Source organism: Canis aureus, chromosome 5, assembly GCF_053574225.1.
Source record: "Canis aureus isolate CA01 chromosome 5, VMU_Caureus_v.1.0, whole genome shotgun sequence".
Lineage (NCBI taxonomy): Eukaryota > Metazoa > Chordata > Mammalia > Carnivora > Canidae > Canis > Canis aureus.
The window spans coordinates 6,095,731-6,627,426 of record NC_135615.1 but is presented as its reverse complement, the minus strand read 5'-3'; the positions used below and the strand labels follow the sequence as shown (position 1 = coordinate 6,627,426).

Genomic DNA, 531,696 nt, shown 5'->3' with positions numbered 1-531,696 from the left:
TAGCTCTCACCAGAAACCAAATCATCTGAGACCCTGCCCTTAGACTTCTAACCTCCAGAATTGTGAGAAAATAAATTTCTGTTTTTTAAGCCACCCAATCTATGATATTTTATTATGGCAGCCCTAGCCCAGACATCAAAGTGTACTTGAAAGAACTATAAACCCCAGGGAAAAAGTATTCCTTAAGTACCTTTAATTCTTATATATAAGCAGTTAAGCCCACTTAAATGCATAATATGTGCAACTCAGCATCCCTGATGTCTCAACAAATAATTCATGTACAATAAATTATACTTTATACCCCCTCATAGATAGCTCCCAGTACTAAAAGCTAAGAATACTTAAATATATTCAATCAGAAACCACTTGATAGAAAGCTAGCTTTTACAGATCAGGAAACACTGCATTAGCAACAGTAAGAAATATTTAAATGTCAGGATTTAAATATCCAATATAAAGGTGATGATCAAAAAAAAAAAAATAAAGGTGATGATCATATCTTTTGACTGAAAAATCCCCTGAAGGTGGACTACATCAGACACATGCTACATCCTTATCTTTAATATCTTTTTAAAAAATTATAGTTTGTATGGCTTTAATATTCACAAATTGGGTGCTCCTACACTGCTAGCTGATGTCAAATGTGACTGTCAGGCACACTGCCACTTAAGGTGGCTGTAAATAAACTATACACAGAGCCAAGTGCATCATCTGCAGCATGTTTAAGAATCCCAGTCTCATAGGGTGCCTAGGTGGTTCAGTCGGGCATCTGCCTTCAGCTCAGATCATGATCCTGAGGTCTTGGGATCAAGCCCCATGTCGGGTTCTCTGCTCATTGGGAAATCTGCTTCTCCCTCTCCCTCTGCATGCTCCCCCTTCTTGTGCTCTCTCTCTCTCTCACTCAGATAAATAAAATCTTAAAAAAAAATAAAAGAATCTCGGTCTTGTAGAGACTTTTACTCCTCATCAGCTTTTCACTTTCATCTCAAGGATTTATTTTACAACCACACCAAGAACACAGACTTCCCTCTTATAAGTGCACGTTATTCAGCCCAGTGCTACTGAATAGTATTGAGACATTGGTTATTTATAGCTGAAACAAAGAAGAATTTTTAATCTTGGCTCTAGTACTGAACATTTCAGTATGTCATATAAAGCTCCTTTGATTATCCTCTGGACATGAAGTCTGCCTTTCTTTGCTCATTAGCTGAGTTAGAGGGCAGAAAAAAAAAGCACTTTGCTGATCTTCCAAATATTAACACAATAGTAAACAAGTCAGATTCTGGAAGTGCCAACAGGAATGCTTCCAAACAACTGCAAAAGACTTCAGTAGTAAAGTCACCATTGTTCAATCTGATCCTATATATGGCTAAGTTGAGCACTGCATTTTCTCCATAGGCCTTCCTTATGACAAATTTGTGATTTTTAAAATTTTTTAAAAGAAGCAGGGCAAGGGCACCTGCGTGGCTCAGTCAGTTAAGTGTCCAATTCTTGATTTCAGCTCAGGTCATGATCTCACAGTGGTGAGTTCTAGCCCCATGGTAGGATCTGTGCTGAGCATGGAGCCTGCTTAGATTCTCTCCCTCTGCCCACCATCACCACTCACACATGTTTGCTCTCTCTCCCTTTCAAAAAAAAAGTACCAGCACAATTTTATAGAGCAGATCAATTTAAAAAAAGCATAACAGTTATAACCATTTTCATACACTGGCTGCTTAAGACTGATTTGGAGGGAGTACAAATACAAAGGAAACAAAGCAGAGATAAAGGCAAGACTCTTGAGAGTTCTAAAAATAAGGAAGTAATTGAAATATGCTTGAAGAAAGTGCCAAATACTCTTAAAAGGGAAAAAAAGAGAAAGAGTATAAATAAATGTTACAAAACATCAATAAAAGTCAGCATGATTGATAGTTTCAGCATTTACATGTTGAGCATCATCAAATCCAACTTTAATTCATAAAAAACCTATTGTTAGCAGAGTTAATATGACATGTGAGAAGTACCAAACACTTTGTCTTAAGTGGTCTTATGAGCTTTATTTAAACGCAAACAGGTGTGTATTCACTTAATTTAAAATTAGATCTACAAAATTTCCATAGCAGTAATTTAGTAACATGCTTTGTTGTCCAAATAAATATAAGAAGGTCCTGAACTTATTATAATAACTAGTGAAAATTTGAGTTTATATTTAACCCAATTCTAACTCCAACCCATAAGAAATAAGATTACAAGTAAGACTGAGTTCCATGTATATTTTAAAAAGACAGTCTCGGTCATCTTTTTATGGAACTCAATCAACTCACAATGCCGCAAATATATTTCAAAACATAGTTCTTTTACATGCTGATATCACAATATGTAAACATACAGTGCTCTTTAAAGGACAATCCAAAAGTTGTCAATCAAAAGTTCTCTATTCCTCAATGAAGTTAGGAGGCAATCCATAAAAGAGATACGCTGGTGGCACATTCCTGAGCCATCTGACTGATTCTTCTGTACACACTCCTGGAGAAAGAGAGATCATGGTGTCATCATGATCCTCAAAAGAAGACGCAGACTTATAATAGCTCATAGACTTCCCTTGGTCATCTGACCACCAATTTGCTGAACATTTGTGGCTGGTTGCATGTCACCATGAGACAGTTGACTTGAAGTAATTTTAATTATACTACATAAATGGAAGAGCTTTAGATTAATAGCAACATTGGCAATGCCCTTTGTCAGGAAATCTAAAACACTTCTGAACAAACTGTTGGGAAGAAACCAGCTGTATCTGCTTCTCATTAGATTTAAGTGGGTTTGATCTTTACAGCTCCAATAAGCAGAGCTATCTTGGAAACAGTGGCTGAAAGAACAGTAGGAATTGCTGACAGGATCCAGATGAAGCTAAATACACTGGTACTGGAGCCATCTCCAAAAATACCATACATGGCACTGATCAGGGGAGAAAATCTCAAAGTTCATTAGAACTCCATCCTGGACATTGGTGATGGAATGATGTATCTTGGTAAATTACACTAGACTTGCATATGTCCATTAGTTCCACAGTGGTACCATTCTTGCTGATACAAGAGATCAAGGAAAACCCTTCACAAACACCAGTGGGACCCATGGAATACAAGGCCCAGTGGAAAACAAATGATGGTGCCAGCTTTGGTGAAGCATCCAGCCTTCCCATCATCAGATAGGCTGATAATGCACGTGTCAGAGTTCATTTTAGAAATAGGACAATAGATGAGGCATCTGACTGGCTCAATTGGTAGAACTTGCGACTCTTGCTCTCAGGGTCATGAATTCAAGCCCCGTGTTGGGCATGGAGACTACTTAAAAAAAATTTTTTTTAATTAGGTAGTGTATCACGGTTGATGTCTATGCATTGTGGCCTCTGTTATGAGACAAAACAAGATGAGTGGCATATGAAGATCATCAACACATGGAAGCTTTCGCTTTGGTTGCAAAATTAATAAGTATCCTTAAGGCATAATTCAAGCACATGGTCGGCTCCTCTAGGGCCTGCCTGCATCACAATGATGTGACATATGTATATATTGTAAAAGGATTCCCACCATTGAGATAATTAATATCTGTCACCTCACAGATTTTTTATTTATATTTTTAGTAGAACACCTGAGTTCTACTCTCCTAGCAAATTTCAATTATATAGTATTATTAACTATAGTGACCATGTTATACGTTAGATCCTCAGATCTGATTCATCTTTTTTTTTTTAGTACAGTTCACACATGTTACATTAATTAGTTTCAGGTATCCAACATAGTGTTTCAGCTTCTCTATATGTTATGCTATGCTCACCTCAAGTAAACCTACCATCTATCACCATACAATGCTATTACAATACCATTGACTATATTCCCTACGCTGTACCTTTTAATATCATGACTTACTCATTCCATAATTGGGAACCTCTATCATCCACTATTCTTCACCCATTTCACCCACCTCTAAACCCTCTCCCCTCTGGCAACCATCAATTTGTTCTCTGTATTTATAGGCCTGATTCTGCTTTTTTCTTGTTTGTGCATTTATTTTGGTTTTCAGATTCCACATGTAAATGAAATCATGTGGTATTTATCTTTCTCAGTCTGACTTATTTCACTCAGCATAATACCTTCTAGGTACATGTTCTCAAAAATGGCAAGATCTCATCTTTTTTATGATTGAGTAATAATACACACACACACCATATCTTCTTTTCCATTCACCTGTCAACGGATACTTGGGTTGCTTCCATATCTTGGCTATTGTACATAATGCTGCAATACACTTAGGGGATCCTGTATCTTTTCAAATTATGATTTTTGTTTTCTTTGAGTAAATACCCAGTAGTAGAATTACTGGATCATATGATGATTCTATTTTTAATTTTTCGAGGAACCTCCATGTGGTTTCCCACAGTGGCTGCACCAGTTTACATTTCCACCAGTAGTACATGACAGTTCCTTTTACTCACATCCTCTTTTTGGGCACCTGGGTGACTCAGTTGGTTAAACGTCTGTCTTTAGCTTAGGTCATGAACTCACATCCTCTTTTTTATTCTACCATTTCACAGATGTAAGGTGATATCTCGTTGTGGGTTTTTTTTGTTTGTTTGTTTTTTGTTTTGCAATCTCCTGATGATAAGTGATTTGAGCATCTTTTCAAGTTGTCTGTTGACCATCTATGTGTTTTCTTTGGGAAAATATGTATTCAGTTCCTCTCCCCATTTTTAATCAAATTATTTGGGGTTTTAGGGCAGCCCCAGTGGTGCAGCGGTTTAGCGCCACCTGCAGCCTGGGGCGTGATCCTGGAGACCCTGGATCAAGTCCCACGTCAGGCTCCCTGCATGGAGCCTGCTTCTCCCTCTGCCTGTGTCTCTGCCTCTCTCTCTCTCTCTCTCTCTCTCTCTCTGTCTCTATAAATAAATAAATAAATAAATAAATAAATAAATAAATAAATAAAATTATTTGGGGTTTTAGCATTCAGTTTTTATATATTTCAGATATTAACCCCTTATCAGAGATATAATTTGCAAATATCTTCTGCCCTTTATGTTGCTTTTTTGTTTTGTTGATGATTTCATTCACTATGCAAAATGTTTTTTTTATCTTGGTATTGTTCTAAGGGTTAATTTTTATTTTTGTTTCCCTCACCTGAGGGCTATCTAGAAAAATGTTGCTATAGCTGATGTCAAAGATGTTACTGTATATATTTCTTCTAGGAGTTTTATGGTTTCAAGTCTCACATTTAAGTCTTTAATCCATTTTGAGTTTATTTTTATATATGGTGTAAGAAAGTGGTCATTCTTTTGCATGTAGCTGTTTGGTTTTCCTAGTACCATTTGTTGAAGAGACTATCTTTTCCCAATTACATATTCTTGCCTTGTTTGTCATAGAGTAATTGACCATTTAAGTGTAGATTTCTTTCTGGGCTCTCTATTCTGTTCCATTATCTGTTTTTTGTGTGCCAGCACCATACTGTTTTGATTACTACAGCTTTGTAGTATATCTTGAAATCTGGGATTATGATACCTCCAGCTTTGTTTTTCTTTTTTCAAAATTGCTTTGGTATTCAGGATCCCTTGTGGGTCTATGTAAATTTTAGTATTATTCATTCTAGTTCTGTGAAAAATGCTGTTGGTATTTTGATAGGAATTGCACTGAATCTGTTGATTGCTTTGACATTTTAACAATATTAATTTTTCCAAAAAAAAACAATATTAATTCTTCCAATCTATGAGCCATGGAATATATTTCCATTCGTTTGTGTCATCTTCAATTTCTTTCATCAGTGTTTTAGTTTTCAGAGTACAGATCTTTTACCTCCTTAGTTAAATCCATTCTTAGCTTTTTATTCTTTTTTGGTGCAATTGGAAATGGAATTGTTTTCTTAATTTCTCTTTCTGCTACTTCATAATAGTGTATAGAAATGTAACCAATTTCTGGGTATTAGTTTTGTATTCTGCAAATTTACAGGATTCATGTATTAGCCCTAATAATTTTTGGTAGATTGTTTAGGGTGTTCTACTTATAATATCATATCATCTGCAAATAGTGACAGTTTAACTTCTTCCTTAACAATATGACTGTATTTTATTTGTCTTATTGCTATGTCCAGGATTTCCAATACTAATGTGGAATAAAAGTGGTGAGAGTGGACATCCTTGTCTTGTTCCTGAGTTTAAAGAAAAAGCTCTCAGTATCAAACATTAAGTTTGATGTTTGCTGCAGGTTTTTCCATATAGAGCCTTTATTTTATTGAGGCCAATTCCCTCTAAACCCACTATGTTGAAAGCTTTTATCATATATGAACGTTGAACTTTGTCAAATTTTTTTTCTACATCTATTGAGAAGACCATATGGTTTTTACTTTTCATTTCGTGAATGTGGTATATCACTTTGATTGATTTGCAAATATTGTACCACTCCTGCATCCCTGATAATGTTAGTCTTGTAGAATGTATTCAGAATCTTTCCCTCCTCTTCTAGTTTTTGGAACAGTTTGAGGAAAATAGGTATGGACTCTTCTTTAAATGTTTTAAGAATTCACCTGTGTATCCATCTAGTCCTGGACTTTTTCTGGGAGGGGGGTTGCTTTTTGATTATCAATTCAATTTCATAACTAGTATTGGTCTTTTCAGATATTTTATCTCTTCCTACTTCAGTTTTGAAAGATTGTATTTTTTAGGAATTTACCCACTTCTAGGTCGTCCAATTTGCTGGCATATATTTTTTTGTAGTATTACAATCCTTTGTGTTTTTGTGGTGTCGGTTGTTATTTCTTTCACTTCTGATTTATTTATTTGGACCCTTTTTCTTTGTGTCTTGATGACTTTACCTAAAGGTTTATCAATTTTATCTTTTCAAAGAATCAGTTCTTGGTTTCACTAATCTCTCTCTTTCTCTCTTGTCTCTGTCACTATTTCTGCTCTGATCTTTAATATTTTCTTCTGTGTACTCAATTTGGGCTTTGTTTGTTCCTCTTTTTCTAGTTTGTTTAGGTGTATGTTTAGATTATTTAGTTAAGCTTTTTCTTGTTTCTTGAGGTAGGCCTGTATTATAATAAATTTCCCTCCTGAAACTGCTTCCACTGTGTCCCAAAGATTTTGGACTACTGTGTTTTTTCATTTTTATTTGTCTCCATGTATCTTTTTTTCTTTCTTCTTTGATTTCTTTGTTGACCCATTGGTTGTTTAGTAGCACATTGTTTCACTTCCATGTGTTTCTGTTTTTTTCCAGTTTTTTTCTTGTGGTTGATTTCTTTTTTAATACCATTGTGGTCAGAAAAGATGCAAGAAGTGATTTCAATCATAAATTTATTGAGACTTGTTTTGTAGCCTAACATGTGATATGTGTTGGAGAATGTTCCAGGTGCACTTGAAAATAATCTGTGTTCTATTGGTTTTTTTATGGAATGTTCTGCATATATCTGTTATGTCCATCAGGTCTATATGTCATTTGAAGACATTGCTTCCTTAATAATTATCTGCCTAAATGATGCATTCGTTGATGTAAGTGGGGTGCTAAAGTCTTCTATTATTATTCTATTGTCAATTTCTCTCATTAAGTCTGCTAATATTAGCCTTATGTATTTAGGTGCTCCTAAGTTGATGCATATTTATCATTGTTATATCCTCTTCTTAGATTGATTCCTTTATCATATGTAATGCCCTTCTTGTCTTGTGTTAGTCTTTGTTTTAAACTGTATTTTTTCTTATAGAAGTATTGCTACCTTGGGTTTTTTTTTTTCATTTCCATTTGCATGAAATATTTTTTTCCATCCCTTCACTTTCAATCTGTATGTGCTTTAGGTCTGAAGTGAGTCTCATATCTTATCCATCTTTTATTTGAAATTGTGTACCCCTATATCAACCTCTCCTATTTCTCTTACCCTCTCACCTAGCTTCTGACAATTACTCATCTAGTCTCTGTTTACATGAGACAGACTTTTCTTTAAATTCCAAATATAAGTGATAACATGTAGTGTTATTTGTCTTTCTGTATGTGGCTTATTTTACTTAGCATCACATAGACCAAGGTCACCTGTACTGTCATATATATACATATGATATATATATATATCATATATATCCTTTATCCATTCATCTGTCAATGGGCTCTTAAGTTGTTTCCATATCTTGGCTTTTGTGAATAATGCTGCAGTGAACATGGGAGTGAAGATAATCTGTTTAAGATAGTGATTTTGGTTGCCTTGGATATACATTCAGAAGTGGAATTGCTGGATTGTATGATAATTCTATTTTTAATAATTCGAGGAACTTCATACTCTTTTCCATGGTATATGGCAGTATGGGTATCCATAGATTCATCTTATTTAGTACTCTGTGTGTTCCTGCATCTGATAGCTGTTTTTTTATCCCAGTTTAGAGAATTTTTTAGTCATTATTTCTTTGAATACACTTTGTGTCCCTTTCTTTCTTTTCCACCTTTCTGGGATTGGTGCTCTAGAAGTCCCAGAAGCTAGTTTCACTCTTTTTCATTCCTTTGTTGTTGTTATTTTTTTAACCCCAAGATTCTAAAGCTATTAATATCAAAAGATAACTAGCTCAGGAGGAGGGGAAACAAACAAAACACAAAAGCAAAATCAGAAACTACAAAATTTTTGAATCACAAACACCCATTTTTTTTTTTTGTGGAAAAAATTTGTTTGTGAGCTAACCATACCATAAATTTCCATGAACTCTCTTAAATCTATCATAATTCAAACTAAATATACTTCCAGTTTCAGGCACAACTTCAAAAACTGCAGACACAGTCCACTGGACAACCTAACTTCATCAGGCAAAAGGCTTAAATGAAAATAGCCATCCACTCCCAAAAAGGTACAATCAGGTAACATCCAGGTCCTTTGCTGATAAATGAGAAAAATACTGCAGAAACCTCAAGTCACCAATTAGTCTACATTCATATGTTCAGGCTTCTATCTTTAATCAACAACTTTTCTAATACACATTTCTTTAAAAATGCTCATAAACTTAAAGATGGTAATCAAGTCCTCTATCAGCCTTCATCTATAATCAAAATATACTCCTCCTTCACATAAGCAGTTTTTCACTCAGATTTATCCCCCCTTCTTCCTGGTAACTAATGATGGGAAGGAATGACAAAAAGTAGTCCTTTGCTCACAGCCCTGAATAAGAGGGGAAAGTAGGAGATCCGTTGCTCTCTTCCATCTGCTCAGCGAGCTCATCCCACAAAGGAAGGTGCTCTGAGACCACACTCTTCCATTTTTCTTTTCTATCATTGACACTGGATTCTGCTCAGATAGAAAATAAAACATAATCTAACCCTGATAATGAATTCCTCCATCAGCCATGAAGGAGTCCCTCCTTCATCAGAGAACTAGTTCTAACTTTTTTTGAGCTAGATCAGTTACCTAAATTCAAGGAAGCATCCGGGAAATTCAAACAACCTAACTCAAGTCTTTTTGGCTTTCAAATACATTGTTTAGTTGTTAACATCTAACTTACATTTTAAATTACATATTTCCTTGCTAAAGAATAAAATATCATTGAGTTTCCTGAGAATTCACAGGCAGTGGGTGAAGAATTTTTTTTAAAAAATGGCTAAGAAGTAAAAAGAAGACAACTTAGAACTAGAATTTCCCCCAGTAAGTCCAGAAACTTACAAATCTATATGCAGTTGAGCAAGGATTCATGGCCTGTGTGTTTAAGTTTGTAAGAGCATGTATGTGTTTGAAAAGCCCCAAATGATCAAATCGGGGACTATTATTACCCTTTCTTATTTTTACCTTTTCTTATTTTCTTATTATTACCCTTTCATTGTTATGAAAACTAGATGCTTTGTAAATAGATTATCTAGGGTATTCAGACATTTTGTCCTTTCACCACATATATTTGAAGATTCGGTGCATTCTTCTCTATCCTGAAAAGCATGATAATCGCATTGTGAGTCACAAAAATAGAGATGGTATAAGAATACTAAAACGTTGATTTGGCCACCTTATTTGAGGAAAATATGTTCCTTTCTCACTAAATTATGGAAAGACAAAGAAGTTTGAGCTAGAAATATCAACCAAATTTAGATATATCCTGTTTGCAAATATGTGCATAATGATCTGGGAAACAAAGGCAGGAGAAAAATTATTAAATTTCCTTACTACCCACAGTCCATTGACAAGTCTTTGAAGCAGGCAGAATGACATTCCTCTAGGGACTCAACTGCCTCGATGTTAATACATTGCTAAGGGCAAAAGGCAATCTTAGCCTGATCCCCAGAATTCTCTAAGTCTACTTTAACATACAAAAATTCCCTTGGAAATTTCCTTTATCTCTACCCCCTAAGATACATGTTGGCAACCATCCCCCAAGCATATGGCCCGTCCATATACATCTGAAGGGTCTTATGCCTAAAGCTTTATTAGCCGGTAATAAACATCTTTTTCCCAACATTAGGTAGCCCCTTTGAGGTCCTGGAAACCTTGCTTCCAAATTCCTTAGAGCCTTAGGCTATCCCTAACTCCCTCCCAACTTGAAAGTATGTAATGGGCCACTCCTCATGACCCCAGTGCAACTCTTTCTGCCCATGGGTCCCATTTCCGTGCCTTAATAAAACCATCTTTTTGCACCAAAGACATCTCAAGAATTCTTTATTGGCCATCAGCTTCAAATCCTAGCATCTTTTCCATCATCACATAAGAGGTTACTTAGGTTACATTCTTTTTACCAGTACATTTTTGGCAAATAAAGCTTTTCAGATTGCTTATTATGTACCACTTAAAAATTAATTTGAAATATTTTACATTACTGTATTTACATTTAACCAAGTAAAACTAAATGTAAAGATCATAATTACTTCAATAACTTTAGAGAAAGTAGACCATTGCCTTACAGTGGTATTTTTAAATCCCTAATAATAATAGATAAAACTATAATATTTCACCTGACAAATCTGATCCATGTTTGTGGAACATTCAGAAAATTGGGGAAAACCCAGCAGGGCAAAAGTTTATTTTCCACACTGTGATGATCTCTTAAAAATTGCAAAATTCATCCCTTTCACAAAGGCCACAGTCTAGAGAGCTTTCCTCCAACATTAATCACTTTCATACCTGCTTCAACTTTCTGCAGAAGGTATGACTTCTGGAGATGACTTCTGACATGGTTCTATAGTCCCTGAAGATGAGTTTCAAATTATGCTGGCTGTCCACAAGCTATGGAAACACATCGGCTTCAGGTGCCATACTGAACTTACATCAGATTCATTTGCTCTTGCATTTTCTTCCACTGGTGTAGAATAGCTCCTCACTGGATAATCGATATTTATTGTTGTTTTGTAAGTTTCTCCTGCAAATCGTGTGCTGGCTCTTTAGCATCTCTACCAATTTCTCTTGTCCCTTTGCAGAGACCAGTTGCAGGACCAGTGCATCCTCAGATGGGATTCCATTTTCTCCTGCAGTTAGAACAATAATGTCATACATAACGGCTCGCCATTTTTCATTTCAGGCAATGTTTTGAGTTTAAAACAACAATGTTAATAATATGACTTCTTATTTTGGCAACTTTAAACTTAAATCATAAGTGTCCTGAACATTCTATCTATACCCCAACATGAAGCTTTAGGCTCTTCGGGGTTTTTTTGCATATACAAAAACCTTACATTACTTAAGGCTTTAGAGTATCAAAATTTAATAGGTGCTTCTGAAAACCAAAAGTACTAGTTCTTAATATAAAAACTATGTGGTTTTAAATTCCACATACAACCACAGCTCAAAGCACAATACCACTTAGCCTGTGGTTACCCAAAGCTATCCACAGAATTTATCAGTAAACAGAAAATGCTAACTCTGCAATTCATCCCTGCCTTTGGAGAAGATGGATAATGGGATCATAGGTTTTTATGTGTTTATTTATGTACCGGTGAATATCAGGTGCATGTGCATTTGTGTGTATGCATGTATGTTTTCACTTAGGCTTTTCATCAGAGGGTGACCAATTTGATGAGGCATAGGTTCTGTTCTTTTCTTATTTCATAGATTAATGACTTGTTTATGGAATAAGAAAAGGAAAACACAAACCACTAGTGGATGCTAAAAACAAACAACTTAGAAGGGAATTTGGAAGATCAATTAGGAATACTAATTTAATAGGATGACCATAATATACTAACATTCCCTCCTCTCCATTTTTCTACTTAGTCACAAAATTTGTGTAACCACGCAATAGCTGGAAATTTGACTGCTAACATTTCAGACAATTCTGGCCAAATGAAATCACACAATTTCAGAAAAGAGAGTGAAAGATTTTTATCTAACGCCTGAAAATGTAGAGTAACACTTAACTCTACCTATTAACCAACACTACTGAATAATCGGTAACTAAGTGGGCTCACAACTAAACTAATGTTTGTAGTTTGGAATAGGCCTGTTAGGGGAGGGAGTAAAAGTAATATGAGATCTTGCTAGGTATTTTCCTGATAAAAGTCTCATCCCAGACATTGATTTTTTTTTTAATAGAAAAGGCTACTTGAGAAGTTCTGTCCATAAATTTTCTACAAACCACTTTAGCATCAATAGTTTTCTCTCTCTGTGTGTGTATATGTGTATGTGTAATGTTCTTGCCAAGAATACTTTCCTAATTATTTTAGCTTTACATGACACCAAATAGTCAATCTAATTAATTACCTACAATATCCAATGTCCCTTCCTTAGTAAGACTCCCAAGGACCTAAAGATGAAGCATTCCTTTAGATCTCTGCAATGACTACCTAGAACAGGTGCAGTCCCTTCCTAATGATTTGGCAACAACAACGACAAAAGTGCCCAGAGACTGCCAAGATTACTTTCGGTGGCTTTGGTGGTTTGAAATACTAGGGAATTTGACCCTCTCTGAGGTTCTGTGTTAAATGTGACGGAGTTTAGCCATGCTCTCTACTACAGACGTACAGAATCAAGTAGCATCAGAGTCCTTATGGGTCACCCTCCCCACCCCAAGGTCAATTCTCATTTACAGATGAGAAAAGTAGGCCCCAGGGAAGAAGTGACTAGCCCACTGGATTCTGAGCAGAGCTAAATATCTTGACACCTTGGTCGGTACTCTCCACTTGATGATTTAGATTTAATTCCTGAGTAATATTCCTAAATTCTCCTGATTACTTTTGTCACTGAGATGACTCCAGAGGTAACTGAGACATCTAAATTGGGTTCAACCTAAATGAAGGAACAAGACTCAGAAAATATGCTAGATTTAACCCCAGGCAAAGAAGTGTACCTTGTTCTGACCAAGCTCACATCACACAATAAAAAGAAGGCTAACAGGAGTCTGAGTTCTGTCACCCGGTCCCAAATCATCACAATTTACTTTGACCCAGTGGACTGAAACCACAACTTTTGTTTTAGGGTATACTTAGCTCATATTTACCTTGTAGGGATCTTCTTAGTGAATACAGACATTCTAGGACTTGGGGTTTATAAGTTGAATTATATAAACATGTACGTGCCTGAGCAGGAGGGCTATATACAAAGGGATGTTGACAGCATTAAAACAAGGAAAGGGAAAAAAAATAAAAATAAAAAAAAAATAAATAAAACAAGGAAAGGGGAAGATAAAAAACAATGACAACAGCAGAGAAAACGAGGATCAGCAAAGTTTTAAAGAGGCTCCTTGGGGATCCCTGGGTGGCGCAGCAGTTTAGCGCCTGCCTTTGGCCCAGGGCGCAATCCTGGAGACCCGGGATCGAATCCCACGTCGGGCTCCCGGTGCATGGAGCCTGCTTCTCCCTCTGCCTGTGTCTCTGCCTCTCTCTCTCTCTCTCTCTCTGTGACTACCATAAATAAATAAAAATTTAAAAAAATTATAAGAGGCTCCTTGGTCCTTTATATCTCTATTGAACTTATATAAGGAATAAAGAATAAAGAATTGAGTAATATTTTTAAAGCAACAAGATGTGTTAGGAATATGTAAGAATTGAATTGTGTTACTTTAAGTGCTCTTCAGACAGGTACTATTATCCCTACTTTATAAAAGATGAACTGAGATGACCTTGCCTTGCCCAAGGTCAGGCATCTTGGAAGCTCTGGAATTCAAACCCTAGTCTGTCTAAATCTAACTGGGCTCTGTCAAGATCAAGTCTGAGTTTTTTCTATTACATCATTTTGCCTCTTATATTGCCTAATTTTTTACTGGTTTATTAGGGTTATAAATAAATAGCCAGCTTATGCTACATTTGCTTTATTCCCTGAGGACAGATTTCTAAGAACTGGTATGTGATAAATAGGGTTTTCTGTCCCTTGGAGAAAGGATGAAAAAATATTGGATGTACTAATACCCCAATGGTGATGTTATCTCAACTTTCTCTCAATCTATCATCCCCCTCCTCTTTTTTCTGTAGACCCCATTTGGCATCACTTCAGCATCTCCCTTTCTGAGATTTTTTTTTAGATTTTATTTATTTATTCATGAGAGACACACAGAGAGAAGCAGAGACAACAGGCAGAGGAAGAAGCAGGCTCCATGCAGGGAGCCGGATGTGGGACTTGATCCCGGGACCCCAGAATCACACACTGAGATGCTCAATGGCTGAGCCACCCACGCCTGCGTCCCCCTTCCTGAGATTCTTAAATCTCTCAGTCAACTCATGGCTCAATCCCCAGCTGCTGAGCACTTAACCACTCAGATGGGGCTATTCATAATTCACACCCCAAAGTCAACTGGGTGCTCCCTGCTCCCTAGCCATCCCCTTATGTTGCCCTCATCAGTCTCCACTCGGCTCCTCACAGCAATTTTCTGGAACCTCTGACCTCTCAGGCCCACTTGTCCTTAGCCATTGTTTTTGCCTCCTGCTTCACAGAGAAGAAACTAAAAGTCATCAGGTCCCAACTCCATCAGCATTCTGCCACTATCAATTTATATGCAACTGGGCTCCACTCTGCCTTCTTCCTGCTTGGCAAGGCTAACTCATCCCCTCTACTCTGGAACCCATCCCCTTCTGCCTCCTGAGGACCTCCCTGCTTCCTGGTACCATCCCCTCCGCCTCCTTATTCCTTCCTGCAAAGGTTCTCTGCTCTCTCTCATGTTTAACAACAACCAATAAAGGGACGCTCCCTTAATCCCATACCCACTTCTAGCTAAAGCCTCTGCATTCTGCTGCACCACACCACCTTCACGGACATCGCTTTTTCCTGATTTTTCTCTGACTTCTCTGGTTGAAGGAAAATCTTTTCATGAGCTCATCATCTTCTACCCATTCTTAGTATTCTGTGTCCTCAGAGTCCCAACTTTGGTCCCCAGTGCTACACCATGAGTCATACATTGCCTTTGACAAGCCCATCCCTCATCTTCCCTACACAATCCCCTAAATTTTATCCCTGGCTATCGTTTTTCAATTACCATATATATGTTGGCAACTCCCAGACCTGTAACTCCAGAGCTCATATTTCAGTTGATCTCCAAACCCTATATGTCTATACACCCCTCACCACATCTTGGAAATCCCAAAGGAAGCAGCAGCATCTTCATCTCCTGCCAAATTGAGTATTCACTCTATATGAATGAGAAGCACTACCAAGGACAGTATGCTTGATTCATGTCTCATGTCAGTCAAAGTCTTTTCAAAGCATCAACTGCAGTTAGTAACAGCCACTCAATTCCAACACCTTTATAGATAGCCTCTCCCTATGTCTCATGGACTTAACATTCCCTCCATAAGTACATTTCCTTCCAACTCTATGCTACCTCAGTTCACTAAGACTGGATGTGGGGTTTTTAAAGATTTTATTTATTTATATGACAGAGAGAGAGAGAACAAGCAGGGGAGCAGCAAGTAGAGGGAGAGGGAGAAGCAGGCTCCCTGCTGAGGAGAGAGCCTAATGTGGGACTTGATCCCAGGATCCTGGGATCATGATCTGAGCTGAAGGCAGACACTCAACCAACTGAGCCACCTTGATGCAGGTGCCCCTTGTTTTTTTTTTTAAAGATTTATTTATTTATTTATTTGTTTGTTTATTTATTTATTTATTTATGAGAGAGGGAGAGACAGGGAGAGGGCATACACAGTGGGGAGGGGCAGAGGGAGAGGGAGAGACGGTCTTAAGCATACTCTACACTGTACATGGAGCCCAACATGGGTCTGGATCTACCACCCTAAGATCACCACCTGATGAGCCAAAACCAAGAATCTAATGCTTAACTGTGCCATGCAGGCACCGGGGATGTTTTTCACAATTGCTTTGCTACCTTAAGCTAGGAACTGCCTGTTCACCCTTATCTCTAGTGATGGGATCCTCATTTCAAAACAGCTGGCAGGTGATCCAACTCTACATTGTCTTTTTAACCTCTACTTTCTCAAACCTTTCCTGGCATCAACTGTTGTAGATCAGAGTGCAGGGGATTTATTGGAGGGTGATCTATAGGTAAATACCTGAAAGGGAAGGAACAAAGCAGCACTGGACAGGGGAAGAAACCAGTCTCCTATGTAGTCTCAACAAAGGTCTCAAGCAAACTTTCTGAAACTAGGATGGCCCTTCAGAATTGTCCTAGTGCATTTCCTAGGTACAGTTGGAAGGAAATGCAGCAAAAGAGCCAGGCCTTCATCTGTCCACATCAGCCATTCATGTGTGTAGGCTGTCCCCTGGAGAGGGAGGTGACCTTGGGCAAGACACCTCTCTCTAGATGAGGGCAATTTCCAGAAAGGGCTGACCACTGAGGACTGTTAGCTGGCGGCACTCCCAGCTATTGGGGATTTGGGAAGTGTATCACAGTGACTTCCACACTGGCCATACTGTTGCAGAAGTTAGTTGATTTCTCTGTGTACTTGCCTATAAATTGAGGAAGGATAATTGTATTACCTAATGGGGTTGTTGTAGAAATTAAGGAAAAAACATATAAAGTGCCCAGTGGGTGGTAAACCCTCAATAAATGTGAAACTGTGTTGTTACTTTTTTTTTGCTATATTTTATAATAATATTTTATTATTGTCATTCATTGAGATCTCATTTATCCAGAAACCCCCAAAATTATGTTAATAGTTCCTCTTTTGGGCAGCTCGGGTGACTCAGCAGTTTAGCGCTGCCTTCAGCCCAGGGTATGATCCTGGAGACCCGGGATCAAGTCCCACGTTGAGCTTCCTGCTTGGAGCCTGCTTCTCCCTCTGCCTGTGTCTCTGCCTCTCTCTCTCTGTCTGTCTCTCATGAATAAGTAAATAAAATCTTTAAAAAAAATAGTTCCTCTTTTATGCTTATCATAGCACCTTAAGCTTTATCAAATCACTATTTTCATTGACTTTTTCACCCATCTCCCTTACTAGAGTATAAATTCCTTGAAAGCACTCACTTTCTAGCCTTATCTAAAACCTGTTCATACTGCAGCATGCCCCAACTGTGGCTACTCCCACAGGCCCCCAGTTTTGGGAGGTTCTCAGTGTTGGTGTCCCCCATGCTCCCCATTTCTCCTTCACACTCTTATAAAACCTCTGCTCTTTAGGCTCTCATGCCATTAGGCTTTACCACCCTTACCCCTTCTTGTCATGGTCATCACCAACCAATCCTCCCACCAAAACCAGTCACTCAGTGAAGAATTGACACTAAAGAGGCTCACAATCTCTTTAGAAAGAGGTAGACCTCATTTCCTGTCATCATATGATATGACATTAGTGTCCACAAGGACAATTCAGACAAAATGCTTATCCCTCAGTTCCCAGATATCTTTAGCCCCCATAATGTTTATCTCAACTCCTCTACTGCTCAGTCCCACATCCAAGTGATATCAGGCTCCACCCACAAATATGGTTATTGTGTCAGTTGACTGGATATCCATCTGATTGGTCAATACCCATGTTTTACAGTTGTGAAATATTTTTAATATTGCCTTAACTGTGTTCAAGTTTTCCTACTCAACTATTCTTCAACTTCACAGGACCAACCTATTGACTACTCTGGTTTCTCCAAGCCACTGGCCTCCCTTTCCTTCATTTCTATACTCAATTAGCTTATACTTAATGATCCTTCATCTTAGCAAGATGCTGCAGAAAACTTTAACTACCTCGATCTGGTATCTTTTCACAGGCCCAGTTAGGGTTTGCAAGATGCTTCCTTCTCCATAGCTCTGTGAAGCACTACCAGAGAAAGTCACACATTAGAGCATACTAGTAGCCCCATGAATCATGGTCCCCAAACTCAAATGGGTGCTCAATGCTGCCTCACAATTCTTCCTGGTTTCTTGTCAAATTGCTCTCACCCTTTTGTAGTCTTGACACTCTTCCTGATATTTCAAGCCCCTTCTTCCTATACTTAGAAAATAAATTGTCCTTTAAGATTTTTTCTTTTTTATATTTTATATGTTTATCAATTTATAAAAATTAAAGAAATATATATTCTTTTTTTAATAATAAGTTTATTTTTTATTGGTGTTCAATTTGCCAACATACAGAATAACACCCAGTGCTCATCCCGTCAAGTGCCCCCCTCAGTGTCCATCACCCTATATTCATTTTAATAGGAGAAACAATTATTTAACTGCATATCTAAGCAAAGCTCACTGTATCAAAAAGAATTGCCAAAATCCATACCCAAGCACAGCAGAATAGATGATAAATGCAAATACCTAAACCTTTTCATGTTGAGAGATTTCAAAGATAAAGAAGGTTTCAAAGATATTGTAAAATATTGAAATCAAAGTCAGGGCACTTCCTCCCCTGGGGCAGTTTTTGCTGCAGAAACAAGGTCACATGACATTGTTCTGTATGAGTGTCTTTCTAAGAATGAATGTAATTTGGGCTTTTTAACATTATTCTAAATTAGCCATTCACTAATTCACAAACAACCAAATCATTTTCAGTTTTCTTGCCACTACAAACAATGCTATAATAAATATTTAGGAATATAGGCTTTATATACCATTATCTTCATAGGATAGATTTCAAAATGGAAATTCCCATGCCAGAGAATGGATTTTTTAAGATTTTAATAAATATAGTCCGATTACATTCAGAAAAGGTACAGCAATTCACTACTGCCAGAAGCAAAGTAAGAGAACACCTACTTTCCTGTACCTTTGACAGCCCATGATGTGATCTCTCTCCTTCATTTCTATTTCTTTTTTCTTCCAGTTATATGATTTAAAAATATAAATGCCTTAACTTTCACTGATTTGACTTCTAGCAAGTTTGAGAATCTTTTCATGTATTTATTGATTATTACATTTTATTTTTCATGACTCACCTCTGCCCTTTCTTTCCTTGTGTGTTTTCTATGTCTTATTAATCCAGAGAAATTATTATTATGGATATTAATAGTTTTGCCTGTAACATCTATTGAAAATATATTTTCCAGTCTCCCTTTTTATTTAGTGTAAAGCTTTCTTGCCATGAACCTTAAAAAAAAAAAAATATATATATATATATATATAGAAAGACATACCTGGTTTTCTGATTACTGGGTTTCTTGGTCTGTCTGTAGGATTTCCATATTTCAAAATTTGCTCTCCAAAATTGTATCTAATTGTTAATTGTCTTTTAATATTAAATCTTTCCTACATCTGTATGTAGTATGAGAAAAGTGTCTGGCTTTGTTTTTGTTATATGTGTGTATTACATATATTTCAATGCCTATCAGGGAGAGTGATGGAACCAAAATGGAACCAAGATGGCAGAGTAGCCTAGCCTCTGTCCCCCAACAAAGATCAACAGTTATACAACTATCCATGAACAGAAACAGCTCTGGGAGTGTTTGGGAGTCCACATAAGAAACTTTGGTAACCCAGTGGAACAAAAACTTGAGAAGAACTGCACAAAAAGGGAAGGAAGACAGCTTCTTTTTGCATATATCATCCCATTCCCCAAGCCAGCATTGCTGAGCATCGAGAGGGAACTTCCCAATTAGAAAGAGTTCCCCCTCACAGGGAGAGGAAGAGTGAGGTGAGTGACCAGCTTCCCCGGTCTTTTGGGGTCCTACACAAAGGCCTCGCTTCAGTTCCACCCCACCTAGAAACCAGCTCTAAACATCCCTCCTAGAACTGCTTTTGCTGCATCTCATAGGTTTTGGTGTGTTATGTTTCTATTTTTGCTGCTCCCCCTGCTTGTGCTCTCTCCCTCAAATAAATAAACAGAATCTTAAGAAAAAAAGAAAAATATCTCAAATAAATAACCTAACTCTACACCTCAAGGAACAAGGAAAACTACATCCAAGGTTAGCATAAGGAAGGATATAACAAAGATCATAGCAGAAACAATCTTAATAGAGAATAGGAAAACAAAAAGATTAACAAAACTAAGATTCTTTTTTTAAAAGATAAAGAAAATTGACAAACTTTTACCTAGACTTACCAAAAAAGAAAGAAAAAGAGAGAGAGAGGACTCAAGTAATTAAAATTATTAATGCAAAAAAAGACTGCATCTGATACCACAGAAATACAAAGGATCATAAGAGATTACAATGAACAATTATATGCCAAAAAATTGGATAACCTAGAAGAAATGGGTAAATTCCTGGAGAGACAACCTACCAAAACTGAATCATGAAAAAATAGAAAATTCAGACAGACCAATAACAAGTAAGGAGACTGAATTGGTAATAAAAAAAATCTCCCAGCAAGAAAGGCCCAGGACCAGAAGGCTTCATGAGTAAATCGTACCAGACATTTAAAGAAGAATTGAAGCCAATTCTTCTCAAACTCTACAAAAAACTGAAAATGAGGCAACATTCCCAAACTCATTTTACAAGGCCCACATCACATACATACAAAAGCCAGATAAGAACACTATGGAAAAAAAATTTACAGGTTAATATTCCTGATGAGCATAAGTGCAAAAATCCTCAACAAAATATTCGCAAATGAATTCAATAGCACATTAAAAGGATCATACACCATAAGCAAGTGAGATTTATTCCTGGGATGCAAGGATGATTTAACATATGTAAATTAATAACTTATATCTCACATTAATAGAATGAAAGACAAAAATCCTATGATCATCTCATAGATGGAGAAAAATCATTAAAATTCAACATTCTGTCATGATAAAAATTCTCAAACAATTAGGCATATAGGAAGCATATTTCAACAATAGAAAGGCCAAATATATCAAACACAGCTAACATTATACTCAATGGTGAAATGTTGAAAGCTTTCCCTTTAATATCAGGAACAAGAAAAAAGTGCCCACTCACACCACTCCCATCCAACTTTAATATGGAAAATCCCAGCTAGAGCAATTAGGCAAGAAAAAGAAGATAAGGCATCCAAGTCAGAAAGGAAGAGGAAAGGGACGTCTGGGTGGCTTAGCTGTTGAACATCTGCCTTCAGCTCAAGGCATGATCCCAGGATCCGGGATCAAGTCTCACATCAGGCTCCCTGCATGGAGCCTGCTTCTCCCTCTGCCTGTGTCTCTACCTCTCTCTCTGTATCTCTCATGAATAAATAAGATCTTTAAAAAAATAAAGAGGTAAAACTGCCTATGTTTGCTGATGACATGATCTTATACACTGAAAATCCTAACAACTCCACCAAAAAATCATTAGATATAATCAAAGATTTCAAAAATGTTCTGAAATCAACATATAAAAAATCAGTTGTATTTCTATACACTAATGATGAAGTATCTGAAAAAGAAATAAAGAAAACAGTCCCATTTACAATATTATCAAAAACAATGAAATATTTAGGAAAATATTTAACCAAGGAAGTTAAAGATCCAGACACCAAAAATTAAGACATTGAGGAAAGAAATTGATAAAGACACAAATAAATGGAAAGATACTCCATGCTCATGGATTAGAAGAAATAATATTGTAATATGTTCATAGTACCCAAGGCCATCTACAGATTCAATGCAATTCCAATCAAAATTCTGATGGCATTTTTCCAGATATAGAAAAAAAACAATACTAAAATTCCCATGGAACCACGAAAGATCATAAGTAGCCAAAGCAATATTGAAAGAAGAAAGTGGGAGTCATCACACTTACTGATTTCAAACCATATTATAAAAAACTAGTATCCAAAATAGCATAAATACAGACACATAGATCAATGGAGCAGAATAGAAGGCCAAGAAATAAACCCATGCATATATGGTCAACTAATATTTGATGATGGAGCAAAGAATTCTCAACAGGGAAAGGATAGTCTCTTAAATAAATAGTATTGGGGAAACTAGATATTGACATGCAAAAGAATGAAATTGAACCTCTATCTTACACCACTAACAAAAATTAACTTGAAATGAATTAAGGACTTAATTTAAGTCCTAGAAGAAAAGAGGAAAAAAGTTCCTTGACATTGGTCTTGGCAATAAATTTTTGGACAGAGATATCAGAAGCACAAAAACAAAACCAAGAATCGACAAGTGGGACTCCATCAAACTAAAGAGCTTCTGTATAGCAAAATAATAATAATCAACAAAATGAAAAGGCAACCTATGAAATGAAAGAAAATATTTGCAAACCATGTCTGATAGGGGGTTAATATGCAAAATATACAAGGAACTTACACAAGTCAATAGCCACTAACAAACAATCCAATTTAAAAATGGGCAGAGTACTTTTAAATAGACATTTTTCTATAGAAATCTCCAGCAAGTACATGAAAAGACCAACATCACTAATCATCAGGGAAATGCACATCAAAACTGCAATAAGATATCATCTCACACCTATCAGAATGGCTATTATCAAGAGATAACAAAAGCTGGTGAAGATGTGGAGAGAAGAGAACCCTGGAGCACTGTTGGTAGGAATATAAATTGGTGTAGGCACTGTGGAAAACAGGATAGAGGTTTCTCAAAAAATTAAAAATTAAACTACCGTATGACCAGAAATTATGCTTTTGGTTATGTATGTGAAGGAAATGAAGTCACTATCTCAAAGAGATATCTACAGCCCTCATGTTTATTGCAGGATTATTCCCAATAGCCAGGTTACGAAACAACCTAAGTGTCCATTGATGGATGAATGCATAAAGAAAATACACACACACACACACACACACACACACACACACACACTGGAGTGTATTGGTCACCAAGGACAAGGAAGGAAATCCTGCCATTTGCAACATCATCAATAGACCCTGAAGGCAATATGCTCAGTAAAATAAATCAGACAGAGAAAGATTAATACTGCATGATCTCACTTGTAAAACCTAATAAACTGAATAGAATGGTGGTTGCCAGGGACTAATGAGATGGGTGAAACAGTACAAATTTTCAGTTCCAAGATGAGTAAGTTCTGGGATTCCATGTACAGCATGGTACCATAGTTGACAGTACTGTATTGAATACTTGAAAACTTCTGAGAAAATAGAGCTTTAACTTTCTTTTTTTTTTTAATTTTTATTTATTTATGATAGTCACAGAGAGAGAGAGAGAAGCAGAGACACAGGCAGAGGGAGAAGCAAGCTCCATGCACCGGGAGCCCGACGTGGGATTCGATTCCGGGTCTCCAGGATCGCGCCCTGGGCCAAAGGCAGGCGCTAAACCGCTGCGCCACCCAGGGATCCCGAGCTTTAACTTTCTCACCATAATCAGGAAGTGGCAATTATGAGAGGTAAATGCAATGTACACATGTATAAAATCATCACATTGCACACATTCAAACTTACACAAGGTTGTATGTCAATTATATTTCCATAAAGCTAGAAAAAAACTGGCTATGATTAACATGCTCAAGAAGTTAGATGACACAATGCAAAGTCTCAGTAGAAAACTGGAAACTGTTTCAAAAAGAATTAAATGGTGGGTCACCTGAGTGGCTCAGTTAGTAAAGTGTGTCCAACTTCAGCTCAGATCATGATCCCAATGTCCTGGGATTGAGCTCAGCTTGGAGTCTGCTTAATATTCTCTCTTTCCCTCTTCCCCTTCCCCTTTCCCTGTTTATGCTCTTTCTCTCTCTCTCTCTCCTCTCTCATATGAATAAATAAAATATTTTTAAAAAAGAATTAAATGGAAATGATAGAACCAAAATGATGAACAAAATCAATTGCATTTAACAGTAGACTACATAGCTCAAAGAGGTAAGCTAGAATAGATTAGAAGATTAATACACAGGAAAAAGAAATAGGATTCAAAACTAGAAAAGTGCATAAGAGACTGTAATGCCTCACAGTGTGTGTACCAGGGCATCCAAGGCATTGAACACCTCCTGGCTTTGTGTGGATTTACTGCTGCCCATCATTTCTTCATTTTTCTAGCCTATGCAAAGTCCCCATTTACAGCTCTGAGGACACTTCACATAAATGCCACAGATGATATCCTGGCATTGACCCCTGGCTAACACGTGCCTTAATGTATGTCCTTCTTGTAAAAGACGAGGAGTTGATGATTTCTTTGGAATCTTCCAGCATGACAGATAACACCTAAGGAATGATGGGGCAAGAATGACTGGGTAAGGCCATCATGTGTGTAATCCAGTACTAGACCTCTCGATGCCAAGACACCCCTGGCACCAGGGAGGAAGTGACTTATGATGGGCACCTAGACCGTGTTCCTGTTCTGACCGGGTGCTGGGTGCCTGAGAGAACATATACACCAGATCACAATTGTCAGTAAAAACCCCAGGCCCCATGCAAAGATGAGACTCTGTCCTTTCCTTTATGTCTCCCAGATACTCTGTTTATATCTGCACTCTCTATATCTTCAGTAAACCCTGCTCTCACTTCCTGCTGGTTCACATTTTATTTCTACCCTGAGCAAAGCCAAGGAGCCCTTTGACTGGTCCTGCAGGACCCTCTCTTGATCCTCAAACCTGGCCTGCCTGCATCAAATGCAATGAATAATAAGTCAAATAAGTGAAACCCAGAACTTCACCATACAAAGACTCCACTAACTTGAATAAATAGGAGCTGCTTTTTCTTGCTTCGAGGTCAGTCCCCATACAAGAGTGCATTCAAAAGAAACAAAATTCTGACTCCAGAAAGCCTTGGAAAACAACACATGCCTTTGCTGAAAATTTCTTGTGAACATCTTGTGGACATCTACACAGCAGAACAACAAAATAGAAGGATCTTGGATCTTTAATGGCCTTGTACAGCAGAGCCGCCAGACCAGGCTCAATGTTGACATGAGACAGAAATGGACATTCTTCAATGTTGGGTCACTGTCCTGGCATTTAAGCCTATATTGTATTAATTTAGAGAATTTATTTACTATCCTGATCCTAATTAACATTATAACATGTCTGGAATTGTTCTCTAATTGTTTTGACCAAAGTAAGAGATAAATAATTTACTTATTCAATTCAACAAGTATTTTTATTTAAGATTTTATTTATTTATTCATGAGAGACACACAGAGAGAGAGAGGCAGAGACACAGGCAGAGGGAGAAGCAGGCTCCATGCAGGGAGCCCAATGTGGGACTCGATCCCGGGTCTCCAGGATCACCCCCTGGGCTGAAGGCAGCGCTAAACCGCTGAGCCACCCAGGCTGCCCAATTCAACAAGTATTTATTGAACCAAGGACTACTCTAAGAACTGAAGATCTAGACATAGAACAGACAATATGCCTGATGTCAAGGAAATTACATTCTGTGTGACATGCAAATAAAGAAGTAAAATACAATAAGATAGTGTTTATATCTGTGGGATTTATGAGCAGAATGCTCACATCTGAGAAGCCAGAGGTTTTACAGATGAGATTGCATTTTGTATTGAGATTCAGCTACGAATAGAAGCTGAGAACTCTGCACATGAAGGCACACAGTTCTGGAAACCGCCCAGTAGTTATGAGTTTGTGAGCATTAAGACCAGAACTCACTGGACGCCTGGGTGGCTCAGTGGTTGAGCATCTGCCTTCAGCTCGGGGTGTGGTCCCGGGGTCCCAGGATCAAGTGCTGCATCAGGCTCCATACAGGGAGCCTGCTTCTCCCTCTGCCTATGTTTCTGCCTCTCTTAAGAATAAATAAATAAGGGGACACCTGGGTGGTATAATAGAGATTTTAAAATTGGGACTTACACAAAAGCTTATTCCCTCACAAAACAACAATCTAGAAGTAGGTAGTCTAGGGCTAATACAGCTGTTCCACAGAACCTTCAAACCTCAGGTACTTCCTATGTTTCTGTCTTGCCATCTTTAGTGTGTGCCTTCTGTACTCAAGGTTACCTCATGGACCAGGAGAGCCACTCCAAGGTTTCCATTCCAAGTAGCAGGAAGGGAGGATATGAAGAAAGGCACATTTGAAGGAGGCTTCCCAAAAGTCTAAAGTAATACTTTCAACTTATCTCTCATGAGCCAAAATTTATTGACATGGCCTCAACTAGATTCAGGGGAGATAGGACACATTTTCCAAAACTCCGTATTATAGAAGAAGGTGGTGAATATTGGATCTTAGTGATGGTCTCTAACACAAAATATAAGAAAAAAATTGAAATTTTATGTAATTGAGCAGAATTCATTTTTCCTACTTGCATTTCTAACCTCTGGTTAAAGCTTGGGTGGCAGGATAGAGTCTGGGAGGAACAGAGAAGGCACTTGGCATGGGTTGACCAAACTTTCAGCCAAGTCCGCAAAAATGAGAGTTTTGATTCAGGTGGATCTATAACCTGATTCCATCCTGGTTGCTTTTAGAAGGAGCCAGTGTCCCCCAAACCCCCACAATTGGGAGAGTAGAGACAACTGCCTAGCAAGCCAAAGAAGATGGGTTAAGAAATGCCTCTCACAATCCCTGAGACCTCGCGTATTGTTGTGATTTGTAAAAATACATATTTTATCTTTGTCCTGATTCCTGGCTCAGAGCTCCTAAAAGCCTTGGAATTTCCTCAGCAGCAAGAGCAATGGGAGCATCTTTTGCTGTAATATTTGGTCTTTTGTCCTCAGTTCCTGAAATCACTTCAGAGCCATAAAGGTGATATAGATGTCTTGTTGCTCATAGCAAGCTCCTTTTCACCATAACTGGGTTTATGTTAACAAGGTGACTTGGAAAGTACCTAAAGTTGGGAGCTGGTTGCCAGTGAAACCAACCATGGATAGAGGGGTGGAATGTTCAGTCCCACCACCTGATTTCTGGGGAGGTAAGAGGGGGTAGAAGTTAGAATCAATCATCAAAGGCCCATGATTTAATCAAACATGCCTATGTAATGAAGCCTCCATTTTAAAAAAAACAAAGGACTGGGAGCACCTGGGTGGCTCAGTGGTTGAGCATCTGCCTTTGGCTCCAGTTGTGATCCTGGGGTCCTGGGATCAAGTACTGCATTAGACCCCTTGCAGGGAGGCTGCTTCTCCCTCTGCCTGTGTCTCTGCCTCTCTCTGTGTGTCTCTCATGAATAAATAAAATCTTAAAAAGAACAACAACAACAAAGGACATGGTTCAAAGAGCTTCCTGGTTGGTGAAACTTGTGGTGATTTGGGGGGGAACAGTGCCCTCAGAGGGAGCATGGAAACTGTGACTTTTTCCCCATACCTTGTCATATACATCTCTTCCATTTGGCTGTTCCCAGGTTATATCCTTTTATAATAAGCCAGTAATCCAAGGAGTAAACTGGTTCCCTGAGTTCTGTGAACCAATCTAGCAAATTAGCCAAACCGAAGGAGGGAGCTGTGGGAACCTCCAATCTGTAGCTGGTGAGCCAGGATCCCAGGTGACACTGGCATCTGAAGTTGCGGGGGAGGGACAGGCTTGTAGGACTAATCCTTAATCTGTGGTATCAGAATTGAGTTGAACGATAGGATGTCCATCTAATGTCTTAGAATTGCATGTTGGTTAGAGAACACCCCCCCACACACATACACACTGGGAGCAGATGCAGAATCTTTATCCAGCATGATATGGAAATTAGCCAGGTGTTTCTCCTGTGTGCCTAGAATGGCAAAGTAGGATAGAGAATTTTCAACCACAAGAGGATCCATAGACTGAAGGGGATGAGGGCCAGGGGCCCCAGACTGTGTGACCCTGCCTTTGGGAATCTGCTGGGATTAGCTTCACCAGATTCAAATGAAAGAGAATCACATCATCATGAAAGATACACTAAGGAAAAAAACTGAGTAAGATTCCTTTTTAAAATAATAAAAATAACTTAGAATCTGTCAAGAAAAGGATGGAAACTGAAATTTAAGAGAACTGTAGACAGAAGCAGTGATTTTACCAATTACGATCTCACTGATTGATTCAGGAGAGAAAGACATACGTATGGGTTTTATCCCCTGTTGAGAATGAGCTACAATTAAAAAACAGAGAGATATATTTGATGTGGTTCTAATTAGAAAATTAAATTCCCAGCAGTGAATTGTTTTATACTTTTACCTGAGATCATAGGATATAAAACTGGATAAAGCAAAGCAAACTAGAAGGAGTGGAGATAGATTTGGTGGGGGTCTTAGCAACTCTGCTTAGTCATTTTATTATACCAACAGCCTCTGCCATGTATTTTACTGAAATTCATTTTTTCATATAGAGTTTTTCACTTTGCCCAGATTCCTTCTTCAACTGACAAAGATGAGAAGGGAGGGAAAATGGCAGGGACATAGAGAGGGAGGAAAGGTAAGGGAGAAAGAGAATGGAGGAGGGAAGGAGAAAAGTCCCATTTAAAATATATCTCTTTGCTATGTTCATTGAGAGAATGGAATAAACATTATTATTATTAACTTAATGTCTGAGGATTGCTGCAGGAGCAGCAATGAAGTGCAGAGTCCCTTGGGGTCCCAGAGCAGGCAATGAAATGCCTACCAAGAGCTTCTTCTGGAGCACACTGAGCTGACTGCTTTGTCCTTGGCAAAAGACCTTCACAAGGGAAGGCACCTCTACAGTGTGAAGAACACACTAGCCTGAAATTACTAACATCTATTCCTGTCTACAGTTTTTGAAGCAATCTTGCATGTGTTATCTAAACACCAACCCTGTGATTCAGGCAAGAAAACATTCCTATTGGCTTCATGTTACAGTTAAGGGTAGGGTGAGAATATTTTTTAATAAACACCATCTTCTGACCTCCTTCTATTTTTTTTATAAAATTTTTTTAAATTTTTATTTATTTATGATAGTCACAGAGAGAGAGAGAGAGAGCGAGAGAGAGAGGCAGAGACACAGGCAGAGGGAGAAGCAGGCTCCATGCACCGGGAGCCCGATGTGGGATTCGATCCCAGGTCTCCAGGATCGCACCCTGGGCCAAAGGCAGGCGCCAAACCGCTGTGCCACCCAGGGATCCCCTGACCTTCTTCTATTTCAGTCTGATCACAGGTACAGTCTGATTGTGGTGTTTAAATGCAATATTTCACACAATTCATAGAAAAGGCACCAGTTTAGGAAAATATGCTGGGAGAAATGGAGCCTTGCTGGGTCTCCTCAGTCTCCTACCTCCAACCTGCACCTTAACCCCTACTTCAGCTACTTTCCATGTCTTCAGGGAACTTACTTAACACAAGCAAGAGGTCATCATAAACCTGAGATTGAAAGGATGAAAAGATGTCATTCAAGCAAACAACCAGAGACGTGCATTCCAGGCAGCAAAGAGCATCTTAATTTTCAAGAACAGACAGGAAGACAATATGGCTTGAGCTAGAAGAAGTTGGAGAAGTGGGGTTGGCACCAGATCTGATAAAGTCTTAGCGATCATGCCTAGGAGTTCAAATTTTATCCTAACAAAGGCAAGTTTAAATTTTATGTAAACAAGGAATGACAGTTCAGGGAGGCAAGACATATAGTGGCCAATAAGCCCAAACTCTATCTCATGCTGCTCCCAAAAATTACCTGAAATGGAGTTTTGCTAGATAGTCTGAGAAGTTCATGTGTTTTGGCTTCTATTACCAAAAGCCATATGGATCTGGCAAAAAGGAGGATAAAAGAACTTGGAGTAAAAGACCTGTAGCAAATTTTGTGTTCTAAACTTTTAAAATATATAACACTAGTGTTCCTTAAGCCATATGCTTTTTTTCAGTGTTTAGTCCTGGTATAAAACACTCTTGCTATAGAAACACACCTACTATTACCTCAACACTGTCCTTAAGTACCTGTAAGGCTCTGCAGTATCCAATAGCATGTTGTCACCTGTAGGATTAGACAGAGCTTCTAAAAAGTTTGTGGTATTTGATACCTTATTTCTTCCCATACAATTTTATGTTCCCTCTTTCTCTTTCCCATTTATATTTTAGATCAAGGCTTCCAACAATAAAATGTTCATTTTTGGAAAATCTAAAGCAGTGATCCTTCCTTATTCATCAATATTTGTTATAAACATTAATATCATAGACAATTCAGATTTCCCCTTATTTTCAATGAATAAGATTCTAACTAAAATTTAATATATGTTTTTAAATTACATTTTTGAAATCATGAATTAAATAACAGTCCAAGATGCAAAAGATTTTTTTATAACTCTACTGAGGTACAATTGACATATAGCAAACTGCACACATATAGTTTATTCCTTTTTTTGCAGAGAAGTATTCCATAGAACAATTATTACACAATTTGTTTATCCATTCACCTATGATGGGGATTTGAGTTGTTTCCAATTTGGGGCTATTACAAATAAAGCTGCTGTGTATAGACATGTAACAAGTCTTTGGGTGGACATATGCTTTTATTTCTCTTGGATAGATACTAGGAATGGAATGGCCAGGTCATATAGTGAGTGTGTTTCACCTTTCAATAAACTGCTAATTTCTAAGTGGTTGTACCATTTCTGTTCCCATTAGCAATGTATGAGAGTTCCAGTTCTTCCACACACTTGCCAATATTTAGTATGATCAATCTTTTTAATTTCAGCCATTCTAGTGGGTATATAGTAGTGTCCCATATGGTTTTAGTTGGTTTTGATATCAACACTTATTTTAGGATTTTACCTAAGGCATCAGTACTTTTTATGGCTCCACCAGTGGTTCCAATGTGCACCTAGCATTGACAATCATACTGGATAAAACACTTGGCCTCTTTTAATAGACAAAAAGATTTTAAGTATCGATTTTACAGTGTGCATAGTCACACTTCATACTGATAGCACTAAACAACTTTTCACTTTTCTTTCATACAAAAGCTGACTGGTGGTAGCTGCCATTTGCTATCACTGTGTGAAAGGAAATGGGGGTGGAAGAGGTTTTTTAGACCTTGCTAGGATTAATATTGAGTGAGCAGAAATTGGATATTAAAATTTTGGGGCTCCTAAGTGGCTCAGTTAGTTAAGCATCTGCTTTCAGCTCAGGTCATGGTCCCAGGGTCCGGGGATAGAGCCCTGCATCAGGCTACCTGCTCAGTAGGGAGTCTGCTTCTCCCTCTCCCTCTGACCTTCCACCCTGCTTGTATTCTCGCTCACTCTCTGTCTCTCTCAAATGAATAAATAAAACACTTTAAAACATTTTAGCATTCTCAAAATAAACAAAGAACTCTTACATTCCAACAATAATACAACAAAGCAAAGAGAAAGAAAGAAGAAAGAAGAAAGAAAGAAAGAAAGAGAAAGAAAGAAAGAAAGAAAGAAAGAAAGAAAGAAAGAAAGAAAGAAAGAAAAGAAAAGAAAGAAAAGAAAAGGAGAAAGAAAGAAAGAAAAGAGATGGCGAAAGATCTAAATGAACACCTCACCAAAAAAAAAAAAAATACAGATAATAAACAAGCATATTAAGAGATACACAACATATATCATTGGGGGAATGCAAATCAAAACGACAATGAGAGGGACGCCTGAGTGGCTCAGCGGTTGATCCTGGCCCAGGAATTGAGTCCCCGCATCAGGCTCCCTGAGAGGACCCTGCTTCTCCCTCTGTCTATATGTCTCTGCCTTTCTGTCTCTGGCTCTCATGAGTAAATAAAAAAACAGACAAAAACAAACAAACAAAAAATGACAATGAGATACCACCACACACCTATTAACAATGGCTACAATTCAAAAAACTGACAATGCCAATTGCTAGTGAAGATGCAGAACAACAGAACTCTTATTGTTGATCGGTATACAAAAGACACAACTACTTTGGAGGACAGTTTAGCAATTTCATACAAAGTATACATAGTCTTTTTTTAATTTTTTAAATTTATTTATGATAGTCACAGAGAGAGAGAGAGAGAGAGAGAGAGGCAGAGACAGGCAGAGACAGGCAGAGGGAGAAGCAGGCTCCATGCACCGGGAGCCCGACGTGGGATTCGATTCCGGGTCTCCAGGATCGCGCCCTGGGCCAAAGGCAGGCGCTAAACCGCTGCGCCACCCAGGGATCCCACATAGTCTTATTATATGATGCAGAAACCCTGCTACCAGGAATTTAGCCAACTGATATGAAATGTTTGTTTAAAGCAGTTTTAATGTTTAAAGCAGTTTTACTCATAACCACCAAAAAGTGGGACCAATTAAAATGTCCTTGGTGAATGGATAAACAAACTACAATATATCTATTTAATAGAATACTATTTAGTAATAAAAGAAATGAGCTATGAAGCCACACAAAAACTTAGATCAATTTAAATGCATACTGCTAAGTGGATAAAACCAATCTGAAAAGCTACATACTATATGATTTCATTTATATGACATTCTGGAAAAGGTAAAACTATAGACATGGCAAACAAAAATGCTTTTAAGAGGTAAAGATTCAGGGGTGCCTGGCTGGCTCAGTCAGTAGAGAATGTGACTCTAAATGAGGTTGTGGGTTTGAGCCCTACATTGTGGTGGAGAGATCACTCAAAAATAAAAAAAATTTTTTTTTTTTGAGAAAAATAAAATCTTTAAAAAGTATGTGACTCTTAATGGGGCTGTGGGTTTGAGCCTCATGTTGGGTGAAGAGATTACTTAATAATAAAAATCTTTTTTTTTAATTTTTTATTTATTTATGATAGTCACGGAGAGAGAGAGAGAGAGGCAGAGACATAGGCAGAGGGAGAAGCAGGCTCCATGCACCAGGAGCCTGATGTGGGATTTGATCCCAGGTCTCCAGGATCGCGCCCTGGGCCAAAGGCAGGCACCAAACCGCTGCGCCACCCAGGGATCCCAATAAAAATCTTTTTAAAATAAAGGTAATGGGGTACCTGGGTGGCTCAGTCAGTGTCTGACTTCAGCTCTGCCTTGGGTTCTGTGCTCAGCAGGGAGTCTGCTTCTTTCTCCCTCTCTCCCTGCCTCTCCCCACACTCATGCTCTCTCTCTCTCCCTCTTTCTCTCTCACATAAATAAAATATTTTTTAAAAAAAAGGTAACTATTCAATCTTTTGAATAAATGTGAGCTTTTTTTTTACATGACCTGTCCACCCATTTGTCCCACACATCCCTACATGTACAAACACTGACTTTTAGAATCATATTTATCTAAATGTTTGCCTCTATTTCAACAAAATCATAACTACTCTTTAACAAAAATGTTAGACAAATAGTACCTGGTTTAGAGACTGAATACTAAATCTTTACTTATCAGCACTTACAATCAAAGACAAATTATAGCTGTTTTGATAATTGGATACTAGCAAACATTTATCAGTTAGATCCCAGGAGATAATATACCTCATAAACTCACTTCCAGAGCCAGAGCTGATCAGAAGATAACAAATCAAACATGGCAAATCAGATTCTAGCTCCCAGGAATTTTAAAGTGGAACATAAGGACTCTCTTCAGTTCCAGTTGGTATTTGAGATGGGACATGAGGTCAATCTGGATTACGATGCCCAAGGTTCATATTCCCTTTACAGTAGTGGTAGCTGCTCACTGCTCACATCTGAATCCTTCTCCAGAAACTGCCCTTGACCAAAAAGAGCTGCTCTGTTTAAGGGCATCCCCTCCTCCCCAAAGACAGTCAGTATCCAATGGCTGGTTAATATGGGGCAAGCAAAGGTCCTGTCTCCTTTGCCTAGAGCTCTCTGTATAATTGGCTAAGGCTTTTGTTGCCAATATACCGTAGTTAGTTTCTCTCTCTCTCAATCCCTCTTCCCTCACTCATTTACAAGCCTCATTTCTAAAATCGTTCTCAACAAACTTTCTGCATGGATATCTCTCAGAGTCTGGAGTCCAGGGGAGCTACTCCAAGGAGTGGTCATATGTGAGGTAGGGCAAAAAAGTTAATTTACAGAAAAAGAAGAAAAAAAGCAGTTAGGTAGAGAATATTAGACATAAACCATATGAGTACAAAAAGAGAAATGAAATCAACAAAATACTAGCAAATAAAATTCAGCAGCATGTTGGAAGGATTAAGCACCATGATCAAGTGGAATTTATTCCTAGAATGCAAGGGGAGTTCAGCATATGAAAATCAACTGATATAATATATACCACATTAACAGAATGAAGGAAAAGAAAAAACACATGATCGTTTCAATGGATAGAGAAAATGCATTTGACAAAACTTAACATCCTGTCATGATAAAAATTCTTAAGAAATTAGGAATAGAAGGAAACTACTCAACCTAATATATAACAATCATATCTGAAAAACCCACAGCAAAAATCAAACTCAATGGTGAAGGACTGAAAGTGTTTTCTCTAAGATTAAGAACAAGACAAGGATGTGCACTCTCACTATTTTTATTCAACACAATTACTAGAAGTTCTATCCAGAACAATTAGGCATGAAAAAGAAATAAGAAGAATCTTAATTGGAAAGGAGAAAGTAAAATTATCTCTGTTTGCAGATGATATGATCTCCTCTATAGAAAACCCTAAAGATTCCACACCAAAATAAACAAACAAATAAAAAACTGTTCAAATTAATAAATGAATTCAGCAAACTAGCAGGACACAAAGTTAACATGTAAAAATCAGTTGCATTTCTACAAACAACCATCTGAAAAGGAAATTATGAAAATAATTCTACAATAGCATCAAAAAGAATAAAGTATTGAGACACCTGGGTGGCTCATTTGGTTAAGCCGCTGACTCTGATTTTGGCACAGGTCATGATCAGGATCATGAGACAAAGCCCTGAGTTGGGCTCTTCCCTTGGCAGGGAGACTGCTTGAGACTCTCTCTCTCTCCCTCTCCCTCTGCTCTCTACCCATCTGCCCCACTCACTTCTACTCTCGAAAGAAAGAAGAAAGAAAGAAAGAAAGAAAGAAAGAAAGAAAGAAAGAAAGAAAGAAAGAAATTTAAGGAATTAACCAAGAGTTGAAGGACTTGTACAATGAAAGCCACAAAACGCTGCTTAAAGAAATTAAAGAATTATAAATAAATGGAATCAAATCCCATGTTCATGGATTAGAAGACTTAATATTGTTAAAATGTCAATACTGCCCAAAGCACTCTACAGATTCTTTGTAGAAATAGAAAAACCCCATCCTAAAATTCATATATAATAGACAGAACAATCTTAAAAAAGAACAAAGTTGGAGGACACACACTTCCTGATTTCAAAACTTACTACAAAGCTATAGAAATCAAAACAGTGTAGTACCAGCATAAAGACTGACATACAGAGCAATGGAATAGAATAGAGAACCCAAAAACAAACTCTCACATATGATCAAATGATCTTTGACAAGGCTACCAAGACCATAACACGAGTAAAGGACAGTCTTCAACAAGTGGTGCTGGGAAAGCTGGATATCCACATGTAAAAAAAATAAAATTTGACCCTTGCCTAACAACATAAACAAATATTAACTCAAAATGTATCCAAAACTTAAATGTAAGACCTAAAACCAGGAAACTTCAGAAGAAAGCATAGTGTAAAATCTTCACAACATTGGATTTCACAATGACTTCTTAGTTATGACACCAAAGATACAGGCAACCAAATAAAAGATACATATACTGGACTCTGCAGAAAAGTTAAAAATTTTGTACATTGAGACACCTGGGTGGCTCAGTGGTTGAGTATCTGCCTTAGGCTCAGGGCATGATCCTGGGGTCTTGGGATCAAGTCCTGAATCAGTCTCCCTGTAGGGAGCCTGCTTTTCCCTCTGCCTATGTCTCTGGGTCTTTCTCTCTGTGCCTCTCATGAATAAATAAATAAGATCTTTAAAAACAAAAAACAGAAGCTAAAACATGGAGGCAACCCAAGTTGCATGAATAAGCAAAATGTGCATATACATGCAATGGAATATTATTCAGCCTTAAAAAGTAAGGAAAATCTGACTTAAGCTATAGCGTGAATGAAACTTAAGGATATTATGCTAAGTAAAGGAAGCCAGTTTCAAAAAGTATATTATTGGGGCTGCTGGGTGGCTCAGTGATTGAGTGTCTGCCTTTGGCTAAGGTCTTGATCCCAGGGTCCTGGGATCGAGTCCTGCATCAGGCTCTCTGCTCTGTGGGGAGCTGCCTCTCCCTCTGCCTGTGTCTTTGCCTCTCCCTGTGTGTGTGTCTCTCATGAATAAATAAAATCTTTTTTTAAAAAAAAAGTATATGACCCCACTTACATGAGATAGTGAAGAACAGGCAGAAAGTAGAATGGTTGCCAGAGGCTGTAGGAGGGGAGAATGGGGAGCTAGTGGTCAATGAGTATAGAGTTTCAGTTTTACAAGATGAAAACTACCATGGAGAAGGATGGTGGTAATGGTGGAATAACATTATTATTGTATTTGATGCCACTAAGTGGTACACTTGAAAATGGTTAAGATGATACACTTATATCATGTATGTATTTTTTAAAGATTTTACCTATTTGTCAAAGAGAGAGAGAGAGTACAAGCAGGGGGAGCAGTAGGCAGAAGGAGAGAGAGAAGTAGACTCTTGGGGAACAGGAGCTTGATGCAGAACTTGATCCCAGCACCCTGGGATCATGAGCTGAAGGCAGATGCTTAACTGACTGAGCCACCCAGGTGCCCCAATGTCATGTATATTTTATCACAATAAAAAAATACTTAAGGAAAAGTAATAAAGAGATGGAAAGACTTCCTGGTGGTCCCTTACTTCTAACTGTAGTCCCTGAAGTGGCCCAACTGTACTTCCTGTCTGAGTTGAGTGAGCTCTCAGAGCTTCTCTCCAGGAACTTCCTTTGACTTATGCCATGGGTAGCCATGATCGCTGCTTTACAGACATATGCTCTGGGACGATACAGTGTGTGTGTATATATATATATATATATATATATATATATATATATAATCAGTATTTCAAAGATCTTAATGTTTATTGAGTAACCTACCACTGGACTCCCATAGGCATAGCCTCTGCAGTGTGGATGCAAAGAAACCATCCAAGTTTAATCTTCAAGCAAATTACTTTCCTCCCTTCTTTCTCACTCTCTACCTCTTATACCCAGCAGTGTCCCCAAAGACATCTTTCTCTCTGTTTTTCTCTCAGCTTCCTACCAAAAATCGTCTCCCAAGCCTCCTTGGGCTCTCTCTTTTCTTCTCTACCCTTCTCCTGCTGCTGTTCTTCCATCCAGCCTGTTTGGTATTCCTCCCACTGACTATCACTAGGGTATAAAGCAGGAAATTGATATCTGAAAACAGTGGCCAGAAGACAAGTAGAGGGTCAGAGGTCAGGCAGAGGGAACATTTTGTTAACGGGCAAGAAAAAATACATATACTATATATAAAACCAACATAAAATATTAATAGTAGTATACTAATTATGTATTTTTATGATTAAAATAGAAATCACAGTTATTTTTGTTGTCTATTTATTTATTTATTTATTTAGTCATGAGATACACACAGAGAGGCAGAGACACAGGCAGAGGGACCCCAGGATCACGACCTGAGCCGAAGGCAGATGCTCAACCACTGAGCCACCCAGGTGCCCCTCAATTAATATTTTAAAAGGAAAAGCACAGAAGCTTTACTACGACAGAAACATGAGGCACAGAGGTACTCAAGATGTCTTGAGTATCTATTGCTTTAACAAATCAAAACTTAGAGGCTTAACACAGCTATGTCTCATTATCTCTCAGGAATCTGTAGGTTGATTCAGCTCATCTGGTTGGTTCTCTATGCTCTCTGGTGTAGCTGCATTTAGGTAATTTGGGCTCGAATCTTCTGAAGGTTTGATGGGGCTGGGTGTCCAAGATAGCATCTTCACCTCATGTCTAAGGTGGCCTCTCTTCTTTATGTGGCCTGTCTCTCCGATAGAGTAGGCTGCTTCATGAGTGTTCAGGGCTGAAAGAGGTAGGAAATGATGCTCCCAGCCGGTAGGTGCTAAGCCCACCATCACTTCTGCTATCTTCGATTGATCAGAACAGTCACAGAACCCACCCACATTCAAGGGGGAGGGAGAGAAATGGACTCCACCTCTTGATGGGGAAGGGACATAGGGTCATGCCATCTTTGGAAAATGGATTGCAGATAGTGTAAAAGTTATGTATCTAAATCAGAAGCAAATATTCCCTATAATTAAGGGTAATCTACATAGAATTAACAGGCAAAGCTTTATGAATTGTTAAGCCAAAGGGAAACATACCCCCCTCCCAAAAGTGGCAGAAATCTTAATTCCCTTACCGGAAGCTGAATGCTCTTTAGCCAGAGGGAAACGGGCCAAAATACATGTTGGACTTGATGGACATGCCAAAACAGTAAGGTAGTAAGACAGTTAAAATCCACCTCAATTTAAACTTAAGTTCTTCTATGGTGCCAGAGTCCATGTTCTCTAGCCACTACCATGCTCTGTAGGATACTCCAGGGAGACTGCTTCACTAGTCCCTCTGCAAAGAGATCACCAGGAGAAATTTCTTCCATACTATCATCCCATGATATTCTCTTCTTCCTCACCTGTGATTCATTCAGCCCTTGTCTTCCCCACATCCCAAACTCTCTCACTGCCACTCTCCTCTGTTCTGGAACTTTAACTTGGCATTTTCATTGTAGCTTTCTCAAGGAAAAGTAGTTTATTCTCTCACACTCCATGTTCCTTCAGTTTAGAAGGTGAAGCTTCCCCACTACTACTGGAAGACCTTTAATGGCTCCTCCTTTTATTGAAAGGAAAAGAAAGCAAAAAGCAAACTGATTTCTCTTGAGGCTCAGACCATTTGGGTAAACTCTCTGTCTACCATTGCAGATCTGTCATCTCCAAAAATCACAGTCAGTCCTGCTCTCTCATTTTGAAACCCTGACACCTGAATCTCAGTCTTTCTTAATGATGACTTTAAATCTTGTCATCATTGTTTGTCTGGAAGAGTCATGTATCACACTTGTTTCTTGCCATTCTCATTCAGTTAGCATTTTGGTACTCTCAGAAGAGGCTCAGTCTCAACAGTAAATTCTGAGCCACCCTAATCCTGGATGACTCAAAGTTATAAAAGGTAGAATAGTAAGCACAATCATTTCGCATAAAAAAGTTAGGTCAAGGTGTAACTGGGGTGATATACGTAACCCCTTGGCCTCTCATTTCCTTGATCACTTCAGCCATGGAGGCCCACGGTCACATTCTGGACATCGTGAGCACCCATAATCTTGATACATCCAGAAGCAAAATTTAATCTACCTACTTTCCGAACACAATAATCCATCCTTACCCATCACAGCTAAACTTTCTCCAAGCCTAGGGAACCTAGTCTTGCAGGAAAGTCACATGCTGGAGCAGATTGCTTACACCATCATTGTCAATTTCAAATAGATTCTCATACTGCCTGGAAATTTCATTAAATTTTTCTGGTCAACTCATTCTCCCTTCTCTCCAATGACCTTGTCAAATTTTCTCGTTTCCCTAATCTATGATAATCCATTTGATAGTCCCTTCTATCTCCCAGCGGAAGATTATTTCTTTTCTTACCTTACAAAAGAAAATAGAGGTTTCAAATTAGAATTTCCTTATCTCACAGCTATCAAAAAGAAGAAAATTCTCATCTACTCTAAACGCAGTCTTCTTCCTTTCTGGTAAAATACAGGAAATCTTACTTTTCTTATTTTAACTTATTTAAGTACCCAAAAATATACAATGGGACAAAAAGAGCCTCTTCAGTAAATGGTGGCAGGAAAACTGGACAGCCACATGGAAAAAACAAAACAAAAACAAAAAAAACTGGCTCACTTTCTTACATTGTACACAAAAATAAAATGAACTAAAGACCTAAATGTGAGACCTGAAACCATAAAACTCCTAGAAGAAAACATAGAATAAAAATAAACTCTTGGACACTGACCATAGCAATATTTTTCTGGATTTGCTTCCCCAGGCAAAGGAAACAAAATGAAAAATAAACTATTGGAACTACATCAAACCAAAAGCTTTTGCACAGAGAAGGAAGCCATTGACAAAACCAAAAGGCAACCTACTGAATGGAAGAAGATATTTGTAAATGATATATATGATAAAGAATATCCAAAATATATAAGAATCATACAACTCAACACCAATAAAATAAATAATGCAATTTAAAAATGGGCAGAAAAAAATTTAAAAAATAAAATTGGGCAGAAGAAGGCAGCCCGGGTAGCTCAGTGGTTTAGCACCACCTTCAGTCCAGAGCGTGATCCCGGAGACCCGGATGGAGTCCCATGTTGGGCTCCCTGCATGGAGCCTGCTTCTCCCTCTGCCTGTGTCTCTGCCTCTCTCTCTCTCTCTCTCTGTCTGTGTCTCTATGAATAAATAAATAAAATCTTTTTAAAAAAATGGGCAGAAGACCTGAATTGACATTTTCCAAAGAAAACAAACAAATGGCCAACAGACACATGAAAAGATGCTCAATGTCACTAATCATTGGGGAAATGCAAATCAAAACAACAATGACATATCACCTCACACCTGTCAGAATGGCTAGTATCAAAAAGACAGAAATAAATGTGTTGGTGAGGATGTGGAGAATAGGGAACCCTTGTGTGTTGGTGGTAAGGATGCAAATTCATGCAGCCAGTCTGTAAAACAGTATGGAGATTTCTCAAGAAATGAAAAAAAGAAATACCATATGATCCAGTAATTTGGCTTCTGAGTATTTACCAGCTGAAAATGTAAACACTAATTTGAAAAGATATGTGCATCCCTATGCTTACTGCAACATTATTTACAATGACCATGACATGGAAGCAACCTAAATGTCCATCAATAAGTGGATTAAGAAGATATGGCATATATATATATATATATATATATATATATATATATAGTATAACATATATTATGTATACATAATAGAATATTACTCAACTGTAAAAAAGAATGAAATCTTGCCATTTGCAATAACACAGATGGACATAGAGAGTATTATGGTAAGGATAATAAGTCCAAAAAGAAAGACAAATATCATATGATATCCCTTATATGTGGAACCTAAAAAACAAAATAAATGAACAAACAAAAACCAGAAACAGACTCATAAATACAGAAAACAAAACAGGTGGTTGTCAGAGATGAGGAGGGTGGGGCTAAGCAAAATCACTAAAGAGAATTAAGAGCTACAAACTTTCAATTATAAATTAAGTCATACGGAGAAAAGTACAGCATGGGAAATATAATCATTAACATTGCAATAATTTTGTACAGTAATGGGGGTAACTACGCTTACCTTGGTGAGCATTTCATAATGTATATAATTGTCAAATCACTGGGTTGTACACCCGAAACTAACATAATATTATATGTAAACTATACTTCAATTACTAGGGAAAAAAAACATAAGAACTTTCCACCATCAATTATCTCTACTCTGTCTTTAATATTTAACCCCTCCTCTCATCTGGATTCTTCCTGCTTGAAAACCATTTAAACAACAATAAAATCTTCCTCAGTTTCACATGCCTGACATTCTACCTTCCTATCCTTCTCCTCTTTACACACAACTATTCAGAAGGGTTATTTTGCTCACAGTCTTCATTCCTTTCTCCTTATTTACTCCTCAACCCATCTGGCTTCCAGCCCTAACATGCTATTTAAAATAAGTCTCTGTGGTATCATAGGGGAAGGGAGGGAAAAATAAAACAAGACAAAATCAGAGAGGGAGACAAACAAACCATGAGACTCTTAACTATAGGAAATAAACTGAGGGTTGCTGGAGGGGAGGTGGATGCTGGGAGAAGATGGGGTAACTGAGTGATGGGCATTAAGGAGGGCACTTGATGTAATGAGCAGTGGGTATTATATGCGACTGACGAACTCTACCTCTGAAACTAGTAATACACTATATGTTAATTGAATTTAAATACAATAAATAAAATAGGTCTCTGTGGTCATTAATAAGGCTCAAGTTAATGGGCACATCTTGATCTTCATCTTACATTACTCTTAACATCTCCAGACACGGGTAAGCATCCCCACTCTTGAGACTTCCACGCTACCTTCTCCTGGTTTGCCTCCTACTCCATTAGAGCTCTTCCTCTGTCTCCTTTGCAAGCTGAAGCTTCTTCTACTTTGATGGTGACGTTCTTTAAGGCTTAGCCTTGGGTCATTCTCTCATCCCACTCACTTCTCTCTAAACCATCTCAATAGCCACCTATAGGTGGATTACCCAAACTGTATTTCTAACTCTAAACCATCTTCTGAGCATCAGACCCTTATATATCTCTCTACGTGAGGTCTCCACTTGCATGTCTCAGAGGCTTGTCAACAATTTGTCAAAATAAAACTCACTATCTCTAAGCCTGAATCTTAATTGGCATCCTTGGCTCGTCCCTCTTCCTCACTCTGTCCACATCCAGTCATCACAGCCTCCTATCAACTACCTTGTAAATATCTCTCAGGTCCACCAATTCCTTCCATTTCCACTGTCACCAATCTAGTCCAAACCATTATAATGTCTCACCCAGCCTAGCTCAGAAATCTTACTGCACCCATTCTTCTCCTCATCTGATCAATTCCCCAATTATAGCCAGAGTGATTTTCCTAAAATACAAATCCTGCCAGCTTAAAATATTCTTTAACACAATCTCATTGTTTTTAGGATGAGAAAACAATCTTCAACATGGTTTTCATGGTTTTACACGGTTTGTCCCTACTGACCTTTCTCTGTCTAGCCTTGCCTCACGCTAGAGCTCTCAGGACTTCCAGCCACACCGGTTCACAGTCAATTCCTAATCCCTTCTGCCACTCTGCCACTCTGCTACTCCCCCACTCCTGCAACAGCCCATTAGCAAACACTGTTGGTTCTGCTCTGAAGTTGTGTCTTGAATCCAAACTCTTCCCATCATCCCCACTATTAGAATACTAACTAAAGCCACCACCATCTTTCACCTGAATGGCTATTGCTACAGCCTACTGAGTAATCTCTCATTGCCCTTTGTCTTGCCCTTGCCCCATTTGATCTATTTCCAATCACCAACCAGCATGATGCCATACAGCATAAATCAGACCACGTACTTCCTAAAAACTTTCCAATAGCTCTTCATTGCAATCAGAATAAAACCCAAAGTCCTCAAGGCTGACCCCAAAGCCCTGCCTGATCTGGTCCACTTACCTCTCTGTCCCCATCCTCTACCACTGCCTTATTTTTTTGCTATATGCTAGTCACACTGGCCTTCTTTCTAGCCTTGTATGGTCCTATCTCAAGGCTTTTCTTGCTCTTCCTTCCCTTGAAATGTTTTTCCAAATCTCTGAAGGGCTGCCCCTTTTCATTACTTTTTCAAAGGGGCATTGCCTGCCCATTCTTCCTCTCTTATGAAAGTCACTCTATTGCTTGCCCTGGCTTTCTATACAGTACTATTACTTTCTACAACTTTTTAATGGCTTCCTATCTCACAGTGAAGTCCCTACCACAACCAGAAAGGCCACACATGATCTGTCCACAATTTCCTCTTTGATGTCACATACCACCTGTCCCCTCGTTCTCCTCTAGCCGTATTAGCTACTTTGCTGTTCTCCCAGCATCCCAAGTACCCTCTTAACCCAGAGCCCTTGAACATTCGCACTCAAAAATCCACATTAATTAATTTCTCAAGTCATTTAGGTCTGGCTCAAGTGACACATATCAGAAAGATCTTCCTTGATGATCCTAATTAATAACAACAGCTCCATCCCCACTACCATCACTCCCACCTTTTAATTCCCTCCAAAATACTTATGTCACTCATGAGTTAAATATTAATTTGCAGAGACACATGGGTGGCTCAGTGGTTGAGCATCTGCCTTTGGCTCAGGGCATGATCCCCAAGTTACAGGATCAATTCCCACATTGGGCTTCTTGCACAGAGCCTGCTTCTCCCTCTGCCTGTGTCTCTGCCTCTCTCTGTGTGTGTCTATCATGAATAAATAAATTAAATCTTTAAAAAATATATTAATTTGCTGTCTCCCAACTAGAAAGTACTATCCAGGAGAGCAGGGAATTGTTTTCTCCATAACTATTTCCATTGTCCCTAGATGAGTAGGTGTTTAATAGTTTTTCATTAAGGGATGCCTGGGTGGCTAAGCAGTTGAGTGTCTGCCTTGGGACCAGGCCATGATCCTGGACGACGAGTCCCCCACGGGGCTCCCTACCGGGAGCCTGCTTCTTCCTCTGCCTATGTCTCTGCCTCTCTCTCTCTCTTTCTCTGTCTCTCACGAATAAGTAAAATACTTAAATTTTTTTTTCATTAAATGATTGAACTATCTTAATTTACCTACTTTGTGCCTCGCATATGTCTTTGTCTTCTCCACCCCCTTCCCCACACATAAGCCCTAAAAGACACAGCTGTATGTATAGGGGAAGAGGAGCTGGATTCAACCACATTTACAAATCCTGCTTTTAACTTCTATATTTTCAGATCTCCCCTCATTCTCTCAGGAGGCCCCCCTCCCTCTGAGCAGCCTCCGGTTACTTCCAGTCAGTGCTGTGCTGTTACAAATCATGCGGCCGAGAATGGGCGTGGGTATATGTGCAAAACTCCGTGTCACCACTCCTATCACCCTAATACATTCTGAGAAGTGGGATTTCTGGATCAAAGGATAACTGCATATGTGAGTTTAATAGCTATTGCTGAGTTCGCCTCCGCGGGGATCACCGGATTTTTGGGTTTCCACGGGCAGCGGTGTGCGCCAGGGAGTGCCTGTTTCTTCACGGCCTCGCCGGCCAACTCAGTGTCGTTAAGCTTCAGGGGGGTTGGCCAATCCGACAGTTGAGAAATGGCCCGGACCGAGCGCGCCCTTCCCCACCCACCCGATCGCTGACCTCGGACCGCCGCGCCGCGTCACCCGGCCGGAGCGCATCCCCGCGGCGTGGCGAGCCAGGCAGCTGCGCGCACGCGCGGGGCGAGGTCCGCGCTCGGCACGCGGGCGCCGAGGCCCCCAAGGGTGGGCTGCGCGCCGCGGAGATCCGGCTTTGCTCAACCCTCCCGAAAGAGGAAGCGCGGAAGGGCTTGAAGCAAACACTTAGGCCGACCGTTGCAACAGCGCTCAGGGTGTCGGGCTTCTGCGGAGCCGTCGTGCGGCCCCACATCCCTCAGCCACGGGTGGACCGAGTGACGAGGCAGGATCGCTGAGCGAGGGAACGAACGCTCGGAGAGAAGGGGGCGCGCGGAGGGGAGGGGTCAGGCGGGAAGGCCCAGCTTCTCCCAGAACTTAGAAAACCAAGAACTTCCCCCCCCCCCCTCCTTCAAGGGCGTGGCGAGGAGGGGGAGGGCCGGGGGACATGCGGCTCGGAGCCGGGAGCTGGGAAAGCAGCCCCCGAGGCGCAGGAGCCCTCCTCCACACGTCCCCCCGCGGGGGCGCCACACGGCGGCGCGCTGCGCGGGGAGGGCAGGGCCGACACCACTTCCTCCAGCGCCGCCGACCTGAGCCGGGCGCCGCCCAGTGTGCGCTTCGCCTGCCCCGCGGCTGCCGCGCCGCGCCGCGCCCGCGCCCGCCCCAGCCGAGGCCCCGGGAGCCGTCAAGGTAAGCGGCCCGGCGGGGGCCCCGAGGGCCGGTGTCTCCCGCGGGTCTGCGTCTGACCCCGGGTCCGACCCAGCTCCCGGCCGTGGCCCGGAGGACTCGCGCGCCCCGCCCGGCCCGGCCCTCGGGGGGACGCGCGGCCCCGGGATCCCCGCTGCGCCCAAAGCTGCTTCGGAGGTGGATGGAGAAGTGGCCGAACCCTCGCCTGTCTGGCGGCCCAGGAGCCCCGACTGACCCCTCCGGAGGAATTCCGGGGGGCGCTCTAGGGCACCGTACATCCAGGGCCGGTCGTGTGAGAATTTGAGATTGACGATCGCAGTCTGACGTATCTTAGGGTGTTTCCTGAGTTTAAAACTTTTGGACAACCGTTATCTTCTTTTTCTTAAAAAAAAAAAAAAAAAAAGTCTTTACTAGTGATACTCCTTTTCGTTTTAAAATAAGATAGAGGGGGACGACGCCTGGGTGGCTCAGTGGTTGAGCGTCTGTCTGCCTTCGGCTCAGGTGGTGATCCCGGGGTCCTGGCATCGAGTCCCGCATCGGGCTCCCTGCAGGGAGCCTGCTTCTCCCTCTGCCTGTGTCTGCCTCTCTCTCTGTGTCTTGAATGAATGAATGAATGAATGAACCTTTAAAAAAAATAAGATAGAGGAACGATTTGGACACCAGGAGTTAGTCTCATAATTTGGCTTGGAGCGAATGGCCAGAGTGCCATTTTGTAGCACGAAAGAAACTAACTAGGATGTCCTGATATCCAGGAGTCGCCCTGAACCCTTGACCCCCTGCACCTCTTATTTTTCTTCTGGGAAGGTATTTCTTGTACATACCCTTGTGGAACGCTAAAGGTGTAGTTTCCTAGAGGCATTCTAAATTCTCGGCCTCTGAACAGAAATTTCAGAAAAGAGAGCTTTTGTCCCTTGGAATAAACCACCACTGACAATTTTCCCTCTGGCCTCACTGAAATAGTCTTATAGTTAAGACTAGCTGACAAAATTCACAGAAAATGTGCTAAGAAACCTTCCATAACCTCTTCCGGGTAGTATTTCCTGTCTGTTCAGTATGTTGTGAAAGGTCTAAGAAATATAATGTCATCTTTGGGTTATTAGTACTTAATAATTTTCACAGTGATACTAATATTTGTGTTTTTTCTTGGTATTTGGATCTGTTGAAAAACTGAGGTGGGGCATTGTTGTGCCCAGGCTTGGGCAGATCAACATTAGATTTCAAAATTCTTCAATTATTATCTCTCAAGAAATATATCTTTATAATATGGATTATATTATGATTTAGTTACTTTAAATCTTAAACATGATACTCATTAGGCTATACAGTGTCCATTAATTTTTTATATTTTTATATCCTAGGAATGAATACCAAATACCTAATTTTTTAATGTTTATTAACTTATAGTAAAAAAGTTCTAGATATTTTCATCTTATTATTAAAATGAATCACTTATAAAATTTATTGCCATAAATGTCTATGCTTGATATGCCGCTCTGAATTTCTTTAAACCATACTACTTTCTTTTCTTTTCTTTTTTTTTCTTTTTTTTTTTTTTCTTGAGAGAGAGAGACAGAAATAGTGAGAGAGAGCAGGAGCAGGGAGGAGAGGGAGAAGCACATTCCCTGCCGAGCAGGGAGCCTGACATGGGGCTTGATCCCAGAACTCTGGGATCAGGACCTGAGCCAAAGGCAGACGCTTAGCTGACTGAGCCACCAAGGCAGCCATAAGCCATACTACTTTCAAAAGCATTATTATTTTTATTTACTTTTAATTAAAATCTTGTTTTAATTATTTTTATATCCAAAACCTTGTAGTGAGTCCACAGATCTTATAATAAATTAAGTTGGCATATCATAGCTTGCCACACCAAAATATTTTCCATTTTAAAGACCTCATGAGTTTATTTTATAGGCCATAGAATGATCTTAGTAATTCTCACCTCAAAATAGAGCAATTCTTATTAACATATTTTTAGTATGTAAATGTGTCTATATATCTTTTAAAGATTTTATTTATTTATTTATGAGAGACACACAGAGAGAGGCAGAGACATAGGCAGAGGGAGAAGCAGGCTCTCTGAAGGGAGCCCCATGTGGGAGTCCATCCCAGGACCCCAGGATCATGACCTGAGCTGAAGGGAGACACTCAACCACTGAGCCACCCAGGTGTCTCAATATGTCTATGTTTTATGTCAGTTCTGTCATTCTATGTGACAAGTAGCTTAAAGTTTAAGCAATTATTATAAATTTAAGTAATTCATTATAAATTCAATAAATGCCAGGATTTGAGGTATTAGATTGGTACACTGGTTGTGTAGTCATGTTTATCTGTATTACAGTTATAATTGTCATGAGAAACATGATTTGTAGGGGAAACTGCAATATATTTGGAAAAGTAAACAGATGTCTCTTGAGAAGCAACAATAGCAGCACTAAGGAATAGCATTGAATAAGCTATATTCTATTAAAGGGGCTAGATTATAGGTGCAGCATGACAAGGCGGGGCCTGTGGATAGGGACCAGAGATGTGACCTATCACCACCACGTCTCCATAATCTTGCCAAATTCCTGGCACCATAGTTGGGACTCAAAAAATATTTTCTGAGTGTCCAGATACATCAGTTCCACTTCTGGGTTGTACCATCAAAATGTCACAAGCCCCTGACCCAGGCAGCCCTGTTGGTCCTAACCCTGAGGCATGAACAGGCAGAGATGTAGCCCCACTCCAAGGAACCACACCTTCTCAGCATGCACTCTGAAGCTTAAATTCATGACACAGTTTCCATACATTTCCTGAAGATTGACTAGGCACTTGATTCATGAAAAATCATATTGTAAGAACTATTCTGTCTCAACTCGGTTTCTTCTTCATCACCAAATGGTAATCGTAAATAATTATTCTATTGACTTAGCTTAGATTTTGGACCAGACCCTTGTGCTAATTAATATAGATGTGTCATTGCATTAATTCTCACATCCTGGGCTTATGCCATGGTTATTATCTTCGAAGAAATGAAAGCACAGAGAGGTTAAGAAGGTTACACAGAGAGTAAGAAGAGCTGACCTTTGAACTGAGCTAGTCTCATGCCAACACCGTAGCAGCTGTACTGGGGACAGGGCTCAAATGGTGAAAAAACATGGAGCCTTTCTTCAGTGAACTTGTAGTCTGTTTGCGGCGAGGTGGTGGGGATGGGGGGGTGGGGAAAGCGGACATAAATGGGCAGTGAACAGTTCTACACATGACCAGAATTGTGTGCTGTAGAAGTAAATATCAAATCCCTGTACTACAGTGGGGTCAGGGAAGGGAGGATGAAATAAAGGTAACCAAGGAACTTGCCTTGCTGTAGTGGGAAGATAAGGTATTATAATCAATTGTGAAGTTATTATCTTTATATATGTCTTTTGAAAAAAATAATCTGCTTTGGCAGCCATCACATGTTTTCATTTTTATCTTTATTCTCATCCCTCTTGATAGCTTCTAGGTTGACTAAATCAATAAAGCCATGAGTATCATATTCTTTTTATTTCTGCTGGGGATCTTTTCTGATTTCATCTCACATCACTCATCAGTGAGATGGTTGTGGGCTGGGAGAAGGTATAAATGCTAAATCAACAAAAGTTAGTTTCCACACACTGGCTAGAAGATTTATGTCCAGAGAGGTATATCAAACTAGAAGAAAAATAAAGAGTGGTAGTAGAACAAGTAAATACTAGTCTAGATTTATTTTTGTCCTTCCTTTTTTATTATGAAATGTTTCATATACAAAAGATGGTGTATAATGTATATGTAAATTACAATGAATAATAATAAAGCCAACATCTGGATACCTATACCCAAACTGAAGAAGTAAAATATTACCAATATATCTTCTGACTTCCTCCTAATAGCATTCCCCTTTTTTCTCAACAGACGTCATCACTATTGCGAATGTGCTGATTTTTTTTTGAAAGCATGTAGAAAGCATGTACATGCATTTGCAAAGACGTCAAACTAAGAGAGTACACCGGCACTTGGGAAACAGATTAGAATCTCCACCAACTGTAGGCATGATTGTAAAGTGAAGTGTTCACTGTTAAGTGAAGATAACTTATTTTAAACAGCATAAAAGCAAAGTGGGCTATAAATGATTAAGAGTAAGTACCATGGAAATAGTTAGAGGTATCTTACTCATTACTGAAGTGACCAAGATTCACCAGTGGATAACCATAACTTTTAAGGGTAATAAAAAATATATAACTTAGGAACTGCTCATTTTTTTTATGTTACTTAAATTTCTACTCTAAATACGACTCAGTCATTTAAAAAATATTTGCTGAGCACTATTCCAGGTGCTTGAGACATGTTGGCAAACAGGAGAGGCAAAGATCTCTGCATTTATGGAGTTTATATTCTAATGGGGAGATACAGACAATAGTCAATAAAAATAATAAATAAATAAATAATCTCAGTAGTAATAAGTGAAAAGTGTCATAAAAAAAAAAGACAAAGTTGAGCAAAGTAAAGTTGTAATACTTAATAAGGTGGTCAGGCTTGGCCTCACTGGGTAGGATAGGATCTGAGCACAGTTTTGAAGGAATTAACTAAGAGACTATCTGAGGGAAGGGTGTTCCCAGAAGAGGGAACAGACAGGGCCAAAGCTGTAAGGCAGGGATCTGCCTGGTATATTCAAGAAACAAGAAGACCCACGTGGGTAGAAAGTATATGACTAGGAAGAGAGTAGCAGGAGATGTGGTTGGAGAGGAGCATGAAGAGGTGGAAGATCATGTAGGGTCCCATAGGCCATTGTAAGAATTTTTGCTTTTATTGAGTGAAATTGAGGGGCAGTTGGGGGATTATGAGGAAAGGAGTATCATGATCTGACTTATATTTGAAAGGTTTGCCCTCACTGCTTGAGAATAAACTGAACAGAGTAAGAATGAAAGCTAGGAGCCCAGGGAGTCTGGGAGGCTCAGCAGTTTAGCACCGCCTTCAGCCCAGGGCGTGATCCTGGAGACCTGGGATTGAGTCCCACGTCAGGCTCCCTGCATGGAGCCTGCTTCTCCCTCTTCCTGTGTCTCTGCCTCTCTTTCTTTCTGTGTCTCTCATGAATGAATAAATAAAATCTTAAAAAAAAAAAAAAAAAAACTAGGAGCCCATTAGGAAGCTTTGGGAATCACCATGCATTTTGAAGGTAGGGCCAACAGAATGTGGGGTTTGAGAGAAGAGCCAGTGATGACTCCAAAGTCCTGGCCTGAACAACTTGGAAGATGGAACTGCCATCAATTGACAGGGGGAGTTTGGAGAGGAGGTGGTCAGAAGTTCAGCTTTGGATGTGAATATGAAGTATCAACTGGTAAATATGTGCTTATTATATATAAGGCTAAGGTCATTCAAGCTAAGTAACTTTTTGGGTAGATACTATTATTCTGATTTTACAAACTTAGAAATGATAGTTTGAGAGTTAAAGAAATAGAAAATAAAACCAGATCTTTTATATCCTATGGCTTTAACCATTCTTTCAAAATTTGTTGAAAGGAAAAAAAAAAACCCTTGCTGAAAGGTTTGTTGACCTGTACTCTTTATTATACAGATAAAAATTAAGAATATAGTCAAACCCTCAGTAATATTCCACCTCCATGAGACTCTAGACAATGAAAATTATTTTTAATGAGTGGAAAGGCAAGAAATAATACTAAAGAACACTAAGTGCTAACCAGTGACATGGGCATTCTGCAATACAAGATTTCCGTGATTGTGTTTAATAATGGATTCTGAGGGATGGAGAACAAAGGCCTTTTCCACAAAGGAGATTTTTTTATCTCAACCAGAGGTTAAGATACTTATATTTACAAAATCTAGGACCAGATTTGGAAGAGAGGGGAGCTTCATTTTGGCACTGCTGGATATCCAGATAGATGCAAGTGTTTGAACAGGGCTAAAGGGCCACTAACAGCTGTTGGAGGATGTTAGATGACACTGTTACAGTATTTGGAAAGATGAAAGTACTTTCTACTTCATTAGGAAGTATACTGAAATGGTGCTAATTGATATTTCACTTGTTCTGGTTACTATAGGCATCGAAACAGCATAGTTATGGAATGGTAGTATTTAGTGGAATGCTGCTTAAGTGGTTGATTACCATTTAATAGATTGTGTTTTTCACCAGGCAAAACTCCAGTCTTTAATTAAGTGCATTTTCAAAATCTGGAAGCATGTATTTAATAAAGAAGTACTTTCAATTGAATGCTTTAAGATTTCATCTCAAAAATAAAACAATTAGGGGAGGGAGGGAAATACCACGAAATCTTTTGCAGGAGATTTACAACATATTAATTACATTACTAATTAAGTAAATTTATCTTAAGGCTACTCTATTTATAGTAACAACATTAACGAACTCATTCATGTCTGCTAATAATGTAAAATTCACAACTGACAGGTCAATGAACTGAGTAGCTTCTGGATATAGTATTGGTTTGTTTGTTTTGTTCTTTTAAGAGGAAGGTTTCCTTCTGGTTAAATTCCATAAATGATATGGCTTAGCAAATCAAGACTATTCCTTAACATGCTTACTAATTCAGTATATTTACCCTATTGTAAGCAACAAGCAGAAATGAAGTCGCCTGGTCCATGAATGTGAGCAAACGCAGTGCAACGCTATGCTGTAAACACGTGGCTCATAAGACCACGACTGAATAGAGAAGTTGAAACCCCCAAGATAGTCACCCCACTGTCAGAACAGAGAAGCATCCCTCAAAGTGAGACTTACGGAGGGAGTATGGTTCTTATATGTATGCTTGAGTTGCATGAAACTGCTAAACATGCTGTAATCAGAACTATTTTTTTTTCAGTTTCAACACATCTATAGAAGGCCAACCATGTGCCCAATGTGGAGGGTGTAAAGTAGAATAAGATATAGCTCCTAACCTCAAGAAGCTTCTAGTTGAATGGGAAAGACAGGCCTGTAAATAAACACATTCAAGTGTGTGATATTCAATGATAGGTGTGGAAATAATATGGTGAACAGAGTGACTATAGGGAAGACTTTATATGAGGGTGACCAAGAGGCACTTTGAAGGATAAAGGTATTTCCAGGTGGCCACTGGAAGGCCACCCCAGGTACCACATATATGAAAGAGTTTGTCAGTTCTACTGGAGGATAAAGTACAGTGGGAAAGGAAATGGGGCAATTCTAATTTAACTCTTGATGACTCATATCCAAATTACATTCATATGTTACATTTACAACCATCTATCACCTTTGAGTCAACGTTTAGGCACTTGTAATAATGGAACTGTAGTACTCCAGACCAGCCCTGTTCAATAGAAATATAAAGCAAACCATATATATAACTTTAAATTTTAAAGAAGCCACTTGAAACACAGTAAAATAGTGAATATAAATATAAAAATAATATAAAATATTAATAAAATATATAAATAAATATAAATATATATAAATATAATATATAAAACATATAAAATAATGCTAGTTTTAGTAATACATTAAACTTCATTTATGTCCCGAATGGTCATTTAATTACTTAATAGTAATTATACTAAATAGCATTAAATTTAAGTAATATTAAAATTATTGGTGAAATCTTTTATTCTTTTTTTTTCATACCAAATCTTTTAAAACAAGCATTTTTACCCTTATAGCACACCTCTATTTGGACTAGCCACATTTGAAGTCCTCATGAACTAGTGGCTACCCAACTGGACAGCGCAACTCTAGATAATGGCACAATTATTGTGTCCTAACTATACGCTGACTCTTCAGGTGCATGGAGGATATTGGATGAATTATGAAGTAAGGTAAAGGGAAAAAGCAGGGAATAGCATTCCTATAAGTATGAGGTCTGTCCCTGGAACTTGATTTTAATTCATACTTAAATCTGCTCTCAATACTTTCTTAGTCCTCTAGCAACAAAAACAAACAAACTCAAATTATCATTGCTTACCTGCCTTTTTATTCTTTCTCTTCCCTTCCCACCTTAATTTTTGGATTCTGCCTAATAGTAACAGAAACTGAAAAAAAATGGAAATAAATGGTGGAGCAGTGTGCCCTACACCCACCCACATCCGGCAAAATGTGAACTGTTGGTCTAGGCAACAGTGGTTGCCACCTCTCTCTCTCTCTCTCTCTCTCTCTCTGTCACTCTTTCTCTCTCTGATTACACCTACTAGTCATAAGCATCAACAACAGCTCTCTTTACTGTGGTTCTCAACTCCAGAAATATACTTCCTTTGTGGGGGTAGAGACAGTAGTGATAGGATTTGGAAGATGGAGTTGTTTTGATTCATAGGTTTGGTTTGAAAAAGCCTCAGGGGTGTTCTGATGTCCTGTCTTATTCAGAATGGCTAAGAATCTCTGTCAAAGAAACAATATTTATAGATGTCCTTCCCAGTGGCTTGGTCTTTTTAAAATGCCTGGTCTACAAAAAAATGGCAGTCCAGCTCAGTTTCTAGGTTCACAGAAATGCAACAAAGAAAAAGTACCCATCCAGCTGTAAACATGGGAATGTGTGTATGAATATGTGACTGAATATGGTCTCTGCCACCTGAAGTTTGTCTCCATCACTGGTTTTAGATGGAGAGTATAGTAATAAAAAAGATGATAATAGCTGATATTAGTATCACTAATACCCCTTTATATGTGCCTGTCACTTTACTAAGCACTTTATAAACACCATTTCACCCCCATGAGAGAGGGACTGTTTTGTTTTGTTTTTTGTTTTGTTTTGTTTTGTTTTGCTTTGTTTTGAAGGACTGTTTTCGTTGCCATTTTTTAGCTGAAGAAACTAAGCCAACAGGGAGGTTAAGTAACTTGCCCAAGATTACCCAGCCACTGAGTATCTTTACTAAGTAAATGGTATATGTCAACACTTAATGAAAATACAGGGTTCCATATCTGAACTCATAATTGAGTGTGAAAGACATATAAACACTGTAACAGAGGTATGAGCAAAGCAATTGCCAATTTTCACCTCTTAACAATCACAGTCTTTCCTTTTGGAAGGCAGCATGACATGCTGATTTTGAACATGAACTTTTGAGTTAGACCCAGGTACAGTCCAGTTCACCACTCGCTGGCTGCATGAGCACACACAAATTATTTAATTTCTCTAGGCTTGAGTTTTATAGCCTGTAAAATTAGAATAATGTCACCACATCAGGGAATTGTTTTGAAAATTAAACTAGACACTCTAGGTGTCTGACCTATAGTGACTGCTCCACATTTATAACTCCTCCTATCATTATTTTAAAGTCAGTGTTAAAAAAAATAATAAAGTCGGTGTTAATATCTGTGAATGTGAGCTAGCTTATACTGAGTTCTAAGTACCAGCCATGGCACTATGCCAGGTCCCAACAAAGTTAATGTGTAAATTTTGCCTCTGCAACATAGTTGAGAAGGTAACAATACATACCTTAAGGGAACTGATGAACTATCAAATTAGTGATCCTCACAACTGCTGCTACAGGATATAAGATGAGGGTAGATCACCAGGATCCAGCAGTGAGCCTTGAGCTGGCCTTGCATAGTGGGTAAGGATGAATAAAAGAGAAAAAGAGGAGAAACAGCACAGAGGTATAGTGTGTATGGAAGAAGAGAAATAAACTACTTTTACTGTAAGCAAAGGTTTAAAGGAAGATGTTGATGAGTTTGGAGTGATGTGTTTGATGGATTGTTGATGAGCTCATCCTAGAAGGTGTTTTCTCTGATCAGCTTTTCCAGCTATCTGGAAACATGCAAGGATGGCCTGCACACAGGCAGCAATGAGGGCTGTAGACCAACCATCTAGTCTCTGCTTCCTGACTAAAAGCATTGGCTTCTCTGCCACCTGCTCCTTCACCTTCTGTTTGTCTTTCTCTGATTGACATGGACTTCCCAGATTTGGTCTTTGTACCTTTTGGGACAAGAGTGCTCAGATAGCCTACTGATTTAATCTTGGAGACTGCTGCAGTACAAACCCTGATCACTCCTGGGAAAGGCATCGGGGGAGTTGCCCCTGGTGCATATTGACAGAGGAGGGCATTGAATGACCCTCCACAATTTGACACAATGGGATGAGAGAATAATTTCATTTTTGACAGGTTATCTCTGCTGCAGAACTAGATTTGTGTCCCTGCTGGGACAATGAGCCAAATGGTATAAGGAGTTCAGACTTTTTACCAAGAGGCAATAAATGATAGAGATGCCCCCTAAAAAACAATACATTGCTTAGCTAGTTGAAATATAAATGTGAGCCATGAATTAAGGACTGGGAATATCATTTAAAAAAGTGTTTAAGGATTTGTAGTCTGACATAAGAAAGTTCCACGGTAACTGTTAGGTGGAACAAATATAAAATACATAGGCTTTTAGATGTTGAATTTCACTCCATATATGCTAATTCAGATGTTTGAGGTTCTTGAGGTCTTGAGGTATTTTGTTTTGTTTTGCTGGTATCTATGTATTTTAAAACAAGGATTAATTTCTATGCCAGGTTATTCAGTAATCTTTCTGTGGTTGGACTCAATTTAAGCCAGTGTTGCTGGAGTCTGGTTCTTTGCAGGAGCAATCAGAAATTTACCCTAAATCCATTTGGATTGGTCCTGGATTATAGCAGTATAGTGCTTGCTGTTATAGTTCCCTTTTATTTTTATCACAGTGGCTTGTTCACTGCACCTACATTTCACAAATGACTCAATGAGTATGTTCTGATTGAATGTGCAAAGAACTGTAAGTTATTAAATCACAGAAAGAGAAAAAGACCTTTCTGGGAGGACTTTAAGGTATTAAAAAACATTCTGCTCTCAGTAGCATCTATTTAAAAATAATGACTCACACTACACACAAAAATTAACTCAAAATGGATCATAGACCTTAATGAAAAGCTAAAATAGTAAAACTCCTGGGAAAAACATAAGATTAGATCTTTATAACCTTGGGTGAAGTAATAGTTTCTTAGATATAACACCAAACACACACACACACACAAATAGATAAATTGTACTACTTCCAAATTTAAAACTTTTGTGCTGCAAACAGTGCCATCAGGAAAGTACAAAAATAATGCACAGAATAGAAGAAAATATTTTGTTTGCAAGTGATATACAAAGAGTCCCCAGCTTATGATGGCTCAACTTAGAATTTTTTGACTTTATCATGATGTGAAAGCATTGCTCATTCAGTAGAAACTACACTTTTAGAATTTTGGATGTGGATCTTTTCCCAGGCTAGCAATATATGGTAAAATACTCCCTCATACTGCTGAGCAGCAGCCCCTAGCCTTAACCCTGTCAGCCACAGGATCACAAGGCTCAACAAGTAATATGCCTATAACCATTCTGCACCTGCATAGCCATTGTGTTTTTCACTTTCAGTGCAATACTCAATAAATTACATAAGATACTCAACACTTTATTATAAAATAGGCTTTGTGTTAGATGATTTTGCCCAGCAGTAGGCTAATGTAAGTATTCTGAGCATGTTTAAATTTGGCTAGGCAAAAGCTATGCTGTCTAGGTGTTTTAAATGCATTTTTTACTTAGGATATTTTCACCTTACAATGAGTTTATTGAAACATAACCCATCTGTATCTGTTAAGGGACTTATATCTAGAATATTTATAGAAGTCTTATGACAACATAATAATATATATAAAATCCATTTTAATACTAGAAAGAGGATCTAGACTTTTCTCCAACGAAGATATAGAAATGACCAGTTAGTTAACACATGAAAACTGCTCAGCATCATTAGACATATGGGAAATGCAAATCAAAACTGCAATGAGAACTTTATACTCACTAGGAGGGCTATAATCAAAATGACAGATACATGTATTGATGAGGATGTGGAGAAATTCAAACCTTCATACATTGCCAGTGGAATGTAAAATCACACCACAAATTTGGAAAAAGGGTTCAGCAGTTCCTCAAAAAGTTAAAGTTATCATATAACCGAGCAAGTTTCATTCCTGGGAATCCTAAGAGAAATGAAAACATATTTTATGCAAAATCTTACATACAAATATTCATAGCAACATAATTAATAATAGCTGAAAAGTGGAAACAACTCAAATTTCCATTAACTAATGAATGGATAGTCAAAATATGGTGTTTTAATATGACGAAATATTCAGCAATAAAAAGAAACAGTGCTGATATGCATTACAATGTGGCTGAACTTTGAAAACATTATCCTAAGTGAAAGCAGCCAAACACAAAAGAATACATTAAAAATTATTTTATTTATTTATTTATTTATTTATTGCTTTCAAAGTACATTTTATTTATATTTTTTAATTGGAGTTCAATTTGCCAACATATAGCATATCACACAGTGCTCATCCCATCAAGTGCCCCCCACAGTGTAAAAAAAATTTTTTTTAATTTAAATTTTGCTTAGTTAACAGTGAAATACTGGTTTTTGGAGTAGAATTCAGTGATCTGTCACTTATATACAACACCCAGTGCTCATCACAAGTACCTTCCTTAATACCCATCACCTATCCAGCCTTTTCCCCACTCACCTCCCTCCATCAGCCCTCAGTTTGTTCTCTATCATTAAGCATCTCCTATGGTTTGTTTTGTTTCCCTCTCTCCTCCCGACTTCCCATATGTCCATCAAAGTGAAATCATATGGTATTTGTCTTTCTCTGACCAATTTATTTCACTTAGCATAATATACTCTAGTTCCAACCACATCATTGCAAATGGCAAGATCTCATTCTTTTTAATGGCTGATATATGTAACTTATTTATCCATTTATCAGTTGAATGGACATTTGGGCTCTCTCCATAGTTCAGCTATTTTGATAATTCTACTGTACGCATCAGGGTGCATGTACACCTTTAGATCTGTATTTTTGTATCCTTTGAGTAAACATCTAGTACTGCAATGGCTGGGTTGTAGGATAGTTCTGTTTTTAACTTTTTGAGGAACCTCCATACTGTTCTTCATAGCGGCTGCACCAACTTGCATTCCCATTAACAATGTGTAAGAGGGTTCCCCTTTCTCCACATCCTGCCAATACCTGTTGTTTCTTATGTTGTTAATTTGAGCCATTTTGACAGGTATGGAGTAGTATCTCATCACGGTTTTGATATGTATTTCCCTGATAATGAGTGTCATTCAGCATCTTTTCATGTGTCTATTAGTCAATCTGGATGTCTTTGGGAAAATGTCTATTCATGTCTTCTGCCCATTTCTTAAAGGGGTTATATGTCTTTTGGGTGTCAAGTTTGATAAGTTCTATAGATTTTGGAGGGGTATCCCTGGGAGGCTCAGTGGTTTAGCGCCTGCTTTCAGCCCAGGGTGTGATCCTAGAGTCCTAGGATCGAGTCCCACATCAGGCTCCCTGCATGGAGCCTGCTTCTCCCTCTACCTGTGTCTCTGCCTCTCTCTCTCTCTCTCTCATGAATAAATAAATAAAATCTTTTAAAAAAAGATTTTGAATATTAATCCTTTATCAGATATGTCGTTTTCAAATATCTTCTCCATTTCATAGTTTCATTGATTGTTTCATTTTAGTTTCATTGATTGTTTCCTTCACTGTACAGAAGTTTTTTATCTTGATGAAATCCCAATAGTTCATTTTTACTTTCTGTTTCCCTTGCCTCCAGCAATGTGCCTAGTAAGAAGTTGCTACAACCAAGGTCAAAGAGGTTTTTTGCCTGTGTTCTCCTTTTGGATTTTTGATGGTTTCCATCTCATATTTACATCTTTCAGTCATTTTGAATTTATTTTTGCATACAGTGTAAGAAAGCGATCCAATTTCATTCTTGGGCGCATGTTGCTGTCCAGTTTTTCCAACACCATTTGTTGAAGAGACTGTCTTTTTTCCACTGGATATTCTTTCCTGCTTTGTTGATGATCAGTTGACCATATAGTTGTGGATCTAATTCTGGGGTCTCTATTCTGTTCCATTAATCAGTGGGTCTGTTTTTGTGCCAGCACCATACTGTCTGGATGATTACCGCTTTGTAATATAGTTTGAAATACAGAATCGTGATGCCTCCAGTTTTGTTTTTCTTTTTTAGGATTGCTTTGGCTATTTGGAGTCTTTTGTGGTTCCATACAAATTTTAGGATTGTCTCTTCTAGCCCTGTGAAAAATTCTGGTGGTATTTTGATAAGGATGCATTAAATGTGCAGATTGCTTTGGGTAGTATAGACATTTTAACAATGTTTGTTTTTCCAATCCATGGGCATGGAATGCTTTTCCATTTCTTTGTGTCCTCTTCAATTTCTTTTGAGTATAGTTTTCAGAGTACAGATCTCTTTTTTTCTTAGGGAGTGGAGGAGGGGCAAAGAGAGAGAGACAGAGAATCTTAAGCAGGCTCCACACTTAGCACAGAGCCCAACACAGCTCCAACTCACAACCCTAAGATCATGACCTAAGCCAAAATCAAGACTCGGATGCTTAACTAACCTGGGTGCCCCATAGTATAGATCTTTTATCTCTTTAATTAGGTTTATTCCTAGATATCTTATTGTTTTTGGTGCAGTTGCAAATAAGATAAATTCCTTGATTCTTTTTTCTGCTGCTTCATTATCGGTCTATAGAAATGCAACAGATTTCTAGATATTGATTTTATATCCTACAACTTTACTGAATTCATATGTTAGTTCTATCAGTTTTTTGGTGGAGTCTTTTGGGTTTTCTACATGTCAAAAAGACCACATATTGTATGGCTTCATTTCAGTGAAATGCCCCCAATAGGTAAATTTATATATAGAGAGACTAGATTGGTGATTGCTTAGGGTGGAGAAATGGTGACTGCTAATGGCTATGGAGTTTGTTTTAGGAGAGAAGAAAATGTTCTAAAATCAGATTTTAGTGATGGTTGCACAACCATGTGGAAATACCAAAAACTATTGAATTATAAACTTTAAATGTTATGTGAATTATATCTTAATAAAACTATTTTTCAAAATATGGAGTGCAGGGCCTGTGTTCAAGGATGCTCTAACTAAAAAATAAATAAATAAATAAATAAAAAATTAAAAAAAAAAAGGATGCTCTAACTACTGGGAAGATGAATAGATGCATTAGAAGCAATCTGTGCTTTGACTCCAGTACATTAAATAAAGTATCTGGCATGCCAGGGATTATAAAGAAAACAGTAGTTATAGCAGTAGAGGAGATTTATGGGGAGAACACAGTGATATCTGGAAGGTGAAGTTGGAGAAGTTGATGGGGGTTGGATTGTGAAAGAATATAAAACCCACATTAAAGAATATAGATTATATCCCGCAGACAGGAGAGAGCCACTGAAGTTTTGCTAACTGAAAGGATATGAAGAAAACTGGAGGCTGAGGTGGCTCAGCGGTTTAGCGCTGCCTTCAGTCCAGGGCCTGATCCTGGGGACCCAGGATCGAGTTCCATGTGGGGCTCACTGCGTGGGGCCTGCTTCTCCCTCTGCCTGTGTCTCTGCCTCTCTCTCTCTCTTTCTCTCTGTGTCTCTCATGAATAAATAAATAAAATATTAAAAAAAAAAAGAAAACTGGGTTTTTATAAGAAAGCCCTAGTGACATTTTAGAGAATGGATTAAAGGAGAAACTAGAGGTAGGGAGATAAATAGTAAGCAGATGGCAGAGTCCCGGTAAGACTTGTTGAGGAGCGGAACTAGGGTGGTAGTTGTAGAAAAAATGGGACAAATTCAAGGGCATTAGGAAGGGTTCATTGATCGGACACACTGGCTGTTCCAGTTGGGGGCCTCAGGAACAGGAGGCTAACAAGATGCTCCCGAAGTTCTTGAGAATGGCTAAGGGGAGATAATTGAACTATAGGTAAAGACAAATGTAGACTTGTTTTTGGCATGGGAGGGAGTAAGTGTTTGGGAGTATAATGTGGACAGAGGCATAGTCATGTCTAGATGGCTCCTTTTAGCCACGAGTCTGTCTGGTCATCACAAACACCCGTAGCTATTAGGTTAGCCCGACCTATGCTTCTTCGCTGAGCCTGCTCTTGCCTTTGTCTCATCTGCTGTTCCACTTCCTAACGTTCCTGTTTCAGTTCCACAATTCTTGTGGCTCTCACATTTGACTTGGGTGTCTTCTGCCCAGACATCCAGTCTCAGCCTTACTTCACTGCACTGATCTTCCCTGGGATCTGATTTGCACCCAGAGCTATGCTGACTTTCTCCCCAGGTCCCATAATAACCTCTAACTTGGATCTTGCTGCACCATGACCTATGTTGGCAAGCCAGGGGGTGTTGAGGGGCAGGGTGGAGCAAAGAGGCAGCTGGAAGGGGCCATGTGGTGGTCGAACCACTACCCTCTGTGGAAATGCCTTGTGGACAATAAAAGTATAAATGCAGGGCTCAGTGTGAAGAGAAAATGGTGACTTGGATAAGTAAGCTGTTTTTGTGTCACTCAGCAGTATATCTACAGAGAATAGATAATAGGGGTGAAGATAATAGAAAACAAAGATGAGGGAGCATCTACTCCAAAGATAGTCCTGATTCACAGCTAAAATGACTAAATCATTTTTCTGAAGTGGTAACTTTGTTGCCACTTTTGCTTCAAAAAGTAGTTACGGTTGCATCTTTATTCATATTTATGAAATCTGGATATTTTTATGGTCATGCCTTTGCCAAGACAGGTGCCTAGGCAACAGGAAGATGAGTGGAATGGAAAGTGTGAGGACATGATGTGTGGTTTCTTGGAAATTTTACTGAGACCTCTATCTGGGAAAGTCCATGAAACACCCAATCAAAGACTAACCAGCACAGTATCCCATTTTTCTTTTAGTGTCCATAACAAAATGAACCTAAATTATCTCTTAATATATTATGTTCTTTATATCAGGACATCACTGGACTGTTGCAATGTTCTAAAACAAGTTATTAGAGGTAAAATTGGTGCAAAATAAAGACTATAGTATGCTATCCAAAAATATTAAGACCATATTTCATTTTACGTTTCCCATTCTGGTAAGATTATAAAGCAGTGAATTCTTTAATATACTTTGGTATATTTTTATGTTCCGTTATGTTCCATCATTGTCTATTTTATTCTTACAATATTATTGTTCTGCTTTAATTAATTACTGTCATTTTGGAAGTCTTTCATTCTTTTTTTTTTTTTTTTCCTCCAAATTTCCTCTAAATTTGACCCTGGTTAAATTGAGTATGTGTGTGTATACTTTTTCCTATGGCTATTTTCTACGTGGTTTGAAATTGTCCTTTTGAAATTTTCTCCTCTGATCCATAAGTTGTTAAGAAAATACTTTTTTCTTAAGGATTTCTTTTATTTATTTAATATTTTATTAGTAGTTTCTGTTTTATTATATTTAATCAGAAAATACAGCCTGTACAAGTTCTCCTTTGGGGAATTTATTGAGATTTTCTGGTATATGACTAGTTTTCAATAAATATTATAAACTAAGCCTAATTTTTTTAAAGCAAAGTCTGATTTTTACTCAAATCTGTTCTAGTAGCTTTTTTTTCCATTAATCAGTCATAGAGAAGAAATGTGTTCCATTGTTAAGGTCATGGTTTTATAAGCCAAATCTTTAGTATTATTTCTATATAACAATGATATAGTTTTCAAAATAATTTGAATATGTAAACGGATATATTTTTGGCTGGGAAGCTTAGTAATGATTCAGTTCTGAACCTAGACAAGTAATGCTAAAATCTTAATTGCAGTTGTTGCTCCTGAGAAATAATGAAAATAATTAGTTTCTGATAAGAAAAACACTTCTTCGAAAGTTACTAAGCATAGTGACAATAAGTAAATAAAATATCTTTTATAAAAATAATCATAAAATTCACCAACCAGAAACAACACCAGAAGGATACATTTTCGTTTGAATTTTCTTTTCCCTAAGACTCTAGGCCAGGAAGACAAGGAAGTATTTTTTTTTTAAGATTTTATTTATTTATTCATGAGAGACACACAGAGAGGCAGAGACACAGGCAGAGGGAGAAGCAGGCTCCCTGCAAGGCGGGACTCAATCCCAGGGCCCCAGGATACCTACCTTAGCCAAAGTCAGACACCCAACCACTGAGCCACCCGGGTGCCCCAAGACAAGGAACTATTGCAGTACACGTTCCAACTCAAATTGATCCTGGCAGTGTTTTAGAGAGGAAAGTCACAATCATATGGGGTAGAGAAGAGTCTCTTTTCCCTTTTTTGTGAGCAGCTTTCACAGTGGAATTTAACGAAAAGGCAGCCTATGGAATGGAATAAATTATTTGCAAACTGTGTATCAGATAAGAAGTTAACATCAGAAATATGTAAAGAACTCATACAATTCCATATAGCAACAACAGACAAACAACCCAGTTATAAAAAAATAAGCAGAGGACTTAAATAGACATTTTTCCAAAAAAGGCATACAAATGGCCAATGGGTACTTGAACAAGTGCTTAACATCTCTGATCATCAGGGGTGCAAATCAGAACCCCAATGAGGTATCATCTCACACCTGTCAGAATGGCTGTAATCAAGAAGACAAGAGATAACAAGTGTTGGCAAAGATGTGGAGAAGAGGGAACCCCTTATACATTGTTGGGAATGTAAATTGGTTCAGGAACTGTGGAAAACAATATTGAAGTTCCTCAAAATATTAAAAGTAGAACTGTTTTATGGTTCAGCAATCTCTCTTCTGAGTATATATCCAAAGGGAATGAAGACAGGATCTCAAAAGGATACCTGCACTCTCATGCCTATTGCAGCATTATTTACAATAGCCAAGATACGGAAACAACATAAGTGTCCATCAGTAGATGAATGGATAAAGAAGATGTGTATATATACACAGTGGAATATTATTCAGTCTTCAGAAAGAAGGAAATCCTGCCATTTGTAACAACATGGATGACCTTGAGAGTGCTGTGCTAAGTGAGATAAGTCAGACAGAAAAAGACAAATATTATATTATCTCACTTACATGTAGACTCTAAAAAAACAAGCTCATAAAAACAGTAGAATGCTGGCTTCCAGGAGCTGGAGGATGGGAGAATTGGGGAGATGCTGAAGGGTATAAACTCGCAACTAGTGGATAAATGGAGGTCTAATCCACAGCATAATGATTATACTCAGCAAAGCTGTATTATAAACTTCAGAGTTGCTAAGGACTAGATCTTAATTGTTTAACCAAAAAAAGAAATGATAATCATGTGACATTATAGAAATGTTAGCTAACATGTGGTGATCATGCTGCAGTATATAAATGTATCAAATCAACACAGTGCACACCTTAAATATATATAGTTATATTTTCAACTGTCTCAGTTTAAAAATAAAAGCTTGAAAAAGATAAGATAAAATAAAACAAAAGGGACAGGATAGATGCCTCTAGAAGATTGTCCACATGTGGCTTTCAGTTATGTTGCTCATTTCCACCTAGCAGATCTCATGTCATTGTGAATCCTTGACTTGATCACAGGTAGAATTCTAACTGCAAAGGAGTCTGGGAAACATCATTTTTAGATTTCCAGCTTCAGTGTTACAGCAGCACATCATACAGGGCACTAGGAGAGAGTGTTTCAGAAAGCCAGTTAGTAGTATCTGCCATAGAATTATGAAGAAGGAAAAGGAGGGAGGTGGAGAGGAAGGGGAGAAAGAAAAACTTTTTTTTTTCTACGACTCTTATAGTTTTGCTGTTACACTTAGATTCTTGACCCAATTTGAGTTTATTATGTGTATAGTCATGGAATAGGGATCTGATCTTATTTTTTTCCAAATGGGTAGCAATTTATCAAATTTCTTATTTCTGCTGATTATTAATTGCCAACTTATTCATATATCAAATTTAAGTTCTGTGATCTCTCTGTTCTTTTCTATTGACTTTTTTGTGTAAATTTTAAAGTACCAATTTTTTTCTTTAAATTACATTTTTTTGTATTCCTAACCATATTAAAATAATCTTTTGTATCTTAATTAAAGTTAATAATACATTTGTCAGCTTTTATTTATTTCTTTTAATCCATCTGGAGGTTTAATTGAAATTGCAAAAAGTTTTATACTCATTTAGGAAAAATGGTATCTTTACCATATTGACTGTTCCTTTCTAGTAACATGTTCTGTCCATTTGGTCAAGTCATCTTTTATACCATATAGATTTCTCTGTCTAGAATTGGGAAATTGCTTGTTACTTATTTCTGTATTTTTCATAGTTCTTGTTGCTGTTATAAATTTGATTTTTTATCATAGCATTTTCTAACATTTATTGCTAAAAATGTCGTTTTGTATGTATTTACATCACATCCACTATCTAATTAATTGTACTTTTTGCTTATATTCCTACGTAGACAATCATGTCACCTATGTATTATACTAACTTCATCTTTTCCCTATTGCCTCTTTGACAAATCTATTTTGGGGTTTTTGTAAATAAAGTTTGAGATTAGAGATCATGGCAGAGTAGGAGGACCCTAGGCTCCTCTTGTTGCATGAACACAACTCGACAACCATCATATTATCCTAAATACCCCTAAAAACTGGCCTGAAGACTGACAGAACCAACTCCACAGCTAAAGATAGAGAAGAGGCCACATTGAAGAATAAGACAGAGACTTAGACAAAATGTGAAGTTTGTCCCAAATGAAAGTACAAGGTAAGGCCACAGCCAGAGTTCTTGGTGAAACAGATTTAAGTAACATGCCTGATGGAGAATTTAAAGCAACAATCATAAGTTGCTTTAAGATATTCACTGGCTTGAGAAAAGAGTAGAAGACATCAGTGAGACCCTTACTACAGAGATAAGAATTAAAAGAAAAAAAAGACTTAGTGATGGAGAATACCATAAACAAGATTGGCAACAGGCTTGATTAAATGAACAGCAGGGTGAAGAAACAGGAATAAATTAGTGTCCTAGAATATAAAATAATGGACAATAATTAAAATGAAGAAAAGAGGGCAGCCCCGGTGGCGCAGCGGTTTAGCGCCGCCTGCAGCCTGGGGCGTGGTCCTGGAGACCCGGGATGGAGTCCCAGGTCAGGCTCTCTGTGTGGTGCCTGCTTCTCCCTCTGCCTGTGTCTCTGCCTCTCTCTCTCTCTCTCTGTGTGTCTATGAATAAATAAAATAAAATCTTAAAAAAATGAAGAAAAGAAAGAAAGAAAACAATATGCAATATGAGAATAGACTTAGGGAATGCAGTGACTCCCATCAAGTATAATAACATTTGTACTATAGGAGACCCAGGAGAAGAAGGAGAAGAAGAGAGGAAAAAGAGGACAGAAAATTTATCTCAAGAAATAATAACTACTCTAATATGGAGAAGGAAACAGACATCCAGATCTAGGAAGCACATAGAGAACACCCATTCAAATCAACACCAAATCAACAAAAGCAGGCCAACATCAAGACATATTGTAATTAAGTTTGCAAAATACTGTGAGTAATAAAAGAAAAATCTTTTAAGGCAACAAGACGAAGGAAGTCCTTGACCTCCAAGGGAAAACCCTATGGCTAGCTGGAGATTTCTCAACAGAAACTTGACAAGCCAGAAGCATGATCTATTCAAAGTACTGAAAATCTGCAGCCAAGAATGCTGTATCCAATAAGGCTATCTCATTCAGAATAGGAGAAATAAGAGTTTCCCAGATAAAAGCTAAAGGAGTTTGTGACTACTAAACCGGCCCTACAAGAAATATTAAAGGGGACTCTTTGAGTGCAAAGGAGAGACCAATAGTGACAAAGACAAGATCAGAGAAAATCTCCAGAAACAATAACAAAATAAGTAATAAAATGGCAATAAATACATATCTATCAATAATTACTTTGAATGTAAATGGAATAAATGCTCCAATCAAAAGACATGGGGTGTCAAATTGGGTAAAAAAAACAAAAAAACAAAAAACAAAAGACCAAGACCCATCTATGCTGCCTACAAGAGACTCATTTGAGACGTAAAGACTTCTACAGATTGAAAGTGAGGGGTTAGAGAAACATCACACAAATAGATGTCAAAAGAAAGTCAAGAGTAGCAATACTTACATCAGACAAACTAGATAAACTTTGTTGTTCCTGTCTTGTTGTTATCCTTCTGGTAGCAGGGTAGTACTGGACTCATGGAATGATTTTGAATGTGTTCCCTCTATTCCATTATTTGTAAGATTTTTATAATGATTGTCATTAATTATTTTCTTAAATGTTTGATAGAATTCACCAATGAAACCATGTGGTCTTGGGCTTTTCTGTGCGGGGAGATTTTGATTCCTAATTCAACTTTCATTCTTGTTATTGGTCTAAGAAAATTTCTTCTATTTCTTGGATTCAAGATTTATGATTCAATCATAATAACTTGCATATTTTTAGGATTTATCTGGTTTTTTTCCTAAGTTATCTGACTTGTTAGTATATAATTGCTTATAGTAATCTGTTACCACACTGTATTTCTGTGGTTTTCTGTTGTATGTTTTCTCTTACATTTCTCATTTTGGTTTTTGAATATTCTCTTTTTTTTTCTTAGTTATAAACCAAGACTTAGTTTTTTCAAAAAAGTGGCCATTACTTTCAGTGTTATGTTACTGTTTATTCTGGTCTCTATTTTAATTTATTTCTGATTTTTCTTTGTTATTTCCTTCCTCTACTATGTTTGAGCTATAGTTTCTTCTTTTTCTAGTTCCTTGTGGTGTAGTGTTGTTTGTTTGAACTTTTTTCTTAATATAAGCATTTATAGTAAATTTCATTCTAACCTCTTCTTTTGCTATATCCCATAGGCTTTGGAATATTGTGTTTTTTCTTTTTCTTTTGTTTTGCGCCATATTTTGACGTACTGTTTGATTCCTTATTTGGCCCATTGCTTATATAGTAGTGTGTTGTTTAATATTTATATATTAAATATTTAATATTTTAAGTAAATAAAGTTTTATTACCACTAGCCATGGCTTGTCATCTACAGCACCTTTTTCCCTTTGACAGCAGACTTGAGTAGTTATGACAGAGACCATATGACCTGCAAAACCTCAAATATTTACTATCTGACCCTTTATAGAAAAAGTTTGCAGATCCTGCCATAAAAGATCTATAAATTTGAAACCTTTGTTCTATTGTCTCAGACTACCAGAACAAACAAGTAGTAGCAATAATGATGAGACTCTTTGACTTGTATCTGGTTTTAACAGAAGCAATTTCTGTCTTTTACAATTAGAATCATGGTTGCCAGGAGCACCTGAGTGGTTCAGTTGGTAAAGCATCTAACTCTTGATCTCAGCTCAGGTCTTGATCTCAGGCTCATGAGTGCAAGCCCCACATTGGGCTCCACACTGGCCATGGAGCCTACCTTAAAAAAAGAAAAAAGGAAAGAAGAGAAGAGAGAAAAGAGAAAAGAAAAAAAGAAAAAGAAAAGAAAGATTAATGGTTGCTATTGGTTTCTGGTAGATACCCTTATTAAGTTAAGGAAAGTACCAACTATTTCAGCCTTACTAAGAGGTTTTAATTGGATTTTTATTGAACTACCTATTCACCATGCATTAAGATGATCATATGGTCTATCGTTTAATATTTAAGTTAGTGAATTACTGCAGTATATTTCCTACTGGTGACCTCTTCTTGCATTCCTGGTTATTATGTATTATTCTTTTAATATATTCCTGGAATCATTTTTTAAATTTTATTTGGGATTTTTGCATCTATTTTGAAGTTATATTGATTTGTTTTCATATTTTTGGTTGCTTTTTAAATAGCAGCCTATTCTTGTTTCTATATTATCTTAAAACACTCTAAAGCCATTAGATGCATTTTTTTCTTTTATTTCTTTTCCATTTCTCTCATCAACTCTGTCTCCTCAGGGGTCAGTGTTCTGGTCTTTAGTCTTGAGGCTCTCATGTCTTGCTTATCCTCAAATATTTTATAACCCTTAGTTATTGATTTATAATTTTAATGAAAGGGCTCGAATAATATAGGAAAATGGCATGAATTTACTTGGCAACTGTTACAACCCTCTTTTTCGGCTAGAAAGCTCCTGTAGGTTTCTTTTTTTTTTTTTTTGCTCCTGTAGGTTTCTTTCAAAAATGAATGTGGGGATTAATAGGCAGCCTTCCCCTTTGGTTTGTCTTATAACAATAAGACATGTAAGTTTCAGCCCTCTTTGAATGCTATTTACCAAGGCCAGCAAAGCTTTGTGCTGGAGGTGGAGGGCATGAGAGTTTTTAGTGCTTTTTACTCAATGTGAATCTTTCTCTTCCCACTCCCTTCTGATTGATTGGTTGATTGAATTGTTAGCTGGGGGATGCCTGGGTGGCTCAGTGGTTGAGCATCTGCCTTTGGCTCAGGGTGTGATCCTGGGGTCCTGGGATTGAGTCCCACATCAGGCTCTCCTGTCTCTGCCTCTCTCTGTGTGTGTCTCATGAATAAATAAATAAACCTTAAATTTAAAAAAAAAAAAAAAAAGAATTGTTAGCTGGTTGGGTTGGAAACTGCCTATGTGTCAGGCAACCAACTTTCAAGGCACTGCTCCAGTGGTTTTGGGAGACTTAATACTCAGCTTAGGAACCAATGAGACACTTTTCCCATCTTACTTAAGGCAAAGATGTTTGCTGATTTTAGACTGGGGCAATTGTGACAGCTCATTTTTCCCTGTGACACGGAAATTCAATGGCCTAAAGCACTCAGTCCTTTAAATAATTACTTTTCCAGTTGGGAGTCTCTGGATTCCCTCTGCTGACCCTGAGTGTGGGTGTTTTCCTTGGCTCTATCTTAAGCAGCCCTCTTCTAGCTTCATATTAAACTGCTCTTTCCTTAGCTTTTGTTGTTTAGTCTATACAGTACTTTCTCTTTAACATCTTCCAGAAATTCCTCAAAATTTTTAGTATAATGATGCTATTCTTCCTTGCTTTCCAGACTAAACGTCCTTAGAATTTTAGTAGAGTGTGTATTCACTGTCCACTATTTGGAACTAGAAGTTGTTTTTTGTTTTGTTTATTTTGTTTTATTTTATATAAACCTGAGTTTAAGGGATGGATATGATAAATATCTTTATCCCTTGTGCCCCTTTGCACTTAATCCTTTCCCTCCAACTCCTGGCTCCAATAACCTGCTTATAGACATTATAGCTATTCCTTTTCTAGAATTTAATATAAATGGAATTATACACAATACAGTATGTTTGACTTCTCTCAGCCTAGTATCTTTGAGATTCATCCATATTATTCTGTGCATTACTGTTTCTTCCTTTTTTTTTATTGATAGTAGCATTCTGTGAAGTGAGTATACCACAATTTGTTTATTCACTCATCAGTTTTTGGTTTTTATGAACATTTAAACATGTTTCTGAGTGAGCATGCATTTTCACTTTGCTTGGGCCTTAAAGTGTTATTGCTGAGTGATGAATGTGTGTTTAATTGTATATGGTACCTCTATATTGTTTTTCAAAGTGGCTATACCATTTTGCATTTCCACTAGCAATGTATGAGATTTCCTGTTGCTCTACAACCTCATCAACACATGGCATTTTTTTTTTTTGAGATATAACTGACATACAGCTTTATATTAGTTTCAGGTGTACAGCATAATTATTCCATATTTATTTATATTGTGAAATGATCAACACAGTTCTAGTTAACATCTGTCATCATGCATAGTTTATAAAATTTTTTTCTTATGATGAGAACTTTTAATATCTATTCTCTTAGCTTTTAAGTATACAGTACTGTTAATTGTAGTTACCATGCTGGTCATTACACACCTGAAACTTATATACCTTATAACTGGATATTTCTACCTTTTGACCTCTTCACGCATTTCACTCAGCCCCCACCCCTGCCTCTGGCAACTACCAATCTGTTCTCTGTATCTATGAGCTTGGGGTTTTGTTGTGTTTTTTTAATTCTACATATAACTGAGATCATACAGTATTTGTCTTTCTCTGTCAGTGCATTTTAAATTTACCTACCTACATACAAGCACCACTGTGTGCCAGTTACTGTGCCTGTGCCAGGGCCTTGACTATGCTAATTTAACTCTCAAAGTAATTTGATGAATTAGGTATTTTTACTCCCATTTTACAGATGAAAAACCTGGAATTCACCAATTAAGTTGCTCAAAGTCACGCGGTAGTTAGGATTGAATTCAGGTTTGACTCACGTTCACACCTAATAAATTCTCTGATGATAGAACAGGCCCCCCAATATATGCCATTTGAATGATGATCAAGGGTAATTCCAAGTTCCATATTCACTGTTTTTTTTTTTTTTCTTGATACATGAATTAAATAGAGAACTGGCTTAGTAGTCTAACCAAAACTGACAGAGAACTCTGGAGCATTCTGTGTTTTCAAGTACATTATTTTCATTTTCCATTTGTGCTTTCTCACAACTGTAAGAGAAAACTTTAAATGCTATTGTTATAGAGTGGGTGTGATCCCATGTAGACTGTATAGAGAAAAATATAATTAAATTAAAAGGCTCTCATTTGCCATATGTAAAAATAACACCAGTAGGAAATTATATGTAAATAGCCTTCACAAATTGAAGAAACTCACATAGAGCCATTAAATATTCTCATATATCCACAACACTGGTAGGTGTCCTGCTTTGTTTCATAAATGTGCTCAGATCTTAACTAGTTTGCTATTTGTGATGCTCTGTAGTTGGGCTAATTACTATCTAGTTGGCTTATTCAGGGACACGCATTGCTGTATTTTTCATGACAAACATATCATAATTATGGCAAAATAAATTATTAATGCTGACATTGTTATGTTGTAATGATATAATAATTACTAATTGTAATTAATACTAAGTTAATGATCTTTGTACCTCACAATGACTAGGTACAATGATTAAATTCTCGAAAGAAAAAGCATTAATTTTTAAAAGCTTTTTTAACAAAATAATTGTATTATTATCAATATTTAATTTGCCATTCCCTAGTTAACATCTTTAGGTGGCTGCAGACTAGCATTTTGGTATTTCTGTGCATTGAATTTTGACATAAACTAGTTATTTACCAGATGTCTGCCCCTGCATATTTCACTTGTGAATGGGGATAATGTATTTTGCAGAGAAAAATAATATATATATTATATATGTTATATATATAAGTATATATAAATAAGTAAATAAAGTATATATTACAAAATACATATATATTTATATACACTTAGATATAAATGTATATAACTTTATATATAAAATGTATATAATTTATAAACATTTATATAGATATATAAATATATAGATATAATTTATAAATATATATTTATAATAAATTTTATTTATCATAATAAATGACATACTGCATAACATACTGCTGCATAACAAACCACTGCAAACTTTGTGCTATAAAATATACAGTTTTATTATGGTTATGGACTCTGTGGGTCAGAAATTCAGACAAGTCACAGCAGGGCTAGCTTCTCAGCTCTATGAGATCTGTGACCTCAGCTGGGAAGCCCTGAACATCTGGGGGTGACTCAAACATCGGGACACTGTGCTCATCTGGAGGGTTTTTCACTCACCTGCTTAGCCTGGGATTGGTGATTAGAGTCCTTCAGTAGGCCCCTCCAGGTGGCCCACGCTTCTCACAGTGTGGCAGTTGGACTTCTAGAAAGAATGTCTAGAGGGGGTCCTGAGAGGCCCAGGGAGGTGGCTTTTATCCTGCATTTATCAAAGCAGTCATAAGCCTGCTCAGATTGAGGAGAAGGAGACATAGATTCCACATCTCAATGGAAGATGTCTCTACATCCACACTCATCGGCTTTTCCTGGCTAATTGCTGGAGTCCTGGGCATGGCTCCTGTGAGCTCTTGGACATGACTATCCTGTGCCTGGGAATACAGTCATTTCTGCAGGGCTGTCTTTGCAGGCTACATATTCTTCCTATGATGGCTTTCCCCCTTCTTTTGACCTCTGTGCAATTAGTGTGGCCTTAGCTCTTACTCTGGGCAGTTCCAGCATACTCCACAAAACAGAGACCTGTGTTCTGAGTTCCCACTAAGGTCTCAAAAGACACAGTCTTTTCATTTTTTCAACTCTCTCCCTCTTTCAATTCATGACCTCTCCTCCCCACCAGCTACAACCAAGAACATCCCTAGGCCAAGTGGTTTTCTCTGATGGGAAAGGATGGGACAAGAGGGAGGACCCTGGTCTGGAGACAGTTGACCCTAACAATATGCCATGCTGTTGTCCCCATCATCCTCCTCTCCAAAATCATGATCAGAGTGTCTGACCGCAGCCTGTGCCCTTGCACATCGGCCTTCCAGGCTTCTGGGAGATTCTGATTACTCAATAGCATGAGGATGTCCACTTCCTGAGCAATTCCATCCAAGCCAGGCCTATTCTATGCACTTTAGATGTATTAATTTATAGAATTCTCACTTTGACCCTGGGAGGTAGTTTTTTTCACACCTTTTTCAAAGATAAAACTAACACATTGAGATGTTAAGTAACTTGCCAAGGTTACACAGCAGTAAGTGGTTCAAGACTCTAGTCTTATTCCTGGGGAAAAGATCTTGTCTGCTCCCTGCTGTTCTGTGGACCCCCCAGACTGAGGCCCACCTAGGTGGGCCCACATATCATAGTGGGGGAGATAAATGCACACAAAACAGAAGCCCACAAACACTGCACCCTAGCTGCCTATAGAAGATGGTTTAGGAGAACAATATTAGATGGGTTTTGTTTTATTTAAGGGATGAATCACCTTAAATGTGGAGGAGTAAAGATTCAGTTCCTTTCTTTAAAATAGAGTGAAAGTGTGTCAGTAGCATCTTTGAAGAAGAAGAAAGATATTTTACTAAGAGACCCAGGAAAAGAATGAAAACTGGGCTGTCACTGAAAAATCTCAGATGTACCTTAGATTTTTCTGATGTAAATTTTTTTCCATGGCATGTATCACCATAATAAGTTTTGCACATACCAGCAGTCACAGAAATGGCTGCAAATAGTTCCAAACAAAGAGAAATAAACAGCACAGTGGGACACACAGTGCTTGAGCTCATTAATGCAGTTTACAATACTTGACCCTCATCTTGACCAAGAGCCCCAATCTTTGGGGGTTTCTAGGAACAGGCATAGAATATTGACCAACGTACAGAAACGGAAAACTCTTCACCCCACAGAAAGTCAAGAATTGGCTGATATTTCCAGTGTTATCCTTAAGCCATGCTGCATATAATTTTTTTGCAAATGCAAACATCTGGCTCTTGGCATCATATCTTGAAAAGAAGAGCAAACCATAAATTTCCAACAATAGAGACTTGATTAGATGATGGTGCAGCACATCCACACGAAAGATGCTTGGAGCCATGAAAGTGACTTTGGAAGAATTCTGAGTAACAAAGAAAGCACGTAAAATTGCTGTGGCCCCGGAAAAGTTGTTGTGTTGTTATCTTGGTTTCCCACTCACTTCTGAAAGCCCTGTGTTGACTCCCACCCTCAATGCTCCAGAGATAATCAGTGACTTTTGTGCAGTTAAGTCAAAGGTCATTTTTCAGTTCTCATCTTGAGAACATTGTATGTTACTATATTTCATTGAATAATTCATTAGTATTTTCTTTTTTGGAGGTGGGAGAATGCTGCATTAAATAGAAAGATTTTAAGACCTAAGAGCACAAAGTGATTCCTAGAATTACATACCATTTCTTGTTAGTATTTACAAATAAAACAGAGTTTTCACAAATTGAGAATCTAAAGACATTCATTAAGACATGCAGAGCATGCCAGGACACCCAGCCATTCGTTGCCCAAGGCCATAAAGTCTTGTTCCTTAAAACCTCTAGAGTTCACAGTATAATTTTTAGGCTTATCAAAGAAAGTTGTGAATTTTTCTATACTTCTTACTTGTTTAAATACAAAGATATATTTTTCTTTATTCTCTTAAGTACTCTTGGAAGTTAAATAACCTCTCTTGAATTCTAATAGAAGCTTTTGATAGGCATTTGGTATCTAAAAGGCAGTCCTTCATGATGCAGAATCTGCCATTTCAATTTCTTTTCACTTTGAAAATGGCAATCTGAGAGCTTTGGCAATTAATTGTATAAATAGCTCATCCTAACAATAATATGAAAATTATTAGGATTCTAGAATGCTTTATTTGTAAGTCAAAGGTAAAAAATAATAGTGGGTGATTGTTACACATTCTTAGGATATAAAATACAAAACTTTACAGATCCTATATAACCTAGTAAGTATTGTGTTTAACCTGTAAGGTAACTGACTCACAAAGTAATCCTCATTACAGACTTCTATTTCTCTGTGTGCGTTTGGGTGTCATCTCTAGGCAGATGCCTCGTGTGGCTCCGAGTGTATTTTCCACCTGTGCTTCTGTGTGATCGTGGGGCCATCACTCAAACTCTGGAGCACATGCTCCTCATCTGTGAAAATGGGAGAAATATTCATCCCCACATGGTTTTTGTGAGAGTCAGATGATAGAACATATCAGTAGGTCACAAGATAGATGTTTTTTTTTTTTTCAAAGATTTTATTTATTTATTCATGACAGAGAGAGAGAGAGGCAGAGACACAGGCAGAGGGAGAAGCAGGCCCCATGCAGGGAGCCCGACGTGGGACTCGATCCCAGGTCTCCAGGATCATGCTCTGGGCTAAGGCGGCACTAAACCGCTGCCCACCACCACCACCACCCCCACCACCCCCACCCCCCGCCCCTGGGCTGCCCAGGATAGATGTTTTTTCTCTGACATTGTCTTTGCCTGCCTCTACTTCTTATTCTGCCCGTTCCTCTTTCTTTTTTTGGTTTATTTTGTTTTACCTTGCTTTTTTAAACTCAGGTCTGTCTGGCTCAAAAGATTGATTCTTTTTTCCCCCAGCTTTTCATTTTGAAAAGCTTCAAAACTTCAACAACAAAAGCAAAAGTAGTGCAATGGACTTTCATTTTCCCTTCATTTCATATTCACTAATTATTTACATTTTTTTCTATGTCCTCTTTTTTCACTATCTTTTAAGAACAAAAACCTCTTACATAATCATGCTATCACACTCAGGAAATTAAATTGATTTAATGCATTGTCTGGTAGATAGTCCATATTCAAATTTTCCAAATTATGCCTATAATATCTTTTTTTTTATTTGAAGAGTCCAAAACAGTTACTTTGTTGTTTTGCAGAACATGCCTCAATTTGGATTTGTCTGGTTGATTCCTCTTGACTAGACTCAGGCTAAACATTTTGGCTGCAGCATTATAATGGTGACATATGTCCTCAATGCATCACATGAGGGACAGTGGTGTCAGGTTGTCCCATCAATGATGATCCTAAATTTGATCATTTGGTTAAAGTTGGACCTCCCCCCCCCAGATTTCTACATTTAAAAGTATAGCCTTTGAAATAGTTAACTAACATCTGTGTTCCTTACTATCTTGCTTCTGAGTTGAGCATTTGGGGATCTTACTCAGGCATCTCACCTACCCTGGAGCTTAACTTAACAGAGTAGAGAGTTATTCTGAGTCAATATCGTTTCTCAGCCATCTTTCATCCATTGGTGTCAACATCCACCATTTATTCTTACTATTCACTAGAGAGGTTGTAGAATCATTTTCCTTTTTTTAATCTGTCTTTCCCTAGCTTCATTTCTCTTCATTCATTTATTTAGCAAATATTTTTGAAGGTCTTCCATGACGAAGGCAAGCACTAGAAATGTAAAGGTGAACTCTACCCTCATGAAGCCTAAAGGAATATATTACATTTTAATTTTTTAAAACTTATTATTATTCATCCACTCACTGAACAGATATTCACTGTCATATATCTACATTGCCCTACTTACTGGAATCTAGCAGTAAGCAAAAACAATTGAATCTGTGGCCTCATGTAGCTTAAGTTCTAGTTGGTAAGTGGAGAGAGAATATAAGCAGGGAAAATGGATGCTGTGGGAAAGACTTGAATTTGAAATAAGTCAGGGAAGGCCTCAGCAATGAGGGAACATTCAAGCAAAGACCTAATGGCAGTAGAGAGCAAGCCTCTTAAGTAAGTGGGGAACAGGTGTTCCAGACAGAGAAAAGCATGTGCAAATGCTTGCTCACAGTGTTCAAGGAACTACGTGAGCGGAGAGTTAAAGGAGATAAAATCAGAGAAGTGGGGGCGGGGGGCAGTGCTAAGTACTGGTTGAATGTGTGAAATAAGAGAGAAATTTGGGTTGGAGATACACTTTGAGAATTGGCAGCATGTATGTGGTATTTAAAGCCTAAGGCAGCATGATGTCTCCTAGGGAATGGGTATAGATAGAGGCAGGAGGAAAACTAGATCAGGGAAAAGAGCAGGAACCAGTGGAGCAGGCTCTAATGAGAAGCCAGTAAGGTAGGCAGGGATGGTTCCAGGATCTCTGGGGATCTAAGTATTATATACAATTTAGGGGAGACTTTCTTTTTATTTTTTTAAGATTTTATTTATTCATGAGAGACACAGAGAGAGGCAGAGAATAGGCAGAGGGAGAGGCAGGCTCCCTGCGGGGAACCTGACATGGGACTTGATTCCAGGACCCCAGGATCATGACCTGAGCCGAAGGCAGATGCTCAACCACTGGGCCACCCAGGTATCCCAGGGAGACTCTCTTTAAAAACAGAATACAAAGATTATGAATTTAAAAATTAAGAACAGAAGAAAATATTTATTTAGAGAAAGGAAATCTCAACAAATTACCAACTTTTTAAAAACACATGCCACAAACATCACAAAATACAGAATGTAACACTTTTATTATTACTAATTACTTGCCTGATGTATTTTTCCTCTACATTTTGGTTGCATATTCTTCTATCACTTCTCTTTATGAGGACGAATTTGAAATACAGTTTTCTTTTCTTTTCTTTTCTTTTTTTTTGAAATACAGTTTTCTACAGAGGTAATAGATAACTTAGTCTTTCCTCCAGCATGGTTGCTCAAAATTAATTTTATTATTGATAGTTTAAAAAAAGTTTATTTCAGTCTCTCAGCTCTCCGTGGTAAGGCCTCATCTGTAACTTCCTCTGTGGTTTCTTTACTCTGGCAGTGTGTCTTGCCAGGAGAAAGACCTCAGAAAACTGAGGTATTTTTTCTCACCAGTTGTGGCATGGCAGTCCATGGCTACCAGTGGCCCCGGAAGTAGCTGGTCCCACTCAGCCAGGACCATATAGATATCAGTTTTTGCTACATCCCAACAGCTAGGCTGGTTCTGGAGACAATGTAAGGTGACCATGAAGTCTCTGCAGTCAAGGTGAGCCCATGCAAGGAGCAGAGCAGAACAATGTCTCCTTCAGATCTTCTCCTTGGAATAGAAGGTAGATTACACAGTCCATGAGATCTACTGGGGATCCAGCTCTTGCTAGAGTCCAGGTGAAGTGGAGGTAGTGCTAGCAGCCCACTGGTCCCACTCCAAGCCCTGGAACCACCACCAGGATCATCTCCCAACATAAGAACTGTGTTCCTCACTGCTGCTCAGGTGCTAGAAGAGACATGCAGTCTCAGAGAGGACTTAGAAATGAGGAGCCTAGAAGCTGAAGCTTTATTAGCTTCAAGTCAGTTGGCCTCTGTCAGGAAGCAAAGCAGAAAGGAAAATTTTGATGGAGGCCAAGTTAAAAAAAGTATTTCCAATAAAGAGTGATCAATGAGTGGTGATAAATGTTGTTTGAGATGCTAAGAATTAATCATTGGATTTGGCAACATCCAAGTCATTGGCAGTATTGACAGTTTGGTAACATGGGGGAACTAGAGTCCAATTGGGGTATGTCTTGGTCTGTTTGGGCTGCTATAACAAAAGTATCAACTGGATGGCTGATACAACAACCATTTGTTTCTCACAGTTCTAGAAACTGGGAAGTCCAGGATAAAGGCATGAGCAGATCTGGAGTTTGGGGAGAGCCCTCTTTCTGGTTTGCTCATGGCCATCTTGTATCCTCACATGGCAGAGAATAGAGAGAGGAATCAGCTCTCTTGTGTCTTTTCTTATAAGGGTCGCTAATCCCACTTTCATGACCTAATTACCTCCCCAAATCCTCACCTCCAAGTATTATCTCTGGGGATTATATTTCAACATATAAATTTTGGGAGGACACAAACATTCAGCCATGTCAGGATAGGATGAGGAAAAAATAGAGATGGGTAGGTAGGAGATGGTGAATATAGACAGATATTCATAAGAGTTTTCTGAATAATTAATGTCCATAGTTTCTTTTTACAAATGAGTGAACAATATATTTTCTGTTTTTGTCTCTTAAAAAAAACCCTAAATTATGTTGTCATTTTATTTTTTTTTTTTAATTTTTTATTTATTTATGATAGTCACAGAGAGAGAGAGAGAGAGAGAGAGAGAGAGGCAGAGGGAGAAGCAGGCTCCATGCACCGGGAGCCTGACATGGGATTCGATCCCGGGTCTCCAGGATCGCGCCCTGGGCCAAAGGCAGGCGCTAAACCGCTGCGCCACCCAGGGATCCCATGTTGTCATTTTAGTTCAATGTCACAGTGGATCCCAAACACAAAAGCAACCCCCCAATTCCTGATATGGATGCTCAAAATTAAATTTAAAAGGCAACTTGAGGAAATCTCAAGATTTAAAAATTCTCTCCTCAACCTATGCATATCCAAAGGAAAATAGTCTACAGCTTGTCTCCCCAAGGTACAGAAAGCCATCTGGACAGATGGAAGTGAGAATATTGAGTTCATGTGAGTTTGTTTCCCTGTGTCACATGCTTGTGTGCTTCTTTGTCCTGTTGAACATTTCTGGGTCTTTCAGCCATCACTTTTCACCTACCCTGGGACTTGACCTAGCATAATGATGCACTCTGCCCTACTCCACCCTGCATTCATTAAAAAGCAAAGTAGTTTGGAAGTAAATACATTTACAAATCATACCTTAAAAAATATAGTAGCCCATCTCCTGTTCTGTGTGTCTTGATTCTACCCCGTGACAAATTCTAAGGCCTTTGAAAGCACTGCCATAGTGGTTTTTAAGTTATTGAAATAAACCATGTCATTTCACAATTTCTTTTTCATGTACAAATGTTTTTTCCATCTAACTCTTGCCATCACAATATTGATTACTGAAGAACCCTACTGTCTTGATGGTTCCTTTTGCATGACCATGCATATCCCAGTGTCCACACGAATTTCCTTTGTGAGTGGTTGTTGTGTTTTGTCTGTATTGTTTGTGTGATCATAGTGATTATCCTACTAATATGACAACTGTTTGCTAGCTTATTTCTTAAAATTTTCACTTACCTCAGATGTACTATATAAAGCCTGTTAAGTTGGCCCAAGAGATTTCTTCATCTTACTTCTTTGTTGAGTATTATTTGATTTATATGTAAGTTTACAGATGCTTATATTTCCTGTTTTATGTTACACAGACGCTTTAACTTACCCCCACCCCCAAACATTGCAAGAAGCTTTAACCATATGCTGTGTTGTTCTGTGAACCACTTCCTCTTGATAAGTGCTTTCATTGCATTTTGCAAAAAAAAAAAAAAAAAAAAAAATATATATATATATATATATATATATATATATATATATATCTTGAAGGAATCAAGTAAAATTTAATATTGTCAGTTATTTTCCAATCATATTGTACACTATCTACATCATAGTTTCCACCATCATTTGTGATCTTCTGGATTCTACATTTCCTATCTCATACTAAGTGTGATTCCTATAATGAACAGATTTTTTTTTTTTTAATTTTCTCTTCTTTGGTATTTGTGGTTGTAATGTGTGGGCTGACGTTTTTTACTTGAAAAAGAAATGAACATGACCTGCTATTTTTTTTAATTTAAAAATAATAAAAATACCAAAGCAAATTCATATGGATAGAGCCTCAAATTTTTCAACCTGTTTTCTTATTATTTCTATTTATATTTAGACTCTGACAATCTAGCTGTAGACTCAAAGCTTTGATTACCTTCACTAAGAAATACATGATAGAATGAAAAGTTAAAAAGTTACAGTCTCAGTGCAAAGATGCAAACATTTTTAACTGCCTTCAAAATAAGACATACAATACAGTGTGTAAATAGAGCCTAGGTATTTAACCCTTGACACATTGATGAAATGAAATACCTGAAAGAGATTTGTTAACAGTGTCTGGGATCAATAAATATTTGTTGATTTACTTAAATTGCATAGCCTTGGGCAAGTTACTTAACCTCTAGGTGCCTTAGTTTCCTCATCTGTGAAATGGGGAAAATAAAAATGTCCATTGAAGGTGGTTATAAGGATGGACTCAGTCAGTATATGTAAAGCATGAGAATAATGCATGGCACAGAGTGAGAACATCTAACAGTGTGTTAATAGTTATTTGTATTGTTATCAGGCAGGTGCTGGAATGGGGAGATTCTTCTCTCTTTCAACCCACAGCCATGCACAGAAGTAACAAAGAGAGGGGTAACATCTTTTCTGGTGAAATTTTGAAAACCAGTTCTAACTTGCCTGAACTTAATTGACTGACTCATTTTAATGATCAGGAAGTCATTTTTTTATACATTTCTTGTTATTTTATTATTTTAATTTTACTAAAAGATATTCTTTCATTCTGTAATTGGTACCAGTACCTCAATTCATGTAAATATTGTGCATATCTAAGAACACAGCCAAAAAGATGAGCTTTGCAAACATTCAAATTAGACCATCCACAAACCTGGTACTACAAGAAAGCAGGTATTTGACAAAAGCTCCTTATAAAAATATATATTGGAAAAAAAAATATTTAAAAAAAATGTATATTGGGCAGCCGGGGTGGCTCAGCGGTTTAGCGCCGCCTTCAGCGGGGGCATGATCCTGGAGACCCAGGATCGAGTCCCACGTCAGGCTGCCTGTATGGAGCCTGCTTCTCCCTCTGCCTGTGTCTCTGCCTCTTTCTCTCCCTCTGTGTCTCTTGTGAATAAATAAATAAAATCTTTAAAAAATAAAAAATAGTAAAATTAAAATGTATATAACACAAGGTTCTTCATGGTATGGATGTTGACTGCCACTAGTATATCATAAAAATCTTAGATTTTATGCAGAAGTTGTTAGTACTTTTTAAAAAACCTATATGAAAAGTAGTCTTTTTAATTGTTTTTTGTTTTATGAAAAGTGCTTATAAATGTATTATTATCTATTGTGTTTAACATACAAAATTGTGTGTTTAATGAATAAATATTTTAGTTTTAAATACATCAAATAACCCCTTTAATACTTTTATGCCCAAAATTCAGTTCATAGCAAAAAAGTATAACATATATGTTATGAGAGGGGTACTTGAACATGTTCATATGTGTGTTCATTTTTTTTTACAGATTAGCAAATTCAAACACATGAAAAATAAAAATGCATCATCATCAAATGCACACACACACACATACATATAATTATTCTCTATTTGAAACCCAGTGCAAGCCAGAAGCAGATAATTCTATGTAAATAGCAAAATACATAATGTTATATATTAAAGTGATACAGATAACCTGATAAATTACTATATAATTAAACTGTTACATTTTCACTCAAAATTATGGTATAAATCTATGTTTATAGGGTTAAAATTTGTTAGATATATGATGTGAATAAAGGAATAATTAAGATGGAAGACACAACTTGTTTCTATTTATTAAATAATAATTAATTAATGCACTATCTGAAACATTAACTGACTTCAAATTGAATTAGACAGAAAGAAATCTATTGATTTCTTTGTTGGTCTTTCCAAGACCCAAAGGTTGCTTAGAAATTACATATTCGCAAAAAACTGTTAATCCCACCCAATCGTGATTTGCACATTGCTTGTTTTGCAATGCATTGCTTGACTAAGGCAGCTCCACCCTTGCTCTTTTGAACTGCTAACCTGAATAGCACTCAGGGCTGGGTGTTCTCTTTCTCTCTTTGGCTCTCTTTTTCATTTTGATTTTGACATTTGGATACCACACATACAAACAGACACAACCCTATTTTTTCATGCTTGGGTGTGTGTCTATGTGTATTTGTATGCACTATATATATCCCTGTAACTCTTGTTCTGTCCATTCCAAAAATAAGGGGTTTTTTTTTGGAGGGGGGGATAAATATGTAAAATTTATAGGTTAATCTACATTTATGTTAATAAAGGCCCTCAATTCAAATGTCTTACTATTTTCGCCAAGGTTACAACTCTTTTAAACTGCAATTCATTCAGTAGCAGATTACTTATGCCTGTAGATTTACAGCACAATTCTGATGTTGACTCCTTTTAATAATTCAATACCAACGGAATGGTTAGAAAAAGGAATGAAAGGGCAGGGGGCAAGATTTTACCAGATGAACACAGGAAGAGTTTCAGCAGAGGTCATGAGAATGCTGCTGTTTTTGAGTTATTTCCATCTTCCTTAGGTGCGTGATTCACTCTGGCATGTCCTTAGCCCACTGTGTATGAGTGGTGTGTGCAAGCCGAGAAACTAAGATCTTTGCGCTCAATAGGTTTTTCTGACTTATCAGTGTCATTGCTTTTCAAGACGTTATTCTTCATCATGTTAGTGGTTTTCTAAATTTAATGATTTAAGAGGAAGGTTTAAGGGCAAGATTCTTATTATTAACATCTTCTTTGGTTTCTGTGAGTTCTTTGGGACATAGGCTGGCACTTTTGAGGTCAGCAAAAAATTTATTCTTTCCACTCTGGATGGATTATTTTTCTCCTATGAAAAATTAAAAATGTGTTAACACTAACTATTTTTTAAAAGTGAAATACAATTAATATATCATATTAGTTTCAGGTGTACAAGATAGGGATTTGACAGTTATGTATTTAATGAAATGTTCACCAGGATACACTAACACTTAACTTTCTCTGTTAATAATAATTCATCTGAAGGATTTCTTTTTTTGTCACGTTGTACTGCATAATATTCTAATAAAAATAAACTCCCATAGGTATTTCTGGAATTTTATTGTTTATCTTGCTAGTTTCCTCTTATCAAAGTGACAAATGAATCATCCATAACGAGATTTTGAATACCAGATGAAGTGTTTGAGGGGACAGCGTGTGAAACCATGAGTACTTTGTTGACTTAAATACTTTCTTTTCTCCATTTTGTAGATAATTTAAAGAAGGGAGGGTATGACTCAGATGCTTTGTAAGCAACTGGGAGGGAATAAAATCACATGTGAGTGGCTTCCCTCCCCAACGAGAGGCAGGACCTACTTGCAGCAGTCTCTCCTTCTCTGACCGATCAACATCAAGCCCAAAAACCTTCACAGAATGGAATCTTCCTTCTTTATTATTCCATCTTTGCTCACTGATGCTGTGCTTGCATCATCTCTGACTCAGACTTTTACACACAGACACCTGCAGTGTCTGCCTTGTCACTTACATCCCTGAGTGCTCACCTGCTTACCTGGTGTGGTCTGTCCCTGAGCAGTCACTGAATGGCTACCTAGGATTCAAGTACCTGTCTCCGTGCCCACGTGCACATACACCTGATTCTTTCATATGTGCCTGCTACTTAGGAACGTGCTTGTCCCATGATCTCACAGTCCTCTTTTGTTTTAACTGAAGTCCCCATGTCCACTTGGCCCTACAGAAACTAGTTTAGTCTGGGAAAGTAGAGTCCAGTTGTGGCTCTGAGACAGGTCCTAAGGTTTGGTTCACTCTTGGGCCAAGCAAATTGGAGAGAGGGCACGCATGGAATTCTAGGCTGAACGTTTCTCTCCATAGCCTTCTCTTTTTGACTTTTTGATGGATGAGGTTCTTGAGGAAAGTAAAGAGGTAGGATAATTTTCCAGGGACTAGGCTTTTATTAGACTGTTTATATCTGGGTTGTTTCTTTTTCCTTTTTTAGATGGGTGAGTCCAACGACGACATAGACCAAATGTTCAGCAATTTGCTGGGAGAGATGGATCTTCTGACCCAGGTAAATACTCCTTCTTAACTTTCAAATTAATAAAAGACAGATTTACAGAATTTGGCTTTAATAGGATGAAAGAGCTATCTTTAAAAAAACAACAACTGGAGATTAACAATATCATTTCTTCCTGAGGTAACTATAACAGTGGCGGGTAATAAAGCTGTTTTTCTGATTCTACCCTCTGAATTCAGTTCATGGAATACATTGGTCACACATACATTCTGTTCTGGCAGTTCCCATGCTTATCATGTTCAGATATTTAGCCAATGGAGAAATTTTCCCCAAGCAAACCCTCACAACCACCACCACTGAACAATTTCCCCTGCAGTTACTTTTATACAAAGACTAGCGAAGAAAATCACATTATTGTTAGTAAAGGTTCTTTCCCAATCTTTGAGGAAACTGCTGCATTTTAAAGGATAATGGGAGTTATTGTGGCTTCTGATTAGTCTGTAAGAACTTAGTCCTCTCAAGGATCACAAAGACCACTGAGACAGGCTTCATGTCTAGGAAAGAGCTACTGGCCCCAGAACTAGATTAACTCAGATCACCCCATTGTTGGGCTGATGGGGCCCCGGGACTGCTGACCTGAGAACCCGGACCCAGGTAACAGAGTCAAGTGAGCATTAGTGTGTCTTGTATTGTTCTCATAAATGCTTTGATTCAGAGCATAGTCAGCTCATCACTGTCTGCATAAAATATTAAAATGAGAATAATCTGGTATTCCTAAATAAGACAAAGATCTTAAAAGCTTTCTAAAAAATAATTGAAGAATACTCTATGTTTTTTAAAGTACTTGTTTCAGGAAAAATAAATCAATTTTAGTTAGCTTCTGCTTTATAGTTAATATAAAATTCAAGAATGTTTAGCCTCTGTGAAGGAAGAAACAAAATATGAGATGGTAGGCTTAGATAAAAGGGGTGCTAATTAACACTGAGTGTTAGGATGGTCACTTCATTCTTCTAGAGGAGAGGAAGTTCTTACACCACCCATAAAAGGGAAGGATTTGAATGAACAACTGTGGTCTCCATCCCTTCACTTACTTCTCCAAGTGGGAGAATGACTGCTCCTTTTTTTATTTTTTTACAGATTTATTTACTTATATGAGAGAGAAAAAGTAAGGGTAGGGGGGCAGTGGGAGAAGAAGAGAAAGGAACCCAAGCAAGGTCCAAAAAAGGACCCCTTAGGGCTGAGTCCATCTCCAGGCTCCATCCTATGACCCTGAGATCAAACCTGAGCCAAAACCAAGAGTTAGATGCTTAACCCACTGAGCCACCCAGGTGCCCCATGACTATTCTGATTAGTCACAGTCTGGGATTTTCATAGGATCGCAACAGTGTTGTTACTCTAACTCAGGAGTAGGAAGGGGGTGGGCATAGTGTCTTGGACCTTCCTCCCCTCAAGGCCCTTTTGCTATTTGCTCTTTCTTTATTGTGGTTAAGTGGATGTAGTCACAGGGGTTCCTTGGCTAATGCACCTCTCCCAACAGGTAGGCCTCAAGAGTTCATGGTAAAGAGCAGGCCCCACTTTGTCCTTGAGTTTAAAATCTAAGCTTCAATTCAACCACTATCAAGTGCCCTTTGAGATTATTGAGTATTCTCTGAGTCATTAGAAAAGCTGTATTTTGATCTTCATTTGTGAATTTTGTGCATATTCAGTTCTTTGAAGCTACAGTGTGGTTGGCTTCCTAATTTCCCAAAAGAAGCAAAATTAAAAGAAACAAAAATGTAATAATGTGATTTTAACTTTTTTATCTTGAAATAATTTCCAGCTTAGAGAAAAGTCAGAATAATAATACAAAGCACTCCCATTCACTTTTCTCCCAGATTTCTCGTCAATTAACATGTTAACTCTATTTGCATTATCATTCCCTATTTCTGTCTCTTTGTCTCTGTCTCTCTCTCCATTATATATGTGTTTGTGTTGTGTGTGTTATATGCATGTGTATGTATATATTTCTGCACACATATATGTACATACATATATGTATGTCATGCATTTAGAAACTATGTATATGAATATACATTTCTGCATAGAGAGACATAAAGGCTAAAAACCAGTACATATATTAGCTGGATTTTTTTGTGCAAAAAGGAAACCAAGCCATTGCCACTATTTATATGAGAAATATTTAAATACACAAATATCCATGAATATATATTTTTTATTTTTTATTTTTTATTGGAGTTCAATTTGCCAACATATAGCATAACACCCAGTGCCCATCCCATCAAGTGCCCCCCCAGTGCCCATCACCCAGTCACCCCATCGCCCCACCCACCTCCCTTTCCACCACCCCTTGTTCGTTTCCCAGAGTTAGGTGTCTCTCATGTTCAGTCTCCCTCTCTGATATTTCCCCCTCATTTTCTCTCCTTTCCCCTTGAATCTCTTTCACTATTTTTTATATTCCCCATATGAATGAGATCATATAATGTTTGTCCTTCTATAGTTGACTTACTTCACTCAGCATAATACCCTCCAGTTCCATCCACGTTGAAGCAAATGGTCAGTATTTGTCGTTTCTAATGGCTGAGTAATATTCCATTGTATATATAGACCACAGCTGCTTTATCCATTCATCTTTCGATGGACATTGAGGCTCCTTCCACAGTTTGGCTGTTGTGGACATTGCTGCTATAAACATTATCCATGAAAATATGAAAAAGAAGAGGTAATACTACATTAAGACAGATTCATGAGAGAGAATTAGATCCCAAAACATGCAAGAATTTAAAACATGATAAAAATAGCATTTTAATTAAGTAGGAAAAAGGAGAATTATTTAATAAATTGTGTTGGAAAATCAAAAGCTGAATTTCTACCTCAGACCTTATACCAGAATGAGTTCCGTGAGTCAAAGATCTAAATATATGATACATATAGAGAAGAAAAAATGAGGAAAATCTTTATCCAATCTTAAGATGTGGGTAGCTTTCCTAAGCAAGACATGACACCCACAAGCCATGAAAGAAAGAAGGAAATGTATAAATATAAAAATTTTAAATATCCAAAATGGCAAAAAACAAGTAAACTATGAGTTCATTTTGATACCAAGAATAAACAAAAATAACAAAAACAAAACTATCAGTCACTGTGAGAGATTGACAGAGCATTAACTTGATACTCTAAAAATTGATAAATAAAGAGAAAGAACTGAGCATTATCTTAGTCTTTGTATGGTCCCAGTCAAACTGTATTTGAGACTAAACAAATAATTAATGAGAGAAAGTTCTTTATTTTTTTAAGATTTTATTTTTAAGTAATCTTCACACCCAACATGGGGCTTGAACTAACAACCCTGAGATCAAGAGTCACATGCCCCACAGACTGAGTCAACCAGGTGCCCCACGGAAGTTTTTCTTTATAGTAGAATTCCAATTAAACATTGAAAAGGAATGAAGAGTTAGAAAATCACCATTATGCAACTTCTGATGAAATAAATTTTCAAGCATATGATGTTAAAGGAGATTAGTGCATACAGAGCAGTGTTCTTCTCAATCTTTAGTCACATATTACCTCTATGATTTTTGCCATGTTGCAATCCATCTGTCCTACGATTTTTTGTAATATTTGTCTTTAATTGATTTTTAAAATTAAACTTTATTTAAACCTCAAGTAGGTTAGATGTTCTAACTTAATTTTTTCACAGACATCCAAAGAGACCCACAATCATTGTAAATAAACTCTTTAAAAGAAAAATTTTAAAAGTTTCAAAACTTTTTAAAAGAAAAAAAAATTTAGATTGTATATATAATATAGCTTTTATATCATATAGGAAGTCATTTTTTCAATTAAAACCCATTATTTACAAAATTAATAACTTATTCCATCCTAATTTCTTTTTAACAAGAATTTTATTAGATAAGAGTAACATACTACCTAATGGCAGATTCATCCAAGTGAACATTCCTTTTCTTTGATGTCATTACTTAATTTCTTATAGAATTGCATACAGTGTATGTGCCATAAATGCACCATTACAGGAGCTATTTTTCTGTTATTTATAAAAATTGACTGTCTCATGCTCATCATTTTCAGTTGACCTGCCTTGTTTCAAAGATGTACCTTGTAGAATAATTTTTAAGTTGTAATTTTCTGTAGGGAAAAACAAACACAAAACATTTTCATGTAAGAACACAGTTTTTAAAGATCATATTTAGAAAGAAAATATGTAAACAATAAATTATTTTTACTAAATGATTAACATACAGTGTCCAGCATGTTCATGTGGTGAATAACTTTGGGGGAACGGGGATCTATTTTCACAGAGTTTAGGAGTGGACACTCTTCCTCCTCCTGAATCCAAACCACCCAGAGCTGAATTTAACTACAGTGTGGGTTTTAAGGACTTAAATGGTAAGTATAATAATGTATATTCTTAAGTAACTTGAGATGTAATGATGACTAAAATCTGTACAGAACAGGGAGGAGGGCGGGGGGTGGGGGTGAATGGGTGACGGGCACTAAGGGGGGCACTTGACAGGATGAGCACTGGGTGTTATTCTGTATGTTGGTAAATTGAACACCAATAAAAAATAAATTTATAAAAAAAATAAAAATAAATAAAATCTGTACAGAACTACAATTTAAAAATAAAAATGTAAGGAAACATCCAGGTTCCGAGATCATCACATTATTTTATTAACAAAAATCTCTCTTCTTATTTAGTGTGGAGACAGTAGCCCATATGCTATTCAAATTATAATGAATCTTGAAGTAATTGCTTCAAAGTTAATGAGAATTCACTGCAACTCTTAAAAAAGATTTTCCAAAGACTGGCTGGCAGTACCCACCAAAAAAATGAAAAACAAAATAATAGAGAAGCCCAGTTACAGAAATCCAAAACTTCCAGATTTTTTTTCTGTCAGTCACTGGATTTGTTTCTGTTATTTTCAATATTTTTTTTATAAACCCTTAGGTGCCAATGCCTGCCCCTGAATTGGTTACAATACATCTCTTCTGACTACTTTTCCCACTACCTTTTCTGTTTGCCATATAAATTTACTATTCATGTCAGTCATTTTCATCATACAATTGAATGATAGTAGCATTCATGATGTTTCAAAAAGCAATGCACTTGAGTAAAATGTATGATATTAATAAATAACATAGACTTGCACATATAAACAATGCCGAGTTGCCGCCTCTTGTTCACAATGGCTAAATGCTTTAATCAATTCAGTTAAAATTAAGAATTAATACTGCAATTATAATCAAGTCAACTAATGCTTTCTAAGCACTCAGTACTAGTATCCAAAAATTACTGAATATATATATATATATATATATATATATATATATATATATATATAAACATAGTAATGTTGAAGTGCAGTAACAAGAAACTCATGTCATTGAGATAAGATATATACATGTGGCACAATTTGGGTATAGGACCAAACTATTAAAAAGTATTGATATGTACTAAAAATTAGTGTGTTGGGAATCAGAAAAGGAATAAGTTTCTTACTGTCTTCACATTGCTAAAATGAGTTAAAAATATTTTGCCCAAAGTCATTCAGAGAATTAGTGACAGAGTTCTGAATAGAATCCACTTCATTCTTATTCCCCAATTTTATAAAGATACAGTTAGGATTATGATTTGCTTTGGAAGTTGTTAATATGAGAATTATTATGGGAAATTTGTCCCTAAGATTTTAATAAAAGATTAAAATCATTTGCTTAGATGGCAGCAGTCACATGTGAATGTGCCTTATTTGTTCTACATATATTTTCTCTGAAATTTTTTAAATTAATTTAATTTTATGAAGAAGTTATTTGCAAAAATGGCTTAGAAGATGATGAATCCTTCTTACGCAGATAGGAGATCCAGACCTTAGTCCAAGTGCTGTGCACTAGCACTGTTAGCAGGAGTACAATATGCTACATGGTGTTTATTGTGATGATGTTTGGCAATAAATCTTTCACAAAGCCTCATGCTTCTTGCTCATTAGGCTGCATTTCCTTGTTCCAGTACATCCTACACATAGCAGGTGAATCCTTTTCTTCGTGGATCACTTCCGTCCTGCCCATGCCGTGTTCATTACCTTTGCCATCCAGGGAATGCCTGATCACCAGAGCACTCTGCTGACACCATTCACTGACATCACTTCCCTTAGGCCTCATCTCTGTCAGCTTTCAGGATCACATGTCCAATGGCCTATCACACGTGGAAGAAATTCCAATGAGAATTGTCCTCCCCCGCCCCCACCGAAAGTCTACATCTGCCCTTTTTTTTTTAAAGTCAACTCTTAGCTCACCATCTTACAAAGTCTTTACCACTTAACCCCAACTTTTAAAAATTGTATTTTGCTTCAGCCTCCTTAGTGCTTTATCATTAATTTCCCTCTTCTCTGAATGTAAGAGTTTCTGTAGTTGGATGGTATGCCTACAGAAGCTCTATCCTTACCAAAAGTCTCAAAGCATATTAAACTCCAGTTGATTGAAACCTACTTTCTCCCAAGTATATTTATCAGTGGTGCTTCTGGAAGAAACTCCCTTTCCATCTATTTCCAGCATCTCCCCTCCCCTGCTTTTCTAAATCTCTCAGATCCTGCACCAGAATATACAAGAATTCCTACTTAGGCAGTTAATGATGTGCTTGGATCTGACTTTATAGCTAAACTGTAAGGGTACACATTTTTCTCCTTTTATTTTTTTTTGGGGGGTGAGGGATTCAACTTTGTTGAGATATAATTGACAAATAAAATTAAGACATTTAAAGTGTACAGCGTGATGACTTGATATATATATCCCAGGTGAAAGGATTTCCTCCGTCGAGTTAATTAACACATCCATCACCTCACATATTTACCCTCTTTGGTATTGTTGAGAATGTTTAAGTTCTACTCCCTGGGCAAATTTCAATTATACAATAATGTTATCAACCATAATCACCATGTTAGATAAATTAGATCCTCAGACCTTATTCATCTTTATCACTGAAAGTTTATACCCTTTCTCCAACCTCTCCCTATTTCCCCCACCCCTTCCCTAGCCCCTGACAACCACTACCCAAATATCACTCTTAAAAATGACCTTATTTTAGTTTTTCCAAGTATAAATTATTGTTTTGATCATTAACATGATTTTCCCCATCAGAGTCCTTAAATGCACTGGAAGATCAAGATTTAGATGCTCTTATGGCAGATCTGGTGGCAGACATAAGCGAAGCTGAGCAGAGGACAATCCAAGCACAGAAAGAGTCCTCTCAGAATCAGCATCATCCAGCATCCGTAGAGGTACCAGATTTCAGTGGAGCAGCTGCTCTTAGTTATGGAGCAAATGTCACTGCAATTAGTGTTAGCCAATATGAGAATGACTTACCACCTCCGCCAGCTGATCCCATGTTAAACCTTCCTCTGCCACCACCGCCTCCTGAACCTCTATCTCAGGTAAGTGTGTAGGGCAAAGATGGCAGGATCTTAAAAAAACAAGGATACCGAGTACATTCATTGCAAAGCCAGATTCCTCCATAAAAAGACACATTGGTGTGTATAAAGAACATACTGGGGCCATATTCAGGAGTTATTATACCTTGGCTAAAATTTATATTTGTATGCAATGCTCCCTAATAATACTCAACCTTTTGGGGTAATGTTTTATTAACTTGACATGAACTGTGGGACCAATATATACACGTGTGTGTCCCTGGTGCTAGCCCAGTGCATAAAGTATTGAAAGCATTCTTTATGTAATTCTGAATTGAATTAAATGGAATTTTGTTGAATATGTCAACTCTGTTCAGTAGGGCAAAGATACTATGAATCATTTGTAGTATAGTAGTTGAGTGGGGCAGGAGTAGGGGTGTTCTAGAGCAAGCAGGTGATGAGTGCTCAGTATTAATGAATTTCTGAACCCTGGGAAGATACACATCTGGGAAATTCATATCACCATTATTTGGAACATTAACCTATAATGTGTCTCTTATAAAAGTAAAAGGAGCACTTTAAGGATTTTTCTTACAGTAAGCCACTTGAAAAATATTTTAAAGTAAGAACCCAGCTCTATTTCCTGTAGCTTCCTCATTTGTTGTACTGTGTGATGATCAGTATTCATAAATATGGCCCTAGTAACCCTAAAAGTTCCTACAATGCCTTTTAAATGAATGAATATTAAATATAAATCAAGTGTTAAGTCATACTCTATCATGCTCATTGTTCTAGTGTGTATTTATTGTAGAAATATTATTTGAAAATTAGTGACCCATGTAGAGCAGAGGCTTTTATTCCCCAGCTTTATTTTATAATTGACATATAACACTATGTAAGTTTAGGGTGTTATCATGTGATGATTTGGTACAGATATATACTGCAATATGATTACCCTAATATGATTAGTCACACCTCTATCTCTTCACACTACCTTTGTGTGTATATGCATGCACACATGCACATGTATATGGTGAGAACACTTAAAATCTACTCTCTTAGCAACTTTCAAGTACACGATATAGTACTGTTAACTATAGTAACCATGCTGTACATCATTAGATTCCCAGAACCTACTTGTCTTATAACTAGAAGTTTGTACCCTTTGACCAACATCCCCCCATTTCCTCACCTACTCCCAAATTCTGGCAACCACCATTCTACTCTTTCTATTTCTATGAGTTCAACTTTTTTAGATTCCATATACAAGTGCAATCATTTGGCATCTGTCTTTCCCTGACTTATTTCACTTAGCATAAACCCTTTGGGTCCACCCATGTTGTTGCACACGGCAAGATTTCATTCTTTTTTATGGCAAAATAATATTCCATTATATATATACCACATTTTCTTTATCTATTCATCCATCAGCAACACTTAGTCTGTTTCCATGTCTTGGCTATTATGAATAATGCTGCAGTGAACATAGGAATGCCAATCTCTTCAAAATAGTGATTTCATTTTCTTTGGATATTTACCCAGAAGTGGAATTTTTAGATCATAGGCTGTTTCTATTTTTAGTTTTTTGAGGCACATTCATACTGTTTTCCATAACAACTCCACCAATTTACAGTCCTACCAACAGTGCACAGGGGTTCTCTTTTCTCCACTTCCTCCCCAACAGTCATTCTCTCTTGTCTCTGACAACAGACATTCTAAAGAGCAAAGGCTCTTAACATAATGTCCATGAAGATTTCAAGGAGGCCATGATTTCCTGAAAGTATATGCAAAGTTGAATACACATGTAAAGCTTTATGGGCTTCGTGGCTTTCGACATATTCCTAAAGGGGTTTGTGGCTCAAAAAAAAAAAAAATTAACAATTACCAGTGTGAGAGGATATATGTCTGCTTTCAGGTAATAAGCATGTAACCAGAACAGCTCATTTCCTCATCATTGTAAATTGGTATGAAGGCCTTAATAATCTTATTCTTGGAATATTTACTTACAAGTATCAAAGGACTTTTGGGCTTATAAAATATTTCACTCTCTTTTCTGCCTACTCATATGTTTGTCAGTGTTTTCTTGGTGAATTATAAGTTTGAGTCTAAGTCTTAACTTTCAGGAAGTACCCCTTTAGGACTCAAATAAAAAGCTAAGAAGAATTCCAGAAAACACTAGCTGATCCAGAAGAATGTGTATAATTTCTTAGAGTATTTAAATCCCTTGAGACCCACCAACAGATTCCTCAGGTTAGACCCCACTCAGAGATTTTTGTGGACTCCATATGTGAAGCTTGTTTAGAGTCATCGTTTTATCTTAGAAATTAGCGCTTCTAAGATACAAAAGATGCCTTCTACATCTTTGGGCTGAAGATTTTTATTACAGTCATTTAAATTCTGAAAATCAAACATGAAATTTGGTGCCTCTGAACCCAGCCTTTTGTCAACATAAAGCAACTAAGATGTTTGCCATGGCTTGGGTACTTTCTCACTGCTCTTCTCTAGTGGACTGTGTCGAATGTCTTGCTATTTTACAGGAAGAAGAAGCAGCTCAAGCCAAGGCTGATAAAATTAAGCTAGCATTGGAAAAACTGAAAGAGGCCAAGGTCAAGAAGGTAAACTGTGAATCATTTTTATGTGGGACAGTTAAATTAATAACATGGTATTATACTTAATGATAAAAAAATAAAATAAAATTTTGAGTGGTGTTTTCCAAATAGTTGTAATTTTTTTTTAATTTTAGGACAAAGATAATTACATAGTTATTCTTTCTGTGACATCAGTTAGCTTATTTCTGACTAATTAATCAGAACCTATGTTGATGTAAATGTGGAAGCTTCCAAGTTTCTGCTCCCAGGGCTCCTGGGGGCACCTTCTTGGGTTCTGCTTAGCTGCATTGTAATCACCACAAGTGGCACCACCTCCTGGACCCGCCTTAACTGGGTCAGAGCTCAGCCTCCATTGACCTTGCTAATAAGCATGTCCATGATTGCTTTTGTGCCATTTTCTTACCCCTGAGGCAGCTTTCAGCCCTGCTGCCTGCCCTAGATATCCTGGTCATCTCCAGAGATCCCAAATGTTTGGGCTAGTGCTCTGGGTTCAACGTTGCATACATTTTGAGTTACCTACCTAATCCTATTTTTCCAATAATCCTGCAATTTTACTGAGTTGTTTTCTGTAGACTATAGCTTTCCAGAACATATATTATAACAGAAACACATGTATTTAACCTTAGTAGAATAGAAGCACTTACCTTATAGCAATTAGGTGTTGATAATAGTTAATTTGGTTACTTAGGAGAAAGACGAAATAGTCTTATTTCCGTTCCTGAAGCATATGCTATGTCTGAGACCACTTAAGAACTTTTTACTTCTAGTTGGGGGAAAAACATTAGACTCTATGTTCCTACAGCACCTCCCATGATTCCTTGAATGAAGGTGTTCAATACATGTTGAATGATATTCAATAAATAGTCCTCAACTGTCCCTGGATCCAGACTTTCAAGGTTCATCTATGAGAGTCTTCCTAGATCAGTCTGATCCTGTTCATTCTAAACATGCATGAAGTTTTTTTTACCATTATCCTCCCCTGTTCTCTACATGCAAGAACATGTCCCCCACCACCTACCCCATTCTCACTATCTGATGTCACCACTGCTCTTCCAACACTCCAGGTATGCCCTGACCTCAAGACCTTTGCAGTTTATGGTACCCAGTCTCAAAAGTTCTTCCCCAGATTCCAGTGGGTTTTCTCTGTTTCTCCCCTAGGTCTGGTCACCTGCTCAATAAAGCCTTCTCTATCTGACATTATGCACACACCCACAATACCCCTCCTTCTTCCCTACTTTCTTTTTTCCCTCAGTACTCATTACCAGCCAACATAATAGCCACTCTACTGTTTATCATGTTTATGTTTATTGCCTACATCCCCTCTCTACCCCCACAGAAGTTCTTCCAGGGATTTTTGTGTTTTCATCTCTGGTGCAGCCCCAGTTCATAGAGCTGGGTTTACAGAGATAAACCAGGTCAGGTCCCTGCCTATGTAGAATTAAATTCTAGCAGGGGAGCAAGTGTTAGGAAGAAAATAAAGCAGAAAAAAGTGATGGAGAGTGCCCAGGTCACTTCTAGATGGACCTCATGATGGGGGAAGCCTCCCTGAGGAGGCAGTACCCTGAGCAGGACTGTGTGGCCATTGCTCAGAGAGCCATTGAGTAGGAGGGAGAGTAAAGAGGACTTGAGGTCAGAGAGGCAGGCCAGGCCACTCAGCCTCACAGGCCCGAGAAAGAGTCTGGAATTTGAGTTCATTGGGAAGCCACTTGAGGGTTTTTAAATCGGGGATAATATCTGGTTTTGAAAGATCATCTCAGCTGCTGTGTGGGAAATGGATTGTAGGGGGAAGGATGACAATCAGAGTGGCCCATTCTACAGCCCGCTCTGGCACAGCAGCTCACTGTCCATCATTGTGGGCTGCACTGGGTCAATGACTTTACCTGTCAGATAAAAACACAAAAAGAAATGAGTAAAAAGAAAATTCATAGGTACTTAAACTATTTTAAACCACTGTATTGTTTATAAAAAGGGGGCCACACTGGCTATATTTTCAGAGGGGAAGTGAAAAGAGAAGTTGATTGTTAAATAAAAAGGTAGGACAGCTAGCTGAGTTGATCTGCTTCAACTAGAGGTTAAGAGGTGGGTAGGAGAATGGCAGCTGTTTCCTGCAATGTATCAGAAAGCCAGAGAACTTCTCCATAACTTAGGTGGGTGAATTGTAGCAGTAAACACTAAGCAGAGCCTGTATTGACTCAACAAAGAAGATGTAAAACAGAAGACACCCTGATCAGTGGGAAAGGAGAGAAAATTAAGAAGCCATGTTGTATATTTGGTCTGATTTCAGACACTCCAAACATATCCCTTAAAACAAAAGCCTTTAAGCACAGAACATTAAGAGAATAACTAAGATGTGCTCATACATAATCTGCAACGTGGAAATCAAGTCTCTTTGAAGTACTTTGACCTCAAGTACTCTATGGGGCATTGACATCATTTTGGATTGCAAGTGATGAACACAGCTTATGTGACAAAGCTTTTGGAACTGGAAACTTGTTAATTTCATATGTTCTTTTGCTTTAAAGCTCTGTGACACAGGAGAACAATCTCAAGTGAATTTTAGCACGGAAGCAAAAAATATATATTATAAAGGATTTAGGGCTAGGGTATTTTTTATTTAACAACTTGCAAAAGAAAAAGAAGAAATTTTAAAAACCTTTACTGTAACAGATTAGAAAGGGGAGGTTTTTTCCATGCTGAAATCATTCTACCCTCTATCAAACAGTGTAAATATGAAAAGCACTCTGCTTGCTAAATCACATAACTGGGATCTAGCAGTATTATGTGTTGGTGTAGCTACTCTTCAGCTTGTAAATGTGATAGAAGCTGTGAAGAATAGTAAATATAATTTCTTCTTGCTAAAAGTCACCAGCCTTCTCTTGCTTTTTTAATTTTCTAAGTTCTATAATTGTAGACATTCATAACTACATGTGGATTAAATTTAGTTTGCAGTTTCTGCCAAAAAATAAAAGAACAACTTTTCATCACTGTCAAATTATGTGGTTTAGTTTTTTTTTCCTCTATGTAAAAACAAAACAAAAACAAAATATGTTTTATTTTCTCAGGATCCCTATGCAGAAATGAAATGTGGTCAAACATTGTTACATTTTTGCATCAGGGAGATTGTCTTCTCAATCCTAACATTGGCAGTGTTTCTTAGGACATGTAGCCTCTCTACAGCAGTAATTCTCAGCAGAGTGACTATGCCTTCCACACACAGAAAATAAATCCTAGGAAAGCATCCTATTCAAGGGATTTTCTGTTTTTCTGGCAACCCTCCATGCTTCATTTCTCAGGTCATATGAGTTTATCTTTGACATTGTGGCACATTTTAAATACATGAAAAGACAAACCTACAAAAAACAACAATCCAACAAGAGGTTTCTGGGGTATAGATTTTACAGGTTTTCAAGGAAGAAAAAAGTATTCTACAGACAAGGCTGGAATAAAGGTCTAATTTGAATGATCCTGGGGAGAAGAAATGCACTTTTACTGCCCTGATGTCTGTGTTTTGACTCTCAGCGTGCAGGTGTTGAGAAGAGAAGGCATATAGAGTGCTTCAATTTGTGGTTCCTGCAGGCCCCTCACCCAGATTTCTATCTATACCCACACCCTCAGTCTGTCTTCCATATCTCTGTGTAACAATCCACAGAAACTGCACTCTTCATTCTGTTCACTACAGAATGTTTTCTTTTTTTTTTAAACATTTTATTTATTTATTCATGAGAGACACAGAGAGAGAGAGGCACAGACACAGACAGAGGAGAAGCAGGCTCCATGCAGGGAAACTGATGTGGGACTCGGTCTCGAGACTCCAGGATCAGGCAGGCCCTGGGCCGAAGGCAGGTGCCAAACCGCTGAGCCACCCAGGTGTCCCCCAGAACATTTCACAAAAATGTGCGTTAGGTTCTGAGCCCCTAAGAAAGTGCCCCTCCTGTCCCACTTCCACATAATCTGATCTTGAAAACATTCTGATTACGTGGAAGTAGGACAGGAGGGGCACTTTCTCAGGGGCTCAGAACCTAATGCACACTTTTGGGGAGGAAGAAATATTACCAGTAGTCTGGCCTCTCCAGGCCTTTGTCCCCTTGTTTGATAATGGTAAGTCTCACGTGTGAGTAACCAGCACCAACCATGGACCAACAGGATAGGCAGAACTTGTCTTTAGCTGTTTCACACTTCTCTTTTCAAGTTAGAATAGAAATTTAAGCAAGAGTATTATCAAGTGGTTCTGGTTGGTGATGTTTCCAGGCATTCTCTGTTGGTGTGTATAGTGTGTTGAGTTAGCAGGCACCGCAGGCTGATGGTCATTGAGGGCAGTGTTGTCTGGAAAGGGAAAGGTCTTGCATTCAAAGATAGACTCTAACTTGATTGACTCTGACTAAAGCTACTTCCCACTTAATTAGGTAGGATCAGTGATCTTAGTAAAGAATAAGAGCACAGATCTTCCCAGAAAGAGTCGTAGAAAATCTTCCCTTAACATACATGTGTAGTAAATTGAGACTTAGTGGGCACATTTCCAGTGTTCCTTTTAAAGACTAAATAGATGGCCCCATTATAACCTGTAGCACTCATAAATAACAACTACTGTAATCAGAAATGCACTACAAATACACAGGTGTCAAAGAAAATCCAAACTCTGGCTGTATTATTTCATGAATTAATTCTATTGTATTACATCAGAATCATGGTCTCTCTGGGGAGGGAGGAGTCAGAAGGTCTAATAACTTTGCCAAGTTGCCCAGAAGAAAACAGTAAAGTCCTATGTCCTTACTGAATATGAGTAAATTCTGCTCCCATCGAACCCTGCAGATCTGTATTGGGATAAATTCCAATTTGATGGTAAAATCAGTGCTGGAGAATATTTTTTTAATGAAATGAAAAGTAAGCTTGATCACTGATTTGCCTGTGTGCCTTCATAATAGCTAGTTTCTCTGTCTTCATTCATTTTGCCTAATCCACCTCTAATCTCAAACATATTCTGCTGTAACACAGCCTATTTGCCCCCGTAAGCATGCTGTGTCACTTGCACTGCTGACCTTCAAGAGAATTGTAGATTAACCAGCATGGTTAATCTAAGTGTATCTTAGAACCCTTGGGTTGCATGAAATAGGACTCAACTTCAGCTAAGCAAAAGAGAAGAATGTATTATAGATACACTTTCAATCAAATGCTTCTTGGCTCCAGTATAAATCTGAATAAGTGCCAGGAAGATGTTATGAAAGTAGGAAGCCATCACTTTGATTCTGTTTGTTTTCTCTTTCACCAGAATGTGGAGTGCCTGAAGGCTGGCAAGGACTTGATTATGTGTGGTTTGTTTTGTTCTGTTTTTGTTTTTGTGAATTACTTTCTCTACCTCTGTATCCTTAGTGCCTTAGACAAGTACTGAGCATATCAGTTCATACTGAGTGACTTTGCAGGACACACTCTTACTTATTTTTTTTTAATTTTTATTTATTTATTTATGATAGTCACACAGGGAGAGAGAGAGAGAGAGAGGCAGAGACATAGGCAGAGGGAGAAGCAGGCTCCATGCACCGGGAGCCCGATGTGGGATTCGATCCTGGGTCTCCAGGATCGTGCCCTGGGCCAAAGGCAGGCGTCAAACCGCTGCGCCACCCAGGGATCCCCACACTCTTACTTAAATTCACAGAAACAATAGCAGCTTTGAAATCTTCATCTTCATGACCTTCTCCAGTTGCTGAAATTTACTGGCTGCTCTGTGGCTTTATCCTCAGCTTGTTGTCAAGGTACATATGAATGATAACAGCACTAAGTCATTAATGGTGGATGAGCGGCAATTGGCCCGAGATGTTCTAGACAACCTTTTTGAGAAAACCCATTGTGACTGCAATGTAGACTGGTGTCTTTATGAAATCTACCCAGAACTACAAATTGGTAAGTCCCATCCCCAGTGATAAACTCCTCCAAGAACCTGTGGGTTTCCTTTATGATGGGTTTGGTTTCTTATTAAGAAGAATTTGGTTCAAGGCTCTCAAGACTTCCCATAAATCACTCTCCTCTTATGTCACATTCAGTGCTTGCCTCCTCATTTCTCTGTGAAGAGGCTTGGATTGTAGCAAGTGACCACACCTTGGGGCATGTCAGCATTATTACTGCCACTTCTCTAGTGGTCCCATAAGGAAGAGAAAGTGACAGGATGATACCTCTTACTGCATGCTTAGTAAGCTGTGCAAACCGGGGCGGGGGGTGGGTGGGGTGGGGGGGCTTGGATATCTGTCAGCTAATATATCTTTAGAGTTTCCTTCTTTAAACTATAGTGTAACTCTGTCATACATCAATGTTTCCCCTTCTACCATCCCCACTCATTTTATCTAGTTGAAGAGGCTCAGTCCTAAAGAGCAAAGGATAGTTGGTAGAAATTGATGGAGAGGAAAAAAAAGGTAAAAAAGCAATTAAAGAAAGATTCTTTTTACTTCTCATTGTCAAAATCACTTGGAACAGTTTTTTTTTCTCTCAGGAGAGCTTGATGGAATCCAGAATTGCCTGCCTTAGAAGCTTTCAGTGAATTTTTTTTTTTCTGGAGGAAAAGGTCTCTATTGAAACAACCTCTTGAAGGATTTTTTTTTAACTCCCTGAGTCAAATAGAGAAATGAAAAGCCTTCCTTTATGTTTACATTTGGCTCAGATATGCATATATTGTTTTTAGAGTCTTTGGGGTAATATTTTAGAGAACATGTCACATGTCTCACAGCTTCATTCAGAGTTGTTTAGTCAATTATTGCTTCATGGTCCTTTTTATGAATAAGATGTCTACCTCCATCTGGACTATTTAAAGTAAAAAATGCTAAGAGAAAAGTGAAGTGACTGGCTATTGTCACAATATTGTATGTTCATCTGCTGTACTTTTTTATGGAAAATAAGTTGAAGACCTGGCACTGAAGAAGAAACATAATAGGAGTGTTACAGTGTGGCATTATGTAAGAGTGAAGAATTTCTAAAAACCAATGAGAGGTAGAAAGCATTGTGTTTAACTCAATACTAGCTTATTTCTCTGTTGGAAACCCTAATGTCTTGAGTCTGAAAGAATGCTTTCTTGTTTCATCAGAAAGGATTTTTGAAGACCATGAAAATGTTATTGAAGTCCTATCAGACTGGACAAGAGACACAGAAAATAAAGTGCTGTTTTTGGAGAAAGAGGAAAAATATGCTGTATTTAAGAACCCCCAGGTAAGATAACTTGTATATAGTTAAACCACATAAAGTATGGAGGATATTTTTTTAGTCTTACCTATGTACTAACAAACATCATTCATTGTCTCACAAAATAATGCAAATTTATTCCTTTCAGAAAACACAAACCCAATTCTTATATCATATGTAAACTAATAGATCCTTGAAAGATTTAAATAGAAAAGAAACCAATTTGTTTCTTTGGATTCAGCGTCCAAAGCATATCTGTCTGTTGACTAATCCTCTTCTTCTGTCCTTATTTCCATTTGGCTACATTAATTCGGTATACTGTGTTGCATTAAGAGTCATTAATGCTTCATGTTTTAAAGACATTGCTTTTTGTTGTTGCTAATATTTGGTGCTTATTGATGCTGGAATAATTAAAGAGAGCACCTAGAAAATGTCCAGTTTATTATGATTTAATTCTACAAACAGGCCACATAATAAAAAACATTGTTCTCCATATTTGAAAAGGCTTCCTTCAAGTCATGTGTACAAGGATGTTACAGAAGTGTAGACCTTTTCCCACGGTGGCCTCTAGCCAACTGTAATTACATGAGGGTCACTAAGACTTTTTTGGAAGTCAAAGAATGTTAGACACAGATGAGATTGTTGGGGACATCCAGACACCTTTATATTTTACAGGTTAAAAAAAACAAGTCCTGGGGTGCCTGGGTGACTGTCAGTTAAGCATCCAACTGTTGATTTCAGCTCAGGTCATGATCTCAGGGTCCTGGGACCGAGCCCCCACTTTGGGTTCTGTGCTCAGCAGAGTGTCTGCTTGAGAATACTCTCTCCCTCTCTCTTGGCTGGTGCTGCTGCTCACTCTCTAAAATAAATAATTTAAAAAAAAAGACCCATATCACTAGAGGCAAAAATAGAAGGATACTCTTAGCTTTCTCATGAGAAGAATACTCTTTCCTCTACACTGTGCTTTTTTGTAGAGTCTTCTCTAGGTTTTTTGGTGGCACACTGACAAAAAAGCAATTAAATACTATTGTCTTTGACAAATATTGAACAGTAAAAGTATGGTTGGCCCTGAACACTTAGTGGGGTGGGGAGGGAATTTAGGGTGCCAACCACCCATGCAGTTGAAAATCTGTGTATGCGGGGATCCCTGGGTGGCTCAGTGGTTTAGCATCTGCCTTCAGCTCAGGGCATGATCCTGGAGTCCCGGGATCGAGTCCCACATCGGGCTCCCGGCATGGAGCCTGCTTCTCCCTCTGCCTGTGTCTCTTCCTCTCTCTCTCTCTCTCTCTCTCTCTCTCTCTCTGTCTTTCATGAATGAATAAATAAAATCTTTTTAAAAAAAAAACAAAAAAATCTTTAAAAAAAAAGAAAATCTGTGTATAACTTCTCACTCCTCAGAAACTTAATTACTAATAGCTTACTCTTGACTGAGAAGCCTTACCAATAACATAAACAGTCAATTAACACATATTTTGTATGTTATGTATTATATAGTGTGTTCTGACAATAATAAAGGTAGAGAAAAAAACATTATTAAGAAAATCATAAGGAAGAGAAAATATATTTATAGTACTGTATTTTTTTAAATCTGTATATAAATGGACCATGCAGTTCAAACCTGAGTTGTTTAGGGATCAACTGTACAAAATTTTCAAACCATAACTACCTTCAGTGGCATGCTTTAATGCCTATATTAGTTAGGGTACCATCTCAGCTTCTGTAACAAGGAGACTTCCCACAATCAGTGGCTCGAACCACCTAGAAGATTGATTCTTCCTCACATACCAGTCCAGGCATAAGTGGATAGATAGGCTATGCCATCCTCAACAGGTGGCTTCTATCTCAGTGCCCAAGGCAGCTTTTCTGCTTGGCCATCTTCCAGTCCTTAGGGAGAGAAGAAAGAGCCAGGGAAGTATACAACCAGGCTTCTTATTGGAAAGACCTAGAAATGACACTTTTATTTCTGCCTCCATCCCATTGGTTAGAACTTAGTCACATGGTAATATTGAGCTACACAAGGAGCTGACAAATGCTATCTCTATCTGAACAACCATACACATAACTAAATTTGGTAGTTACATCCAGAGTTACCACTTTGTACGATTCCTCCACAAAGAACCTTTCACATTGAGTCTATAAAAATGGTGCCCAGGAGTTATGTCACATGTCTATAGTATTGTATTAACCAAGAGGAGGAAGAGGAGAATGAATATCAGTGAATCTGCAGCTTGCTGTGGCATCTAATGAATCAGTGCACAAAACACAACTCTATGCTATGAATTTTTACAAAGTGCACATCCCATTTAACCACCACCCATGTCGAGAAGTGGTATGCCAGCAGACTCACTTATGCCCCTGATCCCCATTACCAAGAGAATCATGATTTGGACCTCTCTGGCCTTGGTTTTTCCTGCTTTTGAACTTTATATAAAACAGAATCATACCATAATACTCTTTGGTGTTTACCTTCATTCATGTTGTTGCATACGGCAGTGCATAGTTTGTTCTTTTCCTTTGGCATTTAGTATTCCATTGTGTGATTATATCAAAATAAGTTTATCTGTTGTATTATTGATGGACATTTGTTTCTAATTCAGGGCTTTAACAAGTAATGCTATTGAAGACATTCTTGTACCTGTCTTTTGTTGAAATATGTAGACTTTTTTCTTGTATATATGCCTACAAATACCATTGCTGGATCATAGGTGATACACATATTTAACCTTAGGAGAAAGTGCCAAGCAGTTTTCCAAAGTGATTGGATGATTTGCCTTTGTTAGTATTGTATGAGAATTTCTGTCATTCCAAATCATCGCCAGCCCTTGGTGTTGCCATTGAAAAAAAAAAAAAAGTTATACTGTATGAATGTGTAGTGGTATTTCCTTTGGTTTTAAGTAGAATTTTTTATTGCCAATGATTTGAGTACCTTTTTAAATGTCTATTATCCATGTAAATATTTCCATTTCTGTGAGGTACCTGTTCAGATCCTCTCCCATGATTCTCAGCCTCTCACCAGGGAGAAAATATGGCTCTCAGAATGTCTCAGCACCTCTTTGTGGTTCCTTTCTCTCTTGGATTTTGGCCCTTTGAGTCCTGGTTGCCTTCATAGCTCTCCAAAGCCTTTGCACAGATGGCTTTTGTGGAGCTTTGGTCTAACTACAAGCTACTCTATCATAGGAGGAAGCAGAAATCCTCCTGCTGAATTTTTCTGAATAATAATATGTTCTTAAAAACCAAATAAGTGGATTGTTCTAATTTACAATCACATTTAAAGACCATAATGGAAGTGGAAGCATTTTTGAAGCTGCTAATTTTAGGTATTTCCATTTTCTCAGTGTTTGGTTGGATAATCTATCTTCTGATTAGTGCTCTGTGTGAATAACTACTACTACTTCAGCATGCTAACCTTAGGGCTCTCTCCTTGTTCTTGAAGTAGACTGTGACCTTTCCTATGTTGATATCATGGCTCCTAAAAAGGGAGGCCTCGTAATTTTGAAATATCTGCAGTCCCTTTGTAAGAGCTACATATTGAGACCCTTTGATAGTTTTTAACAGAAACAACTTTTTAAGTTTACACCAAAAGAATAACAAATTGTAGTAGGGAAGAGTATTTCTGGAGAAACTTTCTTCTGGAAACACAACCTGTAGATTCTTTTGCTTAATTGTCTTAGATTTTGTCCTCAAGCAGTATCTCAAGCAGTTGATTCAAAAATCCAAATACATCCTGTATTTCTCTTGGGTTGTTAGTTATTTTTCAAAAGTAATTGTCAACACTTACGTGGTGGCAAATCCCAGAACACAGTAGTACGTAATGGATACCTGCTTCCACTCACTAGTCAGAGCAACATCTGTGAGCCTACAGCATGATCATCAGGCCCAGCTGGATTAGGGTGCTGACTAGGAACTATTTCAAGAGTTAGAGTGGCACCTGGGTGGCTCAGTCAGTCAAGCATCTGCCTTCAGCTTAGGTTATGATCCTAGGGTGCTGGGATCAAGCCCTGCATCAGGCTCCCTGTTCAGCGAGCATCTGCTTCTGCCTTTCTCTCTCCCTCTGCCTCTCCCCTTGCTTGTGCTCACACACATATATTCTCTTTCTCAAATAAATGAAATCTTTAAAAAAAAGAGTTAGTTAGAAACTGTGTGTGAAGAACGATATTTAACCAGAAATTATAAAAGGAAAAGACAGACTCTGTTCTTCCCAAAAGGTTTCAGAATATTGAGTATCTTTCTCATGTTGACTTATATGATGAGCCTTTAGTAGAATTCACTCCATTTGCTTAGATTTAGCAAACGTTGTAGAGTATCTGTTTACGTGTATAACCTGTGCTATTTATGGAGGATACAAAAATGAAGATAATCTTTGCTCTTCCAGCTTTAACATGAGAGTGGCATAGGACAGAGACTGTGGCATGGTGCTGTTTTAAGATTAAGTCCTAGTGCACAAGGTGCTACTGATAGTGCAGAAGAGCTTTCGTGAAGATATATGCTGAGAGTTTTAGTTTTGAAATTACTATATTAGTTCAAATTACCCAAGGTTAGAAGAGCAATGAAACTAGGAACTGGGGAGTCCGTTAATCCCTCAGTCCCAACTCTAAGGAAAAAAATGCTCTCTGCACAGATGCAAAGAGAGTGCAGCTCAAGGCAAACCACAGATTTTTGCCTGTTGACAGATGCTGACTAAAGAACAATCTTGCCCTGATTTAGGGTGAATTAAAAGGAAAAACTAACATTGTGTTTATGACAGAATACTGTAGGACCTGACAGAAAATAGCATGTGAAAGACCTTCTAGACAATAAATCAATACAATTAATAAACTTAGGATTCAGAAAAAAATTGTGGAAAATTGTTATCTTCAGTAGAAGGTGGTGATATATGGTCCAAATAAACCAGAAGAAAAGGCAACAAAATAAGTGTTAAAGAAAAGAGGATGGGAGGGCAAAGAAGGGAATCGGATCTGGAAAGCTGTGAGATGAGATGGAGCACCAGCTTCTGTGGAGCACAGGGAGGGCAGGGAAATTTACCTGGAGAAACTGATGCCCAAGCAATCACCTGGTAAACTTGTAGGAATTAGTCAGGGGAAGAGTAGAGTGGAAGCGACAACTCTAAGCAATAGGTGTGTGAAGAGTCCAGGAAGTAAAAAGGATGTGCATTTAGGTCACGAGAAATAGTTGTATGGCTGGACCATGGAGAGTGAGGGTAGAGACAGAGAGTGACGGTGCATTCAGATAAACTGGTGGGAAAGAAACTTGTCAAAATACTATATTGATTAAAATAAAAAACAAGTCAGAAATGAAGGTTTCCAGTCACAGTTCATGCAGTCATAATTGTATGGGATTCATTTAAAATGCATTTTCAGGAAAGTTAGTCAGTTTTCAGCATTCGGTTATTTTTAAAAATCCAATTGCAACCACCAATGCCTACTTTTCTTTTATATTAGACTGCATTTCCTTGCCATAGTGTGATCCAACTTTGCTATCATGACTGAAGCTGTTGCATGGAGTGTGCCCTACTCTTTACAGGTGCACAAAGCTGATGTTTAAGCTTCAATCTTGCAGAAAAATGATTCGTGGAAGTAGAGATGATGAGTGAAATGCCATCTGCAGAAGGTTATGATATGACAGAAGGTTCTACAATCACTGATAATAATCATGGGTACTATTCATTATATTCAGACTCTGGAGTGTTTTATTCCTGCCATCTCAGTGCTTGACAGAGCTGGCTTGACCCCAGGGGCACCTACCATTCCTCAACTAGGTCCTTGTCTTCCTAGCTGGGAGCAGGGAAGTGGCCAAGGGCATCAAGCAACAGCTTTACATACATACACTTCACTCATCCATATTTCACCCAAACCCAGAACTTTAGGAATAGATGCCAAATAAGCAAAATTGGCTGGGAATGAAATAAAGAGAAGAAACTTGGAAAAGTCTGACAAATGGCCCCACAGTCTTAAAGATAGATAAAAACCTAAGCACTACTAAATACTGAGAGTGCATTAGAATCAGTAAGACCTTTGTTGACATCCAGGATCTTTTTTAAGATTTTATTTTATTTGGGGAGACAGAACGTAAAGACTGCTAGGGAGACAGAACGTAAAGACTGCTAACTCTGGGAAACGAACTAGGGGTGGTAGAAGGGGAGGAGGGCGGGGGGTGGGAGTGAATGGGTGACGGGCACTGGGGGTTATTCTGTATGTTAGTAAATTGAACACCAATAAAAAATAAATTAAAAAAAATAATAAAAAAAAAAGATTTTATTTTATTTGTTTGAGAGACTATGTGCACGAGCAGAGGTGGAGAGAGAATCATACTCCCCACTGAGCAGGGAGTGCAATGTGGGGCTGGATCCCAGAACTCTGGGATCATGACCTGAGAATGAAGGCAGATGCTTAACTGATTGAGCCACCCAGGCACCCCATATCCAGAGTTTTTCAACACTAGTTCAAGTAGATGCAAATAGTGCAATAAGCAACATATTATGAATTTTGACATTTTAAAAAATATCCAGTGGAGTCCAAATACAGTTTCAGGGGATGCTTGAGTTGCTCAGCGGTTTAGTGCCTGCATTTGGCTCAGGGCGTGGTTCTGGAGTCCTGGGATCAAGTCCCACATCGGGCTCCCTGCATGGAGCCTGCTTCTCCCTCTGCCTGTGTCTCTGCCTCTCTCTCTCTCATGAATAAATAAATAAAATCTTTAAAAAATATATAGTTTCAGGCAATTTGATTTCCCACCAGCATCCGTGCAAGCAGCACATGAATAGCTTTTTTTTTTTTTTTAATAGACTTTATTTTCTGGAACAGTTTTCAGTTCATGGTAAAATTGAGAAAATTCTTATACACTCTCTACACATACATTGCCTCTCCCACTATCAACATCCCCCACCACAGTGATGTATTTGTTACAGTCATTGAACCTTCATTGATACACCATTACCATCCAAGTCCATAGTTTACATTAAGGTGTGGTGTTGTACAATAAGCTTTTTTTTAACATTTGGGAAATTTTAATTGTTCCTCGTTTTTCCCCTTGAAATATTCCCATTCCATTTTCTCCACAAAGGTTTCTCCTACTGTAATGTATTTTTATGTTTATAATTCTCTAATTGATCTCTCTCATACTTCTTTTCGACAAACTGTTTATAAATTGATATGTAATCTTTTTTAAAAAGATTATATTTATTTATTCATGAGAGACACAGAGAGAGGCAGAGACATAGGCTGAGGGAGAAGCAGGCTTTCTGCCAGGAGCCCAATGTGGGACTCCATCCCAGGACCCTGGGATCACAACCCGAGCTGAAGGCAGATGCTCAACCACTGAGCCACGCATCCCGATACGTAATCTTTTATATCCTGTCATTGTAAGGCACATAAGTGTTAAAAAGTTACACAGTTGGTTAAGACAATTTCAAAACATTAAAGCTATAAATATTGATATTAAGCCTAAAAAGGAAAAATCTGGGGGGAAACATCTCTTAATGAGATAAATAGATGAAACATTTTTCCCCTCTGATTAGTCCTAGGATAAAGGGATGAATGTTCAGCATCAATTATATTGCTGTTTTTTATTTCTATAGAAGTTAAGTATTTTTTATAGATATCAGTGGTGAGAAACCTTGTTCACATAAATGAGTGGATGAGAACAGAAGAGCTTTGTGAGAGCAATCCCATCCTGTTTCTTGAATTCCTTCCAAGTTATCTGTCGCTGAAGAATCAAGGATGATTCTTTTCATAAACCACCTGACAGGATGATTGGGTGCTTTCCATCGTGTAGAAGCAGGGTTAGAAAGCATTTGACTTCCTTTTTTTTTTTTAATAAATTAATTTTTTATTGGTGTTCAATTTACCAACATACAGAATAACACCCACTGCTCATCCCGTCAAGTGTCCCCCTCAGTGCCCGTCACCCATTCACCCCCCCCCTCCCCTTCCACCACCCCTAGTTCGTTTCCCAGAGTTAGGAGTCTTTATGTTCTGTCTCCCTTTCTGATATTTCCCACACATTTCTTCTCCCTTCCCTTATATTCCCCACCACCACCATTTATATTCCCCAAATGAATGAGAACATACACTGTCTGTCCTTCTCCGATTGACTTACTTCACTCAGCATAATACCCTCCAGTTCCATCCATGTTGAAGCAAATGGTGGGTATTTGTCATTTCTAATGGCTGAGGAATATTCCATTGTGTACATAGACCACATCTTCTTTATCCATTCATCTTTCGATGGACACCGAGGCTCCTTCCACAGTTTGGCTATTGTGGCCATTGCTGCTAGAAACATCGGGGTGCAGGTGTCCCGGCATTTCATTGCATCCGAATCTTTGGGGTAAATCCCCAACAGTGCAATTGCTGGGTCGTAGGGCAGGTCTATTTTTAACTCTTTGAGGAACCTCCACACAGTTTTCCAGAGTGGCTGCACCAGTTCACATTCCCACCAACAGTGCAAGAGGGTTCCCTTTTCTCCGCATCCTCTCCAACATTTGTGGTTTCCTGCCTTGCTAATTTTCCCCATTCTCACTGGTGTGAGGTGGTATCTCATTGTGGTTTTGATTTGTATTTCCCTGATGGCAAGTGATGCGGAGCATTTTCTCATGTGCATGTTGGCCATGTCTATGTCTTCCTCTGTGAGATTTCTGTTCATGTCTTTTGCCCATTTCATGATTGGATTGTTTGTTTCTTTGGTGTTGAGTTTAATAAGTTCCAAAAAAGATTTGTTTTGAGTGGTGAGTCTTTCCCTCTCACAACACTCGTGTTTCAAGTTATCCCTTTGCTCAGAGCCTTTGAGCTTCCCACACAGGGCAGTGAGATTCTGTGTAGCTGTGAGGTGTACCTTTCTTGTGTGTGAAGTAGGGAAGGGGCCTTCCATTCACAGGCAGATCCGCTTTGGAGAAGAGTACACATTGAAGTTTAGGATGTGAAGACCGATGCCCTTAGAGTACCGTTAGAGGAGCTTCAGTACATTCCCCAAGGGGGACACAGTTTAAAGGTCCCCAGTCTTGAGTGATGGCTCAGGCTCCCCCACAGTTAACTGTCTCCCTGCTTCTGAATCTGTCACAATTCTTATAAAATAACAATCTGTGTCATTTTCATCTTCAACTATTAGGAGGCTCAAGGAGGGTGGGTACCATTGAACTTCTTGTCAACCAGTAAGGACACTTAGCTAATGATAGCCATTGAAGCATATATCATAACTGGGTGCCTCCAGCAGGAGGGTCTTCCAGTTCTTGGATCAGAGACAGCCTCCCTAAGGAAGCAATGTTTCTCATGTTCGCCAAGGGAATCAAGATGAGGGAGAGAGGCAGGAGGGGAGATTCTAAGCCATAGTGTAGGATTATTGAGGCCCAGAATCAAGCCCTGTTCAAGGAGTAGAAAGGCCCACTGAGGCTGCTGTGGAGAATGGGGACAACAGTGTGCAAGGCCAAGTTGATGGACCTGCCACACCGTGCTGAGGGTTTTCAGTTTCATGAACATGGCATTTTCTGTTCAAACTTGTCTTCTACAAAACTGCCTCTTTCTGGAAGGCAGTCTCATGGAGTGGCCAGACTGTGGATCCTAAAATCAGACAGGTGGGATTTGAATCCTGACTCCATTGCTTGTTAGCTGTGGGCCCTGGAGCAAATCATCTAACTTCACCAAGTCTCTATTTTTTTTTGTCTGAAAATGGAGATAATTTGTTTTTAGAAGTGTGTGGTGAGAATTAAAGGCTATCATCTACACAAAGTGTAATAATTATCATTATTTTAGTTTGCTTCATTGTAGAGAATAGTCTAGAGAAAAAAAAGAAATGGAGGCAATTGGGAGGATGGTAGCAACTCTCCAGAAGGCATCTGCAGTGCTCTTGGATTAGGGTGATCACAGTGCAGCCAGGCCAGACTTGGTGTGGGACAGTGGTGCTCTATCTCAGAAGTTTGGAGCAGGGACTCAAAGAAGTGTGAATAGGAGTCTAACCTCAGGCTACCTGAAGTTGTTCAGGACAAATTAAGGGGATAAGGATTTAATCCCTAGCTTCCCCAGGATGCCAAGCATTTGCTCAAGAATGACCAGGAAATATTTCTTGAGCATCCCTGGAATAAAGCCAGGGAAGGAGACAGTAGGTGAGATGCAAGGCCAGGAGCTATCTGCTGGATGTAATAGGCAGAAGGAACAGAAGTATCTAGGAACTACTGTGAAAATAAAAGTAGTAACCAGCATTCTTCAGAAAGTGAAGTCCATGCAGAGCACAAATGAATGACATGGGGACATTCTGCTTGGCTGGGTGCCTGGGGGCATGAGGTCAGTAGTCAGTGAAGTACAGCCAGGATACTGTAGGCTGTGGAAGGGTGTTTAGCCCTGTATCCTAAGGACTGAGACAGAGTTGTCCAAGATGGGCACCTGTTCTAGCCCAGGGCCCAGGGTGTGTAGACTTTAAAGGATGTAAGCTCATGGGCAGGAAAATCCAGGATGAGGAAAAGGAGAGATTATGTTCTACTCATTAACAACTGTGGCTGCCCTATAGCTGAGAAAGTTTCCCAGAAAATTAAGCACCTTGTCAAAGAAGGTCTAAAGAAATTCTTTTATATTTCTATTTTGCATTTTAAGTAGCCCTGATGACTAGAAGAGAATAAAAGGATGGGTTGGTAATGTGGAATCCCACAGGGAGTGGAGGACAGGCATCTGTGCAAACTCCCAATATTTATTAGGGCCTGGGGCAATTGTAGATTGAAGGCTTATATACCGTATATCTGTATATTTAAAGTTCTAAATCAAATTAATAAGCAGTTAAATGTGTTCTGTCCTCCCACCTTATTGCCTTCATAATGACCTAAGAGTTTAGACTTAGTATTCTTAGATTTCTTTGAGTTCTGTGCAAGATGGTGTCTTGGAACTGCTTATGACCAACCCCTAGACTTCCCCCCTCCATCCATCCCATCCATCCTGAGCCATGGGAGCCTTGCATGCATGATGTGGATGTTCCAGCCCAGAGAGCAGGCTCCATACAACCCATCACTCCTTTGCAAAAAGCTGCCCCTCGGCCACCCTCTGGCCTAGGATGCACATGCTAGCAGTGCCATAAACCTGCAGGAGAATGAATATAGGGCAGAGTCTCCGGGCCATTTAGTCAGGGAATTCCAAGGTCCTGGGTGTGTGGAGTGTGGACTGAAATGTAGGGGGTCATTGGCTTCAGGTGGGCATATCCCATTGGCCCCATAGACTTGTCACCCTGTGAGTAGGGGAGTGTCTGGGTGAGTGTCAGAGCAGAGACCTTCTAAAGAGTGGAGTCAGGGCAGGGACCCCTCTTGCCCAAGGTGGTACTGCTTATTTTGGGTAAAGTAGTTTGGGACACCTTCTATCCTTTTTTTAAGATTTTAAAAATTTACTTATTGGTGAGAAAGCGCACGCAAGAGGGAGGAGTAGAGGGAGAGGGAGAAACACTCCATGCCAAGTGGGGAATCCAACATGGACCTCAGCCTCAGGACCCTGGGATCATGACCTGAGCCAAAGTATATCACTTCACCAACTTCACTGACTGAGCCATCCAGGAGCCTGGGGACACTTGCTATGCTAATAAAAGCAACTTTATTTAAAAAGCAGCTTAGTTTCTCAGTCTGGTTGTCATTAGAAAAGTTCCTCTTCTCAGTTGATTGGAAGCACAGGGTGGTCTGCTATTCCTAAATAAGTGCCAGCTGTTGAAATGGGAGTCAGCTCCTCAAGAGTTCTGTTTTCCCAGAGTGATGCTGAAACTTAAGTCCCACTATGCAAAGACCAGTGATGTTGCCTGAAACGAAAAGAAAGGTATAAGGACTGAGGAATATGTCTAGAGGTAGAGAAGCTCTCCAGTATTAACATTAGGCATTCTTGGGGCTCCTGGGTGGCTCAGTGGTTGAGTTTCTGCCTTCAGGTCAGGTTGTGATCCTGGGGTCCTGGTATCGAATCCCCCATCAGGCCCCTTTGGGGAGCCTGCTTCTTCCTCTGCCTATGCCTCTGCCTCTCTCTGTGTGTCTCTCATGAATACATAAGTAAAATCTTAAAAAAAAAAAATTAGCCATTCTTCTTGCTGGGAGCCTGAAAAATCTGTTTTTCAAAGAAGGTACTGGCAAATCAGTTAATATAAGGTTGCTTGCTTATTTAATTGCTTTGTATTTCTTTAATGACATACTTTATTTTGCTGACTTCAAAAATAACATTGACTTACTGTAAAGAAAAAAAAGTTGAAAAACAGAAGAAATGAAATTTAAACTATCTGTAATCCTGCAACTCCAACAATTGCTGATATTTTAGGCAGTTTTCATCCCATCCTTTGTTGTGTTCCTTAACTGACATTTGGTAGTGGTTGTGGCTCAGTGTGGCTGTAGGAGTGAGGAACACAGAGAGAAACACAACCTCATTTTGCTTCTCAGGTGAAGAAGGGTACCAGCCGCTGAGGGAGAAAATGATCTCATGGCATCTTTCTGACATTCTTTTCCAACCTGCCTCTCCCACCAAGGTTTATCTTTGACCATCCAGGACCAGGTCTACAGGAGGAAGTCTTATAGTAATCACATTTTTGGTCTCCAATATGGCTTCCTATTTTAAAAGAAAGTCTAGCCTTGGCTTCAGTGCCCTAGATCTAATCACCAGCCAGTGTGGGCATGTGCATCTGTCAGCCTTGGATGCATTAAACCACCTCTGAATCCTCATGGCTTACAGCCACAGACATTTCCTCTCTCCTGGGTCTGCGGGTCATCATCCTTGGCCCCAGAATGTGAGTCAGACTCAGCTAGTTCACTTGTCTCTTACCATCCTCAGACCAGCAGCTCCCTGTGACACACTCTTCTCCTGGTGAACTCACAGCAAAGAATACAGGAGGATGGCATAGAAACACATGACACAACCTCTCAGGTCCTCTGCACAGTCAGTGCCCTATATCTTCCACCCATGTTCTGTTCACCAAAGCAAGTCATGTGGCTAAATCCAACATAAGTGGGGCAGGGACATGAGACCAACCCATTGTGAGGGGAGGCATTGCTCAGTCACCTGATGACAGGCCTTGGAGTATATTTGGACAATATTTCAAACTTGGACCTCCTCTGGAAAGTCTTCCTTGACCATTCCAGCCTACAGGGATTTGTTTTCCTCTTTGAAAAGCTATAGAAATGGCTCATTTTGAGTTTATGTGCTGTCTATGTATCTTCCCATCTACAGACCCAAAGCCATCTGTTTATACATATCTTCTCGACATGACAGAAGAATATTCTCAGGAACCAGGGGTATTTTACGTGTATAAGATAATTTATTCATGGGTTGGTAACTGCTTGGTTTACTCTTTATTCCAAGAAGGTGATATTTAAAAAGTAATGTGTTTGCTTTGTTCCTTTCCTCTCCAGCTGCCCCCAAATCTTGTATTTTCAGCGGTGAGAAAAGGGAGCAAGCTGTAAGTGAAAGTTTCATTTCCCATTTTAAAGTTCTCTTATTGTTCAGCTCAGATCATCCAGTTTCCGTGGGTAACAGCTACTGAGTTAACTCTTGAGCTCTGCCTTTTGCTACAGAGCAGCCCAAATTGAGTTGGCTGACCTCACGACTGATAAAGTCATGATAAAGTTCTGACCTAAGGGCAGCCTGTGCATTCTAAGGACTACCCTCCCTGAACTCCCTGAACTCCAGCTCAGGTTTCCTTTGTGGGGGGTTTTTCCCCATTTCCCCCCACCCCATTTTCTTTAAAACAAAAACAGTATAGCACCATCACTTGGAGGGGGGAAAAAACGGATTCTGAAGCTGAAAAAGTGAGAGGGGTCTCAGAGAAAATCTCAGAAGAAGACACAGCTACAGATCCCGACCCTTTGGGAAATCCTTATAAAAAGAGGCTCTTCCTAGCCTCCAGTACTGGGCATGTGTTCTAGACAATGGAATTTAACAACTAAATGGTGTCCTTTGCTAGTGTTTTCTGTCTCATGTTTATTTCCTCATTGATTGTGCATTAGGGGAAGAAGGGAAGAAGATTTTTCATCTGCCTAAGTGACACCATAGGACTTGGTAAACCCTTAGTAGGCACTTGATTGACAGATGCCATATGCTATGGTTCCCACTTTATTTCCTATAGGTGTATAGTCTGTCTCCAGCAAGACCATGATGGTTCCCTGCAGTGGCTAGCGTGGTGAAGAACATTTATTGATCTGCTCTTTTAATATTTTATTTAGAATTTTTACTTGAATAACAAAGGAAGAAAAGAAGGAAAGGAAACAAATGAGAAAATGAATGCTAAGAACAAGGAATCCTTACTTGAGGTAGGTTTAATTTTGCAGAGTAGAAGAAAAGAGAAAGCTGTTAACTGTATCTATTTTTAAATTATTTGCTTCTTGGAACAATGGGAGATTCTTAGACACACTGAAATATTACCTTGGGGTTTTAAAATCAAATTATTACTAAATTATAGCTATTTAGATAATTAAACTGGTTCTTTGAGTCAGTTTAAAATATGGCTTTAGACTGTATTTACTCTCATGAAGTTGGATTAGTAATTCTTGACTAAAACACTTTTAAACCCACATAAAATTAATCTCTTAACATTCTATATTTTTCATTACTTAAGTAATATTATTACTTAAGTATTACTTAAGTAATGAAAAAGCTCCATATGAGTCAGATGTAAGGATTTCCAAACCTACTTTACAATGAATTCTAAGATGCTCTTCTGGAAGCCACGTGTGGTAGGAAGTATGAGCTTTGGAGATAGGAAACCTGACACAAGGTCTGGGTCTGCCATTGAGGTTCATAATTATTGGATAGGTCCAGGAACCTCAGTCTCCTGGATTGTACTGAATTATTACAACTATCCAGGGAGGTCATGGAAGCCCTGTGTCGATTACTGTGCACATGTTTGTGATTATCATTCTAGGGACATGTTCAGTTGATGGTTGATTATTTTTGAAACTCTTAGTGAGTTTTCACAATAGTATGCTAAAAATCAGGGCTCTGTTCCCAGCATATAATGCAGAGGAGTGCAGAGATCACAGGTCACAGGTGGCCATGCTGGTCAACAGTGTGTTGACCTTTTCTAGAGTTAGTAGATTTGAGGCTTCTTCTGAAAACTTAGAAGACCTGGGGACACCTGGGCCTACAGTCACACCTGGAGCCAGTTTGCTGACATTGAAGAGCACCCTCTCTCATTCACCAAGGTCTGGCCAGGCTCCCACACAGGTTTCTCTCCCCACCACATTCTCCCAGCCCTATACCAGAGGGAGTAGGTGCCAGAACCTCCTGCCCCTCCCAAGGTCCTGAAAAAAATCTTACAAATTCTGCTTTCTGGGACCAAGAGCACAGTGTGTATTTCCCATGGAGGCCCAACAGTGGGAATGGGGACATTCTCTGCATTTATCAGACTCCAAGTTCAGTTGAGGAAGAGAAAGTACCAGGTGTCCCCAGCAGCAAGGAGATTCAGGTTCTGAGCGAACTTAGTAGTGATAGGGACTGACAGACATGGAAAGGGAGGGTGAAGTTTCCTAATACAGCCATTTGTTTATAATCAGTGCTTATATATCAGCTGTCTACACTGCCTGTTCCTTGATTTATACAATTGCCTGAATAGTTCTTGATATAGGACTTCAGCAGGGTATTAAAAGCTGGATGTGAAAGAAAAATACAAAGCATGTTATGCTATGAAAAATTGGCATTAGCCTGCTTTCTAATTTGGACCAAAAATCTGATTGAAGGGATTATATACAAGGCAGCTAGTGCTAGCTAAATTGGAGGGAAATGTGAACAAAAATGTATCCCATATCCACTATATATATACATTTGCTTGCAGGGTACAAAATTAAAAGTTATTCTACATTTATGAGATGGAATGAAAGGAGGTTGAGAGTTATAAAAAAAGAAGCCCAAAATAAATGAGTATTTGAACTGGGAGACAAAAATGATGTATAATTATGCTACATTGCTTTTTAAAGGAAATTTACTAAGAATTATATAATTGTATGCATGTTGTGAGATTTGAAAATCTACACCTAGAAATTTTACCTTGTCCCCTACCTTTTCTCATACCATAGTATTAATAATTGCCTTCTTTATTCTTCAGTAAGAAAACTATCCAAAGAATAAATTAACTTACACATATTTATGTATGCATAGGATTATATATTCTATTTTTTTCTATTTACTAGTAGTGAAATAGTAATTTTTTTTACTTATAGAAAAAGGAATAATGTTTCTATTTAGCAATTTATAATAGCAGAAATAACCTTTATGGAATGCTTACTTTTATAGTATACCAAGATTATACTCATAACCTTTCTTATGAAGCTAAAGCTATTGTGACTCCATTTTTACAAGTAAAGGAGCTGAGATTTAGGATTTGCCCACAGTTGCAAAGCTAAGTGGTCAAGAAGCCTTGAAGTCTAACTCAAGAGCTGAGATTTAGCCACCATAATATCCTTCCTCTCTTTTGACAAGTAGTATGTGATGTAAGTATATGTATTCAGAGTTATAGACAAATGACTTTTAGCTTAAAGGCTAGTTTGCCACAGTCTGTTTAGATATGAACAAAAATGTGGTTTTTTTTCTTTCTTGTGCTCTCTATAATCGGATTTTCAATTTTCAGGAAAGTTTCTGCGGGACATCCATCATTGTACCAGAACTTGAAGGAGCTCTTTCTTTGAAAGAAGATGGAAAGAAAACCTGGAAAAGGCGCTATTTTCTTTTACGGGCTTCTGGAATTTATTATGTACCCAAAGGAAAGACTAAGGTCAGAAAGAAAAATAAAACGCTTTGTCAAAAAATCATTTTATGAAAATTAACCTAAGGAAATCTTCAGATCACAATCTAAATGCACTTTTTTGCTCTGAAATTCATGTTACTACAATGTTTGTGCAAATACATACCCTATTGGACAGAATTGCAGAAGTCCTTTTGAATTTTTCCAAAGCTTTCTCCTGTAGGTGAAGAATTTTATCTGTTTTAAAGTCAGATTTCAAAAATTATAGCAGAAGCACTTTTCTAGAGATAATTTGTTACTTCATATATCTTTTTCTGAGGGTTTTTTTTTCCCCTGTATTTACTCTCTTGTTCTGTGGTAATTATAATAAACTTCTTTTATCTGCAATCATAAAAGTATAAGTGTTGACAGAGCTATATTAAGATTGTAGCCCTTATACTCTGAACATTTAAGTTGTTCTCTGAAGTGTGCTGTTTGCATTACCCTGCCTATTTTAGGACAGTATCTTAGATTAAACTTCTACTTGGTGATTTAGGATTATTGCCTCTGATCTATAAGCATACCTTAAATTATTCATCTTTGAAATGAATTTTAACTCTCATTCTGACCATTAGCTTTTTTTTCTAAGAGCTTTTTTTAGAGGCTTTGGGCATTTGCATCTTGTTTACCTTTAAAAGCTTTAGAATACCTCTCTCATCATCATATTATTTGAGGTACGCTGAAGCATTTTGCCTTCACTGCTGAATCCAGGGCACCACCAAATGGCATATGTACAAATTGCAGGCTGCTTCCTTTTATTTATTTATTTTTTAAGATTTCATTTATTTATTTTTGAGAGACAGAGAGGCAGAGACATAGAGGAAGATACAGGCTCCCTGCGGAGAGCCCGATGCAGGACTCAATCTCAGGACCCCGGGATTATGACCCGAGCCGAAGGCAGACACTCAACCACTGAGCATCCCCTCAGGCTGTTTCTAATAAGGCTTGACCCACATTCCCAAGCAGGTGAAGTCCTGGGAAATATCCAGGTCTGTTCCTCTAGTGAGAAGACTCTCTTACCGATCAGAATGCAGGAGAGGCATAACCAGTACTGCGTGGTTTATGTCAGCCTACTGCTCCTACTTAGTGTGAATCACAGAAAACTGACAGAGTGTTTCGGAAAACACACACACACACACACACACACACAAAGTCTTTGACATTTACATGTAAATGAGATGATAAACCTATCCCAACACATTTAGTGATAAAATTATAACTGTTCTAGCTTTGGACAAGAGTACTTTACTCACTGCTACAGTTAACCTTGGAAGAGAGGAACAAGCCAGGAGTCAAGAAAAAGAACAAGAAGTAGAAATTTTTAAAAGAAGAGGCAGGGATCCCTGGGTGGCACAGCGGTTTAGCGCCTGCCTTTGGCCCAGGGTGTGATCCTGGAGACTCGGGATTGAATCCCATATCGGGCTCCTGGTGCATGGAGCCTGCTTCTCCCTCTGCCTCTCTCTCTCTCTCTCTCTCTTGCTCTCTGATGACTATCATAAATAAATTAATTAATTTAAAAAAAAAAAAGAAGAGGCAAAACTCGCTTTATTCACACTTGATGTGATCGTCTGCCACACAATATAAGACACTCAACTGAACGACTATTAGGACCAAATAAATTGTTTTCTTTTATACAAACAATATGCAAATGAAAACATAGTGCCAAATATTTCATGCATAGTAGGGAACAAAAAATACAAAATACCTAACAATAAACAGGAAATGTTCAAGACCAATGTGGTATAAAATATAAAATGCAATAAAAGAAGTGAACTAGAACTGAATAAATAAAAATTTATCATGCTGGTGGATGAAAAAATATTAATTCTCTCCCAAACTTTCTATATGTTAAATCCCCCCAAAAATCTCAATAGGATAGTTTTTACTTGAAATTCACAGACTGATTCTAAAATTCCTCAGAGGGGTGGTATTTAATAAATAGCATTGAAATAATTGTCTATCCATCTGGAAAAAGTAGTTTCCTACCTCATACCATGTTTCAAATTATTTTTTTAAGATTTTATTTATTTATTCATGAGAGATACAGAGACATAGACAGAGGGGAGAAGTTGGCTCCTTCCAGGGAGCCCAATGTGGAACTCAGTCCTGGTATCACAACCTGAGCTGAAGGCAGATACTCAACCACTGAGCTACCTAGGTATCCTCCCATGTGCCAAATTAAATCCTAGATTGATTAGATATATTTACAAAAAGTATGAAATCTCCTTTTATCTATATTTTTTAAAATTCTCTGAGAAAATATAGGTTAATATTTTCATAATTCAGGGGTTGAAAAACCTTCAACAAGGCTAAAAACTCAAAATTATAATGGAGAAAATTGATAAATTTGACTTCGTGAAGTGTTTTTTAACTCTTTAAGGCCAAAGATACCAAACAATAAGTTAAAGACTATCTCTGGCATTAGAGAGTACATTCCAGCATGTATAACCCAATACAAATATTCATAAAATATAAAGACTTCAACAAGTCAATAAGAAAAAAAAAACATGCTCATAGAAAAACTGCAATGCTTATTGAGAATTTAATACTAAAAAAAATATCAGTAGCCAGTGAATAATTAAAAAGTTGCCCTTTCTTACCAGTAATCAGGGAAATGTAAATTAAAAAGTGAAATATTTCTTCCTACAAGATTGATAAAATGAACAATGTTGATAATATCCAGCTTTCAGCAGGAGTAAGAAAAATGGGCAATGTCAACACAAAATGTTGGAATGTAAGCTGGTACAGCTGATTTAACAAGATCTATTAATATAAAGGGGAATGCCCTTTCAAATGGCAGCTTCCACATTTCACAATCTACCCCCACGGAAATATTTGCTCATATGTACAGTATTTTTGCAAGAGCAAAATATTGCAATAACCTCTAGTCATCTTTGGTAGGAATGGTTAAATAAATCATTACGCCCACAGAGTGGAGTGCTCTGCAGCCATTACATGACTGTCTTGTATCCATCCATATGTCTGACATAGGGAGACCAAGATACTATGTTAAGAAAATAACAAGTTTCTGGAACACTATTTATAGTAAAATCTCATTCATATTTTTAAAATGGTATGTGGGTATGTATGTATGTGGGTATGTCTACACATACATATGTATATAAATGTTCACCCGAAAACATTTGGAAGAATACTTCAAAACAATGGTACTTTCAGAGAAAAGAGTAGAATTAGAAAAAAGGAGTGTGGAAGAAGTTTTCATTTTATTATATGTGTATGTGTGTAAGCATAATTTTATAAGCAATGTAGTATATAAATCATTAATTTTTATATATAAAATTATGGTTTATACGTTCTATTTTTTCAATTTGAAAAAAAAACCCAAGACTTTGAAAATCCAGAAGAAAATATCTTCAAAGAAAAAAACTGTGCAACCATCTACAAAGGAGGCATTGTGCACTGAGAGGTAGCGTTTGCCCTCTCTCCTTTATTCACTCACCTGCTAAAGAATTAAAGAATGTAAAGGCAAAAAAAAAAAAAAAAAAAGTAATAGGGCGAATTTGTAATTGAAATGTAACCAAATATGTAGATTAGAGGTTGGAATCCTCACAAGGAGCATGAGACATGGAGGAGAGGTTCTGTCTCCATAGCAACACTGCCAGCCCTAATGGGAAAGCATGAAAGGAGTCTTTTTTTCTCAGAGAGAAGTGCATGAAGTGTGTGCTGATTTCCTGAGCATCATATTTACCTCTTATTGTTCATCCTGAGGATGACTTTTTTCTCTTCTAATGCTCAATTAGGAAATCCATCACTGACTCAGAATGGCAAAAGCCAACGTGAAATTTCTGACTAGGTGGTCAATCCTCTTGTCCCCACTGCATCTGTAACGATGTCTCAAGGTCAGCCAGTCAGCTCTGGCCCCAGGAGTCCACGTGCAGGTGCCAGAACAGCAGTACAATATTCCACTCCATCTCTGGGTGTGTGGCACACTGTTTTGTCTTCGGTGTGCTCTTCTACCTCTAAAAATGCCAGCCTGACTTTTTAGAAAATGTATAACATGATAGATGCTTAAATGGGTTAATCTAAAATTCAATATTGTTCTGCTAATATGTTACTCTTAGTTGTGCCATCAAGGACAACCTTGAAAAATTATTAAGCTGTCAACGCAGTGAAATTTATTTTTTTCCTTCTTTTACAGACATCTCGAGATCTGGCATGTTTTATACAGTTTGAAAATGTCAACATTTACTATGGGATTCAGTGTAAAATGAAATACAAAGCACCCACTGACTACTGCTTTGTTTTAAAGGTATGTCGTAAGAAGTTCTTGATTTAGACTGGTGAGCAATTCGAGTTAATATTTCCTTTTAAGGAAAAAAAATGTTAAAATTTAATATCATTAACCACAAGTGTGTATCATAATAATTTTTTTCATTTTAAACCAAAATAGGAAAGGTGGAAGCATTTCTACCCTCAGTTCCTGTTTCTGAATTTAAAACTTTATCATGGATCTATCCAGTCTTCTTCATCACTTATAAAAAATGAAAGCTCTCCAACTTGAACAAATCTGATACAGTTTCTCAGTTCTTTATTGGACCGTTATTCTGCTAAGAAGTTTTTAAAAATTAGGAACTTGACAAGATTTCCTAGAAAAATACAGAAAATACAAAAAATAGGGGGGAAAAACCCTTTGTCTAAAAATAGCCTTACTAGATCTTGAAGTTTTTTAAGGAGTATATTATCAAAAGGCAATTATCAAGTGTTTGGTCAGGTTTACATTTGCACCACATTTTGGAAGGTTGGGTAGAAGTAACTGTCTTCTGCCAAATTAACAACTGACTCCTAGAAATGGATTCAGGGAGTTTATGTAGCTATTCCGACCATACTTTGGTTCAAACACCGTAAATTCCTTTTCCTTCTCAGTCCCTCAATCACATTTCATGCCAGAGAGTGCCGATTATCTAAATCCATAGGTATGGCCCAAGGCTATGTGCAGAACTTCTCTTTAGAGTCAGGTTCCTCATTCTCCATCTGAGATGGAAGTCTGTGGAGCAGGTAGGTGTTAATAAAATCAGGTTCCTGGGGATCCCTGGGTGGCGCAGCGGTTTGGCGCCTGCCTTTGGCCCAGGGCGCAATCCTGGAGACCTGGGATCGAATCCCACATCGGGCTCCCGGTGCATGGAGCCTGCTTCTCCCTCTGCCTGTGTCTCTGCCTCTCTCTCTCTCTCTCTCTGTGACTATCATAAATAAATAAAAATTTAAAAAATTTTTTAAAATAAATAAATAAATAAAATCAGGTTCCTGGTGAGATTGTTCGGTAGCTCAGTCACCCATTCCCCCCGAGGAAGAACCCATCACCGCGGTTGTAGAAATGTATCCTTGCCAGACTACACGTGTGTGCTCATGTACTTCTTGGCAAAGCTGTCACCTCTCCTTCCAAAGTGGTTCAAAGTCTATACTATAGGTTTATATCACCTTCATAAGTGGAGGACAACACCTAACATCTACGTGTGTGGCAAATATAACCTTTGTCAAGGACCACATCATTAGAGATGACCATGTACCCACTCTGTCATTTCAGAGGTTTCGACATTAGTGTGGTATTGTCACTCACATTACTGCAGGAGTTGGGTGTTCCCTAGACCCAACATTCCCAAAACTCTGAGCACAGGCAGTCTGGGCATTCATTCATTCATTTATTCATTCATCATATACTCAATATCAATTGAATGCCAGCTACCTGCTAGGTACTAGGTACTGTCCCAGGGGCTCAGGATACAGAGGTGACCCAAACGTACAATAATCCGTGTTCTCATAGAGTTTATATTAAGAGTGAGGAAAATGGCAATAAACAAAAAAATGTGATTATCAGGCAATGCTAAGGCTCCGGATAAATATGAAGCCGGGTAGGGGACCCTGTGTGCAAGGACCAGGGCTTCTTTAAGTGGGTTGGTCAGGGAAAGGGTCTCTGAAGGAATGACATGTAACAAAAGATGTGAGTGAAGTGAGGGAGGAAGAATTACCCAAGGAAGAGCATTCCAGAAACAGGACCAGCAAGTGCAAAGGCCCTGAGGTGGGGTCCCATTTGGGTCAGTAGGAAGAGAGATGAGAATGTCCTGCCTGCTTCAGGTTCCTGCCTTTCCTTTTCTGTTCCTGGTATAGATGGGGTTGTGAGAATAATAACAAACACATAGCATCTATAATGCAACCTCTTAAGCACTTTACATACATTAACACATTTAATCATCTTACCAACATTTTGAGGTAAGAGCCATAATTCTCCCTAAAATATAGATGTGGCACCTGAGCACAGAGACTCTTCAACCAGTAAGCGGCCGAACAAGGTTAAGACTAGGTGGTGGGGAGCCTGGGTGGTTCAGTCGGTTAAGCGTCCAACTTTTAATTTCAGCTCAAGTCATGAATTGAAGCCCCACATTGGAGATTGATCTCCACCCAGTGTGGAGCCTACTTTTTTTTAAAAAAAAAGAGAGAGATAGAGAAACCAGGTAGTGGCTGAGAGGCCACTCTCTCAGACTGTTTGCTAGGATGCAGGATCTCTGCCCTGCCCCACCCCTGCTGCCAGCTGGCCTGAACTGTGCATTCATTGTGTTCCTGTCTGACCCCATGGCCCTTGTTTGGAATTCTGAGACCCTGAGATACTACCATACTGGAGGCCCTCATTTTCCTGTGTACATTCCAATGCCCACATCTGTTAAGCTGGGAGAAGCCTTTGAAAGAGGTTCTGAAATGCTACTCAGTAACTGGCTTACTTAAACTCATGGTAGAAATACACATTCCAAGGTCCTGGACCCACTGACTCAGAACGTTTAAGGATGGGGCCAAGGAATCTTTGCTTTCCCAGAGCATAACCAAGTTTTACACTCAGTGTTAGAATGCATCCTACCTCTAAACATCAACAGTCAGGGCTTAGCTGGTAATGGAATGCACTTTACAGTGGAAAAATTGAATGACAGGTGTCAGGAGGAAGTAGAGGCTGCCCCAATTGCAGGGCTGGGTACCAGAGGCTGGAGCACCTGGTGAGAGAAAGACAAGGCCCAGACCCAGAGGTCCCAGGATGATGTTTAGACACAGTGAGCAGGACAAGAGCTCGGTTTCTTGTGCCAACTCACAAGTTTGGAAGTAGATCCTGGAATCATGGTATCAATGATCTGACCTGGGATGCAGGTTACCCTGGGCTGCACGAAGAATGGCCATGCTGAGGCCTGGGGTATTGGACTAGGGTATCAAAAACCCACATATCCAAGGCCTAAGCCTTCACGAGAGGGTTGGGGGCCTCCCTGAAGAGTGTGTGTGTGTGTGTTGTGGAGGCGGAGGTACAGGGCTCCAAGACAGAGAAGAAAGCAGGCCTGATGGATATAGAAATGGACAGGAGTCACGAGCAATCCTCATAGAACATTTCCCTTTTTCTCAAGACATGATCAGTTTTGTTCTCGAACCAATTTTATGAGCAATCACTCTGCTTATTCTGCTCTTAAGCATGCTGAGTTCTCAGTACCTTCCCAGAATACTGGGAATTGTTATTAATTTGCTGAGTAAAAGGGTCTCTCACAGTTTGAAGAACTTAATTTGTTTATGAACATTTGGTCACTTATTTCCCTTTCTGTCCATATTGGGGGGAAGAAAACCTCTTGATATTAAAATATTTCATCAGGGCAAACAGATGTACAGAATTCAAAGAATACGCATATACATTACAAAAGGGATTCAGGATATGGAGAAGCATGTTAAGAGATTGTGTGATTCCATAGCCATGTACTGATTGAGAAATCCAGTCCAGAAGTTTCTTATTTAGTGTGAGCTTACTGATTATGACAGTCCACTGGGGGGTGCTGTCAGGAAGATGGGAGAGTTGAGTCCTGGCCTGTCCCCTGGCACATTATCAACACTCTACGCCCCATTGCCCGCTTCTACAAAGTGAGGATGATTACACCCAACCCTTCTTATGTGGATTAAATAATGTATGTTCAAAACACCCTGAGTTCCATGTCTAGAAACATAGCACTCATTAATTGGGTCATTACTACAACACTTTATCATTAAGTAATTATTTCTATTGACCAGTGGTTCTCAAATTTTTCTGTGCATGAGAATCACCGAGAGATGCTAAAACACAGATTTCTGGGGCTCCAGAGTTTCTGATTCAGTGTCTGAGGTCACACTCAGGAATTAGCTCTTCACCTGTCCTTGAGAGGTTGTGCATACTCATGGGAAAGAGATTAGAATCCGAAGGAAGGATTTAGTACTCAAGAATCATTCCTTCCCTTGCACTCTTTCTTTGATGCACACTCCCATCCCGAGCCTGTGATGAAGTCCCTCCTTTGTGAATTCTTGCTCGCTCCATTCTGAGGCTAAATGAGATGATGGGGCAGTGGAAGTAAATATCTTCCAGGAGAAATGAGGGTTTATCAAGGTCTATTCAGAAGTGGTGGAATATCTTGGAAAGAGCATTGGAATTCAGCTCCCTACCCATCTTCTCTCCACCCCTTAACTCTGCTACATTTTCTTCACAGAAGTTTTCACAATCTGAAATTATATTACTTAGTGTTTTCTGTTTTTATTGGATTTCTACCCTAGTGGAATAAAAACACCTTGAGAGCAGGGACTTTTTCTGTTGTGTTTACTATTATGTTCCAGAGCCTGAATAGGTATTAAATGCTTAACTCACATCTGTTGAATCAAAGAACAAAAATGCATGTCAAGCCCCCTGCCCCATTGTGCTCTTCAAAACCTGGTTCTGTTTTTTTTGTTTGTTTGTTTGTTTGTTTTTGGTTCTGTTATTAATAGGCACATGCCCTCTCATGTTATGGGCTCTGTGTTGGGTTCTTCTCATACATTATTTCACTTAACCTTTCAACAGCCCTTTAAGGGAGGTATTATCATCTCTACATTATAAATGTGGAAGCAGAAACTCACAGAGGTTCATGAACTTAGGTGAGGTCACCTCACGCTTATGGTTAAAAATGAAATGTGTTCTCTTGAGAACAAACTCTTCTCACTCCTATCTTGAATTTCTTGGAGCTAGGATTTAGGGTCAACATTCTCTTGCTACTGTATTTCCTTTCCCTAGCCTACTTAAGAGCCATGTCATAATGTGGGGCTCACACAGTTGAGCTAAGTCACTCACTTTTGGCTCTTGAGTCTGCTTTTTGCTGACTGGGTCAGCCTCCGCACTCACAGATTTTAGCAGCTTTTCCCCTGCTTTCCACACAACTCAGTCTTCGACTTCATCCCCTGACATCATCTATACTTTCTCAGAGTATCTCACCTGCGAACCTCTCAGCACACCTTGCCTTCTACTTGGAGAAGACAGGGAAGGAAAGGCTTGAGTTGCCCTGGTCTACTTCCTCTTTACCTCTGAACTTAACTTGATACAATCATCATCCTTCCAACTTTGTGTTTCAGAAGAAAAGGCTCCCTCTTCCAAGCTCAGTGCCTCCAACATTAGCCCTTCCCTAGGACCACACCATCAAGGACTCCCTTTTGCTTCAGCATCTTCATGTCTCTCCAGAGAATTCTTCTCTTGGGCTAGAACACATTCAGGTATTCCCTGGGTGGATAGGGGAGGTTCTATAATCACTTCCCTCAGTTTGATCTGCCCCATGCCTTGGGCTTCTGCGTTCCCTTTCACCCAGACTTCCTAAGAAAGCAATATGTCCTCCTTGTCTTCAACTGTTATTCTGCAAATAAAACTCATTCGTTCCAAAATATTTCTCTCCAGCCTACTGCTATCCAGTACCGTAGGATACATGGTGAACAAAACAAAGAACTTGTCTTTGTGGAACTTACACTCTAGCAGGCTTCTCCTCCCTCCTGTGCTGAAACTATTGTTAAAGTTTCTGGTGAACAGTCAGGAGTTTCAGTCAATCCTCAGGTGTCTGATCTTCCTGGCATCATTTGCATTGGTGATAACTGCCTCACCCTCAGCCCAGACCCCTCTATCCACCCGCTCCTCCATTTCTGTGAGTTCTTCCTCTTCCCACACACCCTAGAATGTTCTCTGGGGTTCTATATTCTGTTCTCACCAGACTTCTGCTCTTTCTGAGAAATCATCTTCACAGCCACAGCTCCAGCTTTTGTCTGTACACTAAGAATTCCCAGTCTATAGCGAATTGTTTCACTTTCTTCCATCTTACACCTGAGACAAGCACGTGTCCAAAGACACTTCAGTCATAACCTGTCAGGTAGTAATTTCAGCACTTTCTCCACCCTCATGAACTACTCCTTTCTGCAGTCCCTATCAAGATGATGGTACCACCACGCACTGTATTACTTTTGGGGGGCTACCATAAGAAAGTTCCACTAACTGGCTGACTTAAAACAACAGAAATTTATGCTCTCACAATTCCAGGAATCCAGAAGTTTAAAATCACGGTGTCAGTAGGGTTGGCTCCTTTTGGAGGGCTCTGAGGGAAAATCTGTTCCATGCCTCTCTCCTGGCTTCTGCCATTTTCCAGCAATCCTTGGCACTCCTTGGCTTACAGCTTTATAACGCCAATCCCTGCCTCTGTATTCACATGGCCCTCCACTCTCTGCATGCTTGTTTGTTCTCTTCCCACAAGGACACCAGTTATTTTGGATTAAGGCCCACCCTAATCAAGCATGACCTCATCTCATCTAGATTATATCTACAAAGATCCTATTTACAAATAAGGTCACATTCATAGGTATCAGCAGTTAGGACTGCAACATAAAGGGGAAACAGTTAAACCCATAATAACCACCTACTTTTCCAAGTTAGAAATAGAAAAATCATCCTAGAAGTCCCTTCTCTTCCCTTTCTTGTCCAATCCATCATCAAGCTCTGATTTTCCATCAGAGATGTCTCTAATCCAGCCCTCTCTGTTGGTCCTTCCTCCCCATTCCAGGCCCATCTTCCACGTAACTGCCATTGCCGTTTGTATCACTGTGCTCTCCTAAAATGTCTGATGCCTACAGGACAGTGTCCACATGCTAGTTTGACACAAGGCTCTTGACTCTGGCTTCCGCTCATTTGCTGCCTCTTCTTTCCATGGCTCCCAGGTCTTAGTCACACAGAGAATTTCTAGATGTTCCTCAGATGTGACAGAGTATTAGCATACACTTCTTCCAAAGAGCCTTCTCATTCTCTGTTTCAAGTTTTTACTATGAAATTCACCATGTCATAGGGTAATCATAAATTTGTTTACGTATGTCTCCTCCAGCAACATTCCCCAGCCACCATGTCCTAATTATGGTGTGAGTGCCTTACTCATCTTTATTAATGAGAGCTATATTTCTTAGTACTTAATATATTTCTTAGTTCAGACACTCCTTTGGCCTTAGACAAATGGCTTAACCTCTCTAGCACAGTCTTCTCATTTGTAACACATCGGTTACCTCAGTTTAGAGATCTGTTAAGATCCTTTTTAACAGTAATGTTCTATAATTGCCCTGACACTTGTGTACTGTGTTGTACATACTACAAGAGCTTCTCTTGTAGTATTTACAGCACAATTAAATTAAATCTATTGCACAAGAGTCTGGCCAGCGGTACTGAACCAGTGTTTTGTTTTGTTTTTTGTTTTTTTTTCTTAAACCCCTTTGCAAATGATTTTTCAGTAAAAGGCTCAGTTAGGGAGCAAACTCCCTGGCAAAGTCCTAAGCCATGACTGGAAAACAAACACGCTAACTTTGCTATATGACATCCTGGGAGTCAGAAAGGAGCCTCGTGCCCACTAGATAGGTCACTTTAGAACCATAACATCTGAGGATTGCAAGCAACTTTTGAGGTCATCTGATGTTAACTCTCCTGTATACATTTGTGGTGTGTGTGTGTAGTGTAAGGAAGTCAGTGAGAATGTGGGAGAGAATGAACCAAGGTCTGTACATCTACCTCACCATCATAGGAGGAGCCACTGTTAGAATTCAAGTCTCAAGAGTTCTTGCCTATGTTTTATCCTCAAAACCCATTTTATTTAATGGAATATCCACATTTTACTCTATTTGGATAAATAACATACTTAAGAATTTATTAATTGTGCTGTATAAGTGGATACCTCTACACAGAGAGCTGATGTGTGCACCTCATTGCAAGCACAATATGATATATAGTCTATTATTAGGAACCTGGCTCTCATGTGGTGTGAAAACCAAAAAACAAATGAAAAATATTTGAATAGGGGCAGCCTGGGTGGCTCAGCGGTTCAGTGCCGCCTTCGGCCCATGGTGTGGTCCTGAAGACCCAGGATCGAGTCCCACGTCGGGCTCCCTGCATGGAGCCTGCTTCTCCCTCTGCCTGTGCCTGTGTGCCTCTCTCTCTCTCTCTCTCTCTCTCTCTCTATGTCTCTCATGAATAAATAAATAAAATCTTTTTTAAAAATATTTTAATATACCAAGCCAAGTTAACCAAGTTAACAGTGTTAACTTTTAAAATTTCTCAGGAAAAAAAAAAATAAGAGTTGCTTTCTAAGAAAAATTACAAACATTAATTGCTCTTGCTGAAGAGACCCGTTCACCCCCTTGCATGACTGTCAACAAGAATGCTGTTGTAAGTTAGGGAGCTGGGTTTCTGGTGCTGAAAGACAAGAACTTTGGTTTGGCTTTGTGGATTTTATTACGGGAGGGCGTGCTGCAGGCATCTCTGGAACGTCACATTCCATCCAGGAAATAAGTCACTTGTCATCAGCATGACCTTCTAGTTCATTAATGTTACAAATCTATTTTTGCCGTGGGGCCACATTATCTGAGTTGATAGAGAGTTTTGATTTTAAAGGCCTCCAGAGATGATGATCGTTTGCATGACAGTTAGAAAGCTAAAATCTCACATTCAGAATGAATGAGGAAACACTGAACCCCAAAAACAGGGAAATGTGCAGCGGCCATTCAGAAGTGTCTGCCACCATCTGCTGGCCAGAATGGAAAACTACAGGCCACCCTGGGGAGCCCAGGGCTATCACCCTCAGGAAAACCTAAGACCATCCTGCAAGTGATGCAGAAGCAGATTCTCAGAGCGGAGGAACCTAAACAAAGAGAATGGTCCATTTACAGACAGAAGTATGAAGGTGAACTTTCCTCAACTGGTCAAAAGGCCACAGGGAAGAATTCTTTACAATTTCTTAATTTTCTGTGGTATCCTTAAAGTTTGGAATTTTGGCCTTAAGAGCTTCATAAAAATACAGAAATTCTAGGTAGCAGGACAAGAGACCCCCCCAAAGTTCTAGTGGACCATAGCATAAAATATATAATAACTTCTCTCGGCCTTGTTTTCTCATTTGTAAAACCGAAATTTACTAACCTCTCATCAAGCTCTTGAGTCTGTAACAGGTCTTGTTCTCCTTTTTGGGCAATGACAGCAATGCCACCAAGTTGTGAGAAACAGCAGGGTGACTAGCTGAGATGCTGTTTCTCAGACTCAAACTGATGTTCAGAGGCACAATGCCCTTGACCTAGATCAATTTTGAAAATAGCCATTTCCTTGACGGTCCGTAACGAAGCCAAAAGCAAAAGCGAAGGAGAGAGATCTGTGCGATACTCTTTAAGAGAGGAGCCAGCAGCTCCACTCCTTTCCTGCCCCTGAAAATGGCTTCCCACTCTCTTGGCATTCCATTTCATGCTCAGCACCACCACCGGTTTCTCCGCATTCCAGCAGGATTAACAAGCTTCTCTGAGGGTTGGAGGCAGAAGAGGTGGTCTTATGCACACAACTTCACCCACAATGGTTATAGTTGTAACTTTTCTATATAATAAAACTTACTAAAAATGATAATGAGTCCATTTAAATGTACCCTGGTTCCTCATGAGGCTGAACCCAGTGTTGGATTCCACGCTCAGTGGGGAGCGGGGAGTCTGCTTGAGATTAGATTCTCTCCCTCTGCCCTCACCCCACTTGCGTGCTCTCTCTCTCTAAAATAAATAAATAAAATCTTTTTAAAATAGTAAGATAAAAGTACTCCTATTCCTAATCCTAAAATTACTACCAGCAGTTTTCCACTATCTCAGGAATGACATACGTTGTTTTTTTTAATTTTTTGAAAGATGCTAATAAATAAGAAGGAGTTTATAAATGGTCTTTGAAATTACTTTTTTCTAGCATCCCCAAATTCAGAAGGAGTCCCAGTATATCAAATATCTCTGCTGTGATGATGCAAGGACCCTAAACCAGTGGGTCATGGGAATAAGGATTGCCAAGGTAAGAGACCATTTGGACACAGCCTGTCTTGGATTGCACACCCGCACCCCAACCTGAGTGCAGTCTCTGTACTACTTCAAAATGACCATCCATTAAGGATGGGTCAGCATTCCTGATGCCATTTTATTTTCTGGCCCTTGGGGCTTTTTTAATAGGAGAGAGTGATGGAAACACAGACCTTTCCAATGACCTGAGAATCAAGGGTTTATTCTCCTGTGAGACTTCGAAGGTCTTTATATTTACTCAGGGAGAGCTTTGCACATATAGTATGTAATTAAAAAGTACAACACGTAACCTGTAGTAGATTTACATGAAGACCTATGTAATCAGAACTGAGAGGCAAAAGCTCTCCTCTAACATCTAGGTAAAAGTATTAACTGACTCTGCTAATCTGGAAAATCACTTAACACATGAAAACAATCTATGAATTTTTTTAATTGAAACATACTAAAAAAAATCTCAAGAAAGAAGTAAAAAGAGTAGCTATAAGGTGCTTTCTACTCGATATGTATATTGCAATTGAGTGCCGGATTTGGGATAAACGGATTCCTTTCTTCTTTTGTGTTCTTTCCCCAGTATGGAAAGACTCTCTATGATAACTATCAACGGGCGATGGCAAGGGCCGGGCTCGCCTCTCGGTGGACAAACCAGAGCACAGTCAGCACAGCTCCACCAGCCACGTCAGCTGCGCCGTCGACAGGTACTGTGCTAAAAAGAAATTCTGACACCTGTTCAAAGCTTACCTGTTCAGAGCTCATGTTCAAACTTACCTAATGCACCTTATAAAAACAGAACTTGTTGGCACTGTGTATGTTTGTTTCCCTTCTGATGGTCAGGCCCAAGATCTCCCACACACATCTGTACCTGTTTCTTTATAAGTGATTCTTAGTAAAGCTTCGACTGCTTTTCTCATGATATGCTTGTGGATCAGATGGTGATCACAGTGGAGGGTGAGCTGAAAGAGTACTGTGTCACATCAGAGTATAAAGGTGGTATCTGTCCCAAGCTCCATGAGCACCAACAGACAGCCCACATAAATGACAAGATCATTCCCTGGCGTTTTGCCTCAGTGATCCCATAACCAGAGCCTTGAAGCTGATCCTGGACATTACATTCTACGGTAACATAACAGCTTCTTGTTTGTATTTGTAAGGAGGCCAGACACAGAGAGATGAAGTGGGTACAAAGCATTGCTTTACATACACTGTTTCTGATTCTTACACCAACCCTGCAAAGTATAGATTACTATCTGCACTCCACAGTTGAGGAAATTCTGAAGCTCAGATAATCAAGTGTCTAGCGTCTTCTCTGTGGCTCAGCTGGATTTCAAATATGTTGTCTTCATGGTAAACAACAGTTGAAAGAACTGGAACTATTATGACTAGTCTTGGTCACCCTTCAGTGTTAAAGAATGGTCATATCAAAGGCCAGTATTGGGATGTCTGTCCGGCTCAGCAGTTGAGCATATGCCTTCGGCTCAGGGCATGATCCTGGGATCCTGGATCAAGTCCCGCATCAGGCTTCTTGTGGGCAACCTGCTTCTCCCTCTGCCTATGTCTCTGCCTCTCTCTCTCTCTCTGTGTCTCTCATGAATAAATAAATATTTTTTTAGAAAGGCCAGTATATATATTCTTTGCTCCTCAAAGGTAAAAGCAGCTTGAAAATGGAGAAGGTGCAGTAACAGTAGATTTGACCCAACATTTAAAGATATTTTTACTAGATGAGTCCGGTCTGCCTGCCATGTGTACAGGGAGTTTCTGAAAGTGTTTGTCTTGAATAAAACTATTTTTTGCAGAGCACTTACCATGATTTGTAATAATTTTATGTGTCCATTACTGTGTTTGGTGCCTGTTTTCTCCACTGCACTCTAAGTCTTGAAAGGACAAAGGACCATTTCACCATGTTGCACACTGTGTTCCCAGAGTTTACAAGCCTGGCATATATTTAATATTTATTGAGTAAATAAATTTACTAAATTTACTAAATAAAGGGTTGCTGAGGTTGGTTGGGAGTTGGGTTTCTTAATCCTCTCAGTCTTCAGCTTGGGAGGGAAACGCCACTTGGAGTTCTTGGCTGGCAAGTTTCTCCTTCCCAAGATGGGGTCACTCTTTGGGATGAGGGATCCTGAGGCCATCTCCGGCATCTCTCCCCGGAGTACCAGCCTCCTTTCCAGTAAAGGCTCTTGGGCTATTTCTAAGGCAGATCATCCTATAGCCTCAGCTCTTACTGAGGGTGAGCCCATAAGGTTCTCCTTAGTCTTTTGATTCAAGGGAATGCTATGATGCCTTTCCTTTCCAGACAGCCAAAGAATTTTTCTTCTGAGCATTTTTCTTGAAATTGGGATCACTTGCTTTAGCAAATAGCTCTATTTCTTACCAACTAGTGGCTCTAGTTATTTTTCACAAGCATAACCATACCTCTTATTGAGCTGACACATCAGCTGAACTGTTTTAGAACAATTGGGATACCCTGATTGGCATATCAGCCATTTCCCAGAATGGAGCAACTAGTGTATTGTACCAACAATCATCCTGTCACCCAGACAGGTTTCTTAGCCTGGATCTGGCTCAGTGAGGTATCAGTCAGGAAGTTTGGGTTTTTTTTTTTTTTTTAATTTTTATTTATTTATGGTAGTCACACACACAGAGAGAGAGAGAGAGAGAGGCAGAGACATAGGCAGAGGGAGAAGCAGGCTCCATGCATCGGGAGCCCGACGTGGGATTCGATCCCGGATCTCCAGGATCGCGCCCTGGGCCAAAGGCAGGCGCCAAACCGCTGCGCCACCCAGGGATCCCGGAAGTTTGGGTTTTATGGTCAGCAGCCAGGAAGAGCCATATCCAGTCAGGTGCTCAGGGGATCATCTTTGGCATCAGCTGTATTCATTCAGGTCACTCAGATCACAAACTGTCTCTGTGATTCAGTAAGAAATATATTTGGTCTTTGACATCAGCTCCTGACACAGCCTCAATAGCCCAAGGTGAGCTGAGTTATGGTGTCTTTGTTATGCTAATGAGATGCCTCATGGTGAATCCCTTTGTGGCTTTAGGATGGGGGCTGGTCACCAAAAGGACCAAGCAAGTGATTCTACCACAGAGCTTTGGACATCACTTTCAATTGGGCCCTTAATACTACCTATTGTTCTTACTACAGTTTTCTAGACTAGCAGTTCTCGGAGCCAAGGGTGACTTTGACCCCCAGGGAAGACTTGGCAATGTCTGGGAACAATTTTGGTTGTCACACCTTGAGGGAAATGCTTGTGACATCTAACGGATGGAGGCTAGGGATGCCATCTTTCCTAAAATGTATAGGACAGGGCCCCATACACCAAAAAAATTTCCAGTCCCAAATGTCAGTAGTCTTGAGAAAACCTGTTGCTGTCAATGTAATCTCCTAGTTTCTCTAATTGTTTCATATGTTCTTTACTCTCCTCAGATATCTAATGGCCAAATCCTTTACTTTCAGGAGAGAAAATAAAACCATCAAATGGGAACTCCTTTGACTTCCCACCACCAAACCCAACACCTTCCCTGTATGTGCACCTGTCCTAGACTGCATCCATTATGTTACCTCCTAATAAAGGCCAGTCCTTCCATGTAGCCTCTGGTCCCCAATTCAGATACCAGTTGATTTACTGCAGTATTGACTCTGATGCCTACCACTGGAGTTAGCTCAGACCATACAGGTCAAGGGCACCAACCCTAACAAGGCTGCCTTTCTTCGCACTTCTGCCACACTTCTGATCTAGTGGCTACAATTTTGGAGGTTCCCACTACCCCTTCAGCTTCCACAGTTCTCTAGAAGGACTCACAGAACTCAGGAGAGTACTATCCTTATTATTACAGTTTTTTAAATAAAGGATACATATCAGGACCAGCCAAATAAAGAGACACACCAGGCAAGGTCTAGGAGGGTCCTGGCTGCAGAGCTTGTCCTCTCATTGACCATGTGATGGATTTCATTGTCCTCCCCAGAGGCTGGGTTAGCACAGAGCCCCAACCCTCTAATCACTTGGTTGATGTTTCTGATAACAAGCCCACCTCCCAAGCCATCTTGTTAGCATAAACTCAGATGTGATCCTAGGGGTTCACTGAATAGCGAAGACATTCCAATCACTTTGGAAATACCAAGGGTATTAAAAGTTCTGTGCCAGGAACCCAGGACAAAGACTAGACACATGCTTTATTATACCATTCTCTTCTACTTTCTTTTCTGCTCTACTGGGTCCTTCTCCTCAACATTGCTTCCTTCTTCAAACAAACAAGTTTTAAAACCATCCTATGACTCCCCATCTCCCTCTAGCTACTGCCCCACAGGACAACCAAACTATTCTTTTTTTTTTTAAGATTTTATTTATTTATTCATGAGAGACACACAGAGAAAGGCAGAGACATAGGTAGAGGGAGAAGCAGGCTTCCTGCCAGGAGCCCAAGGTGGGACTCGATTCCAGACCCCGGGATCATGCCCTGAGCCAAAGGCAGACATTCAACTGCTGAGCCACCCATGCATCCCCAACCAAACTATTCTAAAGGGTTGACTACATGTGCTGCCTCCACTTTCCTACCCTCATTCACTCTTCCACCCATTTCAATCAAGCTGCTTCTTCTAATACCCCATGGAGGATGCTCTTGCTAAGCCCACGTGGCCTCTATGTTGCTAAATGCAACTATTATAAACCTGTCTTTGTATCTGACCTTTTAGCACCATCAACACGATTGTCCACTCCTCCCTGAATCAGTCTCCTCTATTGGCTTTCCAGATAGCACACACTCCAAATCTTCTATCCCACTCCCAACTTCTAACCTCCTCTGCTAACTCTTCTTGTACTGCACCTAATCAGCCTCGGCCCAGTCAATCCTAACTCTGTTCTCATGTTATACGATCTCTTTACGTGGTCTGAATCCACTCCTGTCACCATATATGTGCTGACCACCCACAAATATATAAATCCAACCCAGACTTCTCTGTTGATCTCCAAAACCATGTAACCAGTGATTTGCTCAATGGCTCCATTTGGATACATCAGTAAAACTGATGCATCATCTTATCCTCCAGACTTGATCTTCTGTTGTTTTTCTCAGTTTCTGTAAATCATCATCATCTGCCCAGGTGCTCATGCAGGATACAGGCAAGGAAAGATCACTCATGCCCAAATCCAGTCACATCCAAATCCTGTTGACTCTACCTTCTAAATTGGTCAAATCTGTCCAGATCTGTTCATCTCCGTTCCCGTCAAACCCAAGCTGCCATGATATTTCACTTGGCCTCCAGTGGTGGTGGTGCACCAGCTCAACTCCCTACATTTGAAGACTTCTCTCCCTCCCTAAGTCAACTTTCTAAACGAAAATGTGATTTCTTCCCTATGGGTAGTGTTTCAGAAGCTTCTCACTGCTCTTAATGTCCCAAATCCTTAGCAAGGCCAACCAAGTCTGCATAATATGAGGCTTGCCCAGCTCTGAGGCCTCTTTTCCCCACCTGTGTCTTCCCATTCTTGTCACATGGGCCACTTGTTTTTTCCTAGTTTTTAAAGCCCCAAACACCATCATCTCTTAGGGACTTTACAGATGTTGTTCCCTCTGTTTATGACATGTTTTCCTTCATGTGGCTAATTCCTTCCTATTCTCAGGTCTACAATGAATTGTCCCTTTTACTTTTTTTTTAAGATTTTATTTATTTATTCATGAGAGACAGAGAGAGAGAGGCAAAGACATAGGCAGAGGGAGAAGCAGGCTCCATGCAGGAAGCCCAACATGGGACTCGATCCCGGATCTCCAGGATCATGCCCTGGGCCAAAGGTGGTGCTAAACCACTGAACCACCTGGGCTGCCCTGAATTGTCCTTTTTAAACCAGTCATAATTAATAATCTGTTTGATTAGTTTAGAACTGTTCTCTCCTCTAGACACTGAAAGAAATCATGAGGTGTTTCTGCTATGATTTTCCAACTGAAAAAGTCTGGAGGGATTGTTCACTTATCCAAAGTGCTTTAACAAGGAATTTATTCTAGATAAATGGCAGCTTTTTTTTTTTCCATGTTAGAGAACAGTCATAGAGGGTTTTTTCTTAGTACTTATTAAATCAATTTGACTTTAGTGACTATTTTTAGTCAGGACTTTTCACATGGTAGTTGACAGAAATCCAACTTGGTCTGGTTTAAGCAATAAAAAGCGAGGGGGGTAGATTTATTAATGCGCAAAACTAGGAGGTCCAGGGGTAGGCTTCCTTCATGCACAGCAAGATCCAGGGGTGATGTCATCAAGTGATGTCATCAAGATATGGCTTCTTAGGCACCGTCCCCATTAGGTGGCAAGGACTGCCACTGATTCTCTAGGCTTACATGTTTCATACAGCTGGAAATATTAGTACAAATAGAATGTCTCATCTCTGAAAAAGCTCTGGGAGTGCTTTTTCATGCCCATTCCTTTTTTAGTCTTTTTTTATATATATAAATTTTTATTTACTTATGATAGTCACACAGAGAGAGAGAGAGAGAGAGGCAGAGACACAGGCAGAGGGAGAAGCAGGCTCCATGCACGGGAGCCTGATGTGGGACTCGATCCCGGGTCTCCAGGATCGCGCCCTGGGCCAAAGGCAGGCGCCAAACCACTGCGCCACCCAGGGATCCCTCATGCCCATTCCTAACGAGCTTACTATGCCCAGGAGGTTGCTGCCCTCTGATTTGCCAGGTCAAGTGGGAGGATTGGCCTTTCATAAACCATGTGGGTTAAGGATGAGGGGTTGGGGTTTGGCTCCCTTTTCAGAATGTACTTGAGTCCTGTAAAGCATGTGAGGCTCATACTTGTTTAATCAACTTACAACCCCTACTTCCGCCAAAGATTCCTATAGAGACAGTGGAAAAGGCTATATTGCTACCTGACAGTTGGGACTGTTAATCAGTGAACCCATACGACCTAGATCCCAAGTCAGTGGACCTACAGAATATATGGGTTATGTGGGTGCCCACAGGTTACAGGTTGTCAGGATGGGGCAGAGAGCCCGTGGAGAAGATTGGATTTCCTGGTCCATGGGAAGACAGCAGCTTGGAGCATTTGGGGTATCGTTATTATTTGTTTGTTCTCACAAACAGATTAAAGAGCAGGACATCCTAGTTCATGAAAATACATGCTGTGTTGGTCAGAAATCAGCCTGTGTATATGTTTGGGCAAAAGAAGCAAAAAGAAAATACAATTTGTGTCCTTCAAAGGAATTCCCCCCAGTGGTCTTAAGGATTCAGCTTCAGTTTCTGCTTGCTTTGTACGAAGGTGTTTATATATAAAGAAAGGACTTGAATATGTATAAGAAGGGGAAGAGAAGAAAGAAAATAGACCAGAGGAGACAAGGAGATGGAGCACTTCGGAATCTAAGAGGTTTAAATCTCCCAGGAGCGGCTGGTACCATGCACAAGGCCTTATGAAAGCCTTAAGTGTAAACATCGTAAGGCTTTGAGATGTTTAGACTTGTTACTTCCTGACCTCCAGAACAAAGCTGTGGCTAATTAGAGACGTTTAATAAGCCTTAGAGCTAGAGAAATGCACATTTATGTGACACATCATGTATGCTCCAACAGCCCTGCACGGGCGTGCTGAAGAGGGCAAGTGAAGGTCCGCTCAGAACAATGAGGTGGCTGTCCTTGCTGAATGAGGAACATGGATTTTATAATAAAAAACTGGCAGTAGAGAAAGTGGTTATAGCCTGTTCTAAGATTTCACCTGCATAAATGGACACAGATACCTTTTTTTGTTCTGAAATCAAACACACAGAAAAGTTGCAAGACTACAAAGAACCCTTTCCGCAGACCACCCGTATTGAGCATTTGTCATATATGCATTATCATTTCTATCTCCTCTCGCTTCTCTATATGTTATCCACAGTCATGTTATTTTCCAAACCATTTGAGAGTAGATTGGATACCTCATACTCCCTTCCCTTGCAGTCTTTGTGGTTCCTAAAATCATGGCTATTTTCTTACTAACCAGAGTACAGTTATCAAATGTAGGAAATTTAATATTATGTAAATCACAATCCGTATTCCAGTTTTTCCAGCTGTCTCAGCAGTGTCTTTGACAGCAGCATGTTTTCCTGGCACAGGCTCTGCCCAGGATAGTGTATGGCATTTATTTATCATGTCCCCTTAGTTCTCTTTCATCTGGAACATTCTTCTAGCCTTTCCCTGTCAGGATGTTAACAGTTCTTTAAGAATAAAGGCCATTTAATTTATAGAACATCCCTCAATTTGGATGTGTCTGATGTCTCCATGTGATTCATTTGAGATAGTAGTGTATTTTTTGCAGGAATCCTGCATGAGGGCTGTGTGTCCTTCTCAGGGTATCACGATCAGAGGCTTACGATATCTGTTTGCCGCTCATTAGAAACATTCATTTTGACCACTTGGTTAGTGTGTTGTCCAATTTCTCTCCTATACAGATTTTTCATTGGGTACTTAATAATGTGTAGAGAGATACTTTGAGGCCCTGTAAATATCCTGTTCCCCATCAAACACTCTGTTCTTCCTAGTCTCAAGTCCCTGATAGCCTTCTTTGAGTTGTTATGTAGATGAATGGGTTTCTCAAACTATTGGAAAAATATCTGAAGAAGCAAGCAAATGGTCATTTCATAAATACTTGACAGAAGAGCTGGCACTGAGCAGAGCTAAAGCAATCTCTGAGTTCGCTCAGTGAGAAGACCTGTTGTCATAGTGGGCTGGGTGGCAGTTTAGTCGCTGGAGAGAGGGCTTTCATGTGTGGCAAGGTGGCCATCCTTCCCCAGGATGTTCTCTAAGGAGCCAGAGAGATCCACATATATCTGAGGAAATCTATCAGATTCCCTCAAAACTGAGACCTCAGTTAATCTCACTTTTGTGACAAGGGTAAATTAAAAGGTAGGAAAATAAGTGTTTATTCAGAACTCCTGGCAGAAGGTCTATTCCAGGGTACCTCAGGGGTCTCCATATTTTGCTTCGTCCTCTATGTTTGCTATTTTTGTGCCCATAGTACTTGCTGATGAGAATAATGTTCAAAAGTTATTCCTGTACACAGCACAGTATGAAGCTAGAAACACACATTTCAGAAAAATCTTCAACAACAGGAGTTTTTAAAACAGTTTTTCAGAGTTTATTCTCCAGTTATCAAAAGGCTTTTGAGGTGTGCCTGGGTGGCTCAGTCAGTCAAGTGTCTGATTTTTTATTTCAGCTCAGGTCATGACCTCAGGGTTGTTGAGATTGAGCCCTGTGTAGGCACTATGCTACGTCTGGAGCCTGCTTAAGATTCTCTCTCTGTCCCTCCTCCACAGAACAAACCCCAAAAACAAAGACTTTTGAAAACAGAACAAATGGGGCACTTGGGTAGCTCGGCCGGTTCAGCATCTGCCTTTGGCTCAGGTCCTGATCCCGGAGTCCTGGAATCGAGCCCCATATCGGGGCTCTCTACTCAGTGGGGATCCTGCTTCTCCCTCTGCCTCTGCTCCTCCCCTCTCCTGATGCTCTCTCTCTCTCAGATAAATAAATAAAATTGTTAAAAAAAAAAAAAAGAACATACTATTCTCTAAATTAATCCAGATGTTGTAATCTATATAAAGGATTCACTTTCCCAAACCTTTGCTGAATCTCACGCAGTATTGCCATAGAACCTCAGGTTTTCTGTTAAGGCCTGTGTACCTATATAAAGTACTTGATATTTTTAGATGAATTTGCAAGAATGTTGAATATCCCTTGCCCACTCTTCTTGTCTTTCTTCCCCCTCCTCAGGACTTAAAACAAGCACCCCTCAGGCCAATGGTCAGATCCCCCAGGCTGCCCATTCTGTAAGCGCTGTTCTTGAAGAAGCCCAGAGGCATGTAGAAACAACTAAGGTAAGGCTAGAGGGGAACTGACCTCATTTTCAACCTGTCTCTGGTAAGCCCATATTCTAAACCATTAGCAAGGGTCCAATAACTGCTCTTCTAAAGGGAGAAAATCTAGTTCCAACAACTGAGAAGTCACTATAATTTCATTTAGATCATTGCCCTTTTTTATAATCTTAAAGTTATACAGGCTAGAATGGAAAGTTAAAACCAGCTATTATCACATTGCTCCAGGAAAATATAAGAATTTTTTTTTTAATACTGAGGCTTGGTAAATATTTTTAATTTAGCTACATTGATTTTGACTGAAGGGATTTTCTTGGTTTAGGCAAGGTTTTAGCACTCTGAGAGTGGCTCCTGAGTTTTAAGCCCTTGGGATTTTTACTTATGTTTTTCTGAATAAATTAGAGCAACCAGTTAGTCAGAAGCCCTATATTAAATGCTAAGCCCCAAAACCAGATTATAAGACTACTAATAGGGTTCTTTTAGAAAAAATGTGCATTTTAGATTTTTCTATTAATGTTCTACATACATCCTCAGGGTGATAGAGAAGAAAACACATTTTAAAATAATAGCCAAATCAATAGAACATTCTCTATAAATAATTTTTTTTCAGTAGAGTAGATTAATGAAGATTCATTTAACCTGAAAGTTGCAGCTGAAAGTTGTGATCTAGTTACTAGTCTAATTGGTAACATCTCAACTGACTATTCTGTTGACTGTTTTCCGCATATGATTCAAACAATCTTGAATAACTGTACTTTCCATAATTTTTCACTTCATGCCTCCCTTTCATTTTGTCCATCAACCAGTGGTGGGAGCAGTTAAATCTTGTATTTATTGAACTTGTTATAGCTTTTGAAAACCGTTATAAACCATTAAAATTGTGTTTCTCTAATATTCTTATGAGCTTCTCAAGTCTGACATCATGCACTGTACCTTCAGCTCTTATTATTTCTATGGTTCAGCTTAGAACCAATGTCAGCTGAAGAGAAACACTCAGAAATGCTGAAAGCAAGAAAAAGATCCCAGAATAGAAATTGCTTCCTTGTTGTGAACATCAGTTTTCAAGCTGCCTGTTCAGAAATTTTTTTAAGTATATCACTAATCAATTAGCTTATCATGCTAAGCAAATAAACTAAATAAAATAGGCACTTTGTTAGGAAAAAACTTCTAAATTGAATCATCTGGTAAGAGGTTGTTAAGCAAAAAATGAAAGCCTGATAAATTGTAAATTGTGATAATTATTAAAACAGAGGGATTCAGCTAAGCTGCCTGAAATTCCTGGGGAAGTTGTATGATGTAATTTACTATTATTATCTGTTCCACTGTTGGCAGAATGACTGCCTCTACGAGCACAGTCCTCTGAGAGTTTGGCCAAGTCTCCTGCTCTGGTTTCCACCAGTAGTATGTGCAACATGATTTTACTCTAAAGAACCCAGCCACACATTTAGCTCCTTTGATATCAGAACTTTGAGGCACAGATAATAACAAAGCCTATGATGCATGCTCCTTTTATCCCTAGTTAGCCAGACGACTTCCCCACAGTTAAGAAAAAGTAAATGGACCTTTGGACTATGGACCAAGTGTGTGGATTCCAGATCCACCCACCACCTTCCTTGAAGCTGTTATGTATGCCGTGGGAGTGAAGCATATAATTGGCTTCTCCCTGGTAGTCCACAGTCCTGAGACAAGATATCTTTGTTCTCAGCATGCCGGCAATCACTGATGCAAGAGACGCAGAACAGTTCTTTGCTAGGAGAGTTCTTTATGTCCAGATTTGAACAAAGGTCACCGGTAGCCTAGAGAGAACTCTTTTATTTCTCCCTTCCATCTTCCTTGTGCTAATCAAAGGAGGACATCTGAGCCAGGAGATTTGGGGAAGGTTTGGGGAAGCTTCTTAATCACCTCTCTACCACTGGAGGTATGATACAGAAGCAAAACAATTTTACAGACTCCTGCTTCTGACAACTGAGCTTTACAACCGGCTCAACTCAGACCAAGAAAAATGTCATGGCTTCATATGCCTTGGACCTGGGAGGCTTGTGTTGGGAGCCAGGCCATGAGTGGGAATTCCCGGAGAGCCATTTTGCTGCCATTTTGAGTTCCTTAGCCTGAGCTTAGGGTAGGTAAAGACTGAAGTAAGCCCATAACTAGCTAAACTCTGTATCACTAAAGAGGCATGGGTAAGTCCTCTATAAGGTGGTTGGGAGGAGATACTTCTATAATCTAAATGTAATAAACACCTCGTGGAATAGTACTAAATCTTCCATTCACTGAAGAAGACATGATTAGCATTAAATAATGTTATTATTGGTAATAATGTGAAGGGCCATTTGAAGTCACTAATGCAGAGCCAAGAGGAGCTAGCTCATGAACAGCCTCATGAGCTGTAGTCCCAGGCCCGTGGAATGGAGGCTCCCCCACCCCTCAGGAGGCAGACCTCACCTTTCAATGGAAATGTCACGCTGTGGTTGCTCTGTTGAAGGACAAGAAGCCAGCCCTGGGTAACCAGGGCCCCGGAGCGCCCGAGGTCCATCAGCTCCCTAAGTCCAGCCTGCCGCCACCCCCTCCCGTGCGACGGTCCTCGGATGTCTGCAGCAGTCCGGCCACAGCCGCCAGGGCCAGGGGCCTGGGAGGGGGCTTCCCTGCCCCTCCCGAGGACTCTCTGCCGCCGCCGCCGCCCCCGCCGCCCCTGGACGAGGACGAGCTCCCTCCGCCTCCCCCTGATTTTCACGATGCGCCCCCGGACTTTGTGCCTCCCCCACCGCCGTCGTTCGCAGGGGATGTGGGCTCGGCGTTACCGCCCCCGCCCCCGCCCCCACCGGCCCCCGAGGCCGCAAGGCCACCCCGCGTTGCCCTTAAAAGACCTCCCGCTCCCCCAAAGAGGAAAGAGAGCCCGGGGCCGGCCGTCGGGGGAGGCAGCGGAGAGCAGGATTTCATGTCAGATCTCATGAAGGCTTTGCAAAAGAAAAGAGGCAACATGTCCTAAGGGGACAGATAAAGCTCTCTGTGCGATGGGCATAATCGTTTCTAACCTCAAGTGCATTTTTGCTACTTTACCTTCATGACACCTTGTTCATTTTCCATAAAATATTGACACATTCAGACTAGAAAGGATGTAAAATGTCTCATTCATAACCATTCACCTAACACAGACATTAGAGCATCTGCCTAAATGTACATTATCTTTCCTATGTGTTTCCATTTCCATAAATCTATCTTCCCTTCCGAGTTTACTGAAGTGTTTTATGTTCATTTATTTTATTATGTTCAGATGCATCAAATTAATAAAAGTTAATTTTTTCTTAAAGATGGTATTTCTAAAAATATCAGTATTTATAAATCTAGTGCGATATTAACACAGTTATAACATACTTGACCTTTTAATACCTTTCAAAGTCGGCCTTCTAACGGTGTTGTTAATCTTCGATATATTTTCCATTTCCACCTCCGTGACTGTCAGAATTTTCTGAAAAATCAAAAGAGAAAAAGGGAAGAAACAAGAGAGGCAGAGTGAATTCAGTTTCTTTGAGACTCATGGCAGTCCTGGACATACTGGATTTTGGTTTTGGTTTTCTGATGGTCAAATACCATAGTAATGAAAAAAATAGATATGTAGAGTTTGGGGATTCTCTGTTATTACACTGCTATAAGTATCCTATAAATTAAAATTTAGAGATAAGAACAGGCAATCATTTATATTCTTTAACCTGGAATGTTTTCTCTCAGATAAATTTGATGTTCAATTTTAATAGCCAATTTATCTTGAGTTCCTGTTACCCTCTCTCTTCTCTTTCTCATTGGCTTCTAAAAGGGAGTCCTTTTAGATTTTCTTAGTTTTATTTTTCTTTTTAATTGTGAAACACATACGGGCAGCTGGGTGGCTCAGTTAGTTGAGTGTATGCCTTCTGTTGGGGTCACAACCCAGGGTCCTGGGATCCCTGCATTGGCCCTTGCTTAGTAGGGGAGTCTGCTTCTGCCTCTCCCTTTGCCCCTGTTCATGTAAGCTCTCTCTCTCAAATAAATAAAATTGGTTCTTAAAAAAATTGTGGAACACCTCAAAATCTTTTTTTATTGAAGTAAAATACACTGAAGTATAATACACAACATTATGTTAGTTGCAGGTGTGCAACATTGCAACAACTCTGTATGTGATGTTGTGCTCACCACAAGCTATTACAATATCATTGACTATATTCCTTATGCTGTGCCTTTTAATCTTGTGACTTATTCATCCCATAGCTGGAGGCCTGTGTCTCCCACGCCCCGTCACCCATTGTGCCCAGCCCCCCACACCCCCTCACCTCTGGCAACTATCAGTTTGTTCTCTGTCCCTGCTTTTTATTTGCTTATTTGTGGGGTTTTTTTTTTTAGATTGCACATATGAGTGAAAATATGGTATTTGTATTTCTCTGACTTTTTTCACTTAGTATAATATCCTCTAGGTCTATCCATGTTGCTGCAAATGGCAAGCTCTCATTCTTTTTTATGGCTGAATAATATTCCAATGGGTATATATAGCACATCATCTTTATCGATTCATCTATCTACGGCCACTTAAGTTACTTCCATATCTTGGCTATTGTAAATAATGCTGCAATAAACATAGGGGTGCACATATCTTTTAGAATTAGTGTTTTCTTTGGATAAATAGCCATTTGAAAACTGGATCACATGGTGTTTCTGTTTTTGTTTTGTTTTTAAGATTTTATTCATTTATTCATGAGAGACAGAGAGAGAGAGAGAGAGAGGCAGAGACACAGGCAGAGACAGAAGCAGGCTCTATTTAGGGAGCCCAATGTGGGACTCGATCCCAGGACTGCAGGATCACACCCTGTACTGAAGGCAGGCGCTAAACCGCTGAGCCACCCAGGGATCCCTGGTGTTTCTGTTTTTGTTTGAGGAACCTTTATACCATTTTCCATAGTGGCTACACCACTGTACCTTCCTATCAACAGCGTGCAAGGTTTCCTTTTCTCCACATTTCAAAATCTTAAAGTGGGTAGAAAATAAATAATAACTAATATGCTAATTTATACTTAAGGAAGATGATTAATCTTATGTTCTAATATTTTGTGGGGAAGTAAGCCCTAAATTAACATTTAAAACAAAAAAGCAAATTCCGATTTTTAAATCCAAAGTATTTAGTAATTAAAACTGACGAAATGCTCTACATTTTTCCTAATCTTGTTCCTAAAATAGGATAGAAGGTGAATGCTTTACATTAAATGTCTATTCATGAATAATTTAGAATTTAGTGCCTCTACAATAAAAATAATAATAACCCTTTGCTGAGTATAAAAACCTTTGATGGCAATTTCCCAGGCATGTCTAGAGCAGGAAGCAAAAGCATTCCCCATCCCACAGCCACAGAATCGGGAAGATGAAGGGACCCTGGAAACAACCCACTACATGAATTAGGATTCTGACCTTACATGACAAAACCCTTGGAGCAATCTTAAGCCAAAAATAGTATGGATTACACAGTTCAGAGCAGAATGCCAGTACCCGAGGCTACAGTTGTACCTGGGCTATTGGGCAGGGCCTGGAAATTCATAGTTTTCCCCTCTCCTTATCTCTGCTCCTGTCTCTACGCTTGCCTCATTGTCACTCTTTGCAAATAGTGTTATTCTCTGTGTTGTCACTCCACCTTTCAGTTCCTATGTTAAAAGACAGTCTCATACACTCCAGCTTCCCAATTTTTACAGCATATATCTAGAGGCTAGGACGGATTGGCGGTCTACCTGCTAGCCCCAACTGGGAGAATTCTCTAAAAGAGAACCTCATTGCCCTGAGTGAATAAAGGGTCATTCCTTGGCCAAATCAGGTGTGTACCTGGAACCTAACACAGAGGGACGTGGTACCCCTCGCTGTGGAACAAGAAGGCTCAGAGTTGGAGCCAGGGCACTCAAGAAGGGAAGGGGAGAACTGTGATTGTTATGGGCTTCACAGAAGACCCAGAAAGTGTCACCCCAAAGGTATTCCTAATTTAACAGAGAGAAACCAGGCCTGACAATGCACTTGCCCTAGATCCCATAGAGCTGGGTCACAGCCCGTCTCCTGACTCCCATCCACACCATACCTTTCCTTTACAGGGGAAAAACTATAAAAATTCAAATATTAAAATGTGAATTTTTACATATGATAATATGTATTTTAGGAAAGCTCCTAAAGAGAATTAACTGATTTTGTAGCCAAAATGTGAATAGTTTTAGTGAACCAAAGGGTTGAATGCACTGTGTCTCTCCATTGCTTGTTTGCCTGTGTGGTGGGCCCTTTGATCTCTGTTGTATGAGTATCCAAGAAAGAATCCAGTGTTAAGGTCAAGTCAGGAATCTTAGAAATCAGGGCTGTTTTGCCTCATCTTGGGGCAGAAGTTTGCAGACCTTCAGTAGGCCCAGGCACCACCAGCTCAGGAGCTCTGTGTGATTTTCACTCAAGTGGAACAGAATCTCTGGTGTCTTGCAGAAAGGTCTTCACCAACAATTACTTATACATGAGTCTGCTTGGGTCAGCCTTGAAAATGCCCTGAAATTTGTTCCCCTTTTTTGAACAGCTGAGCCACAAATTTGGGCATGACAGAAGTTCCAACATTGGGGTGGAGCCAGTGGGGGAAAAAAACTATGGGATCAAGACAGTAATGCTATATGACAACTTATGATAACTATAGAATTCCATGCATAATGTTGCCAACAGGACAAAGACCCAGGTAGTAGCATAACTGTAAAGCAAAATAGAACAAAACAAAACACAGGGTGTGATCAAGCTTACAACAGACAAGATTTACCACGCCGGGAGACAGTATCTCCTGCTTCCAGCAGGTCTCAGAGGGGAAGTGAACAGTTAAGCTCCTGTGTTTTACGTATTTTATTTAGCATAAAAACAATGGCTGGTATGATACTGAAATTATCAGACTCAATGATAACTGAGCCTTTGAAGTTAGAGATTTTTGTTTTTTTACGGCTTGATACGTTATCAGTTTTTATAAACGACCCATGTGTGTTTAGGTACAGCGTACTGTACATGTGCTTAGAACAACTCACTGGCTAACCATGTGGCTCAGGTCTTCCATAGCCTACTATCTAGTCTGTTTGACCTACTGATTACTCAGAAGAATGTGTTAAAATACCGTTCGAGAAAGGTGGAGTTGTTAATAACTTCTATTTGTTCTGGTAAATTTCTGCCTTAACATGTTCTGACACCTCAGTAAATATAGACAAAGTTTATTTGTATATTATCCTAGTGAATTGAATGATATACCTCCGTGTATGCTTTGTTGCTTGTTATCTCATATTCATACAGCTGTTCCATCTCTTTTCAATTATGAAAACTCTATTTTTCAGACTTAAAAATCTATTCATTTACTGTCAAACTTTTTACATCATGATGTTCTAGGTTTGCCACCTGTAGATGGCATGTAAGTGGATTTTGTTGGATTTATATCTAGTCCAGCCACCACTGTCTTTTAACTGGCAAATTTATTTTTTAAACTCTTACTGTGATGATTTTATATTTGCTGCTGCTTTTAATATTTTATTTTATACTTTCTATTTTCTGGATTTTTCTGGGGCCTTTTTCTATCTGTCTTCATGGAATTAAGGATTTTTCTCTTACTCCATTTTTAATCTTATTGGAACGTTATACATACTGTTTCTATTCTTTCAATTGCTACTTATAAGTGACAACATCATGCTTAATAAAGTCTAAAGTAAAACAACTTTAACTAGAACAATACAAGACTTGAGAATACTTTAATTTCAGTCACACACACACACACACACACACACACACACACGCACAATATTGTTGCCCAGTGTTTTGAGTTCTGTCTCAGGGTTTTTTTTTTCTTAGAATGTTTATATTATACATTCTTGAAAGATGGTTTCACTGTATACAAAATTCTGGGTTGCCTGTAAATAAATTTTAGTAAATACTAAGGAACAGTGAGTTCTTAAAGAAGGTTCCTATCTCCTAGCTTCCGCTGATGCTGTTGAGAAGTTGGCTGTCAAATCATTTCATTTGGCCATCTTTTTGTTCCCCCCACCCCCGGATGATTTTAAGACTTTTCTTTGTTGGGATCCAAGTGTAGATTTCTTTTTAGTTGAATGCTTGGGAATCTATTGAGGCTCCTAATTTTACAAATATGTGGATTTCAGTATTCTGGAAAATTCTCATATATTTTATTTTCAAATTTGTTTCTTTTTATCCAGTTTTGGAGCTCCAGCGAAATGTATGTCAGGCCTTCTAGTTATCCTTCATATCTCTTAATTTTGTATACTTTCCGTGTTGTACCTAGGCATTTCATTTTTTGAGGTACTAATAAAAATGGTATTTTTAATTTCAGATTTTAGTTGTTCATTGCAGATATATAAGAATGCAATTGCAATTGACTTTTGCATATAACCTTGAATTCTGTAACCTTACTATAATTGCTAATTAGTTCAATTTTTTTTGTCAACTGTTTTTGAATTTTCTACACAATCATGTTGTCTGTAAACAAAGGCAGTTTACTCTCTTCTTCCCAAATCTATATACCTTCTAGTAACTTTTCTTATTAAATTAGCTAGGATTTCCAGTATGATGCTGTAAAGCAGCGATGAGAGGGGAATATCCTTGCCTTGTTCCTGACCTTACTGGGAAATTTTACCATTTAGTGCTTAATTTTACCATTAAGTAAAATGTTAGCTGTAGTTTTTTTGTACATGTTCTTTAGCGAGTTGAGAAAATTCCCCTCTATTCCAGGTTTGTTCAGAATGTTTATCATGAATGGCTGTTGAATTTTGTCAAATGCTTTTTACTTCATCTATTGATGTGATCATATGATTTTGGCATTGTTGATACTTTCTATTGATTTCCTGTTTTGAATTTCATTGATTTCTGTATTAATTTTCATTTTGTTCCTTCTGCTTATTTTGGATTTAATTTATACTTTATTTTTTAATTTCCCAAGGAGGAAGATTAGGTTATTGATTTTAGATCATTCTTCTTTTCTACTCTGTGCATTCAGTGCTATAAATTTCTCTTTAAGCACTTCATCCCACATATTTTGGTAAGTTGTATTTTCATTTTCATAAAATACTATTTCATTCCTCTTGAGATTCCTTCTTGGACCCATATGTTACTTTAAAATGTGTTGTTTACTCTCCAAGTTTTGGGAGATTTTCTAAGTATCTTTCTGTTATTGATTTATAATTTAATTCCATCACGATCTGAGAGCAGATACTGTGTGATTTATATTCTTTTAAATTTGTTCAGGTGTGTTTTATGGCTCAAAATATGGTCTGTCTTGGTGAATGTTCCATGTAAGCTTGAGAAGATTGTGTATTCTGCTGTTACAAGATAAAATAACCAATAAATGTTAATTATATCCAGTTGATTGATGGTGCTGATGAGTTCAACTGTGTCCTTACTAATTTTCTGCATGCTGGATCTGTCCATTTCTGATATAAGGGTGTTGAAGTCTCCAGCTATAATAATGGATTCATCTATTTTCCCTTGCAGTTCTATTAGTTTTTGCCTCATGTGTTTTGACACTCCCTTGTTAGGCACATACACATTAAAGACTGTTATGTCTTCCTGAAGAATAAACCCTTTTATCAATCTGTAATGCCTTTATGTATCTCTGATAGTTTTCCTCACTTGGATGTCTGCTCTGAAATTAATATAGCTATTCCAGCTTTCTTTTGTTTGTGTTAACTTAGTATATCTTTTTTCCATCCTTTTAATTTTAATCTGTATGTGTCCCTGTATTTAAGGTGGACTTCTTGTAGCCAGAATACAATTGGGTCTTGCTTTTTGACCCACTTTGATAATCTCTGTCTTTTAATTGGTGCATTTAGAACACTGATGTTTAAAACGATTATTCGTATAGTTGGATTACTCTCTACCATATTTGTTACTGTTTTCTACTAGTTGTCCTTGTTCTTTGTTTCTCTTTATGCCTTCCACTCCTTTTCTGCCTTTTGTGGTTTTAACTGAGCATTTATAGGAGTCAGTTTTCTCTCCTTTTTTAGCACATCAATTATATTCCTTTCTTTTTTTTAACATTGTTAGTGGTTGCTCTGGAGTTTGCAGTATATATTTACAAGTAATCTAAATCCACTTTCAAGTAACTGCAATGCTTTATGGGAAGTGCAACTACCTTATAACAAAATATTTTTTATTCCTCCTTCCTGTTTCTTATATATCATTACTGTTATTGATTTCACTTACACATAAGGCATAATCATCTGATACACTGTTGCTAGTGTTGCTTTTAACAAACTGTTTTCTATTACAGTAAGAATAAGAAACATAAAACTTTCAATTATTCCTTCTCTAATGCTCTTTCTTTCTTTATGTAGATTTGAGTTTCTGACGAATATCATTTTCCTTTTCTCTGAAGAATTTCTTTCAGCATTTCTTGTGGAGCAGGTTTGTTAGCAACAAATTTCTTTTCTTTTTCTTCCTTTTTTTTTTTTTTTTGGTCTAAGAAAGTCTTTATGTGTCCTTCACTTTTGAAGGATACTTTTGCAGGATACAGAATTCTAGATTGGTGGTGGTTTTCTCTCAACACTTTAAATATTTCACTCTATTCTCTTCTTGCTTACATGGTTTCTGAGAAGTCAAATGTAATTCTTATCTTTTTTTCCTCTATTTACAAGATGTTATATTCTTCTGGAAACTTCTGGGATTTTTTCTTTATCTTTGATTTTCTAGAGTTTGAATATGATATACTTAGGTACTGGTGGTGTTTTGGGGGTGTTTATCCTACTTGGTATTCTCTGAGCTCCATGGATCTGTGGTTTGGTGTCTGATATTAATTTGGGAAAATTCTCAGTCATTACTTCTTTCTTTCTAGTATTTGTATAATATACCTTCTGTAGTTGTCCCATAGTTCTTGGATATTTTTTTCTTTTCAGTCTTTCTTCTCTATGCTCTTCAATTTTAGAAGTTTACATTAACATATCCTCAAGCTGAGAGATACTTTCTTTAGCTGTGTCTGGTCTACTAATGACACCATCAAAGGCATTCTTCATGATGTTAGTCTATGACACTGGGCAATGCACTTCACAAATGCTTCTCAGTTTTTTTCCTCCTTAGGTGGGACAAGATGGTTATAGAGGGTTAGAGTTGAGTATTTCCTTTCCCCCACATGAAAGGCTAGAGAAGGCTGGAGTTGGGCATTTCCCTTTCCCCTGGTCAGTTAGGCTGTGATAAAATCTCACTAGGTTAGGCTCTGATAAAATATTTTTTTCCCAAGGGCAGGTCTTGTTAAGAAGAATAGAATTCTCTGGCATATTTCTTCCTTTCTTTTTTTTTAAGATTTTATTTATTCATTCATTCATTCATTCACTCATTCATTCATTCATGAGAGATAGAGAGAGAGAAAGAGGCAGAGATACAACAGAAGGAGAAGTAGGCTTCATGCAGGGAGTCCAATGTGAAACTCAATCTGAGGACCTTGGAGTCATGCCCTGAGCTGAAGGCAGATGCTCAACTGCTGAGCCACCCAGGGATTCCTCTCTGGCATATTTCAGAATGGCTACTTTCCCTCTTTCCATGCTGGAAACATGAGGGGATTTTTCTCATATCTTCACTTTGAGAACCTGGTATAACTCCTAAAGATAGAATTCACGAAAGTGTAGTAATGGCTCCTGAGACTGAACCTCCTTGGAGTTCCTAACTCTTAGACATGTAACACATCTCTCTCAAAAGTCCAATAATTAAAGTAGAGCAAAAATAATTAGTAATGTGTGGCACAACTGAAAGAATTTCCTCCAATAAAATACATAGTATTTATATTAACTTAGAGAATACACATTCTTATCAAATATGCACAAAACAATTATATTTTTCTATGCATTAGGACACATAGAAAAAAATCAAATTCCCCCAAACTGGTATAATGTATATCATAGTCTCTGACCACAAAGTGAAATAAGACAAATAACTACAAAAGAATAGCCAAAACAAAACAAAAAAACCCAACCCATTTGGAAAATTAAAGCAACTAACATAGAACTCTTAGGTTAAAAATAAAATCAATATGAAAAATGCAGATTACTTAGGAACAATGACAATGGGAACTGGAAAAGGGGTACTCAATAGAAATTGTGTAGTCTTAATTTCATGTATGAGAAAACAAGATTAAAAATAAATGAACTGTGTACTAAGGCAAGAAAGCCAAAAGGATAAAAAAATTAACCTAAAGAAATTAGAAATATTTCATTTATAAAGAGAAAAATAAAAATTAATGAAACAGGAGGCCAAAAAAAAACAAAGGCAAACAGATGACTTGAAAAGACTAACATAAAAGACTAAGGTTTATAAATTTAATCAAGGATAAAAGATTGAGAGCATACATTAAGAAATTTAGAAACAAGTATAGGGAGAAAATTACAGACTTGGAAGAAATTAAATATAAGACATAATAATAGCACATATAGTATAGGTCAACAAAATTAAGCATCATGATGAATTAGACTAATTTTTTAAGCAATATATGAATTACCAAATTGAATGCAAGAAGATATAGAAAACCTGTAGTCTCATAATCACAGGAAGAAATGAAAAGACACTTTCATCTCCATAGTGTCCAAGTTCCCTTTCTTCTTAATTAACAGAAGATATAGTTGGAATGGCAACATAACTGACTAAAAATAGCTTCCTGGACTCCCTTTCCAGCCAAAACAGTCATGTGCCCAGTGAAACACAAAAATAAAAATGAGATGTAAGTAAAAGACTGTTGGAGATTTCTAGGAAGGATTTTTGTTTCCCTGTTACAGGCATCGTCCCCTCTTCCCTCCCTTCCTCCTGCATCCTAACTGGACTAAGGATCAAAGCTTGGAGGTCATCAGTTATTTACTGACTGTGAGGCAACAAGCAGAGTACCAACTCAATGCCAGAAGGAGATGGGGGGAATGTAAAGGAAAGTCTGGGCACCTCAGGGCATTGCTGAGCTGCTGAATCAGCCCTAGAATGCTTGGTCATACACTTCCCTTTATGTGACTCAAACAAACCTCTGTGTGGTTAAGACAGTGTTAGTCAACTTCCAGTTATTTGCAGCTGAATAAAAATAATTTTCATTTCTCAAATGATGTGAATATCTACTTAAAAACTAAGAAGACTAAAGCAATTCACTGAAAGCTGTAAGAACAGGAGTTCAACAACATGGCTAGATCCAAAATAGAAACCAAAAATTGTCCTATGTACCAGTGATGCCTATTAGAAAATGTAAAAGTGATCTCATTCACAGTAACAACAAAAACTACAATATATCTAAGAATTGATATAAGAGGACAGCCCGAGTGGCTCAGTGGTTTAGTGCTGCCTTCGGCCCAGGGCCTAATCCTGGAGACCCAGGATCAAGTCCCACGTCGGGCTCCCTACATGGAGCCTGCTTCTCCCTCTGCCTGTGTCTCTGCCTCTCTCTCTCTCTCTCTCTCTCTCTCTGTGTCTCTCCTGAATAAGTAAAATCTTTAAAAAAATAAAATAAAATAAGATTTAAAAAAAGGAATTGATATAAGAAATCTTAAAAGCCTATATGAAGAAAACTATGAATCTTTATTATAGAACATAAAATGTTTAGGAAACAAGTACAGAAAGCCCTTGTTTTGCATAGTTCCAACATGCACAAGTTCCAAGTACCACAATTTAGTTAAATAACACTAGTTATCCCCAACATTTGCTACCATGGTATTATAAAGTACAAACTTTACTATTAGCATTACAGTCCATAAATCATTACATAAAAAAACAGATGAGTATCATGATAAGTGACCAATCACATCACTTCTCTCAAAGTCTGTTAGTGATTGATCACTGCATATTTGTTATTCAGTTTATGCATAGACAGCAAAGTGTGTCATTGCATTGGCTCCTTATCTCCAGTGGTAAACCCACATGACATAAAAGTGACCATTGAAAGAGGGGAATTGGCCATTATATATGAAACTGCAGTACATAAGTGAAAAATGGCAATACTGAAAGTGAAATTCAAATTGAAAATAAATGGAATTATAGAAAAAATAGTATCAATTCACTAAGGCATAGAAAACATCCTTGCTCTGTATTATGAGTTACGTGACAAGACAGAAGGCAAGCATTATTGAAGCCAATCTTGATAAGTTTCTTAGGAAAAAAAAAACCACTTTCTCAATGTTTCTAATATTTTTTTAAGATTTTATTTATTTATTCATTAGAGAGAGAGAGAGAGAGAGAGGCGGAGACACAGGCAGAGGGAAAAGCAAGTTCCATGCAGAAGCCTGATGTGGGACTCGATCCCAGGACTCCAGGATCACACCCTGGGCCAAAGGCAGGTGCTAAACCCCTGAGCCACCCAGGGATCCCCTGTTTCTAATATTTTAAATTACAATGCACTAAATACTAGTTTTACTATTTTATTTCCCTATATATCTACAGCCAACAGTAGAAGAGTTAAGGGTTTGACAAAAATTTTTGAAGATCACAAAACAATCATAATTTTTCCCACTGATTATTGAGATCACTTTGCATGGTTTTAGTTTACATGGCCATTTTTACAGTCCTGTAGTACCACACAAAGTGAAGACTGCCTATAGTATGTTACTAGCTGGGAAGACTCAATGTTGTAAAGATGTCAATTCTTTCTAGGTGACTCTATACATTTAATATAAACCCAATCAAAATACCAACAAGATTTTTTTTTGAAAGCTGATACACATAAAAATTCATCTAAAATAATTAAATAGTAGGGATGCCTGAGAGGCTTAGCAGTTGAGCATCTGCCTTCTGCTCAGGACGTGATCCTGGGGTCTGGGGATCAAGCCCCTCATTGGTTTCCCTGCAGTGAGCCTGCTTCTCCTTCTGCCTATGTCTCTGCCTCTCTCTCTGTGTCTTTCATGAACAAATAAAATCTTTTAAAAAAAAATAAATAGCAAAGAAAACATTTATTTTATTTACAGAGAAAGAGAACATATGCACACGCAAGTGGTAGGGAGGGGCAGAGGGAGAGAGAAAGAGAGAATCTTAAGTGGACTCCACACCTGGTGCAGAGCCAGATCTCACCACCCTGAGATCGTGACCTGAGCAGAAATCAAGAGTCAGCCACTCAACTGACTGAGCCACCCAGGCACCCCGTAAAGAAAACATTTTAAAAGAATAACGATAGGAGTACCTTGGTGGCTCAGTCAGTTGAGCAGCTGACTCTTGATTTCTGCTCAGGTCATGATCTCAGGGTCCTGGGATGAAGTTCCACATTCAGCAAGGAGTCTGCTTCAGGATTCTCTCTCTCCCTCTGGCCCTCCCCCTGCTCACTCTCTCTAAAATAAATAATCTTAAAAAAAATTAATGATAGCAGAATAACTATTGAAATATACTATATATAGTATATAGTATATATTAGCAGTTGCTAATACTATATGATCAAAATAATTAAGAATTGCATTGCTAGAAGAGTTGAAAAATAAAGTCTAGCAGTGAGCTCAAAAATATGAGAACTTAATATATGATAAAAGTATTTCAAATGTATGAAAAGGATAAACCATGTGCAAATAGTATTGGAACATTATCTGTCAATGTGGCAAAAACAATCAACAAATTTCAAAGGGATTAAAAGCACACATTCTAAAAGATACTAGAAATATGAGGAAATACTTTTACAAAATTTAAGCAATACTAAACAAGCCATAAAATCTAAAAATACTTTTTTAAATTGCCAAATTCAAATATATGAAAATTAAAAACCTGTTTAAAAAGATACCATTAAAGAGTAAAATACTGATTTTTAGAAAAGAAACACTATTTACTACATGAAAAACAAAAATTATCTGCCACATAATTACAATTAATATTAAAATAATAAATCAGATTTTCTCATATCAGAATGGGAAAAATATATAATACAATAATTCATCTAATGCTGAAGGTATGAAGAAACTGGTATTTTGCTACATCATTGGGAATATTAACTGGTGAAGCCTTATGGGGATTCAATTTGGCAGTATATATAAACATTTTAAATGCATATACCTTTTGACCTAATTAATTCTATTTGTAGGACTCTACATACAAAGATAAACAGAAAAGGATGCTGTATTTATAATGGAAAAAATCTGGAAACAAATGAGCACTAAATTTGTAAATTTCACAAAATATGGTATATCTATACTATGGAATATTTTTAAACCATTAAAGCAAATTAAGGAGATCAGCACATATTCATATTGAACATTAATATATATAATATATATTATATATATTACATATATAATATATAGAACTAAATAAAGCAATATATCAAATATGATCCTAGTCACATAAACATGTGCACTTATATATCTATGTTGGTATATAAGTATGTACAGCAAAGTCTGGAAAGATACGAGACTCATAAAGCATATTTACCTCTGGGATACAGAATGGGTATAGTTAAAAGAGGGGAAAGTAGAGTATGAAAGACGACTCCCACATTTATTCTATATACTTTATGTAAAAGGGTGGGGGAGGCACCTGGGTGCCTCAGTGGTTGAGCATCTGCCTTTGGCTCGGGTCGTGGTCCTGGGGACCTGGGATGGAATCCTGCATCAGGTTCCCCGCAGGGACCCTGCTTCCCCCTCTGCCTATATCTCTTCTTCTCTCTCTGTGTCTCCCATGAATAAATAAAATATTTTTAAATAAATAAATAATAAATAAATTTTTACATGAGCGTATATCACTTGACATGAGCAAGTATTACTTTAATAATTAAGAAATAATAAATGATCACCTTAAAATTTTGTGAAGTTAGGACTTTAGTGTTAATGCATTTTTATGCTTTTGGGGGTTTTTTGTTCTAAATTCATGTCTTCAATTTTAGGGAAGGTTTTTAACTCAGATATTTGCTGTAATTTAACAAAACATTAAGCATCTAAACTGTGATCTCTAATATCATTTCCCTGAATGGGGCTTCCTTAGAAAAATGACTGGTTTTAGGCCTAAGGCAAGAAATATACACGATGACCCTGAAACATCTTACAACATCAGAAAACAAAGAAGCTATCAAAAACTTCTAGAATGAGGTACACAAAGAGCCATTATGAATAAAACTTTACTGGCTATACATGGGACAATTTGTACATCAGTAAGGATAATAATTGCAATAGCATAAAACATAAAATATGCTTAAATTCAAGAGTTCATAATGATTCTAAAATAATTAAACAAGCCCACGGGTTGTCTTTGGCACATGCTTGGGAACCAGTTCTTTGCCTTTCTCTCTCAGGATAACCAAATAATTAATGATAGAAAGTTTTTCCTTTATAGAAGGATTCCAGGTAACAAGTAAATGATAGGATTAGATTATCATTTTTCAACCTCATTGAATCAATGGGTCAAGGTGATGATTGTCAGGGGCTACTGATATCACAAAAGGAAACAGCCAATATGTACTTGTTGGTGGAAATGCACAACACTTGCCTTCTGATAGCAAGTATTCCCTCAAATAAATTGAAAGTTTATAGAAATACAGCTGACAGAGCAACATGTTAAACAATACCACAGAGATGTGATTAGCAAAATGCAGACTCTGGGACACACTATGGGATAAATGATCTGGTTTCTTCAACCAAAACAAAACAAAAAATTTCAAGGGGAAAAAAAGATGCAGGTGGTTGTACCCAAAGATACCAAAAGAAACTCAATTTGTCATCTAATTTGAATGTATAATCCTTACTTAGATCACAATTCAAATAAACAACTATAAAATAATAACAGAGGTGATAAAACAATAGGAAAAATCCAAAAACTAGTTATTTGATTGGATGAATTAGGGAGTTGTTCATTTGTCTTAAAGTGATAATGGTATTATATGCATTTTAAGTCATTAACATTTGGAGATGTATACAGAAATATTTGTAAATTAAATGATACAGATAAGGGAACTTACGGGGGATACAGAAATTATACCTCAATTAAAACAATAACTAAAAATGAGGGAAAGTGTAGGGATGTAGATGAAATAACGTTGATCACTCATTGATAATTAAGCTGTCTAATAAATCAGATTCATTAAACTATTCTCTTTACTTTGGTTAATTTTGAAAAACTACCATAATAGACAAAAAAGCTCTAGGAGTACAACTTAAACTATAGACTTATCTGATTGGCCCACAACACTGGGCACATAGCATGTCTTAGATGAATACTTACAAATTCATTAAAAGATTGCCATAAGATTTTTCAGTTATTGAGAAAAACTCATGCAACTTGCCAAACATATTTTATTATCCCACTAAAGTTATTCATTAGAACAAAAATGATCACAAAGTTGTTCCAAAGAATAGGTCGTTTATTTGATTAAAAATATTTGCATACATAATTTTTTTATGAAACAGGGGGCTGTCATCAAAATGTAGATGCTCATTAAGAATCTATCAAATAGATTATTCTATGTTTAATTCAATAGCAGAAGTATTCCTTAATTTATTTGCCCTAAATTAAGATGAGCAGCTAACTCTGAGGTCTTTAGCCCAAGAAGGAATAGGTGAGGAGTAGCCTGCTTTCTCAGCTGCAGAATGCCTCTGGAAAGGATGCTGAAGATCGTGCTGGAGAAGATGAACCTGCCAAACAATTGAAGAGCATAGATAAAGATTTCTTCAAGACTCTTAATTTTCTAAATTCCCAGAATGACAAGGTTAAATTTAAATTTATTTAAAAATGTTTAAACATGGGGACGCCTGGGTGGCTCAGCAATTGAGCATCTGCCTTTGGCTCAGGGTGTGATCCTGGGATCCTGGCTGGAGTACTGCATCGGGCTTCCTGTAGGGAGCCTGTTTCTCCCTCTGCCTATGTCTCTGCCTCTCTCTGTCTCTCTGTCTCTCTGTCTCTCTCATGAATAAATAAATAAACCATTTTTTTAAGTTTAAACATTTTATGTTTTATTAAAATTTCAACAATAGGGGATCCCTGGGTGGCTCAGCGGTTTGGTGCCTGCCTTCGGCCCAGGGTGCGATCCTTGGAGACCCGGGATCGAGTCCCACGTCAGGCCCCCATGGGGCCTGCTTCTCCCTCCTCCTGTGTCTCTGTTCCTGCATCTTCCCAGTGTGGACCTCATCTCTGCACACCTGAGCTTCCACAGGGCTGCCAGCAAGGACCATTAGAAGAACTCCTGCAAACAAGGAGCCTGATATTGCCTTGCTAGTGAGCCAGGATTTTTTTTTTTTTAAGTGAGCCAGTTCTGTCCTCTTTCTGAGTTGAGTGGGGCCAAGAGCAACCTGTTAGTCTTAGGAATCTGAATGTTCACTTGAACCTAGGAAGACACCTCCCCACCAAAGGTGGGAACTGCACCTTTACTCAAATATAATTTGGAGGAAGAGAAGAATACGAGGAACAAAAAGTAAGGAAGGAAGGAGAAATAAACCAACAAAACAACTGATGAAAGAATGCTTCGTTTCTTCAGTGTAGGCAGATTTAGAGATAAATACTGAGCTCCTCTTATTTAATACCATAAAAAGATTACATTTTAAGATATTATCTAAAATGAAAAACTAGATTTGGGTCAGGCTAATGAAACTACCGTAATAAAAAGTTAATGCGAGTTCCAAATTAGAAATAGCAAAAATCGGGAGGCACCTAGGTGGCTCAGTCAGTTAATTGTCTGACTCTTCATTTCAGCTCAGGTCATGATCTCAAGGTTGTGAGATCAAGTCCCAAATGAGGCTTTAAGCTCACAGAGAGTCTGCTTGAGATTTTCTCTCTCTCTCCCTCTGCCCCTCCCCCTACTCATGTGTGCTCTCTTGCTCTCTAAAATAAGTAAATAAAACTTTTCTTTTTTTTAAGGATTTTATTTATTCATGAGAGACACAGCGAGAAAGAGAGGCGGAGACATAGGTAGAGGGAGAAGCAGGCTCCCTGCGTGGAGCCCAATGCAAGACTTGATCCCAGGACCCTGGGATCAGGACCTGAGCTGAAGGCAGATGCTCAAACACTTAGCTACCCAGCCATCCCAAATAAATAAATCTTTAAAAAAAAAAAAAAAAAAAAAAAAAAAGGGCAGCCCAGGTGACTCAGCGGTTTAGTGCCGCCTTCAGCCCAAGGCATGATCCTGGAGTCCCGGGATCAAGTCTCATGTCAGGTTCCCTGCATGGAGCCTGTTTCTCCCTCTGCCTCTGTGTGTGTGTGTGTGTGTGTGTGTGTGTGTGTGTGTCTGTGTGTGTCTGTGTGTCTCTCATGAATAAATAAAGTCTTTAAAAAATAATAATAATAGTAATAATAAAAGACATAGCAAAAATAGTTTCTCTCTCATACCAACTCTGATCTGTTGGTAGTGACCACATACATGCTGTGATGAGAATGGTTCTGAGGTGGGACCAGCGTCAGAGAGAGCTTCGAGCATCAATAACATGTATTCCACTGTAGGACAGTGACAAGACAACACGAGTGCCAAGGCCATTCCTCTTCTTAAAAATGTATTATGTGGGGATCCCTGGGTGGCAGAGGTTTAGTTTAGCACCTGCCTTCGGCCCAGGGAGTGATCCTGGAGACCCAGGATCAAGTCCCACATCAGGCTCCTGCATGGGGTCTGCTTCTCCCTCTGCCTGTGTCTCTGCCTCTCTCTCTCTCTCTGTCTCTCATGAATAAATAAAAATTTTTTTTAAAAAGTGTACTACGTGCATTGCATTTTAAATAATTGACTATGAAGTATGTATATTACAAGAAGGTATGCAGAATATAATGAACACCTGTGTATCCTCCACTCAGCTTCAGAAATCAAATACTTCCAATATGATTGCGGCCCAGTATGAGTCTCCTTCTCTACTCAAATTTCTTCCTTAGCTCAAAGTAACCACCATCTGAAGATGACATTTATCATCTTTATTCATTTTGTTACTTGTATTATATAGGCATGCATCCCTATGTAATGTATAATTTTGTATGTTTTACACTGCATTAAAGTGGTGCTTGCTATATTCCTTTGCCACTTGCTTGTTTTGCCTAACATTATATGTGGGATTCATCCATGCAGGTACACGTGGACTTACTTCATTCAACTTCACTGCTGTCAGGATTAATTTAAGTGGACCTACATTGCTAGTGCCATGGACACCTGATAGAAGCAAAAGCTAATTCCCTTGGAGAGATGCACCTTAAGTCAGGCTTCATTGGATCTCAGAGATTAAAATCCAAAATTCCAAAATAAAAACAATAAGCAGCAGAACTAGACCCTCAGAAGTTTGAATAATACAGATATAGGATATAAATGAATCTTTAAAATCTTAACTCTATTAAATAATAAATTATAAAATATGAAAAAAATGATTCACCGATGAATTTTTAAAATGGGAGATTAGGCAGCAAGAATTCTGGAAAGCTGGTGCTGGCAACGGTCTAGTTTAGCATGTCTGCAAACAAAATAAGTGTGCTTAAAATATGATACACTGAAAATTAATAGAAATAAAGCCAGAAGGCTCAAACATCTTACCTCTGAAAAATCATTCCTTTCTGCTTTTCACACTGTGGACTCTGCCATCCAGTTCTTCAGCACATACCTCGGATTAACAGCTTAAGAGGGAAAAGTGTTTTGGAACAATGAATTACTAAGTCCGTTTGGGCCATATGAAATTATCCCTCAAATTAGACAGGCTTTAAGAACTTTGCTGGGAGGCACAAATGAGAAAAAAAAGATCGGCATCAATCAATTTTGATTGTTTGTAAACTGTGTACACTGTCCATTGTCTTATGGTTCAGAAAACACTTTTTAAAAGATTTTATTTATTCATGAGACACAGAGAGAAGCAGAGACATAGGCAGAGGGAAAAGCAGGCTCCCCTGTGGGGAGCCCAATGTGGGACTCGATCCCAAGAACCCTGGATCATGACCTGAGCTGAAGGGAGATGCTCAACCACTGAGTCACCCAGGTGACCCAGAAAACACTTTTTGAATGTTATGAGCAATACTATTTGCTTTTTCTCTTCAGTGTTTCATCATTACTTTGGTCTTTTCACCATGTTCGGTTCACTAAGCACTTTCTAAAGCGTGAAGAAAGTAGTGAATGCATCTGAATCGGCCTAAGTGGAGGTGGAGGGAGAGAAGTTGCTGCTTTTAACAACTTTAAGCTCAGAATAAAAGCTGGCTTACTAGGACTGCTTAATGTTAATGCTGCCAAGAGAAGAGCAACTGTGAAGGCCAAATACAGGCAAAACTCTTTATAAATTTATATTTTGATGTAACCATGTATTTTGGCACTTTAAAAGTATTATAATAGGGCATCTGGGTGACTCAGTGGTTGAGTCTGCTTTTGGCTCACATTGTTGTGATCCTAGGATCCTAGGTCCTAGGATGGAGTCCTGCATCGGGCTCCCTGCAGGGAGTCTGTTTCTCCCTCTGCCTATGTCTCTGCCTCTCTCTCTGTGTCTCTCATGAATAAATAAAAAAAAATATTTAAAAAAAGGAAAGAAAGAAACCTGGCAATGAAATACTGTTAAAACATACTGGAAATTTCAGCTACAAGCAGAAGTGCTTTGGACCAAGTTATAAATATACAAAGTACTTTGAAATCAGAAAATTACAGATCTGTTTTTAGGACTCTTTGAGGAGTTATCAAATTCTGTACATTTCTATCTAGTTGGGAGTTTTCTGTTCCTGGGTTATTTCTTTTGGCAATAAAATTTTAAGCAGTATATTAATGAGGATTATGTCCACCCACAAATCCTGCCAGAGTTCCACGTAATGTGGGAATCCCAGATCCACTAGAGTGTTGACTACTTATGGGCAGGACTCAAATTTATCTTTGTAGTTTCAGCTTTAAACAATGTGACTGCACCGAAAAAGGGCCTATAATAAAGGCTTCGTATATGTTTCTGAATAAGCAAATCTAGTTCTGGAAAGATTTAAGACTATGTTTTACTGAATACATCATAATATAAATGAAGCATGTCATTGTGATCACCCTATTGGAAAAGATTAATGTATCAGAAAGTCAGCAGACTCGATGGCCATAAAACACTGAACACTTCAAATATTAAATGCAGCTAATCTTTCATAGGCTGACCATGAAACTGGAAAATGGTAGTTCTATTTATCATTTATATAACTCAAAAATAAATCTCATTCTTATTGTTAGCTATTAAAATAAGAGAAAATTTATTTCAAATATATACATCTTCCATTGTTCCTTCTGTCTCTCTCTCTCTCTCTCTCTTTTTTTTTTTAATGTTCAGGAAGAAGAATGAAGAAGCAAATTTTTCTTTTACTCTATTATTTACAAAGGGTCAGGTCTGAAATATCTATTTGGGGCCACAATTTAAATTTATACTATCACCTTGATGGAGAGCACTTTCACCTTGATTCCCAAATGACCTTGCTTAATTTCTATGGAGAGTCCTCACCACACAAAGGAAATATCTCTGACTTGCAATCACACTAGCATTCTCTCTGTGTTCCTTTCCAAAGGAGATAAGTTTGTGTTGAGCCAGTCCCAGTCTGGGCCAATTCATCCTCCATGATCAATGGCATGCCATTTGCAAGGTGGTGGTAGATGGGGAGGCCTGTGAACAAGGCCCAGGGTTGTATTTTCTAATAAGGCTCAAGCCCAAGATTTGAGCTCTAAAACCCTAAGGATACACGTAAAGATTCTTCTGAGCACGTGCCACAAATTCACTACTGGGCACAAAGAAAGCAGAATTGCACTGATGCATTTTCAGAATTACAATCAAGTTTGTTCTATTGCAGATACAACTGTTTTAGGGCTTTTAAAAATATCCCCCAGCAATATAAACCCAATCGTATAAGGCTGGAACTATAGTGGCTGTCTTCAGTGCACAGTCTTGACAGTTATCAAAGGCATTTATTAAAATTTTAGCATGATCTTGGGCTGGGTGGGCACAGTGTGACATAGAAGAGAAGTGATCAATGGCCTCTGGTGGCTTAGGATCAGAGTTATTTGGAGGCTTAAAAATAATAAATTTTACAGTTTTAAAAAAATTCTCATCTTTGATGTTCCCATTGCTTGCAACCTGGAGCATTTACAAAAAAAAATTTTAAAGCATATCTTCCCCTGGAATGCCTGGCTGGTTCAGCTGGTAGAGCATGTGACTCTTGATCATAGGCTCATGACTTCAAGCCCTACATTGGGTGTGGAGCCTACTTTAAAAAAACAAAAAACAAACAAACAAACAAACAAACAAAAAGGCAGCCCCATGGCTCAGCGGTTTAGCACCACCTTCAGTCTAGGGCGTGATCCTGGAGACCCGGGATGGAGTCCCACATCTGGCTCCCTGCATGGAGCCTGCTTCTCCCTCTGCCTGTGTCTCTGGCTCTCTCTCTCTCTCTCTCTCTCTCTGTGTGTGTCTCTCATGAATAAATAAATAAAGTCTTTATAAACAAACAAAAAACTTCCCCTAATCTATGATTTTTTTAAAATGTTTTGAGACAATATGTAACAGCAATATATTTTTAGTCTTTTGGTTTCTACAAAACATAGTCATCCCAGTCTTCCCAACAAAGATATTTAATGTACACTATACTAGTATAACAGCTGATGCTTACTGAGCCCATATCATGTGCCAACTACTATCTCCCTGCATTTGTGCAATAATCCATGATGTAAATGCATTTTATAGATGAGGAAACAAAAGAGAGGTCAAATGGATAGAAATGTTTTAAAACTGGACTGTCATGATGGTAGTGTTTTTAGTTTAAAAAAAATCACTGTACACTTGAATTAATGAACTTTGTTATATAAATTACACCTCGATAAAGGTGTAATTTAAACACCGATAAACTAAAGAAATATATATACACACCAAAAAGAGAAAAAGGAAGGAATCAAACGAATGACCTGCTTAATAACATCTAGAAAATAAATATTTGAACCAGAGCCCAGGCACAGCTGGTCCAACTCCAGAGGCCATGCCGTATTGTCCTATTAAGAAAAAGAAATTCAGGTCAAGAGCATACACAGAAATGAAGACCCTGTAAGGGAAATGATGATTCAGACTTCACTAGCTCTCTATACAAGTCCTAAGTAAGTCAGGAATATTCAAGGACTTAGGGTCTTCAGTCTGAACTTCTTTGGTCTTGTTAGAATCTACACTGCAAACAAATAACTAACTTCCTTTTTTTTTCTTCTCCAAATCAATTATGAAGTCACATGGTAAGATGAAATCGATATAGAAATGATTTGTTTTTAGAACTGTCATTTACTGGATGTATGTGATGGCCCATACACTGTAACAAGATACCTTACATATATTATTGCTCATCATTACAATTGCTGCAAAATATCCCCATTTCACAACAGCTAAGGGCCTTGAAACTGAGTCACATATCTTTCAGATCATACAACTAAAAGGTGGCAAGATGAGATTCACCTGCCAGATCCCCAAAGTCACGTTCGTTCTTTCCATCATAACCCAAACTACCTTGTCTCTCCACCATCTTTTAAGACTGTATTACTTTAACATCAGTATGCAAACTTATTAAAAGCAGAACTATCATATTCTCTTAAAGATAATTTTAGAAAAGCTCATGACACTTCAACTTAAGTAAAATATACTCAAGTAGAATTATTCTCATTAAAAAAAAAAAACAACCTTTAATTCCCTCAAGTAATTACTTCTGGCTTTCAAAAAAATGTTGCTTTTATGTGATAATCCTTAACATTGAAAAAATCAAAAGGTTTATTTACTCACTTGTCATTCTTTTTCTTCTTTCAGAATCTGAATCATTCATGTTACTAACAAAGAATAAAACAAAGTACAAAATTAACCACTATCTCTTTTTTTCAAAAGATTGGAAATTATTTCACAATACCAATATTGAGGGAAAATTTTCAAAAATTATATTGAATCAGTGTCTGAAAGGAAGATAGAAAATACTGATTTTGATTAAATAATATATAGAATACCACCTTTAGTCATTTTAGCTAAACCCAAACCTTTTATTTTTACCAATTATAAAAATAGTTTTGTCTAAAAAAAGAAAATCTAAATTGTCTGATACCTTTCCTTATCTTAAACATAGTTTTCTGAAAATCAACTTTTTCTTGATTAATCATGGTCATCTTTATAAACATCCCTCAGGGGCAATTCAACTGGGAAGGGCTATTTCTTCCTGTGGTTTTCCTGTCTCTCCCTTCAGAAGCCACTACCTATAAAGTCTTTACTTGCAAGTTTGTTGTAACAACTAGTAGGCATGGCTAGAAGCCTGAGGAGCTCTCCAGAGCTTCAGGGCATGAACTCTCCAGGGCACGAACTCTCCAGGGCACCTGAGGAAACAGTGTTATCAGAGTTGAAGAGAACAGGTGTGGTGTTTGTCAAGGATGCCTCAGCAGGTGCAAAGGACCCCACAGTAAAAAGCAAAATCTGGAAAATTAAGGGAAGAGAGGCTAGATGGGTTGTCTCTGCTAAAGCAATACGTTACATTTTTAAATTATTTTTTATTTTTTTAATAATAAATTTATTTTCTTATTGGTGTTCAATTTGCCAACATACAGAATAACACCCAGTGCTCATCCTGTCAAGTGCCCTGCTCAGTGCCCACCACCCAGTCACCCCCACCCCCTCCCTCCTCCCCTTCCACTACCCCTAGTTCGTTTCCCAGAGTTAGGAGTCTTCCATGTTCTGTCTCCCTTTCTGATATTTCCTACCCATTTCTTCTCCCTTTCCCTCTATTCCCTTTCACTATTATTTATATTCCCCAAATGAATGAGACCATATAATGTTGTCCTTCTCCGATTGACTTATTTCACTCAGCATAATACCCTCCAGTTCCATCCACTTCAAAGCAAATGGTGGGTATTTGTCATTTCTAATAGCTGAGTAATATTCCATTGTATACATAAACCACATCTTATTTATCCATTCATCTTTCGATGGACACTGAGGCTCTTTCCACAGTTTGGCTATTGTGGCCATTGCTGCTAGAAACAGCGGGGTGCAGGTGTCCCGGCGTTTCATTGCATCTGTATCTTTGGGGTAAATCCCCAGCAGTGCAATTGCTGGGTCGTAGGGCAGGTCTATTTTTAACTCTTTGAGGAACCTCCACACAGTTTTCCAGAGTGGCTGCACCATTTCACATTCCCACCAACAGTGTAAGACGGTTCCCCTTTCTCCCCATTCCTCTCCAACATTTGTGGTTTCCTGCCTTGTTAATTTTCCCCATTCTCACTGGTGTGAGGTGGTATCTCATTGTGGTTTTGATTTGTATTTCCCTGATGACAAGTGATGCAGAGCATTTTCTCATGTGCGTGTTGGCCATGTCTATGTCTTCCTCTGTGAGATTTCTCTTCATGTCTTTTTCCCATTTCATGATTGGATTGTTTGTTTCTTTGGTGTTGAGTTTAATAAGTTCTTTCTAGATCTTGGAAACTAGCCCTTTATCTGATAGTCATTTGCAAATATCTTCTCCCATTCTGTAGGTTGTCTTTGAGTTTTGTTGACTGTATCCTTTGCTGTGCAAAAGCTTCTTATTTTGATGAAGTCCCAATAGTTCATTTTTGGTTTTGTTTCTTTTGCCTTCGTGGATGTATCTTGCAAGAAGTTACTGTGGCCGAGTTCAAAAAGGGTGTTGCCTGTGTTCTCCTCTAGGATTTTGATGGAATTACATTCTTTTTTAGAAGTGGTTAGATCACCTTACCTCTTCAGCCTCAAAAGGTACTGCGACACCCAGGCAGGAAAAAGCTTGTGGGGATCCCTGGGTGGCGCAGCGGTTTGGCATCTGCCTTTGGCCCAGGGCGCGATCCTGGAGACCTGGGATCGAATCCCATATCGGGCTCCCTGCATGGAGCCTGCTTCTCCCTCTGCCTATGTCTCTGCCTCTCTCTCTCTGTGTGTGACTATCATGAATAAATAAATAAAATCTTTAAAAAAAAAAAAAAAGCTTGTGCTTTGAAATCATCTTCAGTGCCCAGAATTGCTAAATTAAAATGCAGTAATAGGCTGCTTATTATATTTATATTAGTGCTATTTAACTTCGTTACTTTAAATTATATTCTTGAATAATAACTTGTAATATCCAGATTTTTTAAGGCATGCTATTTCAAGTAAAAGTAGTACCAAAAAAGAACAATACTTTTCTTTTTTTACATACATATATTAAATATATATTTTTATATCAACTCTAAAATTCTAATTCATGGAAATTCACATAATGGCATGATTTAAGATAAACAAAGTCCTTATAAGATCACACATGAATACTTAAATTATCCAAAAGCCTTCCTTTAAATAATGTACAATTTGCTTTAAAAAACTTAATTTGTAACTGCATTTTGTTTAATCATCTATTTAATTCATTCAACAAATATTTATGGAATGTCAACTTTATGATGGGAACTATGTTAGGTGGGAAGGATATAAAAATTAATAAGACATGATCCCAGCCTTAAGGAAAGTGTGTAAACAAATAATTCAATGTCATTTTAGAAGTGTTATAGAAATATACATAAAAGGCTAAGCAGTTAGCTTAGCCTGAAAGAGAGTTGAAAAGCTCTCATGTCCAAAAGACACAAAACTACTGAAATAATTAAAAGTATAATGATCTCTTCTCACTTAAATTGTCCCAAATCTTAGAAACTTAAATATTTATACCTGTTAATAACTTGAACAAGTCACTTTAACTTTATTTTTCCTCCAGTTTATTCAGCTACTGCAATGATGACACCTGGACTCAAATGACATAGGACCTTAATTCTTTATTACATAACCCATGGTGACTGGCTAGGTGGAGGGACAGAGGGAGGAAATGTTTACCCTTTGCATTCTCCCTGTACTCCCATTTGTAGTTTAGTCAAGATGAAGTGATCTATGGTGGGAGCAGGAGCTAGGTGCTTGAGAATTAGGAGGCCCAGAGAGGGCTTCCTCAGTGATCAAAGCATTCTCTAACATGAAATTCTATAAACTAAGTGCTCCATAGCATGGAAATGACTTTAGAAGGGGCCTCACCAGGCATAAGTTAGCATGGGAATTGAATCCTACTGTTTTTCTATTGACAGAAAATAAATTGAAAGCTAAGAAAAATTTACTTTTATTACTATATTGAGCTACTGATAGAGAAAGGTTTACATGAATTTGATGCAGATATTCCAGGGGTTAAGAACATGGACTCTTGAGAAAGCTGCCAGCGTTGGAATCCCACCAGACATTTACTAATTATGTCACCGGGCACTGGTTACATAACCTCTCCATGGCTCAGTTTCTTTATCAGTAAAATAGAGATAATAGTAGTACCCACTCATGTCATGGCACAGATTATACATATAAAATTCTTAGGATAGTGCCTGGAACATAATAAGCACTCAATAAATGTTAGCTATTATTTTTGTTATTATTTTTTCATATTTTGTGAAGCATTTACTATAATGCTTGTCCCAGAGTAAGCTCCCAATAATAGTGGGTTCTCAGGGCACCTGGGCTCAGTTGGTTAAGTGTCTACCTTCGGCTCAGATCCTGATCCCAAAGTCCTGGGATCAAGCCCCACATTGGGCTCCCTGCTTAGCAGGGAGCCTGCTTCTCTCACTCCCTCTACCCCCCCCCCATTTGTGCTCTCTCTCTTAAATAAATAAATAAAATCTTTAAAAACAATAATAGCAGGTTTTCAATAAGTGCTTTTTGAAAAAATGGATTTCTGAAGCTATAAAAAGATAACGTCAACTAGGTAGAGAATGTCATGAAATATAATGAAGAGATTGAAATTTTTTTTAAAAGGCTGAATTTTATTCTCAAAAATAAACAATGATTACAATATAAAATACTTAAACCTGTTCAAAATTGAGTCACTTGTGCTAAGGCCACATCACCAAACCAAAACTTAGTATCTAACCTAATTATAGTTTCAAACTCCCCCAAGAATATAATCTTAACTGGTCAGTCAAAAATTTCCTGGTCAGCAGTAGTGAGGTAAGCCACCTGATAAACACTTTCTTACCCCCCTCCCAAAAAAGATGATGTAATCTGCTCTTTCCTTGTCCCTGTCCTCTTCTGCCTATAAAAGCCTCACACTAAAAAGAAAAAAAAAAAAAAAAAGGCCTCCCATTTTGTGCAACATCTCAGAACTCCTCTCTATTTGCTAGATGGGATGCCCCGCAATTCATGAATCACTGAATAAAGCCGACTGAATCTTCACATTTATTCAGCTGAATTTCAATTTTTGACAGACCTTAGAAATAGATTTGTCTCTAAAAATCTGTAATAAGTAAGAATCTTCTGGTAATACCCATAATATTCCATAAATGCAATGTATTCATGTTGAAATAAAAAGGCAACACATACTTTTAAAACTGAATTAAATGCCACCACTTTAGAAACAGTTTGGCAGTTTCTTTTTTTTTTTATTTATTTTTATTTATTTATGATAGACATAGAGAGAGAGAGAGAGAGAGGCAGAAACACAGGCAGAGGGAGAGGATAGAAGCAGGCTCCATGCCGGGAGCCCGACGCAGGACTCGATCCCGGGACTCCAGGATCGCGCCCTGGGCCAAAGGCAGGCGCGAAACCACTGAGCCACCCAGGGATCCCCTGTTTCTTAAAGAATCAAGCACACATTTACTAAACAATCCAGCAATTCCACTCCTAGTATCTATCCAACAGAAATGAAAACATATGTTCACCCAAAAACTTGTAGGTGAGTGTTCAGAGCAGTATTTATTCACTATAGCCAAGAAGTGGAGATGACCCAAATGTCCATCAACTGGTAAATGGATTAGCAAAAGATGGTATATCCTTACAGTGGAGTACCAATCAGTGACAAAGAGGAAAGAACCACTGAGTAATAACATGGATGAACTTCAAAACTCGGCTAATGAAGAAGCCAAGTGCAAATGACCACATATTGTATGATTCCATTTATAGGAAATGTCTAGAAAGTGAAAACCTTGAGACATAAAGTAAATTAGTAGCTGCTTGGGGCTAGGAGTGGAAACAGGGATTAACTGCAAATAGGCACAAAGGATATTTTTTTTAGGGTGATGGAATTGTTCCAGAATCAAATAGTTGTGATAAATGCACTGATCTGTAAATTATAAAAAATCATTGAATTATATGCTTAAAGCCAGTGAAATTTTATGGCATGTAAATTATGCCTCAATATATCCGTTAAAGAAAATTTAATTAAGAGAAAACCAAATGTCAAAAATTACTACCTGGGGAATGCTGAGCTCCTCTAACTGGCTTTGAGTGATCTCACTGAGCTGCCGAAATGTCATTGTAAAATCAGCTTCTGTCTTTTCCATGAGCTAAGGAAAATAATTATATTTATCAATTTCAATTCTTCAAGAATATGCTGATTAGTAATTCAAATGTTAGTCAAGAAAAAAAAGATAAAATGACAAACTCACATGTAATAGAACTGCAATTAAATCATCATCATCCTTCCTTTCCCCAAGTAACCCCAGTTTGGCTTTGAACAATTCTCTAAATCTGAAAGAGAAGTGTCAGTTCAGTTCAACTCTCACTATTTTGCGAACTGTCCTCAAATCAATCAGGATCTTTCAATATCTCTATTCAAAAGGACAAACCTTGTATAATAAAGAACAGGATACCCCTCAAGAATCCGAGCAGCTCTACAGGGGAAAAAAAAAAAAGGAAGGACAGTTAAATCTTGATTTCAAATTAACATTCTTGAATTACACTTTACAAGAACAAAAGTGAACCTTTTCACATATTAAATATAAATATAGTCATATTTATCAATCTCGGTTCACATATTTCATAAAAATGTAAAGATTAAAGCATTCTTAACCTTAAACTTATCTTTAAACTAAGTTTCTATTTCTTAATATTAACATATTTTAAATCATACAAAAGCTCAAATCATTCTGAAGCTCCACTCCCTTTACCTTACTAACCTCATCCCTTCTAAGTCTTCCCCTTGCTCATTCTGAGGCAGCCAGAGGATGCTTCTTGCTTTTCCTTAAATTCCCCACACACACCTGCTCACGGCCTTTGCACAGGCTGGTCCCGTGCCTGGAACACTCTTCCCCCAGGTATCTATGTGGCTTGCTCCTGTGATTTCTTCAAGCCTTTGCTTGAGTGATCATCCTTTTAAAACTGTGAACCCTTCCCTCCCTTTATTCCCTATCTTCTGCTTTATTCTTCTTCATTGTATGTATCTCCTTCTAATAAGCTATGTAACTTATTTATTCTGTTTGACTGTCTATCCCACCAGAATAAGCACCACAAGGGCACAATTATTGTGCTGTTTGATTCATTGCTATCCCCTTAGCACTTAGAGCAGTGTCTGGCACATACTGAGCACTTCAATAAACATTTGTTGAATGAATAAATGAACTCTGCAGGGCAAAAGTGATACTAAATTAATGGAGACAAGAATGACTACTTGATTAATACTGTTTTACATTGCTTTGATTTTTTAACTATGATGTATTACCAATGTATTTTAAAATTACATTAAATTAGTTAAGGAAACCATATATGGAATATAAAACTTTAATGTTTATTGTAGTAACTCTTTTTGCTACCTGGGGTTAATGAAATCACTATATGCTTTGCCTTCCACTTGTTGTTCTGGAAATGGTCAGTGGCAGTGGGGAATACAGTAGTTTCCACATCAACAAAGGGGGTGATGATGAATGAACTGCCCACATCATAAAAAGATAAGGAAAGTGGGGAGTGGGAACTGATACATAAAATAAAGGATGATGTAAGATAGGAATAAAATAAATGAATTGTTACAATAAATGTGAACAGCCTACATACTTCTATTAAGACATAAACCATCACATTGAGTTAAAACCTGGCTATAGGTACTATTTGCTCTTATAAGACACAAACCTTTTTTTTTTTTTAAGATTTTATTTATTTATTGTTGAGAGACACAGAGACAGAGAGGCAGAGACACAGGCAGAGGGAGGGGCAGGCTCCATGCAGGGAGCCCGACATGGGACTTGATCCTGGGACTCTAGGATGACACCCTGGGCCAAAGGCGGCACTAAACTGCTGGGCCACCTGGGCTGCCCAAGAAACATGCTTTAAAACAAAGTGATTAAGTCAATCGGAGAAGGACAAACATTATATGGTCTCATTCATTCGGGGAATATAAAAACTAGTGAAAGGGATTCAAGGGGAAAAGAGAGAAAATGAGTGGGAAATATTAGTGAGGGTGACAGCACATGAGAGACTCCTAACTCTGAGAAACGAACAATGGGTAGTGGAAAGGGAGGTGGGCAGGGGGTTGGGGTGACTGGGTGACGGGCACTGAGGGGGGCACTTGATGGGATGAGCACTGGGTGTTGTACTATATGTTGGCAAATCAAACTCCAATAAAAAAATATACAAAAAATAAATTTAAAAAAACAAAGTGATAAAAATGGTAAAAAAAACTGCAATTGCTATCAAAGTACCATTGACATTTTTTCACAGAGCTAGCACAAATAATCTTAAAATTTGTATGGAACCAGAAAAGACTCTGAATAGCCAGAGGAATGTTGAAAAAGAAAGCCAAAGCTGGTGGCATCACAAGCTAGACTTCAAGCTCTGTTACAAAGCTGTGATCATCAAGACAACGTGGTACTGGCACAAATACAGACACACAGATCAATGAGACAGAATAGAGAACCCAGAAATGGATCTTCAACTCTATGGTCAACTCATCTTCAACAACCAGGAAAGAATACCCAAAGAGAAAAAGGCAGTCTCTTCAACAAATGGTGTTGGGAAAATCAGACAGCCACATGTAGAATGAAACTGGAACATTTTTTTACACCGTACACAAAAATAGACTCAAAATGGATGAAAGACCTAAATGTGAGACAGAAATCCATCAAAATCCTAGAGAACACAGGCAGCAACCTCTGTGACCTCAGCTGCAGCAACTTCTTACTAGACACATCTCCAAAGGAAGGGGAACCTCCTGGAAGTTCCTCAGGAAGTTAAAAACAGAGCTACCCTACAACCCAGCAATTGCATTACAAGGTATTTACCCCAAAGATACAAATGTAGTGATCCAAAGGGGCACCTGCACCCCAATGTTTATAGCAGAGATGTCCAAAATAGCCAAACTATAGAAAGAAATCCAGATGTCCATTGACAGATGAATGGATAAAGAAGCTGTGGTGTGTACATATATATACATACAATGGAATATGACTCAGCCATCTGAAAGGATGAAATCTTACCATTTATGTTGATGTGTTGGAACTGGAGGGTACTATGCTGAGCAAAATAAATCAATCAGAGAAAAACAATCATCATATGGTTTCACTCATATGTGGAATATAAGAAATAGCACAGAGGATCATAGGGGAAGGGAGGGAAAATGGAATGGGAAGAAATCAGAGAGGGAGACAAACCATGAGAGACTCTTAACAATGGGAAAGAAACCGAGGGTTACTGGAGGGGAGGTGGGTGGGAGGATAGGGTAACTGGGTGATGGGCATTAAGGAGGGCACATGATGTGATGAGCACTGGGTGTTATACGCAACTGACAAATTACTGAACTCTACCTCTGAAACTAAAGATGTACTATATCTTGGCTAATTGAATTTAATTTTTTTTTTTAAAGAAAGCTAAGGGACGCCTGGGTGGCTCAGCAGCTGAGTGCCTGCTTTCAGCCCAGGGCATGATCCTGGAATCCCGGATCGAGTCCCACATCGGGCTCCCTGCATGGAGCCTGTTTCTCTCTCTCTCTGCCTATGTCTCTGCCCCGCTCTCTCTCTCTCTCTGTGTCTCTCATGAATAAATAAATAAATAAAAATCTTAAAAAAAAAAAAAAAAGAAAGCTGAAAAACAAAGTGAGACTCAAGGCAAATCCAACCAAAAGAAAACATGAATGGCAATATTAGTATCAGATAAACTGAAATTTGGAATTAAAAGGATAAATCAAGATCTCATTATGTTAGGCTAAAAGGCACATTTTTTTTTATTTTAGGGAAACAAGTAAAAACCTGTATGTACCAATAATACAATAGCAAAATATGTAAATTTAAAACAATTAGAAAAAATTACTTAGTAAAAATACAATTAAAGTGGGAGATTTTAATATACATCTCTTATGAATAAAATTTATCAAATAGATTAAAAAAATAGAGTCATAAACATCTTGAATAATACACTCAATACACTCAATTTGATATAGTAAAACCTCTGTCTATGGAGTATACATTCTTTTGTATTAACCATACCAAAACATGCACAAAATTCATTATCTTGGGGTCATAAAGAACCTTAACACATTTTAAATAGATTTTGCCAAACACATATAAAAATATGTGGATAAAATAAGTCTAAAAATTAGATATTGGGAAAAACAGTGATAAATAACCCTTAGATCAAAGAAGAAATAAACTAAAATTTCACAACACTTAGAAAGCAATAAATAGGGAAACACTTTATCCTGATAACTATGGGAAAAAGGCAAACTGTACTAGAGAAAAATGTACAGTTTGAAATGCCTTCATTATTAAAGACTAAACAATAAGATGGCTTTTAAAATGTTAGCTTCTGGGATCCCTGGGTGGCGCAGCGGTTTGGCGCCTGCCTTTGGCCCAGGGTGCGATCCTGGAGACCCGGGATCGAATCCCACATCAGGCTCCCGGTGCGTGGAGCCTGCTTCTCCCTCTGCCTGTGTCTCTGCCTCTCTCTCTCTCTCTGTGACTATCATAAACAAATTAAAAAAAAAAAAAAAAAAGAAAGCTGCAGGGGAGTCCCTCATCCTCTTAAAAAATAAAATAAAATAAAATGTTAGCTTCTGGTTTTTTCAAAAAATGATCATTATACAAATATATTTTCACACAGATTTAAGTAGTGGATTTAGAATTTACTCACAGTTGCTTTTGCCTAGGATCCAGTAATGGGTTTAAAGCTTGCAACAACTTGTTTAAATTAAACATCCCAATATTGGCCTGATTTCCTATTTTATATCTTCTTTCATCATCAGATGTGTTTGGGACAAAATCTGTTTAAAACAAAAAATACTAGCATTTTATCATGGGGATGATTATAATAAATAGCCTCTTCCTAAGTTCATATTTAAACTTAATAAATTTATATTCATTAGATATATTTATATTTATTAAATTTTTCTGACATTAAACATTAAACTCAAAAGTCACAAAAACGCTATTTATACATATGAAATTATTTTAAAATATGAATTATTTGCCTACTAGAGGAATACAATTCCAACATGTAAGAATTTTCAGGTGATCATACATGAACTTCAAATTTCACTTCAGGTGGCACATCCTCCACAAAGCCTGGTAAGATCCCTCCTTGTAAGTATTGGGTTACTATGACCTCCATTTTGTAAGTTGGTAAGGTGAGAAGTTAAATAACTTGCCGCTGAGGCCCAGATGCCAGAAGTTACACCTGCATCTGTCTCACACATATCTCCTATCACCTTCCCTGTCATCTCTAATATGTAATTCCATAAAGGTAGAGACCACAAAAGACTCAGTTTTGTATCCCTATAGCATCTAGAACATAGAGCACCACAAAAAAAAAAAAAAACCATTTTATGAGTCAACCTAATTCTTCTACTACCACACCACTGTATTAGCTGTACAATTTATCTGAAATAACCCTGTGATAATTTCTTAGTGAAATAAAATACATGTGTGTATACACACACATATTTACACATAAAGCACACATACCTGGGTTATAGGCTTCCATAAAACCAAATGGGCCATAGTCAATTGTAATGGATAACAAACTGAAGTTATCAGTATTACAAACACCTGAAACCACAACAAAAAGATTTGAAAACCATGGTAATAAAATAATAAAGCATTTTTAAATGTATAAAATTATCCAGAATAGGAAAGGTAATTAAAATGCATTTGTTTTAGAAATGACACAAAATTAGACTATCAATTGAAAGTTTCACTGGTGATGTCAAATAGCATAATATACATTAAAACTATATCTTTTAACCAAATTTAGCCTTTTGTTTTAGACCCCACGCCCACAAAGATTTCAAATACTACAGGAACAAAAGTCCCAAGAAAGAAATTTTCCTCTTACTTATCCTCAATTTCTTGCCTTTGTTTTAAAAATAAATGTTGCTTGGAATAGAAGTGAAACTGGTAAAGGAATAAGATTAACTCATTTTCAAAGGTTGGGAAAAGGGGAAAACATGGATATGCACTCTGGTTACAGTCATCAGCTGCAGACAACTAACAGAGTGGAGAGGGAGTGTATCGTCCTTCTCCCACACCCTAGGCAAGGGCACTATGGCTGGCAACAGGAGTGTGGGGTAGGAGGAAGCCAGGGAACGGATATGCCAGCATAATACAGGATATTTGGCCACTGTGTCCAATATAGGGTTTTAACCTTTTTCAGAGCATGATGGCCCTGTGTATCTCTGTAAATGTACAGACTCTCTAACCCAGCCATTCCACTTTAGGGGTTTGTCCTCAAAAAGTCACCTTCAAGAATACAAAGATAAAGTTGCCTGGTAGTCACTTGGTATAGTTCATCATAGCAAAAACTCTAAAACACCTACCCTACTCTCCCAACCCTAACCCACCCCAAGAGAGATATGCGGAGGATGCCTGTGATAAGGGACACGGATTTCAAAAAGTTTTACAATAACCACTTTATGAGTCAACCTAATTCTTTCTACCACCACACCACTGTATTAGCTGTACAATTTATCTGAAATAACCCTGTGATAATTTCTTAGTGAAATAAAATACATGTGTGGGATCTCCTTTTCATATTTATCTAGAGACACTGGTACATACGATTTGTTTTCCATAGGAAGGAAAAACAAATTCCTTCCTATGCAACTTCACACTCTACACGGCTTCAAACACACAAGGCAGCCCTGCTTTTTTCACAGGAGGTATATGAATATCATCCCCAAAAAAGTCCAAAAGGATTGATATGAAATGGTTAATAATGATTACCCTGGAGAATGGAATTCACACTCACTTCTGTATACTTTCAATTCTTTACCATAAGCATTCAGTGCTTTTATGATTAAAATTTTAGGGACTGCCTGGGTGGCTCAGCAGTTGAGCATCTGCCTTTGGCCCAGGGCATGATCCTGGGGCCCCAGGATTGAGTCCCTCATTGGGCTCCCTGTGTGGAGCCTGCTTCTCTCTCTGCCTGTGTCTCTGTCCCTTTCCTGTGTCTCTCATGAATATATAAATAAAATCTAAAAAAAAAAAAAAAAAAAAGATTTTAAAAACAGCTTTAAAGAGTTCTAAATATGTAGCCACAAGGTGGCTTTACAGGCTAGGGCACCTGGGTGGCTCAGTCGGTTAAGTGTCCAACTCTTTTTTTTTTTTTTAAACATTTATTTATTTATTCATGAGAGACACAGAGAGAGAGAGAGGCAGAGACACAGGCAGAGGGAGAAGCAGGCTCCCCACAGGGAGCCCAATGCGGGACTCTATCCTGGGTCCTGGGATCAGGCCCCAAGCCAAACGCAGATGCTCAACTGCTGAGCCACCCGCATCCCATGTGTCCAACTCTTGATTTCAGCTCAGGTCAAGATCTTTGGATCCTAAGATGGAGCCCAGCATTTGGTGGTGGTCCTCTGGCACAGCACTCAGCAGGGGAGTCTGCTTCTCCCTGCAGCTCTTCTTCTGCCCCCTCACTCATGCATTCTCTCTCTCTCAAATACATAAATAAATAAATATTTTTTTAAAGAAAACTTTACAGGTAATAACATCCTCCTCGATTTGAGGATGCTTATTCTATTTTGTGCATACTGTTCCATTCAAAACCATTTTATTTATTTATTTTTTATTTATTTTTTTTTTTTTAGTATTTTTTTTTTTAATTTATTTCTTCAGAGAGAGAGAGACTGAGAGGCAGAGACACAGGCAGAGGGAGAAGCGGGCTCCACGCAGGGAGCCTGATGCGGGACTCGATCCTGGGTCTCCAGGATCAGACCCCGGGCTGCAGGCGGCACTAAACCGCTGCGCCACCGGGGGTGCCCTCAAAACCATTTTAAACACAGGAACATTTTTTTCTCTGCTGCTAAAAACAAATTCATACACCATAAAAGTTTAAGAAGCTCATTAGCGGGAATATTTTGAAGTACAAGAAAGAAGTCTTCTGCTTCAACAAATTAACTCTACTTTCCCATCAGAAAAATGAAACATCAGTAGATGACTTACCATGAGCAAAACCAACAGACATCCACAAGGCAATGAGTTGTGCCGTCTCTGATACCACAACAGAGAAAAAGTCCTAAAATAAAATTCAGAAATTTTTCAGATTTTCAGGAATGTGTACTGTTTTAGGATCTTCTGATAAGTCACAAGGAGAACATGGAAAGAATTCAGAGTGCTAAAGGTTGACTAAAGGAATGGAAATTACCAGGCATAAGAAAAAAATGGAAGAATGTGGAATTAGTCATCAAGAAATACTATATAAAGTCTCAGACACAGTATTATGGCCAGGCTTTTTCCACTTCCAATAAGAACAGGAAAAGCATGAGCACTGAGTATTATACTATCTGTTTGCAAATTGAATTAAAAAAAAAAAAAAAAAAGAACAGGAAATGCATTAGAATTCAGCACAAGGGAGTTAAGTGTAAGCAAAGTAAGTTCTTAACCTTTAAACTGAGTCACCAAGAAAAATAATAGAATTCCCTTCTCTAGCTGCTAAGAGAATGAAAAAGGGTTACAAAGACCAAATCATTTCCATGAGATTAGGAAATCACATTTTCCTGTCATATATTGTGTTTATTTTAGAACTACTTAGAAATATCGATATATCTCATTTGTGAGAAACAATACATAAGACCAAGTTACAAAACATATGTGCAAAACATAACATCTAGAGTTTGGATGTGGTAACACCTGTTCTTTTTCTCTGAATACCTCTCAAACAAAACAACTTTCTTATCTGTGTCTTGTTTATGAAGTGGTTCACCTTCTCCTCTGACAAAACGTTCAAAGTGCTCGACATCATCTTTCCTACTTTTAGTTAAGCTCTAAGTTATAACTGTTGATATTGGCAGGCAATGAGAGAAACCGAGTACTGTCCTTTCTCTTTAAAAACTTACCACGTATCTGTTAGGTACTGTGATCTTTACTGAGGGGAAATGCTCCTGTATGATGAAGTCTAATAATGTCCTGGAGAGAGAGGACAGGGCATCAGTGTTCCCCAGTATCAAATCATCCCAATCTGCCCTTGACATTCAGGAATCTGTTATATTCAAGCTTAAACTTTTTAAAATTAAACCAAGATTTTACTCTCAAAACAGCCATAGAGAAATACTTCCTCAAAACCAGTCAAAACTGGAAATGTGTTTATGGGGCACCTGAGTGGCTCAGTTGGTTAAGCATCTGCCTTCAGCTCAGATTATGATCAGGGTCCCAGGATCAAGCCCTGAGTCAGGCTCCCTGCTTAGCAGAGAGTCTGCTTCTCCCTCTGCCCCTCCCCTGCCTGTGCTCTCTTTTTCTTTCTCTAATAAATAAATAATTTTTTAAAAAACTGGAAATGTCTTTCTAAGACAGTATTAGATTCCATCATGTTATATTACAAACGCATATTAGTTCAATAAATATCCAGTGTGTACCTACTGTACATACTGTACCACCATGCCAGGTGCAGGCACAGGGGGAAAATATGCCAATACCCAGACTCAGAGGACCCACGCCTCAGGGCACACAGAGCCCATCGGGGAGAAGAGCACACGAAGAAGTAATGACATTACAGTGTGATACATGCAATAATAAAACTATATAAAAGATATAAAGATAACAGAGCAGGGAACAATTATTTACGTCTGCAGGGTTACATAAGGCTTCACAAATGGGGGTGGCAAAAAAATTGGCCAATGTTTGAAAACAGGGTATTTAAGGTGTCTGTGTATCATATTTTTTACTTCCTATTTTAACTGATTAGTCAACTAACTAGTAGTGTTTAATGCATTGGATGAGAAAGAATCCAGAAGAAAATTGGACTTTGTGGATATGACTTGGGAATTACTGAAAGACAGTCAAAAACAAAAGGAATGGATTAATGTTTGTGTATATGTATTTTTTTCTAATCATTTAATAATTTATTATGTAACTGTTTATATGTCAAGAACTGTTTCAGGCATTTGGGAAACAAACAGGAATATACATGTGGTTATGTGAGCCAACAGAGACATTTTTCAGGACGAGGTGGTCACTAATATATATCAAATGCCAGAGAGATAAGTGAACAATAATGGAAGTATTACCAGTATGACATTGATGGAAAAATGTCAGTGACACTGTGAATCCAAACAGAAGTGACCCAAAAAACAAATGAGAAGTTAGAAATAATGCCCAGTGAGTGTAGATGACTCTCTCAACAAGTGAGATGACCATGAGCTCAGTAAATACTTGCCAAAGTAAGAGACTCAGAGGCTCTGACCAGTGTGAAGACTTCTCTGCTCTGCTTATTGCCTTCCCTCATGTCTTTTCTCATGTCTATGCCTCATGGACCAGGTATCTGGATTTATTATGCTGATAACTACAATACAGGATCCACATTCCAAACGATTCTAGTTTGTCTAAGGAAATTTATATGACTTTTTAAAACTATCTTAACAAAAGGAAGCAGAATTCCTCTTAAAGGAGGAAATGTTTTTTGTCTGAAGACATATCTTGCTAAGCCTGCTTGAGAAAGTTGGAATTTCTAAGTATAGACAGGGTAGGCACCTAGACATCAGAAAATGCTGGAAGCTGTACTGCATGATGCAAGGGGAAGAATTAATCGCTTTTGCTCTTTTGAAGCAATCCTCTGTCCTCTCAACAGGAAGATCTTCAGTAAGGATGTCGGGAACCATAACACTTTCAGAAATACCACAGCTCCAATCTCAGTAAAGGCTGCTCACCTAAACATTAGGATCCAAATGTGGGATTCCCACTGTCTTCTCTGCTGTGACCTTTTCCTTGTACCTCATCCTGGAATAGGAATCAGTGAATGATTTCCATGGCATAGTCCCTGCAAGGGCCTTCTATTGGTATAACTAACTGAAAATTAACCTCAATAAATAAAGTTTTGTGTACATTTTAACTTATGCATACACTGAAGAAATAAAGTGAGTCTATGTATTTTTGTGTTAGTACTTGTACCCTCTATTGCCGCCATTAGTCATATAGTTAGTAAATAGAACTGCGTGATTCTTTTCTCCAAAGGAATGCTGTACTTAGGTGTGTTTAGGTGTCAAGATGAAGTCTATTACAGGCAACAAAGCCTCCTGCTCAGTTGGTGCTGTGCTTTGATACAATACCACACTCACTGCTACCCCTGAGCCTCTGTGCTATTCCCTGCTCCACATGCCCAGCACACTGCTTCTTTTTTTCCCACTGAAATCCTTCCTAATCTCAAAGATAAGTAACCCTGAACTCCTTTAAGCATGAATATCTTAGGGAGATTTTTTTTTAATGAAAATCTTGTCGAAACATATCAGCACAATGTACAATGTAAAATCAGGTGCTAAGCATAAGGAATATAACATGCACACTCAGTAAATCACTGTGAATAACAGGAAAAATCCTGCCCTGTCACACAGTGATGTGCACAGGCCCCAAAAAAACATGTGCAGCTATCAGCAGCCTTCAACAACTCTGCTTTCTAAGGTGTTGAATAAGTTTATTATTAGGGCCCCTGGCTTGCTTAGTTGGTAGAGCATGTAACTCTTGATGTCAGGGGAGTGAGTGCAAGCCCCACATTGTTGTAGAGCTTACTCTGAATAAATGAATGAATGAATATAAATAAAACATTTATTTTTTAATTTTTTAATTTTTTAATTTTTATTTTTTAAAAAACGTATACTGTTGATTTTCAAGTCTCTTCTCTCCCCAGAGATTCAGGGTCAAGTTTCTCTCATTTTTTCTCTTTGCTGCTCTACACCACACTTCTCACCCCTTCCTAATTTTTTATTTCTGGCCTACTAATGGCTGAGGAAAAAGTTAACTGAACCGATTGGAAGTAAGCATGAAGTAAGAGCAGTCAGGCTCTGAGGAAAGATCTGAGGAGTCTCTCCTCAGAAAAAAGTATATGAACTTTCGTGTCCTGGCTTTGTAACATTTTGCTGGCTGTCCATAAACATTTTTGTTCACTTCCCAGATTCCTGCTGTTTGAAACCAAAGAGCTGATGATGTGAAGAAAGGATGTTCTATGATAATATCCTAATGCTGCAATTACATCTTGAACCATGGGTCATTTTTTAATAAGACTGCAAAGAGGTGCAGGATCTGTTATTCTTTAGGAACTTAGCCTAATTTTATGTAAGTATTCTAGAAATTTTATTACCTCGTTCTTTTGTAATGTTTCCATTGTAGAACTGATCTCTCCATACCTCATCATCACTCACAATTAGACTGAAACATAAGAGAATCCAACAATTAAAGTTATATGTTAACTGCTAGCAAACTACCAAGAAGTCCCTAAAACCCTAAGAAACAATGAGAAGTCATGCTACCAGAGATTTATCTGCTCAATGTACTGACACATGCCTGCAGATAACATGATGCAGTCCTGAAAGTTAGCTTTCAGGAAAAAGGAATTACCTTGAAGCTCTGCTAGTTGGAATTCCAAGAGAGTGCATAGCCTCGCTGCATAAAAATTCTCTCACTGAGGAACGAAGTACAGCTCTGCCATCACCATTTCTAGGGCAAATAAGAGAAAAAAGCTTTTCAGGTATAGTTAAGAGACAACATCAATTTTTATTTAGATGACTCTAAAAAAAGTATCAAACTGTACCGGGAGTATGGGGTCTTTCCTGAGCCTTTTAATTGGAGCTCCCACTTTTCACCCTGCCTTCAACAACAACAAAGAAATCTAAGTATTAGAAGATTCATGTTAATATTTACCAGAAAAGCTATTATACCAGGAAACATGTGGTACCTGTTCATGTAAATTCCAATAAGGTGGGTTCTTCCGTCCCTGAGCTGATCTGCCCATATCCCAAACTAAAGGAGACAAAGGAAAATTATTCATGCTTATTAACCTTTGAAGCTTTCATAGTAATTTTATAGCCAAAGTTATTTTGTCCAAATTGAGAATGGGGTGTTGCATTTTTAGGATTATAATAATCAACATCTTGAACAAAGGTGAAAATAAAATTCAATCAATAAGACGTAAGTGAAATTGATTTTAAAAATATAAATTGGAGACACATAATTAACTTCATCATCTTACAGCTGAGCTCAAGTTTGTTAGGTGTAGAATACTTAGAACTGACCTACTGATCTATTTAAATCTGGAATACGAACTAGGAACAATTTATTCATAGAAAACTTACCGATAGTACATGTATGCAATGTAAAATCAAGAACATATTTGTACCCGAGAAAATTGCTTTTGAACTTACAGTCAACTGTTTCCAACTTTTTCTGTTTGTGGTTGCCCAACTTCCAGTTATGCCACTTACTAGATATGTAAATTTGAGTTACTTAATCCCACTGAGACTGACCTTTCATTTCTGTAAAATAGGATAATCCTTGCCAGGTTGTTGTAAGAATAAATGCTAACACGTGCTTTGTACTACATCTAACATATGTAAGTGCTTGTAAGATGGTAATAATTATCATTCCTGGCAGTGATTTGCTTAGACATTACTCCATTTTCTAGATGCATGTTACTTCCACAGAAGACTTCCCAGACTTTCTGGGACTAGGAGGGTGGTTCTGTGAATTCCCAAACTCCTATCGACCCCATCACAACCCTGATGTAATCAGAATTCATTTCTTTATCTATCCTCTACCCTAGAGTATTAGCAATCTGAGCAAAGAGGACAGGTGTCTTTCACCATTTTAACTCCTGGCACATAAAAGGAGTTCTATAAACAGGTGTGGAATATTTAAACTATATTTATAGTTCTGACAGAAAAACATGAATTTGAGAAAAATCTACTCAGTATTTTAATTTTTTATTTTAACCAGAAACAGACTACCATTAATTTTAGCTATGTAATAACCCCTAAGACCACAAATCTGAGAGGTGCTCTCAGGATACTCTGGAAATTTCTAAAGTCAACAATACATTAGATATATCCCACACTGTGAAAAAGAAGAAGAAAGAATGGTGAATCCAGAGCCAGGACGGAAGTCAGGGGAAACAAGAAGGTAGTTCTCTATTAATAAAAATCGTTTAGGGATCCCTGGGTGGCGCAGCGGTTTGGCGCCTGCCTTTGGCCCAGGGCGCGATCCTGGAGACCTGGGATCGAATCCCACATCAGGCTCCCTGTGCATGGAGCCTGCTTCTCCCTCTGCCTGTGTCTCTGCCTCTCTCTATTTCTCTCTCTGTGACTATCATAAATAAATAAAAATTTAAAAAAAAATCGTTTACTAGGACATCTGGGTGGCTCAGTGCTTGAGCATCTGCCTTAGCTCAGGTTGTGATCCCGGGGTCCAGGGATCCCTGTGGGGAGCCTGCCTCTCCCTCTGCCTGTCTCTTTGGGTCTTTCATGAATAAATAAATATAATTGTTTAAAAAATAAAAAATAAAAATAATTTACTCTTCAAAATGGCAAAGCCATCCTTATAAATATTTATAATTTCAAATCAGAAGCAAGAGATGAAATGTGAAATTGATAAAAATGTAATCTATACTACAAAAAGAAACTACAAAAAAAAAAAAACACAGCTTAATAAAACTCTGCAGGCTTAAGGTCTGCATTTGTACTTTAACAGTACACGTAAGTACTGGTACAAAACACTAATCAATTTAACCTATATGGGGAATGACTTTTTGAACTATGGAATCCCTGTATTTGGGAGCTAGGAAAAAATAAAATAAAATAAAATAAGGATCATCTAGTCCCGCAGTTTCTAAATTGAAAAAACATAGTTCAGCAAAATGTTAGTAATTATTCCTTAAAAACAAAGCCCAACAAAACCCTACAGTCGAGTATGTTTGAAAAAAAGGGTGTTAAATAAAATTAAGTGGATTTCTTTGCCTCAGCACTTCTCACAACTCCTGGAATGGACTTGGTCAACCCTTGCACATTAAAGATCAAGATGCTGAGGTTCAAGGTTGTCATACAGATGACTCCTGAGGTCTTTTTCAGTTCTAATTATCTATGTCACTTCGCTTCTCAGCTTATGTTAGCTTAGCTTCTATGACGTTTTTGCTTCTTAGGGCATTGAGGAACGAAAGCAACAAAAATCTAAAAGGAATTAACTGCACCCAACAAACCAGAACCTGATATTATTATTATTATAGCTATCATGGAAGCACTTTTCACTTTTCATATTTCCCAATTTCATCCTTACTCCAACCCTATTATACTTCGCTACTTTTCCCAAAAAATTATTCCAGAGTAAACCAGCCCCCAGACAATCAGACTGTTAAATCTTATCTAGTTCAACAATTGGTCCTGTGTTCCTTCTCTTTCTCCCTTTTTTATAAAATTAGTCAGATACCACACCCTGAACTTGCTTTAAATTTTTTTTTTTTTTTAAGATTTTATTTATTCAGGAGAGACACAGAGAGAGAGGCAGAGACATAGGCAGAGGAAGAAGCAGGCTCCCTGAAGGGAGCCTGATGCGGACTCGATCCCTGGACCCCAGGGTCATGACCTGAGCCAAAGGCAGATGCTCAACCACTGAGCCACCCAGGTGTGCCTTGCTTCAAAGTCTTAACTTTATTTCTAGAAGATGCTTTCCTAATTGATTCAACATATATAATATCCCCCAATTAATCCTGATTAAATTCTAGCAGTCCCTAGCAGTTCTAAAACTTTGTTCTGCAGCTATCCTAGCAAAACTATTATCTCCTAATCCTTCTGAGGCTTTTATATTGATATTTGTGCTACTTGACTTTACCTAAATCTCCTGCCAAAACTTCTCTGAATGAGTTCTCTAGCAATAATTCATTGTTACCTCGGTTTTCTTGATTCCATCAAAGGAAGTTGGGCATGAGCTTTATCACAACAAGAAATCACATCGGCTAATTATGAACATCTTATGATACATTCTTCTAGAAACATCTTGTTGAAGTCTCCAGACACTAACATTATAGGAATTAATGCAAAATAACTTCACTAATAGGACAGCATTTCCACCAACTGTTTATATTTACATGAGGCAAGTAATGCTGATGCTGCTCATACCTGGTGGCCACCATAACTGTGAGCCAATGGAATAGATCCAAATACAGTCTTCTTACCACTCACAAGCTGGATAAAATCATCTGTTTCTGAGACAGATAAGTCAAGATCCAAAATATCTTCTAGAACTGCCTGAGGCAGAAAAAAACAAGAACAAAAAAACAACAACAAAAAAAAATTACAAATTTAAGAAATCCTTTAGGGATCCCTGGGTGGCGCAGCGGTTTGGCGCCTGCCTTTGGCCCAGGGCGCGATCCTGGAGACCCGGGATCGAATCCCACGTCGGGCTCCCGGTGCATGGAGCCTGCTTCTCTCTCTGCCTGTGTCTCTGCCTCTCTCTCTCTCTGTGTGTGACTATCATAAAAAAAAAAAAAAAAAAAGAAATCCTTTAATAATTTTGGAGAAAAGAAACTTGATGGAAGAAAATTAAAAGAATGAACCTCTTCCAAAAGCATATTAATATGTTTTTATGAGGGATGTTCCATACTTTGTGTGATTATTTATGCTATTTGGAAAATCAGTTCTATTAGATAGTTTTTAAATTTTTATTTATTTCTTGTGATACATAGTAAAATAGTATTTTTCTTAGCACACATTCTTTAAAGGAACTAGAAAATATAAAATGTCCTATTTCTATCCCAATTTCAATTGTATCATGGAAGAACAATTAGGAATTTGTTATTAGAGCCCATTTCTAAGAATTAAACTCATTTGCTCCTTTTTCAAAAAGGCATATTTTCTTTGTAAAATAACTTTAGGATGAAACAGAGTACTGGGCTCCAGGAATCAGTATCAAAAAGTGATTTCTAAGAATGACATTCTCCAAGTATCTGAATTTTAAACACAAAGATAATAATTTAGTTAATAGTTACCTAATAGACTAAAAATTCAACACTAAAAACTTTTTTTAGACAAAAGTTATAATGATTTAAGTATTTGTGTTGTGAAAAAAATAAAGCCTAACCTTTGAAACTGCTACAAGACGTATTCTTGATCTGAAAGAAGTAGGGAAGGCAATTGAAAAAAGTGAAAAGTTTTTCACTTACGAACATAATTTTCTTTAACAGGATCAACTGGCAACACAGCTGATTAAAAAAAAAAACAACAGAAACTCTTCTTAATGTTCTCATTTGTTGCACAGACAGCATTAATATTCCTTATATGGACTATAGTTAAGAAAATCAATTTATATCTCTTTTTCTTCCTACTTGTTATTGAAAACCTATTTTGTCATTTTCAACCATATCTATCCAATATTCACATATATAGTAAATGGAACCACGCAACATGATGAGAGATGGAAAAAGTTTAAAACAAAACACATATCCTGTCTGTAAGGATTTTCTCTTGTGGGAGACCAACAGGATACATATGTTTATAAATAAGAATGTATAAATAAAGTGGAGGCGAGCTGCATTATAGTTTTAGAATTATAGTACTAGCCAAGTCAATGGAATCCAACCAAGAAATATCAGGCAGTTAATCTCATTCTTTCTGCCCTTCAGAAAAATCGTAGCAAAATAGATACATATAAAAATTTCTAATACCAGGCAACAGATGATGTTTTACTAAATGTACAAAACATGCACTAAAGCACATGTACCTTATTTTAAAAGCTGTACAAAAAAAGAGAGCTTTGAACATGTTTTAGCTCCTCAGAATGTATTTTCTTTTAAGTACAATTAAAAAAATCTTAATCTATTTTCCTAATCCAAACCAATTAAGACCAGAAACAAACAGAAGAGGGTAAGTATATTAATAAAATCACAAAACAAAGGGACACAAAAACTTGTTTCCAGATAGAAATTATATTGTCAAGATGTCACTGTACCCAAATTATTTAATAAACATATGGAAATCCAACCAACATCTTAGAATGATTTTTTTGAAGAAACAGATCATCTTAAAGTATAAATCTTGAAAAATAAAAACATGTTTTTTAGAAATGGGAATTTCCTCATCATATTATAAATTATAGGAACATAATAACTAAAAATAGTCATTCCAAAAATAGACGCAAGGAAAAAAAGGAACTCAACAAAAAGCACTGAAACAACCCAAAGTAATGTTAAGAATTCTCTATATACTGAAAATGTTATTTTGAATCAGTAGAGAAAGGTGGCATCAGGACAATTTATCCAACTGTTTGGATTAACTTCTATCTAGCCCACTCAAGCCTAGGTGAACCAAATGTCAGTTATAAGAGAAATAAGAGTAGTCCTCTATCTTTCCCATATGAGTATAAAAACAGGCAAGTGTGGGGATCCCTGGGTGGCGCAGCGGTTTAGCGCCTGCCTTTGGCCCAGGGCGCGATCCTGGAAACCTGGGATCGAATCCCACGTCGGGCTCCCGGTGCATGGAGCCTGCTTCTCCCTCTGCCTATGTCTCTGCCTCTCTCTCTCTCTCTCCCATCCTCTCTCTCTGTGTGACTATCATAAATAAATAAAAATTAAAAAAAAAAAAAACAGGCAAGTGTGGACCAGATTTAACCTTTCTATTTTCCTCTAAATACATGGTAAGTAAGACACATCAATGGGAATAATGGGTAGTTAACCAAAAACATCTGATTTCAGCATTCACCATGGAAAACAAATTCTTCTACAATTAAAAGTAGAACCAACAGTGTCTTTTCTTCTCTTTTAGGAGAGCCACTAGGTGGAAATAGACTTATAATTTATGCATTTCTCACAATGCCCTAACATTTTAGTAGAACACAGACAGTATATACTATTCATTAATACTCATGATTTTGTACCGACTGATTGACATTTTGGCAAGGCAGTTGATCAGTCAATACAGTTAAACATTGGCCATGGAGCAAAAGAGGTCAACTGCTTCAGAGGTCCCCAGCCCTCACCTTTGTTACACTTTATCCAAGTAATTAGTCAAAGACTACAATCCCAAGACAAAATTCCAAATGTATATTTAGACTTTATCTCAAAATCTCAGAGAAATCAGTAATTCCAAAATTTAATTGTTTAGAATTCAGTTTTCCCTAAGATTAGGAAATCCACAAAAACTGTTAATCTTTCAGGGCAGCTATGTTTGAACCTCTTCTGTCAATAAATGCTCTTACCACAGTTACCTTGACAATTCATTGATCATTTATCTAAAAACATCAAGAGACGTTTTCAGGCAGTACTATGAATCAAGACATGGTATACATATACACATAGTATTATGTACCTAATCTCTCCTTGGCTGTAAAACCATGATAATGTTTTAAGCAGTGTCATCACTATGGAAAGAAAATGTCTTGAAGTATAGTTAACTCCCCAACATCAAAATAACTTTGAAAATGCTTTCGATTACACACTTACACACTTTCGATTACTCCATTTTTGTTAGTCAATATTGGTTGTTTCATTCATGTAAGTACAGTCAAAAAGACCCAAGCTGTTCCTAGCCTTTGCACAAGAGGAGTCTGTTCTTTAGCAGCTATTTGCACAGCTCAATGGTTTTAACTTCCTAAGACACACATTTGGCTTAGTTGGGTCAAAAGAACTACTTGCTAGGGGCAGCCCCGGTGGCACAGCGGTTTAGTGCTGCCTGCAGCCCAGGGCGTGATCCTGGAGACCCTGGAGCCTGCTTCTACCTCTGCCTGTGTCTCTGCCTCTCATTCTCTCTGTGTTTCTATTAATAAATAAATAAGAAATTAAAAAAGAAAACTACTTGCTATTCTGCATGTTCTCAGGGTGGGTTATTGTTCATCAAAGGTTTAGCTACACTATAATAGAAACCTTCACAAATTTCATCTGCTTTCCTACTTGGCCTTGCCATACTACGTCTTTTTAAGAGCGAGCGGTTTTGTTTTAATCGGGGAAAATGATCTCTAAATGAAAATAGCCTGCTAGAATTATGTAGTGCTGCATCTGCCAACTGTGAGCTTGGCCAGAAATGTAAATCCTCGTTATCTGCTTCCCTATCTGTGAAAAGGGCAAATGATAAAATCTAAGTGGTAGGATCACTGTAAATACAAGTGTTTATTACTAGACTTTACCATGGCAAAGTCTACCTATTGAGTAATGTACAAACCTGGATCAAGCCACAGATGGGTACTAACCATCTTTATTTGCAAAGCACCTGACTTTTACATAATATTCTTCGGGATTAGAAAAAAAAATCATAAAATAGGCTTATTCTAGTAAACTTTATGCTTTTACAGTAAGAAAAAAAACACGCCTCTTTGAAGATATAAAAATAACGTGCTCAGCTACAGGAGGGGTACTTTCACTTTTTTTAAGTTCAAAAGAAGACAAAAGTTCTAATAACTGTGGTTGCCTACTTGTCGGTCTATTTCCTGGTAACGCTGCATTTTCTGAGGACTATCTTTCCGTATCCAACACCTACACTTTCACTGGCCCTGTTTGTGTACATGTTGAATTATTAAGGACGCCAAGGATTTCTCCCCTAAATACCCTTTCTCATTACCCGGAGAAGAGTAGATCTGGCTGTAGAATCAAGGGAAGGTCTGAGCCGCATCAGGTACTAACCCTGTACCTGCCCAACGTTACCACCCGCCACCCAATCCCACGCAGCTGAGTACACCCCGGCCTGGGACTCCCGCGTAAGGACAAGGCCGCCAGGCTGTGCCGCGGTACACCCAGGCGGTTTTCAGAGGACAGAGTCCAGAAGTCGAGAGACGGGGCTAACGGGGCGTGAGTCTCACAGGAGCCCAGCTCGCGGTTCGACCGGTACTGGAAGGACGCAAGGGTGGGCACTTCCGCGGAGGCCAGGCAGCAGCCGGCCGCGGACCGCCGCGTGGCAGGTGACGCCCCGGACACACAGCCGCGGAAGCCCGAGCCCCCGGCTCAGGGAGCAGGGCGGGCTCATGTTTCTGCCTCCACTCGCAGAGCAAGAGCTGGCGGCGGGAGGCGCGGCGCGCGGCGCTGGCTGGCGGCCGGTCTCCCGAGGGGCCATTTCTGCTGGAAGTCCGGGGGGCGCCCGGCTCCCCGGGGCGGCGGGAGGAGCGCGGGAGACACGGCCCGCGGGGCAGAGGGCACGGCGGCGGCGCCGGCGGAGGGGTCGGGCCACCCCGCGAGCTGGGGGCGGCGGAGAGGCGCGGGGCGGCGGGGGGTGCGGCCGGAAGCGCCCAGGGTTCCGCGCGGCCGCCCAGGAGCGCGCCCGCCGCGCCGCGCCGCGCCGCGCCGGCCGGGGGACGAGCGGGGAGCCGCGCCCGGGGCGGGGCGGGGCCGAAGCTCTTCCTGGGCCAAGTTTCCGGCTCCGGGTCCCGGGAGGCGGGCCGCCGGGCCACAGGCGGGGCCAGCGCTCCGCCGCGGCTTTCGGACTCGGACCATGGCCTCGTGCAGGTGGCCCTGGCGGCGCTGCTGCTCCTGGAGGCCAGCGGCCCGGAGCCCCGGGCCCGCCTCGCCTGGCCGCGCGGGGCCGCCCGGGCCGCCCTCCGCCGCGGACGCTGGCGCTCAGGTGAGGCCCCGAAGCGCGCGCGGGGCGGTGGGGCGCAGAGGTCACAGCGCCAATGACAGCTGCGCGGCGGAATGAATGGGAGCTGGCGGCACGTGCGTCGGGGCGGGGGGGGTCGCGCTGCAGGGGAGACCTCGGACCCGCTGGGGGGGCGTGCAGCGGCGGCGCGGGGCGGCTCCCTGAAGTCGGGACGCCCGGCTGGAGCCTGCAGAGCGTGGACCCGGGGACCCGGGGGGAGGGTGCGGGGGGGGGGGCGCCGGGGGAGCTTGGGGCGGGAGAGCTGAGCAGCTCGGGGGAAGTGCGCGGCGGGGGGTCAGGTCGCCTCCTGCAGCACGGAACCCCTGAAGCCTGGAGACCCCGCTGCAGTGCTTCCCTTTCGGATTTCAGCCAGGGCTTCGGGAGATCAGGTCTTCATTGGGATTTTAGAGCAAAAGGTGCTGTGCTCGGGCTCAAGAGACCAGGTGGGCTCGGCGCAGGCGATCTTGTGCAGAATGCAAGGCTGATGCTCAGGGTGGACCGGACTTCTGCCGTACAGGCGTTGCTTCCCCGGAAGGGCGCTGGAAGGAGAAAAGGTCTGAGGATGTCAGGAGCAGAGAAACCTTGAACTTTGATTGAATGTGATGTCTTGAAGTGGAGTCAGAATCTCAGCGCTAACCGTGACTACTTGTTTCTCTCCTGGGCTGCTCTTGGGCCCAATCTCATTTTTCTCCATTTCCGGCCAGTTTATTTAGCCCCTATAAATGGACACGTTCTGGGGCTCCTATGCGTCTCTCCTGCACTGTAGTGATGGATTCTCACGTGTCATAGAGTAGGCCCATTCTGTTTAGAACAAAATCTGTAGACTCCCTGTCCTTTTTAGAGACTGTCCAACAGTCACAGAGTAATTACAATGGGAACCCGTCATCCGCAAAGTCTTCTATTACTTCCACAAAGGACTCGTCTTTTTCACTTGGCTTTGGGACACTTCGTATTCCCATGAATTCCTCAGACACCATTTACCTGTATGAAATACGTAGCATTTACAAATGTCTCCTTTGTACCAAGATGGATGCATATCACAACTTATCCAGAATAAATATTTGGAGAGAGATGACTGCCTGGGTCAGCAGGCAGTCACTAAAAAGAGAATTTGGGAAAACAGTCTTAGGGCTTTGCTGAGATGCATTTCAGTACTGTCCTAACCAGATTTCATATATTTCTAGCATCACAGATGAAGGTATTATTTGGAGAGATGCTTGCAGCCACCAGGTGATAGCACTGGATACTTCTTGCTCCTTTTTGTTTATTCATTTAAATTCCAGTATAATTAATGCACAGTTTTGTATTAGTTTCAGGTGTGCAATGTAGTGATTTGACAGTTCTGTACACTGTGTGCTTATCATAAGTGTACTCTTGATCCTTTTCACATATTTCACCCATCCCTCACTGACCTCCTCTCTGGTAACCATCAATTTGTTCTCTATGAGTAACAGCCTGTTTTTTTGTCTCTTTTTTTTTCTTTGTTCATTTGTTTCATGAATTCCACATGTGAGTGAAATCATTTGGTATTTGTCTTTCTCTGACTTATTTCAGTTAGCATTATATTCTCTGGCTCTCTCCATGTTGTTGCAAATGGCGAGATTTCATTGTTTTTAATGGTTGAGTAATATTCCGTTGTATATATATCACATTTTCATTCAATGGAGACTTGATTTCCTTCCATATTTTGGTTATTGTAAATAATGCTGCAGTAAACCTAGGGGTGCGTATATCTTCTCAAATTAGTAGTTTTTGTACTCTCTGGGTAAATACCTAGTGGTGGAATTACCAGATCATATGGTAAATCTGTTTAATTTTTTGAGGAAACTATACTATTTTCCATAGTGGCTGCATCAGTTTGCGTTCCCACCAACAGTACACAAGTGTTTCTTTTTCTCCACATCCTCAACACTTGTTTCTTGGGTTTTGATTTTAGCCATTCTGACAGGTGTGACATGATACTTCATTGTGGTTTTGATTTGCATTTCCCTGATAATTATTAATGTTAAGCATCTTTTCATATGTCTTTTGGCCATTTGGATGTCTTCTTTGGAGAAATGTCTGTTCATGTCTTCTCATTTTTAATTGGATTATCTTTTTTTTTTTTTTTGGTGTTGAGTTGTATGAGTTCTTGATATATTTTGGATACTAACCCCTCATCATATATATTATTTGTAAATTTCTTCTCCTACTCAGTAGGTTGTCTTTTTGTTTTATTGTTTGCTGTGCAGAAGCTTTTTATTTTTATTTTTTTAGATTTTATTTGTTTATTTGACAGAGAACACAAGCGGGGGAGCATCAGGCCGGGGGAGAAGCAGACTCCCTGCCTTGCAGGGAGCCTGACATGGGGCTTGATCCCAGGACCCCGAGATCATGACCTGAGCTGAAGGCAGATTCATAACCGACTAAGCCACCTAGGCACCCCGCTTTTTATTTTGATATAGTCCTGGCACTCCCTTTTTTTTTTATGAAGTGCCCATTGAGCAACTTTCTCAGCCACAGAAAGGATGCTTACCTGGAGAGAAAAATGCTCAGTGTTTTCCATGTCTGCTTTCATGAGCGCAGGGTGGGACTGCATTGATCATGCCAATGCCATATATTGCCGATTCATGTATCATTGGTATTTTCACTATAAATGAATACATTAGCCTTCTGGTGTCTGCCGCAGGTGTGTGTCTTTGGTTAGTTCAAGTCTTTTAGGGCCTGCTAGCCTTTAGGGACAAAAGGCAACAATAATAAATCCATATCTGCTCCTTAGTTACAGCTCTGCTTCCTGATATGTGTACACTCTCCCAACTTAACCGTTGGTAGTGTTAACAAATCCTGTAATAGGACAAAAAACAGTGTGCATTTGTTACTGCCAAATCACTTATCAGCTTATCTGTTTTTAATAATTACTCAGCAATTCTTTTTTTTTTTTTTTTTTTTTTTTTTTTAAGAAAATTCATGGGAGGAAAGGTTGGCTTTCAGGAGAGAGTATGTGATGGAAAGGAACAGTATTGGAATAGGAAAATGAGTGTCTCTGCTGCCAGTAGCACCACATCAATCGGCGTGGAATGCTTCACTGCTCTTCTGAGTGCCTCTAGTCTTATTTCGGAAAACATTGCTGCATCTTAAAGCAGAAAATAACCGAGTGTAGATACTGTAGATCTGTAGATACTGTATTAAATGTATACAATGTGCTAGGCTCTGAGCTAAGAGCTTTACACACCTCTGAATTAATCACAGTTTCTCTCAAAGAGTAGGTATTACCAGAAAGATGTCACAAAGTAATATGGCCAGGAAATGTTGGGATGGAAACCAAGATCCATCTTCCAAAGACCAGGCTTTTAACAAATGTTACACTATGTAATGGTTAAGAACACTGATTACCTGTGTAATATTTTTTTAATTTAAATTCAATTTAGTTCACACATAGTGTATTAGTTTCAGAGGTAGAATTTTGTGATTCATTTGTCGCATATAACACCCAGTGCTCATTAACATCAAGCGCCCTCCTTAATGCCCTTCACCCAATTACCCTATTCCTCCAGCAACCCTCAGTTTGTTTCCTATAGTTAAAAGTCTTTGTGGTTTGCCTCCCTCTCTGTTTTTATCTTATTTTTCCTTCCCTTCCCCTTTGTTCATCTGTTTTGTTTCTTAAATTTCACATGTGAGTGAAATCATATGGCATTTGTCCTTTTCTGACTGATTTATTTCACTTAGCATAATATATTCTACTTCATCCACATTGATGCAAATGACAAGATTTCATTCTTTTTATGGCTAAGTAATAGTTTATTGTTTCTGTGTGTGTATGTATATATTTTATTTAATTTTCCATTCATCAGTCGACATCTGGGCACATTTTTACCCATTCATCTGTCCATTGACATCTGGGCTCTTTCCATGTTTTGGCTATTGTGAACATTGCTGCTGTAAACATTGGAGTACATGTGCCCCATCAGATCACTATTTTTGTATCCTTTGGTTAAATGCCTAGTAGTGTAATTGCTGGGTCATAGGGTACAACTGCCTTAGCTGTGTAATTTTCGCTCTTCATTGCAGTTTAGAGGTTAAAAGTCTTAAACTTTTAAGTATTACAATGAAATACTGAATTCATGTGAACTAATTACCCACAAAGTCTGAAAGAAGTAGGTTAAATATCATATAATGGTAAAATCAAAAGAGAGGATTATCACATTGCTTTCTTGGGACATTATTAATGTTCTTATTGATTTAGTGAATATATAATGCTATGATAGAAGGACTAGAACTCAGCCAGTCTTCCTTGGCCACTGGCCTGCCTGGCAAAGTCAGCCTTTACTGTTTTTTTAATATGTCTAAGGCAGTATGTGTTGCTTTAGAGAAAAATCAGAAAATAGAAACCAAAAAAGAAATTAAAAATTCCCACAATCCTATTTAGTAAAAAAATAATAATAACTATTTTTAATACCCTACTTGAGATGCTTTTAAACCCTATTCTCTGTGTATTTTATTTGTGCATGGGTGTCTGTAAAAAATTTTTGTGGGATCATATATAGATGATGATGTAGATGCTTTTGTAGATGCTTTTTTCTTTTGTTTTATTTTTTTAAAAGATTTTATTTATTTTGTAGATGCTTTTTTCTTTTGTTTTATTTTTTTAAAAGATTTTATTTATTTACTTAGAGAAAGAGAGAGCCCGCACTTGCACAAGCAAGAGGAGAAGAGGGAGAGGGAAAGAATCCCAAGCAGACTCTGCTTTGAGCATGGAACCCAATGCAGGGCTTTATCCCATGATCCTGACTGAGATCATGACCTGAGCCATAATCAAGAGTCCAATGCTCAACCAGCTAAGCCACCCAGGCACCCCCTTGCTTTTTTCTTTTGATATATTGTCAGCATATCTGTATATCAGTTTCTCAGACTTGACTTTTCTGAACTGCAAGCTTGCCAGCAGTATAAAAAACAAGTAGGGTCAAATAGTGTAAAAGCACGTCGTAAGACTTTATCACAAATAGAGAAGATTCATTCTATTTTTCTTGTGCTAAGTTTGTCCTTTTTGTCAAAATACTTTCTTCAGATACAGAGCCCTTACCACATTATGTTAGGAAATCAGTAAAGTTTTTTTAAGTAACCTCTATGTCCCAGGTCAGGCTTGAACTCCTAACCCCCAAGGTAAGGAGTCGCATGCTCCACTGACTGAGCCAGCCAGGCCCCCCTGTAAATTAGTAATTTTTTAAATGACTGTGTCCCTCTATCCCTTAAGATTGGTGGTCTGTATCTTTGGGTCCACGGTGCTCATCATATTTCCTGGCCCGTAGTAGTACTCAGTAATCATTGGAACCAATATCTGTTGTCACCATCTCTGAATCTTTTAGTAGACTTCTGTTCTTGATCTCTTAAGTTAATATTCTCAAACAAGTGCTACTGAGCTTGCTTGTTGTTTAATGTTACTGATCAAGAAGAAACATTTCCAAGTATGTTTGGAAACAGTAACTTAAAATAGGTAGTGTTCATGTATAAATGTAAATTCATTCTTCAACATTGAAATCTTTCTCCTTTTAACTATCTGGTCTGATGCTTGGGGGAGCTTGATTACTCTTTGTTTTCATTGGGTCTAAGAATGTGAAAGAATGTAAATAACACTAATCTTTACTATTCTCTGACCAGTCTTAGTTAAATGGAAGGAAATGGTTTTAAAACTGCCTTTTCAAGTCTGGAAAGCTGGATGGAATATGTAAACTAGTTATCTTTGGAGAAAGATTATATATGTGGATTTTTTTCCTTATGTTCTATAATGCCAAATACTGTTTTTGTAGAAGGAAATTTTTTATCATCATCTTTTAAAGTTTGCATCTATCTACAAAGGGACAGCTAGAAGATAAAGATCATATTTATTATGAATTTATCATGAGTTCATATTATATGTGAATAGTTATGAAGTCTATGAATTATGAATGTTTTTATCTGGCATTATAAACAAATTTTTCATGAATATTCTTACAAGTTTCTTAATACTTTTATTTTATAGATGTCCTATTTTAATCTTGTGAAGAGTCTAACATCTGCTTTTCCAAATAGGTATAGTATGTCACGGTAAGTTTATGATCTGTGTTACAACTGCTGAAATTATTAGCCATATTGCCAGTAAATTTCTGTCCTAAATTGTGGTAGGCTAGTCCAACAAATTGAATATTTTGGTAAACTAAGTGCCATAATATCTGCTCTGTTTTACTTCTGCCTTTTCAAAAAATGGGACTATAATAAAATTTTAACTCAGAACACAAACTAATTTAGTCTTTAATTTGGGGGGTTCTAAAGGTCTTGGCTATAAAAATGAACTATTGATCTGTTGTCTAGCAAGAGCAAAATTCTGTGTGTATTTCTAAAGTATAACCATTTTGGATGCGCGCCTAATCTCCAGCAAGTAGATGTGTATATAATTCTTACTTAAAATCCAAATTATATCACTTAAATAAACGGCACTCAGTCTTAACATTGTGTACATTTTTGCTTGTCCCAGGTTCCACCACACAACGTCAGCAGTATGCTGTTGTAGTAAAACACAGAGTGGCGAGAAATACACCGATCCTTTTAAACTTGGTTGGAGAGACTTGAACGGTCTGTATGAGGACATTAGAAAGGTGAGAGAGTTCTGATGGTGCTGTGAAGTAACGCTGATTTCTTAGAATCGTGACAGACAGTGCAGCTTTTCAGATAACATCCAATGATGTTGCAAACTTGATTCATGAGTGTCCAGTTTCTGGTGTTTCCTGAATGACAAGGAGATGGGCAGGGTGGAGGATGCAGTGCACATTCCCATCCAGAATGAGGTTATTGCAGAGTTGGGGAACTGAAGAAAATGTACAGGTGGCGCATACTTGCCCTCTCCTATTCCTTCCCCTGCTCCCTGCATAGTGAGGCGCTAAAGATCAGTGCCAGGCTGCCCCAAATCAGGCTTTCTCCATTAACTGCTTTTTTTCCCCAAAACTTTTCGTGGATTCTTAGATGCTGCCCAGAAATGTTCACGTGCCCCTCGTCTACTCTCCTCCTCAAACCCCCACTCCACTCTCCTGTTCTCCCAGCAGCACCATTGCTTATTTGAACGAGCTAGGCAACACGTTGAGGAGGTTCTCCCTGGGCACTGGCTGTGTCACCATCTGTGCTCCCATCCATGCCCAGCTGCAGGCTGCTCTCCTTTCCTCTCTTCCTGGTGATATAAACAGTTCCCTCCTTTCCAGGCCTCCCTTCCCTCCAGCTCTGTCCCGTGCCCTGTGCCTCCTCGATGTCAGTGCCGTAAGAACAACTCCCACCCCTGCCTGTCCGCTCCCCTTTTTCCACAAGCTCTCCCTCCTGGCGTGTCTCCCATCCACTGTCGGTGCTCCAGTTCATTCATGTTCACCCTTTACAGGACCGTCCCTTCCCTTCCCGTGTTCTCTGCCTCTTTTTTTCACCCCTTCATGTTTCCTCCACCGTCACGCTGTGCCTTCCTCCCCAGCCTCTCCTCTGAAACTGCTTTGCCAGCCCTTGGCTTCCATAGTGTGCTCTGCTAAATCCAGTGCACACTTTTGGTTTTTATCTTGGTTGACGTTGTTGTCAAACACCGGACACTGTCGACCACTCCCCACTGCGTAGAACACTTTTCCTTGGTTTCTGTACTTTTCTCCATCTCCGAAGTCTCAGGCCATCCTTCAGGCTGCTTCCTGGTTTCCTCTCTGTCCCCTCCTCACCCTTTTTTGATCATCCTGCCATTTCTTTGGGTTCTGTTTGTTCCCACTTCTGTGTCCTCAGTTTATCTGTTCCTGTACTTAATGATTCCCAAATAATATGCCTGTTCCTCATTAAATTCTCTCTCTCAAAACCACACATCTGTCACTGGGCAGTTCCACGGAGTGTCTATGACTGTCTCAAACTTAACGGATCTGAAACTCTACGTTCCCCTCCTAATCGTTTGTTTTCTTTTCCTACTCATTCAAGGTAGCGCCCAGCAACCTGGGCAGGATTCTAGAATTGCTCCTCTCGTCCTTCCACATCCTCACCGGTCTCTAGCCTTCAGTCCCCATGGTCTAGGTCAAGCCACACCCAATTCTGTGGCCCTGTCACTGTTGCTCCCCCAGCAAGCATCCTTAGCCAGCGGCATCCCCTTCTTGCTCCCAGAGGAGCTGCACTTATCTCCAGGACAGCACCCCTCATACTGTGTATTGCAATTACTGTTTTATTTCTCCCCATCTAGACAGCTCCTCAAAGGCATTGGGGAGGAGCTGTCTTATTTTTCTTTGTAACCTCTGCATTTATTATCGTGCCTGGCTCTGAAGTTGATATTTTGGAGAATTAAAAGACAAGCCCACTGTACCATGTTCCCCTGAGCCTGGCTGAGGGTCCTCAGGTCTATTCTTAGCTCCCATTGCTTTGGGGACATAAGCTGTGATTCGTTCTAGGAAGTTCTTGAGAGGCAGGTACAACAGACATAAGTCCATCACCTCGAAGACTCTCCCTCCTCTTCATGAATCAAAATCCTACTTATTCTTTAATTACAGATCAAAGCTTTTATTCTCCATTAAATATTTGGTTTTCTAGCCCACTCTGATTTCTCCCTTCTCTGAACTTTTGCTGCATCTAATTTATTACATTTCATTTAATTATGTCATTGCTCAGGTTGCCAGTCTGAATATTCTATATTAAAAAATGTATCTCCCCAGCTCAGTTCTAAGCTCACAATCAGGCAAACTTCCTCTGTGAATTTTTGACATCTGGCTGAGCCGGGCTGACTGATCCTGGCTTCTTCCAGCCGCCAGCTTATCTTCCTGTCCCTCATATACAGCTTTGCCTCCATACCCCAGACACCCCCTCAACTCCTGCTTCATTGGCTCCCACACTTCCCATCTTTGTCCTCTCCCTTCCTCCACCTTCCAAGCTGCTCCCAGCCTGTTCCTTTTTGGTCCCCAGGCCACCTTTCCTCCTCCTCCTCTGTTGGAGTCTTTGGGGACAGGCGGCACTGTTTGCGGTGGCCCTGTAGCCACTCTGGGCAGGCCAGGCATCACTTGTGGCCCAGCTGCAGCGCAGCCAGCCGGGTTTGTGGCCTTACAATGTTGGAACCTCTTCCAATTGAGTGTTGAATTTCTCAAGTGAAATGAGTACAGTGAGTACACTGAGATCAAATCAAAGTTTTGTCATAGAAATCCTGTTGCCTTTAATGTGCAATCATGATGCCACATTGACACAGAGAAACTTCATTTCAGGAGCTACTCATATCTACAACCGAACTTAAGGAAATGTCTGAATACTACTTTGATGGTAAAGGAAAAGCCTTTCGACCAATTATTGTGGTGCTAATGGCCCGGGCATGTAATATTCATCACAGTAACTCCCGGTGAGTTCTTTACTTTCACTCCTCAGTCGTTTTTATATTTGGCAAATCTTCCTACTCACGGTTGCCATTTAGTTCCCTGATGGAGAGATAGTGTTTATCTTAGAATCCACTTTGTTTCTGATTTTGAGTCACCAAAGTCACCTGGCCTGGGCATCTTCCCTTGCCACACTTTTTAATGTCCTAAAAGAACAACTTTAACTGTAAGGAACTATTTTGAAAAGAATTTTAAAAGCCAAATTGGGTTTCCTCACTCAGAACTAAAGAATAGCAAGGTGTGTGCATACATGTAATCATCATAGACATGGGGCAGTTAGTCCAAAGGTTAATCATGATAAAGTCATGAGCTATGTGCCTATGCTGTGAGTCTGGGCACTACACGCCCTGTGGGCCTGCCTTCCTGTGACCGTCGGAAATTTGCCAAAGAAAAATCTTGGCAAAAGAATGCTAGTGGTCCTCAACTTTTATGTTTTGAATATATATAAAATGTTTAAATATTAAAGCCACCTCATTAAAGGAAATCTTAAAAGGATTGGCCCCTTACCCCAGGCAGCCGCCTCTGCTCCTCCCTCCTCCCCTCTGCACTTTTATTCATTCGGTACATGTGTGTAATCCTGTGCTTTGCTTTGTGTATTCCCCCTTTTTTCACTCTTGACCATGTCACTAGAGTGTGTCTTCATAGTTATTTTTATATCATGTGATCTGCTGAGGGAAGTCCCAGCACCCATCACATACTCATTCACTTCCCTCATGTTGAACATTTGTATTATAGTCCCTCTTCCCAGCGGAGCACACTTTAAGGAATGCCTCAGGAAGTGTCAGGGGTTGCCTCTTGGCAACTGCTGCCCTCAGCCCACTGCAGCCTTTTGTTCCCTGCTGCTCCAGCACATTGCATCACCTCAGGGTGCCTCCCACTATAGCCCCCCACCCCCCAAGACTGCCCAGGTGCTCATAGTGAAGTGAGGCAGTGAAATCTCTGGCAGTGGACCACCCTCAGGACCATTTGCACTTCACCGGGAAGGCAGAGCAGCACAAATGAGCCAAATTTGAAATATATCTCACACCATCTAGAGCAGGGTTTCTCAGCCTTGACATTTGGGGCCAGATAATTCTTTGCATGGGGGCTGTGTGTTATAGATGGTAGCAGCGTCTCTGGCCTCTATCCATAAGATGCCAGTAACCCCCTCCTTGGCCAAGTTGATGACAACCAAAAATGTCTCCAGACATTGCCAAATGTTCCCAGGGGTGGGGGGGAGGGGGCAAAATCATCCCTGGTTGAAAACCACTTGTCTAGAAAGAGTACATATTTATAATTTCTCAGATTAATGTGTAATGCAGTTCATTACCCTCAGAGGTACCATGGGAAGGAAATATCCTGTATAGCTTTATATCCTCTTGTCATCCCCATGGTTGGAAGTGTTTTCAATTTGCCTTGCTGAAACTGTATAAACCGTTGGTTGCAGAAAACATGGGAGAATGTAACACAACAAAGGCAGTGCTAGGTTACAAAGTAAGTTTAGGAGCGCCTGACTGGCTTAGTAGAGCGTTAGACTCTTGATTTTGAGGTTGTGAGTTCAAGCCCCATGGTGAGGGTCGAGTTTACTTGAATAAAATAAAAAGTAAGTCGCACACTGCCCTTTCTGGGATGTTTTAGCCATGACCTCAATCCCCTGTAAGTGATGGGAACAGGGCTCACCAGAGGCACAGTGCAGAGGCAGGGTCTGGCTACACTCTCCAAGCCCCCGCTTCTTAAGAATACTTGCTTTCTAAGAACCCTTTTGAATCAGGCTCTTAATTGGCTAAATATCTAAGCTGGCACTTCTTTCTGTGCCTCTTAATGCGAGAAGGGAGGGACATGGTGGCAGGACGGGAGACCTGGGCCATTTCCGGGTTCGATTCCTGAGAAAGACTTAGAACAGTAAGGACTAAAGGTAGCCATAGATGAGGGGTGGGACCTCACAGAGCTTCTATTTCTAGCCGGTGCCACTGGAGGCATCCTCTAGGCACAGGGGCACCAGCACCCATTCCAGAAATTCCTTTACTGGCTTGTTGGTAACGGCAGAATTGAGAGAGCCCTGCTTTATCATTTGACAAAGTTTAATGGCTTCTATGCGACTTATCAGACATCATCTTCTCATTTGTGAAATGTGTGTTATATAGGTTAATCAGAATCCTAGAGGGAATTTTGGAAAACCGAATAGAATAGACACCTAAGAAATTGCGAGGGGGAAAAACTACCTTTTATTGATTTTCCTTTTCCTTTACTAAGCTTTTCAGTGGTCCATTAAACATTCCTTGTCAGATTACTAGGACTTCTTAATCTGAAGTCCGTGGGGAGTCTCATGGGGATCTGTGAGTCCCTTAGAATTGCATGCAGAATTTTTTGTGTATTTGCATTTTTCTGGGGAAGGTTATCAGAAGTTCATAATATATCCTCAAAAGGTAACATGGCCCCAAAGAGCCTAAGACTCAATCTTTATATTTGCTGTCAATGTCCTGATAGCACAGTATCTGGGCAGGTAAAATAGGAACACACAAACAAAAAGACTCAGACTTGAAAGGTCCAGAACACAGCTGTAGTGGTTCTAAGGTGTGCCATGTAGATCTTCCTGCAATGAAGGACTCAGGGCTGGACCAGTTCTTGTTGGCAGAGAATCTTGAGTTCTCAGCCTCTTCAAGGATTGCGTCCATGCAGCAAATCCTTGCACCAGCGCCAGCCCACATCCAAGGCCTAAGAGAGGAAGGGCCATCATGGCTCCAGGACATGCCACAGATGGGCCTGCATTATAGAAACTTCTCCCTCTACCCAGTCCTGTTTCATCCTCTCCCTCCCACGGCTTTTGATCCCAGGGGCACTCCTGAGACAGATGTCTTGTACTTTAAACTTCAGAGTCTGCCTCCCAGAGAACCTAGTCTGCACTGGAGTTCAGCAAACTAACTATAGGTCAGGACTTATTTTATCAAAGAATCTGGATCAAAAATGAGCTTTAGAGTAAATAGATTTCTATAAAAGCCCTCTACTCACTGAACATAGCACAGCTGTAGTGTCTGATCTTTTTCAAACAAGCCAAGCTCCCTGCTCAGCAACCTCATTGAAGGGACCGACCTACTCTTGTCACCAATCTCAGTACCATCCATTCCTGTATGGAAGTCTTCCAGCACTAGAAGTGGATATCAGTGCCTGTGATTGGAATAACAGCACTGCTCACATTTTATTGGTCTTGATTTTGCCAACGGCCAGGTGGCACTGAATTCCACTGGTCCAGTTTACAAAGCCAGACATTGGTTAGATGGTACAGCTTATAAGGTGCCATTTTCATATTATGATATCAAAGGTCCAAGTGTGATAAAATCTTAAATGCAGAGGAGGTAACTTTTATTATTCTAATACAGACAAAGGAAATTACAAAAGCCTGCCCTGGAAAACTATAACAAAATAGTCCATACGGCAGCATCTTACTTAAATGATTCTTAAGATCAGGCCATTCACAATTTAGGAGCCATTCCTGGTTTCTGTGTGTGTTCTGAATCACTGAACCAGCCACTACGATAGTGATTTATGGGAGAGGCAAGAAAGTTGATGCCAAAAGAGAGGTTTTTGCTTTTAACCTAGGAGATGGCCCTTTTGATGTATCTGTATTCATTACTGAAATGGATCTTAAGGGCAACAGGGGGCACGCATCAGGCTTACCTTGACCAGTTGGGCTCCTTCTGTGCCCCGTGCAGCTGGAAGGAAAATGGAGCAAGAACCTGAGCCCAAGGGGCAGCCCTAACCCCTCTAACTCGGGTCCTATCACTGTCGCTATCAGGAGCCTCCTCTGGAACTAATGCATTCTAGCATCCCAGTGGCCTGGAGCCTGCAAGCAAAATGGTCCAGGTCATTGTGTTTCTGTGCCCAGTGAAGGGAACTGGGAAGTCTTGAGGGTCCCTGCTCTCCCTGCTAGGCATGCAGAAAATCCCATTTGGTGAAGAGCAGCTGTATTCACTGGTGATTAAAGCTAGATACCTGTGGTCAGCAACAGAGCACTTGTTCTACATCAAGCCAGGCAGATGTTCAGTACCAACATCTGTCTACTGATGGTCCTGTAAGTACCTCACAGATTCCAGCTTCTGAACAGACCCTAGGAGACCAAAGCCATTGCTGCTTTTAAAGTTGTTAAAGTCTGTCAGTTCACAGAAAGACACTTAGCCTATGAAAGAGGACTCCTTGGGCATCCCAGATCCAAGGTTAAGAGTTGCACTCAAGATACATGATACACACACACACACACACACACACACACAAAGATACATGATACACTATACTAATCTTCCTGAGATAGAAGCTATATTTTATCTTGGCCAGTATAACTAAATGATTACGAGATGAGAAGCAACAACATATTGTTTGTTGTTCTAGTGATCTTCCAGAGGATTTGTTTGCAGAGCCAAACGTCTCTGTGAAAGAGTATGGGAACATATATGCAGTGTTCTACACAAACGTGGTAGTGGTCAGTCAGCAGGGACCATCACATTCAGGCACATCTGTGAGTGATAATAGGCTTCATCTTGAAGATGAGTGTGATCAAAAGTACCCTGACGAGCTACAAGAAGAGAAACCTTTACCTTCAGATTTGGTATCTATACCATGTACCTCTTCTAGAAGGAGAGCAGTTAGTGAGGCAGGAGAACATTCAGATGAATGATCTGCTGAATGACAAAGCATCATCGATCTGATAGTATTTCCTGAGAGCATTTCCCTTTCCTTTGATGAAAGTCTCTATGTGTAATAAGGAAAGTACATTTTGAAAAAAGCAGTAGCAGTGAATCAATGGGGACTCTCACACCCAGATCTTGATGGCGTAAAGAGAATATTTGGGTAATCTGTTGGATCAGGATTCAGTTTCAGGTCAATTTAGTGTGGATTTTGAAGTTGAAACTCTCCATTCAGAAGATTGTAGCCTCAATGAAGATGGATAAGAACTGTCAGATGAAGATTATGAGGTACATCGCATAACTGCATCAAGCAGGGGAGAGTGATACAGATGCATTTGAAGAAGACCCTGAAATTTCCTTACTTGGCTATTTGTGTACTTCATGCAATGAAATGAGACATCCTCTTCCTTGTAACAGATGTTGGGCCCTTTTTGAGAATTGGCTTCCTGAAGATAAAGGAAAGATGAAGAGAAAATGCCTGTGAGTGTTCACTTCAGCAAATACACTAAAATTGGAATGATACAGGGAAGATTAGCATGGCCCCTGTGCAAGGATAATATTCAAATTTCTGAAGCATTCACTATTTTTAACACTGACAAAAAATAGTGAAGCTTACAAATTTTAAAGATAAAGAGAAAATCCTGAAAGCAGCTCAAGACAAGGTCCTTAATCTACAAGGGTAGAAATATTAGACTGGCATCAGACCTATCCACAGAGACCTGGCAGGCCAGAAAGGACTAGCATGATATATTCAGGGTGCTAAATGAGAGAAACATGTAGCCAAAAATACTTTATCTGGCAAGACTTTTATAGAGAATGGAGGGAGAGATAAACAGCTTCCAGGACAAAAAGAAACTAAAAGAATTTGTGATCACAAAACTAGCCCTGAAAGAAACATTAAAGGGATCCTGTAAGTGAAGAAAGAGCCTAAAAGCAACACAGACCAGAAAGGAACAAAGACAATATACAGATGACTTTACAGGTAATACAATCGCAGTACATTCATATCATTCAGTAGTTAATCTAAATGTAAATGGGCCAAATGCTCCAATCAAAAGACACAGAGTATCAGATTGGGTAAGAAAGCAACACCCATTGGGGATCCCTGGGTGGCTCAGCGGTTTAGCACCTGCCTTCATCGCAGGGTGTGATTCTGGAGTCCCAGGATCGAGTCCCACATCGGGCTCCCTGTATGGAGCCTGCTTCTTCCTCTGCCTGTGTCTCTCATGAATAAATAAATAAAATCTTTAAAAAAAAAAAAAAAAAAAAAGATAGAATTCTGAAATATCTCCCAAACTGTATATGTTAACATCTCGACTTGTCTTTAAATCGGAATCTTGAGCAAAGTAGTGAAAATAACCACTTTGATTTAAGGTCCCAGATTTTCCTCTCATGTAAGCCAATTATATGTACTCAGGTAAGAACAATAAAATTAACTGGACTGTAAGTTTACAATAGAACTGAGGAATATAATTTTACATAGCAAATTTGTGTGCCAGTTACTAAGAGTGCAGTATATTAAACTTTAAGGCAAAACCATACATACATATGACTTCTCCATATATGTATATGAAAGTAGGAAACATGGCCACAGGAATTAGCACCTTAGCCAAGGACTGGTCGTCAGAAGTGCAGGAAAGCTTTATTGAGATTTATAATTAGCTTGAACTAAGAATCTTTCTGAGGAGAGTTGATAGGAAAAATGAGATTATAAACACTGTATATTCAAGGTATATTATGCATTGACTATGCTATTGACAAAACATTCACATCTGTACATAGTTTCATTCTAGTGCCTCTGCATTACAGATGTCCTCTTGATTGTCTAAACGTTTAGTGTGTGTGTATATATATATATAATTTATTGACTTACAAATAAAAACATTAAATGTTTGATTAAAAACTGTTTCAAGAATATGACTATTGGACCTTATAAATAATTTCGTATTACTGAGTTTTGTTTAAAAAGAAATTATATTTGAGTATCATCTGTTTGGGTAATCAGAGGCACATGTGTGAAGGTGCTTTTCTTTTTAAAATAGCCAGGCCTGCCCACTGTGGCAGAACATATATTAAAGGACAGCTTGACGCAGTTGGGAGCCTCCAAGGCATTGAATAGACTCAACTTGAGAGTATGATGTTACAGTTTAGTAGGGCCATGCAATGCTGTTCTCTCCCTGTGCGCGTGTGTTATCACAGGGCAGGTCAGCTTACGTAGTTTCTCAGCTAGTGATGGTGAATGGTCTGGAAGGGATGGAGCAGGGAGGGGACTTGGGCTAGCCACCTTGCTACTTGTCAGCGTGAAAACCCAATTGTTATTGCTTGTAATTTCTCTGTATCATCTAGGAAACAGAATTCCATGAGGCCAAGAACCTCTTCTTTAAAAAAAAAAAAAAAAAGATTTTATTTATTCATGAGAGACACAGAGAGTCAGAGACATAGGCAGAGGGAGAAGCAGGCTCCCTGCGGGGACCCGGATGCAAGACTTGTTCCCGGGATCATGCCCTGAGCCAAAGGCAGGCACTCAACCACTGAGCCACCGAGGCATTCCCCAAGAACCTCTTCTTGATTATGACACACATGTATGGGGGCTCGATAAGAACTGATTGAGCGAATCAAAGCATTGGGACCGGAGTCTTATAGCTGGCTTTAAAGCAGGAGCCTGCCTACATAGACCAGGGTTAGCTGTTGGCATCGTTTAGTTCCCTTTCATTTTTAATAAGGGTTTTTAAGTTACTAATTAGTGTGTAGGCGTCTGTTGGCTTGTGAAGGTAACTATAAGTTGTTGTGCCGTTTTATCTTGAAGAGTTTGTAGTCGGACTTGCTGGTGTTAGGATTCTGAATGGGGCTTTGATCTAGGCTTTACAAAAAAGTGTTTCTTCAGTTTAGAAAAAATACCAACTGTTTAAAAGTTTGTGGCTGTTTTTCCCATCCTAAAGTCAGCTTTCAATTATATATGGCAGGGAATTTTTTTTTTTACATTTTCAAATACTCCTTTAAAAAGACAAATATATGAAAGCAGCAGTGTATAAGGTGCTCAGAAGCGTTGAATATGTTGTTATAAAACGGACTATTAACAAGAATTAATAAAAAGCAGAAAAAAATTTTTAAAAGGGATCTTGAAGTAGAGTCTATAACAAAGAACACCAACTGAGGTGGAGGAGATTTTGATAACCAGATGGCCATTGATTTATTGGTGAGGTCAAGCTCAAGCATAAGGACATCAGTGAGAGCAAGAGGCCTGCAAGACTTAATAAACATACCCCGTGCACCCTCTTCCAGCACCCAGCACACCAAGATGGTGTCATCACGGAAGGAATCAAGCACACTTCCATTCACTGTGCCCAATTTGAAGAAAAAACTAATGCTTTGCTGATTGTATAGTACCAGCTCTGTGGAAAAAGCTGTGTGCAAAGCCAGCCTGGCTGAGTTGTAGGTCTAGACTTCACGATGGCAGATTGCTCTCCACAATACCCATAGATCCGTAACTTCTGCAGTGAGTCTTCAGTGGCAAGAACAGTAACATGAACCCTTGCACCATCTGTGATGCAGCTTTGTAGGCGTCCAGTCTGTCTGGAGATATATCTAAAATATCAGGAGCTGCTGTGCTTGGATATCAATTCTTTTCTTTTGGTGTTAGAAATGCTCCTGAATTCCTGACTTTGGTGGAGAATGAGTATTTGTACTTTTATCAGCTAACAACTAGGAAATGCAGTTTATATCCTGAAGCATTGGATGGAGAAGGAGAAGGACTTTATTTGCATTTTAAGTAGTGAATTTCTTCAGGACCAAAGCGATAAAGTACTCTGTCTTAGCCTTGAAAACTCCTAAAGGCGCAGAGTGTAAGAGGGCAGAGAGTCATTCTCCAAGATCGTGCAGGTGAGCAAGTGAGCCGCTCTGCTCCTGGGCTGTGAAGAGACTTGGGGAGTCAGTAGCATAAGACCTCGAACTCGAACTAACCCCTCTAGGTTTCAGGGCATGTTTATTTTTTTAGGATTTTATTTATTTATTCATGAGAGACACACACAGAGAGAAGCAGAGACACAGAGAGAAGGAGAAACGGGCTCCATGCAGGGAGCCTGATATGGGACTCCATCCCAGGATCCTGGGATGACAACCTGAGCCAAAGGCAGACGCTCAACCACTGAGCCACCCAGGTATCCCTCAGGGCATGTTTAGAATAGGAGAGTGCCCTCCTGTTTCATTTGCCCATGATTTAGAGACAGTACAACCATTAATCAGAAAGTCTGAGTTGGTACCAAAACCTGTCTCTAGGAAAGCTTCCATTTGTGGCTCATGGTGAATCAAATGAAGACCACTGCTTGAAAGAACAGCATTTCCCAAACTTTGTGCTTCAGAATCACCTGCCGTGCTTTTCTCCAGTGCAGATTCCTAAGCCTCATCATCAGATTCTGACAAGGTAGACAAGGGATATATGTTTAAGAAACACGAAGTTTGTCAAAGTCCTAGCAAGCAAAGTGAAACACTTATTTTTAGAATTGTTAGACAAAAAGAATGATTTGGAAATAAAAGCTCCTGTGTCTCTTATCCTAAAGGGAAGCCACATTTTCTATTTAAATTTGCTTCTCACGTTTGTTCTGAACCAAAGTAATCAATGAACAAAGTTTGAATTTCTGTTTGGAGACAATTTTCCCACCCTGGGGGTTTTACTTGGAATTTGTTAAAAGACTTCACATTATGCTCAGTCAGTTAAGCATCCGACTCTTGATTTCGACTCAGGTCATGGTCTCAGGGTTAAGCATCCGACTCTTGATTTCGACTCAGGTCATAATCTCAGGGTTGTGGGGTCAAGCCCCACATTGTCGTTAGGCTCCCCACTCAGTAGGGTGTCTACTTCTCTCCCCTTCCTCTCCCTCTTCCCCCACCCCTGTGCTCTCTCTCTCTCTCTCTCTGTCTCTAAAATAAAAAAAAAAACAAAAAAGACTTAACAGTGCATGTGAGTGTGAATAAGGAAAAAAAGCATTTTGCTTCAATGACATGTAAGCTGGGTAGAGAGTATGTGGGGGTGGGGCGTGTCATATTGTTCCACCTATTCTTTCTGTGCTTCAAATACTGTATTATAAAAATTTTGTTGTAAGTCTAAAGAAGAGGAAAAAACAAACATCCCAGGGCTGCTGAATCATCACATACTCGTGCATGTGTGAAGTCCAGGGGACAGAGCCAACTTGCAAGCCAAGGGCCTCCTTTTTCTCATGCTGTCTTGCCAGTCTGACTTTTCTTAGCACCTCTCCTAGAAGCTGAGAAAGTGTGTCAGCTATTTTCCAGTAGGAAGTGGAAATGGTGCCCAGCTTTTTGAAGGCATGACTCAGTTTGGCTCTTTGGAGATTTCATCTTAAAGACAGTGTGAGAGTTTTCTGTAATAAGTAAATTTTAGTTCTAGCCTTTACACTGTGCTGTGGAAGAGTGTGGCAGTGTTTTCCAGACATTAGCCAACACACATTAAAGCTTAGTTTTGTACGAAGAAGGACATCAGATACCATTAGAAAACATCTAAAATACGTTTCTCATATGTAGGGGGGTGTCGCAATGCCAAATAACATTCTAAGCAAGAATCCTAATTGCATCAGTCAGTAATTTAGCCATGTAAAATGGCCTTTCTGTGTACATCCAGTCTATAAGATTTCAAAATATTTTAAGAAATCTTTGTTCTAATATCCTCAAATCACAAAAACTCCAGTGTCTCAATAAGCACTGCCATTTCTCTGCAACTTCCCGGCAGGAACCCCTGTGCGCTGACATAGTTTGTGCTAGTGGAGGTCAGACCCTGCTTACGAGAGCTTGAGAAAGACTAGGGACCCTCACAGTGGTATTTAAAGATAAGTTCTGCTACTCACCATCAGAAAGTGTAAATTAGACCAAAACACTGTGGAGAAAAATATCCTAAAAGATAGCCTTTATTACGAAACACCCATAAATGGCTACATTTTTCTGTGCATTTGAACTCAAGTAAGATAAGGTCCAATACATTTACCTGTAAAATATTTGAGGTCAAAGCCTCCTGCTGTGAGGTCTGTGAGGGTCTCACTGAGGGCTTCAAAAGAAGCTCCTAGAAGCCTTCAGGGCATTTATCGCGATTATGGTCAGGACATCAGAATTCATCCTTACCTTCTGTTGCTTTACTTCTCCCACCTCTGAAGAACGTGGTGTGATCTGGAAGGATTTAGGACTCTTAAGATTATGACAGTTTAATAAATAATAGACAGCACTTTACAAGTGATTCTGGGCTAAAAGTAGTTGGAAGGATCTGAGGTTTCATTCTGAAATGTTAGCTAAGAGTTGCCAGCAAAGCACCATATTTTAAAGTTATATTTAAGGCAAGATCAGATGACATTCTCCAGATTGATTTAGTGTCTGTAGTTAAATACCAGTATCTAGAATGCACTTGTACTTCATTTTCCATTGCTTTCTACTAGATGTGACGAATTAAGATGGGCACTATTTTTTGCAGATGTTCTGACTAGATTTTTTTTTTTTTTTTTTAAAGAAAAAATCCCCTTTGAACATCCCTCTCACTCTTCTCTCTCAGAGATAGCGTGATGATGTTTGGAAAGTCAGCCATTGGAATGAGTTAAACATTTGGTTAGCACGTGTTTAAGTCGGGCCCGTATTTTTAGTTCAGAAAACTCCCTTGGTTATTTCCCCAATTTGATTTTCTCCAAATTCAATTTTTAAAAATACCCATAGGTAATGATAGTGATAATGATGATTAAAAAGGAAGGGCACATTCCCTTTTAATTGTAAAACTCACACCCATGTATCCTCTTGAGAGTGCCTCTCGCATATATTGTCTTATAGCCAGGGAAGAGAAGTTTCAGTTTGTAATGCAAAGGTTAAACATGGATTGGAACGCAGTTTTGACCAAAATTCTATCTTGGTTCTTGAGGTCTTCTTCCTAAAATATTTCATTTAACACAGTATTAAAAGCTTTAGGGGCACCTGGGTGGCTCAGTGGGTTAAGCATCTGCCTTCAACTCAGGTCATGATCCCACGTCCCTGGGATCAAGTCCCACATCAGGCTTCCTGCCCAGTGGGAGTCTGCTTCTCCCTCTCCCTCTGCCTGCTGCTCTCCTGCTTGTGCTTGCTCTCATTCTGTCAAATAAATCTTAAAAAAAAAAAAAAAAAAAAACAACTTTAAACATAGTGACATGGGTTCTAAAGTACGCTTTTCCACAACGCTTCTTAACCTGCCTCCCTCATGCACCCCTGAGATCTACTCGTAACCTAATCATTAACTTATACCAACTGCCCAAGATGCCCAAGACCATGATTATGGGGCATAAAGGTGATTCTTCAGCCTGATGGCCAGCCTTCTGAGCTGTTTAAGCTTTTTTGGTTGTAAATCATATGAATCCTCCTTCTAAATGTGCTGTCCATAAAACAGAATTTTGGCCGGGTATCTTAGGCGTTTTAAGAATGTTCTCCAAAGGAGCAGCTTGGGTGGTTCAGTGGTTTACTGCTGCCTTCAGCCCAGGGCCTGATCCTGGAGACCCAGGATCGAGTCCCACGTCCGGCTCCCTGCATGGAGCCTGCTTCTCCCTCTGCCTGTGTCTCTGCCTCTCTCTCTCTCTCTCTCTCTCTCTCTGTCTTTCATAAATGAATGAATGAATGAATGAATGAATGAATGAATAAAATCTTTTTAAAAAAAGAATGTTCTCCAAATATTAGAAATGGCTCTGTAGGGAAGCCAAAGTGTTTATACAGTTTCTCTTAGAGAAATAAAATTCTTTATCCTAGATCGGATGTCCAGTTTTCACAAGATGATTGCTGAGAAGGTTATAGGCGGCGTCTCTTTAAAAAGCATTGCTTTCTGTTAACTAGAGATGTGCAAGCAAGCCAGCGCTCCATAGCCTTAATTGCAGAAATGATCCACACTGCTAGTCTGGTACACGACGATGTCATTGACGATGCAAGTTCTCGGAGAGGAAAACACACGGTTAATAAGATCTGGGGTGAAAAGAAGGTATGATGTTTTGTTTCCTTTTCATCTTCTTACCCATTCACATGCTCTTTGGATTGCATTTATTTTTCAGATTTGTCTCATTAAGTAAAATATGTCTCCTCAAATGCGGCCTTCCAATTTTCAGAATAGTCTTCATGTCTTGTCTGTGTACATATATTTGATAATAGAGAAAACCATAAAAAAATAAGCTTCATATTTCTGGTTATTCACAGTTTTATTTAGAATTCCTTTTGATCATAGAGAAAGGGATTTTTTTTGTGATCCAAAAAGCATATTTCATGAGGAACCATAAATTTTACTTTTGGGCTTAGATTACTCAGATTCAATTTAATTTTTTAACCTTTTAATGACTGCCATGTGCAAGAATGTCATGGCAAGTGAATAAAATTGAAATATATATGTATGCTACATACATGTTTTTAAAATATAAATATGTAAAAAGTTATATATACACACATAACTGCAAAAATTTAACATTTTTAAATAGAGGCTCTATATTGAGTTTGGTTCATACATGTATATTTTAGAGCATATTTCCATAGTAATTTATTAGCACCTCTTGAGGGGGGTATGTATAAAGGGGAGTTTTGCCTAAAGATACTTAAATCACTGGTTGAAGATGGGAAGGAGCTGAACCAATGAACACTAGGAGGGACAGGGCCTTTGGAGGCGGCGTCCCCCCACACGTGCCCCCATTGGCCGCTCTGCCCATTTGAAGCAGAGACACAGCAGAGTGAACAAGTTTCCCTCCGCTTACCTTCCCTCACGTGTGTGTATATATAGCACCAGCTTCACTCCTGTTTCCTAATTGGCCTTATGAAAAAGAAGAAATGCATATTAATTGTCAGCCTCACAGCTGGTTTTGCTTTTGTGTACATGACTTGGCTGTGTAATCAAGTCATGTGATCTCCTCTATAAATCTTTTATTTCAAATTTTAAATTAAAGGTTTTGTATCCTGCTGACAGAATTCTATACATCAGAATGTGGTTTTTAAAAAAAGTGGTGGGGGCATTACCCAGTTTCATTTTGGAGGGGTCACAGGTACTTGATGACATGTCCCTGTAGTGAGCCGAATGGTTTCAGGCTGTCCTACAGCCTTAAAGAGAACAAATTCACAGTCTCTCTCCTGCAACGGTGATCACCACTGTTGGGGCCTCTTGCAGCCTGGGACTGGTCTGCCTTGCGTGGCCCACCTGCCAGCTCCCTCCCCTTTTCTGCCTCTTAGTGGAAAGTACTTGTGTTTCCAGTGAAAATCTGGCCACACAGCGCCTCCTCCAGGAGCCTCAGTGGTTGCCTGGGGCCCAGCATTTCCTTCCTTCAGCCTCTCTTACCTGGCAATCCCCAAAGCCCTGTCTGGTGGCTTCACTATGCAGAGGCCAGCAAGAGGAGAGACCTAAAAGCCCAGAGATCCAGAGTCCTGATGATGTCAGGATGCCAGTGACGTCAGGGTGGATGAGGGATGTATCTGTGGAGATATATATATATAATATATATATTATATATCATAATGGGGACAGTGACTCTAAATGTGTTTTTATGTTTATGTTGAGATAATTTGTATAACATGCTGTGTACAGTGATTAATAGGTAAACATACTGAACATCACTTATTTTAGATACTAGAGCTAAGACAATAAAAACTTAAAATAAGGTATTGAAAATTCTATGAATTAAGATTTCTCAGAAATCTAGCATTTATAATTTATGACTAATGACAACACAAAACTCAGGCATAGCTTTATTATTTTATTTTTATTTTTTTAAAGATTTTATTTATTCATGAGAAACACAGAGAGAGAGAGGGAGGGAGGGAGAGAGGCAGAGAGAGAAGCAGGCTCCACACAGGGAGCCTGATGTGGGACTCGGTCCTGGGACTCCAGGATCATGCCCTGGGCTGAAGGCAGGCACTAAACCACTGAGCCACCCAGGGATCCCCTCATGCATAGCTTTAAATATGCAGATGAGTATATCTGATTACAGAGTACAATTCAATTATGTATAATTTATAACAAGCTGTAACTGCAGTAGGGGCATTGACTCCCAATCTAAAGAAGATCGTGTAGCACAAAGAACATTGAACTTGGAGCCAGGATTCCTTCGGTTTGCTTTTCAGTGAGACAAGGGTGTGTTGTGCTGAGTGCCCTGGAGGAGTTTGGTCCATAGGGAATCAGGCAGGGAGATAGCGGTTTGAAGGGGTGCCGCGCTCACACAGGAGACCGGTGTCTTCACATGGAGGAATCCGGGTGGGTTTCCTGGAAGTGTTACCCGAGCTAACTGCAGACGAGGCTGCTCTTCTAGGTAGAAGAGATGTAAGCACAGAGGCACAATAGCCCAATTTGAGTGGGGAGCCCTGTTTCAGCTGAGGGCCACCATACTCTGGTGGGGCCGGGGGTGGTGGCAGCCCCAGGTATATATATACTTGCTCAGTTCCACCGATGTCCCCAGTCTGTTACTGATTGTGACCCACAGTCTTGCTGAGGAGGAGGGAGGGGAAGACCACAGCCAAGATGGACCGCCCCACCCCCACCCCACTCTGAGGAGCCAGCTCCATTGATATTTTTGGATATCAATGATATTGATATTTTTCTACTCTGATATTTTTCTCAGAATGGGTTTTCTTCTTTTCTAGGCTGTTCTTGCTGGCGATTTAATTCTTTCTGCAGCATCCATGGCTCTGGCACGAATTGGAAATACCACTGTTATATCCATTTTAACACAAGTTATTGAAGATTTGGTGCGTGGTAGGTTAATTCTGATTTTCTTCTGTCTTATTTGGAATCTCCGTATAATTAGCCAGGCAAATCAAGCCGTCTTGCAAATGACCGCTTTCTTTCTTTATAGGTGAATTTCTTCAGCTAGGGTCAAAAGAAAATGAGAATGAAAGATTTGCACACTACCTTGAAAAGACCTTCAAGAAGACTGCCAGCCTGATAGCCAACAGTTGTAAAGCAGTATGTACGTTCTGTCTTTGTTCAAGTTAAAAAAAAAAAAAAAGAAAAGCCTCATGGCACTTTTTGGGGGAGCTAATTTTCCTGGGGAACATTTCATTGGAGAACCTAAAAATAGTAACCCAAATCCCAAGAGGTCATTGAGAAAAGAATTACATCCCCAAACAGCGGAGAACTTCTGCTGTGGGTTTTGTTTCTGCTGTCTTCTGTTGCTGTGCGGACATCTTTGCCTTTCATCTTTCCTCCCAAGAGCAGAAGCAAAATAAGCCCTCTTCACCCCATCTCATCTCTAAACTGTGTGACGCTTTGAACAACTTCTCATAAATGATGTCTTTCACAATTGCTGTCCCATATATCATTTCTGACATTTTACCCCTAAAAAGTTATGAAGTGCCGTGTTCTTAAATATATTCTTTGCCCAGGAGAAAACACCTCTTAGGTTGCATTACTGTTCTTTGTCCTGTGTTATGAGTCTTTTTCCATGAAATATAAACAAGCCATTTTTCAGGGCAGCAGGGTGGCTCAGTTAGTTAAGTGTCTCACTCTTTTTTTTTTTTTTTTTTTTTTAATTTTATTTATTCATGAGAGACAGAGAGAGAGGCAGAGACACAGGCAGAGGGAGAAGCAGGCTCCATGTAGGGAGCCTGACGTGGGACTCGATCCTGGGTCTTCAGGATCACGCCCTGGGCTGAACGCAGCGCTAAACTGCTAAGCCACCCGGGCTGCCTGTCTCACTCTTGGTTTTAGCTCAGGCCTTGATCTCAGGGTCATGAGTTCAAACCCTGCATGGAGCCTACTTAAAAAAAAAAAAAAAACAAGACGTTTTGCTTTGGATATAAATCCAATGTAAACCATAACTTTTTCTCTCCCTGGCCTTCCTTCCACTCTTTTTTTAAAAAGTCAGTATTCTCCTTAATCTGTCAACTAGAACATGTGGGATTCAGGACTCGCCCCTAAATGAGAGCCAGTTCTCTCCATAGAATTGCTCATCTAACGTATCTCAGCCTAACCAATGTGGCAGAGACACATCCTGGGCAAGCACTGGCCCCTTGCAATCAAAGCAGCAACAGAGGGAGCATTCCAAGGGGCAGGTGCACATTGCTGCCATCACGCCCTCTTAATATTACTGCAGTTGAGGAGCTTTTCCTCAGCCTCTCCGGTGAAAAAGGTCCCTTGCCAATAGTGTCTCGCTTTTGAAAAGTTCAGGAAGTGGATAATTGCAAGTCATAAAAGAATTAAGACATTTTCTTCCTGAAAAGACTAATTGAAACTCTAAGAAATGTGAGTTACATAGAACATGCTGGCCACCATTTCAGCCATTTTTGTCTTTATTGAAAGGGCTGATATTTTATTTCCAAGGAATTGCAAGTGTAGTTTTTAAAATACATGGTTGAAAATATGATAGACGTTAGAATGCTGAATTAGAGAATGACTGATTTGAAAAGAGGTGCCATAAAGCTGTTACATTAACCCTTCGTTGAACATCATATGTTTGATGGTCAAAGTCTCCACGAAGATAGACCGCCAATCTCATAAGGCACACTAGGGCGCTAGGTGAAGCTCACAGATGATCTCATGAGCTGGAGCCTGCAGGAGGAAGCGTTGGTGGGCAGTGGGACTGTTGGAACTAGACGTTCTGAGATCGTCATTCACACAGTGTCCCACAGAACCAGGTACTAATACCCTCAGTGATCAAACCCTATAAAGGGCCAAGGAGATGGACCTGAGGCACCAAGGAAAGCAGTGATCGCAGTGATCGTATCCTCTCTGTTTGGGAAGCCAGAGGCATGATAGCACACATACTCATGTATAAACTGTACCTGGTTCTTCCCAGCCTAGCAAGGCAACAGTAGATGTGCAGAGTACCATGGCTCAGCCCTTTCTAAAAATGAAATGCTTGATGTTATCCACTAGGAGGCATGCTGGCATCATCCCACAACTACCCACGTTCTATGTGACTTATTCCTAAACTCCAGAACTGTTAGAATAATAAAGCAAAATCATTGTGTGAGCACTTTAAATAAAAGATTCTATATTTAAGTGCCTACGGGTAGAAATATTCCAGAGGTGTTACATATTCAAAGTGGCTATTTTTATATACCTGGTATTCAAAATGCAAAGACCTGTGGGCTCTAAAAGTTCATGCAAAGCAAGCTAAAAGTGCCAAAAAGAGGGAGTACAGAGAATTTAAACATTAGAATTATTACGGAATAACTAATCACAATCTAAGATGGTATGGGAATTAAGGAAATCTAGCAGCTTGCAATTTATTCTGCTGAAGACACCATTTCCTGGGCGCCTGGGTGGCTCAGTTGGTTAAGCATCTGCCTTCAGCTCAGGTCATGATCCCAGGGTCCTGGGCTGGAATCCAGCATCGGGCTTCCTGCTCTGCAGGAAGCCTGCTTCTCCTTCTCGCTCGGCTGGACACTCTCCAGCATGTGAGCTTGCTTGCTCTCTCTCTTTCTCTTTGTGAAATAAATAAATAAAATCTTAAAAAAAGATAAAATAAAAAATAAAGACCATTCCCCTCCATCCTTAACCACTCCTTGCATTTTTCATAGAAATAGTATAAAATCTAAGAGAGGGCTATCTAGGATTATGACAGTGATTGATAGGAACATAGAAGTAATGTATTTAAATGAGTGGTTACATATTTGTGTACATAGTCATACAGAATACATCGGAGCTTGGAGCTTACCAATGAAGTCTATGATTTGTTCCCCAGAAAATCTGATGGGAATGAGATCTGAGAGGTCCAGTGGCCCATCCAGTGTTACTCAGGCAAACAGTGGCTGAGCTGGGATTCAAACCCAGAACTGGGTATGGTAATCCTGCATTCATTCCTTTTTCTTTTTCTTTTTCTTTTTTCTTTTTTCTTTTTTTTTATTTCTGCTCTCTCCAGTGCTGCATAGAGCCTGGAATCAATGGGATCTCTCTTCCTGGTACTTGATTTTCAAAGCCACAGTGTGCCACTACAGGATCTTGTTTTGTGGCTCGTATTTGCAGAACACGGACTTTGGGTACAGTACTCTTCTCTAATCTGCAGATTGACTTTATTCCTATTTTGCCAACTGTCATAATAATGTAACAAAGGGGGAAAATGTTTCTGGTTCAGGAACTGATCAAGGTTCTCGTATTGCATTAACTGTTGTGACATTTTAGTCTCAGTGGGGAGCAGTTCCCTGGCCGGTCTTTGTTCTTGCGTTACCTTGGAATTTTGAAAGGTGCAGGCTGGTTGTGTCGTTGAGCCTCTCAAGTTGGGATTTGTCTGCCACTTCGCACAGTTAGCTCCAGGTCACAGAGTGGGGGAAGACAGCAAGCAGAAGGGACGCCACCTTCTCTGGTCGTACTGTCGGGGGGGCACATGATGTCCCTTTGTCCTATTACTGGTGATGTTCAGCTTGATTGGGGTGGTGGCTACCAGGTTTCTTCACTTTAAAGTTACTATTTTTTCCCTACTTAGGGAGGTATTTTGAGATTATGTAAATCTGCTTCTTATCCAACTCTGGTTTTTGCATCTATTAATGATTCTTTCCTAAGTCATTTATTGCTTCGATGTTTCTTCTGAATGACAGTTTTGTGGATTCCATCGTTCCTTTCATATTACGCTTCCACGATAGAGTGGCATTCTGTTTTAAGGAAGATCTTATCTATATGGACTCTTGGATTCTCATTCTGTGGATTATAACCCTTCATTGTTACTTATTTAAGTGCCAAATTATCCCAAGTTTGGCCAATAGGAAAGGCCCTTGAAACTGGCTCCTGTGTCCTGTTAATCTACCCTCTTTGTTCTTTTAGCACATCCTGAATTTCTGGCAGATGTTCTAGGCTCATCTTGTCCTTCCCATCACTGAGACTCATTATTTCTCCAAGGAGCTCTTTTCTTTTTGGTGAATGGTATTTAGAAACCAAGATCTTGTCTTAGGTATAATTGGACCTGCCCACTGGAGAAAGCCAGGAAATTTTAATATATGTAGGTGGATATGCGTATATCTTGGTCTTTTTATATCCCATCTGTGTGTATTCAAAACCATGAGGTCACCACAGGATTCCTGATTTCTTCTAGCATTCCCTTCTTTCCCGACGGACAGTTGACCTTTGGACAACAAGGGTTTGAACTACACAGGTCCTTCAATGTGGGTTGTCTTTAAAAAAATTTTTTTAGTAAATACAGTACAGCAGTGTGACAGTCCTTTCTCTTCCTTGTGATTTTTCTAATAACATTTTCTTTTCTCTAGCTTTATTGTAAGAATAGGATATAATACATATAACTTCCAAAATATGTGTTAATCAGATGTGTTCATAACTGAGACTTTTGGTCAACAGTAGGCTGTTACGTTTTGGGGGGAGTCAAAAGTTATGCATAGATTTTCAACTGCAGAGGAGGTGGGGGTGGTGTCAGCACCTCTGATCCCCAAGAATAAGAAGCTTAGCTCCCCATTCTCCACAAAATATGTATCTTCTCAATCCCTTAGACATATACGATAGGGGCTTAAAAATTGGTACCTCCTGGGATCCCTGGGTGGCGCAGCGGTTTGGCGCCTGCCTTTGGCCCAGGGCGCGATCCTGGAGACCCGGGATCGAATCCCACATCGGGCTCCCGGTGCATGGAGCCTGCTTCTCCCTCTGCCTGTGTCTCTGCCTCTCTCTCTCTCTATGACTATCATAAATAAATTAAAAAAATTAAAAAAAAAAAATTGGTACCTCCTATCTCTGTAAAACAAAACAAAATAATACAATCAAAACAACAAAAAACCTTCATTATTTATTGTTCTTTTTATCTTTAGCCTGAGGATAATATAATAAAAAATCTGTGTTCAAAAGTTACCCTTGGCCCCTTTTCAATGTGGCTATATGTCATTATTTGAAATACAGGTTAAATTCCTTTTAACTCCATTTTAGGAGTTCCCTCCCATTCTTAGGGGTTTTGTGTTTTCGGTTGGAGGCTGTTGTTGTTTCGAGTGTATGAAACGTTAACATAACTCTGAGTCCGGACTGTACAGACAGGTGACTGCCCGCCAGCCCCTCGGCGGGTCCCTCCCCGCACCCCGTCCACATCCTTCCACCCGTCCCGCGCAGACCTGGTCTCTTAGCTTCTGCTTCCACCTGTTTACACAGATGAATGGACACACGGGCCTGTGACCTCCCCTTTCTTTTTCTTTTTTTTTTTTTTCTTTTTTTTTTTAAGATTTTATTTATTTATTCATGAGAGACACAGAGAGAGAGGCAGAGACACGGGCAGAGGGAGAAGCAGGCTCCACGCAGGGAGCCCGACGCGGGGCTCCATCCCGGGTCTCCAGGGTCACGCCCCGGGCCGCAGGCGGCGCTAAACCGCTGAGCCACCCGGGCTGCCCTGCCCCCTCCTTTCTTACAAGGAAAAGCCGTGCCCTGTGCTCGGTGTGCGCCTTGTCTGACCTTTGCACCTTGCCGTCTTCGGTTCAGGACACCTGAGGGAAACGCCCCACGCTGCTCTGTAATGGTCCTCGGCTGCTAGAGCGCCGCAGCGCGCCGGCGTGTGCCTGCAGGCGGGCGTCTGGGCTGCTGGCGCCTTCCCGGGCCGGCCCGAGCCCCGCGGGGGCTTCCGCTTTGTTAGCGCGGCCCCGGGTGCCTTTCAGGGTAGCTGTGCGCGGTTCCGGTTCCGATGCCCGCCTGCAGCCGTCCTCGCCGCCTCTGCCGGCCCCGACGGAGGGGAGGTGGGATGGCGGCGGGGTTCTGGACCTGAACATCTCTCCAGGTGCTTACACGCCATTTTCAGACCTTGAATGTTTGGACTTGCCCCTCCGCGTCTTCTGCCCCCCCCCCCCCCCCACTTCTAGCGGGTTTGGTCCTCCCCTCCCCCCTGCAATTTTAAAGAGCTCTTTCTACATTAAGAATATGAGCTCTTTATCTGTGATTTTACGCTGCCTGTGTTCTCTAGTATTTCCGGTTGGTTTCTGACAACGGCCTGTTTGGGGGCTGTCGTGTAAGAACGAAGCTCCGAGAATCTCCCGCCGCCCGGCGGTGGCGGTCCGGTGCGGTGGGAGCCACGCCTGGAAGCGGCGAGGCGCGCGCGGGCCCGGGCCCGGGCCTTCTGGGACAGGGCTCGTGAGCCTTCCAGAGCGTGACCCCCAGCAGAGGCACAAGAGCACGCCGGCCGCGGTCCGCTCCCCACGGAAGGCTCAGCCAAGCTCCACTTCCCTGCCTCTGTCATTCCTGGAACGCCGGGAGCGGAGTCCCGCACCCCCTTTGCGCCGTGGTGCTGCGCGGCCTGGGGCCCTCCCGGCTGGAAGGGCAGAGCCAGGCAGCCCCTCCCGGGCCTGGGGGGCCGCTGAGACCCGGCCGGACGGTGCCCCCCTCGGCGCCTGTGAAGCACGAGGCGCCCCCTGAGCACAGCCCGTCCCGCGGGCGCACACCGCAGGCGGCGCAGCCTCGCGCCTCCCGGGCTCACGGTTTGCCCTCTCGGCTTCCACTGGGTGCCCGTTAGAAGCAGCCTAGTACGGTGAGCGACGGAGCCGCCTCGGAGTCCGACCTCTCGGGTTCCAGCCCCGATTCCACGGCGTCCCAGCCCTGCAGCACCTGGCGCCGCCCTGTGTGGCTCCGGCCGCTGGTAAGCGAGTGCACCTGCGACAACTGTCAGGATGGCCCCCGGCGCGTGCTGGTGCTCGGGAGTGTGCACTCCTGCCACCCGCGAACCACAGAGCAGACGCTTATGAAACGTCGTGAGGTTTAACTGAGATAACGTGATGTGCTCTCCTAGGCACTCCCTAAATTTTAATCCAGTGAGTTTAGAAATAGAATGGAGGTTTTGTTTTGTTTCGTCTTAGTGTCTCTTACTTTTCAGGAAGAAAGCTGGCACTTCTGTGCAGTTTTGTGTTCACAGCGTGAACGGGAGTGCTCTGTGAGTCATTTCCGCCGAGAAAGGGCATCTTGCTCTGAGCGCAGCACATCCCAGGCTGCCTAGGCTCCTCTGCTCATTCGGCCAGCTTGAGGGCTATCCTGACTCTTGTCACGGTTTCTGAATTGTGTCCCACGTGGCCTCGTGGATTCTTCAGTTTGGTTGGAAAGAGGAGTCTGTCCTTGTAGCAGTTATGAGTTTATTATACACTGGAGGAAGTGACCTTCGACAACACGCATGTTGTCATCTGAGCACGAGCCGCCAAAGATGACAATCACAGGCTACCTGACGTCATCAGAAGCATCGTCAGGGCTGAGCAAGTTGTGTGATCCGCCTTTCGTTAGCCACGGTGCATGGACACTGCCCAGCTCCTGTTTCCGCATCCAGGGGATGAGTGGGGGGAGGATTATTAATAATCACAAAGCCCTAGAGTTATCAGATGCCAGGCACTGTGCTGAGGTTTAAAAGTAGCATCACATGCATTCCTATGGCAACGCTAGGAGCTGAGTGCTTCGTCCAGCACGTTACAGAAGAGGAAACCGAAGCACAAAAATGTCAAGCAATACACCGAGATGACGCGCGTCATGAGGGGGGTCGCCGCGCCTCGGAGAAGCCTGACTGCAGAGCGCGGCCCCAGCGCAAGGAGGTTGAGCCCCGACCAGTGGGGTGGGGGATGGGGACTGAAGGTCTTTCACCATCAGGGACCCACTCCCGAAAGGACCCTGGTGCCACCTGGTTTTCTCACGCACTCGGTGTAGACGTTTCCTCTCCAAGGGACTTGATGCCCCTCCTGTTCCCCTTGTCTGGTTTCTACCCAGTCTTTGTTTCCTAGAATGTGACCAGGCCTGCCTGCTTAGCATGCTTATTAGAGCAATGGGAAATGCACTCAAGTGGCCAGTGCCAGCTAGGTTTTCTTGAGTTTTTGTTTGTTTTTTGGTTTTCTTGAGTTTTAAAAAGACTTTGAAGTCCTATTTCTCCTCCCCTGAAAAAGAGAGGGGGGAGCTTTTATGTAGTTAATTGCTTCTTGCTGGAGAAATATAGAAACAGTAGGACCAGGGAAGACCCTTTGATAATGAGAAAACAGTATCTGTCGAAAGTGTGAGGCTTAAGGCTGTTACAGACATGTCAGGAAATAAGGGAAATCACCAAAAATTATTAAAAGAAAGGAAATACAAATGAGGAAATCTACATATGGCAACATCAAGTGTGATGAGAGCAGATTAGGAGATCTATTCCTAAAATAAGAGCTAAATCAATAGAAAAATAAAAATAAAAACAACATTTAGGCCAGACTTGCTGAGTGCTAGAAACAGCAAGAAGGATGGCTAATCCTGGGAGCAGAGGGGTGGAAAGTAGCTTCCCAAGAATTTAAGAGCACGATCTGAGATTGAAACTGAAGCCCTTTCATTAAAAACACAGGTATTCTGTGCATGTCTGGTGTCCTTCTGAGGGCAGGATCTCCTGACTGCATAATACAGCCTCATCACCTCTTAACGGGGTGTGTGCAAGGCTTGGCTGCTTGCTTGTTGCCAGCGACTCATTCCAGATTTCTCTCTCGGCTTCAGGTCTCTGTCCTAGGATGCCCGGACCCGGTGGTGCATGAGATTGCCTATCAATACGGAAAAAATGTGGGCATAGCCTTTCAGGTGGGTCTGCTGCCTTTTAAGAATGTGACCTGTTGGCACAGTGGGAAGGGCCTCGGTGACACCAGTATGGCAGTGCTTTTGACATATCTTTTTTCTGTTTGCTAGCTGATAGATGATGTGTTGGACTTCACCTCATGTTCTGACCAGATGGGCAAACCAACGTCAGCGGATCTGAAGCTTGGCTTAGCCACGGGCCCAGTCTTATTTGCTTGCCAACAGGTATGTTTTCCAAACTCCCTTTGACACAGCGCTTTGAATCTTCCAGGCACGGCTGATGGGAAGGTTCAGATAAGGAAGGTGTGGGGAAGCGTTTTACATAAAGACCTTAGATCTAGATGTGACCTTGGCTCTGTGCCAGAGATATTGGGACTAGTTACTTTACTCTAAAGCTTTATCTGTGTCCTCATTTGTGACACTGAGGAGATGACCACCGTCATCCCAGGGCTGTTGTGAGGATTAACTGAGATAACATTCCTGGAGGTACTTGACAAAAGCCGCGTGCATCCAAGGTAGCATTACGATTATTTCCATATGTTTTAGGGACTGACAAGGTGAATGGTTTCTGCATCTTGATTATAGAACTGGACTTGGGGTGTGCCTCAGAGCCCCTTAAAAAGGCACAGGAAGGGCCTCCAAGCATGAGAAATTCTGCAGTTTTAGAAGTTTAATGGGACTGTTTGCTGCTCTCAGAGAGCCTTAGCCACTGCCTCAAAAATGTCAAGAAGTCAGTGGAATGCACTACTAGAGCCACATAGTTCCTCCTTTCTCCAGATTGAGGGGCTGCCCATTAAGGAAGTAAGTAAAGCTGCCTTCATATTCTCCTTAATGCGGATAAGAGTTTAGGACCTTCAGATGTTGCAGGGACTGTGAGGCAGACATTTCCAGAGCCTGCTCTGGAGCCTGGCCACATTGCTCGGGGCTGGGCCAAATGTGGCTTGAAGTAAGTGGGACATTGGCTGGCATTTGGACATCTTTTTAATAAATTTTCATCTTTGTAGTATATTTAATCCTGTATGTAGCAAAGTGATAACATGTTCATCACCATGCCATGCAATTAAAAATTAGCTCTTTGGTCTAAAACTTTAGTAACTTTTAGCCTCTCCAAGAGTTTTGCCTCTGTTCTTTCTCAAAATTTGCAGAGATAAACCAACCATGTCTTCCGTAGAATTCAGTGATTCCATTTTGACATTACTGAAGCCAGTGCTCTTGCTTTGATCAGTTTCTGATCCAAGAAAGGCAAGATCACCTTTTATCCACTGCCCAGCAGAGCCGTCACCAGGATAATTCTCCTCGGAGGAGGCCGGTGGCTTGGGGGGCCTGGGCCAGGACGACACAACACACTAGAGGACAGCCGTCAGCTGAGGAACAAGGGCTCCAGATATCCAGATATTTGTGGAAATATCTGTCCTCACTGCCAGGCTCTGTCCTCGCAGAACTTTGAGGCTGAGGTGAGAAGTCAAAGGTGTGCTACAAATGGTCCTCTCTCCTGTGGAGACTAACTTGCCAGCCCACACTCAAGGAGAATACTAAAACATGTGCTAAGCTCTGACAAAAATTTATAAAATCCCCCTGAATACATGAAAGCACGAGCAAGGAATATTTTTTTTTTCCCCATTAACCCACAAAAAAGAGGATTCATGAGCCAAGCAAACGTAAAGGCATGCCGGAGCCTAGAAAGATCACTGCCTTCCATCTATCGGACTACAAACATTAGTCTACTCCCGAGGCCCTGATTAGCCAATGTGAGTAAAGAACAGGAGGAGCGGAGGACACAGGGACTGGGCCAGCTCAGGAAAGATTTCTGTAGTGAGGCCCTGAGTTATCAAGATGAGTAGGGAGCAGGCCTTTTCCAAAAGAAACTTGCACCCTACCAAAAAGCTCCGGCGTCGGACTTTTAGAAATCTTAGCAGTTAAATAACTGTTGTGAGCCCTGTGACACTAACAGTTGAGTCCCCCTAAACTGCAAGGTGACGGACTGAGAATGGATGCCTCTTCTGATTGTTTCACTAGGAACATATTTCAGAAGAAACAGATTTGCTTTCCTCCACACAAATGAGTAATAAATAATTCTCCCTTCAGATGTAGTGGGGCAAAGGCGGGGGGAAGGGGATCCTGCCTATGTGTTAACTAGTGAGTACTGATACATCAGAGATTAAAAATGCTGGTTTGGAAAGGCAAAGGGCAAGGAAAAGGCACGCACAGAAGCTTACGGCGTCCCAAACCACAGTGCTACAGGTCTCCCTGGGAATGCAGCATCACCAGGCACCCACCCACCCTTCCCAGACAACACTGTTCCCATCTGCCTGGAAGGTGGCAGGAAAAGGAGTGAACAAGGCGCACGGCAGCCTTAGAAAAGGGAACAGAGGGGCGCCGAGCAAGCAGTGACCCTGGGCCGAACCTGCTTCCTAAGTAGACTGGCTGCTGTGTCCCGCACAGGTGCACAGGCAAGAGTTACGCAAAACAGCTCAAGTTGTTTTCAAGGAAAACATCAAGTTTAGGCTCTACCTTGGACTACACTGTCAAGAAAGGGATTCTTGGCCAGAAATGTGGTGAAAAGATTGACCTCGCCAGAAGTGGTTTTGGGTAAAACAGGTTCCAAAATGACATGAGACTGTGCAGTATCTCCATTTAATGAAAATGCATTGTTTTCATGGTTTGCAAAGGATTCTTTCATACGTTCTCTTTCACCTCACAACGCCTCTTTGTGGTAGGCATTATGCCCATTCTACACGTAAGAGAATGACATGCAGACCTGGCCAAATTAACCGTCTGGTAGATGGCACAGCAGATTACTGAACACCAGCTCCTCTAAGACCACTATTTCTTTCACTCCACAATGTAATAGAATTGCCAGTGCTGACGCTGATGAAAGCTTGTCTAATGCCTGGTGGGGCTTCCCCGCAGAGCAGGTAACTCGTGTGCTCTGGCCCTGGTGACACTGAGAAGAGCCTCTGTCAGCCCTTCATGATCTGTCATTAACCGGCCCACTTAGCAGAGTCCTCCTAAAATGTTTGTAATCCTTTTCCATAGGTGGGTGACTTTTATTTGCCAGTTACTTAAATTAGTCTTTGAATTTTTCCACTTGTGAACGCTGAGTCTCGACCAGAAGCAACTTTGGGAAACCATTTTTCCTTTTTAACACTAGGTTGTCTTGAAATAGGAATTTCCTGATCCCAACAACTTAATGAAACTCCCTCTCCTTGGAATTCACTATTTTTGATATTTTTCTAAAGAAGTTTCTGGATAACAGTACAGGGGATTTAAGAGAAGTTTTGGGATTTCTGGAGAGGTCCCATTAATGACAGTGTCCTTCCATCATGCGTATATACATATTTTCTGTAAGAACAGAAATGTCATGTTAAGTCTTTAAAAAAGAGTATGTAAGTTGGATTTTGAGAACTTGAGAAACAAAATGGAAGTGATTTTTAGGTTCTTTTTTTCTTTTTTTTTTTTTCTTCCATGAGATTGTGTTAGTTCACAGATATCCTTTAAAAGATCTTTTCCCTGGGTGGCGCAGCGGTTTGGCGCCTGCCTTTGGCCCAGGGCGCGATCCTGGAGACCCGGGATCGAATCCCACATCAGGCTCCTGGTGCATGGAGCCTGCTTCTCCCTCTGCCTATGTCTCTGCCTCTCTCTTTCTCTCTCTGTGACTATCATAAATAAATAAAAATTAAAAAAATAAAAAAAAAAAATAAAAGATCTTTTCCTTTCTTCTGCTTCTCTTATTTGATAGAAGTCACCAGACCTAAATGTCAGCCAGCTGCCGCCACCAGCCCCAGCCCCTGCACCAGCTGTACAGGCTTCTGCTGTGACTGGCTGGTCCCCTAGAGTTACCCAGGTTTTGTTTGAGTAAGCTTGCTACATTTATTGAATCGTCTTTGTAGTTTAGTTTATGGATACATTTCACAGTTAGAATATGATTCGTCCTTCTCTTTTTTTTTTTTTCCCTGCAGATTTACTTATTTTAGAGAGAGTGAGAAAGAGAGAGCAGGGGAGAGGGGAGAGAATCTTTACGCAAACTCTTCACTGAGCTTGGAGCCCAACGTGGCCGACTATCCTGGCCTGAGCTGAAACCAAGAGTCACTCAGCACCTAGGTGCCCCTAGTTCATCCTACTCTTAAAAGGTTTCCTTATCTCAAATTAAAACAGCCTGGACAAACAAATTTCCTTATTTCTCACTAAGTCCGCAAACAGGCAATTGTTCCTGTTAACGCCTCTCACTTCTTGGCTTAGGCGCCTCTCACTTCTTGGTTTAGGCGATGAGGGGACAGGGGAATGCCTGGGGGAAGAGCGTGGTCATTTGCATATGAAAATTGCACACTCTAGTATTTAAAGGAAGGATGTCCTCACACTCAATGCAAATATTTTCTTCAAGCTTTGCTTTCTCGAAGCATTTTATACTAAAAGGAGAGAAACCACACAGCACAGTTTACCACCCTTGTTGGTCCTACAGAAAAAGCTCATGCATCATAAACAAGGTAACTTTACCAGATGCCCAGGATAGTATCCTGTCAGCCCGAAGGGTATGGCCCTCCTGAAAGCCAGTTTTGGAACGTGCTATTAAGACAGATGCCGACCTGATTTGGCTTTTTACCACTAAAATGGTAAATCCACTAAATGGATTGATTTGAGCTTCCTGATGTGTTCCCTGTAAAACATAAATTATTCTATTCTTAAAAGGTCAGTAACTAAAACAAATCACTGGTGTTCATTTACGAACTAACCATTTGCTGGCCTTTACACTTTATAAGCATGTGAAGAGCCTCGACAAGTTTAGAACTGTGTTCTGACACATCCTTTGCTCTGCAAGGAACATTCTCTTAATTCTTCATCTGTCACCATCCGGTTGAGGTTTTTCTATGTGTGCCCTATTTTTTCTTCTAGGATTACTAATACCGTGGTGGTGGTTACAGGACAACAACTTCAGACTCCCTGCCAGGGAAAAACTGGCAACTGCTGTAAGCGCTGATGTGTCCAAAACCAAACATATCCTACCTCTTATTTCATGGAACCAGAAGCTGTTAGAGCTGATGGGGAGGCTAGGACCTCAGGTTATGGATCTCACTCAACTGTGGAGGCACCAGGACTGGAGTTCCCATGTAGAAAATGAAGGGATCTGGTGTCCTGACTTACTGATTTTGTTCACGGTGACAATTCTCCTGAATTGTTGCTTAGTATAGCGGAATACAGAATTAACTACAGTAATGTGACTGGCCTGTCTACCTCTGTCTGCTAATTCAGTGGTTCTCAAACTTGGCTGCACATTAAAAACCCCTGGAGTGCTTCTAAAATCATTATGCACAAGCCGGACCACCCCACACCTCCCACTCCACCCTCTGCCCCAGCTAATAGAAGCAGAATCTTTGGGAGTAGATCCAGGCCACCATGAATTTCCCAAGTGACTCCAGTGTGCAGTCAGCATTGAGTACCCCTGCTCTGATCCGCTTGACAAGCTGCTGAGGTAGAGCTCTGCTCAGAACACCCTCTGCCTGGATACCTCAGTAGCTTTCAGGTGTCACCCGGTTTAGCACTACAAGTAGAATGCCTAGAATTCCCAGCCTGCTCCTAGGCCACTGCTTCTCAAACTGTCAGCAGGGTCAACAGAGTCCGTATCATCAGAACCTGTTAGAAATGCATGCTCAGGCCCAACCTACTCATCAAGAAACTTGGAGGGAGTGGCCCAATAGGCCTCTGGTGATTCTGGTGCAATCTAAAGTTTGAGAACTACAAGAGAAGCCACTAAGGAGATTTTAGGGACGTACTTTGTTCCTTTGCTCTTTTTTTACTCCGTGTTGGACCGAGGATAGAATAGAACACCAGAAAGAATGAGGACCAACAGTTACCTCTCCTGAGCAGCAGCTCAGTCCCTGGGCATGGAAAATGGAGGTGTCTCTTAGCTCTGCTTCTTTAATTGCTACAATTTACTGCCCACCCCCCACCATCTAAACATTTAATCCTTTTTGGGTTTTTCTCCTGTTGTTGCAAACTTAGTGTTAGAACATTTGATTCTCACAAGAGCAATAAATAGATTTCTTTCTTTATGGTTAGTTCCCAGAAATGAACGCTATGATAATGAGACGGTTCAGTTTGCCTGGAGATGTGGACAGAGCTCGACAATATGTATTGCAGGTAAGATTATCTTATAAAAAAAAAAAAAAGATCATCTTACAAAGAAGGCAGGAGCAAGAACAATGTGGCAGAGTTCTTGAATCAAATAATGTAACAAGTTTTAGATGCAAAACCAAGTGTGGTCAATCTTTGACAAAAACCGAGGAGGAACTTGTATAATTCCTTTTTCTTCTAGAATTCTTTCTAAAGACTGCAATTTAATTGGCCTTGGGTAAGGCGTGGACATTAGGATATTTTTTAAAAGCTACGCAAGTGAGTCTAATGTGCAGAGCCCCACTAGTCAGAAATCAGTCTTCCCCAAATCCACGGGTAGCATGCTGCTCCCAGCCACACAGATGCGCCCCACCCGGGGCAGGCTCTCACCTTTGCCACCACCGTGATTATCATCATCTCAGCATTGGTCCTCCCTAGTCCCTCCCAGAACTGCCATCAGTGGTCACTTGAGAACCAAGGGCTGTAAGCTTACTTCAGATGTATTGCCACATATCCTTGGAACTTTTCTGTAGAAGCCACATCTTTTTACATGTTTTCCCTCTCAATAACTATCTTTTGAGAATGAGATAGGGTGAACAGTTTTTAGTAAGCTCACGAGTGGTCTGGGATCTATGGTTAGTGCAGTACTTAAAAGAATACCAGGTATAGTTACCTTTCAGATTTCCAAAAAGCAAGACCCCCTCCAAAGGATATATTTCTCTTAACTCTCTGTACTTTAAGCATCACGATTTGCCACCACCTCTTTGGAGGGTAGTTCAGCAGTATTAACAACTCCGTACAAGGGGCTGTAGTTGAGGTCGATGTACCTGGGAGAGGTTCTGGTGTCAGAAATAATAGTATTACTGAAGGCTGAAGTGAGAAGTCAGACTGAAAAGAGGCAAATTTAACCTTTGATCTTAGCAAAACAGTGAAGTTGCAGCAACCTTAGGCAGAAATGCATTTAGAAAGGCACAATGTTCTCTTAAATTCCCCAAAGACCTCTAAATTCTAGCTCCCTTCACCCAGAGCGCCTTCCTAATCCCTTATTCCTTCATTAAATATGAATGGACAGCTAGGATTACTAAATAGTTGATTAGAGCTTGCTGATTGAGACCAGGGTAAAGGGAAATACTCAGGGAAAAATGTAAATGGGAGGGGGCGGGAAAATACTGTATCCATAGAACAAGAACAGAATATGTTTTGAAAAACACAGAACGAGCTCTAAGAAAATCTAAATGATTGTAAAAAACTAGCTCCAAAGGAGGATTCTAACATGAAATGAGCAAATCTTCGAAAAAGTAAACAGCAAGGGAAGAAAATGAGAAAAGCTTTGAGAGGATCAGTACGACATGAGGCAACAGGTATTTCAGGAAGAGAATCCAAAAACAGAAAAGAGTGGTCTGGAGAAGAGCTCAAAACTGGCTTGGGATATAGCAAGAACCCTGGTTGCCAGGGGGCAGCAGGCAAGGCCTTCCAAATGACGAGGAGACATTCAAACCTAGAATTCGGGGATCCCTGAGTGGCTCAGCGGTTTAGCGCCTGCCTTTGGCCGGGGGCGTGGTCCTGGAGTCCCAGGATCGAGTCCTGCGTCGGGCTCCCAGCATGAAGCCTGCTTCTCCCTCCTCCTGTGTCTCTGCCTCTCTCTCTCTCTCTCTCTCTCTCTATCATAAATGAATAAATAAATAAATCTTTAAAAAAATAAAATAAACCTAGAATTCTATATCCGTTCATTAAAATATGAAGGCAGAAGTCATCCTTACACTTAAATACTGTAAAGCTGATTTCCATTTTCTGAGTGAGTTATCTCTGGATATATTTCAGTAACAACGTGGGAACACCAAGAACAAGAAAGCTGTGGGCACTCAAATCAGTGGACTAAAAAAACCTACCTGGGATGGCAGCTGTTAGAGCTGGAAGGCAGTCAGCCTAAGCAACAAACAGAATGATGAAGGCAAAAAAAAAAAAAAAGAATGATGAAGGCAGTGGAGAGATTAGGGATCAGGAGCTGCTTTCCCAAAGAGGAAGAAAAGGAGGCAGTTATATTCAGAAGTGGGCTTCTGTACAATACGGCACAGCAAACTAAAATACATCCTATTTTGTGTCAATTGGTAAACTACAGAATGATACTAGGAATATTCTATTCTGAATGACAGTGGGCTCATGAGCTTGGAACCACGGAGAAGGAAATAAAATGATAGTTACAGGACTTGATTCTGCAGCAAATGTATTTTTACTTCATGGAAACAGTGTTTTATTAGCGTTCAGCTTTTAGAACCAACATAAAAACATGGTTCCAGAAGAGAATGCAAATCTCTATAGCGTAAAGGTATAAAGAATAGGAACACTGGTATCCTTGAGATAAAGTGAGAAATTGGTGCTACATGAACTTAACAGAAGGTGGCAATAGAATTAACAAACCAGAAGGCGTAGGGTGGATGGGCTGCATCCTCACCTTTCTTAGCAGAAAGGTAATAAAGTTGCTAATTAAGACATTAAAACCAGCAGATAAGGCTGTTGTCTTTAGAAGAACAGAACTGTTGATTTCCATCATACGTGCTCTTTTATTATGTATATGTTTCTTTTCTATAGTTTTCACTTAAAAATTTATACATATTGCAAAAAAAAATTATACATATTGCATATGTGTACAACTTTTAAAAACTCAATACTTAAAGGGAAAGTAGATGGCTATTTGATTATTAATGAGTTAGTTGAAAGAGCTGATCCCAGTGAGTGATGCGTCTCTCCTCTTTTGTTGTACTCCCCAGAGTGATGGTGTGCAGCAAACAACCTACCTCGCGCAGCGGTACTGCCATGAAGCAATCAGAGAAATCAGTAAACTTCGACCATCCGCTGAAAGAGATGCCCTCATACAGCTTTCAGAAATTGTACTCACAAGAGATAAATGACAACTCTTTCTGTTATTTCTGGCAGCTATTTTACCAGACTGTGCCTAAAGAATTTTGTGAAATACACTTTGCTTCATGTGCAATAACCAAAAATCATTTCAAAAAACCATTTCAACCTTATTGATGGGCAATTTTTTTTTTATTGGCAAAGTTTTTCAGAAAACTTTTTAAATGTAATTAAACCACCCGAATTTGTCACTCTAGTCCTGTAAATTCTCATCGAGGTATCTTGATGGTTATATGTGGTATTGTTTACACTGTTAAGATCCACATGTAAAGCCATTACACAAATAAATAATCAATGTTAAAATTCAAATGGTTTATCATGTTTCACCATAGGAGTAAAGGTCACAAAGACTGTGAAGTCTACATTTCAATCCACATTAGATTTTAACAGTATCCAAAATTTCATATAGGAGAATGGTTTATTATAAAAGACTGTACATAAAATTTAGACAACAGGTTATATACAAAATTAAGAGAACATTCCACTTGAAAAAATGAAAAAGGTAGCTAGCTGATCACTAGTGATACTGAAATCATGTTTAAAATTAACAAAGGCAAAATGCATATACAACAGTCACATTGATTTGGTAGTAATAATGGCCTTTAATTTTCAGAAATAAATGTTTTGCACTAGTTTTAACCATTTACTATGCTGTTATAAGTCTGTAACACCCAGTACATAATAATTGTAATTTAAAATCCAAACAGATCCTCAATACACAGAAACCCACACTTGAGTGCTCTACTTTAATATCCTAGGCAATAGAGAATTACACACAAGATGAGAAAAAAAAACATCCCTCCAACCCTCCCTTAAGAGGAGACACACAAAGTGCATGTGTTGCATTTCAATCTGTTGGCCAGGTATATCCCTGTTCACTGATTAATACATGATCCACCTTTTTTTGAATTATCTTTTTAAATCCTTTTTATGTTGCCAGTGACAGGTAATGGATTTAAACAGTGCCTATTCAAAAGTCAATTGCACCCAGTTCTACAAAAACAACATGTAAAAGATACTTATAATTTCCTTTCATTGAGCCCAGTATACAACAATCCACTGGAAAACCAAAGGACTGATAGAGCAGTCCCTAAGACTTTTACTTACAGAATGTGCACACACTTGAACACATTTTCTTAGCTTTGCAAAAGTTACTTTAGAAAAGGAGTTCAGTAGATTGACTTGTAAATACCCATCTCAGATTTTAAATCTGCAAAAATCAGTCACTGCCATTGGGACAGGGTGAGATAAGGCTAAAATTTTTTTCCAAGTTAATATATTGAGAAAATAGAACCATAATTCTGCAATAAATCAGTATCTTTTATTATTTATTTAATTATTTATTCATTTATTTATTTATTTATTTTAAAAGCAAACCAGTGAAGGAAAGGACAAAAACCTTTGGTTCACTTATGTATTTATGAATGGAAAAAATTTATAATGCAAATTCACTCATTAAAAAACTTAAGTACAAATTACATTACAGATAACCCTTTGTTTTGTTTCACATGGAGACCTTAGAGACTCAATTCATTTCAAGAGACCTAAGTACGAGTACTCCAAGTAAATATTACACAAATTGGAAGCATCTTGGATTTTTTTAAGTATATTTCAATACATAAATTTGTATGCATGCTTTAAACAAATAATATATTTCAAGAATGAGAAAGTCTAAACAAAAAGTATGACCAGCACCAGGATTGAAATTTTCTGATTTTAGTATTAGTCTGACATAGCGTTAGTAACCATGCTGCACTGAAACGTAATGGTACAATCTGAATCATGATTTGTTAAATATCATACCCCACACCCCCAGAATACTTAGGCTGGTCATAGTTAACTGTGTAAGTAAGCATATAAGCATAATCAGTTACAGACAGCCTCTTGTATAAATTGCCATTTAGCAATACACAAACTGCCTCTAAGATTTATGCTTACAGGTAGACATTCAATTATACCAATAAAACAGCATGTCCTGAAAATATGGGCACATTTTAAAACATTTTAAGACAAGTCTGTTAACCATAATAGTCCCACAGTATGACTGAGTAATAAGAACCTACTTTAAAAGCAAAACCTTTAATCAGTATAGTGCATGATTGATTCAACATAGTTCCCAGGGAACAGACCAGTCACTCGATTGCAGACTCCTTCATACCAGCCGTCATCATTCTTCTTTATTACGTAAATGATTGCACCCTCCATGAAGGATAGCTCATCATCCTTGTCTTTCGTATAATCATATATTGCCACAACTATGGAAAAGACAGTTGAAATACCATGTTTAAGTGCACTATTTCCAACATTTAACTGAATTTTATTTTATTCTTTAATACATTTATTTTTTATTGGTGTTCAATTTGCCAACATACAGAAGAACACCCAGTGCTCATCCCATCAAGTGCCCCCGTCAGTGCCCGTCACCCATTCACCCCCAACCCCCACTCTCCTCCCCTTCCACCACCCCTAGTTCGTTTCCCAGTTAGGAGTCTTCATGTTCTGTCTCCCTTTCTGATATTTCCTACCCATTTCTTCTCCCTTCCCTTCCATTCCCTTTCACTATTATTTATATTCCCCAAATGAATGAGAACATATAATGTTTGTCCTTCTCCGATTGACTTATTTCACTCAGCATAATACCCTCCAGTTCCATCCACGTTGAAGCAAATGGTGGGTATTTGTCATTTCTAATGGCTGAGTAATATTCCATTGTATACATAAACCACATCTTTATCCATTCAAATTGTAAAATTTAGTACCAATTAAATCTATAGTATAGCAAAACAAAGTATTTGTGCAAATCCTGTTAATTCTTACATCAGTAAAAACAGGCAAGTCAGTGGCCAACCAGGTGCCTAAATCACTGCCTTGACTGTAGGATCACACACTGACAGTTTGACTAGAGAGAAGTCAATAGTCTCAACCAATCTATCCAGGAAAGATCCTGGAGTTTTCATATTTATTAGATGTTTCATTTGTTCAAATATCAACAAAGTGCCAACCACCGCAAAACACCATTTTCCAAAATATGTACTGGGCAAAGCTACAGAGCCAAAGCTACAAACAACCCACACTAATTTGAAAATACATATATCCTGGAAGGTCAATCTCATCCTACTCATCCACAGAAAATAGCATGTAATTTATGGGGCCATCCCTAGATTTTTTTTTTTTTTTAAAGAGTATTTACATAAAGGTCAGAGTTTTTTAAGGGGGAAATAGGTGAGCAAAGACCCATTAATTAAGACTTAGAGAACTGTTTGTAGTTCTGTGGTATTCAATTATTTGGAGTTCAAAATGTTCACTTGCTTTTTTTTTTAAGATTTATTCATTTGATAGCACAAGCAGGGGCAGTGGCAGATGGAGGGAGGGGGAGAAGCAGACTCTCTGCTGAGCAAGGAGCGTGATGGGCCCTGGGATCATAACCTGAGCCAAAGGCAGACACTTAACCAACTGAGCCACCCAGATACCCCCTATTCATTTCCTTTGTAAACACTGCTGTGGAAAGGACAGTCATCAAAAAATTACTAGTTTTCCAAATGGTTTATGAATTTAATTGTTCCTTCATTCTGCCTTTGTAGCTTGATAGTTCTCAAGCTATATGTAATTTTCTAATATATGTGAGATGGTAGGTGACAGAGATTTCCATTGATTACCTCGTTTTTCTTAAAACAGTTCTTAGGACATTAAAGATATTCTGGCACTCGCTTTTCCCCTGAGAAAGACAACTTCTCCTAATTATTTTGAATTAGTGAATTATAAATAAGGACGAGACCTGAAGTACTGATCCATAGCACCATTTGCTAAATTAAAATAGCCAACATTCTCTTCCCCCTTACAAAACTAATGTAGTTAGTTAATATAAGTTACAGTTAATATAACTTCCCCTTTACAAAACTAATATAGTTAATATAAGTTATAGTTAATATAACTAATATAGTTAATATAACTAATATAGTTACTTAATAAGTAAACTCAACAAGTCCATTCTCCTCCATTTTAATCCTGCAGTAGAATCATAGTTATAAGCTCATTGACCCAAAAACATACAGAATAAATAGTACTAAATTATTATCCTGGTATAATTTTGGCTAAATAACCACTCAAGAAATTATTATCCTGATATATTCTGACTAAATAACCACTCAAGAAAATTGAGTGATTACTAGAAAAGCATTAGTAAGGAAAACATGGTAATAATTTAAATAGGCAACTAACATTATTTATTGTCAATTATTATTTGCTTATTAGCATTGGTAACATTAATTTCTTTGTATTCAGAGTCACAAAAGGTTAGAGTTTGTGTAGAGGACTTTTAGACTGATTGTGACAAAAGCCCGATGTCTTCAAAGTTAGTCAGCAGAATGAAAACTGTCTTTTCTTTGTGCTTTTAGTTCCACTTAGACCACTTAGAGCTGGTAAGAGTACTGAACCAATTTGTTTCCATTTTCCAAGTCCTTTTAGTAAATGAATCCCAGTCATACCCAACTTCTCCTCCCCCAATGCATATATTCTCTCCTATAATATAATGCTTACAGCTGAGTACTTAGTCATTAACAATTCAGTGTCCATCCTACTTTCCAGAACCCTAATTCATATAAAGAGTTAAGCTCCAGGGACGCCTGGGTGGCTCAGCGGTTGGGGTACCTGCCTTCAGCTCAGGTCGTGATCCCAGGATCTGGGATCAAGTTCTGCAGTGGGCTCCCTGTGAGGAGTCTGCTTCTCCCTCTACCTATGTCTCTGCCTCTCTCTCTCTCTCTCTCTCGAATAAATAAATAAATCTTTAGAAAAAAAAAAAAAAGCTAAGCTCCCCCCCATTCTGTATGGATTGTAGAGTCTTTTGGAACTCAAAGTCTACCACTCTAATCCTACTTCTACATGATAAAAATTTGAAGACAGTGATCTAGTTCCTCTGCAATCTTCTCAACTTGGAAACAATGCATTCAACTGTTTCACGTTATAGGTGCACTTCCTAGATATCTTGCCTCCTGAACATTCTCCTCTCAAAGGCATTCCTGTTTGCAGGATCTTAAACTGTGGTACTCAGAACTACACATAATACTAGTGTAGTATAAATGGATATGATCAGATTGGTATATATTAGGTTACAGTTCAGGTAAGGTACCCTAATAATCTGGCTTCTGGAAGTCCTGACATACCATTGATTAATATATTCAAAAATTCCTTTTAAACCAGGTTTTATTCATCTTGATTATAAAGGTAATTATTTAAAAAGGTAATTATTTAAAAATTTAAAAAATTATTTAAATATAATCGTATTAAATCTCAGCTCTCTGATTTCGACTACAGATTAGCAAACAATGGCCCATGGCTGAATCCAAGCCACTGCCTTTTTTGTAAAAAAAAAAAAAAAATTGTTGAAACATGGACACATCCATTCACTTATGTACTGTCTATGGCTGCTTTTCTGCTACAACAGCAGGGCTGAGTAGTTGTGACAAAAGGGACTATATGGTTGGCAAACTTCATTTATACTTCATTTTGTAATACAAACATCAAATTATTATGTTGTTCACCTGAAACTAATAGAATGCTGTTGTGATAATTAAACTTCATTTTTTTTAAAGTTAAAAATATTTATTATCTGGTCTTTTACAAAATATGTGTGATGACCACTAACTTAAGACTATTATTTCAACTTATAAAGACATTTTGTAATTCTGCTCTATTGCCAAATGTATTAACCATTATATCATTCACGTTTATCAACTTTTTATTAGTTCCATATTAGTCCCAATTTAAAGTTAAATTTGCATTTCCAAACCAGGAAATACAGGAACACAACTCAAGACTATTTAGCTTTATCAACCTCATAATGACCACAACATATCTCTATTTGAAGGTAGAGGAGAATCTAAACATAAAGTAGACTATTCAAGATTCCCTGAACATTATGTAGAATATTTACTATTTAAAAATATTTTAGGGGGATCCCTGGGTGGCACAGCGGTTTGGCGCCTGCCATTGGCCCAGGGCGCGATCCTGGAGACCCGGGATCGAATCCCACATCGGGCTCCCAGTGCATGGAGCCTGCTTCTCCCTCTGCCTGTCTGTCTCTCTTTCTCTCCCTCTCTCTGTGACTATCATAAATAAATAAAAAAAAAAAAAATTAAAAAATTTTAGGGCACCTGGGCGGCTCAGTGGTTGAGTGAGCGTCTGCCTTTGGCTCAGATTGTGATCCTGGGGTCCTGGGATTAGGTCCCTCATCCAGCTCCCCACAGGGGAGCTCCCTCTGTTTCTCCCTCTGCCTCTGTCTCTGCCTCTGTCTCTGCCTCTATGTCTCTCAAGAATAAATAAATAAAATCTTTTTTGAAAATAAATATAAATATTTTAAAAGGTACAGCATAGGGAATATAGTTAATAGCACTGTAATAGCTTGTATAGTGACAGATGGTAGCTACACTTGTAGTGAGCCTAGCATAACCTACAGAGATGATGAATTTTATATTGTAAACCTGAACTAATAACAATGTATGTCAACTATAGTCAAAAAATTTAAACACACATACATACACAAAAGGAAAACCACCAATTCCCTTTTAGCCATGTATTCAAAACTTTGGCACAAAAAATGGTGCAGGTCTCAAGAGCTACAGCCACTTGCTTAATGTTAATTAAAGAGAGTAAAGGCCAATGGAAGGGAATGTATTTCAAAAGGCAACCAAATGTGCTTAACTACATTACAAGCATTTTTCAGAACTCGACAAATACAGATTTTAAAATAGCACAGAGCTGGATGAAGAAAAGCAATTAACTCTAAAAACAGAATTTCTTTCTTTCCTACCACTATTTCTTAATACATAATTATAGTGAATGTCAAGTAATTTTGATAAATTTGGATGTTAGGGTTATACATAATTTCATGAAAAAAATCTAGTGATTATCTTCTCTTTTACAAGATCAACTAACTGAAAACTTTAATTGAGGCTTTTTCTCATGATAGTCTCAATATATTTTTAAATATTTAGATATAAAAGGTTTCTCTTTATTCTAAGAGCTTTGAAATTCTGTTTTAAATCTTTACTAATTACATAACTTTAGTAAGTATTTTAACTCCTATTTTGTACCTTGTTTCATCTATAAAAAGGAAATAGGCAAGTTCATCTCCAGCTGGAAACCTATGTCTTTTGAAAAACCACATCTAGCATTACAACATACTTTTAATTTAAAAAATAAAGATAATTCCTTTATACTGGAAATGTCTAGGAAATAAGGTTTAATTAAATTTTCTTGGTTGACAAAGCTATTCAAAGGGTTGAATAGTCCAGTGTCACTGGACTAGACACTGGACTATTTTTTATAAAGCTATTTATAGCTCTAAAATTCTGTAATTAGGTTAAGCTTCCTTTACCCCAATTCAATGATGACTGTACCTTACCTTTCTCAATATAATTTTTGGGGGCCCAAGCAGGATCCCCATCTGCATATGGATCATTATACTGAACTACTGCAGCCTCCTCATCCTCATAATCCACTGGAGGTGGTGGTGGCGGAGGTGGAGAGTCATCAAACATGGGAATGTCATCTGGGGGAGGTGGTGGTGGTGGAGTTGGACTGTCAGCAACTAGAAGAATTCAGATAATTAATTTGAATCAGAAATTAGAGTAAATGAAAATTCTTAAAAGAATTTAAGAAAGCTCTAGTTTGTATATAGCATGCACTATAATAAAACATGCAAAGATTAGAAATAAAAGCTTGGTGTGTTAGAGCTTCTATTATTCTTAAGAATAATTTTCCAATAATCCAATGAGCTAAAAATGAGAGTATCAGGAAGTGCTACAAAGTAATGAATGCAGCATCCTTTTATATGGATTACAGGAGTAAAAAAGTTTCCTTACTCCAAGGCTTGGATCAGAACAAATGTCACCCATTTGTTAGCCTACCTCTTTAAATAAGCCTGTGTCACATTTCTCATTTGGACTACTGTAAATGTTATGAATACCATTATATTAAGGTTTGATAACCATTCACTGCACACATTCAGGTCTCTGATTCTGGCTTTTAGTTCCCCAGAAATAAATCTCCAGTGAGTGGATTTTTATTTTTGTCTGTTTTAGTTGAGAAAAAAGTTGGCAGTTATCAGGTTGGCTTCTATGTGTATGTTTTCTATTCTTTTTTTAAAATTTTAACAGAAATTAAATGAGAAATTAAATAATTCCAAGTTAATACAAAATGTCATTGAGTATTTTTCAAAAGTATTTGTATTCACAATCAACTTTTTAAATGTAGAAAGGAAGCTAAGATTTTTTGCATTATTGCTAGTAAAACTTAAACATAGGATGGGGGAAAGACTTGATCCTAAAGACCCAATTTTTTAAGAAAATATCCACGATAAAGGTTTTTAAAATAAAGTGTTGCAAGAAGACGTAATTAAAAACGAACAGGAACTTATATCGTGCAAAACAATAATGACTCATACCTCAAGTTGTAGATGGGTATGGTACATGTATGTGTGTGATTTAAATAACAGTGAAATGAGAAAAGGTCAGGCTAGAACTATGGACACTAAGCTATTTGATACTAGGTAATAAGTGCTCCCAATATTAAAGAATTTAAAGCCAGAACACACAACTAATTCTTAATATGAATTTCTGATCCACAGATTTCTTTATTATTATTATTATTATTATTATTATTATTATTATTATTATTATTATTATTTAGATTTCTTTAAAAGTTAAAGACAGGAAAATGCTTTGACAGAAACTGATACAAAGAATTATATAATATCTGCAACGGAGAAACTCAGAATACCAACATACTAATTCAAATGCCAATTTCTGGGGCTATTTATGTTATCAAAGCAAGCAGTCATAATCTATTTGTAATATAGGTTTTAAAGTTCACTCCACCCTATTTTGGAATAATGGAGACTATAACCAAGAGATCCAGATTTAGAACATCTGTGGTAATAGCCCTACTTCCATAACCACTTCAATTCTGTGATTTTTATTTGATCCCATCAGGGAATGAGAAAGACTAAGAAAACAAATCCTGTGTTAGTGATGCTCATTCTGATAGCTACACCAAGCACAAATATAATTTATTTTTCCATCAACTACTTGGAGTCATTTTATTTTTGCCTTTATCTTCGCCACAAAGCTTTCCGCTATTATTGACAGGAGAAGAAAATGGGTATGATCCATCTAACATCAAAGAGCCATAGCTCATATCCTTAATTTGGCTTAATGTGTAAATTATACGTTTGCCTGAATCCCTAAATTGCATTTACTCTTTACTTATACATAACTTGCTAGTTTCATGTTTTCACTCAATCGTCTTCACGCCCATGTGAATCTACACTGGCTTATCTCCAAATTATATATACAAAGAGGCGGAAGACAGGGTCAATCTAATACTCTATGCATAATACTTTATCTAGCACCACACATAATTAGTTCAAAAATGCTTTCTGATGCTAATCATACACAAAGTAAACACATGGACTTTTTTAAGGGCTCGTGCCTTAAATTGAAGCACACTTAATAGGTTAACTGCCACAGGCATTCATTATCACTAATTCTGAGTGCCACAGAAAACTGCGTATTTAAGAGGAAAACAAAATTTGTACTCCATAAAACATGTAAGATACTGATACAGTTTATAATCAATCTTCCTAACATGCTTTCAAAGAAAATAGATCCTAAATAAAGTTGTACATTCTGCAGAGCAAGGATAACTGATTCCAGTTCCTAAGTCCAGGGAAAAGAACTAAAATAAAATAGTAAGTACCACGGTCCTCAGCAAAAAAACATGCAAACCTAAAATTATATACATTAATACTGAATTTCTATTTAAAAAAAATAAAAGAGTTACCAAAATGCTAGTCAATATACTTTGGCCCCACTAAATGGATGGCTATTTTCAAATATTTCCTCTCAACTTAACTGTAAGGCAGCTCAAGTTTTTGAATTCTTATAACATCAAGAATTTTTCCTTACTCACTTTTTAAAAAATAAGATTCACTTTTTTTTATAAGTTTAAACATATTGGAGTTTTCAAACAAATGTTAACAATGAGGATGGTTTACACTCAGAAATTTGAACATTTTGGAACTACAACATTTTATAAAAAGCTTATTCAATCATACATGTTTCTTAAAGATAGTGGGATCTTTGTCTTAGACTATTTGTACTCTTCCCAAAGCCTAGCACATAACACCAAATAAACAATTATTTGACTGGAGGAAGGGAAGAAATGTGGAGAATTACACAACAGTGATCAATCAGCAAGAGCTGAACAATGGAATTTGCCACAATGCATTCTCCCGGAAGATGAGGCAGTCATGTGGGTTACACATTTGTTCAAACCCTTCTAAAATTTATTTGCATGGTGATGATCCCAAATGAAGTAAATCACTACTAGACCACCTTACCATCCGTCTTAAGCTTAACAGCTATTTTGGCATAGTTATAACTCAGTAATGGTGGTATTTTTTATTTTATCAAGTAACATTCACTCTGATCATGTAAGTTAGGATTATACAATTACCCCAACATAATCAGGTAGCAATATAAACTACTCTATCCTAATCAAATCCACGTATTCAAAAGAATTTCCACAAATCACTAACCTGACCTGCTTGAAATAGAAGACCTAAAAGCTGACATATGTGCATGTTCAGAAATACTCCTCATGGGCCTACATGTAGCCGAAACACAAAGAGGCTTGCCATTATCACTCTTATATGGATAACCTGGATGTAAATTACTCATTCTGAAGATTCATTCTTATCCTAACAACAAATCTTTACATAGGTTCAAAATTCACTAAAATTTTTATGTAACTAAAGGGAAAAAAAAAAAAACCTGCCCCCAATGCATAATAAATTTAATCTCATACTGTATCTATATGCTGATGAATTTATTGGCAGCAGAATATAAAATATTTTCTAATCCCCCTAATAACTGTTGGAAGCTGGTAGTTTCCATACAATTCGAATTTTTACGTTTGATTATGCTTTCCTTAAGAATCAGCAAAGATCAGATTTGATGTTTTAGATCATGTAAATAACATAAGAAAGCTGCAGTTTTGAAATTTATATGGGTCAGTAATCATGCAAACAAGAGAAAAAAACTGAAGACCGTGCTCTTCAGTTTCAAATACGTATCTGCACCTATTTTCAAGATAAGATTAGCTTCTCAATAAAAGTAAGAAAATGATGACTCATCAGCCATGCATGCTATAAGGAGACAGCCTCTACTCTTTGACAGCTCAGTTTTTCCAAACTTACTGTTTTCCTGCACCCTGGCCACGAAGCCTGTGAGAGGTATCTGTGGAGTCAACTGAGGCATAGGGGGAGGGGGTGGAGCAATAGAAACTGGTAGCAACAACACAGTATGGGGGAAGTAAAACAGATAAAGGAAAGAAAAGGAAACAAACAAAAAGCAGAAGTCAGTTACAAGGACCACAAACATAAGTATGCAAAGAACAGTTTGCAAATGAAACAAAACAAAACAAAAAACAAAACAAAAACCTGCAGAACCTTCTTCAAGTTCATTTCCCACCAGCAAACCTAAATGGAGTTGTTGCTTAGCCAACCGGTTAATTTTTTAAAAATACATTTAATGTAATCCTAACGTTATACTGTTTGAGGAAGATTTAAGTTTACCATTACACTCATTTTCATGTAAAGAATTTTCAAATTCTAAGGAAAGACTTTAAAAAAAATGAGTAACACGAAATATAGATAAAGGTTTCCAGGACATCATGTCTTTGTCATATAACCTAACAGGTATGTTTAGCTTTAAGGTAATGTTGTAAATTAGAACCCAAATAAAGAAATATGTTATGGAATAAGTGTTTATTTCATATATAAATACATACATTAATCACAGGTTTCCTTTAAAAACAGTTCTTATTATATACCTAAATTTACACACAGCTCTCCAGGAAAAATCCTTGTTATGGTAAAACAAGGTCATTATTATTTTCTAAAGTGATGGTTTTATTTTTAAAGATAGCACTCCTAAATTTACTAGGGAATAAGAGTGCTCCACATACCATGTTAATTGTTCACTGAGTTTCATAGGATAAGTATTTCAAAAAGGACCTTCTTCATTTTATCACTATTCTGAAAATAGGAAACCTGATCTCACAACAGGTTAAAATATGCAATTACTTTCATTAAAGTAATTTCTAATGAATCACTGAGTAGCTGTAAACATTCCAACTTCTTTCTGGAGGGGACAATTTATAGGAAACTGATATCAAATGCTCATGTGGGCAGCAAATGTTATTAAAAACTATAGCAAACTATACATAAACATTAATAAGTTTACCATTTTGTCTCATTTTAACAAGACAGTAACTGCCAAAGATTGCTTAGAAAAAGTCAACAGGGATTGAGTCGCAAAATTGAGTTTACTGGCAGTCACCAAAACATGACATAAATTGTCAGAGAAAAATAATTTATCGGTTTCCAAGGATCATTTAACCAAAAGGTCATTTCAATTAACCCAATGTATTATTGGTAAGCATAAAAATTTTAAAGAGGTTCAGTATTCAAAGCAGCAATAACTTACCAAAGCCATGTATTGCATTAATATTCATTTTATGGCTAAAAGTAACATTCAACTCACTATCAAATTGATCTTCATTGATTCTGATACTTTGGATATAGAAGGCTCTTAAATAAAATGTTACAGTGTTGATTTAAAACAACAACAAACCTCCCACAAGCCTAAAAAGTTTGTTTAGAAACAACCCTTAGTATCTAGATATGCTGGTTAGTACAGAGAGAAAAAGAAAAGCTATGCTATGAAGATACTAGTCATTACCATCACATCTGGACAGAAGGGGAAATATGCACATCAAAACACTAAAAACATTTACATACTACTACTACTACTACTACAACCACCACTACTACTACCACTATTACTACAACACCAACAGTAAGTCAGATTGTGGAATAATTATTTTGACGCATATTTTCAAAATTTGAGTCCAAATTTCCTTTGTAATATCCAAAAGATATAGCCATTCAGTAATGAAAAGGTCTTATTTGAGAATAAGTAATCCTCCCCAACACTGTTAAAATAAAACTACACAAACATGTATTAGGTGAAGTGTCACCAAAAACCCTACTTGCAGAGTAAACTAAATATCTAAGTGAGGCAAAGAAAAATAAAAAACATAAAGATGAGATCTAAAAACACAACATATTATGAAAAAAAATTAAAAGATCATAAAACTACTAGGCTAATAAACAGATAATCCATGGAATATTCAGACTAGCTACCTTTCATTACCAAAAGGAAATCAGGGAAAATGTGAGATAAAATTCTAACTGGTAAAGTTTCTCGGTAGGTAGCCTGGATGAAAATTTTGGTCTGGAAAAGGACTGTATTAATTTGGGGATTATCTGTGAATTCTGACATTTTTGCTAAAGTGTTACTCAATTCTTAGGAGTTTTCTTACTAGAATACAATCTTTAACTCTAAAATTTACATTGGAAACAAATAAGAGAACTTTCCTTTAGCTCTGCTTTAAAATACATGTTCAGAACATGCATTATAAACTTTAACTTCTTAGGAAATCAGAGTATTCAGTACTTTTTACCAATATAACATGTGGCTCTAGAAAGTAGTTACAAATGCCACATGGGAAGGTGTGTTCGAGTCTATGCCAGTGTTCGCCTCTTCAAACCAGTAATAAATACTGGACAGCAGGCTCATTTCAGAATTTCTTTCCTTTCTGAATTCTGCATCTTAGCATGGAAAGTGGTATTAATGATTACTCTAAGCAATTCATACTTCCTGCCATTATATGCTGAAACTATTTTCTAATCTTTAATATCTTTAAGCCTTTAAAAACACCAACTGCAGTTAGTGTTGAGATGTGCAATTTGACATGAAGAGAAAGAAATCAGAAGAAAATTATCCCCACTGTTACAGTGATTAGAGACAGAATAAGCAGGCATCACAAATGTTTTTAATGGTTTTGAGCTTATTTCAGTACAGGTTAACAAGCTTAAAAGTGATAGCCAGCAATTTCATTATACTATTTAAAGAAAATTGTTCGCAATGTTCTTATTGCTACTGAAGTGTCTCAAATGTGGCATTAAAATTAAGTCAGCTTAATTTCAGTATTTTTCTTCTCTAGTTCTATTTATAGTAATTAAAATGTTAAACCATTAGTTACATTTTAATATGTAAGTATATTCAGTAAGTCTGAATTTTTTTCAAAGTGATAAGCAATTATTTTTGTGATAAGCGGTAATTCTTAAAATGTCAGGATTCAAGTACTGACTTCCTAAAGCCAAGAATGAACACGAAATAGCATGGTTTCAATTGTTGTCTATCACTGGCAAGAACAACAGCTTCAAATAATTTCCTTCAAAAGGAACTCCACTGTTGCTGTACGCCTGCAAAGCACAAGCTTACTTGAATTCTGAGAATAAAGTGGACCTCCATTAACATGAGGTTGAGCAGAAAATTGAGCAGTCACAGAGGGAGTTCGTCTGTATCCACCAGAAGATGTCGAGGAAGTGGTAGAGTTGTGTCGAGAAATCTGCCTGGTCATTGTGCCATACTGGGAACCAGGAGCTGAGCCCGGGGCTGCGGAAAAGCATTAGTCAAAAGCAACCAACAAAGAATGTGAGCACAACATGTCACCTCCGATGGCAGAACAAAGAGAGGGGGACTCTCAGTAAGAAATATTTATTACTTTTTAAAGCCCACAGCACAAAATAAAGAGAAATGTGAAGATAAAACACAAATAGCTAGCTCTCTGAAGTTACAGAAGGAAAAACAGATACTGTGTGGACAGCTGCAAAAGTAAAATAACATTCTTAAACCTTTTAATTTAGCAGACTCTCAAATGCTATTTTGCTAATATCATATATAATTTTTTTCTGTATCATTTAAGAATATATAGGTTTTACATAGGAACTACATCTTTCCAACAAAATCAGTACCAAAAGGTAATCTGAGATGGAACACATCAGTTTTCAGATGTGACTGTATTAACAATGTATTTACAAACTTCCTTTTCCATCACCAGATCTTCAGGAGCACAAAGGTTAAATTATAAAATGTAAAGAGGCTAGCATATTTTCCACATATACTGCTGTATTTATGTGAATGTTTATTGTGTTAGTAGTTATAATCAAATACATATGACAGCAGAATCATTTTTATGAGAAGCACAATTTCTAGTTTCAAAGCACTTATAGATAGTATCAGATATTTGTCATCTATTTCCAAACTTTTAAGACTAACACACTTTCCTTTTCTTTTTTTTGTTTTGTTTTTACACTTTCCTTTTCACTTACACTTTTGTAACTGACAAAACTGTAAGTAATTTTAGACTTTGTAAAGTAATTTTACAATTTTAAAGCAGCTTTATGTAGAAAATCCATTACCTTTCTCCATACTTGGAGGGTTTGTTCCATCCTATACCCAAAACGATCTTTTTTTTTTATTTATCATGCATATCTAGAATTACTAAAGTACTAACAGTACTTAAAATTTCATTCAATATCATCTCTACCAACATTTCAAAAGTTTAATATTTCAAAGGTTAATAAAGTTCAAAGCCTCTAAAGTTAACCATACTTTCCAAAGGTAACTTCAGGACTAATGTTAGCCTCTTTGCCACAGCCAAACATCTAACCACCACTAAGTAAGTAAAACTAGTTTATTTTCAATCAGTTGTGTAATTTAACCTCTCCTAAAGGTCATACAAATTATTACATAAAGCCATACAGCAGAGGTTGTTCATTTTAAAAAGTGCTAATAAATTTAACATTTTGGAGCTCCCAAGCCATAGGCAGTCACTAATTATCTGAATCATCCCCAGGCTCATTTTCTAAATAGAAACATATTTTTAAAATAATACTCTATTCAAGAGCCTTCATGAATAAGTAATTTTGGATAGCTAGGGTTTCCACAGAGCTAAGAGGTAAACCTTTAATTGTTTTTAAGAGATCTCTGTAAAATGATTTTTATATTTCTGACTTAAATAAAAAGTGTATGAAATCGAAGTCATTTTTCTTGGTGATCTAAAATTGAAAACCAATCATTCAGCAGTTCCCAAACTGAGCCTATTTCAGAATTTACTTTAATGTTTTATTATGAAATATATCATGATGCCAAAGGGTATATGCTTTAGATTCAAAATTGTTATATACAGTAATACTACATATACATATAGTTATATATACTAATATGTATAATATGTAGTGGTAATATATAACTTATTTACATAAATATACATTTATATATAATTTACTTTTTTCATTTATATATAATTTAAAGAAAAATAAGATAAATACCCAACTCCATTAAACAGTATATTACCAGTATCACCAAAGCTTCCTGTTTGCATCTTCTAGATCCCAAAACTCAAAAGGTGTTAAACATTCTTTCTTTACAGTTTAAATCACAGCTATATATAAACTTAAACAATACGCAATACACAGAAAAATTATAATTTATAAGCTTTTATAATGGAGTAATTATGCATATTGTTGGCTTGCTCCTTTTTTAAGATTCATCCCTGTTGGCAAGCATATCAATGTTGTATCATCCATTTCTGTTGCTTTATTTGCATGTGAGCATGCCACAACTTATTTATCCATTCTATTGTGATTAAATAATTGGGTTGCATCTGGATTTCTGCTAATATTAATGCTACTACTATGAACATTCCTAAATGTGGGGTTCCTAAGTTTCTCTACAACACTTGTTCTCAAACTTCAGCATTAGTCAGAATTTCACCGTGAGGGCTTGTTATAATACAGACTGCTGGGCTCCAGTCCTCAAAGTTTCTGAGTGAGTCGTAGGTCTAGAATGGGATCTGAGAATATACATTTCTAACTAGTTCCCCTGTGGTGATGATGATGATGCAGTTGGTCTGGTGATCACACTCTGAAAGCCAATGCTCTAGAACACAATGGTCTAGTTTTACTCTTTAAAATTAGAGAACCTCATAAAGCTTTTGCAGAGGTGGGTTATAGCTACAGGTAATTACTATAATAGAAATTAAAATTGACAGACACATCTGTAAAACACATGACTATATAAACATTCTATTAGCTGTCACAGCAATGATTCTGTCGTAAGTCATACAAGCCTCTGGAAACTTCCACCGTATACTTGTACCAGAATGAGAATAAAAAAGGCAAATAGGTCTTCGTATTATAACTAATATAGTTCTGACCTCAAAAACTCCATAACAGGATCTTAGCATCCCCCAGGGGTCTTATAGCCATATTCCGAGAACCAGTACTCTACGGCAAATATCTAGAAATGAAATTATTAAATCTAAGGTAAAAACCTGTTCAACCTGACTAGGTAACAATTACTTTCCAAAGTGAATGTATCAACTAATAAACTCCCACCAGCAGTGTACTAGTTACTATACATCCTTATCAACATTGGGTACTAGTAAGCTTCTACATTTCTACTTATGAGGTGGATATAAAATAGTATCTCACTGTGATTTTAACTTTCATTCTCCTAATTATTAACTAGGTTGGGGACTTTTTTTTCACATGGATTTTCTGACAGTAATTTTTATTATTAGGATCTTTTTATTACCTCCTTTTGCCCTTTTACAATGTTTTGAGAAGATGCAGCTGAAACTCAGCTGTCATTTGAAACATTTCTATCCATGTCTACCCAGATTATTGCTCTGATATATTTCTAGGCTGAATGCTTCATACTGAGTCTGTATTCTGAATTCCTTATATGCTCAATCTAGTTACCTCCAATTTAGGAACAATTTAAATGTATCAGATTAAAAAAAAAATTTCTTGGCATCCTAGATTCCAAAGCACTAAGCTATATCAAAGTTTTCACATGGTGATCCACAGGAAAGCCTCAGGAGCACCCCACAACCACACATCATTTCTTTTCCATTTTAATTCCTCCTGTCCCCCATCTTCACCCCAATCCTTTGACTGTTGTATACACCAGGGAGTTCCAAATGAAGTTTCATGTAAAAAAATATATATATTACATTACTAATTTAAAAATATCTTTTTGAACAATCACTGCTATAATTTTCCTAAAAAATATCAAAACAAATACGAACCACATTTAAATCAGTTACAAATTAAGCATAAAAGCATTTCACATTTCAAAGAATGTGATTTTATATTTAACTATATAACTTCAGAGGCCTTTCACCTGAAGAAATTAGTGTAAATTAGATTAAAACTTTAACCTTTGTATTACCACCAACAACCTAATAACTATAAAAGCTAGCAGTCTAACAGAGGAGTTTATTATGAATTACACAAAGTAAGTTAAATCACTCCAGTGGTTATGCAATCTCACCTATCACAGTGTTCACTGGGAGAAGTGGTGGAAGAGGTGGTGCTGGTGGAGCTCCAGAAGGAGGAGGGACAGAAATGTTTTCTAATAAAATAGTTTATAATTCAGGTCAGAGTGCAAGAAAGAGAACTAAACATTCTGAAACAGTAAGAAAGTACAAAGTTTCGGAAAGGAAAAAAAAAAAAAGAGAGACACCGATAATGTAAAGCATGTCCAAATGAATATGAATTCATTTTACTAGGTAAAAAAAGGACATTGAGTTCATACCTGCATTAACTATAAAATATGCCTGTTTTTATAAGCAGCTTTTTCTTTTTCAACAATCTCTTTGAGAAGCTAAGAATTTTTCCTAACAGTTTTGATTATGAAATATGTATTTTTAACATTATAAAGTATTTATATCATTTACTAAAAAAAAAAATCAAGGAACTGATTTAATGCTCTGCAACAATTTCTTAAATTTTTCTAAAATCTAAAGAGTAAAAAAAACTTTTCCTATTTTAATCTCATGTTATATTATTATTTTACTAGAATATGTATGGAGTATTATACCTAAATGTAGAAAAGTCACAGAACAAGCTAACACCAGAGTTGAGACACTAGCCTATAAAGCAATGCCAGAACTCACTGGTATTAAAAAACAGTAACAACAACAAAACTCACCAGTATAAAATATACATTAAAGACACTCATCCTTTGAAGTATCACCAATATTGGTTTGCTCCTGAAATAGTATCATTCTTGACTAGTGCCCAAGGCAAGTTATTTCTAAAGCAAAATGGCCCAAAAGATATTTAATGATGTTATGTAATATGTTTTATGTGTAAGAAAAAATAACTAGTAAATTGCTAAAGTCTCTGTGAAAGTCTCCCTAAAAATGTTCTTAAATTTGTTAGCATTTCTTCTAGCAACAATCACGTAAATTTTATCTAATATAACTATTTCAGATTTCATAATAAAGCTCAAATTCTAGCACATATTAAAACAGATTAATACACCAACATACCTGGTCCAACAGTGGGCGGTGAAGGTGTAGGCACGGCAATGGGAATGCCAATACTGCTGCTTCCACTGTTCTCTCGACTTCCACTCCCTCCACTGCTTCCACTGCAAAGAAATAAATTTGAAAACAGCCATTCTAGAGATTTATCCAAAGACAAATTCAAAGCCATTAAATACTCTTTTTATGGTGTGTGTGTGTATGTTAAATATAAAAAAATAAAAGTTTTAAAAACTATTCAATACAATTTTAACCCTAATACCTAAAGTAGTTCTCGTGTTTTACTCTACTTCTCAAACTACTGGAATTCAATATAGTCCTAACATAGTACATAGAACTATCAGAAGAGATCTATTGAGAAATGAATGACCAATAAAATCTTATGGTACAACAATCCAACAAGACTAATTAAGTAACCAAAGCAGATATGAACCATGTTTCCACTGAGCTCACAGTTGAGAATGGGAAAACAGATGTTAAAAAACAGCATTAGAAAAAAACAAAAACAACAAAAAAAACAACAACAAAAAAAAAACAGCATTAGAGATGCCACAAGAGAAAATATACAATATGTGATAGAAGTTAATAAAAACTGTAACCAGTTTTAGTCTGGAATTGGTACAAAAATCTCAATCCCATCTTCAAAGAATGGTGATAAAACAGGGAAATTTCTGGAAAATGAGTAAACCGACCAAAAAAAAAAAAAAAAAAAGTAAAGCTTCAACATGGAGCATTCTAGAAGAGTTGATAATGTTAAACTCTAACCAATTCCTTACTATTCTAATTCCTATGGATTTACTGTACATTTAGGCATATGATCTCATACTATGCAGTTTTTAGTAACGTGTGCATGTATATGTATTTATGTACATGTGTAACCTTTGGCTTCATACTGTCTTAAAAATCAACATCAATGGCTCAACAGGTCCAGAAACTCAAGAGAGCAAAGACTTGTACAGCTTAAACAAAATTTTGTTCTCTGATATGATTATTCTATAATTACATTATCATATGTTAATAGAAGAAGAAGAAAAACAGAGAAAGCTGTTTATATACCATAAAGTGCTTGAAGGTGAAGGCCTCTCTACTGCCTGAAGCCAGGTGATCTACTAATACTCTGCTTTGTGCTGGCACTGCATCATAGACATATGAAGTTTTTGTATTTATTATACTCTTCTACAATTACTGGCTTATAGGCCTTTTTTCTCACATAGGGGTTGGAAAATTATAGCCCATGGGCTGAATCTGACTCCTGGTCCAATTTTTTCAACCTGTGAGCTGAGAACATTCTTTTCATTTTTAAATGGTCAAAAAAAATTTAGAGGAATTTTATGACACATTAAAATTTTATGAAATCCAAATTTCAGTTCCATGTACAAAGTTTTATTGGAATGCAGCCATGCTCATTCATTTATGTGTTGTCCATGGCTGCTTCCATTCTGCAATGACAGGGCTGAGTAAATGCAAGAGACCATATGGCCCACAAATCTTAAAATATTAACAATCTGGCCTTTTATTAACAAGTTTGTCAATCCCTGTTCCAACAGAATGAGCTTCTGGAAAATTAAACTATATCTCATGGGCATATCCCTAGTACCTAATAAGTAACTCTTAGTAACTAGTGGCTGAATATGATTAAACGCTTAATCCTTCCACTATAGAGAAAAACCATCCTTTGAATTATTATTCAAAAACAAAGGGGGGGAGGAGCAAGATGGCGGAGGAGTAGGGTCTCCAAATCACCTGTCTCCACCAAATTACCTAGAAAACCTTCCAATCATCCTGAAAATCTATGAATTCGGCCTGAGAATTAAAGAGAGACCAGCTGGAATGCAACAGTGAGAAGAGTTCGCGCTTCTATCAAGGTAGGAAGACGGGGAAAAAGAAGTAAAGAAACAAAGGCCTCCAAGGGGGAGGGGCCCGCGAGGAGCCGGGCTGAGGCCGGGGCGAGTGTCCCCAGGACAGGAGAGCCCTGTCCCGGAGGAGCAGGAGCTGCACCGACCTTCCCGGGGGGAAAGGGGCTCGTGGGGAGTGGGAGCAGGACCCAGGAGGGCGAGGATGCCCTCGGGTTCCCCGGGACACTAACAGAGCAACTGCGCGCCCAGGAGAGTGCGCCGAGCTCCCTAAGGGCTGCAGCGCGCACGGCGGGACCCGGCGGGACCCGAGCAGCTCGGAGGAGCTCGGGCGGCGGCTCCGCGGAGGGGGCTGCGCGGCCCGGGAGCGCGAATCCACCAGCGCAGGCTCCGGAGCACAGGGCGCCGGGACACAGCCCAGGATCCGGCCTCCCCCGGGACAGGCAGAGGCCGGGAGGGCCCAGGACAGCAAGGACGCTCCTGCCCCGAGCTGAGCAGTTCAGCGGCCCCGCCCCGGAGCCTCCAGGCCCTGCAGACGGAGTTCCTGGAGCTGAATCCAGGTTTCCAGAGCTGCCCCGCCACTGGGGCTGTTCCTCCTGCGGCCTCACGGGGTAAACAACCCCCACTGAGCCCTGCACCAGGCGGGGGGCACAGGAGCTCCCCCAACTGCTAACACCTGAAAATCAGCACAGCAGGCCCCTCCCCCAGAAGACCAGCTGACTGACTGACAACTTCCAGGAGAAGCCAAGGGACTTAAAGTACACAAAATCAGAAGATACTCCCCGGTGGTTCTTCTTTTTTTCTTTGTTTTGTTTTTTGTTTTGTTTTGTTTTGCTTTCTGATTTGTTTCCTTCCCCCACCCCCTTTTTTTTCTCCTTTCTTTTTCTTTCTCTTTTTCTTCTCTTTTTTTTTTCTTTTCGTTTTTTTTTTTCTTCCCCTTTTTTTTCCCTCTTTCTCTTTTCTTTCCTTCTTTCTCTCCTCTCTTTTTCTCTTTTTCCCAATACAACTTGCTTTTGGCCACTCTGCACTGAGCAAAATGACTAGAAGGAAAACCTCACCTCAAAAGAAAGAATCAGAAACAGTCCTCTCTCCCACAGAGTTACCAAATCTGGATTACAATTCAATGTCAGAAAGCCAATTCAGAAGCACTATTATACAGCTACTGGTGGCTCTAGAAAAAAGTATAAAGGACTCAAGAGACTTCATGACTGCAGAATTTAGAGCTAATCAGGCAGAAATTAAAAATCAATTGAATGAGATGCAATCCAAACTAGAAGTCCTAACGACGAGGGTTAACGAGGTGGAAGAACGAGTGAGTGACATAGAAGACAAGTTGATAGCAAAGACGGAAACTGAGGAAAAAAGAGACAAACAATTAAAAGACCATGAAGATAGATTAAGGGAAATAAACGACAGCCTGAGGAAGAAAAACCTACGTTTCATTGGGGTTCCCGAGGGCGCCGAAAGGGCCAGAGGGCCAGAATATGTATTTGAACAAATTCTAGCTGAAAACTTTCCTAATCTGGGAAGGGAAACAGGCATTCAGATCCAGGAAACAGAGAGATCCCCCCCTAAAATCAATAAAAACCGTTCCACACCTCGACATTTAATTGTGAAGCTTGCAAATTCCAAAGATAAGGAGAAGATCCTTAAAACAGCAAGAGACAAGAAATCCCTGACTTTTATGGGGAGGAGTATTAGGGTAACAGCAGACCTCTCCACAGAGACCTGGCAGGCCAGAAAGGGCTGGCAGGATATATTCAGGGTCCTAAATGAGAAGAACATGCAACCAAGAATACTTTATCCAGCAAGGCTCTCATTCAAAATGGAAGGAGAGATAAAGAGCTTCCAAGACAGGCAGCAACTAAAAGAATATGTGACATCCAAACCAGCTCTGCAAGAAATTTTAAGGGAGACTCTTAAAATTCCCCTTTAAGAAGAAGTTCAGTGGAACAGTCCACAAAAACAAAGACTGAATAGATATCATGATGACACTAAACTCATATCTCTCAATAGTAACTCTGAATGTGAACGGGCTTAATGACCCCATCAAAAGGCACAGGGTTTCAGACTGGATAAAAAAGCAGGACCCATCTATTTGCTGTCTACAAGAGACTCATTTTAGACAGAGGGACACCTACAGCCTGAAAATAAAAGGTTGGAGAACCATTTACCATTCGAATGGTCCTCAAAAGAAAGCAGGGGTAGCCATCCTTATATCAGATAAACTAAAATTTACCCCAAAGACTGTAGTGAGAGATGAAGAGGGACACTATATCATACTTAAAGGATCTATTCAACAAGAGGACTTAACAATCCTCAATATATATGCTCCGAATGTGGGAGCTGCCAAATATATCAATCAATTATTAACCAAAGTGAAGAAATACTTAGATAATAATACACTTATACTTGGTGACTTCAATCTAGCTCTTTCTATACTCGATAGGTCTTCTAAGCACAACATCTCCAAAGAAACGAGAGCTTTAAATGATACACTGGACCAGATGGATTTCACAGATATCTACAGAACTTTACATCCAAACTCAACTGAATACACATTCTTCTCAAGCGCACATGGAACTTTCTCCAGAATAGACCACATATTGGGTCACAAATCGGGTCTGAACCGATACCAAAAGATTGGGATTGTCCCCTGCATATTCTCAGACCATAATGCCTTGAAATTAGAACTAAATCACAACAAGAAGTTTGGAAGGACCTCAAACACGTGGAGGTTAAGGACCATCCTGCTAAAAGATAAAAGGGTCAACCAGGAAATTAAGGAAGAATTAAAAAGATTCATGGAAACTAATGAGAATGAAGATACAACCGTTCAAAATCTTTGGGATGCAGCAAAAAGCAGTCCTAAGGGGGAAATATATCGCAATACAAGCATCCATTCAAAAACTGGAAAGAACTCAAATACAAAAGCTAACCTTACACATAAAGGAGCTAGAGAAAAAACAGCAAATAGATCCTACACCCAAGAGAAGAAGGGAGTTAATAAAGATTCGAGCAGAACTCAACGAAATCGAGACCAGAAGAACTGTGGAACAGATCAACAAAACCAGGAGTTGGTTCTTTGAAAGAATTAACAAGATAGATAAACCATTAGCCAGCCTTATTAAAAAGAAGAGAGAGAAGACCCAAATTAATAAAATCATGAATGAGAAAGGAGAGATCACTACCAACACCAAGGAAATACAAACGATTTTAAAAACATATTATGAACAGCTATACGCCAATAAATTAGGCAATCTAGAAGAAATGGACGCATTCCTGGAAAGCCACAAACTACCAAAACTGGAACAGGAAGAAACAGAAAACCTGAACAGGCCAATAACCAGGGAGGAAATTGAAGCAGTCATCAAAAACCTCCCAAGACACAAGAGTCCAGGGCCAGATGGCTTCCCAGGGGAATTCTATCAAACGTTTAAAGAAGAAATCATACCTATTCTCCTAAAGCTGTTTGGAAAGATAGAAAGAGATGGAGTACTTCCAAATTCGTTCTATGAGGCCAGCATCACCTTAATTCCAAAACCAGACAAAGACCCCACCAAAAAGGAGAATTACAGACCAATATCCCTGATGAACATGGATGCAAAAATTCTCAACAAGATACTGGCCAATAGGATCCAACAGTACATTAAAAAAATTATTCACCATGACCAAGTAGGATTTATCCCTGGGACACAAGGCTGGTTCAACACCCGTAAAACAATCAATGTGATTCATCATATCAGCAAGAGAAAAACCAAGAACCATATGATCCTCTCATTGGATGCAGAGAAAGCATTTGACAAAATACAGCATCCATTCCTGATCAAAACTCTTCAGAGTGTAGGGATAGAGGGAACATTCCTCGACATCTTAAAAGCCATCTATGAAAAGCCCACAGCAAATATCATTCTCAATGGGGAAGCACTGGGAGCCTTTCCCCTAAGATCAGGAACAAGACAGGGATGTCCACTCTCACCACTGCTGTTCAACATAGTACTGGAAGTCCTAGCCTCAGCAATCAGACAACAAAAAGACATTAAAGGCATTCAAATAGGCAAAGAAGAAGTCAAACTCTCCCTCTTCGCCGATGACATGATACTCTACATAGAAAACCCAAAAGTCTCCACCCCAAGATTGCTAGAACTCATACAGCAATTCGGTAGCGTGGCAGGATACAAAATCAATGCCCAGAAGTCAGTGGCATTTCTATACACTAACAATGAGACTGAAGAAAGAGAAATTAAGGAGTCAATCCCATTTACAATTGCACCCAAAAGCATAAGATACCTAGGAATAAACCTAACCAAAGATGTAAAGGATCTATACCCTCAAAACTATAGAACACTTCTGAAAGAAATTGAGGAAGACACAAAGAGATGGAAAAATATTCCATGCTCATGAATTGGCAGAATTAATATTGTGAAAATGTCAATGTTACCCAGGGCAATATACACGTTTAATGCAATCCCTATCAAAATACCAGGGACTTTCTTTAGAGAGTTAGAACAAATTATTTTAAGATTTGTGTGGAATCAGAAAAGACCCCGAAAAGCCAGGGGAATTTTAAAAAAGAAAACCATAGCTGGGGGCATCACAATGCCAGATTTCAGGTTGTACTACAAAGCTGTGGTCATCAAGACAGTGTGGTACTGGCACAAAAACAGACACGTAGATCAGTGGAACAGAATAGAGAATCCAGAAGTGGACCCTGAACTTTATGGGCAACTAATATTCGATAAAGGAGGAAAGACTATCCACTGGAAGAAAGACAGTCTCTTCAATAAATGGTGCTGGGAAAATTGGACATCCACATGCAGAAGAATGAAACTAGACCACTCTCTTTCACCATACACAAAGATAAACTCAAAATGGATGAAAGATCTAAATGTGAGACAAGATTCCATCAAAATCCTAGAGAAGAACACAGGCAACACCCTTTTTGAACTCGGCCATAGTAACTTCTTGCAAGATACATCCACGAAGGCAAAAGAAACAAAAGCAAAAATGAACTATTGGGACTTCATCAAGATAAGAAGCTTTTGCACAGCAAAGGATACAGTCAACAAAACTCAAAGACAACCTACAGAATGGGAGAAGATATTTGCAAATGACATATCAGATAAAGGGCTAGTTTCCAAGATCTATAAAGAACTTCTTAAACTCAACACCAAAGAAACAAACAATCCAATCATGAAATGGGCAAAAGACATGAACAGAAATCTCACAGAGGAAGACATAGACATGGCCAACATGCACATGAGAAAATGCTCTGCATCACTTGCCATCAGGGAAATACAAATCAAAACCACAATGAGATACCACCTCACACCAGTGAGAATGGGGAAAATTAACAAGGCAGGAAACAACAAATGTTGGAGAGGATGTGGAGAAAAGGGAACCCTCATACACTGTTGGTGGGAATGTGAACTGGTGCAGCCACTCTGGAAAACTGTGTGGAGGTTCCTCAAAGAGTTAAAAATAGACCTGCCCTACGACCCAGCAATTGCACTGCTGGGGATTTACCCCAAAGATACAGATGCAGTGAAACGCCGGGACACCTGCACCCCGATGTTTATAGCAGCAATGGCCACGATAGCCAAACTGTGGAAGGAGCCTCGGTGTCCATCGAAAGATGAATGGATAAAGAAGATGTGGTTTATGTATACAATGGAATATTACTCAGCTATTAGAAATGACAAATACCCACCATTTGCTTCAACGTGGATGGAACTGGAGGGTATTATGCTGAGTGAAGTAAGCCAGTCGGAGAAGGACAAACATTATATGTTCTCATTCATTTGGGGAATATAAATAATAGTGAAAGGGAATATAAGGGAAGGGGGAAGAAATGTGTGGGAAATATCAGAAAGGGAGACAGAACGTAAAGACTGCTAACTCTGGGAAACGAACTAGGGGTGTTGGAAGGGGAGGAGGGCGGGGGGTGGGAGTGAATGGGTGACGGGCACTGGGGGTTATTCTGTATGTTAGTAAATTGAACACCAATAAAAAAAAAAAAAAAAAAAAAAAACACAAAAATTTGGTTCTCACTTAACTTGACCTGATACAGTAAATGAAAATTTCGATATAATAATTTATTTACTAACAGTAACAATTACATAGCACTTAAGAGGCTTGACACAGCCTATTTAATTGAATCCCCCAAAATGATTTTGCTAAGTTTCTCTAATATATCAACCTAAAAGTCAAGGTAAAGAGAGGTTCCTTGCCCAAGTTAAATAATAGATTAAAATGAAGAAAAAAATAAATTAAGCTGTACAACAAATTTGTCTGACTTTTACAAAAGTACCCAAACATGGAGTGGCTATTCTGGGAGAAAGAAAGTAGAGGCTATAATTGGGAAAGGGCCTAAAGGGGACTTCCAGGCTGCTGGGAACACTCCACTTTCTGATCTGGGGATGATTATGTGGGTGTATTCAATTTGTATTAAACCATCAAGTTGTATACTTAATACACTGTAGGCTTTATACTGAATGGATGTCATGCTCCATAAACAAGTTTTTAAAAAATCCACTGGGAGGGGATTTCTAGAACTTTTTTTTAAAACAACTTAAATATCCTCTAGTATATCAACTCTCTTAACAAATCCTTCCTCTTAACAAATTCTTCTTAACAAATTCTCCTTAACAAATTCACCTCCACCTCCCTTGAAGGTGTCTTTCTTCGTCCAACCTCATAAAGTTTAAATCACATTGCATAATTTCCGATATTTCAGTCTTTATCCAAAAATAATTAAGAGTGGTTGCCTCAATCTTTTTTAAATAACTGTTTTAAAACATTCTTTAGGCCTTGATCCAAATATATATTTATACTTCCATCAAAAAGAAAACATAGTAGCAAATCTGTAATTAGTTTAAACCTGCTTAACACCTAAAAAACAGAGGAATTATGGCACAAATTTATTTAAAGAAACATATACAATATGATTACCCTCATCTTTTATATTCTATATTAGCATTAGAGCAATACTTTACTCAGCAACTTTTCAGGAGTTTGTCACCAGTCAATAACCCCCATTTGCCGATATTCAAAGACTCAACCTGAAGGTTTACCTGTGTGTCCTTGGTCTCTGGTTTAAAGAAGCTGTCCTGCCTGGACTATGTTGACTTCCGAGCCTAGCAGGACTTGTCATGTAGTCATTAGGAACTGTTGGGGGTTTAACAGGTTCCAGAGTTTTATAAGGAGTATTTCGTCTAAAGAAGCAAAACAGAGAAAAAGAATAATGAGTAAGAAAGATTAAATGGTATTGTCACCATATTTGTGATTGTCTCTTTGTAACCAAGTATAACACAATTTTTCTTTATCTGTAATAATAAAGTTTTGTTTGAAAAAATTCTTGGGGAGGATCCCTGGGTGGCTCAGCGGTTTGGCGCCTGCCTTTGGCCCAGGGCATGATCCTGGGGTCCCGGGATCGAGTCCCACGTCGGGCTCCCAGCATGGAGCCTGCTTCTCCCTCCTCCTGTGTCTCTGCCTCCCTCTCTCTCTGCCTATCATAAATAAATAAAATAAAATAAATAGATAGATAAATAAATAATCTTTTTTAAAAAAATTCTTGGGGGGATCCCTGGGTGGCTTGGTGGTTTCGCGCCTGCCTTTGGCCCAGGGCATGAGCGATCCTGGAGTCCTGGGATCGAGTCTCACAATGGGCTCCCAGCATGGAGCCTGCTTCTCCCTCTGCCTGTGTCTCTGCCATTTTCTCTATCATAAATAAATAAAAATAAATCTTAAAAAAAATAATACACACATTAATTAATTAATTGATTGATTGATTAATTCTTTAGGATGTCTGGGTGGCTCAGCAGTTGAGTATCTGCCTTGGCTCAGGGCATGATCCCGGGGTCCATGGGATCCCTGGATGGCTCAGCGGTTTAGCGCCTGCCTTTGGCCCAGGGCGCAATCCTGGAGTACCGGGATCGAGTCCCATGTCAGGCTCCCGGCATGGAGCCTGCTTCTCCCTCTTCCTGTGTCTCTGCCTCTCTCTCTCTCTCTCTCTATGTCTATCATAAGTAAATAAATCTTTAAAAAATTAATTAATTAATTATATATTATTCCCAGCCCAGTGACCCACAAGCCACTATCCTTGTACATTATGAAAACAATGTACCTCCCCTGCAATTTACTCCTACTTCAGTACAGAAATATATGAACAAGTATATTCTGATACCATTCTGATATATTCTGATACCAAAAATGCCATGTATTTCTCAATAAATGATTTTAACTTTTCTATTTAATAGCTTCCTATGTTTTTTTCAGGGGCTAAGGGTTTACAGAATGAAAATGGAAACTAAGATTCTGTCAAAATGTTGACTATCAATCTCTGTTACTATAAAATAATGATTCCTCACCCCTCTACCAAAAACAAGAAATCTACTATATTGCTTCCTACGTTAAGATCAATAATCCTTCAAAGATGTCTTACCAATCAGTCTATATTTTTGCTGCACTTAGAAGGAAGAAACCACCAACTATTATCTTTTCTATTTCTCCAATTGGCCTACATGCAAAACTTAAGTATAAAGGGCCCTCAGATTATCAGTAGAAACACAGTTCAGAGTTCTCCAGGTAAAGAGTCCCCCTGCAGGCTATGAAGCCAAACCACATAAAACACATCGCTAATTCAAACTCCTGCAATAGGAATATTGTAAACACATATGAAAGCACCATATGGAATCATCCTGCAATTTCATTAGAAATAAACTTAGGCTAGACTCCCCCCGCCAAAAAAAAAATTAGAAGGTAAAAACTAGGGATGCCTGAGTGGCTCAGCAGTTGAGCATCTGCCTTTGGCTCAGGGCATGACCCCGGTCTGGGATTGAGTCCTGCATCAGGCTCCCTGCAAGGAGCCTGCTTCTCCCTCTGCCTGAGTTTCTGCCTCTCTCTGTGTCTCTCTCATGAATAAATAAAATCTTAAAAAAAAAAAAAAAGATAAAAACTAAATAATGCTTATTTGCACATATACAAAAGATTCTTTCTAGTACAGACTTCTATAGAGAAAATTATAAAACAAGCAGATTCTGTTCAAGGAAAGAAGAAACAAAATGAATTTGTAAGAGGTAGTTCACATTGAGAGCATCCCACAGCAAAGACCCATACACTTACTTAAGTCACAGAAATATCTTTCTCTTTAGCATATGCCTTTTCTTGTAAAATGTAGTTGCATTCTTACCCCAGCGTTCCCCGGCCTGACATGGGAGGGCTCGGTGGTTTCTGAGTAGGAGGATTTGTTCTCGACAGTGTGCCAGTTCTTGCAGGCTGGTTATTTCCATGCTAAAATGTGGAAAGAAAAGCTTTTTATTTTTATATCAAATTGTTCTGTTGGTGTTTTGACACCATGTATTATTTTTTTTTAATATCAGAATGTGAAGTAAGGATTCCCAGACAGTTTTAATAACTGACTTTGGTACTACATTTTAAAAAGTCAAGAAATTTCCACTTGCACAAAGCTTTTTCTCCTATTATCTGTGCTATCCAGACCAATTTATGGCAAATACAGATGTGATTATTGGATTTTATACATTATTTTACTGTTAAACATGTTCACTGAGATCAAACTTAGCTGCATTCAAGTACTGGATTTCCAAAATTTTTTACATGTGTACATGAATAAAAACTATAGATCTCAGTGTCAACTTGCTAAAACATTAATCTGAAAAATCATCTTTATCTTAACAATTCAGTAACAAAGTCATATGTGTCTGGAAAACCTCCTAATTGTTAAGTCAATAAAAGCAAGGCAACTATCCAAAAAAATGAGCAAAGCAATAAATGTTAGCAAAATTAATGTTCCTATATAAATGCAGATGTCAATATATCATTGATATATTAACACATCCAAGCTAAATGTTGCTGATTTGAACTGAGTTTATTTAATCTACATAAATCCTATGGGAAAAAAGCAGACAGACATAGGAAGAGTTTTCAAATTTTAGTGGCTCTGCAGCCTTTATCAAAATAGAGGGAATACTGTGGATCAAATGATAAGTAGTATCTCTTACCTTGGCTTTTAGCCACTTTACGTTGGCAAAAAAGGGGGGGAAAAAGTAGAAATTAATTCTAAATAAATTGTATCTAATAGGACACGTTTACATTTATAGTCATTCAATTCATGTTAATAAGCTTTTACCCAGCCATATTTCAAATATTTTATAAAGAAAAAATCCATAAGCAATAGGGAAATATTCACATGTATTAAATATTTTCCAAAAAAATATATTCATAAGGAAAACATCACTAAATTATGCCGATCTCATGAAGGCCCAATAATGTCTTATATCAGTATTTATCCCATGAAACTAAACTAACTGAATTACAGATGATAAACACTGATTTAAACACAAACATCTAACACATTCGATGTAAGGCTACTTTAACACATCAGTGTACCAGACATAAGGCTTTACCAAACAATCAATGCTCAAGTATTCATCAGATGAATGGTAATATAGTATTCTAAAACTGATATTCTAAAACTGATAAGCTGTAAATGCTAAAATTCAAAATCACATGGTGCTTCCAAATTCAGAAAAAGACCTAGTACCTGAGTATTAAAAAAAAAAATCCCTATGCACAATAGCAGCTTAGCCGGATTCTAACTAAGGCATACAAACAAGGTCTAGGGGATCCATGGGTGGCTCAGCGGTTTAAAGCCTGCCTTCGGCCCAGGGTGTGATCCTGGAGTCCCGGGATCGAGTCCCACATCGGTCTCCCTGCATGGAGCCTGCTTCTCCCTCTGCCTGTGTCTCTGCCTCTCTCTGTGTGTCTCTCATGAGTAAATAAATAAAATCTTTAAAACAAACAAACAAGGTCTAGAAGCCCTCTCATTTGTAATTTATGAATCTAAATCTGAGCAGGCCAAAAGCAGAAGGTTATAGGTTGCTTTTGTTCTAAGTTTTCTTCTGAACCAGTTTAGACAAAATTCAAAACTGAAGAACGATTGCTTTGATCCTAAAGGCTACTCCTATGAAAGATGACTAGCCTATATATGAAATAACATGTACTACAAATAATATGAAATACTGTGTATAGTCCTAAAGCATCACTACTTGTACCATGCCACTTAAGAAATACCTTTAGGTTGTAGAGTCTAACTTTGTATATATTGGGGTCTTAAGTTCTTTGACATTTGTCTTTCTAAATATGAATCTATCATTTTTCAGGTGACATAAAGGCAACCATTAGGAAAGTCAACCAAAGAAGGAATGTACTTTGTCTTGGATATATTCTTATTTCTAGGAATTAGGCCAGAATTTTAGTATTCTTTAAATGTTTGTTTAGAATGATATTGCTCATTTTCATCAATGTCTAGAATCCTACCTAGCTGCTACATATCACATCTGGATTTAGAAAGTGTAAACCTGAGTAACATTATTATCCTTGGAAATAAGATATACTAATGTGATAGCATCTCAATACACTAAATATTTTTAAAATAATTTAGAAATATTCCAGATATGACCACCTATCTTGTTTCTACTGAACAAGAAAAAAAAATAACATTCAAGTATAAACTGATTCCAAGTGAAAGAATGAATGGAGAATCGGGGAATAAAAACTCTAGCAGAACTTTGCTACTGTGTAATGATGCAACCTTTAACCTTATATGAAGTTCTGCCTTTTCTATCTAGTGTGTATTTATATAGAAGTGTCTGAGTTTGAGAGTATTACAAGGAAATCATCTCTGTATCTTACAGCTTAAAATACTGTAATTGTTAGCAACCAACAAGATTTATCCATTTAAAAAATCTCCAAAACACATCCAAACTAGACTTTTATTTCCTTAAGATCTCACTTCATTTCTTTAATATTTACATTAACAGGCCACTTTACCATGTCCTTGGAATCTCAGGTTGAAAACAACAGGATTCTCTTTGATTCCTCCCTATCTTCTGACCCTAAGGAAATTATAAGCCTTGTATACCACAGGTGCTGTCCATAAAAAAGGCCAATCCTTTCTTTACTATGACTCATTAGTTTACTCTTTTAATACAAATGAAACCTTCAAAAAATATCATTCCTATGTATATATTATAAATACTTAGTGTCTCTACTAATAAAATGTAACAACTCCTAGATTACATGGTCTTTTGAGACTTAAAAACACATACAGTGAAAGTCCTTTGTAAATTATAAACCAGGCTATAAAGCTGTTAATTAAAAATAAATTTAGGGACACTTGGGTGGTTCAATCAGTTAAGCAGCTGCCTTTGGCTTGGGTCAAGATCCCAGGATCCTGGGATTGAGCCCTGCGTTACCGGCGGGCTTCCTGCTCAGTGGGGAGCCTGCCTCTCCCTCTCCCTCTGCCTCTGCCTCTCCCCACACTTCCCCCTTGCTCACGCACTCGCATACATACATAAATTCCTTAAAAAAATTTTAAATGTCTTTACTAAGTATTCAGGTCTTCTTTAGCTTACTCTGAAAAGCTGTACTCTTATAAGGTTCATCTTCTTTACATTCTCCTTTATGTATATATTCTGGTGGTTTCCTTATGCTAGGATTCTCTTATCCATATCTTACACTGCTTCCAAAAGTCAAACCAGACATAAGATATTTCTTCCATATTTTGAATTCCTACCAAACTTATGTGTAACCATCTATCTCACAGCATAAAATGCTTCACCATATAGTATTATTTAAATAATACAAGTATCAAAACCCTGAAATTTAAATCACAAAAGAAAATATGATGGAACATTAATTTCAGAGTCTGGAAACTTTAACATGAAACTTGGTAGACATAAGAAGAAATACTAATATATTTGGATATAATTTTTTTAATCTATGTGTATTTTTTAGAATACCCAAACATTAAAAAAGTCAAGAGCCAAATAGCAGTATGAAGAAATTTAGGAATATATAAGGAACTCATTTCCTTGACAGAAAAAAAGAGTTCTTACCAATCAGTAGGAAAACAGACTTCTAAATAGAAAAGTGGTGGACAAAGGTTAAGAAAATAATTCTAAAACTATAAGAATAGCTTCTCTCTTTTCCTTCTAATAATTTTGGCCCTAGTATTTGTTCATTAACTACTATCCAAATTTCTGGGATACCTGGGTGGCTCAGTGGTTGAGCATCTGCCTTTGGCTCAGATCATGATCCCAGGATACTGGGATAGAGTCCTCCATCAGGCTCCCCACAGCCTGCTTCTCCCTCTGTCTGTATATCTAACTCTTTCTGTCCCTCTCATGAATAAATAAACAAAATCTTAAAAAAAAAACCCACCTACTATTCAAATTTCTAACCGTCACTCTACTATGCTCTAGAAATATTTAATTAAGCCAGCAATGAATGATCTGTCAGAGAAATCAGAAAACAAGAGAAACAGAGTGGCAATGAGACAACTGGGGAAAAAAATAACTGTGTATATATTTGTATATCACAGAAACAAAATATGGACAAATATGCCACATATCAGACTCTAAGAAATGTTATTCTCACAGACCATCCACTCTCTCACCCTAATCAAAAATATATTTTAAAATAACCTGTGTATAACATGTGAAATAAACTCAGTATTTTAATAAAGTAAAAAAAAAATTTAAAAAATTACCTGTACAATACAAATGTAGTCACAGAACTATACGTTTAAAATGTTAAATAATAAATTTTATGTATATTCTGCCATGATAAAAAGAAAAATCATGTGTCAGTAACCATATTACAGAAAGCAGACTGCCAAAATTCATATCTGCATACTTTCAATATATATTATGTGGCATTTATACTTCCCATTTATACATATATGATGAAATAATTTCATATTCTCACCCAAAATTTCCTTATGAAATTTGCTTTCATCTTCTATTCTGCTAAGTACTATGTATTAAACTATTAAATATAGTTATTAATGGAGGAATAATATAGGATATTCACTTCTAAGATGATGACATTTTTTTTATGCACGTATTTTGTTTTGAAAGAAAGCAAGCTCAAGATTAGTTAGGTCAAAGGGAGGCAGCCCAGGTGGCCCAGCGGTTTAGTGCCATCTTCAGCCCAGGGTGTGATCCTGGAGACCCGGGGTTGAGTCCCACACACATCAGGCTCCATGCATGGCGCCTGCTTCTCCCTCCCTCTGCCTGTGTCTCTGCCTCTCTCTCTCTCTCTCTCTGTGTCTCATGAATAAATAAAATCTTTAAAAAAAAAAAAAAAAAGAAAAATTAGGCCAAAGGGGAAGAAGTGAGCACGAGTGTGTGTACACACATGCATACGCGTGTGTGTGTGTATATATAAATTTTAATCTCATGGCAATTAATACAAAAAAGATTTCTTCCAGACTCTCAATATTCAAATCCTATAGCTCAATCTAGTCTAAAATAACTTAAATTCCAACTGAATTTAAGCTTTTTTTTTTTTTTTTTTAAGCTTTTTTTTTTTTAAGCTTTTTTTTTTAAAGGATTTTATTTATTTATTCACAAGAGACACGGGAGCGGGGGTAGAGGAGGGAGAGAGAGAGAGAGAAAGAGAAAAAGAGAGAGAGAGAGAGAAAGAGACACAGGCAGAGGGAAAAGCAGGCTCCACGCAGGGAGCCTGACATGGGACTCGATCCTGGGTCTCCAGGATCAGGCCCTGGGCTAAAGGTGGCACTAAACCACTGAGCCACCAGGGCTGCCCTGAATTTAAGCTCTTTTACAACTCTAGCCACATACCCTGGGTAAAAATATAAGAAACAAACAAGTAGCCTCTTCTACATTTGTAGTGTTCCAATTTTATATCTAACTTCAAAGCATGACAGAAAGGGGGAGATTCCAATAATGACAGCGCAGAGTAGAATAAAAGTGAGTATTGTCAGTCAGCTACACTCTTCTCTTGATCAGGAACCCCAAATAATTTAGAATGCAACAGAAATCCAGCAATAACCCTGGTCAGATCAGCCAGCTAGGGAAAGCTTCAAGATTCTAGCCAACTCCTAAAAATTTATTATAAAAATTCTGAAAATCAGATACAAAATCAAATAATGGTCCTCTAGGAAAGGGACTATCAAATTTCATAGGAATCGTTTATCCTGAGCAAAAATGGCTATAGAATTCAGGTCATTCAGTATGTTTGCAGAATAACCCATAAACATCTAAGAAGTTGACAGACTACAGGTATCTTTCAATAGCAGCTAATTCTGCCACGCTAAGATATGAACATGGGCAACAAATAATCTCTTTCCTAAAACCCTATTGGGGCAGGGGAAGGCAAGGAGGGTATGGTATGCAAAACTACATACAATTTTTTGTTTTTCATAAGTTGCTGGAATTATAGCCACATCTACATAAATGCACTTACATATATTTTTTGAAATAAAAGGTTCAAAGTTTTTATAAATTATTTTGTAAAACAACTCTGCAAAGCATATAAATTTTTTATTTTTAAATATTCATTCAGTAGTAAAAGCAAGACATGGCATTCACAATATCTGTAATATTAGTCTAGGATTCAAATGGCTCTACTGACAAAAAGCCATGGTAAGTTTTACTATCTTCTGAATACAGCCTATTTCACAGATAAAATTCTGACTCAAACTTAGTATAATACATAGCTAATATTAAATATTCTTTGAAAACTATAATGCTAGTTACTAGCTAAGAGAATCTATTAATTAAGAAAATGATTTTTACTGCTCTATTTCCTATCCAAAATATTTATTGGATAAATTATTTCAAGTTAATATAAAAATGCTTACCTTGACACCATGGCCCACATCATCCAGAACTGTATAGTCAATAGGTTTCCGAATATACCTTACAGGACGCTCCATGTTTGCAGGTGCTATTATTTTGTGAGTTCTTGATGTATTCTTATTTGTTGTCAAAATACCAATCTCTCTCCGAGCCACTTTTTCTTTGTGAATGTCCACGGTCTAGATTTTAAATTTGAACAAAGAAAATATTATTAGGCATAGTAAATTAAATAACAGCCATATATATTGACCATATACAAGGTTGGACTACAGGACAGTATCACATGTCTACTTTCCAGGGAATACTGTATCTTTCCCTTCAAAATTAAGGAAATTAATATCCTTGAGGCTCAAAACAAGGAATATCTAAAAGTGATTAAAACCAACAACTGAGGGACGCCTGGGTGGCTCAGTGGTTGAGCGTCTGCCTTTGGCCCAGGGCATGATCCTAGGGTCCTAGGATGGAGTCCCACATCGGGCTCCCTGCAGGGATCCTGCTTCTCCTCTCTCTGCCTGTGTCTCTGCCTTTCTCTCTGTGTCTCTCATGAATAAATAAATAAAATATTAAAAAAAAAAAAACCAACAACTGATTTAATGGAGTTGGTTCCAAAACAATTTCCAGGGAAGCAATTTTCATTCCTAAAAACTCTGTGTGTATGGAACAGGACAGGTATCTTGCTCGGAGAAGCTTTTACTTTATTTATTGAGGATGCAGACAAGGAAGAAAATCAATAATTATAACACAATAAGGTTAAGTGCTGTAGTGACCTACACACAGGGCATCTGAAACCTCTCCAACAGTGTTCAGAGACAAGATACCTAACTAGGTTGAGAAGGGTTCACTTAAAGACTTTATAAAGTAAAGAAGAAAAAAAAAGACTTTATAAAGTATGTAGGTTTTTAAGAATGAATAGAAGAGGTAAATATGGAAATTATTCAAGGCAATCAATCATGTTGCAGATAAAAGGTATAAGAGAAAAGATGGTAAGTTAGAGCAGAGGTTACAAACTGGCATCATGCAGCTTACCTAATACTGGCCTTTATGGCTTAAAAATTTTGTTGTTGTTGTTTAATTGCTAACATTTAAACCTAGATAGTAGTCAGCACATAAGAAATAATTACACAACTACTCAATAATTTAAACTTTGTCCTAATGGTAGTGAGGAACTGGTAACAAATTTTAATTGGGTGACATCATCAAACCTGCATTCTAAAAGATCCCTGGAGTTAGAGCATCTATCTGGGTGGCTCAGTTGGTTAAGCATCTGCCCTCGGTTAAGCCATGATCCCAGATCCCAGGGTCCTAGGATTGAGCCTTCTTGCTCCCTCTCCCTCCTGCTTATGTGCTAATAAATAAAATCTTAAGGAAACAAACAAACAAACAAAAAAACAGATCCCTCTAGTAGAGGTGGTGAGGATAGACAGAACAAGAGCACTGGCCATGAGACCAGGCAGGAAGCAGTGACAATAGTCTAGGTGGAGAAGCAGCAAAGATGGAAACTGAAGATGGTCAAGGGGTATTGTCAGAAAAAAACCAAGATTCTATTAATGTTTAAAAATAACCTGTGTTAATGTTTAAGATTCTATTTCCAGAATTTAAAAAATTGAATGAGAGAGGATCTGCAATCAAAATATTCTCCCAACTCCAAAACAAGGTAAAGAAAATTCTCCTTCAGTGTCTAGAGTTTTTGCACATCTTACAAGAAAAGGCACTGCTCCCCCTGTCTGGGATATTTATAAACAGCCTTAGAAGAGATGGTGTTTTCCAGGAGAGCAAAAGGTAGGCTTGCTTTCTGTCCAGTGTAATAAAAATGTCAGCTCTGGGGCAAAGGTCAGGAAGGCTTATTGCCCATTATAAAAGATCTGGTCCCCTAAGCTGGGAGTTCTTTTCCTGCAATGGCCCCATCTCTGTGTGCAAACATCACTTGGCTCTCTTTTCAGTATCCTACAGAAATTGGGGCTAGTTACCTAGCACAAATGCTGACACTGGCTACTGCTATTGCCATGACCAATGACATCCTGCATCTGGCCCAAGAGTCTCATGTCTTTAATACTGTCTATGAAATTGTGGCAGGCTAACTTCTTAGCTTGCACAAAGGGTAAAAAAAAATCTTAAACCTTTCACAATTTTTGACAGTTTTGGAAATGAGGCAGAATTTCTTCTAGAAATGGAATGAAAGACCAGTTAACAGGAACCAGCTAAGTCCATGGGAATCATGAGTGAACATGCTGACCAAATGGGATGGTCAACCAAGCAATAAATGGTTTACTTAACCAGCTATTAATAAAGGCTAATTTGAGGATGTAGTTTCAAGGTGAATACCATTTTGTAGGTTCAAAGATAGCAGTCTGAATAATGCCCTAGTAACTGACCATCAACTTTCCATCAACCTGACAGTTGGCCTCAGCAGGTCTGCCCTATGAACAACTGGTACTAAGATTTATCTGGCAGAGGGAGTGGGGAACACAAAGGACTGTTCCTCTTAGACAATGTTACACCCCATGTTACACTGGGTGCCAAAGGAGAAAAACTACAACCACTGTGGTCAGAACCAGAAGAATCTTTAGAACTTCAGCTAGTTTGTTACATGCAGGGAAGGGGCACATAATGCTTATTAAAAGATGGCAACAGCTTACTATCTTCTTGCTCAGTCCCTCTTGCAGCCTATTTGGTCAACATTCAATTCATTCAAGATGAGTAAAAGTGGGGCATCTGCATGGCTGTCAGCTGAGCATCCGATTCTTGATTTCAGCTCAGGTTATGATCTCAGGGTTGTGAAATTTAGCCCTACATTGGGCTCCACACTCAACAGGTTTCTTCTTGGAATCCTCTTTTCCTCTTGCTCTACCCCTCCCTGCTGCATTCCCTCTCTAATAAATAAATCTTCAAAAAAATATATTAGTAAAAAAACCTCAGCATTTTTTGGCAGTGGGTCTGCTACAAAAGAGCTCTGCCTATACCACCCCGCCACCCACCCCACCCCAAAAATTTCACTAAGAGAAACTACTGTGGGCACTGACTAGTCTTCACGTTCTTTCTGTACTAAACTGGGTTTAAAATGATGAAAAAGGTGATTCACTAAAGAATGAGAAACTTGTCCAAAGAAATCTAGATGAAGTCTTGCTGTTGGACCTTATGGCCTTGGAAAACTCCTCTAATTCTTATGCTGAAATAAGCAAGAATTTAAGAGATATTATCTCGATAATGGAACAGCAAATAGCCTACATTATGTAGACTACTATAAACAATGCTGAAAAAATAAATAAAATAAAATAAAATAAAATAAAATAAAATAAATAAAAAAATAAAAACAATGCTGTCACTGTGCAGATCTTAGCCCAAGTCATCCAAAGGGCATGCGGTCATTTCTCTACCAGAAAGCAATGTGGCTGTAGCTCTGAGTGTCGTATTGATCAGCATATAGCTAGAGTATTGCTCAAAACTGAAAGGAAATACACCTTGTTTAGAGGTGCAGAGCTGCTCTCTCCCAATCTTCCCGATGGCCCAGCTTCGGCTGCTTTGCAAAGATAAATGGTGGTGGAGATGAGTTTTCCTAGTTCCCCAAGGGAACTGAAGATCAAACATACTCAGGTATGCTAGAACACTAGGGAGAGGTGGGATTCAAATTTTTATGGCTCTGTTACATACAGGAGCCCACATCCCCTTCATAACCATCATGTAGAGGAAGAGGGTACTTGTTTTCAGCTACCAACATTTGGGTAGGATTAACAGTGGGGAAACAGCAACTAACTCATACTTTTCAGTGCTATCTTTGGATCAATTCAGTGTATTACTACTGTTGTGCCTTCTACCACTGAGTATATAATTTACTGATATTTTGCATGCCTGTACTGTGAACGCTCCTAAGTGCCAGAGCAGATTATGACAAATGGGAAGAGCCCATGTAGAAAACACTGGTAGCTTTAGCACCCCACAATCCTTATCACCCCTTTGTGTACACATCTCCACACATAAGATGATTTTACTCACTGGGGCCTCTGGCAAGAGGAGCAGTTCCCACCAAAGGTATCCCTTTGGTTTTTGGATTCAATGCCTCCCTAAAAGAGCTACCAAGTGCACACTCCTTTTGAAGTTTCCCATTTGAGGATGGGTCAACTCAAACTCAATGACTACAAAGGTGGTTAGAGACTAACAAGCTTCTCTTATCACATTCAAGTGGTAAATTCAAGAATGCAGCCAGGCTGGCCCCTATGGTATTTTAGCTTTACATGAAAAAGTGACAGTTATCCCTTGGGGGAAGTTTTAACCTCCATTCTGCATAAATCAAAGCCACTGGCTCATTGAGGCCCTTGATTCATGGAGGATCTCATAAATGCCTGCACCTGGTTCACTAATGAATGATTCAATTACAATGAAACTATGGTGTTCAGAGTGCTGGTATGCTGTTCAATTTCAGGGCCAGCCACACAGAGCTGAAAATGGGTGTGGATGCTTTGCTCCATGGGCAGAACTCAAGTATGTTCTCATAGATCTGACCAATATTCCTCTTCATAAACCTTGTTATATTTTTACTGACTCTGGGTCTGTTACTAATGACCTAGCTATTTGGTCTACTACTTGGAAAACTACAAGCTGACATAATAAAAACTAGCCATAAACTGTTGGGGACAAATTGCAGTTGCTGATCAGATCATCTAGGTCACAAATATAGATGCCCATGGTAAGGGCCCATCATCTGATGAGATCATATGGAATGAAGCCTATAACCAGGCCTATATCGCCCAGACTGCCATCACTGCTGCAGGATCTATTACCACATGTACCATCATAGAACAGATATAGAGTAAAAGACTCTCTGTTCCTGATGCAGAGGCAATCAATGCATTCCACACTTGTAATTCCCAGAAGATCCACTTGTCTGATCTATTCTACTGACAGATTGGCTACATCAGATCTCTGACCTCCTTCTTCAGGCTATTAGTAGTATCTTACCATTGGTGACATTTTTTTTAGGCATGACACTGCTATTCCAATCCGATCAGCTGACTCCAGCACACCAATGTTAACCTTGATGCTAACCTGTGCCTCATTTTTCACTTTCCAAACCATTTGCAGTCTGTTTTTATTCTAAAAGTCACAACAATGGGCAGTTAGTCAAGGTGTTTGATGGCCTTCCATACTCCCTATCACCCACAGGCATCATGTATTGCTGAGTGCTGGAAGAACCTGCTCAAAAATCAACTCAAAAAATTCAGAAACAACTAGATTAAAAAATGGACAAAGGAGGGCACCTGGGTGGCTCAGTTGGTTAATGCCTTCGGCACAGGTCACGATCCCAGGGTCCTGCGATAGAGTTCTGCATCATGCTCCCCACTTAGCAGGAGTCTGCCTGTCCCTCTCCTTCTGCCTCTCCCCCACCCCACCTCACCCTGCCCCGGGCTCTTTCTCTCTCAAAAAAAAAAAAAAGAAAAGAAAAGAAACAGACAAAGGATTTGGTTAGACATTTCTCCAAAGAAAATATACAAACCTATACAAACCTAGAGGTTCCTCTCCTATTATAGACTGTAATGCAATACAGGAGAGGCATCATCACAGGTATCACTCAGCCCTCTTCACATTTCTCTATGGAGCTTAGGCTTGGAAAAACTGGCACAAATACCAACACTGGCTCTTGCTATTGTCATGAATAATAAAGTCCTATGTCTATGACCCAGAAGTCTTGTATCTTCTAACAACATCTAGGAAACTATGGCAAGCTAACTTCCTAGCTTGCATAGATGGCAAAATCTCAGACCCTTCACAGTTCTTAAAATAAGCTTTCTTTTTTTTTTTTTAAAGATTTTATTTATTTATTTATGAGAGACACAGAAAGAGGCAGGCAGAGACATAGGCAGAGGGAGAAGCAGGCTCCATGCAGGGAGCCTGATGTGGGATTCGATCCTGGGTCTCCAGGATCACGCCCTGGGCTAAAGGCAGATGCTCAACCACTGAGCCACCCAGGCATCCCAAAATAAGCTTTCTTTTTATAGTGAAACAATTCATACTCGGGCCAGTCCCCTCCTCTTCGGTAATTTGGAAGATTATCTGATATAGTCACTCATGTTATAAATTATAGTTAAGAAGCTACATTTTTTAATGCCTTCACTTATCTTTTAAATTCTTTCCTTTTCTGGGGCACTTGTGTGCCACAGTGGGTTAAGAATCTGACTCTGGGGGCACCTGGATGGCTCAGCAGTTGAGCATCTGGCTTCGGCTTAGGTCGTGATCCTGGGATCTGGGATCAAGTCCCACATCCAGTTCCCTGCGAGGAGCCTGCTTCTCCCTCTGCCTATGTCTCTGCCCCTCTCTCTCTCTCTCTCTCTCTCAGTCTGTGTTCTCTCATGAATAAATAAATAAATTTAAAAAAAAAGAGTCTGACTCTTGGTTGCAGCTCACGTCATGATCTTATGGGTGGTGAGACTGAGCCCCACATGGGGCTTGGTACTCAGTGGAGAGTTGGCTTGAAGATTCTATCCCTCTGCCCCTCCCCCTACAGGCACATGTATATGTGCATGTGTGCACGTGCGCTCTCTCTTTCTCTAAAATAAATATATAAATCTCTTTTAAAAGATAAACTCCTTCTCTAACATAAGTTTAATTTGGTCAAGCTAAATTCTGATTGACATGGAATTAAGTTTGGAGATTCATAATTCCATAGAAAATACTGAGATTTCATTGGAGGGTAAAAAACATGGACCAACACTCACCTTGGTTTGCTCTTAACTCCCCGAACACTCATCTCTGTGTCCTTTGCAAGGTCACTTTACAGATGTAATGCCTCTGTACTGAATCTAAGTTCTCTATGCTTTATAACCTCTCCTTGGCAAACTCATCCACATTCAAGTTTAAATTGCCATTTATATACACATAAACTTTATTCTAGACCTCCTCTGATGTGCAGAATTGTACGAAAGAGGGATCCTTGGGTGGCGCAGCGGTTTAGCGCCTGCCTTTGGCCCAGGGCGTGATCCTGGAGACCCAGGATCGAATCCCACGTCGGGCTCCCAGTGCATGGAGCCTGCTTCTCCCTCTGCCTGTGTCTCTGCCTCTCTCTCTCTCTCTGTGACTATCATAAATAAATAAAAATTAAAAAAAAAAAAAAAAAGATTTGTATGAAAGGTGTGACAGGGGCACCTGGGTGGCTCAGCTGGTTCACCGTCTGATACTTGGTTTCCTCTCAGATCATGATCTTGGGGTCATGAGATCAAGCCCTGCATCAGGCTCCACACTCAGCATGGAGTCTGCTGGAGATTCTTGTTCTCTCTCTCTCTCTCTCTGGCCCTCCCCCTACTTGCATGTTTTCTCTCTCTAAAATAAATAAATAGGGACACCTGGGTGGCTCAGAGGCTAAGCGTCTGCCTTCAGCTCAGGGCATGATCCTGGAGTCCCAGGATCAAGTCCCACATGCGGCTCCCTGCATGGAGCCTGCTTCTCACTCTGCCTGATTCTCTGTGTGTGTGTGTCTCTCATGAAAAACTAAATAAAATAAATAAATCTTTTTAGAAAGTGCAACATTCTCCTCAGATATGCCAATGGTACCTCAAAATGAAAATGCCCCAAATCAAACACATAGTCTACTCAACTCTATGGTTGAATAGGAAACTCAATGTTCCTGTAACAGTTTTCTATCAAGTTAATTAAGTCAGATATCTAGCACCTACTTCATATCCAATATCACTAAATCTTGTCATATTTACCTTTGGTGAGGATGTGGAGAAAAAGGTTAGAACCCTTGTGCACACTGTTAATGGGAATACAAATGAGCACAGCCTCTATGTAAAACAATATGGAGGTTCCTCAAGCAATCAAAAATAGAACTACTGTATGATCCAGCAATTCCACCTGAGTACTTATCGAAGAAAATAAAAAACTACTTCAAAATATATATGCACTCCCATGTTCACCACGGCATTGTTTATAATACCCAAGATATGGGGGGAAAACATCGAAGTGTCCATCAATGGATGAATGGATAAAGAAGCTGTGGTAAATATATACACCACCACAATGGTATACTATACTATGGAGTACTTTTCAGCCATTAAAAAGTATAAAATATTGCCATTCGCAACAACATAAATGGACCTTGAAAGTATTATGCTAAGTGAAATAAGACAGAGAAAGATAAATACCATACAATTTCACTTATATGTGGAATCTAAAAAAACCAACAAATGAAAAAATAAGCCCACTGATACAAAGAACACATCAGTGGTTGCCAGAGGCAGGGACTGGACAAAATGGGTTAAAGGAGTCAAAATAAGTAAGTCATAGGGATGTAATATGCAATATGGTGACTATCGTTAATAACACTGTACAGTATATTTGGAAGTTGCTAAGAATAAATCTTAAAAGTCTTCATCCTGGGGATCCCTGGGTGGCTCAGCGGTTTGGTGCCTGCCTTCGGCCCGGGGCATGATCCTGGAGTCCAGGGTTTGAGTCCTGCATCGGGCTCCCTGCATGGAGCCTGCTTCTCCCTCTGCCTGTGTCTCGGCCTCTTTCTCTCTCTGTATCTCTCATGAATAAATGAATAAAATCTTTAAAAAAAAAAAAAAGTCTTCATCACAAGAAAATAATTTTTGTTAACTATGTTTGGGGACACATGTTAACTAGACTTACTGTGGTGATCACCTTGCAATATATACAAACATTGAATCACTCTGTGGTATAGCTGAAATTAATGTCAATTATACCTTTATTTAAAAACATACATATATGCAAACCATATAGACACCATTAAGGTGTCTCCAACACCTTAATCCTAGTCAATCTACTGTGTCATCTCTCACTTTGGTTATTGCAAAAGCCTTCTAACTGGTCCACTTGTATCCAGTCTATCCCCTTTCTAATCTGTTCTTTACAGTGTAACCATAGTCATCTTTACAAAATCAGTAAACTTGAGAAAACAAAATGAAAAACTCTGAAGACAGCTCACCTGCTTAAATCCTATTAAAAGAATATCCTACATGGCTCCCAGTCTTCATGGGAAAAACAAATTCAAAACGGCTCAAGTTCTTTCCCTATTTCTTTCAAATATCATGGTATCCACAATTCTCCTTAAAATCATCTTTGTCACCCTTCCTATCTGCCCTACACACTGCAGACATATTCAGGACACTATTTCAAGTTACCTGAAGTTTTTTTTTTCTGAGTCCACTTCCTCCCCAGTTTCCCAAGTACAAATCACAAAAGTCCTAATCATAACCCTTCCTGCAATGTACAACCCTCCATATGGGAGGGTGAGTGAATACAGCAGGTAGGAGGAGGGGAACAGACTTGGAACATTTGTATAACAACAGCATGCATATGCTCACCAAGCCAAAGTTAGCTTTTTCAGGGAGATTAATTCCTTCTTACACTTGCATTTCCTTACTTTCACATTTTTTTCATCTTTAGATAGCAAAATAAGCAGTTTGATACCAAGAAAATTGGTTTTCAATTATAATATACTGGAGATAACATTTAAGAGTTATCCTAGTTACCCATCTGATCACTATGCAGCAATCCCTAGACCTATGAAGCATAGCTGAAAACCACTGATTTAAAGAAAATACACATATATACACAAATGTGAAATCAGAAAACCTAGGTTTGAACACTGGCTTTTTCACATACTAGTTGTGATATTTTATACAGCTTTTAAGCTCACTAAAATTCCATTTTGCTTATATAAAATGGGGATGGGATAACAAAAGAATATTGCTTGATATAAAAGTACTAAAAAAAATTAGCCAAGTCTGAATCTTACTTATCAATCTATCCAATCTACAATCCTGCAGTTAAGGGAAAGTATTTCTAAAATGTGAAAACATGGACATACCACATTGTGTATTAGAAATAATGAATGTTGAATCTGGAATGCACTAAGCCAAATGCAGAAAGAAAAAAACTGCATTATCACTTAACTGTAAAATCTAAAAAAAGTCACACACACAGAAGGAGATGGGGTGGAGAGGTGCAGGAAATGAAGAATCTAAAAAGCTGAACGCCAAAAAGCAAAGCAGAAGATGGTTACCAGACTCTGGGAGTGGGTATTGGGGAGATATTAGTCAAAGGCTACAAAGTTGCAGTTAATAGAATGAATAAGCCTAGAGATCTAATGTGCAGCATTATGACTACAGTTAATAACACAGTACTGAATACTGGAAATTTACAAAGAGTAAATTTCAGGTGCTCTCATCACATACACAAAAGGTAACTCTGTGAGAAGAAGGTACCTTAAGTTAATTAGCTTTACTACAATAATCATTTCACTATGTATATGTACATCAAATCATGTTGTAAACCTTATTAATTATGCATAATTTTTATTTTAAAAGATAAAAAAGGACGATTAACATGATTTATGTTCCAATCTCCAGTTTTGCCACTAGCAATAGTAGGATTTTAGAAGACTCCTCAAAGTCAGTCTAATGAGCATTAAGATTCTGGAAGCTTGAAACTCAATGATTCCAAGATAAACAAGTCCTACAGACTAAAATTCATTTAAAAGAAAAACAAATATTACATATGTGCCTATCAGCAGGACAAACTAAAGAAAAGCTAGAAACACAAAAATTCTGATAAATGATTAGATCATGTTTGATGATTTAGGACTTTATAAAAGAAGAGATCAGGTCAAAATAGAATGCACATGGAGATAAATTTCGAAGTAAAAGATAGAATGAACATGTTCAAAGGATCTTTTAAGATAAGAGTACATTCCTAAAGACTTTATATGTAATTCAAAGCTCAAAAAAATCAAACAACTAAGTTTAACACAGGATAGTGTTTGTTTTCTGCCTAAGTGTCAAATGACAATAAAATAATTTAACAATTTTCCTTGTCCAGTTTTGGAATTATGCAATGGTTTGTAGAATTTTTTAATCTGAAGAAAGTCTTCACATTTTTAAAATAATTTTTCAGGGGATCCCTGGGTGGCTCAGCGGTTTGGCACTTGCCTTTGGCCCAGGGCACGATCCTGGAGTCCCAGGATCGAGTCCTGAATCAGGCTCCCAGCATGGAGCCTGCTTCTTCCTCCTCCTGTGTCTCTGCCTCTCTCTCTCTGTGTGTCTATCATAAATAATAAATAAATAAATAAATAAATAAATAAATCTTTAAAAAATAAAATAATTTTTCAATTTTATTATTTTTTTAAAAGATTTTATTCATTTATTCATGAGAGAGAGAGAGGCAGAGACACAGCAGAGGGAGAAGCAGGCTCCATGCAAGGAGCCCGACATGGAACTTGATCCCGGGACTCCAGGATCAGTCCCTGGGCCGAAGGCAGGTGCCAAACTGCTGAGCCACCCAGGGATCCCAATTTTTCAATTTTATATCTCATGTTGCATTTTCAGCACACAAAATGAAATTGTACTACAATGGGCTGGTAACAATGACATAGTTGCAACAGTCTAATAAAAAGCAAAGGAGGTCTCTGATTCGGGTAATGTAAGAGGCATCATCTAGAGCTAGATAACAGTAAATTCTTTTGACAGACTCAGTATGACAAGTACAAATAATATCCAGAGTTGTGAGAAAGAAACATGACAATGGGGAATATAAGATAAATCAACAGAAGTGATCAGAACATTCTGGATAAAGCCATAACAAAGTCTCTCCCCATCTAGTTATAAATAAGGTTAAAAAAAAGACGGGGGGATCCCTGGGTGGCTCAGCGGTTTAGCGCCTGCCTTTGGCCCAGGGCGCGATCCTGGAGTCCCGGAATCGAGTCCCACGTCAGGCTCCCTGCATGGAGCCTGCTTCTCCCTCTGCCTGTGTCTCTGCCTTTCTCTATCATGAACAAATAAATAAATCTTTAAAAAAAAAAAAAAAGAGGGGGGTGGGGAACAGTGAAATTGGAGTTTGAAAAATTAACCTGAAGAAAAAAAAAAAAAAAAACTATGTAACCTTGAAAGTATAAGATACACCCACTTACCAACCAGACATCTCTCTCATTCCCCCACTCTCATCCAATGGAGTATTGATGCCAAATCTTCCAAACTGATCTATAACTTCAATGCCTCCCAATAAAAATTCCAACAGATCTTTTATGGTTTCAAAATATATACTGAATAGCAAGCAAAGGAGAAAGAATCACCAAGATAAGGTTAAAAAAAATTACAAAGAAGAAGGGACTTGCTCGTTGAGATTTATTATAAAGCCATATTAAATAAGACAAACTCAATAAAAGAGAACTCAGAAACAAGTTCACACAAGGAAACTTGGTATCTTACACTGATGACACAACAGTAGGAAGGAATACATTATTCAAATGGGCAACCAGTTTCCATGTAGAAAGAAACACTAAAAATGGATCCCTACCTCACACTCTAGGGAAAAAAATCAATTCCAGATCCATTAAATGCAAATGCAAATAAGCAGCATATTTATATTTGAAATATTATACATGAATATGAACCACTATGAATGAACTATATACATGAAGTACAGATAAATCTTAGAAACATAATGCTTAATTTTTAAAAAGTAAAGCTAGACTACAAATAATATGAATCTATTTTTACTAAACCCAAATGTAAACAAAATTAACAATTGTTTAGGAATACATATTTATGTGATAAACTTTTTTGAAGGACAAGGAAATAAGCATTCTGTTGGGAGTAAGGATTGAAGCACATAGGTATAAGAAACATAACTGATCATCTTCTAGTTAACTTTAGTGGTGGATTCACAAATGTTTTATTATTACAAATACTGTTACATGCATTACATGTAATGCATTTATTCTTCTGAATGTATTAAGTATAATTTATTATTATATTATATATATATAATATATATATATTATTATGCAATGTAATGCATACATTCTTCTGAATGTATTAAGTATAATTTTTCAAAAGTCTTTAATCACAAACAAAATACTAAATAGAGCATGAGAAAAAGAAATGTTAGTATTCATCAAGCAGCATCAAGGAACTCCATAAAGAAGCTTCATTTTAGCCATCCATATTTGGCAGACCAAAAAGGAGGAAGATGGGGTACAAAGGAAAATTACAAGAAGAGGAAAGAGCATAAGCAAAGGCAAAAAGACATGAAAATACAACACCTGCTTAAGATGTACGAGAAAATTTTTAACAGCATGAATACAAATAAGTTAAACTCTGCTCTCATTAAAAGTTATTAAAGGAGGGGCTCCTGGGTGGCTCAGTTGGTTAAGAGTCTGCCTTTGCCTCAGATCATGATCCCAGGGTCCTGGGATGGGTGCCCTGCATTGGGCTCCCTGCTCAGCAGGGAGTCTGCCTCTCCCTCTGCCTGCCATTCCATCCTGCTTATGTGTTCGCGTTGTCAAGCAAATACAAAATCTTAAAAAAAAAAAAAAAGTTATTAAAGGAATACTAAGGAATTTAGAAAATAAAATTTGGCAATTTCTTTTTAAAGGGTCAAACAGGTTCTTTATAATATAAGCAGATCAGGAATTGAATAGGTAAAATATTTTGTAGAAAACTAAGGTTCTAATTAAATTAAAGTATTCTAATACTTTATTCTAATTTAATTCTAATTAAAGTGATTCTATTTAGAAATGAAAACATTATTTTCCAAAACAAATATTGAAATACGACAAATTTTGTAAGTAGACAAGATTTTTAAATTATATTTTAAGATACAATTATTTTAAACTATTATATTGAAATATGGTGTTTTAATTATGTTCTCTTTCCTTTCCTTTACCAGTTGGGGGCGGGAGGCAGAAAAACATGCTTTTTATAGATCCTCCAAAAAAAATTCCTTTCTAATTATCAAAAGACAGAAACCAGAGCAAAAAAGAAGTACAACATAACAAAACTACTCAGTATTTCACATATTTTCTATCATGTTGGAAGGCCTACTATCCTCACAACCACCACTTCCAATACAGGGAGGGCATTATAGGTTTCAAGCAAAGAATCGTGTGTGTGTGTGTGTGTGTGTGTGTGTGTGTGTGTGGTGTATGTATGTAAAAGCACAATAAATGTTTGCTGAAAGAATAACTACAGAATGAAAAATCGAAACAGTTTTGCCCTGAATAGAAAACGGAGAGGAGTATAAAAAGGATAGAAAAAGTGTAAAAAGAGTCCTGAGACAAGCCACACAGAGAAAGCCTTCAGCCAAGAAAGAAACAATCTTTGTTTGTTACTGCTTATTTGGACCAGACTCTGGAAATGGCTCTATGCCCAAAATTCTGTGTTACAGAGCTTTGTTCAATAAGCTTGAAACAAGGTCCCAATCAACTGCAAAGTTAACTTGATTCAGAATGACCTATATATACACACTATAAAATAGATCTATTTAGAAAAGAGCTGCAGAATAAGACTGGTGGAAAAACATAATCTAAAACACTTGAATCAGAATTATTCCAAAATACTTTATCCTGGGAAAAACTGGATTTGTTACTAACACTTTGGCCCATATCCAATTTTTAGTACTACCCAATGACATTTTTGTCACCCAATGACATTTTTGTCACCCAATGACATTTTTGTCTCCTCTTCTGCTTAAGAATACACAATGTTGAACACTACACATGGTGATTATACATCTACCTCAAAAAAGAATTTTTTTGCGCTTAATTTTGTGATAACCATTTTGATCCAAACTAGGATCTAAGGTAAAAATGAACTTTTAAGAGAATATTAGATCACAGTTTATCTTCCAAATACCAGGTCATAAATTTGTACTTAGTACTAAGAATTAACTTTCTAAAAAATATTTTGTGAGTGCTCCTCCCTTCTTAAAAAGATAATATTATGTACCTAAAATTCTGTTGAGGAGGCGCCTGGGTGGCTCAGTCAGTTAAACATCTGCCTTCAGCTCAGGTCACGATCCCAAGGTCCCTGGATCAAGCCCCACATCAGGCTCCCTGCTTTGTGGGGAGTCTGCTTCTCCCTCTGCCCCCTCATCCTGCTTGTGAGCACTCTCCCCTTCTCTTAAATAAATAAAATCTTTTAGAAATAAAAAAAAATAAAATTCTGTATAGAAATATCACCTATTATAGTCTAATGACTAAGAGCACAAGCTCAAGAACTAGACTGCATTGATTTAAAAGTAGACTCTTGGGACACCTGGGTGGCTCAGTGGTTGGGCGCCTACCTTTGGCTTAGGTAGTGATCTCGGGATCTGAGACTGAATACCACATCAGGGTCCCTGCAAGGAGCCTGCTTCTCCCTCTGCCTATGTCTCTGCCACTCTCTCCCTCTCTCTGTGCTTCTCATGAATAAATAAATCTTTATAAATAAATAAATAAATCTGAATGAATGAATGAATGAATGAAGTACTCTACACTTACTAGCTGTGTGATCTTGGGTAAGTGACTTAACCTCTCCATGCCCTCAGTTTCTTATTGTACAGATGAGATATTAAAAAACAACAACAACAAAAAACCACACCATGACTGTGAGGATTCAACAAGTTAATTTACATAAAGGATTTTCAGCATGGTCTTACATGGAGAAAGAACTAAATAAATGTTAGCTTTTACTATTATCCTGTTCTCTAATCCATATCCAAGCATTTCACTGAGTTTACTAGATGTTAAACCAGTTAAAGCTTAAAGCTAATAATACAACTCTTACAATCAATCTTAGAAATTAAAAACTGTTACTTAGTTCATTTAAGAAGAGCAGCCACATTAAACATATAAGGAGGATAAACCAGTATTCCCAGAAAAAAAAAGAAGCAAATCCAACACTTTGAAAAGATTTTAATTATACTCAATAGTAACCATTTCTGCGCCTACTCTTTTCTTTCATATTATCATAAAAGTACTTTTGGTACTGGGGCGCCCAGGTGGCTCAGTGGTTAACTGTCTGCCTTTGGCTCAGGTCATGAAGTCCTGGGATGCCCTCTGTTTGGGCTCTCTGCTCAGCAGGGAGCTGCTTCTCCATCTTCCTGACACTTCCCCTGTATATGCCCCCCACCCTGCCTCTCTGTGTCAAATAAATAAAATCTTTTTTTAAAAAAAGTATTTTTGGTCCTATAATTCCTACAAGTAAAAACCACATTTGGAGATATTCCCAGAGAGGATATTTAAAGGTACAAACTGGTGCTTTAGATTAAATTCAGAGGACTGATGATACATTAATGGCTCTCCCTTCTTAGAATTCCACCAAAATGAATGCCAAAAAATTAATATATAATAATAAATATTTTACATAAGTAATTCATAAAATATATATATTTAAATACATTTTTTAAATATAAGGACAAGGAGAAATAAAAGAAGAAAAATCAGTGGACAAGAACTTCCAATAAATGTTTGGGTATCAGAAAGCAAACAGAATCAAGGTAACTGATTAAGACAGAAGAGGCACCTAGGTGGCTCAGTCATTTGGGTGACTGAATCTTGATTTTTGCCTCAGGGTCATGGGATCAAGCCCTGCAACAGGCTCTGCACTGGACATGGAGGTTGCTTAATATTCTCTTTGCCCCTCCCCACTCACATGCACTCTCTCTCTTTAAAAAAAAAGGGGGGGGGGGCGAGGGACAGAAGCAGCTAGAACCCAAAATGCCTAGAGAAAGCAAGACAATTTATCCTAAAAATAATAATAACAACAACCCTTGAGAGGCTCAGAATTTGGAAGTGACTGGTTCTACAGACTACAAAAGTGAGAAATAGAATCAAAATGATGAGATACTGACACTCACTAGGACAGCTACAAGAAAAATATAAACAGATAAAAGAGGATTTGTGGGGATGTAGAGATATTGACCCTCTCACACATTGCTGGTAAAATGTAAAATGCACAATCACTTTGAAAAACAACTGGCAATTTTTTGAATGGTTAAACACGGAATTACCATGATGCCACAAGTCCACTCCTAGGTATATAACCTAGGAGTTATATATGAAAATCTATGTCCACAAAGAAACTTGTATGTAAATATTGAGGTTCCAGCATAATCATAACAGCTACAGAGTAGAAACAATCCAAATGTCCATTAACTGATAATTAAATAAAATGATATATTCACAGAATAGACATTTGGCAATAACATGGAATAAGTACTGATACATACTACAACAGAATAAACCTTAAAAACACCCTAAGTGAAAGAGGCCATCACAAAGAACCACACATTATTACGAGTCCATTTATACAAAATATCCAGAATAAGCATATATATAGAGATTAAAAAGTAGACTACTAGTTGCTTATGGCTGGGTATAGAGAGGATACAGGAATTGGGAAGCGCTAGCAAAGGAGTACAAGGGTTTCTTTTTGGAGTAATGACAGTGTTCCAAAATAGCTTGTGCTGATAGATGCATACTTCTATGAATATTATCAAAAGTCACACAACTGTACATTTTAAGTGGATGAACCACACAGTATGTGAATTATATCTCAATAAAACTGTTTTTAAAAGTGAGGAACAGAGAGCTCGGGTGGCTCAGTCAGTTGAGTATCAGACTTCAGCTGGGGTCACATGACCTCAAGGTCCTAGGATCAAGTCCCATGGTTGGCTCCCTGCTCAGCCAGGAATCTGCTTGTCCCTCTCCCTCTGCCACTCCACCGGCTCAATGCTGGTGTGCACAGTGCACACTGTCCTCTCTCCCAAGAAAATAAATAAAATTTAAAATAAATAAAAGAGAGGAAACAAAGCTAAAAGTTGGATAACCTGAGTGTCTATATAGTAATAGTGGACTTCCCTATCAGTCCTTCCACTCACCATGTTCTCAGAATGCCAGAATTCCTCCATGAATGCAACTCTCATGAAAAAAATTAGAAAATTCTCCAAAGCAGAAATTTAACAGCTTAAGAATAGACTTCTATATATTGAAAATCTGGTGTGCCCCTGCTTAAAAAGCCCAATCACTCATCAAGTGACAATCTGTCACATAGTTTCTACTTAAGCATCTAAGTTCCTCATTCTTAAATAGAAACAGACAACCAAGGATGACTAGACTATTTAAGGCGGTATTTCATAAAGGGAGGGAAAAAAACGCTATTAAAATTTTTTTCAGAGACCAGAGAAATACTTAAAAACTAGGACTTACATGCAGAAGAATTAAACATTATCTATTAATAAGAAAGAATTTAACTTATGAAAAAGAACAAGAAAACTAAAAAATTAGCAAGTAGCCTCAAAACAGCATAAATATGGGCCATCTCATAGACTCCCAGCCTGGTACTTCTCCAATGTCTCCTCTTAAAGTTGCACCTGATTCTATTACCAGTTTTCATCCAAATCTACTGGGGAATAGGATAATTCTGTTTTTATTTCTTAGCCAAGAATCACTGGATCCTAAAAGTTTTGTGAGGAGACATGGCAAGGAACAGTCAATCATACACATAAAATGGTGGAGCAAAGCCAAAAATGTATTTAATACCCCTAACCTAATGAACATCATAGCATCACCTACCCAACTTAAACATACTCAGAACACTTACATTAGCCTACATTTGACACAAAGCCTTTTCTAACAAAGTGTTCAATATCTCATGTAATTTATTGAATATCGTACTAAAAGTAAAAAACAGAATGGCTGTGTGGGTACAGAATGGTGTTACGTGTATCAGCTGTTTCACCCTCGTGATCATGTGGCTGACAGCTGAGATGCTGCTGCCCAGCATCACAAAAGAATATCGTACAATGTATTGCTAGCCAGGAAATTATCAAAATTCAAAGTACAGATTCTACTGAATGCAGTATCATTCTTACACTGTCATAAAGTCAAAGAAATCTTAAGTCAAACCATTATAAATAGGACACCATCTGTACTTTTAAAAGGCCACAAAAAAAAAAAAAAAAAAAGACCAAGAAGATGGCACCGAAGGTGAGGAAGGAAGCCCCTGCCCCTCCCAAAGCCAAAGCCAAGACCAAAGCAAAGGCTTTGAAAGCTAAGAAAGCGGTGCTGAAAGGCGTGCACAGTCACAAAAAAAAGATCCATACGTCACCTACATTCCAACCACCCAAGACCCTGCGTCTCCGAAGGCAGCCCAAATATTCTCGAAAGAGCGTCCCAAGGAGAAACAAGCTTGATCACTATGCCATCATCAAGTTCCCCCTGACTACTGAGTCAGCCATGAAGAAAATAGAAGACAACAACACACTTGTGTTCATTGTGGATGTCAAGGCCAATAAGCACCAGATCAAACAGGCTGTGAAGAAGCTCTATGACACTGATGTGACCAAGGTCAACACCTTGATCAGGTCTGATGGAGAGACAAAAGCATATGTTCAACTGTCTCCTGACTATGATGCTTTGGATGCTGCCACAAAATTGGGATCATCTAAACTGAGTCCAGCCGGCTATAAATCTAAATATAAATTTTTTTCTCAATCAATCAATTAATAAACAAAATATAAAATAAAAAATTAAATAATAAAATAAAATAATATAATAAAAAAGAAAGAAAAAAGAAAAAGGAAAGGAAAAGGAAAAGGAAGAAAAGAAAGAAAAGAAAAGAAAAGAAAAGAAAAGAAGAGAAGAGAAGAGAAGAGAAGAGAAAAAAGAAAAAAGAAAAAAGAAAAAGAAAAAAAAAAAAAAAGAAAAAGACAAGACCAGTATGGGGGCAGCAGCCCAGGTGGCTCAGCAGTTTAGCACTGCCTTCGGCCCAGGGTGTAGTCCTGGAGACCCGGGATCAAGTCCCTGCATGGAGCCTGCTTCTCCCTCTGCCTGTGTCTCTACCTCTACCCCTCTATCTCTCTCTCTCTCTCTCTCTCTCTGTGTTTCTCATGAATAGACAAAATCTTAAAAAAAAAAAAAAAGAAGACCAGTATTGAGTTATATCCCATGAAATTTCAAAACACCACAGCTAAAGATAATAAATATTCCAAAGGTTTTCAGAGAGAAAAAGACAAGTTACACATAAAAGATCTAAAATCAGAGACACAGGACACCTGGGTGGCTTAGATTGTTATGTCTGACTCTTGGTTTTAGCTCAGGTCATGATCTCATGGGTCATGGGATGAAGCCCTGCATCTGGCTCCACACTGAACCAGAGGGAAAATAATTTTCAGTCTAGAACTGAGAGCAGTAGAACATAGTGATAACCAGATTCTTTTCTTTTTCTTAAGATTTTGTTTTTTTAAATAATCGATACATCCAGAGAACCCACCACCCCAAGATTAAGTCACATACTCCACCAAATGAGCCAGCCAGGCACCCCAATGATAAGCAGATTCTAAAACCAGACCACATGGTCCAAATGCCATTTAATAGCTATATGATCCTAAATTAGTCACATAACTGTGTATCTATTTATCTTTAAGATGGGACCGTTCTGAGGATGAATTAATTTGTAGGTGTTCACATATATAAAAAGCCTGATACACAGTACTCACTATGTGAATGCTCTAGAAGCAAGAGTGCGTATAAAAAGGGGTAATACAGAACCTGACTTATCATTATAATCCTTTAGGTATATCTGAATGGCTTTTAACCACATTCACATATCACTAAAGAGAGGTAGGAAACTGTGAAATGAATTTCAATGGTAATAGCTGGGTACAGAAGAATATCTATATGCCTTTAGCTCAGATGAGACAGACAAAAAATAACATTTTATTGAAAGAGGACCACTGGACCAGACAGTCAAGAGGGGAGGCAGAATGTGGTGACAGAGATTCTTGGTTGGGGTAAGTAGCAGAGTAAACCAGGATAGAGTGGGGTCAGATTAAAGTTTAAAAAGATAAGTGTGTCGATAAGAGTAAAATTCAGTGTTCAAATTGATAAACTGTTTTTAATCAGACTTAATGGACCAGCTTCTTCAATGATGAGACCCACTGAGGTTTTTCAGGGTTTTTTTAGTGAGGCTTAATTAAAAGCATTTTAAGTTCAAAAATAATACGAAAATAAAAGTGAAAGACTTTACATTTTTAAATTTATTTTTTAAAGATTTTATTTATTTATTCATGAGAGAGACAGAGAGAGAGAGAGGCAGAGACACAGGCAGAGGGAGAAGAAGCTCCATGCAGAAGCCTGACATGGGACTCGATCCCAAGACTCCAGGATCACACCCTGGGCCAAAGGCAGGAGCTAAACCACTGAGCCACCCAGGGAGCCCCCAGACTTTACATTTTATTAAAACTCATTAGTACCTTGCTAATATAAGGAATGGCAAAAAAATAAAAAATAAATAAGGAATGGCAACTGGGGCAATATGGCAGATTAGATAACCTGAAAACTACCTAAACATTCTTAACAGACTGTGACATCTTTTTTTTTTTTTTTAAGATTTTATTATTTATTCATGAAAGACACAGAGATAGAAAAGCAGAGACATAGGCAGAGGGAGAAGCAGGCTCCAGGCAGGGAGCCTGACGTGGGACTTGATCCTAAAACCACGGATCACACCCTAAGCCAGGGGCAGGTGCTCAACCTCTGAGCCACCCACGCATTCCAACTGTGACATCTTTTAAAAATTCATAGCCCAATGCTAAAGAGCGTAAAGAAAATCCTTAAGGGGAAGAAGGTAGGGCTAAAACCCAGAGCAGAAATATGGAAGAAGCTATTCTACAGAGACTTGCTAGCCACTAAGAAAGGGGCTACGGCTTTTATGTCAAATGGCAACAAAACATAAGGTCTCAGTTTGTTAAAGGTGGGAAAGCAGAACTCACGGGGCAAAAGGGACATTTTAGATGTGATTAGGAGTCTTGAGACAAAGATTATCTGAAATTTCTGAGGCGGGCTCCTGTAATCAGAAGGGTTTTATAAGAAAAAGTGGGAGGCAGGAGAGTTAATGCTGATCAGAGTGACTGCCATGTGAAATGACTCAACTGGCCATTTCTGACTCAAAGACAAAGGAAGAGGCCACCAGCCAAAAAATGCATGAAGTCTCTGAAAGCTAAAAAAAAAAAAGGCAAGAGAACAGATCCTGCCATCGAATGTGTCCAGAAGGAACACAGCCTGGCCCACATGTCAATCTTGGCCCAGTGAAACCCATTTCATATTTCTGACCTTTGTAACTATAAGATAGTAAAGTTGTGTGGTTTTAAGCCACTAAATTTGTGGTAATTTGTCACAGCTGCTTCAGAAAACACACACATGGGTGGGGTGGGGGTGAGAGGCAGCAGTTGTCCTAGAAAGTATAACATGTTTCTATGATGTCTTTAGGTTCAAAACTTTAAATAGTGCTGGACTGATGGTATCCCTAACAAAATCAGGAAAATATATATCTTCAGTTTATCTTGTCAGTTTAGTCCTCTCAGAGTAGACAGATATCAAAGACAAGATCTTTAGATGGGCTCATAATCAAAATTCATAAAACACATAAGGAAGTTAATTCACCATAACCAAGAAACAAAATACATCCACATACACACACACACACACACACACACACAAAAGGGGCTCTGAAAAATGTTAATCCAAAGAGAATGCTAGTCCAGAAAAAGAAAAAAAAAGAACAGATAAGACGAATAAATAGTACAAATTAATGGTGATTCATTTGACTCCAACTAGATCACTAATGACATTAGGTGTAAATGCAATAAATCCCCAGTTAAAAGAAATATCACATTTCTTAAAATCCAGTTATGCTTAGATAAGACAAAGCTTAAAAAAAAAAAACAGGAAGAAGACAGCAAATAGGAAAGATACAGTCTATATATATTAATATGTACAATATTAAGACAAAATAAACTATAATCAAAAAGGATTCCTAGAACAGTCCCTTCTTCTGTAATGATATATTTTATCAAAAATATTTTTAATGAATTAAAATACTCAATGAAGTTTTATAATTTATACTTTCCTCTTCAAAAAGAACAAACCAAAAGCATTAGAGGTTGCTTACATGTCAAGCTTGGTGAGAGGACAGTTTTAGAAAACATGAACACGTGCGACTGCACATAAAACTGCAGGTGGTGGGACACCTGAGTGGCTCAGTGATTGAGCCTCTGCCTTTGGCTCAGGTCATGATCCCGGGGTCCGGAGATCGAGTCCCGCAGATCAGCCTCCCCTGAGTGAACCTGCTTCTTCCTCGGCCTGTGTCTCTGCCTCTCTCTGTGTCTCTCATGAATAAATAAATAAAATCTTAAAAAAAAAAAAAAAAAAAAAAAAAACTACAGGTGGCTAGAAAGGAAACCAGCTAAAAAGAAAAAAAATCTAATAGGCTTAAGAACTGTGATTCTGACTGCCTTCCTTGGATTCTCAAATTATTTCAGAGCTAAAACTGAGAGCTAAAATGTGTACAATGTTTTTAACCAAGAGGATTATTTTAAAAATAATAAATTCTGCCATAATTAAATACACTTACTTATGTCTTAGAAGTTCTCAAGTACCACTAGCAATTCAGAAGCCAAAGAATTTTTTTTGCCAAAGAATTTTTAAATACAATGTGATCTTAATGATAAAATATACCAAAAGAATTATTCCTGATTAGCTGAAATACAAATTTCCATGACAATGAATTTTGTTTGTCTCTTACAAAATAGTTTTAGGGATGTTATATGTGATGTACATGCCAGGTTCTTTATAGGTTGCCTCTGATTTTGAAGATTACTATGGATTTACAAGTCCCAAAACTTAAAAAATTTAGAAAAAGACTTAAAATGTAAACAAAAAAAGTTTCTTGAAAAAGTTAATAGGAGTAGATTTTTAAATAGGAAGCTATTGCATCCAAAAGGTCATCTCTAATTTATCTCCTGAATCCAATCACGAGGAAATATAAACATCCCCAATAATTGATACATTCTACAAAACTAGCTGTCCTATAATTTTCAAAAGCATCAAGGCCAGGGAAAGCAAGGGAAGACTGAGTAACTACTCCAGACTGAAGAAGGCTAAGGAGACATGATAACAGGATAACAAAAATGCTTCTGAATTGGATCCTATTCTTACAGAGCTACTAGAACAATTGGAAAAAAAAAATTTTTTTTAATTTCTACCCAAGGATTTTTTTTTTAAGATTTTATTTATGAGAGAGAGAGAGAGAGAGAGACGCAGAGACAGGCAGATGGAGAAGCAGGCTCCACGCAGAGAGCCTGATGTGGGACTTAATCCTGGTACTCCAGGATAACGCCCTGGGCCGAAGGCAGGCACTAAACCGCTGAGCCACCCAGGGATCCAGAAAATTTATTTTTATTTTATTTTTTTAAGATTTATTTATTTATTTATTTATGAGAGAGAGAGAGAGAGAGAGAGAGAGAGAGAGACAGGCAGAGACACAGGCAGAGGGAGAAGCAGGCTCCATGCCGGGAGCCTGACATGGGACTCGATCCCGGGACTCCAGGATCGCGCCCTGGGCCAAAGGCAGGCGCCAAACCGCTGAGCCACCCAGGGATCCCCAAGGGATCCAGAAAATTTAAATGTAACTCGAGGATTAGATGGCAGCATGTGACAATGTTAATTACCTGATTTTGATTATTGTATTGTGGTTATGCAGTAGAATATTATACCTGTGTCTAGAAAATACACACCAAAGTATGCAGGGGTGATAGGCCAGCATACAGCAAGTTATTCTCAAACTGTTCAAAACAAAAAGTTCTTTGTCCTGTACTTGCAACTTTTCCATAAGTTCCTCCCCCCCAGAATGTCTGTTTTTTAATTTTTTTAAGTAAACTCTACCCACCAATGTGAGACTCAAACTCCTGACCCTGAGATCAAGAGTTACATGCTCTAACAACTGAGCCAGCCAGGCGGCACCAGTCCCCCTCCCCCACAAATGTTTTAAGTAATCTTTATTGCTGTTATAAAAAAAAATAGGATTTTTTTTAAGGTCACTGATTCAAAGGTATTTATTGATTTGTGGTCCCTCAATCTATGAAGGAACAGAGCCAAGTAAGATTTCTCTAAAAAAGAGGATATACTGATTTTTTTTCATCAACGAAACTTAAAAAGGGGATGACGCTGTTCCAAATTGGCAAATTCCAATGGCCCCAAATTCTCTTCATCACATGGTTCAGACACCCAACCGCTGAGCCACCCAGGCGTCCCAACCCAGGCCTTTAAAGACCTTTAAATGTCATTACAAAGATTTTAATAATTTTTTCCCTGCAGTCACAGATTTTTCAACCCTAATTTTTATTGTTCGATCCTAACTTCAAGTCACCTCATACACAGAAGCTCAATATGCAATACGAACAAAAGTAGCAAGGTCTTGTCTAAAGAGGAAATAGGGTACTTTAGTAGGACAACACAGGCTGAGACTATTTACCCAAAGTAAGGGCAAAGGCAGAAACAAGGCCAACTATTGAAAAGAAAACATTATCCAAATAATATATGCTGTGTTATACTGGACAGACTTTCAATCAGAATCTGACTAAATAATCCAACTAGAATAATTCAAGAAGCATTTACATACAAAGGAACTAAACACAAGGAATCCTAAGGACAGGGGAACGGAACAGAAGGTACAGGAACTACTAGCAGCAGGAGCAGCAGCACCCCTAAATCCAGAAAGGTAAGGGGCAGGAGAGCTTACCAGAATTTGGAAGAGAAAGTCACATAGAGAAAGCCACCTTGAGGGGAGTAATGATTTCCTCTGGGACACAGCCAACCCACAGGGAAGAAACCAGGGAAGTAAACATTCTGACCTTACCTTCCTTCCTGCTTCCTATGTTCTTGTGTTCCACACTGGCTGCACCCACTCTGAAGCCCGAAGTCACAGATGCCCATTGACATAATCCATACAGGTAAGCCTCCCAGAGCAAAGACCAGGGCAGAAGAGAGTAGGTTAGGAAAATCACACAGAAGTGATCAAGAAGATCAAACAGAAGTTATCTGTCATATACAACTATGCACGGAAGTATGAGGGAAGATCAAACCTAGCCTTCTGGAACCAGGGGGGAAAAAAGGGTTCCCCATGCAGGAACAATTAAGCAGAAGCTTAATGACTGAGCAGGGGTCAGCAGACAGAGGAAGCAGGGCAGACACTCCAAGCAAAGGCACGAGCCACTATAAAGGGATACTGCTACAAGAGCTAATCAATTAGGATGTCTGAAGCCCAAAGTAAGAGGGAAGAAAGGGAAAGGAATGAAGCTGGAGACAAGGAAAGACAAGATCATGCTTGCATGGATACCATGCTAACAAATTAGCCTTTATCCTGAAGGCAGGGTTTAAGGACTGACATAGTATCTGACAGAGGTGGATGTGGGTTTTCACGAAAGCAACAGACACAGATTTTTATTTTTTATTTTTATTTTTTTTAATTTCTCAGTTGAATAGCTCTTGCCTGGTCACCTCACAAGAACCTGCAAGGCAGAGCAGGACTGTGGAGAATACAAACACTAGGGGTACCTAGTTACTTCAGCCTTTTGTAATTCTCCACACTGACTTTTTCAGGGAACAGGAAGACCAAAACATTGTTAGTGATCACATTAAATAATTTATTTAAGGGGCACCTGGATGGCTTAGTCAATTAAGCATCCAATTCTTGATTTTGGCTCAAGTCATGATCTCAGGGTTGTAAGACAGCCCCATGCCAGGCTTCATAGCACACAGTCTGCTTGAGATGTTCCTGCTCTCCTTCTGCTCCTCTCCCTGCTTGTGCTCTGTCTATGCATACATATAAATAAATAAATAAAATGTTTTAATTTTTTAATTTCTTTTTATTTTATTTATTTATTCATAGAGACACAGAGAGAGAATGAGAGGCAGAGACACAGGCAGAGGAAGAAGCAGGCTCCATGCAGAGAGCCCGACGTGGGGGACTTGATCCAGAGTCTCGAGGATCACACCCTGAGCTGCAGGCGGCGCTAAACCGCTGCGCCACTGGGGCTCCCCTGTTTTAGTAATTATTTAAGATTCTGAACCAAAGCACTGATAATTCAAAATTCACACTAGGGTATATCCTGTGCTTGCTTCAGCAGCATATATACGCTAGGGTATATTCATGTTGTTTTAAAATGGAGATTTTCTTTTTAAGATTTTATTTTTAAGCAGTCTCTACACCTAACACAGGGCTTGAACTTACAACCCCACAATCAAAAGTCACATGCTCTACCAACTGGGCCAGCCAGACACCCCAAAATGGGAGAACTTTCTAAAAACAACACTGATACCTCCACCCTTTTTGCAAAGGACTATACATTTTCTGAAGTACCACACTGATAATTCAAAGACTTGAGGATCCACTCCTTGCCAGCCCTATGAAGACACTTGGGATACAATGATACACAAAACAGATAAGGTTCTTGTCATCATTTAACTTACCTGTAACAAAAGGAGCATTCAGTAAATAAGTATACAAATAAACATACAACAAATTTGTTATGTGCTATAACTAAAAGTAACAGGATGAGTTTTAACTTAGATTTAGAACAAAGATATTATTGGGGCTCTTTCCAAAAGCAACATCCACGGAGTAGACAGAGACAAAATAAAATCACAGTGGATTGAGACACATACATGTTTGGAGGAAAAAGATGCCACAAGGTGACAGATTCAAGTTCTTGTCCTGGCAACTGTCAAGAGAAAAGATAGTACCTTGAGGGTATGGTAAGGAAAGCTTTTTAATTTTTTAATTTATTATTTTTTTTAGGAAAGCTTTTTTATGATGGGTAAAAACAAACATGCTTGCAGGTTGATTGGAAGGGAGAGTACAAGAGTAGCTGCATGTAAGAGCTATAGATAACAGATATGATGTCTAATATCAACATTTTATATACAAGTGTTAGGCTAAATGCTTTATGTACAATTCTTTATATAATCTCTAAGGCCACCACAACTGTCCAAATATAAATAATGAGAAAACTAAACTCAAAGAAGTTAGGTAATTTGAACACATTATTTTTTTTTTAATTTTTATTTATTTATGATAGTTACAGAGAGAGAGAGAGGCAGAGACACAGGCAGAGGGAGAAGCAGGCTCCATGCACCGGGAGCCCGATGTGGGATTCGATCCTGGGTCTCCAGGATCACGCCCTGGGCCAAAGGCAGGCACCAAACCGCTGCGCCACCCAGGGATCCCTTGAACACATTATACAGTGGCAGAATTAAGATTCAAACCCAAGTCTTTATGACTCCAAAGCATACCATACACCACATGGCCTTATCCATTCAACAAAGACTTTTCAAATCACTTTTTTTTTTCTCAAATCACTTCTTTTTTCTTTTTTTATTTTTTTATTTTTTAGTAATCACTACACCCAATGTGGGGCTCAAACTCACAACCCCGATATCAAAAGTCATATGCTCTACTGATTGAACCAGTCAAGCGCTCCTCAAACCACTTTTTTTTTTAAAGATTTTATTTATTTATTCATGAGAGACACAGATAGAAGCAGAGACACAGACAGAGGAGAAGCAGACTCCATGCAGGGAGCCTGATGTGGGACTTAATCCTGGGACTCCAGAATCATGCCCTGGCTGAAGGCAGGCGCCAAACTGCTAAGCCACGCAGGGATCCCCCTCAAACCACTTCTTAAGTGCCAGTTACTATGCACTGAGCAACAGAGATGAATTAAACACGCTCTTTAGAGAGTGATGGAGGGAAGACATGAATACCTCAAGTCACTGACAAAAGGAGGAACAAGTTAGATGGCATAGCACAAAGAAGCAGTTACTCTACCCTGAGCTAGTCAGTGAAGACTTCAGGTGGTACATGTTAAGCAAAAGAGACATGACAAAGTTAATGTTATGTCTTAGTCATAACAGATTATGGAAAGGCAAAGAGGCACAAATTTACATGCTGCATCTGAAACACTTCAAGAAACTGAACATGGCAGGAATGTGTTGAAAGGTGGAAGAGACCAGATTGAAGAGCCTTTTAATGCCATGCTGTGGAATCTAAAGTTGAAATTACAGGAAGTGAAAAACATTTCCAGGCTTCAAAACAAGATCAGACTACTATGAAGACTCAAACTGATTAGAAGATTCAAGTCACAGCCTGGTGAAGAGCTTACAACCAACCAAAAGGATAGAAGATCTGGAAGGAGACCCCCAAACTACCCATATATAATCAAGCTAGAAGAAAGAAGGGGTTCCAATTCTCTTTTTGAAAAAGGTAGTCCTTACTCTAAGTAAGATGAGAACAGTCCCTTGTTATATCATTAATTAGGATAGAACGAAAAAGTCAGCAAGCCCAAAGTGTATGATCAACAGGGAGGAAACTGGAGGTTGCTTCCTCAGCATCACAAACAGAATACTTGAGGCAGAAGATGGACTTAGATGATTCCCTTCTCTAAAGGCATACTGAATAGAGGCAGGATAAGCCTGCTGCTTACTATGAAAGCAGAGGGCCTCCAATTTCCAAAAAACACGGTCTCCCTTTTGCTTCAGGGGCTTAATCACACCCGTCAGCCATCTGACAATGGTTCAGGAACAGTAATAACTTTTTCTGCTAAGCATGTTGCTCAATCCAGGAGCTGTACAATTCCAGTACTAAGCAGATATGAGAAACAAAAAAGAAGCGAAAGGATACTATCTATTCTCCTAACACAACAAAAGCCATTATTCAGCCTCTTCAATGAAACTAAATCAAAGGGAAACGAAGTATAATTTAGAACTTCAGATTTATTTTTCCAAGTTGACCTCCAGGTACATGCCCCATTCCAAACATTCCATCACACATCCCAGTCACCCCTAAATAAGACATCCATGTCTGTGTTTGATGTCATTACCTCAGACTGGAATGCATTTGTACTCCATGTCACACAATAAATGTAAAGACTATCTTCAAAACCCAACTTAAATGTCACTCCCTAGATGCCACTCAAACTATATGCCCACAAGACTTTTTACTCTTTTAAAATGTTTATTAAGTATTTCCATCCACTATATTTAATAGTATACATATACAACTCCTCCCAAGTGAAATTTTTTAAACAAAGCCTTAGTCAATGACAGGTTTAGTTTAAAATTCTTGGTTCTAGAATTTTAAAAACTGAGTATTTAAAACTGAATAATATAATCTGTTATCTTTCAAAAGCCCCAACTACAATGAAAACATAATGCCAACAGTAAATGCAGCAATTGGTATGTGTCTCAAGTGCTAGTGGGGTGCAGTGCAGATAACATTGATACATGCTATAAGACTAGCTCACTTGGGGCACCTGGGGGGCTCAGTGGTTGAGCAGCTTGCCTTTGGCTCAGGTCATGACCCCAGGGTCCTGGGATTGAGTTCTGCATGGGGCTCCCTGATGGGAGCCTGCTCTTCCTTCCGTGTCTCTCATGAATAAATAATACAATTAAAATAGGAAATTTCAGTTATCTAAAAAGCTAAATACTCTTCTATAGAATTACCAATTTGAGAAATATACTTCTATAAATATACTACACTTTAATTATCAGTACCTGAAAAACAGTTTTAAGAAACATTGTATAAATTATATCTTTTGATCTTGTGTTCTATGGCAGCAAAAACGGTTTATAAAACAAACTGAAAAAGCAATCCTCAAACTTGAGTTTTATATAAGCTTCAGTATGAACAGAACTAAATCACAGGTTCAATCATGAAACAAATACATTATTTTTTTTTTAAGATTTTATTTATTTGGGCAGCCCGGGTGGCTCAGCGGTTTGGCACCTGCCTTCGGCCCAGGGTGTGATCCTGGAAACCCAGGATCGGGTCCCACATCGGGCTCCCTGCGTGGAGCCTGCTTCTCCCTCTGCCTGTGTCTGTGCCTCTCTCTCTCCCTCTGTGTCTCTCTCACGAATAAATAAAGAAAATCTTTAAAATAATAATAATTTAAAAAAAAAAGATTTTATTTATTTATTCAGGAGAGACACACACAGAGAGAGGCAGAGACACAGGCAGAGGGAGAAGCAGGCTCCACGCAAGGAGCTTATTGTGGGACTCGATCCCAGGTCTCCAGGATCACACCCTGGGCTGCAGGAGGCGCCAAACCGCTGCGCCACCGGGGCTGCCCACAAATACATTATTAACTGTTGGTTCTTACTAATTTATTTCAGGCCATAAACCCTCAAATTTGATATCTATTGTATAATAAAGAATTTGACTGGCCTTTGTCCTTGTTCCTGGGAGGAAGCTTACAATTCTTTGAATTTCCCCAAGGATAGGGGTATCTTTGTTTATACTAACAAGATAGCTCAGGATGGGGGCTGGTCACGAGAAAGAACCAACTATGTGACTAGTATTGAGGCTTTGAGTCAGCCCAGTTTTTGAGTAGGGAAGGAGGGCTGGCCATGGGAATTTAGTCATATGGCCGATGGTTCAATCAATCATGTCTACATGTGAAACAAACTCTGGACACCAATGCTCAGTAGAGCTTCTTGGTTGATGAACAACACACTAATGTACAGGGTAGGTGATATGCCCTGATTCCACAGGAAGAGGACCGTCAAAGCTCTAAAGCTCTGTGTTCAGAACCATCCCAAACTTGGTCCTGTCTCTTCATTTGGCTGGTCTTAATCTGTTTGTTTTAAAATAAAACTATAACCATAAGGATAGCATCTTCCTGAATTCTGAGTCATTCTAATAAATCATCACACCCCAGGCAGAGTTGTGAGACACTCCCCCTGGCAAAGATCTGTGACCACTTGGTCAAAAGTGTGGGTAGAATGGGAATCCAATTTGCCACTGGCATCTGAAATGGGAGCAGTCTTGACTCTAGGTTAATGTCAGAATAGCATTGCAATAAACCAAGCTATGCCATAATACCAAACCTCTAATGGAGCTTGTTCCATCATTTCTTACACAAACTAACTTCTATATGCTGAGATATAGAAAGAATAAAGCCATAAACTTGTATAATTTGTATCATCATGCAATTTGCATCATGCAAGCCCCATTCCTTACAATTTCTGGTTCAGCAAATCAACCTCCAGAAAAACTAGTTAAAAAAAAAAAGTTATTAAAAAGTAGCTGGAGAAAGTGATATCAAATCACATGAAACTTTAAAAAAAAAATTGAAACAGAAGTTTGTATAACACAACATGAAGGGTCAGCAGAGTTTTTCTGAACAGAGTATAAATATTTTAGGCTTCACAGGCCATATGGTGTCTCTCATTAACTACTGAACTATGTTATTGCAGAAGTGAAAACAGCCATAGCAATATGTAAACAAAAAAAATGCTACTGTGTTCTAATAAAACTATTTTACAAAAATAAGAAGAGGACTGAATTTAGCCCACGTAGATAATCATTTACTGATCCTTGCACTAAATTATTTATTCAAATAAACATTCAAATTCATGGAAGTTCTATCTGATGGCATGAAGCGCTAGTGTCACACCAAAAATTAACAGTCTGAGAGACAAGTTAATACATTTTCTTAGAAGAAAAAAACCAACCTGAATTTGTAAAGGACAAAAGCTATACCAGAAATATTTGTTACAGAGTATTTTTCTTTAACCTCAAATTTTTCAGATAATGTCTAAACATAATAAAATTCAAAAACTCCTTCAACTCACATGGAAGCATGTATTATCAGGCACTGTGCTAAGTGCTATAAGAGTCCCTGGCAGAATAACCAATTTTGAAACAAATGTTTATCCATACAGCAATTAAAAGAATTTTATTTTAGGTAACAGAAAGATAAAGTCTAGTGCCAAGGCAAGGTGTAGTCCTTCAACTGCTACAAATAAACATTTATATGTTCTGCACCATGTACTTATGTTAAGAGAAAAATCTGTATTACTACACCTTTACTATAGCTTGTTCCTCTATAAATCTATATTGTTAATAACTATTATTAAAGCAAGAATGCCAGGGATCCCTGGGTGGCTCAGCAGTTTAGCACCTGCCTTTGGCCTGGGGCGCGGTTCTGGAGTCCCGGGATCGAGTCCCACGTCCGGCTCCCGGCATGGAGCCTGCTTCTCCCTCCTCTTGTGTCTCTGCCTCTCTCTCTCTCTCTCTCTCTCTCTCTATCATAAATAGATAGATAGATAGATAGATAGATAGATAGATAAATCTTTTTTAAAAATAAATAAAGCAAGAATGCCTTATTAATCTCAACTAATAAAAAATGTCCTCCCTCCAAAAAGGAGGTGAAGAATTCTCCCTAAAACATGATTGTTGAATCTTAATATGTACAAGAAAAATGGAGGAAAGTTAGCAATTGATTAAGTTGTATGTCAGTCTTAAAATAACAAAGGTAAAGATAAAAAATACTATTTCATAATAGAACTTGGCAGGAAACTAGAGGAATTTTTCATGTTTTCTTCATGGTTTTAAGATATTCACACAATTTTATAATACTCTTTAAGAAATGCAATTTTATTTTTTTTTAATTTTATTTATTCATGAGAGACACACACAGAGATAGAGAGAGAGAGAGAGACAGAGACAGAGACACAGGCAGAGGGAGAAACAGACTCCATGCAGGGAGCCTAACATGGGACTCCATCTGTGGTCTCGAGGATCAGGCCCTGGGCTGAAGGCAGCGCTAAACCGCTGAGCCACCCGGGCTGCCCAAGAAATGCAATTTTAATCCAAATCATGAAAACGTCCTGAAATTGTGACCCAGGCTGAAATCAAGAATCAGAAGCCCAACAAACTGAGTCATGCAGGTACCCCCTCCCACCCTCGTATAAGGACATTTGCGATGACATTTATAGCATACCTGGATAATCCAGGATAATCTCTCCAGCTCAAGATCTTTAACTTACATCCTTAAAGTCTTCTCTGTCATATAAAGTAATACATTTCCAGGGATTTAGACCTGGATATCTTTAGGGACCATTACTCAGCCTACTACCATAGTTCATCTTAGAAATATTAGATGTATATATATAAATCCATTAGAGGGGATCTCTGGGTGGCTCAGTGGTTTGGCTCCTGCCTTTGGCCCAGGGTGTGATCCTGGAGTCCCGGGATCAAGTCCCGCATCGGGCTCCCAGCGTGGAGCCTGCTTCTCCCTCTATCTGTGTCTCTGAGCCTCCCTCTCTCTCTCTCTCTCTCTCTCTCCTGCGTCGGGTTCCCAATGTGGAGCCTGCTTCTCCCTCTGTGTCTCTACGCCTCTCTCTCTCTATCATGAATAAATAAATAAAATCTTATAAATAAATAAATACATACATACATACATACATAGGAATACTGAATAGGACAATTAATATAATTTTATCATGGTAAATGAGCCAATCAAATGATTGTCACTGAAGCTCCCGGCCATTGAGTGCCAACTCAACGTATCATACTTTCTCATTTACTTATTTTTTATTTTTATTTGCATGCTTTCCCATTTTTTTTAAGATCTTTAAAAAAAAAAAACTCATGAAATATCTTTAAGAAACTGGTTGAGGAAACCTAAAATAAATACCAACAGGCCATTAGGGATCAGCAGAAGTCCTATCATATTATGGATAAGTTCAACAACAACAACAAAAAAAACTCATAAAAGTCAGTAAGGATGGACCAAGAATTGTACAACAAAGAACCAGAAAAAAACTATAGGTGGAGTTAGATTACAAATTTGGAAGATTTTTTTTAAATGGAAGCATGATGGCCAGTATATGATACCAAAAATACATATCATAGACTAAACAGTAATAACCCCATAATGCAATGGTTTTCCAACTATCGTCCAAGAATTCCCAGGGTCCCCAACATCCAGCCTTTTCAAACTATATATCTGTAAAAGCTAGACTTTCTTCATATATTTCAAACAAAAAAACAAATGACATTAAACTCAAAAACAAGTATGAGAATTATCTTTTATTAAATAAAACATTAAAAAGATGTGCAGAAATGTAAAAATACCACTCTTCTCACAAATTTTTTTGTTTTGGTAAGAGTTATTTTTCATTAAAATGTTATTTGTATTAACATGTAATGGGTGTATTTATTGTTAAATGAGTTAATTAGCACTTTAAAATTTATCAGTTTTAATTTCTGATATGATAAATACTGGATGATCTACCCATATAAACCAAAACCCTTGCATTCTCAATAATTTAGGATTCTAAGTGCACCTACGAACAAAAAGTGGGAGAACTATAAGAACACTGATCCAGTTAATACCTCTACTGCAGGAACTCACTCCATCTCCCCAGTGCCTGGCCAAACTACATCTGCCTAGATAGTCAAACCTAGGTTTACCAATGATAAAGAAAACTCTTTTCATAATAATAAATTCATCAATAGTACATTATGAACCTAAGCATTTACATTATGTTAATAACATAGCTCCAAAGTAATTTTTTAAAAAGATTAAAATTTAAAAAAAATCACAAACTAGAGTCCAAGAATACAACTTACCTTCCTCAACAATTAATAAAACAAGTAATCAGAAAATCAGGAAGGATATAAAAGAATTGAACAATATTATCAACCAACTTGATCGATGATTTTTACAGAATATTCCACCAAAATGCAGTAAAATATACATTCTCCTCAAGGGCACACAAAACATTTACCAAGAGAGACTATATCTGGGTTATGAAACAATTCTTAATAAATTTGAAAGGATTCAAATTATATATTTTCATACTACTGCTGAATTAAATTAGAACTCAACAGCAGAGAGATCTTTTGAGAATCTTGAAATTTTTCTGAATAGCCCCTGGGCCAGAGAAGAAACCAAAACCAAAGTTAGAAATTATTTTGAGCTGAATGAAAATGAAGGTACAACATATCTAAATTTATGAAATACAGATAACACACTATTTCAAGGGAAATTAGGTGCTCAAAGACATCAGCTTTTACTTTAATAAAGCATAAAATAAGAGTAAATTAATTCCAAAGAAAGGAAAAGGAGAAGAAATAATCAAGTAAAATAAAAATCAACACAATAGAAAACAGAAAAAAAGTTCAGAAGATTAATGAAACTAGAAGCTGAGGACTTTTTTAGAATATCAATAAAATTGATAAACTAGCCATACTAACCAGCTTAAAAAGAGAAAAGACAACAATTAAGAATATCAAGAATGACATGTGATATCACTATAGATTCTACAAATATAAAAAGGATAAGGGCATGTTATTAACACTTTTATGCAAATAAATACAACAACATAGGTGAAAGGCCAAATTCCTGGAAAAATACAAAGCTTACTCAAGAAGAAACAGATGAAGAGAACTGTCGTATATCTACTGAAGACATTAAATATATAGTTAAAACTTCCCTGTCAAGAAAAACTATGTCCAGATAGCTTTACTGGTAAATCCCACCAAACATTTAGAAGGTAGCAAGTATCAATTCTAAAGACACTTTTCCATAGAGGTGAAGAGGAGGGAATATTGTCCAATATATTTGTAATGCCAGTATAAAAGAGAGTATGTATATACATGCATACGTGTGTGTGTATATATATATACATACTCCACGTGTGTGTGTGTATATACACATATGTGTGTGTATATATATATATGTGTGTGTATATATATATGTGTATATACATATATACACACACACACACACACACACACACACTCCACAGTGACAGAAATGTCTGAGGACAGGGGATAGAAAGATGAATAACAAAGAAGTATGAAAAAATTGGGAGGGTGGGGAGTGTTATCTTGAATGTGATGATAGTCTCCTGGGTAATATGTGTATCAAAATTTATAAAATTGTATGCTTTAATTATATACAATTTATTTTACCTCAAAAAAAAAAAAAGTCTTTCACAGTAGGATAACCAGTAACGGTTCTACAACAATGCGAATATACTTAATGCCAATGAATTATAACTAAAAAATGGTTAAAATGGTAAATTTTACATTATGTATATTTTACAAACAAAAAAAAAAAAAGAAGAAGAAGAAGAAGAGTATGTAAACTGGATTCAAACCTGAACCTAAAATAACTACAGTCATTAAGATGAGTAAGGAATCCATATTTCCAGGCTATCTACCTCTTTGATTATGCAGCTTCTATTCTTCCAGCTGATTAAATGTGAATGTACAGCTTTTTACAAGCTGTTACCTGTGAGATATGATTGATGGAAGACTCCATTCTCCGAAGCTGAGAGGCTTGGATATCCAGCAACTGGAGTACATTGTTGGCCAATGCATTTATTTGATAAGCAACACTAGCTAGGGATTGAGTTGTGTAGGCTTTGGTCTCTTCTAAAGCTTTCCTCTTGTCTGCAGCCTGAAAATAAGAACAAAAACAATCAGTACTTACTTAGGTTAATATTCATTAAACATGCATTCTATAGAAAGGCAAAGTTATATTTTTTAATGGAAAGATCCAATTGAATCAAAAAGCTTATAGGACCACTCTGATGATAGTCTCAGGACACTGGGGGGCCCATAGCAGAAATCCCTATCTGCCAGGTGGGATCCACTGCCTCGAGTGGCCAATCCACTGAGGTCCACTAAGGCAGCCATCAAGTGACCATCATCAGAGGTACACAGTACAATTGGTTCTGAGTGGCCTAAAGCCCCTCAAACCACCAACTTCTCACATTATATCTTTAGGATCTTCTGTCAGCCCCAAACTCCCAACCCACTGTTGAGAATATACCTAAACTACTCTGTAATACTGCTGCCTCAGCATCCACTTTATGTGGCTAAGTGCCTAGAGGGGCCTTGAATTGACACTACCTCCTCCCACAAGTACATGCCCTAGATAATAGCCCTCAGGGTGACAAGTAAATATACGTTCCAGATAGGATTCCCCCAAATCCCCGTGATAAACAATCTCTCCTGTCTTCCAGCTCCTTCTTCTTCTGTCTCCCTTATAAGACCACCTTGAAGCTTATTAAAACCCTACAGTTTTTGGTTTGAACTGACCAATCCAGAATTAGCCCAGAAATCCCAGAGCACTGGACCTGAGGACCCTAATAAAGCCATGTACCCCAAGTCCTGCAGCTCATTGCCTGCCCACACCCTGCACTGAACTCCCCCTGGGTCCCCTGGAGACATCATGTTGTGTACCTCCAGGACCTGTGAGTAATAAACTTCTATATTCTACTTTCCCTTTTTCCCGTCTTTTATTCAACTGTGGCTCACCATCTATGGGCTTTACTTTACAAATGTTAAAAAATCTCAACACCTACCAACAATGATATAGATTAAATTCATTCCATCTTATATTTCTGTTTACATTAATCAACATCAGAATCCCAACCTCCCTGTTATCCGTTATAACTACATCTCTCATCTCCACAAAAACTACTCTGAATGTTATAAACCAAACCTTTACCACCTGTTCTTCCCAAAGTCCTACACATAACTCAGTCTTTTGTTAGATATGTTTTACAAATATTTCTCCTAGTCAGTAGCTTACCTTTTCATTATTTTAACAGTCTTTTGTTGTTGTTGTTGTTTTAAGATTTTATTTATTTATTCATGAGAGACACAGAGAGAGAGATAGAGAGCCAGAGACACAGGCAGAGGGAGAAGCAGGCTCCAGGCAGGGAGCCTGACATGGGACTTGATCCCAGGTCCCCAGGATCACGCCGCGGGCTGAAGGCGGTGCTAAACCGCGGGGTCACCAGGGCTGCCCCTTTAACACTCTTTTGAAGGGAAACTTTTTCTTTCAATGAAGTCCAATTTATAATTCTTTCTTTTATATTTCATGATTTTTGCATCCCATTTTTAAAAATCTTTGCCAAACCTAAGGTCACTAAGATTTTCCCGCATGTTTTCCTTCAAAAGTTTTGAAGGAAATAACCTATAGGCTAACATTAAAAGTATCATTCTAGGCTAGAACCCTACATTATTAAAAGATGTCCTATATGGAAAACAGAGCATATATTCAGAACATATGCTACAGCATTAGCCTGTATAATAACATTTCAAAGAAAAATATGACTTAAATTAAAAGTTCTTTCTCACTTTGAACCCTTCCTTAAAGTCTGCCAAGAGACTTGAAAATAATTTGCTCTCTTCGAAAAACATCAATTTCTTCCTGCCATAAATGCAAGAAGTTTAATGACCCTACTCAGGTAACAAATGGGGGGTCAGTCTCATATGTACTTAAAAAAAAAGTTTTTCTGCCATTTTGCTTTTGTATCTTTCCCTTTCCTCCCCCTTTCTAGGAATGTCACATCGTGTCTTTTAATAACATTTCTTTCTTTTAATAACTTTTAACTTACCTCTAATCTAAACCTCCCAGAAACTTTTCCAAAGTCGGAATTTTTCCCATCGAATATTTTACATGTTTTTCCAATTATTTAATGGAAGTAATTTCATGAAAATCCATTAAAAAAAACCCTAAATCTACAAAAATTACTCTATTTCAATGACTCCACAAACCAGCTACTGTGAGATGCACCATTTTTATGTATTACTAGGAAAAACCTGTCAATTGAATTGTGTCCGAATGCTTTCTTATAAAAAATTACTTTATACTTATAGGAAATACTTTCTCAGATTTACCTGGATGGTCACTTTATGTCAGTGTTAATCATAAAGAAATAAAATTAGTTAGAAAATTCATACTCAATGTTATCCAAATTCCAGAAAAAAAAAAAATCCCTTTTTTAAGGGGGTGGAGGGGCAGAGGGAGAGAATCTTTTTTTTTTTTTTTTTTTTAAAGATTTTACTTACTTATTTGAGATAGAGAAAGAGTGCGTGCAAGCACACACACATGCAGGGGAAAGGGGCAACAGGAGAGGGAAAAGCAGAGTCCCATCTGAGCACAGACCCCCAGATCATGATGTGAGTCAAAATCAAGTCAATACTTAACCAATTGAGCCATCCAGCCATTCCCAAAAAAAACTCTTTATCTTTTGTACAATGCAAGATCTAACCAAAGATTTTCCAAAGCTATAGTCATGTCTATCTAGTTTCCTTAAAACTTAAAAAACCTTTACCCTTCAACCCTGACCTTTTTGATGTTCAAAACAGATGTTATTTTAAAAATCCAAACCAGATGGGGCACCTGGGTAGCTCAGTTAAGTGACTGACTCTTGGTTTTGACTCAGGTCATGGTCACAGGGTTGTGAGACTGACACCCCGTTAGGCTCCACACTGGACATCTGTCTGAGATTCCCCCCACCCCGCCCATGCCCCGTTCCTCCCCCTGCTTGAGCTTGCACACGCACACTTTTTCTCAAATAAGTAAATCGTTCTTATAAATAAGTAAATAAAAAAATAAAATCAAACCATTTTTTTATAGAAACTCCTATAAACTAGATTATTTCCTTATGACTAGATTCTGATTAAACAAGGTGGCAAGAATACTATACAGGTGATGCTGTGAACTTCCCACTGCAGGTGACACAATATCTTTTAAGATAAGGCTCTATCATTATTTCCAGAATTTTCTTACAAGTTGCTAACATATCAATTTTGCAAATTCTGATGCTACTGCTAACTTAATCTTACCAGAAGGTGTCAACCCCCAAAACTGCCTGAAGGTAAAACCCAGGACTCTAGCCTTTCCTCAAATGGTCCTTATATATCTGTTAACAGGCCACAATAATCCAGTTAAACCACCAGCAAAAACAACCAAGTTCCCACAAGTACAGACAATGAATACTACTCTGGCAGACAGCTTTTAAATTGTAAAATGCATCCCAATTTCAGAAATGTTAAAATGTGGGGGTGAGGAGGAAGTTTCTTAGACTTGATTAAATACAGAATATAAGGAACACTTATTGGTCTAAGGGCCCTTTAAAAAAAAAAAGGTATATTAATGTTAATAGGAAGAATTTAAAATGTCAAGTTTTTTGTTGTTGTTTTGTTTTGTTTTTTTAAGATTTATTCACTGATGAGAAACACAGAGAGAGAAGCAGGCTCTATGCAGGGAGCCCGATGTGGGACTTGATTCTGGATCCCGGAATCATGCCTTGAGCCGAAGGCAGATGCTCAACCACTGAGCCACCCAGGCATCCCTAAAATGTCAGGTTTTAATACCTATAAAAGGAAAAGTTTTATATACCATAGGGTACACAAAACATCTACTTTGCTGAAGGCCAATCTAAAGTTTGGTTTGAGGGATCCCTGGGTGGCACAGCGGTTTGGCGCCTGCCTTTGGCCCAGGGCGCGATCCTGGAGATCCGGGATCGAATCCCACGTCAGACTCCCAGTACATGGAGCCTGCTTCTCCCTCTGCCTGTGTCTCTGCCTCTCTCTCTCTCTCTCTCTCTCTCTCTGTGACTATCATAAATAAATAAAAATGTAAAAAAAATTAAAAAAATAAATAAAGTTTGGTTTGAGACCTAAGAAACTTTCCAGGAGAAATCCATAATCATTTTGTGGAGAGGAATGAAAGGATGAGAGGGAGAAAAGAGCACATAGGCCAAATGTTGGTTCACTATTAACAAATAAACCCATTAAGCATGGAGTCATGCAATACCCAGCTACCACTGAAAGGATATAATTTTCTCCAACACAATTCCCATTTCAAGAGAAGTGAAAAGTAATTAAAAAGAAATCCTACTAGGTTATGGCAAATATCGAGCAAAAAGAACAAACTGCTTGCATGGCAATTCAGATTGAAATATAGTTACCATAAGCTTTAGCACAGCTCCTCGTTTTACCACCTGCCATTTAAGCAACTGCTAACTGGCCTACCAGCTTCTAGCAAAAAATCTAGAAGTCTCTGCTGCCTCTTACATCACAGTTTTGATAGTCAAGGAAGGAGAGTTGTGGCACACTCTTCTTTAACTGAAGAACAACAATCAACAGCTAGCATACTCATTATATAAAATTCAAAATTCAACCCTAATATAGAATATGTTTTTAAACCATCGCAATTTATACCCCCCAGGGTATTTCCAATAACTAGATCATCAGATTCTAAAATTTTTAATTTTGCCATAATTACAGCCTAAGTCAATGACACCCCAAACTAACTCCTTTACCAGTCAGTACTATACTACAGGACTTTTATTTTAAAGAAACAGGCTGGGATCCCTGGGTGGCGCAGCGGTTTGGCGCCTGCCTTTGGCCCAGGGCGCGATCCTGGTAGACCCGGGATCGAATCCCACATCGGGCTCCCGGTGCATGGAGCCTGCTTCTCCCTCTGCCTGTGTCTCTGCGCCTCTCTCTCTCTCTGTGACTATCATAAATAAATAAAAATTAAAAAAAAAAAATTTAAAGAAACAGGCTTAATGGAAAACCTGTAAGAACCCAGTTTTCAAAAGACCAACTACATTTTTTTTTAAGATTTCATTTATTTTTTTTTTTTAAAGATTCTATTTTATTTACCCATGAGAGATACAGAGCGAGAGAGAGAGGGAGAGACAGGCAGAGGGAGAAGCAGGCTCCACGAAGGGAGCCTGACGTGGGACTCGATCCCAGGTCTCCAGGATCACACTGTGGGCTGCAGGCAGGGCTAAACCACTGCGCCACCGGGGCTGCCCAAGACTTTTATTTATTTGAGAGACAGCACACAAGAGAGCACATGGGAGAGCATGAGTAGGGAAGAGAGAAGAGCAGGCTCCCCACGGACCATGGAACCCGACATGGGGCTCGATCCCAGGATTCTGGGATCATGGCCCAAGTTGAAGGCAGCCACTTAAATGACTGAGCCACTCAGGCACCCCAGAGCAACTACATTTTTTTTTCTAAAATTTATTTATTCATGAGAGACACAGATTGAGACAGAGGTAGACACACAGGCAGAGGGAGAAGCAGGCTCCCGGCAGGAAGCCTGATACGGGACTCGATCCTGGATTCTAGGATCACGACCTGAGCCGAAGGCAGGCACCCAACCGCTGAGCCACCCAGGCATCCCGAACAACTACATTTAAACACAAAATTAGTTACATGTTTAAATATTATTGGCAGAATATATCTCATACTTAGTCCAAGATACTAGCTTCCTTCCATTAATTCCATGTTAACTAATTATATTCTCAGATATCTTTCTTCTTTAAAGAATTACAATGAAAGGGGTGGGTGGTGGGTAGGGGGATAAGGATTAAGAAGTATACTTGTTTTTTAGGCTTTAAGATTGCATTTATTGATTTTATAGAGAGTGCATGCATGTTGGAGCAAAGAGAGGTGTAGAGGGGGAGGGAAAGGGAGGAAATCTCAAGCAGATTCTACACTGAGCGTGGAACCTGATGTGGGGCTCGATCCCACTACCCTGAGATCATGACCTGGGCCAAAACCAAGAAGGGAATGCTCAGCTGACTAAACCACCAGGTGCCCTAGGAAGTGCACCTGTGATGAGTACCAGGTATTATATTATTCAATTACTATATTGTATGCCTGAAACTAATATTATACTGTATGTTAAGTAACTAGAATTTAAATAAAAAAGAATTAAATTGAAAGAGCCACCATGATCAAGAGTGTAGGCTGGGCAATCAGTTTCACATACTGCTGGAGGGTACAATTAGACAACATGTATAACAGTTCTTTAAAAGGTATATATTCTTCACTTTTAGGAGCTTACCCAAAAGAAATAAAGGTCAAGTGCAAAACAAATAATAATACTGTATGTTTAAGGATGTCCAACCGCCTCTGTTTATAATCACACACACACGAAATAATCTAAATGGCCAATGAAAGGTGACTAGAAAAAAAATTCATATACTAGAATGCCATGTAGTCAATAAAAGTGATACTTACCAACAAGTAAAATGTATTAAATCAGGATTCAAACTAGGAAGCAGAGCCACTTAATAAGAAATTATAGAATTTTACTTCACACATTATAAAAATAGCTGGGAAAATTTAAGATAGTCCACAGGAGAAGTGTGAGGATCAGAAAGTCATCAATTTGAGAAGCCAAACACACCAGCTAGAGAAATGAGACTGCAAAGGAAATGCTCCTGTAGAGATCTGGGAAGCTATGCTTTTGCAATTTTCGTATCAGTTGAGGGGCCTGATGCCACTGTTGACCAAACTGTCAGCAACTAGGAAAAAGAACTAGAGTAAAGGGAGACCAAGGTCAAGCTGGAACCCACCAACACCTCTGTGCCTCTTATTACACTTAACCACAAAAACCTGTAGAGGTTAATGAATGTCGCTTACATAAATTCTTTTAGCCAATTCTAACCCACAACCTTAAAGGAAGGAAGTCTACTACAGAACTATGAGATACATAGTTTCAACTTAAGGAAACTGAAATAGTACAAACCACTACAGTACCCTCAGTCAATAATGTTTATGTAGGAACTTCTTTCATTATATTTAACTCCTGAATAAAGACAATAGCAAAAACATGCTTCAGTCCAACATGATCCAGTCATCCTCATACAACCAAAATGATGCTATCTCCCCAAAAGAGAATACAAAGTCTACTTTGTGAGTAATGTTCATTCCTTTTCTAACTGGCTGAGTTATACTTCCCCTTGGATATCCTGTAAGTTAAATATCGAAATACTAGGTTAACTACTATTAACACATCTAAAGTTAAATATAAAAGAACTGCAGAGAGAGGAAAAAAAAAACTGGTTAATATACACACAAATATTAAGGTACAGAGCAAATATTCATAAATACTAGAGTTTTCATTCTGTAACCGGTCATGAGGTCGTAGGTGGTATTTATAATGTTCTACTATCTATCACATATTCCACTTGCCCTCAGCAATCATCTCATCTGGTTGTTATTCCCTGCCTGGTTTGCTGACTCAAACCACTGCCATGAGCAGCCCTGCCTGCAGTAGACTGTTTTATTACTGCATTAGCTTTTATCACAGGACACGGAAGCACTAAGAGGCACTCCAGATAATCTCCTGCATTCCAGACATATTCCTCTTTACCCCTACTATGTAGCAGCAACTCAAATTCCACTTTGAAGTCAGATTCAATCATCCTGACCAACACAGTAATCTTTTGCTTTGCCTATTAATTCACTGGCAAGAGGAAGTCAAAGTGCTCAGGTGCTTAACTTCCAGTTCAATAGAACCAATACTATGTTCCCAGCAGAAGTATTCCTCTCTAAACTAGCAGACCCCAGAGCAGTGAGGAAAGAAGCAAAGATTTTCTTAGTAGACCATCAGGTGTATAGTGACAGGAGTTCACTCCATGTCAACCTCTTAATTCCCTACCTATGAATGCTGGCTACAAAATAAATACCACCACACACTGGTTGGTGGCTGATTCAGAGACTGGACAACGTCTTAGAGAACATTATCCCAGCACCACACAGAATTGTCAACCAGCTGACGGAGTTTTCAAAAGAACATTCCACTGTTTTATCAATTCAGCTGCTTCAGGGTAATGGGGAACATGGTAAGATCACGAATTCTATGAACATGAGTCAACAGCCTGGTCAAAAGCAATGTGATATGGGGGTGCCTGGGTGGCTCAGCTGGTTACGCATCTGAGAGACTCGTTTTAGGCACACTGGGCTCCCTACTCAGTGACGAGTCAGCTTCAGATTCTCCCTCTCCCTCTCCCCGTCCCTGCTCACATACTCTCTCTCCCTCCCTCTCTCCCTCTCTATAAGTAAATAAAACCTTTAAAAAAAAAAAAAGAAAAGGCAATGTGATATGAAATACCAGAGGAATGGTGCTATCTCTGGGATTCAGTGTCAGTACTCTGTTAATATTAGCAAGGTAGTCATTCACCAACAGTGGTAGCCAGATTGGTCTTGGTGAATGAAGTCCATATTGCTGAGCATAACATGCACAACTTCCATGCCTGCCATCCTGGCATCTTTTTCATGAGCCCACTAAGCAAGGATAGAGGTGGATAGCGAAAGAGGCTGGAATCCAGAGGTTACACCTTATCTACTTTATTAAGATCCTTCTCTGCTGAGAATGCTCTATGATGGGCATCATATCACAATAAACACAAACATTAGCTGATGTCCATTCAGGAGCATATCTACATACCTGTCCCCCATACTTCCAATTACATTCTTTCCAGATCCATAATGATTTAAGTCCAACAACTGCTACTGTCATGAGTCAGAATGGATCTACATCTCTAACCATCTGTGTTTCTCAACAAAATAAATAAGTAGGTGCACTGTTCAAAGTTCTACTCATCAGAAGAATTCCCCTTAACCACTGCCCTCTGGGTCGCCCCCTGATTATGGCTACAGTGCTATACATATCCAACTTCAGGTGGTACCAGCATATGATGCAAAACCATCTGTAAAAAAAAAAAAAAAACCATCTGTAAACTGTACCTAAGTATTTTTTTTTCTCAGTCAACTGAAACTCATGAGACCACAGGTATCGGTTGACAGTGAAGAAGCAAAGATGTTGAGGTACTTATTTTAGAGAGAGTGTGAGCAGAGGGAGGGACAAAGAGAAAGGGAAACACAGAATCTCAAGCAGACTCCATACTGAGTGCAGAACCTAATGCAGGGCTCAATTCCCTGAACTTGAGACCATGACCTGAGCTGAGACTGAGTGGGACACTTAACCAACTGAGCCACATAGGCACCCCAAGTACCTGGTTTTTAAAAGAAAAGTCTGTATAGGACCACCCGGGTGGCTCAGTCAGTTAGTTGAGCAGCCAACTCTTGGTTTTGGCTCAAGTCATGATCAAGGTCGTGAGATCCAGCCCCTAGATAGACTCTGCACTCAGCATAGAGTCTGCATGAGATTCTCTCCCTCTCCTTCTGCCCCTCACCACCTTGCATTCATGCTTGCCCTAAAATAAAATAAATAGAATCTTTAAAATATATTTTATATTTATTTTTATAAATATCTAATACTTTCATATTTTATATTTATATAAATGTTTATATAAAAATTATATATGAAACATATATTTATATAGATTAACAAATATCCCTGGATAATGAGCCATGGGTGATTTTTAATATTCTTTATATTTTTTCTGTATCCAATTTTTCAACAATAATCACACTTCAATAATCAGAAAGAAATTATTTTTTATTACAAAAATTCTCTTTATATAATCTTAATGGGAAAATACACAATACATATCTATGTATATAGTGCAACCTAATTTTGTTTGGTATAATTAAATACCTATACAAACTAACTCACCAGGTACTGAGAGGAGATATATCAGCATTAATTACGATTACATTGGGATTATAAACAATTTGTGTTTTCATCTTCATCCTTTTGTGGAATTTCCAAATGTTCTATAACTAGGTAACATTTTTACTGCAACCAGCTTGCAGACACCAAAAAAACTAAAACTAAGGCTAATAATACCTCACTACCATCCCATCAAAACAGAAAGAACTTGAATCCTTGATAATACAAAGCTAGAGAATTAACCAATCCTGGGACAACCAACTTGGAATTTCTTGTGATATAAAATAATAAATGTTCCTTATTGTTTAAGCCTAAGTTCTTTTCGGGGCACCTGGGTGGCTCAGTGGTTGAGCGCCTGCCTTTGGCTCAGGGCGTGATCCCATGGTCCTGGGATCAAGTCCTGGATCAGGCAGCCTGCTTCTCGCTCTGTGTCTCTCATTAATAAATTTAGAAAATCTTTAAAAAAAAAAAAAAAAGCCTAAGTTCTTTTTCTATTAACTACAGCAAAATGCATCCTCAATAATTTTTATATGCGAGAGAGGCAGAGTAAGTTCCAAAAAAGCATCTTGGTTAAACTGAAAAGTAACAACTTACACTAATTCTCCTAGTCATATAGAAAAAAAAATCTATTAAAGTAATTCCCAAATTACCAAGGTCATTCTCTAAACTAGTCCGCTAATTTACATCTGATTGTGTTACTCATTAAAATGTTATCTGACGGGCATTTCGGTAGCATAGTCAGTTGAGCATCTGACTCTTGGTTTTCGTTGTGGTCATGATCTCAGGGTCATGAGACCCTGGGCACTGGCACGTAGTCTGCTGAAGATTCTCATTGTGTCTCTCTCTGCCGGCTCCCCTTTCTCTCTCTCAATCTCTCTCAAATCTTTTTTAAAAACTGTTATCTGAGAAATCAATCTAATTTGCCCTTCCCACAAAGGCAATTGTATTTTAATCTGTATTAGTCTGCTCAGGCTGTCATGACAAAATGTTGAATGGCTTCAGCAACAGAAATTTATTTTCTCACAATTCTACATGCTTAAAAATCCAAGGTAAACATTGTTTCTGGTGAAAGCTCTCTTCCTGGCTTGCAGAGGTCCACCTTTTCAATATGTTCTCATATGGTGAAGAGAGATTGACTTCTAGTGTCCCTGCCTCTTATATAAGGAGTCCAAGTTCTGGGATCCCTGGGTGGCGCAGCGGTTTGGCGCCTGCCTTTGGCCCAGGGCGCAATCCTGGAGACCCGGGATCGAATCCCACATCGGGCTCCCAGTGCATGGAGCCTGCTTCTCCCTCTGCCTGTGTCTCTCTGCCTCTCTCTCTCTCTGTGACTATCATGAATAAATAAATAAAATCTTTAAAAAAAAAAAAAAAAAAGAGAGTCCAAGTTCTGTCAGAGCTACACCCTATGACCTCATTTGACCTTAATCACCTCCTTAAAGGCCCCGTCTCCAACGCAGTCACAAGGTAGGACTGGGGCTTCAACATAGAAATTTGGGGCAGGGGGACATAATCCAATTCCTCAAACATTAGGAAATATAGCCATCTTACTAATATCCAAAATAAATACTCTTGATAGTAAAACTTTTAACAGCTACATATTTAGTTTCCAAAGCACTTCCACACAGCAAACTAAGCAGACATCCGGTTTCAGACATGAGCATGGGCACTATATAAAGCTCAGAGATACTACTCTGTCCAAGTACTCTCTAACTAGTAAACAGAGGAGCTAGGACTAGATCCCGGATCAGCATCTTAATCCAAAGGTCTTGACACAGTTCTTACTCTTGTCATATGTAATTAGGGACTGAAATTTTATTTCATCTAACATTCTGAACACTAGAAGTAGCTTCGGGATCAGAAAGGAGAAGAGCAAAAGCTAAAGCTCAAAGCAGAATGTAATGAACAAGAGCATTAGCTTAGAGGTGAGCAAGCTTCAATATTCAAAAAGTCCAATGGAGAAATATACAAGGCTAGAAAAATCCTATAGGCCCTTGAAGAATTTGGACTTCATCCTGAGGCTACAAGGGAGACACAGAAGGATTTTCAGGAAAAAAACGGATAAACAAGTTTTTGGCTTCAGAAAGACCACATCAGGTGCAGTTTTATAAGGTAAACTGGGAAAACACAGAGAAGTCAAAAATGGAGACAAAGAATTCTGTTGTAATATGTACCTTTATGTTAAACATCCCATTTAAAATAGCTTACAATGAGGAAAAAGAAATTTGGTGAGGTTAAGTAATTTGTTCAAAGTACCACTGCTAGAAAAGAACAGACCTATTATATCTCCAAAGGCCATGGTCTTCCAATATACCACACTGCCTCCCAGCCTATAACTTTAAAATAGAACAAAATAAAATTCTAATGTGTCAAAGTGAAACTATTAAAGTAGTTCTCTAAGATGAACCACTCTAAGTCATCATTAACTAATTTGTATGCCAAATGAATTCTAATTAACTGAAAGAAGAGAATAGAGTGAGAAAGCAGACTTTCTTAGCATAGCCGAGAATGTTTTTGATCTACAAAACAATTGATGCTCTGTATAGGGGTTCTACAAACAAGCGAAACAAAAATTAAACTTTAACACTTTTCTAAGTTATTCACTAAAGTAACAAAATCACATCTTCAATTCATTCTCAAATAAATGGGACTCTGTTAGGTAATCACTTAAGGACCATAATGCATCATTTTGTAAACTATTAGGTAAGGTGGTAGTTAATACTGTCACAATCCGTACCACCCTTAATTAACTGACTTGAACAACAAAGTACTTCTGCTTTAAAAAAAAAAAAAAAATTCTATAAATACCAACAAAAGTACCTTGTCCTGACTATTTCCTCACTTATACCAGCTTACAATAGTCTCACAGAATCAGTCTTGACCATCTCCATCCTAGTGATTCATTAACCACATTTTCCAAACCAAAAATCAAGACCAGTATGACACTATCTGACAAATTATATTTACCCCGATTTCTTTTTTTTACCCCGATTTCTTAATCTGCTATATAAAAGTATGAGAATTATAAAAGTATAAGAGTCAATTAATAAACCTTTACTGAGGGGATCCCTGGGTGGCTCAGCGGTTTGGCACCTGCCTTTGGCCCAGGGCACGATCCTGGAGTCCCGGGATCGAGTCCCGCGTCAGGCTCCTGGCATGGAGCCTGCTTCTCCCTCTGCCTGTGTCTCTGCCTCTCTCTCTCTCTATGTCTATCATAAATAAATAAATAAATAAATAAATAAATATTTAAAAAAATAAAAATAAAAAATAAATCTTTACTGAAATCAACTCAATTTTGTAAGTTATAGCCATGCCAAAAAGACAAATGCAGAATCATTCATGTAGCTATTCCAAAAACTCTGAGATATGTACAAAGAGATGTTCTGTTCACAAACATTAGTTATAAAATAGACACAAAAGAGGAAGAAATATTAATAAATTACCAGATACTGAATCCAAACCAAATAATTTAATCAGTTAGAAATCTAAATGCCAGGGGTGCCTGGGTAAGCTCAGTCAAGTAAGCATCTGCCTTGAGCTCAGGGCATGATCCTTGAGCTGCATGACTAGGTCCTGGGATGGAGACCTGCATCTGGCTACCTACATAATGGAAAACCTGCTTCTCCCTCTCCCTCCACACCCTCCCCCTCAACTCCTGCTTTATCTCTCCCTCAAATAACCTTTTAAAAGTTTTAAGAAAAAAAAAAAAGAAAGAAATCGAAATGCCAGTTAGGGGACACAATAGAATTAAAAAGAAAGCTACCAAGGTGCCTGGGAGGTTCAGTTGGTTAAGCTTCTGACTTCGGCTTCGGTCATGATCTCAAGGGTCCTGGGACCAAGTCCCATGTCAGGCTCTCTGCTCAGCAGGGAGTCTGCTTGTCTCTCTTCCCTCTGCCTATTCCCCCACTTGTGCTGTTTCTCAAATACATAAATAAAATCTTTTACAAAAAAAATGAAAGAAAGTAAGCTACCTAACAAAATATGTAAATGATCTATATAAGGAAAACCATAAAACTCCGATTTAAGAAATCAGAGAACTACATAAATGAAGAGATATTTCATGATCATGAAAAGGAAGACTCAATACTGTCAAAATATCACTTATTCCCAACTTGATCTATTCACTGAGATCCCAATCAAAATCTTAGCAAGTTATTTTGTGAACACTGACAGATTCTAAAGTTTACCTGGAAAGGTGATATTAGCAAGATAGCCAAAAAAGATATACCCCATCATAACCACCTTCAGCCACAACTATCTGGTACCCATCTACAGACAAAAGTGCCTTTGTAAGAGCTATGAGATCCAGAGAAGAGACTGTGAAACTGTAGTGCAGTCAGTCCAAGTTGAGAAGAGCTGTTCTAAGAAGATAGGCCAGCACCCAGGCAGCTGACTTGACTTTGGTCTTGGCTACAGACTCAGAATCAGCTCCATAACAGAGGTCTGACTTGGCTCCAGCCCCAATTACCTTTGGTTCAGACACTAGTACCATATGCCAAAGGATCTAGAAGAACTCTCACCCACTCATGCATCAACTAACAGACATACAGACATCCTACAAAATGTGGATGCTGAAGTGGACCATGAACTAGCTCCCCTCAAAACTGCAGTCCAGGAGCCCCTAGACAATCACCATGCATGAGAGAACCTTTGTAAGGAGTCCAGTGGAAAAGTTTTTGCACATAATTGGAAAAAAAGAAATGAGATAAGATGCTTTGGAAAGGATAAGAGGAAAAGTTTTACTTTACCCACATTATCCCTCCTTCAAGAAAGCTCTAAAACAGTTCAGTCCCAAGAGAGCCCTACTTTGCCAATGATTTCTCCTCAGAGGTAAACAGAGTGTGTGAGGGAGTGCCTGACTCCCCCGGATGTGTGACACACTGCCAAAGAAGCCCATTTCTTTCTTGCCCCACCTAGAATACTAAGCCATGAGCTGCATGACTAGGGGGAAATGAGCAACTGGGAGACCAGCAGCCAGATGTCAGAACAGAGGGCCCAACCATAAGCTGCTGGGAACACCCTGCCTGTGGATTTTCCCCAGACTGGCCCATCGGCACCACTGTGCCCCAAATGCCTCATATCTGACTTCTGTGAACACACCTAACAATGGTGAAAGTGAGCTTTTGCAAAAGACTGATAAATACACACAGAAAGCCAGCCTAAATCTTTAGGCCTGGGAGACATCAGTAACTTTAGTATGTAAGCACCACCCATGCCTTCAGCACCTGGCCTGGCACTTTGTAGAAATCAAAAAAGAACATGGAAGCTTAAGAATTCTACCACAAAGAGAAGCAAAAAATTTGGAACAGGCATAGCCATGGAAGATCTGTAAAGGCCTAAGAATCCTTAGGAGAGCAGACAAAATATAGTGCTCTCCTGAGTCAATCAATAAAGACTGGAGGAAGTGACTGTTACTTGAAAGGTGAAGACAGCAACACAAGAATTCAAGGAACGTGGAAATTCAAGGAAAAATGACACTATCAAAGGCTCGCAATAATTTTCTAGTAAACAATCCCAAAGACATGAAGTTCCGCGATTTACTTGATGAAGAATTCAAAATAGTTCTTTCAGGAAGCTCAGTGAGCTACGAGAAAACAGAAAGATCATTTAAAAAAAATCAATAAAAACAAAACACAAAATAAATTTAACAGACAAATCCTAATGAAACAAAAAGAAACTCTACAGCTAAATAATACAATGAATGAAATAGAAAATACAATAGAGACCATCAACAGCAGCATGGATCAATCAGAAGAAAGAATCTGTAAAGTAGAAGACAGGAACTTTGAAATTATTTAGTCAGTGGAATGGCTCAGCAGCCTGGGTGGCTCTGCAGTTTTAGTGCCGCCTTCATCCCAAGGCATGATCCTGGAGACCTGGGATCGAGTCCCACGTCGGGCTCCCTGCATGGAGCCTGCTTCTCCCTCTGCCTCCCTCTCTCTGTGTGTCTCTCATGAAGACATGAATACAATCTTAAAAAAAAAAAAAAAAAAAGGAAAAAAAAGAAAAAGAATGAATATGAAGTGAAAAAAAGTCTATGTGACTTTGGGACAGCATAAAAAGAAACAATATGTGAACTACCGGAGTACCACAGAAAAGAAATAGCCTAAGTAGGAGGTCAGGACAGAGCAGGATGATATATATTCAAAGTGCTGAAAGAAAAAAACTGCCAATGGAGAATACTTTATTATCAAGCAAAATTATCCTTCAGAAATGAAAGAGACAGGGCAGCCCAGGTGGCTCAGTGGTTTAGCGTTGCCTTCAGCCCAGGTGTGATCCTGGGGACCCGGGATCGAGTCCCACGTCGGGCTCCCTGCATGGAGCCTGCTTCTTCCTCTGCCTGTGTCTCTGCCTCTCTGTGTCTCTCATGAATAAATAAATAAAATCTTAAAAAAAAAAAATGAAAGAGACACAAAAACATAAAAGCTTAAGAAGGAGTTCAGCACCACTAAACCTGACTTACAAGAAATACTGAAAGGGGTATCTGAGTGGCTCAGTCAGTTAAGTCAGGCATCGGACTCTGCTCAACAGGGAGTCTGCTTTTCCTTCTTCCTCTATGCCTCCTACCTGCTCATACATGCTCTCTTTCAAATACATAAATTAAAAAATTTTTTAAATGCCGAAAGAAGTTCTTCAAGCTAAAATAAAAGGATGCTAATTAAAAACATGAAATTAATACAATATATTGATAAAAGTAAGTATATTCTATCCAACAGCAGAATACACATTCCTTTCATGCATACACAGATCATTCTCCACAGATCCTATGTTACATAGATCATTCTCCACAGATCCTATGTTAGGTAACAAAACAAGGCCTAGCAAATTTATGAAGACTGAAATCATACCAAGTATGTTTTCTGACCACAACGGTTTGAAACTAGACATCAATAACAGGAGGAGAACTGGAAAATACATAAAAATTAAACACACACCTGAACAACCAGTGGGTCAAAGAAATCAAAAGGGAAATCAAAAAAATATCTTGAAACAAGTGAAAATGAAAACACAACTTACTGAAACTTACAGAATTCAACAAAAGCAGTTCTAAGAGGTAAGTTTATAGTAATAAAAGTCTACATTAAGAAAAAGACCTCAGATACACCTAACTTTACACCTCAAAGAACTAGAAAAATGAGAATAAACTAAGCCTAAAGTTAGCAGAAGGAAGGAAACAATAAAGATCAAAGTGGAAATAAATGAAATAGAAAACAGAAAAATAACAGAAAAGATCAATGAATCTAAGACCGGGTTTTTCTTTTATTTGTTTTTATTTCTGCCCTGCAAAGGTACGGTCTTGAAAATGAAAAGACACGACACAGAATGGGAGAAAATATTTGCAAAACATATCCAAAAAATATAAAGAACTCTTAAAACTCAACAATAAGAAAACAAACAATCCAATTAAAAATGGGCCAAAGACCTTAGAGACACCTCATCAAAGAAAATATACAGAAAATAAGCAATATGAAAACATGCTCCATATCATATGTCATCAGGGAATGCAAGTTAAAACAAGTTATCACTATATATCTATTAAAATGGCCCAACTCCAGAACAATGGCAACACCAAACACTGATAAGGATATGAATGAAGCAACTAGAACTCTCATTCATCCATGGTGGGAATGCTAAATGGTACAGTCACTTTGGAAACGGAAACTATACACATAAAAACTTGCACAAAAATGTTTTTAGCATCTTTTACTCATAATTGCCAAAACTTGGAAGCAACCAAGACGTCTTTCAGTGAGTTGAACTGATACATAAATTGTAGTACACATCCAGACAATGCAATATTATTCAGAGCTAAAAACAAATGAACTTTCAAGATAGGAAAGGACATAGAGAAACTTTAAATGCAGATTACTTTGTGAAAGAAGCTAATCTGAAAAGGGTATTTACTGTAGGATTCCAACTACTATAGGAATTCTTGATAAAGCAGACCTATAGAGACAGTAAAAAGATCACTGACTGCCTGGGGTTAGAAGGGAGGGATGAATAGTTTGATGTACAAAGGATTTTTAGGGCAGAGAACCACTGTGTATAATACTACAGTGGTATACAGCTGTCAAAGACATATGTAAAAACCCAAAGAGGGGATCCCTGGGTGGCGCAGCGATTTGGCGCCTGCCTTTGGCCCAGGGCACGATCCTGGAGACCTAGGATCGAATCCCACATCGGGCTCCCGGTGCATGGAGCCTGCTTCTCCCTCTGCCTGCGTCTCTGCCTCTCTCTCTCTCTCTCTATCATAAATAATAATAATAATAATAATAATAATAATAATAATAATAAAACAAAAACCCAGAGAAAATACAACGCCAAAAGTTAACCCCAAACTATGTAAACGAATAAACTACAGACTCTGAGTGATTATCAATCGTTCACCGTTCATCAACAGTAACAAACCATCCTGGAGGTAGATATTGTTAATGTGGGAGGTTATGCATGTGTAGGGATGGAGAGTATATGGCAAATCTCTGTACCTTCCACTCAGTTTTGCTGTGAACTTAAAACTATTCTTAAAAAGTCTATTTTTTTGAAGTCTCTTTTAAAAAAAAAAGAAGGCAGCACTTGGGTGGCTCAGTCGGTTAAACATCTGCCTTTGGCTCAGGTCCTGATCCCAGCATCCTGGGATCCTGAGATAGAGCCCTGTATCAGGCTCCCTGCTCAGTGAAGAGTCTGCTTCTCCCACTTCCTCTGCCTCTTTCCCCCTGCTTATGCTCTCCCTCATGCATGCATGCACACATTCTCTCTCATAAATAACTAAAATCTTTAAAAGAATAAAAATTAAAAAAGAAATCCATTAGCCTCTATATGTTAGTTCAAACACAGTTTTGGTCCATCAGCAGTATAGCATAGTCACTGAAGTTCACGCTATAGAACAGGGCTCTACAAACTATGATCTATGATCCTTGGGGTAAATATATGCTCCTGTTTCTGCAAACAAAGTTTTATTAGAACACATTTACATATCATCTATGGCATTCTTACTACAAACAGAGTTTAATATTTATGACAGATCATATGGCCTATAAAGCCTAAAATTACTATCCAGCCCTTTGCTGCAAACATCCTGCTCTAGAATAAGTGATTCTCAATCCTAGGAGAGAATCAACACCCCCTAGTGAGCTTTTAAAAAAAAATCCAGAGGCCTGGACTTGATCTAATCTTCATTTCCCTCTAAAAAGATTTTAATTTCACTGGTCTGGAATAAGGCCATTAGCTATTACTATATCAGTACATAAAAACATGTGTACCTAACAGCAAAATATACAAAAGTCAGGATATCCAATAATATAAAGGCAAGACATTAATCCACAGACCAAGAGACCGCACAGTCCTAGTTAATAAGTTGGAACCATAAGTTTGGCTCTGATCTCCATGAATCCACAAAGATAAAGAAACAAGATCATTACATGATTTATAGTATTCATGAAGTCAAAACATCTTGGTGAAAGCAAATTTTCTAGGACTTCTGATTGTAAAAAGAATGTTTTTATTACAATTCTTCTCAGTGATGTTATTATTTACACTCTCATCTTAAACCATCTCACCTCTTCACTCAAAACCTAAGTAAAACAAAACAAAAAATCAGACAGTAGAAGGATTTTCATATAGATAGCAACGTGCTGCCTTTCTTCCTTTCTTTGTGTGTATGTGTGTGTTTTGGGTGGGGGGAAGTAAGGAGTAAGGATGAGTGGAAGAAATGCACAACTGAATTGGAAATAAGTGACTTCATATTCCACAAGATACTAATAAACACTAATAATAAATCCACTAATGCCGGCAGTCCTGAGTCATGACACTTAGTTCATACAAGAACGATTTATTTAGATCTATAATTCAATTTTCCTGCATTTACCCATTTATTCATTGGTTTCTGTTGATTACATCAAATGTCTAGACAAATAATACATATGAGGACACAGCAAAAGCACAATTTCATCTTATCGATGTTAAATTTAAAACATTGTTTCTCTGTTGTCAAATGTAGGAAACAATGAATTGATCAACTACAGTTTAATGACAAGTTTTGGGTTTGAAGTCTGCCTGTTTTTCCACTGAGCTCTCATCTCCTCCCCTACTTCTCTCCCCTACATCTGACACTATCAAAAGCAAACTACTCATACCTCTCTCAAACATGTTATCGGTATACATGCTGTTCCTGCTACCCACCTCCTTTGCCTCCCAACTTCCCTTGCCCCTTAACTCTTTAAACTCATGACTCCGCTAAACTCCGTCTTTATGAAAAGTCTTCCCAGAAACCCCTAAACGCTGCACTGTTCTTAAAGTCTCTAAAAGTTTCTTTTTTAAAGGAATAATTATCAATCCACATATAAGTCACACGTCTTGGAAGCATTTATAAAAAGATTCTAAGGGTCTAAAAATGTCAACATCTGTAATACAGAACATTATGACAGAACATCAAAATTAACATTAGAAGGAGAAACTTGCACCTCAACCTCATGTCATCATACTACATAGCCAGAGACCCTTGGGAGTCTCTTTCCTCTCTTTCCTCCCTCTCCCAACTTCTGCCCACACAGCCAGCTAACAGTCAAGCCTTATTCCTATTTTCCAACCCACTGCTCTGCCTATCAATTCAACTGTGGAGGAGTAAAACCTGGGAAGTGTTGGAATCAACTGTGTACTAACGGCTGAAAAGAAAGGGTCTATAGATTCACTTCTGTGACTGCAAATTACCTTCTGTAGGCGTATTAGCTTTATGCTGGAAGAGAATGGCTACAGGTAAAAATAAGTCATCTCTGAGTTCTCCCTCTCCATATCTACCCATATCTCCTTCACCAAGGTTTCCTGATGCTTACATTTATTCCTTCCTTTTCTTTTTTTTTTTTTTTTATTTTATTTATGATAGTCACAGAGAGAGAGAGAGGCAGAGACATAGGCAGAGGGAGAAGCAGGCTCCATGCACCGGGAGCCCGACGTGGGATTCGATCCCGAGTCTCCAGGATCGCGCCCTGGGCCAAAGGCAGGCGCCAGACTGCTGCGCCACCCAGGGATCCCTATTCCTTCCTTTTCAATCATAACTGCAGCTCTCTCAATTCAAGAAATATTCTTTGCATTTGTACAAATACAAGTCCTCTAATTAGTCATTAGGCATCCAGTCTGTCTCTTCACTAATCCACCCTGCACCAATGCCAGATCAATCTTCCCAAACCACCTCACCCTTTGAGTAAAAAGTAGGATACAAAACAAACTTGACAACAATTTGGGGTAGGGAATGAGCAGGAATGTGGGGAGGACAAAAAGAAAGGGGAATTTTAGATTTTGCCTTTAATTCAATACTATTATTTGAATCTTTTGTAGGAATGTATCCAGATGCTCTTACAAAAAAACTGCTTCACATTTTTTTCTTTCCATAAGCAAAATTCTATTGACTGCCAAAACTAAAATTGAAAACTTTTCAAAAATAACAATTATTTTCTTCCATACAGAATATTTTTTCATTTAAGTATCAGTACTATAAATCAATTTTCTCTTTCTTAAATTTAAGGCTTTATAATCTGCTTTTAGTCAATGATTTTTACATAACTATATCCCATATAGTAGACATCACAACATGACATTACAGTACTTAGCAGTCTTTCAGACAATAAATATTTGTCAAATATCAAATTAACTATTTTTTGAACTACCTCTAACACATCCCTATAACCTCAGTTTTTCTAGAAAAGTAGCCACAGCCTATCACACTGATTCCAAGCACTAAAGATTTTAAATCATTCACCACCACTTGCTACCATCAACTCTAAACTAGCCTCCCCCCAATCTCTTCTTGAGCTCCTTCCAATCCATACACAAGCCTTCCAATCTGTTCTTCACTCTTAACATGAGTAATTTTTTAAAAGAGTAAAAATAATATCATCCCATTGCTTAAAAGACATTGAAAAATGTCTTCTCATCAGCCTCATAAAAAAAGACCAACATTCTTAACATAGCCTATAAAGCTTTACTGATCTCATCCTTGAGAGGTGGGGCAAGATGGCAGAAGAGTAGGGTCCCCAAGTCACCTGTCTCCACCAACTTACCTAGATAACTTTCAAATCATCCTGAAAACCTACGAATTCGGCCTGAGATTTAAAGAGAGAACAGCTGGAACGCTACATGAGAAGAGTTTGTGCTTCTATCAAGTACAACTTGTTTTGGGCCACTCTGCACTGAGCAAAATGACTAGAAGGAAAAACTCACCACAAAAGAAAGAATCAGAAACAGTCCTCTCTCCCACAGAGTTACAAAATTTGGATTACAAGTCAGTGTCAGAAAGCCAATTCAGAAGCACAATTACAAAGCTACTGGTGGCTCTAGAAAAAAGCATAAAGGATTCAAGAGACTTCATGACTGCAGAATTTAGATCTCATCAGGCCGAAATTAAAAAGGTCTCATCCTTACCTAATTCCTCAAAGGTTACTTTCCTTTATTTACTCACTATACTCTAAAGCACACACAGGTCTTTATCTTGTTGAAAATCACTCTGCTCTCATTCTGCTCTCACTCAGTTATGTTTCTGTTCCCTCTGGGTAAATACATTGTTTCTCCTTCCCTCAAAACTTCTTGGTTAACATATACTAATTCTTTATATCCCAACTCCAATATTACTTCTTTGATACACAGGCTAGGTGGAGGCATCTTATATATGCTCTCAAGTCAACATGTACTTCCCTAGATAAAACTTATTAAAATATGTGATTTGATTTGTGAGGAAGGCAGAGATTATCTTAAAGAGATTATACCTAATTCACATAACACACTCTAGAACATAGTAATCAGTGAAAACCTGAATAACTAAACAGGTGACAAATTATTATATTCTGTCATGTGAACTATGTTATATATTAATTAGACATCTTTCATTTTACTGAAAATTTCTCTTAGAACTTGGGATCCTATAAAATTTTGCCAGTTTTCTTTAGGTTCTTTCCGGTATTTTCTGAATATTGTGAAAGAAAGGGCATAGCATCAAGTTGTCTTCCCACTATTCAAAGTAAAATCTGAATAGTATTATCAATTGAATACTAATTTTAATGGAATATGGAGCTAAAAAAGAAAATAGGTTTCTCAACCTTTTTGAAAGAAAAAGGTTTAGGGGCACCTGGGTGACTCAGTAGTTGAGCATCTGCCTTTAGCTCAGGTTGTGATCCTGGAGTCTGGGGATCGAGTCCCACATCAGGCTCCCTGAATGGAGCCTGCTTCTGCCTCTGCCGGTGTCTCTGTCTCTCTCTCTCTCTTTCTCTGTCTCTCATGAATAAATAAAGTCTTTAAAAAAAAAAAGACATAAATATATCAATATAGGAAAGGAAGATATATAACGTGGATAATATCAAGAACAGATTTCTTCAAACCTAATCTGGACTATACTCAAATTAGAAATAAATAATTATTGTATCACTTTAAAATTAGTATTTCATACTGCTTCTTTACAATCATGTAATTTGAACTTTGTATTAATGAAATAAATTTATTCCAAAACATTACAAAATGTTTAGTATTGTTGAAATTTGGAGAAAACATATATGAAATTTTTTAAACTTTCAAAATTAGTGCTACTGAGAGATAAAATAAACAGAGCAATAACACGACCCAGAATATAAAAACGATCCAAATAATTAACACAATATACACAATGCTAAGAGAATTCCTACATAAGGAACTTTATATTTTTATGAGGAATTACTCAAGCTACTTTAGTCAGAAATGTCCAAAATACATAGTGCTATATAGTCATATTTAAAATTCAGATTCCTATTACTACCACAAAAGGAAGACATTAAGTCTACTAAACCAATCATCTATACAAAACTTCTCAAAGTGTGTGGTCTGCAGACCTCAAAAGATGCCTAAGACTCTTTCAGGGGATTCACAAGGTCAAAACTATTTTCACAATAATACTAACGCTATTTGCCTTCTTTTCTGTGTTTACATTTGCAACAATGGTGAAGAAGCAAAGGTGACAAACCATCAGCCTCCTAACATGAATCAAGTCCCTGTCACCAACTATACTAATAATTATTGTGCTCTATATCACTAACCACTCACGGGGCTGTGACAGACAGGGAGGAACACATGACACAATAGCTTCATTTAAAAATGTTCTTGGGCAGCCCGGGTGGCGCAGCGGTTTAGTGCCGCCTGCAGCCCGGGGTGTGATCCTGGAGACTGGGGATTGAGTCCCACATCGGGCTTCCTGCATGGAGCCTGCTTCTCCCTCTGCCTGTGTCCCTGCCTCTCTCTCTCTGTCATGAATAAATAAAATCTTTAATAATAATAATAATAATAATAATAATAATAATAATAATAAAATAAAAATGTTCTTTAAGAAAGAGAAAAAATATAATTGTATTAAATTTTACCCCTTAAGATGTGACAAAAATACTTCTGCATTCTAGGTATGATGGTTGCCTTTAAGAAAAAGCACTTGTGCAATTTATCTAAAAGCTGAAAAAAACACTTTTCCATGGAACTTCAAAAAAAAGACTTCAAAAATGAGTTCATTGTTACTTCAAAAAACAACGGACAAACTATGGCTAACAAGATGAGCCTATCACTTCAAAGAAAAGAATTGGTAATACTTGTTGCCAATGTAAAATTCAAGCTTTCAAGCAAAAATTAGAATTTTTGAAAACCTCTATCTATCAACATGAACTTAAAAGGTTTTCGCTACTTTTCCAAATGACCTATGCAACAATTTCTAATGTAATGGAGTATACAATGTTTATTGATATGGCTTCAGAGTCCACACTGCAACCAACTTTTAGGAAACTATTATGTACCAAGTTTTGATGAAGTATCAAAAAAATTTTCCACAACTATATGCACAATCAAAACACTCCTCCCAAATCCAACTCCTCCTTCCAACTACACAACTGTATGAAGCATTTTCTAATATACTTCAACCAAAATAAAATAGGTTGAATACAAAAGTAGATGAGAATTTAGCTATTAGCTAGTCACTAAAGAGATGTGCAATAATATAAAACAGTGCCACTCTTCCTATTAAGCATAATTTTTTTGTTTTGGAAAACTATGGTTATTTTTCAAAATATATATATATATATATATATATATATATTTTAAAGAATTATTTATTTATTAATGAGAGACACAGAGAGAGAGAGAGAGAGGCAGAGACATAGAGGGAGAAGCAGGCTCCTCTCAGGGAACCCGATGTGGGACTCAATCCCGGGATGGGGATCACACCCTGAGCCAAACACTCAACTGCTGAGCCACCCAGGTGTCCCCAAAAATATATTATTTACATTAAAAATAAACCCATTACATGTTATTTAACTGAATTAATGTTTTAAACTTTGTCTTAATTTCTGATACAGTAAATATTGATATAGCCCACCTAAAGAAAAATTCTCTGAGGACCTCAATACTTCAAGAGTATATATAAAGGAGTCCTAAGACCATAAGTTTCAATATCATTGATCTATACTGTAGACAACTAATCAAGAGATAAAGAAAAAGATATTCTAACACATTCTCACCTACATTTTCTCTCTTCAGTAGGACTTGAAAAAATTGATTTTAACAAAAAGGTTAGGTTTTAAGAATGTTTAAGAGGAATCACAGTTGATAACTGGAATTAATTCATTTCCTGAACAATCTGTTTATTCAGTCTCTTGATATCTTAGTTATAACAAAGTAAACATTTAAATATAACATCTGCTAACAACACAATGGAAGGAATAGGTGTAAGTAGATCAAGAGGCTTTTTTTTTTTTTTCCTGAGAAAACTGAAGAACTCAGAAACAAACTAATGAAAAACATAATAGGCTGAAAATCATACACACAGGAACAAACTTTAACTACAGACCATCAGAATTGTCAATCTAAGGATTAAGGAGTGTACTTGTCATGATGAGCACTGATGATTCATGGAATTGTTGAATCACTGTACTGTACACCTGGAGCTAATATATTAAATAACTAGAATTAATAACAAAATTTTTTTCAAATAAAAATGTTTTTATTTTTTAAAATAAGAATAAAGAGTTGTCACTCTGGACACAGTCTAGTTCAAATCTGCCATTTTACAGAAGGTAGAGTTAAAGGGTGGTTACAGCCTGGAATGAGGACTAGAACTAAGCTTCTAGACTCCTTCATACTTTATATAAACTTCTGAAAACTTATGTGCCTGTTATCGAGCAGAAACTGGAGATATGGTAATAATTAAAACGAACCTGGTCCTGCTTTCTTGGAGATTAGCATCAAGTGTCAAATAGATACAATGAGTGCCACAGAGGAAATATATAGGATACAAGGAGAGCATTTAACAGAGTATAAACTGACCTGGTGGGACAGGGAAGAGGTCTCTATGGAAGTAAGCTCCTTGTGTCATCTACCAACAACCATCACACTGGAGGGTCTAACATCTAGCTCACTAAATCACCAATATTTCTATCATTATTCTTAGTGATGTCAACATACACTCAGATAATCCACCAAAAAATCCTGCCTCTCACTTGACCTCCTGAACTGAAACAATTTTTTCTTCCATTTTTTCTTCACCACAGTCAAAAACTCCCATGTTCTTGTACAATGAGATATTAAACTTGGGAGAAACCAGTTTATTGGTTCTGAAACTTTTCTCTAAGTCCCAAATTACTTCAAAACTAAAAGTTAAAAAAAATCTCCCATGTCCATCACGAGTCATTATACCAATTTCAAAAATCCCACATTCTAGGGCAGCCCCGGTGGCGGTTTAGCGCCGCCTGCAGGCTGGGGTGTGATCTTGGAGACCCGGGATTGAGTCCCACATCGGGCTCCCTGCAGGGCGCCTGCTTCTCCCTCTGCTTGTGTCTCTGCCTCTCTGCCTGCCTCTCTCTCTCTCTGCCTCTAATTTAAAAAAAAAAAAGGCAAAATTTAAAAAAAAATCCCACATTCTAAACACATAACTTGTATCTCTGCAGTTTATTTACTCTAGTACCTCAATTCCAACTATGCTTTCACATCATAGGACTTCAACCCATTAATCCCCACCCCCATTTTTCACTATCCATGTCCCAACTAAGACGTGCTGTTAAGTATCAAATTCATAAGATTCCAGATACTTAGTACAAAAAAAAAATAATAAAAAGAAGAAAAATGTAAAATATCCCTTTAATTAACTATACTGATTGCTTACTGAAGTAATTACATTTTGGATGCACTGGGTTATTAAAATTAATTTCAACCTGTTTCTTCATACTTTTTCTAATGTAGCATTAGAAAATGTTTAAATAACATATGTGCCTCACATTATATTTCTATGAGACAGTGCTAATCTATTCTATAATGATTCATAAAAGTGGATCTCTAACTCTCTTTCCTAAGCTCCAGAATGACCATCTGGTCTATTTGGTTGTCTAACTGGCATCTCATACTTAACAATCAGTACTCTTAACATCCTCCCACAGATGCACTACCATCCACTAGCATACTTAGAAAAAAATTTAAACTAAGAGTCATCCTTTGAGTCCTCTTTTCCTCATACTCCACATCCAATCTGCTGAAAGTTCTGTCCAGCTCTGCCTTAAAAATATCCAAGCTCTCCCCTCAAATCCCCACCCCACCACTAAAGTACAAACAATTCTCATTTCCTACCTGGACTACCACCATACCCTCCCTGCTGATTGATTCTGCTCTTGCCTTCCCTTCAGTACGCTTTCCACTCAGTAGCGTGAATGATTCTTTTAAAGAGTAAATCAAGTACTCTAAAGATAACCCCATCACACTTTGAATAAAATCAAACCTCTTTTCAAGGCCTTCAAAGCTCCTCATAATCTGGCTTCCAACAATCTCTCTGCCCTCTCTCCTAGCAGTTTCCCCTCTCACAAACTCTCCTCTAGCCACATTACTCTTAGATTTTTCCCATCTTTCCTTTTCCTCAGATCTTCCAATGGAAGATGCCATATCTACCCTCCAGCTCGAATGCCATCTCCACAGAGCCACTACCTAACTTCCCTAATTAAAGAAGTCCTCCTTCCAATTCAAATTTTCTGTATCATCACTCCATTTCCTTTTTTATTTTGTATATTTTTTATTTGGGGTTCGATTTGCCAACATATAGCATAACACCCAGCGGTCATCCCATCAAGTGCCCCCCTCAGTGCCCGTCACCCAGTCACCCCAACCACCCACCCACCATCCTCCCGCCCACCTCCCCTTCCACTACCCTTTCTTCGTTTCCCAGAGTTGAGTCTCTGATGTTCTGTCACCCTCACTGATATTTCCCACTCATTTTCTCTCCTTTCCCTTTTATGCCCTTTCACTATTTTTTATATTCCCCAAATGAATGACATCATATAATGTTTGTCCTTCGCCAATTGACTTACTTCGCTCGGCATAATACCCTTCAGTTCCATCCACGTTGAAGCAAATGGTGGGTATTTGTCGTTTCTAATGGCTGAGTAATATTCCATTGTATACATAAACCACATCTTCTTTATCCAGTCATCTTTTGATGGACACCAGGGCTCCTTCCACAGTTTGGCTATTGTGACATTGCTGCTGTACACGTTGGAGTGCAGGTGTTCCGGCATTTCACTGCATCTGTATCTTTGGGGTAAATCCCCAGCAGTAAAATCGCTGGGTTGTAGGGCAGATCTATTTTTAACTCTTTGAGGAATCTCCACACAGTTTTCCAGAGTGGCTGCACCAGTTCACATTCCGACCAACAGTGCAAAAGGGGTTCCCCTTTCTCCACATCCTCTCCAAGATGTGTTGTTTCCTGTCTTGTTAATTTTCCCCATTCTCACTGGTGTGAGGTGGTATCTCATTGTGGTTTTGAGTTGTATTTCCCTGATGGCAAGTGATGTAGAGCATTTTCTCATGTGCTTGTTGGCCATGTGTATGTTTTCTTTGGTGAAATTTCTGTTCATGTCTTTTGCCCATTTCATGATTGGATTATTTGTTTCTTGGGTGTTGAGTTTACTAAGTTCTTTACAGATCTTGGATACTAGCCCTTATTCTGATAGGTCATTTACAAATATCTTTTCCCATTCTGTAGGTTGTCCTTTAGTTTTGTTGACGGTTTTTTGGCTGTGCAGAAGCTTTTTATCTTAACTCCCAATAATTCATTTTTGCATTTGTTTCCCTTGCCTTCATAGATGTATCTTGCAAGAAGTTGCAGTGGCCAAGTTCAAAAATGGTGTTGCCTGTGTTCTCCTCCAGGATTTTGATGGATTCTTGTCTCACATTTAGATCTTTCATCCATTTTGGGTTTTTCTTTGTGTAAGAGAATGGTCTAGTTTCATTCTTCTGCATGTGGCTGTCCAATATTCCCAGCAACATTTATTGAAGAGACTGTCTTTTTTCCAGTGGATAGTCTTTCCTGATTTGTCAAATATTAGTTGACCACAGAGTTGGTCAACTAATAGAGCCCATTTCTGGGTTCTCTATTCTGTCCCATTGATCTGTGTCTGATTTTGTGCCAATACCACACTGTCTTGATGACCACAGCTTTGTAGTACAACTTGAAATCTGGCATTGTATGCCCCCACCTCTGGTTTTCTTTTTCAATATTCCCCTGGCTATTCAGGGTCTTTTCTGATTCCACACAAATCTTAAGATGATTTGTTCCAACTCTCTGAAGAAAGTCCATGGTATTTTGATAGGGATGGCATTAAATGTGTAAATTGCCATGAGCAGCACTGACATTTTCCCAATATTCATTCTTCCAATCCATGAGCATGGAATATCTTTCCATCTCTTTGTGTCTTCCTCAATTTCTTTCAGAAGTGTTCTGCAGTTTTGAGGGTATAGATCCTTTACGTCTTTGGTTAGGTTTATTCCTAGGTATCTTACGCTTTGGGGCGCAACTGTAAATGGGATTGACTCCTTAATTTCTCTCTCTTCAGTCTCACTGCTAGTGTACAGAAATGCCACTGATTTCTGGGCACTCATTTTGTATCTTGCCACAGTGCTGAATTGCTGTATGAGTTCTAGCAATCTTGGAGTGGAGTCTTTTGGGTTTTCTGCGTCCAGTATCATGTTATCAGCGAAGAGGGAGAGTTTGACTTCTTCTTTGCCAATATAAATGCCTCTTATTTCTTTTTGTTGCCTGATTGCCGAGGTTAGGACTTTTGGTACTATGTTGAATCGCAGTGGTGAGAGTGGACATCCCTGTCTTGTTCCTGTTCTTAGGGAAAAGGCTGCCAGTGTTTCCCCATTGAGAATGATATGTGCTGTGGGCTTTTTGTAGATGGCTTTTAAGATGCTGAGGAATGTTCCCTCTATTCCTACACCCTCAAGAGTTTTGATCAGGAATGGATGCTGTGTTTTGTCAAATGCTTTCTCTGCATCTAATGAGAGGATCATATTGTTCTTGATTTTTCTCTTCTTGATGTGATCTATCACATTGATTGCTTTACGAGTGTTGAAGCAGCCTTGCATCCCGGGGATAAATCCCACTTGATCATGGTAAATAACCTTCTTAATGTCCTGTTGGATCCTATTGGCTAGTATCTTGTTGAGAACTTTTGGATCCACGTTCATCAGGGATATTGGTCTATAATTCTCCTTTTTGGTGGGGTCTTTGTCTGGTTTTGCAATTAATGTGATGCTGGCCTCACAGAACAAGTTTGGAAGTATTCCATCTCTTTCTATCTTTTGGAACAGCTTTGTAGAATAGGTATTGTTTCTTCTTTAAATGTTTGATAGAATTCCCCTGGGAAGCCATCTGACCCTGGACTTTTGTGTCTTGGGAGGTTTTTGATGACTGCTTCAATTTCCTCCCTGGTTATTGGCCTGTTCAGGTTTTCTATTTCTTCCTGTTCCAGTTTTGGTAGTTTGTGGTTTTCCAGAAATGCGTCCATTTCTTCTAGATTGCCTAATTTATTGGCGTAAAGCTGCTCATATGTTTTTAAAATTGTTTGTAGGGATCCCTGGGTGGCGCAGCGGTTTGGCGCCTGCCTTTGGCCCAAGGCGCGATCCTGGAGACCCGGGATCGAATCCCACGTCGGGCTCCCGGTGCATGGAGCCTGCTTCTCCCTCTGCCTGTGTCTCTGCCTCTGTCTCTGTGTGTGACTATCATAAATAAATAAATAAATTTTTAAAAATAAATTTAAAAAATCGTTTGTATTTCCTTGGTATTGGTTGTGATCTCTCCTTTTTCGTGATTTTATTAATTAGAACCTTTTCTCTTTTGAAATGACTGGCTGGCTGATGGTTTATCTATCTTAATAATTCTTTCAAAGAACCAACTCCTGGTTTTGTTCCCTTAACCTTTCCTCATGGTCTTTGTTTTTCTCTTTTTTCCTCAGCTTTCTTCCTTACCATCAACTTGTCTTCTATGTCACTCTCTTCTACCTCATTAATCCTTGTCGTTAGGACCTCCAGTTTGGATTACGTTTCATTTAATTGATTTTTAATTTTGGCTTGATTAAAGTCTACAGTCATAAAGTCTCTTGAATCCTTTATCCTTTTTTCCAGAGCCACCACTAGCTTTATAATTGTGCTTCTGAATTGGCTTTCTGACATTGAATTGTAATCCAAATTCTGTAACTCTGTGGCAGAGAATACTGTTTCTGATTCTTTCTTTTGTGGTGAGTTCTTCTTTCTAGTCCTTTTGCTCAGTGCAGAGTGGCTAAAAACGAGTTGTACTTGTTAGAAGTGCAAATTCTTCTCTCTGTAGTATTCCTTCTGTTCTCTCTTTAAATCTCAGGTCGAATTTGTAGGTGTTCAGGATGATTTGAAAATTACCTAGGTAAGTTGGTGGAGACAGGTGACTTGGGGACCCTACTCCTCTGCCATCTTGCAGGATCTCCTAATTATCTTTTTTTTTTTTTTTAAACCAGTTCAGAGTAATATTATTTGCTTTGTTATATTTAGTTTTTTGAGTATAATTGACAATGTTACATTAGTTTCAGGTATACAACAGTGTATCCAGAGAAATCTATATATTATGCTACACTCACCACAATAATTAGCTACCATTTGTCAATATGCTATACTATTACAGTATCATTGACTATATTCCCTATGCTGTGCCCTTTAGTTCTATGATTTATTCATCCCATAACTGGAAGCCCATATCCCCCACTCCTCTTCATCCATTTTGCCCATACTTCCTTCCCTCTGGCAACCATCAGTTTGTTCTATATATTTACAAGTCTGAATCAATTTATTGTTTATTCATTTGTTTTGTTTTTTAGTTTCCCCATGAGTTAAATACTACAGTATCTGTCTTTCTTAGTCTGATTTATTTCACTTGGATTCATCTATGTTGCCACAAATGGCAAATTCTTGTCCTTTTCATGGCTGAGTAATATTCCTGTCTGCGTATATACCATATATTCCTTATCCATAAACCATCAATGGACATTTAGATGGCTTCCATAACTCGGCTATTGTAGATAATGCTGCAATGAACACAAGGGCACATGTATCTTTCCAAATTAGTGTTTTCATTTTCTTTGGGTAAACAGTAGTGGAATTATTGGATCATATGGTATTTCTATTTTTGATTTTTGAGGAACTCACATACTATTATCTATTAAGGCTGTATGTATTTACATTTCACCAACAGTGCATAAGCTTCCTTTTTCTCCACATCCTCACCAACACTTGTTATTTCTTGTTTTTTATGATTTAAATCATTCTGACAGGTATAAGGTGATATCTCATTGTGGTTTTCATTTGCATTTCCTTGATGATTAGTAATGTTGTGCATTTTTCCATGTGTCTTCTGGCCATCTGTATGTTTTCTTTGGAAAAATATCAATTCAGTTCCTCTGCCCATTAATCACTTTCTTTTCCCATTTAATTATCCAAACAACACTTCTCCCTGTCCAAAACAGTCTTTTTTTTTTTTTTTTTGCTCATTGTCTGTCTCCTAACCTCTATAATGAAAAATTCATAAGGGGAGGTGCTTGGCCTTACTCACTATAGCATCTCTGGGACCTAAGAGGAGAGTATCTGAGAAATGGTAGGTACTCAAGGAATTTTTATCAAGTGAAGAATGAATGATTTAATACGGTAATTCTTTCTGAACTACAAGACCTGACAAATAGTAATATTCAGACTGAGAGGAATGACAGAGAACAACATTTGCAAAGGCAGAAAAGAATGAAACTGCAAAAACTGAAAGGCCAATATAACTGGTGAGATAAAGGTAATAGGATGAATGCAGCAAAACTAGAAAAATAGGAGCTGTACTATATAGGGCCTCTTAGGTCTTATTGTGAGACTGTATACTTACGGGGAATCATTAAAAGATTTTTAAGCAGGGAGTGACATGATCAGATTTCTTTTGAAAATACCACTTAAGCCACAGGATATACAATGGGAACGTGATCAGAGGAAGATTCATGGTGATGTAAAGACAATTAGAAGCTATAGCAGTTATCTAAGCTTTACACTGGGATGGTAGAATAAGTCAATTTAAAAATCAACAGGACCTGTTACAGATGAAGGGAAGAGAGGACAAAGAGGAATAATGGAGTCAAGAATGATGCCTAGGTTTCTAATAGGTGAGTGAATGGACAGTAGTAAAGGAGACTAGGGAGAGGTGATGAATTCAGTTTCTAGCATCATAAGTCTGAGGCACATATGATTCAAATAAGCAGAAGTATCAATTAGACCACTTTAATACTTAAAGGCAGGGTGGAGAGTTGGACAAAATGGGTGAAGGGGAGTGGGAGCTATAGTCTTTAAGTTATGGAATGAGTAAGTCACAGAGATAAATGCCACAGCATAGGGAATATAGTCAAATGATACTATAATAGCATTGTATGGTGACAAATGGTAACAACATTTGTGGTAAGCATAATGTATAGACTTCTCTGGAATCACTACCTTGAACTAAAACTAATTTAACATTATGTATCGACTACACTCAAAAAAAAAAAAAAAACACCAACCCCTAGTACCTTAAAAAAAATAATAAATTTTTAAACAATACTTAAAAGTAAAGGAGAATAAGGGGCCAGAGAGTAACAGGAAAAGTAGGAAAGAATGTCATCATAAAAGCCAAAGGATTGGCTTTTCCTAAAAAGGGAAAGTAGTCAATTTTGTGAAATGATGCTGAGAAGACAAGCAAAATGAGAACTCAACAGAGGGCACACACCCAGATGGCTCAGTCAGTTGAGCATAGAACTCTTGGTTTCAGCTCAGGTCACCATCTCAGGGTTGTGAGATCGAGCACACATTGGGCTCGGATTCTCTCTCCCTCCACCCCTCCCGCTAATGTCTGCATACTCACTCTCCAAAATAAATAAACAAATCTTTAGAAAAAAATGAGAACTAAACAGCTTTCAATGAATTTTGCAGCATGTAGGTTACTGAACATAATTTCAGTGGAAAAGTAATGACAGAACAAAACAGGTTAAAGAGTGAATGCAAAGTGAGGGATGGAGGAGGGTGTATACAATAATTCTAATAAAACTCTAAGCAACATGGGAAAAAGAGGCCAGGTACCACATGGATCTATGAAGTCAAAGGATAATTTGCTCATACAATAAAGACTTGAGATGTTTTGATTCCAACTGCACAAATTCAATAAAGAGAAGATATAAGCGTAAGGCTTCTGAAAAAGGGAAGAGAGAATGGGACTCAGAGCAAAGATAAGGACTGACCTTAGCTAGGAGGAAGGACACCTTTCCTCCATTACAACAAAGAAACAGAATAGATTGGCAAAGGATGCTAGTAGGATTGGAGATGGAGTGGTAAAAAATTATGTCATATAATGAGGACTATTTTCTCCATGGAATAAAAGATGAGAAAGGAAAGAGATTTTAAAAGGGAAGAGAAACTTAAAACAGTCTATGGTAAACAGAGAAATACACTGGTATGAAAAATATAGTGGGATTGATGGGCTATGTTAAGGGTCCACTTGTGAGTAGAACCATAATTTTAAAATGGCATAGGGGCACCTGAGTGGCTCAGTTGGTTGGTCACCTGACTCTTCATTTCAGTTCAGGTCACCATCTCGGGGTTGTGACATTGAGGCCCTTGTCAGGCTCTGCACTCAGAGGGGAGTCTGCTTCTCTAGCTCGCTCTTCCCCACTTTTCCTGGGCCCCTCCCCCTGCTCATGCTATCTAAAATAAATAAATCTTAAAAAAAATAAAATGGCATTCACAAATCTTTTTATTTTTACTTTTTTTTTTTAAGATTTATTCATGAGAGAGATAGAGAGTGAGAGGCAGAGACACAAGCAGAAGGAAAAGCAGGCTCCCTGCAGGTAGCCCAATATGGAACTCGACTGAACTTCGGGATCACACCCTGAGTCGAAGGCAGCCACCCAGGCTTCCCTCATAAACCTTTTATAAACACAATTTTCTTGTTTTATTTTTTAAAAGATTTTATTTATTTATGAGAGAAACACAGAGAGAGAGAGAGAGAGAGAGAGAGAGAGAGAGAGGCAGAGACGCAGGCAGAGGGAGAAGCAGGCTCCATGCAGGGAGCCTGACGTGGGGCTCGATCCCTGGTCTCCAGGATCAGGCCCTGGGCTGAAGGCGGCGTTAAACCGCTAAACTACCCAGGCTGCCCTACTACACAATTTTCTAAAATCAGTATTTGTTATTGTCACAGGTTGCTAGTATTTGAACCAAGAAGTATCTTTTTTCTACATAATGCATTATATACATTTCCAGTGTTCACCTTTCTGGAAGGCATTAACTCCCTCATGGCACAAATAGAAAGGATTCTCAAAAAGCACCATCCATGCTTGGGGCACCTGGCTGACTTAGTAGAGTATACAATTTTTGATCTCAGGGTTCTGAGTTCAAGCCTCATGTTGGGTATAGAGATTATTTAAAAATAAAAATAAACCTTAAAAAAAAAAAAAAAAAAGCATACCATGCTTGCCTTTCCACAAAAGGAAAAAATAAAATTTATCAAATGTAATTTTATCAGAGCATGTAAAAATCAGTATTAGGAATTAAATATAAAGCATTCAGGAAACAAGTGACCTGTAAAGGTAAACTGAAGTTTTTCAATAATACACTTTCATTAGACAATATTTTTGTTCCCTTTAAATTTCAAGGAGATAAAAAATAAAAATTTGCTCTAATTAAAAGCGGCTGAGACTATCCAGATGCACATCTTGCATACTATGCTTCATTTAAGTTCTGAAGAAGAATTCACATTTGATTTAATTAGACAATCTCACAGAAGTTTCAGGTACTTTTAGTTTCAAAATATATTATGACTGAAATATTTTCTGCCTTAAACAATTTAAGTTTCCCAACTATACAGCAGTAACTTTACATTCTTTAAAGGCTGTGCATAGGGCAGTCCCGGTGGCCCAGCGGTTTGGTGCCGCCTTCGGCCTGGAGTGTGATCCTGGAGACCTGGGATCCAGTCCTACTTCGGGTTCCCTGCATGGAGCCTGCTTCTCTCCCTCTCCCTCTGCCTGTGTGTGTGTGTGTGTGTGTGTGTGTGTCTCTTTCTCTCTCTCTGTCACAAATAAATAAATAAAAGCTTTAAAAAATTTTTTTAATAAAAAAATAAAGGTTGTACATAGAAGTGATTTTTTAAATTTATTATTTTTAAGTAATTTCTATACCCAACATAGGGCTCAAACTCACAACCACAGATCAAGAGTCACATGCTCCACCAACTTGTAATGGTCTAAGCCATGTATATTTCTAAAAAGTTTAAAATTTGTGCAGTTCCTATATTTAATATCACTTCAGTAATGAAGGAAATTAACCTTATATATAAAGTGAAAAATTAGACTCCAAGTCTTTTTTTTTTTATTAAATAGCTTTTTATTTATTTTTTTAATTTTTATTTATTTATGATAGTCACACAGAGAGCGAGAAAGAGAGAGAGGCAGAGACACAGGCAGAGGGAGAAGCAGGCTCCATGCACCGGGAGCCCGACGTGGGATTCGATCCCGGGTCTCTAGGATCGTGCCCTGGGCCAAAGGCAGGCGCCAAACCGCTGTGCCACCCAGGGATCCCTAGACTCCAAGTCTTAATTGCTATCAGTTTACACTCATATTCTGAGTATATGTTCATGCCTGCAATTCCCTCATTACACTGCAATATGATAGTACTACAGTGCAAATTCAGATAGCTATATATTTCACAACAAAAGAGCATTATGAACCACTCCTAGGTGTATATACCAAAGAACTGAAAAGTACTCCAATAAACACCATACATGAATTTTCATAATACCATTCACAATAACCAAAAAGTAGAAATTCAAATGTCCAATAACAGATGAATGGATAAACAAAATGTGGTATATTTGGTAGAATATTATCCATAAAAAAGGATGAAGTACTAACACGTGCTATAAAATGAACTTCAAAAATATAATGTTTACTATAAGTGAAAGAAGGCAAACAAAAGGCCTCGTATTATATAATTCCACTTATATGAACTGTATAGAATACAAAAATTCAGAAAGCAAATTGGCAGGTGCCAGGTACTAGGTGGGTAGGGATAGGGACAAACTGCTTAATGAGTACAAGGTTATTCTGAGGAGTGATAAAAATGTTCTGGAACTAGATCAAGGTGATGATTGTGCAACACTGTAGAGTAAAAAATACCATTAAACTATATACTTTAAAATGGTTGGTTTTATATGAATTATATCTCAAGAAAAAAGAATCCACTTGGGAGCTCCCCTCTATTTGCTATGTGGGATGATCCTAGATTCATGAATTGCTTAATGAAGTCAATTAAATCGTAAAAGGAAAAAAAACAAAAATTCCATATGAACCAAATAGTATAGCTATATCTAATCAACCTATGGCAGGAATCACTAACAAAATTGGCTGTAAATTAAAAATGTTAACAGTAAAAATATATATATTAACCATTTTAAAGCTTTCTACTCATTTTTGTCACTTGTAAATTATAACATTCATCATCTTTTTTCTCCACATATAAAAGTTATGCAATAGATTTAATAATAACCCTTTATCTTTTAGGGCAATATTCTAATATATTCATGGATGAAATGATATGTAAAAGATAGGCTTTACAATAATGGTAAGGAGATTTAAGAGGAATATAGATGAAAGGAGACTGGCCGGGAGTTGATAATTGTTGAAGATGGGTAATGAACATAAGGTTTCATTATATATTCTCTCCATTTCTGAATATGTTTGAAATTTTCCATAATGAATTTTTAATTATTGTGTTACTAGTAAAATAAAGTTCAAAATTAGTTTCTTTATACATTTTTTTTAAGATTTAATTTATTTATTCATGAGAGACACAGGCAGAGGGAGAACCAGGTTCCATACAGGGAGCCCGACGTGGGACTCGATCCTGGGTCTCCAGGATGAGGCCCTGGGCTGAAGGAGGCAGTAAAATGCTGAGCCACCCTAGCTACCCAGTTTCCTTATACTTTAAGTTATATTTGAAATAGGATGGATTGGAAATGGTAAGTTTATTTTAAACAAACACAATCACAGATCACACCCCCATTTGTTCAAATACCTTTCTTCCACTACAGAGTATTAGCATTCTTTAGCTATCAGAACCAACTGGAGGACACAGAAGCACACAGAAGGCATTAGAAGTATCCTCATCCTGAGGAATTAGGATGTCCAAAAGATACAAGCATGCTAAAACTCAGGATCTAAACAGATCAGGATTAGATCAAAGCACCATAGGTAAAGTTCTTATTAGTACGAAAGTTACAAAAGGAAAAAGGAGAACTGTTTGTTTTTTTTAAGATTTTATTTGAGAGGGAGAGCATGTGAGCATGGCAGTGAAGGCAGAGGGGGAGAAGAATCTCAAGCAGGTTTCACGCTGAGCATAGAGCACAGTGCAGGGCTTTGTCTCACCACCCTGAGATCATGGCCTGAGTAAAAACCAAGAGTCAGACGCTTAGCCAACTGAACCACCCAGGCACTCTAGGACATTAGTTTTAACACAAACTTTCAAATAACATACAGCCCTAAAGAATAGTCCATATCCTTGAGAGTATTAATAATAAGAATTGATATAATGTTCTATCCTTATGAATGGACTTTTTGTAAGACCTAATATGGAAGGTCAGATCCTATCTGCTTCACAGCAGCATTAATAAACATGGTGTGACATGGTATAAATCAAACAACTGAGGATCTTCCATAAAATATCTAAAGCTCCGTTTTGTTTTAAATTGTCATAACATTAGCCTCACATGTACAACATCATTCAGTATTTGTATATACTGCAAAATGATCACCACAATAAACCTAGCTAACATCCATCACCACACAGTTATAATTTTTTTTTCTTACTATAGTGAGAATTTTTAAGATCTACTCTCTTAGAAACTTTTTTTCTTTAAGATTTTTTTTAATTCATGACACAGAGAGGGAGGCAGAGACACAGGCAGAGGGAGAAGCAGGCTCCATGCAGGGAGCCCGATGCGGGATTCGATCCCGGGTCTCCAGGATTGCGCCCTGGGCCAAGGCAGGCACTAAACCGCTGCGCCACCCAGGGATCCCTCCACCCTAATTTTCTTAACCATTTTGACTGAACCTAGTTTGTGTGGAAATCAGAAATAATTATAATATTTCAAGACTTTTTTGTTAACTTTTACTAATTTTTTTAAGAGTTTATCTATTTGAGAGAGTGAGAGAGCTCAAGTGGGAAGGAGGAACAGAGGGTGAAGCAAACCTCCCCCCCCCCCCCCCCCCCACTGAGCAGGGAGGCCAACTTGGGACTCAAACCTAGGACCCTGAGATCATGACCTAAGCCAAAGGCGGAAACTTAACTGATTGAGGCACCCAGGAGCCCCTGCTAACTTCTACTAATTATTATACAAATTTTCTTATCACAATTGCAAAGCTGAATCAGAATTTTAAAAACCAAAGATGCATAGAAAGGAAAGGATCCACCAAACTCAATGAAAAACTAGCTTGATTCCTATAATACAGTACTTCAAGTGCCAAAGCTACCATCCTTTGGTGATGAAGGCAAGTCCCCAAATTACAAACATACCTGTTCTTATACTTGCAACCTGGAACTCAGAAGAAACGATGATAAAATAGTTGTTAGATTCTAGATTTTCCAACAAGAGTCTATTCATCCTATGACATTTCTGAATTAGTCTAGATTCAATGGAGTCTGGAGACAGAGTGATATAGCAGGAGTTTAGCCTGTGGAGCCTCTCGGAGTTGGGCAGAAACCCTGACTGCCAATTACTAACTGTATGATCAAACAAAATTTATTTAACTTTTCTGACTCTTAATTTCCTTAACTATAAAAGAATACTGCCTATCATGGAGAGTTTTTTAAGGATTAAAGACAATACAAATCAACCAGCAGAGGCTGGGACGGGGTAGGTACTCAACAAGTAGAAGCAATTACAGTACTACCTTCTTCATACCAGCTTTTTATCCTCTATGCTCAGGTAAACATCCCCATTCAGTCAGTATTCATTAAAAGGAAAATCGTGTTTGATTCTACACACTGTCTAAACAAGATATAGAACTTTAGGCTAGGTATTTGATGCCTCTGACTACAGGCTGATCATCTGCTTAAAAAAAGAAAATCATAGGGACACCTGGGTGTCTCAGAGGTTGAGTGTCTGCCTTTTTAGCTCAGGGCATGATCCTGGGGTCCCAGGATCGAGTCCCACATCAGGCTTCCTGCATGGGGCCTGCTTCTCCCTCTGCCTATATCTCTGCCTCTCTCATTAATAAATAAATAAAATCTTTTAAAAAAAGTTATATGGAAGACTTTTATGCTTAAAAAAAAAAGGTATATTGGAAGACCCCAATCTAGCAATCTGCATGCTGAGAAACCTGTCTTAGCAGTTTCTACTCCTTTTCACTTAGCTTACCTTCCTATTCCCCAAAACAGTTTCCATGACAATGGCAATACAGACCCTAAAGTAGAGCAAAGAGAACTGGTCAGATACGAGTATGTACAAGTTGAGGAGTGACTGTCCTTGACCTAACCCACCAGAAAAACTCAAACTGAAGACAAAAAAAGGCAAAGATTTTTCTTCATGTCTATATATAAAATACTTTATATTTTGAGAATTATTTCCCCATAGCAATTTCAAAAGCACTATCCTTTTTTACAGTAATAGACTGTTTTGAGAAGTTTTGCTATTAATAAAACAATTTAATAATTAAAGTCAACAGGCCCTGAAGAACTAATAAAGTGCTCTATGCTCAACTGCACCACAGCCAAAAGAACTTGTCTGCTAAACAACTCACCTGAATTGTACTTCCAAACTGTATGAAAACAAAATAAAAATTGAACTCTGAGGATAAAAATCACCCAAGCAATAAAATAACTCATCTTGAGTATAAAAAATTCACAAAATATAAGTGACTATATTAAGTATATATATATATATATATATATATACACACACACACACATATATATATATATATAGGACTATATGCTTTCCCTGAGAGGTAATATGTTTATGTAAAATGTTCATAACTTAATCAAACCCAGGGTCACAGAAAGGATATAGAAAGATCTCAAAAGACAGCTAAATGTATATTTCTAGCACTACATGTTTCCTATTCCACCAAAGTTAGCAGAACAGCATGTCACAAAGGCTAAGCTACTACATCAACTTCCACAGCCTCCATCATCTTCTGAGCCTGACCCCATCTCAGGGAAGGCAGCTAGTAGCCTGCATCATGCTGCTCAAAATTTCAAGGCTACTAAGATAAACACTATGTGTGAATTTCATCTCCCCCACCCCACCCAAGTTCAAAATATCTTACTGGTGTCAAGTTTAGAACCACCAAAAACAATTTGGGGCCATTGGCAATGGCTCTTGGCACCACGGTACTAACATGTTTAAGATTACAGGGCAGCCCCGGGGACTCAGCGGTAACGCCGCCTTCAGCCCAGGGCGTGATTCTGGAGACTCAGGCATTGAGTCCCTCGTCTGCTCCCTGCATGGAGCCTGCTTCTCCCTCTGCCTGTGTCTCTGCCTCTCTCTGTGTCTCTCTTGAATAAATAAATAAATCTTAAAAAAAAAAAAAAAAATTACAGAAGAAACACCGTGATTTATCTTAACTAGGAATATTACTAATGAAGTTTAAAAGTGTTTCAGAGTTACATGACTGTGGCAAGAGGAAAGAGGTCAGGAAGGAAAAAAATAAAAACTATACAGCACACAACTACCTGAAAAAAAAAAAAGGAGTCAATAGACAAGTTAAAACAGGCATTTGCCAACACGTAGCAGTTACCACACCATATATTTGTCAGATTTCCCAACCGCAAAAGAAGCCACCCTTTCATGAAGTACTTATTTATGGACTTCTACAAAGAAATGATTTTTCTGGACTGGGGGACAAGAAACTTCCTGTGCTTTCCCTTTAATTTTCAGAATCTTCAGAACTTTCAGCAAATTGAGATTCACCTCAATTTTAAGGCTTTTCATGTTATGGTGAATACAAGTTGTATATGTTAATATCAATAAACTACAAGACCACTCTTCTTTTTGAAAACTATATTCACTTTTCCATAGATTTTAGAATTGTTTTTTAAAAAAAGGCTAACTACAAAGTTTGCAAAAACAAATACTACAGTAGACATGGTGGCCATTCAAGAAGTTTATTTATCAGAACTCCTAAAGTAAAAAGCTTGAAAAAGTTTAGGAGATAAATTCTTACTGGTGCTACTTAAGACACAATGTTACTATGGAAATTGAGAAATATTCAAAATATCCTGAAAACAGTATCTCCTTCTAAAAATAAAGGAAACAAACCATTTGCCAACATAGAAATTATTGGTTCTTGATAATCACATGGAAGGCATTTCTAGAAATACTTTAGTTCTAAATTGCAATAACTCGACTCTTTCAGAGCACGTCTGGATTATGCCTTATCCTAACAAGCGAATTTTTGATGTCATTATATTGATACAAAGGACTCTACTCCTTAACTGCTTCTACAGCAAACTGTTGGTTTACCCAGCTGAAGATCTACAAACCAAACTATCACAGTATAAATCACTTTCAATCATTAAAATAAAAACCAACAAGAACCTGACATAATTAAAGCCTGAGAATGTTCTAATAAACTTAGTAACATTTAACATTATGGTCCTAGGACTAAATACGTCCGGTAATCTACCTGGATTCATAGTCTATGCATTTACTTAGGTCGGAAAGAGAGAAACCTCAGAAAACAAGAAACCGGCAGTTACACTGTTCTATTTTAAGCTACTTTTAAAGCCAACAGTTCAAGAACTTTTGGGGAAGAGAGAGCGCAAGACATTTTTGCAAGTAGTTCAGAATAATTTATGTTTTACGATAAGGACAGTCCTCACCACCTCTAGAATGCATTATGGTGGGGCGGAAGTGAAAATGCGGGGGGGGGGGGGAACCCGACTTGAAATCGGACAGCCAGGCAAATTTACAAACCTTCAATTACAGGAATTTTGAGATTAACTTCTCTTATGCGCCCTCCCTCGCTCCCCATCCGCTTCCTCCTCTCCTCCGGGAGATCTGTGTAATGTGACTCATGACAAATTTTTTTTAAATAAATAAATAAAAAGACACACCCTCTGGGTTGAACTGACATAATCGCTCCCACCCTGCCCTCCCCCGCCACACACGAGCGCACACACACACATACACCCCGCTTTTCCTCTCCCTTCGGCCGCTCCTCCTTGCCCTCCCCTCTTCCCCCGTCCCAGACCCCTCCGGCACGGACGGCAGCGGGTTCTCCCGGACAGGAGCGCGGCGAACGGAAGGCGGCCGAGGGCAGCGCGCGACCCGGGGAGGGGCGGCGGGGGGGAGGGAGCCCGACCCGGGGGGGCGCTCCCCGAAGGGAGGCGGACGGCAGGGGGGCGCCGGTCTGCGGCCGCCGCGAGCGCCGGGATCCCTCGCCCATTTTCTCTCTCGGCTTCTATCGGCTTCAACCACCGCAGCCACTTCCTGTATCGCAGCCCTATCCCCTCAGCCCGGCCACTTGCTCTCTCTCTCCCGGGCTGGGGCTGGGGCTGGGGCTGGGGTTGGGGTTGAGGCTGGGGCTGAGGCTGGGGCTGAGGCAGCCGCTGAGGTTAGGGCAGCTCCCTACCCCGCCCAGTGGGCTGGTCACTCGGGCGGCAGGCGGCGGATCCTCGGCCCGGCCGGCCGGCTCCCGCCTGCCCCCCGCCCGCCCGCGCGCCTCACCTGTATGTAGTTGTTTTCACAGTAGTCCGCCACCCGGGTCAGATTCTGGTAACTCTCTATCAGGGCCCTCTTGCCGGACGGGATCTCCTCTTCTAGTAACATCTGCAGCTCTGCCATTTTCCACCCCTCTGCATCGCTTCCTCTCGCGTTAAAGAGACAGAGGCAGCAAGGTCCGCGGAGGGGCCGAGCACCTCACAGCCCGGATACAAACCGCCTACCGCCCTCCCGCCTGGTATTGTGGGACGGCACCTCCTCCTCTTCCTCCTCACCCTCTCCACCCCGCTCCACCCACTTCGCGCAGTCGCCTCAATCCCATTCTCTCGCGAGCCTTCACGTCTTTCCCTCCTTCTCCCCGCGACCACGGGATTTTTTTTTTCCTTTCGCAAGGCCTTCAGGGAATTGTAGTCTCTCACAGGCCGGCAAACCAAGAGCGCATGCGTGTAGGGGAACCTCCCGGGGAGGAAAAAAAAACAAAAAAACCCAGGGAGGACCGTAAAGGACCGCCCAGGGAGGGGGTAAAGGCGGAGATTCCTGACATCTCCGGCAGATGGCACCATAGAGAGAGTCTAGAAAATAAAATCCTTTCCCGAGGGAAGACTTGTGAATATTGGCAGAATTTGGTTGATAGGAAATGTCAGTGAATCAGAGATATCAACACTGATACGGGATTAAAAAGGGCTAGCATATGAAGGGATCCAAATCTTTACTCCCTGTCTTCTTAGATGTAACGCGACTCTGGCTTACTTCCTCCACTCTCCATTTATCATTTAAAATTTAGCAAACATTTGTCATTAAAGCTCTGTACCAAGCAATGTACTAACACTGGAGGTACGAGTTGAACAAGAATACTCCGTACCTAAAGATTCACAATTTAAAAATACACATAATTTCAGTGTTATTCCGTCCTAATTGCTTTTTCTTTAACTCTTCTTTGCAAGTATCTCCCTATACTTTTTTTTTTTTCCTTAGATTTTATTTCTTTATTCATGGGAGACACCGAGTGAGAGGCAGAGATGCAGGCAGAGGGAGAAGCAGGCTCCATGCAGGGAGGGGACTCGACCCCAGGACCCCAGGATCACACCCTGGGCCAAAGGCAGATGCTCAACCGCTGAGCCACCCAGGCTGTCTGCAAGGAGGCAGTGCATGAGGACTGTCTTTAAAGGGGGTAAGAAGGGCAGCCCTGGTGGCTCAGCGGTTTAGCGTCTGCTTTCAGCCCAGGGTGTGATCCTGATCAAGTCCCATGTCGGGCTCCTTGCACGGGGCCTGCTTCTCCCTCTGCCTGTGTCTCTGTCTCTCATGAATAAATAAATAAGTAAAATCCTTTTTATTTTTTTTTAAAGGGGGTAGGAAAAGGCGGCATGGTGACATATGGAATATTCCCTTTTTTGGGAACTGTGCCTAGTTGTAAGTAGCCCACTGGTTAGTTATGGCCTATGGATATTTTGACGTGGGTCACCTGATGGGCCTGTGTTCAGCCAGGTGGTCACTATGACCCTTTGTACATCCATTCTCAAGACTGTTTGCCTAAAAGTGGACTCTACAATATATTAGTATTTTTAATGTGATTTTTTTTAACAATGTGATATATTCTTTTTTTTTTTTAATTTTTATTTATTTATGATAGTCACAGAGAGAGAGGAGGCAGAGACACAGGCAGAGGGAGAAGCAGGCTCCGTGCACCGGGAACCCGACATGGGATTCGATCCCGGTTATCCGGGATCGCGCCCTGGGCCAAAGGCAGGTGCCAAACCGCTGCGCCACCCAGGGATCCCCCAATGTGATATATTCTTAAATTTGGTTTCCACATGAGCCAGATTTAACTACAGACATCACTAAGCTTGCTTATATCTATATATTGATACCTTTTTTTTTTTTTTTAAGTTTGGTTGGCTTTTGGTGGTTGGTTTTTTGTTTTTGTTTTAATCTCTACATCCAACATGGGATTCCAACTCAGGACCCTAAGATCAAAGGTCTTCTGTCTGAGCCAGCCAGGTGTCCCCACATAGTGATACCTTTTAACAACATTGGGGAGGTGATCCCTGGGTGGCTCAGCGGTTCAGCACCTGCCTTTGGCCCAGGGCATGATCCTGGAGCCCCAGGGTCAAGTCCTGCATTGGACTCCCTGCATAGAGCCTGTGTCTCTGCCTCTCTTTTCTCTCTCATGAATAAATAAATAAAATCTTAAAAAAAAAAAAAAACACAAAAAAAACCAACATTGGGGAAGTCAATAAACAGGTGCCCCTGCTTTACTATTTTCAAAGTACTACCAGATTTCTCTCATGCCCACAACTCTGAGGAATAAATGACCTAAAGATTCTCTTCTATCTTTACTAAATATGGAAATTTAAGCTAGAAAGCAAAAGAGTTTAGCTAAGGACACTGGAAATAGTAATCAAGTGCTTCAACTTCTAGATCAGTGATCATTCCTACTATCCAGTTAAAACTATCCATTCAAATACTTGTGGTTCATATAAAATACATTCAAAGAAGTTATCCCTCATACCTTTAAGGTAATTTAAGGTAATTGCTATCCTCTGTATTTTTATTTAAAAAATAGTTTCCCTGATAATTACAGTCTATAATCTGGCAATATTTCTTTATTAAAACCAAAGAGTGTCAACTACACTTCAACTTAAAAGGGGTTTGTGGAGATAAAACTGTAAAACACAGCACCATACTGTAGCTATGGGCTTTCAACACAACTCAAAATAAAAAATATTATATGCAACAAGATCCAAAACATAGGTAGGTAGGTAGGTAGGTAGATAGATAGATAGATAGATAGATAGATAGATAGATAGATAGATGATATACACGCTGGTATAAAAGTTTTACAAAACTAGGTATGCCTGGTGGCTCAGTGGTTGAGCATCTGCCTTCAGATCATGATCTTGGGGTCCTGGGATCGAGTCCCATGTGGGGCTCCCTGCTCAGTGGGAACTCTGCTTCTTCCTCTCCCTCTGTCCCTCCTTCTTGCTCCTGCTCTCTCTTTCTCAAATAAATAAATAAATAAAACCTTTAAAAAAAGTTTTACAAAACTAAATATGATTACTCTGATATTTCCTGTTCTATTTTATTTTACGTAATGTTGATAAGGACCACTGAATTCATTTCATGACCCACAGTTTGAAAACCATTTTTCCCTCCCAATAAATTAAGCTAAGAACTTAACTGACTCTAAGGACAAAATGTGACTCTATACCATAAGCATATGTTACTATCATAAATTTAGGTTAAGTTACAAACATAAAAAGTTACTAACAGATAAACCAGAAAAATGTATATATTCAAAGATTTAATAGAATAAAATTTAGCTGAAGGATCTAAATGTCTGTACTAAAACAACTTCCTTATACACCCGTATTCAAAATCCTAACAGGTTTTTAAAAATTGACAAGGTGATTCTAAAAATTATATGGAAATGGGGCAGCTCCGGTAGCTCAGCGGCTTAGTGCCCGGGGTATGATCCTGGAGATCCCGGATTGAGTCCCACGTCAGGCTCCCTGCGTGGAGCCTGCTTCTCCCTCTGCCTGTGTCTTTGGAAGTCCATCTTTGGAAGTCCATTAGTCAGCCTACTATAGCCATCATTAAAGTTAAAACACTATGCTTAAAAAAAGAATACTGTTAAGAAAGTGAGAAGATAAGCCACAACATATACATTTGACAGAGGACTCATCCTTAGAATATAACTTTAAAAGATTCCTCCAAGTCAAGGCACCTGGGTGGCTCAGTCGGTTAAGCATCTGATCTCAGCTGGGGTCACGGATCTCAGGGTCCTGGTTTGGAGTCCTGCATTGGGTTCCCTGCTCAGTGAAGAGTCTGCTTCTTTCTCTTCCTCTGCCTCTGTCCCTTCCCCAACTCCTGTGCCCTATCTTGCTCTTCACTCACTCTCTCTCAAATAAATAAATAAATAAAATATTAAAAAATTCTTCCAAGTCAATACAAAAAAGATAGTTCAGAGGTGCCTGGGTGGCTTAGTGGGTTAAGAATCTGCCTTTGGCCAGGACGTGATCCCACAGTCCTGGGATTGGCTTGCTCAGCAAGGAGTCTGCTTCTCCTTCTCCCTCTCCTGCCTCTCCCCACTGTTTGTGCTCTCTCTCTGTCAAATAAATAAATGAAATCTAAAAATAAATAAAGACAATTCAATAAAAAACAGACAAGAGAACTACATTTCACAAAAGGCCAATAAATACAGGAAAAGGTACTCATTACTCATCAAGAAAATGCAAACTAAAGCCATACTAGGGGCACCTGGGAGGCTCGGTCTATTAAGTATCTGTCTTTAGCTCCTGTCATGGTTTCAGGATCCTGGGATCAATCCCTCATAGGGGGGATCCCTGGGTGGCGCAGCGGTTTAGCGCCTGCCTTTGGCCCAGGGCGTGATCCTGGAAACCCAGGATCGAATCCCACGTCGGGCTCCGGTGCATGGAGCCTGCTTCTCCCTCTGCCTATGTCTCTGCCTCTCTCTCTCTTTCTCTCTCTCTGTGTGACTATCATAAAAATAAATTTAAAAAAAAATCCCTCATAGGGCTGCCTGCTTCTCCCTCTCCCTCTCTACCACCCCCTTACCCCGCCACTCGTGTGCACTCTCTCTCTCTCAAACAAGTAAATAAAATCTTTAAAATAAATAAATAAATAAAATAAAGCCATACTAAGATAACACTGCCCTGCACCAGGATGTAGTGTAAATTTTTTTCAGATTTTCAATTAAGTAATTAATTTATAGAGCATGGGGGCACACACACGTGCAAGGGTGTGGGGAGAAGAGTGAGTGAGAGAAAAACCCAACTGGATTCCACACTAGTGCAGAAGCCTCACACAGAGCTCAATCTCATGACACTAAAATCATGACCTGAGCCGAAATCAAGAGCCTGCTGCTAAATGGACTGAGCCACCCATGTACCCTGTAGTATAAATTTTAAAAGACTACACTACATGCCCATTAGAATAGCTACAAAAAAAATATCCTGACATTAGCAGAGACATTACATCTTATATATTACTGGCTACAAACTACTGCAGTCCCTCTGCAAAGCAGTATAGCAGTTTCCTATAAAGCCAAATATATACCTAATATATAACCTAGCTATCCTACTCATAGATATTTACCTGAGAGAAATGAAAATGTATGTTGGCACAAAAACCATTATGTGTGAGATCCCTGGGTGGCTCAGCAGTTTAGCACCTGCCTTCAGCCCAGGGCGTGATCCTGGAGTCCTGGGATCGAGTCCCACATCAGGCTCCCTGCATGGAGCCTGCTTCTCCCTCTGCCTGTGTCTCTGCCTCTCTCTCTCTCTCTCTCTCTCTCATGAATAAATAAATGAAATCTTAAAAAAAAAAAAAACATTATGTGAATGTTTATAGTAGCTGTATACATAACCACTAAAAGCTGGGAACAACACAAATGTCCTTCAACCAGCTATGGATAAACAATAGAATACTATTCAGCAACAAAATGTAATGAATTATATACTCACACAAAGTCATGGGTAGGGCATCTGGGTGGCTCAGTGGTTGGGCATCTGCCTTTGGCTCCAGGAGTGACCTCGGAGTCCTGGGATCAAGCCCCACATCAAGCTCCCCACAGGGAGCCTGCTTCTCCCTCTGCCTATGTCTTTGCCTCTCTCTGTGTTTCTCATGAATAAATAAACAAAATCTTTAAAAAAAAAGTTATGGGTGAATCTCAAATGCAATTTGCTAAATGAAAGAAGACAGACATACACACGACTACATATTGTATTATTTCATTTATATGAAATTTTAGAAAAGGCAAAACTGATGATTAAAAAATCACATCAGACTTTGCCAGAGGCCAGACTCCAAACAGACACAAATTAACTTTTAGAGGTGAGGGAAATATTCTAGATCATGATTGTAGTGATATGACTAAACGTACTTCTCAAACTTTATTGCACACTTAAAATAGGTGAGTTTTATTGTAATCTAACTGAAGCTGACCCCAAAGAAAGTATAGGCAGAAGAAAAATCCCTTGCTTCAAATACTAAAGAACAGGGGGGAAAATCGCATCTTTTGTTGGCTTTGATATAGGATAAAAAATCACACAACCCAAAAAGATAGGAGACAACTTGCTTCTCCAAGTTAAAAGGTGACTAAATGGTCAAGAGTTAACATTAAAATGGCAAGCAAACGTGGTGACACTAAATTAGAACATCATAAGAACTTCTGAGTTCAGTTTTTTTCCCATAATGTGCGCTTTTATACTATTCACTTATGTAGTATTTTTCTGTGGATTTTGTTAAAATAAATTAAAATGAAATGTCTTTCAAAGAAATCCCAACAGAATAAGGAATAAGAGTGTCTGTATTAAACTAAATGATGTATACTGAGGCCGGAGCTGAAAATCAGACCTTATACATTTCATTTCATGGATGTCTAGTCAAGATAATCAATTTGGTCATGAAAAACAGTTTGTAATTGCAAAATCTGCACATATGCATGGAGATAAATTGAAATTTCATATATTCAACTTTGAAATAGCAGATTGCTGATAATCATAAAAATTTAATTCAGAGTGATTAAGAGATGTGCCAGGAAATGATAATTTGGACTATCCTGGTACAAGATTGCTTCTCTTGCTATCTGGACACAAGTGACACTGCAAACTTAGTGAATCTCAGACTCCTGCACAGTTAATTCACATATCGCATCCCAGGATACTAACTTGGAATTGTGTAGTTAACAAACCAGAATGTAGATAAGAAACGTGGTATAATGGAAAGAAACCAGGAGTCAGGCAACCAGGGTTCTCTTCTCTGTCCTTCCTTGTCCTCATCCACCACACTATGTGACAGGGTCACAGAGAGGGTGCCTTGGTGGCTTAGTCGGTTAAGCATCTGCTTTTGGCTCAGGTCATGATCCCAGAGTCCTAGGATCAGCCTTGCTCTCTTTCTTTCTCAAATAAATAAATAAACATCTTTAAAAAGGGGGCAAGGTATTAGTCGGCTCAGGCTGCCAAAACAAAATACCACACAATGAGTGGCTTAAACAGCAGAATTTTATTTTCTCACAGTTCTGCAGGCTAGAGGTCCAAGATTAAAGTGTCAACCAGGTTTGGTGTCTCCTAAAGCCCATCTCCTTGACTTGCAATGGTCATCTTCTCACCATATACTCACGTGGGACTTTTCCCTGGTATCTATGTCCTGCTCTTGCCTTTTATATTTTTAAAAGATTTTATTTATTTATTCATGAGACACACAGAGAGAGAGAGAAAGAGGCAGAGACACAGGCAGAGGGAGAAGCAGGCTCCATGCAGGGAGCCTGACGTGGGACTCGATCTCGGGTCTCCAGGATCATGCCCAGGGCTGAAGGCGGCACTAAACCACTGAGCCACCTGGGCTGCCCTGATCTTGCCTTTTATTTTATTTTTTTTTTTAAGATTTTATTTATTTATTCATGATAGTCACACAGAGAGAGAGAGAGAGGCAGAGACACAGGCAGAGGGAGAAGCAGGCTCCATGCAGGGAGCCCGATGTGGGATTCGATCCCGGGTCTCCAGGATCGCGCCCTGGGCCAAAGGCAGGCGCCAAACCGCTGCGCCACCCAGGGATCCCTGATCTTGCCTTTTAAAAAATATATTGGGGTGCCCATGTGGCTCAATGGTTCAGCATCTGCCTATGGCTCAGGGCGTGATCCCAGGGTCCTGGGGTTGAGTCCTGTATCAGGGTCCCCACAGGGAGCCTGCTTCTCCCTCTGCCTGTGTCTCTGCCTCTGTCTGTCTCTCATGAATAAATAAATAAGATCTTACAGAAATAATTAATTAATTGAAATATTTATTTATTTATTTATTTATTTATTTGAGAGAGAGAGAGGGAAGAAGGCAGCATGGGAATGAAAGAGAAAATCCCAAGCAGACTCCATGTTGCTCACAGAGCCAGAAGCAGGGCTCAATCCCATAACCCATGAGATTACAACCTGAGCCAAAACCAAGAGTCAGGACACTTAACTGAACCACCTAATCACTGCCTAATCTTGTCTTTTGATAAGGACACCAATCATACCACATTAGGATCATATCCCATGACCTCATTTCATCTTAATTACCTATTTAAAGGCTCTATTTCCAAATACACTCACATTCTAAGGTCCTCGAGGTTAGGACTTCAATATATGAATTTTGCAAGGGACATGATTCAGTTCACTACAGGACATTCTAGGATTAATTGACATCCCAGGTTCTACAACCCTCAATTATGACCTCTCTTTGCTTCTTTTCAAATTAATAATACCATCCAGGAATCCTCAGAGAAGGAGGGTGAATGGAATGATCTGTTCAAACAGTGTAGCAAGGCCCACACAAGACCAGAGGATTTCAGGAGACAGAATGAATTGTAAACCTTCCTTTCAAATTTTATTATAATTGGTGGTGGACATTCTTTCATACAGAGTCATCATATTTGCAGCAGGCCAGACCTATAGGCTGGTTTTCTGGCAGGTCTGATTATTCATTTAACATGGGGGAAAGGGCTCCCTTAGACATGTTAAGTCAAGCCCCTGCAGAAGCTTGGTGTTATTTTAGAGTGCAGCAAGCTGTTATCCTGAAATAATAAAAAATTAGCAGTGGCTAAAAATGCAAAGTACCTGGAGTTCTGTAGGGAAAAATATAGCCTTTAAGTGAAATCTCATGCTATTTTTTCTTCTCTTCCAGAAGCTATAATATTTCCAGCATGGTTTGAATGAATTAATTTCTTGTTAATTTTGGAAGCTGCTGAATCAACACATCCTCCTCCACCTCTCATTTTCAGCTTCAACAATATCCTGCAGGCATTTGTGACAATCAGAACTGTTTCTGGAACAGCTGGTCTCACCAGCAATAACAAGTAGCTCATTCTTTGAACCTAGCAGAGAATCGGCTAATAATGGCCCTTCTCTGAACTTTGTCCCTCCAACCTTTCCAATGCTTTTACAAATCCCTCAGTGTTAGAAATACCTAGAGTAATTTCTCTTTTCCTGACAAATGAACAATATAATATTTAGAAGTTCTATAAACAAATGACAATCCATGTAAAGTTAGTATTCTTTAGTTGGATGTTACAGAAAACAAAACCCAATGTAGTATAAGACAGAAAAAGACAAAAAAGGGAAAAAGAAAAGCAGAAAAAAGTCCTCATCATGAAAATTCAGGCTCACCCACAGAACTCAAAACTACAAATGCAATCAGTCATAAAAAAAAAAAAAAAATACTAGTGCAAGTCATTTGGAAGGCCATTAGGAACCCAAGTAGTATTCTCTCTCTCTCTCTTTTTTAAGATTTTATTTATTTATTTATTCATGAGAGACACCCAGAGAGAGAAGCAGAGACACAGGCAGAGGGAGAAGCAGGCTCCATGCCGGGAGCCCGATATGGGACCTGATCCTGTGACTCCAGGATCATGCGCTAAGCCGAAGGCAGATGCTTAACCACTGAGCCACCCAGGCATCCCCCAAGTAGTATTCTCATTTAGTGTCCAATTTCTTTGTAAAGATTTTGGGTTTTTTTGTTTTGGTACCCTTCGTAAATGGTGAAGAGCATGGCAAATGTATGTACCAAATGTTTCATCTTTACCACGCAATAAATCCATCCTCTGGGATACCTGGGTGGCTCAGCAGTTGAGCATCTGCCTTTGGCTCAGGGTGTGATCCCGAGGTCCAGGGATCGAGTCCCACATTGGGCTCCTTGCAGAGTGCCTGCTTCTCCCTTTATCTATGTCTCTGTGTCTCTGATGAATAATAAATAAATAAAAGCTTTAAAAAATAATAAAAAAACCATCTTCAGCTCAAATTCCTCAGTTCCAAACCCATGTCCCCCCCCCCTTTTTTTTGGTGGGCAGCAAAGTTTATTGAATGATGACGTTTATTGAGCAATAGTAAGTACAAAGCTCCCGAAGAGGGAGCGGACCTGAGAGGATTGCCCTCAAATCCATTTCTCAAAAAGAAAATCTTTTTATTCCAACTGGAATTGGCTCTTCTTTCCAATCATCAGCTTTGGCAACAGGGACATGTTCAAACAGCCTTAGCATAATCACTTGAACGCCCTGAGATTGGTGTGGGAAGTTTCCAGAGAGACTAAATAATCAAAGAAAATAAGTGTCAGGTGTTCACTACAACTGGGAAAACTTGTGCAATACATAAACACGTGGTTGGGTGCTATTTGTGCAATCCTGCAGGTTACTCATACACAAGAGCATCTGGGTTTCTCCCCAGGATTTTATGCTGTTCTTTTTTTTTTTTTTTATGCCGTTCTTATTTGTTGTTTAAGAACATTTCCCAGCTAATTCTGTAATGTCTATATTCTTTGTCATTTGCTGCCACTGCAATATCTACTCAATGTCCCAGTGTCTCCTGGGCATGTACATAACTCTGCATATAGTCATGGTATTCTAGATCTCCAAAAATACATGTTGCTGCTTTTCAAAACCCTCTGTGAACATCTCATTCTCCACATTCTCTTTTTAAATTTTTTATTCAATTTCTGTTTGCCCCACCTATTATTGCTGCCATAGCCACTGCAATGGTAAACAATTAAAACTGGTTTTTCGCTTGTTTGTTTTTTAAAGATTTTATTTATTTGACAGAGAGAGATCAAGAGAGCACAGCAGGAGGAGCTGTAGAGGGAGAGGGAGAAGCAGACTCCTTGATGAGCAGGGAGCCCCATGCAGGGCTCCATCTCAGGATCCCCATATCATGACCTGAGCCGAAGGCAGATGCTTAACTAACTGAGCCAACCAGATGCCTCAAAACTGTTTTTTAACAAATACCTTGAGGATAGGATTGTTAGTGCTAAATAAGTTCTGAGTCAAATGAAAGATAAATTCTGAGAATAGAGCTTTTCAAGGGAGTTGCCAGCAAAGTCAAATAGCGATAATTCTCTGGGGATTGGACTTTTGGGGGCTTTCCCAATCTGTCCTTCCCCATCAAGAGGCTGCTAGGATGATGATTTTCAAAGCACTATGATTGCAAGATAGCTTGTTTCAAGGCTACTGTAGAGCTAGGGAGAGAGGGATGGAAAGAAGACAAATTCAAACACCACATGTTTATTGTTCTTACTAGATTTAGCTATTTTTTTAAGATTGATTTATTTGAGAGAGAGAGAGTACAGGTGTGAGCACAAGAGAGGGAAGGAGCAGAGAGATATTGGGAGAGGGAGACTCTCAAGCAGACTCCCCCAGAGCCCAGAGCCCTGAGCCCCAAGCCTGGAGCCAACTGGGGGCTCCATCTCAGGACACAGAGATCATGACCTGAACCCAAATCAAGAGTCAGAAGCTTAACTGACTAAGCCACCCAAGTGCCCCTCAGCTATTTTTCTTGAATGAATGCTCCTTTATTTCCAGTTATTTTTTTTAAATTTTATTAAATACTTTATTTATTGGGGCACCTGGGGGCTTAGTTGGGTATCTGCCTTCAGCTCAGGTCATGATCCTGGAGTCCTGGGGTTGAGCCCTAATGGGGCCCCCTGCTCAGTGGGGAGCCTGCTTCTCCCTCTGCTGTTCATCCCACTCCTGTGCTCTCTCTCTCTCACTCTCAAACAAATAAATAAAATATTTTTCTTAAAGATTTCTTTTCTTTTAAAAAAAAATATTTTATTTATTTATTTGAGAGAGATAGGGCAGAGGGACAAGCAGACTCCCCACTGAGCACAGAGCCCCATGTGGGGTTCCATCCCAGGACTCTGAGATCATGACCTCAGTCAAAGTCAGATACTTAACTGACTGAAACACCCAGGTGCCCTATAGTTAATTTTTAATGGTTATGGTTAATTTCCAGAATTTGGTTAGTTGCCAGAGTTTGGATAAAAATGATTTTTGCAATTTTACCAGTGTTCTCATTGCTTTTATATAGGTGGTTAAGACTATTCCTAGGCTGCTGTTCTGAAAGTGCGTCCTTTCATTCATTTTATTTTATTTTACCTTTTAAAAAAGATTTTATTTATTTATTTTATTTATCCATTCATGAGAGACACACAGGGAGAGACAGAGACATAGGCAGAGGGAGAAAAAAGCAGGCTCCCTCTGGGAACCCGGTACGCGACTCCATCCCAGGACCTTGGGCCAAAGGCAGATGCTCAACCACTGAGCCACCCAGGCGTCCCCCTTTATTCGTTTTAAATATAACCTTGATCATCCACCAGCTGTGAGACTCTGGGGAAGTTACAGAAACCTTGCTAATTCCTATGTTTTGAAAATAATAAAATTAACCATCAGCTACTTAGCACACCACCCATTAAAAGTGAGTGTTCAGGAGATGATGCCTCCTCTGCTGAGGAGAAAGCACCAGGAATCTGCCTCCTGCTCAGCAGGGAATCTGTTTCTCCCTGTCCCTCTGTCACTCCCCTTGCTTGGGCTCTCTCACTCTCGCTCTTTCTCAAATAATTAAAATCTTAAGAAAGAAAAAAAATCTTAAGAAAGAAAGAGAGAGAGAAAGAAAGAAAGAAAGAAAGAAAGAAAGAAAGAAAGAAAGAAAGAGAAAGAAAGAAAAAGAAAGGAAAGAAAGAAAGGAAGAAAGAAAAGCAACTGCAAATATAAGAAATACTAGAAGTAACTACACATGCCCTGGGAAAGGCTCTGAAAAGACTTGAGAAAATCTTTAGTTCATGCCCCAGGCTGATCCTCAACAGACAGCATACAACAATCAGCAAACAGTAATAATAATCAAACACAATAACAAAAAATAGGAAACCCTGGGGACTGGAGAATCTGGTACCCAGAGTTAGCACATTATTAGATTCAAATGCCCAGTAATCAACAACAACAACAACAACAACAACATCACATGGCATACAGTAAATATGGCCCATTCAATAAAGACACAAAACAACAGCTAATGTCACTCATAAAGATCTAATTAATGGCACATATACTAGAAAAAGTCTTTAAAACAACTGTTTTTAAAGATGCTCAAATAACTAAAGAAGGATGTGGAGAAAGTCAAGGAAGCATTGTGTGAACAAAATGAAAATATCAATAAATAGAAAAATCTAAAAAGAAAACAAAAATGGCTAATTTGCATTTGCCTATTGGTTAGCGATGTTGAGGATCATTTAATGTGCTTACTGACCATTTGCATACTTATCTCAGAGAAATGTCTATTCAAGCTCTTTGCCCATATTAAAATCTGATTTTTTTTTAAGATTTTTTTTATTCATGAGAGACACATAGAGACAGAGGCAGAGACAGAGGCAGAGGGAGAAGCAGTCTCCATTCAGGGAGCCCAATGTGGAACTCGATCCTGGGACCCCGGAATCACACCCTGAGCTGAAGGCAGACGCTTAACTGCTGAGCCATCCAGGCACCCCAAAATCTGATTGTTTTTGTTGAGTTGCGGGAACTAGTCTTTTAAGAGGAGGCATTTCAAATCAGGGGAGAAAAAAGGATTATTCAATAAGCAATGTTGGGCAATTGGGTAAAATTCTATAAAAAATTAAAAATTGTCACATTTTTCCTGTTTTTTATTTTTTTTCCTGTTTTTTTTTTAAGATTTATTTATTTATGATAGACAGAGAGAGAGAGAGAGAGGCAGAGACACAGGCAGAGGGAGAAGCAGGCTCCATGCTGGGAGCCCAACGCAGAACTTGATCCCAGGACTCCAGGATCGCGCCCTGGGCCAAAGGCAGGCGCGAAACCGCTGAGCCACCCAGGGATCCCTCCTGTTTGTTTTTTAAAGGGAAACAAAATATTTGGATAAAAACCTTTTATACACCATACCCAGTCCCTCCATCCACCAATGTAATCACTAGCATGAATTTATTGTTTCTCTTTTTTTAATAAAGATTTTATTTATTCATGAGACACAGAGAGAGAGAGAGAGGCAGAGACATAGGCAGAGGGAGAAGCAGGCCCCCTGTGGGGAGTCTGATGTGGGACTGGATTCCAGGACCCTGGAATCACAACCTGAGCCAAAGACAGGTGCTCAACCATTGAGCCACCCAGGTGTTCTTTATCATTTATCTTCTTATTGAAAAATAACTTTATATACTAAGTTGGCATAAACTATAATTCTGTTTTGCGTGTTCTATATATTCTAAATATATTCTTGAGATTCATATAGTCTCCTATATTCTTTTTCATTGTTACATAGTATTTCATTGTTCCAATGTTCCATATTTCATTATATATTCTCCATTTGAAGGTGTTTTGGTTGTTTCCAATGTTTCATACTACAAACAGCTATCTGATGAATATATCCTTCTATCTGTCTCCATGTACACACCAGTGAAGGTTTTCTAGAATTTATGCTAGAAAAGGAGATTGCTTCATTATTAAGTATGTATATTTTTCGTTTTTAGTAGAAAACATCAAATTGGTCTCCAGTAGGTTGTATCAATTTACATTCTCATTAGGAGAGCATGAGAGTTCCAAATGCTCATATTCTCACCAGTATTTTATACTGTCAGACCTAAGATCATTAGTAGGACTGAGGAATAAAACGTGGTATTTCGCTGTTGTTTTAATTTGCATTTCCCTGATTATTATAGAGCTTATCTTCCCATTTGTGTTTTTGGCCATTTATTTTTCCTCTTCTGCTATGTGCCAGTCTTTTCCCATATCCATTTTTCTATGAGTTTTTTGTCCTTTGGTTTTTTTGTTTGTTTGTTTGTTTTTAATTTATTTTTTATTGGTGTTCAATTTACTAACATACAGAATAACCCCCAGTGCCCGTCACCCATTCACTCACACCCCCCGCCCTCCTCTTCTACCACCCCTAGTTCGTTTCCCAGAGTTAGCAGTCTTTACGTTCTGTTTTCCTTTCTGATATTTCCCACACATTTCTTCTCCCTTCCCTTATATTCCCTTTCACTATTATTTATATTCCCCAAATGAATGAGAACATATAATGTTTGTCCTTCTCCGACTGACTTACTTCACTCAGCGTCCTTTGGTTTTAATTAACTATAAGAGTTCTTCATTCTGTACGAAAGATTTTTTTATCCATTACAGACTGTTTCAGTCAGAAATTCCATTTTGCTTTAAGCAACAAAACTCTTACAGTATGACAAATGTTTATTTTTTTCTTGGATCAGGAGATTTTGCCCAGACCCTGGTAGACTGGTAGAGGTGTTCATGATGTTACCAAGGATCCAAGTTCCTCTTCTCTTTCCATTTTCACCTCCATGTACATGGCTTTTATCATTATGGAACAAGATAGCTGCTATACTTCTATCTACCTCACAAAATTTCAGGAATAAGAAGTATGAAGGAAAAAGGCAGAGGCTAAAAAAGGGCAAAGGGGTGTTCCAGCTAAATCTTTACCCATTAAAAACCTTCACAGAATGGGGATCCCTGAGTGCTCAGCAGTTCAGCACCTGCCTTTGGCCCAGGGTGTGGTCCTGGAGTCCCGGGATCCAGTCCCGCGTCGGGCTCCTGGCGTGCAGCCTGCTTCTCCCTCTGCCTGTGTCTCTGCCTCTATCATGAATAAATAAATAAAATCTTACTAAAAAAAAAAAAAACCTTCACAGAAGCACTATTAACCAATGTCTATTATATACATAAACCAGACCAGTGACTGACACATGGCTACCTTTAGCTGTAGGAGAGTCTAGGATTTTGAATTTTGGGTTTTTTTTTATAGTCTCCACAAAGACAAGGGGAAGGGAGATGGATTTGAAGACTGTATCACTCAACACGTATTGAAAGTACTCTCTCCAAATCTATAGTACGCTTTAATTTTATATATGTATCTTCTTTCACACCAGAGTTTTTAAATCTTGATATAGTCAAATGTGTTGTTATGTGCTGAATGTTTATGTCTACCCTAAATTCATAGCCTGAAACTCTTTACCCCAGTGTTATACTTTTGGAGGTGGGAAATTTGGGGAGATAATTAGATTTATATTAGGCCATGAAGCTAGGACTCCTTTTTAAGATTTTATTAATTTGAGAGAGTGAGTTAGCAAGTGAGAGAGCACAAAGCAGGGGGAGCTTTAGAGGCAGATAGAGAAGCAGGCTCCTTGCTGAGCAGGGAGCCTGACATGCCTCCATCCCAGGACCCTGGGACCATGATCTGAGACAAAGGCAGATGCTTAACTGAATGAGCCACCCAGGTACCCCTGTTAGACGCTTAAATATTCATCTTTCTATATATTCCTGGAACAAATTTTGGCTACTTTAAAAGTAAAAATTAGAATAATTTGGTGAGTTTGTATTGGGTCATTATTTTTCGAGAAGCTACAATTACATCTCCCAGAATGCCCTTCTCTGTATTGTTCTAAATTAGGGTTGACCATAAGAATTTATGTGAGATTTGGCAGATAGGAGTCAAGCAGCTCTGAAGGGCATTAGGTATGGAGTAGCACCTTGACCCACTTTCCCAAGTCTTAGGTCAGGCATGAGTTCAGCTCCATGAAGACTGGTATCATTTCGTTCTGAAGGTCATCCATGTCATCTAGTTTAGACGCAGTGAGAGAGAACATAGAATTCAATTTGTCCTCACTGGTTTCAGTTTGTCTTTGTTCTGCCCTACTTCATGTAAGTTCTTGACTACAAGACACACTATAGCAATTTTAAGCTCCCCTCCAGACACAATGGCAATAGCTTCTCATAAACTCTTCAGTAGCTCCCATAATTATATAAGTCTAATCCCTGTAACTAATCTATTGTACTATATCAATCATAATGGTTGTGCTTTCTTGATCAAATTGTAGTTGATAGAAAAATATAGTCTTTATGGATTTGTTTTTTTCTAAAGATTTTATTTATTTATTCATGAGAGGCACAGAGAGAGAGGCAGAGACGTAGATAGAGGGAGATGCAGGCTCCTTGCAGGGAGCCTAATTCAGGACTCGATCCTGGGAAGGGGATCATGCCCTGAGCCAAAGGCAGATGCTCAACCGCTGAGCCACCCAGGCATCTCAAAGATTTTATTTTTAAGTAATCTCTATACCCAGTGCAGGGCTGGAACTTACAACCCTGAGATCAAGAGCCACATGTTCTACCAACTGAGCCTGCCAGGTGTCCCTATGTGTACAATTTTTTTAAGTGTAAATTTTAAATGAAGTATAATATACACAAAGAAAAATAAACCTTTTTTTTTTCTAAAGAGAGCAAAAGATTTTCTTTTTTTTTTCTTTTGAGTATAGCTGACTATACTCAACTAAAAGTTGTAACACAGTGCTACATTAGTTTCAGGTATATAATTTAGTGATTTGACACAAAAATGTACTATTTTCCCTTTTTTATGGTCATGAGGGAGAAGTGGGCTTATTCTTAATTAAAATATCTCTAGAAAAACACCATCAAGAATGCTTAATTTATCTGGTTCTTTGGTGGCTTAGTATGTTAGGTATCCGCTTTCTTTTTCTTTTTTTTTTTTTTGGGGGGGGGGTATCTGCTTTCCACTCAGGTTATGATCCTGGGGTCCTGGGATGAAGCGCTGCATCAGGTGCTCTGCTCAGCAGGGAGCCTGGTTCTCCCTCTGTCTGCCAACCCCACCTGCTCTATTAAATGAATAAATATTTTTTTAAAAAAGAATGCTTCATTTATTTGGTGATCATTTAGTACGTCCAAACACTCAATCATTATGTTTTACACCTGAAACTAATAGGTTATGTGTCAATTCAATCTCAAAAGAACAATGCTTCATAGTAGGCACTGCTCTGAAGGTACTGAAAGACAACCAGTGTTCCATGAGATGTATTTTAGGTAGAATTACAGGCTGTTCAGGTAAATGGAAGGCAGCTTAGGAACGGATCAATCCACCATATTCATCAGTGTGTTTCAGTAGGAGTTACCGTATATAAACCAGCACAGTTATATGAAAGTGCTTACTTTTAAAATACCTTTATCTGAATAATCCCAATTTCCTTTCTCCTTATGCTATTCTCCTTGATTCGAAATCCATACTACCTGCAAATGGAAATTCCATAAAAACCACTGACAGAAAATTCTTATTCATCCTTACCTAAAGACCAGAATACTATACATTTCTTACTCCATAAACTTAACGAAGAGTTGTCAAAATGAAGTCTTAGATTAGAAATCTAAGCTCTTGGGACGCCTGGGTGGCTCAGTGGTTGAGCGTCTGCCTTTGGCTCAGGTCATGATCCGGGGTCCTGGGATCTGGGATCCAGTCCCCTACCAGGCTCCCCGCAGGGAGTCTGATTCTCCCTCTGCTTGTGTCTCTGCCTCTCTCTGTGTCTCTCATGAATAGATAAAAAAAAATTTTTTTAAAGAAAAAAAATCTAAGCTCTTTCATGAGTATGCATGATTCAACAGACTGGAACTGAAGTGAATATGATAAAAAAAAAAAAAAAGGACATACAGGAAGCAGCAGATATAACACATAAATCCTTCCTAGTTTGAATAAATTACAAACAAACAAAAAATGGCTAGTCTTTCACTTTAGTGTCCTGGAATAAGTCCAAGATCTAAAAAGCACGAGTTTTATGGACTGACTCCTGGTTTTGTTACTTACTGAATTGTGGGACCTTGGGCTAATCAGTTACCGTGAGCCTCATTTCCTCACTCGTAAACACCCTATTGCCTTTTGGAACAGGTGCCATTCTCCTGGCAAACACCGGGCACTCACAAAAGCGGTAGTTCTTTATCACCCAAATGGCGCTCGTTTTCATATACTCGCCCTCAAAGTTAGTAAGCAATCAGGAGCAAAGAATTAGAGCCCAGTTCTCCGAATCACACCAGCTCACATCAGGGTACCCTCGAAGGCGTCACCGAGGGTCTCTTTCGGTGGAAGTGGATGTGGCATTAGAAGGGGCCCGGGGGCGCGACGCAGCGGGGAAGAAGGATTTCCGCCGCAACCGCCAAAGCAACCGCGGGCCGGAGACACCTAACCGGAACTGGTGAGAAGTACGCCTGCCGCGGAGGGAGGTAATGCGGAAGCGCCGCAGAGGGGGTTGGGGGACTACGTTTCCCATAAGTCCACGGGGCAGGGCGAGGGGCGGGCGGGCGACTGGGACAATACCGGACGGGCCTTGCCTGGTAATGCCAAGGTAAAAGCCGGTTGTGCGGCTCGGAGGGAAGAGCACCTTACAGTCTGCGCTTAGATATCTGCTAGTAGCCCTCCTAACCCACCCCAAACTGACAGTGATTTCCTGGCAATTCGGGGATTTCCGGGCCGCAGGACTCCATCCCTAAAACGCGTATCAGTACCTCCCCCCTCCCTCCACCCCCCAGTGGGCCTGGGGGAGATTCCAGGTGCCTGAGGTCGCGGGGCGTTATACTGGAAAGGTGAGGGCCCAGGGTCCCGTTTCGAGGGCTGACAGTCCGTTCTGGGTCCTCAGTGCCTCCTCCCTCGAGCCGTGCGACCTATTAAATGGCGCTGGAGCTGGACTGTGCCCGGTTCCCCGGGTGGGAGGACAGCAGTGGTGCCGGGGAAACTGCCCTCCTTCCCACCCCCAACCCTGAGCTCCCAATCCGGTCTGGCGGCCGGCGATCTTCCTGCTCCTTGGGGGGCTCTCGGACGTTCTCGACTCGAGGCAGCCCAAGCCCTGCTAAAACACTGATGCAGCACCTCTAATTCCTTCCTCTGTTAGGGTGCTGGCAAGACTGCCAATGCAGAGGCTGAGTAGCTTGCTCCAAGAGCTCGAGGTTCGCACCGAGTCTCTGCGGACCTAAAGCCCTTTGCTCACGTCCCTGCACAGTCCTCAGGCCGTAACTTCAGAGTTCAGGCGCTGTGAACCGCAGGGTCCTTTTTATATTTTCCCCCAACGGTACGGACTCTCGCTCGGCCCTTTGAGCCCAGGTGCGCCGGTACCGACGCGGCGGTCCCGCCCGTTCCAAAAGCGAGGACCCGAGCCGTCGCCCTTGCGGCCTTGCCTTCCTCCCAGGCGCCACCCGGTCGCCTGGCGGCAGCGCTCGCCGCGGGCTGCGACGCGAGGCGGGGGGTGGAGTCGGCGGAGCGGCCGCGGCAGCAGCGAGTGGGTCCGGTGGTGGCGCTGGGGCGGGGCCGCGAGGAGGGCGCCGGCTGACCCACGGACCCCGCCGGGATGGGGAGAGTGGCTGCTCCGCCAGGGTCCTGCGGGTGGGGGAGCGGCTCGGCGACCGCGGCTGGCCGGAGCCCTTCCGCGCTGTGCTAGAGATGCTCTTCCTCTCGGTGAGTGGTCGTTCGTTCTCGGCCGCGCGGCCTAGGTCACGCCCCGGGGAGGAGGAAAGAGCCGGGCCGCCTCGGTCCGTGCGGCCTGGAGGGCAGGGCCACGGGGCGCTGACTCGCTGCGTGGGCCTCCTCCTCCTTGGGCATGTTGATCCGCGGCTGCGCTCCATGTTCCAGTTTCATGCAGGCTCCTGGGGAAGCTGGTGCTGCTGCTGCTGCCTGATTCCAGCCGACGGACCTTGGGACCGGGAGCGGGGCCGGCGCTGGCGGCTGGAGATGGCGGACACGAGATCCGTGCACGAAACCAGGTTTGAGGCGGCGGTGAAGGTGATCCAGAGTTTGCCGAAAAATGGTAAGTGCGCTGGGCTCCCGCAGCCCAGCTCCAGAAGCCTCCTGCAGAGGCCCGAGGCCCCAGTTCCCGAACGTCGCCTCTTTGAACCTTCTCTCGGCTGGTAGACTTGCTAATTTAACCTACTTCGCTTCTGCGTTTACAACGAATGTAATTGGAGGGCAGGTGAAGAATGGGAATTAATTACCTGCTGATCTTGCAAGCTCGAGACGAATCTATTATCCAGCTTTTGAGTAGTTGCTATTGCTGAAAACAAAAGTCTGTCACTTAATGACTGCGGATTTGGGTATGTTTAAAAAAAAAAAACAAAACTGGGTGGGGGATGCCTGGTGCCGCCTACTCATATACTGCACTATTTAAGCCTTTCAAAAACTTTTGATGTGAAGGCAGGGAAAGGAAAGAAGAGCTAAATTCATTTGTAAAATGATTTATTTTAATACATACATGTATTTGTGACTTTTTTCAAGTGTGCTGTCCTCTGTATTCTTGTGTTCTCTTTCTTATACTTATATTGGGCCTTCCTTGCAGCTTAGGAGAAAAGTCATTTCAGTTCTTTTGTATTTAAGATTTTTCAGACTCCTTTCAAAATTTTTCTCCTCCTTATCCTTGGCTTTCAGCAGTTTGACTGTGATGTGTCCAGGTGTGGTTTTCTTCAAATTTATCTTGTTAAGAGTTTACAGAGCTTTTTGCATTTGTCATTTTATGTGCTTGACCAAAGTTGGGGACAAAGTTTAAAGCCTTTAAGATATTTTTTCCTTTGGAGAGGCTTGGCAAAAACAACTCTTATCTTTTACTTCGTATCCTTCTTCACTATAGGAATTATTTTTCACAATTAACTTGTATTTTCTGACGATGCTTCTTAAAGCACTATTACTGTGCCAGAGCATAAAATTCACTGAATACATCGTTAGCATATTTTTACAGTATTTCGTATGTTTTCTGTTTTAATTAATCATGAGTTGACTTGGTAATGACTATTCAACATGGTTTAATAAAAATTCATTAAGTGCAAATTCAAAAGGTTTTGAAAACAAATATACACAAAATAGTATTCTTTTTGTAATCTCAAACGTCAGACTGGAGGAGGAACATCTGAGATTGTGAAGGGGTTGAAAGATAAAAGAAAGATAAGAAAAAAAGAAAAAAGTGAATGAACAATATGTAAAGAAATAATATAGGAACTTATTTAGCTATTGGTTTTTAAAATGCCTGATTAAGAGGGTTTATAAAAAGGCATCATTCTAAGAGTTTTACATAAGTTGTAGCATCATCCTTTCTCTTAAACCAATATTTTTCTAATTTTTTGAAAATTGTTAAAGGTAGAACTTAACATCTCTAGTCTATTTTTTTGGGTATATATAATGTATTAAGAAATCTGTGTAAATATGAACTGTATAAACATAGCATTTAAGAAGCTATTGCAAAGTTAAGATATCCTGGCAAATGGCACCTGAGTTGGATAATATTCAGTATACTGTTATCCCCTGAAATTAAACTGATATTAATTGAAGCTGGAAGTATTGTTATAATGAATTAAAATTTTTTATAATAATACCTTTTAACAGGTGTCTGCCCTGAACAGTTTTGCAAAGAGTAATATCTTACAGTTAGTTCCTTGGCCTTTATTTAAGGTCTAAGGTTACAATGAATCATGTAGGATCTGTGTTTTATTTACCCTTGGCCTTTAGAAATTTAAATTCTTAGGGGACACATGGGTGGCTCAGTGGTTGGGCTTCTGCTCTCAGCTCAGGATGTGATCCCAGGGTCCTGGGATCAAGTTCCACATCTGGCTCCCTGCAGGGAGCCTGCTTCTCCCTCTGCCTATGTCTCTGCCTCTCTCTCTCTCTTTCTCTCCATGTCTCTCATAAATAAATAAGTAAAATCTTAAAATAAAAAGAAATTTAAATTCTTAGATGACATTTTAAATACAAATATCAAATATAGTATGTGTGAACACCTTAAGAACAGATTATATTTTATCTGGTGTTTATATATAGATTATATTCAATACATTATCAATTTTTGCTGTAATCTATTCTAATGTATATGTCACTCATCTTAAACTTTTAAATCTTATTTTGATTTACTGTAGATACTATGAGTTGAATCTCTTGGTGTTTTAAATTTAGATTTGTGTTATTTAATAGGTAACCATTTAAAAAATACTTCTTCAAATAAAACTTTATTTCAAAGCTTAAAAAAATATGTAGCCATTTTAACTGTAATTTCCCTATGTTTTTTAACCTATGTTATACCAAAGAGGACAATATTATTGAAATAATGTATCTAATAGATACTCCTAAAGGAGTATATATGATATAGAATTGTTATTGTGGTTTTGGAATTAATTATTCATTCTTGCCCATACCTGAAACACCAGCTCTCAGCTTGTCTGTGCTGTAATTTTCACAATGTTTATAAACTACTAGTTTTTGATTACTACACACTATTTGTTATGCAATCTATAAAGTTTTTAAAAATATCTTTTTACAGTTTTTATTTTTGTAATAATTTTGTATAAAAATAACATACAAACAGAATGTAAAAAATTTTAAAACACAAGCAAACAGGAAAATAAAAATAATCTCTATGCTTAGTATCTCCAGAAATATCTTCTTTAACATTTTGGTGTGTTTCCTTCTATTCTGCTTTTGATGCATATAAATATTTTGCAAAAATGAATTGTATTTGATATGCTATTTTTATTTTATTTTTTAAAAGATTTATTTATTTTGTTAGTTGAGAGAGAAAGCACGAGTTGAGAGGAGAGGCAGAGGGATAGGGAGAAACGGACTCTGCTGAGCAGGAAGCCCGATGTAGGGTTTGATCCCAGGACCTTGGTATCATGACCTGAGCCAAAGGCAGACTCTTAACCAACTGAGCCACCCATGCCCCTGGATATGCTATTTTTGAACTACTGGTTTGTTTGTGTGTTTGTTTTTCTTTTTTCATTTTATAATAGATTGTGAAACTTTTCTCAAGCCATTCTTTGTATTTTCATAATATATAATTTGTAAGGGCTGTAGTTATAAATCATCCAGTTGTATATATGTATATACGTATCATAATTATTTTGGCATTACCTATTATAAAACATTGGCATTCTGATTTTCCTTGTTATGAAATATTGCAACTTATAGTACTAATGCATACAATAAATTTTTAAAAGGTTACCTTTTATAAAAAGGTTATAGGTATGTTAGAGACATGTATGCACACTGATTTTCAAAGAAATTGATGTGTTCAAAATTACAAAGGTAGGAAGTGTGAAATCTCTTTTATCTTGGATTGATTCTTTTTCTATCACAGCACACACTGGTTGACTTTAGTCAAACTTCCTTATCCATTAAGAAATTGAAATTTGGCCAAGAGAGTTGAATTTCTTTTTTTTTTTTTTTTTTGAATTGAATTTCTTAATATTGAAGTTTCATTAAGCAGACTGTACATTTAACTTTTTCACTTATGCTAGGCAGTTTGATTTGTCACTATCCTTGTTTAGAAAATACCTTATTAATAGTTGCATAATGCAGCTATTCTGTATTTTCATATATTGCTTTTTGAAATGATATTTTCCAGTTAGTTACATCTAGAGCATATTTGTTCATTTATCCTTTTATTTATTGAACTATGTTAGGCATTGTTATTAAAGTGTAACAATCTCCAGAGTTTTTTTTTTTTTTAAGATTTTATTTATTTATTTATGAGAGACACAGAGAGAGAGGCAGAGACATGGGCAGAGGGAGAAGCAGGCTCCGTGCGGGGAGCCTAATGTGGTACTCCATCCTGGAACCCCGGGATCATGCCCTGAGCCAAAGGCAGACATTCAACTGCTGAGCCACTCAGGTGCCCCAAGAGTTTTATTTTCTTTTATTATTATTTTTTTCTTTTTAAAGATTTATTTATTTATTCATTCAGAGAGAGCGAAGAGAGAGGCAGAGACACAGGTAGAGGGAGAAGCAGGCTCCATGCAGGAAGCCCGATGTGGGACTCGATCCTGGGTCTCCAGGATCACACCCCGGGCTGCAGGCAGCACTAAACCGCTGCGCCACTGGGGCTGCCTGAGTTTTATTTTTTTTTTTTAATTAGAGGACTAAAGCAACTTACAGAGCCATGACATTTGTTTCTATAAGACAAATAAGTGATTATCTGAACTATTAATGAAATATTTAAAAATCACTATTATTATAACTGAGCTGATTTATAGCTTTAGATTGTCAATTGTATTCTCCAGGTGATCTGTTTTTGATATGTTTCCAATAGGTTCATTTCAGCCAACAAATGAAATGATGCTCAAGTTCTATAGCTTCTATAAGCAGGCAACTGAAGGACCGTGTAAACTTGCAAGGCCTGGATTCTGGGATCCTATTGGAAGATATAAATGGTAATTTCATATAGGGAGCTATGAAAGGAATTTTATTTTAATGACATAATTATCATATGACTTATTTATGTGGTTACATATTATTCTGAGCAGATACTGTTCTAGCGTATTGGATCCGATTTTTATCCTCCGCGTTCTTTTAACACAATTTCATATGAAGAGAAAAGTCTTGGGGAAGAGAGGAAAACAGTAAAACCAAAAAGGACAGGTGTATCAAAGATAAAAAAATCATTTTCAGGTAGTCTTTCCTTTTAGGAGTTTTTTTCATTTTATTGTAAGAAGAGCAACTCCCAAGAGCAGTTAAACTCTCCTGCCTCTTTTACCAAGAAAAATAATGACTTTTACTTGCCAAGTGACACTGTTTACTTTGAGCCTTTAGGTGATAAGTAACTAGGCACATGCTGTGCTAACTTTTGGTCTGGGCTATCACTCTTGTCCCACTGTACTTGAATAGAAATTTGATTTTTAATATACATAAGAAAGTCGTAAAATAGCCAGAGAAACCTCCATAACATGGACTGTACTTTAGGAACAGAGTATGCTAGCTGGTGTAGCAGATCTTAAGAGCCACACATTTTGATGGTTAAATTTATTTACACTGAATTGGAAGTCCTTAAACTCCTTTGAGGATTTCTTAGTACTATATTTTCCTCTAAGTTCTTTGTGAATAGTCATAAATAAAAGGTTAAATGTAATAGCTGTCTGTTAGTTGATCTGTTTTAAGACAAGTGATTTACCTTACGATTTTTCCCTCAGAATTGACCATTGGTGGATTTAAACTGCTTCTGGAAAAAATGTGTAAAAAGAAAGAGTTTCATTATAGGCAAAAATTTCAGAGGACTGTTGTCCTTATCTAGGGGTTTAAAATGTCTTATGCAAAAAAAAATAATAGAATAAAATAAAATAAAAAATGTCTTATGCCTCACATTTTTGTTTCTAAGAAGTAGGAAGCCACTTTTATTTTTTGAGTATATGTTAGACTCTTGTTTAAAATTAATGGAAACTTTTAACCAGAATTTCTGTTCATTTAAAACATGGCCATGATAGTTCATTTCATATAGAGTCTTTTAAAATGTTCGTTACTGTCACCATTCTTTATCATACAAAATTTTTGAAGAGTTCTTAGCAAATATTTTTCAACAATATATAGTATCTACTCTATGGTATATATAATAGTCTCTGTAACTTATAGTTTATAATTTACAGATGGGCTACATATTTACTACTTTTAAATAATATTTAATTTGACAGTTTATTTTCTCTGATACTTTTTTTTAAGATGGTACTTTTATTTCTTTTTTTAAGATTTTATTTATTTATTCATGAGACATACACACACACACACACACACACACCCCAGAGGCAGAGACACAGGCAGGGGGAGAAGCAGGCCCCATGCAGGGAGCCTGATGTGGGACTTGATCCCGGGACTCCAGGGTCATGCCCTGGGCCTAAGGCAGGCGCTAAACTGCTGAGCCACCCAGGGATCCCCTAAGATGGTACTTTTAAAGAGATCCTTTGGAAGCATAATATTTTTGTATAGGCTTTAAGAAGAAAGCCTGTTTTAAATTAATGACCCTATAGCATTGACTACAAATTGTATTCTGAGCAATTGGAAATTGTTCAGTAATTTGATATTTGCCTGTTCTTATTTCTAGGGATGCTTGGAGTTCGTTGGGTGATATGACCAAAGAAGAAGCCATGATTGCATATGTTGAAGAAATGAAAAAGGTAGGGGAAATCATTCACAGCAGAAAATGAAAATATTAGACCTCCGGGATGACTCAGTGTGTCTGCCTTTGGCTCAGGTCATGATCCTGGGGTCCTGGGATTGAGTCCAGCATCAGGCTCCCTCTGGGGAGCCTGCTTCTCCCTCTGCACATGTCTCTGCCTTTCTCTGTGTCTCTCATGAATAAACAAATAAAACCTAAAAAAAAAAAAAAAAAGAAAATGAAAATATTCATGGGGCACCTGCATGGCTTAGTTGCTTAAGCATCTGATTCTTGATCTCAGCTCAGGTCTCTTTTTAATGTTTACAATTTTTAAATTTTATTTTCAGGTCTTGATCTCAGGGTCATGAGTTAAAAAAAAAAAATATCCAGCACAGCTGAATTAAATTAATTTTGTTATTAAGCAAATTAGCTTCTTTGTTTTAAGGAACAAAGAAATTATAATATGTTAGCATATAATATTTAAGATGAATTTATTAGGGCTTTATCTGTCTCTTCAACGTTCATCTTTTTTTTTTTTCAATGTTCATCTTAAGATAAGTGTTTTTACCTTAAGATCACACTGTAGTGATGGGATTTTTTTTAATCTTCTCTGTATTTGTCCATAGCTTCTTCAGAAAATGTAGAAATAGGAATCTTTTGAAATATTGAAGCCCCTTCCTCAGGAATCTGGGGAATACCTGAGCAACCTTGAAAGCATTTCTGCTTTGGAACTTTTTATTTAGGAGAAATAGCTAACAACCCTGCCCATCAGTGTTTTCGTCGAGTTTGACTCACAAATTGAAATACTCCCATCATGGGATTTCTTAATAACAAGGATTTCTTTTCCTTGAATGCAGAGATCCTTCAGAAACAAAATAAGATAAGGATGCTTTTAATTTCTCTGGTAATTGGTAAGGACAGCTTTCCTTACTGACTAGCTTTCTTAAGTCTGCTCAAGGGATTTTTTGAGGAGCAAATTTATGAAGAAATCATGATTTTAAAGATACTCTTAGTGTCTTTTTATAAAGCACCATTGCTGTGTTGGAACTGGATCAGAAATTGTGAAATTTGGGATCCCTGGATGGCTCAGTGGAGCACCTGCCTTTGGGCCAGGGTGTGATCCTGGAGGCCCAGGATCGAGTCCCACATCGGGCTCCCTGCATGGAGCCTGCATCTCCCTCTGCCTGCGTCTCTGCCTGTCTCTCTGTGTCTCTCATGAATAAATAAATAGTATTTAAAAAAAAAAAAGAAATTGTGAAATTTAAAGATGCATGGGTGGCTTAGTGGTTAAGCATCTACATTTGGCTCAGGTTGTGATCCCGGGGTCCTGGGACTGAGTCCTGCATCAGGCTCCCCAAGGAGCCTGCTTCTTCCTCTGCCTAAGTCTCTGCCTCTGCCTCTCTCACTGTGTTTCTTGTGAATAAATAAATAAAACCTTAAAAAAAAAAAAGACATTGTGAAGTTTAGGTCTGTTTTATAATCTTAAATAAGTTATCTTTGAACATAAAATCTGTAAAAAGGAACACTTCTTTTGCCAGCTTGTTTGCCAGTGTTAATTTCTTTTTTTTTTATTTGTTTTTATTGAAGTTTGATTTGCCAACATAGAGTATAACACCCAGTGCTCATCCCATAAAGTGTCCTCCTCAGTGTTCGTCACCTAGTTACCCTAACCCCCCTCCCACCTTCCCTACCACAACCCTTTGTTCATTTCCCAGAGTTAGGAGCCTCTCATGGTTTGCCTCCCTCTCATTCAGTGCCCTTCCTTTCCCTTATAATCCCTTTCATTTCACTATTTCTTATATTCCTCATATGAGTAAAACCATATAATGATTGTCCTCCGATTGACTTACTTCATTCAGTATAAATACCCTTCAGTTCCATCCACGTCAAAGCAAATGATGGATATTCATCGTTTCTAACGCCTGAGTAATATTCCATTGTATATATAGACCACATCTTCTCTATCCATTCATCTGTCAAAGGACATCGAGGCTCCTTCCATAGTTTGCTATTGCAAACATTGCTGCTATAAACATTGGGGTGCAGGTGTCTCAGTTTTTCACTGCATCTGTATCTTTGGGGTATATCCAAAGGGTATATAGGTTATAGGATATAGGTCATAGGGTAGCTCTATTTTCAACTCTATGAAGAACCTCCCTCCACACATTTTTCAGAGTGGCTGTACCAGTTCACATTGCCACCAACAGTGCAAGAGTGTTCCCCTTTCTCTACATCCTCTCCAACATTTGTTGTTTCCTATCTTGTTAATTTTCACCATTCTCACTGGTGTGAGGTGGTATCTCCTTGTGGTTTTGATTTGTATTTCCCTGATGGCAAGTGATGCGGAGCATTTTCTCATGTGCTTGTTGGCCATGTGTATGTCTTCTTTGGTGAAATTTCTGTTCTTGTCTTCTGTTCTTGTCTTCTGCCTATTTCACGATTGGATTATTATTATTTTTTTGGGGTGTTGAGTTTAATAAGTTCTTTACAGATCTTGGATACTAGCCCTTTATCTGATACGTCATTTACAGATAACTTTTCCCATTCTGTAGGTTGCCTTTTTTTTTTTTTAATTTTTATTTATTTATGATAGTCACACACAGAGAAAGAGAGAGAGAGAGAGAGGCAGAGACACAGGCAGAGGGAGAAGCAGGCTCCATGCACCGGGAGCCCGACGTGGGATTCGATCCTGGGTCTCCAGGATCGTGCCTGGGCCAAAGGCAGGCGCTAAACCGCTGCGCCACCCAGGGATCCCTGTAGGTTGTCTTTTAGTTTTGTTGACTGTTTCTTTTGCTGTGCAGAAACTTTTTATTTTGATTAAGATAAAAGATAGAAGATAACTATTGGGATCATTCATTTTTGCTTTTGTTTCCTTGGCCTTTATAGATGTATCTTGCAAGAAGTTGCTGTGGCCAAGTTCAGAAAGGGTGTTGCCTATGTTCTCCTCTAGGATTCTGATGTATTCTTGTCTCACATTTAGATCTTTGATCCATTTTGAGTTTATCTTTGTGTATGGTATAAAAGAATGGTCCAGTTTCATTCTTCTGCATGTGGCTGTCCAATTTTCCCAGCACCATTTATTGAAGAGACTGTACTTTTTCCAGTGGAGTCTTTCCTGCTTTGTTGAATATTAGTTGACCATAAAGCTGAGGGTCCACATCTGGATTCTCTATTCTGTTCCATTGATCTATGTGTCTGATTTTGTGCCAGTACCACACTGTCTTGATGATCACAGCTTTGTTATACAGCTTGAAATCATCATTGTGATGCCCCTGGCATTGGTTTTCTTTTTCAGTATTCCTCTGACTATTCGGGATCTTTTCTGATTCCATACAAATCTTAAGATGATTTGTTCCAACTCTGTGAAGAACATTCATGGTATTTTGTTGTTTTTTTTTTAACTAAAATTTTTATTTATTTATTTATGATAGAGAGAGAGAGAGAGAGGCAGAGACACAGGCACAGGGAGAAGAAGCAGGCCCCATGCACCGGGAGCCCGACGTGGGATTAGACCCCAGGTCTCCAGGATCGTGCCCTGGGCCAAAGGCAGGCGCTAAACCGCTGCGCCACCCAGGGATCCCCATCTATGGTATTTTGGTAGGGATTGCATTAAACGTGTAAATTGCCCTGGGTAGCATAGATATTTTCACAATATTTATTCTTCTAGTCTATGAGCATGGAATGTTTTTCCATCTCTTTGTGTCTTCCTCAATTTCTTTTAGAAGTGTTCTGTAGTTTTTAGGGTATAGATCCTTTACCTCTTTGGTTAAGTTTATTCCTAGGTATCTTATGCTTTTGGGTGCAATTGTAAATGTGATTGACTCCTTAATTTCTCTTCCTTCAGTTTCATTGGTAGTGTATAGAAATGCCACTGATTTCTGGGCATTGATTTTGTATCCTGCCACACTGCCAAATTGCTGTATGAGTTCTAGCAATCTTTGGGTGGAGTCTTTTGGGTTTTCTGTGTCCAGTATCATGTCATATCATGTCATCTGCAAAGAGGGAGAGTTTGACTACTTCTTTGCCAATTTGAATGCCTTTTATTTCTTTTTTTTTTTTTTAATTTCTTTTTGTTATCTGATTGCTGAGGCTAGGACTTATAGTACTATGTTGAATAGCAGTGGTGAGAGTAGACATCCCTGTCATGTTCCTGATCTTAGGGGAAAGGCTCCCAGTGTTTCCCCATTGAGAATGATATTTGCTGAGGGCTTCTCATAAATGGCTTTTAAGATGCTGAGGAATGTTCCCTCTGTACCTACACTCTGAAGAGTTTTGATCAGGAATGGATGCTGTATTTTGTCAAATGCTTTCTCTGCATCTGTTGAGAGGATCATATGGTTCTTGTTTTTTCTCGTTGATGTGATCTATCACATTGGCTGTTTTACGAGTGTTGAACCAGCCTTGCATCCCGGGGATAAATCCCACTTGGTCATGGTGAATAATTTTCTCAATATACTGTTGGATTTTTCTAAATTTTATTTATTTATTCATGAGAGACACAGAGAGAGAAAAGAGAGAGAGAGAGAGGCAGAGACACAGGCAGAGGGAGAAACCGGCTCCATGCAGGGAGCCTGATGTTGTACTAGATCTCAGGTCTCCAGGATCAGGCTGAAGGTGGCCCTAAACCGCTGAGCCACCTGGACTGCCACACTGTTGGATCCTATTGGCTTGTATCTTGTTGAGAATTTTTGCATTCGTGTTCATCAGGGATATTGGTCTATACTTTTTTTTTTTTTTGGTGGGGTCTTTGGTTTTGGAATCAAGGTAATGTGGCCTTATAAAACAAATTTGTAAGTATTCTGTCCCTTTCTATACTTCGAAACAGCTTTAGTAGAATAGGTATTATTTCTTCTTTAAACGTTTGACAGAATTCCCCTGGGAAGCCATCTGGCCCTGGCCTTTTGTGTCTTGGGAGGTTTCTGATGACTGCTTCAAGTTCCTCGCTGGTTACTGGCCTGTTCAGGTTTTCTATTTCTTCCTGTTCCAGTTTTGGTAATTTGTGGTTTTTCAGAAATGTGTCCATTTCTTCTAGATTGCCTAATTGGTTGACATATAGCTGCTCATAATGTTTTTAAAGTCATTTGTATTTCTTTGGTACTCGTGATCTCTCCTCTTTCATTCGTGATTTTATTAGAGTCTTTTCTTTTTTTTTTTTTTTTTTTAATTTTTATTTATTTATGATAGTTACAGAGAGAGAGAGGGAGGCAGAGACACAGGCAGAGGGAGAAGCAGGCTCCATGCACCGGGAGCCCGACGTGGGATTCGATCCCGGGTCTCCAGGATCGCGCCCTGGGCCAAAGGCAGGCGCCAAACCACTGTGCCACCCAGGGATCCCGAGTCTTTTCTTTTTAATAAGACTGGCTAATGGTTTATCTATCTTATTAATTGCTTCAAAGAATCAGGTCCTGGTTTTGTTGATCTGTTCTACAGTTCTTCTGATCTCTAGTTCATTGAGTTCTGCTTGAACCTTTATTATCTCTCTTCTTCTGCTTGGTATAGGTTTTACTTGCTGTTCTTTCTCCAATTCGTTTAGGTGCAAGGTTAGCCTGTGTATTTGTGTTTTTTCCAATGTTTTGAGGGAGGCTTGTATTGCCATGTATTTCCCTCTTAGGAGCACTTTTGGTATCCCAAATATTTTGAATGGTTGTATATTCATTTTTATTATTTTCCATGAATCTTTTTATTTCTTCTCTAATTTCCTGGTTGATGCATTTGTCTTTTAGTAGAATGCTCTTTCACCTCCATGTATTTGAGTTTCTTCCAAATTTCTTGTCATTGAGTCTAGTTTCAAAGCATTGTGGTCTGAAAATACGTAGGGGACATTCCCAATCTTTTGGTATAGGTTGAGACCTGATTTGTGACCCAGTATGTGGTCTATTCTGGAAAAAGTTCCATGTGCACTTGAGAAGAATGTGTTTTCAGTTGTGTCTGGGTGGAAAGTTCTGTATATATCTGGGAAATCTGTTTGGCCCAGTGTATTATTAAAGGCCCTTGTTTCTTTGGTGATGTTCTGCTCAGAATATGTGTCATTTGCTGAAAGTGCTGTGCTGAAGTCTCCTACTATTAGTGTATTATTATCTAAGTATCTCTTTCCTTTGTTTATTAATTGATTGATATACTTGGCAGGTCCCACATTAGGAGCATAAATATTGTTAGGTCTTCTTGTTGGATAGACCCTTTAAGTATGGTATAGTGTCCCTGTTCACCTCTTACTACAGCCTTTGGGATAAACTTTTCTGATATGAAGATTGCTACCCCAGCTTTCTTTTGAGGACCATTTGAATGGTAAATGGTTCTCTACCCCTTCATTTTCAGGCTGGAGGTGTCCTTAGGTCTAAAATAGTCTCTTGTAGACAACAAATTGATTTGTCTTGCTTTTTTATCCAGTCTGAAACCCTGTGTCTTTTGTTTTTTTGTTTTTTAATATATTTTTTAAATATTTTATTTATTTATTTAGGATAGTCACACAGAGAGAGAGAGAGGCAGAGACACAGGCAGAGGGAGAAGCAGGCTCCATGCACCGGGAGCCCAACGTGAGATTCGATCCCGGGTCTCCAGGATTGCGCCCTGGGCCAAAGGCAGGCGCCAAACCGCTGCGCCACCCAGGGATCCCACCCTGTGTCTTTTGATGGGATCATTTAGCCCATTCACTTTCAGAGTACCTATTGAAAGATATTAATTTAGTGTTGTAATACCTATTCAGTCTCTGTTTTTGTGGATTGTTTCTTTAGACTCCCTCTTTCTTTTACAAGGTCCCCCTTAATATTTCTTGCAGAGCCAGTTTGGTGGTTACATATTCTTTCAGTTTCTGCCTATTTTGGAAGCTCTTTATCTCTCCTTCTATTCTGAATGAGAGCCTTGCTGGATAGAGTATTCTTGGCTCCATGTTCTTCTCATTTAGTACCCTGAATATATCCTGCCAGCCCTTACTGGTCTGCCAGGTCTCTGTGGAGTGGTCTGCTGTTAATCTGATGTTTCTCCCCATATAAGTTAAGAATCTCTTGTCTCACACTGCTTTAAGAATTTTCTCTTTATCTTTGAAATTTGCAAGTTTCACTATTAAATGTTGAGGTGTTGAATGGTTTTTATTGAATTTTAGGGGGGGTTCCTATCTCTTGGATTTGAATGCCTGTTTCCTTCTCCAGATTTGGGAAGTTCTCAGCTATGATTTGCACAAATATACTTCGTGGTCTCTCTCTCTCAGCCTCTTCTGGAACCCCAATTAGACATATATTCTTCCTTCTCAAGCTATCATTTATTTCCCTAAGCCTTTCGTCATGGGCTCTTAATTGTTTTTCTCTTTTTTCCTCAGCTTCCTTCCTTACCATCAACTTGTCTTCTATGTCGCTCACTCTTTCTTCCACCTCATTAACCCTCATCGTTAGGACCTCCAATTTGGATTGCATCTCATTTAGTCTATTTTTCATTTTGGCCTGATTAGATCTAAATTCTGCAGTCATGAAGTATCTTGATTCCTTTATGCTTTTTTATAGAACCACTAGTAGCTTAATAATTGTGCTTCTGAGTTGAATTTCTGACATTGTATTGAAATCCAATTCTGTAACTCTGTAGCAGAGGGTACTGTTTCCTGTTCTTTCTTTTGCGGTGAATTCTTCCTTCTCGTCATTTTGTCCAGTGCAAGAGTGGCTGTTTGAGCGGGCTGAGTCAAAAATATCGACCACGACCTAAGTAAAATACACCCTTGATGATTCTGAAGAGGTCAGAGATCAGAAAATAAAAGAAAAAGAAGACCAGAACAAAATATAACAGAAGGACCACTGGAGTCAAAAACAAGTTTTAAAACACAGAAGTAAAAATAAATAGCTAAAAGCTAAAAACTAAAAACAAAGAAAAAAAAGTAAAAGTAGAGAAAAGAGGAAAAAGAAAAAAATTAAAAGGTGGGGGGGATGGTGTTTGTGAGGAAGTAGTAATGGAGAGAGAATGTAGTCTACCTGAGGAGTCCTATAGGGTGATCCTCTTGGTTCTCAGTGTATTTTGTTCTCTATGTTAGAAGTTGCTCAATTCCAAATTTATATGAACCAGCAATACTTATTATATAAAGCCCCAACATTGACCACAAAAACATAAACAAGATAAAAGAGGGTACAGAAGAAAGAAAGAATATAATCTCACAGAATTACAGTGTTCCACTTGGTTCTGAGTGCATGTTGGTCGTATTTTAGAAGGTACTAACTTCCACCATCACAAATTAAAACAAGGCAGAAAAAACAAAAAAACCCAAAAACCCATGTCTTGTATATGTACCAAAATCCCAGTGTTAATTTCTATAAGTAATTTTTGTGAGGTGATTGAGACTCATTTGTTTTGTTTTATTTTGTTTTCTTCTGCACTGCTCAAAGTTGTGCCCTTTGTTAAATTGTCACAGTTTTTTTTTTTTTTTAAGTTTTATTTATTTATGATAGTCACAGAGAGAGAGAGAGGCAGAGACATAGGCAGAGGGAGAAGCAGGCTCCATGCACCGGGAGCCCGACGTGGGATTCGATCCCGGGTCTCCAGGATCGCGCCCTGGGCCAAAGGCAGGCGCTAAACCGCTGCGCCACCCAGGGATCCCTGTCACAGTTTTTATTTAGTGGATGTGGTTTATCTATAACAGAAGGCAGAGTTTAATCCTTTTGACTGTTAACTGTATCAGTAGCACAACAACAAAGGAACCTCTTAAAAGCAGAAAGAAAATCTAAAGCCTTTTTGGTTTGTTAACTATTCCTTTTCTTTATTTTAAATATTCTGATTTGGGGGGCACACTTCTATAATGTAAAGTTGAATAGACACATCAGGTAAAATTTACCCATTTTTCCTATCCAATTTGATTAAGTAATGATGTAGTTACAGGTTAAAATGGGAGGGATACGGTTTTAAACTATACTGCTGCCTTTTAGCTGTCTTAAGATACTTTAACTGTACCCATAGATTTCTATAACTACTTCTCTAATTCAAGAATATACTTTTAATTTTTTTTAAAGATTTACTTATTTATTCATGAGAGATACAGAGAGGCAGAGACATAGACAAGACAGAGGAGAAGCAGGCTCCATGCAAGTAGCCTGATGCAGGACTTGATCCTTGGAATCTAGGATCACACCCTGAGCCAAAGGCAGTCAGCTGCTGAGCCACCCAGGTGTCCCATCCATTCAGACTTTTAAAATTTCATTTTTCAGAAGGTGAATATAATAAAATTTTGGTAGACTTTTAGAGATAAATCTAAAATGTTAAGATACTAATCAGTTGAAAATTTGATTCATTTTTTAAAGTATTTGCAGAGTTTTGCTTTGTGGACATCAGTAGATACAATTGTATACTTTTAAATAATGATGTGGCAGAGGGTGGAAGGGACCTGGCTGGCTTAGTCAGTAGAGCATCCAACTCTTGATCTCAGGATTGTGAATTCAACCCCCACATTGGGTCTATAGATTATAAAATATTCATGTATATAAGTGTGTATATATATATATTAGATAATGGTATGGGATGGTACATTATCCCAAAGATTAGGTTACTGAATATGGGACTTTTTGTAATTGTAGTAATTAATTAACACAACCAATTAGGAATTTAAATTATATTTTAAATATAGTTCAGTGTGCTATTGCTCTTTAGAATTACTCTTGTATTATAAATCTCATTCTTTTGCTTTTGCATTCACATGTTTAGGGAACTTGTCCATTGGGATCCTTGGGTGGTTTGGCAGTTCAGTGTCTGCCTTCTGCCCAGGGTGTGATCCTGGAGTCCCGGGATCAAGTCCCGCATCGGGCTTCCTCTTTGGAGCCTGCTCCCTCTGCCTGTGTCTCTGCCTCTCTCTCTCTGTGTGTCTCTCACGAATAAATAATAAAATAAAACCTTTTTTTGAGAAAAAGGAACTAATCCATTTAATTTATATTTTATAATAGATATTTGTAAAAAGATTTTATTTATTTATTCGTGAGAGACACAGAGAGAGAGGCATAGACATAGGCAGAGTTCTAGGCTCCTCACAGGGAGCCTGATGCGGGACTTGATTCTGTACCCTGGGATCATGCCCTGTGCTGAAGGCAGACATTCAATCTCTGAGCTACCCAGGTGTCCCTAATAGATAATATTTTATAGAAAATTGCTTTTGTAATCTATAAACTGTCCAGTGAAATATCATTTAAAAAGTTGCTGGAATCAAAAATTCTTTTAAATTAATAGGATTTTAGCTTTGAGGGAACAAAAAAAGTAATGTGGTTTGTGGGAAAAATCTGTAGTTCTTTTAAATAAAGTTAATTTTCATAATCAAAAGGAAATATAAAATTCTATTTTCTGTACAAATTTTACAGGCTATCTGTTGTTCTTTTAAAGATTTTATTTTTAAGTAATCGCTACACTCAATGTGGGGCTCAAATTTAGAACTCCATGATCGAGGGATCCCTGGGTGGCACAGTGGTTTGGTGCCTGCCTTTGGCCCAGGGCACGATCCTGGAGACCCGGGATCGAATCCCACGTCGGGCTCCCGGTGGATGGAGCCTGCTTCTCCCTCTGCCTGTGTCTCTGCCTCTCTCGCTCTCTCTCTCTCTGTGACTATCAGAAATAAAAATTAAAAAAAAATTAAAAAAAAAAAAAAAAAGAACTCCATGATCGAGTCGCATGCTCAACCGAGCCAGTCAGCCAGCCCCAAATTATATAGGCTATGTTAATGAGGGTTTCTAGAGAATTCAGCCAAAACAAAACTTGAATAATATGCAGTATGTCCGTTGGATGTAAAGAGAGATCAGTGTCCTCAACTCTGGCTACACATTGGAATCACTAGGGGGATCTTGTTTAAAAAATATATATATAAAAAAAAAAAATATTGCCCCAGCATAACCTCAGACTAATCATTTCGGGATTTCTAAGAGGATGGGATAATAGCTGTACCAGAGGGAAGATTAGAACAGAGTCTCATAAAGGATGGAACCTGAAAGTCACCATGAATGAGGGTCTGGTCTGTACCTCTGCCAAGTCCAGAACATTGGCTTTCTTTTCTAAGGGTTGACAGATGATAACCACCTTTTGGAGATTTGGAGAAAAACCGGAATACTAATTTTTTCCCCCAGAATGCTAATTCTTTAACTTACAGAGGGTGTTATATTTTTCAAGTGTGCAGCATACTCCTGATTAAGATATAGGACACTCCTCAAAATGTCAGAGGCACTTGGGAAACTGGATGAATGATTGCTAAGATTGTCTATTGAACAGAGCATAGAACACTGAGATTTGGATGGCATTAAGAGATCTGTTCATTTGATCAAAAAAAAAAATCTGAGCAATTTAATCTTTGCTTTACAATACAGTGTATCTGTGCCTCTGATAGTATATTTTTATCATACAGAAATGATGTTTCTTATCAAGAAAATGTGCTGGAGAACTGGAAAAATTACTGTGCTTTGGGTGCTGTTTTTTTTTTTTTTTTTTTAATAAGATTTTATTTGAGAGAAGCATAAGCAGGGCGAAGGGCAGAGGGAGAGGGAGAAGCAAACTCCCTGCTGAGCAGGGAGCTTGAAGTGGGGCTGAATGAATCCTGGGACCCTGGGATCATGACCTGAGCTAACGGCAGACACTTAACCGACTGAGTCACCTAGGCACCCCACAGATGCCACTTTTATGGAATCTGTGCAGCTCACCAAACAGTTTTCATTTGGATAGGTTATAATCGAATTGAATTGATTTAATTCACTTATACTGTAAATAAAATCTTCTCTAGGAGTAGTTACCTAGACTGAGGTTTGCCTGGCTCTGCTTGTCTCTCTGTGTCTGTCCCTGCCAGTATCATGCGTGTGTGTGCGTGCACATGCCATTTCTTTTATTTCAGCATTGGAGTGAGGGAGAGAATTTTGCAGATGACTAAGATCATTCTTCTTGGGTTTTGTATTTTTAGTTTTTTCTTCAGAGAGTAATCTCTTAAATTCTGGCTATATCTTGCTGTGGCTGCTTGTGTCCTGATTTTATTGACTATTGAAATTCTTTTTCTTTTTTTAAGATTTTATTTATTCATGAGAGACAGAGAGAGAGAAAGGCAGACACAGGAGGAGGGAGAAGCAGGCTTCATGCAGGGAGCCCAATGTGGGACTTGATCCTGGGACTCCAGGATCATGCCCTGGGCCAAAGGCAGGTGCTAAACCGCTGAGCCACCCAGGCATCCCAAATTCTAGCTTATTGAAAGAAAAATAACTCTGCTTAGATTTGCCTAGGACTAGCACATACTACATATATTTAGTTCTGACATTTGAAATCCATAATTCAGTCCGTTACTTACGGGTATAAACTGAAACAGATTTGAGTAGCTCTACTTAAAGACAAATTTGATAGACTTTTTAGAGTAATATCTAATTGAGAGATAACTAAAAGAGATCTGGTTTGAAACAGGATCAAAGGAAGTTTTGGGTGGAGTGGGTCAAGATGGAATATATGGCTAGCTTACCAGATTCCATTGAATCTTTGCATACATACACTATTCTAGTATTAAATAGTGTAAAGGATGTTGACTTGTGTTTGAATTATATCTCTGCCATGTAGTAGCTGTGACTTTGGCCATATCAAAAAATTTTTTTTAATTAATTTATTTATTTATGATAGTCACAGAGAGAGAGAGAGAGAGGTGCAGAGACACAGGCAGAGGGAGAAGCAGGCTCCATGCACCGGGAGCCCGATGTGGAATTCGATCCCGAGTCTCCAGGATCGCGCCCTGGGCCAAAGGCAGGCGCCAAACCGCTGCGCCACCCAGGAATCCCTGGTCATATCAAAATAAGCATTACCTAATGGTTTCAATTTTGGGGTTGAATCTATTATAATCCATATATATTCCAGATCATATATCTATATTAAACTATAAAAATGCCCTCCCTAATATCCCCAGCCTCACAGTAACAAGTACTCCCTTCTAAAAAAGATATTTTATGGTTAAAGCAATTTTTTTCAGTTCTATTCATTGATAGGAACAGCAATTAGGTAATTTACATTTAGCTCTCAGATCACATTATAATCACTGTAACTAGTTATTTTTAGCATAGTTCATCCTGTATAATCTCCCAACATACCTCCGCCTTGTTGATTAAAACTAGATGAAGGCCCTGTTCTACTGAGCTTACATTGTATTGCTCTGAAAGATAGGCAGTAAGCCAACAATAAAGCAGGGCGGTGACTGACGAGTCTGAGCTTCTTAATTTTAAAGGTGTAAGTGGCCACTTTAAAACTGTATATAAGCTGAAAAATATGCAAAAATGATATAGGACTTTGGTTGCTTAAAGTAATAAATGTGTTCATCTTAGTAGTAAAAGTAATAAATGTAAATGAAAAAAATCCAAACATCAAAAAAAAAAAATGAAGAGTCTTTCCTATTCCCTCCATGTTAATTCTTTGAGTCTAATTACTTTTAATTCTATTTTATAGATTGATTCAGAAAACACATATATGTATATCTTCTTATTTTAAAAGAGAAGAACCTTGGGATCCCTGGGTAGCACAGCGGTTTGGCGCCTGCCTTTGGCCCAGGGCGCGATCCTGGAGTCCCAGGATCGAATCCCACGTCGGGCTCCCGGTGCATGGAGCCTGCTTCTCCCTCTGCCTGTGTCTCTCCCCCCCACCCCGCCTCTCTCTCTCCGTGTGACTATCATAAATAAATAAAAATTAAAAAAAAAAGAGAAGAACCAATAATGGTATCATATTCCTACTGTTCACTAACTACCTTTTTGCTTATAAAAAAATTCAGATGTTTTCCCAGTCAGCACACACAAAGCTAACCTTATTCTTTTTAAATATCTGCAAAATATCTCCTATATGGAAATATTTTCTTTTATCAGTTACCAGTTGATCGCCATTTACTTGAAATTAATTTACCTTGCTCTTTAAATTTGATGATTCTAAATTGGCCCATAGGTGTGAAAATGACAACCATTTCCTACTTTCCTTTTATGCCCTTTTAGAAACATGACCTTAGAGAATGGTTTTTAATGCACAATTTATGGGTTATTGTATAAAATTTTAAAAGAAGTTTATGTAAAACAGTCTTCGAAGTGAAGACACTTTTATTTTATTTACTTATTTAAGATTTTATTTATTTATTTGACAGAGAGAGAGCACAAGCAGGGGGAGCATCAGAGGGAGAGGGAAAAGCATACTCCCCGCTGAACAGGGAGCCAGTGAGGTACCTGATCCCAGGATCCTGGGATCATGACCTGAGTAGACGGCAGATGCTTAACTGGCTGTGCCACCCAGGCACTTGATGAAGACACTTTTTAATAAAGTCTTTAATATACTTGGATTTTCCTGAAAGAGTATACAGTTTATGTAATTAATGTAGATACTTTGGGAACTTGAAATCTCAAAATTATTGCTAAATAAATTGTAAATATTATGTTATTTGGTACTAGTGTAGACCATAGTAGTAGTTTGTGATTTCACAAGGTTTGTTTCTTTTGATTACAGATTCTTGAAACTATGCCGATGACTGAGAAAGTTGAAGAGTTGCTACATGTCATAGGTCCATTTTATGAAATTGTAGAAGACAAAAAGTGTGGCAGAACTTCTGATTTAACTTCAGGTTGGAATGTTTTACCTTGTTTTTAAATCCAGCAACTGATGTATTATGCATGCATTAATATTTATATGTCTAATTTTTTTTTACTTTCACATGCCAGTCCGACTGGAGAAAATCTCTAAATACTTAGAAGGTAGGAATAATGAAATACATGTAAATGTTTTGTTTAAAATTTACATGCCAAAAGAATTTTACACAAATTTAACTTATAAGCTGGTCACTCAAGAGTTTTCATTTCAAGCAAATACATTACATAAAGTTCAAAAATAATATAAACACTCAAATTTTAGCCCTTCAATTATTAAAACATGACAGGTGGCTCACCAAATATATACAAGATTATAACAATTTATGATTTTATTTTGATGATTTACTTTCTGGTTTGCTTTCTGTATTACATTAATGGTGCCATAGCTGAAATGATTTTCTAGCTAATTTTAATGTAGATATGTTTATAATATAGCTTATATAGTGTAGCAATCTAAAACAAGATGCCAGGGAATTCACTTAGCTTGGTCTTTTTTTTTTTTTAGAATTCTAATTTTGTGTTCTCAGGAAAGAATTGAAAGGCTTATCTTTCACGTATTAGCAGGAATTGAATAATAGGCAAATTTGCTGGCATTAAGTATAAACATTACTCTTTAAATTTTTTTTTTTTGAAAGCAGAGTGAAATGAGCCTGTAAGAATTATTTCAAATGAAAAATATGTTTTATTTTCCTGGAATCCCTATTTACAAGGTATCTTTTACTAACTGACAGAAATCAGGGGTTTCAGAACAGTTACCTTCCTGTGCGTCATAAGATCTGCAGTTTGTGTCTGCAGTAGTAACTGCTATAATGCTCACTGAGCATAACATTCTTATAACCACATCCTCTATATCTGATTTGCCTAAAGAAACACATTTTAACAAATAATCTTCCTTATAAGTCATGCTGTTCAATGCAGAAAAAATATTATTTCCTCTGTATGAAGCATGTTGTTAGGATTTAGAGGGGAGTAAATCTGGATCTGTTTTTAGTAGTATCTAAGCCGGTTAAAGGCAAATGTTTAAACAGCTAATTATAAAGACAAGGAATAATGATAGTAAATGCTCAGATCCATAATCCCTAAGTTATAATTTAAAATTCAAAAACCTTGATAAACCAGATATTTTTTGGTGACTCATTTGAAAGCAAAGCCTGTCCTGACATGAACTAATTGAGCAGCCCACCCTGACCTGATTTGACACTAGACTTTTATTTTTATTTTTTAAAGATTTTATTCATTTATTCATGAGAGACACAGAGAGAGAGAGGCAGGCAGAGACACAGGCAGAGGTAGAAGCAGGCTCCATGCAGGGAGCCTGATGTGGGACTTGATCCTACTCCAGGATCATGCCCTGGGCTAAAGGCAGGCGCTAAACCGCTGAGCCACCCAGGGATCCCTACACTAGGCTGTTTAAAATATTTATTCTATTTAGTGTGACTACCCATATGTTTTGCTGTAAAAACTTTCTTTATTATTAGTTTTTTTAGTGGGAGCTGCCTAGACTCTATTGAAGATGTTACATAATGTATAGTACATACAGTGTATGACCTTTGCAAAGTTAGAAAACTGGATTTTAAATCATATCTGCAAGGATTGCAGATGCAAGGGTTATAAGGAATATGGACCTGTACCATAATTTATTTAACCTGTATAATTCTAATGGACATTTAGATTGCTTCCTCCTCTCTTTTTTATATTAAGCTTTTATTTTAATTCCAGTATAGTTAACATACAGTGTTACATTTGTTTCCTCTTCTGGTCTTCAAAAGCTGCTGAAAGTAACCCTGTACAAATGTCATTTAATAAAAGAGAAAATATATCTGTAAGAAATAATATTAGAAATGTAATAACCAGGGTTAAAATATTTGAGTGTTTCATAGTTTGCAATCTTGACTTGTTTTTTTTTTTTTTTTTTTTTTAGCAAAGAATGGTATTGAAAGCCACTTAGGCCCAGTAAAACAGATATATCTGTGTCACATGGGCTTTTTCATAGTTCAGATGCATAGTAAGTTTTGAAATCAGGAAGTATGAACTATTCAACTTTGTTCTTTTTCAAGATTAGTTTGACCATCCTGGATCTTTTGCATTTCCATATGAATTTTTGAATCAGCCGGACAATTTTTGCATAAAGGTGTCACCTAGGATTCTAGTAGGGATTGCACCGAATTGTAGGTCATTTTGAGGAGTATTTTGTCATCACAACAGTATTGTCTTCCAATCCATTTATTTAGTTCTTTAATTTCTTTGAAAAATGTTTTGTCATCTGCCGTATAAAATTCTTATACCTTCTTTTTTCCAGTGTACTGCTGAGCATTTTATTCTTTTTGCTGCTATTATAGATTATTTTCTAATTTCATTTTGTATTGTTCATTGTTAGCCTGTAGAAATACAATTGATTTTTGCTTATTGATCTTGTATCCTGCAGTCTCATTGAACCTTTTGTTCTTTTTTTTTTTAAAGATTTTATTTATTTATTTGTGAAAGAGAGAGAGCATGAGTGGGTGAGAGGGGTAGAGGGAGAGGGAGAAACAGACTTCCCATTGAGTAGGGAGCCTGATGTCGGACTCTATCTGGAGACCCTAGGATTATGACCTGAGCCAAAGGTAAACTCTTGACCTACTGAGCCACCCAGGTGCCCTCCTTTTGTTAATTCTAATAGGTTTTTTTTTGTAGATTCATTAGGATTTCTTGTATGTAAGAGCATGTCATTTGCAAACAGAGACCATTTTTTTTCCTTTTCAGTCTGGATGCCTTTTATTTACTTTTCTTGTCTAATTGCCCTGGCAAGAACTTCCAGTACAATATTAAATAGAGATGGCAAAAGCAGACCTCTTTGTCTTGTTTGTTATTTTAGTAGCAAAAAACACTCCGTCGTTTAACATTGATTATGATGCTAGTTGTGAATTTCTGTAGATGACCTTTATTAGATTGAGGAAATTCTCTTGTATTTTTAATTTCTTCAGCATTATTATGAAAGTATTTGATTTTTGTCAATACTTTGTGTCTGTTGTGATAATCATGTGGCTTTTGTCCTTTATTCTGTTAGAATGATGTAATACATTAACTGATTTTTGGATGTTGAGTTGGGCTTGCTAGTAATTCTCTGTGCTTTCTATACCTCTTATCACAGAACTGCTGTGGTGCTGCTTTTGCTGCTGTCAAGTAGTTTTACTACAAACATCTATTTGGTGGGGGCTTAGGGAATTCTCTATTGCTTAGTTTTGTTGAAGATGTCCATGAGTGGTGGGTGTTTTTGTTTCTTGGTGGTGGTGGTGGTGGTGGTGGTTGTTTTGGTTAGTTGTTTTTCTTTTTGTTTTGTTTTTAGTTTTTTGTTTTTGTTAATCTTGCTTTTTCTGGTTGGCAGGGAGAGAACAAGGAGATTCATAAACTGTGATGCTTCAGGTTCTCTAAAAGAGAGTAGAATACGATGGCAGTGGTAGAGTTGAGTTTTTATTCTTTTGTTCCTGTTTAAGATGTATGGAGATTGTGAAATTTAGTTGTTGCTTGGGATGCAGGGAAGCATCCAAAATGCATTTGAGTAGGTGAAAATGAGCCCAAAGGTTTATGAAGGGAGACCACTGTTTTTGGCCAGTAGCCATGTAGGAGGCCTTATTATCTTAAAGAGTGGTGGAAATTCCCTGTATCTCAAAATGAGGTTCAGTATCCAACAGCATTGGCATCACAGAGGAGCTTTATGGAAATGCAGAATCTTAGATCATCCCAAACTTACTGATTTTTAACTGGATCTCAGCTGATTCCTATGCATATTAATGTTTGAGAAGTTCTGGTGTATTTATTCACAAGATATGACTGGCTAGTAGGACAATTTATGTACCTTTTTAAGTGATTGATCTCACTAACTGATGCTTTAGAAGAAAATAATTTAAATATAAAGCATTAAAGGTAATAAAAGGATGAAAAAATTTTAAATGTAGTTCATTTATAATATTGATGAGAGTGTTGTATTTATGTTTTCAGTATGCTAGCATGTAACAACTGTCTCTTCATTTACGGTGTATAAAGATCATTTATCTCTAACTTTATTATTTGATATTAACTTAAAAAAACATTCTCTGCCTTGCTTAATAAGGATTTATCATTTTTGTTATAAACTGATACTTGAAGTTTATTTATGTAATATATGTGTACTTATAGTCAAAGAAAAGAATACTAGTTATATATCAAAATTCTAAGTTTTACTTCAAAGTAATTTTATTAGTTATTTATAAATGGCAGTATTATTTGTAAATGATAGCATTATTGTATGTACAGCACTAGAGATTAAGTGATCATTTCATATTTTAGATCTTGGTAATGTTCTAACTTCTACTCCAAATGCCAAAACTGTTAATGGTAAAGCTGAAAGCAGTGATAGTGGAGCTGAGTCTGAGGAAGAAGAGGCCCAAGAAGAAGTGAAAGGAGCCGAACAAAGTGATAATGGTAATCTTTGGATGATGAACTAATAATTTTACATTAAATTAGATAAAATATGAAGAGGTCTGGGCTGATTTGGTTTTGTATGAGAATAGTGTTTATGGTAGGATCCAGGCTCTTGACTTTACCAATAAGTTTTTTTTTTTTTTAATTTTTTATTTATTTATGATAGTCACAGAGAGAGAGAGAGAGAGAGAGGCAGAGACATAGGCAGAGGGAGAAGCAGGCTCCATGCACCGGGAGCCCGACGTGGGATTCGATCCCAGGTCTCCAGGATCGCGCCCTGGGCCAAAGGCAGGCGCCAAACCGCTGCGCCACCCAGGGATCCCTACCAATAAGTTTTTTGTGGACCGAAAATACAGGGACAATCAACCTTATGCATAGATAGAATAGATGAGATTGAACCCTAACAAGAATAGACATTTCTCTAAATCTGTTGCCTGAAATGTTGCATTAGGAATGTATTCATGTTGGGATGCCTGGGTGGCTCAGCAGTTGAGCGTCTGCTTTTGGCTCAGGGCTTGGTCCCGGGATGGGGTCCTGCATAGGGCTCCTTGCGGAGAGCCTGCATCTCCCTATGCCTGTGTCTCTGCTTCTCTCTGTGTGTCTCTCATGAATACAAAAAATCTTAAAAAAAAAAAAAAGAAAAGAAAAAAAGAACATCTGACTATTGATCTCAGAGTCATGAGTTCAAGCCCCATGTTCAGCATAGAGTTTAGTTAAACAAACAAAAACAAGTGTATTCATTTTAGATGTTCCAAATATGAATATCCATATGTTACCAAGGAGAGGAGACAGGTTAAACTCTCAATACCTTGTCAAGAATAGAATGGAATCCAGAGAATTGGATACAGGAAGAAATTTTGATGAAGAAGGAACACTGGAGTCATGGGGTACTACACTAGGAGGGCCTTGTTAGTAAGAGTAACAGTGATTCTTAGGAAGACTACTTTAGAAGGGGGAGGCAGAAAGACACTAAAACAAATGGCACAACTTCGTTTTGCTTTTATTTTCTAGTAAGATATGATGAATAATATCTTCTTTGAAGGATATTATTGATTATGTGGACCCCTTTGTACAACTGGGTCTCATAGGGTGACTTGCCTGTGCTTGAGAGTGTTATCTTGACCTTGAGAAGTTATCTTTTTTTTATTTTTTAAAGATTTATTTATTCATGAGAGACACAGAATGAGAGAGAGAGGCAGAGACTTAGGCAGAGGGAGAAGCAGGCTCCTTGCAGGGAGCCTGATGCGGGACCTGATCCCGGATCCCAGGATCATGACCTGAGCCGAAGGCAGGTGCCTAACTGCTGAGCCATGCAGGCATCCCAAGAAATTATCTTTTAAAAGGGGCTCTAGGGGACGCCTGGGTGGCTCAGTAGTTGAACATCTGCCTTCAGCTCAGGGCGTGATCCCACGGTCCCCGGATCTAGTCCCACATCGGGCTCCCTGCATGGAGCCTGCTTCTCCCTCTGCCTGTGTCTCTGCCTGCCTCTCTCTCTCTGTCTCTCATGAATAAATAAATAAAATCTTTAAATAAAAAATAATCATAAAAAATAAAATAAAAAGGGCTCTAGGAAAGCCTGGCTGGCTTGGTGGGTGGATCGTGTGACTCTAGATCTTGTGGTTTTGAGTTCTAGCCCATGTTGGGTGTTGAGTCTATTTAACAATAAAGTAAAGTAAAAATAAAATAGCTTCTAAAAGATTCACAGGGAACTGAAGCAGTTTTGAGTGGGCTGTCAGCATGTAATAAACCCCCCTTTTTAAAAGATTTTATTTATTTATTCATGAGAGACACTCAGAGAGAGAGAGGCAAAGACACAGGCAGAGGGAGAAGCAGGCTCCATGCAGGAGCCCGATGTGGGACTTGATTCCAGGATCACGCCCTAAGCCAAAGGCAGACGCTCAACCACTGAGCCACCCAGGCATCCCAATAAACCCCTTTTTAAAGAGTATTTCATCTCTCTGATCCATGTAGGAAACTGATCAAAGGGATTATGGTAGGTTGGAGAAGTGATTACTTGATTTTAGAAAATATATGCAGAAGTTGACCTACTGTGAACTTTTATGAATCTCCCTACTTTCTTATAAAAGATAAGAAAATGATGAAGAAATCTGCAGACCATAAGAATTTGGAAGTCATTGTCACTAATACCTATGATAAAGACCACTCTGCTCAGGAAATACAGAATGACATTCATGCCAGTTCTTCCTTGAATGGTAGAAGTGCTGAAGAAATAAAGGCTGTAGATGAAAACTTGGAGAAAACTGGAAAAACTGCTATCTGCATTCACCAAGGTACAGTCCTATAATAATGATCTGTCCAGCCTCTTCCCTACCAATGGAATAGTCTCTTCATTATTTGAGGATGTTTAGGAGCAATTTAGAATTAAAAACCTCTTATCTAGGGGGCACCTGGGTGGTCCAGTCAGTTGGGTGTCCAACTCTTGATCTCGGCTCAGGTCTTGATCTTGGGGTTGTGAGTTTGAGCCCCATGTTGGGCTCTGTACTGGGCATGGATCCTACTAAAAAAGAGGGAAGGAAGGGAGCAAGGGAGGGAGGGAGAAAAGAGAAAAAGAGGGAAAAAAAGAAAAGAGTCCCATAAAAATCTTTCATTCAGTAATATCTTAGGGTTTATTAATATTATAAAGATGTATGGCTTTGAATGATAGTGAATTAGGAGCAGGGCTTCTATATTTTTATTGAGACATTTTTTATTGTGTTTTTGTATGACATTTTAAAGATTTTATTTATTTCTTCATGAGAGAGAGAGAGAGAGGCAGTGACACAGGCAGAGAGAGAACCAGGCTCCATGTAGGGGGCCTGATGTGGAACTCGGTCCCGGGACTCCAGGATCACACCCTGGGCCAAAGGCAGGCGCCAAACCACTGAGCCACCCAGGGATCCCTTGTATGACATTTTAAAATAAAATTTGAGAGAGAGGCAGAGGGAGAAGCGACTCCCCATTGAGCAGGGAGCCCAACATGGGGCTTGATCCCAGGACGCTGAGATCATGATCTGATCGAAGGCAGATGCTTAACCATTTGAGCTATCCAGTTGCCCTTTGATGTTTCTTTTCTTTTTTTTATTTTTTCATTTTTTCACTTTTTCATTTTTTAAAGATTTTATTTATTTATTCATGAGAGACACAGAGAGAGAGAGGAACAGACACATGCAGAGGGAGAAGCAGGCTCCATGCAGGGAGCCTGACGTGGGACTCGATCCCTGGTCTCCAGGATCACACCCTGGGCTGAAGGCGGCACTAAACCGCTGCGCCACTTAGGCTGCCCCTGATGTTTCTTTTAACCCAACCTCTGATTATACAATGCCTTTGCTCTTTATTCATAAGTTACAGTCTTTTCGTATCTTAGGACTCTAGGGGTGAGCCTGTCATATATATTTGATGAATTATGAACATTGCTGCAATTCAGTCAAGAAACCAGGAAATGAACTTATTTAATGTAACAACTGAACTTACATAGTTGCTATCAGTTTAGGCCTCCTAGCTGGTAGTCAGTTTTCTCTTATAAGGTTATTAGTTTTGTAAGGTTTGATATAGACAATGTCTTTGTGCAATTATATGATAAAGTACTTTATAATCTTTTCAAGTAAAAATTATCAACTAAATTTAAAGTTTTGGTAAGTTAAAAGAAAAAATATGGCTTGATAAATCAAATTTGTCTCTAGTATGAAAATAATATTGAGCTGTTAAATTTTGACAATGGAGTAAGTGCATTTTTCTTCAATTAGAGAATAATAATTATTTGTTCTTTTTTAGATATAAATGATGATCATGTTGAAGATGTTTCAGGAATTCAGCATTTGACAAGTGATTCAGATAGTGAAGTTTACTGTGATTCCATGGAGCAATTTGGACAAGAAGAGGTAAAAATGATATTTTTTTAATTGGGAAATCTTTAAAGTGATAGAATTCAGTGCATAACTTATTTTAATTATTTTTTATTTGCTTTTAAATTTTATTTTTATTAACAGATTTTATTTTTAGGGACACCTGGGTGGCTCAGCAGTTGGGCGCCTGCCTTTGGCCCAGGGCGTGATCCTGGAGTCCCGAGATCGAGTTCCACATCAGGCTGCCTGCATGGAACCTGGTTCTCTCTCTGCCTGTGTCTCTGCCTCTCTCTGTGTGTGTTTCTCATGAATAAATAAGTAAAATCTTTAAAAATAAATAAATAAAAATAAAAGATTTTCTTTTTAGACAGAGAGCAGACATAAGGTGGGGGAGGGGCAGAGGGAGAAGGAGGTAGAGAATCTCAAGCAGGCTCTGTACCCAGTGCAAGCCTAATATGGGGCTCAATCTCATGACCCTGAGATCATGACCTGAACCTAAGTCACGAGTTGGACACTTAACTGACTAAGCCATCCAGGTGCCCCCCATAACTTCTTTTAATACCAGTGCCTATCACTTTGAAAATCTACATATAAAATATTTAAATTTTGTATTTAAAATTATTTTTGTAAATTTAAAAAATATATTCCTGAATATTCAAAAATATTTAAATATTATAATTTATAATATATTTGTAAATATTCTGAGAGTGAGGTGGGATGGAGGAGGCAGAGAGTAAACTCAAACTAGTTGCTATGTTTGAAACATTGATTGACAGTCAAGAAAATTGAATAATTGACAAATAAATCTGTTCTTCACAATAACTTTAAGTGTAATTAACAAAATATTATATTAGTTTTAGGTGTACAACGTGTTGATTCAATGATTCTGTACATTACTTGGTGCTCACCATGATAAGTGTAGTCACCATACGATTCTATTACAATATTATTGACTATATTTCTTATGCTATACTTTCCACCTCTGAGACTTAACTTACTTTATAATTGGAAGTTTATACTTGTTAATCTTCTTTATCTATTTCACCCATTGTCACCTATCCACTTCCCCTTTAGCAACCACCAGTTTGTTTTCTATATTTGAGAATTATTTGGGGATTCCTGGGTGACTCAGCGGTTGAGCATCTGCCTTTGGCTCAGGGTGTGATCCCGATCTGGGGATCAAGTCCTGCGTCAGGCTACCTGTGAGGAGACTGGTTCTCTCTCTGCCTGTGTCTCTGCTTCTCTCTCTGTGTCTCTCAGGAATAAATAAAATCTTTAAAAAAAAAAAAAAAAAAAAGGAATTGTTGGGGTTTTGTTTATTTGTTTTTTAGATTCTACACATAAGTGAAATCATAAAGTATTTGTCTTTTTCTGTCTGACTTATTTCACTTAGCCTAATAGCCTCTAGGTCCATCCATGTAGTTAAGAATGGCCAGATTTCGTTCTTTTTTTATGACTCAGTGATGTTCCATTGTATGTATGTATGTTTGCATGTGTGCATACACACATATATTGTCTTTATCCATTCACCTATTGATGGACACTGGGGCTGCTTCTATATCTTGGCTATTGTAGATAATGCTGCAATAAACATCTAGGTGTATATATCTTTTCAAGTTAGTGTGTTCATTTTCTTTGGGTTAATACCCAATAGTGGAATTACTGGAACATTTGGTATTTCTATTTTTAATTATTTGAAGAACCTCCATACTGTTTTCCATAGTGGACACACCAATTTACATTCCTACCGATGGTACACTAGGGTTCTCCTCCATATCCTCACCAATGCATGTTACTTCTTGTCTTTTGGATGCTAGCCATTCTGATTGGTGTGAAGTGTAGTGCTTTTTGAATACAGTAATGTTTTTATCTTGTATTTACATTATCTTGGTTTCTGTCCTTACTGTAGGGTTTATGGTATGAAAGCATTGCGTCTCATTGGTTTAACTAAATCTCTGACCTGTTAGAAGACCTTATGCTTATGCCCTGGGAAGGGCCTCATCTCACTTAACAAATTTATGTTTAAAAGAAAGTTTTTTATTTCAGTCCAATTTAAATAAGTTATGTCACTTATAAATGCCTTTATAAAAGGCTGAAATTTTGAAATATTAGTAATTATTGCTTTGTAGAAGCTAAAAATAGAAAATGATTCTAGCATAACCATTTATCAGAATAGTGATTGGTTTGGAAGTGCTGTTCTAAAAGAGATTTGAGATAGGAAATATTTATTTTATATATACATGTACATATACTTCTGATATTATTGCAAACCAGTGACCAATACAGACCAGTGTACTTGGAATTTTGTTAGGTGGATTTAGATTTCTAAGATTTCTTTTTAATGATAACAAATGTTATTTTAGTATATTTCATTTTTTTATTTTAGTATATTTCAAATAAAATATGAACAACTCAGAAGTATTTGCCATATACACCATTCCTATATATATCCCTTTAAAAAAAATTTTTTTTATTGGTGTTCAATTTGCCAAAATATAGAATAACACCCAGTGCTCATCTCATCAAGTGCCCTTGTCAGTACCCGTCACCCAGTCACTCCCACCCCCCCACCTCCCCTTCCACCACCCCTAGTTCGTTTCCCAGAGTTAGGAGTCTCTCATCTTCTGTCTCCCTTTCTGATATTTCCCACTCATTTTTTCTCCTTTCCCCTATATATATCCCTTTGGCATAATGACTTGATTTCAACTTTTCTTTCCTCTTTTGACCCCTTAAATTTGGTATTCTTCACAAATATATCTCTAGTTAACTACTCTGTTGGTTTCAACCTTCACTCACATGCTGATGATTTTAAAAGTGTCATCTCCAACCTATATCTCTGAATTCTAACTGCTCTATTAAACATCTTGCCTAAGAACCTCAATTTATACTTATCTATAACTATACCATTGTCTCTTTCTGTTCCCCTGAAACCTGTTTGTCTTCTGTATTTCTTTTCTTGGTGAGTATCTCAAAATCATCGGGTCTTTTCCTTTCCCTTACTTCCTACATTCAGTATTCAACTCCTAATGATTCTGTAATCTCAAAAGTTCTTGAATCACCCTCTGTCCCACTACTACTCTCTTGGTACAGGCTGACATTATTAGTACACCTTCAACTTGGCTTATACTCATTTAAGTCTTACTAGTTCATATCATTTCTTCCAGGAAGCCTCCACCCAGCCCCAGTATGAGTTAGGTACCCTTCCTGTGAATTCCTATAGCAAGCACCCTTTGTCTATGTTTTTCATGACACTTATCAAACTACACTGTAATGATCTTACATCTCTCACTTCCTTACCAAATCTAGAAGCCTCTTGCAGACAGAGCTTTTATCTCTTTTTTCATGTTATCCTTAGAGTTTAGCATAGTAACTAGAAAAAGAGTAGATATTTTTTAAAAGTCTCTTGGATGAATGACTGACTCATGAGAACAGTTTACTGCCAAAACTACTCAATTCTTTGCTCATGGATGAATCATCCCTAACTCATTTTTCTACATATAGGGAGCAGAAAATGAATAACTTTTTAGAAAAATAATATTTCTGGAGCACCTGGGTGGCTCAGTAGATTGAGTGTCTCCCTTTGGCTCAGATCATGGTCTCAGGGTCCCAGGCTCAAGCCCCATGCACCTGCTTCCCCCTCTTCCTGTGCCCCCTCCCCACTCATGTTCTCGCATGCTTTGCTCTCTCTTGCTCTCTCTCAAATAAATAACCTTAAAAAAAGAAAATATTTCCTATCATAACGTGAAAAAAGTTTTATAAAAAACAATTCTATTGGGATCCCTGGGTGGCGCAGTGGTTTGGCGCCTGCCTTTAGCCCAGGGCGCGATCCTGGAGACCCAGGATCGAATCCCACGTCGGGCTCCCGGTGCATGGAGCCTGTTTCTCTCTCTGCCTGTGTCTCTGCCTCTCTCTCTCTCTGTAACTATCATAAATAAATAAAAATTAAAAAAAAATTCTATTATCATAAAAACTTATGTTTATAGCTTTTAACTTATTTTAAATTTGTAGTCTTTAGACAGCTTTACATTAAACAACGGACCATTTCGATATTACTTGGGTGGTGATCCCAATAAGCCCTTGGAAAACTCTGGTTTTCCTGAAGATGGATCTCCTGGAAATGGCAACACTGGGGATATGCAGGTGGTAGCAGTTGAAGGAAAAGGTGAAGTAAAGCATGGAGGAGAAGATGGCCGAAGCAACAGTGGAGCACCACACCGTGAGCGACGGGGTGGAGAAAATGAGTTCTCTAATGTCAGAAGAGGGAGAGGTGTGTATTTTTTCTTGTTCTCACTAACTATCCTTATAAAGTAACTAGTAAAACAAGAGTTTCAGATAGGAGCAATATTAGAACTATCCATCTGCAAACGGAATGTTAAAAGTTATCCTTACATACATCTGACCATTTTTCTTTACACCTGGTTCTTACCTATGATTCTACAAGGCATAGTAGTTTGATACGGGTTGGGGTGAGGGGAGCATTTCTATTTCTGCATCTTTTTTTTTTTTTTTTAAGATTTGTTTATTTATTTGAGAGAGAGCACAGTGGCAGAGAGAGGGAGAAGCAGGCTTCCCACTGAACAGGGAGCCCAATGCAGGGACTCAATCCCAGGACCTGGGGATCATGACCTGAGCCAAAGGACTGAGCCACCCAGGGGCCCCTCTATTTCTACATCTTTTACACGGTTTTTTGAGGTAGCCAAATTTATGTTCTGTCACCCCTCCTCCCTGCAATCAGTTACTCGTTCCTCCAACTGCATTTCTGCTTTTTTTGCTACCATAGGTAAAAATTTGAATTCTGTCTTTTCCACATTTCCCTCCTTAAATCAAAGATATCATTTAAAGCTGACAGATCAAGTAATAAATGTAAAATATCATTTAACAATCCAAAGGGAAACATTAAGAATAGTAAGGTGATCAGGTAACAGATTAGAGTTGAATAGTGAAGAATGTAAATATATATTAATTTATAATTGTTCGTAGTTAGGAATGGATAGGTAATGTCAAAAAAGAATAATGGAAAGACAAATTCCATATGATCTCATATGTAGAATCTAAAAAAAAAAAAAAGACTAAGTTATAGATAGAGAATAGGTAGACAGATTAATGATTGCCACAGGCGGGGGGTGTGGCGGGGGGAGGGGAGGAGGATGTGAAACAGGTCAAGGGTCAAAAGGTAAAATCTTTCAGTTATAAGTAAGTCACTCATGGGGATATAATGTACAGCATGGTGACTGTAGTTAATCTACTGTACTGCATATGTGAAAGTTGCTAAGATAGTAAATCTTAAAAGTTACCATCACAAGGAAAAAGAGTCTGTAACTGTATGGTAACAGATGTTAACTGTACTTACTGTGATTATTTTGCAATATATACAAGTATTGAATCATGTATGCTTAAAAAAAGGAAAATCCCTATATAATTTTATGAGATCGTAAAAAGTTAAAGGAATATCTGTGTATCTGGTTGAAAAATCTACATAAAATGAAGACGGGGGAAAAAAGAGAATTAATGGTATTAAGAAACTAATTGTTTAACCAATAGGCATTTGAACATATACCAATTGTAAATATTCTAACAAAGAAGAGAAAGATCACAACATATTACTAGAACCTCAGATTTAGGTTCCTGTCTTTAGGCAATTTACCTAAATTGAATGTATGAAAGGCTTCCCATTTATAACGCGAGTTCACCTGTCCTATAAAACACCACAACTCCCAGCAATCACAGGAGTCCATACAAGGGGCAGACCCTAAAGTTAAGCTTCTTGAGCTTCATAGTAAATCTGCCTCAGCATTAAATAGATATTATTGAGCTGTTCTTTGTCAGGCTGTGTTCTAGGTCCTGGGGATGCTGTAGAGAAGGAGACAGCCCCTTCCACAGACAGAGCTTATGTTCTAGTAAGGGGAGCTGACAGTGAATACATAAATAATTCAGATTGGTTGCAAATGGCGATAAATGCTCTGAAGAAAAGAAAATGAGTAATTGGACAGAGTGACTGGAGGTGGGGATTACCATAGCATGGAAATAGTCTGATTAATCCTGTCTTTGTGAAGGCTGGTTTGAAAGCTCACTATGACATAGGACATAGTAAAGTGAGCAAAGACAGGAGTGATTCTTCAGTACCTACTAATAGGCCCTCATAGAATTTCTCCATCTCTTAAGGATACAGGAAAATAAGCCTTTAGACCAGACTTCCACTTTTTTTTCCCCTTGTAAATTCCACACCAGTCGCTGAAGTGGTCCTTTCTTTCTTAAAGAACCACTTCAAAACTTACTTCCTTTCGATACAAGAGTAGAAGTCTTCTTGAAACTGGCATCAAGCCCTCAGCGTTCTCTTTGGGCTTTAACTTGGCAAACAGCTTTAGTTCCATTTTTCTTACAAGACCAAATAAGGTGATACAAGCTCACCTTTGGAAATCCTGCTGCTGCTTTGGGGCTCCAGGATGCCAAAGGGCAATGAGGTAAACAGGTTCTTGGTTATTATTTAAAACAAACAAAACTTACCCAACTGTATTAGCAAACGGACAAAAACTTGTAATATTTCATTTCTGCACAGTAGTGCTTTTTATATACTGCAATATAAAACTGTTGCAGCCTTTCTGAAAAATAACCTGGCAGCACTTAATGAAGATCCTCTGCAAAGCGGTGCCTGGGTGGCTTGGTTGGTTGGGCATCTGCCTTCAGCTCAGATCATGATCTCAGGTTCCTGGGATGGAGCCCCACATCATCCAGCTCCCTGCTCAGTGGGGAGTCTGCTTCTCCCGCTCCCTCCACTCCTCCTCTCTGCTTGTGCTCTCTCTCTCAAAAAAAAAAAAAAAAAAACCTCTACAAAGTTGTCATCCTTTTACCCAGTAATTCTTTTTTGATTCTGTTTTTCCTAAAGAAATCTGGGCAATAATTTATATACAAAGACATTCATCACAGTGTTATTTGTAATCACAAAAATTTGGAATCGTCCTAACTATCCAAAAATGGAGAATGAGTAGATTTCTTCATGGTCTTACTGGGGAATTTATGTAGACATTGCAGTGGTTTTGAAACAAAATTTAATGATGCAGATACATATTGATGAAATTTTTTTAAAAGAAGGACACAAAATCATGTGTTAGGGGTAATGCCAATTCCTTAAGTATAAGCATAGGAAAAATGATGGATATATAACATAATTTTAATAGTGAAAAAAATTTTAATAGTGATAAGTATAATAGAATTTATAATAAAAAATACATTAAACAATCTTTTGGGAGATTTACAGTATTATTAAATTAAAAATGACCAAAAAGGAAAATGTGTAGCTTTTAATACTCTAAAGAAGCAGGAGGAAACTGAGTGGGGAAGAATTCGAGAGGAAGACAAACCATGAGAGACTCCTAACTCTGGGAAGCAAAGGGTTGCTGAGGGGGAGGTAGCTGGGTGACTGGCACTAAGGAGGATGGCACATGAAATGAGCATTGGGAGTTATACTATATGTTGGAAAATTGAATTTAAATAAATTATTTGTCAAAATACTCTAAAGAAGCAGTCCTCAGATTTTTTTTCAATCTTGTTACTTTATTAGTAAAGAATTTTTGTGAATGCAGCTCAAATATGTAAATTCTATATGAATTATATGCATTTAGTCATTTACTAGTGCAGTAAATACATTATAAAACCTTAGCAGGAAAAACTTTGAGTAAATCAGTATAAATAGAAGCTTATATATCTGCTTCTTTGCTCCCAGTATTTTGTGTACACTTTCTGATTGCTTCCACTCCACTTTGGAGATTTAGATCTCAAAGAAATAACAGAGGAAAATGAGTAAAACGCACTTTTCTACTTTTATAAGAATTATTTAAAACTAACTTATTTTGCTTTCTTAAAATAGGGCATAGGATGCAGCATTTGAGCGAAGGATCTAAGGGTCGGCAAGTAGGGAGCGGAGGGGACGGGGAGCGCTGGGGCTCGGACAGAGGCTCATGGGGAAGCCTCAATGAGCAGATTGCTCTCGTCCTCATGCGCCTACAGGAGGACATGCAGAACGTCCTGCAGAGACTCCATAAACTGGAAACACTAACAGCTTCACAGGTGAGCGTTCAAATTTGTCTTCTTCCACTGCTGCTGATCCTGCATAACAGCATGTAAGTGTAGTCTGTGTTGATCTGACTTACACAAATCAGCGTAATGATTTTTTTTTAATTTATTTATTCATGAGCCTACACAGAGAGGAGAGAGAGAGATAGAGAGAGAGAGAGAGATAGAGACAGAGAGAGAGTCAGGCAGAGGGAGAAGCAGGCTCCATGCAGGGAGCCCGACGTGGGACTCGATCCCAGGTCTTCCCTGGGCTGAAGGTGGCGCCAAACCACCGAGCCACCTGGGCTGCCCCAATGATTTTTTTTTTTTTTTTTTTTTTTTTAAATAGGACCTAGGAGCAGGACTCCTGGGTGGCTCAGTAGTTGAGGGTTTGCTTTTGGCTCAGGTCATGATCCTGGGGTCCTGGGATGGAGTCCCACATCAGGCTCCCTGCAAGGAGCCTGCTTCTCCCTCTGCCTCTGTCTCTCTCTGCCTCTCTCTCTCTCTCTTTCTGTGTTTCTCATGAACAAATGGATGGAATCTTTAATAATAATAATAATAATATGCACCTAACTTAAATAATTTTCCATCTCCATATTTTCTTTGCAACGGTTATAGTTGTATGGGATTTTTCCTTTCAAAAATATTTTTAAAAAAATCAGTAATCCTTATTTTAATCTAGCCATATAATGGTAAGTAGGATTTCTAAATATGAAAAAGCTACGTAAAAGCCACTGGTACTGACAAAGATTCATTGCCAGCCTAAATGTTAGATTCCTGAACTTTCTCTTAGGCCCAGTTCTTCACTTCTTCCTTATAAAATCCAGTTTTATCAAGAACCCTGCTAAGTTAACCAGACAGGCTCCTCATCCTCCACCAGCTGCCAGATGATGTCTGATCATCCCGGCCCGCCTTCCACAAGAATCCTGTTAGGTCAGTTTAGCCAGAATCTTCCTAACCCCATGTTTCCATTTAGGCATTTTCCATCTGCTCATCCTTGCCATATGCCTTGACACTACATTCCCCCTCACCCATGCTGTGCTGGGTGTGCAGGGAATGAGCCCCAATCCCTGCATCGTGATAGCCCCTACCCCCTTGAAGAAAGTCTTCCTTTTTGTGCTTTCACAAGTGTCATTGATTCTTTTTTTCAACAACATGGATAAATATCATTACAGCAAAAAATCATAACGCTAATTATAACAGCTAGTGCCAGTACTTCTTAGATGAAAGCAGGGGTCCTTGGGAATCTTCATTTGCTTTTCAGACTTTATTACTTAGGGAAAAAAATCTGCTAATAGTTAACATTTAATAGTTCTGACTCCACTTTAGTATTTGTTGGTAGTTGCTGCTTTAATGAGGAAGAGCAGCTGTGTCATCACATTGGGATTTGGTCACCTTGAATTCCATCTAGAAATCACACTGACAAATGTGACCTTGATTAAGTCATCAGATACCAGGGAGCCCAATTTTTAAATCTATCCTTTATTCTGAAAAAATGCCATAAAGTAAATCTCCTAGTTAAATATCACGCCGTAGGGCATTTGAATGGTTCAGTTGGTTGAACGTCTGCCTCCTGGTTTGGCTCAGGTTATGATCTCAGGGTCTTGAGATCAAGCCCTGTGTTGTGCTCTGTGCTCAGCGGGCAGTCTGCTCAAGATTCTCTCTCTCAAATAAATAAATCTTTGAAAAAATATATATATTATTATGCCTACAAGGTACAATTACAACTAATATAAAGATCATTGGTTTGTCTAGATTCTTTCAGCACTTGCAATTTGATTATGCCCTTCTGTACACCTTGATGAGGTGAGGACTAATGCAACATCTGGAGGCAACTAATTTAGTTTTACCTGTAAGGTATAGTCCTACTGAAGTCCTTGATACTATATTACCCATAACAAGGAAATTTAAAGCCTGCCTCCTCCCTACCACTTCCTGCTGTAATTTCAGCATACAGGCCTCTGTGCTGAGCCTTGAACTTGCTTGAAGGCTCCCTCCCACCTTGGATCCTTGTACTTGCTAATCCCTCTGTAGGGAAGATTGTGCTGCACACACACCCCTGCCCCCCCACCCTCCCTCCCCATTCCTACCCCCCACCCTCCCTTCCGCCTCCCTTAGCTACATAGCATACTGTCAGCAAAGCCTTCCATCACCATTGTATTTAAACTTGCAAGACTCTCCTCCTCCAACATGTCTCTTACTCTCCCTGTTTTCTTTTTCTTGTTTTTCCCTCCTTCCTGTTTTATTTTTCTTTATGGTGTTTATTGCTACCTGATACATTGCATATTTTACTGATTTATTCATTATTATTTGTATCTGTCCATTATAGTATAAGCTCCATTAGGGCAGCACTTTTTGTCATTTTGCTCTCTGTTGCATCTCTAATGCCCAGGGTTAACTGGTACATAATAGACGCTGAGTATTTACTGAATGAATGAATGAATGAATGAACAAACGAACGATCTCATTTTCATACTTTCTCTGAAGATATAATAAATGGAGAAACTGGGATCCCTGGGTGGCACAGCGGTTTTGGCGCCTGCCTTTGGCCCAGGGCGCGATTCTGGAGTCCCGGGATCGAGTCCTGCATCAGGCTCCCGGCATGGAGCCTGCTTCTCCCTCCTGTATCTCTGCCTCTCTTTCTCTCTCTATCATAAATAAATAAATAAATCTTTAAAAAAAATAATAATAAATAAATGGAGAAACTGAAGTAATAAGTTTCCAACAATTAGTATAAGGAAACTTGTTTTCTGGATGAGCCAAATTGGAATATGTTTTCTCAATTAATTTGAAATTTTTCTGTTTAGTTTATACATCTCATTAAAAATCCTACAATACTCCTCCCCTCAAAAATAATAACTATGTAAAGTGAGGAATGTGTTAATTAACTTGATTATGGTAATCATTTCATATTGTATATATGCATCAAATCATCACATATATATATATATATGTATACGATTTTATTTATCAAGTATACCTTGATAAAGCTGGAAAAAACTTAAAAGCAAATCTATAGTACCAACAGTTCATTTCTATCATACCTCTTGTGCTATAACTTATGAATTTTCAGGGATGCCTGGGTGGCTCAGTGGTTGAGCATCTGCCTTCAGCTCAGAGCATGATCCCAAGGTCTCAGGATCAAGTCCCACATCGGGCTCCTTGCATGGAGCCTACTTCTGCCTCTGCCTCTCTCTCTCTGTCTCTCGTGAATAAATAAAATCTTAAAAAAAAAAAAACAAAAACCGGGGATTCCTGGGTGACTCAGCAGTTTGGTGCCTGCCTTCGGCCTAGGGTGTGATCCTGGGGTCCCAGGATCAAGTCCCATGTCGGGAGCCTGTTTCTCCCTCTGCTCATGTCTCTGCTTCTCTCTCTCTCTCTCTCTGTGTCTCTCATGAATAAGTGAAATCTTTAAAAAAAAAAAAAAAAAAAAACCCCAAAACTTAAGAATTTTCAAAGCAGATCTTTCGATATGATTTATAATTTGAAAATAATCAAGGCTGCAGTTCTCAGATGTGTTTTTAAATTTGTAATTTGTATGGAAACAAAGAATTACTAAGTTAATTAGATAATTTAGTAACAGTATACAAGAAGTAATGGTTCAGATTAATTTCAGGTTTTATTTGATGATTTTATATAATTTGAACTATAAAACATAAAATGTCGAAGGTATTTATTTGACTAGGAATTTAGGGACCTTGTTATTTGGCCAGTATAGGTTTCAGTATAATCAAAGTATGATTAGCAGAAAAACATAATAAACTAATGTTTTAGACTTTTTAAAAAAATTGAAATACTTTTATATTTATTCATGAGAGACACAGGCAGAGACAGAGGCAGAAGGAGAACCAGGCCCCATGCAGGGAGCCTGATATGGGACTTGACCCCAGGACTCCAGGATCACGACCTGAACTGAAGGCAGGCACTCAACCATTTAGCTACCCAGGCTTCCCTAGACTTTTTTTTCTTTTTTTTTAAGATAAGATATAGAAAAAATTACTATTTTTTTTTCTCATTTTGTCAAAGCTAAATTACTTTCATTTGTATTTATAGGCAAAATCATCGACATTACAGACCAGTAATCAGCCTCCCTCGCAGGTAAGAAATTCTTTTCTTAAATTTAAGTCTAAAATAAGGGTTTCAAATCTAAAAATAAGGGCTTCAAATAACTTAAAATAAATTTAGATTATATGAGGTTCTTGAAATATTCCAAATGAAATCTACCCTTTAGAGCTTTGAAATTAAAATAGATTTTTAATGTTTTTAAGTCTAAAGTACTCCTGAACGTCTGTGTACTGAATTACACTCTGAGATACAGAATATCTCCCTTCTCTTTAGCAGGGCTGAGATTTGTTATTAAGTTTTATATTTTCAAAATTATGAATTAGGTACATTTTATATATACAGCGTGTAATAGACTGGTGACCAGCTTATTTTATTTTCTCAGAGACCATCTTGGTGGCCCTTCGAGATGTCTCCTGGTGCATTAACTTTTGCTATCATATGGCCTTTTATTGCCCAGTGGTTGGTGCATTTATATTATCAAAGAAGGAGAAGGTAATTTAGTTTTATAATTGAAAATAGTATGCAAAGCCTTATAATCTACAGTAGACAGAGCTTTCAACAGCAATGGAAACGATAGCTCCATTTTGTAGCTATATTGTCATACTGAACATTCTGTACCAATCCTGAGACTGAAACTCTCTTCGAAATCATATCTAGTGGATTCCTAGGTGCCTGTTAGACTTAAAAAAAATCAAAGTCTGATGTTTATTTTGGGCCTTTTGCTAACATTAAAGGATTGTAGACAATAGGTAGGGAAACAATACCTGCATGCTCTCTATACCTTTGAAAGAGACATTGACATTTCAGAAGATTTTTATTTTTATCTCTAGAAATAGAGATTTTTCTAATGTGAGGGCCAAACTTTCAGTTTGGGATGCCAGGAGATACCTCAAATTGGTCTGAGAATAATAAATTGGGATCCTTGAAAGGGCTCTGAGATTGTCTAGGTTAGGAATAACCAAAGGCTCAGTCTCTTGGGTTCAAGAAAATCCTTAAAGTATGTGTGTGTGTATATGTATATATACACACACACACATATTTTTTTTTTTTAGACAGTATGTAAATTGAATTACTTCCCATGGATGGGCATATTGATCATTATTTACCGCGTCACAGTCTCACTTACTATGGTTTTGGTGTTTCATCACCATTTCCTATTAAGTAACAACAGATAGGGAGAAGAAATAGAATAATTGATAATAACATTTTAAGTGCTCTCTTAAATACATGCAATAGAAACACATTTTTAAAGACCTACAAGTTTAAATAATTATGGATATGTTGTTCTTCTATCAAAGAACCCAGGTCCCTAAATTAACAACACTTGCTACCAAAAGCAGAAATGAGACATTTGCCCTTCTCTTCTCTGAAAGGGATAAGCAGCACATGAGTTAGTATAAGTACTCCAGAGATAATACTTGATGGCAGAGAAACTGAAATCCATCAGGATTTGGGTGAATCCTTTCAATCTTCCTGCTTTCTGCTTATGTTAAGACAGTTCAGGTCACCTAGATGGCTCAGTCAGCTTAGCATCCGCTTTCAGCTCAGGTCCTGATCCCAGGGTCCTTGGATCGAGCCTCGTGTTGGGCTCCCTGCTCTACAGGGAGCCTGCTTCTCCCTTTCCCTCTGCCTGCTGTTCCGCCTACTTGTTCTCTCTCTCTGTCTCTCAAATAAATAAAATCTAGGGGAAAAAAAGTTCAACTTATGTTCATAAGAGAACTAAAAAATTTTGTGGTACATTCGTGTTCTTGGACTACACTGACCCACTTGAAAAAACTTTAATTCAGAAGCATGAACTGCTCTCACAGTGTTATTTACCTCCTTTCTAGGTCATTTGTATAGATGTCATTTCAGCTCTGTGTAAAGTTGGTGTAAGGGTTCAATAAACTTTAGCTTATGTCCTTCCTTTTCTTCTTTTCGCAAATTTTACATTTATCCCATGATGGTTGGGTTTAGTGCGACACGGTGTTTTAAATTTTAAATTCCCTGATAATAGGAGGGAAAAAGAACCGAACCTTTTTTCACTATGTAGTAAGTGCTAGATTCAAGCAGCAAGGCACTAAATGTAGGTGTTGACATATTTTGCAACATATTTCAAAGTTCTTTACATGTTTCCTTTGTTGATCGTTGAGCATTAGAGAGTAGAAAAATTTGGCACAGGACAAAAACTGTTAAGCTTACTTGGGTTAATAATTTATGTTATGCTTAAGTTTGCAGCAGCTTGTCACTTTAATAAAGACTGAGAAAACAATGACTCTGCTTCAGCAGTCACCAAAAATTGGAGTTTTTCTAAAATTATTTTTTTAAGATATTCCTTGCTGGTACACATCTGCACCATTTCTCCTAAGTTGCTTACAGATGTCTCTGAATGGAGAAATTCTCCTATTTTTAATATTCTACTTTGTTATTGTTGAATCTTTATCAAATTTTCAGTAGGTTAAATGTTTAGTCCTTTCAAACTACCAATTTTTTTTTAAACTTTGTCTTTTTTTTTTTAAGATTTTATTTATTTATTCATGAGAGACACAGAGAGAGAGATGCAGAGACACAGGCAGAAAAGAAGCAGGCTCCTTACAGGGAGCCTGATGTGGGACTCGATCCCCAAACTAGGATCATGTCTTGAGCCAAAGGCAGACCCTCAACCACTGAGCCACCCAGGCGTCCCAAACTACCAATTGTTTAGCACTGCGCAACTGCATTTTGATGAGATAGTGGTTTATTTTTAAAGATTTTTTTGTTTAGGGAGAGAGCATGCCGTGGAGAGGGGCAGAAGGAGAGAGAATCTCAAGCAAACTCCCTGCTGAGAGGGGAGCCTGATGTGGGGCTCAATCCCAGGACCCTGAGATCATGACCTGAGTCAAAACCAAGTGGCAGACGCTCAACTGACTAAACCACCCAGGCACTGCCAATGAGAGTCTTTTCTTTTGTATTGTTTGTTCATATACATAACAAATTAACAGGGATTGGAGACAGAGCCATATTTGATATGGAAAGAAGTTTCAGGCTTGAAGGGACTTAGACATCTTTTCATCTGGAAGTGTGTAGCAATTTTTAATCTGACAGTTATAGGAATGAAAACTAGAGAGCAGTGTGTATAGTTTGAAGGAGATGGGTTCTGTGTTAGAGATGAGGAGAAAGATCCAGAAATCCAGTTAGAGTGGGGAAAGGTATGAAAAGGAGTGGGTGTGCTCTATTCATAATAGGGACCATCCTGTGCCTCGACCCCTAATTCAGTGTTTGGCATGTAGTAGGCTTTCAGAAAGTGTGTGCTGAGTGCATGACTGAATACCCACTATTTGTAGGAGGTCACACTGAAGTACTATATGATATAGAAAGCTTTTAGTTTATTTATTTATTTAAATTTTTTTTTCCATTTTACTTAATAAATAGGCATCTGGGTACAAACACAGTGAGATAGTTCTATATATATGTAAAATAAGTAGCTATCTATTTGTGGTAAGCTTTTTGAAATAATAGTTTGTTTTCTTCAACATTAAAAGCAAGGTGAAGGGTCCACTGTTTGATTCCCCCTCTCTCCTCCCAGTGTAGAAGAATATAAACTCAAAAGTAAATTTCAGGCATTATCACTCTGCAGTGGATCAGAAAAAAAATCCCAAAAGACGTTTTTTTCTGAATGTGGTATGAAGAGCACATTCCTTTTTAAAGATTTCATTTTTCACTCACGAGAGACACGCAGAGGCAGAGACATAAGCAGAGGGAGAAGCAGGTTCCCTGCAGGGAGCCTGATGTGGAACTCCATCCCAGGACCCCGGGGATCATCATGACCTGAGCCGAAGGCAGATACTCACCGCTGAGCCACCCAGGTGCCTCTCTGTAGGAACACTTTTCAGATGGAGCCTGCCTCAAAAAGTCAGGCCCAGGCTTCTGAGGAAGGGAAAGAATCTCATCAGTATAGCCAGGGCAGATAGTTTAGCAGGCAAAGTGAAAGGCATAATGTTTCCCTCTACCTTTAATCTGTTGTTTTCTGTAACTTTTCTTCTCTTATCACACCATACCCTACATTTTGCAAGTTAATTTAAAAAGAAAAAAAGGACGAAAAGATCTCATGAGGAACCTTGAAAAACATTCTAAAATTCTGAAAATACGGATGGGAATTTGTATGTATTCTATTTCCCTATTACAGGAGAAGATAGAGGGTTCAGAGAGTTATGTGCTTTTTTGTAAATATGCAAAGAATTTTGTGTAGTAATCTACATCACATAGGTTCTTAGTAAGTGTTGCTAACTGTTCATGCACCATCCAGTGAACATTTCTGCTAACCCCTCACTTAGGCTGTTAGTGAGGGCAATTCTGTGGTGCCTGTGTGACTCAGTTGGTTAAGTGTCTGCCTTCAGCTGGGGTCATGATCCCAGGGTACTGGAATCGAGGCTGAGCAGGGAGCCTGCTTCTCTCCCTCTATTTCTGCCCTTCCCCTCTGCTTGTGCTAGAACACACACTCTCTCTCTCTCTCTCAAATAAATAAGATCTTTTTTTTTTTTTTAATTTATTTATGATAGTCACACAAAGAGAGAGAAAGAGGCAGAGACACAGGCAGAGGGAGAAGCAGGCTCCATGCACCAGGAGCCCGACGTGGGACTCAATCCCGGGTCTCCAGGATCGCGCCCTGGGCCAAAGGCAGGCGCTAAACTGCTGCGCCACCCAGGGTTCCCTCAAATAAATAAGATCTTTAAAAAAAAAAAAAAAAAGTACCACTCATAATTCTGTTCTGGCTCCAGGAGCCTTTTTTCCTTCATGCCCTTAGGGCTCTCCTTATGTGAAAATTGATCTATTTAAAATGTCACTCCTGCCAAGGAAGTGTACATAAGAGGATTTCTACAGAGGATAGAAGATGATCGTATTATTTAAAATATCCCTCCTGCCAAGGGGATTGTGTAAGAGCATTTCTGTAGAGGTGAGGAAATGAATCTATAATGAGAACATTTCAGGCATTTTGGCATCTAGAGTGCTGGGGAGGATATAGAGATTTTTACAGGTGTGGGACCTCTCCCAGATGTCAGATCATACGTGATTGTTGTGTCTTGTGCTGACAAACCCACCCTTCTCTGATCACTCGTTCACTCTGCTATCACTAAAACTGTCATTTTATACCTATCTGAATTGTGAGTTTATATGTTCTCCCTCCTACCCCCAAGCTAACCTGAGAGCTCTTTTAAGAGTCGAGAGCCTGCCTCATTTATGTTTGAATCCCCAGTGCTTGGCACAGAGCCTGGAAAGTCATAGACACAAAATATATGTTGATTAAATGAATAGTCTAGGTTATACATCTATCAACCTATTATAGTCTTATTAAGCATTTTTTGTTTCACAGCTTTGCCAAGTTGTAAAATAATTCCCAAAACCCTGAATCGCCTTAAGCCAACTACAAAAGGATGAGAATTTCTTAGGAACTACTGGCAATTTTATGATTTGATTCTGAACGTGAATATGAATTGTTATGTTATCGTCCAAAGAATTCTCTGGTATGGATGTGTTTCATATTCAGGTTGCATTTATATTCACAGAAAATTGGTTTTTACTTTCTTTTTAAAGAAAACTGAACTGAAGAAAATGGTGTTTTACCCAAGAAGACTACTGGGCCTGAATGACCTCAGAATGAAATGGAATGTGGAAATCACAAGAGAATCTTAGTTTGTGATGATTACACTTCTTTTTGTCGTCCAATAGTTTGGTTTGTGTACATATATACATATATATATTTTGCACTACAAAAATGATAACATTTAATATTGCTGATACTTGAATAATTAATCTCAGCTAGGTTACAAGTAGCATACATAGATTTGCCCTACCTTGAACTTGAAGAGCATTAAATTATTAATTATTGTTTGGTAACATATTTACCTGATTATCTCCCGTAGAGAACAATAAGCTGCTTTTCCAAGGTACAGTTGTGATAATGAGATATTTTATTTTTAATTTTCTAAATTAACTATAAGAAAGAATACAAACCAGGAGTGAAGTTCAAATGAGATTAAATGAACTTTTCAATTTAGTCAATGAATTGCCATGCCAAGCAGTAGAAAACTGCTGGAAGAATTTTCTCCACATCCTCTCTGTGGGCTGCCCATAATCTTTCCTGGGCATTCACAGCACTGACTTTACTGTTCAGGCGTCGTTATTACAAAGTAGAGCCCTATGTACCAGGCTTACTTTTTACAAATGAACACAGACTAGACATAACCTGCTGACAAGAATGATGAAGAATCGGCTTCTAGGAAGTTTAGAAGTATACTCTGAGCCTGTAGATCATTGATAAGATTTTATTCAATCGTATACATTTATTCCTTTGTAATCGCTTTTCTTTGAGGATATCTTGTTTCTGCTTCATAGGGTGCTTTGAAATATAAAATGAAAACTTATTTATACTGTTTTTACAAAAGGTCAAAAAGGAAACACATGAAAATCACTTTTCTGCAACTGGTAAACTACACAGACTGGACTCTTAACCTTTTAGTGCCTCTGTTTTTCCCTTGGGGTATAATATTTGAGATACACCTATTTCACAGGGGTAATGGAAGGATTTGCAAGCAAGCAGGGCTTATGCTTCCATGTGAAGAAGGCACACCCAACTAACCTGAATGTAAATGCTTCCCCCGCCCCCCACATTTAGATGAGAAAGAAGACTGTAACATATAGAGATCCTTGAAGGCTTTGTTTGGAATTATTCTTCCTGTATACCTTCCAAAATTTCACATTTAGATGTAGCTTGTACTTGTAGATTTCTCTCATTCGAAGGCATAGTAGCAAATAATTTTTAAGCATTCTCGATATGTGTGATGTTGGGTTAAGCATCCTGTGTTCAGAGTGTTTTAAGAAAGTAATCCATCCCTTGCATAGAGCGTGGTTCTTTGCTTGAAGAAAACAGTATAAGAATACAATTTGCTTTCCCCAAATTCTTTGTTCCTTTTTTTTTCTTGTAACTTGATGGTTTTATTTTTAAATCACATCCTGATTAAAATGTGTCTCTCTAAAGGGGTTACTAATATTCACCTTTTAAAAACTCTATTTAGGGGAAAAAATGAAGCAAGTAACTGAATTATATGGAAAAATAAGGTTCACACCTGTGGATCAGGGATTATTTTTTAAAAATTAGATATTAATTTGGTATCAGACAATGGTGGTGGCATTTCTTGATAGTAAATAAAATAACTAAAAGCAAATTTAAGAACATAAGCAGTTGTGATTCATTATAGGCAGTGGGAGGTAACTAACTCCTAGGGATAACCATTTGTATCCTATTCCAAAGTCTTATTTTATAGTTTGAAAAGTACTTTGCACACAGTTCTTGTATATATAAATAAAGATGTAATTATAGGATATGGTGTTACTGCTTTGTTAAAAAGAACCTCATTTAAAATTTTAAATTGACAGCTGGTATTTTTTTAATGATCTTCTTTTCTGTTCCTTTATTGTAAAACTACATTAAAAATAAAAAGGTTAATGAGAAATGCTATGGTTTTTATTACTTGTTACTGGTAGAAATACATTGAATAAAGGATTAAACAAGTGTAAATTGTGGGAATTCATAGAAAGTAATCATGCCTCTTTCAGAATAAAACCATGGTATTACATAGAATTTCATAAAAGTTCAAAACTGGGATAAAGTAGAAGTCCTTTAGTCATTTGGTTGAGAATGTCCAGTCAAAATCTTAGTTTCCATTCTTACACCACATAGATAGCTTCCCCCAGCCATGACATCTTAAATACACAATTGGTCTTAGGTGGAATATGCTCAGAGGATTTGTGTTTTTTTTTTTTGTTGTTTTTTTTTTAGGGGGGTGTTTTGTTTTTTTCTAAAGACTATTCATTTGAGAGAGAGAGCACAAGGGAGGGGTGGAGTTGGGAGGAGGAAGAAGTAGGCTCCGCACTGAGCAGGGAGCCCTGCTGGGCTTAATCCCAGGATCCTGGGACCATAACCTGAGCTGAAGGCAGGTATCTAACTGACTGAGCCACCCATACACCCATTTTTTTTTTTATTAAAGATTTTATTCATTTATTTGAGAGTGTGAGAGACAACCAACAGGAGGAGGGGGTTGGGCAGAAAGAGAGAAGGGAGCAGATTCCCTGCTGAGACCCCAGGACCCTAGGATCATGACCTGAGCCAAAGGCAGATGCTTAACCAACTGAGCCATCCTGGCGCCCCAGGATTTGTGTTTTTCATACAAATATATAACTTGTAACTTTTACAGATACTGATAAAAGTGATGTTAGCTATTTGTATCACCTAAAATACCAGTGTTTGGGTGTCTGGGTGGCTCACTGGCTGAGTGTCTGCCTTTGGCTCGGGTCATGATCCTGGGGTCCTGGGATCGAGTCCTGCATCAGGCTCCCTGCTTCAGCTCCTCCCTCTGCCTATGTCTCTGCCTCTCTCTCTCTGTGTGTGGCTCTCATGAATAAATCTTTTTTTTTTTTCTCATGAATAAATCTTAAAAAAAAAAAAAATACCAATGTTGTGCTGCCTGTCATAAAAACGTCAGTGACTTGACCAAGTAAGTTTGGGGTTTTTTTTCTCAAATACAAGAAGTACACAGGGCGCCTGGATGGTTCAGTTGGTTAAAAATCTGGCTTCCACTCAGGTCATGATCTCAGGGTCCTGGGATCCAGTCCCACATCCGGCTCCCTGCTCAGCATTCTGCTTCTCTTTCTCCATCTGCCCCTCCCCCTGCTTGCGCTTATTATCTCTCTCTCTGTCAAATAAATAAATAATCTTGAAAATAAAAAAAAGAAGTCGCTCAGAGGTAGGAAGCCTAGGGCTGGGTGCTTCCACAACATGGTTAGGAAGAGGCTCCTTTCTGTTCTGCTGTCTTTGATGTGTAGCTTTTGTTGTTCTGCTTGCCAGATGGCTGCTCCACATCTAGGTCTAATGTTTATTTTACAAACAGATAAAGATCTTTATCTGATCAGGAAACAGTAAGTTTCTTGGAACTCTCACACAGGACACTCCCTCTCCCTATTATTGGCTAGAGCTAGTTTACCATAGTTAGGTCTTTTGTCTATAAAAACATTATTTAAAGGCCTAAAATTACTCCAGTTTATACATATATACAATTTTACAAATTTATTTTTGCCCATATATCAGGAAAGAACATGTGTTTGGGTTTAAATGCCCCCTTCTTTAGGTCTCTACTTGTTTTTCCTTTTTGCTTCTCAACCATTGTTTGCTGATTTTCTCTCCATCAATCCTCTTTTGAAATGGTACCACATTTTATAAACTGGAAAGGGATAAAAGTCCTTTCCCTTTAAAAAACAAAAGGGGGGGGGTGGGAAAAAAAATAAAAAAAAATAAAAAACAAAAGAGGGATCCCTGGGTGGCGCAGCGGTTTAGCGCCTGCCTTTGGCCCAGGGCGCGATCCTGGAGATCCAGGATCGAATCCCACGTCAGGCTCCCGGTGCATGGAGCCTGCTTCTCCCTCTGCCTATGTCTCTGCCTCTCTCTCTCTCTCTCTCTGTGACTATCATAAATAATAAAAAAATAAAAAAAATAAAAAACAAAAGAGAACTTTTAAATATGTATGTAACACAGAGTGTTGCCACTGTTCTGTTATCCTGCCTAGCATCCTTCCCTCCTTCTCCTCCGATAAAGACACCGCCCTCCTCTGTCCCTCTCCCTTTGGAGAGCTCTTCATCCTCCATTCTCAGTAGGTGATGGGGGTGGGGGAGGTGAGGGGTTCCTGCACAATAGAACACCCAGCTATGCCAGCCCTACCCCTCCTCAAGCCACGGTGGTGGGCCTGTGACTCAAACCTGGTCAGTGTATATCCTTTCTACTGACCACAGTGACAGTCTCAAGGATGGGCAGATGACCATAAGGCTATGCCAGCCCTACCCCTCTCTGGAGAATGAGGGTGGGGTTGAGAATTCCAAGCTTCTAGTTATGGCTTTGTCTTTCTGGCAACCAACTCATCAGAGTCATCTCATCAGAACAAACGATACTCCTGTCACCCAGGAATTCCAAGGGATTTAGGAGCAAAAACAGGTGAAAGACCAGATGTGGGAACAAAAGATGCTCTCACTGTTCTTATCACTTAGGAAATTACAAGGATTTTAGGAGCTCTATACCAGGAACCAGGGACAGAAGTCAATATGTATATTTTCTATTATCTCACACCAGTCTTATTTCTTCCTCTTTGGATGCTTATAGTATCTTCCTTTTGCCCCAGTGTCTGAAATTTCACTGTTGTAAGTTCCTATACATAGGAGATACTTGCTACAATGATGCCATGTAACAAATGACCTCAAAGTTCAATGTTCTCATTATCCTTACTCATAGGTCTCTGGGTAGGTTGTGCCCATGCTGGACTCAGTTCAGTTTGTCAGAACAACGCTTTGATTTGAGTTCATTTCTGTTCCATGTGCCTCTTCCTATTTGGACCATGAGCACACGTCATGTCTACTAATCTTCCATTGGCCAAAGCAAGTCTCATGACCACACCCAAGTTGGAGGAAATTTATTTCAACCACTCTAGGGAAAACACTACAATCTTGCATGAGAAAGGATGTGGAGTGGATTGGAAGCAATAATACAATATACATCAGTACTGTTTTTTCCTTATGCTGACCATTTGGCTCTTCCGATCTGTAAATTTATGTCCTTCAGGCTGAACATTGTTGTTTTCATTAATCATTTCTTTTCCATTTCTCTGTTCATTTTCTCTGGAGCTCCTATTATTTGGACAGTAAACTACCTAAACTAAACACATCCTTGAAATTCATCTTTTCTCTCCTATTTTTCAACTTTGTCTTTTTACTCTTTGGGAGAGATTTCTTCAACTTTGAACCTTTCTATTTAGTTTTCATTTCTACTATCATTTTAAAATTTATTTATTTATTTGAGAGAGAGAGAGAGGGAGAGAGAGAGAGAGCAGGAGCAGGGGGAGTGGCAGAGGGAGAGGGAGAAGCAGATTTCCTGCTGAGCTAGATCCTAGGACCCTGGGATCATGATTTGAGCTGAAGGCAGACACTAAACCGACTGAAGCACCTGGGCGCCCTCTAGTACCATATTTTTAAAAATGTTTTAAAATTTTTCTGAGTATTCTTTATACTATAGGCAATATCCTTTATTTTTTTTTTAATTTTTTAAATTTTTATTTATTTATGATAGTCACAGAGAGAGAGAGAGGCAGAGACATAGGCAGAGGGAGAAGCAGGCTCCGTGCACCAAGAGCCCGACGTGGGATTCGATCCCGGGTCTCCAGGATTGTGCCCTGGGCCAAAGGCAGGTGCTAAACCGCTGCACCACCCAGGGATCCCAAGGCAATATCCTTTAAAATGTTTCTGGGGATACTACTGATAATACCTTTGAAGTTTTTTCTGTGTGTATAGACTCTGCTTCCGTCATGACTTTTTCTTCAAATTGTTTTGGTCAATATATTTAAAAAGACTTTCCTCAGGTATCTGTAATCTTTAGTTGTTTGCTCATATTTCTGAGTAAGAGACTACAAAGCTGATTGGAGGCTCTCAGTGGGGCTTAGAAACAGTAGGTTTCACTGAAGAGCTTTCTGTATAAGCCATTTAAAGTTGGGGACATCCATGTCACATTTTTTTTTTTTTTTTTAGAGTAAGCTTTACACCCAAAGTGGGCCTTGAACTCATGACTCTGAGATCAAGAGTCACAGGCTCCACCGACTGAGCCAGCCAGGTGCCCTATCTTTGGATATTTTTAAAGATCTCTTGAGGTGGTTAAATTCCTCAGACTACTAATCTCTTGCCTAGAGGCTTAGATCCTTTCTAACTGCATTCTGGGAGCTGACTGAGGGTTGGGGTTAGAGGGTTGGGGGTCTTGGCAGTTGATGTACATGTTTGTTTAAAGCCTATTTTAGTGGGATGCCTGGGTGGCTCAGTGGTTGAGTGTGTCTTTGGCTCAGGGCGTGATCCTGGGTCTGGGGATTGAGTCCTGCTTTGAGGAGCCCACCTCTCCCTCTGCCTGTGTCTCTGCCTCTGTCTCTCATGGATAAATAAAATCTTTTTTTAAAAAGCCTATTTTAATGCTATTATTTATATCAGAGACTCAACAGAAATGCAAATTCATTTGGATATGTTGAGGAGAAAGGAGAACATAAAAAACCTATTTAATGAAGGAATGGGCAGGGTATAAGGAAACCACAAGGAATACTTTAGTACTGTATCAGTCTGCTAGGGCTGCCACAACAAAGTACCATAGACTAGGTGGCTAAAATCTAGCAGTGGGTACCTGGGTGGCTCAGTGGTTGAGTGTCTGCCTTCAGCTCAGGTCATGATCCTGGGGTCCTGGGATTGAGTCCTCCATCGGGCTCCCCACAGGAAGCCTTCTTCTCCCTCTGCGTATGTCTCTGTGTCTCTCATGAATAAATAAAATCTTAAAAAAAAAATAAAACTACCTAGCAGTCAATAAATCCAATTTTTTTTCCCTCACAGTCTGGAGTCTACAAATCCAAGATCAGGTTTTTGATGGCTGATTTCTTCTGAGGCCTCTCATGGCATCTTTTCTCTGCAACTCTACACAGTCTTCCCTCTGCATTTGTGTCCTAATCTACTTTTCTTTCTTTTTTTCTTTCTTTTTTCTTAAGGATTTTATTTATTTATTCATGAGAGACAGAGAGAGAGAGAGAGAGAGGCAGAGACATAGGCTCCCTCAGGGAGCCCCATGTGGGACTTGATCCCAGCACCCCAGGATCATCATGACCTGAGCCAAAGGCAGATGTTCAAACACTGAGCCACCCAGGCATCCCCTAATCTACTTTTCTTATAAGAATGTAGTCATCTGGTATAGGGACCACCCTAATGGCCTCATTTAACTTAATTATCTCTTTAAAGATTCCATCTCTAAATATACTTAGAGTCTGAGGTACTGAAGGTTAGCACTTCAATATATGAATTCTGGGCTGACATAGATCAGATCATAACGAATGAATCCCTTGGGAGTTAATAGCAGTAGGTCTCTGCTGCTACCTCCTAGGTCTTCAGGGATGAGGGGAAGGAGCATTATCAGATGCCATAGACAGATTGGGACTGTGGAGATGGTTACTTTACAAGAGCTGAAAACTGGTGGAGAGGCAGCCAGCCTACCTGGACTTACAGGGAAGAAAGTATGGGAATCAATATTCCTACCTCACTCTCTTCCTTCCCTTGGATCTCCTGGTTGATACTCTCCAGTAGCCAAGTCTATCTGGCAGCCAGAGTGTAGGAAAGTCTGTTGATTTAGTCAATGCAGGTCAGCTTCCCAGGACACAGAACAGGCTGGAGAAGGGTGGAAGTGGATTTGGAGGGGCAAATGAAAGATCTACAGCACAGCCAGTACCCCTGCTTTCATGTGTGCTTGGTACCCTGCCTGTTTACCTATCCTGAGGAAAAAAAACCTACAATATCTGCCAAGAGGAAGGGAGAGCATATTCAGAAGGATGTGTGCAGTTGGAGAGGGGGATCTAGAATTTTTTTTTTTTAAGATTTTATCTATTTATACATGGGAGACATAGAGAGAGGCAGAGACATAGGCAGAAGGAAAAGCAGGCTCCCTGTGGGGAGCCTGATGCAGGACTCAATCCCAGGACCCCAGGGTCACAACCTAAGCCAAAAATAGATGCTCAACCAGTGAGCCATCCAGGTGCTCTGATACGAAATTCCAGGAATTATTTTATTTTATTTTTATTGTTTTATTTTATTTATTTTTATTTTTATTTTTTTAATTTATTTTTTATTGGTGTTCAATTTACTAACATACAGAATAACCCCCAGTGCCCGTCACCCATTCACTCCCACCCCCCGCCCTCCTCCCCTTCCACCACCCCTAGTTCGTTTCCCTGAGTTAGCAGTCTTTACGTTCTGTCTCCCTTTCTGATATTTCCCACACATTTCTTTTCCCTTCCCTTATATTCCCTTTCACTATTATTTATATTCCCCAAATGAATGAGAACATATAATGTTTGTCCTTCTCCGACTGGCTTACTTCACTCAGCATAATACCCTCCAGTTCCATCCACGTTGAAGCAAATGGTGGGTATTTGTCATTTCTAATAGCTGAGTAATATTCCATTGTATACATAAACCACATCTTCTTTATCCATTCATCTTTCGTTGGACACCGAGGCTCCTTCCACAGTTGGGGTATTGTGGGCATTGCTGCTAGAAACATCGGGGTGCAGGTGTCCCGGCGTTTCATTGCATTTGTATCTTTGGGGTAAATCCCCAACAGTGCAATTGCTGGGTCGTAGGGCAGGTCTATTTTTAACTCTTTGAGGAACCTCCACACAGTTTTCCAGAGTGGCTGCACCAGTTCACATTCCCACCAACAGTGTAAGAGGGTTCCCTTTTCTCCACATCCTCTCCAACATTTGTGGTTTCCTGCCTTGTTAATTTTTCCCATTCTCACTGGTGTGAGGTGGTATCTCATTGTGGTTTTGATTTCCAGGAATTATTTTAACCACTTTTTTTCACTCTTTGAAATGTTCCTGGTACCGACTCCTAACTGAACCTGTTTGAGGGCTTTTGTAGTGCAAACTGGATTTACTTTTGGTGATCTCCAAGACTCAAAGAGGATTTCGTTTCCTGTTTTTTTTATTTATTTAAAGATTTTATTTATTTATTTATGACACACACACACACACACACACACACACAAACACACACAGAAAGGCAGAGAGAAGCAGGCTCCATGCAGGGAGCCCAACGTGGGACTTGATCCTAGGTCTCCAGGATCACACCCTGGGCTGAAGGCGGCGCGAAACCGCTGAGCCACCCAGGCTGCCCCATTTCCTGTTTTTTCCTACTTACCCATTTATTGTTCATAAAATTTTATTTAAATTCCAGGTAGTTAACATACAGTGTAATAGTTTCAGGTGCACAATATAGTTATTTCAGTACATCACCTGGTGCCCATCACAGCAAGTGCACTGCTCAATCCCCCCACCCATCTCCCTTCTGCTTACCCATCAGTGTGTTCTCTATAGGTAAGAGTCTTTTTCTTGGTTTCTCTCTCTCAAATAAACAAATAAAATCTTAACTGTAACAGATTTTTTAAAATAAAGATTTTATTTATTCATGAGAGACACACAGAGACAGAGACAGAGAGGCAGAACTAGGCAGAGGGAGAAGCAGGCTCCATGCAGGGAGCCTGACGAGGGATTTGATCCCCGTCTCCAGGATCACGCCCTGGGCTGAAGGCAGCTCTAAACTGCGGACTCACCGCGGCTGCCCTGTAACAGATTTCTGTACACTAGTGACTTTACTGAATTCTTGTATCAGTTTTAGCAGGTTTTCTTGGAGTCTTTCAGAGTTTCCATGTAATCTGAAAATAGTGAAAGTTTTTAAGATTTTATTTATTTATTTGAGAGAGAGAGAGTACACAAGCAGGCGGAGTGGCAGAGGGAGAGGGAGAAGCAGGGAGCCTGACATAGGGGTTTGATCCCAGGACCTTGGGATCATGACCTGAGCAGAAGGCAGACACTTAAACATCTGAGTCACCCAGGTGTCCCACAGATAGTGAGATTTACTTCTTTCTTTTGATTTGTCTGATTGCTGTGGCTAGGACTTCCAGTACTATGTTCATAACAGTGGACACTCTGTCTTGTTCCTGACCGTAGAGGAAAAGCTCTGTTTTTCCCATTGAGGATGCTATTAGCTGTGGGTTTTTCTTATATGGAGTTTATTATGCTGAGGTATGTGCCCTCTAAACCTACTTTGTTGAGGGTTTTTATCATGATGAATCAGGTTGTATTTTGACAAATACTTTTTCTACATCTATTGAAACGATCATATGGTTCTTATCCTTTCTTTTAATATATATTAATATCATGTTGACTTGATTTATGAATACTGAATCTATTCCATCACCATCTTCCTTTCTCTTGGACTACTCACCCATTTATTTGCCTCTAGGTAACATTAATATAGTGAAATTGAATCTTATATATTTAATTAGAAGGATGTTGACAGATGATATACTTGAAGTGTTATATTAAGCAAAAATAAATTATTTTTAAGGGTCAGGTTTTCTTATAATGTTGCACATGTTCTAACAAATTCTTTGAAGATGTAAACCATCACGTTTTTTATTAAAATTGAATAAGCTGGGCAGCCCGGGTGGCTCAGCAGTTTCATGCTGCCTTCAGTCCAGGGCGTGATCCTGGAAACCTGGGATTGAGTCCCATGTCGGGCTCCCTGCAAGGAGCTTGTTTCTTCCTCTGTCTGTGTCTCTGCCTCTCTCTCTGTGTCTCTCATAAGTAAGTAAATAAAATCTTTAAAAAAAAATTGAATAAGCTGTTAAAATTGCTACAGCATATCACACCAAAGTCCTCCAGTATAATTTTAAGCAAATAGGTGTTGTAGAGAAAGCACCAGAAGCAGCCAAGGCAGCAAGAATGTATTCGTAGCAAAGTAAGCTAAAGCCTCTATCCTTTTTATTCCTCATGCCTTAGAGAAGTTACACTACCAACTGATGGAATTTCCCAGCTGCAGTTTTGAGGCCACAAGAGCAACCTTAAATGACTGCTCTCTCCGGACCTGAGCTTTTGGAAGCAATCACGTCTAAATAAAATTACAATAAAACTGTATGATTTTGGGCAGCCCAGGTGGCTCGGTGGTTTAGCGCCGCCTTCGGCCCAGGGTATGATCCTGGAGACCCGGGTTCGAGTCCCATGTCGGGCTCCCTGCATGGAGCCTGCTTCTCCCTCTGCCTGTGTCTCTGCCTCTCTCTCTCTCTCTCTTTCTCATGAATAAATAAAATCTTAAAAAAAAAAAGAAAGCTGTATGATTTTGTTATTTTACACCAAACTGAACAGTGGACTGAAATCAACATGTGAAAGAAAGGCTGGAAGCTAACTTTTCTAACAGAGTAGTGTCATTTTATTTTTATTGATGCATTACTTTTCATAAAGTGCAGTAACAAAATAAATAAAGTGAAAAAGGTTCTAAAGATCTATATACAACTCTGAGATTAAGATAAGTACTGATTGTTATCTTGATAGACTTTTAACTGTGTGGAAGCTGTAACATACACTGCAAACTCATTGATCCAAGTAATGTAATGATTCTTTTTCCCCCTTAGATCAGTCGACTCTGAAGGTGTATATAATTATGCTAGCATATTCTGTAAGACAAGATTAGATTAAAGGGAAAACTGATGATGTGCTATAGACTAAATCCAGATACGGTCAGGTGCTGAGCATTATTCCTGGCTTCAAAATAGGATGTATCTGTTTCGTCATCTGGTTGAGGTATGAAAGGCATAGTTTGATGCTGCAGATTTTCCCAGTCCACGTCACTGAAGAGAGGATGACATTTCAGCTCTTAGGAAAAACATAAAATAGAGTATTATGACACCATTACCTAGTAAGTACTGTTTTATAGTAATAAGGGAAGGTCTCCACATATATCTTACCCTTGTTTTGCTTCACATATGTGTTGTGTTTTTTTTTAAAGTTTTTATTTTGAGACAGAGTGTGAACGAGAGACAGAGACAGACACAGAGAGAGACACAGAGGAGAGAGAGAGAGATTGCACCAACAGGGTGGAGGGGCAGAGGGAGAGGGAGAAGCAGACTCCCCCTGAGCAGGGAGCCTGATGTGAGACTAGATACCAGGTCCCTAGGATCATGACCTGAGCTGAAGGCAGATGCTTAACTGACTGAGCCACCCAGGTGCCCACAATGTCTATCTCTCTGTGCAACCATGTACTTCACAATGGTACATATTATGTCATTTTGTATTAACACTTAACACATGACAGGTGCTTGGCCTGTATCTATCAAATGAGTAAATGCGTGATGTGCTTTAACAGAAGCCTATCTTTCTCATGCCTCCATCTTCTCACACAACCCATGACTTGATGGCACAAGAGCTTGGACTATTTCCTGCTCCCAGACACAGCTTCCACACCACTAATCTTCATGGTTAATGCTCCACTTCTCATTCCAAGTCCTTCTAGCTGTTTTTCTCTCTCTGTGATCCTTAGCACCACCTACTGCCCTACGTAACTCTGGTAGGAAGTCATCCTCCACTACCTTAACTTTCTTCTCTATGTTCCATCCTTCTCCTTCATGGTGATTTTTAACACATACACTGATGAAATTTGCGACACATTCTCTTCATGGTTCTTTGACTTCTTTGATTTCATTGACTTGTATCTTGACTACATGCCCATTTTGCAGGATGGTTATATCTGGAATTTTTACTGCTTCACTTACAAGATCTCAACTTGGTCATTTCTTTAAGTACATTTGCAATACCTAATTCCTTCTACCTACTAAAATGAAAACATACTCTTTTGATCACACTGTGATACTTAGTTGTTAGACACAACCTCCCCTCTCCTCAACCCTTCATGTTAAGTGAACAATAAAGATGTTGGCAAATTAATTGATAATTAGGGCATTAATTAGTTTTAAAAAAATCAACAACCAAATTTAAGGATAATATTAGGAGAAGACAATAGAGACAGGAAAGAATTATGTGTCTACATTAGGAGTGATGGGTTGGGTAGTTGATATGTCTACAAATTGGTTTTTCCCTAAACTAAAAGACTGGTGGGAAAATAAAACAACAAAAATAATTCACATTTAGAAAAAGTGTCTCTTAATTGTTCAAAGTAAATGCCTGAGCATAGATTACTTTAGAGTTACTTATAGCAGTAACTCTTAAACTGTGATATCTGGCTGTGATGTGAAACTTGATGACTCTCTCATCATAATTATTTATTTAAACTGAACTCACAAAGGAATTCTAAGCTAATTTAAGATTAACTCTACAAACAATTGTTGCAATGACTGTTTTTATTTTTATTTATTTATTTTTTATTTTTTATTTATTTATGATAGTCACACACACACACAGAGAGAGAGAGAGAGAGAGAGAGAGAGAGAGAGAGAGGCAGAGACACAGGCAGAGGGAGAAGCAGGCTCCATGCACCGGGCGCCCGACGTGGGATTCGATCCCGGGTCTCCAGGATCGCGCCCTGGGCCAAAGGCAGGTGCTAAACCGCTGTGCCACCCAGGGATCCCGCAATGACTGTTTTTAAAACTGAAGACTACTCCTGTCATCTGCTTCACTATGTAAGTCGTTCACTAAACAAACAAAAATCTGAGGTCATTGGTGAGAATGGTGTTCTTCTGTCTCCGCTTATTTTGTCCTTTGGGAAGCAGAATTACCCCAGATGAGAACTCCTATTCCAAAGTAATTTTAGAGCTGAGCTTTCAAATGTCTGCACACTCATTTTACAAAGGATTTTCTTCAAATCTCACTTGTCACAGAGGTCTTCCCAACCACTTTATCTATCTAGATCTCTTAACACTTTGTATCTACTCACTTGCTTTACCTTTCTTCTCAGGACTCACTGCTAGATGGCATTATGTCATGGTTGTATCTGATTACTTTGTCTTTTTTTTTTTTTTTTTTAAGATTTTATTTATTTATTCATGAGATACACAGAGAGAGGCAGAAACATGGGTAGAGGGAGACTCAGGCTCCCTACGAGGAGGCCAATGGAGGACTCAATCCCAGGACCCAGGGATCATGACCTGAGCTAAAGGCAAAGGTCAATCACGGAGGCACCCAGGCGCCCTACTTTCTGTCTTTCCACTAAAGACAAAGTTCTATAAGCACATGGATTTTAGTTTGTTCATCCTAGAATACCTCCAACGCCCACAGCAACATTGCCTGGCACCTAGAAGTCACTCAATAGGATTTGTTAAATAAGTAAATTGTTGGTCTTATTAGAGGGAACACCTAGAAGCTATATGAGTGACATTACTAAAGCTCATTTTTTTCTGAAGACCTTATACCACATGGAAATGCATTTGGGGACATAACTGCTTCTTTGACTCAATATGTACTTTGTTACAAAGGCAATTTTTAAAAAAAGGAATTTTGGGGCAGCCCGGGGGCTCAGCAGTTTAGCGCCGCCTTCGGCCCAAGGAGTGACCCTGGAGACCCGGGATCGAGTTCCACATCAGGCTCCCTGCATGGAGCCTGCTTCTCCCTCTGCCTGTGTCTCTGCCTCTCTCTCTCTCTCTCTCTCTCTCTCTCTGTTGCTCATGAATAAATATTTTTTTAAAAAAGGAATTAAAAATATGTATTTATTAGAAAGAGACACAGAGACAGAGCTAGTGAGAGAGAGCATAAACAGGGAGGAGAAGGAGAAACAGGCTCCCCCACTGAGCAGGGAGACCAATGTAGGGCTCGATCCCAGGACCCTGGGATCATGACCTGAGCGAAAGGCAGATGTTTAACTGACTGAGCCACCCAGGTACCTCTACAAAAAAGACCTTAAGGCAGCTGACATTATATCTAATTTGAAACTAAAGTAAAGCTAATGAGTTTTTCTAGTTTCAAAATTGGAATTTTAATATACACCTGTATTGGAAAAAGCCATTGAATGGTTCACAAATATACCAGATTTGTCTTATTTGAGACAACCTGGCACTTGCTACATTTGTCAGTCAACAGTGGTATCAGAAATGAAGCAGTAAGAACTTACAGAAAAGAGTTTTGATTTAAAAAGTTCCTGTATTTGTTGATGAATAACTTTAACACTTTGAAAAAACCTAAGACATTGAAAAGGTAAGATTGCTTTAAGGTATCTGTTTGAGATTAATAAAATTAAGTGAGTGAATATCCCCACCTGATGCATTGCATTTTAATGCAGAATAGGGGCAAATATATCAATGCATACCTAGTCAGCAAAAATAAACTGATGAAATTTTTAACCAATTTAGCAGTCATTATCTATAATATTGTACTAGAACTTGATATCATTACCATTCATCTGAAACAAACCGAGAATAAGAGTTTTTTTTTTTTAAACTTGATTTTTTTTTTTTTTTAATTTATTTATGATAGTCACAGAGAGAGAGAGAGAGGCAGACACACAGGCAGAGCGAGAAGCAGGCTCCATGCACTGGGAGCCCGATGTGGGATTCGATCCCGGGTCTCCAGGATCGCGCCCTGGGCCAAAGGCAAGCGCCAAACCGCTGCGCCACCAGGGATCCCAATAAGAGTTTTTTTTAACATAAAACCTTACCTTTAATTCCAGCTCTTTTTGCATTATCAATAGTTAAAAGTATTTCTACCGCATTTTGAGCATTATCTGATAACTTTTCTTCACCTTCAGGCCAAGGGATATCTACAAACACAAACAGCTTGTTAATCACTGTTCAAATAATACTCAGATAAATGCATCTATCTTTTTTTTTTTTTTAAATGCATCTATCTTAAGAGAAAAAGAATCACCTCTTTTCAGAATATTCTGGAATACTTGCTGTGATGTTTCATCATTGAAAGGAGGAATTCCTGTAAGAAACTCAAACAAGCAAACTCCAAGTGCCCACCAGTCTACCGCAGGACCTAGAATTTAAGAGGGAGTAGCTGAACTTGCAAGCATTTTGTATAAATATTTCACCAACTAAAATGTTAATACACGGATATTTGGGCACAGTCAAGGCATTCATTTCCTAAGACATTCTTCTAGCTTCTTAAGGTACAAAAATCCAAATTACCTTCACTTTGGTAATATGGCAATTACTTTCCTTCTCTATTCTCCAAGAAGTTTAGATTAGCAATCAACACAGCTAGTCAAAGAAAAATGAAAGGTATCTTTCTTTTGTCACTAACAATAACCTCTGATATTCTGGACACTTACTTGTTCTAAATCCTAAAACAGAACGAAGGAATGCATTTAATCTAAAGATTAGGGGCAGCCCCCGTGACTCAGCGGTTTAGCGCCGCCTTCAGCCCAGGGCCTGATCCTGGAGACCTGGGACTGAGTCCTGCGTCAGGCTCCCTGCATGGAGCCTGCTTCTCCCTCTGCCTGTGTCTCTGTCTCTGTCTCTCTCTCTATGTCTGTCATAAATAAATAAAATCTTAAAAAAAAAAAATCTAAAGATTACTCTCTAAAATAGAGTACTAACAGAGTACTCAATTTCAAATCGGGGGAAACAAGAACATTGAGATGATTCTGTATTCCATTTACTTCATATGGGTATGAGATAAAGTAGCAATATTTATACTAATTGGAGGACACCCTGGTTAACAAGGAAAAGTCTTAGAATGTTTTAAGGTATCCTCACTCCTTCTAAGAACATAGGGGGACAAATTAGTTTCACAAAAAATATTCACTTAAACCATAGCTTGAGGAAGTAATTTGGGAGTAAGTCTTAATAAATATGTAAAACCCCTTTCTAAATAAGATCTTTACTGGAAGCATCATCTATATACAAAGATGTTTTAAACAATTATTTTAAACATACATGACCTTATAATCTGGTTTATACTTTTTTTTTTTTTTAGTTTTTATTTATTTATGATAGTCACAGAGAGAGAGAGAGAGAGGCAGAGACACAGGCAGAGGGAGAAGCAGGCTCCATGCACCGGGAGCCCGACGTGGGATTCGATCCCGGATCTCCAGGATTGCGCCCTGGGCCAAAGGCAGGCGCTAAACCGCTGCGCCACCCAGGGATCCCTCTGGTTTATACTTTTGTTTAATTCTATGAAAAAGTATTTCCTAAGTAAAAGTTAATTTTAGTAAAAAAAAAAAAAAAGATTAACTTCAATATAAATTTAAAATAGGATTTTTTTTTAAAGATTTTATTTATTTATTCATGATAAACACAGAGAGAGAGAGAGAGAGGCGGGCAGAGACACAGGCAGAGGGAAAAGCAGGCTCCATGTAGGGAGCCCGACACGGAACTCGATCCCGGGACCCCAAGATCACGCTCTGGGCCAAAGGCAGGCGCCAAACCGCTGAGCCACCCAGGGATCCCAAAATAGGAATTCTAGTCTAGTACTAAATGTGCTTGAAAATTACTCTTTAAAATCAACTTCACACAATTTATTATTGTGGTTAAGAAACTACCACCTTTCCATTTAAAAAAAAAATTATTTATTTATTCACGAGAGATAGAGAGGCAGAGACACAGGCAGAGAGAGAAGCAGGCTACCCGCAGGGAGACCAGTGTGGGACTTGATCCCGGGACTCCAGGATCACTCCCCAGGCAGATGCTCAACTGTTGAGCCACCCACCCGTCCCTACCAACCATTCCACTGTATTTTTTTATTTTTCATTATTTTTAAAAAAATTTTATTTATTTATTCATCAGAGACACACAGAGAGAGGCAGAGACACAGGCAGAGGGAGAAGCAGGCACCATGCAGGGAGCCCGATGTGGGACTCAATCCCGGGTCCCCAGAATCACACCCTGAGCTAAAGGTGGAGCTAAACCACTGAGCCACCCAGGCTGCCCCCAACCATTCCATTTTAAAACAAGTAGGAAAGTGTTGTGGAATCTGCCATTAGGAAAATAATCACATGCATTTAGAGTGCCTCTTCATGGCAAGTCACAGAATCCCATCCTCCCTAAGGAACAAACAGTCTATAGACTTCTATTTCTAGAAGTAATGTAATACGAATGCATGTAATAATCACATACAAACCACCTCAGTTAGTGGATCTTTTAAATGGCATGGAGAAAGAATAGATAGTATAACCAAATAATAACAAAAAATTAGGGGAGAAGTCAGGAAAAAGACATATATTTTTATTATTTTACTTAGGTTAGAAATTAGAACCCTTTTCCCAGCTCAGCCAAAATGTCCTCATGTCAAAAACTTACACGATTTCTCCATAGATATGTCACACATATCCATATATTTGAGTCAAAGTCTAATAAGATCACATATTATGATAAATTGTAGCAATTATAATACATACTATTAGAGAATAGAACACATTTCTTTTACACTATTGGTTTTCTTTTCTTTTCTTTTTTTTTCTTTCTTCCCTCCCTCCCTCCCTCCCTCCCTTCTTTCCTTCCTTCCTTTAGATTTTATTTGTTTATTCATGAGAGATACAGAGAGGGAGAAGCAGGCTCCACGCAGGAAGCCCCATGTGGGACTCAATCCCAGGACTCTGGGTCACCACCTAAGCAGAAGGCAGGTGCTCAAACACCGAGCCACCCAGGCATCCCTACATTATTGGTTTTCTAATTCAAAACTTACATGTGTAATTTGTACATTGATACTGTTATGCCTTTCTGTTTCCTAATAATAATGGAATTAAATGGGTAGGAAAATTCAAGCCCTGTTGTAGGAGCTAATTTAAAATATTTTATGAAGCCGGTTTCCTGGGTTGCAATAGAAAAGGCTATATCTCCACTCTCTGCCACCTTTAAAAGTTATTTTTAAAAATGCTATATGCCTACATTTGTTTTCAGAGAAGAACATTTTCTCTGATGTCTTCCTGCTCAGAAGACAGAATATAGTTCATTTTGTATTTCCTAAGTGAGATGAAACAAAATTTTTTATACAATGTGATCTAGTTATACTTTGTTCAGTGTAATTTGCTTTGGCATATTACTTCATAGAGAAGCTCACTCACCCAGAGTCAGAAATCCTGCATGTAAGAAAAGAGTAATTAGGTAACATTGTATAAAAATCATGAGTTCATTCTCATATCATTCATTGAACTATATATGAATTATTATGCCAGATACAAGGGATGCAAAGATAAATAAGAAAGAGCTTTTCCCAAAGAGAAAACAACCTACTCTGGGAGAGACAAACATAATTTTGACACAATGTTAACAGCAATGAAACAAAAATATGCACAAACAGCCATGGGAAACTGGCCAGAGTTCCTAAGTAATTGGCCTAGGGGGAAGACCAGGGAGGACTCAGAGAAGTCTTAGCTGTCCTCAGTATGATGTTTAGAAACAGAGAGGTCAATACAAGAAACAAAATTGGTATAGACAGGCCTTGGGGTCTGGAAATTGGGGAAACAGGTATAAAGCAGTGATTTTTTTTTTTTTTTTTAAATCATAAATTGCTTTGTACTGCAGGGCCTGGTTGACTCAGTCTGTTAGCATCCAACTTTTTTTTTTTTTTAGCATCCAACTCTTGATCAGGGTCCTGAGTTCAAGCCCCACAGTGGGCTCCCAGTGTGGAGCCTTCTAAAAAAAATTGCTTTGTATTGTTATTTTAAGAACTGTGTATCAAATATTTTATAGAAAATGAAAATCTTAAAATGTATCACTAAAGGGGGAGCCTGGGTGGCTTAGTTGGTTAAGCAGCTGCCTTCAGTTCAGGTCAAGATCTCCAGTCCTGGGATGGCAATGGCATTGAGCTCTCTGCTCTGCCGGGAGCCTGCTTTGCCCTCGCTCTACTGCTCCCCTTGCTTGTGCTCTCTCTCTCAAATAAATAAATAAAATCTTTTAAAAGTATATATCATGAGACAGTAAGGTAACTAGGTGTCCTATTAAAATAGTGGCAAAGATCCTAAAAAACAAACTTTTACATGTGATGCTTACTTTCATACTGTATCCTGAGTAGAGAAAATGTATATTATAGGAAACCAATGAGCAAATCTGTGACTTAGCAACAGGGGCACTGTATAAAAATGAGTTAAGTACCCAGAGGCACTTTTTATCCCTTTCTCTCAAGAATTTTCCCTTCCTACATTCTGAAACCAACGGTTTTGATTTCCTAGAGCTACTGTCACAAAGTGCCACAAACTGGATGCTTCAAAACAGGACTTTATTGTCTGATGGCTCTGGAAGCTAGAAGTCTAGAATCAAGGCATTGACAGGACCATGCTCCCTCTGAAACCTATAGGGAAACTACCTTGCCCTGCCAGCTTCTGGTGGTTTGCCTGCAGTCCTTAGCTTGCAGGGGCCTCACTCCAACCATCCCTCTTCCTGTGATATCCTCCCTGGGTCTCCATGGTCGTGTGGCTGTGTTTTTATAAGGACACCAGTCATATTGGCTTAAGAGCCCACCCTGCTCCAGGGTGACCTCATCTTAACCTACCTACCTAATTATACCTGCAAGGACCATATTTCCGCGTGGCACATGCAAAAAATCTCAGGGTGAAAACTTCAATGTGTCTTTTCAGGGGGACAGAATTCAGTCCAATACCGTTCGTTTCAGAATGTAGGAAGGGAAAATTCTTGAGAGAAAGGGATAAAAAGAGGCTAGGTAAAAATGTCATCCTTGTCTTCCTATGCTGCAACCTGAAGAGAGCTCATTCCTGGCTTGACCCTGTGGAGAGGGAGGGAGAACGAGCTCTAAACAGGAATGTGCTGCTGCAGACTGAACAGGAGTTTGACTCAACTTTGTATTCCTGAGCCAAAGCTGAAACAGACCCGAGAAGAATTTTTGAACAAAAATAATAGAGCAGGTAGACTAGGGATTCTCTGGATCACTGAGAGTGAACAAGAAGGCAAAGAACAAATGGCTGCATGTCTTCTTTAACCATAAGAAATGCCATATTTATGAGAAAACAGTATCACATGAGCTCATTTTCTTTTACTCCAGGCAATCCAAGTACCAAAGAAATTTAAAACCATTTTACCTTAAAAGAAAACGTAGTAATTGATAATACTTCAAAAACTGAAGACATGTAAGTCTTACCATGGGCCCTGCCCAGTAACAGCTCAGGAGCAAGGTAGTCCGGGGTTCCAAGAATTCGCGCATCATCTACTGGGGCCGCTCCTCGCCTTACACTCTTTGGAGTTCGGTATGGAGTTTCTGATTTGACCTGATTTGGGGTCTGCCAATTTAAAAAGAGTTTTCAGTAAATCTCTTCATTCCTTCTACAGTGAACAGAAATACTAAAACAAAAGCAAAGCTAGGCAGTCAGGCATAAAAGCCATACTCTAATCCTTGATAAATTTTGAAAATGGACTCATTACCAACGATGATTCCAAACAGTCCTAGTATCTGGTGAAATTATTTTTTTTTAAGATTTTATTTATTTATTAGAGACAGAGACAGAGAGAGAGAGAGAGAAGCAGGCTCCATGCAGGGAGCCTGACATGGGACTCGATCCTGGGTCCCCATGATCACACCCTGGGCCGAAGGCGGCGCTAAACTGCTAAGCCACTAGGGCTGCCCATCTGGTGAAATTAAATAGCTTAGATAAGACCAATTACTTTAATAAGATCTAGATATGCATGCAAGAATGAAGAAATCTGTAAGAATTTGATAGCGTGGATTTTTTTAAAAAAGATTTGAGAGAGAGAGAGAGCACAAGCAGGGGGAGCGGCAGAGGGAGAAACAGGTTCCCCACTGAGCAGGGAGCTGGATGTGGGACTGGATTCCAGAACCCTGGGATCATGACCTGACCCAAAGGCAGACACTTAACCAACTGAGCCACCCCAGCACCCTGATAGCATGGATTAATACAAACTTAAGAATGGTCACTGAAGGATGCTATGGTTGAAAATGACTGAATTTTATGTGACTGAACACATAAGCTGAAGTAAATGTAAATAACCTCTTGTGCTAATCAGTATTTGTTTAAGATATCCTGTATTCTCACAAGGACTCTGTGAGACCAGTGGGACAGGTGTCAGCACATTCTACGGAGAGACAAGAAATAGGCTCTGAGGAAAAGGAACTTCTAAGTCACTCAGTGAGTTCTGATTAGAAAACCCCAAGTCTTAATTGAGGTGACCTTAATTCAGTTTGCATATTTTCTATTTTATGATGTCTCTCCAAAAAAAGAAAAAAAAATTAAAACTTTGGGATTATTAAGATTAAAAAAATGAAAACTTTGGGATTATTAAGATGAAGATTATTAGACAATAAAAACAGAAGACTTGAAATATATACTTTCCAACTATTTTCTTTGAAAAGAAGAGATAATGTAGGAAGGTCCTTGGAAGGGAGTAAGATAGACTGAACTTTAATATTGTAACTTGGAGTTGCTTTCATCAAGTGAAAATATGTGTCTGTAAATAAGTAAACATGTGAAAGTCTAGGGGCACCTGGGTGGCTCAGTCTGTTAAGTGTCTGCCTTTGGCTCAGGTCATGATCTTGGGGTCCTGCGATCAAGCCCCACAGCGGGCTCCTGGTGCAGCAGGGAGTCTGCTTCTCCCTCTCCCTATGCCCCTTCCTTCTTCCCCGACTCATGAGCATGATCTCCCTCAGAAAAGAAAATCTTAAAAAAATAATAATAATAAAATAAAATCTTAAAAAAAAAAAAAAAAAAAAAGCAAAAAAAGAAAATATGTGAAAGTCCAGAGAGCAAATGCAGGAGGCTCTATAGTTAATAAAATTACCACCAGCTTTACCTTTCTGCATCAAAACCTCCAATAATCCATAGATTCCTAACCATCAAAACAGAACTTTATGATTAATCTCAGAAAGTCTAGGTGAGAGGCAAGTATCTGGCCTTCAGAGTTTCTTGTTATAAAATCTAGAGACAAAGTGTTAAAAAGTTATCACATACCTGATATGGCACATAGGATATTCCTTTTTGGCTAGGGGTTATAGCCATGGGATATGAACCACTATAAACACAGGAAATATCCATTGCATCTAAAGAGGTAACACTCATTTTGGATGGTTCTGAGTTATTGGACGCATTAATATGACTGTTAAAACTTCGAAAAGCTACTGCATTTCTTTTAGATAAGGTTAATGTTTTTAACACATCAGAAGACGAAGCTAACATTTTTTGGCTACTGGCTTGGACAGCCAGATTCTCATCATCTTTTGGCAAGGGATTTTCTTGCCAGCTGGGTGATACAGCAAGTAGGTCTTCAATGTTTGATTCTTCAAAAGAAGATTCTCTGATGCTTTTATCTGGATCTAAGGACTGCCTTTCTAATGAACTTTCCATTATAGAAATTCCAGGAAAAGATGAATCAGAGTCCATACAGATACTTTTAGAAGCTCTCTCATCATCAGAACCCAGAAAGCTAGAACTTAAGAACTTCTTATTATTCTTGTTGCAATCTTCATCCAATTCACACATAAGGTTTTTTGCTATCATTGGGATAGGTGATTTTTCTGGGGTTTGTTGTTTATCAATGGAAGAATTGACCATGTTCTCCTTATTGGCACAGTCACTTTGTTGACTTTCACATACCGATAGCTTCAGGTCTTGGACTTCATTGGTTAAGCTTGTCCTTTGATTTATATAACCATTACTTTTTTCATTTCTAGACTTATGCTCTATACAATTTTTTTTATTCTGTATGATGTTCTGACAAGGACTAGAGTCAACTAACTCAGAATTTCTTTTAAAACCTCTTTTTCCACAGTATTCTTCAGTCCCATCACTGGGATCCACAACCCACTGATCCGATTGATGGAAAACACACCGGGTGGTGTCAGTGGCCACATTAACATTATTTATGTCCAGTTCTCTTGCTTCCCAAGAAACTTCTCCAGGGAAGCATTTTTTAGCCAGGTTTACACAAGAGCTTCCAGTCGCAGGAATGATACTGCTGTTATGAATAGGAGAAAGGGTTAATTCAAAATCCTTTTTATTGAAACCTTTTGTCTCAATGGCATCGGTAGATTTTGTACACGAAGACTTTTCTATTATATTCCAACTCATCACTGTAGAGCCCAGTGCATCATCACTTTCCTAAGAGGGAGAAAAAAACACTCTTTTAGTTGTATAAAACCGAGATTCTTGAATCTTTTAAACCTCTGTTGATTTCGGTGGAATAGATGACCTCATAAATTACTATGCTACCTATTCCCAGTTTCCACTGGAACAATAGAACAATGATATCACAGAATTAAAAAGCATAAACAATTAAAGTATGTTTTATTAGGTATTGAATGAAACAGCAGCCTAAAATTCAAATAAACTATTTTCTAATATGCACTTGCATAATTTAATATGTATTTGATATTCTATAATACATATTTGATACGTAGTATTTACAGAGGACAAATTAATAGGCAACATTTTCAGGTAAAATTGAGGGTAAAGCTATATTATGTGTATATTTGGTTTGCAATAGCGATATAGATGATTCTGTTTTGAATTACAAAATGCACAGGACTTAAAAATATAGTTAATGGAAAATTATAGACAAAAATTTTGTTAAACAGATCACTTTGCACAAGTATAATAAAACCAAGCTGATAAAGGTGAAGCTAAACTATCCATAATTTATAATTAAAACCCAAAATAACAGAAATTAAAATCCACTGTCAACAAGATGAAATGATGATGCAAATGATAATAACAAAATACTTATACAATATGTTTTCTTGAACAGGAAAGAGGTGAACTAACAGTATTAGGAATGGAAACCTGTTTGTCCTGTAGTGTGTATTATCTATAGAGCAGCCTATAAGAGACGAAAAAAGATTGAGAAATCCTGCCTTGACTAAAAAATAATCTGACCTGACTTCTAGAATACAAATATCCAACAGTGAAGACCATCATATTACTGAGAATAATATTCATTGAATTTCTTAAGACTAGAGTCTAGGTTTCCCTTCAACATGATATAATTTGACGGAATATACAGGGAAATGAAGACTATCTTGACTGCCATTTACCTAAGTTTCATTTCCTTACAGAATTTACACAGAAAAGTATAAAGTATCTCCGTCATTCATGTGACATGAAATTGGCCTGGGTTCAGATAAATGTCCCTCTAACCTGGCAGTCTTTTTCCCATCTGGGACTGCTGTGGCACTCAGACTCCACACTGGACAGGAAGGTGTGGCTCTGACTGCTGGCACTTGATGTAGCCAGCCTTCTCCTGGACTGCAGTAGATTAGATGTCAGGCACTTCACAGGCATCCCAGGATCGGAGGTAACTGTTTCAAGACCTGGAGGGAACAGAAAACACTGAGGCTTATGTCACATCCTTGAGCTCCTCACTGAACCTGAATCTTTCCAGTTAATTAGGCAAGGTATTAATAAGTATGTATATCAGGACTCTGTCTGTGTAAACATTATTTAATCCACAGGACAGCTCAGGTATTTTAGACATACAAGTACGGTTATGAACGTTTAGGAAAAAAAACAAAACAAAAACCAAAAATAACCCTTAACATTCACAAGTGAAAATCAGGACAAAAGAACTAAATTGTAATTAGGGGAACACCCATTATCCAATTTGAAACTCATCTTGATAAAGGAGTATTATTGATATGCTATATCCACATATGTTATAAGATGGGAATGTCACTAAATTTACTCAGTTCAATTTGTGTTTAATTAAAACCATAGTTTTAGGGGTGCCTGGGTGGCACATCAGTTCAGCATCTGATTGTTGGTTTCGGCTCTGGTTGTAATTCCAGGGTCGTGACACTGAGCCTCGAATTTGGGTTCCATGCTTAGCACAGAGTCTTGATTGAGATGCTCTCTCTCTCTCCCTGCCCTTCCCACTTGTGTTCTCTCTCTCTCAAATTAAAAAAATACCTTTATTCTAATGTTGAAGTTTATGTGATTACAAGTGTGAAATTATCCACATCCATAAAGATTTTTGTTTTTTTTTCAATACTACTGTAAGATAGTGACTTGGCTAACAGCAAGATAGTGACTTGGCTAACAGCAAGCCAGTGCAAGATGGTAGCATCACCTACATGATACATGTTGGTTTATTACATAAACTCTTGTTTCTGAACTTATGAGACAAAATAGGCAACTATGCTTTTACTAAAGATCATAGTTTGTGCATATACAGATTTTCCATGTATGGATACGATCTGTATATCTTGTTTTTTCTTTCCCAAAGAGTTTAGGTAAAACACATTACTTTAATCCCAAGTAAGTTTGTACAGTTTTTTGATTTAATGAACCTTGGAACTTTATATATATATTTTTTTAATTTTTATTTATTTATGATAGTCACACAGAGAGAGAGAGAGAGAGAGGGGGGCAGAGACACAGGCAGAGGGAGAAGCAGGCTCCATGCACCGGGAGCCCGACGTGGGACTCGATCTCGGGTCTCCAGGATCGCGCCCTGGGCCAAAGGCAGGCGCCAAACCGCTGTGCCACCCAGGGATCCCGAACCTTGGAACTTTAAAATTAGAAGTATAGAGTTCCAATGGCCATATATTTTTTTAAAGTTTTTTTTTTTTTTTTAAGATTTTACTTATTTATTCATGGGAGACATACAGAGAGAGGCAGAGACACAGGCAGGAGGAGAAGCAGACTTGCTGCAGGAAGCCCAATGTGGGACTCTATCCCAAGGCCGTGGGATCATGACCTGAGCCAAAGGCAGACGCTCAACCAACCAAGCCACCCAGGCGGCAACCCCAATGGCCATCTAAAACAACTTTATTTTTGGTACATAAACCCTCTCAGTGAAATTCCTGAAACTCACTGGACACTGACCTTGATAGTTGACTAAACCACTCAGCTTACCTTTCCCCCTAATGTGGACATTTCTGTCTACCCCAATGCCATGTGCATACTGTATACTTGCTAAAGAGTTTTTTTTGGATCACTGATATGATGAGACCATTTCTCTCTTTGGAACTTTTGATGATTCCCCTGTTCTACAGCTTAAATTCTAGGTTCCCTGTAATGACAATTGATCCTTCCCCATCTATCTGCTAAATGTCCTTTCCCATTGCACATGCTTCTCATTCTGACATAACATATTCAGTCCCCATTGTCTGAAGATGGGATACTTTCAAGTGTCCATGCCTTTGTTCATTCCTCTATCTGAAATGCTTTTTTTTTTTTTTTTAAGATTTTATTTATTTATTCATGACAGACAGAGAGAGAGGGAGAGACACAGGCAGAGGGAGAAGCAGGCTCTCCACAAGAAGAGCCCGATGTGGGACTCAATCCCAGACTCCGAGATCACACCCTGAGCTGAAGGCAGACGCTAAACCGCTGAGCCACCCAGACATCCCTGAAATTCTCTTTTCTAATACATTTGGAGTTATTGCTGTGTCTTTACTGAGAAACATTCCTGATTTTCTCAATTAGCATTTAACACTGTCTGTGTTGTATCACAGTATCCTTCTTATGATTTTAGAGGAGCTATTGTTAATCCTTTTACACATGTAGTCAACACAGAATTACAAGTTCTTCTGAGGCAAGGACTGCTCTCATTCATCTTAATAGCCACATAGTGACCAGCAGGGTGCCTTGCCCTGATCTACTTCTGACTAGATGAAGAAAACAACTCAGGAAGATGCATGTACTTTCATTTAAGAATAAGGCTGTAGTAACATCTGCATATTCTGTATTTTAGTAGTTTTGTATTTATCAAAGCTATATACATTTTTCAGCCACTTAGTTTTCCATAGAAGTGATTTTGACAGAAGAAATAAGACTCAGTGACTGTGGAAGAAAGGGTCAATGGACAGAAAATTTTATTTGCAATCAGGACTTGGCTTACCCATTACTAGTGTGAAACTAAACGTTTTCAAACATTAGGTTTCTCATTTCTAAGTGAGATATCCTGGACATGTACAGATTTGAGGACCAAATTCAAAATGAGGTTAACGTCTATGAAAACATGTTAACTAATTGTTCTTTAAAGCGTCATTATTCACATTCTTTTTTTTTTTTTTATTTTTTATTTTTATTTTTTTTTTTTTAAATTTTTTTTTTTAATTTTTATTTATTTATGATAGTCACAGAGAGAGAGAGAGAGAGGCAGAGACACAGGCAGAGGGAGAAGCAGGCTCCATGCACCGGGAGCCCGATGTGGGATTCGATCCCGGGTCTCCAGGATCGCGCCCTGGGCCAAAGGCAGGCACCAAACCGCTGCGCCACCCAGGGATCCCTTATTCACATTCTTAAGACAAAGAACATGACTGAAGAGAACTAAATCATCCACATTTCTGGGCACCTGGGTAGCTCAGTCAGTTAAGCGTCTGCCTTCAGCTCAGGTCATGATCCTGAAATCCCAGGATCAAGTCCTATGTCTGGCTCCCTGCTCAGGAGGGAGTCTGGGTCTCCCTCTGCCCCTACCCTACTCATGCTTACATGCATTCTCTCTCTCTCAAATAAACAAATAAAATCTTTTTTAAGAAACCATCCACCCTTGCTGACTTATAAAAGGTGAAGTGCTATACAAATGTCCCATTCTCTTCCTCTACTACTTTTGTTTTTTTATCGTATGCTAATAAAAAATTATATTTTTACTTCAGCTATTTTATTTCAAAATCTTTTGGAAATAATTTTATAAAGACACAAAATATTATAGGTACTATATCTTCTCTATATAAATCTTCCATAGACCCAGTACAGTGAAATTTATCCAATGATCATTCTAATACCAAGCTAATTGAAGCATATCTCATTAGCTAGATATTTTACTCTGTTGACTTACAGAACTGCAACTGGGGAGCCTGGCTGGTTCAGTCAGTAGAGCATGTGACTCTTGATCTTAGGGTTGTAATTTCCAGCCCTATGTTGGGTGTAGAGACTACTTAAAATAAAAATTTTATAAAAAAAAAAAAAAAAAAAAAAAAAGATCTGCAGCAATCTGTGTCAGAAATGGCATTTACATTAGGAAATGTAGGAATGCCACAGACTGTTCAAGTATTGGCTTTCAAACCTACATTAGAAATTAAAAAATTCAAAAATATTTTGTTTCTCAAAAGACACACTTAATGGAATAAACTATCATTTCTTTTATACTCACATGAGTGTAGTAGTTTGCTAGAATAAGGAGTGGTATCCCTGTGATCTACAGACATGGGACAAATTAGTCCTTGAGAAAGCTGTGATGTTTCAAATACATGGGTTGAAAGAATATTTGCAGAGTCTTTGTCTTTTTCTGCAGCTGGTGTGTACTATGAAAGAAAAAAACAAATGCTATGATTTAACTCTACAAAAATACCACCTAAATACCAACCATTTAAGTAGATAATGTTAAAGTAACTCAACATCCTTGATATTTAAATTTATTTATTTATTTTTTGATATTTAAATTTAAATTTATTTTAAACAAGTTTGAAAATTTTAAGTGGCAATCATGAAAGGGCATGTTATGTGAGTTTTTTCTAATCAAATACTTACAAATCTTAAAGAGCTGATGAGAGATAACACTTGTCCTGGGGTTCTTGAATAATCTTGTCTAGGTTTAGCCATTGACGGTGTTGTAAGGATATCCATCATATTGATATCTATGTATGGAAAGAAAAGTATATGAAATTCTTTAAAAACTTCAATGCCGTTGACTTACTAGGCAATAATCATCTGTTCTAAACTTTGTCTCCTTTTCCACATTATTAACATTATCTTTAACACTAGCTCGTGTAAGATGAACATATCCAGAGAAGCCACCACATGACAGAGTAAACATATACAACCAAGCTGACAGAGAAATACAAATACTGTATGACTCCTATTATATATAGAATCTTAAAAAACAAAACAAAAATAAGCTCCCAGGTATAAAGAACAGATTGGTGGATGCCAGAAACGGGTGGGGGATAGGAGAAATGGATGAAAAGGGTCAAATAAATAAATATTTCCCTATTAAAAAAAAGCAAGTGATTGAAATTGTTAAACTTTCATAGAACAGTCTTGCTCTAAAATGAATAGAACACAATGTAATGACCCAAATTAGGGAGTAGTCACTAAACAAGAATATTACCCCACTGGCAACAAAATAATTCTTGGTAAATCAAATACTAGAAAAGGATGTGGTAAGAAATATTAAGAAAGGAATATTAGGAATATAAATTAAATTTCAATAGGTCAAGATAGAAATTTATGCAGAATTTTTATCAGTTTCAGGGCATAACATTGTAAAATAATTCAATGTTCACTACATTATATGTGAGTTCTAAGGAACACAGTACTTTAGATACCAAAAATGGTAGGTGCCTGGCTGGTTCAGTCGGTAGAGCATGTGACTCCCTGATCTCAGGGTCATGAGTTAGAGCCCTACATTTCATTGGGTACATAGATCCCTTTGTCTGTATTTGTTATCCTGTACTTTTCATACCCATAATTTATTCATTTCATAACTAGAAGCCTGTGTCTTCCACCCCCTTTCACCCATTTTTTACCCTTTTGCCCTTTCTCCCCAACATTTATCAGTTTGTTCTCTGTATTAATGGGTCTTGTCTCTGCTTTGTTTTTTTAGATTCCATATATAAGTGAAATCATAAGTACTTCTCTTTCTGTCTAACTTATTTCATTTAGCATAATCCTGTCTAGGTCCATCCATGTTGTCACAAATGGCAAGACCTCATTCTTCTTTTATGGCTGAGTACTATTGTATTGTGTGTGTGTATACCACATCTTCTTTTTTTTTTTTTTTTTAAGATTTTATTTATTTATTCATGAGAGACACAGAGAGAGAAGCAGAGACATAGGCAGAGGGAGAAGTGAGTTCCTCTCAGGGAGCCTCTTGCAGGATTCGACCCTCAGACCCGGGATCAGGACCTGAGCCGAAGGCAGATGCTCAACCACTGAGACACCCAGGCATCCCTGCACTACATCTTCTTTATCCATTCATCTAATGATGGACACTTGGATTGCTTCCCTATCTTGGCTATTGGAAACACTGCTGCAATTAACATAAGAATGCACAATATCTTTTTGAATTAGTATTTTTGTTTTCTTTGGGTAAATATCCAGTGTACTGTATAGTAAGGAACATCCTTAGTGGCTTCTCATCTAGCCACCTGTACTCAAATATTATTATTACTGCTGTGAAGCATCTGAGTAGTTATGTGAAATGGGATTAATAAAAATCATAAATACCTCACATCAGCTCAGGTCAGATTTTATCAAATTAAATGAAAATCCTTAGGTATTCAAAACTTTTTGAAATTTGTACTTGCAGTTTAAGATTGATAGATCTGTATTTCTTTTTAAAAAATTAAAATTCCTCCCCCCCCCAAAAAAAATTACAATCCCATGGTAAGCCCAATTTTGTGCTCTACTGTTCATTTACTTCTAAATGCTATCATTTTAATAGGTAACACAATAGGTTACCAAATTTTTAATTTTTTAATTTATTTATGATAGTCACAGAGAGAGAGAGAGGCAGAGACATAGGCAGAGGGAGAAGCAGGCTCCATGCACCGGGAGCCTGACGTGGGATTCGATCCCGGGTCTCCAGGATCGCGCCCTGGGCCAAAGGCAGGCGCCAAACCGCTGCGCCACCCAGGGATCCCTAGGTTACCAAATTGATAAGCTCACAGGTATTCATGTTTCTATGATAAACGTAAGTAGGGGCAGCCCTGGTGGCGCAGCGGTTTGGCGCCGCCTGCAGCCTGGGGTGTGATCCTAGAGACCCGGGATCGAGTCCCAGGTCGGGCTCCCGGCATGGAGCCTGCTTCTCCCTCTGCCTGTGTCTCTGCCTCTGTCTCTCTGTGTCTATGAATAAATAAATAAAATGTTTAAAAAATAAATAAATAAACATAAGTAATTTCTAGTTTCTCCTTATAAGAAACAAAGGTGCTACAAAGTTTTATTCATTCATTTTCTTCTCTTGAACAGTTTCCTTAGAATAAATTCCAAGACAGACTAGGTCAAAAAGAATTAAACTTTTTTGTTTCTTTTTTTTAAATTTTTAATAAAGATTTTGTTTATTTATTCATGAGACAAGAAAGACAGAGAGAGAAAGAGACAGAGAGGCAGAGACACAGGCAGAGGGAGAAGCAGGCTCCATGCAGGGAGCCCGATGTGGGACTCGATCCCGGGACTCCCGGATCACACCCTGGGCCAAAGGCAGGCGCTAAACCGCTGAGCCACCCGGGCTGCCCAACTTTTTTGTTTCTTAAAACACATTGATAGATATCTGTTGGAAAGCACTGTGCTAATAATCTATAGTGTTTCTAGAAAAACTAACTGTGCTTTTGCAGCCTCATTAACTTTAGATCTTCAGTTCTCTTTTTTTTGCCTAGCTTAATAGTGTGATTCATTTGCTATTTTTTAAATTAGCATTACTTTCATCACTAGTAGTGAAATTAACATACTTCCAAAACAAGTGTCTGAATTGTGTTCAGTTTGTCTTTTATCAAGGTCTTTGTGGTGATCTTGTCTGTGTGAATAAGTTCTGTAGGCATTATGGTTCATCATGTTATAGGTATTTTAGTCATTTTACCAATGTTTATTTTATTTATTTATTTATTTTTTTCATTTTACCAATGTTTAATTGTTCAAATCAGTTTCAATAGAGACAAAAAGTCAGGAGAACAGAAATTCTGAGTTCCTCTTTGAAGATTCAAAGATTTTTGAGTGCCTTTGAGGATTTAGGAACAATTATTCCCATTCTCATCTTTATGTATTTAATTTTTAAAGATTGTATTTATTTATTCATGAGAGACAAAAAAAGAGAGGCAGAAAAACACAGGGAGAGGGAGAAACAGTCTCCCTGCAGGGAGCCCAATGCGGGACCTCGGAATCATGACCTAAGCTGAAGGCAAATCCTCAACCACTGAGCAACCCAGGCATCCCTCATATTTATTTTTAATACCATTATGCTTTTCTAGTCTTTCTTTGGAACAAATAATCATCAAATTTTAGCCACTATAAGCTAACAAAATAATGTAAGTTAATAGCATGTAGTTGTTGGGTTTTTAAAAAGGTACTAACCTGCTATTTTCCTTACCTCTATTCAAAGTAATTTTGGAAAGCCCAAAATCTGTTAGTTTAATATGACCTTCATTTGAAATAAGCATATTGTCTGGTTTCAAATCCCTGCACATAGAAAAGACAAATAGCAGATAATTAAAAAAGAGCTAGTGGTAATGTTAGAAATAGCAAGGAAATACCCAGAAAGTTGCAGCAGAATCAAACCCTATTTATTTTCTCTAAAATAAGACACTTATCACTGGCTCTGAAAGTACAAAAAAAAAAAAAAAACACTCTCTGTAAATAATCTTCTGTATATCTGAACCTACAAGAAAGTGAACCGATTTAATACTAGATTATCTTTGGCATTATTTATTAGATAGCCTATTAAAACAAATAAACCTCAGGCCAAGTCAAAATCATATTTACCTCTTTCAAGGAGGGTAAGACTAAACTTTAAGAGAGAAGAGCCACTTAGAACATGACTTTAGTTGCAGAGTGAAACATTGTAAGTTAGAATTATAAAATACAGCACTTTTGTATGACAGTAGCAGAGTGGGAAAATTCTTCACAACAAAATGGTGTACCCATGCTCAAAGCAACATATTTAAAACACAGGGAGGGGAGGAGATGAAAGAAGAGTTGATGGAGTTTCTATTTTTTTTTTTTAATTTAGTGCTTTTATTTATTTTTTTAAAAGACATTATTGATGAGAGAGAGAGAAAGAGAGAACCTGAGCTGGGGGAGGGGCAGAGGGAGAAGCAGACTCTCTGTTGAGCAGGGAGCCCAATGTGGGGCTTGATCCCAGCACTCTGGGATCATGACCTGAGCTTAAGGCAGATGGTTAACCAACTAAGCCCTCATTAGAAGAAATTCTATCTTCTAAACTCACACAAGTTACTCCCAAACTTTAGATAACCTGGATACATGGGCACATGGTTATGCAAATATTTCCAACTCAAATATCTAATACATAATTTGATTACTTCCACTTTTAAGGAATAGTTTGTAGAACTTTACCTGTGGATGATTCCATGTCTGTGAAGATAGTCCAGAGCCAAGGCTACTTCAGAAATATATTTCACAGCCATCTCTTCATCAAAGTAACCATATATATGTAGGAGAGACTTGACATCTCCACCAATAAGATATTCCATTACCTATCAAAAAGGAATATATATGTCACAAAATAAAAACAACATTATTACTTTAAAAACATTAGTTGTTACAATTATACATTTTTAGCATGGTTCTGCAACAGACACATTTTCTTGATATCACTACATATTAATAACCAAGTTTGCTCATGTTGCCATATAGTTTTTTTTTTTTTTTTAAGATTTTATTTATTCATGAGAGATACAGAGAGAGAGAGAGGCAGAGATACAGGCAGAGTGAGAATCAGGCTCCGTGCCGGGAGCGTGATGTAGGACTCGATCCCAGGAATCACCCTGAACTGAAGGCAGATGCTCAACTGCTGAACCACCTAGGCGTCCTGCCATATAATTTTTTAAAGTGAAGTTAAACTGTTTAATCTGAACAAAAATTCAGACTTACAGAAAAAGTATAAGAATAGTCCCATATATTTTTCTTTTTTTTTCCATATATTTTTCATCTAGATTCACCCACTGTGAGCATTTTGCCACATTTGCTTTTTTCCTCTCCACATGTAGGAATATAAAATAAATGTTAATAACATAATTATGTTACATAATAAACAAAAGACACAAATATTAACATAAATATCTTAAATTCATGTATTTTTATTCTGACTAAACGGTTTTAAAAATGTGGCAACCGGGGATCCCTGGGTGGCGCAGTGGTTTAGCGCCTGCCTTTGGCCCAGGGCACGATCCTGGAGACCCGGGATCGAATCCCACGTCAGGCTCCCGGTGCATGGAGCCTGCTTTTCCCTCTGCCTATGTCTCTGCCTCTCTCTCTCTCTCCCTGTGTGACTATCATAAATTTAAAAAAAAAGAAAAAAAAATGTGGCAACATCAACAACTGACATTTACAGCTTTTAAGGTTTTGCTAAATAACTGGAGAATAAAGTTGAAGAGGTCATGACCTGTCACCGCCAAATTTTTCAACATGTATCTTCTAACAAGGATTTTTTTTTTTAAGATTTTATTTATTGGGATCCCTGGGTGGCGCAGCGGTTTGGCGCCTGCCTTTGGCCCAGGGTGCGATCCTGGAGACCCGGGATCGAGTCCCACGTCGGGCTCCCTGCATGGAGCCTGCTTCTCTCTCTGCCTGTGTCTCTGCCTCTCTCTCTCTCTCTGTGACTATCATAAATAAATAAAAATTTAAAAAAAAAGATTTTATTTATTTATTCATGAGAAACACAGAGTGAAAGGCAGAAACACAGGCAGAGGGAGAAGCAGGCTCCATGCAGGGAGCCCGACGTGGGACTCGATCCAGGGTCTCCAGGATCAGGCCCTGGGCTGAAGGCAGCGCTAAACCGCTGAGCCACCCAGGCTGTCCTAACAAGGATATTTTTACATTACTACGGAAAAATAAAATTTAAGGAATTTTACACTAATATAATAATATAATCTATAGTCCGTGTTCAAATTTCTCTGAGCATCTATTTTTTTTATTTTTTATTTTTTTTTAATTTTACTTATTTATGATAGGCACACAGTGAGAGAGAGAGAGAGGCAGAGACACAGGCAGAGGGAGAAGCAGGCTCCATGCACCGGGAGCCTGACGTGGGATTCGATCCTGGGTCTCCGGGATCGCGCTCTGGGCCAAAGGCAGGCACTAAACAGCTGCGCCACCCAGGGATCCCTTCTCTGAGCATCTAAATAAATGTCCTTAACAGGGCATCCCTGGGTGGCTCAGTGGTTTGGCGCCTGCCTTTGGCCCAGGGCAGGATCCTGGAGTCCTGGGATCAAGTCCTGCATCAGGCTCCCTGCATGGAGCCTGCTTCTCCCTCTGCCTCTCTCTCTCTCTCTATCATGAATAAATAAATAAATAAATCTTTAAAAAAATAATAAATATCCTTAACAGCAATTTCCCTCACCCTCTTGCTCAAGCTAGGACCCCCATGGGATTTAGTTATCATGGTTGTTCAGGCTCCTTTAATCTAGGGCAGTTTTTTGCCTTTTTTTTTTGAGGGGGGCAGTCTTTCCTGACATCTGATTATTTCCTCACTACTCAATTCAGGTTTGCATTTTTGGCAGGAATTCTAAATAAGTAATGTTGACTTTTTCTTAGAGATTCCCACCAGTTGAGACACCTAATGTCAGCATGTTCCGTTACCGGTGATGTTAACTTTGATCACTTAGTTAAGGTCGTGATTTCCATATGTCTCCATTGAAGAAACACTTTTTTAATCCCTTGGTAATTAATAAGTAATGGGGGGAAATACTTCTAGAGTATGTAAATAAGCTACTTCCCAACAAATGTGCAAGCACTGATCTTAGCATCGTGTGACCAGAGATGATTCTTGTTTGAATTCACTATTGCTATGTGGTTGCAGAGCTCTACTATTCCTCTACATACAGTAGTCATTATTCTATAAAACTCATATAGTTTTAAGGTATAAAACACTGCCTCGTAATAACTTCATAAAACTAAGTCCTTTCTTTCCTCTTTAGGTCAATAGTTTCCCTGCTAGTCAATGTTCACTGATGAGATCAATCATTAAAACATTTACTAAGCTCAAAATCTGTGCTACACACTGTGCTAGCTCTGGTAATTTAAGTATGAATAAAATGTCTCTGCACTGAAAGAGTTTATAATTCAGTAGAAGGCAAATAAATAAACAGATACTGTATTTGAGCTCATGAGAATGTTTATTTTCTTACATCCTCATCAACAATAATTATTGATCCTTTTTATCTGTCATTCTATGAAAAAGTGGACTTATTTATTTTCAAGAAGATTTAGGACTTTCAGGGAGATTTAGGGTCTTTACACTATTTTTGGTCTTTTTTTTAAAGATTCTATTTTTAAGGGGCCCTGGGTGGCTGAGTACATGATCCCAGGGTCCTGGAACTGAGACCCCCCCTTCAGGCTCCCCGCAAGGAGCCTGCCTTTCCCTCTGCCTATGTCTCTGCCTCTCTCTGTGGGTCTCTCATAAATAAATAAAATTTTTAAAAATTCTACTTTTAAGTAATCTCTACACCCAATGTGGGCCTCGAACCCATAACCCCAAGATCAAGAGTCACATGCTCCACTGACTGAGCCAGCCAGGTACCTCTATTTTTGGTCTTGTATGTGTCTTCTCTGAATATTTTCTCCAAACTTGATATTTGACTACATAAATGGTTATTTTGTGTCAAATGTTTAATTTTGTTCTTAATAAGACCTACACCAATTTATGATTATAAAAATATTCACATCAGTTTTGTTCTAGTACTTTTTTTTTGAAAGATTTTATTTATTTGAGAGAGTACACATGAGCGAGCACGAGTGGGTGGGGAGGGGCAGACAGAGAGGGATAAGCAGATTCCTTAGGGAGCTCCATTTGGGGCTCTATCCCAGGACTCTGGGATCATGACCTGAGCCAAAGGCAGACATTTAACCAACTGAGCGACCCAGGTACCCCTTTCTAGTACTTTCATGGATTCCTTTTACGTAGAAATCTATGATACAAAAAGGGGAAACAAATGACCCTCGCACTAACTCTAGTTTCATAACCATGCAGAAAATTATTTCAAGTGACTTCAAAAACTAGAATTTTGGGATGCCTGGGTGGTTCAGCGGTTGAGCATCTGCCTTTGGCTCGGGGTGTGGTCCCGGCATCCTGGGATCAAGTCCCACATTGGGCTGCCTCGAGGAGCCTGCTTTTCCCTCTGCCTATATCTCTGCCTCTCTGTGTCTTTCATGAATAAATAAAATCTTAAAAAAAAAAAAAAAAAACTAGAATTTTGATAGTATATCCTAAGGACAAAAAGAGCTGCAAAACAACAATAACAACAACAACAACAAAAAAACCTAAATTGAATCCGGTTGTTTTAGTGTCAAAAAAAATATTGATATCATTATTTTCAAAATATTAGATATACATAATGTTGTAACTTAAAGCAAATTAATAATTATGTAATTAGGAACCCAGATGGTCAGGGTAAAAGAATACATTTTTTTTCAGAATTTTTTTTTTCAAAGATTTTATTTATTCATTCACAGAGAGAGAGAGAGAGAGAGAGAGAGAGAGAGGCAGAGACACAGTCAGAGGGAGAAGCAGGCTCAATGCAGGAAGCCCGACGTGGGACTCGATCCTGGGTCTCCAGGATCACACCCTGGGCTGCAGGCGGCTAAACCACTGCGCCACTGGGGCTGCCCTTTCCAGAATATTTTTGTATGTTATATACTCTTCAAAGATGTTAAGTAAAAATTTGATAATTTCCCATTGAATTGGAAATTTCATCATGAACTTATGATACATTTTTCTCCTTCTATAAAAATGTTATAGGGGCGCCTGGCTGGCTCAGTCAGATAAGTGTCCAACTCTTGATTTCAGCTCATGATCTCAGGGTTGTAAAATTGAGTCCCACCTTGGGCTCTGTGCTGGGTGTAGAGCCTGCTTAAGATTCTCTCTCTCCCTCTGCTCTGCTCCCCTCTAAAAAAAAATGTTATAAAATACTAAGTCACAGGGATAAAAAGTACAGGATAGGAAATACAGTCAATGATGTTGCAATAACTTTGGTGACAGATGGTAACTAGACTTATTGTGGGGATCATTTCATAATGTATAAAAATATGGAATCACTATGATTTACACCTGAAACTAATAGGATATTGTTTTTAATCCTTTAATTCTTTCTGGTGCTCTCTAATCCCTTTACTACATACTGCTTCATATGCACTGTGTGATTAAATAGTCCTCTACCTTCTCTGGAATGGAATGTATCAATGTTTCCTTTTTTTTTTTTTCCTGTAAGGTGCCAAACAGTAAATATTTTATGCTTTGCAAGACATATGATCTGTGGGCAAATACCTCACTCTTGTAATGTAGCACAACAACAGATAGTAAGGAAACAAAAGGATACAATTGTGTTCCAATAAAATACTTGTTCAGTGAAGTTCAAATTTCATATAATTTTCATGTATAATGAAATATTCTTCCTTTGATTTTTTCAACATTTTAAAAATGCAAATACTATTCTCAGCTTACAGGCTGTGCAGAAACAGTGGGCCATATGTGGTTCACCACAGGCTTAAAAGATGGAAAGTCAATTATTCCTATAGTACTTGGTTTTCACCTTCCTACTGCTGCTCTGTATTGTTTTCAACTCTTTCAGATAGAGAACCACCCTATAAAGTAGACCCACATCTCTGGCTTTCTTAAAACCTAGGCGTCTCCTAAGGGGCTGTCTTTAATATTGCTTTGAGGGTGAATTCCAACACAAATTTGTATCTTTGCTCCAAAATCCCTCCCCACAGCATTATCAGGTTTTATCTCTCACAGAGAAGGTCACTGCAACTAGGTACCATGCTAAGGTATTCATTTTGGAATGTTGTTTAGATTGGTAAAAGAACCCAAACCAACTCATCAATAGGGCATTTGTTTTTTCTTTTTTTTTCATTTTTAAATTTTTTTAAATTTTAAAATTTTTTATTGGAATTCAATTTGCCAACATAGAGTATAACACCCAGTGCTCATCCCATCAAGTGCCCCCCTCAGTGAAGGGCATTTGTTATAAAAATTATGGAATTCCTAAATAAATCCATGTGATTCTGCATAGCCATTAAAAAGGATGAGGTCACCAGTAAGTGGGAAAAAAATATGTAGAACACCATTTATAATATGATCACATTTCTTGTACTTAAACTCTGTAAAAACTTATTGATCTTGAATTAGTCCTAATGTAAAAATGGTGCCCACCACTCTCCTAGAAAAACTCTGTACTCTCCAAAGTTTTCTGGCCCTCCCATCAAATATTTGAAACCACATAAATGTTAGCCTAAATCTGTTAGTTACTCACAGATTTACTGAAAGACTAGAAATGGATTTAAACATCAGGTGCCAAAAGAGTTTTAGATTTGTCTCTATTTTTATTTATTTTTATTTTTAATTTTTATTACTTTTTAAAGATTTTATTTATTTATTCCTGAGAGACAGAGAGAGGGGAGAAGCGGGCTCCCCATCGGAGCTTGATGTGGGACTCGATCCCAGAACCCCAAGAGCATGATCTGAGCCGAAGGCAGATGCTCTATCACTGAGCCACCCAGGTGCCCCGTCTCTATATTTATAATCTATCCTGAATTTTCAGGTGTACAGTTTAAAGTTGGATATAATGTTCTGTTCAGTTTCGAGTTTTTAATATAGCAAAAAGTTGAAGTGTCACACAATAATGTTCCACATACTTACAAGAGAGCTTTAGCATATTGAGGATAAAGGAATTCCACTCAGATCAGATTATGAAAGGAATGAGCATTCTGTTGGTAAACTACTGATCTGGAGTCTAAAATCTACATCCTATTGGCAAATTGAACTCCAGTAAAAAAAATAAAAAATAAAATAAAATAAAATCTACATCCTAAAATCCATTCATTCATAGAAAACCATTTATGTTCATGCTGAATAGAAGCCATTGGAGATACCAAATATTTAATCCACAAACCATTTCAGAAGTTAGGATCTCTAGAATTTGCAGTCAAAATATCCTCACCAATTCCTGTTCCCTCAAATTCTTCATTAGAAATGAAAAGCGAGCAACCCTTGGGATGCCCTCTACCTATGTCTCTGCCTCTCTGTGTGTCTCTCACGAATAAATAAATAAAATCTTTAAAAAAAAAAAAAAAGAAAAAAGAAAAGCAAGCAACCCTCAAAGTCCATGCACCCAAAATCCATCACTTCCCAGTATCTTTCCTTACTATACACCAAACTTTATATAGTATTCCTTTACTTACCAATGGTTTTAGTACTATGTGCCAGATACTGTTTAATATGCTTTATATTAACTGATTAAAATTTCATAACAACCTCTGAGGTATTATTATTATCTCCATTTTGCAGATGAGGAGACTGAGGTGGGTAGTTAATCTTATGTATCAATTTGACTAAGCCATAGTACTGAGATTTAGTGAAACATGAACCTCAATGTTGCTGTGAAGTTGTGTTTCAGATGAGATTAACATTTAGGTAGACTTTGAGTAAAGCTGATGACCCTCCATAATCTGGGCAGACCCCAACCAGCCAGCTGAAAGCATTAAAAGAAAAAAGATCAAGGTGTTGTCCTTCATACTCCCCACCCCCAACTCACCCCAAAAAGAAGGAATTCTGCCTCTACACTGCTTTTTGACCTGAGTTACAACATTAACTCTTCCCTGAGTCTGCAGTCTGCTGGCTTACCCTGCAGATTTCACACTTGCCAGCCCCGACCATCACATGGAACAATTCCTTAAATCTCCACCCTCTACACACACACACACACACACACACACACACACACACACTATTAGTTCTTTTTCTCTGGAGAACCCTGACTCATACAACAGGTAAGGGTACTTGCCAAAGTTATGAAGCTAATAAGTGGAAAAGTTGGAATTCAAACCCAAGTACTCTAACCCAGAGACTGTATTCTTTTTCTTTTTTTAAGATTTTATTTATTTATCTGGCAGAGAAAGAGCATGAACAAGCAGGGGGAGTGGCAGGCAGAGGGGAAGGGAAAAGCAGGCTTGATGCAGGACTCAATCCCAGGACCCTGGGATCATGACCTGAGCTGCAGGCAGATGCTTAACTGACTGAGCTACTCAGGCGCCTTTATACACACACACACACACACACATATATATTTTTAAAGATTTATTTATTTTTTAAATTTATTTTTATTTATTTATGATAGACATATATATATATATAGAGAGAGAGAGAGAGAGAGAGAGGCAGAGACACAGGCAGAGGGAAAAGCAGGCTCCATGCCGGGAGCCCGATGTGGGACTTGATCCCGGGACTCCAGGATTGCGCTCTGGGCCAAAGGCAGGCGCGAAACCGCTGAGCCACCCAGGGATTCCCTTAAAGATTTATTTTAAAATAATCTCTACACCCAATATGGAGCTTGAATTCAGAACCCTGAGATCAAGCTGCTGGCTAAGCCAGCCAGCCCCCCACTCGCCTTGTCAACTTGAGGCACTGAATTCAGTGACTGCTAAATAGAAGAAAAAAACGTAAAATCATTTACTTACCAAGTAGACATTGTTTGCTGACTGTAGTGAATAGTACAAATGGACAATGAAAGGACTTTTGCTTAGTGCTAGTGCATCCCTCTCAGCTTGTACCTGATGAGTCATATTTTTGTTGATCATATCTGCTTTTTTGACAACCTATGGTAGACAACATAACAATACATTCATTTTATTTTTTATTACAAAGTGTTCTCAGGTTTCAGAGTTGCCTTCGTGAAAACCATGAAAAACATAGATACCATTATTATTACCATCAAGAAACTGTCAGAAAAAAAAAGAAACTGTCAGAAAAACAGCTAATATGGTGAAACAAAACTAAACTTTTTTCAAGAGAACTACTTATTTTGGAACCCAGTGGCAAAAGAATCACATCCCTTTTTTTTTCAGATTTTGTTTATCTATTCATAGAGACACACACAGAGAGAGAGAGAGAGAAAGAGAGAGGCAGAGACACAGGCAGAGGGAGAAGCAGGCTCCATGCAGGGAGCCTGATGTGGGACTCCGGGATCATGACCTGGGCTGAAGGCAGGTGCTAAACTTCTGAGCCACCCAGGGATCCCTCATTATTTTTTTTTCTTTAAAGATTTATTTATTTATTTATTCATGAGAGACACAGAGAAAGAGAGAGGCAGAGACACAGGCAGAGGGAGAAGCAGGCTCCCCACAGGCAGCCCGATGCGGGACTGATCCAGGATCCCAGGATCCCACCCTGAGCCAAAGGCAGAGGCTCAACCACAGAGCCACCCAGGCACCCCTCCATTCATTATTCTTATAACAAAGTTAAAAGATAGTAATGATCCTAATAAGCCCCCAGGTAATCAGGAATCTAGGCACAGATAATTAGTGGCTAATAATTTTTTTAAACTTCTATTCTTTGATGGGTGAGAACTGAATCAGGAGGAAGAATAATAATATGGGAAGTTTGTTTGCCTAGAAAAAAAAATCTTGAGAGAACTACTGAAAGTTAAGTCTCAAATACTGTCTTACAGAAAATAGCAAATTACCCTTTTCAAGTTTCAAGGTAATTGGCACAAAAGCAAAACTATATATAATATCCACACTGAAATTAGATCACTAAACTGAACAGTAACATTGAGATCACTTGTCATGATGATTAAAAGGCATATTTTTTCCCAGAGACTCATTAGAATATTTGATAAAATCATTAATACACTATAAAAAAATACACTATAAATTCCAGCCTTATATCCTTTCCATAAGAAAAATGAGAGAAATTAACAAAGCCAGCCTCTAACATGATTTCACCTATGATTCCACTATATTGAAAGCTCTGTGAAGGCATGTTTGTTTTGTTCACCACTGGACCCTAGACCCTGTACACAAAAGGGATACTCAACAAATACTCATTGAAAAAAATCAATTGGTGTCTTTATTTCAACAACTGATAATGACTGATTAGGAAGTACAGTAGAAGGAAATGCAAAAAATTGATGGAACATATGAAGCGAGGAAGATTAATTTCAATGAGGTGGGTCTGAGAAAGGTCAGGGAAAGTTTGAAGAGGAACCAAGATGAATCTTTTTTCTTTTTTTTTTTAAGATTTTATTTATTTATTCATGACAGACACACACACAGAGAGATAGAGACATAGACAGCAGGAGAAGCAAGCTCCCTATGGGGAGCCTCATGTGGAACTTAATCCCAGGACCCCAGAATCATGTCCTGAGCCAAGCGCAGGCGCTCAATCACTGAGCCACCCAGGAGTCCCTCAAAGATGAATCTTAATATGCAAATAACACAGGTGGAGAAGAGCAGAGAATGGTGGAAGAGAAGCTCTTAAAGAGGAGCCAGCTTAAACACAAGCTCAGAGGCAAGATAATACACAGTATTCAGGGACTAGCCAATTGTCTGGGGTGGCTGGAACAAAGGATTTGTGGAAGTTATAGTAGAAGTTTAGTATCATTATTTCATTATTATTATTATTATGATTGCTTTTCTAAGGAGTTTGGACTTTAGCTTGCATGCCACAGCCTAAAGAGCAGATGAAAAAATTAGTGATCCTAGTTAGGAGCCTATTCCAATAGACGAGGTATGGAAAGGCAGGTGTGATGAATCTCAAAAACAGATAACAAACAAACTCCACCAAACCCAAAAACAGATGCAAAAGACTATATATTGTATGATACCATTTACATGGAATGTAGAGAAAAGGCGAACCTATAGAAAGTAGATTGCTGGTTACCTGGGACTAGGGGAAAGTGCTGCAGAAAGGCAGGAGGTGTTTTTAGGGTGATGGGTATGTTCTAAAATTGGATTGTGGTGATATCTACCCAATCTTTACTAAAGACTGATGTGTACTTTTAAAAAGGAAGGGAGAGAGGGAGGGAGGGAGGAAGAGAAAAGCAAAAGAAAGAGAAAAGTGAAGCCCTCTAATTGGGTAGACTTGGGAATGGAATAGAAGGGATTAAAAAAAGGAGTATGAGACAGAATTGACAGGACTAGTTGAGACCTTGGTTATAAAGATGAAGTAGTGGAAAGTTAAAATGACTCAAGTTTCCAGCCTGAATGACAGCGATGAAAGTGATTTTATTAAATGGCGAGAAGGAAGATTCATTGTTTAAGACGGTAGGTGGAGAGCAATGATTGTTCTTCAAGATATAGGGTAGCTATTCACATACCAATGTCCAATAGGAAGTTGGAACTACATCAGCAGTGAGACTGCTGGTTTCTTTCCCTTTTTATGCTCACTCAGTGCTGAAATAAAGAGTCATCTGAAAGTACGGGAATGGGTGAGGACCAAGAGCGGCCAGAAGAGCTTCAAATGCTTTTGTAAAGGTATATACCGCTGCAAGGATAAAGGAGTAACATGTTCTAACATGTTTTAGTTTAGTCTTAAATTGTTTCAAATTTAATGTTTCCAACTCAATCCCGGTAAAAGTCAAGGTGGTAAAAAGGACTCAGAAGTCCTGGTGTCTCCTAAGCAGAGGCGGTGTGAAAAGAAGGGCGGGGCAGAGGCGAGACACCCAGCCTCCGGGCGCTCACGTCACTCCAAGGAAGAAGTCACCTCACAGGGTTATAGGACTCCTAGAGCCCTGGGGCCTGCCCAATTCAGGAGGCAGGAAGGAGGCCCGAAGATCGGAACTCTATCCCTCTTCTTACTCCCCAACTCCTTACCTTCACAGCATACAACTTGCCGCCTTTCTGCCCGAGATACACCTTTCCAAAAGCGCCACGGCTAATGGGTTTTACTATGGTGAATTCCTCAATGGAGGGAGGTCTTGGCACCGGGATCCTGTTCGCGCACTCCGCTGTAACCGTGTCTCCGCCACTCTCCGTCTCGCTCCCCGCAGTGGCCTCCATCGTGAGCCAGTCCAGACGGAAGCCTGCAGCATCAGCCACTACCCCTTTCCAGCCACAGCTCCCGCCAACCGGGTTCAAAGTAAGAAGACCCCGCCCACGCAGCCCGTCGACCGTGACGTGACCGCGTTGCCGCGGACCCCGCCCCGCGCAGCCCCGCCCCTCCGATCACCTCTCGTTGGTAGGCGCGGAAGCGCCCAATGGCGGTGCGGGAGGGGACGCTGGGAAATTCTCCAACCAACCACAGACTCTTCGAGGAGGGCGACCGCGACCCAATTACTTCATTTGTAATAATGGCGGGGGGTGGGGGGGCCCCCAGGCAGTCTTTAGCCTGCAGGGAAAAGGGGCTACTTGGACTTGAAACTCAATCGCAGCGTTGAGGTCTCTCCAGATCTTCAATCAAGGTTGATGGGACCCTGCCCTCATCTCGCTTTTGCTTTGTTTTGTTGTTTTCTTACTCCTTCGCGACCTCGCACCCTCGCGAGAAACGTAAGCCAGTTCGGTCTGGCCAGTGGAAATCACAGAATGTGGAAAAACTGGATACGCAGGAAGCCCGTGGCTGGCCCTGTCATCTGACGTAGTCACAGGATGTAACTTGCCTGACTGAAGCAGGTTAGGACCAACAGGAAGAATTTTCGATTTATTGTATGGAAGATAAAGAGCACCAAATTGTAGCCAAAGATACATGATAGTACCTCATAGTACCTTTATGACAGTTCCTCAAGGGCGAGTCGGAAAAGGAGTATATTATATATCGGAAGATTTAAGAAGTTAGATGTTCAAAGATTTAACAGAATCTATGCCGTCCCTGCTTAAGAAAATCCGGCCAGAGAGCTTAGGTGACGGGTACTTGTACTGTTCAACGAGAGCATCAAGCAGTTTGGGGGCCCCGGCACCTCAGCGGCAATAGTACGTGCGCCAGTCGGTGAAAAGCTGGCGGGCGGACGCATGCCCCCTGGTGGTGCGGCCCACCTGCCCCGGAAGTAGTGTTGCATTGGATACTTGCCTTCCGGGCAGATTGTCTGTCGTTGCGGCAGCTGTAAAAAGGGGAGGCCATTTTCGGGAGGCCATTTTCTGTTAGTAGGAATAGTAAGGGCTAGAGGAGAGGGGGAGAAAAGGGCTCAGCACCTCCCCGCCGAGCCGTGGACAGAGGGGCGCTTTTGGCAGGCGGGTGAGGTCGCTGAGGGCCCGGAGGAGATGTTTTCCCTGTCCAGTACGGTGCAGCCCCAGGTGAGTTTGGCATCCGTCCTTTTTTTCCCCCTTCTCTCCTGACCGCGGCTGTTTGCCGTTTGCGTTTCTTAGAAGCTCTTTCTACGTTTGGGATCCTCGGAGGGAAGCGATCAACCCAGAGCGAGTCCTAGGGTTGAGAAGGGCTCAGCGGCCACGCTGAGAGTAAAAGGCGGACGGTGGAGCGGATACATGTTATGATGGAGACCTTGGTTTATCGAGTTGATAGCGTGGAATTTTTACTAGAGAATCCATCTGGGGTGGGGGTGCAGAGTGAGGATGGAAACGCCTGTGCCTCGTGTAAACGGAGCGAATAATGTTTTCTTCCCGTCTTATCACTCCTCCAGAGATTTTACTATAACGACCCCGATACCCAGCTTTCCCTTTTAAATGGAATTTAACTCAAACATATTGTAATAATTTGAATACTACGAATTCATCCTTTTGTTCTTTTTTTCCGGCCAGAAAAAGACTAATAAACGGATATATTTTTAAGTTACTGACTGCTTGCGTTGATATTTTTATTCAGTCTCTTTCCCATGTTTTCATAAAGCAAAAGATAAGGCAGAAAAAAAATCATTCCCAGGGTTTTTAATTGTCCTCTTTCAGGAGTAATCACTTGTGACAGTGTTTCGTCCTTGGTTAATTTAAAAATCTTTTTGGTGGCAACATTTTGATAGCTCTTTTTTTTTTTTTTTTTGAAGTTCTCAGTTTTGCAAATAAACAGTTTTTGAACACATTCAGATTTCAAAATAATTTTTAACAGTTATTTCAGCACGTAATTTCATTCCTTTGTGTAACCCCCACTCTCTGGGTGTTTTGTTTTGTCTTGTTGCTAGTATTGGCTGAGTAATGGAAAATGAAATGATTATTGGACATCAGTAATGTGCTTGCCAGGTGGACAAAACAAATGTGGAATCTTGATGGATGTGAAGAAAAATTGAATAGAAGTTAGCCAGGTGAAGAGTGAAAGGAAGTGAACAGGTATCCCAGGGATATGGAGGGATAATCTGGAGGTCCTGAGATAGGGAAGGGCTTAGCTGATTGGAGGAACAAAAATAAGACCAGTTTGGCTAGAATGTAGTGATGAAAATGTGTGATGACAGAAATGAGGTTGGGGAAAAGCCTTGAGGCAGATGACACAGAAAATTATTATAAGGTTTTTTGGATTTTAAGTGTATTGGGAACTATTGGATGTTTTTAAGCACAGAATGCCATGATCAGATTTACATTGTCAGTAGACTTACTCTGGCTTCTGTGGAGATTGTAGAAGGGCAAGAGTTTTCACTTGCCCTTAAGTTTTCACTTAATGATGCTATTGCAGTAATCCAGGAGGGGATAATGCACCACTACAGTGGAGGCAGTGGTTGTGGAAAGAAGGGGATGAGTTAGGTTTTTTTGTTTGCTTTGTTTTGTACAAAGAATAGAATTTAATGAGGGTTTGGATATGAGGGATGATGGAAAGAAATGTTTCTGGTTTGATAATCTGAATGCATGAAAATACTATTTACTAAGATGACAGTATCCATGTAACCAAAGTCTTGGAGTCAGGGTTTGCTACTACAACCCAAGGGAGTGTCGAAAACAAGGAACTTTATTACTTCTTACAAATAAGGAGACAGATGACTCTTAAAGCACTGTGTGTGTGGGGTTAGTGTAAGGAGCTTTTATTTAGTGTATTAGGAGGTTGGGAGGGAGCTCATAAAGGCACTTCATTTCAATTACTCATGCCTAGTATTTCAGCATGCTAGTGTGTACATTGTATGTTCAAAAAAAATGGTGGAAAACTCTGCCTCTAGGAGATCTTGGTATCATAATGAGCTAAAGGTAACTGCAGGACTGCTCAGAGGGACTTCTGTGCAGTTCCTAAGGGCCAGTCCAGCTCATTCTGGCTCACATAAGGGGCTGTCAGGTGAGACACACCTACCATGGGCCTCTGAGGTGAAACACCATGTCTGCTTGGTTGGAACTGTTGGTTCTACAAAACAAAACATATTCCTTTTCTGCTTTTGTTCCTTTCCTTCCACTCTTTTTGTTGATAGCTTTCTGCCCTCTTTCTTGAGTAACTTCCTATTGCATGCTCATTTACACCTGGAGAAGCCCTACCAGTTATTTTAAAAGAAGTCTAATCTGGCCTGTTGAATACAGAAGTAAACCTTTTAAAACTGAAGTTCAAGAAGTTTATATTAAGACTCAATTTTAGTAGAATTTATCATCAGCTGGATGGAGGGTTAGTGGGACGTGATGTTGTAGAGATGTTGAAGGTATTTTGTGTGCTGTAGGTAGGCTTAACTGGGCTCATATAGGACCCTTATGCTTGGAAAGATGATAAGCATTTGTAATTCCTGGTTGCTTAGTTGATTGAATAGAATCATTTGAATTTAAACTGTGAAGTTAGGAAAGATACCAAAGGCAAACGTTTTCATTGAGGAGAGATCAAACCATCTTTTAGTAATTTGAATCCTTTTTTGGATGAGAAGAGATATAACTAATTGAAAGAAAGCTTTTCAGAGAAATAGGCAGAAAATATGTATCTTAAAATAAGTTGGTTCCTGGGTTGCTCAGTCGGTTAAGCATCTGTCTTTGGGTTGGGTCTAGGGCCCTGAGGTCAAGCTCTGCATCAGGCTCCCTGTTCAGTGGGGGAGGCTTCTCCCTTTCCCTCTGCCTGCTTGTGTGCTCTCTCTGTCAAATAGATAAATAAAATCTTAAAAGATACCTGTAGTTTTAAAAAAAACTTATTCTTTCTCACACTAAAAAATAATACATGCTCATTGCCAAAAATTCCAAAAAGAAAAATACAAATAAGAAAATAAAAATCCTCCATAATATCATTGCTCAGACATCATATTTTAGAATATATTCCTCATACATTTTACCTCTCCACAAATATGTGTATGCATACTTTTTAAAAAAGATGTAGTTTTACATTAGTTTAACAATTTTTTCATTTTATAACAATGAATTTATTTCTGTATCGGTAACTATGGGATGAAAAGTCTAACTGGGGGCAGCCCCAATGGCTCAGCAGTTTAGCGCCACCTTCAGCCGAGGGCGTGATCCTGGAGACCTGGGATCCAGTCCCACGTCGGGCTCCCTGCATGGATCCTGCTTCTCCCTCTGCCTGTGTCTCTGCCTCTCTCTCTCTCTCTCCCTCTCTCTCTCTGTCTCTCATGAATAAATAAATAAAATCTTAAAAAAAAAAGAAGTCTAACTGGAATCTAGAGTCAGATGATCTTGGTTAGAATCTTGTTAACTTGCAGAGTGTGACTTTGAACATGCCACTGAACCTATCTAAATTCTTGTCTTCATCAATTAAATAGGAAGTAAATAATATTGTTCATGCCTGTTAAAAGTGTTAAATGAGATAATGTAAAATGCGCATAATACAAAACCTAGCAGACAGGCATGCCTTGAAGATACTGTGGGTTTGGTTCAAGACTACTACAGTAAAGCAAGTATTACAGTAGCACTAATCAAATGAATTTTTAGATATCCCAGTGCATGTAAAAGTTATGTTTGCACTATACTATAGTCCCTTAGGTGTACAATATATGTCTAAAAATGTAATACTCTAATTAAAAAATACTTTATTGTATTGCTGAAAGATGCTATCTGTGTGTGTGTTTTTTTTAAACATGTATTTATTTTTAGAGAGAGTACACATGCACGCAACAGAGGGAAGGGCAGAGGGAGAAGGAAAGGGAGAGAATCTCAAGCAGACTCCTTGCTGAATGCAGAGCCCCACACAGGACTTGATCTCAGGACCCTGAGATCATGACCTGAGCTGAAATCAAGAGTTGGACGCATAAGAGACTGAGCCACTGAGGCTCCCCCATCATCTTTGCTTTCAACAAGTCATAATCTTTTTGCTGGTGGAGGGTCTTGCCTCACAATTGATGGCTAATGACTGATTAGGATAGTGGGGTAGTGGCCATAGCAATTTCTTAAAATAAGACAACAATGAAGTTTGCTATATTGATGGACTCTTCCTTTCATGAATGATTTCTCTGTAAGATATAATGCTATTTGATAGCATTTGACCACAGTAGAACTTCTTTAATTATTGGACTGCTGCTTTTTTATCAACTAAGTTTATGTAATATTCTAAATTGTTTGTTGTCATTTTAACAATCTTCACAGCATCTTCACCAAGAGTAGATTCTATCTCAAGAAACCACTTTCTTATCCATAAGAAGCAACTCATCCATGTTCATTAGATTGCAGCACTTCACTCACATCTTTGGAGTCCACTTCTAATTTTCTTACTGTTTCCACCACATCTACAGTTACTTCCTCTAACCCCTCAAAGACAACCATGAGGTTTGGAATCAGTTTCTTCCAAACCCTGGTTAATGTTGATATTTTGACCTCTTCCTATGAAAATGTTCTTAATGCCATCTAAAATTGTGAATCCTCTTCCAGAAAGTTTTCAATTTTCTTTGCCCAGATCCATAGGAGGAGTCATAGACTATGGCATCTGTAGCCTTTACAAAATGTATTTCTTAAATAATTAGACTTGAGAGTCAAAATTCCTTCTGACCCCATGGGCTAGAATGAATATTGTGTTAGCAGACATGAAAGCAACATTAATCTGGTTGTATACATCCAACAGAGCTCTTGGGTAACCAGTACATTGTCAATGATTAGTAATATTTTGAAAGGAATCTTTTTTTCTTCTTTTTTTTTTTTATGAGCAGTAGGTCTCTTAACAGGGGGCTTGGAGTATTCAGTAAATATTGTAAATAGATACTGTGTCAAACAGTCTTTGTTTTTCCATTTGTAGAGCAGAGGCAGCATAGGTTTAGTACTCTTCTTAAGGGCCTAGGATTTTCAGAATGATATAAGCATTGGCTTCAACTCAAAGTCAGCTATATTAGCTCCTAACAAGAGAGTCAGCCTGTCCTTCAAAGCTTTTAAGCCAGACATTGATTTCTTCTCTCGAGCTGTGAAAGTCCTAGATGGCATCCTAGAATAGAAGGCTGTTTCTTGTACTTTGAAAATCTGTGTCGTGTAGCCACCTTTGTTAGTTACCTGTGTTCTCTAGACCTGGAAATTTGCTGTAGCTTCTACATCAGTATTTGATGCTTTAGCTTGTACTTTTATGTTAGAGAGATGGCTTCTTTTTTTTTTTTTTCTTTTTTAAAGATCTTATTTATTTATTGAGACAGAGAGAGAGAGGCAGAGGGAGAATCAGGCTCCATGCAGGGAGCCTGATTCTGGGACTCGATCCCAGGTCCCCAGGATCACACCCCAGGCCGCAGGCAGCACCAAACCGCTGCGCCACCAGGGCTGCCCGAGAGATGGCTTCTTAAACCTTATGAACCAACCTCTGCTAGCTTCAGACTTTTTTTCTGCAGCTTCCTTACCTTTCTCAGCCTTCATAGAATTAAATACAGTTAGGGCCTTGCTCTGGATTAGGCTTTGGCTTAAGGGAATATTGTGGTTGGTTTGATCGTCTATCCAGACCTCTAAAACTTTCAGCTATAAGGCCATTTTGCTCTTGATCATTTGTGTCTTCATTAGAACAGCATTTTCATTTCCTTCAGGAACATTTCTTTTGCATGCACAACTTGGCAAAGTATAAGAGGCCTATCTTGGCTTTCGACATGCTTTCCTTATCAAAATTAATCAGGTCTAGATTTTGAGAGTGAGAGATGTGTGACTCTTCCTTTCACTTGAACACTTAGATGCCATTGTAGGGTTATTAATTGCCCTAATTTCAATGTCGTGTCTCGGAATGGGGAGACCTAAGGAGAGGGAGATAGGAAGGAGCAGTCAACACACAAACACACACACACACACACACACACACACACACAATAAATTGATTAAGCTCAGTGTCTTACATAGGTGTGGTTTGTGGCATCCCAAAACAATTGCAGTATTAACATCAAAGATCACTATTCCTAGGCAACCATAAGAAATATAATAATAATGAAAAAGTTTGCAGTATTCTGAGAATTACCAAAATGTGGCAAGGAGACACGAAGTGAGCAAGTCCTGTTGGAAAAATGGTGCCAGAAGACTTGCTTGATGCAGAGTTACCACAAACCTTCAATTTATTAAAAAAAAAAAAAAAAAAAAAAAAAAAAATTGCAGTGTTTGCAAAGTGCAATGAAGTGAAGCAACAATAAAATGAGATGTACCTATATGGTAGGAACCCATTTAATTCTTTCATTTATTCAAGAAGTATTTATTTGGCATCTGCTGTGTGCATTAGTGTTGCACTGGGACACAGTATGAATTAAATAGAGAAAAATGTAAAGTATGGAAGCTACATAAGTACTGTGTAAAAGCCTTTTGTTATGGAAAACTGGGTTTGTCTCCCTGAACGTGAAGCCAAAAGACACAGGCAAGCCAAATAATAGGAAAAGGAAAGGTCTTACTTGAAACAAGTAAAGGAGAACACCAGGCATCTTTCCTAATAAGACCACTAGTGTCTCCCTGAATAACCAAATTGTAAAAGTTTTATTGTAAGGGTTCATACATACTCATGGTGAGGCTTGTGCAGTAGGGACTACATCATGGAATTGGGGCAAAAGTCATCTTAAAGTTACTGAGTCCAAGTCAGAATCACAAAGGCCAGCAAGGGATAGTATCATCAGTTCTCTGGCTCCAGGTGGTTCAGTATCTTGAGTACTCAAAGGGATTTTAGATCCTGCAAAGATAACTCAAGAATATGTGTCACTCTTGAATTTGGAGTTTTACCACTGATTTATTGTTCCTGACATGGTTAGACTATCTCCTGGCCTGGTAGTGGCTGTTTTTATATTCTTTCACAAGTTGGCTAGGAGGCTTTATGTCAAGAAAGTTATATCTGTCTTTTTCCAGGGACACTCTTTCTGTTAACAATTTTACTTTAAATACATAGTTGTTATTAGATAAATAAAATATAGAAAAAAAGAATAAAATATAGAAAAAAAATCCCTTGCCACATCGAACTTATATTTTAGTGGGAAACTGTTGGTATATAATACAAAGTAAATATTTGGTCTTTGTTCCCATTTCTATTGTCATGAAGCTCCTAAAACGCTTGGAATTCCTATGTGGTAGGAATATCTTACTCTCTTTTTAATTAATTAATTAATTAATTAATTAATTAATTAGAGAGAGGGGATGGGGAGAGAGGCAGAGGGAGAAGAGGAAGCAGACTCCCTGCTGAGCACGGAGCCCAGTGTGGGGCTCAGTCCCAGGACCCTGAGATCATGACCTGAGCCTAAGGCAGATAGATGCTCAACTGACTGTGCCACCCATGTGCCCAGGATTATCTTATTCTTAAGGCACCCCTTTGGATCACAGCTGGATTTATGCTTATGAGGTGACTTAGGATAGGGTCATTGGACAGCCTCAGGGCTGGGCTGGTCACCTGGAAGGCCTAGTGATGAGATGTGGGAACTCTCAGCCCTAACCTGCTAGCGTTTGGGAGGGGAGGACTGGCCTGGGATTGATTGATCTCTATAAAAACTCTTTAAACAGTGAGCTACAGTCCAAAGATTCACCATGCAGAAGGATGGTACACTCCATATCTTTTGTTTTGGACTCCTCTGGCTGTAACCTTATGTACCTATCCACCTGGCTGTTCCTTCCTCCCTCTTTTTTTTCCTTTCTTTTCTATTTTTTCTTTGGCTGTTTGTTTCTGTCTTTCATAATGGACCAGTAAATGTAAAGTACATTCCTTAGCTCTGTAAGCTGTTCTACCAAATTATCAAGCTTGGGGAGGAGATTGTAGGAAACCCTGATTTATAGCTGGTAGATCAAAAATATGAATGGCTTGAGGCTTGTGGCTGGTATCTGAAATGGGAACAGACCTGTGCGGTTGAGCCTGTAACTTGTAGGTTCTGCATGACACTGGGTAATTAGTTATAGAATTGGATTGTTTTTTTTTTTTTTTTTTTTTTTTTTTATGATAGGCACACAGTGAGAGAGAGAGAGAGGCAGAGACACAGGCAGAGGGAGAAGCAGGCTCCATGCACCGGGAGCCTGACGTGGGATTCGATCCTGGGTCTCCAGGATCGCGCCCTGGGCCAAAGGCAGGCGCCAAACCGCTGCGCCACCCAGGGATCCCTAGAATTGGATTGTTAAACAACCAGCTGGTGTCAGAATTGGTTGAGAGAAACAAGAAATAGACAACATACAGATAAATAAGTAGATTATGTATAAAGTATGCTAGATACTGAAAATGTCAAGAAGAGAAAATGGAGCAGTAAAAGGGGATAAGAAATTTTTGCAGGGGGAGGGTTGCAATTTTAAATAGGTTGGCTAGGGAAAAGATGGCTTTTGAATTAAGAACTGAGGGAAGTCAGAGAGCAAGCTAGACAACAGTGAATAAAAGCAATGCAAAGTCCTTGAGGTGAGGGTTTGCTAAATATGTCTCAGGAACAGCAAGGAGGCCCAGTATGGCTGGAGAAGAGAGGATGAAGGAGAACATAGTGGTGGGTAAATTTGGAGAACTAATAAAAAATTATAGAGGGCTTTCTATGTCACAGTGCTTAGGACTTTAGCTTTTATTGTGAGTAAGAAAAGCCATTGGAGGGTTTTGAGCAAGGAGTAGTGAGATCTGACTTTGTTTTTAGTAGAACAAGTTCAGGGAGAGTAGTTAGGAGGGCTATTGTGAAAATCTACATATAGATGATGGTGACTTAGAAGAGGATGAGAACAGGATGTGCAGTGAGGAAGTTGAGAAGAATAAAATTCTGGATATATGCTTACTTTAAGTCTGAAATATTTCATTTTGTGTTGGTATCATTTATTTAGCCCACTCCCTTAAAGGTGGACATTTCTACCTTTCCACTGCTTTTTAAACGTTTTGATGAAAATTGTCATCTGTACATATATAAGCCCTTTTCAGATTATTTCTGTAGAATAAACTACTAGAAATTAGATTGATGGGAAATAAAATATATTTTTATCTTTTTTTTAAGATTTTATTTATTCATGAAGGACAGAGAGAGAGAGAGAGGCAGAGACACAGGCAGAGGGAGAAGCAGGCTCCATGCAGGGAGCCTGACATGGGACTCGATCTCTGGATCTTGGATCATGCCCTGAGCTGAAGGCAGATGCTCAACCACTGAGCCACCCAGGGATCCCCCAAAATATATTTTTAATACATTTGATTCATACAGCCAGAATACCATTTTAGAGGAATTTGCCTGTTTTTTCCTACCTGCAATAAATTTGAGTATTTACATTTTTAATGTAGAGTTCTGATATACAATGGATGTGTAACTTTTTACAAATCCCATGACCTTACAATAAAGAGTTTTTCTAATTTTAAAAAGCACAATATTTATTTATTTATTTATTTATTTATTTATTTATTTATTTATTTATTTTTTAAAAGATTTTATTTATTTATTCATGATAGTCACACACAGAGAGAGAGAGAGAGAGAGAGAGGCAGAGACACAGGCAGTTGGAGAAGCAGGCTCCACACAGGGAGCCCGACGTGCGATTCGATCCCGGGTCTCCAGGATCGTGCCCTGGGCCAAAGGGAGGAGCCAAACCGCTGTACCACCCAGGGATCCCAAAAAGCACAATATTTAATTTCAACTTTTCTTTTAGGTTACAGTTCCTCTGAGTCACCTCATCAATGCCTTCCATTCACCAAAAACCACATCTATATCTGTCAGTGCGTCAGCTTCGCAAAACCAGCATCGAGATGTAGTTCCAGAGCATGAGGCTCCTGGCAATGAGGTAATAGTTTTTACGCTAATTGTGTGAGAAATAGCATTTTTTATTTAGTATGTTGTAAACATGTCTGAAATGTCCTTCTGTGGTTAGGCACTTGTAACAAGGGATTTCTGTCTTCGGCTTATCTCCTTTATGATTACAGATGTCTAATTTTGGCTTTATTGTGTATATAGGAAAGCTACTTAGTCTTATTCTTTAACATTTAGTTTATTAAAAATTTCATGTGGCAGTGGTGCATGGCTAGCTTAGTTGGTTAAGCAGACAACTCTTAATCCTCAGAGTTATGAGTTTGAGCCCCACGTTGGGCATGGAGCCTACCTTAAAAAAAAATTCATGTAGAAGTATATTTAGTGTTCATTTTCTAGATTATTAGTTGTATGATACCATTTAGATATTTTGTATTGTTCCAGCACTAGCAGTGAACCCATAATTAACTGACCATAATTGCCTCCTAAGTCTCAAGGAACATAGAATGTAAGAAGTTACTGTCTACTGAGATATAGGAGTGTTCAGTGTAATCGAACAATTAGAATATAGATCCTGAAAGTGAAATATATAAGCTATGAAACTATTTTCAGTGTTCAGAGAGTTATAAAACCAGTGTTTCCAGTGTTTCCTAGGATACAGGGAATTCGCAGCCTAGGAATCTTGGTGTTTACAGGGTTTATTAGTAAGATAGCTGCATGTTGCTCAGAATATATTTTTCATAGAAAACACTATAATTTGTAGTTAAATTTCCTAAAAACCTCTTTTTTTTTTTTAAGGTAAAGGGAAGTTTTTTTTTTTAATTTTTATTTATTTATGATAGTCACAGAGAGAGAGAGAGAGAGAGAGAGAGAGAGGCGCAGAGACATAGGCAGAGGGAGAAGCAGGCTCCATGCACCAGGAGCCCGATATGGGATTCGATCCCGGGTCTCCAGGATCACGCCCTGGGCCAAAGGCAGGCGCTAAACCTCTGCGCCACCCAGGGATCCCTAAAAACCTCTTTAATCCACAAGTACCTTATGTTGTTAGTCCTGATGTCAGGGACTGTGTGGCAAAGAACAGTAGAGTAGGAGTTGAAAGTGTTCACTTCTTGGGAGGGTTGGGGTCAGTCTTGGGATAAAATTTTAATTACATGAAAAGTTTGTCTTCAACGTCTTTATTCCTTCTTTCTATAGGCAATCCATTGTCTTTCTACTGCGGTGATAACCTTCTCCTACATTATAGTTCAAGAGAGCCTGCCTTATAAAAATACATGTAACACAATTGGTACATATAGCAATATGGTGTTTATTTTAGACATTTTGGAAAATACTGTATAGGTGGAAGAAATAAAATTCTCCTGTGATCTTGTTCCCCGGAGATAATGCTATTAACATTTTTTAAAAAAGATTTTATTTATTTATTCATGAGGGACACACATACACACAGAGAGAATGGCAGAGACACAGGCAGAGGGAGAAGCAGGCTCTATGTAGGGAGCTCGATGCGGGACTCGATCCCGGGACCCCAGGATCACTCCCTGGGCTGAAGGCAGGTGCTAAATCGCTGAGCCACCCAGGGATCCCCAACATTTTGTATTTATATTATCAAGTCTCTTTTGTCTCTTATGCTTTCTGTTTTGTTTTGTTTTTTTTGAAGTTGGCTGTATGTGCAAGCATGGAGCCCAGTGTGGGGCTCAAACTCAGGACCATGAGATTAAGACCCAAACCAAGATCAAGAGTCAGACATTTAACCAGCTGAGCCACCCAGGCACCCCTGTACTTTTTAATTTTATAATTGGGTCATTCTGAATATTGCTGATTTAGATTCTCCTTTGTTCATTTAATAGTCCTTATGGTCTTGTTATGCCATACATTTTCTGTATTTTAATGACTTCAAAGTATTCATTGTATGATATCCCATTGTTGGATATTGTTCCCAATTTTTTTTTTGCTATAAGAAACATCATTTTTACTCTCTGCATTGCTAAAGACTATTTCGTTAAGTGAAATTGTTAGGTCAGGGGCTTGAAAAGTAGCTAAACTCTAGAAGCCGATGATCTTATGAGTAATGGTCTCAAATACAGAATCGGTGTCCTTAACCTCTTATACACCCTCATTAGCCCTATTGTTTGTCTTCAGTGAGTGTTCTTCATTGCTTTACAGAACATTTTCTTTCTCCTTAAGCATCCTGCTTCATCTCTACTCTTAACCCCCTTGCTTTCATTATGTCTTGCTTATCCAAACATCCACTCCATCATGCAATTTTAAAAACCTTCCTTTCAACTTCTTTCAAAGCTACTGACTTATTTTCCCTTTGCTTTCAGATATCTCGAAATAGTAGTCTGAACTTGTAACTGTTCTTGGTAAACTTTTATTCATACTATATCTCATCATAGTTTGCTACTTTGTACCATTTTACAGACTCACTTTGTTAAAGTTGTTGATTTCCTTCATGCTAAATACAGGCCTTTTTAAAAAGCCACATCTTTACAACTTTTCCTCAGCATCTGGTCTTGTTGAATAATTACTACTTTCAGAATGCTTGAATTTAGTGATGTTAGATTGATGGTTTTTTTCTCTTTCTGTTTTGCTGGCTTGTGTTTTATTGCCAGCCCCATAATTGACCTAATTTTCATTATGCATGCATTCTCCCAGGTCATGTTACCCATTTTCATATCTTCACCTAACAAGTATGTGTGTATGTGTGTGCGTGTGCAACCTGATAACTCCCAAATATGTCTCCAACCCTAAATTCTCTTTAAATCTTTGAAGTAATTTATTAAGTGCTTTGTTGAAATAACCCTTCTGGAGAGAATTTCTGGGACCTCTAAATTAAGATGTCCAAACTCAGCTACCCTCCCATTCCAGTGTATTCAAACTTATAGTGGATTCAGCCCCTTTTTATGAGTCTGACTCCAACCAGGAGAGAGAAGCCACATAATCATCTGAACAGTGGAAGTTTAATGCAAAAATTAGTGTAATCTTTTGGTTTAATATTTTTAAAACCCTATTTTTATAGGGAATTAGAATAACTAGGGATTGGTTAGTAATAAACTCTAAAATATACAGAACTAGCTGATTTAAGGAGTAGCTAATACACTTAGGACTGAGATAGGGCATCACAAGAAGAGTTCTTCACCGGCAGGCTGAGGTCATAACCGTTTTGGAAAAGAGGACATGGCTCACTGAATGGCTGAGAAGTCACTGGTGTCATGCTAGCTGCACTTGATGGGAATCTGCCATCTAGGGTCTCAGGGAAAGTTATTCATGGGAATGTCTCTTATTGGAAAAGCTGCTACGGCTACCCACTGTTTACTATAGGAGCCAAGTTTTAGAGCAGCTACACAGGTGGCAACCAGATACCAGAGAAACCATGGGTGTTACAGATGGAAGCCTGCTGGATGAGCACACTGGAACCAGGAGCAAAAACACTTTCCTCCTCCAGGGTCTCCAGTGCTCTTTAGTGACAAAGCTTAACATTGTCCCAGCTGTCAAAGAAAAAATATTTGAAGAGCCCGGATCACTGTTCATGGAGCAAACAAAAAGGATTAAGAGAAGCTAGGAGACAATAGATTGATAACTAGCATATCCATCCAGAACCCTTCTTCCTCTCAGTCTCTTACGGGTTTTTCCAAATCTCTATTGTTATTTCCAATTTTTGTTGGGCTTGGTTCAGGCTCATACCATTTTTTTGTTGTTGTTGTTTTTGTTCCGTCAGCCTTCTTTTATCCAGTTTATTTTATTACACAATCCAGGCCCTTTGATGATATTTTGTTTGTCCCTTACCCCAAGACTTTTTGTCATTTTGCAAATCAGTGAAGCTGTTTCTGACTTATGAAATTAGTTGCTTTCTGTTTTCTTACCACTTTTTGTTGTAAATATCTCTGTAATACCAGTCATATGTTTTATGATAATTGCTATATTTATATGTACCTTATTTTTCTTTACATTCCAAGGACCTAACAGGCAATAAGTAAGGGAAATAATTTTAAGTTAAGAATCTGCATTTCCCTTTTGAAGTCTTTGTACTGTAAATAGACTTTCTGGCTTCCCATTTTAAAAGATAACTTTTGTGGGGCGCCTGGGTGGCTCCTTCAGTTAGGCATCTGAGCTTGGGTCTTGATTTCAGAGTTGTGAGTTCAGGCTTCACATTGGGCTCTTTGTGGAGCCCACTTAAAAAAAAAAAAAAACTAATAGAAGAAAACTTTTGAAAAGTACCTTTTGAGTGTTGTAGTCCTGCTCTTTTCATCATAATAATATGCTTTATATTGTGTAGTTTTTAGTACAGAGCACTTTATTTATTTCATCATGCCTTTAACTACCTTTGTACAAGTGTTAGGATGTCAGATGAGCACATGGTCTTTTCTATTGATCCATACATACCATCTTGTGAAGTAGGCAGGGCATGTCCACAGTCATTTTACTAATGAAGAAGTTGATTCTAAGAATATGTGACAAAGCACTTGTCACAAAGCTACTAAATGACATCAATCCAGAGCTATATAATTCGTGGATTATATTTATTTATTTATTTTTTCTGTGACTTCACATCGTCATCAGAAGCTGATACTTACTCTGTTTATTTTTGCTTTCCTCACTTGAATATTTAGTGTCTGGGGCTTGTCTTTTATGTCTACCTGACAGCTCCTGTGGACAAGAAAATAACTCACTTCTATCCTGTTTGTAGATAGTTTAGAACTATTTCAATGTGACCGTACTTTGTTGCCTAGTTTTCACACATTTTTTTACCTTTTCAATTTCCCTCCTTATTAAAAGTTAGATATGGGTAACTATAGCACCTCTCAGTTCAAAGAAGGATCTCAGCAATGAGACCAAAGAAGTGAGATGTCCTCTGGTAACCGCATACCCTTTTTTTTTTTTTTAAAAGCAAATGGGCTTTTGTTTATGGTATTAGAGACTGAGGAAGTTTTAAATGTCCATAACTTAGAGATACTATTGGGAATACGATAATTTTAACCTTTGTCAAACCTCATGACTGATCTCCATAAAACTAGAATTATAAAAATATTTGCACCAATTTTTATTTTTTCCTATTTAGTTTTTAAATATTAGAAAAGAGGAATCAGTACATTTGTTAGATTTTTTAAAAGCTATATTATTTTGATTGATAAGAACTCTTTAATTAAATACCTTGATAATAATGCTAACTTGGTTGACTCAATTTTTTACAGTCTGTACTTAACTTAAGAGACCTTGGATTATCTGATTTAAAAATTGGACAAATTGATCAACTGGTAGACAGTCTACTTCCTGGATTTTGTGAAGGCAAGAGTGTTTCTTCCCATTGGCATACATCTCATGTCTCTGCACAGTCCTTCTTCGAAAATAAATATGGTAAGTTAGTGTATGTTTTGCTCCAATTTAAGTAAGCCGTTGTAGTTACTAATAATTTAACAGATAGCATATATTAACATTTACTGTGTTCAAGTTTTTTCCTGAGTTCTGTTCCATTCCTTTCCTTTCTTTTCCTTGATAATTTTTCATATTGGAATAATTTTAAATATACAGAAAAGTTGCAGAGGTAGTACTGAAGTTCCTATATATCTTTCACCTGGTTTCTCCTAATGTTAACTGCTTGTTAACCATGGTGCATTTTGTCAAAACTAAGAAATTAACATTGGAATGATATGTTTAACTATAAATGGTATTTAGATTTTACCAAATGAAATTAAATCTTATTAAATTACTGGTTTTCCACTAGGGTTCTTTATTTGTCCCAGGATCTAATAGAGCATACATAGTATGTGATTTTAGGAGAGCAGAGGGTTGTTTTAAATTTAGGTGACAAACATTTATTGGATTCCAGGAACTGTACTAGTTCCTGAAGAAATACATTGAAGAAATAGTCGTAGTCCTTTTTTAAAAGAATGTCTGTATATTTTCTTATTTAAGTCTTGCTACAATCTGGTGTTACAATAAGTGGGTAATTTGTAGAAGGGGTTTCCGTCTCATGAATTTCTTTTTGGATGATACTTAATGAATGTTAGAACTTATCAAAATAATTGTGTTTTATTGATGGAAGAAAATATTTTAAAAATCAGTATAAGCTATAATAGCCCAGGAAAAAAGTGCGGATTTAAATAGTTTTGTGGGGATCCCTGGGTGGCGCAGTGGTTTGGCGCCTGCCTTTGGCCCAGGGCGCGATCCTGGAGACCCGGGATCGAATCCCATGTCGGGCTCCTGGTGCATGGAGCCTGCTTCTCCCTCTCCTGTGTCTCTGCCTCTCTCTCTCTCTGTGTGTGTGACTATCATAAATAAATAAAAATTAAAAAAAAAAAATAAATCTTTATCTTTGTGATAAAGATTTATTTATTTATTTATTTAAGATTTTATATATTTATTTGAGAGAGAGGCAGAGGGGGAAGGAGGCTCTCCCTTTAGGGAGCCTGATGTAGGACACCTGAGCCAAAGCAGATGCTCAACCACTGAGCCAACCAGGTGCCCCTAAAGATTTTATGTAAGGCTGTACTTCGTACAAGCTTAATTCATTTACTCCTCATTCTATTGCCTTTATTACATATATGGGTTGTAGGGTAAATAAAGAATTTAAAAGTGAGAAAAATGAAGTTTTTGAGTTTGGGGGCTTAGGTTAGAAATCTGCTTCTATTATTTTATGTTATGCGACTGTCTTCCTGAGAGAAGTCCTGAGGCTTAGTTGTTAAGGGTGAGGAGTAGGTTAGGATCAAACTCAGTCCTGCCACTGAGCAAGCTGTGGCATTTACTTTATTCCTCTAAACTGTTATTTTCTCATTTTCATGAAGCACGAAGAAAAACTCCTTATCTTCGCAGGATCAAATGAAATAATCTGAATAGTTTACTTAGCCATACTATAATGCTTGGCTCATAGTAAAGTGTTCACTGGAGTAAAATTTTTGTTATTATCGTTGTTATGTAGTAGTAGTAGTATTACTGTTGTTCTTCTGGTCTGCATATTTACATTTCCTTTTCCTTCCTTTTCTTACATTTCCTTTTTCTTATTGCCAACTGCTTTCTTGGCTTAGGAAGGCTAGAGGTATTAAGAAGGAGTTTGTTGACTTAACGATAAGATTTCCAGAAAAATCCCTGAATTGTAACTGGGATAGATGAGAACCAGTTTCTATTGCTCCTTTCTGCTTTTTCCCTAGGATCATGGATGTGTAAAGTAAGATGGGGCCCATTACTCAACAGTGGGAATTTGAAGGATCACCAAAGTTTATGGCTTCCAACTCTGGAAGGAACTATCTTTGTACACAGTGACCAGAATCTTTGAGAAAGAGAGATAACTGTGCTTTGGTTTATAGTGTTTAATCACATAATTTATTAGAGTTTTTGAAATTGTCCCTAGGAAATAGCAGTTCTTTATGTCTTTGTGTTCCTAACTAAAGGTAACTTTAGCTAAACATACATATCTTTTCCTTTTGGTTTGAATTGAATTTCATTGGCAGCTATAGTCATATAGAAGATAAAAAAGATAATCTAATGGCCAAATGATAGATAGTAAAGGGATAAAGAACTGTAATTAGACTAAAAGTGTTTTTAGAAACTCCTAAAAGCAGAGTCATATGAACACATAAAAGGCTAAATTTATACTTTTATTTTTCTAGTATTTGGTAAAATTATATTTTGTTACTTTTTTAGCTTGGTAAATAGAAAATTTACTTTTTTCAATTTTCCTCCAGGTTACTTAGATATGTTTACTACTTTACGTTCCTCTTGCTTGTACAGACAGCATTCAAGAACTCTTAAAAGTATTTGTTCAGATCTTCAGTACTGGCCAGGTAGGAAATAACTGTCTTTATTTTGAAAAAAATTAATATATATTTAACAAATTCTAATTTATCTTTCTTAATTGTATTAATGTTTATAAACATTCATTTGTAGCTCATGGTAGAACTGATAGAGTCAATTAGTTGGGTATGTCCATAATTTTTAATACAGTATTTGGAGTCCATTAGTTTGGGTATGTCCATAATTTTTAATTTGGAAAATACATAATAGCTGAATTTTGAATGTAAGTGATAAGTGCCATAGTAAATCAAACTTTAGGAAACTTATCTATACCTTTAACATAATTAACTAAACATATTTGTTTACTTCCCCATATTTTTAAAATTTCATTTTCAAAATTGTTTCAATTGATTGCAATGACAAAAAAAATGTTGAAAAAGTCAGGGCAGCAGCAGAGGGGCTTCATCAGTGGATCAGAAATTTGAGGACTTTCCCTAAGGTATGAAGTAGATGACATCACATTGATAGCAAAATCAAAGATGCATATTTATTTATTTATTTATTTATTTATTTATTTATCTCTCTCCTGCTCCCCCTACTTGTGTTGGTGTGTCTTTTTCTGTCAAATAAAATCTTAAAAAATAAAAGATTTATATTAATCTCTGTTGGCAAAGATGTGGAGAAAAGGATGTTCCTATTCATTGGTAGATGTATAAATCAATAACAGTCTTTTAGAGGGCAGTTTCTTAGTGTTAAATAATTCAACCTCACAGTTTCACTCTTAATAAATCAGTCTACATGTGCTAAAAGATGATACGTACAAGAATTTTAACTGCAGCATTTTTAGCAATAAGAAAACAGGAAACCACTAACATTCATGGTAGAAAAGTGGTTGAATATTTAAATTGCTGTACAATGATAAATTGAAAAATATTAACAGCCATTAAATTGAATGCACAATCTGTCCTGTTCTGAAAAATATTCATGATATACTGTTAAGCGCACGAAGATAATTGGCAAAAAATTTTACACTACTTATATAGAAAGAGCATGTGTTCACATACATAGAAGGGTAGTCATGAAATTGTTTTTCAAAACTTTTATTCTTTTAATTTATTTTACATAGGCTCCATGCCTGGTGTGGAGCCCAGTGCAGACTTGAACTCATAATCCTGAGGTCAAGACCTGAGCTGAAATTAGGAGTTGGATGCTTAACCGACTGAGCCACCCAGGCGGCCTAGTCGTGAAATTGTTAACAGTGGCTACTTCTGGAAGATGCGATTGGGGTTTGAGGAATTAGACCATGACTTTTATTTGTGCTCATCAGTGAGGTTTTTTTTCTTTCACATTTTAAAACTACCAAGAAACTCTAAAGTTAATTTATAGATTCAATCCATTTTAATGACTTTAATTACCAGGGTAGTGAAGTATCAGGCAAAGAACTATGTTAAAAAAAGAGATGATAAACTAGGATGTATGGATTTGGTGTCAGTTTTGAATCTTAGGCATTTTTCTTATAAAATTTGCAATAAGAAGTAAATGTGATACTGTTCCGTTCAGTTTTCATACAGTCTCGGGGTTTTAAAACTTTGAAATCAAGAACTCGACGTTTACAGTCCACCTCTGAAAGATTAGCAGAGACACAGCATATAGCACCATCGTTTGTAAAGGTAATTAGACCTTTTTTGTTGTTTGAAAAAGCAGTAATTTTCAAATTATTAAAATGAGAACCTTCAATATCTGATTTCTTTTAGTAGCCAGTTGATTTTCTAAAGGACTAGTAACCTGTGTAATCATTATACCTACAGCTCTTCTGAGTGCCAGTCGTGTTTCTCTTGGTCTATTAGACATCTCCCTTTATTCTTTTCCCTACATACCTACCTGTGTGTTCTCTGTGTTCATGAATAGCATCCGCCCAAGCTAGAAACCTGGTGATCAACTTTGATTTGTTCATCTTTTCTCCCCTCTCACATCCATTAATCACTAAAGTCCTGTTGATCCAGCCTCTTAAACATTTCTTAGATTTGTCTCTTTATCACCAATTCCACTACATGATAGACTATAACAGTTTCTTGCCTAAAGGACTCTAGTAAACATTCATTTAGTCTCCTTGCCTTTTTTTTTTTTTAAGATTTTATTTATTTATTAGAAAGAGAGCACGTGGGATCCCTGGGTGGCGCAGCAGTTTAGTGCCTGCCTTTGGCCCAGGGCGCGATCCTGGAGACCCGGGATCGAATCCCACGTCGGGCTCCCGGTGCATGGAGCCTGCTTCTCCCTCTGCCTGTGTCTCTGCCTCTCTCTCTCTCTCTCTGTGTGACTATCATAAATAATAAATAAAAATTAAAAAAAAAAAAAAAAGGAAGAAGAAAGAAAGCACGCAAAAGCAGGGGGAGTAGCCAAGGGAATGGGAGAAGCAGGCTCCCCTCTGAGCAGGGAGCCTGAAGTGAGCCTTGGTCCTGGGACCTCACCCCAGTACCATAACCTGAGCCAAAGGCAGATGCTTAAGTGACTGAGCCATCCAGGTGTCCCTTTGTTTTTTTAAAAGAATATTTTATTTAAGAGAGAGACTCAAAAAGAGAGAAAATCTCAAGCAGGCTTGGCACTGATGGTGCCTGATATGAGGCTTGATCACATGACCCTGAAATCATGACTTGAACAGAAGTCAAGAGTCAGATGCCTAACCAGCTGAACCATCCAGGCTCTCTTTAGTCTCCTTGCCTTTAGTTTTGTTACCTACCAGCCTCTAGACTGCCACCAACCCATCATCTGTCTAAAATGTATTAATGTAATAATAATTGGATAACTTTGCTTTATTGTCAAATTCCTACTGTAATATCCATTTGGCCTCTGCCTACCATTTTCCTATTCTCATCTTTAAATATGGCACCCCCCCTGAACCTCCACCCTACTCCTCTCTTGGCATTTTAAAGTCCTATCAAACAAGATTGCTTGCAGTTCTTGAGCACTAAGACCTGTTATTTCATGGCTCTGTTAATGTTGTTTATGTGTTGTGTTCCCTGTGGTTTAGAAATCCTGTACCCTGTGATTTAGAAATCCTGACTTCCTAAAGTAGCATTTATTTTACCCCAGACCTAAAACAACTTTGTCGTTGTTGTTGTTGTTTTTAAGATTTTATTTATTTGAGAGAGAGAGCACATGAGAGCAGAGGGAAAGGAAAAGGAAGGGGAAAGAATCTTCAGATTCTGTGCTGAGTTCAGAGCCTGAGGATAGGCTTGGTCCCTTGACCCTGAGATCATGACATGAGTTGAAACCAAGTGTTGCTTAACTGACTGAGGCACCCAGGTCCCCCCAAACCTAGAACTTCTAATATATCAAAATGATTTTTAAAAATTAGTTATTTGTGTATCTCTCTCCTCTAGTAGACTGAGATCATTCAGATCATTGGTTATTTATCTTCACATTTTCAGAACTTATACAAGGCTAAGGATATAAAAGGTTCTCACTAAACATTTAATAAATTAATGAAGTTTTTCCTCTAGTAGAGATAAAGGAGTGTGAACATCAAACCATTAAAACCCTAAGTACATACATATATGTAACCAGGTTTCAGAATAGTATTTTTGGAGAGAATTTCTGTATTTTAATTGATTGATGCAAGTATAAGGTCCAAAGTTAGTTTCTTAGCCATTAAGTAATTTATTATTGAGTCTTAGTGTAACTCTTTAGGTGGATAATAAAAATTAGAAATTCTAGAATTTTTGAATGAATTTTTTTGTGAGTGGTCACTATATTTTTGGGCAGTGTTCTCTCTATAATCAGTACTGATGCGTTGTTTGTGTATTTAGGGGTTCCTTTTGCGGGACAGAGGATCAGATGTTGAGAGTTTGGACAAACTCATGAAAACCAAAAATATACCCGAAGCTCACCAAGATGCATTTAAAACTGGTTTTGCAGAGGGTTTTCTGAAAGCTCAAGCACTAATGCAAAAAACTAATGGTAAGTTGATTTGACACTATCCATATTTGGGAAGAACATCTAAAAAGAAGTCATAGTCCTACCTTTAAGTGATTCTAAATATTTTTTCTAACAGGTATGACCCTTTTCATTGGTTATATTCCATTGTATTTGTAACTTAGGCTGTGTCAAAATGAAAATATCTATTGACACTCTCCCTTTTCTCAAATGAGAACCAAAGTCAAGGACAGAAGCATGAATGCCTTCATGAGGCTTTTGGTAACAGGGTGTTGAAAGGAAATTCTGGCAATTAAACAAAAGAATGCCAGGTTCCAGAATTGCATGTGATGAAATGTAATTACCATCAGTAACCTAACACTTTTCATCAATCTGTCATTTGTCATTATTGTCATTTGATTTAAGCTTATTTTTCCTCCTCCAGATTCTCTGAGACGAACTCGTCTAATTCTCTTCGTTTTGCTGCTGTTTGGCATTTATGGACTATTAAAAAACCCATTTTTATCTGGTAAAGGCTCTTTTTATTTTTCTGACTTTTAAAAAATCTTTTAAATAGTTGATTTTTTTTCATAGTCTGGCTAAGACTTAGGAGAGAGGAAACATTTACTGTTCTGGTGTCTAGGCCTTTCTTTCCCAAGTTAACACTTCACAGATTGGGTCAATTTGAGATTGTTTTTTTGCATTGCAGTAGAAAAGTTTTAATCTGTTATAGTTACATGCCATCTACATTGTCAGGGCTTATTATATTTACATTGTTTTGTGGATTACTGGAAAAGTTGCTTCAGACACTGTACAAATTTTAAGTTTTACTTTTGAGAAAATAATTAATATTTTGTTAAAGTTCCAAAGATTATGTTGCAGCAAAAGTGTTGGATTAACTCCTATGAGTGGTTTTTCCAGATTTTTAGAAAATTATACCTATCCAGTTATAAAAGTTAAAAAACTTGTAGAACAATTGTATAATAGCAATACAAAGAAATAGTTACTTATTTCAAAGACACTAATAAATTGATGAAAAATTTATATATAATACATGATTAAATATTTAATATACAATTAAAATCGCTTTAAATGAGTTTCGTTTTCTCAGTTTGCCAGTCTGCAATGAATAATGTCAGTTTTAAGTGGTTCCTGTTGCTTTCTCATCTATTCACTTTTTACCCTGTGTTCTCTATGTTCTTTGTGATTGATTACCTTGAGAGAAAAATACATATACAGTTAAAGAATATCAGTTGACCTGGATCAGGACTTCATCCCAGAACTTGTATGTAACCCCAGATATTTTAAGTTTTTTGTGGCATCAAACCTGAGATGAGATTTTAACATTCAGGAATATTCTTTTGATAGCTAGAGTCAGCTTCTCTTGTCTCCTTATTTTCAAAACTGAACCAGTATAGGGACACTGAGTGATATTGGAAGGGTGGGATGAAATCTGGTTATTCTTTTATGTTTCTTAATTAATTTCTTATGTTAAGCAAAGTGTATATCAAAATATGAAGTGTGTTGCTTTTGGGTAATTAATTTCTTACAAGGTTCAAGTTGTTTGGCTGTATTTAATTTGCTTTATTAAGTCCATTTGTGTACATCCTTAAATAAACAATTTAGTGGACTAAAACTATTAGTGTCCATTGTAGAATTAGTGTATAACATTTGCTCTTCCAATTTGTATATTCTTGATAAGTGTTTTCTTGTTATCTCTGTATTTTTGCCTATTGGTTTTTTGGCATCCAAATTTCTATCTTTTTTTTTTTTAGGATTTTATTTATTTATTTGACAAGAGAGGGAGAGAGCACAAGCAAGGGGAGCAGCAAAGGGAGAGGGCGAAACAGGTTCCCCGGTGAGCAGGGAGCCTGATGTGGGACTCCATCCCAGGATCATGACCTGAGCTGAAGTCAAACACTTAACCAACTGAGCCACCAAGGCACCCCAAATGAAATTTTTTTTTTTTAAATGCGCTCTCCTGGGCTGCCTTCTAAATACCTACAGACCTGAAGTTTTGGGCATGTCCTGGGAACTTGTATTAACACATTTCTCAAGTGATTTTTATGCACATTGGAGTTTGAGAATGTTTTAAATATCTATTGTTAATAGTACAGGAGAAGAGGGAAATAATATTTCATTTTAATTGGAACATATAAAGATGTCATTCTAATGTGAATCATTTATTCCTTGTACATAGTCTAGAAATCCAGAAGACCTAGTGTCTGTACTTCACTGTGAATTAATGTATGTAAACTTAGGTATAGTTTTTCTTTATTTTCTTACATGTCAATAATAAGATGGTTGGAATTTTATGAATCTATCAAATATATAAACATTTCTTTTCTCCTTAGTCCGCTTCCGGACAACAACGGGGCTTGATTCTGCAGTAGATCCTGTCCAGATGAAAAATGTCACCTTTGAACATGTCAAAGGAGTAAGTTTAAAAAGATTACCCTTCTTTCTTCAAATATTATCTCATTATGTAAGGCTAATATTTGATTTTAAAGGTATAAAGTAGAAAATATACATATTGGTCTCTACTCCAGTTCCAGGCGCTAAAACTCTTATAATTCCCTAAATGACGAGCACTGGGTGCATCTTTGGTTCTACAGTTTAGTCTTTGAGACCCCAGTGTTTGACACAGGGCTCTGAATCCCTAGGAACTTTCTGGGTGTGCTCTTGGATGGGTGTATGGAGATTAGAAAAGACCAAGTCATGATTGGAACCTTGGAACTTTAAGCTTCATTACATGTTCTCCAGCCCTCCTTTAGATATTGGGATAGAAGAAATAAATCTCTGCCATCATGGATTTTTAATTCTGACAGAAATTGGACAATGACACAGCATATAAGAAATAATAGAGTATGTTATGGGGGAAAAATGGAGCAGGTTAAAGAGGATTAGGAGTTTTGAGAGAAAGGTCACAATTTTAAGTGGGGATGTTCAGTGTATGATTGAGAAGATGACATTTGAGTGAAGATTTGAAGAAGATGAAGTAAACCATGCATGTATTTTTTTTTTTTTAAGATTTTATTTTTAAGTAATCTCTGTAGCTATCGTGGGGCTCGACTTTACAACCCAGAGATCCAGAGTGACATGCTCTACTGATTGGGCCAGCCAGGCGCCCCCATAACATGCATGTATTTGAGCAAAGAACATTTCTAGCCAGAGAAAGAGAGCAAAGATCTTGAAGAATTAATGTGCCTGATTTTTTTACTGACCAATGAAAAAGCTACTTTAATACAGAACAGAATGAGAGCTTTTCCTCTTTACGCACTGAGTTCTCTATCTATGCATAAATATTTTTCATGACCTATTTCACAACTATTAGGGAATAAAGTATCAGGAATCACTATGATAATTTTATACCAAGTAATCTTTTCCTTCCCTTTGCAATTTAAACAGCTGTGAACCCTGTTGGAATCACAAAAAAGGGAATAATTGAGGAAGAAGTTGGTGCAATGAGTATTTGAAAACTTGAGTCATTAGTGCAGAAGGCCCTTCCCATTTTGTTTAAGGTGTGCAGTCAGAGCCTGCTTTACACTGAACCTGACTGGTCAGCAAGGCATTCTTACTTTCTCCCTGCAAAGTATATATTTCATTACTCCGTATGCTACACTTCTTTTGGAATGAGTCCACTTCTGAGTACGAAGCTAAAGAAGACATGCTGATAATACTAGAAATGGAAACATCACAAAATTTTTAGATTGTCAAAAGCTTTCTGTGCGAATATATACAAATATTACAATTATTGCTATAATTTTATATTGTTACCATTACTATAGGACCTATATAGACCAAAATAATTTTCCATAATAGGTATGCCAGTAGGTGATACCTGTGATCAGTTTTGCCGAGTGTTAAAGAACTAATATAGGCATGTCATTTCCTTGCCTAGAATTTCTGATTATATAGGAATAATTTTATATATAGCTGCCATAAAAATACTAACAAGGGCTTTTATAACTTCATTCATTGCCTTAATCCCCTAAACTCTGTTTTCCTGTGTAGATCTTACATATTTCTATTGGGAATTTTCTTAACACTGAGATTGGGCAGAGAAAATGTAATCTGAGTAATAGGTGACATCTAATTGTTTTCCTCTTTCTTACAATTTAAAGTTATTCATTACCTTGACCAAATGTAGTTTGGCTTCCTTTTAGTATATGGATGTCTTTGAATATTTAAAAAACTTATTTTAATTGATAAAGAGCCAAATCTCTCTTCTTTAAAAAATATTTTAAAAGATATTTATTTATTTATTTATTTATTTATTTATATGAGAGGGAGAGAGAGAAGTGGGGGGGAGGGGCAAATGGAGAGGGAAGCAGACTCCCACTGAGCAGGGTGCCTGACTCAGGGCTTAATCCCAAAACTCTGAGATCATGACCTGAACTGAAGGCAGCCGCTTAACTCGTTAAGCCACCCAGGAACCCCCAAATCTCTTTTAAAACATAAATTTTATTGAAGCTCAGCATTCACACAAAGCTGCACAAGTCATAAGTCTATACCTTAATAAAGTTCACACAGTGAACTCATATTGGCACTCAGCTCACGAAATAGAATATTGCTAGAAACTTTCTAGTGCCCTTTGTTTTCCCACCCCAAGCATGATCATTGTTCTGATAACATCTATTAATTTGGCCTGCTTTTGAATTTTGCATAAATGTAATACATGTAGCATATATGGGTCATTTCACTTAAATGATGTTTGTGAGATCTATCTGTTTTTACATGGAGTTGTAGTTTATTTATCCCCATTGCTTGGGGGATGACTTTCTTGTGATATGACTATCACAATATTGTGTATTCTACATTAGGTAGACATTGTGTTGTTTCTAGTTTTGGCCCAAATACTGCTATTGTAAATTTTTAAAAAATATTTTATTTATTTACTCATGAGAGACCCAGAGAGAGAAAAAGAGAGAGAGAGAGGCAGACACAGGCAGAGGGAGAAGCAGGCTCCATGCAGGGAGCCCAATGTGGGACTCAGTCCTGGGTCTCCAGGATCAGACCCTGGGCTGAAGGGGGCGCAAAACTGCTGAGCCACCTGGACTTAGGCAGCGGTTCTTAACTTATATCTGAGTTTTTCAAGTTAAGCTAATATTCTGCTTGCCGTCTTTTTTGACCAGATTGGGCTTTATTCTTCTTAGGGATCTCAGTTCTACATGATTTTTGTATTTGGGATATTAAATCTTTTAAACTTTTTTGCCACACCCATTTACCAAACAATCATTACACTATACTTTAATTTAGGCACCATCCTTTGGGCATTTCTAGGAACTATGTCATTTGTAATCTAATGGTAATTCCTTATAATGAAAATAATTTCATAATTAATCACAAATTAATGTTATAACTTAAATACAGGCTCCCTTCTCATTGATATATATTAAGCCCACATAATTTGCCCTTTAAGTTTATAAGCCAGGTCAAAAGTTCTGGAGTTGAAACTTGGTAGGTGAGTCTTTCTGTTTATATCAAATGCTGCTGACACCTTTAACTAGAATTGTGAATATAAGTCCTTGTTAACTGGAGGAAGCACTGTTTCTTGAAAATGTAATAAGAGTACTTTTGTTGGGTCATGTAAGGAGACTGTATAATTGGCAAAAAGAGTCCAATGAAAACTCTGTTGTGTGTGCATTTATAAGGGAGCCCTCTTGTATACTTCTTTCACTGAAACAAAGAGACAGCCAAGATAATTTCCAGTTAAATTTACTATTTTCTAGTTAAATTTACTATTTTCAAAAAGGAGGCCTTGATAATCTAATCATTGCTTAGAGTTATTTGATAAATTGTGTCACTTTAGGTGGAAGAAGCCAAACAAGAATTGCAGGAGGTTGTTGAGTTCTTGAAAAATCCACAAAAATTTACTGTACTTGGAGGTAAACTTCCAAAAGGTAAGATATCTTCCCTTTACCGTGATTTGACATAAAAAAAATACTGTAATCCGTTGCTAATTTATTTTTAACAGATTTAAAGCTTAAAGTTTAGTTCTTAATTTCTTATTTTACAAGTAAGTCTTCATTCTGAACATACCATTGTATAACCTTTTTTGAGAGGAGTGGGGATTTTTTTTATTACAATTTCAGACTAAGTTGTGAGAATAGTGCAGAGAAAACTGTACTCTTAACCAAACTCAACAATTTTTCAGCAGTTTGTGCCATCTGCTCATCCATTTTCTTCACATAAATGTATTTTTAAACTATTTAAGAGTAGATTGTAGATATCATACTCCTTTAACCCCAAATACTTCCTTATGTATGTCCTAAAAATAAGAATATTCTATTACATAATTCCACTATAGTTACTAAAATCAGGAAATTTCGCATGGTTCTAAAACTATTAGGAAATTCAGTTATATTCAAATTTCAGCATTTCTCTTAATAATTAAGGTCCTCTCATCCACCATCCCCAACCCCAGGTTTAGGACTCAGTGCAGGTTTACACATTTAGATTTTTCTTTAATCTTTTAAAAACTTATTTATTTATTTGTTTGTTTATTCATGAGAGAAACAGAGAAAGAGGCAGAGACATAGGCAGAGGAAGAAGCAGGCTCCTCACAGGGAGCCCAATGTGGGACTTGATCCCAAGACCCTGGATCATGCCCTGAGCCAAAGGCAGTCTCTCAGCCACTGAGCCACCCAAGTGCCCATATTTATTTATTTTAGAGAGAGAGAGAGGAAGCAGGAGGGGAGGAGCAGTGGGAGAGGAAACAAGAGAATTCTCAAGTAAACTCCCCATTGAGTGTAGAGTGGAACACGGGGCTCAATCCCAGGAGCCTGAGATTATGACTTGAATCAAAATCAAGAATTGGCTACTTGTACATAGTCTAGAAATCCAGAAGACCTAGTGTCTGTACTTCACTGTGAATTGAGCGACTGAGCCACCCAGGTGCCCCTAGATTTTTCTTTAACCTGAAAAAAATTCTCAGCCTTTATTTATTTATTTATTTATTTATTTATTTATTTATTTATTTATTTATTTAAGAGAACACACACACAGACACAAATGTGCTTGTTGGTAGGGGGACATAGGACAGAGGGAGAGAGAGAACTTAAAGTAGACTCCTCGCTGAATGTGGAGCTCCACTCAGGATTCAGTCTCAGGATCCTGAAATCATGGCCTGAGCCAAAGTCAGATGCTTAACTGATGAGCCACCCAGGCCCCTTTCTCAGCCTTTTAGTATAGGAATAGATGTAGATCTTTTATGACCTTAAAAATTGTGTAGTAGACTACACACTAATTTGTAGAATGTTCCTCAGTTTGATGTTTTCTCCAGTTAATATGATTTTTAATGATTGTTGTGATTTATAATAAATATAGTGATGACAGCAATAGATTTGTCTTCTGAACAAGGTGACTTTTAGAACACACCTAAGGTTAGAAGCTGGTTGTCAGGAAAATCAACCATGTGATTAGAGGGCTGGAACTTTTAGTCTCCCTGTTGGCTATCTGGGAGGGGAAAGTCACTGGAGGCTGAATCAGTCATGCTTATGTAATGAGTCGTGCTTATGTAAAAAAGCATGTTTTTATGCTTATAAAAACCCAGAAGGATAGGATTCAGTGCTTCCAGATTGGTGAATATGTGCAGATGTGGGAAGAGCGGCATATCTAGAGAGGGCACAGAAACTCAGCAATCCTTTTACCTTTCCTTACCATATGCGTCTCTTCCATTTGACCGACTCTTGGCTGAGTTGTATCCTTCTATAATAAACCAGCAATCTAGTAAGTAGAATGTTTCTCTGAGTTCTGTGAGCCATTTTAGCAAATCAAGTCCAAGGAAGCAGTCATTGGAACCTCCTCTCTATAGTCTGTCAGTCAGAAGCATAGGTAACAACCTCGTCTTGTAGTTGACATAGGGAAGGGTGGGGCTAGAGGCAGTCTTTTAGGACAAAGTGCTTAATTTATGGTGTTTGATACTATTTCCAGGTAGGTAATATCATAATTGAATTGAATTGTAGGACACCCAGCTGGTGTTGGAGAATTATTTGTTGGTATGAGGGAAAAACCATATGCTGGAATTGAGTACAAGATTATGACTTCATGAGGTCCTTGTACTATATGATTGTTCTATACTATAATCATTAATATTGAACTTTGAAATGGTTTCCAATGTTTTGCTGTTAAAATTAGCAGTGTGTTAAAATTAGCCTGGGTGGCTCAGTTGGTTAAGCATCTGCCTTCAGCTCAGATCATGACCCCAGGATCCTGGGACTGAACCCTGCATTGGGTTTCCTGCCCAGTGGGGAGTCTGTTGCTCCCTCCACCTCTGCTCCTACAGCTGTGCCTACTTGTGCTTTCTCTCTTTCTCTCAAATAAATAAATAAACAAAATATTTAGAAAAAAATAGCAATGTGGAGGCTGGGCAAAATGTATGAAAGGGAGAGGGAGAGACAGGCTTCTATTTGTAGAATGAATAAGTCAGAGGAATAAAAGGCCTAGGAAATATAGTCCATGATATTGTAATAGTGTTGTATAGTGACAGATGGTAGCTACATATGTGATAAGCACAGCATAATGTATAAAGTAAACTTGTTAAATTACTGTGTTGTATACCTGAAATTAATGTAACTGTGTGTCAAGTATACTCAAACATTTTTTAATTCAAAAAACAAAAATCTATGATGATCATCTTAATATCTCAAGGCTTTGCCTACATGCTTAATTATCTCATTAGAATAAATTCTGGATTTACTCATTTATTTATGCATTATTCTAGATTCCAATTCTAGAAATGGAATTGGTGAATTAAACGGAACAGTAAGGGCAGCCCCGGTGGCGCAGCTTTTTAGCGCCGCCTGCAGCCCAGGGTGTGATCCTGGAGACCCTGGATCGAGTCCCACGTAGGGCTCCCTGCATGGAGCCTGCTTCTCCCTCTGCCTGTGTCTCTGCCTCTCTCCCTCTCTCTCTCTCTCTCTCTGTCTCTCTGTCTCTGAATAAATAAATAAAATCTTTAAAATAAATAAATAAATAAATAAATAAATAAATAAATAAATAAATGGAACAGTCATTTTTTTAATATATTTTTTAAAATATTTATTTATGATAGTCACAGAGAGAGAGAGAGAGAGAGGCAGAGACATAGGCAGGGGGAGAAGCAGGCTCCATGCACTGGGAGTCCGACGTGGGACTCGATCCCGGGTCTCCAGGATCGCGCCCTGGGCCAAAGGCAGGCGCCAAACCGCTGCGCCACCCCGGGATCCCGGGAACAGTCATATTTAAGATTTGTTTTTATACTGCTCACTTGAATCTTCTAATTCAAGATTTATTTTTTTTAATTTTTTTTTATTGGAGTTCAATTTGTCAACATATAGCAGAACACCCAGTGCTCATCCCGCCATAGGATTCATTTATTAAAGCCAATACTATGACATCGTAAAGGACATGTTTAAAATCATAAAATAGGTACACTTTTCTTACTAATCACAAGGAATATTTATAAAATTGTGGGAAAATTCTCAGGTACCAAAATATATTTTACAGAAATTGATGTGATGATTTAAATGAGTTAGGAATTATCATAATGTGGCAATACAAGGGGACAGTCTTAGGGGTATTTTTCAGCAGATTTGCTTTAGGAAGAGTTTTTATGTTTAAAATATAGCATTAATGCTTTTCTTTTCCTTTTAAAAAAATGATTTTATTTATTTGAGAGAAAGAGCACACAAACAGTGGTGAATGAGGGGCAGAGGGAGAGGGAGAGGGAGAAGCAGACTCCTTGCTGAATAGGGAACCTGACTTGGGACTCTATCCCAGGACTCTGGGATCATGACCCGAGCTGAAGGCAGATGCTTAACTGAGCCACCTAGGCACCCAGTTTTTTTTTTTTTTTGCCTTTTTTTTTTTTTTCTTCTTTTTTTTTTTTTGTTTTTTGTTGACAACCCTTTTTTTGCCTTTTTAAATGTAGTCTGAAAAATGAAAAGTTGTGGAAACCAGAGAATTCAGTCATTCTAACTTCTAAAAAACTTAACTGCTGTTATGAAAATTTTCAAACATAACAGAAAAATTACAAAACTGTAGACACTAACTACTTTATATCTAAATGCTTTGTTATGTATCACCTAGGACTAAGGATATTTTCCTAAAGAAGGAGGATAATTTATCCTGCCAAATAAAAATTAAATGTTATTTCCTTAATATCTTGTATTCTAGTATTTTTTTCAACTTTTCATCAGCTATCCCTGGAATTTAATTTCTTTTTTTTTTTTTAAAGGTTTATTTATTTATTTATTTATGATAGACATAGAGAGAGGCAGACACAGGAGGAGGGAGAAGCAGGCTCCATGCCGGGAGCCTGACGTGGGACTCGATCCTGGGATTCCAGGATCGTGCACCGGGCCAAAGGCAGGCGCTAAACTACTGAGCCACCCAGGGATCCCTCTTTTTTTTTTTTAAGATTTTATTTATTTATTCATGAGAGACACAGACAGAGAGAGGCAGAGAGATAGGCAGAGGGAGAAGCAGGCTCCATGCAGGGAGCTCAATGTGGGACTCCATCGCGGGTCTCCAGGACCACGCCCCGGGCCGAAGGTGGCGCTAAACCACTGAGCCACCTGGGCTGCCCTGGTATTTAATTTCTTAAATATGTTTTTCATGGAAGAGTATCAGGTCAAGGGTTCATGCATCACATTTGGTTGTTTAATCTCTTAATTTGTGTTTATGTGAATTTTATCTTATTTAGTGATAAAGAGTTTGTTATTCCATTCTCAGGATTCTGAATTGTCTATGATGAGATATAAACAGTATTTAAAATGATAGAGGGAAATTATTTTTGAAGATCTGAAGTGAATTATTCTAGAGACATTTGTTTTCCTTTGTTTCAAAGTATTGGTTATGTGCCTTCAACCTAAAAACTATATATTAATAACTGTTTTATAGATTCACATTAGGGTTTATTTTAATTTGTTGTATTTTATTTATTTTATTTTTTAAAAGATTTTATTTATTTGAGAGCACATGAGAGAGTGAGCATGAACAGAGGAAGGGTAGAAGCAGAGGGAGAATCAGATTCCCTGCTAAGCAGGGAATGCGAGACTCGATCCCAGGAGCCTGAGATCATGACCTGAGCTGAAGGCAGACACTTAATGACAAGCCACCCAGGAGCCCTATTTTTATTTTTTTAATTTGAATCATTCTATTTTTTTTAGGAATTCTTTTAGTTGGACCACCAGGAACAGGAAAGACACTTCTTGCTCGTGCTGTGGCTGGAGAAGCTGATGTTCCTTTTTATTATGCTTCTGGATCAGAATTTGATGAAATGTTTGTGGGTGTGGGAGCCAGTCGTATCAGAAATCTATTTAGTATGTTTTAATGTAACTTTAATACAATAAAAAAAATTTGTTAATTTTAGGGGGAGAGCTTCTTACCCTTTCTTTGCTATTTGATTATGATTGATAGCTGACCTAGCTAATGTGTGAGCTAAAACAGAACTGTACTTTTTTCTCAAATAGAAGAGCTAGGAGAAGCATTAGATGAGGTTGGGCCTGTTGAAAAGCTGAGTTTTTTGTTGTTGCCCTTTTTATCTTATTCATCAATTCAATATATGAAATTAAAGAATAATTAGCCTCACACCCGATTGTATATGGTTTGTACAGTTGGAAGAATGAATACTAATTTGTTTTTATTATATATCATTCTGTGTAATATAGTTTTGTCTTTGAGATTATTGTTCTTAAATCAGTTATTTATTCATTCATTCATTTATTCATTTAATTTATTTAAATGTATTCATGAAAGAGAGAGAGAGAGAGAGATAGAGAGACACCAGGCAGAGGGAGAAGCAGGCTCCATGCAGGGAGCCTGACATGGGACTCAATCCCAAGTCTCCAGGGTCACGCCCTGGGCTGAAGGCAGTACTAAACCACTGAGCCACCTGGGCTGCACTTAAATCACTTTTTAAAGAAAGAGATCTCCTTTTGTGGATTTCTCCTTAATGAATGTCTTGTTGGCTTTTGACAATCTGACAGGTTTTTAATATATATATGATTTTGTTCAGAAAGTATTGATTTCATTAAATTCCTTTGAATCTTTTCTCTTTTCCTAGGGGAAGCAAAAGCAAATGCTCCCTGTGTTATATTCATTGATGAATTAGATTCTGTTGGTGGAAAGCGAATTGAGTCTCCAATGCATCCATATTCAAGACAGACTATAAATCAACTCCTTGCTGAAATGGATGGGTAATTGAATCTCCCTCTGTCTTTTGGAATATGGTGATGTATTTGTTAACCATTCAAGATATAGCGGGGCATCTAATTGGCTCAGTCAGTGGAGCATGCAGCTTTTGATCTTGGGGTTGTAAGTTTGAGCCCCATGTTGGGTATAGAGGTTACTCAAAAATAATACCTTAAAAATAGGAAAAAATATAGGCAATAGAGAGTAGTCCCTGTGCAAGAAGTCAAGACAAGCTGCATTTTCTGTATTGTATTGTTTCCATTACTAATGGAGTGATTGATGTATCAACTCTTAATTGGTGATCTCTGCACCTTTTTTCATTATGAAAGGAAAGTGATGTTTCCAGTTGAGAATAGTAGTGTATTTGGTGATGTAAAGGGATCATATGATGGTCCTGACACAATTTGTGACTAGCTTTTAGTGTTGTGGTAGATTTAAAGTTGTTTTTTTTGTTTTGTTTTGTTTTTTAAGATTTTATATATTTATTCATGAGAGACACAGAGGGAGAGAGGCAGAGACACAGGCCAAGGGAGAAGCAGGTTCCCTGCAAGGAGCCCAATGTGGGACTCGATCCCAGATCCCAGGATCACACCCTGGGCCAAAAGGCAGATGCTCAACTGCTGAGCCACCCAGGCGTCCGAGATTTAAAAAGTTTTCATCATATAAAAAGCAAGAGGTGGGGTTGCTTTGAAAGAAGGAAAAATATTTTAAAACCATATAAGTAATTTTGAAACAAAGTCTAGGAGTAAAAATTTCAATTGGTAAACTTGAGAAGAATTCTTCACAAATTAGTCAGGTACCCAAGCCTTTTCTGTTAGGTCATCTCTTGCTAAGCAGAATAAATATTGTGAAGGCATGTAATCATAGGACTTTTTGATTTATTAATAAGAGTTTTATTTTAGTATGCTGGCCTAGTAACATTTGTCCCTTTTAAGAAATAAGATGTTAGTGGATAAAAAAGATCAACCTCCGTTTCTTTGCCGTTACTAAGTTTAATGATAGACCATTTTATGTAGAGCATTTCTATATGTGTACTGTTTTAATTATCAGTGAAAAGTTACTTTTTTTCTTTTTTAAATAGTTTTAAACCCAATGAAGGAGTTATCATAATAGGAGCCACAAACTTCCCAGAGGCATTAGATAAGTACGTATTAAAAGACTTTTTTTTATAAGTATTGATACATACTAAAACATGGATGAACTTTAAAAGGAGGAAGCTCAAAAAAAAAAAAAATAAAATAAAAATAAAAATAAAAAAAAAAAGGAGGAAGCTCATCACAAAATACCACATATGATTCTGTTTATATGAAATGTCCAGAATAAGCAAATCTGTAGCGACAGAAAGTAGATTCTGGTTGCCACAGATGGGAAGAATGGGGAGTGACTGTTGGTAGCTGTGGGGTTTCTTTTGGTGTGGAGGCATAAAAATATTCTTGACTTAGATTGTTGATAATTGCACAACTCTGAATACATTAAAAACCACTGGATTACCTCCTTTAAATTCTGGAATATGTGAATTAAATTTCAGTAAAGTTGTTAATTTCTGAGAACTTTGTATCATAAAATTTTGGGGGTGGTAGGATTTTAAAAATAAAACTTACTATAATTTTAAATTTTTGTTGATTTTGTCATAGAATTAACTCATTTTAATTTGATGTAATAGTTTGTTTTTGCCTAAGTCTCTAGTTTAATATTCTGTACTTAATAGTAGTTATGATAGGAAGCTTTCATAGTGTAGATCTCCTGATAGACTGCTCTAGAATTATTGTTCCTTGAATGACCAGATTGCATGTTTTTGTTTATAAGGGTTGTGTACTATCTGTATCAGCCTTTGATCTGTCATCTGGTTATTGAAACTGTTACTTGAGCCATGTTTTACAGGAAGCTATCTGAATATTGGTTTAGTTCAAAACTCCAATTTAGGGTGAAAAAGATGATGGAGATTAAGGAATGCACCTGTTGTGATGAGCACTGGGTGATGTGTGGAAGTGTTGAGCACTGTATTGTACACCTGAAACCAATATAACACTGTATATTAACTGTACTGGAATTAGAATAAAAAACAAAACTCCAGTCTAACCTCTGGTTGCTAATATCTTTCCATCCGTATTCAGAGTTAGTCCTTTGAACTAACTAGTCCAGCATATTCAGGTTATTAATTTATAGTTTCTTTTTATATTTTCCCTTTAGTGCCTTAATACGTCCTGGACGTTTTGACATGCAAGTTACAGTTCCAAGACCAGATGTAAAAGGACGAACAGAAATTTTGAAATGGTATCTCAATAAAATAAAGTTTGATCAGTGTAAGTCTAATTCCATTAACACAAACTTTATTATTTCTATAGAATGGTAATATTTCATTCCACCATTTGTGGTCCTTACCTTAAAAATGTCTCAAAAGACCAGTTTGTTATATGTCCTTTTTAAAATGTTTATTTCATAATTCTTGTATATCTAGGAAATTGTCATTTGAATCCTGATTGTAAAGAATGTTTTCTTGTTAATACCCAGATAAATAATATTTGAAGATAAATATATAAATATTTTTAAGATGAATGTAAAATATGAAATAGTAGAAAAAGTGTATATAATCACTTTGGGTTGAAAAGAGGCAAACTGTAAAACGAAATACCTGAAAATATTATGGGCCCACTTACTTAACAAATGTAGCTATTAAGCTGCAGTATTTTCACAGATAGATGAATCAATTTGTAAGAACCAAATATGTTCCCTATAATAAGGGGAACTCTTACAAATGTACATATAATACTAAATACTTAGGTATAAAATATTTCAGGATGAAATTCGGAAAATGTCTGTGAGTTCACATTTTTAGTTTGTGCTTAGGTGAGTAACAGTTTAGGTCGTAATTTGAAGGTTTACAAATCATGTCAGGCAACTCTGCATTTCTTTGTTTTTCGTAAAGTTATTTAAATTTAAAAACTTTTGTAATTTGTCCCAATGGTAATTTTAATAGCATTTTGGCTTTTTTCCTTTAGAAAAAGTAAGTTTATTTTGTAGTTTTAGCAAAAAATAAATATTTTAAGTTCTAGTTCAGGATTGCTGTTTTCTTTTGGAATGTGAATTATTTATGAAGAGCTATTTTGGAATTTTAATATTGCGATTGTCTACACAGCTGTTGATCCAGAAATTATAGCTCGAGGTACTGTTGGCTTTTCTGGAGCAGAGCTGGAGAATCTTGTGAATCAGGCTGCATTAAAGGCAGCTGTTGATGGAAAAGAAATGGTTACCATGAAGGAACTAGAATTTTCCAAAGATAAAATTCTAATGGGTAGGTTTTCTCTCTCCCCCACCCCTTTTTTTTTTCTGTCTTACCCTGTTCATTATAGTAGAGAATAAGTTCTTTTTAAATAAAAGGTTATAAAAAAGAAAGGTACAGGAGCAAGAAAATATATATACTCAAAAATAGCCATCATTTGGGTCTCATAGATAACAAATACAGTTTCTATGATTATACTTTTTGCGGGCAGGGGGTACTCATGTGTTTTGTCTTATTTATTTTTTTAAAAGATTTGTATTTATTTATTCATAGACATACACAGAGAGAGAGAGAGAGAGAGGCAGAGACACAGGCAGAGGGAGAAGCAGGCTCCACGCAGGGAGCCCGACGTGGGATTGATCCCGGGTCTCCAGGATTACACCTTGGGCTGAAGGCTGTCACTAAACCGCCATGCCACCAGGGCTGCTCTCATATTTATTTTCTGAAATTAGAATTAATTAAGGGATGCCTGGATGGCTCAGCAGTTGAGTGTCTGCCTTTACCTCAAAGCATGGTCCTGGGTTCGGGTATTGAGTTCCGCATCGGGCTCTCTGTGAGGAGCCTGCTTCTCCCTCTGTGTGTGTCTCTGCCTCTCTTTCTGGGACTCTCATGAATAAATAAATAAAATCTTAAAAAGAAAACCAAAAAAACTTGTTGATAGGATTAAGATGACATTTCTTCCTATTTTGGTTATCAGTTGGCAGATTGTTGTGGTTTAAAATATTTATTAATGTCACTCTAAGAACTACATAAGGGCAAGTGGTTTTCATTCATCTAAATAGACCTTCCTAACAGAATAATTTTATTCAATTAAATTTTTATCCTTAGGCCCTGAACGTAGAAGTGTGGAAATTGATAACAAAAACAAAACCATCACAGCCTACCATGAATCTGGTCATGCTATTATTGCATATTACACTAAAGATGCAATGCCTATCAACAAAGCTACAATCATGCCACGAGGGCCAACACTTGGACATGTAAGTATCTGGTAGTTTTTTTTCTTTTCTTTCAAATAGCACTCTCCAAAGTTTATGTAAGAAATTGTGGATGAAAATAATTAAAAAGAAAATTCAACTAATTCCTAAATATGCTGCTAACTTTCTTCTTTAGTATTCTGAACCATCATGAAATCAGAGATATTCATGAAACTTACCTGCTAATATAAAGGATACTAATAGTTCAGATGTTATATATTTACATTATGAAATTTATTTATTTATTTTTAAATTATTTATTTATTTATTTATTTATTCATGAAAGAGAGAGAGGCAGAGACACAGGCAGAGGGAGAAGCAGGCTCCATGCAGGGAGCCTGACGTGGGACTCGATCCAGGGTCTTCAGGATCACGCCCTGGGCTGAAGGCAGGTGCTAGACCGCTGAGCCATCCAGGCTGCCCTACATTGTGAAATTTAAATCTGGAATGACAGCAAACTTTCATTCTTCTTCTTTTTTTTTTTTTTTTAAGATTTTATTTACTTATTTAAGAGATAGCACATACGAGCAGGGGGAGGGACAGAGGGAGAGAGACAAGCAGACTTCCCGCTGAGCAGGGAGCACAATGCGGGGCTTGATCCCAGGCCCCAGGATCATGTCCTGAGCCAAAGGGAGACAGATGCCCAACCAACCAAGCCACCTGGGTGTCCCCAAAGTATTATTCATAAATACGTAATTGTTCTTTTCCTTCCACAAAGAAACTGTCAGTGTTTCCATAGTTATTCTAAGATTTTTCTCACTGAGTACAAGTTTCATTCTCTTATCTTTCTAATTATAAACATATTAAGCATTTTTGTGCACCTGGATGTAAGTCCATCCTATTGAAGCATTATATACCTATTACATATAAAATATATAAACTTTGGCTTAATAAAGAATTTTTCTTATTTTGTATATTGTCAGTTTTGTCATCAGTCACCTGAGATCCTCTCTACTAAAAATGTCTTTGAGCTGTCAGCATCCTGATATTATATAGTGAGAGCCAAATGATAATTCTGATTATTAATATAAGTATTTCAAACTGTGTCTGAAGTTTTTCTTTATTTTCAATTGTCTAGGTGTCCCTGTTGCCGGAGAATGACAGATGGAATGAAACTAGAGCTCAGCTGCTTGCACAGATGGATGTTAGTATGGGAGGAAGAGTGGCTGAGGAGCTTATATTTGGAACTGACCATATCACAACAGGTTGGCTGTAAAGAATGGCTTTAGTTCACATTATGCTTACTGATTTAAAGATATTTTTAAAAATTGAGTTCTTATGTATATATTTAAATTTTAGGTGCTTCCAGTGATTTTGATAATGCAACTAAAATAGCAAAGCGGATGGTTACCAAATTTGGAATGAGTGAAAAGGTAATAGCTAATTTTAGCCCTTCCTCATGTATCAGATGATGATTTGTCAAGTGTTTCTTTTTGAGAGGGTTCTCATGGTAAATTGGTAACATTTACTTTTCCCCTGTCTCATTCCAAGTAGATTTATCACTGCTTATTCTAAACTAAACGTTATTTTCTGAGTAATACAGATAGTATTCTCTTTCCATTCTAGCTGCTTGGACAGTAATAGTATTTCATGAGTTAAACAAAGGATAAGATACTTCAATCCCTATGACCTAAAACACCCACTTGCTGAACTTGCTTACTTTGGCCTTTTCACATATTTCACTTTTCTACATTATCATTGTGGCTTCATGAAGCACTACTATATACTACATTGTGGATTTCTGGGTTTGGAATAGCTGCAAAGGTTTTCTAAGAAGGTACTCAGAACCATGCTTATGATTTTAAATTTCCTCTCTTTGCTCATACTTTTAATTTGAGTCTTCTACTTTCAGAAGAATGATGACATTTCTTTGTGCTCAAGGGCATTTTTATATTGAATTTCTTCCTTGCCCCCATGATGTTTTCTTTAAGTATAGGATAGTATTATTAGTGATTTAGGGTTTTTCTGTTCAATTTCTTTCTTTTTGTTTGTTTTAGCTTGGAGTTATGACGTACAGTGATACAGGGAAACTGAGTCCAGAAACTCAATCTGCTATTGAGCAAGAAATTAGAATCCTTCTAAGGGTAATGATTATATTTTTCTGTGCTTATTTATCTAGTCCTAATGTGCCTAAGTAGTAGGTGCTTACCAGAAGATAATGGTTATCCTCTGTTTAGAAATGTCACTATATACAATAAAGAGAAAAAGGGCACCATTGAAATGATTTAAATATGTTGTTTGGGAGTCTCTGATTATAGACTGAGTCTTTACTTTATTCTGGCCATAGGCTAAGAACAGTTTATATCAGTAATTATAAATATTCTACTTTAGCTGTTAAAACTATACAGTTGTTAGAATAGGAGATCATGATTATTTGAGTCTTTATTGGTTTTTTACTCCGATATATATTTTATTCAACAAGTAGTATTTGCTTTTTGCCTACCTGTGTGCATGTGCTAAGAATGAAGCACAAAGATCTTGAAAATGAAAGTCTTTTGATTGTAGTATCCAATACAGAATATGTGAGTTGTTAGGTACTGTGGAATATCTTCATTGTACCACAGATGTCTGGATTAGGGCATTGAGAGTGGAAATTGAGAAAAATGCATTCAAGAGATACTGATCTAGTGGAATCAAAATACCTTCATGATGTTTGGGTGAGAAAGCAGCTAAATTAAACACAAAGCTGTTTTCTAGATTTCTGCCTCATAGTTCTGTGTGCTATTTACTGGCAAAACACTGATGACGGCCTAAGGTGGGGAAGTATGTAGATTATGAGCTGAGTTTTATACATAATGAACTTGAGGTGTCTTAGTGAAGATTTCAAGTCGGAAAAGATAACATAGGTCTGGTGCTTAGTGCAGAGGTTGGATATGTGTTGCATTTGGATGTGCACGAAGGCAGATCTTGGAATGGAAAAGATTGAGCTAAATGCCGGAAGTCTAATGAATGTGAACTGTAATTCGGGTAGTAGATGGCAGTGGAAGAAAAAAAAAAAAGATGGCAGTGGAAGGAGGTTGAATAGGGCTACAGTCAAATGGTATAAACTTCAAAGGATTTGTGCTTTCTAGAAGAGGATGGGATAGTAATGGTCTGCTAGTGATGAGGGGAACAAAGAGGTCATTTCTTTACTCTGAAATGGGTGGGATAAGAGTGCATTGGTAGGTGCCACTGGAGTCTCCCCAGGAGGGCCAGTTATTGATTAACTCAAGGAGATAAAGAAATGCTTTAAAGTCATTATGTGGAAAGTGTATGTAATGGAAAGGTTTAGAAGGTGTTTCAGAACAGGAATTCTTTCTGCCTTACCAGAATCTTCATTCTCTTTCCTTTACTATTTGTTATTTTGAGTAAATTATCTATGCTCTAGTATTCTTAGAGCATTGGAAATATTCTTTATTCTAATAATTTTCTGAAGACTGGGAAGGCAGTAGGTATTCTTTCCACTAGATGGCACACTTACATTGTTATTAAGGGAAATGATGACTAGTACATTTTTCGTTCAAATATATATATAAAACTTAAAAGTATAAAAAACCTAATAGTAGTCTTACATGTTACAATGTAAGGGTTTCATTCCGTTGGGTTTTTAAAGTTATTACTAATTCATCCTTGGTTATTAGTCTCAATATTACATGATATATTTGCAATACTTTATATGTTGTCTTTAATTTTATTATTTCATTTAAACATAATGTTTTTTTTTTAAGAATGTCTAATGATGTTTATTTTTAATAAGTGTGTTATGTTTATATGACCTATGCTACTTGGTTTTGTTAAACTGATTTTATAGTGGGGCTCCTGGGTGTCGGTTAAGCTTCTGCCTTTAGCTCAGGTCATGATCCTGGGATCCTGGGATTGAGCCCCAAGTCAGGCTCCCTGCTCAGTGGAGAGCCTGCTTCTCGCTCTCTTTTTGCCTCTCCCCGGCTTGTGCTCTCTGTGTCACTCTATCTTTCAAATAAATAAAATCTTAAAAACAAAAACAAAAAACTCGTTTTTGAGTTTTTTTGGCAACTGGTATAGTTGTCACAGACTGAAATACCAAATAAGAGAATAGAAAAGATCTTTTCTGGCTGTTTAGATTGAATAAATTGGTGAAATCTCACAAAGCAAAAGAAGCAAACCTCCCTTAACTTTTTAATGGGAGAAAGATTTATTTGTTCATAGATTTTACCTAAAAAACAGATACATTATATACTTATATATATTTAAGTAGCTCCCTAAGTAGTCTTTATTTATCCATGTGATGAATTTTGAGGTTAAAAATAGAACATTTGCAAATCTCATCTTTGAGAACCAAGCTTCCTTTTCTATCTACCTGTCCATCTATGCTGGACATGGAGCCCAGTGCTTTTATCTTTTATAAATAGAAATGAATAGATTTCACATTTTTTTAAGGTATATCTTTTTTTTTTTTTTTTTTTTTTTTCCTATTTACGGTTTTTGCTTCTCCTAAGTTTTCTGCTTCTAAGATACCTGCTTTTCCATTTCAGGACTCATATGAACGAGCAAAACATATCTTGAAGACTCATGCAAAAGAGCATAAGAATCTAGCAGAAGCTTTACTAACCTATGAGACTTTGGATGCCAAAGAGATTCAAATTGTTCTTGAGGGAAAGAAATTGGAAGTGAGATGATAATTCTTAAAATGGATGCATTGCTGGTTTTACTGCAAGAATATATAAGTAGCATTTCAGTAGTCTCCTTTTGCAATGCTTTTCTCTCATTCTTGACTTGATATCACTCAAGGGTGTGAAACACTTTGTCTCTTTTGTCACGTTTAGTCTAGTTTTGGTTAGTCTCATGATGACACCTATTGCAAGTTATCAACTCATAGCAAATATGTTAAAGAAAATAAAGAACTGTTAGGATTGAAAATAGCTTGTTAGAGAAATGTCAGTCAGTTATTCAGTTGAAAATAAGTAATGATTTCATGGTTGGTTCCTCTACTAGATGTGAATAAAAATTGTGCCTTTAGCACTTGGAAAGTATTTTTACCTGGCAAAGTAAAATTGTTGAAGGAGTGTCTTTGTTTTTAGATAGTACCATTTGTTGGTGAACCATACTTCTATTCATGTCAGTGGAAACTTCATTAAGATGCACTTAATTATGTTCCAGGTTGTCCATAATATAAAATAGTTCTGCTTTTGTTTTTGTCTATCTAAAAATAGAGAACTGTAAATGTAAAGATATAATCATAATTTAAATGATTATAACCTTTTAGAGATGCAGCTTGCATTTTCATTGTCTTTTTTTAACATCATCATCATTCTTACTAATGAAATTTATTTCAGAGCAGCAAGTATTTCATTAAATAAACAGTGAGTCACTTCAAAATCTGAATTATTATATAATTATGCTTGGTATTGAAAAAAAATTAACCCCAAATCCCAGTCCCTTCAAAGTGAACTTTGAATTACCGTGTTAGAAATGGAAAGTTGTGTTTGCTTTTCATTCAGATTTTGTGAATATGAACATATTACAGGATTTACAGATGACTTTATTAACTGAATAAAAAAATTTTTAGAGCTCATTGTATTGGTTTTACAACCAAATTATATTCTTGAAGTTATTTTATTAAAGTTACCTACAGTTTTCTAATAACTCTTAAGCTGTATATGGTCTTCATTGAAGAAGTTGATGGAGTTTGCTATATAATATCTTTGCCCTTTTTTTTTTTTAAATTTTACAGTTTGATCTGATTTCAAACTTACAGAAATATTACTGGAATAATACAAGGAACTCCCATATACCTTGGTCCAGATTCATTATCTCATTTTTTTTAATTGCCCACCTCTCTTTCCCCTTTTGTTTCTCCTTCCTCCTTCTTTCCCTCCTTCCCTCTCCCTGTGTGTATACATGTCTTTGTGTGGATATATGTTTTCATTTTTCTTAGATAGACTTCTAGGATTGAAATTGCTGGGTTGCATAGTAAGTTTCTGCTTACTTTTTAAAGAACCTGATGCATCTTTCTCTACATCTGCTACAGTATGTTTTTATGGTCTTTTTGATAAAGTCATTTTAGTGTGAGTGAAATAATATCTCATGGATTAATACACATTTATCTACACTAGTGATACCTCCCCTGTTTTATGACCATTTGTATATTTTCTTTGGAGAAATGTCCATTCAGACGACCCTCGCCATCACTTTTGGGTTGTCTTATATGTTGTAAGAGATCATATATTCTGAATACAAGTGCTTTATTGATGGATCCTACTTTTTTCTTTTTTTAAAGATTTTATTTATTTATTCATAAGAGAGAGAGAGAGAGACAGGCAGAGGGAGAAGCAGGCTCCATGCATGGAGCCCGATGTGGGACTCGATCCCAGGACTCTAGGATCATGCCCTGGGCTGAAGGCAGGCACTAAACCTCTGAGCCACCAGGGATCCCCGGATCTTGTTTTTTTTATCCAGTCCAACCATCTCTATTCATTGTAGTGTTTAGTTCATTCAAATTTAGTATTGATATAATTGTTTTTGCACCTCCTATTTTGCTTTTTGTTTCCTGTTTTTCTCATATATAAATAGATCCTTCTGCTCTTCCTTTTTGAATTACATCTTAGTGGTTGATCTAGGGATGGCCATATGCATTAAAGTAGACCATCAGTCTACTTTAATTCTGGTTAAATGTAGGAACTTTGTTTCAGTATATCTCATTTTCTTCTCTGTGCTCTTAGTGTCATGTTATATCTGTGCATGTTACAGCAGTTCAACAATATAGTGACGTAACTTGTGCTTTATATAATCTTATTTCCTCAGTCTTTCTCTGGGAATGTCTCTTATTTTTCCTTTTTGTAAGTATAGTGTTGCTGGATATAGAATACATGATTGCCTTTTTTTTTCTTTTTTAATTTTATTCATGAGAGACACAGAGAGAGGGAGAGAGGGAGGCAGAGACACAAAGAGAGAAGCAGGCTCCATGCAGGGACCCTGACGTGGGACTTGATCCTGGGTCTCCAGGATCACACCCTGGGCCAAAGGCAGGAGCTAAACCACTGAGCCATCCGGGGATCCTGACATTTTTTTTTTCTTTAATCATTTTGAATATGTTATCCCATAGACTCCTGGCTTTTTTTTTTTTTTTTGTGAGGAGTCAGCTGTTAATCATAATTTTGGTTTCCTTTTCTGATAGGTTGTTTTTTTTTTCTCTTGATGATTTCAAAGTTTTGTTTTGTTTTTGTTTGCTTATCCTTATCTTTTACCAGTTTGACTATGATGATGTGTTGAGGTGTGGATGTCCCTGTGTTTTTACTATTTGGGGTTTATTGGGTTTCATGGATCTGTAGATTAGCTTTTTATCAAATTTAAGCAGTTTTTGGCAGTTATTTCTTCAGATACATTTATCTGTCTTTTTCTGTCTTGTCCTTCTGGGAGTCTCCTTACATGTGTGTTGGTACAGTTAATGTTGATATGGTCTCTGAGGCTTTGTTCATTTTCTTCATTGTTTTTTCTCCCTCTCTACTTAAGATTGAATAATTTCTATTATTGAAGTTCACTGATTCTTCTTTATTTTCAATAAAATATGTTGGAATGTAGACTTGGTCTTTGGATTGAAAAAATAACACCTAGCTGTGGATATAAGAATTGGGAGAGTTGGGCAGCACTGGTGGTGCAGCGGTTTAGTGCCGCCTGCAGCTCAGGGTGTGATCCTGGAGACCTGGGATGGAGTCCCATGTCAGGCTCCCTGCATGGAGCCTGCTTCTCCCTCTGCTTGTGTCTCTGCCCGCCCCCCCCCCTCTCTCTGTGTGTGTGTCTCTCATGAATACATAAATAAAATCTTAAAAAAAAGAATCGGAGAGTTGATATATATATGAACTGAGGACTTTATTTCTGTACAAATTCTCTCTTGCCCTCATCCTATTACAGGTGAATACCCATCCTTTTAGACAAGAATGTGGATCCCCAACTCCATTTAGGCCATGGACTTAATTTATATATAAATGCTGTGTTGTCTTCAGTCTTGCATCATATGGTAGTATGATGAGTAGATAATCTTATGAATTTAAGAATGCATTTAATGAGAAAGAAAATTACAAAGCTAATTACAAAGCTGCCTGAGTGGGAGGGTGAGCAGGTACATATTTCTCAAAACTAGTTTGGAGAGCTTGATAGGAATCTCTTGCTGTTCTGGAAGTATGACTGTTTCCTTATATTCAGGAAACCTGGAACCTGAGAGGGCTGGTAAGGTGCTTTGGCTAATGAAGGGAGAAGTCTAATGTTAGTTTAAGCTCTTCTGCACTCTCAGCATTTGGTTTGACAAAAACTGCTTGAGTGCTTATGAAGGGCCAGATACTAAGTGTGAAGAGTGAGCCCTCATGGGGACTCTATTTTAGATACTGTATAAAAGGGTTGCTTGGAGGTGCAAAGAGGCTTCAGAAGAAGACAGTCCAGGATGGATATCTGGATTCCTTAAGAGCTAAGAAGAAAGAAAGCCTGACCGAATAAACTGTATTCACTCAGGTCAAGGGAATTGCAGATCAGATCAGCTGTGGGTACCAAAGTGGCCCTGAGAGAGTCAGCTTTAAATAATTGCTGAGCACCTGGCTGGCTCTGTCAGTAGAGCATGTGACTCTTCATCTTGGGGTCATGAGTATAAGCCCCATATTGGGTGTGGAACCTGCTTTAAAACAAAAACCTAGGGATGCCTGGGTTGCTCAGTGGTTGAGTGCTTCCCTTCAGCCCAGGGCATGATCCTGGAGTCCCGGGATTGAGTCCCGCATCGGCCTCCCTGCATGGAGCCTGCTTCTCTCTCTGTCTCTGCGTCTCTCTCTGTCTCTCATGAATAAATAAAATCTTAAAAAAAAATTTTTTTTGCCAAATCCAGCCTGCTTAAAACCATCTTACAGCCAGGAGAGCCTGGGTGGCTCAGTCTGTTAAGTGGCTGCATTTGGCTCAGGTCTTGATCCCAGGGTCCTGGGATGGAGCCCCTGTGTAAGACTCCCTGCTCAATGGGAAGCCTGCTTCTCCCTCATTCTGCTTATGCTCTCTTGTGCAATCTCTCTCTCTCTCTCTCTCTCTCTTTCTGTCTATCTCAAATAAATCTTTAAAAGAAACCAAACAGTAGCATCAGCCAGATAAGAGCTCAACCACTCCCTATAGTTTTGACCCTGGCAAAGTCAGACCAGACAGCCAGCTGTGAGAGGAGAGATGGAATTAAGCAGGAAAGAAGAAAAGGCCATGCCAGCCTTCTCCCCCTACCCTAATCACCTACTGCAGGTGGTTAACCTGTAGCCTGGCCTGGCTAATTAACTCTTGCCTTTTGGTGTTTCTATACTTATATGGGGCTGGACATTCTGTTTCAGTGCCATTTTAAGTAAAGTTTTTCAACCTGGATTGAGAGAAAAATATCTGAATATTTAAAAGACTACCGGGAGATGATTTTGCTGTGTGATAATATCCTATGAATCAAAAATAGTGGTTACAGGGATGCCTGGGTGGCTCAGCAGTTTAGTGCCTACGTTTAGCCCTGGGCGTGATTCTGGAGACCTGGGATCGAGTCCGACGTCAGGCTCCCTGCATGGAGCCTGCTTCTCCCTCTGCCTGTGTCTTGGCCTCTCTCTTTCTCCCCATGTCTCTCGTGAATAAATAAAAAAATCTTTAAAAAAAAAATAGTGGTTACATATATTAAGATTTTTGGGGTGCCTGGCTGGCTCAGTCTAAAGAGTGTGACTCCTGTCTTGAGGTTGTGAGTTCAAGCCCCATATTGGGTTGTAGAGATTACTAAGAAAAAATAAGTTTAAAGAAATTTGAACATTTTTTTGTGGTATAATTTCATTTGTATGATTTTTCAAAATCTGAAATAGTTCTGTCATAATATTCACATAAATGTGAATATGTCATCTTTAACTTTTTAAACAAAATATTATTGCTAAATTAATAAGCAAGAGAAATCCCTTCTGATGACTGCTTTTAGTTGGCCGCAGCTCTTATTTCCCCTTTCATTCTGTTGATAACATTTCTATGATTATGTTAAAACTCAGAAATTATCTTGTGAGGTCCTTCTTTACTCTTTCATATTGGTAAACTTAAGGTTATTTCTTTGGTTCTTTAGGCTTCTATTTTCTTCTGTCGTCTGTATGCCTGTGGTTTCTTAGTCTTTCTCTCCAGCCCTTCTGTTAAGGGTTGGCTACATGGCCAACCGTTTTCTCTGTTTCTCCTTTTTTTGCAAAGGTTGACAAAAATTACCTGGGGAAAAATTTTTTCACAAACCTCCAGACTATTCCCTATGTACCTAATAATATTAGCATGAAGTAATCCATATAATCAGTAACCATGGTGATCTGTAAGGTAGTAAGTATATCAAGATTCCTGTGGATTAATATGACAGAACTGAAGAGCAGGGGCACCTGGGTGGCTCAGTGGTTGAACCATCTGCCTTTGGAAATTCGTTTATATTTCCTTGGTATTGGTGGTGATCTCTCCTTTTTCATTCGTGATTTTATTAATTAGTGTATTTTCTCTTTTGTTTTTAATAAGACTGGCTAACGGTTTATCTATCTTATTGATTCTTTCGAAGAACCAACTCCTAGTTTTGTTGATTTCTTCCACAGTACTTTTGCTAGTTCATTGAGTTCTGCTCAAATCTGTATTAACTCTCTTCTTCTGCTGGGTATAGATTTTTTGCTGTCCTTTCTCCAGTTCCTTTAGGAGCAAGGTTAGCTTGTGTATTTGAGGGTTTTTTTTTTCCAATTTTTTGAGGGATGCTTGCATTGCGATGTATTTCCCTCTTACGACTGCTTTTGCTGTATCCCAAAGATTTTGAACGGTTGTATCTTCATTTTCATTAGTTTCCATGAAACTTTTTAATTCTTCTCTAATTTCCTGGTTTTCCCATTCATCTTGTAGCAGGATGCTCTTTCACCTTCATGTATTTGAGTTTCTTCCAAATTTCTTCTTGTGATTTAGTTCTAGTTTCAAAGCATTATGGTCTGAAAATAAGCAGGGGACAGTCCCAATCTTTTGGTATTGGTTAAGACCTGATTTGTGACCCAGTATGTGGTCTATTCTGGAGAAAGTTCCCTGTACACTTGAGAAGAATGTGTATTCGGTTGCGTTTGTATGTAAAGTTCTGTAAATATCTGTGAAATCATCTGGTCCAGTGTATCATTTAAAGCTCTTGTTTCTTTGGAAATGTTGTGCATAGAAGATGTGTCATTTGCACAAAGCTCCGTGTTGAAGTCTCCCAGTATTAGTGTATTATTATCTAAGTATGTCTAAACTTTGGTTATTAATTGATTGACCAGCTCCCATATTAGGTACATAAATATCATGATTGTTAGGTCCTCTTGTTGGATAGATCCTTTAAGTATGATATAGTGTCCCTCTTCATCTCTCACTACAGTCTTCAGGGTAAATTTTAGTTTATCTGATATAAGGATGGCTACCCCTGCTTTCTTTTGGGGACCATTTGAATGGTAAATGGTTCTCCAACCTTTTATTTTCAGGCTGTGGTGTCCTTACGTCTAAAATGAGTCTCTTGTAGACAGCAAATAGATGGGTCTTGCTTTTTTTTTGGGCGGAGGGGGGAGGTTGCTTTTTTGTCCAGTCTGAAACCCTGCACCTTTTGTTGGGGTCATTAAGCCCATTCACGTTCAGAGTTACTACCGAAAGATATGAATTTAGTGTCATCATGATACCTATTCAGTCCCTGTTATTGTGGATTGTTTCCTTGGACTTCCTCTTTCTATTAAGAGTCCACCTTAATATTTTTGCAGAGCTGGTTTGGTGGTCACGTATTCTTTCAGTTTCTGCCTATCTTGGAAGCTCTTTCTTTCTCCTTCCATTCTGAATGAGAGCCTTGCTGGATAAAGTATTCTTGGCTGCAGATTCTTCTCATTTAGGACCCTGAATGTATCCTGCCAGCCCTTTGTGGCCTGCCAGGTGTCTGTGGAGAGGTCTGCTGTTACCCTAATACTCCTCCCCATAAAAATTAGGGATTTTTTGTCTCTTGCTGCTTTAGGGATCTTCTCTTTATCTTTGGAATTTGCAAGTTTCACTATTAAATGTCAGGGTGTTGAATGGTGTTTATTGATTTTGGGGGGAATCTCTCTACCTCCTGGATCTGAATGTCTGTTTCCCTTCCCCAGTTAAGGAAGGTCTCACCTATGATTTGTTCAAATACATTTTCTGGTCCTCTGTCCCTCTCAGCACCCTCTGGAACCCCAATTAAAGGTAGGTTTTTCCTTCTGAGGCTGTCATTTATTTCCCTTAACCTTTCCTCATGATCTTTTAATTGTTTTTCTTTTTCCTCAGTTTCCCTCCTTGCCATCAACTTGTCTTCTGTGTCACTGACTTGTTTTTCTGCCTCATTAACCCTCATCGTTAGGACTTCTAGTTTCGATTGCATCTCATTCAATTGATTTTTTTTTTTTTTAAGATTTTATTTATTCATGAGAGACAGAGAGAGAGAGAGGCAGAGTCACAGGCAGAGGGAGAAGCAGGCTCCATGCAGGGAGCCCGATATGGGACTCAATCCCAGGACCCCAGGATCATGACCTGGGCCAAAGGCAGATGCTCAATGCTGAGCCACCCTGGTGCCCCTCATTTAATTGATTTTTAATTTCGGCCTGGTTAGATCTAAATTCTGCAGTCATGAAGTCTCTTGAATCCTTTATGCTTTTCTCCAGAGCCACCAGTAGCTTTATATTTGTGCTTCTGAATTGGCTTTCTGACATCGGTTTGTAATCCAAATTCTGTAACTCTGTGGGAGGGAGTACTGTTTCTGATTCTTTCTTTTGTGGTGAGGTTTTCCTTCTAGTCATTTTGCTCAGTGCAGAATGACCAAAAACAAGTTGTACTGGAAAAAGGAAGGAAAATAAAAAGAAAAAGGGAAAACAACAAAAACAAAAACAGAAAACAAAACAAAACAAAAAAACAAAACAAGGGGGGCTATCCTCTGATTCTATATACTGTAGATCCCTCGACTTCCCCTGGAGCTTTCCAGTGCTCTTTAGTCAATAACTTGCTTTTCCCCTGTCCTAGCTCGTCTTCTGGGGGAGGGTCCTAACTGTGCTCATTCTCAGGTGTGTGCACCTGGGGCAGCTGCCCTGCCCCCTGCCAGATGCATGGCTCAGTGTGAGCTGTTTATCCTGTGAGGCCCCTGCTCAGTCCCAGGTACAAGGTGACAGCAGGAGGAACAACAGTGGCAGCGGCCAGGTCTCCAGCCCTGGAGTCAGCTCCTGCAGTAACTACCGCAGCTCCCAGTCCGCAGAGGCCTGGACACTCCGGGGGCATGGGGCACCGATCACAGCTTGGCCACCCGGTGATAGCATCCTCACTGTCCTGTGTCCTCCCGGCCTCCGCCTGTCCCAAGGGGAGCATGGGATCCTGGGCTGTGTTCTCCGGCACCCTGGGCTCCGGGGCCTGTGCTGCTGGAATTGTGCTCCTGGGGCCACGCAGACCCCTAGCCATCTGCCTTTGGCTCAGGGCATGATCCTGGGGTCCTGGGATCAACTGCCACTCGGGCTCCCCATAGGGAGACTGCTTCTCCCTCTGCCTGTGTCTGCTTCTCTCTGTGTGTCTCATGAATAAATAAATAAAATTTTAGAAAACAAAACAAAGCTGGAGAGCAAATGCGGTCTTGAGGTAAGATGATAAAGTTGAACCATTTAGGAAAGAGTAGAAAGCTGGTTCATGATTAATTTGTGAACTGATTTTTTTCCTTTGATCATTTAAAAGTTTTTTTAGTTCCTTTATTATATAAACAAATAAGAATGTTTTATCATTACTGTTAATCCTTTTTTCCTATATTAGCATTTATGCTAAGTTTATTTGGTCACAGATTTTTGTGGCCAAATGTATTGATACTTTCTTTTAGAACTTCTGTTTGAAAAATCTACCACTCATCGGTAATACCACTCATATATATTTTTTTCTGAAATATTTAATAGTTTAATGGTTTCATTAGATTAAACACTTTTACAAATAGGTTTATTTTGGTGTATGATGTGTGTAGTTAAGTTCTGCTCACTAATTGATTTTTCCCAAAGCATTTTTATTTTCCATTGATAATGCTTATTTTTTGTAGACAACATAGTATTTAATAATTATATTTTTACATTTATGAAGTATATATTTTATACTTTATTATCTAATGCAGAAATTTCATTTGTTAATCTTGGAACACATTTAAAGCTATTTTATTATTTTAGCCAGAAAATTATTATAGTTTTATGCAAAATCAACACGTATTATTTATTGTTGAAAATTTAGACAATATAAATAACTAAGTAAATATGTAGTAGTAGTATTAATCTCTGGCACTCAGATGGATGTAGATATACCTCATTCTCCTAACACTGGTTCCTCCCCATGCAAAGATCTGAGGGGTGATGCTAAATTTTTGTCTACCTCCTCCCCATCTGAAGGCTTCTTAGAATGCAAAAAAAGTCTGGGAATAGAGTAAAGAAGTCTGGCAACAAAGAGGATGCCTATAACAACTGTCTGGGCATCAACTCCCTATGAAATTTAGAGGTTCAATGTTTGCACAGATTCTGGGACAAATAAAAAAGATTTTAAGATTTAATGAAGTAGAGATGCCAGAGATTCCTGCTCATTTTTCTGTTGAAAATAGGAAGTCATTGGCTGTAGTACCATTAAGTACTTTTCCCTTACAGGAAACAAAGACTTGTGTGGGAAGGGTTCAAGTAGGCACAATGCTATATCCCCTCCCAATGTAGGGAGTCAGGTATTAACACAGGGGTTGACTTGGATTATGTAGGGGAGAAGTTTGGAAGTAAAACAGAGGCCCAAGCTGAAAATTTAACTTGGATTCCTAATCTGAGTTTTAATATTTGAAAGTTACAAAGAGGAGTTATAAATGTTCCACTCTAGAAGTATCAGTGAGGGTTGACAGCACCTGAAAGACTCCTAACTTTGGGAAACAAACAAGGGGTAGTGGAAGGGGAGGTGGGCAGGGGATTGGGGTGACTGGGTGATGGGCTCTGAGGGGGACACTTGACAGGATGAGCACTGGGCGTTATGCTATATGTTGGCATATCGAATTCCAATAAAAAATATACAAAGAAAACAAGTGTTTTAGATCAACTCTTAATGTAATTATTGACATAGCTGAATTTAAGTCATTATTCATATCCCATTTATGTCATCTGCTCTGTTTTCCTCTGCTTTACTTCTTTTGGATTATTGAGTATATTTTAGTCACTACTCTTGATTTTCATTATGTGTCTTTAACTTAACACATTCTATCTTTAAATAGTGTTATAAAACTATAAGAAGTTTATGAGTATATTTTCATTTCACTCTTTTCCTGTGTTTTTATTGTTGTCATACTAGTGCTTCTACATATATTATAAAATCTACAGATTTTTGGTTTTAAACAATTACCTTTTGAAAAAATTAAAAATTCATTTATATTTACTCATACAGTTGCCATTTCTAAAGCTCTTTATTGCTTTGTATAACAAGAACAAATTTGCAAATGCTGCAACTCAATAAAAGTTTGCTGAGTAAATGAAAAAAAAAAAAAGTTCCACTCTGCCTAAGGAATCTCAGAGTCACCATAGATGGTGTCTGCTCTAGAGAGGCATGGAATATGGGAAGAGGGGCTGCAGACATGGTTAAAAAAAATTCACCTACGACCTTCAAGTCTTTTCTCATACGATTCTGATATTTCTACCTCCCCTTTTTTTTCCTCTTAAATGGCCCTTTGGTTACATAGGACCTGCCTGGATAATCCAGGGTAATCTCTTCATTTTAGCAACTTCTGATTAGCAAATGTAATTCTGTCTGCAACCTTAATACCCTGCTGTCCATGGTAAGAACATTTACAGGCTACAATGATTAGGATATGGCCATCTTTGAAGACTATTACTTTCCTTATAATCACTCTTCCCTTTTCCCCTAATAGGTTTTTCCTTAGTAAATCTCTTAGTTTTTCCTTAGTAAACATACCTTAGTAAATCTTGTACTCTACCTAAGCATTTGCTTACTTGAGAACTGAACTAAATCTGAAGTAAATCTAACTTAGTAAATCTTATTTTTTTTCTTTTAAGATTTTATGTATTTATTCATGAGAAACACACAGAGAGAGAGGCACAGAGAGAGGCAGAGGGAGAAGCAGGCTCCATGCAGGGAGCCTGACCTGGGATTCGATCTGGGGTCTCCAGGACCACACCCTGGGCTACAGGAGGCGCTAAACCGCTGAGCCACCGGGACTGCCCTACCTTAGTAAATCTTGTACTCTATGGAACCATCTGCTATTTGAGGACTGAACTAACATAAGTGGTGCCAAGAGTGGTCTGAGGAAACAGGTTTTGAGATTGTCTTGCAGCCAAAAAGAATACCACTGTGAGTGGCAGATGGGGCTTGGGCTTCAAGATCAGGCCCCTGAGGGCCAGCTCGCGGCGTCTGAATGGTACCAAACTCGCCAACCTGGGCCCCGGGTACCACATCCCAGACAGAGGTCTCAGAAAAATCCACAAAGCAAAAGTGGCAGGGGATTCTGTTGCTGGGAGACCAGAGGAACAGGTGATAGGGACTTTGCAGCTGGCGGGGAGGAGGCAAGGAGGTCGGGGAGAGGCGCTCACCTTGCTGGCCTGAGTCTGGAGAGCTGAGCCCTGGGTGACCACCCAGGGCGCTTGGCCGTCTTTCTTCTGGTGGCCCCGCAGCACGTACCTAGGTCGTGGAACCTTACCTGGGGTCTACTCCGGCCCACTGAGCAACAAAACGTCTTCAGCTGCCTTTGGACCCCTTTGTAATTCTCCGTAGGGAGCGCTTTACAGACAGTTTTGATGTGATTTAACGGATTTTCAACAGTAGTAGAAAGGAAATTAAGGGGACGCCTGGGTGGCTGAGTGGGTGAGCATCTGCCTTTGTTTCAGGTTGTGATCCTGGGTCCTGGGAACCCCAGTCGGGTTCCTGGCACGGAGCCTGTGTCTCCCTCTGCCTATGTCTCTGCCTCTCTGTCTGTGTCTCAGAATAACTAAAATCTTAAAAAAAGAAATGAAATTACGTATATGTAGTAGTTTGTTTTTAATGGACATCCTATACCAATGTTATTAAAGAGTGCATGCTGAGAGAAGTAATTCCCAGAATTACTTTGGATACAGGGCAGTATCTGACTTCTATCTGTGTACAGTTTGTACCTATATTATTTACTGAGGGACCTTGGAAGGAGATTTGGAAATGGGTAGATGGTTCTGACTGTGAATAGGAAGTCTCATTTTTCTGAAAATGTGTACTCTTCCCGTGTTTATCAGTATTCCATGACGCAATAGAAACGTTATGGTTTTAGAAATTCTGAGCTTATTATACGTGCGGTCTCTGTTCTTTTCATTGTGATAATTAAGAAAAATTTTGCAATCACTCACTATGTTGTACACCTGAACCTAATACAACGCTGTATGTTGTATTAACAACGTGTTGTTAACCACGCTGTATGTTAACAAACTGGAACTAAAATGAAAACTTAAAAAAAATTTTTTATAGAATACCTTCCAGTTATTAAAATGTACCTTAAATTTCCGCAAATTATTCATTGACTATCACATGAAAAGACGGATAAATGAATGGAACAGGTAAGAAAATGCCAAACACCTAAGTATATGTTAAGACTTTGTAACTTGATGCTGGTGACATTTCATATTAGTAGGAAAAGGTGAATCATTCATAATGTTGATGACATATCTGCTATTTGGGGAAACTAGCTAGAATTTTATCTCATAAAAATAAGTTCCAGATGAAATACAGATTAAAAATGTTAAATATGCAAAATACAGTACAAAAGAAGAGAACACGAATGCTTCTATACCCATTTTTTATGTTGACAAAGACCATTCTTAAGAAAGACTTTTTTTTTATAATAAATTTATTTTTTATTGTGTTCAATTTGTCAACATACAGAATAACACCCAGTGCTCATCCCGTCAAGTGCCCCCCTCAGTCCCCGTCACCCATTCACCCCGCCTCCACCCTCCTCCCCTTCCACCAGCCCTAGTTTTTTTGGTGGGGTCTTTGTCCGGTTTTGGAATTAAGGTGATGCTAGCCTCATAGAACGAGTTTGGAAGTACTCCATCTCTTTCTATTTTTCCAAACAGCTTTAGTAGAATAGATATGGTTTCTTCTTTAAAAGTATGGTAGAATTCCCCAGGGAAGCCATCTGGCCCTGGACTCTGTCTTGGGAGGTTTTTGATGACTGCTTCAATTTCCTCCCTGGTTATTGGCCTGTTCAGATTTTCTATTTCTTCCTCTTCCAGTTTTGGTAGTTGTGGTTTTCAAGAAATGTGTCCATTTCTTCTAGACTGCCTAATTTATTGGCGCATAGCTGCTCATACTAAGTTTTTATTTTTTTTTATTTTTATTTTTTTCATACTAAGTTTTTAAAATCGTTTGCATTTCCTTGGTATTTGGTTATCTCTGTCATTCATGATTTGAGTCTTTTCTCTCTTCTTTTTAATAAGGCTAGCTAATGGTTTATCAATCTTATTAATTCTTTCAAGGAACCAACTCCTAGTTTTTTTTTTATCTGTTCCACAGGTCTTCTGGTCTCTATTTAATTGAATTCACCTCGAATCTTTATTAATTCTCTACTTCTGTTGGGTGTAGGATCTATTTGCTGTTTTTTTCCCAGCTCCTTTAGGTGCAATGTTAGCTTTTGTATTTGAATTCTTTCCAGTTTTTGGATGGATGCTTGTATTGCCATGTATTTCCCCTTCAGGAATGCTTTTGCTGTATCCCAAAGATTTTGAACGGTTGTATCTTCATTCTCATGAGTTTCCAGGAATCTTTTTAATTCTTCTCTAATTTCCTGGTTGACCCTTTCATCGTTTAGCATGATGGTCTTTAACCTCCAAGTGTTTGAAATCCTTCCAAACTACTTGTGATTTAGTTTTCTAGTTTCAAAGCTTTATGGTCTGAAAATATGCAGGGGATTATGCCAATTTTGGTAAATGTTAATACCTGATTTGTGACCCAGTATGTGGTCTATTCTGGAGAAAGTTCCATGTGCACTTAAGAAGAATGTGTATTCAGTTGCATTTGGATTTCAAGTTCTGTAAATATCTATGAAATCCATCTCGTCTAGTGTATCATTTAAAGCTCTTGTTTCTTTGGAGATGTTATGCTTAGAAGATCTGTCGACTGTAGAAAGCGCTACATTCAAGTCACCAAGTATAAGTTTATTATTACCTAAGTATGTCTTAACTTTGGTTATTAATTGAGTGCTATACTTGGCAGCTTCCACATTCGGAGCATAAATATTGATGATTGTTAGGTCCTCTTGTTGGTAGATCCTTCACGTATCATATAGTGTCCCTCTTCATCTCTTACTAGTCTTTGGGATAAACTTTATTTGATATGAGGATGGCTACCCCTGCTTTCTTTTGAAGACCATTTGAATGGTAAATGGTTCTCCAACCTTTTATTTTCAGGCTGTAGGTGTCTTTATGTCTAAAATGAGTCTCTTAGCAGCAATATCCGCAATAGCCAAACTGTGGAAGGAGCCTCGGTGTCCATCGAGAGATGAATGGATAAAGAAGATGTGGTCTATGTATACAATGGAATATTACTCAGCCATTAGAAATGACAAATACCCACCATTTGCTTCGACGTGGATAGAACTGGAGGGTATTATGCTGAGTGAAATAAGTCAATCAGAGAAGGACAAACACTATATGGTCTCATTCATTTGGGGAATATAAATAATAGTGAAAGGGAATAGAGGGGAAGGGAGAAGAAATGGGTAGGAAATATCAGAAAGGGAGACAGAAGATCGAAGTCTCCTAATTCTGGGAAATGAACTAGGGGTGGTGGATGGGGAGGAGGGCGGGTGGTGGGGGTGACTGGGTGGCGGGCACTGAGGGGGGCAGTTGACGGGATGAGCACTGGGTGTTATTCTGTATGTTGGCAAATTGAACACCAATAAAAAATACATTATTAATAAGTAAAATGAGTCTCTGTAGACAGCAAATAGATGGATCTTGCTTTTTTATCCAGTCTGAAACCCTGCGCCTTATGATGGGGTCATTAAGCCCGTTCACATTCAGAGTTACTATTGAAAGATATGAATTTAGTGTCATCATGATACCTATTCAGTTCCTGTTTTGTGGATTGTTTCCTTGGACTTTCTCTATTACAGAGTCTCCCTTAGTATTTCTTGCAGAGCTGGTTTGGTGCTCATCATATTCTTTCAGTTTCTGCCTGTCTTGGAAGCTCCTTATCTCCCCTTCTATTTTGAATGAGAGCCTTGCTGGATAAAGTATTCTTGGCTGCAGGTTCTTCTCATTTAGGACCATGACTGTATCCTGCCAGCCCTTTCTGGCCTGCCAGGTCTCTGTGGAGAGGTCTGCTGTTATCCTAATACTTCTCCCCATAAAAGATTTCTTGTCTCTTGCTGCTTTAAGGATCTCTCTTTATCTTTGGAATTTGCAAGTTTCACTATTAAGTGTTGACGTGTTGAGTGGTTTTTATTGATTTTTGGGGGGCGGGGAATCTCCCTATCTCCTGGATCTAAATACCTGTTTACCTCTCCAAGTTAGGGAAGTTCTCAGCTGTGATTTTTCAAATACACTTCCTGGACCTCTGTCCCTTTCGGCACCCTCTGGAACCAGAATTAAACGTAGATTTTTCCTTCTAAGGCTGTCATTTATTTCCCTTAACCTAGCCTCATGATCTTTTTTTTTTTCCTCAGCTTCCTTCCTTGCCATCATCCTGTCTTCTATGTCACTCACTCGTTTTTCTACCTCATTAACCACTGTCATTAGGACCTCCAGTTTGGATTGCATCTCATTTAATTGATTTTATTTTTTTTTAAGATTTTATTTATGAGGGAGAGAGAGAGAGAGAGAGAGAGAGAAGCAGCTCCATGCAGGGAGCCCGACGTGGGACTCGATCCTGGGTCTCCAGAATCCGGCCCTGGGCTGAAGGCAGCGTTAAATCCCTGTGCCACCTGGGCTGCCCATTTAATTGATTTTTAATTTCGGCCTGATGAGATCTAAATTCTGCAGTCATGAAGTCTCTTGAATCCTTTATACTTTTTTCTAGAACCACCAGTAGCTTTATAATCGTGCTTCTGAATTCGCTTTCTGACATTGAATTGTAATCCAAATTTTGTAACTCTGTGGGAGAGAGGACTGTTTCTGATTCTTCAGTGGCGAGTTTTCCTTCTAGTCATTTTGCTCAATGTAGAGTGGCCAAAAAGAAGTTGTACTGGAAAAAGGAGAGAGAGAAGCAAAAAGGGGGGGCGGGGCGAAACAAACAATACAAATAACAAGGGGGAGTATCCTCTGATTCTGTATACTGTAAATCCCTCGACTTCCCCTGGAACTTTCCAGCGCTGCTTGGTCAAGAACTTGCTTTCCCTGTCCTTCCAGCTGGTCTTCTGGGGGAGGGGCCTGCTTCTCCCAGCAGTGCTGATTCTCAGGTTTGTGCACCTGGGGCAGCTGCCCAGCCCCTGCCAGGTGCACAGTTCAGTGGGAGCTGTTTATCCTGTGAGGCCCGTGCTCAGTCCCAGGTACAAGGCGACACCAGGCGGAACAACAGTGGCTGCGGCCAGCTCTTCAGCCCCGGAATCAGCTCTGGCAGTTAACTACCGCAGCTCCTGGTCCGCAGGGGCCTGGATGCTCCGGGGGCGGTGGGGTGCCTGGCAGCAGGAGCGTCCTTGCTGCCCTGTGTCCACGTCCCCGTCTCCGCCTGTCCCGGGAGGAGCGGATCCTGGCCTGTGACCCCCGCGCCCTGGGCTCCGGGGCCTGCACCGCTGGAACTGTGCTCCCGAGCGGCACAGTGGTCACCGCCTGAGCTGCTGCCCGAGCTGCTCCTGGGGCCCCTCTGGGCGCGCTGCAGCACTTTAGAGAGCTCCACCGTGGTGTGTGGTGCCCTCCCCGCTGGGGGGCGCAGTTTCTCTGTCAGTACCCCTCGGATCCTGAGGGCATCCCCGCCCCTCCTGGAATCCTGCCTGAGCTCCCTGCAAGTGCCTTTCCACACAGGAAGATTGGTCAACCTCCTGCTTCTCCGGGACTGGCCTTTCCTGTCCTGGGGTCACTTGCTGCCAGGTCTGAGCCAGGCTCTTCGCGGGGCCTCCTCCCCCTTGGATGCTTTTTATTTTTAGAGGTGCTAACTCTTCTCACTGTAGCATTCCAGCTGTTCTCTTTAAATCTCAGGCCGAATTCTTCATGTTCTCTTAAATAAGTAAACTCCTTTTTATTTTAAAAGTGGTTTTAAAAAATCCATGGATGCTACATTTGTGGTGAGCATAGTATAATGCATACAGAAACTGAATGCCTATGCTGTACACCTGCAACTACTGTAACGGGTTAACTATACTCAAGTAGAAAAAACGTTTAACTCCATAAAAAAAAAAATGAAAAAGGAGATATAAGAACTGATACCACAGGTATATAAGTATCACAAGAGATTACTGTGAACAGTATGGCAAGTAGCCACATTGAGGAAGTCTACATGGCCAAGAACAAGGAACACCCTTGCTCTACACTGAATATTTCTGTACCCCCACCTCCAAACTCAGGTTTTAAGCCTTAGTGTTCAATGTGATAATATTTGGAGGTGGTGGCTTTTTAGTGCCCTTATAAAGGAGGCGGGAGGGAGCTCCCTTGGCCCTGTCCCTTATGAAGATGCTGGAGGAAGACAGGCACTCATGAACCAGGAAGCAGACCCTCACACTCGACACTGAATCTGTCAGTGCCTTGATTTTGGACTTCCTAGACACCAGAACTATGAGAAATACTAAGATAGTTTATCAAGATAGCTGATCCTAAGCTCAATATGCAAAGTATATTTATTTCTACAAGCTGTAAACAGGAAATGAAATTGATTTTTAAAAATAACATTTAAAATAGGATCAAAAGTATCAAATAACTGAAAATAAATCTAAAATATATCTTGCAGGACCTTTATAAGAAATTTTTTTAAACACCAAGAGTTGAGCAATTAAAATATTGTTTGGAAAACTCAGTATTACAAATGTCTCTTCTCTTCAAAATATTTATAGATTCAATGCAATCCCAATCCAAATCTTTGTATTGTAAAGCTCCATAAGTTGATTATAAAAGACCTATGGAGCCCTTTCCCCCTTTATCCTTTCCATTCCCAAAGATTTCAGTCCAAAAGCACAGGAACAGAAACAAGGAGCGGTGGTGTCCCAGAGGGAGGTATTGGAGCCTGGCACAGAATTGGGAAGGCATAAATGTAGGAGTGCCACCTGAACAGTCTTAGAGCTCAAGACATAGCATCTCTGAAAGGTGAGTAACTTAGGATGAGGTATCACAGACTTCAAAGGTTCAGGAGGCATCCACACAGGGAAGAACAGCCCAGCATGGGTTTTCAGAGCCCTTTTCAGAGCCTGTGAGTGTGGCACACCATCTGCAGGAGTGGCCTGGCATAGGGTATCTCAGAAAGGAGGTATTTATATGTATTTATATGTCTCAAAGTACTTCCCCATAAAATACTAATGAATTGTAATGCGCAAAGTTAACATTCCGGAGAAAAAACTGAAGATACTACTCCAGCGATCAACATCACCAACAAGGGGACAAATCAAAACTGTAGGTCACATGATATGATGCAATGAGAAGAGTGGAAGACCAGTTCAGTTGTGCTCTTGCTAAAATATACAATCTGAAATTTATCATAAGGAAACATAAGAAAAACCCACATTGAAAGACGTTCTACATTACTGGAATGAACTCTTCAAAGGATTAAAAGTCACAAAAATCAAGACTAAGGAACTGTTCTAAACTGAAAGAGACTAGACACAACATCTGAATTCAATACATGGTTTTGAATAGGACGTTCCTTGCTATGAAGGATACTACAGACAAATGTCAGAGCTTTAAAAGAATATGAGGTTTAGATGATAGAGGGGATAGTTGATGCAGCAATTGCACAACTGGGTATTTACCCCATAGATACAAATGTAGTGAAATGAAGGGGCACCTGCACCTCAATGTTTATGGTAGCAATATCCACAATACCCAAACTGTGGAAGGAGCCAAGATGTCCTTCAACAGAGGAATGGATAAAGAAGATGTGGTATGGGACCCCTGGGTGGCTCAGCGGTTGAGCGTCTGCCTTTGGCTCAGGGCATGATCCTGGGATCCGGGAAGAGTCCCATGTCCGGCTCCCTGCATGGAGCCTGCTTCTCCCCCTGCCTGTGTCTCTGCCTCTCTCTCTCTCTCTCATGAGTAAATAGATGAATTCTTTAAAAAAAAAAAAGATGTGGTATACATACAAAGTGGAATATTACTCAGACGTCAGAAAGGATGAATACCTACCACTTACATCAATGGGCATGGAACTAGAGGGTATCAGGCTGAAACAAGTCAACTGGAGAAAGACAATGATCATATGGTCTCCCTCATAGGTGGAATATAAGAAATAGTGCAAGGAGGGGAAACTGAATGGGGAAAAATCAGAGAGGAAGACAAACCATGAGAGACTCAACTCCAGAAAACATACTGAAGGTTGCTGAAAGGGAAGTGAATGGGGGGATGGGGTAAATCGGTGATGGTCATGAAGGAGGGCATGTGACGTGATGAGCACTGGGTGTTATATGCAACTGATGAATTATCGAAAACTATCTGAAAACGATGACCCTTCTAAATGTTGGCAACTTGAATTTAAATTTAAAAACATAATGTATACTTAAGATAGTTTGAATGGGTGTACTTATATGCCAATTTTTAAAAAACACAGTACTGTAAATGGATTTTCTCTTCCTTCTGATTTTTCTTAATAACAATTTTCTCTAGCTTACTTTATAAGGAGAATATAGTATGCAATACATATAACACACAAAACATAGGTTAATTGACTGTTTTGGTACAATAAATATTCTGGTAAACAGCAGATTAGTAGTAGTTAAGTGCTGGGGAGTCAGAAGTTCACAGATTTTCACACAGAGGATCAGTGCCCCTAAGCTCCACATTATTCAAGGGACAATTGTATTAGTGTTGATTTTCTGATTGGCTGGGTTGTATGGTAGCTATGTGGAATGTACTGACTTGCAGGATATAGGGGCCACAGGAATTGGGCACAATTTAACAATTTACTTTCAAACCATTCTGGAGGGAAAAGGTCATTTTCTCTATTTTTTCTTTTCTCTAATTTTAAGACTCTTCTCAAAAAGTAAATTAAAAAAAAAAAAAGATAAAAAGCCTTAGGCAAATCTTTTTCACCATGAGGAAAGAGCTATGAATAATAAGTATTTAAAATTAAAATTATACACAGGGTTTATGGCACT

General features: G+C 38.6%; 8 protein-coding genes, 1 long non-coding RNA gene, 1 other non-coding gene and 1 pseudogene across 52 annotated transcripts; 6 read left to right on the top strand and 5 right to left on the bottom strand.

Annotated features, from left to right (window-relative positions):
• Positions 1-2,026: 2,026 nt before the first annotated feature.
• On the bottom strand, positions 2,027-44,794 carry LOC144313648 (uncharacterized). Its single transcript, XR_013379273.1, has 3 exons — positions 44,640-44,794; positions 11,232-11,429; positions 2,027-2,505 (listed from the first exon to the last, which is right to left on the bottom strand). It is a non-coding gene; the product is annotated as an uncharacterized LOC144313648 (long non-coding RNA).
• APBB1IP (amyloid beta precursor protein binding family B member 1 interacting protein) lies at positions 44,541-152,385 on the top strand. Of its 3 annotated transcripts, none has more exons than XM_077896709.1 (14): positions 44,541-44,595; positions 85,140-85,211; positions 89,474-89,561; positions 92,307-92,599; positions 95,113-95,190; positions 100,920-101,079; positions 102,251-102,372; positions 116,495-116,581; positions 118,894-119,037; positions 123,206-123,316; positions 133,076-133,174; positions 133,751-133,874; positions 142,912-143,015; positions 145,495-152,385. In XM_077896709.1, the coding sequence occupies exons 2-14, from the start codon at positions 85,140-85,142 to the stop codon at positions 145,996-145,998; spliced, it is 1,986 nt and encodes a 661-aa protein (XP_077752835.1). In that variant the 5' UTR covers positions 44,541-44,595; the 3' UTR covers positions 145,999-152,385. The 3 variants fall into 3 exon arrangements, with proteins under 3 accessions (XP_077752835.1, XP_077752834.1, XP_077752833.1); XM_077896708.1 differs by lacking the exon at positions 44,541-44,595 and adding an exon at positions 44,893-45,103; XM_077896707.1 differs by lacking the exon at positions 44,541-44,595 and adding an exon at positions 45,148-45,507.
• Positions 152,386-161,274: 8,889 nt separating this feature from the next.
• On the bottom strand, positions 161,275-190,127 carry LOC144313647 (protein nucleotidyltransferase YdiU-like; the record flags this gene model as incomplete). Its single annotated transcript, XM_077896749.1, has 16 exons — positions 161,275-161,566; positions 164,270-164,347; positions 164,428-164,507; positions 167,750-167,868; positions 168,638-170,529; positions 174,085-174,177; positions 174,280-174,361; positions 174,460-174,504; positions 178,727-178,856; positions 179,557-179,640; positions 182,035-182,107; positions 182,928-182,997; positions 186,415-186,513; positions 186,608-186,664; positions 186,752-186,816; positions 189,960-190,127. Coding segments are annotated over 12 exons (1,059 nt in total), but the record flags the coding sequence as incomplete, so codon positions are not given.
• Positions 190,128-194,451: 4,324 nt separating this feature from the next.
• On the top strand, positions 194,452-238,198 carry PDSS1 (decaprenyl diphosphate synthase subunit 1). Of its 10 annotated transcripts, none has more exons than XR_013379269.1 (13): positions 195,163-195,380; positions 201,391-201,455; positions 201,883-202,003; positions 204,599-204,729; positions 217,261-217,402; positions 220,033-220,144; positions 220,245-220,354; positions 228,791-228,871; positions 228,977-229,090; positions 230,136-230,319; positions 233,756-233,829; positions 234,920-235,000; positions 237,742-237,801. XR_013379269.1 is itself a non-coding variant. In XM_077896739.1 (11 exons), exons 2-11 carry the CDS (start codon positions 201,391-201,393, stop codon positions 237,880-237,882), a joined length of 1,098 nt encoding a protein of 365 aa, XP_077752865.1. In that variant the 5' UTR covers positions 194,452-194,724; the 3' UTR covers positions 237,883-238,198. The 10 variants fall into 10 exon arrangements, 6 of the variants coding, with proteins under 6 accessions (XP_077752865.1, XP_077752863.1, XP_077752861.1 ...); XR_013379271.1 differs by having other exon boundaries at positions 195,164-195,380; positions 230,139-230,319; XR_013379270.1 differs by lacking the exon at positions 233,756-233,829 and having other exon boundaries at positions 195,164-195,380; positions 237,742-237,774.
• Positions 208,673-210,505, top strand: LOC144313248 (E3 ubiquitin-protein ligase Mdm2 pseudogene; annotated as a pseudogene).
• On the top strand, positions 209,906-210,009 carry LOC144315068 (U6 spliceosomal RNA). The gene has a single exon (XR_013380869.1). It is a non-coding gene; the product is annotated as a U6 spliceosomal RNA (small nuclear RNA).
• ABI1 (abl interactor 1) lies at positions 238,000-355,654 on the bottom strand. Of its 10 annotated transcripts, none has more exons than XM_077896724.1 (12): positions 355,378-355,654; positions 311,427-311,594; positions 274,736-274,912; positions 269,067-269,081; positions 268,238-268,338; positions 266,121-266,261; positions 257,201-257,301; positions 256,198-256,278; positions 252,298-252,471; positions 249,144-249,230; positions 245,289-245,474; positions 238,000-240,144 (listed from the first exon to the last, which is right to left on the bottom strand). In XM_077896724.1, the coding sequence occupies exons 1-12, from the start codon at positions 355,492-355,494 to the stop codon at positions 239,969-239,971; spliced, it is 1,524 nt and encodes a 507-aa protein (XP_077752850.1). In that variant the 5' UTR covers positions 355,495-355,654; the 3' UTR covers positions 238,000-239,968. The 10 variants fall into 10 exon arrangements, with proteins under 10 accessions (XP_077752850.1, XP_077752857.1, XP_077752853.1 ...); XM_077896731.1 differs by lacking the exon at positions 355,378-355,654 and adding an exon at positions 354,625-354,646; XM_077896727.1 differs by lacking the exon at positions 249,144-249,230.
• A 9,886-nt stretch (positions 355,655-365,540) lies between these two features.
• LOC144313646 (uncharacterized) lies at positions 365,541-376,009 on the bottom strand. 7 transcript variants are annotated; one of them, XM_077896742.1, is made up of 3 exons: positions 373,781-376,009; positions 373,135-373,212; positions 365,541-370,773 (listed from the first exon to the last, which is right to left on the bottom strand). In XM_077896742.1, exon 1 carries the CDS (start codon positions 375,583-375,585, stop codon positions 374,983-374,985), a length of 603 nt encoding a protein of 200 aa, XP_077752868.1. In that variant the 5' UTR covers positions 375,586-376,009; the 3' UTR covers positions 365,541-370,773; positions 373,135-373,212; positions 373,781-374,982. The 7 variants fall into 7 exon arrangements, with proteins under 7 accessions (XP_077752868.1, XP_077752869.1, XP_077752870.1 ...); XM_077896743.1 differs by having other exon boundaries at positions 373,146-373,212; XM_077896744.1 differs by having other exon boundaries at positions 373,895-376,009.
• ACBD5 (acyl-CoA binding domain containing 5) lies at positions 374,252-424,298 on the top strand. 13 transcript variants are annotated; one of them, XM_077896715.1, is made up of 15 exons: positions 375,271-375,418; positions 375,593-375,767; positions 380,025-380,145; positions 381,804-381,876; positions 396,294-396,408; positions 396,506-396,538; positions 400,739-400,873; positions 402,961-403,164; positions 404,645-404,751; positions 408,724-408,982; positions 412,580-412,623; positions 412,720-412,779; positions 416,818-416,862; positions 417,212-417,321; positions 422,159-422,313. In XM_077896715.1, exons 1-15 carry the CDS (start codon positions 375,404-375,406, stop codon positions 422,172-422,174), a joined length of 1,512 nt encoding a protein of 503 aa, XP_077752841.1. In that variant the 5' UTR covers positions 375,271-375,403; the 3' UTR covers positions 422,175-422,313. The 13 variants fall into 13 exon arrangements, with proteins under 13 accessions (XP_077752842.1, XP_077752844.1, XP_077752843.1 ...); XM_077896716.1 differs by lacking the exon at positions 375,271-375,418 and adding an exon at positions 374,252-374,315 and having other exon boundaries at positions 412,580-412,779; positions 422,159-422,308; XM_077896718.1 differs by lacking the exon at positions 375,271-375,418 and adding an exon at positions 374,292-374,315 and having other exon boundaries at positions 375,603-375,767; positions 412,580-412,779; positions 422,159-422,309.
• A 7,300-nt stretch (positions 424,299-431,598) lies between these two features.
• On the bottom strand, positions 431,599-468,475 carry MASTL (microtubule associated serine/threonine kinase like). Of its 3 annotated transcripts, none has more exons than XM_077896700.1 (12): positions 467,344-468,475; positions 464,209-464,346; positions 456,091-456,230; positions 455,108-455,196; positions 451,555-451,661; positions 451,178-451,328; positions 447,220-447,392; positions 445,039-446,184; positions 443,217-443,355; positions 438,045-438,158; positions 437,836-437,937; positions 431,599-434,108 (listed from the first exon to the last, which is right to left on the bottom strand). In XM_077896700.1, the coding sequence occupies exons 1-12, from the start codon at positions 467,527-467,529 to the stop codon at positions 433,951-433,953; spliced, it is 2,643 nt and encodes an 880-aa protein (XP_077752826.1). In that variant the 5' UTR covers positions 467,530-468,475; the 3' UTR covers positions 431,599-433,950. The 3 variants fall into 3 exon arrangements, with proteins under 3 accessions (XP_077752826.1, XP_077752827.1, XP_077752829.1); XM_077896701.1 differs by lacking the exon at positions 467,344-468,475 and adding an exon at positions 463,120-463,223; XM_077896703.1 differs by lacking the exons at positions 464,209-464,346; positions 467,344-468,475 and adding an exon at positions 462,934-463,076.
• YME1L1 (YME1 like 1 ATPase) lies at positions 468,473-512,084 on the top strand. 3 transcript variants are annotated; one of them, XM_077896704.1, is made up of 19 exons: positions 468,483-468,756; positions 478,315-478,446; positions 483,602-483,764; positions 486,089-486,187; positions 487,698-487,807; positions 489,944-490,094; positions 490,495-490,578; positions 492,404-492,486; positions 495,862-495,952; positions 501,203-501,355; positions 502,099-502,231; positions 503,308-503,370; positions 504,417-504,529; positions 505,363-505,518; positions 506,335-506,486; positions 507,562-507,688; positions 507,783-507,856; positions 508,481-508,567; positions 510,974-512,084. In XM_077896704.1, the coding sequence occupies exons 1-19, from the start codon at positions 468,724-468,726 to the stop codon at positions 511,115-511,117; spliced, it is 2,148 nt and encodes a 715-aa protein (XP_077752830.1). In that variant the 5' UTR covers positions 468,483-468,723; the 3' UTR covers positions 511,118-512,084. The 3 variants fall into 3 exon arrangements, with proteins under 3 accessions (XP_077752831.1, XP_077752832.1, XP_077752830.1); XM_077896705.1 differs by lacking the exon at positions 503,308-503,370 and having other exon boundaries at positions 468,473-468,756; XM_077896706.1 differs by lacking the exon at positions 501,203-501,355 and having other exon boundaries at positions 468,475-468,756.
• The last annotated feature ends 19,612 nt before the right edge of the window (positions 512,085-531,696 follow it).

Bases quoted from the DNA above. Each gene is read 5' to 3' on its own strand.
- LOC144313646 (XM_077896742.1), bottom strand. From the start codon at position 375,585: ATGGAGCGCAGCCGCGGATCAACATGCCCAAGGAGGAGGAGGCCCACG.
- APBB1IP (XM_077896709.1), top strand. From the start codon at position 85,140: ATGGGTGAGTCCAACGACGACATAGACCAAATGTTCAGCAATTTGCTG. The intron at 101,080-102,250 runs GTAAGTCCCATC...TTGTTTCATCAG, and splicing joins CTACCCAGAACTACAAATTG to AAAGGATTTTTGAAGACCAT. The intron at 123,317-133,075 runs GTATGTCGTAAG...ACTTTTTTCTAG, and splicing joins ACTACTGCTTTGTTTTAAAG to CATCCCCAAATTCAGAAGGA.
- ACBD5 (XM_077896710.1), top strand. The intron at 396,409-396,505 runs GTTGGAATGTTT...TTCACATGCCAG, and splicing joins AACTTCTGATTTAACTTCAG to TCCGACTGGAGAAAATCTCT. The intron at 400,874-402,960 runs GTAATCTTTGGA...TTCTTATAAAAG, and splicing joins AGCCGAACAAAGTGATAATG to ATAAGAAAATGATGAAGAAA.
- MASTL (XM_077896700.1), bottom strand. From the start codon at position 467,529: ATGGAGGCCACTGCGGGGAGCGAGACGGAGAGTGGCGGAGACACGGTT. The intron at 464,347-467,343 runs GTAAGGAGTTGG...TGTCTACCATAG, and splicing joins GCAAGTTGTATGCTGTGAAG to GTTGTCAAAAAAGCAGATAT. The intron at 446,185-447,219 runs GTTAGAGGGACA...TCTCCCTCTTAG, and splicing joins GATGGGAAAAAGACTGCCAG to GAAAGTGATGATGCACTGGG.
- ABI1 (XM_077896724.1), bottom strand. From the start codon at position 355,494: ATGGCAGAGCTGCAGATGTTACTAGAAGAGGAGATCCCGTCCGGCAAG. The intron at 252,472-256,197 runs GTGAGATTGCAT...GCTTTTCCGCAG, and splicing joins CCCAGTGAACACTGTGATAG to CCCCGGGCTCAGCTCCTGGT. The intron at 240,145-245,288 runs GTAAGGTACAGT...TCTTTTCCATAG, and splicing joins CAAAAATTATATTGAGAAAG to TTGTGGCAATATATGATTAT.
- YME1L1 (XM_077896704.1), top strand. From the start codon at position 468,724: ATGTTTTCCCTGTCCAGTACGGTGCAGCCCCAG. The intron at 486,188-487,697 runs GTAGGAAATAAC...TGTTCCGTTCAG, and splicing joins AGATCTTCAGTACTGGCCAG to TTTTCATACAGTCTCGGGGT. The intron at 501,356-502,098 runs GTATGTTTTAAT...CTCTTTTCCTAG, and splicing joins TCGTATCAGAAATCTATTTA to GGGAAGCAAAAGCAAATGCT.
- PDSS1 (XM_077896734.1), top strand. From the start codon at position 195,252: ATGGCCTCGTGCAGGTGGCCCTGGCGGCGCTGCTGCTCCTGGAGGCCA. The intron at 229,091-234,919 runs GTATGTTTTCCA...CTTTATGGTTAG, and splicing joins TCTTATTTGCTTGCCAACAG to TTCCCAGAAATGAACGCTAT. The intron at 235,001-237,741 runs GTAAGATTATCT...TGTACTCCCCAG, and splicing joins CTCGACAATATGTATTGCAG to AGTGATGGTGTGCAGCAAAC.